This window comes from Ovis aries, chromosome 1 (genome assembly GCF_016772045.2).
Source record: "Ovis aries strain OAR_USU_Benz2616 breed Rambouillet chromosome 1, ARS-UI_Ramb_v3.0, whole genome shotgun sequence".
Taxonomy (NCBI): domain Eukaryota; kingdom Metazoa; phylum Chordata; class Mammalia; order Artiodactyla; family Bovidae; genus Ovis; species Ovis aries.
This window is the reverse complement of record NC_056054.1, coordinates 120019086-120570785: the sequence shown is the minus strand read 5'-3', so window position 1 is coordinate 120570785 and position 551700 is coordinate 120019086. Positions and strand designations below refer to the sequence as shown.

Below are 551700 nucleotides of genomic sequence, written 5' to 3'. Positions count from 1 at the left end.
TCCTCTGTCATCCCCTTCTCCTCCTGCCTTCAATCTTTCCCAGCATCAGGGTCTTTCCCCATGAGTCACTTCTTCCCATCAGGTGGTGAAAATATTGGACTTTCAACATCAGTCCTTCAAATGAATATTCAGGACTGATTCCTTTCAGGATTGACTGGTTTGACCCCCTTGCAGTCCAAGGGACTCTCAAGAGTCTTCTCCAACACCTCAAAAGCATCAATTCTTCGGTGCTCAAGTTTCTTTATTATCCAACTCTCATATCCATACATGACTACTGGAAAAACCATGGCTTTGACTAGATGGACAAATAATTGCAAAATAATGTCTCTGCTTTTTAATATGTTGTCTAGGTTGATCATAGCTTTTCTTCCAAGGGGCAAGCATTTTTTAATTTCATGGCTGCAGTCACCAGCCACAGTGATTTTGGAGTCCAAGATAATAGTCTGTCACTATTTCCACTGTTTCCCCATCTCAGTTCAGTTAAGTTCACTTCAGTTCAGTTGCTCAGTCATGTCCAACTCTTTGCGACCCCATGAATCACAGCACGCCAGGCCTCCCTATCCATCACCAACTCCTGGAGTTCACTCAAGACTCGCATCCATCGAGTCAGTGATGCCATCCAACCATCTCATCCTCTGTTGTCCCCTTCTCCTCCTGTCCCCAATCAAAGTATTTTCCAATGAGTCAACTCTTCGCATGAGGTGGCCAAAGTACTGGAGTTTCAGCTTTAGCATCATTCCTTCCAAAGAAATCCCAGGGCTGATCTCCTTCAGAATGGACTGGTTGGATCTCCTTGCAGTCCAAGGGACTCTCAAGAGTCTTCTCCAACACCACAGTACAAAAGCATCAATTCTTTGGCGCTCAGCCTTCTTTACAGTCCAACTCTCACATCCATACATGACTACTGGAAAAACCATAGCCTTGACTAGACGGACCTTAGTTGGCAAAGTAATGTCTCTGCTCTTGAATATGCTATCTAGGTTGGTCATAACTTTTCTTCCAAGGAGTAAGCGTCTTTTAATTTCATGGCTGCAGTCACCACCTGCAGTGATTTTGGAACCCCCAAAAATAAAGTCTGACACTGTTTCCACTGTTTCTCCATCTATTTCCCATGGAGTGATGGGACCAGATGCCATGATCTTAGTTTTCTGAATGTTGAGCTTTAAGCCAGCTTTTTCATTCACCTCTTTCACTTTCATCAAGAGGCTCTTTAGGTCTTCTTCCTTTTCTTCCATAAGGGTGGTGCCATCTACATATCTGAGGTTATTGATATTTCTCCTGGCAACCTTGATTCCAGCTTGTGCTTCATCCAAACCGGCATTTCACATGATGTACTCTGTGTATAAGTTAAATAAGCAGGGTGACAATATACAGCCTTGATGTACTCCTTTCCCAATTTGGAACCAGTCTGTTGTTCCATGCCCAGTTCTAACTGTTGCTTCTTGACCTGCATACAGATTTCTCAGGAGGCAGGTAAGGTGGTCTGGTATTCCTACCTTACCTTCTTTTTCTTAGGCTCTATGTTAATGATTATAACTGTAACAAATATTACCTGGGAACCTGTTTCTCAAGACTTGTACCCCTGATTACATAGCAACAGTATACCTTGCCCAGAGACGTTGCCCAGAACACTTCCTCCCTGGCTAATTTTGTGCCAAAAATTATCCTAGGATGTATGCCTTGGGAAAGGGTCTGGTGGAACTCTTACAACCTTGAGGTGTTCTTTTTATCTATTCTCAGCAGCCAGTTAAGAAATATGTAAGGCCCCACTTAAACTAGTGAGGTGGATACTCACCTAACCCCTCTGATGTCTATGTCAGAAGCTTTTTCTGTCACTTTCACTTTAAATAAAAATCTACACAAAGTTATGAGTGACTGAGACTGTCTTTGGTCCCAGGGTTAAAGCTTCTCCTTTGGAGACCACGAATCCGGCTGCATCATTCACCATTCACCGCTTTGTTAACAGTGCTATACAGTATCCTTGATGGTTATCTTTTTTTTCCCCAAAACTTGTTTTTTTTTTTAATTAATTAATTTATTTTTTTAATTTTAAAATCTTTAATTCTTACATGCGTTCCCAAACATGACCCCCCTCCCACCTCCCTCCCCACAACATCTCTCTGGGTCATCCCCATGCACCAGCCCCAAGCATGCTGCACCCTACGTCAGACATGGACTGGCGATTCAATTCTTACATGATAGTATACATGTTAGAATTCCCATTCTCCCAAATCATCCCACCCTCTCCCTCTCCCTCTGAGACCAAAAGTCCGTTATACACATCTGTGTCTTTTTTCCTGACTTGCATACAGGGTCGTCATTGCCATCTTCCTAAATTCCATATATATGTGTTAGTATACTGTATTGGTGTTTTTCTTTCTGACTTACTTCACTCTGTATAATTGGCTCCAGTTTCATCCATCTCATCAGAACTGATTCAAATGAATTCTTTTTAACGGCTGAGTAATACTCCATTGTGTATATGTACCACAGCTTTCTTATCCATTCATCTGCTGATGGACATCTAGGTTGTTTCCATGTCCTGGCTATTATAAACAGTGCTGCAATGAACATTGGGGTACATGTGTCTCTTTCAATTCTGGTTTCCTCGGTGTGTATGCCCAGAAGTGGGATTGCTGGGTCATAAGGGAGTTCTATTTGCAATTTTTAAGGAATCTCCACACTGTTCTCCATAGTGGCTGTACTAGTTTGCATTCCCACCAACAGTGTAGGAGGGTTCCCTTTTCTCCACACCCTCTCCAGCATTTATTGCTTGCAGATTTTTGGATCGCAGCCATTCTGACTGGTGTGAAGTGGTACCTCATTGTGGTTTTGATTTGCATTTCTCTAATAATGAGTGATGTTGAGCATCTTTTCATGTGTTTGTTAGCCATCCGTATGTCTTCTTTGGAGAAATGTCTATTTAGTTCTTTGGCCCATTTTTTGATTGGGTCGTTTATTTTTCTGGAGTTGAGCTGCATAAGTTGCTTGTATATTTTTGAGATTAGTTGTTTGTCAGTTGCTTCATTTGCTATTATTTTCTCCCACTCAGAAGGCTGTCTTTTCACCTTGCTTATAGTTTCCTTTGTTGTGCAGAAGCTTTTAATTTTAATTAGATCCCATTTGTTTATTTTTGCTTTTATTTCCAGAATTCTGGGAGGTGGATCATAGAGGATCCTGCTGTGATTTCTTTCTGAGAGTGTTTTGCCTATATTCTCCTCTAGGAGTTTTATAGTTTCTGATCTTACATTTAGATCTTTAATCCATTTTGAGTTTATTTTTGTGTACGGTGTTAGAAAGTGATCTAGTTTCATTCTTTTACAAGTGGTTGACCAGTTTTCCCAGCACCACTTGTTAAAGAGATTGTCTTTACTCCATTGTATATTCTTGCCTCCTTTGTCAAAGATAAGGTGTCCATATGTGTGTGGATTTATCTCTGGGCTTTCTATTTTGTTCCATTGATCTATATGTCTGTCTTTGTGCCAGTACCATACTGTCTTGATGACTGTGGCTTTGTAGTAGAGCCTGAAGTCAGGCAAGTTGATTCCTCCCGTTCCATTCTTCTTTCTCAAGATTGCTTTAACTTGTTTTTATTTTGTATTGGGATATAGCTGATTAACAATGTTGTGGTAGCATCAAATGAATGGGGAAGAGATTCACCATCCACATACATGTATTCATTCTCTCTCAAACACCCTTCCCACCCAGGTTGGCACACAACATTGAGCAGAGTTCCATGTGCTATATAATAGGTCCTTTTGGTTACCCATTTTAAATATAGCAGTGTCTACATGACCCTCCCGAAGTCCCTAACTATCCTTTCCTAGCAACGATAAGTTCATTTTCTAAGTCTGCAAGTCTCTCTGTTTTGGAAGTAAGTTCATATGTATCATTTTTTCTTAGATATCATGTATAAGGGATGTCACATGATATTTCTCCTTCTCTGTCAAACTTACTTGACTCAGTATGACACTCTCTATGTCCATCCATGTTGCTTCAAATGGCATCATTCATTCTTTAATGACTGAGTAATATTCCATTGTATATATGAACCATATCTTCTTTATCCATTCCTCTGTCGATGGGCATTTAGATTGCTTCCATGTCTTGGTTATTGAAAATAGTGAGGCAATGAACATTGGCATGCATGTCTTTTCAATCATGCTTTCTCCAGATATATGCCCAGGAGTGGGATTGCAGAGTCATATGGTAGCTCTATTTTTCACTTTTTAAGGAAACTCCAGACTGTTCTCCATAGTGGCTATACCAATTTACACCCACTCCAGCATTTCTTGTTTGTGGATTTTTTGATGGTAGCCATTATATCTAAGATATTTCTGTTTTAAAATGTGGAGTGTGGGGAAGCCTGCTATTAAGGCATCAGTGTAAAAGCTTTATGTTCAAGCAGTGATAAAAGCACCTGAAGCAGGATACTATAACTCTTATGATCCAGACAGCCTCGTCTAGAGCAAAGCTCTTAACAGGATCTCATCCTGAGGTAGACAGGCTAGGTACCCATCTCCAGCAGGACTGGAGCAGGGGACCTTACCCCATAAAAAGCCTGGTCAGTCTGTTGTTGTTGTTTAGCCCCTAAGTCATATCTGACTCTGCGACCCCATGGACTGCAGGATACCAGCCTTTCCTATCCTTCACTATCCCCTGGAGTTTGCGCAAACTCATCTCCATTGAGTCAGTGATGCCATCCAACCATCTCATCCTCTGTCCTCTTCTTCTGCTGCCCTCAATCTTTCCCAGAATCAGGGTCTTTCCCAAGGAGTCAGTTCTTCACAACATGTGGCCAAAGTACTGGAGCTTCAGCTTCAGCATCAGTCCTTCCAACTCCAAATTCAGAGTTGATCTCCTTTAGGATGGACTGGTTTAATCTCCTTACTGTCTAAGGGACTCTCAAGAGTTTTCTCTAGCCCCACAATTTGAAAGCATCAATGCTTCCATGCTCAGCCTTCTTTATGGCCCAACCCTCACATCCATACATGACTACTGGAAAAATGATAGTTTTGACTTTTTGACCTCTGTCAGCAAAGTGATGTCTCTTTTTAATAGGCTGTTTGACATAGCTTTTTTTTTTTTTTTTTTTTTTACCAAGAAGTAAGTGTCTTATTTTCATGGCTGTAGTCACTGTCTGCAGTGATTTTGGAGTCCAAGAAAATAAAGTCCTTCACTGTTTCCATTGTTTCCCCATCTATTTGCCATAAAGTGATGAGACTGGATGCCATGATCTTAGTTTTCTGAAGGTTGAGTTTTAAGAAAGCCTTTTTTCACTTTCATTAAGAAGCTCTTTAGTTCCTCTTCACTTTCTACCATAAGGGTGGTATTATGTGCATATCTGAGGTTGTTTATATTTCTCCCAGAAATCTTGATTCCAGTTTGTGATTCATCTAGCCTGGCAGTTCACATGATATACTCTGCGTATTAGTTAAATAAGCAAGGTGACAATGTACAGCCTTGATATACTTCTTTCCCAATTATGAACCAGTCTCCTGTTTCATGTCTGTTTATAATGGTTGCTTCTTGATTTGCATACAAATTTCTCAGGAGGCAGTTTAGGTGGCCTGGTAGTCCCATCTCTTTAAGAATTTTCCATAGTTTGTTGTGACCCACACAATCAAAGGCTTTTGTTTAGTCAATGAAAAAGAAGTAGTTGTTTTTCTGGAATTCTCCCATCTTTTCTATGATCCAACGGATGTTGGACACGTCAGGTTCCTCTGCCTTTTCTAAACCCAGGTTGTACATCTGTAAGTTCTCAGTTCAAGTACTGTTGATGCCTAGCTTGAAGGATGTTGAGCATTACCTTGCTAGCCATAAAATGAGCACGAATGTGTGGTACTTTGAACATTCATTGGCACTCCCCTCCTTTGGAATTGGAATGAAAACTAACCTTTTCCAGTCCTGTGGACACTGCTGAGTTTTCCAAATTTGCCGACATCTTGAGTGCAGCACTTTTACAGCATCATCTTTTAGGATTTGAAATAGCTCAGCTGGAACTCCATCATCTCCACTAACTTTGTTCATAATGATGCTTCCTGAGGCCCACTTGACTTCTCATTCCAGGATATCTGGCTCTAAGTGAGTGATCACACCATCGTGTTTATTTAGATCATGATGATCTTTTTTGTATAGTTCTGTGTATTCTTCCCACCTCTTCTTAGTATCTTCTGCTTCTGTTAGGTCCATACCATTTCTGTAGTTTATTGTGTCTAACTTTTCATGAAATGTTCCCTTGGTATCTAATTTTCTTGAAGAGGTCTCGGGTCTTTCCCATTCTCTTGCTTTCCTGTGTTTCTTTGCATTGATCACTGAGGAAGGCTTTCTTATCTCTCCTTGCTATTCTTTGGAACTCTGCATTCAAATGCTTATCTTTCCTTTTATCCTGTGCCTTTTGCTTCTCTTCTTTTCTCAGCTGTTTGTAAGACCTCCTCAGACAACCATTTTGCCTTTTTGCAGTTCTTTCTCTCGGGAATGGTGTTGATCACCACCTCCTGTAAAAGTCATGAACCTCCATCCAGTCCTTTGAATCTATTTATCACTTCCACTGTGTAGTCATAAGGGGTTCAATTTAGGTCATATCTGAATGTTCTAGTGGTTTTCCCTACTTCTTTCAATTTAAGACTGAATTTGGCAATAAGTAGTTCTTGATCCGAGCCGCAGTCAGCACCTGGTTTTGTTTTTGCTGACTGTATAGAGCTTCTCCATCTTCCACTGCAAAGAATATAATCAATCTGATTTCAGTATTGACCATCTGGTAATGACCATGTGTAGAGTCTTCTCTTGTGTTGTTTGAAGAGGGTATTTGCTATGACCAGTGCTTTCTCTTGGTAAAACTCCGTTAGCCTTTGCCTTGCTTCATTTTGTACTCCAAGGCCAAACTTGCTGTTACTCCAGGTACCTCCTGACTTCCTATTTTTGCATACAGTCTCCTATGATTTAAAGGACATCTTTTCTGGTGTTAGTTCTAGAAGGTCTTGTAGTATCATAGAACAGTTCAACTTCAGCTTCTTTAGCATTAGTGGTTGGGGCACAGATTTGGATTACTGTGATACTGAATAGTTTGCCTTAGAAACGAACCAAGATCATTCCGTCATTTTTAAGACTGCAGCAAAGTACTGCATTTTAGACACTTTCCTTGACCATGAGGGCTACTTCATTTCTTCTAAGGGATTCTTGCCCACAGTAGTAGATATAAAGGTCATCTTTATATCTAAAAAGGTGAATTAAATTCATCCTTTTCCATCCATTTCAGTTCAGTGATTTCTTAAATACCAATATTCACTGTTGTCATCTCCTGTTTGAACACACATACTTTCCTGTTAGTGTCCAGAAGTCTGGAGAAGGTGGAGGCATGCGTGGACAGTTTGGCCTTCGGCCAAATAATAGGAAGGAAATACAGCCCAGCCCATCAACAGAAAATTGGATTAAAGATTTACCATCTCTTTAAGAATTTTCCAGTTTGTTGTGATCAACACAGTCAAAGGAATACCAAACCACCTGACCTGCCTCCTAAGAAAGCCATATGCATGTCAAGAAATAACAGTTAGAACTGGACATGGGTCAATATATGGCAAAAACCACCACAATATTGTAAAGTAATTAGCCTCCAATTAAATTAATTTTAAAAAAAAAAGAACTGGACAGGGAACAATAGACTGGTTCCAAATTGGGAAATGAGTATGTCAAAGCTGTATATTGTCACCCTGCTTATTTAACTTATATGCAGAGTACATCATGAGAAATGCCAGGATGGATAAAGCACAAGCTGGAATCAAGATTGCTGGGAGAAATATCAATAACCTCAGATATGCAGATGACAGCATCCTTATGGCCAAAAGTGAAGAAGAACTAAAGAGCCTCTTGATAGAAGTGAAAGAGGTAAGTGAAAAAGTTGGCTTAAAACTCAACACTCAGAAAACTAAGATCATGGCATCCAGTCCCATCACTTCGTGGCAAATAGATGGGGAAACAATAGAAACAGTGACAGACTTTATTTTCTTGGGCTCCAAAGTCTTTGAACATGGTGACTGCAGCCATGAAATTAAGAAACGCTTGCCTCTTGGAAGAAAAGTTATGACAAACCTAGACTGCTGGGAGCCAGCGTGAGGAACACTGGCCATGGCAAAGGTCATGAGGAAGAAAGCCCAACAAAACGCAAAGGCGTGATCTGGCCTCAGGGGTTTCCCCTGAGTTTTCCTGAACATCTACCCCCCAAAAGCAGAGTTGGCCTGATTTTATTGTACTGTGCTTTCCACTCTTCTGACACTCTCTGGAAAAAGTTAACTTAGGGCTTCAGTCTTCTGCATTTGAAAGGAATGTTTCAGCTCAAACCCCCTCTGATGGCTCTCTAACTTGCCTAACAGGTTCCCCCGGACACTTTACAACTTGTGAATTGTTTACAGCCCCCCAACCACGAGAGGCACAAAGCTTAAAGCATCTTAAAGATACAGAGCCTTTTCTAAAGAGCTAAAAATCATATTGGTGATGGGTTTTCACTGTTGAGTCAATGACTGCTTGCCAGGCCTCCATATTCTTTATCTTTTAGGCACCTGAAGGATATTAATCAATATAACTGGGATATAGAAATAGGAATGTAGTAGTTTTGATGTTAGCAACACTAGACTTTTGAGTTAATTACTTTTCTTTGTTATATATCACTGCACTCCTCTTGCATCCTTGCTATGTAAGAATGCAACTTTATTTAGTGCTTTCTGAGAGTGGAACCAGACTTTGGGAAGAACAACACTTTTAACACAAATAAGTCTTCTGGTTGACAAATCCTTATCAGAAAAGAGCCGTAAAATGTTAATTGGCCTTCGGGCCAGAAGATGATGTAAATCACCTAAGACTTGTGTATACAACTAAGTATGCAAAGAAAAAGCCTGGTCTCGAGAAGAGTCAGGGCTGCTGACGCTGCATAATTTTATATTATCCATTGATGTCTATGTACAAAAAAAGGTATAAAAAGCCTTTCTGGACAATAGGGGATGGGCCAGTCACTGGACTGGTTTCCCCTGTGTCTTTACTCTATTTTCTGGCTGAATTCCCATCTGGGGCATGGAGGCTCGCCATGTCTACTTACTTGCCCTGACTTCTAAGATCCACGAGAGAGGGAGCCCAAGGTGGGGCACCCCCTTCTATTCAAGAGGATGCCAGTGGCCTAACGTAGATGGTGCAAGTTCCTTGTCTGGAACTTTATTGGCTTTCCAAGTAAACCAAGTTATTCAGCCTCTTTTCTCCACTAAATTTCCTACTATACTATTTCCTCTTAATTTCTTTTATATTTCTAGTTAAATAAATAAGCTTTCCTCTCCTACACTGTTCACCCTTTGAATTTCCCTAGATCCACTGGGGCTGGACCCTGGCACTAGACAGCATATTAAAAAGCAAAGACATTACCTTGCTAACAAAAGTCCATCTAGTCAAGGCTATGGTTTTCCAGTAGTCATGTATGGATGTGAGAATTGAACTATAAAGAAGGCTCAGTGCCAAAGAATCGCTGCTTTTGAACTGTGATATTGGAGAAGACTCTTGAGAGTCTCTTGGACAGCAAGGAAATCCAACCAGTCAATCCTAAATGAAATCAGTCCTGAAGCTGAAACTCCCATCACATCACCTGATGTGATGAACTGACTCATTGAAAAAGATCCCAATACTGGGAAAGATTGAAAGCAGGAAGAGAAGGGGACAACAGAGAACAAGATTGTTGGATGGCATCACCAACTCAATGGACATGAGTTTGAGTATGCTCTGGGAGTAGGTGATGGACAGGGAAGCCAGGTGTGCGACAGTCCATGGGGTCACAAAGAGTCAGACACAACTGAGCAACTGAACTGAACTGATTGAGCATGCCCCGCCCATCATTATAAGACCCAGTTTCCCCCTCAGTCAGGCTCTCCCATCAGGAAGCTTCCGTAAGCCTCTTATCCTTATACATCAGAGGGCAGACAAAATGAAAACCACAATCACAGAAAACTAACCAAACTAATAACAGCCTTGTCTAACTCAATGAGAATATGAGCCATGCCTTGTAGGATCACCTGAGATGGACGGGTATGGTGGAAGGTTCTGACAAAGAGTGGTCCACTGGAGAAGGGAATGGCAAACCACTTCAGTATTTTTGCCTTGAGAACCCCATGAACAGTATGAAAAGGCAAAAAGATAGGACAATGAAAGATGAACTCCCCAGAACAGTAGGTGCCCAATATGCTACTGGAGAAGAGCGGAGAAATAACTCCAGGAACAATGAAGACATGGAGCCTGAGTGAAAACAACACCCAGTCATGGATGTGACTGGTGATGAAAGTAAAGTCTGATGCTATAAAGAACAATACTGCACAGGAACCTGGAATGTTTTGTCCATGAATCAAGGTAAATTGTAAGTGGTCAAACAGGAGGTGGCGAGAATGAACATTGACATTTCAGGAATTGGTGAACTAAAATGGACCAAAAAGGGCAGATTTAATTCAGATGACCATTATATCTAATACTGTGGGCAAGAATCTCTTAGAAGAAATGGAATTGCCCTCATAGTAAACAAAAAAGTCAGAAATGCAGTACTTTAGTGCAATCTCAAAAATGACAGAATGGTATCCGTTTATTTCCAAGGCAAACCATTCACTATCACAGTAATCCAAATCTATACCCCTACTACTAATGCTGAAGAACCTGAAGTTGATTGGTTCTATGATGACCTATAAGACCTTCTAGAACTAACAGCAAAAAATCCTGTCCTTCATCACAGAGGACTGGAATGCAAAAATACAAGTCAAGAGATACCTGGAGTAAAAGGCAAGTTTGGCCTTGGAGTACAAAATGAAGCAGGGCAAGGCTAACAGATTTTTGCCAAGAGAATGCACTGGTTATAGGTAACACCTTCTTCCAACAACACAAGAGATGACTCTACACATGGACATCACCAGATGGTCAATACTGAAATCAGATTGATTATATTTTTTGCAGTGGAAGATGGAGAAGCTGTATGCAGTCAGCAAAATCAAGACCAGGAGTTGACTATGGCTCACATGATGAACTCCTTATTCCCAAATTCAGACTTAAATTGAAGAAAGTAGGGAAAACCACTAGAGCATTCGGGTATGACTTAATCAAACCCCTTACAATTATACCATGGAAATAATAAATAGATTCAAAGTATTAGATCTGATAGACAGAGTGCCTGAAGAACTATGGATGGAGGTTCATGACATTGTACAGGAGGCAGTGATCAAGACCATCCCCAAGAAAAAGAAATGCAAAAAGGCAAAATGATTGTCTGAGGAGGCCTTACAAACAAGTGAGAAAAGAAGAGAAGTGAAAGGCACAGGAGAAAAGGAAATATATATCCGTCTGAATGCAGAGTTCCAAAGAATAGCAAGTAGAGATAAGAAAGCCTTCCTCAGATCAATGCAAAGAAATACAGGAAAACAATAGAATGGGAATGGCTAGAGATCTCTTCAAGAAAATTTGAGATACTAAGGGAACATTTCATGCAAAGATGTGCACAGTAAAGGACAGAAACATTATGGACCTAACAGAAGCAGAAGATACCAAGAAGAGGTGGCAAGAATACACAGAAGAATTATACAAAAAATATCTTCAAGACGGAAATAGCCATGACGGTGTGATCACTCACCTAGAGCCAGGCATTCTGGAATGAGAAGTTAAGAGAACCTCAGAGACATGATTATGAACAAAGCTAGTAGAGGTGATGGAGTTTGAGCTGAGCTATTTCAAATCCTAAAAGATAATGCTGTGAAAGTGCTGCACTCAATATGTCAGCAAATTTGGAAAACTCAGCAGTGTTCAGGACTGGAAAAGGTCTGTTTTCATTCCAATCCCAAAAAAAAGGCAATGCCAAAGAATGCTCAAACTACCGTGCAATTGCAGTCATATCACACGCTAGAAAAGTAATGCTCAAAATTCTCAAAGAGAAGCTTTAATAGCTCGTGAAGGGCAGAGACATTACTTTGTCAACAAAGGTCTGTCAAGGCTATGGTTTTTCCAGTAGTCATGTATGGATGTGAGAGTTGGACTATAAAGAAAGCAGAGCACTGAAGAATTGATGCTTTTGAACTGTGGTGTTGGAGAAGACTCTTGAGAGTCCCTTGGACTGCAAGGAGATCCAACCAGTCCATCCTAAAGAGATCAGTCCTGAGTATTCATTGGAAGGACTGATGCTGAAGCTGAAAGTCCAATACTTTGGCCAACTAATGTGAAGAGCTGACTCATTTGAAAAGACCCTGATGCTGGGAAAGATTGAGGGCAGGAGGAGAAGGGGATGACAGAGGATGAGATGGCTGGATGGCATCACCTACTCAATGGACATAAGTTCAAGTAAACACTGGGAGTTGTCATGGACAGGGAGGCTTGGCGTGTTGCAGTCCATGGGGTCACAAACAGTTGGACACAACTGACCAACTGAACTGAACTGAAAAAAAAGAAAACATCGTACAGAAAGCAGTCATAAAATCATCCCCAAGAAGAAGAAATGTAAAAAGGCAAAATGGTTGTCTGAGTAGGCCTTACAAATACCTGAGAAAAGAAGACAAGTGAAAGACAAAGGAGAAAAGGAAAGATTATCTATCTGAATGCAGAGTTCCAAAGAATATCAAGGAGAGATCAGAAAGCTTTCCTAAGCTATCAATGCAAAGAAATAGAGGAAAACAATAGGTTGGGAAAGATTAGAGATCTCTTCAAGAAAATTGGAGATATCAAGGGAACATTTCGTACAAAGATGGGCACAATAAAGGACAGAAAGAGTATGCTGCTGCTGCTAAGTCGCTTCAGTCGTGTCCGACTCTGTGCAACCCCAGAGATGGCAGCCCACCAGGCTCCCCCGTCCCTGGAATTCTCCAGGCAAGAGCACTGGAGTGGGTTGCCATTTCCTTCTCCAATGCATGAAAGTGAAAAGTGAAAGTGAAGTTGTTCAGTCGTGTCTGACTCTTAGCGACCTCATGGACTGCTGCCTACCAGGCTCCTCCATCCATGGGATTTTCCAGGCAAGAGTATTGGAGTGGGGTGCCATTGCCTTTTCTGAGAAACAGTATGGACCTACAGAAATAAAAGATAATTGAAATAAACAAATTTATATTAAAAAAAAAAACAAACCAAAAAAAGATAATAAGATGTGGCAAGAATACACAGAAGAACTATACAAAAAAGAAAAAAAAATGACTATTAAAAGAAGAATGAGGGCATTCTTAATATTTTGATATTAAACCATTTCCAAGATATACTGTTAGGAGAAAAAAAAATCAGGTCCAACAGTGTGTGTGTGTGTGTGTGTGTGTGTGTGTGTGTGTGTGTGTGTGTGTGTACTAAGTTGCTTTAGCCTTTCTGACTCTTTGCGACCCTATGTACTATAATCCTCCAGGTTCCTCTATTTATGGGATTCACCAGGCAAGAATACTGGTGTGGTTTGCCATGCCCTCCTCCAGAAGATCTTTCCAACCCAGGGATTGAACTCATGGTTCTTACATCTCCTGCACTGGATAGTGGGTTCTTTACCATTAGCATTACCTGAGAAAGCCATTCAAAGAGTGCTGGAGAAGATAAATAGATGATGAATACATAAATAGATATATGTGTATACATATGCATGCATGTATGCTGTCACTTCAGTCGTGTGTAACTGTTTGTGACCCTATGGACCACAGCACACCAGGCTTCTCTGTCCATGGGGTTCTCCAGGCAAGAATACTGGAGTGGGTTGCCATGCCCTCCTCTAAGGAATCTTTCCAAACCAGGGATCAAACTCTTGTCTGTTACTTCTCCTGCATTGCCAGGCTGGTTCTCTACCACTAGATCCACCTGGGAAACATATATATATTGTTTGTTTGTTTAGTTGAGTCTGACTCTTTTGCAACCCCATGGACTGTAACCTACCTGATTCCTGCTGTCCATGGGATTTCCCAGGCAAGAATACTAAGAATACTGGAGTGGGTTGCCATTTCTTTCTCCAGGGGATCTTCCCAACCCAGGAATCAAACCTGAATCTCTTAAGCTTCCTTCATTGGCAGGCAGATTCTTTACCACTGAGCCATAAGGGAAGCCCATATATGTTTACTGGAGAAGGAAATGGCAACCCACTCCAGTATTCTTGCCTGAACAATCCCACGGACAAAGGAGCCTGGCAGGCTACAGTCTATGGGGTCATAAGAGTCTGACACAACTGAATGACTAAGCATATATATGTGTATATATAGACAGATAGATGTAAACATAGATAGACTATGTATATATAGTAATATACTTGCTTTTTTGTACATGCAATATCCTGGCAAAAGAGAAAAGGAAAGATATACCCATTTGAATGCAGAGTTCCAAAGAATAGCAAGGAGAGATAAGAAAGCCTTCCTCAGTGATCAATGCAAAGAAATAGAGAAAAACAAGAGAATGGGAAAGACTAGAGATCTCTTCAAGAAAATTAGAGATATCAAGGGAACATGTCATGCAAAGATGGGCTCTATAAAGGACAGAAATGGTATGGACCTAACAGAAGCAGAAGATATTAAGAAGAGGTGGCAAGAATACACAGAAGAACTGTACAAAAAAGATCTTCAAGACCCAGATAATTATGAAGGTGTGATCACTCACCTACAGCCAGACATCCTGAAATGTGAAGTCAAGTGGGCCTTAGGAAGCATCACTACAAACAAAGCTAGGGGAGGTGATGGAATTTCGGTTGAGCTAGTTCACATCCTGCCATGGGCAGAAAACATATCTCTGTATATCTTTCATTGACTTTTCAATTATGAAACTTTTGAATATGTTTACTATTCAAAAATAAATACAGACAAAAAAGGTCACATATTATATGATTCCATTTTTAAAAAGAAAGAATCTTGAGATTATTCTGGTTTATCTCAGTTCAGTTCAGTGGCTCAGTTGGGTCCGACTCTTAGAAGCCCCATGGACTGCAGCACACCAGGCTTCCCTGTCCATCACCAATTCCTGGAGCTTGCTCAGACTCATGTCCATCGAGTTGGTGATGCCATCCAACCCTCTCATCCTCTGTCATCCCTTCTCCTCCTGCCTTCAATCTTTCCCAGCATCAGGGTCTTTCTCAATGAGTCAGTTCTTCGCATCAAGTGGTCAAAGTGTTGGAGCTTCAGCTTCTGGTTTATCTAGGTGGGTCCTAAGTGTAATCACATCCCCAGAAGAATGAGGCAGAGGATTGGACAAATGAAAGAAGAGAAGGCAATGTGACCAGGCATTGGAGGACATAGCCACAAGCCAAGGAATGCTGGAGGCCACTAGAAGGTATTAGAGGCAAAGAAAGGATTCTCCCTAGAACCTCCAGAGGGATCATAGCCCAGCCAACACCTTGACTGGTACATTTCTAGCCTCCAGACATGTGAAGAAATAAATTTCTTTCTTTTTAAAAAACTTTTTATTTTGCATTGGGTATATCCAGTTAGCAATGTTGGGATACTTTCAGGTGAACAGCAAAGGGACTCAGCCATACATATACATGTATCCATTCTCCCCAAAACTCCTCTCCCATCCAAGCTGCCACATAACATTGAGCAGGGTTCCATGTGCTATGCAATAGGCTCTTGTTGCTTATCCATTTTTAATACAGCAGGGTGTGCTTTTCCATCCTAAACTCCCTAACTATCCCTTCCCCACTGGCAACCATAAATTCATTATTTAAGTCTGTGAGTCTCTTGCTATTTTGTAAGTTCATTTGTATCATTTCACATATAAGGGATTTCATACAATATTTCTCCTCTGACTAAATTCACTCAGATGACAATCTCTAGGTCCAGCCATGTTGCTGCATATGACATTATTTCATTCTTTTTAATGTCTGAATAATATTCCATTGTGTATATGAACCACATCTTCCTCATCCATTCCTCTGTCAATGGACATTTAGGTTGTTTTCATGTCTTGGCTATTGTAAACAGTGCTGCAATGAACATTGTGGTGCATGTATCCTTTCAGATTATGTTTTTCTCCAGACGTATGCCCAGGGGTGGGAGTGCAGGGTCATATGGTAGCTCTATTTTTAGTTTTTTTAAGGAACCTCCATACTGTTCTCCATAGTGGCTCTGCAAATTTAAATTCCCACCAATGGTGTAAGAGGATTCCCTTCTACATGTGAGAGAATAAATTTCTACTGTTTTAAGCCATCAAATTTGTAATAATTTGTCATAGCAACCCCAGGAAACAAATGCACATGGGTCCTCACCACCTACACCCTTCCTTCATGGTCTCATTTCTTTCCTTTCTCAGACGTGCCCAGGCCCCAAGCTTAAGAGACAATAGTTCCTGAACTCATTGCATTTGCCACCTTGTCTTCCTGAAAAACCCCTGCTCCCTGCTCATCCTTTTCCCCTTCTCTCTCCCAACACACAGTACTCCCAAGTCACCTGATTCTTACCTCTATTTTAACACTTGGCATAATATGCTCTAATTTGCTGTTCTTCCCATCTACATAAGAGTCCCTACAGGGCATGGAACCTATGTTATTTGCCTTCACATCTCCGGCACCAAGCACAGTGCCAGGACACAAAGGAAGTGCTAAGTGAATGAATAAATTTAACATCAAAGCACTATTGCATCATTGTCCATTTTGCTTGGATGGACAGCCAATTCTCCTGATTCTCCACTGCACAAGGCAGAGGCCACCAGCTCCTAAGGCTGCATGATGCACTCCTGCACAGCCTCTCTGTACACCTGTCCTGTTAGGGTTGACAAGCAGGTAGCACTTTTTAATTATCATCAATTAATTAATTTAGGTTGCACTGGCTCTTCTTTGCTGTGCTCAGACTTCCTCTAGTTGTGGCATAAGAGAGCTACTCTTCATTGCGGTGCGTGGGCTTCTCTTGTTGCAGAGCACAGGCTTCAGTTACTGCGGGCTCAGTAGTCGTGGCACAGGGGCTCAGGTGCCCTGTGGCAGGTGGAATCTTCCCAAACCAGAGATCCAATCTGTGTCTCCTGCACTGGCAGGCAGATTCTTATCCAATATACCATGAGGGAAGACAATAGAATGGGAAAGACTAGAGATCTCTTCAAGAAAATAAGAGATACCAAGGGAACATTTCATGCAAAGATGGGCACAATAAAGGACAGAAATGGTATGGACCTAAGAGAAGCAGAAGATATTGAGAAGAGGTGGCAAGAACACATGGAAGAACTGTACAAAAAAGATCTTCACGACCCGGATAATCACGATGGTATGATCACTCACCTAGAGCCAGACATCTTGGAATGTGAAGTCAGGTGGGTCTTAGGAAGCATCACTATGAACAAAGCTAGTGGAAGTGAAGTGATGGAATTCCAGTTGAGCTATTTCAAACCCTAAAAGATGATGCTGTGAAAGTGCTGCACGCAATATGCCAGCAAATTTGGAAAACTCAGCAGTGGCCACAGGACTGGAAAAGGTCAGTTTTCATTCCAATCCCAAAGGAAGGCAATGCCAAAGAATGCTCAAACTACCGCACAATTGCACTCATCTCAAACACTAGTAAAGCAGTGCTCAAAATTCTCCAAGCCAGGCTTCAGTAATATGCGAACTGTGAACTTCCAGATGTTCAAGCTGGCTTTAGAAAAGGCAGAGGAACCAGAGATCAAATTGCCAACATCTGCTGGATCATGAAAAATCAAGAGAGTTCCAGAAAAACATCTATTTCTGCCTTATTGACTATGCCAAAGGCTTTGACTGTGTGGATCATAATAAACTGGAAAATTCTGAAAGAGATGGAAATATCAGACCACCCACCTGACCTGTCTCTTGAGAAACCTGTATGCGGGTCAGGAAGCAACAGTAAGAACTGAACATGGAAAAACAGACTGGTTACAAATAGGAAAAAGGAGTACGTCAAGGATGTATATTGTCACCTTGCTTAGGTAACTTGTATGCAGAGTATATCGTGAGAAATGCTGGGCTGGAAGAAGCACAAGCGGGAATCAAGACTGCCAGGAGAAATATCAATAACCTCAGAGATGCAGATGACACCACCCTTATGGCAGAAAGTGAAGAGGAGCTAAAGAGCCTCTTGTTGAAAATGAAAGAGGAGAGTGAAAAAGTTGGCTTTAAGCTCAACATTCAGAAAATGAAGATCATGGCATCCGGTCCCATCACTTCATGGGAAATAGATGGGAAACAGCAGAAACAGTGGCTGACTTTATTATTGGGGTTTCCAAAATCACTGCAGATGGTGACTGCAGCCGTGAAATTAGCTTACTCCCTGGAAGAAAAGTTTTGACCAACCTAGACAGCATATTAAAAAGCAGAGACACTACTTTGCCAACAAAGGTCCATCTAGTCAAGGCTATGGTTTTTCCAGTAGTCATGTATGGATGTGAAAGCTGGACTATAAAGAAAGCTGAGCGCCGAAGAATTGCTGCTTTTGAACTGTGGTGTTAGAGAAGACTCTTGAGAGTCCCTTGGACTGCAAGGAGATCCAACCAGTCCATCCTAAAGGAGATCACTGCTGGGTACTCATTGGAAGGACTGATGTTGAAGCTGAAACTCCAATGCTTTGGCCACCTGATATGAAGGGCTGACTCATTTGAAAAGACCCTAAGGCTGGGAAAGATTGAAGGAGGCAGAAGGGGATGGCAGAGTATGAGATGGCTAGATGGCATCACCGACCCAATGGACATGAGTTTGAGTGAACTCTGGGAGTTGGTGATGGACAGGGAGGCCTTGGTGTGCTGTAGTTCATGGGATCACAGTCGGACATGACTGAGCGACTGAACTGAACCATGAGGAAGTCCATCAGGCAGCTTTTCTTTTTGGAAACTTCAAAACTGTTTATTAGTTACAGTTAGTCTTATAATGTACTAAAACAATGAAACAATATAGTGATATGAAACTGTTGCAAATTTTAAGTGTATTATATACTTACATAATATATGGCACTTTAATCATAAAATGTTTAAATATCACACATATACATAAAACACAAATTTCAAATATGAATGGAAAATATAAAAATGAACCAGTGATTGTAAAATCCCAGCAGAAAATAAAGTCAACTTGAACAGAAGCAGCCTTTTTGTAAAACTGAGTAGTTCTTTCATGTATATTGCACATCATCAATACATTAGATATTATAGCAAAATTGAAAATATCTTGGCTATATTTTAGAGGAGACTTGGGGAGCAGAAAAAAAATGCATCTTTTTCTGGGTAGTCCTTTGTAAGCTTCCTAAAAAGAAATCCATAGATACTTATATTGTTTTCAGTTCAGTTCAGTCGCTCAGTCGTGTCCAACTCTTTGCGACCCCATGAATCTCAGCACGCCAGGCCTCCTTGTCCATCACCAACTCCTGGAGTTCACTCAAACTCATGTCCATCGAGTTGGTGATGCCCTCCAACCATCTCATCCTCTGGCATCCCCTTCTCCTCTTGCCCCCCAAATTCTCCCTAAGTACACTAAATATCTCCCAGTTGTTTCCTTCTAGCTTTTTCTATATCTCATCTCCTTTCATTAAGTTTAATATTTTTTTCTTCTTTTAATTTGTCCTAATATTTATGGCTATTTATAGAGAAAAATTTTACTCTTTATCTATATCATACCAAGTAATTTAGATTTCTCTTTAGTGTATACAAATAAATATAAAATAATCAAATATCTGGTTCTATATTTGTACAATTTTGGTAGTAATTTTTGCCCAGATATAAGCTCTGTGTTTAAAAAAAAAAAAAAAGAATAAAATAAATGAAAGAAAGTATCTCTCCCTCTATAGTTTTTGAAAACCTGTGGATAGTTACTACCATCACTATGAATAATGCATTTTAGAAATACCATCAAAGAAGAAGTAATTCCAATTGTCCTCCGGCCTTTATAATGGTAATTCTAGTCACTGTAATGTGTATAATTTCCTTCAGTTGTGAATCCAGCTCCTCACTGTATTTGCTTTGTAATACATCTATAATGCAGCTATTGAACTTTTATGGAGCTTACCTATTTATGAAAAATTCTGTGGCTTAAAACACTTTTCTTGTAATTGATACTCAGAATAAAATTAGACCTAAATGTAATCAAGTTGTAAAATGTTTTAAAGTGGTTGCATTCACTTTTTTATATGCTTATCCCCCAAATTTATCTTTCAAGTGACATCAGTTCTAGAAATCAGGATCCTTTTGTAGATCTCTCTAATTAATAGTTTAATTTTTTAATTACCTTAATCTATAAAAAGCATGTGATTGTTTCTTTGTTTTCCTTTGTATAACATCAATCCCTATCCTCACCTGTAAAGGTGGAAAATATAATGGAGAGAGTAAATATATTTCTGCTCATTTTCCCTTGAGGGAAAGTGGCAAAAAGCCTTTGTTTTCCATTAGGTCTGAACTAGAGAGATCCTAGAAACTGTCAGAAACATGTAACAATGTAGAGGCCCAAGAGATATAGGGAGGATTTCAGCAGAAAATCGAGACAATGAATATAAGGTGGATAGAATATAAGTTCTAAGTGTGCAAACCAGAGCAGCTTTTCAGCTGTTTCAGAATTTTTGTGGAAAAAAAAATCCAATTCATTTTGAAGGAATGTGATGGAAGAGAGTAATGAAAACACTCCAACCCACTACATAAAAACAGAGGACTCTCACTGGCAATTTTGACTAAGAAACTAAGTGGTTGACAATTGCACTTCTGTATACAGTCTTGTGTAATAAAATAATTGCAAATTAGCTCTTAGCATACCGCTTTTCCTATATTAAATTTTTTGTTCTTTTTATCATTTAAAAAAATATATATTTACTTTTAATTGAAGGATAATTGCTTTACAGTATTGTATTGGTTTCTACCAAACATCAACATGAATCTGCCATACGTAACCCATGTTCCCTCCCACTTGAATATCCCTCCCACCTTCCTCTTCATCCCACCCTCTAGGTTGTTACTGAGCCCCAGTTTGAGTTCCCTGAGTCATACAGCAATTCCCATTGGCTATCTATTTTACACTTGGTGATGTATGTTTCCATGGTGCTCTCTTCACACATCCCACCGTCTTCTTTTCCCCCACCACCCCAGCCTTGCCCATGTCTGTTCTCAATGTCCATGTCTCCACTGCTGCTCCAGCAGGCATCTTCCAAATGAAATTTCATGTGTGCCTTGTTGAATTTCATCCTCCCCTTAGCAAGAGCTAAAAGAAAAACAAGACCCTTTAGAGGGTCTCTAAGAAAACTGTATTCAGGGTGCTCTACAAAGGTAGCCTTAAGGGAATGAAAAACGAGACAGACCTCTGAGTGATAATGCATGATATTAAGACAGAAACTATCAGACCTGAGATATGCATTCTTGGTGATTTCAAAGAGAAAGACCTAAAAGACGTTAAGATACTGAGATTGAATGTTTTAATATATTGGGAAAAGAGAAAGGGGGAGAGGGAAGGAAAACCAGTTCCTCAGACTGATTCATCCTAAAGGCCAAAAAAAAAAAAAAAATTCTGAGGCAAAGTTGCTAAAGCCCATTTAATTATAAAGCAAGTAAGATGTGGTTTGGGTGCATGAATTCTGCCTAAACCAGCTACATCCCCATCATACTTGTAAGAACATGGGCCGCTGATTGTACAAATCCTGAACTTTGTTCTTTTGCTCTGGTTTCTTGCTTACCAAGCAGCCTTCTCCATTATAATCTGCTGTGCCCAGGGAGCTGTCCACCCTCTGACTGGACAGAAGTCAGACATTGAAACTGTAAAACTGAAAGGCTGGACTGGGCAAGAGAGGGTTACATCCTCAGGGTTACATCTCCCTGTGGGGATTTGTCTGGGCAGCCAGGCTTCTTCTCTCCATCTGATGGGTATTCTTGCCTTTCTTGAATCCTTCACATGAAATAAATAAGTGAAGTAGGAACGGTGCCTTGGCAAGCCAATGAGTATGGTGATTCTTATTTTATTTTGAGACTATAATTGTCATAGAGCCTCTCTCCATAGGCCCACATGCAGAAAAGTTGCCTTCAATTCCAGGCGAGTTATGTAGAGCAGAAGTTCAGCAACTGATTGTGGGTGCATCGTTGAGAACCCAGGCTCAGCAGGGAAATGGGCATCAGTTTTCTTTTTCACAAGCCCTAGATTGCTTTGCTTTGATTTCAGTGGTGGTGTTCACATTTTTCAAAGTCCCTTTGGGGAGACATATGATCATTTAAAGGAGGAAAAAGAACTAAAGAGTAATTGTTTGCCATCTTATCAACCCTCTTCAGGGATACTTACTGTCCAGTAATCCCTTGATCAATTACAACACTGCTGGCTGATAAAGGAACAGTTATATGGATAGGACAAAGAAACAATTTCAGTTCAGGAGTGCACAGAATTGGGCCAAATAAAAACAAGACTCTTCTTGCATGTCTTTGGGGGAGTAAGTTTGCAATACGTGAATGTGGAGGGTTGGAGAAGGAAATGGCAACCCACTCCAGTGTTCTTGCCTGGAGAATCCTAGGGACAGCAGAGCCTGGTGGGCTGCCGTCTATGGGGTCACACGGAGTCGGACATGACTGAAGTGACTTAGCAGCAGCAGCAGCAACAAGGGCTGTTCATGCCCCGGAGAAGGCAATGGCACCCCACTCCAGTACTCTTGCCTGGAAAGACACCATGGATGGAGGAGCCTGGTAGGCTGCAGTCCATGGGGTTGCTAAGAGTCGGACATGACTGAGCGACTTCACTTTCACTTTTCACTTTCATGCCTTGGAGAAGGAAATGGCAACCCACTCCAGTGTTCTTGCCTGGAGAATCTCAGGGACAGAGGAGCCTGCCGTCTATGGGGTCGCACAGAGTCGGACACAACTGAAGCGACTTAGCAGCAGCAGCAGCAGCAGCAGTTGATGCCCCATCTCATATTCTTTGGCCCACCTGAATCCACCTATGCCAGTGGCAGACATCCTGGCACGCAGACAGCATCTCTCCCTAAGCCCTTCTTGCTTGTTTGTGTGTGTGTGGTTGTGTATGTGTGTGCATATATGCTAAGGTGTGGCACTTAAGGGGGGATCTATTAACTGGAACCTGGCCCAGGAAGTTGGGATGATAAATGCCCCAGGCCCTTCTGTGCTAGGACAATCTAAGACATGTCCCACAAAGCATCTCAGAAGTCTCCAGCAAGAGGAAACCTGCTCATTCATTACATCTCATTTTGCCTGGCCTCCCTTATCTCCCTTTCTCCATCTTCTCACTTATTTGTTCTTCCTGAGATCACCTCCCAACTACCCACATCTTAGCGCTGATTTCAGGCTATGCTTTGGAGAAAACCCAAACCAAGACAGGGGTGGTATTTGCTGTAATGGACTTTTATTTCTATCTCTGACAAAGTCAAATCCCATACCCACACAGAGAACTGTCACTGTAGCACTAGTCCAGCCCTTACAGTCAAACAGGTGTTTTTCTGCCAGTGCCCTAAATACATCCTGAATAGGAAAATCCACACCCCTAAAGATGTGAACTGAGATGATATCAGCACAGGCAGGTTTCCCATACGCATCACCTGATCTAATAGCTACAGTGCAACTCAGCAAAGCCCCAAAGCAATAACAGGCCTCACATCTATAGGAGTATCACATTCTAGGGACAGCTACGTTCACACTCCTAGGAAAGATTAGGGAAAGCCTTTGATGGTCTCTAAATGCCTGAGGGAAGCTATGTAGTTAAGCATGTAAGGAAAGAAACTAGATAATTCCTGGTTTCTGGAGCCAGTGTTATCTGGAAACTTACTTTGGTAGACCTAATCATTCTTTACAAAATTACTGCGAGAAATGGCTGATAAGCGAGTAAGTATAAAGCATGAGGCTTTCTTTCAATTGCTTCATTCACCATAACACTGATTGCTCCACTGGCTGTATCCTCTCTTGAATCACCAGTCTGATTACTGGACTATTCTCATAGACACAAACATGACTGTCTCCACAACACCACAGCTACCAACCCATTTCTGTAAAAGCAGTTTTGCTGAAAGCTCTATCATCGCCATATTTGATCTTCACAGTACATGCTGGCTTGTGCCATCATCACTCCCCCGAAACTATCAAAACCAGCTATACCTCCATGCTTCCATTAGAAATTGCTGTCCTCTTACTATCAATAGGTCCCTTGACAGCATTCCACACAGATGATATCTCCTTCCTTTCAACATTCTGCTCTTCCCTTGACTTCCACCACTCTCCCCGGGTTTCTACCTCCATACTGGCTGTTCTTTCCCCCTCCCTGAAGGCCTTCTTAATTTCCTTTAAAAATTCTCAAAGGGATCTCGTTCATTGCTATAACTTTAAATGTTATCTATATTGGTGATAACACCTCCAATTTTCAGCTCGGACAACTTTTGAGCTACAGATTTCATTACTCATTAAAATATGCATTAAGCATTTCCATTTGGACTTCTCTTAGGCATTCCATATCTCAAGTGTTCAAACAGAAATTTCATTCCTCTAAACTTGTCCCTCCTTTCTGTCCCCATCACATATAGTAGCACTAATATCTCCCTACTAACTCAAGACAAAAACTTAAACATCCTCAATTCCTCCATTTTGTTCTTTAGAAAACCCAATAAATTCAACTTTGAGTCCATTTTTGTTAATATGCACTGGTGGTATTGCAGAAACTGGCTGTGGAGGAACCAAGCAACACTCAGAGAGTTGGAGAACTCAAGTTTATTAAGCCAGTGGGCCCAAAGGAGTTAACATTCCAAGTTCTGAGCCCAGACTGTTGGGTATACAGCTCCTTTTTGTTGCTGTTGCTGTTGCTAAGTCGCTTCAGTCATGTCCGACTTGGTGCGACCCCATAGACGGCAGCTCACCAGGCTCTGCTGTCCCTGGGATTCTCCAGGCAAGAACACTGGAGTGGTTGCCATTTCCTTCTCCAATGCATGAAAGTGAAAAGTGAAAGTGAAGTCACTCAGTCATTTCTGACTCTTAGCTGTCCCAATTCCAGGTTTGCATTCTATATCTTCTATTGGATACTTTAGACATGCAGGCTGGGGAGGCGTCAGGGAACTGCCTGACCTTCACAGACAAGCATGGCTAAGCAAGATTACAGGGGCTGAGCAGTTGCAAAGCAGGGGGAAGATAAGCTTCAGTTCTTAACATTGTAAGTTTCCATTTCCCTGAAACTACATGATCAACATGATAATGCAAGGAGCAAGCTGAGTTACAGAAATAGAAGGTGTATATTAGACTTCATTTTTATTTTTATAGGTCCCTCCACAGTGTAACCCTAGTTCAAATGGCATCAACCCCTCACCTGTCTTACTGCTACAGCCTCCTTAATTGATTCTCTGCTTTGCCTCTTCACACCTTCAACCAATCCCCATGTCACAGCTAAAGTAAATGTAAAATATAAATCAGATCACTAGCATCTATACTTTTCATTGTTTCTCACTGCATTGAAATCTGTCCTCCTTAAACATGAACTGTAAACTCCTAAATGATCTGGACTTAATCAATTTCTTTAACCTCACTTTGAGTTCAAACAACCCAGGTCTCTCCACTTCCATAAATTTGCAGTCTTTCTTACCTGGAGGACTCTTCTCATACTGTTCCTCTCTTAAAATGCTCTTCCCACCCCCAAACAAATCACATAGCTAAATTATCTTCATCCTTCAGGTTTTAGCTTAAATGCCAAGTCCTCAGAATAGTTTCCAGACTATTATAATAAGCATAATGATATCTCATTGAAATTTTCATTTGTATTTACCTAATAACTGATGATTTTTAAAGAAATTTTGGCTGTCCTGGGTCTTTGTTGTGCTGTGTGGGCTTTCTCTAGTTGTGAGGCACGGGGGCTTCTTGTTGTGGTGCTCAGGCTTTTCTAGTTGCAACACAAGAGCTTAGTTGCCCCACAGCATGTGGGATCTTAGTGCCCACATCCCCCGCATCCCCTGCATTGGAAGGTGGATTCTTAGCCACTGGACCATTAGGAAGTCCCATAACTGATGTTTTTTTAGCATCATTTCATATACTTATTTACCACCCATACTTTTTGGTTGGAGCATTTATCTTATTATTGAGTTGAGTTCTTTATATATTCTGGATATAAGTCCTTTGGTCAGATAATTGTCTTACAGATATTTTCTCCAGTATGTGAGTTATCTATTGATATCCTCAACAATGTCTTTCAAAGAGTAGTTTTTCATTTTAATGAAGGTCGTTTTATCATTTTTTTCCGTTTATGTTCAGTGCTTTTTGTGTTTTATTGAAGAAGTCTTTGCCTACGTAAAGTCACAAAGATTTTTATTTACTTTCATAAGTTTAGATTTACATTAATGTCTGTGATTTAATTTCTGTACATGGTATGAGATAAGGTTAACTTTTTGTTGCCTTTTTTTTTTTTTTGCCTGTGTATGTCTTATTGTTCCAGAGTCATTTGTTGAAAAGACTTCATTTCATATAAGACAGATAAATAACAAAGACCTATTGTATAGCACAGGGAAGAATCTGAAAGACAGTGTTTGTGTGTGTGTCTGTGAGTCTGTGTCTGTGTATGTGTGAGAAATGGAGCATTTTCTGTCATATCAATAAACAAGGATGTCAGGGACATCATGGAATCTAGCCCCCACGTGTGAATTTCTGAGCTCAGTAAGGACAACGCCTGCTACCCAGCCCCACGGAGCTGCCACCACAAGCTGCTGCCGTTCCCTAGGACATGAAAAATCAAACCGCAGGGTGCTTGCCCCAGATAACTGAAAGGAAGGATTTCAGTAGACCCAGACTCTTGCATCTTCCCATACATAGAAAAACACTCAATTTGTTAACTTGAGATATCTGTTTTTCCTTAATTAACAATAATCTTTTTAACTTCAGACTACCTGCCCCTTGTTGCAAGCTTCTATATAACCTGACTCTTCCCCCTACCTCTTCAGAACGGTTCTCTCAAGGTTACATGAGATGCTGTCTCCTGGGCTTGAAGTCCTAAAAATTCCCACCAGATAAAACATATTCTCAACTTCTAGGTTGTGACTACTTTTTTTTTTTTTTTTTTTTGTGACTACTTTTTAAAGTCAACAGTTTGTTGACCCATGAAGGGACCCAGAGCAGATTCCCCTCCTCTACCTGAACTCTACAAGGATCTGGAGCCTTGATAACCAGCAGAGACCACTTGTGCCCCCTACCTAAGGTTAAATGGGCCAAAAAGGACACCCTACTGTTCCCCAACATTAAAAGCCCAAGTTCCAATTTTAAGTTATATATTTAAGGGGCTCGAAAATTTTACACTATTTAACTATTTGAGACAGTTAGGCCAAAGGGCCTGAACTTCTTGGCTCAACCTCACTCTGGGGATTCCAGAGCTTTTTATGTAAAGTAAAATGGACAGGGAACAAAACTAAAACTCCTCTTTGAGACCAAAGCTTGTTGATGGGCTCCTAATAAAACCAAAGTTAAAGGTGTAAAAGTCAACAGAATTTTGATAAAAGTATATAAATGGGTATATTTAAATGGGCTTAGTAACTACACTGTGGGATGACATGTTTCACGGGGCGCTAGTTCCCCAGCATGTATTCCTGGTGATCGTTTGAGCTCAGGAGTTCTGGGCTGCAGTGCGGTAGGCAGATTGGCTGTCTGCACTAAGTTCGGCATCAATACGGTGACCTCCCAGGAGCGGGGGACCGCCAGGTTGCTTAAGGAAGGAGGCGTGTCTGTTTCACTGAGGGTCTCACCCCAGTCCATAGATTTTTACTTTGTTCCCTTTTCGCGGGCTTTTCCCTTTGTCTTTTAGCCTCTGCCATCTGGGACTCCTTTTTCCTATTCTAACTACCTACCATTATTATAAGACAAGGCATATAGATTGTCACTAAAGAAATATTAACTGAACATACTCAGGAAATCAATAGAGTTACCTGAACAGTACAAAATAAATAAAAACTGGAAACTAACATACAAGGGCTAATAAAAATAGTGGTTTTGCTTTGGGTTTAATTTATAAACTTACAAAGGTGTTTGCTGAATGCCTCATACAAACCTGTGAAGACATGATAAATTAAGCTGTAAAAATCTAGATGCATTTTAAAATTCATAAAATACATTTCAGTTTAGTTAAAAACCTTGCCACTGATTTTAATATCTTTAGGTAACAGAATTCTTTGAGGAACTGAAAGCAACTGTCTTTCTCTTGTAAATGTCTAAAAATCAGAAATATAAATACAGGCCACAAGGACTTGAATTAACTCAAGCAGGCAAAACCTAAATCCAAGGGGAAAAAACTGGTGGTTTTAAAATTCAAACCGCTGGGAATCCCCCCTCAGTCAAACCTTACAAATAGTAAGCCTTAGTTATCAGAGCAAGCAACTTTAATGTATTCCAACTGTTTGTAAACTAGCAAGTTTATATTGTAATACCTGATTCTTAGCTAAGCTTTTAAATGAAGCAATGTGATCTCTAGTTTGCCTGTTTATGTCTGTGTACACATTATACACATGAGCTATTCCTACCTCTACAAAGTATTAGACTTGGATTTATAAAAAGCTCTATTAAATTTTAATAAATTTATTTATTATATTTCATAAATTTAAAGAAACTGGCCAAAATGGCTTTCAAGTTCATGTTAACTGGGAAATATTCAATATTGAGTTGATATCTGACATTAATATAAGTCTATTGATCTATTTAATATAAGAAATGTTGTTAAGATTATTGTAAGTTTAATAAGACCTTACTAGATTTCTTAGAAGAAAAAATAACGATGAAATTTCAAATGTAAATGAGATAAGAACTTTGGTATAAACTCTTTAAAATAATTATATTTTAGAAATGTCTACTTAAAACGATCTTTCCAGATATCTGCTGACTTAAAGTTCTAAAATTGTGTTATGTGATGAATGTTTATTAAATAGTTTAAAAGATACTGATATCAGTTACCAAACTGAGAAACTTTAAGGTACTTAGGATTATTAATGAAAATATTTGGTGTCATCCTGAGATGTTCTCTACAAGAAAACAAATGTTTTTAGAAACTATCACTGGTGGGTGTGCTCACTGACCTACATAATTGCTTACTTTTTAGCTTTACTAAAAATTTAGGTTTTAAGAATTGTGAAGTCTAACTTAAACATGTAATTACAGCTATTAGGAATAATACAGTAACTCTGTAGTATACAGTAAAAAGTAGAATGTGTGTTTTCACTAAAGCAGGTATGAGAAACGGCATTACATTTTATTGAGGAAAAAGAATGAGCTGCTTGATTTTACCTGGATAGAAAATGAGAGACAGTCTAGGCAATTGTGGAAAGGAACCCTGAGGAAAAGGTTTTTTACATAGTCAAGATTAACTAAAGTAAAATTTAAAAAAGAAAAATATAAAACTGAACCACTATGCCATCAATCAGAAACTAATACAATATTGTAAATCAACTATTCTTCAATAAAACAATAAAATTTAAAAAAACTTGCAGATATATACTGAGGAAAAAATAATAATAATAAAGTTAACTAAATGGACTTTGTTAAGTGAGCTAGTGTAGGACTGGAATTTGTTAGAACTGCTGTTAGAAGTGTTTATTTCTGATAACAAATCGTGTGAGTTTCTGTTCCCTTAAGTGATCTATATTTGTTTTTCTTTTCACTGTTTTGTGATTTTGGTTAAATAAAGTATTGTTTCAGTGATCCTGTTGTTTTTTTAAAAATATTTTTTATATTCCTAACAAATTTCCAAAATATTAAAATCTAACTAAAGCTCTTATAGCCAGCCTCCAGAAACTCTGGGATGCTTCAAAGAAACCTCTCTGAGACATCTCAGAGAAAAATGTTAAACTAAGTTTATTTGGTATCTTTAGTTCAGAAATATTGTTAAGTGATTGGAGGTAAACTTTAGGTTATAATGTATGGATAAATGTTATTAATATAGATATCCCCAAACTTTATATGAAATGCCTAACATCTGATATGTCCTGATATAGTATTATCAGTCACAATTCTAGTGATCATCCTAAAATGTTATATATGCAGAAATAGCTAAGTTTCCCAATTACATTGTGCTCCAATCTTTAATCATGCTATTTTAAGTTTTGTCCTCTGTAGACTATTATAATTTACACTGCTTTTACAAAATGAAGATTTTCAAGAAGATTCATAAAAAGAACCTATTTAAACAGACCTAAGTTTCTGATAGCCTTTAGGTAATGCCTAAAGTAACAAATGACAGACTCTAATGGAAAACCTGATTACTTCATGTGGATCAAAGGAATTAATTACATGGGACTGAATGAACTGATAAATATAACTTTGACTTTGGAAAACATAGTACATGAATCTGTTCTCCATTTAACAGTTCTTCTCTTATGCTATTGTTAGGGGAAGTACACTGATTGAAACCACCCACCCTGGCCAGGCACCATAGTAACTTTGCATGAGTTGTTTTATGACAGGAGGTCCTGGTATGGAACCCAGAACTAACAACCTCCACCAACTGAAGAGTTCGGGAAAGGTCAAAAGGAGACACCACATGTCCGACCACCTCTCAGAATCCTTCTCTGTGGTATCCATCTTGGCTGAACAAGGTGTGCATCACCAGGAAGGACTCTGAGTCAGAATGACTGGCTAAAGACAACCCGGAAACTAATCCCATCTGCAAATTATGTGACAGAGCAGTTCTATGGGTTCCCTTACCCTCCTGCTCTCCATGCCGGTGCCCTTTCCCAATAAAATCTCTAGCTTTGTCAGCACATGTGTCTCCTCAGACAATTCATTTCCAAGGGTTAGACAAGAGCCTAGTTTTGGGCCCTCAAAGGGGTCCCCCTTCCTGCAACACTATGACTGCAACAAGTTGATAAAGCATGCCTTTTTAAACAAAAATAAAACATTTATCTTTCTCTCTACCTGATCTTGCCAAAATTTGGTTTCTCCAGCTGGCTCTCCTTTGAACTTGATGGCTTACTGAAACTAGACTACAACTAGTTATACCAACAGAGAAAGCGATGGCACCCCACTCCAGTACTCTTGCCTGGAAAATCTCATGGATGGAGGAGCCTGGTGGGCTTCAGTCCATAGGGTCACTAAGAGTCAGACATAACTGTGTGACTTCACTTTTCACTTTCATGCATTGGAGAAGGAAATGGCAACCCACTCCAGTGTTCTTGCCTGGAGAATCCCAGGGACGGAGGAGCCTGGTGGGCTGCCATCTATGGGGTTGCACAGAGTCAGACACGACTGAAGCGACTTAGCAGCAGCAGCAGCAGTTATACTAATTGTTGTTTCCAAATTGTGTATACCGTTGTCTCTCTGCTACACTTTGTCAACATTACTAGCTACATTACTTATATCTATTTTATAAGATCATTGTCTCTTACAGTGTGTAATCACATCACCAATAAATGTAATGATGACTAGGCAACTTGAAACAACTAACAGAGATATAGTTCTGCATGACATCAATAATTGTAATAGTGTGATTCTAGGTATGGGGAAAAGCAACAAGCAAAATATCTCCTGGATCCTAACAGGTAAGAAGATAGAAGATCCAGAGAATCTTTTGTTACCTATCAATGGGCTTAATCTGGAAATTAACATCTGGAGTGACATATCAACAGGAACTTTCACCTGATCTGATCTGAGACTCCCAGCGCTGTGGGACAAAAAATGGTCATGAAATGTCTCCCAAATACTGACCAAATTTCTGACTACGGAGAGGGACTGCAAAACGGAGTGTTTCCTGCAGTAAGGATAAACAAGAATACCACAGCCATCAAGGATATTGGCCCTCCAAATGTGAATTTTTGAACCCAGGAAGAACATTGCCTGCTTTCTGGCAGCTGCCACGAGCTGCCGCCACTCCCTACTGTGAGCAAGGAACTGCTGCTGCCGCTAAGTCACTTCAGTCGTGTCCGACTCTCTGTGACCCCATAGATGGCAGCTGAAAAATCAAATTGCAGGATGCTGGCCCCAGATACCTGAGGTGCATATGAAAGGAAGGATTTCAGTAGGTCCAGACGCTTGCATCTCCCCATATATAGAAAAGCACTAAACTCCTTGAGATGTGTTTTTCCTTAATTAACAATAATCTTTTGATGTTCAGACTATCTGCCCCTTGTTGCAAGCTTCTATATAAACTGACTCCTCCCCTCACCTCTTTAGAACAGTTCTCTCAAGGTTATTTGAGATGCTGTCTCCTGGGCCTGAAGATATAAAAATTCCCACCAAATATAACATAACCCTCAACTTCTAGGCTGTGACTACTTTTTAAAGTTGATATATATACCAACTTTCTGGTCACTTTATTGTACAACACAGCATAGTAAATCAACTGTATGTCAATAAAAATTTTTTAAATATCACAAAAAAGACTATCATTTCTCCATTTAATTATGCTTGCATCTTTGTTCAAGGTAGATCTGTAGGTCTCTTTCTTGATTTACTATTATGTTCCATTAATCTGTATTGTCTGTTACAGGGAAGAGCCAATTTTGACTTCATGTTGGATCTGTTTCTTTAAGCTTTGTTGTTTTTTTTTTGTTTTTGTTTTTGTTTTGTTTTTTTCACTAAAAGGATACTGTTCATAGTGGCCTGCCTCAGGGAACCCTGCTCTTCTGCCTAAATGTTAAGCCAAAATGCCTTTGTTCAGGAACATGTCTACCTGTGGATGGATGGAAGCAAGAAGGAAGAAATTAACACATCCCTTCCCCAGAGGTGGCCATTCCAGGAAATATTTGCAAGAGTAAATGGCCTTTTTACTTCTTCACCATCCCACTCTCTGTTCTGTAATAGAACCTGGCACCTAGACCCAGATAAGATAGCTATTTTAAGACACTGCCATCTTCTCAGTTTGCGAGCTTTCCCAAGTCTTATTCCTTGCCTCAACATCTCATCTATACTTACTGGTCTGTCGTGTGGTGAGCAGAGCAAGCTTGGACTCTATGACATGTCTATTCTAAAAAATTGTCATATAGTCTTGACTACTGTACCTCAAGGCTAAGTTTTGAAGTCAGATATTTTGAGTCCTCCAACTTTATTCTTTTTCCAAATTGTTTTGGCTATTTTAGATTCTTCGGAATTTCACATATTTTAGAATCCTATCTTATAAATGTCTAATGAAAAAAAGCACTAGGAATTTGAATGGGATTACATTGATTCTGTAAGCCAATCTGGGGAATACTCCATAGGCCATATTAATATCTTAAGTCTTTCATTCTATGATCATGGTATTTGCTCCCTTTACTTCTTTCATCAGAGGTTATTTGGGTATTTCCCAGATTTTTGTTACTGGTTTTTGCTAGTTTGGTATGGTCAGAAAACATAATCCACATGATTTGCAGTGTTTTATGTATTGGTTGAGGTTTGTTTTATGGCCTAGAATATTCTTTATCTTGGTGACTGTTCTGGATACACTTGAAAATGATGTGAATTCTACTGTTGTGTAAATTTCATGCCCATCTCCCAGTGGTAGTAGACCTCTTTTTTTTGTTATCCATGTGGCATCCTGGGGCCAGGTTTTTCTGTTCCTCCTCTGAGGTCAGAGGTTACTTGCTTATACTCCCTTCTCCAGCAATAATGGTTGGATCCTGAAGGCAGAGCATTTCCTATTTCTTCTCCCAGAAGCAGATGGGTTTTGCTTTTATTCCTCTCCCCAAAATACTGGATTTTGCTGGGGCCTTGGGGGTGATATTTGTTGCTGTTCCCCCAGCAGCTTAAGTCTTTTGCATCCTTCAAAAGAAGGGTCTTGGGTAAATGGGCAGGGTTTCATATGTATCCCTCAGCAGTAGTCTCCGGCATGCCTGAACTACTGACAGGGACTTTCTGGTCCCTTGCCCTTCCCATTTGCTGTAGCAGTAGGGTAGGCCCTTAAGTGTATGATGTCTCTTTTTTGAGACTCTTAGCTCTTCCAAACAGACACACTAGCCCATAATTAGCCTTTCAGAATTTGTTAAAATCTTAGTTGATTTCTTACCTGTTTGTACAGTGGCCACCTCTTTCTCTCATGCTCTAAGATGAACAATTGGTATGGTCCACCTCTTAAGGGCTTATCACTTTGTGATTCAGTTGCCTTTTCTTTGCAACCTTACCTGTCTGATGCGCTCATGAAAAATTGTAATTATATAGATTGTTGTTGTTGTTCAGTCGCTCACTCATGTCTGACTCTTTGTGACTCTACGGACTGCAGCACACAGGCCTCCCTGTCCTTCACTATCTCCCAGAGTTTGCTCAAACTCATTTCCATTGAGTCAGTGATGCCATCCAACCATCTCAGACTCTGTCGTCCCCTTCTCCTCCTGCCTTCAATTCTTCCTAGCATCTTGAATCTTAGTACATAAATTATCTAGTTTTTTCTCCTGGTTAAGATAGGAGTGGCATTCTCTTGAGGCTTTCTACATCCTCTTCCAGATAGAACTCTAACTACCTCTACCAAAGGTGATTTTGTTAATCTCTTAAAACGGTATTATTTCCATCATTGAAATTACAAAAATTTATAATTATTTTTACTTCATCTCCTCCATTAGTCTTTAAATCCATGAAGACATAAGCAGCACAGTCATCCCTTGGTATCCAGAAGATTGATTCCAGGCCTCCCTCCCCCTGCCAACATCAGAGGATGGTTCAAGTCCCTTATACAAAATGGTGCTCAGTTCAGTTTAGTTCAGTTGCTTAGTTGTGTCCAACTCTTTGTGACCCCATGAACCTCAGCACACCAGGCCTCCCTGTCCATCACCAACTCCCAGAGTTTACCCAAACTGTCCCTTGGGTCAGTGATACCATCCAACCATCTCATCCTCTGTTGTCCCCCTCCCTGCCTGCCTTCAATCTTTCCCAGCATCATGGCCTTTTCCAATGAGTCAGCTCTTCGCATCAGGTGGCCAAAGTATTGGAACTTCAGCATCAGCCCTTCCAACGAACACCCAGGACTGATCTCCTTTAGAATGGACTGGTTGGATCTCCTTGTAGTCCAAGGGACTCTCAAGAGTCTTCTCCAACGCCACAGTTGAAAAGCATCAATTCTTCGGCACTCAGCTTTCTTTATAATCCAACTCTCACATCCATACATAACTGCTGGAAAAACCATAGCCTTGACTAGATGGACCTTTGTTGGCAAAGTAATGTCTCTTTTTTTTTTTTTTTTTCTGCTTTTTAATATGCTGTCTAGGTTGGTCAAAACTTTCATTCCAAGGAGTAAGTGTCTTTTAATTTCATGGCTGCAGTCACCATCTGCAGTGATTTTGGAGCCCCCCCAAAATAAACTCTGACACTGTTTTCCCACCTATTTGCCATGAAGTGATGAGACCAGATGCCATGATCTTAGTTTTCTGAATGTTGAGCTTTAAGCCAGCTTTTTCACTCTCCTCTTTCACTTTCACCAAGAGGCTCTTTAGTTCTTCTTCACTTTCTGCCATAAGAGTGGTGTCATCTGCTACCTGAGGCTATTGGTATTTCTCCTGGCAATCTTGATTCCAGCTTGTGCTTCATCCAGCCCAGTATTTCTCATGATGTACTCTGCATAGAAGTTAAATAAGCAGGGTGACAGTATACAGCCTTGACGTACTCCTTTTCCTATTTGGAACCAGTCTGTTGTTTCATGTCCATTTCTAACTGTTGCTTCCTGACCTGCATACAGATTTCTCAAGAGGCAGGTCAGGTGGTCTTGCATTCCCATCTCTTTCAGAATTTTCCAGTTTACTGTGATCCACACAGTCAAAGGCTTTGGCATAGTCAATAAAGAAGAAATAGATGCTTTTCCTGGAACTCTCTTGCTTTTTCGATGATACAGTGGATATTGGCAATTTGACCTCTGGTTCCTCTGCATTTTCTAAAGCCAGATTGAACATCTGGAAGTTCAGGGTTCATGTATTGCTGAAGCCTGGCTTGGAGAATTTTGAGCATTACTTTACTAGAGTGTGAGATGAGTGCAATTGTGTGGTAGTCTGAGCATTCTTTGACATTGCCTTTCTTTGGGATTGGAATGAAAACTGACCTTTTCCAGTCCTGTGGCCACTGCTGAGTTTTCCAAATTTGCTGACATATTGAGTGCAGCACTTTCACAGCATCAACTTTTAGGGTTTGAAGTAGCTCAACTGGAATTCTATCACCTCCACTAGCTTTGTTTGTAGTGATGCTTCCTAAGGCCCACTTGACTTCACACTCCAAAATGGTGTATTTACATGGTAAAGCGTCTGTCTACAATGCGGGAGACCTGGGTTTGATCCCTGGGTTGGGAAGATCCCCTAGAGAAGGAAATGGCAACCCACTGCAGTACTCTTGCCTGGAAAATCCCATGGATAGAGGAGCCTGGTAGGCTACAGTCCATGAGGTCGCAAAGAGTTGAACATGACTGAGCGACTTCACTTAACACGTATCTTCCCATACACTTTAAGTCATCTCTAAATACTTATAATATGTAAAGGCTATGTAGATAGTTTTAAGTACAAAGTAAATGCTACGTAAATAGCTGGCAGGTACACAACAAATTCAAGGTTTGCTTTTTGGAAATTCTTTTTCAGTATTTTTGATCCATGGTTGGCTGTATCTGCAGATGTCGAACCAGCAGAGGGCTGACTGAGTATCTTCTTCAATATTGTGATCCCTGTATCTAATACCATATAGGATGTATAGTACTAAAAATGAAATGGAATGATACATTACCACAAACATTTATAGCGTGGTACTTCCCTGGTGATCTAGTGGTTAAGACTCTGCCTTGCAGTGCGGAAGACACAGACAGGTTTGATCCCTGGTCGGGAAACTGAGACCTCACATGTCTTAGAGCAACTAAGGCCGCATGCCACAGCTACTAAAGCCCACACACTCTGGAGCCCAAGTGCCACAGAACTAAGACCCAATGTAGTCAAATAAATAAATATTTAAATATATATATAAAGCACAAACAAGAAAGGTACACCAAACCATTTTTAATTAAGTTTCAAGAAAAATTGAATCAAATGAAATAGCAAAACACAGATCAGTAATTACTTATTATTTATTCTACTCTTACAAAAAGACACTTGGAACAATAAATATAAAATGGTATAGGTCTTGTTTAGCAATGGGCAAATACAAGTTTTCTTGGTATTCTCCACAGGAATAAGCTAATGAAGTTTTTATAAGTTTATCCATTCACCTCATCCTACCCACCTCCCACCCTCTAAAAAAGATCAATTCTACAATTTTTAATAATGGATTCTCAAAATAAGTAATCTAAGACTTATTTTGTGACTAAGATATCTGAATTAAGTTAAAAATATATGTATAATATGTTGTTACCCAGAAACCTCAACTAATTCAACTCATGAATATTCTTAAGCTTTCCATTTTTTATAATTCGTATAACTAAAGAGTCTGTTCTGTTCAAATCTGCATGGCAAATAAACAGAAAGCAGAGTACAAAATATACACTTTTCTGTCCTAGGAGGAAACACTAAGTACAGATATATTTAATATACAGTGAGTATGTCATGTGTTTTCTCATAGCCAAAAAAATCCTGATTCTTTTATACCTTGCAGGCTGATGAAGCAGAACACAAATACACAAATTATTTGTGACTAAATTTAGCTAATAAAATCAGCAAAAAAAAATACACACAACACACCAGAGTCTGAGCAATGATGAATATCCAATTGTATTTGTTTCCCTAAAATTTATCTTCAGGCTAATACCTGAAGAGTCTTTCTAATACTTAAATATTCTTCTTTAATGACTTATGCATCAAGTGGAAATATGTACAATAGTTATTTCAAACTAGAAACAGTTGGCAGGGGAGGGTAATTCTTTTCCCCTGCTCTGTAAATAAAATATTTTTAAAAACCCATTTAACATAATTTCTTACTTGGTGCTTTATAACTACTTTCTACTTTATGGAGGTCATTTAGAAAGGCAGAAAAGAATATAAAATATTTAAAGGTCATCATCAAAATAACCAAATGGATTTTTAATTTACCTCTGTGTACTTTCCGTACTACTGAGGCATTGTCCTAATTAATCACACTTTCCTGGATCCCCTGTAACATTAAAAACATGAATCTTACAAAAATGAAAAACTGGCTTTTAGACTTTAAAATAAGCCTCCTCCTCCTCCTCTTCCACAGCTACCCTTCAAATATTTTAAGCAGAAAATTAATCTGATTGCTTTACGGGTTGATGCAATGTTTACTTAAAATAATCCACTTTAATTCAAACTTTTTAGGACTAATATCAAATTCAATATCCAATGGAAGATGGAAGTAGAATACATGTCAGTACATATAGTACCAAATACAGAAAAAGCACCTAAAGATGGAAGGAGACAGCTCTAACACCCTAGCTGTTAGTGGCAAACCACGTTCGTGTGTTTCCATCGACATAACACCTTACGCTATCCAAAAATATAGTTTATTTGGTTCTATGTTTGACTTTCTTTAAACTTCAAAAGCCAATTTAAAATTTAAGGGATAATTTTTTTTTTAATTCCTGGGCACAGATCAATTTCCTAGGTAAAGAGCTACTAAACTATATCAATGTACGTGATGAGGAATCCAATGAAAGCAACAAGGTGCTATGATTGAGTGATTTAAAATAACCTCTCCTCATGGTAGAAGATAGCGTTTCATGATAGACGCAGGTTGTGCTCACTCCTTCAGAGACATACACACATCACCTTCTTAGTGAGACTCTGCTTTGTTACAATTTAGAAATCTGAACTTAATTTCAGAGAATATAAATTCCTGGAATATTATTTGAAGACAGGGTACAAACAGCAGTTGAGTGGAATCTGCCTGCAACAATCCTTTATTTTCTTTTTCCTTTAAGGTTACAGAAAATCTGCACATAGACAAAGCAATTAATTCTCAAAATAAAAATACCCCCCTCCAAATAGCCAGTCAGATTCCACAGTGAATATATGTCATAACACATTCTATTCCACAGGTGTACATTCTTTTGAGCCTGCAGGGTTAGGATCAATTCTTTCTGGAAATATTAGCTTCTCACAAACTGCCTCCTTTATTGGTAAATACTGTGATATTTCATTAGGTTCCGTGAAGAGGGAAGGTGAAACATGCTAGGAAATACATAAATCATATTAGCATATATGAAGTTACTACAATGATAATTTTGGAAATGCTTTGGTTCAAGCATTCCTAAAGCATGACAATTTTAAAATGAGGTACAATATATGTATATAAGGAACATCATTAGGCACTCCTAATAATATCTCTTGTTACTGACTCATTTAGTCTGTTACTAGAGGGTTTCCTCAAAAATCATAGGGAGATGTCACTTATAATGCACCATTAAATGTTCTAAGAATTTAATACATCTTATTCCAATTCCCTTTTCCAGTTATTCTTGTATCCTGAAAGCACCAGTCTTCAGTTAGATGCCAATATGTAGTCTCCAATAGACTCTAAGTAACTTTTCTAACTCATATATATTCTATTTGGTTGGCCAAAAGGTTCATTCAGATTTTTCCATGACATCTTAACATCAAAACTCAAACAAACCTTTTGGCCAACCCAATGCATACAGATAGAAATAAGCACTAAGGGTGAATTTTAAAAATATCAACTTAGCGGGAAGGTATCACTTTTTAAACAAGCCATTATTAACTCCTATAGACTTGCAGAAGCTCTTTACAAACTCCAGGGGGGCAAAAAAAGGAGGGGGGTATTATGCCCCCCAAAATAAGTAGTAGAAAGAACATCCTATTGCAGCTCCACCACCAGTTCTAAGAGCTAGAGTAAGTCACGCCTTTGGCTCTCTGTTTTTCCAGAATACAAATGGAAATTGGGTTGGATGATGACTAATATACCTAACAACTCTAACTGTAATTGAGGTGAGTACCAGAAAAAATACACTTCAGCAGGATTTACCTACCTATTAGGTAAATGAATGGATTTAGGGATACAGGTTTGGTGGATGGGTGGGACATGGGAGGATACCACACCTAAAATAAAACATTAAAACTTAACTTTTAAAAATTGATATTTAAATACTGTACCATTAAATTAGCAATTTTGCTCTCTCGTGATGTATATTCTCGTAACATGTAGGTCTTGTCAGCCTATATTTAAAAATAAAAAAATTGCAATAAATTTATGTATATTGATTTACAAAATCCTTCCTATTAAATAGAATTGCCTACATTTTAGAACAGGTTGTAAAAGTAGCATTAAGTCTGATGAGACCATCTATTCTACAGTGAGATAACTAATTCAAGAATTCTAAATTATTATTCCAACCTGTATAAATTACAGTAATATCAGATATACATATGTAAACATATTTAATAATTGTCATGTAAGAGAAACACAAGCAAAGGTTTTACTCTGAAAGAAAATGTATATATTTGTAACGAAATATGTAAGAGATTTAAATATCATTTCAAGTTTGGACCCACACCTTTTCCTTAAGTTATACTAGCATCTACCTACATAACTGTGGCTACCCTTATATTCAAAAATTTAAAAAAGCTTAAACAAGTTTTATTCTTTCCTATTTCTAAAAATTTGTTAAATTGCTTATTTATAGTCACTTTTTCTATACTTTAATTTTCCCATTTAAGATATTTTAAAGGGAGGTTTTAGAAAATAATTTATTACAATTTGTTTTTTGGTAAAACATTATTTAATAAGAGAAAAAAATCACAAGATTACATTCCCTTTAAGTTTCAATCTTCTATATCAACAAAAAGATTGATGCTCATTGTAAAAAAATCAAATAATATAAACATAAGAGTATAAATCATCAACAATCACAACTTCTATAGATAACACTATCCTCAACATTTAGAAATCTCTACAAAAAATCTTATATTCATACTTGCACCTTAAAAGTCAATATTAATTTGTCCATCTCTTCAAATCAACCACTAATTTTAATGGTTGTATATTTTCTACTATATGAATTGCAAAAAATTAAAAATAGAAACCTCAATTAAATACAGCTAAAACAGGAAGCTCTCACATCCTGCAACCATAGCAAAGCCCAACAAAAAAAAGCAAGACTCCTCTTAGTTTCTGGGAAGGAATCAGCCAATGGAAAGCCATGGACTCTGTTTCCTATAGTCCTCCCACCTTCCTTTTCTAGTCTATAAAAGTATTCTCCTTCCCTTGCCATGCAGGGACTTGCACATGGCTCACCATGGTTACAGATCCCAAACTGCAATTTTCTACTGATCCTGAATAAATTGAATTTTGCTGGAGAAATATCTGGCAGTCTATTTGTTGCAGGTTAACAGGATATAAATGGCCATTTAATCAATATTCATTCAATGGTTATTAAAGCACTTTCCTTCTTTCCTTTGGGGCTCCCCTGGTAGCTCAGACGGTAAAGTGTCTGACTAGATGTGGGAAGCCCGGGTTTCGATTCCTGGGTCAGGAAGATCCTCTGGAGAAGGAAATGGCAACCCACTCCAGATCCTTGAACTGTTACAAACAATAGCATTTCCATGAATACATATATATACACACACACACACACACAACTCTATACATCTGCCTAATTAAAATTTGTGGGTTACTGTATATAAGAATCTTTTTGAGGATAAACCCTAAAAAGAAATAAACATTTCTGAGCTAAAGTGCAAACATTTCTAAAAACGCAAATTTCATTTTTTTCTGAGGGAGTTTTGCCGACTAAGGCCTGTCTAGTCAAGGCTATGGTTTTTCCTGTGGTCATGTATGGATGTGAGAGTTCGACTGTGAACAAGGCTGAGTGCCGAAGAATTGATGCTTTTGAACTGTGGTGTTGGAGAAGACTCTTGAGAGTCCCTTGGACTGCAAGGAGATCCAACCAGTCCATTTTGAAGGAGATCAACCCTGGGATTTCTTTGGAAGGACTGATGCTGAAGCTGAAACTCCAGTACTTTGGCCACCTCATGAGAAGAGTTGACTCACTGGAAAAGACTCTGGTGCTGGGAGGGATTGGGGGCAGCAGGAGAAGGGGACGACCGAGGATGAGATGGCTGGATGGCATCACAAACTCAATGGACGTGAGTCTGAGTGAACTCCGGGAGATGGTGATGAACAGGGAGGCCTGGCGTGCTGCGATTCATGGGGTCGCAAAGAGTCAGACATGACTGAGCGACTGAACTGAACTGAAATGAAAATGTAGCTTATTTTTAGTACTTTGCTATCACTTTTGAAAAGAAAAAGATCCAGGAACTTTCCTGGTGATCTAGTGGTTAAGACTCCAAGCTTCTACCACTGAAGGTAGCCGGGGTGGGGGTTTCAATCCTTGGTTGGGGAGCTATCCCAGAGACCACACAGTGTGGCCGTAAAAAAAAAAAAAAAAAGGAAAATACCAATCCAATTCTATCTTACTGAGTTCAAATCCCAGTTCTGCCACCTGTTAATTGTATGAAAAAAAGTGAAAGTCACATTCGACTCTTTGCAACCCCATGGACTGCACAGTCCATGGAGTTCTCCAGGTCAGAATACTGGAGTGAGTAGCCTTTCCCTTCTCCAGGGGATCTTCCCAACCCAGGGATGGAACCCAGGTCTCCTGCATTGCAGGCAGATTCTTTACCAGCTGATCCACAAGGGAAGCCCAAGTATACTGGAGTGGGTAGCCTATCCCTTCTCCAGTGGATCTTCTCAACCCACGAACTGAACTCGGGTCTCTGCATTGGACATGGATTCTTTACCAACTGAGCTATCAGAGAAGCCCTATTAATTGTATAACTTAGGCAATTTAATTAATTTTTCTTTCCCTTAGTTGCCTCAACTATAAAGCAGAGATAATAATAATATTTATTTTATAGGATTGTTAGAAAAGTTAACTATTACTACAACTACCATGACTGATACTGGTGGTCTCTTCTCTCATTTGTCATTCTGGTGGTCTCTTCTTTTATTTATCATTCTGTATGATCACAAATCTGATGTCAAAAATTCATTAAAAAAGGATAGGCTACTATAAGCTACTAGAAGAATTTTTATTACTCAATTAATTTTCATTACTCAATTAAGCCTCCCTATACTTTCTTATTTTTTAAGAATCTTGTAAGTTAACAATTCCTTGAAATAGAATACAGAATTTCCAAGCATTAAAACAACTATTAACATGATGGGATGATACAAATTTCTGGAGGCTATGTGATTGATATTTCTAATATCAGGAGAGCACATAAACCACACATACTATTAAAAAAAAAAAAAGTAAGAGTTAAGGGATAGTTTTCTTAAACAGATTAAACAGAGTAAACACAATTCTTTTCAAAAAGCATTAGGCTCCCCTTAATGGAAATGTCTTTTAGAAAAACATTTTCAGCTACTAGAACTTTTGGAAAAGAAGATGTAATGTTTTGATAACTGTGCAGTCAACAGTGAATGCGAAACACTCAATCTTAAAGGTTAGATGGATGACCATATAGTATAAAGCACTGTTGAATTTCAAACTCTCAGACTGACAACATAACAACATGAACAAGCCCAATATTAACTAGTATATTCACTAAATAAGAAGAGATACCTCATGGTAAAGTCTTGTGTCATTCATTCTAATAAGCACCCCATCAATTCTCAAGAAAAATCGCAACAGCAAGAAAAAACTAGAAGGCATTACTCTCTGGAAAAGAAAAAAAGTATAACAACATTTTAATGAAAATTAAAATTGTATTAATTTGCTAAAAGAAAAAAAAATTTAAGGCACAAACTCTCTCAACTAGAAGTTCTTTGCCCTAGTTCCAACCAAAGCTGAAAACCTGTTTATATTATGTAACATAACATAAACAGCTTCCTATAATAGAAAAATAGTTATTCTAGGTCAAAAGATAATGAGGTTAAACACTTAAAATGTACCTAAATAATATGAAAATTATAATGTACACCATAAAAAGAAGACACTTATAGTAAATGACAATATCAGTAATATAAAAACGAGAAAACAACCTAGTTCTTTGTTGCTACTCATCTTTCATTAACTTTACATAAAGACAAGAGGCCTTTAATGATATGGTCTAATTCAACGCAACCGACTGAGTATTTACTATCTTAGACTGCCAAGGTCTGGTTTACGAGATCATTATAGCATGTTCTTAACATCTCTGACCTGTGTCACATCTGCACGTTTCCATTTTCCAGTATTACCACTGGAGAAAGTCAGAATAAGTGGAGTGTGGGTCCTGGTGTCAGGAAGGGAGGGGATGGATAGGGTGTGTTGTCTTCAGGTCTTTAAACCTCATAGGAATGCTGTCAGAAACAAGGTTACCTTTGTTTCTCCCCTTCAATCTACAACCTGCAAAACATCCACAACTCAGCAAAAGTATACCTGTGCCCAACTCATTAGGTCATTGGAGAATTCCACATATCTTTACATCTATTGGTGGGTGTACTGGAACATATGGAAGAAGCAGAACCAAAGCAACAGCGGAGTCCGTGCCTGCAATCCCAGCCTTAGGTCTGTGACAGCTGAGCCCACAGCTTCAGAAACCCCAGCAGCCAGGGAAGCAGCACACATGACTTTGGTGTCCTGAGTGTGGGAGCTCCTGTGGGCACAGGCGACAGGGAAGCAACAGCAGTGGGGCCTGGGACTCTGTCCCTCCAGCAGCTGACATACCCAAAGACCTGCCCCCCAGTCTGCAATGGCAGAGCCCAAGACACTTACAACACCCAACATGGTGGAGGTGACTGCACAACCCTGCTCCCCTCCTGCTTCCCCATCCTCCTCCCAGAGCAGAGCCTATGTCTCAGGGGATCCCAGACATGAGGGAAAGCCCACCATCCCCATGACACAGCAGCTCCAACAGAAGCAAAGCAGTAGCTAATCCAGAGGCACAAGAAGAGCCAAAGAAGGCACAGAGCCATACCTCTCACAAAGCACAGAAAGCACCAGTTCTCAAATATAACAGAAGAAGCACAGCCAAGAGAAACCGAAACCTGTGTTACAGTGTCACCTGAAAGTGAAAGTGAAGGCGCTCAGTCGTGTCCAACTCTGTGCAGCCCCATGGACTGCAGCCCACCAGGCTCCTCTGTCCATGGGATTCTCCAGGCAAGAATACTGGAGTGGGGTGCCATTTCCTTCTCCAGAAGATCTTCCCGACCCAGGGACTGAAGCTGGGTCTCCTGCATTATAGGCAGACACTTTACCATCTGAGCCACCAGGGAAGTCAAGAGGGACAGAAGTCAATAGTGCCACCTAACAGACAACAAAAGAAAGCACTCTCACTTTTAACCTGTTATTAAACACACCAGCAGAGAAGCACTTCATCAAGCACCATGAAAAACCATAGTAATACTACACCACAAAAAGAAAATGACAAATCTCCAGAAACCAAACTTAAAGTCACAGAATATTTCAATCTAACTGATAGAGAATTCAAAGTAGCTATTGTGAAGAAACTTAATGAGATTTAAGAAAACTCAGAGGCGGAACCTTTAACATGGCACAGGAATAGGACGGGGAGATGACCTTCTCCCCCACAAATATATCAAAAAACTCATCTGCACGTGTAATAATTCCCACAGAACATCTTCTGAACGCAGACAGAGGGCCCCAGACTTTCAGAAAGGCAAACCAATCTCCTCAGAATAAGGCAGGGCAAAAGATAAAAACAAAAATGGAGACAAAGGAGTTCTGGGCGGGAGGGGATCTGAGCCCCCGGAAGGGAGTTATGAAAGAGGAAAAGTTTCTGCACACTAGGAAACCCCCTCATAGGCGGGGTCAGGGGGAAGCTTCAGAACCTCAGAGGGGAACACAGCAAGCCAAGTGCTCTGAAGGCAAACTGGAGAAAATTCACCACAGAGATTGCACTGGTTGGCATTTTCCGGCCAAGAAGCAGCTCACACTCGCATCTCCCCGCAGTTGAGTAGGGGCTGGGTGCAGAGGCGCAGCCCTTGGGGATTGGTCCTCAGGGAAGGGATCAGGGTTGACTGCCATGAAGATACTCTAGGGGCGTTAACATGACACGGCAGAGACAGACCTGGGAAAATGTCAGAGAAGCAAAAGATCATTCCCATGGGAAAACTATAATGCTTCGCTTTAGCTCTGCACGCTCAGAGAAAAAAGGACACAATCCAGGTGAATGCCAAATGGGGGCAAGATGGCAGTGGTCTATGGCCCCAGAGGCAGAGAAGCAGGTGCAAATGCCAGAGGTGGAAGGTAGAGGGCCAATAATGTCCCGACCCCAGAGACTGCAACTACCACCAAGTTGTGAGCGGCTAAGGGTTGCTACCCACATCTTCCTGGGAGCCTGAGCAGCACAACTCTGCCAAGGACCAAGACCAACTCCCCTGGGGAAGCGCACAACTTGCCTCAGACTGGGGACCTCCTGCAGAGACCAAGCAAGAACCAGCTGTGGTGAGCACTCCTCACACACCCTAACAACATCTGCTGTACCCCTCCCCTATCCCAGCACAACTGAGCAAGTGAGCCCTAATAAGCTCCTATTTTCACCCCTTTGTGTCTAGGCGAACGACAGACAATGGAGAGAGACTTACAAGCAGTTTTTGTTCAGTTGCTAAGTCATGTCCTACTCTTTGCAGCCCCATGGTCTGCAGCATGCCAGGCTTCCCTGTCCTTTATTGTCTCCCGGAATTTGCTCCAACTCACGCCCATTAATTCAGTAATGTCATCCAACCATTTCATTCTCTGTGGCCCCCTTCTCCTCCTGTCCTCAATTCTTCCCAGCATCAGGGTCTTTTCCAATGAGTTAGCGCTTCACATCAGGTGGCCAAAGTCTTAGAGCTTCAGCTTCAGCATGAGTCCTTCCAAGGGATATTCAGGGTTGATTTTCTTTAGGATTGGCTGGTTTGATCTCCTTGCTGTCCAAGGGATTCTCAAGAGTGTTCTCCAGTACCACAGTTTGAAAGCATCAATTCTTTGGCATTCAGCTTTCTTTATGGTCCAATTCTCACATCTTTACATGGCTGCTGGAAAAACCATACCTTTGACTATACTTAATATGCTATCTAGGTTTGTCATAGCTTTTTTTTCCAAGGAGCAAGTGTCTTTTAATTTCATGGCTGCAGTCACCGTCCACAGAGATTTTGGAGCCAAGGAAATAAAGTCTGTCACTATTTCCATTTTTTGTCCACCTATTTCCCATGAAGTGATGAGACTAAATGCCATTATCTGTTTTTTTAATGTTGAGTGTTAAGCCAGCTTTTCCACTCTGCTTTTTCACCTTCATCAAGAGGTTCTTTAGTTCCTCTTCATTTTCTGCCATTGGGATAGTATCATCTGCATATCTAAGGTTGTTGATATTTCTCCCAGCAACCTTGATTCCAATTTGTGATTCATCTAGCCCAGCATTTCACATGATATACTCTGTATGTAAGTTAAATAAGCAGGGTGACAATACATAGCCTTGACATACTACTTTCCCAATTTTGAACCAGTCCATTGTTCCAGTTCTAACTGTTGCTTCTTTTCTTGCATAAAGGTTTCTCAAGAGATAGGTAAGGTGGTCCAGCACTCCCATCTCTTTCAGAATTTTCCACAGTTTGTTATGATCCACAAGGTCAAAGGTTTTTTGCATAGTCAGTGAAACAGAAGTAGATGTTTTTCTGGGATTCTCTTGCTTTCTCTGATCCAGTGGATGTTGGTAATTTGATCTCTGGTCCCTCTGCCTTTTCTAAATCCAACTTTTATATATGGAAATTCTCAGTTCACATACTGTTGAAGCCTAGCTTGAAGGATTTGGAGCATTACCTTTCTAGTATGTGAAATGAGCTCAATAGTACACTAGCTGGAACATTCTTTGGCATTGCCCTTCTTTAGAATCAGAATGAAAACTGACCTTTTCCAGAGGTAAGGCACCTTATAAGGAGAGGTGGGCTCCAAACCAAAGCAGAACCCCAGTGGCTGTATAAGCAAAGGGAAGAGGGAGAAACTTCCCCGGCAGTGGCAGGTGCAATGGTTTACATTTCCACTCTAAGCCTGAGACCGTAAGCTTTAAAGGCAACTGTAGATTTCGAGAACAAATACAAACTGGAGCAAGGGAAGATGCCCACAACAGGTCAAGACCTTTCTAGAAATACTGGAGAACTTTCTGGGTAGGCAAACTGACTGGAGCAGGAAAATGGAAGAATCATTTGGACATTCCTCTCACCACCACTCTCTATATATATATTTGGTTTTTTTCCCCCTTTTAAAAAATTATTTTCTCATGTTGTCCTAATATGGTTATTTATTAATTCTTTAACTTTTATTTTTATAACCTACTTTTTCCATAAAAAAACACTCTATTTTTAAAATAAATTCCATGTTTCTGACTTTTGTTTATTTTTTGTTTTTAATTTTGTATCTTTAAGAGACTAATTTTTAGTATCAACTTTCACTTAGGGGGTTGATTATTAGCTTGATTGCTGTCTTTTGACTCCTCTTCATAGCCTTTCTTCACCCCCTTTTCTTCGTCTTCCTTCTCCTTTTTCCTATGTCAGCGTGTGAATCTCTTTGGGTGTTCTTGGCTGTTAAGAGCTGTTTTACAATTAGTCTAGGCATTTGTCTTCGGTGCTATGTGGACTGTGAAATCTTGATGGTATTGTAAGGGACTGGACCTGAACCCCAGATTCAGGAGACTTGACTCCTGGGACTTTTGGATCACCAAAACTCCTGACCCCATGGACATGAATAGGTGAGAGCCCTCCCAAAGGCCTCCATCTCAGCACTAAGACCAAGCCCCACCTAAAACCCAGCAAGTTCCAGTACTGGACACCTCATGCCAATCCTTCAGCAAAAGAGGGGCACAACCCTGGCACATTAGCAGACAGGCTCCCCAAAGCCATACTGATCCCATGCTTCTGCTAAGTCGCTTCAGTCGTGTCTGACTCTGTGCAACCCCATAGACGGCAGCCCACCAGGCTCCCCTGTCCCTGGGATTCTCCAGGCAAGAACGCTGGAGTGGGGTGCCATTTCCTTCTCCAAAGCATGAAAGTGAAAAGTGAAAGTGAAGTCGCTCAGTCGTGTCCGACTCTTCGCGACCCCATGGACTGCAGCCTACCAGGCTCCTCCATCCATGGGATTTTCCAGGCAAGAGTACTGGAAGGGGGTGCCATTGCCTTCTCCACTGATCCCATAGACACGCCAAAACACACCACTGAACACTGCATTAAAGAAAAAATAATAAAAAAGAAATGAGAATAATCTCTGAGACTTCTGAGACAACATTTAGCACCCCAGTAATGGCACCCCACTCCAGTACTTTTCCCTGGAAAATCCCAAGGACAGAAGAGCCTGGTGGGCTGTAGTCCATGGGGTCACTAAGAGTCGGACACAACTGAGTGACTTCAGTCTCACTTTTCACTTTCATGCATTGGAGGAGGAAATGGCAACCCACTCCAGTGTTCTTGCCTGGAGAATCCCAGGGATGGCAGAGCCTGGTGGGCTGCTATCTATGGGGCTGCACAGAGTCGGACATGACTGAAGTGACTTAGCAGCAGCATTCGAATCATAGGGGTCCCAGAAGAAGACAAAAGAAAAGGGCAAGAGAAAATATTTAAGGATGTTTTAGTTGAAAACATCCCTAAAATGGGAAAGGATATAGCCACCCAAGTCCGGGAAGCCTAGAGAGTTCCACAAAGGATAAGTGAAAGTGAAAGTGAAGTCGTGTCTGACTCTTTGCAACTCCATGAACTGTAGCCTACCAGGTTCCTCCATTCATGGAATTTTCCAAGCAAGAGTACTGGAGTGGGTTGCCATTTCCTTCTCCACCATACAGGTCAAACCCAAGGAGAAACATGCCAAGACCCATATTAATCGAACTAACAAAAACTAAACACAAAGTACAAATATTAAAGACAGCAAGGGAAAAGCAACAAATAACATATGGGGATATCCATAAGGCCAACAGCTGATTTTTCAACAGAAACTCTGCAGGCCAGAAGGGAATAGCAGGGTATACTTAAAGTGATGAAAGGGAATAACCTACAACCAAGATTACTCTATTCAGCAAGGATCTCATTCAGATTCAAAGAAGAAATCAAAAGCTTTATAGACAAGCTAAAGTTAAGAGAATTCAGCATCACCAAACCAGCTCTTCAACAAATGCTAAAGGAACTTCTCTAGATAGGAAACACAAAAAGAAAAGGCCTAAAAAACAAACCCAAAACAATAAGTAAATAGTAATAGGATCATACATATCAATAATTACCTTAAAAGTAAATGAGCTAAGTGTTCTAGCCAAAAGACAACAGATGGCTGAATGGATACAAAAATTAGACCACTATATATGCTATCTACAAGAGACCCACCTCAGACCTAAGGATAAACACAGACTGAAAGCGAAGGGCTAGAAAAAGATATTCCATGAAATAGGAAATCAAAAGATAGCAGGAGTAGCAATACTCAGATAAAATAGACTTTAAAATAAAGACTGTTACAAGAGACAAAGGACACTACATAATAATCAAGGGATCAACCCAAGAAAAGGAATACCTAAATATATAAGGCAGATGCTAACAACTAATTATTAAAGGGGAAATCAACAGTAACACAGTAATAGTGGGGGGCTTTAATACCCCTCTCACACCAGTGGACAGATCATAAGCAGAAAATAAGGAAAAACAAGCTTTAAACAATACATTGGACCAGTTGGACCTAATTGGTATCTACAGGACATTTCATCCAAAAACAACAGAACAATTTCACTTTTTCCTCAAGTGCACATGGAACATTTTCCAAGATAGAACATGTCTTGGGCCATAAATCAAACCTTGGTTAAAAAAAAAAAAAACTGGAATAGAGAGAGTTAATTCTTTGGTAGGTTGATAAGAAGGAGTCTGGGGCTCCTGAGAAGGAGGAAAGGGTCCAGGGCCCTCAAGGAGGAGAAAGTTTTTCTTTTCTACACTGCTTTGTCTTAGTCACATAAGACTTTTTATCTTAAACTCTGAGCTGTTACTACAACAACAATCTTTAAGACTAACTTTGTTTAAGCCCAGATCTAAACAAAACAACTCATCTTGCTCAAGGGTATGTTTTTTCTTAAACTCTGTACTAATGATTATATAACAACAATATATCTTGCTCCAGGACACTTTCTCCTTCTTATCAAGAACCCTCTGACTAATCTTGTCATCTTAAAACCTAGCTGTGGGAGCTGGTCTGGCAAGATTTTTTTATTGTTACCTCTAAGCTTGTTAATTTAAGGTTTATGTTGTGGAAGTGAGTCTGGTAAAAGTGTGTAAAGCCTTGACAAGCCTAGTGAGTGGGGCACTCTCCATCCCCTTCCTGATGTCTGTCTCTGAAGCTTTCTCTGTCCTTTCTCACTGTAATAAAACTTATGCAAACAACAACTCTGAGTGATAAAGCTTGGTCCTTGGTTCTAAAGCTAAATCTTCTTCAGAGATCATGGATCCAACATCATTCACCGTAAGTTATCAAAATCATCTCAAGCATTTTTTTCTGGCCACAACATTGTAAGATTAGATATCAACTACAGAAAAAAAAACAAACTAGGAAAAGCATAAACATATGGAGGGTAAACAATACGCTTTTGAATAACCAACAGATCACTGAAGAAATGAAGAAAATCATAATAGGCCTAGAAACAAATGACAGTGAAAACACAACTCAAAACCTATGGGATGGAGCAAAAGCAGTTAGAGGGAAGTTTATAGCAATACAAGCCTACTTCAAGAAACAAGAGAGACATCATACAAACAACCTAACCTTACACCTAAAGCAACTAAAAAAAGAAGAATGAAAAAAATCCAGTTAGAAGGAAAGAAATCATAAAGATCAGAGGAGAAATAAATAAAAAAAGAAATGAAGGAGACGATAGCAAAGATCAGTAAGACTAAAAGCTGGCTCTTTGAGAAGATAATTGAAATTGACAGTTAGCTGGACTCATCAAGAAAAACAGAAAGAAGACTCAAATCATTAAAATTAGAAATGAAAAAGGTAAAATTACAACACAGAAATACAAAAGGATCATAAAAGACTACTACCAAAATCTATATGTTAATATAATGGGCAACCTGGAAGAAATGGACAAATTTTTCAAGTTCAGTTCTTTTGCTCAATCTGGTCCAACTCTTTGCAACCACACAGACTGTAGTACACCAGGCTTCCATGTCCATCACCAACTCCTGGAGCTTGCTCAAATTCATGTCCATCGAGTCGGTGATGCCATCCAACCATTTCATCTTCTGTTGTACCCTTTTCCTCCTGCCTTCAATCTTTCCCAGCATTAGGGTCTTTTCAGTGACTCAGTTCTTTGCATCAGGTGGCCACATATTAGAGTTTCAGATTCATCATCAGTCCTTCCAATGAATATTCAGGACTGATTTTGTTCAGGATCGACTGGTTTGATCTCCTAGCAGTCCAAGGGACTCTCAAGAGTCTTCTCCAACACCACAGTTCAAAAGTATCAATTTTTTGGCACTCAGCTTTCTTTACAGTCCAACTCTCATATCCAAACATGACTCCTGGAAAAACCATAGCTTTGACTAGATGGACCTCTGTTGGCCAAGAAATGTGTCTGATTTTTAATATGCTGTCTATGTGGGTTGTAACTTTTCTTCCAAGGAGCAAGCGTCTTTTAATTTCATGGTTGCAGTCACCATCTGCACCAATTTTGGAGCCCCCCAAAATTAAGTTTGTCACTGTTTCCATTGTCTCCCCATCTATTTCCCATGAAGTGATGGGACTGGATGCCATGATCTTATTATTTTTTTTAATGCTGAGTTTTAAGCCAGTTTGTTCACTCTCCTCTTTCAGTCTCATCAAGAGGCTCTTTAATTCTTCACTTTCTGCCATAAGGGTGGTGTCATCTGCAAATCTGAAGTTATTGACATTTCTCCCAGCAATCTTGATTCCAGCTTGTGCTTCATTCAGCCTGGCATTTCACATGATGTACTCTGCATATACGTTAAATAAGCAGGGTGACAATATACAGCCTTGATGTACTCCTCTCCCAATTTGGAACCAAAGAATATAATCAATCTGATTTTGGTACTGACCATCTGGTGATGTCCATGTGGAGAGTTGTCTCGTGTGTTGTTGGAAGAGGGTCTTAGCTATAACCAGTGCATTCACTTGGCAAAATTCTGTTAGCCTTTGCCCTGCATCATTTTGTACTCCAAGGCCAAACTTGCCAGTTACTCGAGGTATCTCTTGGTTTCCTACTTTTTCATTCTAGTCCCCTATGACAAAAAGGACATCTTTTTTTGGTTCTAGAAGGTCTTCAAAGAACCATTCAACTTCAGCTTCTTTGGCCTTAGTGGTTGGGGCACAGACTTATATTACTGTGATACTGAATGGTTTGCCTTGGAAATGAACAGAGCTCATTCTGGCATTCTTGAGGTTGCACCCAAGTACTGCATTTCAGATAGTACAAACTCTTACAGAAGTATATATAACCCTTCAAAACAGAACCAGAAAGAAATACAAAATAGGAACAAACTAATCACAAACATGGAAATTGAAATTCTGATCAAAAATTTTCCAACAAACAGAAGCTCAGGGCCAGATGGCTTGACAGATGAATTTTACCAAAAGTTTAGAGAAGAGCTAACACCAATTCTACTCAAACTCTTCCAGAAAACTACAGAGAAAGGAAAATTCCCACACTCATTCTAAGAGGCCACCATCACTCTGATATCAAACTGGACAAAGATGCTCCAAAAAAGAGAAAAGTATCGGCCAGTATCACTGATGAACATAAATGCAAAAATCCTTAACAAAATTCTAGCAAACACAATCCAACAACATAATAAAAAGAACATACATCATAATCAAGTGGGCTTTATCCCAGGGATGGAAGGATTCTTCAGTATTCACAAATCAACCAATATGATACATCATATTAACAAACTGAAAAATAAAAACTATATAATTAGTTCAACAGATGCAGATAAATTCTTTGACAAAATTCAACACTCATTTATGATGAAAACTCTCCAGAAAGTATGCACAGGGGGAACATAAGTCAACATAATAACAGGCATATAAGACAAATCCACAGCAAATATTGTTTACAATGGTGAAAAACTGAAATCATTTCCTCTAAAATGAGGAACAAAACAAGGTTTCCCACTGTTGCCACCATTATTCAACAGAATTTTGGAAGTCCTAACCAGAGCAATCAGAGAAGAAAAAAGAAATAAAAGGAATCGAGATTGGAAAAGAAGCAAAACTCTCACTATTTACATATGTCATGATTTTCTACATAGAAAACCCTAAAGATGCCACCAAAAAATCCAGAAAAACATCTACTTCTGCTTCATTGACTACACTAAAGACATTGACTATGTGGATCACAACAAACTGGAAAATGCTAAAAGAGATGGGAATACCAGACCACCTTAACTGCCTCATGAGAAACCTATATGCAGGTCAAGAAGCAACAGTTAGAACTGGACATGGAGACTGGTTCAAAACTGGGAAAGGAGTATGTCAAGGCTGTATACTGTCATCATGCTTATTTAGCTTATATGCAGAGTACATCATGCTAAATGCCAGGCTGGATGAAGCTCAAGCTGGATCAAGATTACTGGGAGAAATATCAATAATCTCAGACATGCAGATAATACCACCCTAATGGCAGAAATCAAAGAGGAACTAAAGAACCTCTAGTGAAGGTGAAAAAGGAGAGTGAAAAAGCTGGCTTAAGAGTCAACATTCAAAATACTAAAATCATGACATCTGGTCCCATCACATCATGGCAAATAGAGGGGCAAAAAATGGAAACAGTGGCAGACTTTATCATCTTTAGCTCCAAAATGACTAGACAGTGACTGCAGCCATGAAATTAAAAGATACTAGCTCCTTGGGGAAAAAAAAAAAAAAAAAGACAAACCTAGACAGTATATTAAAAAGCAGATACATTACTTTGCCTACAAAGGTCCGTCTAGTCAAAGCTATAGCTTTTCCAGTATTCATGTACAGATGTGAGCTCTGGACCATAAAGAAGACTAAGAGCCAAAGAACTGACACTTTCCAACAGTGGTGCTGGAGAAGTCTTGAGAGTTTCTTGGACTGCAAGGAGATCAAACCAGTCAATTCTAAAGGAAATCAATCCTGAATCCTCACTGGAAGGACTGATGCTGAAGCTCCAATACTTTGGCCACCTGATGCAAAGAGTGAACTCACTATAAAAGATCCTGATGCTGGGAAAGATTGAGGGCAAGAGGAGAAGCGGGTGACAGAGGATGAGATGGTTGAACGTCATCACTGACTCAAGCGACCTGAGTTTTAGCAAACTCCAGGAGATAGTGAAGGACAAGGAAGCCTGGCATGCTGCAGTCCATGGGGTTGCAAAGAGTCAGACATGACTGAGCAACTGAACAACAATAAAAATCAATGAATATCTCTTGCACTTCAATATACTAACAATGAAAAATCAGGAAGAGAAATTAAGGAAACAATCCCATTTACCACTGTAACAAAAAATAAAATACTTAGGGATAAATTTACCTAAAGAGGCAAAAGACCTATATTCAGAAAACTATGGACACTGATGAAAGAAACTGAAGATGACACAAACAGATGGAATACTATACCATGTTCTTGGATTGGAATAATTAATAATGTGAAAATGACTATACTACCAAATGCAATCTACAGATTCAACACAATCCCTATCAAACCACCAATGATATTTTTCACAGAATTAGAACAAACAATTTCACAGTTTGTATGGAGAGACAAAAGGCCTCAAACAGCCAAAGTAATCTTGAGAAAGAAGAATGAAAGCTGGAGGAATCAACCTTCCTGACTTTAGATTATACTACAAAGCTACACACATCAAGACAGGATGGAAGTGGCACAAAAATAGAAATATAGACCAATGGAACAAGATAGAAAGCCCAGAGATAAATCCACATACCTATGAACACCTTATCTTTGACAAAGGAGGCAAAAACATACAATAGAGAAAAGACAGTTTCTTCAATAAATGGTGCTAGGAAAACTGGGAAGCTATGTGTAAAAGAATGAAATTAGAACACTTCCTAACACCAAAAACAAAAATAAACTAGAAATGGATTAAAGACCTAAATGTAGACCAAGAACTATAGAACTCTTAGAGGAAACCAGGCAGAACACTCTTAAAACATAAATCACAGAATGAACCTATATGACCCACCTCTCAGTGTAATGAAATAAAAACAAAGATAACAAATGGGACCTGATTAAACTTAAAAGCTTTTGCACAATGAAGGAAAACTACAAGCAAAGTGAAAACACAATCCCCAGAATGGGAGAAAACAATAGCAACTGAAACAACTGACAAAGGATTAATCTCCAAAAAGTTCAAGCAGTTCATGCAGCTCAATATCAGAAAAACAAACAACCCAATCAAAAAGTGGGCAGAAAACCTAAACAGACATTTCTCCAAAGAAGACATAAAGATGGATAATAAAGAGATGAAAAAATGTTCAAAATCACTCATTCTTAGAGAAATGCATATCAAAACTACCCAAAGGTATATCACCTCACACCAGTCAGAATGGTCATCATCAAAAAATCTACAAATAATAAATACTGGAGAGGATACGGAGAAAAGGGAACCCTCTTGCATTGTTGGTGGGAATGTAAACTAATATGTCACTATGGAAGACAGCATGGAGATTTCTTTAAAAACTAGGACAAAAACCACCATATGAACCAGGAATCCCACTACTAGGAATAGTCCCTGAGGAAACTGGAATTGATAAAGACACATGTGCCCTAAAGTTCATTGCAGTGCACAATTTACAATAGCTAGGATATGGAAGAAACCTAGATGTTCATTGACAGATGAATGGATAAAGAAGTTGTGGTATACATATACAATCAAATATTACCCAGTCATAAAAAGGAATCCATCTGAATCAGTTCTAATGAGGTCAATGAACCTAGAGCCTATTATACATACAGAGTGAAGTAAGTCAGAAAGAGAAACACAAATATTGCATACTAACACATATATATGGAATCTATAGAAAGATGGATCTTTCTTTCCAGGGGATCTTCCTGACCCAGGGATCGAACCCAGGTCTCCTGCATTGCAGGCAGATGCTTTTACCATCTGAGCCACCAGGGAAGTCAGTCACTACACAGAAAGATGGTACTGAAAAAACAAAAGAAAAGAAAGATGGTACTGAGGAAATTATTTGCAGGGCAGCAACGGAGACACAGACATAGAGAAGAGACTTATAAACATGGGGAGTGAGGAGGAAGGAGAGGGTGGATGTATGGAAAGAGTAACATGGAAACATACATTACCATATATAAAATGGATAGCAAAAGGGAATTTTCTGTATGACTCAGGGAACTCAAAGTGAAGCTTATAACAACCTAGAGGGATGTAATGGGGAAGGAGGTGGAAAAGAGGTTCAAGAGGGAGGGGATTTAGGTATACCTATGGCTGATTCATGTTGATGTTTGGCAGAAACAAACACAAAACTGTAAAGCAATTATCCTTCATTAAAAATAAATAAATTTAATTTTTAAAAACTGGGAATAAAACTACCATATGACCCAACAATCCCACTACTAGACATATACCCTGAGAAAACCATAATTTAAAAAGACACATATACCCCAATGTTCAATGCAGCACAATTTACAATAGCCAGGACATGGAAGCACTTTAGATGTCCATCAACAGATGACTGGATAAAGAAGTTGTGGTGTATATATACACAATAGCATATTACTCAGCCATAAAAGGAACACATTTGAGTCAGTTCTAATGAGGTGGATGAATCCAGAGCTTATTATACTGAGTGAAGTTAACTCAGAAAGAAAAAGACAAATATCTGTATTAATGTATCTATATGGAATCTAGAAAGACAGTACTGATGATTCTATCTGCAGGGCAGCAAAGGAAATGTAAGCATTAGGGAGAAGGTAGGAGGGAGGGAGAGGGTGAAAAGACTTGACAGAGTAGTTCTGAAACGTATATATTACCATATGTAAAATAGACAGCCAGTGGAAATTTGCTGTATGATGCAGAGAATCCAAAGTTGGTGCTCTGTGGCAATCTATAAAGATGGGATGGAGGGGTAGGTAGGAAGGAGGTTTAAGAGGGAAGGGGATATGTGTATGCCTGTGGCATACATCTTGATGGATAGCAGAAACCATAACTATACTGTAAAATAATTATCCTCCAAATAAAAATAAAAGAAAACTTTAAAAAAAAGAAAACTCAGAAAGGCAATTTAATGTGCTCAGAAATTTTTTAAAATGAGAAGGAATACTTTACCAAAGAAACTGAAACTAAAAAAAAAAAAAAAAAAATTCCAGAGCAGAAGCACTCAATAAACAAGATGAAGAATGCATTAGAAGACACTGGAAATAGAGCAGAGCATATGCGAAAGAGAATTAGTGAGCTCGATGGCAGATAGCTAGAAATAATTCAAGTAGAAGAGCAAATAAAAATAAGACACTTAAAAAATAAGAATATTCTACAAGAGCTATGCAACTTTTGGGGGAAGGGCAACATTAGCGTTATAGGAATCATAAAAGAAAAAAACAGGCAGAAGGGAACAGAGATTATTTAAAGAAATGACAGCAGAGAATTTCTCAAACCTGGAGAAGGAACTGCCATACAAGCCCATGAAGCTCAGAGAACACCTAATCACTTCAACACAAAAGACCTTCCCCAAGATACAATATAAAAACTGTCAAAAGTCAATGACAGAGAAAAACTTTTAAAGATATCATGGAAAGAAAGGACAGTAACTACAAAGGATCCCCCATCAGGTTGTTAGTAGCTCTTCAAGCTGAAACCCCAAAAGCCAGGAGTGGGCAAAAGGACGTTCTCAAAATACTGAAAGATAAAAACTGCCACCCAAAAATACTCTATCCTGCAAAGTTATCATTTAGATATGAAGAAGAAATACTTCCTCAGACAAACAAATGATGAGGGAGGTCATTAATATCAGACCTGTCTTATAAGAGTTGTTAAAAGGAGCTTTTTGACTACAAACAAAATGGCAAAAATACACAAAACTTTGAGCAAGGTGATAAACAGATAGAATCATAACATTGAAATTCTTTATCAGAATAGGTTTTTAAATATTTTATTCTAATATAAAGGCTAGAAAAAGTAAAAAAAAAGGCAGGAAAATAACTATAGTTATCACAATTTAGTAACAAAGTTAAAAACTTAAAGTGGATAATTATTTTTTTTTAACAGTTTTTTTCCTCACAATGCAGAAAGATTAGATGTCAACTACAGGGAAAAAACTATTAAAAATACAAACATATGGAGGCTAAAAAACACACTTCTGAATAACCAACAAATCACAGAAGAAATAAAAAAAGAAATCAAAATATGCATAGAAACGAATGAAAATGAAAACACAACCCAAAATCTATGGGATTCAGTAAAAGCAGTGCCAAGGGGGAGGCTCATAGCAATACAAGCCTACCAAAAGAAATAGGAGAAAAATCATATAAATAACCTAACTCTACACCTAAAGCAACTAGAAAAAGAAGAAATGAAGAACCCCAGGGTTAGTAGAAAGAAAAAAATCATAAAAATTAGGGTATAAATAAATGAAAAAGAAACAAAGGAGACCACAGAAAAAATCAACAGGGCTAAAAGCTGGATCTTTGAGAAGATAAATAAGATAGACAAACCGTTAGCCAGACTCATCAGGAAAAAAAGAGAGAAGAATCAAAGGAACAAAATTAGAAATGAAAATGAAGAAATCACAACAGAAACACAGAGGATCATAAGAGACTGCCAATAAAATGGACAACTTGGAAGAAATGTACAAATTCTTAGAAGAGTGTAACTTTCCAAAAATGAACCAGGAAGAAATAGAAAATCTTAACAGACCATCACAAGCACAGAAATCAAAATAGTAATTAGAAATCTTCCAGCAAACAAAAGCCCAGGATCAGATGACTTCACAGCTGAATTCTACCAAAAATTTCGAGAAGAGCTAACACCTATCCTACTCAAACTCTTTCAGAAAATTGCAGAGGAAGGTAAACTTCCAAACTCATTCTCTGAAGCCACCATCACCCTAATCCCAAAACCTGACAAAGATGCCACAAAAACAGAAAACTACAGGCCAATATCACTGGTGAACATAGATGCAAAAATCCTTAACAAAATTCTAGCAAACAGAATTCAACAACATATTAAAAAGATCATACATTATGACCAAGTGGGTATTATCCCAAGGATGCAAGGATTCTTCAATATTCACAAGTCAATCAATGTGATACACCACATTAACAAATTGAAAGATAAAAACCATATGATTATCTTAATAGATGCAGAGAAAGCCTTTGACCAAATTCAACATCCATTTATGATAATAACCCTCCAGAAAGCAGGAATAGAAGGAACATACTTCAACATAATGAAAGCCATATATGACAAACCCACAGCAAACATTATCCTCTATGGTGAAAAACTGAAAGCATTTCCCCTAAAGTCAGGAACAAGACAAGGGTGCCCACTCTCATTACTACTATTCAACATAGTTTTGGAAGTTTTGGCCACAGCAATCAAAAAGAAAAAAGAAATAAAAGGAATCCAGATTGGAAAAGAAGAAGTAAAACTCTCACTGTTTGCAGATGACATGATCCTCTACATAGAACACCTTAAACACTCCACCAGAAAATTACTAATCAATGAATATAGCAAAGTTGCAGGATATAAAATTAACACACAGAAACCTTTGCATTCCTATACACTAAAAATGAGAAAACAGAGAAATTAAGGAAACAATTCCATTCACCATTGCAACAAAAAGAAGAAAATACTTAGGAATATATCTACCTAAAGAAACAAAAGACCTATATATAGAAAACTATAAAACACTGGGAAAGAAATCAAAGAGGACATTAATAGATGGAGAAATATACCGTGTTCATGGATCGGAAGAATCGATATAGTAAAAATGAGTATAGTCCCCAAAGCAATCTTTAGATTCAATGCAATCCCTATCAAGCTACCAATGGTATAGTTCACAGAACTAGAACAAATAATTTCACAATTTGTGTGGAAATACAAAAAACCTCGAATAGCCAAAGCAATCTTGAGAAAGAAGAATGGAACTGGAGGAATCACCCTTCCTGACTTCAGGCTATACTACAAAGCCACAGTCATCAAGACAGTATGGTACTGGCACAAAGACAGAAATATAGATCAATAGAAACCCCAGAGATAAATCCACGCACCTATGGACACCTTATCTTTGACAAAGGAGGCAAGAATATACAATGGAGAAAAGACAATCTCTTTAACAAATGGTGCTGGGAAAACTGGTCAACCACTTGTAAAAGAATGAAACTAGATCACTTTCTATACACAAAAATAAATTCAAAATGGATTAAAGATCTAAACATAAGACCAGAAACTATAAAACTCCTAGAGGAGAACATAGGCAAAACACTCTCAGAAAGAAATCACAGCAGGATCCTCTATGACTCACCTCCCAGAATATTGGAGATAAAAGTAAAAATAAACTAATGGGACCTAATTAAAATTAAAAGCTTCTGCACAACAAAGGAAACTCTAAGCAAGGTGAAAAGACAGCCTTCAGAATGGGAGAAAATAATAGCAAATGAAGCAACGGACAAACAACTAATCTCAAAAATATACAAGCAACTCCTGCAGCTCAATTCCAGAAAAACAGATGACCCAATCAAAAAATGGGCCAAAGAACTAAACAGACATTTCTCCAAAGAAGACATACAGATGGCTAACAAACACATGAAAAGATGTTCAACATCACTCATTATCAGAGAAATGCAAATCAAAACCACAATGACGTACCATTTCACACCAGTCAGAATGGCTGCTATCCAAAAGTCTATAAGCAATAAATGCTGGAGAGGGTGTGGAGAAAAGGGAACACTCTTACACTGTTGGTGGGAATGCAAACTAGTACAGCCACTATGGAAAACAGTGTGGAGATTCCTTAAAAAACTGGAAACAGAACTGCCATACAATCCAGCATCCCACTTCTGGGCATACACACTGAGGAAACCAGAATTGAAAGAGACACGTATACCCCAATGTTCATTGCAGCACTGTTTATAATAACCAGGACATGGAAGCAACCTAGATATCCATTGGCAGACGAATGGATAAGAAAGCTGTTGCACATATACACAATGGAGTATTACTCAGCCATTAAAAAGAATACATTAGAATCAGTTCTAGTGAGGTGGATGAAACTGGAGCCTATTATACACAGTGAAGTAAGCCAGAAAGAAAAACACCAATACAGTATACTAATGCATATACGTGGAATTTAGAAAGATGGTAACAATAACCCTGTATGTGAGACAGCAAAAGCGACACAGATGTATAGAACAGTATTTTGGACTCTGTGGGAGAGGGCAAGGGTGGGATGATACAGGCGAATGGCATTGAAACATGTATAATACCATATGTGAAACGAATTGCCAGTCCAGGTTCGATGCATGATACAGGATGTTCAGGGCTGATGCACTGGGATGACCCAGAGGGATGGTATGGGGAGAGAGGTGGGGTCAGGATGGGGAACATGTGTACACCCGTGGTGGATGCATGTTGATGTATGGCAAAACCAACACAATATTGTAAAGTAATTAGCCTCCAATTAAAATAAATAAGTTTATATTTTAAAAAAAGAAAAGACCAGAGATAAATCCACACACATACGGACAACTTATCTTTGACAAAGGAGGCAAGAATATACAATGGAGAAAAGACAATCTCTTTAACAAGTGGTGCTGGGAAAACTGGTCAACCACTTGTAAAAGAATGAAACTAGAACACTTTCTAACACCATACACAAAAATAAACTCAAAATGGATTAAAGATCTAAACGTAAGACCAGAAACTATAAAACTCCTAGATGAAAACATAGGCAAAACACTCTCTGACATAAATCACAGCAGGATCCTCTATAACCCACCTCCCAGAGTAATGAAAATAAAAGCAAAAATAAACAAATGGGACCGAATTAAACTTAAAAAGTTTTGCACAACAAAGGAAACTATAAGCAAGGTGAAAAGACAGCCTTCAGAATGGGAGAAATTAATAGCAAATGTGTAACTGACAAAGAATTAATCTGAAAAATATACCAAGCAACACCTGCAGCTCAATTCCAGAAAAATAAGTGACCTAAACAAAAAATGGGCCAAAGAACTAAACAGACATTTCTCCAAAGAAGACATACAGATAGCTAACACACACATGAAAGACGCTGAACATCACTCATTATCAAAGAAATGCAAATCAAAACCACAATGAGGTACCATCTCACACCAATCAGAATGGCTGCTATCCAAAAGTGTACAAACAATAAATGCTGAAGAGGGTATGGAGAAAAGGAACCCTCTTACACTATTGGTGAGAATGCAAACTAGTACAGCCACTATGGAGAACAGTGTGGAGATTCCTTTAAAAACTGGAAATAGAACTGCCATACAACCTAGCAATCCCACTGCTGGGCATACACACCAAGGAAACCAGAACTGAAAGAGACACATGTACCCCAATGTTCATTGCAGTACTGTTTACAATAGCCAGAAAATTGAAGCAACCTAGATGTCCACTGGCAGATGAATGGATAAGAAAGTTGTGGTACATATACACAATGGAATATTACTCAGCTGTTAAAAAGAATGCATTTGAATCAGTTCTAATGAGGTGGATGAAACAGGAGCCTATTATATAGACCGAACTAAGTCAGAAAGGAAAACACCAATACAATATATTAACACATATATATGGAATTTTAAAAATGGTAACAATGTCCCTATATGTGAGACAGCAAAGAGACACAGATGTAAAGAACAGACTTTTGGACTCTGTGGGAGAGGGTGAGGATGGGATGATTTGAGAGACTAGCACTGAAACATGAATATTATCATATGTGAAATACATCGCCAGTCCAGTTTCGATGGATGAGACAGGGTGCTCAGGGCTGGTACACTGGGATGACCCTGAGGGATGGGATAGGGAGGGAAGTGGCCAGGGGGTTCAGGATGGGGGACACATGTACACCCATGGCTGATTCATGTGAATGTATGGCAAAAACCACCACAATATTGTAAAGTAATTAGCCTCCAAGTAAAATAAATAATTTTTTTTTAAAGGTAGATAATTAGAGACAAAAACATAAAAAGGGAAGAGGAAAAGGACAAAACTTCCACAGATTAAAGAAGGTAAGATGTTATTAGTAGGAAAAGCACTATTATCTTTATTTCATACAAACTTCAGGGTAACCACACACAACAGAGATACAGAACAAGGAAAGAGGAAACTAAGAAAAATATCATAGGAAATCACCAGAACATAAAAGAAACAGGGTAAGACTAAACCCTTATCTATCAATAGTCATGTTGCTGTTGTTGTTCAGTTACTAAGTTTTATCGGACTCTTTGCGACCCTATAGACTATTGCCCGCCAGACTCCTCTGTCCACAGGATTTCACAAGCAAGAATACTGTAATAAGTTTCCATTTTCTTCTTGAGGAGATCTTCCTGACCCAGGGATCAAACATGTAGCTCCTGCATTGGCAGGTAAATTCCTTACTGCTGAGCATTATGCTAAGTAAAAAAAGTGAAAGTGTTAGCTGCTCAGTCCTGTCCTACTCTTTGTGACCCCATAGAGTATAGCCCGTCAGGGTTCTCTGTCCATGGAATTCTTTAGGCAAGAATAGTGGAGTGGATTGCCATTCCCTTCTCCAGGGGATCTTCCCGAACCAGGGATCAAACCCATGTCTCCTGTTTTGCAGGCAGATTCTTTACCATCTGAGCTACCAGGGAAGCCTAAACAAAATAAGTCAGATGGAAAAAGACAAAAACTGTAGGATTTCACTTATATGTATAATATAAAAAAACTAATAAAAACACAACACAAAATAAGTGAATAAACCAAACAAAGAAACACACAGATACGGAGAACAGAGTAGTAGTTATTAGAGGGGTAATGGTGGGGGGGAGGGCAAAATGGTTAAAGGAGGTCAACCGTATGGTGACAAATGAAAAGTAAATTTTTGGTGGTGAGCACATTGTAGGGTATGCAGAAGTAGAAATATAATACTTCTACAAAATAACTAATCTTGTATAATGCTGTAAATCCATGTTACTGCAATAAAAAATTTTAAAGACTGACTAGAATTGGTACATGACAAATATATACTGATTCATTATAGAATTTTGTCTAATCATCAAAGAAATGCAAATCAAAACCACAGTGAGATACCACTTCAAATCTGTCAGAATAACTATCATTAAAAAAGAACACAAATAACAAATGCTGGCAAGGATGTGGAGAAAAGAGAACCCTCATGTACTGTTGCTGGGAATGTAAACTGGTACAGCTATTGTTAAAAAGAGTATGGAGGTTTCTCAAAAAATTAAAAATAGAACTACCATATGACCAAAAAATTCTACTCCTGGGTATATACCTGAAAAAAACAAACACTAATTTGAAAAGATACATGCACTCCAATGTTCATAGCAGCATTATTTAAAATTGCCAAGAATATGGATACAACCTAAAGTGTCCTAAGATAAGTGGATAAAGAAGATATGGATATGATGGAATGCTACTCAGCCATAAAAAAGAATGAAATTTTGCCATTTGAAGTAACAAGGATAGACTTGGAGGGCATTATGCTAAGTGAAATATATCAGACAGAGAAAATGAAAATACTACATGATATCACTTACACGTGGAATTTTAAAAACACAACAAAGCAGTGAATATAACAAAAAGGAAGCAGACTCGCTGACACAGAGAACAAACAAGTGGTTAGCAGTGCGGAAAAGGAATGGAGAAGGGGCAACACAGGGGTAAGGTATCAAGAGATGCAAACTATTAGGTATAAAGTAAGCAACAAGGATATGTCATGTAACATGGGGATTATAAAAAATATTTTATAATGACTATAAATGATGCATACTCTTTAAAAACTGTGAATCATTATATTGTAACCTGTATCCCAGGGACGGGAGAGCCTGGTGGGCTGCCGTCTATGGGGTCGCCCAGAGTCGGACATGACTGAAGTGACTTAGCAGCAGCATACTGTACATTAACTAAACTTCCAATAAAATTTTTTTAAATAAAAAAGAGAACTGCATCTACTTTTGAATATGGAAGTTTTATAATAAAGGATTAATTTAAAAAGAGTAAATATATTTGACCATTTACTAAACAAATTCTATTGTCTACTAAGTGTCACATTCTTATTATAGTAGGCCTTCAGTTCAGTTCAGTTGCTCAGTCGTGTCCGACTCCTTGCGACCCCATGAACTGCAGCACGCCAGGCCTCTCTGTCCATCACCATCTCCTGGAGTTAGTAGGCCTTGGAGGTATATAAACGAAGTACAATCTCAATTCTTAAGAAGTTTATCAAAGAGGAAAACAGACAAAATGATGTGGTAGCTGCTGTAACAGAGGCACATACAACGTTCAATAAGTGCTCAAATAAAGAAGTAGATAAGTCTGCTGGAGAAAGTCAGAGAAGAGCTGATCATGAAATGAAAAGCTGGAGTGGGAAGGAGAATTCTAGAAAAAGGAAATAGCATGTACAATAAAAACAAAAGTACTGAAGCATGAAATAGTGCCAGATAAGCACAGGGTAATGCTAATGAAAAAAACAAGATAACCCAAGAAACAAAAGTAGCTTTACTGCCTGGAGAGTCACCAGTGGCAGGCCAAGCTCTCCTGCCCTAGGACCTTTCAACATCCTGTTCCCTGTCCTGGAGTTGTTCTCCTAGTTAATGCTTACTTATCCTTTAAATCTCAGAATAAATGTCAATGCCTCTCCCACTGTCCCATAATCACAGAGATTTTTCTTGTTATTGTTTATCATAGTTCTCCATCATAAATGAACAGATCTTTAACTATATTCATTTATGTGCTTACTTGCTTAAAGCCTATCTCTTCTCCACTTGACTGTAGGTTCTAAGACGGTGGGAATAACTGCTTCATTCATCACAATGTCTCTACTGCCTAAAAAAGTTGTTAACTACCAACTGAATGAAATGCAGGCCAGAAGCTATTTGGTGGAGAAAAAGCCCTGAGTCAAACTGTATTCTGCAGATTAACAATAGACTTTAAAAAGCAAGGCTTACAGGAATGAAGAGCTGAAGAAAGACCCTGACCTATGATAATGTGATATTTCAATTGGTTGAGAAGCATATCATTACCTGGCAGAGTGCAGTTGGACTCATTTGCAACATTTTTTAAATTTCAAAATTATTAACAATCATCCAGGCACAACACATGAAGTAAGTTGAAGTATCACTTCAGCATGGTACCATGGAGAATCTAAGGGATTCAAGTTCTATCTCCAATTCTACAATTCAACTGTATATTTTAAGACAGTAGTTCTCTCCAAAGAGACATCTGAAAATTTGAGGGTATTTTTCACTGTCACAAAAATGAGCAGCCAATACTAACATTTAGCAGTTAAAGACCAGACACATTAATGTTTGATAGTGCCCAGGTCAATCCTTTACAACAAAGTCCAATTCTGCTTCCCACAAAACTGCCAAATATCTCACCTGGCATTCATGTAGGTGAAAAAAAAATCAACTTATAATGAATTATCTGACCTTTGAACCTTATTCCATTTTATATTTTTTAAACATAAAATCACTCAATTTCCAAGGCAGACAATTACCTTGTAAATCAAGAGAATATTATACTTGGATCTGACACTTCACTAAGAGTTGTTCACCATTTTGAAAAATTACATCACTGATGGGGGTTATCTGAGTCACTGACTGACATTTGGCATATCTGTAAGTCTACACTTGCAGCTGCCATATTCACAGTGACTCATATGCAATGTAAGTATCTGACTACTTATGCAGTTATACTGCACACTTACAAAGAGAAATACTCATCATTTTATTCTAAATCAATTTCAAAGTTTCCTTTTTATCTTATAAATAGGGCATAATGTTGATTTCTTAGAAAGACGGTGGCTTATATTATCTATGAATTTCTTTCAGGATAGTAAAAGGTTAAAGTACTTGGTTTAAAAAAAAAAAATGAAGCAATGGGTCTGATAAGGTTGAGAACCACCCAGTTACCAAACCACCCAAAGTCTTCTCTTTCACCTACAAAAACAAGGGATGTAAAGAAACAGTCTCTTGGTCCCTGTGTCTGTAAAATATAACAATTCTATGGGACTACATGTCCAACAAAAGTTACCTCTGCACAGGCACCGTAGAATTCTTTGTACACAAAGGTGAAAGCTATGTCTCTGCCCATTATACTTGGACTCTAAATAAAACATGGAAGGATGGGCTTCCCTGGCAGTCCAGTGGTGAAGACTCCACACTTCCAGTGCAGGGATGCAGGGGGTGTGGGTTTGATCCCTGGTGATGGAACTAACAAATGGCTCAGTGGTAAACAATCGACCTGCCAATGCAGGAGATGCAAGAGACACAGGATCAATTCCTGGGTGGGGAATACCCCTTGGAGAAGGAAATGGCAACCCACTCGAGCATTCTTGCCTGGAAATTTCCATGGACAGAGAAGCCTGGCAGGCTATAGTCCATGGAGTTGTAAAGAATGGAACATGACAGTGCATGCACATACAGTGCAGGGAACTAAGATCCTACATGCTGCATGGTGCAGCCAAAAAAAAAAAAACAAAAACAAAACAGGGAAGCAGAAGGTAGACAATGTTCACTCCTGACTCAGAATGGAATTAACCATTAGCTGTAAAAGCCAACATGACATGCGTACATAACATGACAGCACTGCCAGTATTTGGCAGATTGTTGTTGTTGCTGCTCAGTCACTAAGTTATATCCAACTCTTTGCGACCCATGGGGTCCTCAGGCACACCAGGCTCCTCTGACCTCCACTATCTCCCAGAGCTTGCTTAAATTTATGTCCATTGAGTTGATGATGCTATCTAATCATCTCATCCTCTGCTGCCCCCTCTCCTTTTTGCCTTCAGTCTTTCCCAGCATTAGGATCTTTTCCAATGAGTCAGCTCTTTGGCAGATAGGAAACTAATTTTCTTTGAAAGCTAAAAACTAACAGCACAAAAAAAGAACTTCTCTTGACAAAAAAGATCTCTGTGACAGCCCAGTCCCACAAGCTGAAAGCCCTTTTGTTAAGACACAAAATTCTAAACTAAAAACAAACACTGCTGAGAGAAACTAATTTAGAAACACAAAAGAAGATTAATTTCTGCAACATATCATTATGTATAGGTAATGCCAGCCACACAAAGCTATCAAAACTCATAATAAACTCAATGAAATAAATCCAAACATTCCAGGACTCATGGTGCACAGAGCTCTAAATCCACTCTTTGCCACTGGGGAAATGCACCACAAAGAAATTATGATTTCTTTTTAAATAAAAACTGTCCACGTTTAGAACTGAAAATTTAAGTGAAAACACTTTAAAACCTGAAACGGTTTAATAAACTAAGAGCAACCTAAAAGGCTCAATCCAACAACATCAAGATTCTAAAGTATGTTACTTTGTTTATATAAGTATCTTCCACATTTCTTTTCAGAATGTTTTATAGTTATTATGGAAACTAAAAAACAAACACTCATAACCAACTAGATTTGTGATTCTAAAACAATACTATTTAGTAGTTTTTCAGCCAAGGTTAAAACACTAAAGAAAAGCAATGAACTCTATTACCAACGATGCTAAGAACATTTTGAAAGTGAGATATCTATATGTTCCACACCCCCAATCGAATGTCTAGCAATAAGAAGAGACCTAAGATAGTCCTTAAAATATATATGCTTTTTTTTTTTTTAGAAGTTCTTTGGAAAACTTTGAGAAACTGAAAATAATCTTTGATGGTTCACATTTTATTTGACAGATATTGGGGAAAATGTAGATTTTAAGTCAGGGAAAACTCTATGGAAAAAGGCCAATTAAACAACCTTCTTAAGTGAGCTCTAAGTGGAAAGAACCTAGCAAGGACTTTGGAAATGATCATCATAATTTTCTGATATTAGCCTGAACATGACAGCCTGAAGATATTAACTCAGAAAATACATCAGTGTCACTGTGTTCAACTGCTAGATGCCTCTCTAGCCTAGCTGGAGAAACTTACACACCTCAAGCTCAGATCAAGGGCCATTTCCTCTGAAGAGCCTTTCCTGGCCTGTCCCCTCCGTTTCTGCATCTGTCTGTCCAGCTTTCCGTCAACAGACATGTGGCAAGTGCTCGATGTGCTGTCAAACAAGAAATATCGCTTGTCCTACAGTTTAAAAAACAACTAAATTTCCAACATAACTAGGCATTCTGATTAAATTCCAGGTTTAGGAATCACTGGCATGGAGGCAGACTTATCTAATGCTGTTCCCCTTTTCTCTGATCACTAGGGAAGAAGCGTCTCTCTTTCCTAAAGCTAGTCCTTATACTCATGATCTAGATTCTAGAAGATTATGAACAAAGTCGAGAGACAAACTCATCCATTGTATGACTTACGTAGGGCAAGTGACTTAACATCTGCAAAAACAAGGATAAGTATTCACTGCATAGAATTTTCATGAGGATTAAATGAGGTAATACTGATAATTATCTAGCATGCTATCTGTGAGATAATACAGAATCATACATTAGTCTCTACCCCTGGTTCCCAAAACAGGACTTCGAAACCCCTGTAAATTCCCAACTGATAAGAGAAGTACAAGCAAACACTTTTGTTCTACTGAGGTGACTCTGGAAAGGCTCCTCGATGGAAGCTGGTCCGAAAAAGGTCAAGCCATGACTGTAAGCCTGGAGTTTTCAGAACCCCTTCATTCTCCAGAGAAGGAGAGAGAGGCTGGAAATGGAATTAATAATTGATTATGCCTATGAGAACAAGTCTCCATAAAATCCCAATAGCATGGGATTCAGAGAGGATCATGGATTCAGGCTTAGGATCTTCCCAGACTTCACCCTATGTATCTCTTCATTTGTATTCTTTAACATACCCTTAATAAACTGGTACTTAGATGCAATCTCAAAAACGACAGAATGATCTCTGTTCACTTCCTTGACAAACCATTGAATATCACAGTAATCCAAGTCTATGCCCCAACCACTAACGCTGAAGAAGCTGAAGTTGAACAGTTCTATGAAGACCTTCAAGACCTTCTAGAACTAACACCTTAAAAAGATGTCCTTTTCATTACAGGGGACTGGAATGCAAAAGTAGGAAGTCAAGAAACACCTGGAGCAACAGGCAAATTTGGCCTTGGAGTACAGAATGAAGCAGGGCAAAGGCTAACAGAGTTTGGCCAAGAGAATGCACTAGTCATAGCAAACACCCTTTACCAACAAGACAAGAGAAGACTCTACACATGGACATCACCAGATGGTTGACACTGAAATCAGACTGATTATATTCTTTACAGCCTAAGATGGAGAAGATGCTCTATACAGTCAGCAAAATCAAGACCGGGAGCTGACTGTGGCTGAGATCATGAACTCCTTATTCCCAAATTCAGACTTAAACTGAAGAAAGTGGGGAAAACCACTAGATCATTCAGGTATGACCTAAATCAAATCCCCTACAATTATACAGTGGAAGTGAGAAACAGATATAAGGGACTAGATCTCATAGACAGAGTGCCTGATGAACTATAAACGGGGGTTCGTGACATTGTACAGGAGACAGGGATCAAGATCATCCCCAAGAAAAAAGGAAAAAAGCAAGATGGCTGCCTGAGGGGGGCTTACAAATAGCGGTGAAAGAAGAGAAGTGAAAAGCAAAGGAGAAAAGGAAAGATATTCCCATTTGAATGCAGAGTTCCAAAGAATAACAAGGAGAGATAACAAAGCCTCCTCAGTGATCAGTGCAAAGAAATAGGGGAAAACAATAGAATGGGTAAGACTAGAGATCTCTTCAAGAAAATGAGAGATACCAAGGGAACATTCATACAAAGATGGGCTCAATAAAGGACAGAACTGGTATGGACCAAACAGAAGCCGAAGATATCAGAAGAGGTGGCAAGAATACAAGGACTTACAAAAAAGATCTTCACGACCCAGATAATTATGAAGGTGTGATCGATCACTCACCTAGAGCCAGACATCCTAGAATGTGAAGTCAACTGGGCCTTAGGAAGCATCACTACTAACAAAGCTAGTGGAGGTGATGAAATTCCAGTTGAGCTATTTCAAATCCTGAAAGATGATGCTGTTAAAGTGCTGCACTCAATATGCCAGCAAATTAGGAAAACTCAGAACTGGCCACAGGACTGGAAAACGTCAGTTTTCATTCCAATCCCAAAGAAAGGCAGTGCCAAAGAATGCTCGAACTACTGCACAATTGCACTCATCTCACATGCTAGTAAAGTAATCCTCAAAATTCTCCAAGGCAGGCTTCAGCAATACGTGAACCGTGAACTTCCAGATGTTCGAGCTAGTTTCAGAAAAGGCAGAGGAACCAGAGATCAAATTGCCAACATCCGCTGGATCACTAAAAAGCAGTTCCAGGAAAAAATCTACTTCTGCTTTATTGACTATGGCAAAGCCTTTGACTGTGTGGATCACAATACACTGTGGAAAATTCTGAAAGGGATGGGAATACCAGACCACCTGACCTGCCTCGCCAAAGATGGAGAAGCTCTATACAGTCAACAAAAACAAGACCAGGAGCTGACTGTGGCTCAGATCATGAACTCCTTATTACCAAATTCAGACTCAAATTGACGAAAATAGGGAAAACCACTAGACCATTCAGGTATAACCTAAATCAAATCCCTTATGATTATACAGTGGAAGTGAGAAATAGATTTAAGGGACTAGATCTGATAGATAGAGTGCCTGATGAACTATGGAATGAGGTTTGAGACACTGTACAGGAGACAGGGATCAAGACCATCTCCATGGAAAAGAAATGCAAAAAAGGTAAATGGCTGTCTGGGGAGGGCTTACAAATAGCTGTGAAAAGAAGAGAGGTAAAAAGCAAAGGAGAAAAGGAAAGATATAAGCATCTGAATGCACAGGTTCAAAGAATAGCAAGAAGAGATAAGAAAGCCTCCTTCAGCAATCAATGCAAAGAAATAGAGGAAAACAACAGAATGGGAAAGACTAGAGATCTCTTGAAGAAAATCAGAGATACCAAGGGAACATTTCATGCAAAGATGGGCTCAGTAAAGGACAGAAATGGTAGGGACCTAACAGAAGCAGAAGATATTATTGTAGGGACCTAACAGAAGCAGAAGATATTAAGAAGAGGTGGCAAGAATACACAGAAGAACTGTACAAAAAAAGATCTTCACGACCCAGATAATCATGATGATGTGATCACTAATCTAGAGCCAGACATCCTGGAATGTGAAGTCAAGTGGGCCTTAGAAAGCATCACTATGAACAAAACTAGTGGAGGTGATGGACTTCCAGTGAAGCTCTTTCAAATCCTGAAAGATGATGTTGTGAAAGTGCTGCACGCAATATGCCAGCAAATTTGGAAAACTCAGCAGTGGCCACAGGACTGGAAAAGGTCAGTTTTCATTCCACTTCCAAAGAAAGGCAATGCCAAAGAATGCTCGAATTACCGCACAGTTGCACTCATCTCACATGCTAGTAAAGTAATGCTCAAAATTCTCCAAGCCAGGCTTCAGCAATACATGAACCCTGAACTTCCTGATGTTCAAGCTGGTTTTAGAAAAGGCAGAGGAACCAGAGATCAAACTGCCAACATCCACTGGATCTTGGAAAAAGCAAGAGAGTTCCAGAAAACATCTATTTCTGCTTTATTGACTATGCCAAAGCCTTTGACTGTGTGGATCACAATAAAATGTGGAAAATTCTGAAAGGGATGGGAATATCAGACCACCTGACCTGCCTCTTGAGAAATCTGTATGCAGGTCAGGAAGCAACAGTTAGAACTGGACATGGAACAACAGACTGGTTCCAAATAGGAAAGGGAGTACATCAGGGCTGTATATTGTCACCCTGCTTATTTAACTTATATGCAGAGTACATCATGAGAAACGCTGGACTGGAAGAAGCACAAGCTGGAATCAAGATTGCTGGGAGAAATATCAATAACCTCAGATATGCAGATGACACCACCCTTATGGCAGAAAGTGAAGAGGAACTAAAAGCCTCTTGATGAAAGTGAAAGAGGAGAGCGAGAAGGTTGGCTTAAAGCTCAACATTCAGAAAACGAAGATCATGGCATCTGGTCCCATCACTCCATGGGAAATAGATGGGGAAACAGTGGAAACAGCGTCAGACTTTACTTTTGGGGGCTCCAAAATCACTGCAGATGGTGACTGCAGCCATGAAATTAAAAGACGCTTACTTCTTGGAAGGAAAGTTATGACGAACCTAGATCACATATTCAAAATCAGAGACATTACTTTGCCAACAAAGGTCCACCTAGTCAAGGCTATGGTTTTTCCTGTGGTCATGTATGGATGTGAGAGTTAGACTGTGAAGAAAGCTAAGCACCAAGAATGATGCTTTTGAACTGTGGTGCTGGAGAAGACTCTTGAGAGTCCCTTGGACTGCAAGGAGATCCAACCAGTCCATTCTAAAGGAGATTAGTTGGGTGTTCATTGGAAGGACTGACGCTGTAGCTGAAACTCCAATACTTTGGCCACCTCATGCAAAGAGTTGATTCACTGGAAAAGACTCTGATGCTGGGAGGGATTGGGGGCAGGAGGAGAGGGGATGACAGGATGAGATGGCTGGATGGCATTACCAACTCGATGGACAAGAGTCTGAGTGTACTCTGGAAGTTGGTGATGGACAGAGAGACCTGACATGCTGCGATTCATGGGGTTACAGAGTTGGACACTACTGAGTTACTGAACTGGACTGAAGACACCGCCAGGCCCACTCACAGAACAGAAGACTGAGCAGAGCTAGCCAGCTCTGGACCAGCCCTTCCCCCACCAGAGACAGGCAGGCGAGGGCAGCCAGAGCTGGAAGGGGACAATCGCAGCCCCTGAGAGGTATCACCTACCAAACTGCAAGCAGACTTCTTTGCTAACCAAGACTTCTTGGGATTCTGGATGGTCGACATCCACCAGGAGGATAGCAGCCAGAGATCAGCTCCCCAGAAGAGACACACGGCACACCTGAGAAGGCGCGCCCGTTGTACACCCAGAAAACCAAGCGGCAGGGACGGGGAGGCAATAAGTCGCAGCCTTCAACTGGGGGTGACTGCACTCACCAAGCACCTGGTCACCTGACCTGCTCAGACCTGCGATGGGCACAAAATGCAGGCCCAACCAAGTCTGCACCTTTGTGGAGTACCTGAGAACCTGAACCTGAGCAGCTTAGAATTGGGGACTGCATGCAACCCTGGGCCTGCCTCAGACAGTTTCCCAGCAGAGCAACCTAGAGCCTGAACAGTGCAGACTGGGAAAGCACACACGCCGTGATCCGGGGCAAACCCAGTGCAGCCAAGATACTGCACGCACTCCCCACACACCCCAGTGATATTTGTTTGCAGTGTTCCTCCCTCCCCACAGCACGACTGAACAAGTGAGCCTAAAAAAAGTGACCACCACCCCCCCAATCTTGTGTCAGGGTGGAAATTAGACACTGAAGAGACCAGCAAACAGAAGAAGCTAAAATAAATAGAGGGAACTGCTTTGGAAGTGACCAGTGCAATAGATTAAAATCCTGTATTTAGCACCAACTACATAGGAAGGGGCCTATAGATCTTACAAAGTATAAGCCAGATCAAGGAACTATCTGAAAATGAACTGACCCCACACTGTCCACAACAGCTCCACAGAAAGTCCTAAATATATTTTTACTATTACCATTTTTTTTAATTAAAAAAAAAGAGAAAATTTTTATTTTAAGTCCCTTATTACTCCTTTAGTTTTCATTTTTATAACCTATTACCTTGAAAAAAAAGACCCTATTTTAAAAGCAAACTTCATATATATATATTTTATAATTTTTGTGACTGTGTTTTTTTTAATATTGTATTTTTGAGAATCTAACCTCTACTCTATATATTTAATTTTTGCTTTTTGATATTTGTTATAAATTTTGTACCTTTAAGAACCCAATCTTCAGTACCCATTTTTACTTGGGAGCGAGATCACTGGCCTGATGGCTCTCTCTGCCTTTTGACTCTCCTTTTTTTCCACCAGGTCGCCTCTATCTCCTCCATTCCCCTTCTCTTCTCTACCTGTGAATCTCTTTGTATGTTCTGGGCTGTGGAGAACAGTTAGGGAACTGATTACTGGCTGGATCTGTCTCTCTCCTTTTGATTCCCCCTTTATCTCTCTGGTCACCTCTGTCTCCTTCCTCCCTCTTCTCTTCTCTGTGTAACACAATGAACATCTCTGAGGGATCCAGACTGCAGAGAGCACACAGGGAAGTGATTGCTGCTGAGTTTGTCCTCGCCCCTTTTGATTCCCCCTCTTCTCCTCCTGGTCATCTCTATCTCCCTCCTCCCTCTTCTCTTCCCCATGTACCTCTGTGAACCTCTCCAGGTATCCCTCACTGTGGAGACACTTTTCATCATTAACCTATATGTTTTACCATCAGTGCCATATAGAGGGAGAAGTCTTGAGGCTACTGTAAGAATAAGACTGAAAACCAGAGGCAGGAGGCTTAAGTCCAAATCCTGAGAACACCAGAGAACTCTTGAATCCCAGGAACATTAATCGATAGGAGCTCATCAAACGTCTCCATACCTACACTGAAACCAAGCACCACCCAAGGGCCAACAAGCTCCAGAACAAGATATACCACGCAAATTCTCCAGCAATACAGGAACATAGCCCTGAGCTTCAATACACAGGCTGCCCAAAGTCACACCAAACCCACTGACATCTCATAACGCATTACTGGACACTTCATTGAACTCCAGAGAGAAGAAATCCAGCTCCACCCACCAGAACACTGACACAAGCTTCCTTAACCAGGAAACCTTCACAAGCCACCCATCCAACCTGACCCACAGCAAGGAAACTCCACAACAAAAAGGAACCACAAACTGCCAGAATACAGAAAGGCCACCCCAAACACAGCAATATAAACAAGATGAAGAGAGAGAGGAATACCCAGCAGGTAAAGGAACAGGATAAATGCCCACCAAACTAAACAAAAGAGGAAGAGATAGGGAATCTACCTGATCAAGAATTCCAAATAATGATAGTGAAAATGATCAAAAGTCTTGAAAACAAATTGGAGTTACACATAAATAGCCTGGAGAAAAGGATTGAGAAGATGCAAGAAAGGTTTAACAAGGACCTAGGGCTTCCCTGGTGGCTCAGACAATAAAGCATCTGCCTGCAATGCAGGAGACCTGGATTCAATCCCTGGGTCAGGAAGATCCCCTGGAGAAGAAAATGGAAACCCACTCCAATACTCTTGTCTAGAAAATTCCATGGATGAAGGAGCCTGGTAGGCTACAGCCCATGGGATGGCAAAGAGTCAGACACAACTGAGCAACTTCACTGATTCACTAGAAGAAATAAAAGAGTCAATATATAATGAATAATGCAATAAATGAGATAAAAAACACTCTGGAGGGAACCAATAGTAGAATAACAGAGGCAGAAGATAGTATAAGTGAGGTAGAAGATAGAATGGCAGAAATAAATGAAACAGAGAAGAAAAAAGATTTTAAAGAAATGAGGACAACCTCAGAGACCTCTGGGACAATGTTAAATGCTCCAACATTCTAATCATAGGAGTCCCAGAAGAAGATGACAAAAAGAAAGACCATGAGAAAATACTTGAGGAGGTAATAGTTGAAAACTTCCCTAAAATGGAGAAGGAAATAATCACCCAAGTCCAAGAAACCCAGAGAGTCCCAAACAAGATAAACCCAAGGCAAAACACCCTAAGACACATATTAATCAAATTAACACAGGTCAAACACAAAGAACAAATATTAAAAGCAGCAAAGGAAAAACAACAAATAACACATAAGGGGATTCCCATAAGGATAACAGCTGATGTTTCAATAGAAACTCTTCAGGCCAGGAGGGAATGGCAGGACATACTTAAAGTGATGAAAGAAAATAACGTACAGCCCAGATTACTGTAACCAGCAAGGATCTCATTCAGATATGAAGGAGAAATCAAAAGCTTTACAGACAAGCAAAAGCTGAGAGAATTCAGCACCACCAAACCAGCTCCCCAACAAATGCTAAAGGATCTTCTCTAGACAGGAAACACAGAAACAATGTATAACTCGAACCAAAAACAATAAAGTAAATGGCAAGGGGATCATACTTATCAATAATTATCTTAAATGTAAATGGGTTGAATGCCCCAACCAAAAGACAAAAGACAAAGACTGGCTGAATGGATACAAAAACAAGACCCCTATATATGTTGTCTACAAGAGACCCACCTTGAAACAAGGGACACATACAGACTGAAAGTGAAGGGCTGGAAAAGATATTCCACACAAATAGAGACCAAAAGAAAGCAGGAGTAGCAATACTCATATCAAATAAAATAGATTTTAAAACAAAGGCTGTAAAAAGACACAAAGATGGATACTACATAATGATCAAATGGTGAATCCAAGAAGATAGAACAATTATAAATATATATGCACCCAACATAGGAGCACTGCAATATGTAAGACTAATGCTAACAAGTATGAAAGAGGAAATTAACAATAACACAATAATAGTGGGAGACTTTAATACCCCACTCACACCTATGGATAGATCAACTAAACAGAAAATTAACAAGGAAACACAAACTTTTAAATGATACAACAGACCAGTTAGACCTAATTGATATCTATAGGACATTTCACCCCAAAACAATGAATTTCACCTTTTTCTCAAGCGCGCACGAAACCTTCTTCAGGATAGATCACATCCTGGGCCATATATCTAGCCTTGGTAAATTCAGAAAAATTGAAATCATTCCAAGCATCTTTTCTGACCACAATGCAGTAAGAGTAGATCTCAATTACAGAAGAAAAACTATTAAAAATTCCAACATATGGAGGCTGAATAACACACTGCTGAATAACCAACAAATCACAGAAGAAATCAAAAAAGAAATCAAAATATGCATAGAAACAAAAGGAAATGAAGACACAACAACCCAAAACCTATGGGACACTGTAAAAGCAGTGCTAAGGGGAAGGCTCACAGCAATACAGGCTTACCTCAAGAAATAAGAAAAAAGTAAAATAAACACCCTAACTCTACATCTAAAGCAATAGAAAAGGAAGAAATGAAGAACCCCAGTGTTAGTAGAAGGAAAGAAATCTTAAAACTCAGGGTAGCAAGAAATGCAAAAGGAACCAAAGAGACCACAGCAAAAATCAACAAAGCCAAAAGCTGGTTCTTTGAGAAGATAAATAAAACTGACAAACCCTTAGCTAGACTCATCAAGAAACAAAGGTAGAAAAATCAAATCAACAAAATTAGAAATGAAAATGGAGAGATCACAACAGACAACACAGAAATAAGAAGGATCATAAGAGACTATTAACAGCAATTATATGCCAATAAAATGGACAACGTGGAAGAAATGGGACAAATTCTTAGAAAAGTACAACTTTTCAAAACTGAACCAGGAAGAAATAGAAAATCTTAACAAACCATCACAAGCACAGAAATCAAACCTGAAATCTGAAATCTTCCAGCAAATAAAAGTCAAGGACCAGATGACTTCACAGCTGAATTCTGCCAAAAATTTAGAGAAGAGCTAACACCTATCCTACTCAAACTCTTTCAGAAAATTGCAGAGGAAGGTAAACTTCCAAACTCATTCTATGAGGCCACCATCACCCTAATACCAAAACCAGACAAAGATGCCACAAAAAAAAAAAAAAGAAAACTACAGGCCAATATCACTGGTGAACATAGATACAAAAATCCTCAACAAAATTATAGCAAACAGAATCCAACAACATATTAAAAAGATCATAGATCATGACCAAGTGGGCTTTATCCCAGAGATGCAAGGATTCTTCAATATCTGCAAATCAATCAACAAAATACACCACATTAACAAATTGAAAAATAAAAACTACATGATTATCTCAATAGATGCAGAGAAGGCCTTTGACAAAATTCAACATCCATTTATGATAAAAACCCTCCAGAAAGCAGGAACAGAAGGAACATACCTCAACACAATAAAAGCTATATATGACAAACCCACAGCAAACATTATCCTCTGTGGTGAAAAATTGAATGCACTTCCCCTAAAGTCAGGAACAAGACAAGGGTGTCCACTCTCACCACTACTATTCAACATAGTTCTGGAAGTTTGGGCCACAGTAATCAGAGCATTAAAAGAAATAAAAGGAATCCAGATTGGAAAAGAAGTAAAACTCTTACTGTTTCCAAATGACATTATCCTCTACATACAACACCCTAAACACTCCACCAGAAAATTACTAGAGCTAATCAATGAATACAGTAAAGTTGCAGGCCATAAATCAACACACAGAAATCCCTTGCATTCCTATACACTAACAATGAGAAAACAGAAAGAGAAATTAAGGAAACAATTCCATTCACCATTGCAACAAAAAGAAGAAAATACTTAGGAATATATCTACCTACATATAAAAAACTATAAAACATTTGTGACAGAAATCAAAGAGGACACTGATAGATGGAGAAATATACCGTGTTCATGGATCGGAAGAATCGATATAGTGAAAATGAGTATACTACCCAAAGCAATCTTTAGATTCAATGCAATCCCTATCAAGCTACCAATGGTATTTTTCACAGAACTAGAACAAATAATTTCACAATTTGTATGGAAATACAAAAAACCTCAAATAGCCAAAGCAATCTTGAGAAAGAAGAATGGAACTGGAGGAATCAACTTGCCTGACTTCAGGCTCTACTACAAAGCCACAGTCATCAAGACAGTATGGTACTGGCACAAAGACAGAAATATAGATCAATGGAACAAAATAGAAAGCCCAGAGATAAATCCACGCACCTATGGACACCTTATCTTTGACAAAGGTGGCAAGAATATACAATGGAGAAAAGATAATCTCTTTAACAAGTGATGCTGGGAAAACTGGTTAACCACTTGTAAAGGAATGAAACTAGAACACTTTCTAACATCATACACAAAAATAAACTCAAAATGGATTAAAGATTTAAACATAAGACCAGAAACTATAAAACTCCTAGAGGAGAACATAGGCAAAACACTCTCTGACATAAATCACAGCAGGATCCTCTATGACTCACCTCCCAGAATATTGAAGATAAAAGCAAAAATAAATAAAAGGGACTTAATTAAAATTAAAAGCTTCTGCACAACAAGGGACACTATAAACAAGGTGACAAGACAGCCTTCAGAATGGGAGAAAATAATAGCAAACAAAGCAACGGACAAACAATCTCAAAAGTATACAAGCAACTCCTGCAGCTCAATTCCAGAAAAATAAATGACCCAATCAAAAAACGGGCCAAAGAACTAAACAGACATTTCTCCAAAGAAGACATACAGATGGCTAACACACACATGAAAAGATGCTCAACATCACTCATTATCAGAGAAATGCAAATCGAAACCACAATGTGGTACCATTTCATGCCGGTCCCAATGGCTGCTATCCAAAAGTCTATAAGCAATAAATGCTGGAGAGGGTGTGGAGAAAAAGGAACCTTCTTACACTTTTGGTGGGAATGCAAACTAGTACAGCCACTATGGAGAACAGTGTGGAGATTCCTTAAAAACTGGAAATAGAACTGCCATACAACCCAGCAATCCCACTGCTGGGCATACACACTGAGGACACCAGAACTGAAAGAGACACATGTACCCCAACGTTCATTGCAGCACTGTTTATAATAACCAGGACATGGAAGCTAGATGTCCGTCGGCAGATGAATGGATAAGAAAGCTGTGGTACATATACACAAGGGAATATTACTCAGCCATTAAAAAGAATACATTTGAATCAGTTCTAATAAGGTGTATGAAACTGGAGCATATTATACAGTGTGGAGTAAGCCAGAAAGAAAAACACCAATACAGTATACTGACACATATATATGAAATTTAGAAAGATGGTAACGATAACCCCGTATGTGAGACAGCAAAAAAGACACAGATGTATAGAACAGTCTTTTGGACTCTGTGGGAGAGGGTGAGGGTGGGATAATATGGGAGAATGGCACTGAAACATAAATTATCATATGTGAAACCAATCGCCAGTCCAGGTTCGATGCATGATACAGGGTGCTCAGGGCTGGTGCACTGGGATGACCCAGAGGGATGAGATGAGGAAGAAGGTGGGAGTAGGGTTCAGGATGGGGAACACATGTACACCCATGGTGGATTCATGTCAATGTATGGCAAAATCAATACAAGATTGTAAAGTAAAAATAAATAAATAATTTAAAATTAAAAAATGAAGTATGGTGATGGAATATTTGACTCTGCCTAAGGGAACCTAGATAGCATATTCAAAAGCAGAGACACTACTTTGCCAACTAAGGTCCGTCTAGTCAAGGCTATGGTTTTTCCAGTAGTCATGTATGGATGTGAGAGTTGGACTGTGAAGAAGGCTGAGCGCTGAAGAACTGATGCTTTTGAACTGCGGTGTTGGAGAAGACTCTTGAGAGTCCCTTGGACTGCAAGGAGATCCAACCAGTCCATTCTGAAGGAGATCAGCCCTGGGATTTCTTTGGAAAGAATGATGCTAAAGCTGAAACTCCAGTACTTTGGCCACCTCATGCAAAGAGTTGACTCATTGGAAAAGACTCTGATGCTGGGAGGGATTGGGGGCAGGAGGAGAAGGGGACAACAGAGGATGAGATGGCTGGATGGCATCACTGACTCAATGGACCTGAGTCTGAGTAAACTCCGGGAGATGGTGATGGACAGGGAGGCCTGGCGTGCTGCGATTTATGGGGTCTCAAAGAGTCGGACACGACTGAGCGACTGAACTAAACTGAAGGGAGCTATGGAAGGCTTTTCAGAGGAGGTGACTATTAGCTGGGTCTTAAAGATAAGACAAGCTTCAGTTGAAGTGTCTCTGGAAAGTGTTAGAAATCCAATTACAACCTAATAGTAAGCAGATATGAATAACTGCTAAGAGTCTATTTTCTTTTTAAGCACATTCCACCAATAACACTGTTAATGGAAGTAGTCTGTCCTCTACTGATAGAAGAGAATACAAAAAAGAAAAAGAGACTAAACTGTAACTTAATGGTGCACTGAAATTCTGACACATAGGTGACTTCTTAAAATGACATCCACTGAATGTCTGCAGATCCTTTCAAAGTCATTTTAATTCAGAAATGTGAAATTTAAGATATATGACTTCCCTGCTGGTATAGTGGATAGGAATCACCTGTCAATGCAGAGGACATGGGGTTGATCCCTAGTCTGAGAAGATTTCACATACCATGGAGAAAAAGCCCATGTGCCCAAAGACCTCAAATGGCCACAGTAATCTTGAAAAAGAAGAATGGAAATCAACCTTTCTGACTTCAGACTATACTACAAAGCTACAGTCATCAAGACAGTACAGTACTGACACAAAGACAGAAATAAAAATCAAAATAAAAGGTTGGAGATAAATCCATGCATCTATGGACACCTAATCTGTGATAAAAAATGAAAAAATATACAATGGAGAAAAGACAGTCTCTTCAACAAAGGTGCTGGGAAAACTGGTCAACTACATGTAAAAAAATAAAAGTAGAACACTTTCTACCACCACACACAAAAACATACTTAAAATGGATTAAAGACCTAAATGTGGACCAGAGACTATAAAACTCTTAGAGGAAAACAGAACACTCTCCAACATAAATCACAGCAAGATCCTCTTGACCCACCTCCCAGAGTAATGAAAATAATAACAAAAATTAACAAATGGCACCTAACATAAAAGCTTTTGCATAACAAAGAAAACTATAAGCAAGGTGAAAAGACAGCCCTCATAATGGGAGAAAACAATAGCAAATGAAACAACTGACAAAGAATTAATCTCCAAAATATACAAACAGCTCATGCAGCTCAATACCACAAAAACAAACGACTCAATCAAAAAGTGGGCAAAAGACCTAAATAGACATTTCTCCAAAGAAGACAGACAGATAGCTAATAAACATCACTCATGCTCAACATCACTCATTATTAAAGAAATGCAAATCAAAACCACAATAAGGTATCATCTCACACCAGTTAGAATTATTATTGCTGTTTTTCAGTCACTAAGTCATATCCGACTCTTTGTGATCCCACTGACTGCAGCATGACAGGCTCTTCTATCCTTCACTATTTCCCTGAATTTGCTCAAACTCATGTCCATTGAGTCAGTGATGCCATCCAACCATCTTATCCTCTGTCACCTCCTTCTCCTCTTGCCCTCAATCTTTTCCAGCATTAGGGTCCTTTCCAATGAGTCAGCTATTTGCATCAGGAGGCCAAAGTATTGGAGCTTCAGCATCAGCCCTTCCAATGAATATTCAGGGTTGATTTCCTTTAGGATTGACTGGCTTAATCTCCCTGCTATCCAAGAACTCTCAAGAGTCTTCTCCAGCACCACAGTTCAAAAATGTTAATTCTTTGGCACTCAGCATTTTTTTTGGTCCAGTTAATTTTATGTTCTGGCCATCATCAAAAAGTCTACAAACAATAAATGCTGGAGAGGGTGTAGAGAAAAGGGAATCCTCTTACACTGTTGGTGGGAATGCAAACTGGTACATCCACTGTGGAGATTCCTTAAAAAACTGAGAATGAAACTGCCATATGACCCAGCAACCCCACTGCTGGGCATATACCCCAAGGAAACCAGAAGTGAAAGAGACACATGTACCCCAGTGTTCACTGCAGCACTATTTACAATAGCTAGGACATGGAAACAACCTAGACATCCATCAGCAGATGAATGGATAAGGAAGTTGTAGTACATAGACACAATGGAATATTACTCAGCTATAAAAAGGAACACATTTGAGTCAGTTCTAATGAGGTGGATGAACCTAGAGCCTACTATATAGAGTGAAGTAAGTCAGAAGGAGAAAGACAAATCTGTATATTAACGCATATATATGGAATTTAGAAAGATGGTACCAACGATCCTACATGCAGGGCAGCAAAGGAAACAGAGACGTAAAGAACACTTTTGGCCTCAGTGAGAAAAGGAATGGGTAGGATGATTTGAGAGAATAGCATTAAAACATATATAGTGCCATATATAAAACAGATAAACAATGCAAGTTTGATGCATGAAGCAGGGCACCCAAAACCAGTGCCCTGGGACAACCTAGAGGGATAGGGTGGGGAGGGAAGTGGAAGCAGGATTCAGTATGGGGGTTGGGGGGACACATGCGGCCGACTCATGCTGATGTATGGCAAAAATCATCAAAATACTGTAAAGTAATTATCCTCCAATTAAAATAAATACATTAGTTTTGTTTTTTAAAAATGCCCTTGTGCCACAACTACTAAGCCTGCACTCTAGAGCCCACAAGCTGCAACCACTGAAGCCCGTACGCCTGGGGCCTGCACTCTGCAGCAAGAGAAGCCACCGTGCGCCACAGCACAGAGGAGCCCTCACTCACCACAGCCACAGAAAAGCCTGCGTGGAGCGACGGAAACGCAGCACAGCCAAAAACAAACAGATGATAGAAAAGAAACTTAAGTAACAAAAGGAAATTCAGCTTTAATTTCCATTCAAATTAAACAATAAACAAACCACAAAGTAACCAGATGGGCCTACAAAAAAAAAATGCTTTGCTAAAGTCTTAGCAATATGCTAACATTTTGTGAATTTTATAATGGATGTTAATAAGATGTATCCTAGATTCAAGTGAAACTCTATATGACATCATGTTAAGACTGTGTTTTGAAGTGAGTCATATTTCTAACCAATAGCAAAAGTGAAAGCAGTTAATTTTAAACAAATTCACAGTACTCACAATTTTCACACTCAGGCTTGAAACTCCATGATCATGAAGTTCATCCTCAAATAGGAGAACTTCTTCGAAAAACTTAATCTGTTCTCTGGCTTTCAGTTTCTCTGTATCTATATGATCTGTTGTAGGTACAACCTGAAAGAAAAAATTTAAGAATGGGCTCGTAAAAAAAATTAAACAGTTCTCCTACCAATATTTTCTGCATAGCCAGAGCATGGTTCTAAATTTTGATGTTATAGGTAGACACACAAAATGAGATATATACCTTGTCCCCGAAGAACAGAAAATGTCCAATATTATAGCTTCATAACAAATACAGTCAAAATTCATCATCTCATTCAAATCATGAAATAGAACACAGTAAAATCAACTGCTCTATTGTGACTATGAGAAAATTAACTATCTGCAAATTAGTCAATGTGATGAATAAACTACTACTATCATAGAAGTTCAAAGCAGTTTGGTGCTATAAAAGTCTACTTACAAGACATTTTTTGGAACTTAAAAAAAATCTTTCCTATAAGAATGATGCTACATAGTTTAGATCTATCTCCAAGTCTACAAACAAAAGTGTTTTAAATATTGAGATAAATAAGAACTTTAGAGAAATTTTAAGGAAAACTCCTAGCATTCCAAAGAGCTTTAGAGGATACTGGCTATTTTTTTTTAAGTATTATTTTACAGCTACCAGACACAAACATATATAACCCAACAAAAGCACCAACAATCTCAAGGTGGGTCACATCAGTAATTCACTAAATCCAAGTATCTCTTAACAGCAACATGAAAGTATGTTTTGTGATACTATTCAAATACATTCATTTTTACTATAAAATGTTCAGCTTTCCAACTCTTTAAAAAAGTTGTATCATGAATAAACACAACAAAGCAATGCCTGTCAAACTATAAGTATTCAGTATATGGTAGCTATTATTGTACTTTATTTAGAAGCTGTGATTAGGTCTTTTTTTTTTTCACTCAAGGATAGAATTAAGAAATTTATAGAGTAGTTTCAGAAAACTGGATAAGAATTAGAAAAATATGATAATGGATGGCTAAGTGATTACATAGACTTTGTGGGAAAATGGTTTTAGCTCCCTATTAAGTAATGCAGAGGAAAGGGTGCTATGAAAGAATCTGGCAGTTTGATTCCCAAGAGGTGAAAAAAAGGTCCATAGTTCTTCCATATTTACTTACAGATGATATTTTAGCTCTCTACAATTTTGTTTCAACATCCAGCAGACATGAGATCATACATGGAGGTGAAATTAAAGGGAGCGAAAGGAAGGTGAGGGGTAGGGATAGGGATTTAGGGCAGCATATGACCAGTGCCTTGCATCACCTGCATGTTTGTGATCTGTTTAAGACAAAGCTCGGTGCCCCTAGGACTGCCTAAGAGCATAAAACTTTAGTTAGTATTAAATAAATACAACTTTTAATTCCTTACTTTTTATTTAGTTTTAGTTCAAAGGAACACATTTGAAAGATCCTCCTTATAGATACATCTGATTTCCAAAAATTAACCATTACATCTCATTAGTGAATGGCCGTTTCACTAATATTTCAAATATGCCTTCAGTAAGTGATTGGTGAACATGAATCCATCTGTTTTGCCAAGTAAGTTCTCAAAAAATGTTTGAAAAAGAAAGACAAAAAATAATTAGATAACACATGGATTAGGGAAATTCATTATATTTAGCTTGAAAGTCAAAGTGAAAGTGAAGTCACTCAGTCGTGTCCGACTCTTTGCAACCCCACGGACTGTAGCCTACCAGGCTCCTCCATCCATGGGATTTTCCAGGCAATAGTACTGGAGTGGATTGCCATTTCCTTCTCCAGGAGATCTTCCCAACCCAGGGATTGAACCCGGGTCTCCCACACTGTAGACAGATGCTTTACCATCTGAGCTACCAGGTAAGAGTATTTAACTTAGCTATATACTATCTTCTTAGTATTTAGCTTAGCTATATACTATCTTCTTAGTATTTAGCTTAGCTATATACTATCTTCTTAGTATTTAGCTTAGCTATGTACTATCTTCTTCATACTATTTTCTTCATTCACAAAGACAAATATGTTTAAAACTTTATATATCTCAGCCTTTTTTCTTCCTCAGCTCCACTTATCTCCTCTCTGAATTCAAGCATCTGAAAAGGTAAAACAGCTAAACTTAAGAGATACTGAACATTTCTGGCTTCTGGCATTGTCAAAATAAATCATCTAGACAAACTTTCTTGCAGAAAGTGAAAGGTAAAAGTGAAAGTTGCTCACTTGTGTCGGACTCTTTGTGAGCCTATCAACTATACAGTCCACGGAATTCTCCAGGCCAGAATACTGGAGTGGGTAGCCTTTCCCTTCTCCAGGAGACCTTCCCAACCTAGGGATCAAACCCACGTCTCCCACATTGCAGGAGGATTCTTTATCAGCTGAGCCACAAGGGAAGCCCAAGAATACTGGAGTGGGTAGCCTATCTCTTCTCCAGCAGATCTTCCTGACCCAGGAATCAAACTGGGGTCTCCTGCGTTGCAGGCAGATCCTTTACCAACTAAGCTGTCAGGGAAGCCCAAGTAAGCTAAAGGCAATTTAAAAAGCTGGATGAAAAAAAAACCAAAAATGTCTTAAAAGCATTATACAGCCAATGAAGTGAAGAAGGACTGGACTGAGATCTGGAAGAGGACTGGAGCCCAGAAAAGTGACACTGTTCAGTATTCACCAGGTGCAGAGGCCTTGGAGAATTCCTTGCCCTGTTCCCAATTTTGCAAAGACATCTCAAAGTGCCACAACGTCTTCTATTACAGGCCCACTAAGCTAAAGGCAAAGGAGAAAAGGAAAGGTATACCCATTTGAATGCAGAATTCCAAAGAATAGCAAGGAGACATAAGAAAGCCTTCCTCAATGATCAATGCAAAGAAACAGAGGAAAACAACAGAATGGGAAAGACTAAAGATCTCTTCAAGAAAATTAGAGACACCAAGGGAACATTTCATGCAAAGATGGGCACAATAAAAGAAACAGCACGGACCCAACAGAAACTGAAGATACTAAGAAAAGGTGGCAATAATACACTGAAGTGAAGTGAAGTGAAGTGAAGTCACTCAGTCGTGTCCGACTCTTTGTGACTCTATGGACTGTAGCCTACCAGGCTCCTCCAGCCATGAGATTTTCCAGGCAAGAATACTGGAATGGGTTGCCATTTCCTTCTTCAGAATACACTGAAGAACTATACAAAAAAGATCTTCATGACCCAAATAGCCAGGATGGTGTGATCACTCACCTAGAGCCAGACATCCTGGAATGTGAAGTCAAGTGGGCCTTAGGAAGCATCACTACTAACAAAGCTAGCAGAGGTGATGGAATTCCAGTTGAGCTATTTCAAATCCTAAAAGATGATGCTGTTAAGGTGCTGCACTCAATATGCCAGAAAGTTTGGAAAACTCAGCAGTGGCCACAGGACTGGAAAAGGTCAGTTTTCATTCCAATCCGAAAGAAAGGCAATGACAAAGAATGTTCAAACTATAGCACAGTTGCACTCATCTCACATGTTAGCAAAGTAATGCTCAAAATTTTCCAAGCCAGGCTTTCATAGTACATGAACCATGAACTTCCAGATGTTCAAGCTGATTTAGAAAAGGCAGAGGAACCAGAAATCAAATGGGCAATATCCACTGGATCATAGAAAAAGCAAGAGAATTCCAGAAGAACATCTATTTCTGCTTTATTGACTAAACCAAAATCTTTGACTGTGTGGATCACAACGAACTGTGGAAAATTCTTAAAGTGATGGGAATACCAAACCACCTTACCTGCCTCCTAAGAAATCTGTATGCAGGTCAAGAAACAACAGTTTGAACTGGACATGGAAAACAAACTGGTTCCAAATCAGGAAAGGAGTACATCAAGGCTGTATATTGTCACCCTGCTTATTTAACTTATATGCAGAGTACATCATGTGAAATGCCAGGTTAAATGAAGCAAAAGCTGGATCAAGGTTGCTGGGAGAAATATCAATAACCTCAGATATGCAGATGACACCACCCTTACGGCAGAAAGTGAAGAACTAAAGAGCCTCTTGATGAAAGTGAAAGAAGAGAGTGAAATGTTGCTTAAAACAACATTCATAAAACTAAGGTCACAGCATCCAGCCCTATCACTTCGTGGCAAGTAGATAGGGAAACAGTGGGGAGATGAGAGACTTTATTTTGGGGAGCTCCAAAATCACTTCAGATGCTTACTCCTTGACAGAAAAGCTATGACCAACCTAGACAGAACATTAAAAAGCAGAGACATCACTTTGCCAACAAAGGTCCATATACTCAAAGGTATGGTTTTTCCAGTAGTCATGTACGGATGCGAGAGTTGGGCTATAAAGTTTTTGAGCACCAAAAAACTGATGCTTTTGAACTGTGGTGTTGGAGAAGACTCTTGAGAGTCCCTTGGACTGCAAGGAGATCCAACCAGTCCATTCTAAAGGAGATCAGTCCTGTGTTTTCATTGAAAGGACTGATGCTAAAGCTGAAACTCCAATACTTTGGCCACCTGATGCAAAGAGTTGACTCATTGGAAAAGACCTTGATGCTGGGAGGGATTGGGGGCAGGAGGAGAAGGGGACAACAGAGGATGAGATGGCTGGATGGCATCACTGACTCAAAGGACATGAGTTTGAGCAAGCTCCAGTAGTTGGCGAAGGACAGGGAGGGCTGGTGTGTTGCAGTCCATAGGGTCGCAACGAGTCGGACACGACTGAACTGAACTGAACTGAAACCTCAAGCTCTGATCCCATATAAGAGCTTAGCAAACTAAGACTTCCAGGCCAATGTGGTTTGCCACCTAGTTTTGTATGAATGCAAGCTAAGAATCATTTTCACATTTTTTCAAATGACTGTGGGGAAAATTTTTTTTAATATTTCATGAATAAAAAACTATATGAAATTCAAATTTCCATGTCCATAATTAAAATTTTTGAAACACAGCTGTGCCTACTTGTTTGCATATTGTCCATGGCTGCTTTCATCTGCAACAGTACAGCTGAGTAACTGCAACATAACTCTATGGTCCTCACAGCCTGCAATATTTACTATCTGATCCTTTACATAAACAGACTGCAGACCTTGACTATGAATGCCTATGAGAAATAAATAAAAATACTCTGTGGAGGAAGATATCATCATCCTAGGATTCAAAGAAAATAAGGTATATTAGAAGTCTAGACACCACAAATCAGAACCAACAGAAATAAGACAATAAAAGACACTGCTGCTGCTGCTGCTGCTGCTGCTGCTAAGTCGCTTCAGTCATGTCCGACTCTGTGCGACCCCACAGACACTAGGAACTCTAAATGCTGAAGATAACGAGGCCCAAGCTATAAACAATGCACACTAGTTTTATTTCAAGGAAATAAAATTAAGGTTGAACATATCAAAAGATACTGTGGAATTTAGAAAGATGGCAATGATGACCCTGTATGCAAGACAGCAAGAGAGACACAGATGTGCAGAGAGGACTTTTGGACTCAGAGGGAGAGGGAGAGAGTGGGATGATTTGGGAGAATGGCATTGAAACATGTATTCTATCATGTAAGAAACGAATCGCCAGGCTATGTCCGATGCAGGATATAGCATGCTTGGGGCTGGTGCATGGGGATGACCCAGAGAGATGTTATGAGGAGGGAGGTGGGGGGGGGGGGCGGTTCATGTTTGGGAAGGCATGTACACCCATGGTGGATTCATATTAATGTATGGCAAAACTAATACAGTATTGTAAAGTAAAATAAAGTAAAATTAAAAATTAAAAAAAAATACTAGGAAAAACTTTTTAAACAGGATTATGATCAGACAAATCCTGCTGGGGGTGGGGGGGAGGTGATGACAATGTTCTATTTCTTTTACTCTGTGGTTACATTAAACTGTATTTTCATATTTCATGAACTTTTCTAAGTTATTCCACAATTTTTAAAAGGCTTAAAAATGTACAAATATTCAAGCTAAAAATATTCTTGATACCTTGCAAGAAAAGTAAGTCTTGGTCACATCCTTCAAGTGAACGTCTCTCACTCTCTCACATCAGATGAAGGTTTATAATAGGGAAATTACTTGATACAAATACTTTTATATTTATCATATAAAGTTAATTAATAGCAAATGTTAAGAACCCAGTGTTAAATTCCCTTTTCAAAAATTACTGAAAATAGTGTGTGTGTATATGTACATCCCATTAGGAAACACCATGAAATTGCTATGTTTTACGGTGATTTCTTTCTTTTAAAAGAAAAATAGATACAACTCCCACACTATAATTCACTGGTTTTTAGTATGTTCACAAGACTGTGTAGACATCACTATTACCTAATTCCAAAACATATCATCACCCCAAAAAAGAAACTGTCATACCCACTAGCAGTCTCTCTCCATTCCCCACTTCGCGCATTTCCTGGAAGCCACTACTCTAGTTTTTTTCTATAGATTTGTTTTGCAAATCCTTCTGGAATCATATACATGTAACTTTGTATCTGGCTTCTCTCACTTGGCATAACATTTCCAAGGTATGCATCACTGTTTTGTTTCTTTTCAAGACTAAATAATATTTCACTGTCTAGATATACCAGTTTTGCTTATCCAATGATGAACATCTGGGTAGTTTTCACGTTTTAGCTATTATGAGTAATGCGGCTATGAATATTTGCATACAGGTTTTCATGTGGATATATAGTTTTCTCTCTTGAGTGTATACCTAGGAGTGGAATTGCTGGGTTACATGACAATTGTGTTTAACTTTTTTTTAATTGCTGGCAAGAAAAAATAAGTAACAAGAAATCTACCATGTAAACCATTTAAAAGTGTACAGTTCAATAGTGTTAATTATATTCACACTGTTGTCAGACAGATCTCTAAAACTTTTTCATCTTGCAAAACTAAAACAGTATCAGAATTGTTAACTCACGCTTCTGTGGTAAACAACTATCAAAAAGCATACAGTATTCATATGTGTTCTTCTTGCCTTTTATCTTACAAACTCCACTCATTTCCAATGTTTGTGTCAACACATTACCCCCGCCTCTCCCACTTAATTTACTTTTAAAGCTCAAAATATTAAAGATTATATACAAATGGCCAACAAGCATATGAAAAGATGCTCAGCATCACAAGTCATTAGGGAAATGCAAATCAAAACCTCTCACACACTGCTCAGTTCAGTTCAGTTCAGTTCAGTCACTCAGTCGTGTCCAACTCTTTGTGACCCCATGAATTGCAGCACGCCAGGCCTCCCTGTCCCTCACCATCTCCCAGAGTTCACTCAGACTCACGTCCATTGAGTCTGTGATGCCATCCAGCCATCTCATCCTGGGTCGTCCCCTTTTCCTCCTGCCCCCAACCTCTCCCAGCATCAGAGTCTTTTCCAATGAATCAACTCTTCTCATGAGACGTCCAAAGTACTGGAGCTTCAGCTTTAGCATCATTTTTCCAAAGAAATCCCAGGGTTGATTTCCTTCAGAATGGACTGGTTGGATCTCCTGCAGTCCAAGGGACTCTCAAGAGTCTTCTCCAACACCACAGTTCAAAAGCATCCATTCTTCAGCGCTCAGCCTTCTTCACAGTCCAACTCTCACATCCATACATGACCACAGGAAAAACCATAGCCTTGACTAGGCAGACCTTAGTCGGCAAAGTAACGTCTCTGCTTTTGAATATACTATCTAGGTTGGTCATAACTTTCCTTCCAAGGAGTAAGTGTCTTTTAATTTCATGGCTGCAGTCACCATCTGCAGTGATTTTGGAGCCCCAAAAAATAAAGTCTGATACTGTTTCCACTGTTTCCCCATCTATTTCCCATGAAGTGATGGGACCAGATGCCATGATCTTCCGTTTTCTGAATGTTGAGCTTGAAGCCAACTTTTTCACTCTCCTCTTTCACTTTCATCAAGAGGCTTTTAGCTCCTCTTCACTTTCTGCCATAAGGGTGGTGTCATCTGCATATCTGAGGTTACTGATCTTTCTCCCGGCAATCTTGATTCCAGCTTGTGTTTCTTCCAGTCCAGCGTTTCTCATGATGTACTCTGCATATAAGTTAAATTAGCAGGGTGACAATATACAGCCTTGACGTACTCCTTTTCCTATTTGGAACCAGTCTGTTGTTCCATGTCCAGTTCTAACTGTTGCTTCCTGACCTGCATACAGATTTCTCAAGAGGCAGGTTAGGTGGTCTGGTATTCCCATCTCTTTCAGAATTTTCCACAGTTTATTGTGATCCACACAGTCAAAGGCACACACTGCTGGTGGAATGTGAAATGGTACAGCTACTATGGAAAACAGTACAGAGGTTCCTCAAAAAATTAAAAATAGAATTATTACCATGTGATCCAGCAATTCCACTTCTGGGTATACACTCAAACAAACGAAAGCAGAATTCTGAAGAGATATTTGCACACCTATGTTCATAGCAGCACTATTCACCATAGCCAAGAGGTAAAAGCAACCCAAATGCTCACTGGCAAGTGAATGGAAGAACAAAATGTATATACATGCAATGGAATATTACCCAGCCCTAAAAAGGATGGGAAGTCTGACACATGCCACAACATGGATAAACCTTGAGGACATTGTGCTAAGTGACATAAGCCAGTCATAAAAAGGCAATGTATGGTTCCACTTACATGAGGTATCTAAAGTAGTCAAATTCACAGAAACAGAAAGGAGAATGGCAGTTGCCAAGTGCTAAAGAAGGAAGAAATGGAGAAGTTGATGTTTAATAGGTATAGATTTTCTGTTTTTAAAGAGGAAGAAGTTCTGGAGATTGGTGGCACAACAGCATACTTTAACACTAATTAATATGTTTGAAAATAACTAAGATAGTAGTTTTATGTTACATATATTTTTATCGAAAGGAAAAAAGAAAAAGAAAATTTAAGATACTGAATCATACTAAAATAACTGGGCAAATGTTCCAATGTGCTTTAAAAAAAAAAAAAAACTTTTTAAAATGCAGGCACACTAAGCATGTTTTATTCCTAAAACACAGTATCAATAGAAAAGGCAGCCTTGTACTTCTATCTTCCTGTATATCCAATTTATTTACTTAATAAGTGAAAGTTGCTCAGTCATGTCCAACTCCTTGCAACCCCATGACTATATAGTTCATGGATTTCTCCAGGCCAGAATACAGACGTGGGTAGCCTTTCCCTTCTCCAGGGGATCTTTCCAACCTAGGGATCAAACCCAGGTCTCCCGCATTGCAGGCAGATTCTTTACCAGCTGAGCCACAAGGGAACCCCAAGAATACTGGAGTGGGTAGCCCATCCCTTCTCCAGCAGATCTTCCTGACCCAGGAATCGAACTGGGGTCTCCTGCATTGCAGGCAGATTCTTTACCAACTGAGCTATCAAGGAAGCCCATTTATTTTATAGGAAAGAAAAAAAAAAAAAAAAACGGCCAAATGTTGATAGGTTACTATGGGCCAGGTACATATTATGCATTTGACCTGTTTTCTCATAATATTCTCATACCATAATCTGAGAGAAGCGCCCATTGTAGCCCAGACAACAAATGACAAGGCTGGGTATGAATACAGCGAGGTCAGTATTACTTCATGACTGGCTCTCTCTCCTCTTACACCATGATACAACTCAGGGTAATGGGTTAAACAATCTGAAGAGTGAGAAAACATTAAATATACACACACACCAGAAGCCACCAGCAACTAAAAAGCAAAAATTTAAGGGCAAAGGAAAGGCTTCATTCTAATGCCTCATTCTCTGATACTCTTACTGTACATATAAAATACCTTCTCCTACAATGGCATACACTTCCTATATATACTAGGGCTTCTGAATAAGTGTTCTGAGGAACAGCTGAAGGATTAAATAATTAAAAATCTCAAATAATATTACAGGTCAAAAACTATATATATTATAGGTCAAAAAATCCTTAGGTATTAAAACAAAGTTAAATGTAAAATATGTTCCTATGAAAGTGATCTTCCACATATAACAAATGTGCTTAACAATAAGTCCTAGCATCAGTTTTACCTTACTAAGAGATACATACTTAAAGATCTTAAACCCATTTTTTCATCTATAAAATGAGGATAATAATGCCTATCTAACAAGTTTATTTTGAGAATTAAACAACAAAGACCTAACAATTTTACCTGGAAAACAGTCACTATTTTTTAAGGCAACAAAGGAACACATTCATCAACTCTATTTAGATCATAAAGCAAGAGGTAAATACTATTTAGACAATATATCTACTTTTATGGTATTTCAATATTTACTTGACATTTGAAATATGTTACTATAATAATAGCAGCTGCTATTAAGATCTTATTGTGTTAACAGACACTGTGCTAATACATATATTCTTTACTACATCACAACTGATATTATCCTTAGTTTACCCAAGGCTTGAAAGTGAAAGTGAAAGGCACTCAGTCGTGTCCGACTCTTTGTGATCTCAATGACTATACAGTCCATGGAATTCTCCATGCCAGAATACTGGCTATTCCCAACCCAGGGAGGGAACCCAGGTCTCCCACATTGCAGGCAGATTCTTTACCAGCTGAGCCACAAGGGAAGCCCAAGAATACTGGAGTGGGTAGCCTATCCCTTCTCCAGCGGATCTTCCTGACTCAAAAATTGAACTGGGGTCTCCTGCATTGCAGGCGGATTCTTTACCAATTGAGCTATCAGGGAAGCCCAAAGGCTTAGCAAAGATTAAATTGCTTTTCCAAGCTATTAAGTACTGGTGCTGAGATTTGAACTAAGGTCTGCCAAAGCCTCAGCTCCTTACCACTAATGAGTGGTTGATCATACTGACATTTGTCAGCAACACCTTAGAACAAATCAGATGACAGGCTGAAGTGCCAATGAAGAGTACTGAGTATATGCCTTTCACCTCCTACTGCTCTCACATTCCTTGTCTCCCACAAAGAAAGTCATCATTATTATTGCATAAGGTAAAACAAATTCTCATTTCCTCACTTTCTGCAATGAAATAGCAAATGGCCTACACACTGTGAAAAGTTTTTCAATCAGGAATGAAAAGAGGGAATCTTAATCTATGAAGTATTAACAGACTAGAATAACCTTCCTCCCCCAATAGACAGTAGTGGAGAGATTATTTGTCTGTACTCTGCTGTATCCATGACTCTATGTAGCTAAGCTCCCAATACGAGGCCTGCCGGTTCCACATTCCTAGTGTCATTTACCATGAAGTGAATTTCTTGTTAAGCAGGTATTATACAGATGCAGCTTAACATCAATACAGAGTTTTAGAATTCACTGAAAACTCCCACAGATAATTTTACATCAAAATTCTGCTATAAGGTAGATATTTCTGTTTTATCCAATTTACTGGTAACATAGAATCAGACAGAGTGAATAACTTGCCTAAAGTCATACCTGATTCACACATAGTGCAGACAGGAAAATAATCCCAGTTGTCTGACCAAAATTCCTACCTGCCCACATATCCGTTTATCTGTAAAACTGCAAGCTACTAGCTAGCAGGGTTTGTCTAAGTCACCTAATACAATACACCAAGGACAATACATTTTAATGCTTCTTGATATTACATAATAACATTAAGGCAATCCACCAGCTACTACAACCATATTTTTAATAAAAATTGTTCCACTATGGCCTTCTTTTATTTTGTGCTGATAATCAATGAGCAAAATTCCCTCACATTAAGTTCTAAAGCCTCCCACAATACAAAGTAAGTAGGATGAAAGTAGCAGCATAAAATAACCCATTACTAGAAAGCTTTAACATTGAGACTATCCAAAGCAATCAATGATTCATAAAAGCAAAAAATAAGATTTACCTTTAACTTAAGTGATTCTCCAAGTAATGTTCCCTTATAATCCGTTGTATAGGTCCAATCATATGGTTTAATAACCTCTTTAGAGTGTTCACCCTCCGTCCTCAAATACCAAAATGAGAAGGATCAGATTCAGTGAGGCAGAATATAGAACATCTGTATTCATTTTGTTGTTTAGCTGCTAAGTCATGTCCAACTCTTTTGTGACCCCATGGACTGTAGTATTCATGCATCACACCAAATTACATTCTATACATAATATAAAATATCCTATTAATAAACAAACATAGTTGTCAAAATTCACTAATATAAGATCTTTCTTAGCTTTTCTGTACATGTATTGTTATTTAACCTGTCATGAATTGATAACGTAGTCTCCCCAATTAATCTGTACACTGCCTAAGGACATGGTTTAAAGGTTTATACTCTTTTCAAAGAACCTAATACATAACAGGAACAAAATAAATAACTCTCGATTTGATTATGAAATAAAATACATTTTTCATTTTTCTTGATTTCAATGCTCCTTAGATTTTCAATGCAAATCATAAGCAAACATTTTTCTTCAAAAACAGGAAGTACACAGTGTAATGTGTCTTCACTAAAGAACACTGAAAGCTCAAAAAACTAAACCTTCCATAGCTCACCTCAACTATCATTCAATTTAACTCAAGAAGTACTAAAAAGGGGGTAGTAATTAATCTCTTTTATCAATGAGAAAAATGAACTCTAGTCTCTGGGGTCGCACAGAGTCGGACACGACTGACACGACTTAGCAGCAGCAGCAGCAGCAGAATGATTCAACTATCAAATTTAATAATAATACTAGCCCTTCATTCTAATAAAATATCACAACTGAATACTTTTTCAACTCTTTTCTATTTCAACCCATAGCTGCCCAGGTTCTCACCTGCTTTCCTGCCACTCTTCAGCACAGGCTACTTTAAGCATTCCTTGGTAGTTGTTCACACATCTTAATGCATCTGTAGCATTGAACTCAATTCCAAAGCCAGAGCCATGCTGGATTCTTAAAACATTATCTCCAAACATCATTTCGGGGAGAGATGGCATATGCAATTCATCAGCTAACCTATGCATAATCAAAAGTCAGAAGGATTATTTTATATCACTGTTGGCACTTTTGTTTCCTTTTGATCTCCATAGAATACCTTCTACTCCTAAGTGAGTTAAATAATATATGATTTAATAAGATGATATAGTTGTGAAGTCTAGAAATGCTTTCATCATCCATTGTCTTTGTGTATACCTTTCTGGCCCTGTACTAGGTAGTGGGCTAAATAATAAGATAAGTAATAAACAAACATACAAAAAATACATAATATAATGTCAGCTAGTAACAGGTGATACAAGAAAATTGAAGCAAAGCAATGCAGGGGTACCATTTAAGGTAGGATGATCAAAGACAAGTCTGAGAGAATTGAATCTGAGCCTCAAAACTACCCTGCAAGCTAAGAAAGGCTCAGAGAACTTAAGCAGCTAACTGTAATCACAGAGGTAGTTTAAGTGGTAAAACTAGGCCTCTTTCCATTATACTGGCCTGCTTTATAAAAATTTGGACCTCAACTGGCTAGTCTTATTACACAAGAAAAGTTATATTAGACCTACTATGAGGCCAAGTTCACAAATTATTAACTCACAGATATGTTACAACTAACCTACACAGAATACTTTTTTAATATTTGAAATAACTGGCAAAATTATTGAGTTGCCAATAAAAATTGAGAGATTTTGAGAAATCTGGACTTTTGGTTTCTCTTTGGAAAATAAAAAGGAAGATTTGGCCAATACTGCACCTGTATTTCCACATGACACCAGCTGGCTGGAACAGAGCAGAGGCTTCTCTCTTTACGTGGGGTATGAGCTTGCTGGTTCACCAGTCCCCTTGACTCTTTAGAAAGCTGAGTTTGTAACCCCTGTTTTAAAGACTTTTAAGTGGCTACTAGTTACTTCTGAGAAAAGTAACTCTATGGATAGGTTTTTTGTTGTTGTTGTTTAGTTGTTATGTCCGACTCTTTTGCCTACCAGAGTCCTCTGTCTCTGGCATTTCCCAGACAAGAATACTGAAGCGGGTTGCCATTTCCTTCTCCAGGGGATCTTTCTGACCCAGGGATTGAACCTGTGTCTCTTGCATTGGTAGGTGGATCCTTTACCATTGAGCCACCAGGGAAGCCCCTTATGTATAGGTTACCATGCCTTACAACCCTATCACCTCAGTTACTTTCAGTTTAGGGATGAAAGTTCAGCTTCTCAAACAAGGGCAATTATCTATGGGCGGGCAGGAATCCCTGAATTTTAGCCTGAGAACTCTGCCCAGTACAGTCATGCTGAATTGAATAATGGCCAATTAAATTTATTCTGATCCCTCTTTTCATAAGTTTGGATGACAGTTAAATAAAGCACAAACCAAGAGATACGGCATGACACAGAACCATGAGGTAGTGAGGGGAGAGTGAACATTTTAAGTAACAGCCAGAGAAGCAGACAGAGCAAAGGAGAAACTAAAAAATAAGGATAATAAGGAGATCAGAGACATCTATAGTTGTTTTGGTCATAAGAACTGTTCATTTTCTAAGCTAAATCCTGTGTTTAATTATTTCTTCATGTACTATTAAATTCTCAGCACTCAAGGCAACCAAGGTGGACAGGGATGGGAAGGGGGCTGAGAGGTGGGGCAGAGATTCTCTTTTCCTTGCAACCTGAAAGCATAACTAACACAGAGGCTCCATGGAAGCAATTTTCTAATTAGCTTTTATATCAATTTTTCAATTTTATTGCTTTCAGAAAATTTTCAAAAACTATTATATACTTTGTTCACAAATAAAACCTTTAAAACGTTATTTCACCTTTTCCTACCGATTAAAGATCATCATATTTAACAAACTTGTTAAGACAAGGTCCTCAAGTTCAACTGAGGGTTTATACCTCTAGCTGCTCTAGAAATGTAGGTATCTCCCCTGAAATACCCTCATCCCTTTTTATTTTGTTTTAACCTATCAAAGGCTGGAAAAAGCAAACAATCACACGTCTTTAAACTGCATAATGAAAAAAAAGAGAACAGGAAAAATAATAATAATTCATTTATTAGGGCAAAGAGACTGTAGGGATCTTTTCTCCTTCCTTACATTTCTAATACAGTTATAAAGTATGCAATAGAGTCCAAAGTTTAAAAATGCTTTGAATGAAGTTCTAATGGATCTTGAACAAAACACAGGATTTTAGTGCAAGTGGTCTATGACAGCTACTTCAGCAGATTAGGTTTTCTTTTTTTTTTTTTTCCCCCAAGACTTCCAGATTTTTGAAAGCTATATAGCTATACAGGTTAGGTAAGGTGAAACAATATATTACAGAATGTATTTTTACATAAAGCTAACAAAAGATCTATGCATATCCCAAGACCACAATTATCCTCTTTCCAGTTGCTTTAAATCTATTCCCAACTAGACATACCAATCAAGTATTGTAAAAAACATGCATAAACAAATTATTTAAACTTTAAATGTAAAAAATATTGATAGTAGAAACATCTACTTCATTCCTGGATCATCAAAGCCTCACCACTTTTAAGAATGAAGATGGGTTCTAATTTTACCATGACTGCCCAGAAGAGAAGTTAATGTACCACAGCCCCATGTTTCCATAAGCTCCCTATCTCTGGTGAATTTTCTGTTCTCACATAACAATTATATTAATTTTGGCTATGAAGCAAAGAAAAAAACACTAAAAAAATTTTAAAAACTAAAAAATTAAAGCTGCTGTTTCTTATAGGAAAACACCTTTGCCAGGAAAATTCTCAACTTGTTGCAAGCTTTAAAAGGTGATAATGAAAAAAGCAAATACACCCACTGAGGGAAACCAGCACTTGCTCGCTTAGATTTTCAGAAGAACTATGTCAATTTACATTCCACCCTGGGGCAAAAATTAAGAAAAAAGTACCAAAATTTTATCAAATTTATATTCTTTGACTCAAAGTATCATCTTGGGGAAATCTGTAATAAAGAAATAATCCCCAGTGCAGGGAAGAAAAAAACTACATACATTAATACACATAATCATCTCACTTATAATAGTAAAGAAATAATCTAACGATAAGGAAATAAGCAGTTATGTAAACTGTTGTCTGGGCCTCCCAGATGGTGCAGTGGTAAAGAATCCACCTGCCAATGCAGGAGATGTAAGAGAAACGGGTTCGATCCATGGGTCAGGAAGATTCCCCTGGGGTAGAAATGGTAACCCACTCCAATATTCTTGCCTGGAAAATTCCTTGAACAGAGGAGCCTGGCAGGCTACAGTCCAGGGAGTCACAAGACAGACACGACCGAGCAACTGAGCACACAAACAATTGTCTATCCAAATGATAAAACATTATGGAATCATTAAAAATATTTAAAAGGAGAATATAATAATGTTGAAAAATGCTTATGCTACAACAGTAAGGAAAAAAATCAGGCACACTGTATATTCATCAGATCTCTGTGTTTATGTATATAAGCACATATCAGTGATCTAACATTTTAAGTTGCACATCTTTAGGGTGATACCTGATACCATTAATTTTCATCATAAATTTAAGCAAAATTTATTATTTTGTTATTAGGAAATAGAAAATAACAAATACTAGAGAGATCAATATCCCATGCAAATGCCATAGACATGACAGACAGCGAAAGTATTATTTTTTAAAAAGAGAGAAAAGAAAATATGGTTTATATATACAACGGAATATTATGCAGCCTTTTAAAAGCAGGAAATTCTGCAATCTGTGACAGCAGGTATGAACCTAAGAACATTATGCTAAGTAAAACAAACCAGTCCTAGAAAGACAGACACTACATGAGTCCACTTATTCACAGAATCAAAGAGTGAAATGGTAGTTGCCTAGGGCTGGAGGAAGGGAGAAACAGGTTGCTAATCAACAGGTGTAAATTTCAGGCAAGCAAGATGAATAATTTCTAGAGATCTGCTGTACAACACTGTCCCTATAGCCAATAATAATGCATTCTACATTTATGAATTTGTCAGGAGGGTAGAATTCATATTAAGTGTTTTTACCACAATAAAACAAAATTTTTTAAAAAAGAATATTAAATACTTAAAAGACTATATAGGATGGATTATAATCAGAATAAACATTTCATAAAAAGATTAGATATAAATAAGCTGCAACCACTGCAAAGTACATATGAAATATAACCTAATATAAGATGTGATTCTGTGGATTTTCCCAACATATCTGAAAAAATCTGGTAGTCCTCTGAAATACTCCAGTTATATACATGTCAAAAGAATACCTGCCAATAACTTACATTTCTTCAAACGTCCTAAATTCAGAGTATCTTGAACACAGGCCAAACAGAATATCTTAACCCCATTTTTAATGGCAAATTTTACTCTTTGTAACAAACAGGTTACAGGTTACAGAGCCTAGTGGGCTGCCGTCTATGGGGTCACACAGAGTCAGACACGACTGAAGTGACTTAGCAGCAGCAGCAGCCACAGCATGCCTATTTATAAGGTCAAAGAAAAGTCAGCAGTGGCCACAGGACTGGAAAAGGTCAGTTTTCATTCCAATCCCAAAGAAGGGCAATGCCAAAGAATGCTCACACTGCCATACAACTGTACTCATTTCACATGCTAGCAAATGCTCAAAGTCCTCCAAGCTAGGCTTCAACAGTACATGAACCAAGAACTTCCAGATGTACAAGTTGGATTTAGAAAAGGCAGAGGAACCAGAGATCAAATTGCCAACATCCACTGGATCATAGAGAAAGCAAGGGAATTCCAGAAAAACATCTGCTTCGTTGTCTACGCTAAAGCCTTTGACTGTGTGGATCACAACAAACTCGAAAACTCTTGAAGAGTTGGGAATACCAGACCACCCTACCTGCCTCCTGAGAAACCTGTATGCAGGTCAAGAAGCAGCAGTTAGAACCCAACATGAACAACAGACTGGTTCAAAATAGGGAAAGGAGTACGTCAAGGCTGTATATTGTCACCCTGCTTAGTGCTAGTTAGTGCTAGTGAAAGTCGCTCAGTTGTGTCTGACTTTTTGCAACCCCACAGACTATACAGTCCATGGAATTCTCCAGGTCAGAATACTGGAGTTCCCAACAGAGGGATCGAACCAGGGTCTCCCACATCGCAGGTGGATTCTTTACCAGCTGAGCCACCAGGGAAGCCCCTGCTTCTAAATTTATATGTAGAGTACATCATGAAAAATGCTGGATGAAGCTCATGCCTGAATCAAGATTGCCAGGAGAAATATCAATAACCTCATATAGGCAGATGACACCACCCTGATGGCCGAAAGCAAAGAGGAACTAAAAAGCCTCTTGATGAAGGTGAAAAAGGAGAGTGAAAAAGCTGCTTAAAACTCAGCATTCAAAAAACTAGGATCATGGCATCCAATCCCATCACTTCATGGCAAGTAGATGGGGAAACAATGGAAATAATGACAGACTTTATTTTCCTGGACTCCAAAATCACTGCAAATGGTGACTTAAGCCAGGAATTAAAAGACACTTGCTCCTTCGAAGAAAAGCTATAACAAGTCTAGACAGCATATTAAAAAGCAGAGACATCACTTTGCCGACAAATGTCTGTCTAGTCAAAGCTATGGTTTTTCCAGTAGTCATGTCTGGATGTGAGAGCTGGACCATAAAGAAGGCTGAGCACCAAAGAATTAATGCTTTTGAGCTACGGTGCTGGAGAAGACTCTCGAGAGACCCTTGGACTGCAAGGAGATTGATTTACCAGTCAATCCTAAAGGAAATCAATCCTGAATATTCACTGGAAGGACTGATGCTGAAGCTGAAGCTCCAATACTTTGGCCACCTGATGCAAAGAGCCTACTCTTTGGAAAAGACTCTGATGCTGGGAAAGATTGAAGGCAGGAGGAGAAGAGGACGACATAGAACAAGATGGTTGGATGGCATCACCGACTCAATGGAGACAAGTTTGAGCATACTCTGGGAGTTAGTGAAGGACAGGGAAGCCTGGTGTGCTGCAGTCCATGGGGGTCACAAAGAGTCCGATTCGACTGAGCAACTGAACAACAACAAATTTATAAGGCCAAGAAGACAGGAAGCCTTTACAGGATTAACATGCCTTAATTCATTAAAGGAAATTTCACTAATTCCAAGAAAAGTGAAAGCGTTAGTTGCTCCATTGTGTCCAACTCTTTATGACCTCATGGACTGTAACCCACCAGGTTCCTCTGTCCATAGAATTCTCCAGGCAAAAATACTGGAGTGGGTTACCATTTCCTTCTCCAGGGGATCTTCCCAACCCAGAGATCGAACCCAGGTCTCTTACTGCAGGCAGATTCTTTACCGTCTGAGCCATTATTAATTCAAAAGTTTCCTAATTCACTTAAATATTAATACACAACAACCAGCAACAATCAGCTCAGTGGTTGTCCAGAGCACTTCCCAAAGCCAAACTTGCATCAGAAAAAAAAGGTTACAGTCACTGTTTGGTGGTCTGCTGCCAGTCCAATCCACTGCAGCTTTCTAAATCTGGGGGAAACCATTACATCTGAGATGTATGCTCAGCAAATTGATGAGGTGCATTGAAAAGTGCAAAGGGTGCAGCCAGCACTGGTCAACACGAAAGACCCAATTCTTCTCCACAACGCCTGACTGCAGGTTGCACAACCAATACTTCAAAAGTTGAATGAATTGGGCTACCAAGTTTTGCCTCATCCACCATATTCACCTTACCTCTCACCAACTGACTACCACTTCCCCAAGCATCTCAACTTTTTGCAGGGAAAATGCTTCCACAACCAGCAGGAGGCAGAAAATGCTACCAAAAGTTCATCGCTGAATCCCAAAGCACAGATTTTTAAACTACAGAAATAAACAAACATTTCTCATAGGTAAAAATGTGATGATTGTAATGGTTCCTATTCTGATTAATAAAGATGTGCTTGAGCCTAGTTACAATGATTTAAAATTCACAATCCAAAATCACAATCAGGTTTGCACCAGCCTAATATATAGCACAATTATATATATGGTGCAATATGTAGCAGAAAGTTATACACAGAGGAAAACTCAGAGAATAACTCAACCTGGGGTGGGATGAAACAAAATTTTTCTTAGTGACTCTGCAAGAAAGTTACCTTTTTACTAATTATGATACTAAACATCCTTTCAAACTCTCTTCTGGTCACTCTCCTCTGCCTAAATCTGCATTGCTCCCTAGATTTTCACCTCATGACCTTTTCCTTTTCTTCTGGATGATTTCTAGACAATCTTAATTCACTCTCAAGCCTCCAGGTACCAATTGATGATTCCCAAACATAAAACCATAAATAAGTCATCTTTTTTAAGCTCCAAGATAAGTGCCTAAGACATCTCCACTTTATAAACTACACTCAATTCATATTTCAACAAACTAAACTCATCCTCCATCCAACACCTGCCCCCAACTGCTCTTCCTCCTGTATTTCTCACCATATCCAATGGCAAAACTTTCCATGCATAACCCAAGCCAGAAATCTTGCCAAGGGTATAGATTCTTCCTTTTACCCTTACTCCTCCTATCAAGTGACCATCAAATCACTTAATCTCTAAAACCTCTCCTCTCCTCTCTACCCTTCTAACTGGTCTCTTTACCCGGTCCTGCAGCCCTCCAATCCAACCGCCACATCATGTTCAGATCCTTCAAAGTGTACATCTGATAATGTCGTCCCTTAGTATAAAATAACACCTGGTGGTAGTCAGATGAAATCAAACAAAACTCCTTAACCTGGCATAAAAGTTCTGTCAGTGGTATCTTCGCTGCTCAGGAGTCTATCTGCCACTGGCTTCTCACTGCAGTTCTTCCCTTCTGATAGCTCATGCTCTAATCACACAGGAACTGTTCTTCATGCCTCCCACTCTCTCTGACTCCCCTGGCTTTCCACGTCCCCCTGGACCCCCCCAAACCTTGTCAAGATTCAGCTCGGACATCACAAAACGCATCACAGTTGTCACTTTCACTGGCCCTGCGGCGCTACACACGAGCCCAGCCCCACCCCATCCCACCGACTTTATTAAGATCCATTTCAGGCATCTCAATTTCCCGGATGCCTTGTTCCTCCCCATCAGGAAAAAAAAAAAAAAAAATCCCAAATAACCCTGCAGGTATACCTCTTTCATTCACACTGTACAACTGTCTGTCTCTCTCACAAGACTGTGAATTCCTCGAGGAAGAGGCTTTCATCTTCTATATCTCAAGCGCCTGGCATGGCACCTGACATATTAAAAACCAAGTATATATACCACCCCCGTTATTAACCCTCAAGAAAACAGGTCACAGCCACCCAGAAATAGTCTAAAGGTGGAACCGGCTTTGGCAGGTAGAGACCTACGGGAGGGGGCAGTCCACCAGAACAGTCATGCTCTACTCAAACCCCGGCGGGGTGACTGCTTCACGAACCCAGAGCCTGGCGAACCCGAACCGAAGGACAGGAAGTGGTGACAGGAATATTTCCTGGTGTTGTCAATTCAAAGGTCCCCTCCGGAGGGACACGAGCCTCCGCCCTAGAGGAGGGCTGGGGCTTCGCGGGCCTCGCTCTGCCTCCCGCCCAGGCCGAGCTCCAAGGCCCGCACCCCGATCCCAGCCCTAGAGCCTCACTTCTCCACATCCGCCGACTTCATGATGTGGGTCTTGGACGCCGTTAGCTTCCACGGCCCGAAGGAAAAGTCCTGGTGGCTGCTCTGGAAGCCGTGGATCATCATGGCCGCGGCAAGGCCAGCGTGGGCCACACGGAACAGGTTGGAGCACCAGCGGCAGCGGCAGCGGCGGCAGATACCGGTCCCTCCTCCTCCCTCCAACCCAGCAGCCTAGACTTCCGAGCGGTTACCATGCCCGGCTCCGCCCCACCCCGCCCCCTGCCGGCGACACGGACGCAGGCCCTCCTTTCCGCCTCCTTCTTCCCTCGACTTTTTGCTTCCGGGACCAGTTGCCGAGGTTATGTGACCCACGTCTTACGTCACGACGCACCTGAAAAAGGTGGGGGGAAAATGCGGAGGGGCGAGGCTTCAGCAGCAGGGGAAGTGGTTAGCGGCGCGCACATCATTGGATGACATCATCTTGGCCCCTTCAGGGGAAGCCCAGTTTGGAGAATCCGACGTGATCCTGGTAGACCTTGCAGAGCAGTGAACTACCTTGCGTGTTACTGAATTGGTGTAGAGGAAATGCCCAATATTTTTCCGTTGAGGACAAAGTTTTAAAATCACTTAGAGTTTAGGAGGTTCAGCATCAAGTGCGGTAAGACAAGTGGACCTCTACCTACTATTGACTTAGACGTCTTTCAAAAATTTCATCCTTCAGACATTTCAAGACTGTCCTGGTCTAGCTATTACCTAAGCCTCTGTTATAGTGGAAATAACACTGGAGATCTGGTGCCACATCCACCGTTGCAGTGCTGTTCTGTGCATGCTTGGCAATTGTTTAGTCGCGAAGTCCCACTCTTAGGACCCTATGGAGTGTATGTAGCCTTCCTGGCTCCTCTGTCCATGAGATTTCCCAGGCAAGAATACTGGAGTGGGTTGCCATTTCCTTCAGGGGATCTTCCTGACCCAGGGGTTGAACCCTCGTCTGCTGCTTTGCAGGTGGATTCTTTACCCCTGAGCCGCCAGGGAAGCCCAATCCTTGGCAAACCACTTAACTAATGATTTGGTTTCAGCTGCCTCAAAATGATATGCTTTTATGTTAGAGGATCTCCCAAATTTTTCTTTCCGGCTTCATTTCCAGCAACTCCTCTCAGGTCTACTCACCTGCACTCCTCCCTACTACTGCGACCTTACTCTTACTGTTCTATATGCTTGGAACTGTCATACTCAAACCTGTCCCACCTCAGAGTCAACCTGGAACTTTTCTAAAAGTATAGATTCCCCAGTCCCTGTACTGTAGAAGCCAAAGTCACAAACACACCTCAGAGGACACTCAAAACAATGGAGTACAGTTTATTACACCAGCATGTCCAAGGGGAATCGGTTCCCAACAAGAACTCAAATGATTTTGGAGGACTTGGTTTTATACCGACCCCCCCTCCCCCCTCCCCAACCCCCCATTCCCCCCACACACATGACTGGAAACATGTTAGTAATTAGTTTTACAACATGCAGGTGTGGAAGAATTAACAATTACAAGATGCAGGGGCAGGCACTATCATTAATCTAACTGAGACAACCTGATCATTCCTTCCAATCTTTGTTTGCTGTCTGTGAGGAAGGGGTTTCCTGTTTTTTCTTCAATGATGGTAAACAGGATTCAAGCTCAGTTCACATCCTGCCTTAAGATGGCTGACAGTCTTCAAGACGGAATCCATCTTGCTCTCCTCCCAGCAGCCCCAACATCTGTGCTTTTCAGTAGATTGGAATATCATCCTTGGAATGATACATCTCCTTCAAAAGGATTTTCCTGAACCCTGGAGCTGGATTTAATCACTTCTTGCTTTGAGCCAACATGTTGATTTGTCAACTTCTCTCACTTCAGTTACCACAGTTAATTCATTAATCCAAATGTCAAAATTTGAGCACCTGCTATTTGCCAAGGGTTTATTTTATTACAAAAGAGCACTCACCCCCTTACTTACAACAGAGATTGACAATGGAATTCTAAGATATGATTTCAGTGATTCAAGGAAAGGCTCATTGCCCCTCAAAATGTTATCCATCTGTCACATTTTATCTAAAATTTTAATTGCTTTTCAATATGGCAACAGGCCATTGATTGGCTTAATTGGTCATTTACATCTTAGTATAAATGATTTTTATATCATTATCTGTGAGCTGGCTTTGAGGTAGCCTTGATAGAGAAGTGCCAGGCCACCATATCCAGAGCTGAGTCCATGCTTTTCCACCTGTTGTCCTAAAACATTTGTTCCCTTCCAAAATTTTCCTAGAAAAGACATGATGAAGACTTCTTATTAGAAGGGTATGTTAATTTAAATCTAAAATCTAAAAACTAAACCAATTATCTCAATGGCCTCCAATTCAGAAATGTGTTAGGGGACTCTAAAATTCTTTGAGGATATAAGAAAATGAATCTTTAAAAGTACAATATCAAGCACTCACACATTAGAAAAAGAGATATTTAGGCATTAACAGGGTATTTTTCAGTGTCTATTTAAGAACCATCATGCAAGACTTCCCTGGTGGTCCAGTGGTTAACACTCCATTCTCCCAATACAGTGTGCATGGATTTGATCCCTGGTTGAGGAACTAAAATCCCACATGCCAAATGGCTAGGCCCAAAACCAAAGAGATTCAGAGCCATCATGCAATCGCTGTCTACTTTATAAAGCTGGTTCTTAGGATGGAATAATTCCTGGGACTTGATGGAGATGATGGGGAGAGTGGATGTTTTCAACCAAATTAGCAAAGTATGTTAGAGTCACCAAATCAAATCGTCTACAAGTTTATCAAGATTCAGTTCTGAGAACAATCAACTGGTTATTATAGAAATTAACTCATTCCACAAACGTTTTGGGGCACCTATTATGATGCCAGAAAGTTTTAGGTACAAGGACACAGCAGTGGATAAAAAAGGCAACATCTCTTTCATCTTGGAGCTCTAATGGAAAAAGAAAAGACAGGTAATAAGTAAATACAAAATTTATAATTTCAGATATGGATAAATTCTGTGCAGAATGTTGAGTGAATTAAGTGGAAAATGTGCATGTATGTGTGTGTTTGTGTTTGTGTTTGTGTGTGTTTGGGAGGTCGGGAGACTGTGTAGATGAAGTGATCAGAAGAACCCTATCAATGGACATAACATTCAAGCATAGACCTGCTAGTAATAAAGAAGATCCATGAGAAAATCTGACAGAACATTCCAAGCATCAGGTCTAGAGGAGGCAATGGACTTGTCACATTTTAAGAGCAAGAAGGCCAGTGTGACTAGAGTAAAAGGAAACTGGGAAGAGTCCAGGGAGACAAGTAAGTTCTCCACCACATAGATAAATTGTAAGCTACATCATGTTCTCTCTTGGCAAGCTTATCAAATTAATGTATATGTCTTTAAAAAACAAAAACAAAAAGCTTTGTTAAGCAGAGGCTCACTGTCTCTAAATAGCCTGTACCATTTATGAAGCTCTATTGTTTAGAGTTTGTTGCTGTTGTTCAGTAGCTAAGTGGTATCCATCTCTTTTGTGATTCCATGGACTGTAGCCTGCCAGGCTCCTCTGTCCATGGGATTTCCCAGGCAAGAATACTGGGGTAGATTGCCATTTCTTTTTCCAAGGGATCTTCCCTACCCAAAAATCAATCAAGCTCATGTCTCCTGCATTGCAGGTGGCTTCTTAACCACTGAGTCATTTGTTTGAAGTAAAATCTACTTCCTTGTTACTTATATTATTTGAAGTTGGTCTTGCCCTATGGATCACCATGGAACAAGCATATTCTCTCTTCCTCATGACTGCTCTTATTTCAAAACAGCTTTCCTGTCTTTCATTCATCCATTTACTTATATTGTCTACCTTTCCATTCATTCACCTATCTGCTTATTTATTCAGTGAATATTTATATTTCTTGGATCTGAAGCACAGTACTGGGAGAAAGATATCACAATGAAAAATATGAGTAAGCTATGGCATTCCCCAGCCTCAAGGAACTTTGTTCTCTGTGACACATGCTAAGGCAATGTCTATCAGTCAGTTCAGTCACTCAGTCGTGTCTGACTCTTGGCAGCCCCAAGGACTGCAGCATACTAGGCCTCCCTGTCTATCACCAACTCCCAGAGCTTACTCAAACTTCTATCCTTCAAGTTGGTGATGCCATCCAACCATCTCATCCTCTGTCATCCCCTTCTCCTCCCACCTTCAAACTTTCCCAGCATCAGGGTTGCCGGGGTCCAGCCCCAGTGGATCCAGGGTGATTTGAAGGTGGGGACAGAGTCGGCGTCTTTGGAAAAATACATATTTAATCACAGATATAGAGAGATTAGAAATGGATAGTGTAGTAGGAAGATTAGTGGAGAAAAGGAGGCTGAATAACTTGGATTACGTGGAATAGCATCATGCTGCAGATGGGAATTCAGCCAGAAAAATGGGAGCAAGAAAGAAGTGACATGGGGGAATCAGTCTTTCCGGAAACTGATCCGATTTCTTTATTTTGGGGTTTGCTTATATACCTTTTGTTACACATAGGGATGAATACAGAGTCGTGTGGGGGTCAGCAGTCCTGACCTTTATCAAAATCAGGTGCTTCACATAAATGTATAAAAAAAAAGGTCTTAGGAATATTACATCATCTTCTGGCCATGAGTGAGACTTGCTGACATTTTATGATCCTCACGCTGGCCCCCGGCAAGGGTCTTTTGAGAGACCCTGAGTCACTTCTTCACTTCAGGTGGCCAAAGTATTGGAGTTTCAGCTTCTGCATCAGTCCTTCCATTGAATATTCAGGACTGATTTCCTTTAGGATTGACTGATTTGATCTCCTTGCACTCCAAAGGACTCTCAAGATTCTTCTCCAGCACCACAGTTCAACAGCATCAATTTTTCGGCACTCAGCTTTCTTTATAGTCCAACTCTCACATTCATACTTAACTACTAGACAAACCATAGCTTTGACTAGACGGCCCTTTGTTGACAAAGTAATGTCTCTGCTTTTTAACATGCTGTCTAGTTTGGTCATACTTTTCTTCCAAGGAGCAAGCGTCTTAATTTCATGACTGCAGTCACCATCTGCAGCAATTTTGGAGCCCAAAATAATAAAGTCTGTCACTGTCTCCAATGTTTCCCCATCTATTTGCCATGAAGTGATGAGACTTGGTGCCATCTTAGTTTTCTAAATGTTGCATTTTAAGCCAACATTTTTACTCTCCTCTTTCACTTTCATCAAGAGGCTCTTTAGTTCTTCCTTGCTTTCTGCCATAAGGGTGGTGTCATCTCCGAATCTGAGGTTATTGATATTTCTCCTGGCAATCTTAATTCCAGCTTGTGCTTAATCCAGCCCAGCATTTCGCATGATGTACTCTGCATATAAGTTAAGTAAGCAGGGTGACAATATGCAGCTTTGATGTACTCCTTTCCCTATTTGGAACTAGTCTGTTGTTCCATGTCCAGTTCTAACTGTTGCTGCATACAGATTTCTCAGGAGGCAGGTAAGGTGGTCTGGTATTCCCATCTCTTGAAAAATTTTTCCAAAGTTTGTTGTGATCCACACCATCAAAGGCTTTGGTGTAGTCAATAAAGCAGAAACAGATGTTTTTCTGGAACTCTCTTGCTTTTTCAATGATCCAGGTGATGTTGGCAATTTGACTCCAGTGCCTTTTCTAAATCCAGCTTGAACATCTGGAAGTTCACAGTTCAAGTACTGTTGAAGCCTGGCTTGGAGAATTTTGAGCATTACTTCGCTAGTGTGTGAGATGAGTGCAATTGTGCAGTAGTTTGAATATTCTTTGGCATTGCCCATCTTTGTGATTGGAGTGAAAATTGACCTTTTCCAGTCCTGTGGCCACTGCTGAGTTTTCCAAATTTGCTGGCATATTGAGTGCAGCACTTTAACAGCATCATCTTTTAGGGTTTGAAATAGCTCAGCTGGAATTCCATCACCTCCACTAGCTTTGTTCATAGTGATGGTTCCTAAAGCCCACTTGACTTCACACTGCTGGATATGTGGCTCTAGGTGAGTGATCACACCATCGTGGCTATTCAGGTCATTAATATCTTTTTTGTACGGTTCTGTGTATTCTTGCCACCTCTTCTTAATATCTTCTGCTTCTATGAGGTCCATACTGTTTCTGTCCTTTATTGTGCCCCCCTTTGCTTAAAATGTTCCCTTGGTATCTCTGATTTTCTTAAGAAGATCTCTAGTCTTTCCTATTCTGTTATTTTCTTCTATTTATTTGCATTGTTCACTTAAAAAGGCTTTCTTATCTCTCCTTGCTATTCTCTGGAACTCTGCATTTAGATGGGTATATCTTTCCTCTTCTTTACCTTTCATCTGTCTTCTTTTTTAGCTGTTTGTAAGGCCTCCTCTGATAACCATATTGCCTTTCTTCTTCTTGGGGATGGTTTTGATCACTGCCTCCTATACAGTGTCCATAGTTCTTCAAGTACTCTGTCAGATCTAATCCCTTGAATCTACTTGTCACTTCCACTGTATAAGAGATTTGGTTTAGGTTATATATGAATGGCCTTGTGGTTTTCTGTGCTTTCTTCAATTTAAGTCTAAAATTGCAATAAGGAGTTCATGATCTGAGCCACAGTCAGCTCCAGGTCTTGTTTTTGCAGACTGTATAGCACTTTTCCATCTTCAACTACAAAGGATATAGTCAATCTGCTTTCAGTATTGACCATGTGGTGATGTCCATGTGTAGAGTCTTCTCTTGTGTTGTTGGAAGAGGGTGTTTGCTATGACCAGTGCATTCTCTTGGCAAACCTCTATTAGCCTTTGTCCTGCTTCATTTTGTACTGAATGTAAATCTTGCCTGTTACTCCAGGTATCTCTTGACTTCCTACTTTTGCACCCTAATCTCCTATGATGAAAAGAACATCTTTTTTGGTGTTAATTCTAGAAGATCTTGTAGATCTTCATAGAAACATTCAACTTCAGTTTCTTTGGCCTTACTGGCTGGGGCATTGACTTGGATTACTGTGATATTGAATGGTTTGCCTTAGAAATGAACAGAGATCATTCTCTTTTTTGAGAATGCACCCAAGTACTGCATATCAGACTCTTTCGTTGACTCTGAGGGTTACTCCATTTCTTCTAAGGGATTCTTGCCCGTAGTAGTAGATATGATGGTCATCTGAATTAAATTTGCCCATTTCTCTCCATTTTAGTTCACTAATTCCTAAAATGTCAATGTCCACTCTTGCCATCTCCTGTTTGACCATTTCCAAGATACCTTGACTCATGGACCCAACTTCCAGTTTCCTGTGCAGTATTACTTTTTACAGCATCGGACTTTACTTCCACTACCAGAAACAACCGGGAGTTGCTTCAACTTTGACTCAGCCTCTTTGCTCCTTCTGTAGCTCAGCCTCTTTATTTCTTGTGGAGCTACTTCTCCGCTCTTCTTGAGTAGCTTATTGGACACCTACCAACCTGAGAGCTTCATCTTTCAGTATCATATGTTTTTGCCTTTTCATACTGTTCATGGGGTTCTCAAGGCAAGAATGCTGAAGTGGTTTGCCATTCCCTTCTCCAGTGGACCACCTGACCTAGGGACCCATCATCATCTGTCCCTGCCCAAGATCTGTGGGCCAGTTCATTCTGATGACTTGATAAGTACAATAGGCAATGAAGGGTACAAAAGAGGTGATGTCTTCATTGCCTATTGTACTTATCACATTCACATTGCCTCTGTCAATTAAGTGCACCTATTTGGCTTTTCCTATCTTGGACATCCCTACACCCCTATAGAAATCAGGGAGTCTATTTCAATGAAACATCTTCCACATCCATCTCTAAGTACAGAGGTCAACCATCAGAGCACTTTCCAAGGATGGGGATTCTCTTCATCATTGCAGTTCTTGGTAGAAAACACGTCTGCTAGTCTTCTCAGGGGACATAATTAGGAGGTGGATGAGCAGGTGATGTGAGAAACTCACTCCAACATTCTTATCACTCTGTACCTTTGGTTTACTTCCACATTAAACCACAAAAAATCTCTATCTCTAGTTCTGTCATCCTCAGTCATGGCTGAGTTCAGGTTTTAGTCACCCTACTGAACAAATGAGCAGGAGGCTAATTACCTTACAATATTGTGGTGGTTTTGCCATACATTGACATGAGTCAGCCATGGTTGTACAAGTGTCCCCCATCCTGAACTCCCTTGCCCCTCCCTCCCCATCCCATCCCTCCAGGTTGTCCCAGTGCACTGGCTTTGAGGGCCCAGTTTCATGCATCAAACCTGGACTGGTGATCTGTTTCACATATGGTAATATACATGTTTCAGTGCTATTCCTTCAAATCATCCCACCCTCGCCTTCCCCCACAAAGTCCACATAGAAGTGATAGCAAATGGCATCTGTCTTTCTCTTTCTGACTTACTTCACTTAGTATGCTAATCTCTAGGTCCATCTGTGTTCTTGCAAATGGCATTATTTCATTCTTTTTATGATTGAGTACCATTCCAGTATTCTTGCCTAGAGAATCCCAGGGATGGGGGAGCCTGGTGGGCTGCCGTCTACGGGGTCGCACAGAGTCGGACACGACTGAAGCGATTTAGCAGCAGTAGCAGCAGCAGTATTCATTGTACATTTTTACCACGTCTTTTTTATCCATTCCTCTGTCAATGGACATTTAGTTGCTTCCATGTCTTGGCTATTGTGACTAGTGTTACTGTGGACACACAGGTGCATGTATCTTTTCGAATTATAGTTTTCTCCACACTTATGCCCAAGAGTGGAATTGCTGGATCATATGGCAACTCTATTTTTAGTTTTTTTACGGAACCTCCATATTCGTTTCAATTGTGGCTGTACCAATTTACATTCCCAACAGGGTAGAAGCATTCCCTTTTCTACACAGCCTCCTCAGCATCTGTTATTTGTAGACTTTTTATGATGTTCATTCTGACCAGTCTGAGGTAGTACCTCATAATAGTTTTTTAAATGAATGTATTTGGCTGCATTGGGTCTTAGTTGCAGTATGGGGCATCCTTCACTGCAGCACACACTCTGGCTGTGGTGCAGAGCTCTGGAGCACACATGCTCAGTAGTTGCAGCGCAGGTTTAGTTGCTTTGTGGCATGTGGGATTTTGGTTTCCTGACCAGGGATCAAAGCCACATCTCCTACATTGCAGGGTGGATTCTTAACCACTGGATCCCCAGGGAAGTCCTCCCCTCATAATTTCAATTTCCACTTCTCTAAAAATTAGTAACCAACATACTTTATTCTTATTCAAAAACCAACTGGATTTTTTGTTGCTTGTTTTGACTGTGCTATCAATAAGCAATTAATGAAAGTTTAATCTCATTATGAAAAGTAATTTTATAACATTTTTAAAAATATTTCTGACAACCCAATTATTCTAAGATCTCAACATTGAAACCATATTTCTAGTAAAACAAAATAATTTGGAAGGCCTTTTAAAATTGGTTTTGCTTTCCCAGAGCAAACTCTGATAAGAGGAATGGGACCCAGGGACCTTCAAAGTGTCAGGAAAAGCCAGCTTAGAACTGAATTTTTCTTCCAGAATCTCTATGGTAAATCACCTATGTGCACATAAAGAGAATCTGTAACACATATGGGAGAACTGGGCTGGATCTAAATAAATAAGATAATAGAGTGAAAAATATTCTATTCTGTCCAATATCTTGTGAGTCACAATCAGAAGGATGAACAATAAAATAATTGCTTTTGTATCTTAGTGGTATAATTCTACCTTCCAAATGAACCACACTGAAATAAACCATAGATATATAGGGCTGTTTTTACACAACTTTTGTGACCTTGATGTCACAAACTCTCCTTTATACTTCCTTAAATCCATCTGTTGCCTTCCTAGTTCTCTTTTTCCCAGTTCCAAACTCCCAAATTCCCATTGATCTATCCACTAAGTTGAAGATGTTGTCAAAAGTCCTCAAGAGTGACCTCTTCAAGGGCAGGGACCTCTGTCTTACTCATATTTATGTCCTCGGAGCCTGTCTGAGACAGTCATTTCAACAGACCACTCAAGGAAATAGACAGATGATCCAGGGCTTGGTAAGCGGTAGGAAGGGCAGACGGGATTAAATGGACCTACAGAGTCAACACAAGGATTGGGATGAATTCCAGAGAGAGTTGGTGTGAGAAAGCAGAGGAGGACAAATAGGCCCCCTCAGAAGTCCGACATAGGCAAGCAGAGATACTCTTGTTCAGGGGTGGAAGGGGTAGGGGTGGGGGGCGGGGGACCTCATACCACAAAGAGAAGGAAAGTGCAGTTCAGGCAGAAGATCCAGGCATGATCTGAGGACCGAGAGCAGGACTCGAGTTCCTTAGCAGTAAGAGAGGAAGGCAGAACCACATACGCCAAAAAGTATTTTGCCAGCAGGGAATTACATCCAAGTATCTGGCATAGAGGGAGAAAGGGGGTCTCCATTACTCAAGGTAGAGACTAAGTCATGGAGAAACAAAGGAAGTACTTAGTTCCTGAGCTGCAAGTGCTCTTTCCTTGGTCTCATGTGTATCATTACATCAGGTTCCTTGGAGCTTGAAAAAACTCAGGTGAATCTCTGTTCCAAAGAGCTCAATTGAAACAGTGTTACTTTCAACATTCCCTGGAGTTCCCCTGTCCACAACTAGTCATGTGAAAATATTCACATAAGATATATATATAAGGGATGCCAAGTTCTGTTGTGCAGAAAAGAAGGAATAGAATGAGAGCATCCAGACTTTGGGGAGCTCAAAAAGGAGGGAAGGACATACTAGGGATAATATTTCATCAGTTAGGGATAATGAGAGAGGACGTAAAAGACCTATGAGATCTGAAGAGCTAAGAGAAGAGCAGAAGAAATTGAATCCAAATATTTTTTTGAAAAAGAAATTTTGCCTGTTCTCATCATGGCATGGCATAGAAATAAAGTGAATTCATTAGTAAAGGAGAGATAAAGGCCAGCCGTCGCAAGTGCTCAGAGGGTTTCAGAGAACTACATTAGCTAACTTAAACTGCAGAGCAAATAAAGACATCCAGGTTATACTGGGCTCTCTTATTACATCAACAAAGAAATGATTAGTTTTTACTAATACAGCTGGAGCTAATTGATTTCTGCATAACCATAACTCAGTTTAATAAATATTTTCTAACAAAAGCTCAATTAACAAATCAACTTGATTACAATATCACATTAAGTCTCCCAGTCTCTTTCCTATTAACTTCCCCGCTTAGAACTGTCTTTCTCTTTTTTTCCTGAAAAGCACATCTGGTATGAAAACTTCTGGAAATTCCAGTGGTTGCCCCCTAAATAGATGGCAGGGCGTTTGAAACCAAGGGTGTTTACTTAAGCTAGGCTACAAACTAGTTTAACTTTTGACTATATACTACATTTGTCAAGAAGTAAGCCTTTTTGCTTCTTAACAATAATAAAATATTTGGGCCAAATGAGGTGGAGTTCTGAGAAAGTTATGTTAAAAACTGTGTGGTATAATGTAAAGAACACAGGATTTAGAATCTATAGACCTGTTAGTTTTCTGGATCTGCTGTGTCCTTGCTGTTTGACAGCTTTAAATCATGTTTTTGAATCTTTTTTTCTGTAATATAATAGCATTAACAGTAAGAATGATAGTATATAACTTCCCTTAGCTTGTTCATGAATATTATGGCCGTTCATAGACCATTCATTCCTAAGCAAATATCAGTTATTATAATGGTTAAAATGCTCAAGCATACAGCTCCATATTTTTGACTGTGAAGCAAATGTGGAAAGTTACAGAGGACTATTACTTGACCCCTAATCTAGAGTTCTAGAAATTTCCAATGATTTTAGCTCTTTTTTCTCCTACAAGTCTAAGAATCCAAAGCCAGTTCAGATGACAAATCAGGTAAAGACTAGGTCCCTGGTGGAAGCATCTTCTCAGAATATTTGATGACCACTTTGTTCAGGTCCATGCCTGTATGATCCGGTCACCCAAAATGACTATTCTTTTGCTTTCTGTACATCCCTTGCTCGACCAGCAACTGCTTCACCTACATGGTACTCACCTGAATGATGTTCCTACATACTTGCCCCTGGCCCTAGCTAGTGACTGTTCTAATCTTTAGATCAGAACATCTCTACCATGATAGCTTATCAAAGAGAGGCATGCCCCTCAGCTAGTTTTCCTGGTAATCAATAAGCCAGTGAAAGTGAAGTTGCTCAGTCATGTCCAACTCATTGCAACCCCATGGACTACAGCCCACCAGGCTCCTCCATCCATGGGATTCTCCAGGCAAGAATACTGGAGTGGGTTGCCATTGCCTTCTCCAAGTCAATAAGCCAGCCTGACACCAATTCACCCTAATCCTACCAGGAAGTGAAGACTGCCACCATGTTCCACCTTCCATCTGCCACACAACATAAGACATCACTCCAGAACCTTGCTTCAGACATGTAAGATCCCCCATCTATTACACCCCTGATGTCTCTGTCACTGACTCCAGGCTTTTTCTTCGGTGTCAAGGATAGGCAAGTACAGAATAAAAATATGACAGGTATTTGATATAGCCTATGTATTTTCTTTAAATCAAATTAAATTCAACTCAGACCGTTACCAAAAAGAAAAGGACTCCTCACCCCAGTCCCATTCACTACTATCCATAGGATAATACAGAGATGTAAGGTTCTAGACTTTGGAAAGGAGAAAATGCTTGAGGAGGCCTCAGATCTTGTCCCACATGCTCACCCTGATATGCGCACAGCCCCAGTCTGCAGGTTTCCAGAATCTCTGCTGTCTGTATTCGGCCTCCCAGGTGTTCCATCCCTTTAAGAATTGGCTTCCTCCTGGGGCTTCAGAAGAGGCAAGATGAAGTGGGGCTGGGGGCAGGATGGGGGTTGGGGGTTTCTGCCCCTAACTGATACTGACACCCTTTGTGACCCTGTGGAGTCTAGCCCACCAAGCTCCTCAGTCCATAGTGTTCTCCAGGCAAGAATACTGGAGTGGGTAGCCATTCCTTTCTCCAGGGGGTATTCCCAACCCAGGAATTGAATCTGGGTCTCCTGCATTGCAGGCATATTCTTTACCACTGAACCATCAGGGAAGCCTCAATTTTCAGTATCCTTTCCCTGGATCCCTATGCCTGTCTCCACCTACCCTCTCCCACCAAATGCTGCAAATCTCCCTTGAAATTAGGAGCTCAAAACCTTGGCTGCCCTTTTCAAACAGAGAAAGGAAAATGCTGAGAGCTCAGCACAGATAGCTTTTTCTTTTGGACAAATCCATAGTAGTCAAAAGAAAAAGGAAATGCAAAGTAATGTCTCAATAAATTGATCTATCACAAATAGCTAACATTTTTAACATTTGCTGCATGGCATGGAGTACACCAAGCCCTCTGTGAAGGAGGTGGGTACAATTATTATTCCCATCTCATCGTTGAAGAAGCCAGAGCTTAGAGAAATCAAATATCTTACTTAAGATCACAAAGCTCCTAAGTGGTAGAATCAAAACTCAACTTCAAGAACGTCTAGCTGGAAAACCTAAGTTCTCTTCACCCCACCATAAAAGGGAAGCAATCATTCCCCTCCAGAGTCCAGAGCAGAGGGTTTTTTTCTTCCTTCCTCTTTAAAAAAAGAAAACATGCATAATTACAGACTCTATTAAATAACAAATCTGAGAAGAAACTTATTCTCAGTCTCACAAAAAAATCAAATCAAATTTCATGTTAATCACCTTCTAGAACTTTGCATTTGCATACTTAATTTTTACATATTTACCATAATATCATAAATAGAATTTTATAGTCTACATTTTCAATTGCCATTATACTGCTCCAGTCTCATTGTTTTAATATATTCTATATACTTTATATATTATATATAAATACATCAACTTTATTTTGTTTAATATATATAAGCATAAAATATTTCTTGTTATATTTTGTTATTTTTAAATAATATAATCTTGTTATTTCTTTCTCTTACAATAACCTTAGCTTCTTCCTATGCTCACCTCTCTCCACAAACAAAAACTATTGCAGTTTAGTGTGTATTGCCGATACATTTCCCCATAGTCATACCATCACATAATAATGCAAGTGTTGGGGAATTGTCTTGTTTAGTTGTCATGTCTGGCCCTTTTGTGTCCTCCTGGATTGGGGGACTGGCCATTGATTATTTTATAGACATCTTACAATACATAGTTTTATACTCTTCTGTGCTGTGCTGTGCTTAGTCGCTTTGCCATGTCTGACGCTTTGCAACTCCATGAACTGTAGCCCACCAGACTCCCCTGTCCATGGGGATTCTCCAGGCAAGAATACTGGAGTGGATTGCCATGCCCTCCTCCAGGGAATCTTCCCAACCCAGGGATCAAACCCAGGTCTCCCACATTGCCGGCAGATTATTTACCGTCTAAGCCACCAGAGAAGCCCAAGGATACTGAAGTGGGTAACCTATCCATTCTATAGGGGATCTCTCCAACCCAGGAATTGAACTGAGGACTCCTGCATTGCAGGCAGATTCTTTACCAGCTGAGCTACCAAGGAAGCCGCTTTATACTCTTATACTTCTATGAAATATGTATTTTTACATGTTGTTTTATTTTTTTAATGCTGTACATTGTGAAAGTTTTTCCAGCTCAGTTGATATTATTCTAATTGTATCTTAGATCAAATCCCTTATGATTATACAGTGGAAGTGACAAATAGATTCAAGGGATTAGATCTGATAGAAAAGACAGCCTGAAGAACTATGGACGAGATTCGTAACCTTGTATGGGAGGTGGTGATCAAAACCATCCCCAAGAAAAAGAAATGCAAAGAGGCAAAACAGTTGTCTGAGGAGGTCTTACACCTAGAGCCAGACATCCTGGAGTGCAAAGTCAAGTGGGCCTTAGAGCATCACTGAAAAGAAAGCTAGTCGATGTGATGGAATTCCAGCTGAGCTATTTCAAATTCTAAAAGATGATTCTATGCTGCACTCAGTATGTCAGCAAATTTGGGAAACTTAGCAGTGGCCACAGGACTGGAGAAGGTCAGTTTTCATTCCAATCCCAAAGGAAGGCAATGCCAAAGAATATTCAAACCACTGCACAGTTGCACTCATTTCAGTTCAGTTCAGTTCAGTTCAGTCGCTCAGTCATGTCCAACTCTTTGCGACCCCATGAATCGCAGCACGCCAGGCCTCCCTGTCCATCACCATCTCCTGGAGTTCACTCAGACTCACGTCCATGGAGTCCGTGATTCCATCCAGCCATCTCATCCTCTGTCATCCCCTTCTCCTCGTGCCCCCTATCCCTCCCAGCATCAGAGTCTTTTCCAATGAGGCAACTCTTCACATGAGGTGGCCAAAGTACTGGAGCTTCAGCTTTAGCATCATTCCTTCCAAAGAAATTCCAGGATTGATCTCCTTCAGAATGGACTGGTTGGATCTCCTTGCAGTCCAAGGGACTCTCAAGAGTCTTCTCCAACACCACAGTTCAAAAGCATCAATTCTTTGGCATTCAGCCTTCTTCACAGTCCAACTCTCACATCCATACATGACCACAGGAAAAACCATAGCCTTGAGTAGACGGACCTTAGTCGGCAAAGTAATGTCTCTGCTTTTGAATATACTATCTAGGTTGGTCGTAACTTTTCTTCCAAGGAGTAAACGTATTTTAATTTCATGGCTGCAATCACCATCTGCACTGATTTTGGAGCCCCCCAAAATAAAGCCTGACACTGTTTCCACTGTTTCCCCACCTATTTCCCATGAATTGATAGGACCAGATGCCATGATCTTCATTTTCTGAATGTTGAGCTTTAAGCCAACTTTTTTGCTCTCCTCTTTCACTTTCATCAAGAGGCTTTTAGTTCCTCTTCACTTTCTGCCATAAGGGTGGCGTCATCTGCGTATCTGAGGTTATTGATATTTCTCCCGGCAATCTTGATTCCAGCTTGTGCTTCTTCCAGCCCAGAGTTTCTCAACATGTACTCTGCATATAAGTTAAATAAGCAGGGTGACAATATACAGCCTTGACGTACTCCTTTTCCTATCTGGAACCAGTCTGTTGTTCCATGTCACATGCTAGCAAGGTAATGCTCAAAATCTTCCATGCTAGGATTCAACAGTATATGAACCAAGAAATTTCAGTGTACAAGCTGGATTTAGAAAAGGAAGAGGAACCAGAGATCAAATTGCCAACATTCATTGGATCATAGAAAAAACAAGGAAATTTCAGAAAAACATCAACTTCTGCTTCATTGACTACCCTAAAGCCTTTCACTGTGTGGATCACAACAAACTGTGGAAAATTCTTAAAGAGATGGGAATATCAAACCACCTTACCTGCTTCCTGGGAAACCTGTATGCAGGTCAAGAAGCAACAGTTAGAACCAGACATGGAACAATGGACTGGTCCCAAATTGGAAAAGGAGTACATCCGGTCTGTATATTGTCACTCTGTTTATTTAACTTTTATGCACAGTACATCATGTGAAATGCTGGGCTGAATGAAGCCCAAGTTGGACTCAAGATTGCCAGGAGAAATATAAATAATCTCTGATTTGCAGATGACACCACCCTAATGGCAGAAAGTGAAGAGGAACTAAAGAGCCTCTTGATGAAGGTGAAGGAGGAGAGTGGAAAAAGCTGGCGTAAAACTCAGCATTCAAAAAACTAAGTCATGGCATCCAGTCCCATCACTTCATGGGAAATAGATGGGCAAAAAGTGGAAACCATGACAGAGTTTATTTTCCTGGGCTCCAAAATCACTGTAGATGGTGACTTCATTGTGGATGGTGACTTCCAAGATGCTTGCTCCTTGGAAGAAAGGCTATGACAAACCTAGACAGGTATTAAAAAGCAGAGACATCACTCTGCCAACAAAGGTCTGTATAGTCAAAGCTATGGTTTCTCCAGTAGTCATGTATGAATGTGAGAGTTAGACCAGAAAGAAGGCTGAGAGATGAAGAATTGATGCTTTCAAACTGTGGTGTTAGAGAAGACTCTTGAGAGTCCTTTGTACTGCAAGATCAAATCAGTCAATCGTAAAGGAAATCTACCCTGAATATTCATTGGAAGGATTGAAGCCGACTGAAGCTGAAACTCTAATACTTTGGCCACTTAATGTGAAGAGCCAGCTCATTGGAAAAGACCCTGATGCTTCAAGGAGAGATTGAAGGCAGAAAAGAAGGAGATGACAGAGGATGAGATGGTTGGATGGCATCACCGACTCAATGGACATGAGTTTGAGTAAACTCCGGGAGTTGATGAAGGACAGGGAAGCCTGGCGTGCTGCAGTCCATGGTATTGCAAAGAGTCAGCCCGACTGAGCAACCGAACAACAGCAGTGCTTTCTTGTTGACTGATATAAGCCATAGTAGAGTCATTCTACAGTTGACTCAGCCTTTCCTCTTTGGGTGGGCATTATCCTTTGTGTCACAGCCGACAGCAGTGTAACAAACTTTCTCGAGTGTGTATAGTCACCTGTACTAGTGCTTTTATTTCCAAGGGCTAGATGACTGGATTTCTGGGTCAAAGTCCCAGATGACTGGATTTCTGGGTCATATAGTTATTTTAATTTCATAGATATTGCCAGATTGCTTTTCAAATTGTTTTACAAATGTACACTTTTAGCAGCAGTGCTCTAGATTCAAATGCTAGTCTGAGGACAACCACACCTCCAGAAATGTCCATTTAGTAGTCTCTCCATGTACTTTAATAGGTTCATTAATAGGTTTGCCTCCCTGCAGGATCTAGCATAAGGGAGGAATAAGGGGCAGGGATTAAGAAAGTTATTCAGTGGGAATTCCCTTTCACAAAGGGTCTCTACTTTAGACATTACATGTTATAAAGAGTAATATGTAACAAAGGTACCCTGATAGGACTAAAAAAGAAAATATTTATAATTCAACCTTAAATTTATATTTTGTTATCGATCATCCTCACTGGCAATATTTACATTTTAATAAATTTTTGTCATCAGCATGATTATATTACAACACTGCCATCTGTGATGGAACATTTTAAATTCAGTTAAGTCTATACCTTAGGTATGACATGTGGTCATTATTCAAATGATAAATTAGAAGAATTTTTCAATACTATTTTTCTGTAAAAAATATCTACCCTTTTTATAAATCAAAAATATTTCAATGTGCTAATGTTTCAATGAACAATGCAAAGAAATAGAGGAAAACAACAGAAAAAGTAAGTTTAGAGATCTCTTCAAGAAAATTGGAAATATCAAAGGAACATTTCATCCAAAGATGGGCACAATAAAGGGCAGAAACAGTAAAGACCTAATGGAAGCAGAAGAGATCAAGAAGAGATGGAAAGAATATACAGAAGAATTGTACAATAAAGATCTTAAAGACCTGGATAACTACAATGGTGTAGTGTCTCACTCAGCCATTCTGGAATGTGAAGTCACGAGGGCTTTAGGAAGCATTGCTGTCAATAAAGCTAGTGAAGGTGATGGAATTTAAAATACAAAGAGATGATCCTATTGAAGTGCTAAACTCAATATGTCAGCAAACTTGGAAAACCCAGCGGTGGCCACAGGACTGGAAAAGGTCAATCCTCATCTCAGTTCCCAAGAAGGGCAGTACTAAAGAATGTTCAAATCACAGGACAGTTGCACTCATCTTCCATGCTAGTAAGGTTATGCTCAAAATCCTCTAAGCTTCAGCATTACGTGAACCAAGAACTTCCATATGTTCAAGCTGGGTTTAGAAAAGGCAGAGGAACTAGAGATCAAATTGCCAGCATTCACTGGATCACAGGGAAAGCATGGGAATTCCAGAAAATCACCTTCCTCTGTTTCAATCTTTGGGCTCCAAAATCACTGCGGATGGTGATTGCAGCCATGAAATTAAAAGATGCTTACTCCTTGGAAGGAAAGTTATGACCAACCTAGACAGCATATTTAAAAGCACAGACATTACTTTGCCAACAATGGTCCATCTAGTCAAGGCTATAGTTTTTCCAGTAGTCATGTATGGATGTGAGAGTTGGACTATAAAGAAAGCTGAGCGCCAAAGAATTGCTGCTTTTGAACTGTGGTGTTGGAGAAGACTCTTGAGAGTCCCTTGGACTGCAAGGCGATCCAACCAGTCCATCCTAAAGGAGATCAGTCCTGGAAGGACTGATGTTGAAGCTGAAACTCCAATACTTTGGCCAATTGATGCTAAGAGCTGACTCATTTGAAAAGACCCTGATGCCGGAAAAGATTGAGTGCAGGAGGAGAAGGGGACGATAGAGGATGATATGGTTGGATGGCATTACCGACAAAATGGACATGAGTTTGGGTGGACTCTGGGAGTTGGTGATGGACAGGGAGGCCTGGCATGCTGTGATTCATGGTGTCACAAAGAGTCGGACATGACTGAGTGGCTGAACTGAACTGAAAGCTTTTAACTACATTGATCATAACGAACTGTGGAAAATTCTTAAAGAGATAGAGATGGGAATACCAGACCATCTTACCTGTTTCCTGAGAAACCTGTGTGTGGGTCAAGAAGCAAAAGTTAGAATCCTGTATGGAACACTGACTGGTTCAGGACTGAGAAAAGATTACAATAAGACTGTTTATTGTCACCCTGTTTATCCAACTCATACATATTTGACTCATACACAGAGCACATCGTGGGAAATGCCAGGCTGGATGAGTTAAAAGCTGGAATAAGATTGCCAGGAGAAATATCAGATATGCAGATGATACCACTCTAATGGCAGAAAGCAAAGAGAAACTAAAGAGTTTCTTGATGAGGGTGAAGGAGGAGAGTGAAAAAATCAGCTTAAATCTCAACATTCCAAAAACTAAGATCATGGCATCTGGTCCCATCACTTCATGGCAAATAGAAGGGGAAAAGTTGGAAGCATTGACAGATTTCCTCTTTTTGGGCTCTAAAATCACTGTGGATGGTGACTGCAGCCATGAAATCAGAATCTGATTCCTTCTTGGCAGGAAAGCTATGACAAATCTAGATTATGTGTTAAAAAGCAAAGACATCACTTTGCTGACAAAGGTCCATACAGTCAGGGTTATGGTCATTTCAGCATTCACATATGGATGCGAGAGCTGGACAATAAAGAAGGCAGAGCACTGAAGAATTTATGCTTTCGAGCTGTGATACTGGAGAAGATTTTTGAGAGTCCCTTGGAAAACAAGGACATTAAACCAGTCAATCTTAAAGGAAATCAACTCTGAATATTCTTTGAAAGGACTGAGGCTGAAGCTGAAGCTCCAGTACTTTGGCCACTTGATTTATACAGCTGACTCATTGGGAAAGACCATGATGCTAGGAAAGATTGAAGGCAGAAGGAGAAGAGGGTGATAGAGGATGATGGGATGGTTGGATGGCATCCCGGATTCACTGGACATGAACTTGGGCAAACTCTGGGAGATTGTTAGGGACTTAGAAGCCTGGGGTGCTGTAATCCATGGGGTCGAGAAGAGTTGGACAAGACTTGATGACTGAACAACAACAATTTTCCTGGATAGAGAAACAAGTTAGCACAATACTTGGAGAAGATAATTAAAACTATTTATTTACTAAAAATAACTACTGAATATAGCATATGTTTTATAAGCCTGTCCTGGCGTTTCTTCATCTTTTCTTCTCTTTTCTATTCTTGATGCCCTCCCTCCCAGTCTCCCTCCCAGGCTCTCCCTCTCTCCCTTCTTCCTTCTCTCCCTGTCCCTTTCTCTCCCTTCCCTCTACTCCTGACCCTCCCAACTTCCCTCTAATCTTTTACAAACACCAGATCTAGCTCCAAGCCCACCAGGTCTTAGGCAGGATTACTGCAGATCCATCATTGGCCACTAGGGGTCCCCTGCTCCCCTGGCCTGAGGGAAGAGAAACACCTTTACTCTTTTCCAATTTTCTTAATAGAAATAAGTCTCACAGGTATTTTCAAAAGACTGTCCCAGAACAAACCCAGGAAAAATAAAAAGAATAAAGAAAAGATGCTTCAAACAGTAAGTGTGGTTTCTGAGTTTAAGCTGTCTAAAACCTACTCTTCTCTGCTTTGCCTACTAAGTCGTGTCTAACCCTAAGCAACCCCCACAGTAGCCTGCCAGGCTTCTCTGTCCATGGAATTTTCCAGGCAAGAATACAGGAGCAGGCTGCCATTTCCTCCTCCAGGGGATCTTCCTGACCCAGGGATCAAAGCCAAATCTCTTGTGTCCCCTGCAATGGCAGGCAGAATTTTTACCAATGCGCCACCGGGGAAGCCCCAAAACCTACTCTTAGCTGTCTGATTGAGACAACTGATTGGAACCAGGCTTCATTCCTCTCCTTCCATACTGAGAAAACAGACCAAAGATAAAATTAAATTGACCATGATGTGAAAGTTAGCAGGCAGCTTACTGCCTCCAACACTTCACTCTTAACCATCTCTCTTAGCATGAACTTAGGCGGATCCTCCCTGCTCCTGCCTCTTCATCCTGGGGAGATTTCCCTCTGGAGCAATCCTGATCTCTGACTCTGTCTCCAGTGGCCCAGAGGGAACATCACTGGTCTTGCACCTGCCTCACAGATGTTCCTTTAGCTCTCTTAGAGATCACTAGGACTGTCGGCATTGGAAATCTTGGTCCCTTCAACTGCTTCCCTTGCTAGCCTCTGACTTGACTCTTCATCCCATCTCACTGTGAAGTCACCACTATCAGCAAGTTGGGGGGCAGAGTCAGGATCAGAACCCGGGTCTTTTGACTCCCAACATGTGGACTGCCATAAATATGTGGAGGTGACATATATATATGTGTGTGTGTCATATATATACACACACACATATATATATATGACAATGACAATAAGAATAAAAAGGTAAGCATTTAATATTCTAGCAATACTAGTGAATCTTGAGGGTTTTTTATTTTGTTTGGCTTTTGTTGGCCACAAAGACCTTAATTTCCCAACCAAGGATGGAACCCCTGTCCCCTGAAGTGGAAGAACAGAGTCTTAACTACTAGACCACCAAGGAAGTTCCCATCTTGAGTTCTAAAACTGAACAAATTAAGTATGCAGAATAAAATACATTTATGCCTTCTCAGCTAGTTCATATTTTCATTGGGAAAAAAAATAATTTTCTCTACCCTGCAGTGTACTGATTCTCAAAGACTCATGTTTTAATCTGAGAGGATGCTTTCAGTGTAGTAAGGATTTATATTCCATTGCTGCTGCTGCTGCTGTGTCACTTCATGCTAGCCAAAGCCAATTTTTACGAGGCAACTTGGAATTAGCACTGCAACAAACTGACAGTAAGTGGCTAGAAAACCTACTCAGGGTAAAAACCATAAGGCAGGTGGGAAAATGTTGGTAATGTTCCTAATTTTGTCTCCTATTCTTTGGGGCCTTTTTTCTCAGCTGGCAATCAGCAAAATGAGTAATTATTGCTTTCAGTTTAGCATAGCCAGTTTTTTGTCCTCTTTACCCCTGCTCAGCATCTATCCCCCATCATAATATTATACCAGAATAGTTCTATATGGGGCTTTGTGCTTCTTATTGCATATTGCATCTCACTTTTTATGTGACATTAAGATCAATCAGTTGTCCATCAACCTTTCCCTAATGACTGTGCCCTGAAAGCACCAACTGTCCTGCCACCAGCCCCTCTTCTGAGATGCCTTTTGCACCCCTCCAATTAGGATAATAGTCCCCTCTGCTTTAGGAGCTCCCTTTTCTTTCTCTCCCTTAGTCCCTCCAGGCACCCAGCCATTTGCCCAGATGTGTCCCCTCCCCTCCCATCCCTCCCACCCTTGTAGCCAGCCCAGCTGGTTTTGTAAGATACTAGGTTGGTGCACAGTGATTTATTTCTTATGAAACAGGCCCAGCACTGTTGGTTCTATCTAGTGGGCACAGATAATGTTATAGGTTTTAAAGTGATTAAACGTGCAGACTATGCAAACCAAAAAAAAATTAAATAAAATTCTATCCTCTCTTGGGTATTTATTTGCTGGAATTTTACTATTAAGAAAAACTTCTCTCACCTACTCTTGGGTTAAACTGAAATACAATTCTTACAGAAAAGTAGAATCAGTGTTTGATTTCTTCCTCATATTTATTAATTTTTCAGAGGAATGAGTTGGCTATGTAGAAATCACCAATGGTGACCAATAGATTTTTAAAAAACCTACAAACTCAGACTTTTATATGTTTGGCTATGTTCCAACCCATTGCAATTATTTTTCTTTCTGATGCTCAAACTGTCTCTTTAGATTGACCCTTGTATTTTTTTGAAGCGGGTTTATCAATCTTTGATAGCTCTTTTCTTTTCCTCTTCAAGATGTTCCAGACCCATTTTATACATTATCTGGTCCAGAACAGTCATTTCTGCAAAGAGCCTTCAGTTCAGTTCAGTTCAGTTCAGTCATTCAGTCGTGTCTGATTCTTTCTTTTCTGTCCATCACCAACTCCCAAAGCTTGCTCATACTCATGTCCATTGAGTCAGTGATGCCATCCAACCATCTCATCCCCTGTCGTCTCCTTCTCTTCCTGCCTTCAATCTTTCCCAGCATCAGAGTCTTTTCCAATAAGTCAGCTCATCACATCAGGTGGCCAAAGTATTGGAGTTTCAGCTTCAGCATCAGTCCTTCCAATGAATATTCAGGACTGATTTCCTTTAGGATGGACTGGTTGGATCTCCTTGCAGTGCAAGGGACTCTCAAGAGTCTTCTCCAACACCACAATTCAAAAGAAGCAATTCTTTGGCGCTCAGCTGTCTTTATAGTCCAACTCTCACATCCATACATAACTACTGGAAGAGCCATAGCTTTGACTATATGGACGTTTGTTGGCAAAGTGATGTCTCTGCTTTTTAATATGCTGTCTAGGTTGGTCATAACTTTTCTCCCAAGGAGCAAGCATCTTTTAATTTCATGGCTGCAGTCACCATCCACAGTGATTTCTGAGCCCAAGAAAATAAAGTCTGTCACTGTTTCCATTTTTTGCCCATCTATTTGCCATGAAGTGATGGAACCAGATGCCAGGATCTTAATTTTTTGAATGTTGAGTTTTAAGCCAGCTTTTTCACTCTTATCTTTCACTTTCATCAAGAGGTTCTTTAGTTCCTCTTCACTTTCTGCCGTAAGGAAGGTGCCATCTGTATATCTGAGGTTATTGATGTTTCTCCAAGCAATCTTGATTCCAATTTGTGATTCTTTCAACCCACTTTTGCATGATGTATTTTGCATATAAGTTAAATAAGCAGGATGACAGTATACAGCCTTGATGTACTCTTTTCCCAATTTGGAACCAGTCTGTTGTTCCATGTCCAGTTCTAGTTGTTGCTTCTTGACCTGGATACAGACTTCTCAGGAAGCAGGTAAGGCGGTCTGTTATTCCCATTTCTTCAAGAATTTTCTACCATTTGTAATGACCCACACAGTGAATGGCTTTAAGGTAGTCAATGAAAGAAGTTGATGTTTTTCTGGAATTTTCTTGCTTTTCCTATGATCCAATGAATGTTGGCAATTTAATCTCTGGTTCCTCTGCCTTTTCTAATACAGCTTGTACATCTGGAAGTTCTTGGTTCACATACTGTTGAAGCCTAGCTTGGAGAATTTTGAGCATTACTTTGCTAACATGTGAGATGAGTGCAGTTGCACGGTAGTTTGAGCATTCTTTGGCATTGCCATCTTTGGGATTGGAATGAAAACTGACCATTTCCAGTCCTGTGGCTACTGCTGAGATTTCCAAATTTGCTGGCATATCGAGTGCAGCATAGCATCATCTTTTAGGATTTGAAATAGCTCAACTGTAATTCTATCACCTCCACTAGCTTTGTTCCTAGTGATGTTTCCTAAGCCCCACTTGACTTTGCAGTCCTGGATGTCTGGCTCTAAGTGGTTGATCACACCATGAACAGTAAGAAGAGTATGAAAAGGCAAAGAGTGTTAGTTCTCCTTAATGAGGAATGGTATTCTGAGACCCCATCTGGTTGCCAGGGTATTCATTATTCAAAAGTGCTCATTGCTTCTGGGTTGTCGTGTTTTTTTGTTTTTGTTTTTTTTGTTTTGTTTTGTTTTGTTTTTTTGCCTTTTGAATAGGAAGAGCTAGAAAATACACCTTTTAAGAGGAAAAAGTTATAAATTCATGCTAACATTTCCAATTCAAGTTGTTCTTTTAAGGTTTTTGCTTAACCTTTTCAAGTTTTTACTTAATCTCTTTCTTTTTATCACTAAAAAATCTCATGTTTCATAATATAAACATAATTACTTATTTGCTTTTTCATACACGATAGGTATAATTGTTTCAAACAATACCAAATTACTATCGACAGAATATGATTAAAGTAGGTTAAATTTTTCTAAGATTTTTTTTATCCTTAGAGCTTATCCCACTAGGGAAGTACAGTCAAAATATTCTAAACTCACTTGAAACTCTTTCTCTACTTTGTTGTGGTAGAATTTGAAGGAAGAGGGCTTCACAAATGTGTCCTGCCGTAATCCCTCAGCCTTTGGATATGATAAGATATCATGTCCATGATTATGTTGTTATACGGCACAGGAGACTTTAAAATAGGAATATTATCCAGGTAACCTGACCTAATCAATAAAGGACAGAAATGGTTTGGACCTAACAGAAGCAGAAGATATTAAGAAGAGGTGGCAAGAATACACAGAAGAACTGTGCAAAAAAGATTTTCACGACCCAGATAATCACAAAGGTGTGATCACTCACACTCACCTAGAGCCAGACATCCTGGAATGTGAAGTCAGGTGAGCATTAGGAAGCATCACTACAAGCAAAGCTAGTGGAGTCCATGGAATTCCAGTTCAGCTATTTCAAGTTCTAAAAGGTGATTCTGTGAAAGTGCTGCACTCAATATGTCAGCAAATTTGGAAAACTCAGCAGTGGCCACAGGACTGGAAAAGGTCAGTTTTCATTCCAATCCCAAAGAAAGGCAATGCCAAAGAATGCAAACTACCGCACAATTGCACTCATCTCACATGCTAGTAAAGTAATGCTCAAAATTCTCCAAGCCAGGCTTCAGCAACACATGAACCGTGAACTCCCTGATGTTCAACCTGGTTTTAGAAAAGGCAGAGGAACCAGAGATCAAATTGCCAACATCCGCTGGATCATGGAAAAGCAAGAGAGTTCCAGAAAAACATCTATTTCTGCTTTATTGACTATGCCAAAGCCCTTGACTCTGTGGATCACAATAAACTGTGGAAAATTCTGAAAGAGATGGGAATACTAGACCACTTGACCTGCCTCTTGATAAATCTGTATGCAGGTCAGGAACCAAGTTAGAACTGGACATGGAACAACAGACTGGTTCCAAATAGGAAAAGGAGTACATCAAGGCTGTATATTGTCACCCTGCTTATTTAACTTATATGCAGAGTACATCATGCGAAATGCCAGGCTGGATGAAGCACAAGCTGGAATCAAGATTGCCGGGAGAAATAATAATAACATCAGATATGCAGATGATACCACCCTTATGGCAGAAAGTGAAGAGGAACTAAAAGCCTCTTGATGAAAGTGAAAGAGGAGAGTGAAAAGGTTGGCTTAAAGCTCAACATTCAGAAAATTAAGATCATGGCATCTGGTCCCATCACTTCATGGGAAATAGATGGGAAACAGTGAAAACAGGGGCTCACTTTATTTTTCTGGGCTCCAAAATCACAGCAGATGGTGATTGCAGCCATGAAACTGAATGATGCTTGCTCCTTGGAGGAAAAGTTATGACCAACCTAGACAGCATATTAAAAAGCAGAGACGTTACTTTGCCAAAAATGGTCCATCTAGTCAAGGCTGTGGTTTTTCCAGTAGTCATGTATGGATGTGAGAGTTGGACTGTAAAAAAAGCTGAGCTCAGAAGAATTGATGCTTTTGAACTGTGGTGTTGGAGAAGACTCTTGAGAGTCTTCTTGGACTCTCTTGGAGTCCCTTGGACTGCAAGGAGATCCAACCAGTCCATCCTAAAGGAGATTAGTCCTGGGTGTTCATTGGAAGGACTGATGTTGAAGATAAAACTCCAGTACTTTGGCCACCTGATGCAGAGAGCTGACTCATTTGAAAAGACCCTGCTGCTGAGAAAGATTGAGGACAGGAGAAGAAGGGGACGACAGAGGATGAAATGGTTGGATGGCCTCACTGACACAGTGGACATGGGTTTGGGTAAACTCCAGGAGTTGGTGATGGGCAGGGAGGCCTGGCATGCTGTGGTTCACGGGGTCGCAAAAAGTCGGACATGACTGAGCGATTGAACTGAACTGAACTGAACTGACCTAATCACGTGTGCCCTGAAAAGCAATGAGCTGTGTGGCAGAATGGGGGTTTAAGGGGATACCTTAGAGTGTGAGGAGGACTTGACATGCCTTGGCTGACTTTAAAGATGCAGGATGCAGGCAGCCTCTGCAAACGAAGTGTGGCGCTTAGTTCACAGCCAGAAAGGAAATGGGGACATGAGTCCCCAAACTATAAGGAGCTGAATTCTGCGAAAAACCTGAATGAGCTAGGAAGCAAATTTTTGCCCAAAGCCTCTAATAGATCCCAACTTAGCTAACATCTTTATCTTCACATTGTGAGCCCATGAGCATAGAAACCAGCTGATCCACCTGTGTTTCTTCCTGAACTGTGAGATAATATATAGGTGTTGTTTTAAGTTGCTAAATGTGTGGTAATCTGTTATACAATGATTTGTTGAAGGAAGTTCAGTTCAGTTCAGTTCAGTCACTCAGTCGTGTCCGACTCTTTGCGACCCCATGAACCGCCGCACGCCAGGCCTCCCTGTCCATCACCAACTCCTGGAGTTCACTCACACTCATGTCCATAGAGTCAGTGATGCCATCCAGCCATCTCATCCTCTGTCGTCCCCTTCTCCTCCTGCCCCCAATCCCTCCCAGCATCAGAGTCTTTTCCAATGAGGCAACTCTTCTCATGAGGTGGCCAAAGTACTGGAGTTTCAGCTTTAGCATCATTCCTTCCAAAGAAATCCCAGGGCTGATCTCCTTCAGAACGGACTGGGTGGATCTCCTTGCAGTCCAAGGGACTCTCAAGAGTCTTCTCCAACACCACAGTTCAAAAGCATCAATTCTTTGGCATTCAGCCTTCTTCACAGTCCAACTCTCACATCCATACATGACCACTGGAAAAACGGTCCCCCTTGGTCCCCCTAAGGTCCTTGAGTAGACGGACCTTAGTCGGCAAAGTAATGTCTCTGCTTTTGAATATGCTATCTAGGTTGGTCATAACTTTCCTTCCAAGGAGTAAGTGTCTTTTAATTTCATGGCTGCAGTCATCATCTGCAGTGATTTTGGAGCCCCCCAAAATAAAGCCTGACACTGTTTCCACTGTTTCCCTATCTATTTGCCATGAAGTGATGGGACCAGATGCCATGATCTTCATTTTCTGAATGTTGAGCTTTAAGCCAACTTTTTCACTCTCCTCTTTCACTTTCATCAAGAGGCTTTTAGTTCCTCTTCACTTTCTGCCATAAGGGTGGTGTCATCTGCATATCTGAGGTTATTGATATTTCTCCCAGCAATCTTGATTCCAGCTTGTGTTTCTACCAGTCCAGTGTTTCTCATGATGTACTCTGCATATAAGTTAAATAAGCAGGGTGACAGTATACAGCCTTGATGTACTCCTTTTCCTATTTGGAATCAGTCTGTTCTTCCATGTTCAGTTCTAACTGTTGCTTCCTGACCTGCATACAGATTTCTCAAGAGGCAGGTTAGGTGGTCTGGTATTCCCATCTCTCTCAGAATTTTCCACAGTTCATTGTGATCCACACAGTCAAAGGCTTTGGCATAGTCAATAAAGCAGAAATAGATGTTTTTCTGGAACTCTCTTGCTTTTCCATGATCCAGCGGATGTTGGCAATTTGATCTCTGGTTCCTCTGCCTTTTCTAAAACCAGGTTGAACATCAGGGAGTTCACGGTTCATGTATTGCTGAAGCCTGGCTTGGAGAATTTTGAGCATTACTTTACTAGCATGTGAGATGAGTGCAATTGTGCGGTAGTTTTAGCATTCTTTGGCATTGCCTTTCTTTGGGATTGGAATGAAAATGGACCTTTTCCAGTCCTGTGGTCACTGCTGAGTTTTCCGAATTTGCTGGCATATTGAATGCAGCACTTTCACAGCGTCATCTTTCAGGATTTGAAACAGCTCAACTGGAATTCCATCACCTCCACTAGCTTTGTTTGTAGCGATGCTTTCCAAGGCTCACTTGACTTCACATTCCTGCCTGCCTACCTACCTAACCTACCTGCCTGGCCTGGGATTCAAACTCCTGACCTATGGACCCTAGCCTGCCTAAAAACACCTGCCCGCCTAATCGCTACGCTATGGAAGCTTGCTTGTTGAGGAAGAACTCTTCACAAAGGTGTCCTGCCATAATCCCTTAATCTCTGAATATGATAAGATATCATGTCTGTGATTATGCTGTTATATGGCACAGCTGACATTAAAATAGGGATACTATTATCCCTTTAAAATAGGCCACTCTGTAATGGTTTATTGAGATTTTCCTCATTCTTTTGTACTGCCGAATCATAACTTATTCAATCAGTCCCCCTATTGACAGACATCCAGAACATTTTGATGTTGAAATGCATCATTTTAAAGGCAACATTTTATATTTTGGCTAGATTCCTTGAAGCGCAACAGTTTTGGCTAGATTCCTTGAAATGGGACTGTTGTAGATCAAAGAGTAAAGTACATGTAATTGAAGGTCTCTCCCCCACCCCAATACCAAATACATGATATCTTTTCCACCACCAACAATTCTCTGATTTTCTGGCTCCAGACTGGGTATCTGAGAATTCAATTCAATGCTGACAGTAACATCCAACTTAGCCAGATCCAGCAGGATTGCCTTCGCTTCAGACGTAAATGATGTGTCCAGGCCACCTACAGTTCTGTCTAGCAATTATAATTTCAGGGGTTTCCATGATTCTCCTTCAGGTTTGATAATTTGCTATAATACCTCACAGAACTCAGGAAAGTGTTTTCTTACCATTACTGATGTTCAAGCTGGTTTTAGAAAAGGCAGATCAGAGATCAAATTGCCAATATCCGCTGGATCATCGAAAAAGCAAGAGAGTTCCAAAAAAACATCTATTTCTGCTTTATTGACTATGCCAAAGCCTTTGACTGTGTGGATCACAATAAACTGTGGAAAATTCTGAGAGAGATGGCAATACCAGACCACCTGACCTACCTCTTGAGAAACCTGCATGCAGGTCAGGAAGCAGCAGTTAGAACTGGACATGGAACAACAGACTGGTTCCAAAGAGGAAAAGGAATGCATCAAGGCTGTATACTGTCACCCTGCTTATTTAACTTATATGCAGAGTACATCATGAGAAACGCTGGACTGGAAGAAACACAAGCTGGAATCAAGATTGCTGGGAGAAATATCAATAACCTCAGATATGCAGATGACACCACCCTTATGGCAGAAAGTGAAGAGGAACTAAAAAGCCTCTTGATGAAAGTGAAAGAGGAGAGTGAAAAAGTTGGCTTAAAGCTCAACATTCAGAAAACAAAGATCATGGCATCCAGTCCCATCACTTCATGGGAAATAGATAGGGAAACAGTGGAAACAGTGTCAGACTTTATTTTGGGGGGCTCCAAAATCACTGCAGATGGTGATTGCAGCCAGGAAATTAAAAGACGTTTCCTCCCTGGAAGAAAAGTTATGACCAACCTAGATAGCGTCTTCAAAAGCAGAGACATTACTTTGTTGACTAAGGTCCGTCTACTCAAGGCTATGGTTTTCCTGTGGTCATGTATGGATGTGAGAGTTGGACTGTGAAGAAGGCTGAATGCCAAAGAATTGATGCTTTTGAACTGTGGTGTTGGAGAAGACTCTTGAGAGTCCCTTGGACTGCAAGGAGATCCAACCAGTCCATTCTGAAGGAGATCAGCCCTGGGATTTCTTTGGAAGGAATGATGCTAAAGCTGAAACTCCAGTACTTTGGCCACCTCATGCAATGAGTTGACTCATTGGAAAAGACTCTGATGCTGGAAGAGATTGGGGCCAGGAGGAGAAGGGGACAACAGAGGATGAGATGGCTGGATGGCATCACTGACTCTATGGACATGAGTGTGAGTGAACTCCGGGAGTTGGTGATGGACAGGGAGGCCTGGCGTGCTGCGATTCATGGGGTCGCAATGAGTCAGACACGACTGAGCGACTGAACTGAACTGAACTCTCATTCCTGCCAGGATCCTGATGGTCACCTATTGGTTTTTATGTGACATGAGTTGCAAATATTTTTTCCCCAGTTTGTCATTCTTTTCTTTGACTTTGCTTATGGTGATTTTTCACACACACAAAGCATTTTTTAAATTCTGTAATAAAATTTATTATTATTATTATTATTTCTGGATATGGTGTCATAGGAAAGTTTTTCCTATTATATATAATCATAAAGAAATTAATCCTCATTTTCTTCTAGAATTTATTTGGATTTCATTTCTGACATTTAGATCTCAGATCTATTTAGGATTTACCCTTTACATAAACTCTTGAATTATTTCCTGGGCAAAAACTTTTTGGTTTGAAAATCCCATGGATGGAGGAGCCTGGTGGGCTGCAGTCCATGAGGTTGCTGAGAGTTGGACATGACTCAGTGACTTAACTTTCATTTTTCACTTTCATGCTTTGGAGAAGGAAATGGCAACCCACTCCAGTGTTCTTGCTCGGAGAATCCCAAGGACGGGGGAGCCTGATGGGCTGCCGTCTATGGGGTCACACAGAATCAGACACGACTGAAGCGACTTAGCAACAGCAGCAGCAGCAGCATATGCTATTTTGGGGGGAGAGTTATAATAATAGTAAGAATTATTGTAATCTTTTATATTCCTGTTCAGTTCTTATAGTTTAAGACAGCTTCTAATACAGCAATAATAATGATAATAAAATAGGTGGTAATAGCTAAGCCTAACAAACTAGTTTTAACTAGCTAGAACTTGCAAAGGCATCTTACAAACATATAATTTAATCCTTAGCACGACTCTGTGAAATAGGTCTTATTATCAAACCCATTTTTCACGGGAGGAAAATAAGGCTGAGGAAGAGTAAAAGGGAGTAACTTGCCCTGATACTCAGTCACTGAATGCTGGTGACGGGGTTTCAGCCTAGCTAGTCTAACTCCACAGTTTTCAGGTTTTAAACCACTGTGTGTATGACAACGCTTAACTCCCAGGAGAAATCCTCAAGCTACTTTATTACTATTTCCACATTGCAGTGGAGAAAACTGAAGTGAGGAAACACTAACTAAATTGCCCCAAATTTGCATTTTGTAAATACGAGCCCAGATTTGGAGCTGAGAAACCTGGGTTTTTTTACCCCTCTACATCTCTGCCTCTCACACCTGTGCAGAATTAGTTCCAGCAGAATCCTTCAGATTTAAGTGGGGCGGGAGTGGTGGCTGGGGAGGGGGGGAGGGCCGGCAGACTGAAGAGGGTGGACACAGTTAATCCTGGTTATCTTGAGCAGTTGCCAAAGACTCTCTGGCTGGATCTTAAAGGTCATTTACTGACCGGCAATCTAGACTTCCACTCTACTTGTAACCAGAGTGATGACTGATAACATCTTAATAGGGACTTCCTATGGAAAACTAATGAAATATGTGGCAGAAAAAAATTTTACTTACCAATATGGGGGAAATTTGTCTGAAAGAACCGAAAGACCTCAGCATTTTAAATCAGGGTATTCAAGGCGGACGCAGAGTATCCTTAGTAAAAGGGTTCAGAAAATTGATTTGGAATAGAGCTGGGATATATGTATATTATTTGTGTGTTTGTATTGCTATGTGTCCATGTATATGCATATTGGCATATGTTAATACATATAAATATACAAACATACCTGCATATATTAGCATATATGAAATGTTTCATCAGTTTTTTTAATATTCTAAAAATTTCTTTTTTAAAACTCCACCTTTAAATATCTTCAAAATCATGACATATCTTATCTTACATCAGTGACATCTTGGATTTGATGAAATACTTTATATCCACACCTGAATAAAAACAGCTGCTCTGATAGGTCCTGCTTTATTTTTTTAATTCATTTATTTATTTCTGACTGTGCTGGGTCTTTGCTGCTGTGTGTGGGCTTTCTCTAGTTGCAGTGTGCAGGCTTCTCATTTTGGTGGCTTGTTTTGTTGCTGAGCATAGAATCTGGGGTATGAGAGCCTCAGTAGATGTTGTTCAAGGGCTCAGTTCCCCCTGGGCATGTGGGATCTTACCAGACCAGATATCAAGCCGGTGTCCCCTGCATTGCAAGGTGGATTGTGGATTCTTAACCACTGAACCACCAGGGAAGCCCTAGGTCCCACTTTTAATTCCCACTAAAACTCAATTAGTATTCTGAAACTAATTGACTTTTGAGGCTGACCCACAATTATACACCAGAGTGTTTGATCACTTACACTCCTGAATGACATTTTTACAACTTCTCATTCTCAGTTTCAGCTTTTTTTTTAACCTTGCTTCCTTCTTCATTAAGAAAATTTAATCACTCGGAACAAAATGTCTATGGACTATTACCATCACTTCCCACCACTTCCAAGGATGACCCATTCCAGGCATTGTCTAAGTCAATGGATGCCCTGGATCCCATCCCTCCTGCCACTCAAGGATGTTTCTTGAGCAATTCTACCTCTGTCTCCAATATCAGTTTTTTTTCATTCTATCTGATTGATTATTCCTATCAATATAAAATATGCTCTTTCTGCTTTATTTAATAAAGCAACAGGAAAAAAAAATTTTCTTGAAATCATTTCCCATGTCAAGCAACATGGTATCTTTGCTTCAAAACTCTTCAAATGAGTTTCTATACTCATCTAATTTCTCTCCTCCATTTTTCTTGAACTCACTTCAGTCAGGCTTTGGCTCACACACTCCTCCAAAATGCTTTGTCAAGGTCAAGAGGAACCTCTAAACAATGCACAGATGAATTCTCAAGGCTTCTTGTCCTTGACCTGTGTTCTATTGATTGCTTGACACGTGCTTCCTTCTCTTGTCTTTCAAGACATCTCCTATCTCAGACTCCCTGAACAGGTCCCCCATTTCTCAACCCCTCAGTGTTGCAGTGTTCAGCCCTAGGTCCTCTTCTTTTCTATATTGTCACTCACATCCACAGTATAACGGGTTGAATTGTGTTTCCCAAAAGGTATGTCGAAGTCCATTACTTCAGAATGTGACTTTATTTGGAAACAAGGTTCAGTTCAGTTCAGTTCATTCGCTCAGTCATGTACGACTCTTGGCGAGCCCATGAATTGCAGCACGCCAGGCCTCCCTGTTCATCACCAACTCCCGGAGTTCACTCAGACTCAAGATCATCTAGTCGGTGATGCCATCCAGGCATCTCATCCTCTGTTGTCCCCTTCTCCTCCTGGCCCCAATCCCTCCCAGCATCAGAGTCTTTTCCAATGAGTCAACTCTTCGCATGAGGTGGCCAAAGTACTGGAGTTTCAGCTTCAGCATCATTCCTTCCAAAGAACACCCAGGGCTGATCTCCTTTAGGATGGACTGGTTGGATCGCCTTGCAGTCCAAAGGACTCTCAAGAGTCTTCTCCAACACCACAGTTCAAAAGCATCAATTCTTTGGCATTCAGCCTTCTTCACAGTCCAACTCTCACATCCATACATGACCACTGGAATAACCACAGCCTTGACTAGACAGACCTTAGTCGGCAAAGTAATGTCTCTGCTTTTGAAGACGCTATCTAGGTTGGTCATAACTTTCCTTCCAAGGAGTAAGTGTCTTTTAATTTCATGGCTGCAATCACCATCTGCAGTGATTTTGGAGCCCAGAAAAATAAAGCCTGACACTCTTTCCACTGTTTCCCCATCTATTTGCCATGAAGTGATGGGACCAGATGCCATGATCTTTGTTTTCTGAATGTTGAGCTTTAAGCCAACCTTTTCACTCTCCTCTTTCACTTTCATCAAGAGGCTTTTTAGTTCCTCTTCACTTTCTGCCATAAGGGTGGAGTCATCTGCATATCTGAGGTTATTGATATTTCTCCCAGCAATCTTGATTCCAGCTTGTGTTTCTTCCAGTCCAGCGTTTCTCATGATGTACTCTGCATATAAGTTAAATAAGCAGGGTGACAGTATACAGCCTTGATGTACTCCTTTTCCTCTTTGGAACCAGTCTGTTGTTCCATGTCCAGTTCTAACTGCTGCTTCCTGACCTGCATGCAGGTTTCTCAAGAGGTAGGTCAGGTGGTCTGGTATTGCCATCTCTCTCAGAATTTTCCACAGTTTATTGTGATCCACACAGTCAAAGGCTTTGGCATAGTCAATAAAGCAGAAATAGATGTTTTTCTGGAACTCTCTTGCTTTTTTGATGATCCAGCGGATATTGGCAATTTGATCTCTGATTCCTCTGCCTTTTCTAAAACCAGCTTGAACATCTGGAAGTTCATGGTTCACATATTGCTGAAGCCTGGCTTGGAGAATTTTGAGCATTACTTTACTAGCATGTGCTGCTGCTGCTGCTGCTGCTGCTGCTAAGTCGCTTCAGTCGTGTCCGACTCTGTGCGACCCCATAGACAACAGCCCACCAGGCTCCCCCGTCCCTGGGATTCTCCAGGCAAGAACACTGGAGTGGGTTGCCATTTCCTTCTCCAATGCATGAAAGTGAAAAGTGAAAGCGAAGTCACTCAGTCGTGTCCGACTCTTCGCGACCCCATGGACTGCAGCCTACCAGGCTCCTCCATCCATGGGATTTTCCAGGCAAGAGTACTGGAGCGGGGTGCCACGTGAGATGAGTGCAATTGTGTGGTAGTTTGAGCATTCTTTGGCATTGCCTTTCTTTGGGATTGGAATGAAAACTGACCTTTTCCAGTCCTGTGACCACTGCTGAGTTTTCCAAATTTGCTGGCAGATGGAGTGCAGCACTTTCACAGCATCATCTTTCAGGATTTAAAGTAGCTCAACTGGAATTCCATCTCCTCCACTAGCTTTGTTTATAGTGATGCTTTCTAAGGCCCACTTGACTTCACATTCCAGGATGTCTGGCTCTAGGAGATTGATCACACCATTGTGATTATCTGGGTCGTGAAGATCTTTTTTGTACAGTTCGTCTGTGTATTCTTGCCACCTCTTCTTAATATCTTCTGCTTCTGTTAGGTACATACCATTTCTGTCCTTTATTGAGCCCATCTTTGCATGAAATGTTCCCGTGGTATCTCTAATTTTCTTGAAGAGATCTCTAGTCTTTGCCAGTCTGTTGTTTTCTTCTATTTCTTGGATTGACCACTGAAGAAGGCTTTCTTGTCTCTCCTTGCTATTCTTTGGAACTCTGCATTCAGATGCTTATATCTTTCCTTTTCTCCATTGTTTTTCGCTTCTCTTCTTTTATTTCAGATGTAATAAAAAGATCTTCAGTTAAGATGAAGATGAGATCCTGCTAGAATATGGTGGGTCCTTAATTCAATGTGACCATCTTCCTTTGAGGAAGAGAAGAGACATAGAGATAGAGATAACATGGGAGAGAGCATAATGTGATGACATCAGGAGAGATTGAAATGCTGCAGCTGCGAGCCAAGGAATGTCGAGGAGGGCCAGCAAACCCCCAGAAGCTAGGAAGAGGCAAGGAAGCATTCTCCTCTACAGGGGTCACAAAGAACATGGCCTTGCTGACATTTTGTTCAGGGATACCTAACCTCTAAAACTGTGAGTCAACAATTACTTTTTGTTTTAAATCACCCAACTTGTGGCAATTTATCACAACAGACCTAGGAAACTAACATACCCAATCTTGTAGCCCTAAAAACCATCTATATGTAAAGATTTCCAAATTTATGTCTGTGGCTCACACTTCTCTTTAATTGTTAATTTAAAACCCTGTTTGGAAAACCAACAGACATCTCAAACTCAATGTGTCCAAACTGTGTTTCTGGCCTCCATCACTTACCTTCACTTCCAGGCTTCTCCATCTCCATTGATGGCAACTCCATCCTTCCTGCTGCTCAGCACAATAGCCCTAGAGTTAACCTTGACACTTTTTCCTTTTCTTAAACTCTACATCCAATAGATAAAGAATTCATATTACCTCTGCTTATAAAATGGGCTTCCCTGGTGGCTCAGACAGTAAAGAATCTGCCTACCAATGCAGGAGACCTGGGTTCAATCCTTGGATGGGAAAGATCCCCTGGAGAAGGGAATGGCAACCCACTTCAATATTCTTGCCTGGAGAATTTCATGGACAGAGGAGCCTGGTGGGCTACACGTAGTCCATGGGGTCGCAAAGAGTCAGACACAACTGAGCAACTTTCATGTACTACTTATAAAATACAGCCAGAATCCAACTCTTTCTTACTTCCTTCACTGATAGTATCCTGGTCCGAGACACATCATCCTCTGTTCAGATTTTTCCCAATTTCATTCCTAGTAGAAGTCAAAGTCCTCACCATGAGCTGTGATGTCCTATAAAAATACCTCCTTCTCTTTTATCTCTTTCTTGTCTGACCCTGTCTGCTACTGCTCCCCTGGCTTGCTCAACTTACAATTCTCTGCTAGTCCCGAATAAGCTTGTTTTTGCTGGTAAAATAACCCACTATTTCATTTTTAAGGTCAACGGGTGTACACTCTTCCTGCTTTTCAGACAATAGCAATAAGACTCCTTTTAGTACACATACAAACATGCACACAGACACAAACATGTTTACAAAAAATGGAATCTTACTACTTGCATATTTTCTGGAAGTTTTAAATTTACTACTTGGCATGGGCAACTTCCCATGTCAGCGAAGATAGACTTATTTCATTGTTTTTGTCTTGTGTATTCTACTACATTGATAGCTAGAGATACTTTTATTGGCTTGTGGAGAGGATTGTTACCTAAAGTTTTATTCTAGCAAAATATCATCAATCTTAAATTGAGATATTTAGCAAAGAGACTGTCCCAGTTTAGCATTATCTATAAATAAATAAATTGTAAAAACAAAAAGATCATTAGTAAATAATATTACTAATGAACAGATAATTCAGAAAATAAGTATTTTAATATTACAATCTAATAAAAGTCATACTAGAGAAGGCTCACTTATTTTGAAACTATATACTATATATTAACCAGAAATCTTTTTTACCATTTACTAAACTGGTTTGGGACTGGAATATCAGAGCTCTTTGGATGCTTCTCTATTCTACTACACCTGGAGATAGACCCTGTAGATACAGTTTCGACTGAAAGATGCTGAAGCTGCAGAGGCAGCAGGGTGGAACATAGTTCATATAATATTTATTGGGTGGCTGGGAAGTCCAAGATCAAGGTATCAGAAGATCTTGTGTCTATGAGGATCTGCTTTCTGGTTTGCATATGACTATCTTTTTGTATCTTTGCTAGGTGGAGAGGAGAGAGGAAAGAAGCAAGTTCTCTTGTGTCTCTTTTATAGGGGCACTAATCCCATTCATAAGGGTTCCATCCTCTTGACCTAACTACCTCTCAAAGGCACCACATCCAAATACCATAATATTGAGGGTTGTTGTTCAGTCACTAACTGGTGTCTAACTCTTTTGTGACTTCATGGATTATAGCCCTTCAGCCTCCTCTGTTATGGGATTTCCCACACAAGAATATTGGAGCAAGTTGCCATTTCCTTCTCCAATACTGGCAATTAGGCTCCCACAAATGAATTTTGGGGAACACAAACATTCAGTCCATAGCAGTGTGTGTGAGTGTGTATGCATTTGGATGGCTTCACTCACAGGTAGATGCCACCAGAATAAAGCCTGCCCCTGTGAAACCGATTTCTGGGGACATTTGCTCTCTGTTCCTTTCCTCGCTTTCAGTTTGCTAAAGCTATTTTATCAGTCATATTGTGTTCATGTCTACTTTTGTAAGACTCCTCCAACATTTTCTGTAAGCATACACAATTCAAAGGCAGAAAAGAAAACTACTTACGTATAAGATATCACAAAAGAAGAAGTAAGCTAATTTGTTAGAGGAACATTTCTCAAATCTAACACACCTTTTTACACAAATAACAAATATTTGATTATAACCTTTTAGTATCCTGAAATGAAATTTATAATAACATAATCTACTTACATACTGAATTTTGAAACTTTAAAATGATGCTCTTAATGTTAACAAGAGGGCTTCACTTGTGGCTCAGCTGGTAAAGAATCCACCTGCAATGCAATAAACCTGGGTTCGATCCCTGGATTGGGACGATCCCCTGGAGAAGGGAAGGGCTACCCATTCCAGTACTCTGGCTTAGAAAATTCCATGAACTGTATAGTCCATCAGGTCACAAAGAGTTGGACATGACTGAGCCACTTCCACTTTCATTGTTAACAATGATAATGAGTGATTATATCATATTTCTATCCATAACTTTCCTCACCCAGAGAAAAGCCAAAGCATCTGTAAGATGCTGTGCCATCTGGCCTCCTATTTCCTCTGTGAACTCAGATTCTATTTTTCTACTCTAAATCATGCTTCTCAAGCTACACTAGTCTCACTTTCCCTTTAACCGCCTAAGGATGTTTGCATCTTTAGGGCTTTTGCACTGAAACACTCCATGCCTGAAACACTCTTTCCCAGATGTCCACTTGGCTGACTCCCTCACTTCCTTCAAGTCTTTTTCTCAAGAGATGCCTTCTAAGTGAAATTTTCCATAACCAACTTATTCATGCCCCATCCCTACTCCTGAGACTTCATTTTCCCTTCTCTGCTTTATTCCCTTTCTGAGCACTTATCATTACTGAAAACAGAATATATTTTATTTTTCTATAGTGTCTTCTCCATCTAAATATTAGCTCCATGAACTCAAGGATTTTTGTCTTTCTTGTTTACTGACATAAAGTGGGTACTCAGAAAACAGTTGTTGAACGAATGAATAAACAAACAACAAAACTCTACTCATTTCAATATGTTAACCCTACTAGATGACACCATGAAGTGGTCAGACACTTGCAATTATAGACAGGATCACTGTGAATCTGAGGTACAAAAATGCAGAATTGGTCACCTAACTTGCACTGGTAAACCCAATACCATGAGTAGCAGTGATTTTCCAAACTGATGAAGAAGTCTTGGTGACATCTGAAGAAATCAAAGTACACTCTTCCCTCAGCTTACACAGTAATGGTATGTGTGCACGTGTGCTCAGTTGCCTCAGTCGTGTCCGACTCTTTGTAACCCTATGAACTAGAGCCCACCAGGTTCCTCTGTCCATGGAATTCTCCAGGCAAGAATACTGGAGTGGGTTGCTGTGCCCAAGATTCCAAGGGATCTTCCTGCATTTCCTGCAATGCAGGCTGAGCTATGGGGGAGGCCCATACAGTACACCATTTCTGAACAAACTGGTGTATAACAAAACCATGCAAAAACAAAAAAGCAAATACACCTTCATGCTCAGATTAAAATAGTCTAATTCTAGACACAGAAAATGATGTGAAAGAGGTTTTTTTTTTTGTTTTTTCTATCATTTGTGGGTCCTTCAAAAATCACAGGTGAGAGGAATTGTTCTTTTTGCCTAGGTTGGTCCCATGTACTGCAAGATGTTTAGTATCCTTGACCCCATTCACTAAATGCCAGGAGTGCCCTCTAATCATTGTGACAACTCCCAAGCGCTCCCATGATTTCTAAAATGTCATATTGAGAACCACATATTGAGTTTTATGCTTTTTGTTCCAAGTAACAGAGGAATTTAACCCATATAGACTTAATTAAAAAATATTTATTGGGTCCTGTAAATGATGGGTTCAAGGCTACATCAACTTCAGGGAAGGCCTCATCCAGGATCTAACAGGTTAGTCATGACCTAAATTCTCCTATTTCTCATCCCTTAGCACATGCTAATCAGTACTCTGTTTCCTAAGTTTTGGTTCCACCTGGTATTCTTAGCAAAATGTCCTTGAGGCTTCCTTCTTAGCAAAATGTCCTTGAGGCTTCATTCTGACTGGTCTCCATGCTTGAACCAATCATGTGGTTGAGAAGGATGGAAGTCCACCCCTGGAGCTGGAGGAGAGGTCAGTCCTTATATAAAACCCCTGGCTGACCCCAGGAAGAAGCAATGGTTTTCCAAAGGAACTTTGAGGGTAAACTGCCTGCAGGAGAGGGACTGGATGCTAAACAGGAAACAGCAGCTACCCACAACTCCTGAAGAGTCTATCTCTGGGAATGCAGCCTGCAGCTCAGCAGCTTAACAAATTCCCCAAGGGATTCTTTTGATTTCTAAAAGAGATTTATTGAGACATAATTTACATACCATAATTTTCATGCATTTAAAATGCAGAATTCACTCTTTTAATATATTCACAGTTTTGCAAGAATCACATGATCAAACTTTAAAACATTTTCATCATCTCCAAAAGATACCTTGAACCCCTTTAGCAGTCACTACTAAACCACTCCACCTCTAGTCCTAGGCAATAACTAATTTCTTTATCGCTTTAGACTTACCTATTTCATCTATTGCATTTGAATGGAATCACACAATATGTGGCCTTTTGTGTCTGGCTTCTTTCACTTAGCATGTCAGCACTTCATTCCTTGTTATGGTTGAATAATATTCCATTGTATGAATAGGCCACATTCTGTCTATATGTTCATCCATTAACAGACATTTGGGTTCTTCCCACTTTTTGGCTATTATGAATAATGCTGCTATGAATGTTCATATATTTTTGTGTGGTTGTATGTTTTTATTTCTCTTGGTTAGATATCCAGAAGTGAACTTACTGGGTCATAAGGTAACTTTATGTTTACCACCCTGAGGAACAAACTGTTTTCTAAACTGATTGCATCATTTGACAATCCCATCAGTAATGTACAAGTGTTCTAATTTCTCTATATCTTGCACAATACTTATTGTGTTTCTCATCATAGCTATCCTGGTGAGTGGAAGGTGGAAGCTTGATGTTTTGATATTCATTTCCCTAATGACTAATGATGTCCAGTAGCTTTTTATGTGATTATTGACCATTTACATATCTTCTTCAGAGAAATGCAAGTTCCGATGCTTCACCCATTTAAAACATGGATATGTTTACCATCTTATTATTGAGTTGTAGAAGTTCTTTATATATTCTGGATACATGTCCTTTGTTAGATATATGATTTGAAAATAATTTATCCCATTCTGTGAGCTATCTTTTTGTTTTCTTGATGGTGTTCTAGGAAGCATAAAGCTTTAAAATTTTTTTGAAATCCAACATATCAAACTTCTGTCACTTGAGCTTTTGGTGTTGTATAAGAAATCTCCAGGGGATCCTTCCTTATATATCCCAAAGTTTGAGAACCAAGGCTCCTGAAGGCATACTTTATTTTTATTTTTTCATTGATATATTTTAAATGTTTTATTGGGTTAGGCCCTGGTCCTAGAATGGTAAATAAACAGGTAAATAACAGGGCTCCTGACATCATGGAATTTATGTCTACAAGTGTAGCTATATTATAAACAAATAAGCAGAAATGTATATATATAATAATTGGGATAGATTTTAAATTGTGGCTCTGAGAGCAGAGGTTAGAAAATGTTATTTAGACTGATCAGGGAAGACATTTAAACTGAGATGTCAAGGGTAAAAAGAATTTGGTGTAAAGACTAAGGGAATAATACTCCACGTGGAACACATGATATATTTCCCAGTTTTGTTCTGACTAGCTTTATGTAAAGTGCTGTCTTGAAAAGATATTATAAGGACTTCCCTGGAGTTACAGTGGTAAAATATCCACCTTCCAATGCAGGGGATGCACATCTGATCCCTGGATAGGGAACTGAGATCCCACATGCCACCGGGCAGCTAAGCCCATATGTCACAACTTGAGAAGCCTGTGCACCGCAACTAGAGAAATCTGTGCACTATAATGAAGGCCCAGCACAGCCAAAAATAAAAATAAACTAAATTCTATAAAAAAGGAAATTTTATATCATTGATGAGTCATCATAGGTAGATTCTTCAGTCAGCATTTAAGATTCACTTAAATGAGGCCGCTCATTATCTTAGTTCAGAAGTCTTTCAGTTCAGTTCAGTTCAGTTGCTCAGTTGTGTCTGACTATTTGTGACCGACTATTTGTGACCCCATGAATCGCAGCACGCCAGGCCTCCCGGTCCATTACCATCTCCCGGAGTTCACTCAGACTCACATCCATCGAGTCCGTGATGCCATCCAGCCATCTCATCCTTGGTCGTCCCCTTCTCCTCCTGCCCCTAATCCCTCCCAGCATCAGAGTCTTTTCCAATGAGTCAACTCTTCTCATGAGGTGGCCAAAGTACTGGAGCTTCAGCTTTAGCATCATTCCTTCCAAAGAAATCCTAGGGCTGATCTCCTTCAGAATGGACTAGTTGGATCTCTCTGCAGTCCAAGGGACTCTCAAGAGTCTTCTCCAACACCACAGTTCCAAAGCATCAATTCTTCGGTGCTCAGAAGTCTTTGAGGAACCCCAAATGAAATGGCTGATGAAAGTGATGGAGGAAGAAAATTATTATATCTCTTTTGTTTAAAAATTAATCCTTGCACAAAATCAATGTCATGTTTTTCACATGACTGTAATCTATACAGTGATATATAGTGAAATATTTTTTCCATTTTGCTGTGTTTGAATACTGCTAATAGCTCACTATTAGCTTTAGAAGAAGGAAAACATCTTGAGAGAGCAATTGAAAAAAATGCACTTGTCGGTAGCAGTTTCTATTCTTGAGTGCACGGTAAGTTTTCAGTTTATGAGCTATGGTAGGAAAAGCCTTTGTGATAAATAACATAGTTGATAATGAGCAGCAAGAGAAAAAAACTGTTTTCAGTTGAGAGTTCAAAATGAAATAGAGTAAGTCTGAGAAGGACATCTTTTGCATCATGGGTGGATACAGAGCTGAAAGAGCCATAACTGCTTCTGATTCTCATTGTCTCCATGCCAGTGTATGGCATATATTACCAGATCTTTCTTGAATGCCAACTTTGAAAAGGGTTTAGCTCTCTATAGCACTGAGGATTTACTTCCATTATCTCATTTCGTCTTTCTAACTCTACAGATAGGCAGGTGTGAGTAGGCCTATTTTATATATGATGAATAAGCTGAGAGCTGAGATTCGGGAAGGTTAAATGACTCTCCAGGTCACAGCGCTTAGCCAATGCCTGAGTCAATGCAAATTAAAAAAATAAACAGGGATTTCAGAATAAAAGTCTAAAATACTCTCAAGAACAGACTGCTTTAAGGTATTTCAAGCATCTGGCTTGCTGGTGACCTAGATTCTGTGTGGAGTTTCAGCTTCCAGTTTTTGACCAAATAAAGCAGCTGTCCCATAGGAATATTCAGGCATCCATGTGCTTTTTGTGTCCCTATTATCTCCTTTGTCCCTGAAGACAAGCTGGGTGTTTGGCAGGTGTTAGATAGTAAATTATAATTCTTAAATGGTACTCAGTGGCCTAATATTAATAAGGAAGCAGCTCCCACAGTGCCAACTTGTAGACGAGGGAATAACTAATACATTTATCAAAGCGGATGGATTTCAGTTATTTGAATCCTGTTCTGGGCATAGCATCAGTTTTTTGCTGGAGTTTGGTGAACCGGGCTTTATAACTACTTACCTGATTCATTTGCTACCCCTTTCCTCTCCCTTTTGTTTCTTTCTTCCTTCCCTACCTTCATTTTTAAAGCAGTTTTACTGTATGCTTCAACTTTTTGTCCTTTTATTAAGACTGCTGCACAGAAAACACATGAGGCTAGAGATGCTACAGAACATGGGACCTGAGAAAGGGCGGGGGGTGGGGGGAACCACATATGAGAAGAACTGTTTTGTCCCCTGAACCGGCAGCGCCCTGGTCTGTGTATTGTAGTTACTGCTCCCTGGCCTTGGCTCAGAGGTAGAAAGTAGCCTTGAAAAGGTCTGTTTACATTCACCCTCCCACTCTCAGGAGTTGTGGGATCCTCAAAGGCTGGTTTCGCGGGTGGATTCACTGTGATATTCCCAGGGTGCGGGACAGTGCCTGGAAGCAGGCAGATGCTCAAGCACGTTCGCTGGATGAACGAAAGGTGAGCAGGAAAGGCGATGCCAGGAGCCGTCCACGGCGAGGCTGGAGGAGAATGGGACTGTGCGGAGCCTACGGGAAGAATCCGAAAGTATAAGTGCAATGCAGAGAGAATGGCAAAGGCGACGTCCTAACAGCTGGAACTGGGACGGAGGAACAGGATGCAGGGAGGGCCTGAAGAGGGACCACAAAGGTTTACGGGCCGAGAGGGTAAGGGCGAGACAAAGAGCAGCAGCTGAGGCCGACCGTGGGAAGAAATGGAAAAGTGGCCGGGAGGGAGGGCAGACGCGAAAGGAAGGGGTGTGAGGGATGGGAAGCGGCGGCTCCGGGATGGGCAGGGGCGGCGGCGCGCGGAGCCCGGGCGGGGCCGTGCGGGGCGCGAGGGATTCGGCGGGCCCGCGGGCGGAGGGGCTCGGGACGGCGGAGAAGGGGCGGGCGGCGCGAGCGCCGCGAAGTTACTCGGTCTGTGCTCTGGCCGGGTACGCGTGCTGGCGGCGGGGCGGCGGGAGGAGCGAAGCGGGGCTCCGCGGGCTGAAACCCGAAACCTCCGGCCCCCGAGCGCGGCCGGGAGGAAGGAAGCTGCTGCCGCGGCGGCGACGGAGGCGGGGAGGCGGCTCGGGCCGACCCGGCCCTGAGCTGCCGCGGCGGCCTCTGGGTGAGTGCCCGCCGGGGCGCGGGCGGGAAGTGGGGCGCTGGCAGGGATGGAGCGGGGCCGAGTTCTTTGTGCCGTGCGGGAGGGCGCGGGGGTGCAGGCCAGACGGGTCTCCGCGCCCCCTGCCCCCACGCCTCCCCGCCCCCACGGCGCTTTTTTCCCCTCCACGCCCCTTGGAGGTAGGGAGTTATCTTCCCCGCGCACGCCGCTTTGCTTCGCGGATCCGGGACTCTTTGTGGGAAGATCTTGAGGGCGCGCCCTGCCCTGAGGCCGGGGCTTCTGAGAGGCCCTTCCCACTAGCCCGCCTGGCTGCTGCCTCGCTGCCGGAAGCCCCTTTCTCAGACCCCCGGAAAGGGAGGACGGCGGTGCGGCCCCGTGCCCCCTGGACCGAGGGGCTTGAAGGTCCCCTCCGGGACAGGTGTGCGGGGCGAAGCGGCTTCGACCCTTAGCCGAAATCCGTGAGGACCAGGTGAGCTGCATCCTCGGTCGGGGCTCTGGGCGCTGTCTCCCGAGCTGGGCGGAAGGTGCGCCCAGAAGTCGCCCGGCCCACTTGGGCGCCGCCGGGTAGGCGTCTCTGCTCTCCAGGTCTGCCAGCAGCGATTCGGTTAGTTTGGGGGTACTTGGCCCGCCTTCTGGACCAGAGCTTAGCCCTGGTCCAAACCTTTGGACAAAGGCATGTGGGATAAGAATGTCTACGGGTCTGCTCTGGTAACCACACAGCGATGCGTTATCAGTTTATCTCACATCTTTCAGACTGTTTTTTTTTAATTGTACCTTTCATCTGTTTTGTCAGTGCTCTCAAGAGCCCTGAAAGCACCTCCTCCCTGTGAAGGTGGTGTGGTTTTGGAGGGAAAGGTTCCTTGATGTATCCAGTTGAGATAATGAGAGCGTTAATGTTTGAGGGGAGGCTCAAGGTGGTGGCGATGGTGGTGGAGTGAGCATCACTGTGCTTCCTCCCCATCCAGCCAACAGTGACTCAGCCCAGCGTCTTTTCCACCTGTGACCTGGACCCAGAAATGAGCTTTGGAGAGCTGCTGCATCGAAAAATATTAGATGGCTTTCCCTCATAATCCCTCGTGGCTACTGAGATGGGTGAGGAAAGGCATTTCCCAGGCCCCCAGCAGAGAGAGGTGGTGGGAAGTACCTCAGATCGCACAGACAGGAGCTCTTCATCCAACTCTTTAACTGAGATTCAACCACCCATTTCAGTCACTTCTTCCATAGTGCCTCTCTTCTCCTGTCTTAATCTACACTCGTTTTATACTTATAAGATGCTTCCAAGCACTTTAATACACACTTTTAAATTTCATTCATGTAACAGCCCTCTGGAGTGTTATTAGCAGCTTTTACTGGTGAGGAAACTGAGACTCAAGAAAAGTACTCTGCTCGGCAAGTAAGGAGCCAAGATTGTACTCAGGTCTTTTGACTTAGCAGTACTTTTCACATGGGCTCCAACACAGGTGGGTCCTTGAACTCAGGATTTTCCTTGCCTTACAACACCACCACCTTGATGGGAAAAAAGGAACTTTTCACAAGGAGGCCTGCTTGGCATTTAGAAACTAAGTCCAAGCCTCAAGTAGTCAAATCATTTTCTTTATGTTGCAGCCCTATGCAGAGTCAGAAATGAGGCCTGGCCATGTGATTAGAGGGTTGGAGTTCGTTGCTTGGGTTCTGTGAAAGACAGAATAGGGTGAACTGGAGCTGATCTAAATCCCACCCAAAGGAGGTACAGTTCTGTGATGTAAACTCTGCTGGGACCAGTCAGGAAGCCTGAGTGCAAAATGGCTATGTGGGGGCTGTGGGTAGAACATACTTTCTGTAAAGAGATAGCAGGTGTGACAAGGTTCTAGCATTTTGCTTAATCTGAATTAGGGGAGGGGGCGGTGGAAAGTTACAAATTTTTAAGGTAGAAAGCTCCATGTTTTTAAAATTGGCAACTAATTCAAAACAGTTTTCAAAGTATGCTGGGCAACTAAATCATGTATGTAAGCTCGTTGTAGCCTGCAGACTGCCAGCTTGCAACCTTAGGAAGTACTTGCTGTCATTCAGAGATGCAATAAAGGGTAACTAGAGGGCAGAAGTGATGTTTTCTTGCTGTGTTTCTTTGAGAGCAACAAACAGCAACAAATTTGGAGGTAGTGCTACCTGGAATTTGGAGTAAGGATTGACTTTATGACTCAATACTTCATTCATTCAGCCAGTACTAGTACTGATCTCCTCTGTGATTCTAGTCCTGCACCAAAAGAATACTTCCAACTAGTTTTTGTTAGCCATTTTAACAAACCTGGAAACAGAGGTGAATATGAATGCATAATGTATGGTTTATTGATATTATATTATAAAACATGGTAAAGTACTATTTGCATTTCCAACTTTAGGACCAACCTTAGTATATTGGATATGCCTTTAAAAATACATAAATGGGGATCATATATAATTATATGCTCCATGACTTAATTTTTTGACTTAATAATCAGACTTGGATGTCTTCTAATGCCAATAACATAGATATACTTCATTCTTTTAAATGACTACATAGTATTTTATAGTATAGATTCACCAGAATTCATTTAAACATTTCCCTATTGAGGGGCTTTGAGATTTTTTTCTAGCTTCATCTATTATCAGTGCTACAGTAGTAAACATATTGAATGGTTTGCCTTGGAAATGAACAGAGATCATTCTGTCCTATGCAATATTGTCCTTTGCAGCATTGGACTTTACTTCTATCACCAGTCACATCCACAACTGGGCGTTGTTTTGCTTTGGCTCTGCCTCTTTACTTTCTGGGGTTATTTCTCCACTCTTCTCGAGTAGCATATTGGGCACCTACTGACCTGGGGAGTTCATCTTTCAGTATCATATCTTTTTGCCTTTTCATACTGTTCATGGAGTTCTCAAGGCAAGAATGCCGAACTGGTTTGCCATTTCAGTCCCTTCTCTAGTGGACCACATTTTGGTCTTCATGACCCAGATCTTCACGAAAAGATCTTTGGGACCCAGATAACCACAATGGCATGATCACTCACCTAGCGCCAGACATCCTGGAATGTGAAGTCAAGTGGGCATAAGGAAGCATCACTAGGGACAAACCTAGTGCAATTCTGGTAGAGCTATTTCAAATCCTAAAAGATGATAGTATGGAAGTGCTATATTTAATATGCCAGCAAAATTGGAAAACTCAGCAGTGGCCACAGGACTGGAAAAGGTCAGTTTTCATTCCAATCCCAAAGAAAGGCAATGCCAAAGAATGTTTAAACCATAGCACAGTTGCAGTCATCTCACATGCTAGCAAAGTAATGCTCATAATTCTCCAAGCCAGACTTCAACAGTACATGAACCGTGAACTTCCAGATGTTCAAGCTGAATTTAGAAAAGGCAGAGGAACCAGAGGTCAAATTGCCAACATCTGTTGGATCATAGAAAGAGCAAAAGAGTTCCAGAAAAGCATCTACTTCTGCTTTATTGGCTATGCGAAAGCCTTTGACTGTGTGGGTCACGACAAACTGTGGAAAATTCTGAGAAAGATGGGAATACCAGACCACCTGACCTACCTCCTGAGAAATCTGTATGTAGGTCCAGAAGCAACAGTTAGAACTGGACATGGAACAACAGAGTGGTTCCAAATCACGAAAGGAGTACGTCAAGGCTGTATATTGTCACCGTGCTTATTTAACTTCTGTGCAGAATACATCATGTGAAATGCCAGGTTGGATGAAGCACAAGCTGGAGTCAAGATGGCCAGAAGAAATATCAATAACCTCAGATATGCAGATGATACCACCCTTATGGCAGAAAGTGAAGAAGAACTAAAGAGCCTCTTGATGAAGGTGAAAGAGGAGAGTGAAATAGTTGGCTTATAACTCAGCATTCAGAAAACTAAGATCATGGCATCTGGTCCCATCACTTCATGGCAAATAGGTGGGGAAATGAAACAGTGAGAGACTTTATTTTTGGGGGCTCCAAAATCACTGCAGATGGTGACTGCAGCCATGCAATTAAAAGACTCACTACTTGGAAACAAAGCTATAACCAACCTATACAGTGTATTAAAATGCAGAGATATTACTTTGCCAACAAAGGTCTGTCTAGTCAAAGCTGTAGTTTTTCAAGTAGTCATGTATGGATGTGAGAGTTGGACTATAAAGAAAGCTGAGTGCCAAAGAAATAATGCTTTTGAACTGTGGTGTTGGAGAAGACTCTTGAGAGTCCCTTGGACTGCAAGGAGATCCAACCAGTCTATCCCAAAGGAAATCAGTCCTGAATATTCATTGGAAGGACTGATGCTGAAGCTGAAACTCCAATACCTTGGCCACCTGATGTGAAGAGCTGACTCATTTGAAAAGACCCTGATGCTGGGAAAGATTGAAGACAGGAGAAGGGGGTGACAGAGGATGACATGGTTGGATGGCATCACTGTCTCGATGGACATGAGTTTAAGCAAGCTCCAAGAGTTGGTGATGGACAGGAAAGCCTGGCGGGCTGCAGTCCATGGGATCACAAAGAATTGGACACGACTGAGTGACTGAACTGATAGTGAACATGCTTATACATAAGGCTCTATGTTTGTAGAGTATTTCTGGATAAAAGTTATTCTTAGAAGTGAAGTTGCTGGGTCAGAGGAAGTGTATATTTTAAACATTTATTTAAGCAAAATTCCTTTTGTATATTGGGATCTGGGGATTATGCAGAAAAAGAGATTGAGTTTATCTAATTACTTTTAGGTTTACTTGTTTGGAGATAGATGTATACATAAGGCATCAGTTCAGTTCAGTTGCTCAGTCATGTCTGACTCTTTCGACCCCATGAATGGCAGCACGCCAGGCCTCCCTGTGTGTGCATCACCAACTCCCAGAGTTCACTCAGACTCACGTCCATAGAGTCAGTGATGCCATCCAGCCATCTCATCCTCTGTTGTCGCCTTCTCCTCCTGACCCCAGTCCCTCCCAGCATCAGAGTCTTTTCCAATGAGTCAACTCTTCGCATGAGGTGGCCAAAGCACTGGAGTTTCAGGTTTAGCATCACTCCTTCCAAAGAAATCCCAGGGCTGATCTCCTTCAGAATGGACTGATTGGATCTCCCTGCAGTCCAAGGGACTCTCAAGAGTCTTCTCCAACACCACAGTTCAAAAGCATAGATTCTTCAGTGCTCAGCCTTCTTCACAGTCCAACTCTCCCATCCATACATGACCACTGGAAAAACCATAGCCTTGATTAGACGGACCTTAGTCAGCAGAGTAATGTCTCTGCTTTTGAATACACTATCTAGGTTGGTCATAACTTTTCTACCAGGGAGTAAGTGTCTCTTAATTTCATGGCTGCAGTCACCATCTGCAGTGATTTTGGAGCCCCCAAAAATAAAGTCTGACACTGTTTCTACTGTTTCCCATCTATTTCCCATGAAGTGATGGGACCAGATGCCATGATCTTTGTTTTCTGAATGTTGAGCTTTAAGCGAACTTTTTTACTCTCCTCTTTCACTTTCATCAAGAGGCTTTTTAGTTCCTCTTCACTTTGTGCCATAATGGTGGTGTCATCTGCATATCTGAGATTATTGGTATTTCTCCTGGCAATCTTGATTCCAGCTTGTGTTTCTTCCAGTCCAGTGTTTCTCATGATGTACTCTGCATATAAGTTAAATAAGCAGGGTGACAATGTACAGCCTTGATGTACTCCTTTTCCTATTTGGAAGCAGTCTGTTGTTCCATGTCCAGTTCTAACTGTTGCTTCCTGACCTGCATATAGATTTATCAAGAGGCAGGTCAGGTGGTCTGGTATTCCCATCTCTCTCAGAATTTTCCACAGTTTATTGTGATCCACACAGTCAAAGGCTTTGGCATAGTCAATAAAGCAGAAATAGATATTTTTCTGGAACTCTCTTGCTTTTTCCAAGATCCAGCGGATGTTGGCAATTCGATCTCTGGTTCCTCTGCCTTTTCTAAAACCAGCTTGAACCTCAGGAAGTTCATGGTTCACGTATTGCTGAAGCCTAGCTTGGAGAATTTTGAGCATTACTTTACTAGCATGTGAGATGAGTGCAATTGTGTGGTAGTTTGAGCATTCTTTTGCACTGCCTTTCTTTGGAAATGGAATGAAAACTGATCTTTTCCAGTCCTGTGGCCACTGCTGAGTTTTCCAAATTTGCTGGCATATTGAGTGCAGCACTTTCATAGCATCATCTTTTAGGATTTGAAACAGCTCAACTGGAATTCCATCACGTCCACTAGCTTTGTTCGTAATGATGCTTTCTAAGGCAGACTTGACTTCACATTCCAGGATGTCTGACTCTAGATGAGTGATCACACCTTTGTGATTATCTGGTTGTGAAGATCTTTTTGTACAGTTCTTCCGTGTATTCTTGCCACCTCTTCTTAATATCTTCTGCTTCTGTTAGATCCAGACCATTTCTGTCCTTTATCAAGCCCATCTTTGCATGAAATGTTCCCTTGGTATCTCTAATTTTCTTGAAGAGATCTCTAGGCTTTCCCATTCTGTTCTTTTCCTCTATTTCTTTGCATTGATTGCTGAAGAAGGCTTTCTTATCCCTTCTTGCTCTCTGGAACTCTGCATTCAGATGCTTATATCTTTCCTTTTCTCCTTTGCTTTTCGCCTCTCTTCTCACAGCTATTTGTAAGGCCTCCCCATATAGCCATTTTGCTTTTTTGCATTTCTTTTCCATGGGGATGGTCTTGATCCCTGTCTCCTGTGCAATGTTATGAACCTCATTCCATACTTCATCAAGCACTCTATCTATCAGATCTTTGCCCTTAAATCTATTTCTCATTTCCACTGTGTAATCATAAGGGATTTGATTGAGGTCATACCTGAATGGTCTAGCGGTTTTCCCTACTTTGTTCAATTTGAGTCTGAATTTGGTAATAAGGAGTTCATGATCTGAGCCACAGTCAGCTCCTGGTCTTGTTTTTATTGACTGTATAGAGCTTCTCCATCTTTGGCTGCAAAGAATATAATCAATCTGATTTTGGTGTTGACCATCTGGTGATGTCCACGTGTAGAGTCTTCTCTTGTGTTGTTGGAAGAGGGTGTTTGCTATGACCAGTGCATTTTCTTGGCAAAACTCTATTAATCTTTACCCTGCTTCATTCTGCATTCCAAGGCCAAATTTGCCTGTTACTCCAGGTGTTTCCTGACTTCCTACTTTTGCATTCCAGTCCGCTATAATGAAAAGGACATCTTTTGGGGGTGTTAGTTTTGAAAGGTCTTGCATGTCTTCATAAAAACCGTTCAACTTCAGCTTCTTCAGTGTTACTGGTTGGGGCATAGACTTGGATAACTGTGATACTGAATGGTTTGCCTTGGAGACGAACAGAGATCATTCTGCCGTTTTTGAGATTGCATCCAAGTACTGCATTTCGGATTCTTCTGTTGACCATGATGGCTACTCCATTTCTTCTGAGGGATTCCTGCCCACAGTAGTAGATATAATGGTCATCTGAGTTAAATTCACCCATTCCAGTCCATTTTAGTTCGCTGATTCCTAGAATGTCGACGTTCACTCTTGCCATCTCTTGTTTGACCACTTCCAATTTGCCTTGATTCATGGACCTGACATTCCAGGTTCCTATGCAATATTGCTCTTTACAGCATCGGACCTTGCTTCTATCACCAGTCACATCCACAGCTGGATATTGTTTTTGCTTTGGCTCCATCTTTTCATTCTTTCTGGAGTTATTTCTCCACTGACCTCCAGTAGCATATTGGGCACCTACTGACCTGGGGAGTTCCTCTTTCAGTATCCTATCATTTTGCCTTTTCATACTGTACATGGGGTTCTCAAGGCAAGAATACTGAAGTGGTTTGCCATCCATTCCCTTCTCCAGTGGACCACATTCTGTCAGCTCTCTCCACCATGGCCCGCCCGTAGGTAGTATTCAAAGGCTATAAATGGTAATACCTCCCTTCTACTCTGACCCTCTATTTCCCTTTCATGGAAGAACTAATTTTGCCACTTTTTTTGTGTTTTTCTATACACATGCATTTATAGATAAATAAAATATTCAATTTTATTATCAATTTTCTTTCCCTAAAAAAATTATTATAGTAACATACTAAATACCCCATTCTGCTTATAGAATTTTAAAAATTTAATGTATATCTTGGAGACTACTCCATATCAAAGTTGTGTGCATTTTAAATGCTGATAGATTCTTCTTAGTCTACTCTTAAAACACGCATTAATGGATTTATACTTCTTCAGATCCGTTAACAATTTTTCCATTGAATTGTTGGTGATTTCATCAATTTGTGAGGGTCTTTTAAAATGTTAATCCTTTTCTTGTTAATAAATCAAGTATCTTGCCTTTTTTGTCTTCCTGGGTTTGCTTATTGTACCTTTGGTTGTTTAATGTTTATGAGTTAGTGTTCAGAGAAGGCAATGGCACCCCACTCCAGTACTCTTGCCTGGAAAATCCCATGGACAGTGGAGCCTGGTGGGCTGCAGTCCATGGGGTCGCTAAGAGTCAGATGCGACTGAGTGACTTCACTTTCACTTTTCACTTTCACGCAATGGAGAAGGAAATGGCAACCCACTCCATTGGTCTTGCCTGGAGACTCCCAGGGACGGGGGAGCCTGGTGGGCTGCTGTCTATGAGGTCGCACAGAGTCAGACACGACTGAAGTGACTTAGCAGCAGCAGCAGCATGAGTTACTGTTGGTTGCTCAGTTGTGTCTGACTCTTCGTGACCCCATGGACTGTAGCCCACCAGGCTCCTCTGTCCATGGGATTTTTTCAGGCAAGAATACTGGAGTGGGTTGCCATTTCCTTCTCCAGTGTTTATGTGGTTAAGTCTATAAGACTTTTCACTATGGCTTCAAGTTTTCTGTCTTTTGGGAAGCCTTCTCCTATCTCAAAATTAATTTTCCCTAAATTCTCTCTTTCATCTCCATTTTTCTTTGCATTTTTCATCTAAAATTATTGAAAATTATTGTATCTTTTACTTTTCTTCAGTGTCTTTCCTTTCTGACACCAGGGAGGTCAGGGTTTGAATCTGACATCAAGGTTGAAGGTCAAGGTTTGCTGGTAAGCCTCTTTAGCTAATGTAGCATGTCTATGAGAAACTCACGTCACCTCTTTGGGCCTTCCTGTCCATTGTCTGTAAAATAACACATTAGAATGAGTTACTTTGAAAGCTTTCAGCTCTCAAGTGTTGGAGATGAATGAACCTGATCCCTTCTTGACACCTGTTACCACAACCTTGGTCCAAGCCTTTATCTCTCACTAGGGATATAGCAGCAGCCTCAGACTTGTGTCTCTGCCTCCATGCGTGGGCCCTATAGTCCGTTCTTCACCCGGCAGCAGAATAACCCTTCTAAAACATGAATCAGATGCATCATTCCAGGGGCCTCTGTTCCCACATGGAGTCTCATCCACACTCCTTACCACGACCCACAGTGCCCTGTGTAATCTGGCCCCTTACCGTTTCCACAGCCTGCCTCTCCCCTCACTCCTCTCCAGCTTCCTTGCTATTCCTCAAGCATCCCAAGCTCATTCTGACTCAGGGACTTTGGAAGGGCTCTTCCCGTGACCTGAAATTCCCTTCCATCATTTTTTGGTCTCTGCTCAAATCCTTAGCTCTTTGGAGAGACTTTGCTGACTCCTCGCTCCCAGCTCATCCACCGTTAGTCCATTTTGCTTATCCTTATAGCACCCACCACTCTTTGGAATTATTTTGTGTATTTTTTAATATTTTTATTTGTTTTTTTATCAAGTTATTTTTTTTCTTTTCCTGTTTTTAGAGATTGATTGAGATATAATTGACGTAGCACAGTACGAGTTTAAGGTATACAGCATAATGATTTGACTTGCATGCACCATGAAATGATTATCACAATAAGTTTAATGAATGTCCATCATCTCATACAGATTCAAAATTAAAGAAATGGAACAATTTTTTTCCTTGTGCTGAGAACTCAGAATTTACTCTTGACAATTTTCATATATAACATATGGCCATGTTAATTATACTTATTATGTTGGACATTATCCCTAGTATTTATGAACATTATAACTGGAAATTTCTACTATTCATTATTTATTTATTTGCTGTCTGTGTCCCCTGTTCCCTGAATGTAAGCTCCAGGAGAGGAGAGGTTTTTAGCATCTTGCTCAGTGCTATGTGCAGCTGCAAAGTCAAGCTTAGCTCTCAATAGGTATGAAGTAAACATTTTTTCGAGGTAGCTGAGGGAGGAATGAGAAGGGGGAAGTTAGGAGTGTCTCGGAACAAGTGGCAGTGTGGTAAGGGAGGAAAGGGGCCTCCTCTGTTCCTCAGGGCTTTATATTATGGCATATGTCTCAGATACAGTCATCAGAAAAATATATTTAGAAGGAATACCATTTTAAGCCATAATCTCAGTTTTAGCATCATGAGCTTAGTTTGCTGAGCTTTTAAGATCTTCACGACCCAGATAATCACTATGCTGTGATCACTCATCTAGAGCCAGACATCCTGGAGTGTGAAGTCAAATGGGCCTTAGGAAGGATCACTACAAACAAAGCTAGTGGAGGTGATGGAATTCCAGTTGAACTGTTTCAAATCCTGAAAGATGATGCTGTGAAAGTGCTGCACTCAATATGCCAGCAAATTTGGAAAACTTAGCAGTGGCCACAGGACTGGAACAAGTCCGTTTTCATTCCAATCCAAAGAAAGGCAGTGCAAAAGAATGCTCAAACTACCACACAATTGCACTCATCTCACACACTAGTAAAGTAATGCTCAAAATTCTCCAAGCCAGGCTTCAGCAATCCGTGAACCGTGAACTTCCTGAGGTTCAAGCTGGTTTGAGAAAAGGCAGAGGAACCAGAGATGGAACTGCCAACATCCACTGGATCATGGAAAAGCAAGAGAGTTCCAGAAAAACATCTATTTCTGCTTTATTGACTATGCCAAAGCCTTTGACTGTGTGGATCACAATAAACTGTGGAAAATTCTGAAAGAGATAGGAATACCAGACCACCTGACCTGCCTCTTGAGAAACCTGTATGCAGGTCAGGAAGCAACAGTTAGAACTGGACATGGAACCACAGACTGGTTCCAAATAGGAAAAGGAGTACGTCAAGGCTGTATATTGTCACCCTGCTTATTTAACTTATATGCAGAGTACATCATGAGAAACGCTGGGCTGGAGGAAGCACAGGCTAGAATCAAGATTGCCGGGAGAAATATCAGTAACCTCAGATATGCAGATGACACCATCCTTATGGCAGAAAGTGAAGAAGAACTAAAGAGCCTCTTGATGAAGGTGAAAGAGGAGAGCGAAAAAGTTGGCTTAAAGCTCAACATTCAGAAAACGAAGATCGTGGCATCTGGTCCTGTCACTTTATGGCAAATAGATGGGGAAACAGTGGAAATAGTGGCTGACTTTATTTTTCTGGGCTCCAAAATCACTGCAGATGGTGATTGCAGCCATGAAATTAAAAGACACTTACTCCTTGGAAGAAAAGTTATGACCAACCTAGACAGCATATTGAAAAGCAGAGACATTACTTTGTCAACAAGGGTCTGTCTAGTCAAGGCTATGGTTTTTCTAGTGGTCATGTATGGATGTGAGAGTTGGATTATAAAGAAAGGTGAGTGCTGAAGAATTGATGCTTTTGAACTGTGGTGTTGGAGAAAACTCTTGAGAGTCCCTTGGAGTGCAAGGAGATCCAACCAGTCCATTCTAAAGGAAGTCAGTCGTGAATATTCATTGGAAAGACTGATGCTGAAGCTAAAACTCCAATACTTTGGCCACCTGATGCAAAGAGCTGACTCATTTGAAAACCCTGATACTGGGAAGGATTGAGGGCAGGAGGAGAAGGGGACGACAGAGGATGAGATGGTTGGATAGCATCACCAATTCGATTGACATGGGTTTGGGTGAACTCTGGGAGTTGGTGATGGACAGGGAGGCCTGGTGTGCTGCGGTTCATGGGGTCGCAAAGAGTCAGACACGACTGACCGACTGAACTGAACTGGAATGAAGATAATAAGTAAAACAAATAATAAAGGGTAAAACCAATTAGCATAGGAATCATTAGTTATCTTGTGACAGAAGTAATCAACTCAGCCTTATTCTCAACATAGCTTCTGTCTCTTGTCTTCTTGGAGCATGTATGTAAATTTGTTTATGGAGGGAGTTTTATTTTTCTTGATCTGTTTGTTAGTATACGTAGGAAAAAGTAGAATGAACCCAGTTACTCCTATAGAACAGGCTTTCCTAACCTCAGCCCCACTGACATATTGGGCTGGATACTTCTTTGTTGGAGGTGAGCAAGAGGCTTCCCAGTGCATTATGGGATGTTTAGCAGCATCTTTGGCCTTAGATGCTAGTAGCATCCCCTGAGATGTGACAACTGAAGACGTCTCCAGAAATTGCCAGATATCCCTTGAAGTGGAAGTGGAGGCAAAATCACCCCTCCTTGAGAACCACTCTTATGAAATATTGGGGTAGTAACTGAGTTTGATTATGATCTAGAGTTTTCTAATTAGACATTTTCAGACCCTCCCAGCCATCTTGACTCTCTCTTTAGCTTTAAAAGATGAGATTTGCTCTCTCAGGGAAGGGGTTGTGGCCTGGAATATCAGTACCCCTCACCACAGATGTAGGTAAATTAAAATTGCATGTTTTTCAGTCAGCTGGTCACCTGGGTGCCTGAGAGCCTGACTCAGCTGGAACTGAGCCTTAGTGGTTACCAAGCAGCTGAGTTCTTGGCTGAGTGCTTTCCTGCTGACTGAGCTGTCAGCCCTGAGCCCCCAGTGGAGTGAGACGTGTTTCCATTTTTCAGTCTTTCTCAACAGCCTTTCTCTCCTCTCTTTTATTCACTTAGTGGTCAAATGAAACCACTTTGGTTTTAATTAAAATTTGAATGGGAAAAGGAGAATTGCGTTTTCTTTTCATGTCTTAAGTAGCTTTCTTAAACATTTTTTGAAGTCCATCTCCTGACAGTCACTCCACTAGCTGCTTTCACACATGTTATCATATATTCTCATTGGTAATCATATGAAGTTGGTTAATGCCACTGTTTTGATCTTTTGGAAAAATTGAGGCTCAGAGAATTAGGAGACAGCATGTAGTCATATGAAATTCAAACCGAGGTTTAGTTAAGATTCTGAAAAACATATTCTTTCTATTGAATATCAGATCAAAATAGATATTACTATGAGTAGGGGGGATATAAAATCCCATATTCAGAGTACTGTTGGGAATTCAAAGGGGAAACTGAGGAGGAATTTATAATCCATCGGCAAGGGAAAGCATACTCACCTAAAATAAAAATTTTTGCTAAGACAAGCATGTCTGAAAAGATAATATTAAAGAACTAGATGTAAAGGGTGATCAGGGTCATTGTGAGGTTGGGATATTCCAGAAAGCCTTCTTGAGACTTTTGCTGCTAAGGTCGATGTAAGCACCCTCAGATGCTATCTGTATAAATGTCAGCAAGGGCTTATGATAGTGATCACCAAGCTCTGCCAGGCTGTGTGGATCCACCTGTGCTTTTGGTACCACTTCAGTCGGAAAAAAGAAAATGCTTAATTACAGAGAGCTCATGTGAATCAATAACAGTGTAAAAGATGAATTCAAATGTTATTGACCACAATAGCATATTTATTGTGAAGAATTTATTATTGAAGAATAATAGTTCACATATGTGCACAGCATCATTTATTTGGCCTACAGACAGTAACAGCCACCCAGAGTTTGGGAATGCATGACTTAGACAATGTGTGATAGGATAGTTTATAGAGGAAATAAAAATAAGAGGGAAGCAAAGTAACCAAAAAATAATCTCTACCTTGCTATGCAGATCTGTGCAAATATCATCTGCAAATATAGCTATAGTCTCTTCAAGAAATTCATGTTTTTTAGATTTTGCCTTTTGGAAACTTCTAATATAAGTCATCCAGTATATAACATTTATCTGCACTTATCTATTTGTCTTTCTGGCGGCATAAAATCCAATAGGACTTGACAATCTTTTTTAAAAATTCAGCAGTTTCCCTTTTATCATTTTAAAAAATATTAAAGTTAAATGGAAAGTTCTGAGCTATTTCAAGGGCCTTTTTCTTTTTTTGTGGGGGGGGGGCTTTGTTTTTCTTACTCATTTGGGCCATATAAATACAGTTAGCATGTCACTTATCTGGCAAAATGCTGAGAAGTAGAAAATCGACCTTCCCCAAAGGTGCAGAAGGGAATGGCATCTGTCTGACAGAAGCCATACCTGGAGAACTTTGCACTGAGGCCCTTCCTCAGTATATCAGCTTCTACTTTACATAGACCATTAATAAGCTTGACAAGAAAAGCTACAGGTAAATAGTCTCTGTATAGGGAAAACGGCAGCCAAAGTTTGAATACATTACAGAGAAAGTTTCAAAAGGAAACAGAATATGCAAGGCACACTTGGTACTGAGTTGACCAAAAAGTTCATTCTAGGGGACTTCCCTGGGGGTCCAGTCATTAAGAATCCATCTTGCAGTGAAGGGGTCACAAATTGGAACCATTGTCAGGGAACTAAGAACCCTCATGCCACAGAGCAGCTAAGCCCTCGTGCCACAACTAGAGAATCTGTGTGCCGCAGTGGAGATCCCATGTGCCAAAACTAAGACCCGACTCAGCCAAATAAGTTTGTTGCTGTTCAGTTGTTCTGTCTTGTGACTTTTTGTGACCCCACAAAAAGGCTACAGTCTGGACTGCAGCACACCAGGCTTCCTTGTCCTTTACTGTCTCCCAAAGTTTGCTCAAACTCATGTCCACTGAATTGACAATGCCATCCAACCATCTCCTCCATCACCCTCTTCTGCTGCCCTTAATCTTTCACAGCATCAGGGTCTTTTTCAAAGAGGTGGCTCTTCGTATCAGGTGGCCAAAGTATTGGAGCTTCAGCTTCAGCATCAGTCCTTCCAATGAATATTCAGGACTGATTTCCTTTAGGATTGACTGGTTTGATTTCCTTGAAGTCCTGTCAAGAGTCTTCTCCTTCTCTGATACCACAGTTCGAAAGCATCAGTTCTTTGGTGCTCAGCCTTCTTTATGGTCCAACTCTCATATCCGGACATGACTACTGGAGAAACCATAGCTTTGGCTGTACGGATCTTTGTCGACAGAGTGATGTCTCTGCTTTTTAATATGCTGTATAGGTTTATCATAGCTTTTCTTCCAAGGAGCAAGCAGCTTTTAATATGGCTACAGTCACCATCCGCAGTGATTTTTAGAGCCCCCCAAAATAAAGTCTGTCATTGTCTCCATTGTTTCTCCATCTATTTGCCATGAAGTGATGAGACAGAATGACATGATTTTAGTTTTCTGAATGTTGAGTTTTAAGCCAACTTTTTCATTCTCCTCTTTGACTTTCATCAAGAGGCTTTTAGTTCTTCTTCACTTTCTGCCATAAGGGTGGTGTCATCTGCATATCTGAGGTTATTGATATTTCTCCTGGCAATCTTGTATCCAGCTTGTGCTTCATCCAGCCCAGCATTTCTCATACTATACTCTGCATATAAGTTAAATAAGCAGGGTGACAATATATATATAGCCTTGATATACTCCTTTCCTGATTTGGAACCAGTCTGTTGTTCCATGTCCAGTTCTGACTGTTGCTTCTTGACTTGCATTCAGATTTCTCAGGAGGCAGGTCAGGTGATCTGGTATTCCCATCTCTTGAAGAATTTTCCACAGTTTGTTGTGGTCCACACAGTCAAAGGCTTTGGCATAGTCAATAAACAGAAGTAGATGTTTTTCTGGAACTCTCTTGCTTTTTCGATGATCCAAAGGATGTTGGCAATTTGATTTCTGGTTCCTCTGCCTTTTCTAAATCCAGCTTGAACATCTAGAAGTTCACGGTTCATGTACAGCCTTGATGTGCTCCTTTCCCAATCTTGAACCAGTTCATTGTTCCATGTCCTATTGGGATTGTTGCTTCTTGACCTACATACAGATTTCTTAGGATGCAGATAAGATGGTCTGGTAGTCCCATCGCTTTAAGCCAAATAAATAAATTGATTAAAAGAGATTTGTTTTTGTTTTTTTTTAAGTTCAGGTTTTTCTGTAAGATGTTTTGAAAAAAGCTGAATAGACTTTTTGGCCAACCCAATATAAAAGGAAATCACATTGCCCTTACCCAGCTTGAGGGAATCAACTGTGTTTTCAATTATGTAATAAAGACTCACAGGGATAAATCCATAGCTGAGTAACTGGGAAGCTGAGCAGTCTTCTCTAAAATTTCTAAAGAGAGCATTCCATTAGCACTGAAATCTAAGGTCAGAATTCCATTTATCTTGGTATTTAATGACTTTGAGTCATCGTGAAAATCATTATGATCTGTATACCTTATTTTCAAATATAGGAAAATGTGTGATAGATTTTCATGAATTTTGCCTTAAAAGGTTTGAAACAGAGGTTTGACATTTTAAGGTGATAAAACCCCACCAACTCATAAAACTCATATTTCTAGAATGAGGCATTTCCAAGGATCAGCTTGGGTTGTGGTGCATTTTTGAAGGGGAAATTGTTACTGGAGGTCCTGTCTCTCTTGCTCTTGTTTTGTGAGTATGTGTGCATTTTTAAAAAAATTGAAGTCAAGCTGATTTACAATATTGTGTTAGTTTCAGACGTATAGCAAAGTGGTTCAGTTATACAGACATGTTTTGCATCTTCCCTGCAAAAAGTTGTTGAGATGCTCAGAGAAGTGGTAGTCAGTTGGTGAGAGATCAGGTGAATATGGTGAATGAGGCAAAAGTTCCTAGCCCAATTCATTCAACTTTTCGAGTGTTGGTTGTGAGACCTGCAGTCGGGTGTTGTGGGGAAGGACGGGCCCTTCCTATTGACCAGTGCTGGCTGAGAGTGTTGCAGTTTTCGGTGCATCACATCAATTTGCTGAAATGATGTCATGGTTTCTCTGGGATTCAGAAAGTTGTAGTGGATCAGATGGGCAGCAGACCACCAAACAGTGACCATGAGCTGTTTTGGGGGCAATTTTGGCTTTGGGAAGTGCGTTGGAGCTTCTTCTCAGTTTAATCACTGAGCTGGTCTTTGTATACAATCTACTTTTCATCACACATCACAACCCAGTAGAGAAATGGTTCGTTGTTGTGTAGAATAAGAGAAGACAACCCTTCAAAAACAACAGTTTTTTTCATTTGAAGTCCATTCCCCTCCTCATTTGAGGAGGGCATGGTAATCCACTCCAGTATTCTTGCCCTGGAGAATCCCATGGACAGAGGAGCCTGGCAGGCTAAAGTCCCTAGGGTCACACAGAGCTGGACATGGTTGAAGCAACTGAGCTTGCATGTACAGCTCAGGAGACACCCACTTATTGAGCTCTTTCACCTTTCCGATTTGCTTCGAGCACTGAACAGCTGTAAAATGGTTGACTTTGAGTTCTTCGACAACTTCTCGTGTAGCTGTACGAGGATCAGCTTCGATGATCCTCTCGGTTGTTGTCAACTTCTGGTGGCTGGCCACTATGCTTCTCGTCTTCAAGCCTCTTGTCTCCTTTGCAAAACTTCTTGTACCACCACTGCACTGTGCATTCATTAGCAGTTCCTGGGCCAAATGTGTTGTTGATGTGAGTTTTCTCTGCTGCTTTATGACCCATTTTGAACTCAAATAAGAAAATCCTTCAAATTTGCTTTTTGTTTAACATGAGTTCCATAGTCTAAAATAAAGATAAAATCATCAGCAACTGATAAGTCATTAGCAAAAAAAAAAAAAAGAAAGATAAAAGCACATTAAAATCATGTATAATATGACTGTTATTTAGAATGTATTTCAATATCAAAAGATACATTTTAACAATGCAAAAACCACAATTACTTTTGCATCAAACTAATAGTACACCACATCAAGTCAGGGATCTGTTGACAGGAGAAAGGGGAGGATGGTTATTGACTGGATAATGAATAGTGTTTGCTACATCTGCAAAAATAATTCTCTAAAGGTAAGATAACGCCTTGTGTGCAAAGGTGTCCAGTGTTCCACTGTTAATTCACACTTTCATTTATCACATATATTGGGCACCTGTCATTTGCCAGGTGCTGTTCTAGGTGCTGACCCAAAAATGTACAGACCCAAGATTTCTTACTGTCTTGGAGCATACAGTCTGGTGTGAGAGAGATACATTAACGAGATAAGTAAATAAGTACATACACGTGCAGTAAGGAGGAAAAGTAAAGAAAAGGAATGGGGCCGTGAAATGTTAGAGAGGGGTATGAAATGTTAGGTTGTGTGGATTGGGAAGGTTTTGCTGAAAAGGTGACTTGAAGACTGAAAGGAAGTGAGAGAGCAACCTACAATGATACCTTGGATAAAGGCAGGCATTCCAGACATAGGAAGCAGCAAGTGCAAAGGCCCTTAGGTGGACACATGCTTGATATGTTTGACAAATAGTAATGGCAGTTAAAAAGTAATTTTTATTATGAAATTGGACCAGTAGTGGAGAGCCAGATGATGCAGGGCCTATTCTAAGTGATAGGGGAATACTTTTGGGGTTTTGAATAAGCAGTGACTTGTTCATGTGTTTTGACTTCTATTTTAACAGGCTTACTCTGGTTGCTGTGTTGAGGGTGGGGACAATGGCGGATGCAGATGCTTTCTCTTTAGTGAGAAAGTGATTTTAATAATGCAGAGAAGACATAACGTAACCTGGACTAGAGTGATGGTAGCAGAGATAGAAAGACAGAGTTGAATACTAGATACATTTCAAAAGTAGATCCATTAGCCAGTAGATTTGCCAATGGATCAGGCAGGAGATGTGAGAGAAAGTAAGGAGTCAGAAGTGAACTCAGAGTTTAGGGTCTGAGCAACTGGAAGGATGAAGATACCACAACTTGAGTTGAAGAGACATGGAAAGAACAGATTTGAGAGGCAAAGGATTTGAAGTCTGATTTTGGACATGTTAGGCTTGTGGTACCTGTGCCACTCAAGTAGAGATATTGAGTAACCAGTCAGGAACTCCAGGGAGTGGTATTGGCTTCTCTTTGCCTGAGACCCAGCTCCTGACCAGACCCTTGGTCCATTTGCCCTGGGAATCACCACGGGAACATCTAGCAGCAGCATCAGGTTGACTTGGACCAAGTTGAGCAGGCCTGACCTGACCTGACCCAGCTTTGCCTTTGGAGTTTACTGGGGTCCCAGCTCCAGGCAGGATGGCCTTGGCCAGCATCTGTGGAGGCTTTCCTGAGCCTGCCCTGGGAAAGCTGGCATTTCTGCTCTTCTGCCACCTGGGGAAGTAGTGTGGTCCAGGCTGGGTGTCCAGCTCAGAAAGCTATTTCCATAGTGAGGTCTTGCTTGACCTTCAGTCTGCTAAGGCTTCCCTAGAGAGCTGTGGTCAGCCCGCCACTGGTTTCTCTCCCTTTTCCTAAAGCGCCTTTCTGTTGTCTTCATCATGACTTCAGCTGGTTGTTTGTGGATTTTCTAGGAGGCTGAAGTGAACCCTCCCCATCTGTGTTGGCCAGCATACACAAGGACGATGATGGCCGCTTTCAGTGTTGCTGGGCCAGGCTTGGGAGGGAGGCCAGTGGCCCTTTGAAAACATTCAACAGTCCATGGCTCAGAGTCCAGCTTGGCTTAGTACTGAGTGTTCCTCACATTCTCTAACATGCGTAACAAAAACTGCACCAGAGGAGCTTGATGAACAAACAGTGAGTTTTGCTTTATGTGATCTGGGGACAGTGCAACATGATGAATTGTTTCACTCAGTGAGTTTACCTTGGAAGTCGCTGCTGGACTCGTTCCTAGTGAGGAATAATATGGTGCAGACATAGCTTGTGTTTCCTCCTCTACTGCAGGAGCAGTTTATATACTGTCTGAAGTTCTTTTCATCAGTGGTTGAGACATCAGGAAGATAGCCAACTTCCTTCATTTCATGACTCTCTAAATCCCATGAGGAGAGAAGTTAAAAAGAAGATACCCTGGTATATTTTTTCCAACTTTTTAATAGCTGTAAAATATATATACCTAACATAAAATGTATCATCTGAGCCATTTTTAAGTGTACAGTTCAGTAATACTGGGGGCTTCCCTGGTGGCTCAGAGGGTAAAGCATCTGCCTGCAATGCAGGAGATTGGGGTTTGATCCCTGGGTTGGGAAGATCCCCTGGAGGAGGAAATGGCTACCCCTCCAGTATTCTTGCCTGGAGAATCCCAAAGATGGAAAAGCCTGGTAGGCTACAGTCCATGGGGTCGCAAAGAGTCGGACACGACTGAGTGACTTCACTTTTCACTTTCTTTCAGTAGTATTTAGTACATTTATATGGCATAGTCATTGTCACCATCTATCTCCAGAACTCTTTTCACCTTGCAAAACTAAACCCATTAAACAACTCTCCTGTCTCCCTCTTACCAGCCCCTGGCAACCACCATTCTACTTTCTGTCTCTATGATTCTGACTACTTTTAAGTACCTCATACAAGTAGAATCATACAATATTTGTCTTCTTGTGGCTGGTTTATTTCACTTAGCATAATGTCCTCAAAGTTCATCCATGTCGTAGCATACATCAAAGTTTCTCTCCTCTTTAAGGCTGAATAATGTTCTTTTCTGTGGATATGCCATATTATGCTTATCATTTCACAGTCAGTGGACACTTGGATTTCTTCCACATTTTAGCTACCACGAATAATGCTGCTATGAACCATGGTGTACAGATATCTCTTTGAGGTCTTTTTACAATCAGTCGCTTTTTCTGTTTGTTTGTATATTTATTTGGGGCTGCAGTGCATGTCTGTGCAGCCTTTCTCTAGTGGTGGTCTGTGGGCTTCTCCTGGTGGTGGCTTCTGTGTCACAGAGCGCGGGATTAGGGCTCATGGGCTTAGTTGCCCCATGGCATGCGGGATCTTCCCAACCCAGGGATCAAACCCATGTCCCCTGCATTGGCAGGCAGATTCTTAACTAGTGGACCACCAGCGGAGTCCCTCTCTTTGAGATCTTGCTTTCAGTTATTTGGGGTATATATCCAGAAGCAGAATTGCTGGATCATATGGTAATTCTGTGTTTAATTTTTTAAGAAATTGCTGTAATGTTTTCCGCAGTAGCTGTACCATTTTGCATTCCCGTCAACAGTCTACAAGGGTTCTGGATTCTCTACATCCTCATCAGCACTTATTATTTTCTGGGTTTTGTTTGGATGGTAACCATTCTAATGAGTGTGAGGTGATACCTCATAGTTTTGCTTTGCTTTTCCTAAGGATCAGTGAAGTTGAGCATCTTGTCATGTGCTTATTGGCTAGTCATGTATCTTTTTTGAATATGGAGACTTTTGTTGTTGAATTTCAGGAGTTCTTAATATATGCTGAATATTAATTTATAGTCCTATATATGATTTGCAAATATTTTCTCTCAACCTGTGTGTTGCTCTGTCCCTGGTATCTTTTTCTTTCTTTCTTTTTTTTAATTTAAATTTTATTTTTTTACTTTACAATACTGTATTGGTTTTGCCATACATTGACATGAATCCACCACAGGTGTACATGAGTTCCCAACCCTGAACCCCCCTCCCACCACCCTCCCCATATCATCTCTCTGGGTCATCCCAGTGCACCAGCCCCAAGCATCCTGTATCCTGTATCGAACCTAGACTGGTGATTCGTTTCTTACATATTCATTTCTTAGTATACATGTTTCAATGCCATTCTCCCAATTCATCCCACCCTCTCCCTCTCCCACAGAGTCCAAAAGTCTGTCCTGGTATCTTCTGATATACACATTTTTAAAATTTTCATAAAATTCAGTTTGTCAATTTTTCTTTTGTGCTTGTACCTTTGGCATCATATCCAAGAAATCATTGCCAAATTCAAGGTTGTGACTTGGTATATTTTTGAATCTCTTTAAAGCCTCACCCCCCCCCATATTTATTTGTTTATTTCTTTCTCTCTTTCAATCAAGTTATTAGACCAGTAGATCAGTAACACATTTTATAATTCATAAATCTTTATTAATTCATTCTGCAAGCAGGGAGAGCATTCCAACTCGAGGCAGAAGCCAGAGCAAATTAGAAATGGCAGCATGTAAGCATAGCTGGCTGGAGCAGAATGCACAAACGGGCTGGTGGGTGAAAAGACTGGAATTTAGACGAGGCCACACCATGTTGAATCTTACCTGCTGTGGTGAGTAGATAAATTGAAAGTAGTTACATAGCCATAGGACCAACTTGGAGAGCTGTTATCAAATATTCTCTTGAAGTGGGCACTTAACCTTTCTGAGCCTCAATTTCCCCACTGTATTCATTTAACAAACACTTATGTGGTACCAAATTCTATTTTAAGCACTCTGCAAATACTAACTCATTGATTTTTGTCCATCAACCATATGAGGTACTTACCCCAAAGCAAGGAGTATTATCTCCATTTGACAGAGTGGGGAATTGATGCCCAGAGAGGTCAGATAACATGTCAAGATCATAGAGCCATTAGGCAGTGGAGCTGGGATGTGAGCCCAGGCTCTCTAGTTTAGCTCATGCTCTTAACCATATGTCGTGGTGCTTCTCTGAAACAGGGAGAAGGACAGTTCTACCTCTGAAAGTTATTCCAGAGGTGAAATGATGTATGTAAAATTACATTGTCTGTTGCGCATTGTTTTGCCAATACTGATTGTTATTAGTTAATAATAACTAAGGAACACTTTTGAAATGGGTAAGATTCTCAGGGGCATAGAGAGAAAGGAATGGATCAAGTACTGAGCCTTGGGAAATGTTTTTGCTGAGAAACAAGAGCTTAGTTTTGGAAAGACATCAGACAGAGTTATGGCTGACACCTTTGTGGAGAGGGTCATGGTCAGTGAAGAGCCCTAGACTCAGGACTTTCAATCCCTACAAAGGAAATTGTTGGAGTTGGTGATGTTGTTTGATGTATATACAGAGGAGACCAAAGCCAGGTCTTTCCCACTGGCAAACCAAGAATTCAGCCAAGGACCACAGGGTCACTGGGGTTCGGACTCTAGCTGCTTTTCCATCTTCTGGTACATGCTCCCAAACAGCCCAGGGTTCAGACCTGCTTTACAGGTGAAGTGGGATGTTTTGGAAGAGGAAATTACTAGGTTTATGGTGCCCTTGTGGGGACAATAACAAAGCACTGTGCATTGTAACAGACCCTGGGCTAGCTGGGTGGACACATTCCTCTGGGGCTGCAGAGGTCAAGTCATCAACCCACCCTCTTTGGAACAACTTTCATGTGCCAGGGAAGGACAAAAGAATGCAGGGAAGGAGACCCAGGGATCCTGGGATCTCTTTCTGGCTATCAACGAGTTGTGTGGTCTGGTTTGTGGGTGGGATGGGGGTGGGGGTTCACTGTCTATCTCAGTTGTCTCAGTGGAAGACAGGGTTGTTAATTTGAATATTTTCCCCACCTCCACCCCCTCAACTGCTCCAGTTGGTGATTGATGTGTAAAACGCTTTGAGATGCTGAGTTGAAGATCTGAAAACATAGCCAAAATAACATCACAGTGATTTCACTTGAGTTTATTTGAAGTGGTGTTTGGAAACATTTCCTTCCCTGGAGGGTTGTTTATTTGAACCTATCATACACCTACCTACTGGCATTTTATTTCTTTAGATGAGGGCATCTGGCAGTCCCATAGGCTGCTGCTCACCTCTTCATAAAAATGGGAAGCTGCAGAATGAGCCACTGCCCCAGTTGTGTTTGTTTAAGCATATCAGAAGAGATATCCTAAAATAAACTGTTTTCTCTGGAGAAGACTTTCAAAGAGGTCAGGTGTATCTTGTCGTGTCCATTACCCTTGTTAGAGCGGTGCCAGGAGTCTGCCTCCTACTGACCAGCATGATCTCACAATGCTCGCCTGAGCCTTGGCCTTGGCCTGTGGAATCTCAGGCTGTCGCTTAGATGGCCCCATTTATAATGGATATTTTAGAGGTGAATGAGGCCTCCTTTTCCTTGTAGTGGCTTGTGGACTGGATCACGGATCTCCTGGGAGGTGAAAAACTTACTTACGCTTCCATATGAAGAAACTCCATGATACTAGGGTCCATGGGTCTGTGGCATGGTCTGTGACAAGAAGAAAATTTCTCAAGAAAGAGACTGAGGTAGGCAGAGCTGTGCCTGAGGAGTCGGCCTAACCGTGAGAAAGGGAAGGTTCCTGGTATCAGTGTCCAGAGAGGTGGAGTCTTGATGGGCTGTATCAGATCATGGTGTATCAGAGTACCAGTCAGGATTCTTCAAGTTGCAAGTGACAGAAACCTAGTCAAATTGGCATAAGGGAAGGAGAAAATCACTGGCTCGTATAACTGAGAAGAACGAGAAGATTCAGAATCGCATGTTATTTCACCAGCATTTGTGAATGGACTGACTCAGTGTTCTCCCCATCTTCCTCTTTCTCTCTCCCTTTCGTTCTCATTCTCTTACCCTTTTTTGTCTGTGAGCTGTTTCCTTGTAGTGTCCAAGATGGCCAGCAATGCTAGGCCCGCAGGCTATGCCGTCCTCCAGCTGTTCCAGCCAGTGTCCCAGGTCCTGTGACCGTGGCCTCAAAGTATGGGAAGGTCCTTTCCCAAAGCAGAGTCAGGGCGACCTCTTTAAGTAGAGCCATAATATGAAGTGAAGGCTCACTGTGTGCCAGATCCTGTCCTAGGTACTTGATGTAAATGAGCTCACTTGGTCCTCACGACTATTTGGTGAGGAAGATAGTGTTCTTGTAAAACTCCTTCATGTTTATTTTTCTTCTTTTTGGCCGTGCTCGGTCTTCACTGTGGCGCGTGGGCTCTTCACTGTCGTGCACGGTCTCCTCTGGCTGTGGCGTGCAGACTCCTTGTGTTGTGGAGCACGGGCTGCAGACCTCGCAGGCCCCTCTGGTTGCAGTGCGTGGGCTTTATCGCCCTGCCGCAGATGGGCGCTTAGTTCCCCAACCAGGGAACCCACATCCCCTGCATTGGCAGATGGATTCTTAAGCCCCTCAGAAAGGTAACATTCTTTCTTACAGGGGCTGAGCTTCAATCCTAGGTAGTCTTTAGAGTCTGTACATTTAACCACCATGCCACACAACCTCTAACAAGTACAGGGCCACTATAGGTTGATGAAAATCAGAATTCTAGGTAAAAATATGACATGGAACCAGAACATATCTGAATTTATCCAGTTAAATAAGGGAAAGCAAGAGAATCCACCTTTATATTGTAGTAATTCTGTTTTTGCAATGCAAGACATTTCTAGAGTCATTTCGTGGGAATTAGCATGCAGGCTGGTCTATAAAACACAATAGATACCTGTCTCAATATCCTATAGTGTTGCCTTGTTTATTAACCCAAAAGGTTTTTGATCTCTCCCTCGGGTGACAAGATTTGGCTTTGAATGATTTGAGGTTGTTGTCAGTAATCTAACCCAGCAGACATGGGTTGTTGTCAGTAATCTAACCCATATGTCTCTGGGAATATTCAAGAAAACCAAAGGCAGTTCCCAAAGAGGACTGGCTGTGACGCTTGGAGCCATGACAGTAAAGACAAGGACATATCCAGCCTTTCTGGGTGACGTGGCTCAGTGAGGCAGCTCTCTTTCCCAGGGATGATTTTCGATACGTTTATTCAAGCCTCAGTTGTGTTCTAGTCATATTGTTTCTTGGAGTTGCAGCCCAAAGTGATTTATTTGCTCAGGGCAGGACGTAGGAAGAGTGGAGAGTCAGAAACACCTTTGCATCTGGCAACATCACTGGCCAGGAGAGTGGTGATGTGAGTCACTCTTGAGTTTGCTTCCATTCAATATGCCCTGGCTTGTTGAGCCCTGAGTAGGCTGGTCGCCTGCCAGGAAGCCTTCCCTGGCTGGGATATTCCCAATCCTCTGTCTTATTAAAGTACACTCCTGGGGGATTTGCTGGGGCTTGTGCCAGAGGCTAGGGTTTTGGATTTTCCTGGGCAGCTCTTTGACCACATTCCCCTTCTGCCTTCTAGGGTGAACTGGACCAGATGATCTCAAGGACGGCCGCCAACCCTGGGTTCTCTGATTCTGAGTTCGCTAGTGTCCCTGCTAATAGGGCCACTGGGGAGGAACCATGTCAAACAGTACTTTCTCCTTTTTTCCACCTATCTTTTGGATTGGAAGCTTTAACAATCTTTTGGATTGTATTTATTATGCTAACACTCATATTTAACAATGACAAACTTTTGAAGGTTAGTCATTTATCAACAAATGATGTACCTACTATGTGCCAGGCACTTGTCCAGGTGTTGGGGAACAGCCATAACTAAGTCTCTGGCCTGAGTATAAACTAACTTGTTAGGAATATTTTTAGTACAATCATACCTTTAAGAGCTTCCATTTTGTTTAGAGTTTTAATTTCATCTTGGTTTTAAAGCTCCCAAGTTAGCTATTTTTATAAAGCTTGGTGTTGATGTTTAACTTTTTAAATTTCACTTTTTTGCTGTTCTTATTTTAGATTCATCCATGTATTTACCATTCTCCATTCTAACAGTTGATTCTTATACCCTACTTCTTATTTCTGGATTCAGTTTCCTTCATGAAATGTATTTTTAAAGGGATTACAAGGCATAATCAGTAAACATTCAGTCTCTGTTTGCCTGAAAAGAATATTATGCCCCCTTTTGAATGGTATTATAGAACCATAAGGCAAAAGTTCTTTTCTTTAGCACTTCTGTGATTATTCCACTGATTTCTGGCCTCTATTTTCTGTTTTCTTCAAAAGAAGAGTCTGCTGTTTATCTAATTATTACTTCTTTATAGGGAAATTTGCTTTTACCATTTTCTCTGTACCTTGGTGTCATTTTTCACTGTGATGTTCCTTGATGTAAACTTTTTCTAGTTTATCCTTAGAACTTGATATGCTCTTTTGTGCTGACTCATGTGTTTCTTTAATTCTAGAAAATGTTCAATTAAACCTCTAAATAATACATCAACCTTGAGGTAGACAGTGTCTGTCTACCCTAATGTTAGTTGGATGCTTTTGAATCAATTAACAGAAACCTAACTGAAAATAGCTTTAAATATAATTTTATAATTGTATTACTTTGCATAATTAGAAGCCAAGGTGAAGGTGACTTCAGGATTTGATTAAACAATTCCGGATCAAGCCTTTCTTACTTGCCATGCTCAGCATTTTGGCCCAGTGCCTGTAATAATCCCACGGTGGCTGTCACAGCTCTGCTCTCCTGGCCATTAAGAAAAGACTTCTCTTCTAGGGTCTTTGTGAGATCAAAGCAGCTTTTCCCAGATATCCACTGACTTTCAAGAAGAAAGGGAGAACAATGAGAGTTTAGACCACTCAAGATCTGACTTTCAGAACCAGGGATCCGGTCCACCTTCTCTGAGTCACTGGGGGGAGGACTGGACACTGAAACAAAGACAGAGGTCTGCTAGTAAGGGTAAAAAACCTGCAGCTGGTTTCTGGGTAGACACCCAAGAGTATCTGCTCCCTTTCTCTCTAATCTCTCCAGATCCTGCTTCTTTTGAATATATGTTGAATCTGCTTATCCTGTTCTTCGTGTGTGTTGACTTTTGTTGGATATCTTTGTTTTTTAAGCTTTTTTTGTTGCCTTCTGGGTAGTTCCCTCAGAGCTGTCTTCCTGGTCACCATCTTTCTCTTTAGCTGAATCTGTTGTTCAGCATACTCCGAGTATTTAATTTTGTTAGCTAAAATTCTGATTTCTAGAATTTCTATTTGGTTCTTTTTCACAATTATTATTAGTTTTTCATGATGTTGTATTTTTTCACTATGGTTTCTACCTCTTTTTCTTTTAAAGATTTTAATTGTGTTTATTTTATGGTCTCCTTTATATTTTTCTATTAATTCAAGTTCATGGAATATCAGTTCCCCTGGTTTTTGTTTTGTGGATTCTCCTTAAAGGCGAATGCTATGCATTCACTTTCATTAAATGTTTATTTTGTGAGTGTGGAAATTCACTACAGTGGCATTTTGTGTCCATTTCTGCTAGCATTAATTTTTATAAGAATTTGTTAGCTTGCATAGTACATACATGGAACAACAGACTGGTTCCAAATAGGAAAAGGAGTACATCAAGGCTGTATATTGTCACCCTGCTTATTTAACTTATATGCAGAGTACATCATGAGAAACGCTGGGCTGGAAGAAGCACAAGCTAGAATCAACATTGCCAGGAGAAATACCAATAACCTCAGATATGCAGATGACACCACACTTATGGCAGAAAGTGAAGAGGAACTAAAAAGCCTCTTGATGAAAGTGAAAGAGGAGAGTGAAAAAGTTGGCTTAAAGCTCAACATTCAGAAAATTAAGATCATGGCATCTGGTCCCATCACTTCATGGCAAATAGATGAGGAAACAGTGGAAAGTGTCAGACTTTATTTTGGGGGGCTCCAAAATCACTGCAGATGGTGATTGTAGCCATGAAATTAAAAGACGCTTACTCCTTGGAAGGAAAGTTATGACCTACCTAGATAGCATATTCAAAAGCAGAGACATTACTTTTGCCAACAAAGGTCCGTCTAGTCAAGGCTATGGTTTTTCCATTGGTCATGTATGGATATGAGAGTTGGACTGTGAAGAAAGCTGAGCACCGAAGAATTGATGCTTTTGAATTGTTCCGTTGGAGAAGACTCTTAAGAGTCCCTTGGACTGCAAGGAGATCCAACCAGTCCATTCTAAAGGAGATCAGTCCTGGGTGTTCTTTGGAAGGACTGATGCTAAAGCTGAAACTCCAGTACTTTGGCCACCTCATGCGAAGCGTTGACTCATTGGAAAAGACCCTGATGCTGGGAGGGATTGGGGGCAGGAGGAAAAGGGGATAACAGAGGATGAGATGGCTGGGTGGCATCACCGACTTGATGGACTTGAGTTTGGGTGAACTCCGGGAGATGGTGATGGACAGGGAGGCCTGGCATGCTGCGATTCATGGGGTTGCAAAGAGTCGGACACGACTGAGTGACTGAACTGAATTGATAGTACATAATTTATAAATTTGGTACCCTCATCAGCATGGCACATGACTCGGTGTATGATTTCTCATGGAAAAAGCTTCAGTCTCCACCCAGAGCTTCAGATAAATGACAATTTTTGCCACTTTCCTTTGCTAACAAGAGGATTTTTTCTAATCCCTTTTTCATGGAGGAGGCAGCCCTTCTAGAACCCACTCTTTATGCAGGGTACTGGTTTCAGTTCTCTGCCTTGTGACCCACAGTCATCCTCTGACATAAAAAAACCTCAGCCGTAGGGGTTTTGAACTAGGTCTAATAGGCTTTTGGCTACAGTTGTGAGATTACAACACTGACTTCGAGTTTTCTCTCTGTTTTCTGTTACCTATGGATTTCCCTTTCTTTTGTCAAATTTGGCTTTTTAAAAACTTTTGGATCATATTTAACCCAACATTTCCATGGATTTGGAGCAGGAAAGATGTTCACATCAGCTGAGTTCATCATGTTTCCAGAAATGATTTCCATAATGAGTGAAAAACACTACGCTTTGCTCAAGTAAAGTAATTATACTTATCAAGTACTTATGCTTCCTGTTCATTCCCTCATTTGCCCTTTTCATTTAAAACATTTGTGTTTTATTCATGTTTATTCTATTTTACTGGAGGATAATTGCTGTACAGTATTATGTGTTATAGGTGTACAAAATAGTGATTCATGATTTTTAAAGGTTATACTCCATTCATAGTTATTTTAAAATACTGGCCATTTTCCCCATATTGTACAGTATATCCTTGTATATACCTTTGTTTTATACCAAATAGTTTGTACCTCTTAATTCCCTACCCCTTTGTACTCCTCCCCTCATTGTGTGTGTTAATCTCTCAGTCGTGTCCAGCTCTTTGTGATCCCATGGACTATATCCCACCAGGCTCCCCTGTCCTGGAATTTTCCGGGCAAGAATACTGGAATGGGTTGCCATGCCCTCCTTCAGGGAATCTTACTGACCTAGGGATCAAACCTGGGTCTCCCACATTGCAGGTAGATTGTTTACCATTTGAGCCACAATTTATGCTTTATTGAAGAGCTTAAAAAATAGTGACGGAATCCAGGTGGGTGAACCTGTGATGATGGAAAGACAAGAGTGGAACATACCTGAAAAAGGGCACTTGTGCTGCGACCTGAGCCGTCTCCACTCTCATCACCCCATTCTGCACGGTCAGGAGATAAACACAGGCATTGCTTGTATTTGCACCCCTCATTGTAGCTTATTTTATACCTAATAGTTTGTACCTCTTAATTAATTCCCTCTCATATGTCTTTGGTAGCTACTAGTTCTCTATATCTGTCAGCTGCTTTTTTATTATATTCATTAGTTTCATGTTTTAGATTGCACATATAAGTGATAACACACAGTAATTGTCTGGTTTATTTCACTTAGCATAATACTCTCCATGTCCATTCATGTTGTTGCCAAGGAAAAAAAGTACTGTGTTTTTATGAAAAGTGTGGTTTATCCTCACTCCCAGGGAGCAAACAGTTTAGTGGGAATTGAACTGATACATTTACTTTTTATATACATTTTTATTTAACTTAGTATGTAAAATATTTACATGGTTCAAAAATCAAAACTGTGGGACTTCACTGGTGGCTCAGTGGTAAAGAATGCAGGAGACAATAGTTTGATCTCTGATATGGAAAGATCCCGCACGCTGCACACAACTATGGAGCCTGTGCTCTAGCGCCCAGGAGCCCACGTGACCCAGCTGCTGAAGTCCGAGCACCCTAGAGTCTGTGCTCCGCAACAAGAGAAGCCACCTCAATGAGAAGCCCACACCCTGCAACGAAAAGTAGCCCCTGGTTTCTGCAGCTAGAGAAAGACACACACAACAAGGACCCAATATAGCCAACAATAAGTAGATAGAATTTAAAAATTTTTTACATAATCTACCTTTCAAGAGAAAAATCAAAAGTGTAAAAGCATACTTAGAGAAGTCTACTTCCATGTGTATCTTCGTTTCTGGTTATCTTTCCTACTTTTCTTTTTGCATAATTAAATATGAAGAGTGAAAATGTGTTAAGTTGCTCAGTCGTGTCCAACTCTTTGCAGCCCCATGGCTCCTCTGTCCATGGAATTCTCCAGGCGAGAATACTGGAGTGGGTTGCCATTTCCTTCTCCACGGATCTTCCCGACCCAGGGATCGAACCCAGGTCTCCTGCATTACAGGCAGATTCGTTACTGTCTGAGTCACATGTATTTATGTATATTTAATGTGCAAATCTGTTACTTCTCCCCTTTTCTCAAACATTTTCTTTTTTTAATAACTGCCTTAATGAATAAAATAACCCTGTGTTTCTATTATTTTATATTATGAACCTATATCTTCAGAATAAATATCTAGAAATGGAATTGCTAGATCAAAGTTCAGGGGCCTGTGTAGCTTTGTTAGGTATTGCCAGATCCTCCTCCCTTCAGTTCTTATACTTGCATTCCCACGTGGAGGGTAGGAGAATGCCTGCTTCCCCGTAGCCTCCCCAGCAGAGAGTGCTGCCAAACTTTTGCATTTTTACTGGCCTGAAAGGAAAGTAGTAGTGCTTCAGTGTAATTTTAGTGTCCATTCCTGTTATTTTGAATGAAACGGAACATCTTTTCATGCATTTAAGTACAATTAGTGTACCTTTCTCTGTGAACTCTCTGTGTATGTCTTTTTTCAAGTTTTATTGAGATATATTTGACACATGATACTGATACGTTTCAGATGTACATGATGATTTGACGTATGTGCACATTGCAAAACGATTGCCACCGTAAAGTTAGTTAACATCCATTATCTCATGTAGTTGCCATTTAAAAAAAATGTCTTTTACCCACTTTTCTACCTTTTTGTTTTTAGGAATTCCTTATAAATTAGAACGATTAGTCCTCTGTGATATACGTTTTAAGTATTTTCTCCCATTTTGTCATTTGTCTAATGACTCAGAATTTGTTTTCTTTACCGCAGTGTTATCACTTATACAGTTAAGTATGACATGCTTATAGGACCTTTATTTGAGATGTGCTTAGTTGCTCAGTCGTGTCTGACTCTTTGCAACACTATGGACTGCAGCCTACACTGTCCATGGGATTTTCCAGGCGAGAATATTGGAATGGGTTGCATTTCCTTCTCCGGGGGATCTTCTCAACCCAGGGATTGAACCAGTTAATAATTTACTTGTAAGAATGAACAAAATTTAGAACTCAAGGAATAAAATCCAAAAATAAGCTAACAAAGAAACAGAAGGTGTAATTATAAAGTATATTCATCACACAAAACTGGAGTACCTAACATATTGCATAGCTGAATCAAAATTCAGAATATTTTAGCAGCCTGGAAATATGAACCAAAATGCATAAAATGATGTTTTGTACTTAGGCTTAAAAACACTAATTCCATAAGTTCAAGCCTGGGGACACCTGCCTTTACATAAACTCATATGTGTATAAGCAAACCTTGGGTTTTAATTGACCACACATTTGTATAAGTCCAACAGGGTGAGAACAGTTGCTAAAAGAAAATGCACTCTTAGAATGAACAATAGTAGAAGATTATCCTGATGATGGAGAAAATTTTCCCTTTATACTCACCATTTACCAGATATCCAGAATGGTATGTTCAATTCAGAGGACCACAAATCAATAGGGTCATTGAAATTGGTGAGACACTGAGGAAGTCTGGCTTAGTAGAGTCCAGAAGTCACATCAGGAACCTAGAGATTTAATCTGGAGAAAAGAAAGCAAGTCGTGTGTGAAGTATCTGAAGGCCGTCAAGGGTAGGTGGGATGAGAACTACTTGATGCTATTCAGGCTGGCAGGACCTGTGGTTGTGACCTATGAATGAGGCTTGCTGTGAAGGGAGACTTTTTAAACTGACCTTTCGGGCTGCTGGGAAGGGGGAGCACTGCCTTCCTTACCTGCCAGCTCCCTATGGCCAAAGGTGTCTGGACAGAGGGTTCTGGTCAAGCAGAGACCGTGGGCCGCTGCTGTGTAGGCAGTCTAGACACCAGGGTTCTTGCTGTCTGGCTCGTGGAAAGTGATCTTTCCTTCCCTTCTGGTGTCTTCTCTTTGTCAGGAATAAAAGCAGGTGGGGAAAATGATCTGTGGGATTTTTTGGCTGATTAAAGTAGATGAAAATTTTAGAGAAACATTTGTCTGTAGGATTTGATGTTAAAATATGTCAACCTTGAGTTTCTACCGAAATCTGAGCCAGCATCCTGAGAGCAGGGACTGCCCCTTGTCGAGAATGGTATTTGTGGACAAAGACCTCAAACTCTTATCCTCTTATCCATGTATCTTTATTGTTGGCTCCTTGCCCTTTATCCCCACGACTGATGAGAATAGCAGCAATGTCTCAGTATGAACTGTGCTTGTTAAATCCCTGCTTAAAGACCGCAGACTAATCCCTATGATAATTTTATTGTCCAACTTTAATGGGCACAGGAATCAAACCAGGAGTGGGATTAACACACAGGTTCTGATTTGGTAATTCAGAGGTGGGCCTGAGATTCTGCATCTCTAGTAAGCACCAGATAATGTTGATGCTGCTGGTTCAGGGTCCACACTGCATTGCACGGGTCCAGAAGCAATAGTCTACATAAACCACGTGGACTGAGTCAGGATCACCTGTCCCGTGCTTGTCTAAAATGCAGGCTCCTAGGCTGTACCTCTTTCTCTGGGGCTAGAATCTTTAGTGGGGGAGCCCAAGAATCAGCTCTTTGAGCTGGTACTGCAGGAGATTCTTGAGTACACTAAACGTTTTTAACCGCTGGTCCTGGGGAGAATGGATAGGAGGTTTTAGACTGGGGGAATGCATTGTTCCAGGGGATACAGTGAGTCACATGAAGAGCTGGTTGTAGGAAACTGGCTGCCTCTGTAGAGCTTGCATGAGGACAACTGACGAGGATCCGGGGGGCCTTGGCTTCCCTCTGTAAAGTGCACATGCTGTGGTTTGATGACTCCTCTTCTGCCCCTGGGGCTTGTCTTTCCAGTCGTCCAGCATGCTCTGCCCACCCCCTGCTGAGGTACACTGACCATGAGCCTCAACTCCTCCCTCGGCCACAGGAAGGAGCTGAGTAACCTCACCGAGGAGGCCAGTGACCAAGGGGGCGGCGGCGTCACAGAGTTCATCGCCATCGTCATCATCACCGTTTTTGTCTGCCTGGGCAACCTGGTCATCGTGATCACCTTGTACAGGAAGTCCTATCTCCTTACCCTCAGCAACAAGTTTGTCTTCAGCCTGACCCTATCCAACTTCCTGCTGTCTGTACTGGTGCTGCCTTTCGTGGTGACCAGCTCCGTTCGGAAGGAATGGATCTTCGGTGTGGTCTGGTGCAATTTCTCAGCCCTCCTCTACCTGCTCATCAGCTCAGCCAGCATGCTCACCCTTGGGATCATCGCTGTTGACCGGTAAGCTTGCCTCACAGAGAACTGAAGGATTTAGGAGTATGGGCCAAGGGGGATCCTCAGAGATCATGCCTTCCAAGCTGCTTCAGTTCTTCTGGAGGGTGCCAGGGGCTGTGCTGGAGAGGGTAAGAAAGCAGAGTTTTTCCTCTTCTTTCATCCCCTCAACCAAAGCACCTCTGATTTTATCTAATCTAGCTTGCATATTGCAAGCTAGTTTTATTTTTTAAAAGAAGTTCCAATACTTAAAAAAGTTCTAGAAACCTCTGCTTTTCAGCTGATAGATGAGACAGAAACTGAGGAAGGTGGTGTGGCAAAGGAAGCCCCAAATCAGTTCTTCCCCAAAGTGCTGCCTGCTTTCTTTAGCTCAGGTTGGGCCAGAGCTGCACCAGGGCAGCCTCAAGAGGAAATATCCTCCATCCTCTGCAGTGCTGGGGCCTGTCCTAGATGGAAATGAGAGCAGGGGAGGGAAGACAACTGAGGGAATAAAGACAGTGCTACCCAGGAGAAACAGTGAAAATCTGAGCTTTCTCTTCCTGTGGCATGGATGGCTCTAAAAGCAAGAAACAGCCCTCAGCTCTACCTAGAAGGTTCTTCCCGATAGTAAGTTGGGCTGTCAGATTTGGTTGTGCAAGTCCTACAGGGTTTGACAACAAGTTTCCAACCCATAGAGTCATCATCTTTCTTAGGATTTTGCCACTGGGCACTTTGTTCATCCCAGGCAAGGGTTCAACTGCACAGAAACAAAGAGGGGAGATTCAGATTCTGTTTGATTTACAGAATTGGGGCTAGAGCTAGCAGTGGAGTCAGGGGAAACACAGAGGTTGCTCACCAGGGCTGTCATCACTGGGTAACCCAAGTCCCCTGGCTCCCTTAGAATCATCAGGTTTTGAACCAATAAGTGGTGCCTGGATGGTCCACCCAAGGTGCAGGCCTCCACTAGGCCCAAGGCCAGACTCCTGCTGGTTCTCTGTAACTGCAGGGGTTAGAATGAAGGAAGCCATCAGGTGCCTTCTCCAAGTATGTTCTTTCCCCACCAACAATAAAAATAATACTGAAAATATAAAGAGCAAAATAAGACATACCATGCAGAGTTGTATATACATTCTATGCAGAGTACCAAAGAATAGCAAGGAGAGATAAGAAAGCCTTCTTAAGTGAACAGTGCAAAAAGTAGAGGAAAACAATAGAATGGGAAAGACTAGAGATCTCTTCAAGAAAATCAGAGATACCAAGAGAACATTTCCTACAAAGATGGGCACAATAAAGGATAGAAATAGTATGGACCTAACAGAAGCAGAAGATAAGAAAAGGTGGCAGGAATACATAGAAGAACTATACAAAAAAGTCTTAATGACCTAGATAACCACGATGGTGTAATCACTTTCCTAGAGCCAGGCATCCTGGAGTTTGAAGTCAAAAGGGCCTTAGGAAGCACTACAAACAAAGCTAGTGGAGGTGATGGAATTCCAGCTGACCAATTTTAAAACCTAAAAGATGATGCTGTGAAAGTGCTGCACTCAATATGCCAGCAAATTTGGAAAATTCAGCAGTGGCCACAGGACTGGAAAAGGTCAGTTTTCATTCCAATCCCAAAGAAGGGCAATACCAAAGAATGTTCAAACTACCACACAGTTGTACTCATTTCACATGCTAGCAAGGTAATACTCAAAATCCTTCAAGCTAGGCTTTAACAGTATGTGAACTGACAGTTTCCATATGTACAAGCTGGATTTAGAAAAAGTAGAGGAACCAGAGATTAAATTACCAACATGTGTTGGATCATAGAAAAAGCAAGAGAATTCCAGAAAAACATCTACTTCTGCTTCATTAACTATGCTAAAGCCTTTCACTGGGTGGATCACAACAAACTGAGGAAAATTCTTAAGGAGATGGGAATACCAGACTACCTTACTACCTGCCTCCTGAGAAACCTGTATGCAGGTCAGGAAGCAACAGTTAGAACTGGACATGGAATGATGGACCGGTTCAAAACTGGAAAAGGAATATGTCAAGGCTGTATATTGCACTCTGCTTATTTAACTTTTATGCAGAGTACATCATGCGAAATTCCAGGCTGGATGAAGCTTGAGCTGGAATCAGTATTGCCAGAAGAAATATCAATAACCTCAGATATGCAGATGACACCATCCTAATGACAGAAAGTGAAGAGGAACTAAAGAACCTCTTGATGAAAGTGAAAGAGGATGAATCGCCAGTCTATGTCTGACGCAGGGTGCAGCATGCTTGGGGCTGGTGCATGGGGATGACCCAGAGAGATGTTGTGGGGAGGGAGGTGGGAGGGGGGTTCATGTTTGGGAACGCATGTAAGAATTAAAGATTTTAAAATTTAAAAAATTTAAAAAAAATTATAGAAAGTGAAAGAGGAGAGTGAAAAAGCTGGCTTAAAACTCACCCTTCAAAAAACTAAGGTCATGGCATCTAGTCCCGTCACTACATGGCAAATAGATGGGTAAAAAGTCGAAACCGTGACAGACTTTATTTTCTTGGACTCCAAAATCACTGTGGGTTGGGTCTCCAGCCATGAAATTAAAAGATGCTTGCTCCTTGGAAGAAAAGCTATGACAAACCTAGACAGCATATTAAAAAGCAGAGACATGACCTTGCTGACAAAGGTCTGTATAGTCAGAGCTATGGTTTTTGTAGTAGTCATGTATGGCTGTGACAGTAAAGAAAGCTGAGTGCTGAAGAATTGATACTTTTGAACTGTGGTGCTGGAGAAGACTCGAGGATCCCTTGGACTGCAAGGAGACCCAACCAGTCAATCCTAAAGGAAGTCAGTCCTGAATGTTCATTGGAAGGACTGATTCTGAAGCTGAAACTCCAATACTTTGGCCACCTGAAGCCTCATCGGAAGAGCTACCTCTTTGGAAAAGACCCTGATGCTCAGAAAGATTGAAGGCAGGAGGAGAAGGGGATAACAGAGGACGCGATGGTTGGATGGCATCACCGATTCAATGGACATGAGTTTGAGCAAACTCTAGGAGATTGTGCAGGACAGGGAAGCCTGGCATGCTGCAGTTTATGGGATCGCAAAGAGTCAGACACAACTGAGTGACTGAATAGCAACAAGACATATCCATAGACATAGACATATCCATAATCCTACTAATAAGCGATCAATCAATCACTGTTTACATTTTTAGCATATTTGCCTCCAGGGATTTTTGGCTGTATGCTATAAATTTAGAAAATAGGCTCAAGGCACTGTGGTTTTATGACCTGCTTTTTCACTTAACGTGATTGTGAGCATTTTTCCCATGTGCAAATGTCCTTTGAGAACATGGCTACATGGTATTCCATCCTCTGGATGGACTATAGTTTATTTTTACAGTTCCCTGTTAGCTTTCTATTTTATATAATAGCACTTTTGAAGAAGACGTATGTTTGTGAAATTGTGTTTTCAAAGGAAACACACTTTCAAGATTCTTGATGTGTGAAAGGCACGCTCCCCTTCAGAAGGCTGTATGGATCTTCACTCCAGTAGCCACTTGTCAGCATCCTAATCAAGACTGATGATCAGCATTACAGACATAAGTGAGATTTTGTTGGCAGTGGGATGGAATGGGATCTCACTATGGTTTGAATTTCTATTTTTTTTTAAATCATTACTTTTGGAATATCCATTTCTGGGTCCTGGGCCCTGTGGAAGGTGGAGTGGGGGCCAACAGCTCAAGAGCAAAGTAGGGGAATTAGTTTTCAGTGCCTCTCACAGAACTCTGTGTACATAGATGTTCAGTAAATAGTGACAGCTCTTCAAGGCTGTAAGCTGCTTACTTGGATCTGAGACCTAAATAAGCTAAGAATGAAATGTTTTTTCACCAGCAAGCATGACAGATTATCAAATCATGTCATCCAAATGCATCAAATGAGAGAGAATTTGCCTCTTTCAATGCTTTATTCTTTGATGCTGGGAATATTTGCTGGATATCTACTTTGTGAAAGGGTCTGTACTAAATCTCCAGGTAGTAGGATACAGCATGACTAGGATGTAGCCTCTGCCGACCAGGAGTCCCTGGGTTTTTGGCAGAGGCTGACCCACAGGTGCTGATGTGAACACAGAGCAGAAATAAGTGCTGTCACAGCTCCCGCTGCCACTGCTTAAAAAAAAAAATTATGTATTTGGCTGTGTTGGGTCTTATTTGCTGCTTTCAAAATCTTTAGTTGTGGCACACGAACTCTTTAGTTGTGGCGTGAGGACTCTTAGTGGCAGTCCAGTGGCTAAGACTCTGCCCTTCCCATGCAGGGGGCTTGGATTCAATCCCTGGTCAGGAAACTAGATCACATATGCCGCCACTGAATCTGATGGTAGGTTCTGGAGCCCACGGGTGGAGAAAAGATGGCATTTGAGCTAAGTTCTAACAGTGAGTCGGATTGCAAGGGCCCCTTCCATTTTTCTCATACTCTTGTCTGTTTTTCTCCCACCCTACCCCCGCCCACACACTGTCACATACACAAGAGCTGCATCATTAGGTTTCCTACATAAAAGACTCCATTTATTCATTTGATAAACAATTTATTGAGTACCTAATGTATGCCTGACACAGTTGGTGCTGGGAATATGCAGCTGAAGAAGCACATGGAGGATTTCACAGTGTAGGAGGAGAGACATGTGGCCAGGTAATTTCGGGACCATATGATGTATGTATAATGCCAGCGTGTTTAACATACTGTGAGAACACAGAGGAAGGAGCAAGGCAGAACATGGTGAAAAAGCATGGTCTGTGTTACATAGCCGGAGATCAGAGGAAGTATACGAACAAATTGACATCACGGTCACCCCACTAGAGCTTTAATCCAGGCGCCTCAGACCCTACACCCTGGCCCCCCTGTCACTCAGGGATAGAACTATGAATTAAGAAAGGACTTCTGCCTCACTATGATAACAAGTCACCAAGGCCTGGTTGTCTTTGGAAAATAGTTCATTTTCTTCTGCAGGCACAGCAAGATGGATTTGGCCAGCACAGTGCTTTGCCCAGATCTTTGACTATAATATATTTATATATAGTGCTATAAATTGTGATGTCTTCAAATATTTTCTTGGCAGGTGCAATTTATTTTTTATTATTGGCCACTTGTGTGGCTGAAAGTACAAATTGACTGGACTGGCTAATTGATCTTTTCATATAAATGATTGCCATCTGATCAGGATTTCAAATACCCCTTCTAACACCCCTGGATGTTAGTAGTTTTGGAGGTTACACATTTGCCTTTTATGTAGGAAACCTAATGATGCGGCTCTTGTGTATATGACAGTGTGTGTGGGGAGTAGGGTGAGAGAGAAAAAAGAGAGCGTGAAAAAGGGAGAAAGAGGTGGAGGGGCGGGGAGTGAGAGGGAGAGAGGGAAACCGGCAAGAGGAGGTGGTAGGAAAAGACAGGTGAAGAGAGAGGAGTGAGAGAGGATGGGGAGAAGAAAGAGATGGGGGCAACGTAAGAAAGCCAAAGAAAACAAGGGAAAGGGGCATGCACTCAACTGAAATGTTGTTAGTCGCGAGCCAGGCACTACACCCTGCTGTTAACATTTATCCCAGCTAATCTTCAACAACTCTATCAGACTCCCTTTGCAGATGAGCAAAGTGCAGTTTTGCAAACTGGCCCAAGTCCTCATGGCTATTAAGTGACTTGTCCAATTCCAGGGTGCCAGAGGTTGGGCTCTTAACCATTAATACAGTATGCAATCAATTGTCCATCATCTCTTCCAACCAGTATATTTAGTTCAAGGTTTGTCAGTCTCAGCTCGGTTGACACGTCGCACCAGATAATTCTTTGTTGTGATAAACTGTTCTGTGTAGGGTGTTGAGGGGAACCCCTGGCCTCTGCTCAGTAAATGCCAGTAACACCTCCAGGTTGTGACAATCCCCATCGTCTCCAGACATTGACATGTCCTCAGTTAGGAACCCTACGAACCGTACCTAAAGAAATCCATGAGCCTGGTTGGCAGATGAGCCAAAAAAGTCCATCTTGTAGCTCCATGATGAGAGAGCAAAGGTAGAGCATAAAAAGAATAGTTGGCTGGAGTGAAATTCACCATTGAGATGTCAGTGTCCTAAACCTGCAGTGTGGATGCAGACCCAGGTGGGGAACATCATTCGACCTGGGAAGATTTTCCCTATGAATAAGTCCAATGTGGTCACCTCTGGCTTAGCCTTGAAGTTGTCAGGGTTTAAGGTCCTGTTAGGATATTTATGTTTTCATTCTGGACTGGAGTGAATGAAACTTCAGCTCTAAAATAGTATTTTAAAAGGAAGTAACTAGCATTGTGGGATGGTTACTTATAGTGCTGTCAGGAGATTTTTCAACATATTACAACGTGTTCACTCCAAGGTAGCTGTAGTTGGCTTAGATTTTGTTTGTGTTTTTAGTGAAGCCATCTTATAAAAACGGGTTGTTTTCTAAGTGATTGGTCTAGTTGTAAGAGAGCTAAGCATTGGAGCCCCTATGGTCATTACAACTTTTGAGTTACACATGACATCACAGAAGCCTCTTTTGGGACCAAGAGTGGTGCTTGGGCTCATGTCTAAAGATGAGTTGTTGGAGAAAAGATAGAGCATTTCAGAAGACAGTTAAGAGTATGAGAAACAAAGGAAAAAACCCTCCATTTTGGCCTATATTAACCTGCAGAGTATAGGGAGTTGCCTTTGTTCTATATTTTCCTTTGAGCTTGCAAACTAGGCCTAAATGAAGCTTAAGTTTAAAAAATGAAGTTTCAAATCAGTGAAACCCATTTTTTGTGTGTTTGTGGACAGATGTTGGCATGTTTATATCTTGATGAAGGTGTAGTAGATTTGTGCATTTCAATGTATATAAATTTTGGCCCCCCAAACCTTAAAACCAAAGCAACCCCTGGAGGGTGTGGGTCTATACAGGCATCACTGTGGCCTTTCAAGGGCTCTTCTGATTCTAGGGGACTGACCCCTCAGGAGCCAGCACCAACCCCCTGCCTGGACACCCTGAGGGGCCTCTGGGATTCAGCTGGGAGAAATCGTTGGTACATCCTAGTGGAATTGCTCATGTTCCACACTCTAGATAGTCTGTGATACAAAGACATTTTACCATTGAATAATAATCCTGACTGGTGTTGAGAACAGCCAGAGGACATGTTCAGAGGGCAGTCTATTAATTGTAATGATTTTTATGACTGGTTGAACAGGGTTCATCTGAGGAGCCCGGGACAGCTCACATTCCTCAGGCCTGGCCTCCCACACCCAGGTATTGCCCCTGAAGTATTGCCTGAGGTCAGAGGGCCTGCATGATTTTTAAATGGGCAGAGGAAAGTAGAAATCCCTGCTTTGTTTCTTTTTTTAAAGTGAAGAAAACCTTCCTGGAAGTGCCCCCAATCCTACCCTTGCAAACTCCCCTCACATTTCATTTGCCAGGTGTTGTTACACAGGTCAGTGCCTCAGCTGGTCACCTGGCAAGGGGTAGGATACCATCAGTATGGCCTGATTCATCCCCTGGTGCTCAGAAAAGCCACAGGTCCTCTGTGGTCACAGCAGTTCTGCAGGAACAGAATGAAGATTCTGTCTTCAAGAAGGAAAGGGGTTCTTCCCTAATGATCTAGGGGTTAAGAATCTGCCTTACAATGCAGGGGACGTAGGTTCAATCCTTGGCCAGGAAATGAAGACCTCACGTGCCGTGGGCAACTAAGCTCCTGTGCCATAGTTACTGAGCCCACCTACTTCAACTAGAGTCCATGTACCATAATGAAAAATCCCACACGACTCAGTGAAGATCCCATGTGCTGCAACTAAGACCTGACCCAGCCAAAGAATTAATTAATTTTTCAAAAAGGAGGAAGAGGGAAAGGTCAGTGGACAAAGACCCAGCTTTGTCCCTATTGCCGTTTAAAGAGAGGCCCCACCCAGCTCTTTCCCCCATTCTAGCACATCCTGTCCTTGAACCAGACTTGCATCCACAATTTATTTGAAGACTTTAACAGGATAGCAGGACCTCCCAATCTCTCTTGGAGACTAATTACTGACAACCTCTCTCTCTTAGTGTTAAGACCTGATTCTCATCCTAAGTGTTTCCCATTTTACAGGTGAAGGAACTGAAGCTCTGAGAGGTTAGATAACTCCCAGGGACACACAGCTAGTAGACAGCAGAATCACCATCTGAACCTAGGAGTTTCAGCTCCAAAGGCATGCTTCTTTCATGTGGCTTCAGGGCCTTTGCAAGATGCAAACCCAGATGTCAGCGTGACAGGACTTGCTTTACCATAGCTGGCATGCAGAGTTTCTGTGATCGATCCCGTAATTACAGTCTGCTCTCCTCAGGTCTCACACTCAGAAGCACTCTTTCCAGGCTAGACCTTGGCAGGGCCTCGAGGCTTGAGACCGGCAGCCTGTCTTGCCACTGATTATACAGTCTACACAGAGGTGTCGACTGAGGCAGCGGCTCCTCCACGGAAGTTTATCTAGGCAGCTGGTGGCATTCAGGCTGTGGCCCCTGTTGCTGAGCTGCTAGTGCCTAGGGGTGACTCAGGAAGGTCCTGGTGGAAAAAGTGGCTTCACAGGCCATGTGTGGCCATTTCCTGTGGTCCTGCCTATACCAGGTGGCGTCAGTGTGGTCACCCCTACCCCTCCACATGGTGCCTCATGCAGAAGCCCCATCAATAAACAGCATTTGTTTTGGATAAAAAGAGTCAGGAGGGTGGTGATCTACTTTCAACCCCGTGGTCTTAATACTCCCACTCATCCCGGTTAAAGCATCAGTACTCAGCCGGACAGCGAGGCTTAGTGCTCCCCAGCCCCCTGGCTCCTTGTCTCCCTGCTCTGCCTTCACTCCTTGCCTGCCTGGTTGAGCTACCAGCAGCCTCCCTGTTGAGCCAGTGCACGCGTGCAAAGTCGCCTCAGTCATGTCTGACTCTCTGTGACCCCATGGACGGAGGCCTGCCAGGCTCCTCTCTCCATGGCAAAATTACATGTCATTCTCTCGTCCAAGGAATCTTCCTGACCCAGGGATCAAACCCACATCTCTTATGTCTCTTGCATTGACAGGCGGTGCTCATGTGCATCTCTGCTCATTGCCAAGGCTCGCCTCTTCTGCTCCTGGACCAGTGCCTCTGATCTCTTAAGACCTGTGTTTATGTGCCATCTCCTCCAAGAAGTCTGCCCTTATTCTGCACTCTGGATCCAAGGCCCCATCAGTATGAATCAGTAACTCTCTAGGCCTCCCTCCTTCACAGAGCTAAGGGATTAGCAACCACCCCTGGTCTGTGGATTCCAGAACAAGAGGATTTGCAGGAAATTGCTGCCTTGTGCGTTGGGGACTATAGAGTCGGGTTGCCTGGATTTTTATCTTGTTTCTTCCTCTTCCTTATCTGGGACAGATTATCCTTTCGGGTCCTCAACTGTAAGATGAAGATAACGATTCTGTCTAGCACAAACATTTGTGAGGATTAAATGTAGCCCTTTCCACTCTAGATCCTCATACTCTGCTTCTGTGCCTATCTCCCTCTGCGTCTTTTTACCTGTATTTCCAGTGCATAGCCAGGAGGAAAATGGCAACCCACTCCAGTATTCTTGCCTGGAGAATCCCATGGACAGAGGAGCTTAATAGGCTCTGCTCCACGGGGTCACAGAGAGTCAGACACAACTTAGTAAGTGAGCACACACACACCAGTGCATAGCGCAAGGCTTGGCATGTGGCAGGCCTTCAGTTTGTTGAATGAATGAACCCCATAATGCTTAGAAGTTATTCTGGTTTCTGAGAACCCTCTGAAAACTGATCTAAAAGGATTAATGTTAGAAACACAAAAGTGATTTGCTTTGAGGCATGACTCCTTAGAACTCCTGCAGATGCCTCATGACTAGCCACAACCCCAAAATGAATGGGCTCGCGTGGCGGCTTGGAGGCAGGGCTGCCTGAGCTCTGTGTCCTTCCTGGCACACAGTCATTCTCTGATGAAGAGTCCCATGGGGCTGCCTGATGTGGCCAGTCTGTGACTTGTCCAGGGGAGTTGGGAGAAGGTGCTACTTCTAGAAGTATTCACCCTGTGGCTGACTGGAGTGAGAGAAATCCAACAAACTCCCTACCTAGGAAAGCAGTGCGCATCCATCCTGGTGTGTTTCTCCTCTGTTTTGCCTCTTCTCACCTCCCTCCATCCCTTTTCCAGCTACTATGCTGTCCTGTATCCCATGGCGTACCCGATGAAGATCACAGGCAACCGGGCTGTGATGGTGCTTGCCTACATCTGGCTTCACTCCCTCATCGGCTGTCTGCCACCTCTGTTTGGCTGGTCATCGGTGGAGTTTGACGAGTTCAAGTGGATGTGTGTGGCCGCGTGGCACCGGGAGCCTGGCTATACCGCGTTCTGGCAGATCTGGTGTGCCCTGCTCCCCTTCTTGGTCATGTTGGTGTGCTATGGCTTCATCTTCCGAGTGGCCAGGATCAAAGCACGCAAGGTACACTGTGGTGCTGTGGTCACTGTGGAGGTGGGCGTGCAGAGGACTGGGAGGAAGAACTCCAGCACCTCTACCTCCTCCTCGGGCAGCAGGAAGAGCACCTTGCAGGGCGTGGTCTATTCGGCCAACCAGTGCAAAGCCCTCGTCACCATCCTGGTGGTCATCGGTGCCTTCATGGTCACCTGGGGCCCCTACATGGTTGTCATCACCTCTGAGGCCCTCTGGGGGAAGAACTGTGTCTCCCCAACCCTGGAGACCTGGGCCACTTGGCTGTCCTTTACCAGCGCCATCTGCCACCCTCTGATCTATGGACTCTGGAACAAGACAGTGCGCAAGGAACTCCTGGGCATGTGCTTTGGGGATCGGTATTACCGGGAACCATTTGTACAGCGGCAGAGGACATCTAGGCTCTTCAGCATTTCCAATAGGATCACAGGTAACTTGGAAACTTGTCAGCAAAGGGATGCCCACTCTCCCATAGGTGTAGCCTATGGTCCTCTTGGACACTCTGGCAGGTTGATGGGTGAGGTCTCAGACTGACTGCAGTCTCGGGGCTTAAAGCACAGGTTTCCTTTGGGGAAGGAGCATCCCAGTGATTCCCAAGCAGATTTCCCAAGCTGGGCAGGGCAGAGGACATGAGTTCTGTGACCCCAGCCATGACCCACTGGCCTGGAAAATACAGTTAGTTCTATCTAGAAAAAAAAGAATTCCAGCATTGAACTAGGCTACCTTCTTTCAGTGTTCCTTGAAGCAGAGTCCTTTTGGAAGTGCTCCTTTCCCTCCTCGGCTGCTCCTCCTGGACATACTTCCCCTTGAGCCCTTTCCTCACAGGAAGCCCTTTCCTTACTGGACCATCCCTAGTAATTCAGGATGTCTTCAGGGCAAGCCTCTACTCCGTCACTGAAATGTTGCTATCTGATATGTGTTAAAGCTGCTCCTCCATCTGATAATTGATTTCAGAGCTAAGTTTCTGGACACAATCCCATGCCCTTTAATGAGATCCAAAGGAATTACTCTAGTTGGGATAAATTTTTTTAAGCTTTTTTCTTTTGAGATAATTTTAGACTCAGTGAAGATTTGGAAAGAGAATTCCCATCCCCTTAGCTTCTCCTTATGCTAACATCTTGCCTAACCATAGCACCGTGAGTGCGTGGCTATTAACAACTACAAGCTTGACTCAGATTTCACCTATATTCCCAGTGATATCCTTCTTCTGTTCCAGGATCCAGTTCAGGATCCCATGTTGTTTTCAGTCATGACATCTCCTTTGTCGTCTTCAATCTTTAACAAGTCTTTGTTCTTTCCTTGTCTTCCCTGACTTGACACTTTTGTAGAGTTCTGTTCAGGGAATTTGTAGACGGCTCCTCAATCTGTGTTTAGCTGATGTGTTCTCAAGGTTACCGTTTTGGCAGGATGCTGGGCGGGTGATGTGCTCTTCCTAGTAAGCATACCAGGGGCACATATATCTGTAGGTCTTATTAATAGCTAATCTTATTCTTGATCTCTTGGTTGATGTCTTAGCTTGGGCTGCTACAGCAAAATACCAGAGAATGCATGGCTTAAACCAAAGGCATTCATTTTTCCACAGCTCAGCAGGCTGGAGTCTGAAGTTAGAGTGGCACATGATTGAGTTTTGGTGGGGCTTTCTCCCTGGCTGTCCTCTTGCTCTGTGCTGCCGTGGTGGAGGGTTAGGAGAGAGCAAGCTCTCTGGTCTTCCCACCCTCATGACCTCTTCTAAACCTAATTATCTCCCCAAGAACCCACTGCCGAATACCATCACACTGGGAGTTAGGGCTTCAGTATAGAAATTTGGGGGAATACTTTCAGTCCATACAGTCAGGTTGATGTCTGGCAGGCTTCCCCACTGTAGATTCACTACTTTTTCCATTGTCATTAATAAGTACAGCAGAGGAGACACTTAGAGGTTATGAAAATATCCTATTTCACCTTCAGCCTTCACCCACTGTTTGTAGCATGCGTTGGTGGATCTTGCCTCCAAAGTTACCACTCTGTTGTTTGAGGGAGATTGTCACCTGGATGAGCTATCGGAAGGGAGACCCTGAGGGCACTTATCAGATCATATTAATGAAAAGAGCCACGTGGCTCAGAGTGCAGTTCCAGTCTCTTGCCAGATGACTTTGGGCAACTCACTGCTTGAGTTAATTTTTCATTTCCAGGAAACAGGCTTTCCACCTCCTCTCCCAAGAGAGTGAACATTACAGCTCTTAATTATGAGTACTCTGGAGTAGTGAGGATAGGAGATCTGTTCCATGTGGCAGCAAACCAACATCACTAATTTACCTCATGGATGAACGGAGTGTTTTTTCTTGAGAAAGGAAGAAATTCTGGAACTTTTAAAAAATTTATTTATTTTTTAATTGAAGGATAATTGCTTTATAGACTTTCGTTGTTTTATGTCAAACCTCAACATATATATACGTATACATATATGCTCTCCCTTTTTGAACCTCCCTCCTTATTTTGACCATAGGAGAAAAAAACATCTCTTGGGATCCTAGTATTTTAATTCCTGAAATTCTCACCCCTTGCTACTGGGAAGACTGTGATTCCAAGTATGACTTGTGAGCCAGGAGGAATACATTCAGGGTTTGGTTTCATTTCACTGATTAACCTATTTGTTCAGATTTTGTAAAATCAATTATCTTCTAGGCAAAAAAAAATAAATAAATAAACATTTTCGATCCCAATGACGTTAAGAATGAGGAAAGAGAATGGAGGAGGAGAGGGTAGATGGGATAAAAAGAAACATCTGTTTTGGGGGCCAAGATTTTCTGTGCGAGCCACTTGGGATTATCCTAGATGAGCTTGTCAGGCTGTGAGTACAGATGGGAAACACCAGCTGTGGTTGCATTGGCACGCTCAAGGCAGTGAGCGGTCTCTTCACTGAGCGAGAAGCAGTCTTGTGGGTTGTTTTTGGGCTGAAGAGCATTTGGGATGATGGGTTCTGAATTGTTGGTCTTCCCTTAAATCAGAGCTGGGGGCATCCCTGCTGTCTCTTCCCCAGATGTCCTGACTTTAGGAGGTGGGCAACAGCATTGGCAAGAGTCTTTAAAAAAAAAAAGCAGAATGCAGTGCCCATTCCATTCCTGAGCCCTACTCTGGTCATACCAGGAAAACCCATGGCCTTTCTGATTAGGAGGGAGAACCCTGGCCTCAACCTTGCGTCCCTGTCCTCTGGCTGAGCCAGGGCTGTGACCAGACCCTGGTCTGGCACCCTCTGCAGGCATGACTTGCATCTGCAGCAGATGCCTAAACCCCAGTGGGCTTTCCCTGCCCCAGCCTGCTTCAGGCTACCTCTCCTACACTCAGAGAAGGAACTTGCTCTCTCCTGTTAGCACAGCATTAGAAGGGTGATCAGATTCGTTCCAAAGCCAGCAAGGAAAGACTCAGAAGCCCTCTCTTGGTTGTGTTCCTCTCTATTTGCATGAGCACCTGGAAAGTTCTCACCAAAGGATTCAGTACCTGGAATTATAAACTTTCCTCACAGTGCTTGTGAGCAGTTGTAGTGGCATTCCACAAATACCTGGAGTTTTCTACTGCCCCTGAGATGCCAGGAGTTCTACATAGGCAGTCATGTTTATTAAGATTTCGTATGTGGATTTTACCCATAATCCATGAGTTTTGGTTTTCTCATGCTATTAGCCCCAAACTGAAAAAGTGCATCAGTTTAGGTTTTCCCTGGGTACCACTCTCACCAGGCCACTACAATACTTTCTGCCTGTGAAGGCTCGTTAGCAGATTACCATGGCGCTCCCTGAGGTATTGAGATCTCTGGCCTCCCTGAGGGTTGCCAGGCAGGGTCACCTCAGGGTGGGTAGGTCAGCTCTGGAGTGGACATTGATTCTAGTGCTGAAAAGTGCTGCTGCTGCTGCTGCTAAGTCGCTTCAGTCGTGTCCGACTCTGTGTGACCCCATAGACAGCAGCCCACCAGGCTCCCCTGTCCCTGGGATTCTCCAGGCAAGAACACTGGAGTGGGTTGCCATTTCCTTCTCCAATGCATGAAAGTGAAAAGTGAAAGTGAAGTCGCTCAGTCATGTCCAACTCTTAGCGACCCCATGGACTGCAGCCTACCAGGCTCCTCCGTCCATGGGATGTTCCAGGCAAGAGTACTAGAGTGGAGTGCCATTGCCTTCTCCAGCTGAAAGGTGCACTAAATGCTAACATTTGGTCTTGGGAGTTCAGTTCAGTTGGTCTTAGGAGTTCAGTTCAGTTGCTCAGCCGTGTCCGACTCTTTGCGACCCCATGAACTGCAGCACGCCAGGCCTCCGTGTCCATTACCAACTCCCGGAGTTCACCCAAACTGAGTTGGTGATGCCATCCAACCATCACATCCTCTGTCATCCCCTTCTCCTTCTGCCCTCAATCTTTCCCAGCATCAGGGTCTTTTCCAGTGGGTCAGCTCTTCGCATCAGGTGGCCAAAGTATTGGAGTTTCAGCTTTAACATGAGTCCTTCCAGTGAAGGCCACACTACAAATCCAAAGCTGATAGGTGGCTGCAGGCGTTGGAGCAAAGATGAGGATTTCAGGAGAAAGGGCCAGCAGCTCATCTGGCAGCACTGCCACCAGGCCCGACACGCAGGCGTGGAGGGAGGCCGCTCCAGATGCCACTCCCACCTGGTGCTCGAAGCTCCTGAAATGGGATAGAGCCTTCCCAGTTATCTTGTGGAGAAAAGGACACTGGCTTCCATTTGCTAGAGGAAATGGCCCACCTCACGGCCTTCGTGAGGTTTGGACTGGAGGGTGAGAGGCCCGGGGCCTGTGAGTTTCCCCCCGCTTGCTTCTCCAGGTTCCTTTCCTGAGCCACCGCGAGGGCTTCTGGTTGCTTCAGTGCCAGCTCCACCCCAGAATGGCTCTCCTGCTCCTGTGGCCTCTGCAAGGCGCTCATGGCGCTCTCAGCAGCGCCAGGCTTCTGATCCGACCTCTGTCACTTTGTGCCTGTTCCTTTCTTTCTTTAAGAAATTTTTTTTCTTTTAAAAAGGTCTGGACGGGGCCCAGTCTAGTGTGTTCTTGCTTCATGTGAAGAAACTCCAGGGTGCTGCGCCCATTCTCTAGTGATAAATGCTGGATGAACAGAATAGAGTCACCACTTGGCTGCCCTGTTTCCAGAGCTCTTAGCTGAGCCACACTGGCCTGGTTCCAGTGAGTCCTCCCACTGGTGGAGACCGGGACTTGTGTTTAGCTTTCACCGCAGCCTCAGAGATGTGTCCAAAGCCCACTGTGGCCTCAGCTGTCCCAGTTGGCAGTGGGTGTTCCCCCACAGGCCACCCTCCTCAAGCCAGGCTTCCTGCTGAGACATAGTCATATTCTGAGGCCAAGACCCTGCAGGTGGATGATCACGTTTGGAATCTTTTCTGGATCCAGCCCCCTACACCAACCCCTAGGAGAGGGGGCAGCTCCTTGCAAAAATGTTTTCCACACGTTTCATGAAAAGAGAAGCTCTGTCTGCATGGGCTGCCCACCCCAACCCCCACTATCTCCTCCTTGGCTCTGAAAGAGGAGAGTCACCTTGTTCCCTTGAAGAACTCTGATGACAGCATAGGCTGAGGCCTCTCCTGTCTGTAAGCGTGCTGTGGGGAGACTCAGGTGGTCTGCCGTGGCAGGTCCTTCCTGGCGGGGAGGTCTTTCTCAGGAGATGGGAGGAGTCTGACTTTTTGTGCTGGTTTTTTAATTGCTGGGAGCACCTTTTGTTATCTCCATGGTCCTTGTGGCCTCCAGCTCTTTTGTTCATAGATTCATTATTGTCTTAATTTTCTGAGGACACCTAATTGGAATTTTGTTTTCTTAAGACAAACTCCCTGCATCCCCAGACAACTCCCTGCATTGTCTCCTGCAGATCCTTTTTTTATTCCTTCCTTTTTTGTTCCCCCATCTCTGTTAGTGCTTTTCCTAAAATGTCTCCTGTTCTTCACTGTCCCTCATGGTTAATAAGGCAGCCCTGGAAAGGGATCGGGAAACCCTGGGCAGTGGAGCAGATGGCACGTACACTGAGGGCTGGAGGGGCTGGGCCGTTTTACAGGGTGCCCCGCTCTTGGGGTCTGTGGGGCTTTTCTCGCTGCCGGGTTGGATTTCCCTGGGGACGAGATCTCTGGCCTCCTGCCCAGGTTGAGTAAGGCCGTGGGGTGGGGGTCCCACTGTTAACTAGGCAGCCTCTCATTGTTCCCTCAGCTTTGCCACGTTGTCATGTGCCTGGTGTCACTAAGGCCAGAGTCCCCCTGTTCACTCTGTCTGCTCTCCTGCCAGCATGGAGGGCAGGTGCCTGGAGCCTGAGTTGGGACTAGCCATAGAGGGGACCCACTGCTTCCTGTAGAGTCTTTCCACTGAACCCTGCCTGCCCAGAGACTCCGAGCCTTCAGTCCTTAAGCTTTTGGGGGTCTCCTTCCAGGCTTCCCCTGTTGCCAGCCTCAGCCCTTTCTTGGGTCAGTGTCATTGCCCACCCCCTACCTTCCAACGTACAAACATCCTCTCTGCTTGGGGGTTTCAGCCTCTTCTGAAAAAACTACCTCCTGGTCTTCGGGTAGGCGTGGAAGTTAAAGGAGCACCCGCATGCTGTGTCACGGGAAGATCTCCCGGGACTGCTCAGTTTTCTCTCCCACCCGCCTTGTTGGTGTTTGACCTTTGTCACGAGCTCTTCCCCTCTGGCAGGACCCAGTGGATGCTGTCACAGACTCCCTGGATGAGAACAAGGGGTGAAGTCTGGGAAAGGCCGCCAAGAGCTTGGGGTCTTCAGTGAACGCAGAGCACCCTCTGCAGGGAGGACAGGGTAGACAGGAGAGAGGGATGTGTGTGGTCAATGCCGACCTTGCTTTGCAGACCTGGGCCTGTCCCCACACCTCACGGCCCTCATGGCAGGCGAGCAACCCCTGGGGAACAGCAGCAGCACTGGGGACACTGGCTTCAGCTGCTCTCAGGACTCAGGTAAGCGTCTCGCCTGCTGCATTTCCCCGGTTCCAGGTAGGAGCATGTGGGCGGGCGGAACGCCTCCCAGGGTGCACGGGGTGAGAGTCAAGGGTCTGGGTTTCCAGTCATGGCTTTTTGCTTTTCTGCACCTCTGTGCCCCAGTTTCTTCCTCTGTATAATGGGAATCTCAGCTCCTGTTCTCTCTGCCAGGCAGGGATGTTGTGAGATTCAAATTGAGTGAAAGCTTTCAAAGTTAAAATGCCAGATGATCATGAATTGTTATGTGAGTTATAATAACCCCCAGCCACGGCAGGCTCCAGAGTCCACCTGCCTGGTTTTCAGTCTTGAACTGGCTTTTTGAGAGCTGTGTTATCTCAGACAAGCTATTCAATTTTTTCTAAACTTTTGAGACTCCCCATTTGCCCCAGAACTTGGCACTGTCCCTCTATCCCTTGTCATGTCTTTACATGCCCTGAGATCTACCTGTGGGGAACTTGATCTCTCTGATGAAACGTATCTCCATCAATATCCTCCAGACCCTCCCCTTCAGCTGCTGCCCAGGGGATGGTGCCAGCCCAGGGCTCTTCCCCTCAGCACTGGGCTTTGTGAGATCACAGTCTGCTGCTGTGCTCCCCAGCACATACCTGGGGTGCTGCACGAGGTGAGAGGCTCACGGCGGGGAGGGGCCGTGTCCCTCCATCTGTCATTCACAGAGCTGATGAAGCACCACCTCCCAGGGTGGCATCTGTCCACGTGCTGGGCATGGACCCAGGGTTCTACAGCCCGGACCTCAACATAGCAGGCTAGCCATATTTCCCTCCCTGCTCTTCCATCTCCCCAACAGGAACCTTTTAGAAACTCCTCTCTGCTTTGATCTGTGTTTCCTCATCTGAGCCTGTATTGCGGAATTCTAGGGTAAAGGGCCACGGGCAGGGACCCAGACCAGGCCTCCTGTCTTGGAGCATTTCCCCTGGAGGTAGAACATTCCCTGAAAATGTGCCCCCACTGGCAGCCCAGAGGGTTAAACAACTGCTCACAGCCTCCCTTGTAGACCAAAGTCCCTCTTGTAACTTGAAGGAGAGGAAGGTCGCTGTTGCTCCTCAGGCCCTCTTCTCAGACAACCAGTAGGGATCCAGAGGCAGGGACATTTATTCACTAAACAGATATTTACTTGGCAAGTCCCTGCCTTGAGCAGATACTGCCCTATGTTCTAGAGATGTGCTGGTGAATGGCCCTCATGTGGCTTTAAATAGGCAAATTGTGTGGGTGCAAATTATACCTCAGTAGTTCTGCTATTTAAAAAGGTCATAACAGTGATGAGCACTGTGGGAGGGGAAGCCGAGTGCCGTGAGGACACAGAGCGGACAGGTATGTGTCCCTGCTGGGGGGAGAGCACTTGGGGATGGGTGCGTGAGAAAAGTTTCTCTGGGGGAGTGATGTTAAAACCTATAGAGTGAATAGGAGGTGACCAGCCGAAAAGGAGTAAGGGAACATGTAGTCAGCAGAAAGAGCTTGGGTTCTGGGGTCACGCAGATTGGAATGTGAGCTTCAGCCTCCCTGCTCTTAGCCGCATGGACTAGGCACCTGCTGTGCTCCAGGAACTGCGTCACAGCTTCACAGGCCCCAACTCATAATTCTCATGGCAATTCTATGAGGTAGACAGAATTATCCCCATTTTATACACCTTGGAGGCTGCTGAGGGATTAAGCAACCTGAGATCTGTCCACTTCGGGAGCCCGTGTGCGGAACCACCATATTGTGAAGTCCGCCAGAGGAGCCCATCTGTGCAGCTTGTTCTGGGAGGACATGTGGAGCTCCTGGCTCTGCTTTCTTCCTAATTTGCTGAGCACCAGGCTTTGAAGGGTTGAAAGCTGGAGACTAAGACAGAGGAGGGCTGGTCCCAACATCTGCCCCAGTGTGGGGTCAGGGTTCTGCTCAGCCCTGCTCTCCTCCCCAGCCCTCCTCACCTGTCTACCCAGGTCTAATAGAGCTTCCTTCCTCTCTGCTTTCCCCCTACTTTTTGAGGGGCATATTTTTCAATCCCTTTTTGATCCCTAAAGAACTTTACACATTCAGCATTTATATGTTTATTTAGCCCAGCATATTTTAACTAGAATGATTGAAATTCAAACTGTAAGAAAAATCACTCTGAACAGAAAGCCGTTTAATAATACCTCCCTCCTCCACTCAGCCTGACTCCCCTTCCCCAATCCAGGTCTGGCTGACTCAGCACTTCTGAGTATGTTAGTTCTGGCTGTAACCCATCCACTTGGATAACATTGCTGTTTTTGGTGTGCCTGAAAAGCAGCCCCAGTGGCTGGCTGCAAACTCCCTGAAATAGGACGAGAGACACTGTGTGTCCTGGACAAAGCTGCAAGGCAGTTGGATGCACCTGGTTGTGGGTTGGAATAAATGGGAGAGGAATGCAAGGGATGTTTAGAGAGAGTGGGAAAGAACGTGAGAGGACTTGGTTTTGCCAATAAGAGGTGCACAGTTTGCCCTTGGTTTTAGGAACAGATGTCATGCTGCTTGAAGACTACACATCGGATGACAACCCTCTCTCCCATGGCACGTGCCCACCCAAGAGGAGGAGCTCAGTGACATTTGAAGATGAAGTGGAACAAATCAAAGGTTTGGTTTCTGTGGCTGATGGCTTCAGGGAAATGGAGAAGTGAAAGATCTTAGGAAACTTCCTCAGCTGAGCCTGCCCCCACACCCAGCACACTAGGGGCTCCACCTTTGCCCATTTCCAAGTCATTCCTGACCTGACCTCTCTCACCTGAGTCCTTAGGCTTCTAACTCTCAGAGCAAACAGGGTCTAAGGCTGGGCAAGCAGTGGGCTACACAGACATGCACACTCACACACACACACACACACACACACATACACACAGCTGATTCCCATGTCCTCCCTCAGGAAGTTACCTGACTAGATACACCAGTTTCTGGGCCTCCAGAGTTTCTTTCCCTTATGGATGCTGTGTGTCTATGAATCTGAACTTGGCCTCTCTGAGCCTCAGCTTCCATGTGTGGAAGATGAAAATAACGGCCCAATAAGTGCTCCAACTTCACAGCAGGGGAAGCTGCCACCTCCGTGGTCTTGCCCTCTTGAGGGTGCTGGGGCACTTGGGTCCTGTGAGAGGAATGAGTTCTGCTATAATCCAGCTCCTGCATTTTTGGCTCCACCTGTTCTGAATTCAACCCTCAGCACTCTAGTTGCCTCTGGAACCTGGGGTCTAGTTTCCCTTCCAGATTTTCTGACTGGAAGTGCCCTCCAGGCTGCCCACAGATGGAAGAATCTCTTTTCCTCTGAATGAGATGTGATGGAGGGGTCCGGGACTTTGATGTAGTTTCTTCAGAAATGCTATGAAAATAAATACCGGCCATACCAGAGTTTATGTTCATAATTCGTCCTATCTTTTCTACCACTCCTCACCCTGATTCCAGATGAATGGAAGGGCTCGTGATGGATGTCAAGGAGGCAGACATCAAATTGTCTGTTTTATGGGGAGAGTAGATTCAAGAACAGAGCTTGGATTAGTAGCCTCATGAGTCTTATGTTACTCCCAAATTTAAAAAAAAAAATGGATTGAAGCCTTCCCCAATCCACCCAGCCCACATATGGCCAAGCTCGCTCCATCAGCCTCCATGTTGGAGGACGGCATACCGAAGGCACTCTTCTTTGCAGACAGGGCGAGGAGCAGGCACTTTTAAGACCACATCAGTCCTCCCAGGAGCGAGTGGCAGGGCAGGGAGAGGTCACGTGTTCCTCCCTTCTTTTCCTCTTGGAGTGTGGCTGGAAGTTGCCTACTCCAAGCAACATGAGGATTAGGGGATAAGCTGTTCCCTCCAAAATGTCAGGAGGAAAACAGGCAGTGAAGTTAAAAGCCATCAGGGTGTGAAATTGAAGGGCCCCCTCCTCTACCTGTTCACTTAAGTTGTCAGGGATCTTAGTCCCGGGGGAAAGGGCACCTGACTTCTAATGTCCTTCAAACCCTGAGGTTCTCCATGGCTCTGAGGAATGCCTGAGCGGGTGTGGAAAGGCCAGAGGCAACATTGAGGCTTGTGGAAGTTATAGGCAAAACCGCTACACATTCCAGGGAGCTGAAAGACCAGAGAACTCCTTTACAGATGTAAATTAAGTGAAATCGCTCAGTCGTGTACAACTCTTTGGGACCCCGTGAACTAACTACACAGTCCGTGGAATTCCCCACAGAATACTGGAGTGGGTGCCTTTCCCTTCTCTAGGGGATCTTCCCAACCCAGGGATCAAACCCAGGTCTCCTGCATTGCAGGCAGATTCTTTACCAATTGAGCTATCAAGGAAGCCCAATAGAAAGTATTTATCAAGCCTTTCCTATGAGCCAGACCTAAGCTAAAGCACCTTAGGAAGAACTGTTTAATTAACACAAGAAACCTATGACATAAGGAGTGTGCCATGATCTCTTTACAGATTAGGAAACTGAAATTAGATTAAATGACTTCTAAGATTTCTCAAATAGTAAGTAGGGAATTGTCACGTAGGGACTCTAAACTCCAGAACCCACAGCCTTCAGCTGTTTGTCTCCCCTTCCCAGGTCAGTAAAGCAACAGCAGGCCAGTCCTGGGGAGCCGTCCATCCTGGCCCCTCACTAACCTTGTTTCTGCCTTCTCTCTTAGAAGCTGCCAAGAACCCTATTCTTCACGTGAAAGCTGATGTGCACAAGTCCTTGGACAGTTACGCAACCAGCTTGGCCAAAGCCATAGAGGCTGAAGCCAAAATCAACTTATTTGGGGAGGAGGCTTTGCCTGGGGTCTTGCTTACAGCTCGGACTGTCCCTGGAATTGGCTTTGGGGGCCGCCGCGGCAGCAGAACTCTCGCAGGTCAGAGGCTGCAGCTTCAGAGCATTGAAGAGGGGGATGTTTTAGCTGCAGAGCAGAGATGAGGGTGGACGCCTGTTACCATCTGTGCCAGGGCCCCGGGAGCAACATCTGATACGCAGTCATCTGAAAAAACACCCAAAATAGTGTCTGTTAAGTGACTTCTGTGTCTGTGCGAGACCACACGAGGGCTTTCTGTGGATCCCAGGGATGGGACCAGAGGCATCGAGAGCACAAAACAAAGCAGATGGAGGTGCGGCTGAGACTCTGTGGGAGGTGGGGTTTAGAGGGGTCTAGCGGCCTCGGCTGGGCAGGAAAGCACCACGGGGCCACTTCCTCTTCTTCACAACCTGTGTCCTTGGGAGTCCAGCCATGCACTCTAGCAGAGGCCTCGGGACACTTTGGAGGATGGTGCTTCCTCTATGTGGCTGATGCGGGCTGTGTGGGGCCATTGGTTCTACCCTAAATGGTCCCCAGAGGAGAACCCAGGAGCACAATGCCCCAGACCCATGCGTCCTGGTTACAGCCTTGCCTCCAGGCCATCTGCTGATTCTAGTAGGGACTGTTCCCTGGTTGCTGGGCAGAGGCAGCAGGTCTGGGTCTGTGGTTGCTGAGGATAGGCCTCCCTATGGACTGGTTCCTTAGTATTTTAAAAGAAGGGAGAAACCACTGTAAACGACAGGAGCAAGGAACAGATACCGGATGTTTCATTTCTAGAAAGAAAACCCGTTTGGTTAGGAAGCACCTTCATCTCCCGCACCTGAACAGGGCCGCGGGGCCAACCACTGCCGGGAAGCAGAGTTACTGCTGTCGTTAGAGGGAATCCCCTTCACACAGGGAAATCCCATGGGATAGGTTCCGTATGTGATGCCTGATGTACTGTTTGGATTAGCTGGCCTCCAGGGAAAACCCCTATGGCCAGCAGCTACTACTTCCCTGCCCTGAATGTTTTAAGAAAGACCTGAAGGAACTCTGGACCTGGCATCAGGAACTGTGTGCCGGCCTGACTCTGCCTTACGTTACTCGGGCCACTGGGACTCCCTGTCACCTCTGGGTCATCTGGAAAATGAGATGGGGATTGTGGAGTTGGACTGAATGGTGTGTGTGTGCTTAGTCATCCAGTCGTGTCTGAGTCTTTGTGGTCCCGTGGACTGAGTGGTGGCCAGGGTCCTTTCTAACCCTGATCTTTGATGTTCTCTGAATTTGTTAGGGGGAAAAAAGTGACCCATGGATCAATATCTGCACAGCTTCTGGGTGTCATGTCTGATGGGCATGTGAAACACTTCAGGCCTGATGTGTGGCCTGATCCAGTGTGTCTGTTTAGAGCACAGTCCTGATAGGATGCCAACCAGCAGGACACATAAATGGGTGCAGAGGGCGTGTCCTCAGAGGTGGAAAGTGGGGCCACGGACTGACATGCATGTGAGATCTCTCCCCGCCCCCTTTGAGACGGGATGGCAGCTGAATGTGTGGGCTTGCAACAGTGGCTGTGGTGACTTGAACCACCTGTTCCTGCCCTTCAGCCTAGATGACAGCAGCCAAGTACAGGTCTTTCCCTACTTCTGAATTCCAGGTGGTCAGCAGAGGATACATTCTGAGGAGATCTGCCACATCTGTTATGAGGCAGCCGTTCCAGAAAGTGCATCACCTTTGCAGTGTTTCACTGTGGTCTAACTAGTTCTCCAGGAGGCAGTGTGTCTTTGCTGCGTGACAGAGACCAGTGGTTGGCTGGTCCCTTTGTCTGTAGTTTACAAAAGACTTTTCCTTAGAGCTGGGGGCTGCTACCTTCACAGTGATCAAATTCATCCAGTCTGCATTCTGGATGGAAGAGGGAAGAAGCAGAGGGCAGTTTCACCTGTGGGTTCTGCTGAGGTGATGTGCAGATCAGTCAGATTCTGCTCTCACTACTGGCTGGCATTCGTAAACCTGAGGGCATTTTTGCTTTCTGTATTTTTTCCTACCACTTGGCCTTATCCAGTTTCTAGAGGGACCATATTCTAGTATGCTCTGGGGGGGGACAGGGCAGGAACCTAGGATGACCCCCCCCCCAACCCCATCTACCCCATCAGACCATTTGAGTGCAACGAAGCAGCCAGGAGTTGGAAAGTGCCTTCCCTGGACTGTACTTGGCTGGGCTCAAAGGAGCATCCTGAGACCTCCCAAGTCCTCATAGGCTGATCCCAGACTAGCTGGGATACACTAGATTTCATCTAAGCCAATCTAGAAATACTGTACTTCCCAAAAGCTTTCTCTGCGTTTCCTCTTTTGTACTGAAGTCCATTCATCTACCAAGCAGTGCACATCTAGCGTGTGCAAGGCATCAAGCTAGGCTCTGTAATAACATTAAAGTGTTTTCACTCTAATGTAGGAAGAGACCTAGAGGAGACTGAGGCTAATAAACAGCAAAGTCAAGTAATGGTTCTAGAAAGAACTGCAGGCTCTATAGGGAGGTGAATATTCCCAATTAGGAGTTAGCGGTAGCACCCTATAGGAGGTGACTGGGCCAAGACTTGGAGGATGTCTACCAGCTAGAACCATATTCTGCATATTTAGGAATTCAAATACTCCTTATTCAGCCTGAGTGAGAAGGGAGTGCAAAAGGAGGCAAGTGGGGAGAGGACAAAGATACACTCCCTGTACACTGAGGTTTCTGGGAGGCAGTTTTGGGGACACTTGTCCTTAGTGCACAAAGTTAAAACCCCAGCTGCCCTTGCTGAACGCTGGCCCATTAGCTTTATTCAGCTGTGCAGCAGCAATCTAAGGCCTTCCTGAGGGGGCAGTGTGGGGAGTGATAGGTCGGACATTTGGCCACTTAACATAAAAACCTCAGTTCTGCATCTTCTAGTTTTGACAGGACCACCTGTAGGACTGTTGCCCATCTCTGCTTCTTTCATCAAGGTTACCACTTGACTAAGTACCCCCCATGCTATCTCCCAGATACCAGGTCTGGGGGCTAGTATGACCTGGAAGGCACGAAGTCCCACACTGCCAAGCACACAGGTCACTGCCGAGGCCTTTCCCAGGCACCGATTCAGGGCCTTTGACGCCAGGTGGCAGCAGTGTGGCTGTGGCGCCACTGGCCGTTCCCAGCGGCAAAGAGTCGAGGATAAAGCTGAAGGCTTGTTTGCTCCTGGCTTAGAACACCTCCTCTAAACTCTGGGTCTCCACTGCTCTCTGCCTTTAAGGACCACCCAGCTAGCTTGCTTACACTGCTCAGCTGTGTGATCTTAAATCCCTGCTGTAGAAATGGGGTTGAGGAATGTAAGAGAAGGGCCATCTGGTGCTAATGTTGCTAATGTTATTTGATTCTCATTTAAGGAGCTGCTGTGTAGTCTCTGAGCAACTGTCGAGACTAACTCAAGTATTTGCAATAGGACAAGGAATCCTGGGGTGGACAGGACAGGAGAGGGAGGAAAAGGGCTTTGATACAGTGAGAGATAAGAAAGCTCTCTTAAAAGTGAACAATGCAAAGAAATAGAGGAAAACAATAGAATAGGAAAGACTGGAAATCTCTTCAAGAAAATTAGCTATACCAAGGGAACAATTCATGCAAAGATGGGCTCAATAAAGGACAGAAACAGTATGGACCTAACAGAAGAAGAAGAGATTAAGAAGAGGTGGCAAGAATACACAGAACTGTACAAAAAAAGGCTTTAATGGCCAGGATAACCAAGATTGTGTGGTCACTCATCTACAGCCAGACATCCTGGAGCGTAGTTCATAGTTTGTTACTACGAACAAAACTAGTGGAGCTGATGACTTCCAGCTGAGCTATTTCAAATCCTAAAAGATGATGCTGCTGTTAAAGTCCTGCACTCAACATGCCAGCAAATTTGGAAAACTCAGTAGTGGCCACAGGACTGGAAAAGGTCAATTTTCATTCCAGTCCCAAAGAAAGGCAATGCCAGAGAATGTTCAAACCACCACACAATTGCACTCATTTTACATGCTAGCAAGATAATGCCCCAAATCCTTCAAAGTTAGACTTCAACAATATGTAGACTGAGAATTTCCATATGTACAAGCTTGATTTAGAAAAGGCAGAGGAACCAGAGATGAAATTGCCAACATCCACTTGATCATAGCAAAAGCAAGGGAATTCAGAAAAACACATATTTCTGCTTCATTAACTATGCTAAAGCCTTTGATGGTATGGATCACAACAAACTGTGGAAAATTCTTAAAGAGATAGGAATACCAGACCATCTTACTTGCCTCCTGGGATACCTGTATGCAGGTCAAAAAGCAACAGGTAGAACTAGACATGGACAGCGGGTTGATTCCAGATTGGGAGAGGAGTACATCAAGGCTGTATATTGTCACCCTGCTTATTTAACTTGTATGCAGAGTACATCATGCAAAATGCCAGGCTGGATGAAGCACAAGCTTCAAGATTGCTGGGAAAAATATCAATAACCTCAGATATGCAGATGACACCATCCTAATGGCAAAAAGTGATGAGGAACTAAAAGCCTCTTGATCAAAGTGAAAGAAGAGAGTGGAAAAAGCTGGCTTAAAACACAACATTCAAAAAACTAAGATCATGGCATCTGGTCCCATCACTTCATGGCAAGTAGATGGGGAAACAGTGGCTGACTTTATTTTGGGGGGCTCCAAAATCACTGCAGATGGTGACTGCAGCCATGAAATTAAAAGATGCTTGCTCCTTGGAAGGAAAGCTAAGACAAACCTAGACAGCACATTAAAAAGCAGAGACTCTGTCAACAAAGGTACATATAGTCAAAGCTATGGTTTTTCCAGTAGTCATTTTTGGATGTGAGAGTTGGATCATAAAGAAGCTTGAGCACCAAAGAACTGATGCTTTTGAACTGTGGTGTTGGAGAAGGCTCTTGAGAGTCCCTTGGACTCCAAGGAGATCAAACCAGTCAATCGTAAAGTATATGTTGGAAAGACTGATGCTGAAGCTCCAATACTTTGGCCACCTGATGCAGAGAGTCAACTCACTGGAAAAGACCCCGATGCTAGGAAAGACTGAAGGCAGGAGAAGGGGATGACGGAGTATGAGATGGTTGAATGGCACCACTGACTCAATGGACATAAGTTTGAGCAAACTCCTAGGAGACAGTGAAGGACAGGGAAGCCTGGCATGCTGCAGTTCATGGGCTTGCAAAAAGTGGGACATGACTGAGCAACTGAACAACAGCAACAGTGAGAGACCTTACTGGCTTGTTCAGGTTTGATGAGATGAGTATTCTTCTGTCCTGACAGTTGGTCCGTGAAATACATATAGATTAGACAGGTCTCTGGATGGACCACAGGATATATTCATGACAAGGGTTCAGCTTGAGCCCCAGCTATCTCCAGTCTAGAAAGAACTGTGGAGGTGATGTGGCTACAAAGGTTGAAGAAGGAAACTAGCGTGTACTGAGTTACTCCTGTGAATCTGACATGTTAAGATACTTGAGTGCCTGTTGTGTGCTGGACATTATTAGGCACTTCCAAATGTTTTATCTCATTGCCTATCAGCTCAAATGTGATATAATGGGGATAACACAGGATTTGCTATGGGAAGTTCTGGATTCAGATTCCACACTGTCACTGGCTTAGTAAGTGTCCTTGGGCCAACTACTCAAATCTTTGTGTATTGCAGTTTTCTCATCTGTAAAATGAACTTTGTATTAATTTTATATGTGGCATTTAGATATATTTATGTGGGGACACAGAATCCAAGAGGGTCTCCCTCCTAGGTGATAATGTGGATTAAGGCATTTAGCATAGTACCTGGGGCATAGCTGATACTGAGCCACTGCTATTTTTTCTCCACTCTGCAGGTGGGTGTAGTACTTGTGCTTTACAGGGCTCTCAATGACAAGACTTGAGAATCTTGAAAAGACAGCAGTTACCCTACATAAGCGGTGTTGAAGGTTGTTGCCATGTTTGCTGAACAGTACAGAGGGGCATGGTGAGAAAGGGGAAGGCAACTGAGGTGAGGGAGCAAAGGGTAACTAGCATTTGGGGTTCAGGTCAGGAGTGGAACTGAGCTTTTCTGTTAATGGCCAGTGAAGATGATGGAGTCCCAGGCTGGTGTGGCGTCTGGAATCAAAGCGCAAGCTCAGCTCTGACCTCCCTTAAGGGATAGTCAGAAGGGACACTCTGCTGAGCTGTGACCAGGCTTGAGGGCAGCTCCATCCTGCAGTGACAGTGACTGGTTGGCAGTGGCCTTGGCACTTGGGTTCAGACTCTGTGGCCCTCGGAGTCCCTGAGGGAAGAGGCAGTACAGGGGCAGGAGACTGTGCTATCACCCACAGGATACAGAGAACCCCAGGTAAACTCCATGGGAGAGTGAGGAGAAATCAGTTTTCATCCTGAAGCAAAGGAAGGTGGCTGTGAGCACAGTCGTGTGTGATTACAAGAAGGGGCAGAGCTGGATCATCCTTCTGATTTGGGAAGGGGGACACACAATCCAAGGAGGCCTCAGGAAGTACAGGGAATTGCCCAAAGTGTCAAAGCGTCCTTGGCCATGTGACTGAGAGACGGAAAAAGCCAGCTCTGCAGCTTGAGGAAGACAAGGGATAGTTGACAGTCATCATTAATAGGACAGGCCAGTGGGGCTTTATTGGGTCGGTAGAAAAAACTATTGTAAATCAAGGAATCTGGGGATTAGAATATCTGCTTGCCAGAACTATAAAAAACTGCAGGCCTAAGGGAAGTGATCAGATTTCACTGGAAGGAATTCAAAAAACAAACTCTGCATGATTACCAAGAACACAGTTCTGCTCATTGTTATTTTTAGAACAAAACAGACAAAGCTGTTTTCATTTCCCTCAGAGAGCAATTCCCTGAGCAGTATTAATAGCTTAAGAATTAAAAGCCACTTATGTTTTTCCTTTTGACACCACCATTTTGAAATATCACTAATCATAGGTGAGTCAGACTTTCCCAGAGGAAAAGACAGTCCTGGGGAGGATCACAGGCCTGAGCAGGCAAGGCCACACTGAGAGTGCAGGGCAAAGAGCCTGTGTGGCTGGAAACAGGTCAGTCAGTGATGCTTAAGGAGCAGAGTCCTATGCTGCGTTCTGATAATGGACTCCTGGATGCAAAGGTGGTTAAAATCCAACCTTCAAGACAAAAGCACGCTGATTCAGAAGTACAGTTCACTTGAAGTTTTTGGATTTTTTTTTAAGATTAAAAAAATGCTTAGTGTTAGTTGCTGAGTCATATCAGACTCTGTGTCCCCATGGACTGCAGCCCACCAGGCTCCTCTGTTCATGGAATTCTCCAGGCAAGAATACTAGAGTGGGTTGCCATTCCTTTCTCCAGAGGATCTTCCCAACCCAGGGATTGAACCTGAGTTTCCTGCAAGGTGCAGATTCTTCACTGTCTGAGCCGTCAGGGAAGCACCCCCCTCCCCCGCCCAATGCTTAGGATCATTAGAAATCAATATTTATAAACAAGTAAAAGTGTATTTAGAATAATTTTGTTTACCTGATTAAACATCTGGTTTTTGGCTTGTGTAGAGCTGTGCAAATTGTGAATTTGTACTTATTGACTGTGGACTTCCCTGGGTGTCTCCTCCTTTACCTGTACACTTTTTCTGCAGACGTGTCCTTTTCTCAAGCTTCCCTTCCCACAGGCTGAAAAGAGGGAGACTGAGCCAGCTGTGGCACAATCCATACCACAGTCACCTAGGGACAGTTACCCATGTATTTTTAATAAACTGCAAGAAAACTAGATTCATGGAATACTCTTAAAGGACTGGGAAGTGACCAGGAAATACACAACAAACACTGTAATTCTAAGTTTTAAAGGAGGATTAATGAAGAGCAGTGCTCTCTTGCTTGGTCTACCCCACAACCAAAGTCAAAGGGTGGATGGTAGATGTGATCAGACTTGGTACAACCTCAAGGCACAGAGCCCAGCATCTTTATCTGACCCTGTACCTGCCAGCCCCAAAGCCATACTCCTTTTTCTGGGTGGTTAAATGGAACACTGAGAGCCACAGTCTAACTTGCGATCTTGGCATCCCCCACACCCCAACAGACAGTGCATCATGGGAGTGGCCAGGACCCATCAACTCTGTCTCCGTAATCCTTTCTCTTTGCTGTCTTCTTGACTACTTGGCCTGCCCTGCTCCTTTATAACCAATTGGTGATATGTGCTCAATTGTGTCTGACTCTTTGTGACCCCCCAGACTGTAGCCCACCAGGCTCCTCTGTTGGGGGGAATTCTGTCAGCAAGAATACTGGAGTGGGGTCCCATTTCCCTCTCCCAGGGGACCTCCTCAACCCAAGGACTGAACCTGCGTCTCCTGCATTGACAGGCAGACTCTGAGCCACCACAGAAGCCCTTTGTAACATACAGCACAAAACTACAAAATCAATAAAACTAAGGCATCTAATTCCTTGGACAAATACCACTTTTTAATGTTTGGGTTGCAGTTTTAGGTTCCTAGCAAAATTGAACCAGAAGTTCAGAATTCCTCCATCCCCAGCTGCCCAGCCTCCTTCACTGTCAATATCCTGCGCCAAGTGAACACACTGAAGTGAAGTCATTGATTCTCTCCTGTTGCTTTTCATACCAGTCACCCTTGACCCCACTGAGTACTCCAGTCTGCTCTATTAGTTTTCCAGCCTTTCTCTGTTCCTGTTTTAGTAGAAGAAACTTATTTTGTGTGCTGCAGTTATCTTTTCAGTTATTCTGTAAAGCCCTCCAACCTTTCATGTGTTCCTAACACAGCCCCTGGGACTTAACGGGGTGAAACAGGACTACCTCCATGTTCAGTTCAGTTCAGTTCAGTTCAGTCGGTCAGTCGTGTCTGACTCTTTACGACCCCATGAATCGCAGCATGCCAGGCCTCCCTGTCCATCACCAACTCCCCGAGTTCACTCAGACTCATGTCCATTGAGTCAGTGATGCCACCCAGCCATGTCGTCCCCTTCTCCTGCCCCCAATCCCTCTCAGCATCAGAGTCTTTTCCACTGAGTCAACTCTTCACATGAGGTGGCCAAAGTATTGGAGTTTCAGCTTTAGCATCAGTCTTTCCAAAGAACACCCAGGACTGATCTCCTTTAGAATGGACTGGTTGGATCTCCTTGCAGTCCAATGGACTCTCGAGAGTTTTCTCCAACACCACAGTTCAAAAGCATCAATTCTGCGGCGCTCAGCCTTCTTCACAGTCCAACTCTCACATCCATACATGACCACTGGAAAAACCATAGCCTTGACTAGACGGACCTTAGTCAGCAAAGTAATGTCTCTTTTGAATATGCTATCTGGGTTGGTCATAACTTTGTTTCCAGGGAGTAAGCATCTTTTAATTTCATGGTTGCGGTCACCATCTGCAGTGATTTTGGGACCCCCAAAAATAAAGTCTGACAGTGTTTCCCCATCTATTTGCCATGAAGTGATGGGACCAGATGCCATGATCTTTGTTTTCTGAATGTTGAGCTTTAAGCCAAGTTTTTCACTCTCCTCTTTCACTTTGATCAAGAAACAGAAGCCCATAGACATTTTAAGGAGGAGGACACAGAAGCCTAGAGAAATCAGATGGCTTGCGCAGGTCACATAACTATTTGCGAACCAGGAATAGACCCTAATTCTTTTTGAAAACCATGCAGCTGCCCTGTTTAGAGACTAGTTCCTTTCCCTTTTAGAGACCAGTTCCTTTCCCTTTTGAGCATTTAGCATGTTCCTAATACAGATGCGTATGTGTCCTGCCCAGACTAAGAGACACTGAAGTCCAACTGAAGTTACTGAGCCAACTAGAGTTTTTTTCCTCTATCCAAAAAGCCATCTGTCTTCTCTTAGCAACACGTGTCCTTACGTCTGCAGTCATCTGGGAGGAGCCATCCCTGATTTCCACATGGGAATCTGGCTACACCTGTGAGTCTATTTGTGGCTCAGAGACAGCAGCATGACAGTTTAGGGGATAGGAGAGAAAATTACTGAAGGGTTAAGTCTATAGGAACAGCTTCAGGTCATAACCTGTAAGACAGACCTGGGTGTAGATGCTTAAGTTGGGTGAAGGTGGACAGCAGCGAGGAGGAGGACCAGGAATTAGGAGACTGGATGGTCAGCATTTTCAGCTGAAATCTAGAAGGTGGAGACAGGAAGGCCAGAAGCCAGAACTCTTTAGAACAAGCTTGTGCTAATATGTTATGTGAGTATCCATGACGCTCTGAGATTGCACAAGAACTAACCCCTGTACTTGGGTAATGACGGACCACTAATCATGAAAGATGATCACTGGAGATAAAGCGCTTTAGAAGGAGAGATGAAAAAAAAGTCTTGTATGTAATTCTGTCAAAGAGAAGTCAAAACAGAAAAGGTTATTAAATCTCGAAGAGATTTGGAAAATGGGTCAAGACAGCAAGGCATCAAATAAAAAGTCAAATTCAGGATATCGTAAAACAACCAACTTCTTTAATTAGAAGGCAATAAACATGCAAATGGCAAGTATAGACATTTCTTTGAACCAATATTTTCACTATAATGAAAATTCCTCTTCCACATTGATCCAAGCTCCCACATCTGAAGGTTAGGGAAAATATTGCACTTTGCATTTTCTACCACTCCTCACACATGGCAAAAAGTTTTTAAAACATTTTGCTAGTTTTGTTTTACACACACTCCCAAATTCATGCACACAATCATTCCAAACCAATGTTAGGTTATCCCCCCAAAAGGGAAAAACTCAAAAAAAACCACAACCTTAAAATTGCACTAAAGCTCTGTAAAGGAAAAATATATATAATAAATGCCTTATGCAAATCTCAGACCATCTAAGTGCTTGCCAGTAAGAGCTGATTACTCCTCATCCTCGTTCTCATTCTCCTGACCAGAGCCTTCGGATCTGTCACTCTCCAGCCGGTCTGGAAACGCAGACAGAAAAAAAAAAAAAAAAAAAAAAAAAAACCTTTAGTATTACAATCAAAATAGCTGTCAATGCCTTAAATAAAACCGATTAAAATGTGTATAATTCAAAATATCATGTAAAGATCAGCTCACAGCGATGTGTAGAAGTTATTTTTGCCTCTAGAGGCAAAGAATAAAGGAAACACAGTACTATTAACTTAGAATATTCACGTAATTCTAAAGATAAAAAAGATTACAAAGTAAAAACCGTAAATACCTAGATCTATAGTGGTCGACTGCAATGATTTCAAACTGTGTTCTAGGAGTCAGGATGTCACCAAAGGGAGTGAGAGGGAAGCTGTGCAAGAGAATCGGGAATCATTCCCTAGTGGCTCAGACGGTAAAGAATCTGTCTGCAATGCAGGAGACCCAGGTTCAATCCCTGGGTCAGAAAGATCCCCTGGAGAGGGAAATGGCAAGCCACTCCAGTATTTCTGCCTGGAGAACCCCATGGGCAGAGGAGCCTGGTGGGCTGCAGAGGTGGACACAACTGAAGCGACTTAGCACACCACACACGTATTTCTGGTTATAAAAATATTTCTTCAATATCTGCTATGTTCCAGGATACAGTGGTGACCAAAACAGCCACAGTCTCTTCTCTGTCCTCAAGGAGCTTATCTAGGGAGTGCACAATTAAAGACTGGTGAGCCAGCATGGCATGTCCTCTCAAGTTCCATGATTTACATTTGCTATCCCTCTGCTTGGGACACTTTCACCTAGTTTTCAGCTACAAAGGTTATGCTTACTCATCTCAATACAACTATTTTTCCCTTTGTGAAACTGCCCAGACTTTCTCAGATACCCAACTTGCAGAATTATGAACTCATTCCTTCAGGTTCCAGAATATTTTATATGTACCATATAATGATGATTCTAGGTCTGCACATCTTCTTGCAGACTGAGCTCCTGGGAAGGTAGGAGTATTTCTTCTAATCTTTTATCCTCAGGGCCTAGTACAAGAGGTTCAATGAAGGCTTATCAAATAAATGAATGGAAGTTTTACTAAGATAATATATATTACATTAGGGTATATAAAGAAGGCAACAGTATCAAGTCACTACTGCCACTAGAAAGGAACCCTTTCTATCACAGAAACACTTCTCCAGGGTAACCTGGGAGGGGTGAAGGTTAGACACAATAGAAATAATTCAGGCTTCTCAACACCAAGAGAAGATGGAATCCTGGGACTTTATTATTCACAGGGGCTTAAATACTCCCAGTGAATTCTAAATTGTCAACACCAGTATACAGACGGGATGTAAATGTTTAATTGTCCAAGTAAATTAAGATTAAATCCCCTCTATACCAACTGCATTTCGATGTCAAACTAAGGATATAATATATGTGTATATGATTTTTAACCTGAGTTATACAAGTTTTAGTTATTAATATAAAAGTGTTTAATATACATTAGTAAAAGATAAAATAAGACTATAGTAAATCTTCACAGGTCACTAAGGAATCTAAACACAGTGGAAGACTTTCTGATCAATAAAAAGTTACCTAAGGGATGTGAGTATAAAAGACATTATGCTGTATTTATTGTGTGATATACTTTCATGGGAGAGAACAAAACATGAACTTGCTGTTCTGCTTACCTAGAGTACCCTAAGTGAGATACCGGTCATACTGGTGGCACGTGCTTAAACAGCCTCCCCATATTGTAAATGTGCAGGGTGGCCCAGTTCTTTTTGGCTGTCACATTATGAATGAAGAGGGGAAATGGAGGGTTAAGATGAAATGTCACAGCCTTCAAATCAAGGAGTTTACAGCAGACATCAGAATTCTACAGTCCAAAGCAAGCAACATGAAGTCCAGTGAGGGCCTAGGGTCTCTTACATAGTCACAGAGTAACTTCTGGAATGAGGAAGGGGGCAGAATGTTTTGTTTTTTTTTTTCTCCAGATCTTTCTCACACAACTTCTGCAGAATCATCTCTCTCAGAATATAAACCCAATTTTTAAAAACAAAATTAAATAAAATCTTTTTGTCCACAGAGTACTACTGAGGTAATAAAACTGCAAAGCAGTTCAACACTTTCACAAATCTCTGGCAATTACAGGCCAAGGAGGGCTGAGAACACTGTGTTCTTTAAAATGAGAACTAGAAATAATGACAAAGAAAGCCACTGTTTTCAAAAGCAAGACAACACCAAGTTGCTACTGTAAATAAGGGTTACATTTGTGGTAAGGCTCCTTTAATTCTCTTTTAGAAATACTTCTTTCTGAAATTATTTTTGATCAGGAAAAATATGAGATACTATTAATAAGCTGGCTGGGGCTGGAGAGAGGGGACAATAGAGATATGAAAACAATTACCTGAAGGAAACCTGTATTCCACAAAATATCAATACAGTACTCCTGGTTAGCTAGAGATTTGATACTAAAAGTTTATTCATTCACTCACCCATTCATTCAAAAAAAAAAAAAACAACACTACTGACTGAGCAACTATTATGTTGCTAGGCACTGTTGTTCTAGGAACTAGCTATCCAGATGTGAATAAGACAAACTAGGTCTCTGGTCTTAATGAACTCACTTCCTAGAAAAGAAAAGAAGAAAACAAGACAATGTATTTTTCTCCTTTAATCTGTGTAACAAGGCAACAAATAAATGAAGTTAGAATAAGTACTTGAGGAAAAACAGGGAATGACCAGAGAGTAACTGGCGAGGAGGGTGTGCACATCAAGCGACTTCACGACTAGGGAGCACTTTCCTAAGGAGGTGACCTGGAGCTGAGGCTTCAACTGTATGTCCCATTATTAGTAAAGCTGATGAACACAGCTGCCTAAAAGGCAGAGAAACAGCCAGTGAAAAGGTCCTAAATATGCTAGTAAGCTTTATGAGTCTGAGGAGGAAAGCAGTCACTTATGGCTAAAATGTAGCAAGCAAAAAACCAATGCAGAATACATCGACTCAGCGGCTGGCAGGTCTATCTCTTGTAGACCAGAGTATGAAGTCTAGGTTTTATTTTATGAGCAGTGGGAAGCCCCTGAGAATTTTAAGCAAGGGTGACATAACCTAATGTACTTCTTAAAAAAGGGAGTCAATAAACTATGGTCCCTGGGCAAACCCTCCCTTAGCCTATTTCTGTAAATAAAGTTGTATTAGGGCCCACCCATGCCCTCCATCTATAATTATCTATGGCTGCTTTTGCAACACAGTGTCAGAAATGAGCAGCTGCAACAGAAACCACATAGCCCACAAAGCCTATTTACTCTCTGGCCATTTAAAGAAAAGGTTTACTAAGCCACAAGCAAGGAGAGCTAAGAAAGCCTTCCTCAGGGATCAATGCAAAGAAATAGAGGAAAACAACAGAATGAGAACGAGGAGAGATCTCTTCAAGAAAATTAGAGATACCAAGGGAACATTTCATGCAAAGATGGGCACAATAAAGGACAGAAATAGTATGGACCGAACAGAAGCTGAAGACATTAAGAGTTGGCAAGAATACACAGAACTATACAAAAAAGATCTTCACGACCCAGATAACCACGATGGTATGATCACTCAGCTAGACCCAGACATCCTGGAGTGTGAAGTCAAGGGGGCCTTGGGAAGCATCACTACACACAAAGCTAGTGGAGGTGATGGACTTCCAGTAGAGATATTTCAAACCCTAAAAGATGATGCTGTAAAAGTGCTGCACTCAATATGCCAGCAAACTGGGAAAACTCAGCAGTGGCCACAGGACTGGAAAAGGTCAGTTTTCATTCCAATGCCAAAGAATGCTCAAACTACCGCACATTTGCACTCATCTCACATTCTAGTAATGTTCAAAATTCTCTAAGCCAGGCTTCAATAGTACATGAACCGTGAACTTCCAGACATTCAAGCTCAATTTAGAAAAGGCAGACGAACCAGAGATCAAACTGCCAACATTCACTGGATCATCGAAAAAGCAAGAGAGTTCCAGAAAAACATCTACTACTGCTTTATTGACTATGCCAAAGCCTTTGACTATGGATCACACAAACTGTGGAAAATTCTCACAGAGATGGGACTACCAGACCACCTGACCTGCCTCTTGAGAAATCTCAATACAGGTCAAGAAGCAACAATTAGAACTGGACATGGAACAACAGACTGGTTCCAAATAGGAAAAGGAGTACATCAAGGCTGTATATTGTCACCCTGCTTATTTAACTTCTATGCAGAGTACATCATGAGAAACGTTGGGCTGGAAGAAGCCCAAGCTGGAATTAACATTGCTGGCAGAAATATCAATAACCTCAGATATGCAGATGATACCACTCTTATGGCAGAAAGCAAAGAAGAACTAAAAAGCCTCTTGATGAGAGTAAAAGAGGAGAATGAAAAAGTTGGCTTAAAGCTCAACATTCAGAAAACTAAGATCATGGCATCCGGTCCCATCACTTCATGGCAAATGGATGGGGAAACAATGGAAACAGTGACAGACTTTATTTCCTTGGGTTCCAACATCATTGCAGATGGTGACTCCAGCCATGAAATTAAAAGATGCTTACTCCTTGGAAGAAAAGCTATGACCAACCTAGACAGCACATTAAAACGCAGAGACATTACTCTGCCTACAAAGGTCCGTCTAGTCAAAGCTATGGTTTTTCTAGTAGTCATGTATGGATGTGAGAGTTGGACTATGAAGAAAGCAGAGTGCCGAAGAACTGATGCTTCTGTATTGGAGAGGACTCTTGAGAGTCCCTTGGACTGCAAGGAGATCAAAGCAGTCCATCCTGAAAGAAATCAGTCCTGAATATTCCTTGGAAGTACTGATGCTGAAGCTGAAACTCCAATAGTTTGGCCACCTGATGCAAAGAACTGACTCATTGGAAAAGACCCTGATACTGGGAAAGACTGATGGCAGACGGAAAGGGTATGACAGAGGATGAGATGGTTGGATGGCATCACTAACTCAATGGACATGAATCTGAATAAGCTCTAGGAATTGGTGATGGACAGGGAAGCCTGACATGGGGTCGCAAAGAGTCGGACACAACTGAGCGACTGAACTTACTGACCCACATTTTAAAAAGCCTCCTCTGACTGCTGTGAAAATCAGACTATACGAAAGTGAGAGCAGAAGCAGGGAGGCCAAGATAGATGAATATGGACTGTATTCTGGAGTGAAGCTGCCCTAATTGATGGAGTGAACTTGTACATGAATGGGTTAGTGCCTGTACGTTCTGTGTGATGTTAGCTCTACAGATATGGCTATCTAATGCTTCAGGGTTTTATAAACCATGTTAACACTTTGGACTTTATCCTAAGAGCATGGGGAGGCACAGGAGAATTTTAAAGAGGGGAGTAAACTGAGTAGATTGTAACATATTCTAGAAGAGTTTGAAATGGTTCACACACCATCTCTCCAAAGCCTGTCAAAGCTTCTAGGAATCTCAGAACTGCCTTTATCTCTCATGAAATTGCCTAAACTAAAAGCCTTTAGTACAGCATTCATGAGGAAATTTTGGGTGCTTTTTTAAAATACAGAAGCTCAAATGCTATTCAGATAAAATGAATCAGGATCTTTAGTGCATAGGAACCAGGTATTTGTAGTTTTGAAAAGGAGATTTAAAGCATACATCACTGTACTTGGAATACAGGACAATGAAGAAAAGGAGAGGAAAGGAGTAGCTGACTCATCAAATAACTAGATATCTTAAGAATAAAAGCAGCCGAAATATCAACTCTTGGTTACCTTTTCCTATCTAGGATTTTACTTAAGAGAAACAAGAGGGTGAATCAGGTTGACTAAGCCAACTACAAAGTGTCTCCCTCTGATTGCTGGCAAAAAAAAAAAAAAAAAAAAAAAACAGAAGAAAGAGAACCTTTATAAGCATCTAATTCTAAAATTAAAGGATAGTAATAACTGAGTTAACAAACCATTGATACATCAGCACGCATTTAAAATAGATTCTTGTACAAATGAAAGGAGAAACAGTTTCCTATAGGCAAACTCAGAAAGAGCCATTCACCAGATGAACTCTTTATATGAACAAGCAAATTTAGTTATCATAATCAGCAAATGTTCTTCCTGTTCTATAAAATGGTGCCTCCTCAAATCTGAAGTCAAGTGAATTTTAAGAGTACTGATTCTTATTGAAGAAAACAGATCAAAAGATGTCACAGTGAATAAAATGGGGGTCAAAAGAAGTACTATGATAATATGCTGTTGGACTGCAAACATTTTCTGTTTTCATTTTAGGTTTATTTTTTGTGTTGCTTTGACCATTTGAAATTTTTACTCCTTCCTTTTTTCTGCATCAATAGTTGATGTTGACAATTTTAAGAGTTTTCTTTCCAGCTCCTTTAATTGCAGACATAAGGAGCTTCTTTCAGTTTTTAGATGCACCACAGTCTCTTCCAGGACTTAAGACAAATGCTATATACTCTTTTTTTCTGCCAGGAATATTTATGTCTCCCTTCCCCACTCTCTGAGGAAATGATATGCAATCTGCCGTTTATATAGACCTGAAGGTCTGAAACAGAAAGGTGAAAGTGAAAGTCACTCAGTCATGTCTGACCCTTTGTGACCCCAAGGACCCCGCCAGGCTCTTCTGTCCATGGAATTCTCAAGGCCAGACTACTAGAGCTGGTAGCCATTCCCTCTCCAGAGGATCTTCCCAACCCAGGGATCAAACCCACGACGGAAGTTATCCTAACAAAGAGTGAGGGTGGGAGGGGACAGCATGACTGTAAAGATTCTGAGGTAGGAAAGAGTTTGAGGTACCTGCAGATTTAGAGAGGGCCAGAGAGGATGGAGAAGAAACTGGCACCCCACTCCAGTGTTCCTGCCTGGAGAATGCCAGGGACGGGGGAGCCTGGCAGGCTGCTGTCTATGGGTCGCACAGTCGGACACAACTGAAGCGACTCAGCAACAGCAGCACAGAGAATGGAGAGGACAGAGAAGGAAGAAATGGACTAGAAAAGCAGTTTAAATCAGCTTATCCAGAGGACTGCATGTCTTATTCATGACTTGAATATGTTCCTGCAACTGAAATTTGTAGGTAAAAGGAGAATAAGTGCTTGGAAGCTAGTTTCAAATTCAGGCTTTACCGTTTATCAGTTGTGTGACCTGCAGTGAGTTATTAAAAATAATCTACTATGTAGAGGGCTGGAGCTAACTGAGGATAAATTTGTGAAATGATTGGTATGCTGCCTGATTCATTAAAGGTACTCTATACATGGTTGTTGTTATTAAACAGTATTCAACATATAAAGAAATTTGTGTTATCAGTGAAATGATAAACATTTTGTTTCTAGTGGATACTGGATACTTTCTATTGTTATGAACATAGGTTATTCCATTCCTTCTTGAAAATTAGTTGTAATATAATGTAATTAATTGTAATGTGAAGTTTTGTATCTGAAGCACTGAACCCCATGGTTTATCATTTAAAACAAACAAAAATTTGAAAAATACATTGAGCTATTATTTCAAATCTTTGTAGTAATACATCTATTTTTGTCTGGGCTGTGATTGATTTTGGTCAAATGTATCATCAAAAGGTACTTACTATAACACATCTTAAGGTTTATGGTATGATATTCCACTCTGAGAAGAAAACCATAGCTGATAGAAGTTTTGAAGTGATGTCATCTTTTCATTGTGACAGTTCAAGAAAGTTGGCTCATGGGGATACAAATTACTATACTAAAACCAAGAATTCATACCACTCAGTTCAAAAGTTAAGCTGCCTTCTATGTAGTCTGAGAGGACCTAATGCCAACAAGAAATAAACTTCTTGTGTTTAAGAAAAAAAAAGTTAAAAAGGCTAAAAAACAGTTGGCCTTAATTTTGCAATTTAAGGAAATTAATAAAATCTCTTTATTTTTTGGCTGCACCATGCAGCATGTGGGGTCTTAAGTTTCCCAACCAGGTACCAAAACCCTGCCCCTGCAGTGGAAGTGCAAGCGCTAGCTACTGGACTGCCAGGAAAATCCCCTTTTCCCCCTTAAATATAAATCCCTTTAACGTCGATCTTAAATAATGTTTTTTCAAATATAATAATGATTTTAATAGCACACCGACAGTTCTTACCAGCTCGAATATGGTTCAGTGAAGCCAACATCCTCAACATGAAAGAGGCTGGAACTGTAATGGTATTTCTAGTCTCTTCCAGCATGAGTTCATTTCGAGTTATAACCTATGAGGCAAGTTAAATAACCATGTCAAAGATCACAGAGTAACTGTATGTTTTCCTTAGATACTAGGAGAACTGTAAAGAATTAACAGGAATTACTTCATTCTTCACATATATCTATATGGGTCTGTATTACCATCTTAAGGCTGCTCAATGCCAAATAATTACTTTAGCTTGTAATCAAGAGAGTAAGATCAGAGAACACTACTCTAACTGGAAGAAAGACAAAGGTCAAACCCTGAGGCTACCTGAAACATGTAAGAATTCAATTTACTTTTACTTATAATTTGTTTACAAAAGCAAAGCAGTCTACTTTGTGTCTGCTTATTATTTTTTTTCCTCTAGTGCAACTGATATTTTTAGTGACAGCACTGTTAAATTATTATCCCTGGGTCATTTGGGCCCCTCAAGGAAAATGTTACATTAACTTCAAAGTTAACTTCAATAATAAACCTTTGGATGAGAGTTACCAGTGAACTGTGTCTTAAATACAGAGAATAGGACTAAAGAACATCCATGAACATCTCGGGATTTAATGTATAATTATAGGCAAAGGAAAAAAGAGGAAACCAAAGGGAGTGGCAAAGGAAAAACAGAAAGGAAGGAAGGAAAGCAGCAGAGGAAGAAAAGACACTAACCTGATCAGCAGTCCCCCAGTGACATGACATTGTCAACTCATGAGGGTGCCCACACGGCCCTGAACAGCCCAGCCTCACTCACGAGGCCCGCTGAGCTGCCTTATGTGTCCTCTGGGTGTCAGCACGCGGATGGCTCACCCACCTTACAGCAACTTGAAACATGCTGATCTTCTCTCTCACATGTTCCTTTGGTCCTGGTCTACCTGGTAAACTCAGTCCAATTCTGATTTCCTCTGTGAAGACCTTCCCATCCCATTTACTCCAACTGAAAATTCCTTTCTACGAGTTTCCAGAAGACTACGTGTACATTTCTGACACTGACCACACTGTATTCTAGTTCTTCGTATGTCTTTTTCCTACTAGTCTTTGGGTTCTGAACGAAAGGGTTTATCTTTTAAAATCCAGGATTCTACCTGATATAGGGGCTTCCTATGTGGCATCTGCTTGCCGATAAAGGAGACAAAAGAGACTTGGGTTTGATAGCTGGGTTGAGAAGACGGCCTAGAATAGGAAATAGCAACCCACTCCAGTATTCTTGCTTGGAAAATTCCATGGACAAAGGGGCCTTAAGTGTTTGATATAGGTCTATTGACATAATGAGTAAAAATACATGTGGGAATCTCACAATGAACTGTCAACTGTGGTCTAGAGAACGAGTTTTTCACTTTACTAATATTTCTAGCAATGCACCCCTTATTGTTTTCAGAGAGGGCTGTTGTTCAGGCCAAATCCTGTCCAACTTTTTGCAACCCATGGACTACAGCATGCCAGGCTCCTTCACTATCTCCCAGGGTTTGTTCAAACATATGTCCACTGAGTCGGTGATGATATCCATCTCATACTCTGCCTCCTCCTTCTCCTCCTACCTTCAATTTTCGCCAGCATCAGAGTCTTTTCCAATGAGTCAGCTCTTCACCTCAGGTGGCCAAAGTATTGGAGTTTCAGCTTCAGTATCAGTCCTTCCTGTGAATAGTCAGGACTGGTATCCTTAAGAGTTGACTGGTTTGATTTCCTTGCAGTCCAAGGGACTCTCAAGTGTCTTCTCCAACACCACAGTTGAAAAGCATTACTTCTTTGATGCTCAGCCTTCTTTATAGTTCAACACTCATATCAGTACATGACAACTGGAAAAACCATAGCTCTGATTATATGGACGTTTGTCAGCAAAATGATGTCTCTACTTTTTAATACACTGTCTAGGTTTGTTACTGCTTTCTTTCCAAGGAGCAAGCATCTTTTAATTTTATGGCTGCAGTCACTGTCCACAATGATTCTGGAGCCAAAGGAAATAAAATTTGTCACTGCTTCCACTTTTCTCCATCAAGCTGCCATGAAATGATGGGACTGGACGCCATAATCTGTTTTTTGAATGCTGAGTTTTAAGCCAGCTTTTTCATTCTCCTCTTTTATCCTCATCAATAGGCTCTTTAGTTCCTCTTTCAGTTCAGTTCAGTCACTCAATCATTTCTGATTCCTTACGACCCCATGGACTGCAACACACCAGGCTTCCTCATTCATCACCAAATCCTGGAGCTTATTCAAATTCATGTCCAAGAAGTTGGTGATGCCATCCAATCTTCTCATCCTCTGTCATCCCTTCTCCTCCCACCTTCAGTCTTTCCAAGCATCACGGTCTTTTCCAATGAGTCAGTTATTCGCGTCAGGTGGCCAAAGTATTGGAGTTTCAGACTCAGCATCAGTACTTCCAATGAACATTCAGGACTGATTTCCTTTAGGATTAACTGGCTGGATCTCCTTGCAGTCCAAGGAACTCTCAAGAGTCTTTTCCAACATCATAGTTCAAAAGCATCAGTTCTTCAGCACTCTGCTTTCTTTATAGTTCAACTCTCACATCCATACATGACTACTGGAAAAACCATAGCTTTGACTAGACGGACCTTTGTAGGCAGAGCAATGTTTCTGCATTTTAATGTGCTGTCTAGGTTGGTCATAGCTTTTCTTCCAAGGAGCAAGCATCTTTTAATTTCATGGTTGCAGTCACCATCTGCAGTGATTTCTGAGCCCAAGGAAATAAAGCCTGTCACTGTTTCCATTTTTTGCCCATCTATTGGCCATGAAGTGATGGGACTGGATTCCATGATCTTAGTTTTCTTAATGTTGAGTTTTAAGCCAACTTTTTCACTCTCCTCTTTCACTTTCATCAACAGGCTCTTCAGTTCTTCTTTGCTTTCTGCCATAAAGTGGTGTCATCTGCATATCTGAGGTTATTGATATTTCTCCCAGCAATCTTGATTCCAGCTTGTCTTTCATCAGGCCTGGCATTTCACATGATGCACTCTGCATATAAGTTAAATAAGCAGAGTGACAATATACATCCTTGACAGACTCCTTTCCTGATTTGGAACCAGTCTGTTGTCCCATGTCCAGTTCTACCTGTTGTTTCTTGACCTGCATACAGATTTCTCAGGAGGCAGGTCAGGGGGTTCAGTATTCCCATCTCTGTAAGAATTTTCCAGTTTGTTGTGATCCACAACAGATTCGTGCCTGGAGAATTCCATGGACACAGACAGTCCTTGGGGAGTTGGGGGGGGGGGGAGGGAGACACAACTGAGCAACTAACACTTTCACTTTACCTAATGGAGGAAAGTAGAGTGGTATCACCTGCATATCTGAGGTTGTTATTTCTCCTGGTATTCTTGATTCCAGCTTGTGAGTCATCCAGCCCGGCTTTTTGCATGAGGAACTCTGAATATAAGTTAAATAAACAAGGTGAGATCTCTAGTCTTTCCCATTCTATTGTTTTCCTCTATTTCTCTGCACGGATCACAGAGGAAGGCTTTCTTTTCTTTCCTTTTCTCCTTTGCTTTTAGCTTCTCTTCTTTTTTCAGCTATTTGTAAGACCTCCTCAGACACTGTGCCTTTTTGCATTTCTTTTTCTCAGGGATGGTCTTGATCACCGCCACCTGTACAATGCCATGAATTTCCGTAAATAGTTCACCACAGACTCTATCAGATCTAATCCCTTGAATCTACTTCTCACTTTCACTACGTAATCGTAAGGGATTTGATTTAGGTCATACCTGAATGGTCTGGTGGTTTTCCCTACGTTCTTCAATATGAGTCTGAATTTGGCAATAAGGAGTTCATGATCTGAGCCATAATCAGCTCCCGGTCTTGTTTTTGCTGACTGTATAGAGCTTTTCCATCTTTGGCTGCAAAGAATATGATCATTCTGATTTCAGAATTGACCATCTGGTGATGTCTATGTGTAGAATCGTCTCTTGTGTTGTTGGAAGAGGGTGTTTGCTATGACCAGTGCATTCTCTTGGCAAATCTCTGTTAGCCTTTGCCCTGCTTCATTCTGTACTCCAAGGCCAAATTTGCCTGTTACTCCAGGTGTTTCTTGACTTCCTACTTTCACATTCCAGTCCCCTATAATGAAAAGGATATCTTATTTGGGTGTTAGTTCTAAAAGGTCTTGTAGGTCTTCACAGAACTGTTCAACTTCAGCTTCTTCAGCATTACTGGTTGGGGCATAGGCTTGGATTACTGTGATATTGAATGGTTTGCCTTAGAAATGAACAGAGATCATTCTGTCGTTTTGAGATTGCATCTAAGTACTGCACTTTGGACTCTCTTGTTGACCATGATGGCTACTCCATTTCTTCTAAGGGATTCCTGCCCACAGTAGTAGATATAACAGTCATCTGAGTTATATTCACCCATTCCAGTCCATTTTAGTTCACTGATTCCTAGAATGTTAATGTTCACTCTTGCCATCTCCTGTCTGACTGCTTCTAATTTGCCTTGATTCATGGGCCCAGAATTGAGCCACAGTGGGTGGGGGCTATCCTTTTGTGATCAGAAAGCTTTGAGGAGCAGGCATCAATCAGCAGAGTGGAGAAAGTGGGGACAGGGTGGGTAGGGGGCAGCTGGCACTGCCATATATCTGAGGCTGGAGCCCACAGCATCACCGCTTCTTCCCACCAAGAGGCAAATAAACTCCAATTAGCTCTTTCCAGGCTGCAGTCCATGGGATCGCTAGGAGTCGGACACGAGTGAGTGAGTTCACTTTCACTTTTCACTTTCATCCAGTGAAAAGGAAATGGAAACTCACTCCAGTGTTCTTGCCTGGAGAATCCCAGGGATGCGGGTGCCTGGTGGGCTGCCGTCTATGGGGTTGCACAGTCAGACACGACTGAAGTGACTTAGCAGCAGCAGCACCAGCAGTAGCAGCATGGGCCCAACATTCCAGATTCCTATGCAATATTGCTCTTTACAGCATTGGACTTAACTTCCATCACTAGTCACATCCACAACTGGGTGGTGTTTTTGCTTTGGCTCCATCTCTTCATTCTTTCTAGAGTTATTTCTCCACTGATCTCCAATAGCATACTGGGCACTTACCGACCTGAGGAGTTCATCTTTCAGTGTCCTATCTTTTTGCCTTTTCATACTGTTCATGGGGTTCTCAAGGCAAGAAAACTGAAGTGGTTTGCCATTCCCTTCTCCAGTGTTACTTCCTCTTTACTTTCGTCCATTAGAGGGGTAACACCTGCTGTTATTTCTCCTGGCAATCTTGATTCCAGCTTGTGCTTCATCCTGCCCAGCATTTTACATGATAAACTCTGCGTATAAGTTAAATAAGTAAGCCTTGATGTATTCCTTTCCTAATTTTGAACCCATCAGTTGTTCCATGTCTGATCCTAACTATTGCTTCTTGACTCGCATATTGATTTCTTAGGAGACAGGTACCAAGTGTTAGTTGCTCAGTCGTGTCCATCACTTTTGTGACCCCTTGGACTATAGCCTACCATGATCCTCTGTCCATGGAATTCTCCAGGCGAGAATACTGGAGTGGGCTGCCATTCCCTTCTCAGGGTATCTTCCCAACCCAGGTATCAAACCTGGGTCTCCTGCACTGCACGTGGATCCTTTACCATTGAGCCATCAGGAAAGCCCAGGGGCAGGTAGGGTGGTCCATCTCTTTAAGAATTTTCCACTACTTGTTGTGATTCATAACAACCTACAGTTTAGCATAGTTAAAGAAGCAGAAGTAAATGTTTTCCTGGAATTCTCTTGATTTCTCTGTGATTCAACAAGTGTTGGCAATTTGATCTCTAATTTCTCTCTGCCTTTTCTAAATCTAGCTTGTACATCTGGAAGTTCTTGGTTCACATACTGCTGAACCCTAGCTAGAAGGATTTTGAGCATAACCTTACTAGCATGTGCAATGAGTGCAACTGTGAGGTAGTTTGAACATTTTTTCACATTGCCTTTCTTTGAGATTAGAATGAACATTGATCTTTTCCAGTCTTGTAGCCACTGCTAAATTTTCCAAATTTGCTTACATAGTGAGTGCAGCACTTTAACAGAATTATCCTATTTTAGGATTTTAAATAGCTGAGTTGGAATTCCATCACCTCCACTAGCTTTGTTTGTAGTGATGCTTCCTAAGGCCCACTTGACTTCACACTCCAGGATGTCTGGGGCTCTAGTAGGTGAGTGACCACATCATTGTTGTTATCTGGGTTATTAAGACCTTTTTGTATAGTTCTTCTGTGTATTCTTGCCACCTCTTCTTAATATCTTCTGCTTCTCTTAGGTCCTTACCATTTCTGTTCTTTATTGTGCCCATCCTTATATGAAATGTTCCCATGTTATCTCCAATTTTCTTGAAAAGTTCTCTAGTCTGTCCCATTCTACTGTTTTCCTCTATATCTTTGCATTGTTCATTTAAGAAGGCCTTCTTATCCCTCCTTGCTATTCTCTAGAACTCTGCATTCAGTTGGGTATATCTTTCCCTTTCTCCCTTGCCCTTCACTTCTATTTTCTCAGCTATTTGTAAAGCCTCCTCAGGCAACCACTTTGCCTTCCTGCATTTCTTTTTTCTTGGGGATGGTTTTGGTCACTGCTTCTCGTATGTTACAAACCTCTGTCCATAGTTCTTCAGGCACATGCTACCAGATCTAATCTCTTGAATCTATTCATCACCTCCACTGTATAATAATAAGGGATTTGATTAAGGTCACACCTGAAAAGCTTAGTGATTTTCCCTACTTTCTTCAACTTAAGCCTGAATTTTGCAATAAGGAGCTCATGATCTGAGCCACAGTCAGCGCCAGGTCTTATTTTTGCTGACTGTCAAGAGCTTCTCCATTTTCAGCTGCAAAAAGTATCAATCTGATTTTACTATAGACCACCTGGTGATGTTCACGTGTAGAGTCTTCTATGGTGTTGTTGGAAAAAGGTGTCTTTGTGACCAGCGTGTTCTCTTGACGAAACTCTGTTAGCCTTTGCCCTGTTTCATTTTGTATTCCAAGGCAAAACTTGCATGTTACTCCAGGTAGCTCCTGACTTCCTACTTTTGCAATCCAATCCCCTATGATGAAAAGGACATCTTTTTTTGGTGTTAGTTCTAGAAGGTCTTGTAGGTCTTCACAGAACCATTCAACTTCAGCTTCTTTGGCATTAATGGTTAGGGTATAGGCTTGGATTACTGTGATATTGAATGGTTTGCCTTGGGGACAAACCAAGATCATTTTGTAGTTTTTGAGGTTGTACCCAAGTACAGCATGTCAGACTCTTGTTGACTATGATGGCTACTCCATTTCTTATAAGGGATTCTTGCCCACAGTAGTAGATACAAAAGTCATCTGAATTAAATTCGCCCATTCCTGTTCATCTTAATTTACTGATTCCTAAGATGTTGATGTTTATTCTTGTCTCTCCTGCTTGACCAAGTCCAATTTACCTTGATTCATGAACCTAACATTCCTATGCAATATTGTTCTTTACAACACTGGACTTTATTTTCACCACCAGACACATCCACAACTGAGTGACATTTCTGCTTTGGCTCAGCCACTTCATTCTTTCTGGAGCTATTAGTAATTGCCCTCTGCTCTTCCCCTGTAGCGCCTTATGACATGGGGGCTCATCTTCCTGTGTCATATCCTTTGCCTTTTCATACTGTTCATAAGATTCCTGCAGCAAGGATAGTGGAGTGCTTTGCCATCTCCTCCTCCAGTGGACCACGTTTTGTCAGAATTCTTTTTCTCTCTCAGGTGGCTGTCACAGCATGGCTCATAGCTTTACGGAGTTATGGAAGCCCCTTTGCCATGACAAGGCTGAGGTCCATGAAGGGCTAAGAGGTAGCAGTATCAACCTTAGCTGCACTTACCTCCTCACAGAAGCTCAGTAATTCCTTAGTAGCTGATTAATGCAATGGATCTTTATTTTCCTTGTAAGAAATACTTGTATGAAATCTTAAACGAAACCCATAAATGGAAACTCTGTTTGGAGTTGAGGAAATACCCAGAGTTTAGCTTTCATATCATACATCTTCCTGCTTCCAATCCTGCAAAAAACCTACAGCTTCTGATGTAGGTTTCAAAACTACTGATGTAACAGCAGCTTCAGAAGCTGAGGAAACCTTAAAATAAAATCATAAAGTAAAAGATTCTCTGATCATTTGTTCTGCTACCCATTTGGCTATGATTATGGAGAAAAATTATAGTAAAACTACTTTCTTAAAAGGGCACAGGTTTTTTCTTTTTAAAAAATTATTCTTCATTGCATCAAACCAAAATAGTCAATCTAGTCTACTATAATAAACTTTATCTGTTACTGTCGATAATCAACATTCTAATTATCAAAATAGTATTTCAGTTTTTATCTCTCTAGTATTGTGGGTATGTTTCATTCTTTTCTTTTTCTTAAAATTTGACCTCATTAAGTGAATTAACTTGCTTTGGTTCTTCTTAAAACAGCATTTCAGGGGCCTCCCTGATGGCTCAATGATAAACAATCTGCCTGCCAATGAAGGAGACATGGGTTTGATCTCTGACCTGGGAAGATCCCACATGCTGTGGAGCCACCAACCGTTTGTGCCACAACTATTGAGCCTGTGCTCAAGAGCCCAGGAGCTGCAACTACTAAGCCCTCATGCCACAGCCTCTGAAGCCCAGGTGCCTAGAGCTCAAGCTCTGCAATGAGAAGCCCACACCGCAACTACAGAGTAATTCCCATTTGCTGCAGCTAGAGAAAGCCCACACAGCAACGAAGGCACAGCACAACCAAGAAATATACACATACATAAATAAAATTATTACGCATTTCAGGAACAAGGTGAAATATGTTCTATAATAAATATGACAAAAATCTTACTTCATCAGCAAGTTTTCGGTTAAAAATCCTTGATTCCTCTAGTGGTGACCAGATTTTTATGTCATAATCTATGCCAGATGAGGCGAGAACTAGAAAAAATTGTTCACATTAATATAAAGCTTAGAAACAGCATTAATTCACATAAATGTATAATGTATATATGCATGGATGTATATGTTCAGCAAAATTGAGTTAGAATGGACATTGTACTGATACATTTAACTGTTAACTGAAAATACTGTTTTGAAGATTTCATAAATACAATATAATACAATTTTAAGGCCATCTTGAAATCACTCAAATTTTTTTCCTATTTACTGTTCTTTTATGAGAAACATGGGAATTTCAAATGGAAGGCAAGAACAAGTCATTGCTCTTTTGTTCTGGTAAATTAATTCTGATATGTAAAGACTAACAGGCATGGAAGTTCAATTTGGTTAAGCAGGGAAAAGTCCAATCAACTGAAGCTCTTATAGCTGATAAAACTTAGAAGAACTATTAGGAGAATAAACTTTTTAATCTATTTCCCTCTATTTTCAGTCAAAAGCAGGTTGTAAACATTTTTTGTTTTAAACCCAAGAAGAGCAATACTTGACCCTAGTAGCTGCCTACTAGGATAATTTGGATTATTCTTATGTATTTAATCTTACAACTAGAAAAAAGTTGAAGCTGATTAATCATACTAATGATTTTGAACCCTTGCCTTATAAAAGGTCATCTTACTTGGGTCAAATGGGTGTGGCTGCAGGCAGTTTACCACATGATTATCAGCCTCCAGAAGCATTAAATGCTCAGCAGTGTGACGATCCCAGATGAAGATATGGCCACAGTCAGAACCACTCATTACAAAGTTTGCACCCCAGAAATTGGCTTCTTTTATCTAAGGGTTAAGAAAAACAGAAAATTATAAGAGATTTCAAATCAAAGTTATTAAAACAGATTTTTCTATTCTCAAATTTAAAAAATTAATTGGCTTAGAAAATAAAACATTGAAGAGAGTCTTTGTCTTCTAGTATATTGACCATGACAGAGATTTATTAGTAGGGATAAAATGGAAGAAAATAAAGTCCCCCATGATGAAAGGTATTTTATTTTGTTCAATATTATATTTATAGTGTTTGAAGCGTACCTGGGCACACAGTAGATGCTGAGTTAATAACTGCTAAATGAGTGAATGAGATTTCTGGGTTATGGACAATATAATGAAAATTTATATATAGATGACACTGAACTTTCCAAAACTGGTTCCATTTTAGCTTTAAAAGATAATAAAAACAATTCATAGAAAAAAATGAATTTTCCCCCCTGGTATTTTGCTTTATGCCAAAAGAACAAAATTACCAGCCTTTTTATTAGCTATCAGAACTTCTCACAATCAAGAAGGAAAGATATAAACACATATTTACTTTCATGAAGCAATGAAACAAAGGAAATGTTAAGATGATTATGATGGAGTTTTTCAGCAGATGCACAAAATGAACCATCAAAAATCTGTGTATTTCAGATCAGAATTTTTGAAATCATATTATGTGCAGCTGTGATTTGATTATTTTGACAAAGCAAAGGAGGGGAGCCAATTTTCTTGTTACCTGGAACTACTATTATATTTATTTGTCTTCTATTTTTTTCCATTCCTATCCCTAGTTATCCCCATCCAAAATTTTAACCATAAAAACACAAGAAATATAAATTGATTGCTTCTATTAATAATGAGTGAAAGTGAAAGTGAAGTCGCTCAGTTGTGCCCGACTCTTTGCGACCCCATGGACTGTAGCCTACCAGGCTCCCCTGTCCATGGGATTTTCCAGGCAATAGTACTGGAGTGGATTGCCATTTCCTTCTCCAGGGGATCTTCCTGACCCAGGGATCGAACCCGGGTCTCCCTCATTGTAGACAGACGCTTAACCGTCTGAGCCACCACGGAAGTCCTCTTTATTTATAATAATGAGCAGTCCTTGTAAAATGAGTAAATTGCTACTACATGATATCTATAAAAAGAGCTAATTTTCTCCTCATCCCAAAGTTACTTTTTCCCTCTACCCTAAAGAAAGTAGATTGAAATTGATTCTGTACATACTTTTTGAAAACTCAATGAATATATGAGAACACTTTCAGATATGAATGGTTCAGAGTGACAGTTGTTAATCATCTCACAAGCTTTTCTCAATAAATAATTAAAATTGCATTAGTTAGACAGACTTCTGGGTTATAAACTCTTGAAGAGATCTCAGATATCATCTGGTCTGTTTTTACTTCATAGATGAGGAAATTAAAGTTTAGAAAGACAAGGTGACTAAAACAAATCTTTGTCAATCTTTTAAAAAGTTATAATTAATCTGACTATATTTGGTAATGAACCTGGATTTCATATATCCAAATTTTTCTCTTTACAACCAACAAAAGAAACTAATATAAACTAAAAAAAAAAATCTACTAGGAAAGTAGATAGCAAGTGTGAGAGAGCGAAAAAGAAGCAATGGTTACCTATACAAGCTAACATTTTTAAAGTTCTGTAATAGTTCCTCAGTATGGTAGAGTTTTCTTATAAAAAATAATGCTCTTTCACAACATATTATAGGACAAAAAGAACTATGTTTGAGGTAAAGAGATAACTGGGAAGGTACAATAAATGTTATGTACAGAGATAATTATATAGAATATAGTAGAATCACACTGGCATATATAAAAACAAGCATTATGGAAAAAAATTCATATTATGAAACTGCAGTTCTTCCAAACAATGTCATGAGTATATGGTACCATTGTCCTTGAGTTGCGATGGCCCTTATAAACCATCTTTACTAGTGGCCTTCTAATGTTCAAAGTATCCAATTCCTCCATTTCTTTCCTTTCTTTTCTCCGCCTGAAGAACTCCTGAATGCGGGCAACAGCAGAGCGTCTATGAATTACATATTAAAAGAAAAATACAGAAATAAGTATAAAACATTCACAGGTCACTACAGAATGAAAGTGAGCAACATTAAAATCAAGTGAAATCTAGAAATTATTTAAACTCAACATTATTTCAATAAGGCATCCCCAATCAAAAGCATAAAAAGGCAGACAAAACAGTAAGACTACGTCAAACTAGCTGAGTTACTAAAACAAAATGTTTTAGTTAAGAGATCATTTAGAAATTTGGTACTGGTTGAGAGTAAAGGAAATAGCATGCGGCACACTGTTTAAACAGCTATTTTATAAAAATATAATACAGACAAAATTAATATACAATTTACTATAAATAAAACAAAACCTATTCAATACTATTTGTCTTCTCCATATTAGGTAATAAAAGGCATAAAGAGAAACCAAAAAGAGAACTAAAGGTAACATATAATTGCAGTGGATGTTTTGAGATTTTCTTTAAAGGTGTTTGTTCTCAGCAAAGAACAAACTAGTCAAGGAAAGAATATTGATAACTATGAATAAAACAAGGATCTTCTAATAGAATCTATTCTACATGAACTTCATATTAGAATACAGAATGGAGCTAATGAGGCTGATTTTTACTCTTCTAAGAACCCAGTTGGGTCACAGAGCTAGACAGTGAAGAACAATGGACCCTCTTTAAGATTGATTTCATTACTAGAAGAAACTTTCCCCTAAATAACTGTTAGTTTGAACTTGTTATTTAAAACATTATATTCTGCAATATAATAGACAAAAATCCAAAATATATCAAGTGTCTACAAATCAGTATGAAAAATAAGTACTATACTAGAAAAATAATGACATGAACAAGGAAATTACAGAAGAGACTGTTAATAAATATATAAAAAGATGCTTAACCTCATTAATAATAAAACAAATTCATCTTTTTGTATTGTCTATCATATTAAAAAATTTTTTACATCTATCAGAGTGCTAAGAGCACAGGAAAACCTGCACTACTGGTAGGAGTTTGAAGGTTTTATATATTTTTAAAAAAGCACTCTTTGGCTATAAATTTTCACTTTAAGTAGAAACATATACAGGAAGGTATAAGTTAAAAAGGTGTAGCTCACTGCATGTAAAATAGGCCCACGTAACCAGCACAAGTCCTGAGAAACAGAGAATAAACAGAATTCAGAAGTCTCCTCATTCTCCATTTCTACTATTATGCTCCACTATTCTGACTTCTAACATGATGGGTTAATTTTTGCCTGTTTCATTAATTAAACAAAATCATATGATGTATTTTGTGTCTAGCTTCTTTAACTCAACATTATACTTGTAAGATTCATCCATGTTGCTGTATTTAGCTGTAGTTCATTCATTCTCTTTGCTGTACAATACTACTTTACATAAATATATTATAATTTATGTGTCCATACAACTGTTGGTAGACACTGAGTTGTTTACAGGATTTGTTGACAAAAATAGTGCTCTGATGAACATATGTATGTATTTATCTTGAGCATATATTCAGAAGTAGATATGCTGGACCACAGTATATGCATATGATTATCCTTAATAGATACTCTCAAACAACTTTCCAAAGTGGTTACAGCAGTTTATAATCCTACTGGCAGTATATTACTGTTCCAGTACAATATATCTTTGAGGAGAAATTAAATAATATCCATTAAAACCTAAAATATATATTTGTTTTGATGTAGTGATCTTATCTTTTAATAAATGCATGCTATAAAAATATATGCAAATGTCACAATATATATTTTCACAATATATATATACACGTACACACATATATTCACTGCAGCAGTTTGAGAAACACTGGAAAAATCTAAGTGTTTTATACACAGAAAGGATAGGTTAAATAAATTATGGCACAATGTCATTAAAAATGATAAGACCCATAAGCAAGAATATGGAAAATATCACCATTACCTTAAAGAATCTATTAGGTTAAAAAATAATTCATAGAGGAAAAATGTATATATACATAGAAAGAATCCAGAAAAACAGACACTAAACTGTTAATAATACTTTCTAAAACAATTCTATAACAATTATGTAGTCTGATAACATAAAGTTTTCTTTTTCATAAAATGGTATATTATAAAACTCTATAGGCTATTTAGAAAGTGTTTAAAAAATTTTATCCTATGTTACACATATTAAAAAAAGGGGGGGGGGGGAATCCAAAAATTTAAGCTAGACATAATTAGAAACTTCCACAGAGAAAGCTGCATGGTCAGTTATCTCTCTGATTGGGAAGTGATAAATGGGAAGGGTTGAGAGTTCAAATGCTCTCAAATGAAACAATGAATATGACTGAAATTCTCTTTTTTCTAAAGTAGACAAAAAAAGGACTCTCAATCAGTTAAAAATATGTGAACAGCAAGAAACCGAAAAGAAAAATCTCTTGCTAAGAAAGTAGAGTATCTAGAGACTAACGCAATATTGTAAATCAACTATACTTCAATAAAATAAACTAAAAAAAAAAAAAGAATAAGTAGAGTATCAGGTAGCAGAAGAAACAGAAATAACCTTGCTGATAAAGCAGAGGCCTTAGGAGCTATAAACGGAAAAAGATACAACATAGCAAGAATCAGAAACTCAAATCATTTTTAAAAAGCAGTAAGGCCAAAATTAAAGCTGAATGAGTAACAGGATGATGATAATTAAGACTTAGTGAAGATGATACCAAATCATAAGTGTTCATTTCACTTAAAAGTTTGCTCTAGGGACTTCCCTGGTAGCGCAGTGGATAGGAATTAGCCTGCCAATGCAGGGAACATGGGTACAATTCCCAGTCTGGAAGGATTCCACATGCCAGCCGAGCAATTAAGCCCCTACGCCACAACTTCTGATCTGGAACTCCAGAGCGTGCAAGCCACGACTATTGAGCCTGCGTGCTGCAACCACTAAAGCCCACTTGCCCTAGAGCCACACACCATACACCTTCGAGTTGCAACTACCGAAGCCTGTGCATCTAGACCCTGTGCTCCATAACAGGAGAAGTCACCATAATGAAGAAGCCTGCACACTCGAACAAAGGGCAGCCCCTGCCTGCAGCAAAGAAAGAAAGTCCTTACACAGCAACGAAGACTGAGTGCAACCAAAAGTGACTAAAGTGAATTTTAAAAAAGTTTGCTCTACAATATGGTCTAATTTCCTGCTTAATGTTTGCTTGACTTAGCCATCCTGATAAAGAATAATTGTGAAATCTAGATCTCAAGCAATGTAGCTTGTACTGTTACAATTTAGGTCAAAGATTAGGGTACCTACCACTGTACGAAATGATCTAAAACAGAAAAAAAGCTTAAAGTGCACAAATATCAAGTTAGAAGATAAAAAGTGACAGTAAATGCTACACTTGTATACACAGCAAACAGTTCTAAAGAAATGAATAAACTTAGAATGAAAACATTGAAGGGAATTCCCTGGCAGTCTAGTGGTTAGGACTCTGCATTTTCACTGTCAAGAGCCTGGGTTCAGTCCCTGGTCACGGAGCTAATATCCCCACATGCTGTGTGGCATACATATATACACCCATCACATATACATCACACACATCACACATAACACATGTGTGTACCACATATAAAACACATGCATGTATCATACAGATGTGCTACATATCTTCCAACCAAGTGAACCAGAAAAATGAAAAAAAAAAAAAAAAAAAGATAAAAATCTTAATCCTAAAAATGACAGGAAAGTTTAAAAAAAAATGGTGTAACAGGAAAATTATTAGTAAAAAGTTGGAAAGTGAGAAGTGAAAAGTGAAAGGTTCTCAGTCATGTCTGATTGTTTGCAACCCCATGGACTATATAGTCCATGGAATTCTCCAGGCCAGAATACTGGAGTGGGTAACCTATTCCTTCTCCAAGGGGATCTTCCCAAACCAGGAATCAAACCAGGGTCTCCCGGATTGCAGGCAGATTCTTTACCAACTGAGCTATCAGGGAAGCCTCACTCTGCTCCCCAAAAAAGCTGGAAAACAAGTCCAAAAATAGCCATAATAATAAACTTAAAGAGACTAAATTGACCGACAGAGCGAAAAAGAAACTGTTTCAGACATACCTAAAGTATGAGAACAAGGAAAGGGTTTCAGGCAAAAGGATATCGTGCAAATAGTAATCAAATGAAAAAAGGCATAGCTATATTAATATCAGATAAAATAGACTAATATAAAAAGTAATGTCAGGGTAGAAAGGATTACTACATATATAAGTTCAGTTTACCAGGAAGAAATAACAACTTAATATATATACACCCAATAAAATGCCTCAAACCTTGTTGAAAAAGAAAATGATAGAACTATAAGGACATAATGACTTCAATACATCTCTCACACTATTTTATAAGTCAAGCACCAAACAATAGAGATAATTAGAACAGCACAACTAACAGTCTTAATCTAATGGTGAGCCTTAAGTCAGAAGTGGCCGCAGGTCTGGAAAAAGTGTTTTCATTTCAGTCCCAGAGAAACGCAATGGCAAACAATGTTCAAATAACCATACAATTTCACTCATAAAATTATGATCAAAATCCTTCAGGCTAGGCTTCAGCAGTACATGAACCAAAAACTTGCAGATATACAAACTGGATTTAGAAATGGCAGAGGAACCAGAGACCAAATTGCCAACATCCGCTGGATCATAGTAAAGTGAAAGCGAAGTCACTCCGTGGTGTTCAACTCTTTGCGACCCCATGGACCGTAGCCTACCAGGCTCCTCTGTCCATGGGATTTTCCAGGCAATAGTACTGGAGTGGATTGCCATTTCCTTCTCCAGGGGATCTTCCTAACCCAGGGATCGAACCCGGGTCTCCCTCATTGTAGACAGACGCTTAACCGTCTGAGCCACCACGGAAGTCCTCTTTATTTATAATAATGAGCAGTCCTTGTAAAATGAGTAAATTGCTACTACATGATATCTATAAAAAGAGCTAATTTTCTCCTCATCCCAAAGTTAACTTTTTCCCTCTACCCTAAAGAAAGTAGATTGAAATTGATTCTGTACATACTTTTTGAAAACTCAATGAATATATGAGAACACTTTCAGATATGAATGGTTCAGAGTGACAGTTGTTAATCATCTCACAAGCTTTTCTCAGTAAATAATTAAAATTGCATTAGCTAGGTAGACTTCTGCGTTATAAACACTTGAAGAGACCTTAGATATCATCTGGTCTGTTTTTACTTCATAGATGAGGAAATTAAAGTTTAGAAAGACAAGGTGACTAAAACAAATCTTTGTCAATCTTTTAAAAAGTTATAATTAATCTGACTATATTTGGTAATGAACCTGGATTTCATATATCCAAATCTTTCTCTTTACAACCAACAAAAGAAACTAATATAGTAAAAGCAAGGGAATTCCAAAACACAATCTATTTCATTGACTATGCTAAAGCCCTTCACTGTGTGGATCAAAACAAACTGTGGAAAATTCTGAAGGAGATGGGAATACCAGATCACCTTTACCTGTCTCCTGAGAAACCTGTATGCAGAACAAGAAACAACAGTTAGTACTGGACATGCAACTGGTTCAAAACTGGGAAAGGAGTATGCCAACACTGCATACAGTCACCCTGCTTATCTAAATTACGTGCGGAGTATATCATGCAAAATGCTGCGCTGGATAACTCAAAGCTACAATCAAGATTACTGGGAGAAATATGAACAACCTCAGATAATGCAGATGATAACACTTTAAGCAGAAAGTGAAGAGGAACTAAAGAACCTCTTGATGAAGGTAAAAGAGGAAAGTGAAAAAAGCTGGCTTAAAACTCAACATTCAAAATACGAAGTTCATGGCATTCAGTCCCATGACTTCATGGCGAACAGACGGGGGGAATGTGGAAACAGTGACAAGATTTCATTTTCTTGGGCTCCAAAATCATTGTGGATGGTGACTGCAGCCATGAAATTAAAAGACACGTGCTCCTTGGAAGAAAAGATATGATGAACTTAGACAGCATATTAAAAAGCAGAGACATCACTTGCCGACAAAGATCCATATAGTCAATGACATGGTTTTTCCAACCGTCATGTACAGACATGAGAGTTGGACTATAAAGAAAGCTGAGTGCCGAAGAAGACGATTGAAGCTCCTAGGACAGCAAAGAGATCCAACCAATCAACCCTGAATATTCACTGGAAGGACTGATGTTGAAGCTGAAGCTCCAATACTTTGACCACCTGATGCGAAGAGTTGACTCATTTGAAAGACCTTGATGCTGGGAAAGATAGAAGGCAGAAGAAGGGGGCAACAGAGGATGAGATGGTTGGATTCAATGAACACAGTATCGAGTAAACTCCAGGAGACAGTGGACACGGAAGCCTAGCGTGCTGCAGTACATGGGCTGCAAAGAGCTGGACACAGCATAGCAGAGCAACTGAACAACATAATATCATGGTCACATATAAAATACTACATTAAAAATTAAAGTCATATGCTTTTCAATCACACATGAAACATTTACAAATTTATCACATAATAGGCCACAAGGCCAGTTTCTATGAATTTCAAAATATAGGTCTAAATCAACCATGTTCTCTGACTGTAAATTAAACGTTAATGAAAAAAAAGGCTGAATGCTAAATGTATACAAACAACAAAGTTAAAATGCAAAAAAGCAAAATGGCTGTCTGAGGTGGCCTTACAAATACCTGTGAAGAGAAGAGAAGCAAAAAGCAAAGGAGAAAAGGAAAGATATAAGCATCTGAATGCAGAGTTCCAAAGAACAGCAAGGAGAGATAAGAAAGCCTTCCTCGGTGATCAATGCAAAGAAATAGAGGAAAACAACAAAATGGGAAAGACTAGAGATCTCTTTAAGAAAATCAGAGATACCAAGGGAACATTTCATGCAAAGATGGGCTCTATAAAGGACAGAAATGGTATGGACCTAACAGAAGCAGAAGATATTAAGAAGAGGTGGCAAAATTACATAGAAGAACTGTACAAAAAAGATCTTCATGACCCAGATAATCACAATGGTGTGATCACTCTTCTACAGCCAGACATCCTGGAATGTGAAGTCAAGTAGGCCTTAGAAAGCATCACTATGAACAAAGCTAGTGGAGGTAATGGAATTCCAGTTGATTCAAATCCTGGAAGATGATGCTGTGAAAGTGTTGCACTGATATGCCAGCAAATTTGGAAAACTCAGCAGTGGCCACAGAACTGGAAAAGGTCAGTTTTCGTTCCAATCCCAAAGAATGCTCAAACTACCACACAATTGCACTCATCTCACACGCTAGTAAAGTAATGCTCAAAATTCTCCAAGCCAGGCTTCAGCAATACGTGAACTGTGAACTTCCAGATGTTCAAGCTGGTTTCAGAAAAGGCAGAGGAACCAGAGATTGAATTGCCAACATCCACTGGATCATGGAAAAAGCAAGAGAGTTCCAGAGAAACATCTATTTCTGCTTTATTGACTATGTCAAAGCCTTTGACTGTGTGGATCACAATAAACTGGGGAAAATTCTGAAAGGTGGGAATACCAGAGCACCTGACTTGCCTCTTGAGAAACCTGTATGCAGGTCAGGAAGCAACAGTTAGAACTGGACATGGAACAACAGATTGGTTCCAAATAGGGAAAGGAGTACATCAAGGCTGCATATTGTCACCCCGCTTATTTAACTTATATGCAGAGTACATCATGAGAAACTCTGGGCTGGAAGAAGCACAAGCTGGAATCAAGATTGCCAGGAGAAATATCAATAATCTCAGATATGCAGATGACACCACCTTTATGGCAGAAAGTGAAGAGGAACTCAAAAGCCTCTTGATGAAAGTGAAAGTGGAGAGTAAAAAAGTTGACTTAAAGCTCAACATTCAGAAAACGAAGATCATGGCATCTGGTCCCATCACTCCATGGGAAATAGATGGGGAAACAGTGGAAACAGTGTCAGACTTTATTTTTTTTGGCTCCCAAATCACTGCAGATGGTGACTGCAGCCAGGAAATTAAAAGACGCTTACTCCTTGGAAGAAAAGTTATGACCAACCTAGATAGCATATTCAAAAGCAGAGACATTACTTTGCCGACTACGGTCCATCTAGTCAAGGCTATGGTTTTTCCAGTGGTCATGTATGGATGTGAGAGTTGGACTGTGAAGAAGGCTGAGCGCCAAAGAATTGATGCTTTTCAACTGTGGTGTTGGAGAAGACTCTTGAGAGTCCCTTGGACTGCAAGGAGATCCAACCAGTCCATTCTGAAGGAGATCGGCCCTGGGATTCCTTTGGAAGGAATGATGCTAAAGCTGAAACTCCAGTACTTTGGCCACCTCATGCGAAGAGTTGACTCATTGGAAAAGACTCTGATGCTGGGAGGGATTGGGGGCAGGAGGAGAAGGGGACGACCGAGGATGAGATGGCTGGATGGCATCACGGACTTGATGGACGTAAGTCTGAGTGAACTCCAGGAGATGGTGATGGACAGGGAGGCCTGGCGTACTGCGATTCATGGGGTCGCAAAGAGTCGGACACGACTGAGCGACGGAACTGAACTGAACTGAAAATCATTGCAGATGGTGACTGCAGCCATGAAATTAAGATGCTTCCTCCTTGGAAGGAAAGTTATGACCAACCTAGACAGCATATTAAAAAGCAGAGACGTTACTTTGTCAACAAAGGTCCACCTAGTGAAGGCTATGGTTTTTCCAGTGGTCATGTGTGGATGTGAGAGTTGGACTATAAAGAAAGCAGAGTGCCAAAGAATTGATGCTTTTGAACTAAGGTGTTTCAGAAGACTCTTGAGACTCCCTTGGACTGCCAGGAGTTCCAACTAGTCCATCCTAAAGGAAATCAATCCTGAATATTCATTGGAAGGCCTGATGTTAAAGCTGAAACTCCAACACTTTTGCCACCTGAAGCGAGAACTGACTCATTGGAAAAGACCCTGATGCTGGGCAAGATTGAAGGCAGAAGGAGAAGGGGACAACAGAGGATGAGATGGTTGGATGGCGTCACCGACTGGATGGACATGAGTTTGAGTAAGCTCCAGGAGTTGGTAATGGACAGTTGCTGCAGTCCATGGGGTTGGCAAAGAGTCGGACACAACTGAGCAACTGAACTGTAGACTGCAGACTGTAAATTGGAATGATCTGAAAAGCATTTTCCAAGTTGTGGGATTTTGGGAGGCTTTTCACATAACAGGTTTGTGTTCAAATAAATATATAAAAAATGAATTAAGAACAGCTAAAATGGTTTCCTTTTTGCAGGTTTTCTTACAGGCTTTATTGTACTAATGTGGTTTATAAGTTTCAGAGAGAGGTACAGACAATGTAGGATTTTCCAAACTTTGTGATGTCACTGTAGGGTATCGGAATGCTTAAGGCAACAGTAACCTCCATCTTCCTAATTTATAACTAAATTCTTCCATTTTAAAATAAACTGAGTATGCATTTACTTACAAAACTTGAGACTGAGTTTCCCATTCAAAGATCAAAATATTAGGTTTTTATAAACACACAGATACTATTCTCAGTCCCTATCTCCTATGCTGTCCTCTGCAACAGGAGAGTTTATGTAACAAACACTACATTTCTATGTCTCTATTTTCAGAGCAGCGATAAAACGTTGGCATGAGATCCAAAGTTGCTATGGTATATGCCAAGGAAACATTCCTAGGCAAATGATATTATAACAAAAAAATAAGTTAAATTTCACTTATTTATGCCTCACTTAATAGTCACTCTAATTACCAGTATATGAAGTCTACTATATACACACTTTTCTCATATTTACTTAGTGGTTTTTAGAGAGAAAACCTCACTGGCTTGAACCTCCAAATTTAGAGTCTTGGATTTTTCAGAGTTAAGCTAAAATTTACCTTTAAATTATCAACTAAAAAAAAAGTTTGATGGCCATATGAATCTATGAATAAAAACTTAGAAAAGATGCTACTTGTGTTTTTTAAAAATTTTAAGTGTTTTAGAGCCCTTATTTATAGGTTGTCTACAGTTACCAATAAGAAAGGTCTCTGGATTGGAATCTCAGTCACTATCTTTTACAGATATCAGATATAAGAGACATGGATGAGCTACTGGAGAGCACCTTGCTGTTTCTACTCCTCTTGTGTCTGTGGTATGTGTTTGGAGGTGGGTTGGTGGGGGAGACTTTCAATTCTTTGCCTCAAAGTGCATCAGCAAATAAAAGTAAAGGATAGCAGGCCCAATGCTGCTATCTTTAGAGAGTCTGTTTCCAAGGCTGGCCCTTGGCTGGTGCCTGGAAACTTGACTTCATAACGTTTCTTCCATTGTTCTGCCTGCCTGGGACGATGAACCCTGACGTACCTGGTTGCCAAGATGGTCTGTACAAATAATGTGATTTATGGTGAACATCTACTTTCCTTCAGGGTCTGGAAGTCAGGTGGTTTTGGTTTGATGCAGAGGGTGCCTATATGACTTGCCTCCAATAAAACTGGTGGATTTTGAGTCTTAAGCAGGCTTCTTTGGGCAGAAACACTACACTAGTGTCAAATGCCTTTTACTGCTGGAAAAAGGAGCACGTTGTATGGACCATCCTGGGTGGGAGAGCATTGGAAGCTTGTGCCTGGATACTTCTAGATTCTCTCTGATGTGTTTTTCCCTCTTCATAATAAACTGTAGCCATGATTAAAAGTGACACTCAGTTCTTTCTAGCAAGTAATCAAATGTGTGCAAACGCTGTCAGATCCCTAAAAAAGTAATTTATAGATTTTCATTTATTTCACATTTTAGGAAGCAGAGGAAGAAAATAAGCCAGATCATCTAAGGAAATATGAATAAAAATTCGGTAGCTAGAATTTTAGATAAAAAGATAATCTTCTTAGCCAACTTTCATTTATGTATGCATTTATGTAGTATGCTGGCCTTAAAAGGAACTTACATCTTACACGGGGAAACATACACATACACATATGCAATAAAGTGTTATAGGTAGCATAATATATATAATGGCATACAGAAGAAACGTTCAGTCCTACTTGGAATTATGCAAGGTATAGGCTAAGGAAAGTTTCAAAAAAAGCAGCTTAAGATGCATGTTGAAAGATGAAATGGCCATAATGATGATGATGGTAATAGGTTATTTCAGTTAGAGGGGCACAGAGTAAGTAAAGATATGGAGACATAAGGTGCATTTGGAGATACTCTGAATATGGCTGAAGTAGGGAGTATAAGCAATTCTTGGCAACAGTCATAACACAGAGTGTTCTCCACCCAATGTTTTAGCTTTTAGAGTGACATGGTACTTTTAAGTTGCAATCTTCCCTGTAAAATCAGATTGAGTGCTTAGGATTCAAATTATAAATCAGAAAACCAAAGAGGCCTGAAACAAATCCTATTCTACTATTATATAATTAGAAAGTAGTAATTACCAATAGAATAATTTGCAAAAAGTTACATTTATATATATTTTATGTTAAAACCTAGAAACACTAATACAAAAGTAAAAATAATTTTGAGATGTTTATATGAGGCTCCTCATGAGAATAGGACTTAACCAAGTATTTCTATATACTTAAAATATTTTTGGCTTATTCCATCAATTCTGTATTCCCCAAGAGGAACTCTAATTTTACATTTCCGATGGTCGCTATATATTATGTTTTATGTTTTAGAAACATGTTAAATAACATACATGTGCCACTAGAATTATTAGGTTAGTGCAAAAGTAATTGTGGTTTTACACTACTGAACTTTGCCATTTGATATTGGAATACATTCTTCTGCAGGGTTATGTTACATGTCATTTTAATGAACATCTCTCACTTTATGTTTTTTTTTGCTAATAACTTATTACTTGCTGTTGATTTTATATTTATTTTAGACTAGGGAAATGATGTTAGACAAAAAGCAAATTCAAACGATTTTTTTATTCAAGTTCAAAATATGTCATATAGCAGCGGAGATAACCTGCCACATCAACAACACATCTGGCCCAGGAACTGCTAACCAAAATACAAAGCAGCAGTAGTTCAAGAAATTTTGCAAAGGAGATGAAAGCCAAAGATGAGGACTGCAGTGGCCAGCTGTCGAAAGCTGACAACAACTAATTGAGAGCATCATCAAAGTTGATCCTCTTAAAAACTACATGAGAAGCTGCTGAAGAAGTCAGTGCTGACCATTCTACACTCATTAGGCATTTGCAGCAAACTGGAATGGTGAAAAGGCTTGGTAAGTGGCTGCCTTGGTAAGTGACTGAAAATTTTTTAAAAATCGTCCTTTTAAAATGTTGTCTTCTCTTATTCTATGCAACAATGACAAACCGTTTCTTGATCAGACTGTGACGTGATGAAAAGTGGACTTTAAACAACAACCCGTGACAACCAGCCAAGTGGTTGGACAAAGAAGCAGCTCCAAAGCACTTCCCAAATCCAAACTTGCACCAAAAAAAAGGTCTCAGTTGCTGTTTGATGGTCTACAGCCAATCTGATCCACTACACCTTTCTGAATCCCTGCAAAATCATTACATCTGAGAAGTATGCTCAGCAAATCAATGAGATGCACTGAAAACTGCAGTGCCTGCAGCCAGCACTGGTCAACAGACTGAGTCCAGTTCTTCTCCACAGCAACGCCTGACTGCATGATGCACAACCAACGCTTCAAAAGCGGAATAAACTGGGCTATGAAGTTTTGCCTCATCCACCATATTCACCTGACTGCTCACCAAACAACTATCAACTTCAAGCAGCTCAACTTTTTCTAGGCAACATGCTTCCACAACCAGCAGGTGGCAGAAAATGCTTTACAAGAGTCTGTCGAATTCCAAGGCACAATTTTTATGCTACAAGAACAAACTTAGTTCTCATCGGCAAAAATGTGTTTGGTTTAATGGTTCCCATTTTGATTAATAAAGATGTGTTTGAGCTTAGTTATAATGATTAAAATTCTTGGTTTGAAACTACAATTACTTTTGTAACAACCTAATAAGTACAAGCTGGAATCAAGATTGCCGGGAGAAATATCAATAACCGCAGATATGAAGATGACACCACCCTTATGGTACAAAGTGAAGAGGAACTAAAAAGCCTCTTGATGAAAGTGAAAGAGGAGAGTAAAAAAGTTGGCTTAAAGCTCAACATTCAGAAAATGAAGATCATGGCATCTGGTCCCATCACTTCATGGGAAATAGATGGGGAAACAGTGGAAACAGTGTCAGACTTTATGTTTTGGGGCTCCAAAATCACTGCAGATGGTGACTGCAGCCATGAAATTAAAAGACGCTTACTCCTTGGAAGAAAAGTTATGACCAACCTAGATAGCATATTCAAAAGCAGAGACATTACTTTGCCGACGAAGGTCCGTCTAGTCAAGGCTATGGTTTTTCCAGTGGTCATGTATGTATGTGAGAGTTGGACTGTGAAGAAAGCTAAGTGCCGAAGAATTGATGCTTTTGAACTGTGGTGTTGGAGAAGACTCTTGAGAGTCCCTTGGACTGCAAGGCGATCCAACCAGTCCATTCTGAAAGAGATCAGCCCTGGGATTTCTTTGGAGGGAATGATGCTGAAGCTGATACTCCAGTACTTTGGCCACCTCATGCGAAGAGTTGACTCATTGGAAAAGACTCTGATGCTGGGAAGGATTGGAGGCAGGAGAAAAAGGGGATGACAGAGGATGAGAAGCCTGGATGGCATCACCGACTGGGTGGACATGAGTGGGTAAACTCCAGGAGTTGGTGATAGACAGGGAGGCCTGGCATGCTGCAATTTCATGGGGTTGCAAAGCGTTGGACGCAACTGAGCGACTGAACTGAACTGAATAAGTACAAGTTGATTTCGTCAGTAAATCAGGTTTTGGGTACATGAATAATGGAATGGAAACTTAAACTTTTTAACATTTTAAAATGTATCCCCCTGTTAGTCTTCAAACTGCAGAAGTCTTTGAGGGCTAGGTATCACTTGATGTGTGATACTAAGTTACCAAGTTATTCACGTGAGAGTCCCTTTCTTAAAAAAAAAAAAAATCAGAATTTTAAACCTATGAAGAGACTTAGATTCAAGTCCATTTTTGTTACTGATTTCAAGCAAAAAAGCTGCTAAATGCTACCTCAACTCAGTTTTTAAAAAAACACAAATTGCATTCTTCAACAAATTAGTTAATATTAGCTACTTGCTTTGAATATTTTCTTGAAGAATGCAGTGCAGTAACTTAGTGTCACACATCAGTATCAGCTAATATTTAAAGTACATCATTTTAGATTATGGGATTCCCTGGTGTCTCAGGAGTAAAGGATCCGCCTGCAGGAAACGTGGCTTCAACTCTGGGTTGGGAAGATCCCTTGGAGAAGGAAATGGCAACCCATTTCAGTATTCTTGCCTGGGAAATCCCATGGACAGAGGAGCCTGCAGTCAGTCCATGGGATCACAAAAGATTAGGACATAACCAAACCACAAAACAACAATTTCAGATTACAGTTACTTTATCATATGACACACTTGAAGTGAACATCAATTACATCTGCACACAAGAAATTTCTTTTCATTCTATTCCCATGCAGTGCATGCAGCTAAATATAGTTTCTGAAAAGCAACCCAATTTATAATGCTTAGCACTTAGAGTTCAGTTAAGTTCAAAGAATTATTAACTGTTAATCGGAAAAGTGGTTAGCTGTGGAAAAAAGAAGACCTAGCATATTCATCATAAAGTAAAATAATGAAGGAACATACTGAATTACCTCATTATTCTATCACCTATTGTGGTTCCTCTGATATTAAATCTAGTGAAGGGAACACAATAACTAAAGTCACTCACAAAGACTTCACTTCAAAGAACCAAATATTTAAAGCATGAAGGCCACTACTTTTATCATTTATCATATAAATCTAAAATACTTTTGTTATCCTTTGTGACTCGGGGTATTATGTGAGAATATGTCATTCAACTAAATGTATATGAGGAAATTAAAGACAAATAGCTCACTGAAGATAGACTGGAAGGAAAACATTGTACTTAATTCCTTTTATCTTACAAAAAGATTAGAACCTAACCTCGTTACAGAATGCAGGGAACTTGCAGAGAGTCATATTATCAGTACCATCCACTGGAACACCTACATTAGCTCCCAGGGCTGAGCTGCTCTTTAGGAACTAAGTAATTAAGCCCCGAGCTGATTCATTTGTCGTAACTGTAAGACTGGATAACAAGCAAGTAAAGAATAACAGAGCTTTTAACTCCCTAGGAGTTCAGTTCTCTATGATTATTTTTTTCTCTGCAATTTTAATAAAGAATAAATTTGTATCACTAGAAATACTGAAAAAGTGATAATGATGATTCATCAGATGACAGCAAATTTACAGTATACAAAGAATTTTGGCTTTAAAGAAGGCCATGTTCCATAGTCCAAAATAGGTAAATAGAACTGAATATGCAAATAAGAAAAATATTTTTTAAAAGTGGTATCTTTAATCTTTATAGAAAAAAAATTTTAGAGCATCTTAACTGAGTCTATAAAAACTATCCAAGACTATTTGAGAACTTCATAAAGCTTAGTTAGATTCTTGTCTCTTTTTAGAGAGTAAAAACCTCTTGGGTTTGTCAAGAGGATGAACTGTCAGGCCATCCTATCATTTACTAGAAGTTGGATTTGGTGTGCTGAAAACAGTTTACATGAAGACCATCTAAACAATAAACCCCTAAACAAAAAACCACTTTTCTTTCATTCCAAGAGCACCTGTTTATGTCTCTAAATCCAATATATAAAATCCCTAAGAGATGTACATACTACTTTTATTTTTTTAAACCATATTAGAAAGTAGATATGTTTGACTAGTTCTTTCTTCAATTTAGTTTCCATTTAATGTTCTGTGTTCCTGCTATAAACAAAGTTAAAGGAGATCTAACGTGGTGATTTCACAGATTTGTTTCAAACTTTGATAATCTGTCAACAGAGGAATTTTACCATATACTGTAGCTTGGTTTCCTTCTCTAAGACTGATCTGCTATAAAGCAGGGATCAGCAAACTACAGCTCTTTGGCCAAATCTGACCAGCTGCCTATTTTTGTAATGAACCACTAGAGACCAGTGGTTTTTATAAATGATTACATCTTATATGGTTATGTAAGTGCTTACATAACAGCCTCCATTTTGCCTCCTGGCCAGTAAAGCCTAAAATATTTCCTCTTTCGCTTTTTAGGAAAAAGTCTGCTGGCCTCTGCTATAGAGAGTCCCAGTTATATTTAGACTGAGACTAGCTATATTTAATAAGGAGAGATTTTAAAATACCTATGTTAGTCGTTAAGGCTAACATTTTACTTTCTAAGACATTTCCTTCTCATGCTTGATCTCAGCTCAAAAGTGAAAACCTGGGTCATATTTATTTAACCAAATTATAAGAATACAAATCTTTATTAAAAAAAATTGTAACTCTGTATTGCTAAGAACTGTTTTGATATTTTCATTAAACGTGTCAAAAATAACTTAGCTACAAACTTTTTAGGTTTCATTTAAAAATTAAATGTGTGGCAAAAAGTTTATGAGATCCACTATGTAATTCTTCATCAAATTAAAGTACAAATCTAAGTATATACTCGTTAACCATTTAAAAATTTTGGGATCATCTCTCTGGCCTAACCAAACTAATCTTGACTGGGTTTCTCAAATGGCAGCAAGAGAGGACATGCATCCTTTTAATCTGGCATTTCATCCAAGTGAGATGTTTACTTAGACTCTAAGAACCAAATGGTGTGATTTTTACGGCAGAGCTTTGGAATTCTTTATTCCTTTCAAAATAGAAATTCTCAAAAACAAAAATCATATGCTTATTCTTAAACTGTTGAATGATTCTTTTCATGTTCTTAAGAAGTAAACTTTCTTAAACTTTCTATCTTTAGAACAAAAAAGTCAGCATACTCATTCCTCCAAATTTTGGAAGTAAGATAAATGGCCAGGGATGAAGAGCCCTTAGAAAGGTACAGAAATAAAAAGTATACTTTATATAGGTAGTTCAAATTTTAATCAATTTGGTACTCAGGAAGTTAGGAATTATCAAAATTATTTACAGAAAAGTCAGAAGGAAGATCTTACACCATTTGCAAATTTTTTTGGTAAATAGCTAGGAAAGAATAATGCAAATTTTAAAGGAAAACTGATGTAATTATGAAACAGCCACTTTAATCACCTCAGCATTATCTCAGTATGTACAACTTTGTGTATGTACGTATATACACTGATATATATAATATTGTATCTAATTTCATATATTTATTAAAACTGTTTTCTATTTATAAATGGCTTGCGTACTTGTCCTCTTCAACAAATTAATTTTCTCAAAAGGAAGAATTTTATTATCTTTCTATTACTGTTAAGTAAGTTTACTGCTATGTGCTATAGAATAATATACAGGACAAGTAACTAAATAATATATAGGACAAAAAAGGCTAAATACCTAAACTGACTATACAGAATACTAAATAATAGTTAAAAAGAAAAGCAGGGATGCAAATACAGACCAAGAGCTGGTTTCAAATCTGGATCTAACCATGAGAGCACAAATTTAAGAGTACATGTGTGAAGTGGGGTTGCTTTCAGGCTGTTGAACCTGATCATCTCTCCTCTAAAAGATTCTACTAGTCTAGTTCAGCAAATGGGTTTCTCGGGTCAATGAAGCTATCAGGTGTCAATTCTATGGCATGTCTAAATCTCAGGAGAATCCCTAAAATATACAAATCATGTAAGTATTACAAAAATGGTAAGTAAATGATAATGCTCAATAGAAAGATAATATAGTTTCTAGTAAGATATCCAAAGTAAGGACAATATGCTGCAAGATGTCCTGCATTCTCTAGGACCCATTATCCCCACAAATCCTCCTTTCTCATTCATGTTATACTACCATGTTAAAAAAAAATTTTTCCTTAGGTCTAGAATATACAAAATCTCTGCTTAGCACCTCAAGTTTCCTCATCTATAATGCAGGCCAGGTAAAAGTGTTATATAATTAGCCTGAATACAAGATGTTAAATAATCATTATTTTTTGCAAGTGTTTAATATTTACCAAAAATATATAATTCCTATTTAAACAAACAGACCTGGTAAGTGACATGGTACATTTTACTAGAAGGGATACTTAAATTTCATTTTTAATTACGACCTTAGTATCATTTAAGCTATGTAAGTATAGATAAAAAATGAAGGACCTATGTTTGCTTATATAATTTGAAAGCCAAAAATGTACAAGCATAAAATAGTTATAGTCTCTGGCTCTCCATCCTAGGTTTTAAAAACCATCAGTTTAATTTTCAAATTGTGCCATGCTTGCCAACCTTATTTGCATACATCAAGTGGTAATAATACTCTATGGGACTCCCTCTGAGTATGGAAAGAAATGAAACTAAGTTTTACTTGTCTAAAATATATACTAAGAATTTGAAGACTAATGTGTATTAGGTGAAGACAAAATGTTTAAAAGTCACTGCAAAGTAAACACTTTGACCAAATATGACTAAAGGCAGATACTTATCCATCTTTTCATAGTTAAGAAAAGGCAGCTAAACTGAACTTCAAGTTATTCTATCAGGAATTTTGCTTGTCCTCTCTAGAGCCATTCTTATTATAATTGCTTTTTAAAGTCTAAGCAGCTACATGGAATGTCTTGGTTATTTAATACACCTATCATTTATTTAGTGCTTTCAAAGTGAGACAAGTCCTTTGACTGATTTTTTTCTAAATTCTGATAACAATTCTAAACAATTATAATCTCATTTTATAGATAAGGAAACTGAGCCTTTGAAAGATACCAAGTAATCTGAATGAGGAAACAGCTAGTAAATGACACTCTTGATCATTATATAACATTGCCACTCTTTAATGGTAAATTAATATTTTCGTATTTTTCACTTGACAGAAATGTCAGAACATTTTATAAATAGCAGTACATTGAGCATAAATACACGTGATACAATTCTTCATGCCTGTGAAAGCTAAGATTTTAAAGGTAAAATCTGATTCTCTAGAATAGGACAGAACTTACAATGAGATATGATGGCACTAATTACAGAAATAGTTTTAGGAATGTATGAAATGCAATATACTTTAAAGATTTATTTTATCCACTAAAAATTAAAATATATCCTTATGAACACATAAAATCAAAAGTGGAAAAGCTATGAACATGTAAAGCAATTTAATTCTTTACTGCAGTTAAAATATTTGTTACTTGGTATGACTTTTCATTTCTGAAACTGAGTTACTTAGTAAAAGTCAGAGAAAAACAGTGTTCTCAAAAAGAGAACTTTATCACACTACCTTAATCCAGGGTTAAGAGAAAAGCAGAAAAATTAAGCGCTAAAAAAAACCCAAACTGATAAAAGGCCAAGATCTCTATGAGGCAATCTGACAACTAAAGATAAGCCTAACTCGGTAAATGACCTGTTGGTCATCCTCAATATTCCTTCCTCTGACTCTGTAAACTGAAGACCAGGCCTTTGTGCTGAAGATAAACAGCAATTCTTTGTATCTTCTTTATATTCTTTTGCTCAAAGAATGCAATATGCAATATGTGAAATTACTTATAGTTCACAAAATTCTATGAGTTTATATGGCTGAGATACATTTAGAGGAAGTAACTGTCAAAAATGGAAAGATTCTTTTATATAACTTCAAAGAAAGAAATAAAGCCTTGTGAATTATATTTTTATAGTTCATGTTAATTAAAAATTTACCAACCTATCACCAGGTCCTGCTCGGTACCTTGCACCTGGGATCAGGACCGGGTCGTCGTCACTGTCATCTGTGTCCTGGAGAGCAGAGTCCCTGGTCAACGTCTCCTCATGGGCCGAAGGCCCGATGGCTTCTGTTTGTGACTGAGGCTCAGGATTGCTGGTACTATGTCTGGAAGCACTTGTAGTGCTAGTTTGATCTGAAGTTCCTGGTTCTTTGTCTTTTTCAGACAAAGTGGATTCTTCTGCAACCCCACAAGGGCTATCAAGATTGAAGTCATTCCTTTCTCCTGAGCCAGAATCCAATGACTCAGAAGTAAACTTATCTGATTGTGCTGTCAGAAAATAAAGTAGTAACAACTGGTCATGTCAGCAACACTACTTACTTAATCTAACTTCAGACATTTTCTAATATAAACCTAATTCCCCTACATGAAGAACAAAATCCCACAATACATCTATTTGGAAGCAGTCTCTAACTCTGGAGAGACTAACACAGATTACGGCTTCCTGTTTTCCTACATGAAGGGATCATCTACAGAGAACAGGGCGACTCACCTGTGTCTACATGGCTTTGAGCTGCGCTTTCTGTAGACGCACCTTCCTGCAGTGTCACATCCTCTGACGACTCTTCAGGAGTTTCTGGGAATTAAACCAAATCATCTTTAAATCCTAACTTTTTTTTTTTTTTTTAAGAAAAATAAACACTAATTTAATTAATATTCTAGGTGTCCTATACATAAGCAGTTCTTAACCCTTTTAGGGTCATAGAAACCTCTGACACTCAGATAAAAACTCCCCAGAGTATAATGCAAATACTATGTTTGTACCCACAAAACTGTAAAATACCATCAGGAACAGATGTGGGTATTTGCTATTTGTTTATCACTTTTGCCCACTGCCTCTTCCCAAAGTCTATGCATGGACCTTCATGAACTCTATGTGAAGAATCCTGCTTGAGATTATTCCTCCCAACTGACATTCCTCAATTTTGATTTTATTTTCTCCTAAATGTCAAAGAATATAAACTTAAAAACTGAGTATTTTTCTTCCTTTTGCCATATACTTGGTCTAATTTGAACTATCATGAGCAAAGAGTAAATTTAGCCTCACCATAAATTCTATTTGGCTACTGAAAACATTTATTTCTGGGATTTAATTCCATAGACCTATGAAGGATCAGGTTTTTTTGATCCTAATTGTACATCTGCTTGCTAGATAGTCATCTTATATGTATTTAATTCTTGTTAGCTGTGTTACACTGAAGTATGTATTCATTTAATGAAAAACAATTCATGAATTCATTTATCAACTATGTACTGAAAATCTACTGTGTTCTAAGGCTGTGAAGTTGCTCAGTCGTGTCCAACTCTTTGCAACCTGATGGACTATAACCTATCAGCTCCTCCATCCACAGGATATTCCAGGCAAGAGTGCTCAAGTGGATTGCCATTTCCTTCTCCAAGGCTGTACTAATCCCTAAATTTCATATGATGATCACATAAAAATATTCCAGGAAAGGGTTCTAAAAACATTCTCCAAATGGCTCTAAGTTCTTATATGAAACAGGATTCACTCATAACTTGTTTAGATTTTACTCTTTTTTCTTTCCCTCCATAAACAACCTATATTCTTTGAAAAAAAATCAAGATAGATACTCTGGATTTCACTGCTAGGTATAAAAACGGTAATGATAACTCAAACCAACATTTATATCTAATGTATTGTCAGTATGATGACCATCTATCCTGGCCCCTGTACCCACAGAGGGGAACTACGCTTCCCTGTGATGCCTCATCTTAAATGCTTAAGGTCCCTATCTTTCGCATTTGCTATTGATTCAACTGCAGTAAGTGGACTATTGATGCAAAAGTTAAAAAACAAAACTGTAGCACTGATATATCAGAAAAACAGGTAAACAAACATCCAACATCGGGTTTTGTCAGGACAAAATATCACCTTACTTGCTTCACTCTCTCCTTCTGGTGGCTGCACTGGGCTCTGTGGGGCCAAGGATTCCTCCTGATCCTCAGATTTGCAGTGGCTCCCATTTCCTCTGGAACTTGAGGCAGTACTGCTCCTACAATCAAGACAAGCTATGTCACCAGGAAGTCAATATATGTCAACTTTTAGGATAATTTTTGTAATTTACAACTAGAGAAGCTGATCAAAAAAGTTCAGACTATAATATTTTACAACTAGAGAAGTTGACTAAAAAAAATCAGGATACAAATAAAACACAAGGTTTACATTAGCAGTACTTGTGAAACATCACTTAAAAAAAAAATCAAGGTGATTATTCCAATCCACTTTTAATATTAAAGAGAGATTTAAAAATATAAATTCTTCACTGACTGATGCTCCTACGATCTGGTATATATTTTTACAAGTCTCTCTATTGAATTTTAACTTAATTACATAATCTCTCTTCTTGTCCTCACTACAGATGTTTCAACATATTAAAATTCCTACTGATTTTACAAACTTTGATCATACACCCTTTTAGACTTTGTTGTTCTAGGCTACTTTTAAATTGATACTTGAAAAGAGGCCTGGAAGTTTCTTTGCTCTTTGAATTGTCCTTTGTAGATCACTGCCAGTTCTAGACTGCTGTTCAAATATGGCAAGTGATCGACACCATAGTTTTGTAGAAGGAGAGAATGATGTTTTCTATTTTAATTTTAATACCTACCTGATGACAACCATAATTCTGTTATTATTTTTGGCTAGAGAAGAACACCATACCAAGTTAAATAACTAATTTTCAATGAACATTCTGTGACAAATCATGACATATGTGTAAAAAGGGAATTGAGTGGGAAAGAAAATAGAAGAAAATGTATAACAATCTTATTAAGGTTAAAATTAAATTCAGAAAAATGGAACAATTTCTTAAATTTAGTAAAGATGTGAACAAGAAAAAACTGAACGGCTACAACAACTTAAAAAACGTTAATCATAGACAAATAGCAGTGACTCAATAAACAATGCAAATTATCATGGAATGTTTGTCAAAATTTTACAAAAGCTATTTTTTGGCTAATTATGGAAGTTAATTTAATTTTTTAAATGGCATCCATATATATTTTTAAGAAAAATGCATATCTACATGGGTATATACACAGAGGAAAAGATCAGAAAGAATATTTATCAGAAAAATATCAGAAAGATGACACCAATGTTAACTGTCATCTCAGTTGGGTTACTGTTAATTTTTTTTTCAACTTTTCTTTAGATTCTTATTTCTTTTGCAATGAACGTGTATTTCTTTTCAACCAAAAAGTTGAGTATAGCAATTCTGATAAAGATAAGCCAATGTGATATATAAATCTCCCCCCCCTCCACCATTGAGAAAGCTATGATCCAGGCTTAAATAGAATGCTCAGTGTAGAAGTTATGATAGGGCACTGATGTAAGAAGACAGAGCCATTAGTGGAAAAGACAAATAATCAAATAAATACATTTAGCATGTGTGAATATGGTATTTTAAAATCACAGATAAATGACTAACTAGATCGTTCAATAAAAGTTACTGAGAAAAAGGAAAAGCCATGTGGAAAAATTGAGCTATAGGCCCTACATCATACTTTATGGTAAAATAAACTATAAAAAGATTAAACATATTTTTGATATAAAAGCACAGAACTATAAAAGGAAATCAAGAAGAAATCTTCCCCTAATTCTGAGAAGGACAAGGAGCATTAATTAGCTCACAGGCTGAAACCATAAAGTGAAACTACCATAAGCAAACTTAAAGACAAACAATAAACTGGGGAAAATATCTCCAACAAATGAAGACAAATGATATTACCCTCACTTAATTCTCTACAGCTCTTATAAGTCAGTAAGAAAAACATAAACACCACAGTAAAAAACTGGGCCAAGGATTTAAAAGGCAATTTATAAAAGATGACAATTATAGCTAACAATATTTAAAGCTTATCATGTGCCAGTCAATAAGCTAAGTTAGCGCTATGTACTTTTTTGGCATGGTCTCATCAAATCTTCCCAATAAACCCTGAGGAAGGTTGTATTAAATATTCCCATTTTCAGATGAAAAAACTAGTATTTACAGAGGTCCAACAGCTAGTCAGGTTCAGAGTCCCAACTATTTGTCTGTGTACTCTATTGCCTTCCTGTCATCAAAGAAACTAAAATAAAAGCAAGACATCATACTGGCATAGATGAAAAAGAATGCATTTTTAAAATCTTTTTTATAATGAATACAGAATATTTTTATAACCAGAAAAAAAGGCTACCTACTTTTTTGATAAAGAAATAAGAAACTAGTGAATAAGAGAATATAATTCATGGTTAGTTTTCAAAGAAGAAAAAGTACCATTCAAAAGAAGAGTGGGACTAAAGATGTTTGGTTAAAATATGCTCAGATGAGATTCTTGGTAAGAAATCAGTCCCTTCTGTACAGAAACATGAGAAAAGACTTGAGAATAAATACGATAATCTTTTGTGGTCTTAAATTATATACTAAGAAAAAGAGCCATGGATATCATAATTTTTAAAAGCTGAGGTCCAACAGTAGAGATCATAAAGAAATTCTATTGACCATGCCTTCAAATATACATCTAGAATCCAATCTCTTTTTACTACCTCCACTGCCCCCATCCTGGTCCAAGACACCACCTCAGCCTTGCGTGCTGCAGTCCATGGGGTCGCAAAGAGCCGGATACAACTAAGCGACTGAACACCACCTCTCACCCTGCTTACTGCCAAAGCCTTCTAACTGGTCTTTCGGTTTCTACCGAAGGCCTATTCTCTACACAGCAGCCAGAGATATCCTTCCTCCTTGTAAGACCCTCCTCACTTCCCTGACTGACCTTATCTGTTACTACTCTCTCCTTTGGTCACTCCACTCTAGCTACACTGTTTTGCTTTGTTTTCTTTTTAAGATCTTTGAACATACTAAGACTGCTCCTACTTCAGTGCCATTGTACTGGCTTTCTCTCTGCATAGGATGCTCTTCCCCCAGATATGCATAGCTCACTCCTCCTTACCCTTTTCACTGCCCAAATGTCATCTTCTCAACGATGCCTGCGCTTTCCTGGGGTTTTCCAATCAGCTTTACCTGGTCTATTTTCTTCCAAAGCACTTAATACCATTTAATAGGCTTTTGTTATACAATTCATTATTTATTATGTTTATTGTCTGCCTCCCATACCTAGAGAGTAAGCTCAAATAGGGCAGGGATTTTTTTTTGTCTATTTTTTTCATCAGTGTATTCCCAAAGTCTAGAGCAGTCTCTGAAACACAGAAGGTATTCAATAATAATAATATATGAAAATCCTATTTAATCAAAGATTTTAATATAAAGAAACACACAGAAACACAAATGGAAACCTGTGAATTAGAACAAATATTATAATATATCAACATATAATTAATTATATATTAATAAACAATATATAACTATATTATATATCATTTATATACAACATATTATATATTATACTAACATATAATATATAATAACATACAATTTAATATATCAATTATCTGGAATAATTAATATATTGGTTATTAAATGATTAACATAACCACCATATATTAATCACATATAATTATATTAATATATAATTAATTGTGTTAAGAAAGATTACATTGCCTACATGTTAATTTATATAATAACAGTAATAAATTTAAATACAGTATTTTGGATGCTGTCTCTCATGATAAAGGCAATGAGACAATGGCAAAGAATTTAGGAAGTTCACATAGCTAATTTTTTAAATATCATATTTAACTAGATTAATGAGCAATAAAAATAATCAGAAATGCCATCAAAAAGAATCTATACAACCACTGAAGTTCAAACTCACTAGTAATAAACTAAATAAAAATTACTGAAAAATCAAATACATAAGTTACAAATAAATGAATATACTGATATTGAATACTGGCCTGGAGACAGCAAAACATGTACTTTCATATGCTGTTGGGAGAAATGTAATGACAGATGATCCTTTTGAAAATAATTTTTCAATATCTTTTAATCTAGATACAGTTTTATTTCTGGAAAAAGTACCCCAAATCAATCACCTTAAAAGTAGAAAAAAGCTTGTAAACAAAGATATTCATAGTCTTATTTGGTAAAAATAAGTAACTTCACCCTAACTTAAAGGAAATGGATAAGTAAAACTATGGTATGTCCTTTTGATGGATTCTATCAGCTGACAAGATAATATTTGTGAAAACTAAGTAGTAATATGGGAGTATTTATTATAAAGTTAACTCTAAGTGTAGGGGAGAATTAAATATATTCAGTATCATTAAAATAATGTCAAACCAAAAATATATATGTATACATACATAAACATACATCTTTTACATTGGACCAAGCCTGCAAAAAGCTCCAAAATGTTAGGCTTCTTAATTTTTGCACTATTAGTATACTGGTGACTGATCATCTTCTGCATTTTCTATCAGAAAAATATCCCAGGACCAGCAATATCAGTATCACCTGGGAATTTTTTAGAAATGCAAATTCTCTGACTCCACCTCAAACTCTGAGAGTGGGGTCTAGTAATCTGTGTTTTAAGAAGCTCTCCAAGTGATCCTGAAGCATGCTAAAGTTTGAGAACCAATACATTATTGCAAAACAAAGATGAACTGTTAAAAATAACATCTAATACAATCCTACAGAACGGCTAAGAACATCGTCACGAAAGCAGTAACTTACCATTCATCTGTAAAGTTCAGTTTTATTGTGCTTGTAGTTGTTCCTTCTGTGCTGTAGTGCAAACTTAAAACTGGTTCACCTGTCCCTGGTTTGGGGCTCAGCTTTTCATTATTGTTATCTGAAAATTGTGTTTAAAACATTTGAAAAAAGTCTCTGAAATCAATAAAAAGATGACATTTCCTAAAATTTCTAAAACTTAAATTAGGTTGTCCTTGTCATAACTCTCTCACATCTGTTATGGTTCTCACTTAAAGTTCAAAAGCAAGTGTTATAGAAATACTCTATATTTCAAAGTGGCATTGAATCAAATTCTAGCTTTGAAACATGACTCCCTTTGATTCAGATGAAAATCACACACATTTGAGAACCATATTTAGTTGTTAGGGAATCAAAGAACATTAACATGAAATGACATACTTTATAAACTGGTATTTTTATTTAATGGAATTCTCAGGACTTTTTTTCTTCAGTTGCTAGAGCATTAAGAATAATTATCACTGGCTCCTTCAGAAATTCTGAGAAGTAAGATGCAAGGGCTCCAAAAGAAGCTGTTTAGTAAAAATTTTTACTGCAATTAACTGCTGTCAAATTCTTTCTGTTCTTTCAAATTCATAGACTCACAATCTAGGGAGGGATTACAGCCTGTACTCTGTTGGGAAGGAGGGGGGAGAAAAATTTAGTTATTTTCTAAAACTCTGTTACAAGATCATAGCTTTTGATATATTCCATTCTCCCCTTCCTGACTAATCCTGAAAGAAATTTGTTTTCTAAATTATGGGGAGGCAACTCCATCTCGAGTCCATAGCTGATACTCATAATACATGTCTATCTCAACATATAAAATCTTTATAAAATGGTAAAAAAAATTAAGAAACTCAGAAATCAATACAAATCATTTTAAAGCCACCTCTTCCCTCCTCTCCAAAAGGAATACTCAGATATTCAAAGACAAATTTGAACAGGGCTTTATAAATTTTTCATTTTATGATGAATAACAGCTTGGGGGGACATTAAAATGTATAGAGAATAAAAGCTGCTATATAACCAAACATGTAATATTTCTGCCAGTTCCTTGCAGAAAGAAAACTCATCTGTAACATAATTATTTTTTGGATACTATTTCAAGCACTTGATACAGTACCTGATGGTACTAAAAAGCAGTTTTCTGTCATGAAAACAGTATCAACCTAAGCAGTAACAACTTGATGAAATCAAAATTACTCAACATTTTCAGTTACTGGGCCCACTTTTTATTGCAATAAGGAACGTTTATCTTTCTGCATTCCTTTGAACATGCTAGAGCACTTACTAAAAGAGAACCTGACAGAAACTCTGCTCTAGCTTTTATCCTGTGAGAGGACAATTAACAAGACTTAAGAATACAGAACAGTAGCAGAAAGGAAAAAGGATTGCTCTCCAAGAGAGGAGAAGCCAAGCTGATAAAATTCAGGAGTATCCATTCTTACATCTTCACTTCCAACTCATGTGACATCCTCTCCTATAATATTAATTGCTTTTTGAAAGTAAAAGTTTGAATCAGTTATAAAGCTGGCCTACCAAATGGTATTCATTCTGTTTCTGTACTACTTCTGTTGACTATGTTCTTGATATAAACAGTTGCTGAGAAAAAAAAAAAAATTAACCATCCATTACAACTTTCAAAGATATGATAATTCAGTGTTTTAGGGGAGGTATTTTACCAAATGGCTCTCTTATAAAATAACCAAATTAACCTATCTTGAGCTTATGTGAAATTATCAAGAACAGGACTTTTTTTCGGTCCACATCATGAGGCCTGCAGGATCTTAGTTCCCTGACCAGGGACTCAACTTGCACTCTTGGCAGTGAAAGCCAGAGTCCTAAGCACTGGACCCCCAGGGATTTCCAAATGGCACGTCTAACGCATCTGTCCCACCCTTGCCAGCCTTTGAAATATGCGCTGTCAGTCACTTGTCCACACACAGCCTTCCCTTACTCTTTAGTTATGTTGCTGAAATTTCTGTTCCACTAATGCCACAACCACAGTCATTCTTAAGATATGGAATTGGTGATGACAGCCAAAAAGCTGAATGATAAGATTAAGAGGTTAGTTAAGAGGTAGAGTTGGGGCTATTTTTTTCATTATCTCTCGAACATTTTATAAACTGCCTTGCTATTATTTTCCTTTTAAAGTAAAGAAGAAATGGCGATGGGGGGAAGCACGTGTGAGAGAACTGTAGGAAGTTTTAAGAAGACATTTAACATCACAACACTGTAAATTCAACTATGCTACAATACAAAATTTTTTTTAAAAAGCCATTTACTGATTCATGTTGATGTTTGGTAGAAACCAATGCAATACCATAAAGAAATTATCCTTCAATTAAAAAAAGTTTTAAAAAAGAAGCCATTTAAATGCTTTATCAAAACTTCCTTTTTGAGTAAAATTAGAGGCAGCTATGGAGCCTGGTAGGCTGCAGTCCATGGGGTTGCTGAGAGTTGGAGCCTGGTAGGCTGCAGTTCATGGGGTCGCTAAGAGTTGGACACGACTGAGCGACTTCACTTTCACATTTCATTTTCATGCACTGAAGGACATGGCAACCCACTCCAGTATTCTTGCCTGGAGAATCCCAGGGATGGAGGAGCCTGGTGGGCTGCCGTCTATGCGGTTGCACAGAGTCGGACATGACTGAAGCGACTTAGCAGTATAGATATTTGGATGCTATGACTAAAGGAATATAATAGACAAAGAGCTAGCTGTTGAGAGGTCAAAAGGGTGTAGAAAATATCTACCAACCTCCAAGACTACCTCCAACCTCCAAAAGCAAGAAGTATCCTTAAGATGATCAGTGGGAATTAATACTTTCTTCCGAGGTTACCAACCCACTCCAGCATTCTTGCCTGGAGAATCCCATGGACAGAGGAGCCTGATAGGCTACAGTCCACAGGGTCGCAAAGAGTCGGACACGACTGAGCGACTTCACTTTCACTTTACCTATTACCAAGTTATTATTTAATCTCTCTGGAATATAACCCACACATTATAAAAATACATGCAAAGCACAGTAGTACTCATTTAATTTACAAAATGACTACAGTTGACAGATTTTGTTCATTTAAACTGTCAATGAAGTCATCAGCCTGGAGTAAAATGGGCCCATCATTATATCTCTGTTAGTTACAAATACTTCAGACCACCCCCTGCCCCCATCTAGTTCTCTCTTTGTAGCGTTAAATATAAATAACATCTCAGGCAGAAACACTGTACAACACAGAACCTGGCTTCTTCAACTGAAGCAATGATGCAAGTATATATCTGAAATTTAAACATTTATTTCCTAGCCTTGTTCATTCTAATCTTCCTAATTTAATACTCCTCTTCTTGATGTATACAACCTATCAGATTGAATTTTCTCAGAAATGTAGATAAATTAATAAACAAAGTTTCTAATAAAGTGCACATTTTAAGCTAAAAAGGTCTATAAAAATCTAAAGAACCAAGAAATTAATTTTATTACCTTATGTGAAAAAATACTTGTAAACATTTTAATTTTCAATAACTTGCTGTCTGTTAGAATCTGGATAAGCAAATACATCTTAAAAACTGCATTATTTGCATGCATACTTAGAATATATTACTGAAATTAAAAAGTAGAGATTTTAATCTAGGAGGAGTCTTGGCGTTGAGAACTTAATCAAATCCAATGACTACATAGAATGCACCATCATAAAAGTAACTAAATTTTGTTGAACATTACTATGTCCCAGGATATGTATAACCTTTGTAGCACATACTTTTCTCTCCATTTCATAGATGATGAAACTGATAATAATGTGGTAGATTCTTTTTCTCTAAGTGTCTTTGTATATGAAGTTCTTACTTACTATACTATCTTGGAAAAAATTTGAATACTAAGTAGAAAATAAGATTCCTCAACACATTTTAATTAAGAAATATCAACTGTCAGTATTATTTCTCAGAAATGATATATAATTCACATCAGCAACTTTGACAAAGTTCTGGTAATGCAAACTGTCACACTGGCATCAGACTACTGAAAAACTACCCTGTATCTTTTCCAGGGCACTAAGAGATTAAACTGTCAATAAAATTGTGGTGCACTCAGCACAAGGACAGTGTGAGGGGAAAAAACCACTTTAAATTTGTTCAACCCTGTTAAGGCGGCCATACATAATTGCTTTGAGTTCAACTATTAAGAACAACAGATGATATTAGTAGCTTAGAGTGATCTCTATCCAGGCAAACTACCACCCATTCAAACATATGCTTCAGAAGCACAGTCATAACAACATAAAAATCAAGACAATGTACTGTAAAAGACTTCATTCTTTGAAGATAGAAGTGAATAGTCAGTAACGTGAGATTCTAGAAAGCAAATTTAAAATAAAAGATCCTTTCCAGAAAGAGCCCTTTGCAGATTAATGCACTGGCTCAGAAAAAAAAATTATAGAGTGGGCTGGAATATAATTTGAAAGGAACTTCTCTGACCTTTACTTAATTAGGTAGCTTCCAAGCCTTTCACAGTCATAACCACAAATAAACTTTTGTTGTTGTTGTTTAATATACATTTTCAAATCATTCAGTCTGTGCATTTTGACTATAAACATTTGTGGCTCTAAAAAAAAAACATGCTCAAAGTAGATAACAAAATATTCTATCTTGGTAACTAGGTTTATATATCATCTAAATATTGTTTGGTCTTTTAGCTAGGATGTCCCTGGAGACCTATCCTATGTATAAATTTAAACAAAGCTATCAAAATTATGATAATTAAGTAGAATATTGCCACAATAATTAGTTCAGAACCACTATGCCCAACATTTTCTCTGCTGCTAGGTCACTATTCTAACTGTACAATCATCCATTAATCATGTATAGTAGATAAGTTGTGGATCATGTAGAAATAATCTATTCTTTGCCTCAGGGATTTTCTATTACACAAAGAACTTGTCAATATTTTCCCTTTTGTTATGCCCAATGTTTAAAATAAAAATCAATTTACAAGGAAACAAAATGTATGATGAAATCCTCTGAAAAAAAATTGATACATCAATAATTAAGCTCAACTATCTCCACAAATTTTGCACCCCCAACTTGCTTGACATACATAGAAAGGGCAAACATCTCAAGTATAATTTCTAGGCCAAGGTAAAATTTCCATTTTTATATGTCAGGAACCTATAACTTCTCTGCATAACGCAAGACTACTGGATATCCAAATCTTCAATCATTTGTATAAGGAGGCATACTCTGATTCAAAGTGGAGAAACTGTTTCTAGGAGTAGATTCTAAACAGAGAACTCCTATCTACCACATAGATGACTTTGAGGCAAGGCTCTCATTTTGAAACTCAACGTTCTCACTAGTGTAATCTGACTTTATACAGAAATGAACTATTTTATGAAAGCCAAAAACAAAGTACAACTTTATCACTCATATTTTACTAGGAAATCTCTCCTATATAATCTTTATATACAGAAATGAACTATTTTATGAAAGCCAAAAACAAAGTACAACTTTATCACTCATATTTTACTAGGAAATCTCTCCTATATAATCTTTTGGAAGTAATATTCTATAGAGTCAAATCTTACTTCTGGCAATCAAAATCCACCTGTATATCAGTAACGATCATTTTAATCCAATATACTTTTTTCATGACATAACACAAAAGAGTGAATTAAACTTAAAACATGGGGTTGGGATACATATAGAATCAGACTGTGCCTGGTTCCATTTTCCCTCTGATATTTAAAATTTATGGATTGAAATACAGTTGTCATTCTATCTATGTGACATAGCCTTTCTTTCCCTGTACTCCAGAACTGTTAAGTCTTATACCCCTCTGTTCATAAAAGTCTTCTATTCCTATTTCACTTTCAGTTTTGAGGGAGAACAGATAGTAAGAAAATAAGTAAAAATGCATACCCCATGTGGCACATAAACCCAACCAAAATTCTCATCCAGTGTTTTTCTTTTCATGACTCTTTCTTAAGCTACATTCTATTTTTTAAAAAAATCAAATCTGTCTGTCCCTCTGATTGATCAGATTACTTAGCATGGTAAAATGTGACTTCCAGATGAAAAGGAAAATGAACAGCTTAGAAGAACTCTCTCTATAACCACTTTCCCCTCCAGCTACCATTCTCCTTGCTTACTGAAGAACTTTTCTTATTTCTCATCTCTACTTTTTCTCCTTAATCTGCCCTCTATCAATCCAGTGAAACTACTCTCACTAATGAGACTGACCACCTCTGAATTTACTAATCTAGTGGGAGAATTTTCAGAACTCTTCTGTGTCTGCTACACAAGAGAGCAGACAACTCTCATTTGAAAATTCTCTTCTCCTGGCCTCATGCTCTGTAATACTTTCCCTATTACCTCTCGGTGTGGTTGTCGCTTCTCCATCCCCTTTATCAGCTCTCCTCTAGCAAAACATTTAATTCTAGAATTTTTTCTGATTTTTTTTTTCAGATGTTTTAGACTTCTCAGGTTTTACTTTCTTCCTAGATGACTTCACCTACTTCCATTTATCATCTACATGCATAAAATTCTCTGATTCACTTCTCCAGCTCTACCATCTTTTTTAAACTCCATAACCTACAATCAATTGCCCAACAGATTTTTCTACTTTGATGCCTCACACAGATTAGTCAAATTCAGTTCAGTTCAGTTGCTCAGTCGTGTCCAACTCTTTGCAACCCCATGAATCGCAGCACGCCAGGGCTCCCTGTCCATCACCAACTCCCGGAGTTCACTCAAACTTACGTCCATCGAGTCGGTGATGCCATCCAGCCATCTCATCCTCTGTTGTCCCCTTTTCCTCCTGCCCCCAGTCCCTCCCAGCATCAGAGTCTTTTCCAATGAGTCAACTCTTCGCATGAGGTGGCCAAAGTACTGGAGCTTCAGCTTTAGCATCATTCCTTCCAAAGAACACCCAGGGCTGATCTCCTTTAGAATGGACTGGCTGGATCTCCTCGCAGTCCAAGGGACTCTCAAGTGTCTTCTCCAACACCACAGTTCAAAAGCATCAATTCTTCAGTGCTCAGCTTTCTTCACAGTCCAACTCTCACATCCATACATGACCACTGGAAAAACCATAGCCTTGACTAGACGGATGTTTGTTGGAAAAGTGTCTCTGCTTTTCAGTATGCTATCTAGGTTGGTCATAACTTTCCTTCCAAGGAGCAAGCGTCTTTTAATTTCATGGCTGCAATCACCATCTGCAGTGATTTGGGAGCCCCCAAAAATAAAGTCTGACACTGTTTCCCCATCTATTTGCCATGAAGTGATGGGACTGGATGCCACGATCTTCGTTTTCTGAATGTTGAGCTTTAAGCCAACTTTTTCACTCTCCTCTTTCGCTTTCATCAAGAGGCTTTTTAGTTCCTCTTCACTTTGTGCCGTAAGGGTGGTGTCATCTGCATATCTGAGGTTATTGATATTTCTCCCGGCAATCTTGATTCTAGCTTGTGCTTCTTCCAGCCCAGGGTTTCTCATGATGTCCTCTGCATAAAAGTTAAATAAGCAGGGCGACAATATACAGCCTTGACGCACTCCTTTTCCTATTTGGAACCAGTCTGTTGTTCCATGTCCAGTGCTAACTGTTGCTTCCTGACCTGCATATAGGTTTCTCAAGAGGCAGGTCAGGTGGTCTGGGATTCCTGAAGCATATTCAAAACTAAGTTTGTGATCTCTACCTCCTTCTACACATCCTCCTCCATATGTTCTTCCTTTTCCAGGGTTACCTATTTTAGGAAGTGGACACTCATTTAATTATAGTCAGTCAAAACTTGGGAGTTATCCTTGGAGCGCTAGAAATGTCACCTAATCTCCATTATTATCTTGCCCAAACCATCACAAATAAATGTATAATCTAAGTCAAAAACACTGCATTTACTGTATAAAAGCAGGTTTAAGACACATCCTCACCCTTCTCTCTCCAAACAGGTTTTCACTGCTAAACCATCTCCCAGATAGAAATTCTGGAGTTGTTAGTGCAGTTTATACTGTGGACTCCTCTTCAATTATTTGCCTCATTCATCAAATCCTGTATACTCTACATTCTAAATATTTCTTGACTCTCTCCACATTTCCACCTTATTTCTATCATCAGGTTAAAACCCTTTCTTATCATCAGATAAGAGTTTTAAGGAGAGCCTCCTAAGTGATTTAGTCTCTAGACAATTCTTCATATTCTATTCAGAACAAATGAGATCAGGCCATATGTCCTATTTTTAATTCTTCACCAACTTGCTATTGCTCTTAAAATCTAAAACCCTAAAAAGTTCAAAAGGTCCTTCTCAATACAGACTCTACCTATCTCTTGAAGCCACAGCACACCCCAGTCATACTGGGATTCTTCTAGTCATTCTAATGTGATCTTCTCAGAGCCTCTGCAAATGCTATTAATATCCATTATCTCCTTTACTCCTTCTCTTTGACCTAACTGACTCATATAATCATCTTTCAGACTGCAACTAAGATGCCTCGTTCTCAGGAATACCTTACTTGAGCCTGTGCCAGAAGAAACAAAGACTCACTCGTGTGTTCCCCACTAACCTTGTTTCCTCTTTTAAAGCTCATATGATGCTTGTATTTAGTTTTTACATCATCTGTCCTTACTGTCAGATGAGGCCAAGGGTACTGGTTATGATCACAGACACTGGAACCAGACTGCTTGTATTTGAACCACATTCCTAACACAGACACACAACGTGTGACTTTAGACAAGTTTCTTAACCTCTCTTTACCTCAGTTTCCTTATTTGAAAATGGGGATAATAATGATACCTGCTGTATAAGACTGTGATGAGGATTAAGTAAATTAACATATAAAAATTGCTCAAAGTAATGTTTGACACACACAAAAAATGCAATATAAGTGTCTATGTTATTATTATGGTTGATAACTATTATTATTACTATTATTAATTAACTCTATGTTCCAAGCACAGGGAGCATTAGCTTTATTATTCGTGCATCCTGGTGCCAGGCCTAGTATTTGCCACAAGGTAACAGGCATTTAATATGAGTTGAATTAATGAAACAGATACACAGATAACTCTACTACTTATTTCACTTGTCTTTACATATCTCTTGGAGTCTTGGCTTCTTCATCAGTAAAATGAGGATCATATTACCTCATTAAACTGCAACAAATGGGATAATAGATACAAAATTCTTAACACAGTGCCAGTTACATACTTAAAACTCAATGAGAGCTATTTTTATCATAGACAATTCTGAATTAGAAAACAATTTAACTAAAAATGTAAAATCTGTTAGTAAAATCTGTTTTACTGGTTTCTGACCATTCACAAGTCTCTTTCTGTAAGTAAACATTTCATTAATGTCAAGAGCAGTCTGCTTATTAAAATAATGGATAATCAGTATTTGTTTCTAATGTCCCAAATTAGCATTTTTATTTCTTTAAATCTAGAATAGAAAATGAGTGTCTGACACATGCATAATTGCCTACAAGTATAAGTTTTAAACTTAATGGCATTATCAACTTCCACTTAATGATTATCACTGTAATGAATATAAAACAACTTACTATAATCATGGCCATAATTTAAAACTCAGGCAAAATTATTTCCTTATACCCTCTGAAAAATTAAATGTTAAGATTTTACATTTCTTTTGTTATTGTTGTTACTGTTACTAAAAGAAGGGAGAATTTCTGGCCTAAATATTTTTAACAGGAAAAACTGCTAGTTTTATTAAGAGGCAAGAGCAGTACATGTCAGAAGAGGCTTTTTCCCCTTATAGTAAGCATAAAAGAGACATAAATAAAAGGAAAATCAAAACTACTCATTAGAATATATTATTCAACCTAAATGCAGGACAAATGTAACTGTGCTTAAATAGTTTCTAATTAGCACATAAGGGTTGTTAATGTGTATACATACAGCTCTAAGTTTTACAGGAAAGTACTTCACAACAGGAGAAAAACAACATATATGCTGTATACTTATTTCTTTAAAAAACATTTTAATAAAACAAAAACTATTGAGGCAACCAGGTAGCTGCATTTATGGTCTTAAGGTTTAAACTAAATATATTAGACTAAGCTTTTTTAAAAAATTCAAAATTAAATACATGAAAACACTGACTGCAATCAATCAGTTCAATAATGTATACATAATTAGTGAAAGAAAATAAATCTTTGCAGTGAAACATGTCAATTACTATGTCAATTAAAATTTTTTTATTAGTAACATTTTTATCCTGGTAATCCCTAAATCAAAATAAAGAAAATCTATGAACTCTTTGGGAAATTAAATTAAGCAACATGTAAAAGCACCTGGACATTTGGAAGATGAACACTGTCAGGTAAGTATAAAACTGAATTATCAATAAAAAATGTATTAGTGTCTCTTGAAAGAAAAAAGAAATTTAAAATATGCTTAATTATTATATATTCAGGAAAAAACTTACTTAATGTACTAATTTTTCCACTCTACAAGGTAAAATGGAGAACAAGGGTCTCGTCAAAGATTAAAATAGCTTATCTGAGGGTATCAATTATTCCCTATACATACTCATCTACAAAGATTCTTTACTTTATAAACATACTCAGTTTTGAAATTATAACTCCCTCCCAGACATTACCTTTTCTCTGTCTTTTCATTTCTAATGAAAAGCTTACTGAGAAAGTCATCTACATAACAATGTCTCCACTTAAAAAAATATCTTTCTCCTCCAACCACTACTATCTGGTTTCTGCCTCCACATAATAACTGCAATGCCAAAGCACTGCCAAATTCAAGAAAATGTCTCTGTCCTTTTTATACCTGACAGCCCTATGTCATAACCTTACTTTTCCTGTGACTTTGGATACAGCATTCTTTCTGCCCTGTTTCTCAGATCACTCTTTTTCTGTCTCCTCAGCCAGGTCCTTTTCTCTGCTTGCTCTTCGTAGTGTAGACTTTCCTCTTTTCACTTAATCCTCTCTTCCTAGACCATTTTATCCACTCTCACCATTTCGACTGTTATCTGTAAGTTGACAATTCCTATTTTTATCTCCACCTCAGACTTCTCTGGTGACTTCCAGAAACTATATTTCTCCATCTGATGTCCAAAGGTAATTCAGACTAAACATATCAAGAAAATCTCATGTATCTTTTTTCCCCTGTAACTGGCAGTTTCTCTTGAAATCCCTATCCTAGTTGACAGCATTACTATCTATTGCCCCATCGAGACACCTGGGTATCACTCTCTCGTTTTAAAAACTAATCTTTCTCAAAGTCCCATCAATTCTAGCTCTTAAATATTAAAAAACAAAACAAAACAAAACAAACCTGTCCATTCTTCTCCTTTCCAACTGCTATACTTTTAAGATCAAATTACTCATCCACTCATCATCTCTCACTTGACCAACTGCAATAGGTCATGTGACCTTTTACATGGTCTTGCTCTTTTCAATTTTACTCCCTTCCAATCAACCATCTACACAGATGCCAAAACGATCCAACACATAAATCTGGTCATGTTTCTCCCAAGCTAGAATAATTCCCAGGGCATCTCACTGCTTAAACAATTGTTTTATTCACTCATTCAACAAATATCTACTGTTTAATGAAAACAGATATGGTGTTAGGCATTGAATGTACTATAATGAATGAAAACATTCAGAGAATATACAGAAAGACACGTATCAAACAATCCCTTAAATAAAGGTATGATTATGAATTTTGACAAATGTGATGAAGGACAGCAGGTCACAAAGAGATTAAGAGAGGAGAACTACTTCAGATTAAAATGTCATTCTACTTTTGGAAAAGTAGTATCTAAGTGAGTTTTGATGAGTACAAGTTGCTGAAGACAAAAACATTTTGGTAGAGACAATAGCATTCACAAGAGATTTAAGAGGGAAATGAGCTTAGAGTGTTAGAAAAACTGAAAGAAGGCCGAATTGTCAAGAGCTGAGTGAGTGAGAGAATGGGCCAGGAGTGTAGGGCCTTGCAAGCCAAGGCATGGATTTAGATTGCCTTAAGGGCAAACTAAATTCTCCAGTGTTCTTGCCTGGAGAATCCCAGGGATGGGGGAGCCTGGTGGGCTGCCGTCTATGGGGTCGCACAGAGTCGGACATGACTGAAGTGACTTAGCAGCAGCAAGGGCAAACAGTTTAAAAGTTTTAGGCAAGTGAGTAACAATATGCTTAGATTTACATTTTTAAAAGTTTACTCTGCCTGGAGATAACAGATGCAGCCTGACAGGATGTGAGGAGACCAGTTAAGAGGTTACTGTATTAGTCCAGGTGAAAAAGATAGCAGTGGGGAGTTTCAGTTCACTTTTATAGTAGACATTACCTTTAGGTGATAAAACCCTGTAATGTAGAAGTCCCCAGGACATTAAAAGATGTACTGCTGAATAAAAAGGCATGTAAAACCTCAGGACTTAATTCATTTGGATATGCTGTCTTTTGAACATTTCTGCTCAGAGAACTTCTTACCAAGTTACATTGATGATGGTCTGTCACCATGCAGCTTCTGCCAAGCCTACTCAATATCTGACCTTTTATATAACATCTCCACTCATAACTAAAAGGCAAATATGCTTTACATGGCCCCCAAAATACTCCTGATTTCTGCCCTCGAACTAGCTTACCCTAGTAAATGGAATCGTTTACCCAGGCATTGATGGCAAAAATCTGGGAGCTATCCTTTATTCTCATTTCTTTCTGTCATATGTCATAACATATATAAATTAATTACAACATAAATATAATATTCGACATAATTCCATGGAAATTTTTCTGTAAGATTAAATAAAATATGAATTTGGCTACAAACTCTTCAGTAGTATTTACATTCATATAGCCTTACCAAAAAAAAGATTATTTGATTAGAGAGTAATTCTAAACAGTAGTACAATATATTATATATAATATTATAATTGTTTTACACTTTAATCATTCTTTACTGTTAATACCTCTGCATGTATAAAGATAAAACACGCATAATTTCTTAGTTCTCAAATTCACTTATGAATTCATTCATTCTCAAGAACAGAAAAACCTATAGCAAATATTTGCCATCTCAGGTCTATAAACAATAATTTAAGATCAGATGTACAGAAGGAGTTTTCTAATTTGTTTCAGAATTAGTTTTTGAATAATTCTCCAAGAAGACAGTTAAAATTAGATCTATTTCATACTAAATAGGTACTTCAGCAGTATTTCATTTCCCCAATGACAAATGAGTCACCCTACATATGTAAACTTTTAGCCAACTAAAAGTTTATGGCTTTGGGGCTAAGTTACTTTCACATTCTTGAAAAATATTTGTAAAATCTACTTCATCAACCTCTGCTCAAGGCTCCAAAGTGGACTATATACCTCTCCTACTTCAGAAGGCAAGTGGACGTGGAAGTTTTTTTCCCTTCTGATTGGTGACTTTGGAGCTTATCTCTGCATTGATAATCATATTTCTTAAAGTTAAAGCTACCTGGAGTTCAAGCATCTGACAAGTGAGACATAAAACCAAGTATTATGACAGCAATGTAGTAATACAGAACATTTTTATGCTCAAATAACTTTTCTAAAAGTAGCCACTAGGTAATATGCTAACCTCACACCCATAGTTATACAATTTTATGACAGCTAGAATTTGTAAAAAGGGATCTTTTTTATATACATAATACTGTTATAGGAAGAGATTTCAAAGAATTTAGCTTACACAGAAAATAATTTGTATAGGCCAAGGAGGCCCTTTGGGCATAATACCACCTAAGATAACTTAACCCACAAAATACTGACTATTAGACCATAGATCACAATGAAATGCTACGAAAAAGTGAAAGGGAGCTTGGTTTATGCATTGCAATAAAACTATGGATGGATGGGCATAGCGCATCTCCTGTTGCACGCACCCTGTTGCTCGTCAAGTGACATGGATCCAAGCTGTTTGTTAACCACAGAAGAAGGAGAATCTGAAACAAAAATGAGATTTTAACTTAAAAGTAAGCAGCAGAAAACTGCACAGCAATGTCATGATCATCTCTAAGCTTAAGAAACAAATGTATAATGGTGGGGAATAGAAGTAAGTACTGTGGTGTATTTCCCAAGCAGTGAGTAAGCAAGGCCATGTGCTTAAGATATGTTATTTCAGGCAAGCATTTAGTAACTTTGAGAATGAGAAAATGTTCTTCTACTTCCATGCATATACTTTTTATCAAATTCATTTAGCACAGGCACAAGGTGCAAGGTAAATAAAACAGAAACAGGGTATCTCCCTCACCAAAAGAAAGACTCCTTGTCTTTCTCAAACCTTCTTTCCAGCTCCTTAAGATGGCTTTATTTTGGATTGGAGGATTCAAAGCATGAAATGAAATGCTCACTACACTTAGCTAGATGTTATCTTGAGTTGAAAAGGGAACTCAAAGACATAAGACAAGGAAAATGGTTTATGAGAAATATTTAATGAAGTAATTACCATTACAGAAACATAGTAACTTTTAAAAACTCTATGGTATGTGGTGAATATTAAAACTGCACTGTGAAGCCTTTGGTTTCTTTAGGTGCCTGGTGAGAAAAGGAAAAGAAAGGCAATGAAAAGGCTTACACTTTGGGCTTCATGCTTTCTACCGTGGCTTCAAACATAATGTTTTATTTTTACCCTTTGGATACACTGAGTTTCTATGTAAAAGAATTTTTTTAATAAATAAATGGGTTCTACTGTTTGAAAAACACTCCTATAAAGTAAGACAGCATGATGAAATGGAAAAAGCACCAGTCTAGAATTAGTCAGTGTTGATTCCAACTTTGGTTTTGACAATAACCTAGCTGTGTGACAGAGGACAAGTCACAATATTTTTAGGTCTAACACTCTCCTTTCTTCCTGGTCATTCCAGAGATCTGATAACTAAGAAAGGCATGAGGGAACAGAAGGAGGTGGCTACTATTACTGGCTTGGGTTCTAGCATCCTAGTAGAGCTACAGGAAAAGAGAAAATGTGGATAGCAAGCATACAGAGCTCTCCACTAAATGTAACAATAATTCCTAGTTTCTACCAGCCTATGCTCCAGTTCTTAGCAAATGTTGTTCATAGAGACTCTGCACTTTTGACTGATCAGTAGCTATTTATAATGACACATTATTCTTCCAATGGTAAGTATTTTGATTTATGAGTGACCATAACTCAATAGCTAAGTTTTCTAATATATCCTTGATTCTTAGCAATTTTATACCACTTGACTGCTTGTACACTTAAAACTCTGAACCCCGCTACCAGGACTACTTGTATCAATTTCAAACTGTCTACCTTTTGAGGTAACCAGTTTGGTCATAAATTTTTATACTACTAGATTTTCATAAAGCATGATCATCATTTAAATGATAGTATCCTTATCATTGCTTCATTAGAATATTCAGCTCAACAAATCTATTGCTATTGTTTAGTCACTAAGATGTGTCCAACTCTTTTGTGATCCCATAGACTGCAGTCCACCAGGCTCCTCTGCCCATGGGATTCTCCAGGCAAGAATGGTGGAGTGGGTTGCCATTTCCTTCTCCAGGGGATCTTTCTGACCCAGGGATCAAAGCCACACCTCCTGCAACGGTGGGCATTCTTTACCTCTGAGCCACCAGGGAAGCACCACCAGATCTGCGCTAAACAAAAAAGAAAATGGAATGATGGTAATTGGTCATTAATTGGTTCCCTAATCTAGCCATGCTTTACTTTCCTTTATAAGACTTCTCAAATATCAATTTCTGAGTTAGCTACAATGAAGAGGAGATGAGTCAATCTTTGGAAAAAAACAAAATTATATTCTTTAAGAAAAACAAAAAAAGTGAGTCAGTGAAATAAATATTGGAAAGTCTTCCTAGAAAGCCTCTTATGAAATATTTTTTATCCCTTTGGATCCGTTATACATTCCATTATACTCTTCTTAAGAACCTGAGAACAACTTTCCATGCAATCTTTTTTCAAATATTTAATTTTTTCACAAATATTATGGAATGCACAAATCTTATGAAATAAAGTGCATCTTATGCAAGTTTTTAAATAAAACACATTGAGAAAGGATCTACAATGCTGTCATCTCAAAGAACTGTGTATTTTCAAACTCTTGAAGTATTTAATTAATGAAACTTAGGTTAAGGCAGAAAGATAATGTTAAACTAAAAGGTCTTCCTTCTGGGTTTTACAGTCTGTCCAGATGTTATATGTATCTGGGGAATAATCTTTCTTCACATGTTGAAGACCAGTTTTTAAGAAGAAATCCTTCTTGATCATTGCTTCCATTCTATTTTTAATTTTGGGTACTACGCAACTGTTTTTGAAAGGATTACTTTCCTGTTACATAAACATTTGAAGTAAAATGTTTCTGTATCACTAGATATTCATAAATATAATACCTATAACTTCTAATTTACAGAAATGCTTCCAAATATTAATATAATAATCAGAATATCTAATATTTTTAAAAAATAAGTGTTAATTCAATGCTGATTGCTTCAACGTTTCCATACTCTACTCCAACTCTCTGTGAAATATCTTCTAGAAAGCACTATCACAAAATAAAAATTCACTATATGGTCCCATGATAATTTATTACAACATGCAGTACAGTTGGTCAGCTTATTGCCAGTCTCTTAAATTATTATTTTTAAAGTAGAGATAAACTTTAAGCAAAAGCTCCTTCAGTCTAAGCCAAAGTGCCTCATGCCTAATTACTATATATCTCCAAACATTTCATGTTCTAGTTTTGAGAAAATTCTTTAGCCCTTTGACATTCAAACTTTCTTAACTGTATGAAAAAATAAAAAATTATAATTTAAATAACAAAGACTCTAGTCAGACTCCCTGGGTTCAAATCTGGCTTTTCTACTCAGTAATACTGTAATCATGGGCAAGTTATTTAACATCTGTAAGTCTCAGTTTCTCCATCTGTAGAATGGGGATAATTATGATATCTACCACATACTGTTCTTGTGAGGATTTAACGAGATAATCTATGTAAACTACTTCAACAGCACATAGGACAGGGTCAACTAATGTTATTTACTTGCTTGTTTTTCTCAAACATAGTGTTGAATGAAAAATAATAATTAAAGGAAAAAGAAAAGAAAAATGATGATAGGATGCTATTCTGAAAAACATGGAGCACAGTCCCATGTTTAAAGTCCTAAGCGACCCATCACTGTGTTGCTTAAAACCCTATCATTTAAAGTTGTTGAAAAGTACCTGCAGAACTAAGTCAACATCACATCTGATTTACTAAACGCTCATGTTATAAACACTAAAATCGTGGGTCAAATGCATCCACTTGAGAAGTGCTACATGTAACTGACATCATGGACACTGTGAGCAACTGGATGTTGTAAAGAAGACTGTTTTCAGAGGACTGGGTAAATGCTGATTTTTTCCAATATGGCTCAGTTTTGAAAAGCCCTTTAAAATATTCACCAATGTTTCATACCCTTTACGGGGTATAAAAATTACTTTTTTCTTTTCCAATTGGCAAAACCGTGCCATAAAGTGAAAAAACAGTTCCTACCTGACACCCTCTCTAGGCTGGCTCCATGCTCCAGTGGGGCTCTGTGGTGGTTGGGCCAGTACCAGCAGACTCCACAGGGTGTTGTCACTCTGAGCAGGAGCCAGCAACCCATGACTTCAGGGGACCTGAAATGGAAAAAAAGAGTCGGGTTTAAAATCAGCCATATGCTGAATGCCTTTGCCACAGCTGTTTATGGCATTCATCTGAAAAACATACATACAGCTCATTCAAAACCCTGAATACTATCAACCTTTCATGGTTGGAATATGAGGATATCTTTAGGTATTAATAGTAAGTTAAAGCTATTATAATTAAGATAGCCCAATATTATGTGTACTTTTCTATTTAGGAGTATAAAAACTTTATACAGTATTCTCTATCCCATTCTTATGCCACGCTAACTAAATAAATCAATAATTGGGAAACTGAGGCATAAAGCAGCCAAATGACCTGCCCAAGGTCATTTTTCATAAGGCCAGGAATAAGAACTCAGCCAGTCTAACACCCAGACAAGTGATCTGATAAAAGTAAATTCATCTCTTTATGATTAAAAAAAAAAATCACTGAAAGATTAGAAACGAGTTGTGATGTATTCCTATAAGTCTAAAAAAAGTGCACTTTTTAAAAACTAAAAATGTGAATATTTTATAGAAATATACACTAATTTTGAAAAATAAAATATTAGAAATTAGCTATGAATAATTATTATTTACAGGTGTCAAAACTTGTTTTAAGGCAGTGGTTTTTGAATTGTGCTTCTGAGAGCAGAGGTGGCTTGGGGGCGGCAAGAGGGACAAGGAATTAAGCTGGCATTTGTTAACACTCTTCTTTATGTTCAATCTCAACAGTGTCATTTACGTATTTTATATTAGAACTTCCCCATGAAATTCTAATTTCACAGCTGAAAAAATGGGAGGGGAGAATTGTTTAAAATGTATATTAACATCTATCTTATACAGCCCATTTTAAATACTGCTTGGTGCCTTGGAGAATTGTTTAAAACATATGTTACAATCTGTCTTATACAGCTCATTTTACTGTTTGATGCCTTAGAATGGTGTTTTAGTCTTCAATTGCCAAGAAATGTTGGCATCAGACACGTTCTCATTTGACCCCATTAAAATGTAGACTCTATAAAATGGCTTGAGGGTTTGATGCCATTTTCCTACAGAAATTAAGTATTAGGTAGCTTCATCTAACACTTATCCTGTCACAAAATAGTCTCATGAGTCCTATACTTTGAAAAGAGAATAAAATATTTACCAGACAATGTAGTCACTCAGAAATTCTGCATTTGTTAAAATTTCTTGGTTTCCGAAATTACATTAATGTCTCCTTTGAATATCTTATACCTAAAAGGCTTAAACAGGTGAGATGATGATAGAAATATAATTTACTGATAGTATCATCATTTGCTGACACTATGAGATATCAAGACATAATGGGAAAATGTTTTATGAGAACTGAGCATTCTTCTATTGTTAAAAAGTTAAAATATAGAATGCTAATTTTCTGCTAACTATATTCATGATTTTAGTAGTAATATCTAGTATGAGTGAATGGATCAATTAATGCCCATAATGTACATATCCAAACTTGTATTAATACATCATGAAATGTAGGAAAATGTTTTGTGAGTTGTTGTTCAAATACAACCAATCTCCCTGCTGAATTTCATAAATTTAATTTCTACTCTGTATTTCTATAATTTGGATGTTCCAAAATGAAGAATTTTACATTAAGTCAACTCATCTTTCCTCCTTTTCAAGATTTACTAAATGGACAAGATATTCCTTGTAACAAACTAACAATATATTATTCAGCTGTTCTTAAAGATTTTAGTTACCAGACAGTGTTCCTGACATGTGAAGAAAGAATAAGATAAAAGTAACGCTAGCAAATGAACCTAGGGCATGTTACAGGTTAGATTACTAGTGGTCTTATATGAATGCTATGTCAAAAGGCATATGGCATATACATATAGAGCATATAGACAAAAAGCATACAGACGTATACAAAAAGCATATAGACGTATACAATCCATCTCACACTGTACGGGAAGAGAGCAAACATACATTGTAGCACTAAGGGCTTCTAATATTGGTCCATGTGGGCAGCCTCAGGGACCCGAGCAATTTGTTCAATAACAAAAAATAAGATTAATGTGTTTCTCAGCTTCAAAACTGGCAAGGTGTCTAACTCAACACTGGTTTTTCAAAAATTACCACAAATGCACTGGTTATCAAACTAGTTATTATTTAATAAGAATGATGCTAAGAGTGGGGAAAACAGCATCTTATTTCACAAAAAACGTATAACCACCCTAAAACTTTTTGATTCTTAAAAAAACTGGTCTCAATTCAAACTGATGAATTAGATATAAAGACGCAGTGTCAATATTTTCCTAATGTCCACAGTGTACATTTCTCTACCAATAATGTAGGCAGTTTTGTTTTATAATCAAATTCACTCTAATACTTGGTTTGTTATCTGCTAAATTTTAAATAAATCTTAAAAGTATTTATACATGTAGAGACATTTTTTTCTTCCTTGTTGTTTTATATGTTGTATATTTTTACTTCTAAAACCCCTGTGCTAAGCATGTGTGTGTGCTCAGTCATGTCCCTCCCACTCTCTAACCCCGTGGACTGTAGCCCACCAGGCTCCTCTGTTCATGAGACTTCCCAGGCAAGAACACTGGAGTGGGTTACCACTTCCTTCTCCAGGGGATCTTCCTGACCCAGGGATCAAGCCCATGTCTCTGGCACTGGCAGCTGAGTTCTTCACCACTGAGCCGCCAGGGAAGCCCTGTGCTATACAGCACAGAATCATAGCGAAATGTCTTGATACTAAATGTTACAGCTCCAATCTATTCAAACTTTCTTATTAATATATGGGAAAAGATTGTTCTATGGGTAAAAAAATGGGTGAGAGAAAAATATCTTTGCTTCACTGATATTCTATTTATATAACAGCAAGTTAAAAATCAGGTCCATAATTTGTTCCAAACATCACATCTATACTGCAGTTATTTAAATCTATTTTATTTCACCATGGTATTGTATAATACACTTTTTGTTACCACTGCACTTAGTGGAAACAGATATTTATTTATATAGAAGAGGTTTTCCAGTTCTAACAATATACAGATTAATTCCAAGTAATTTAGTCAGAGTTCTCAAAGTAATTAACTCCCAACTCATCACTCCTTAGAGTGGCAAAATAAAGTATGTCAAAGTAGTAAATTTCATTAGTATGACAGCACCTACTACAGAAACTATAGTATAGGATGTATATTTATTATCCTTCTTGAAAGAATTAGGTTGACAAATTATTTTATGCTGTGTCTTTCACTAATTCTTTCAACAGATGTTTACTGAGCATCATGAGCTTTTTGGCTATTAAAAAAAAGTGAGCCACTAAAATACTCAATGAATTATTACTATCTTATCAGAGTTTTATATATTAAGAACAGGAACATCAAACCAGAATATTTTTCCTGTCCCACATATGAGAAAGTTGATTATGTGTCGGAGGACTACGAAAGCAAATACTGAAAATTTTCAAATGACTACAGAAGCAGATTATTGGCTAAAATCTAGCATTACTATGTTTATGTGGTAATAGAAGTACTGGTTAACTCTTAAAGCAAAAAAAAAAAAAAAAAACAGAGGAGGAGCTAGGAGCCATAAGCACAGATATCATTTGGACATACAGAAAATATCAATAGAAATATCAATGCAGGCTCCAAATTCACTAGATTATTAGATGGGGTAGCTCATTAACTGTAGAAGTAATAAATATTTGTCCTTCTCTAAAATTACAAATAAAATAAGAGATTATTTTATATTCGCCTCACTAGCAAGTGCTGTTGGCAATCTGTCCTTCTAGCCACATGATGATAAATTTCACCATATACTAGAAATGAAGGGAAAAGCTTCAGGCGCATCAGCTTTCTTTGGAAGGGGAAAAGAGAAGCATCTTATACACAGCAGCAGTGTTAAAAACAAACAAACAAAAAAACTCTACCAGCTGCTTAAGGACACTTGATATTAATAACCTGAAGTCTGAGGGTCCTGTGAAGAGCCCTCATGAGAAGACTGATCAGAAGTGGAAGGCTGTTGCTGGGTACGCGCAGCTAGCTCCTGCTGCCTCTGCTGCTCAGCCCTCTTAAGCCTCAGTTGTTGTAGGCGCTTACGGAGCAAAGCTATCTCAGGCCCCCTCAGAAATTCTGATACAGATAGGAAAAGAAAGATGAAAAGATAGTAATAAAACAGAAAATAGTAAGAATACAATCATACTTTAAAGAGAGAAGGGTATAAATAAAACACATCTCACACTAAAAGCAAACTACTCATAAAAAATTACTGATCATTAAATTTTGATACACTATACACACTTATATACCCAAATGCTTCTGTTTAACTACGATGAATAAGACAGAGTTCTCTAAGAATATTTATGTAGTTATACAGAGTGTAAGTAAAATCTTTCATAGCAAAACATTTAAAAGTGAACGTTCCTTTCCAGATTGCAACTCCTTGTACAACAATTAGAAAATATCAGTTATCTCATTTAACCTATATACAAAAGCTACTTTACAAATTTCAATCAGATAATAATTAAGATTATGAAAAAGTTACTACAGTTGGAAACAATTCTTGAAATTTATTAGTAGAGAGCCCTTTAAAAAGCTACATATTTTTTAGCTAAAATGTTTTTTATGTTGGAATTATCATTTACTTTTAAAGATGAATAATATTTACATAATCTTTAACATTTTCTTACACTTCATCTGAAGCAGTGGCCATAGCTAAAAAATAGTATAACATGAAATTGTGCAGAGAATGCTGAATACCTAACTAAGTACGAAGCATTGTTTTAGGTTCTTGGGATAAGTAAAAATTGAACCAAAAAACAGTCCCTACTGGTGTGTTCTGAGAAAAAAACATACAACAGTGTATTTGTATGTGTTTCTATGTGTCAAGTGGGAATAAGTGCCATCAAGTAAACTGGGCAGGTAAGATAGGTGTGATGAAGATAGAGGGGGACTGGCTGCTATTTCATATATGGTCATCATGGAAGGATTATTCTCCTAAAATGACTTTTGAATAAAGACCTCAAGGATGTAAGGGAGTAACCCACATGGCTATCTGGAGGAAAACTGTTCCAGGCAAAGAAAAAAGTACAAATGCTCAGAAGGGGAAGTGTATCTGGATGTGGAATATATATGTTACAGGTAATGGCAGAAAAACTTGCTGATAGCTTGGAGGTAGAGTGATCCCAACGTTTTCAGTGTAGATAACAGGAAAAATCAAGTTGCCATTTATTGTGACAGGGAAGAGCAGAGGAGGAGGAAGTCGTACTTAAGAAAAAAATTAGTATCCAAATGGAGAAACTGAGTAGGGACTCACTATAATATATACTGTATATATATATATATATATATATATATATATAAATATACAGTATATATACACACACACACACATATATGTATATAATATATACAGTATAATATATATATACTGGCTAGAATTCACCAGTAAATCTGGATGTCAATGATGAGGTTGGGAGAAAGAAATGGCAACCCACTCCAGTGTTCTTGCCTGGAGAATCCCAAGGACAGAGGAGCCTGGTGGGCTGCCATCTATGGGGTCGCACAGAGTCGGACACAACTAAAGCGACTTAGCAGCAGCAATGACGATGTTACTTTCAGTCACTGAAAGAGTAAGTAAAAATAAAGAAGTCTAAGAACTAAACTGAAGGGAAGAACACCAAGAATAAGGAGAATGCAAAAAGGAGATTGAAGGAGTGAGTGAACCAAGTTCTATAAGTTCAAGGATCAAAGTATTTTAAGAAGGATAAAGTTAGTAGCTGTGCCTGCTGATACAATGAAAAAGACACTAACCAAGAAATAACCACAAAGAAAATGGCTTGAGAAGAGCCATTTCAGTGAAGTCACAGAGGCCAAAACCTGACTGAAACAGGTTCAAGAGAAAAGGGAAGTAAAGAAGGAGAGGGACAAAGCGTATGTACTTTTCCCAGAAGTTTTGCTGTGAGTGGGGAAAAGAGAAACTGGCTGACCGTTGGTGGGAGAATAGAATCAAGGGAGGTTTGCTTTAGTTTGAGACAGACTACATATGCTTCTATACTGACGGACATAAACTTAATTGGCAAGAGGAGAGAAGATAAGAAGAAGAAGTGGGCAAATGCAGGAATGATGTCCTTAAGTAGACCAAAAGAAATGAGCTGCAGTAGCTAAGAGGAGGAATTGGCTTTAGACATGTACATAAAAATTTCATCCACTCTAACAAAGTGGATGTACTACCAAGTGTAGGGGTAGAAATTAGTTGTAGATTTGATGTAGGGAGTAGATGGAATTTCTCTCAGTGACACAGCAAATTATATAAATTACCAAATAACTTTCAGTTAGTCAGTTCAGTTCAGTCACTCAGTCGGGTTCAACTCTTTGTGACCCCATGGACTGCAGCATGTCAGGCTGCCTTCTCTATGACCAACTCCCGGAGCTTGCTCAAACTCATGTCCATTGAGTCAGTGATGCCATCCAACTATCTCATCCTCTGTCATCCCCTTCTCCTCCTGCCTTCAATCTTTCCCAGCATCAAGATCTTTTCAAATGAGTCAGTTCTTCGCATCAGGTGGCCAAAGTATTGTAGCTTCAGCTTCAAAATCAGTCCTACCAATGAACACTCAGGACTGGTCTCCTTTAGGATGGACTGGTTGAATCTCCTTGCTGTCCAAGGGACTCTCAAGAGTCTTCTTCAACACCACAGTTCAAAAGCATCACTTCTTTGGTGCTCAGCTTTCTTTATGGTCCAACTCTCACATCCATACATGACTACTGGAAAAACCACAGCTTTGACAGAATGGACCTTTGTTGGCAAAGTAATGTCTCTGCTTTTTAATGTGCTATCTCGGTTGGTCGTAGCTTTTCTTCCAAGGAGCAAGGGTCTTTTAATTTCATGGCTGCAGTCACCATCTGTAGTGATTTTGGAGCCCAAGAAAATAAAGTCTGACACTGTTTCCATTGTTTCCCCATCTATTTGCCATGAAGTGATGGGACTGGATCTTAGTTTTTTGAATGTTGAATTTTAAGTCAGAGTTTTCACTCTTCAGCTTCTTTTATATAGATGATAAGACTGCAAATTTGGTTTATCGTTTCAGAATCAATCATGCCAGAGATACTAACCTTTGTTCCCATGTCCTCTATTTATAAAGAATTTTATTCAATTGGCAGTTAAGATTTCACAATTCAAGTATCATCGGTCTTTTACTGCCAGTTCCTCCTAGAAAATTCTCCATATCAAGTAGGATAGTATTCACGAACAAATAAATTGTAATGCTCAATATTATTGTCTTCTTTTTAAGTTTATACATATTCTATAGTTATTGTCAGCACAGTAGTAACACTTTTAGCAATATAAAACAAAGCATTATTATGCAGCCATGAAGTTTGTCATTTTACTTCAAAAGAAATAACTATAAAGAAAGAGATAACAGATACATCAAGTTATGCTTAAAAAAAAAATCACAAAATATTTATCCAACTTCATGGCTGTTTCAAACCATCTCTCTTGCACTGACAAATGTTTTATGGGGATATGAGTCTCCATCCTTGACCCACAAGACAATGATAGTGTAGCAAATCTACTGTAGCAGGCTCAAGTACAAGCAGTAATGTTCTGTAACTTGGAAAATTAAGATTTAGTTATGATAATGTCATAATTCAATGCTCCCAGTGCCTTTCAAAGAAGGATTTGTTTGCTTACTTACAAGGCTGGTTGTTATGTTTAAAAGTTCAAAAAAAAAAAAAAAATGAGGCTAGGGCAAGAAGTCATCACAGAGCTAAATAGGAAAGCCAAATTTTGAATTAAAATTCCAAGCAAAAATACCAGTCTGAGCAAATAGTACTGTTAGCAGTTTGAAATATTAAAGGCATGAAAGATACATATATATTACATTCTTTTAAAAATGTATAAACGAACATATACTATCTGTGATATGAATAAATGCTTGGAGACTTAGTCTTTGCTAACATTAACCAAAATCAAAAGTGAATACAACAAGTATCTTTGGGCTTAATATTAAAAAAAATAACAACAACAACAAAATGCTCAACAATGAGCCAGGAACTGCTAATGGGAAATTTGTACTTCCATCTCCTGATATTTAATGACAATTCCTACTGATGTAAAACAACAATAAACTATAGGTAATCTCAGCCAGTAAAGAATCCACCTGCAATGTGGGAGGACCTGGGTTTGATTCGTGGGTTGGGAAGACCCCCTGGAGGAAGTCACGGCAACCCACTCCAGTGTTCTTGCCTGGAGAACGCCACAGACAGAGGAGGCTGGCGGGCTACAAACATGCCATGGGGCCGCAAAGAGTCAGAGACGACTAAGCAACTAAACAGAGCACAGCACAGACCGGACGAAAGTCCATCTGGTTGTAACCTCCAGTCCTGCCTCTCTTCCAATACATAGGTTCTTTTGTCCTGGACGCTGGATTATTTTTACATGTAATTTGGTGGTGCTTTATCTGCTTGCTATCACTCCCAACTTGCTCCTTAATAGATGGGTTCCAGGCTAGGTATTCGGAGAAGGCGATGGCACCCCACTCCAGTACTCTTGCCTGGAAAATCCCATGGACGGAGAAGCCTGGTAGGCTGCAGTCCATGGGGTTGTGAAGAGTCGGACACGACTGAGTGACCTCACTTTCACTTTTCACTTTCATGCATTGGAGAAGGAAATGGCAACCCACTCCAGTGTTCTTGCCTGGAGAATCCCAGGGACGGGGGAGCCTGGTGGGCTGCCGTCTATGGGGTTGCACAGAGTCGGACACGACTGAAGCGACTTAGCAGCAGCAGTAGCAGGCTAGGTATTTACAACTGGCCTCATTTTTACATTTCTTGGGGCTAAAAAGATGGGCTTCAGGCCGGACACTTACAACTAGACTCCTGTTTGCATCTCCTGAGACAGGAGGTACGTTAGATATTTACAACCAGCCTCCTTCAGAAACAGATATAACAACAGAAATTGGGTAAATAGCCTGACTTTGTCTCCTTTAGCCATGGCAGAAACAGAGAAGGGCTAAACTCTGTTGAGGAAAAGATCAAGAGATCGAGTATTATCTATCCTTGGGGCAAGGGAGACATTGCGCATGTTCAAAAAGGCTCCTCAGGGGTCAAAAGGAGAGGGTACCAACCCATAATGTGTGATGCCACAGGTGACCCACTGGCCTCTGGGCTGGAAATCATTTTGGAAAAAATTGTGCATGTGTGTTGGAGAGGGTCCTAAAGAAGGTCAGATGTGGAAAAAGAAACCAGGTAATTGGCCAAAGATAAAGACCCAGAAGAACCGCTCTATATAAATGATTTAACTCCCTCTTTAGGAAGTTAAATGTGCCCCTCCACATTAGGGAGGATGCCACACCCCTTCTCTCAGGTTGTGCATCTCTGCCTTACTTCTATTTTAACTAAACCAGTTCTCTGCCTGCTCTCTCACTTATTGTGCTGTCTCTCTAATAATAAACTTTGTACCTGTTTTAACAGTTTTGCCTCCATGAGAAATGCATTTTTCAATGGGGGCAAGAGCCAGGGAAAACTTGCTTCTAGCCAGTAGCCCTTTGCTGGTCTGATGGTTGGGATTTCTGGTTTTCATCCAGGCTTTTTGTTGTTGTTGTTTAATCATTAAGTTGTATACAACTCTTTTATGTGTAGCCCGCCAGGCTCCTCTCTCCACGGGATTTCCCAGGCAAGAATACTGGAGTGAGGTGCCATCACCTCCTCCAGGGGATCTTCCTGACCCAGGAATCAAGCCTGCGTCTCCTGCACTGCAGATGGATTATTTACCACTGAGTTACCAGGGAGGCCAGGCTACACACATTCAATTCCTGGGCAAGGAACTAAGATCTCACTTCATGTCACCATTCACTGCTACCTCCGAAATCAGAATTGGTCATTCCTTTACTGATTTACAAGTTCCTCTGATCTCCTCTTTAGCTTCCCCAAAGTGTTCATTAACCTAATATTTCCACTTTTTTCTACTCTCTAAATTGCACATATCTCATCTGACTAGACCCTGACCCTTTAAAGGAAACTGTAAACTGGATTATCTGAGCTTTGAAAAGTTTGCTTTGCTATGCCATACAACAGAGTTTTTACTTTCCCAGGAATTTTTCAACAGAGCTCAATTTTGCCATAAAGATCCTGAATAGACCTAAATAAATGTCAAAACCTGAGCCAACACAGAAATCTGTAAATAAGCAGGAATCCACACATAAGTCATTATGTACTATCATAAAAAAATTCAGTTCTCATGGTCTGCTGCTGCTAAGTGACATCAGTCATGTCCAACTCTATACGACCCCACAGATGGCAGCCACCAGGCTCCCCCATCCCTGGGATTCTCCAGGCAAGAACACTGGAGTGGGTTGCCATTTCCTTCTCCAATGCATGAAAGTGAAAAGTGAAAGTGAAGTCACTCAGTCGTGTCCAACTCTTAGCAGTGGTCCATTAATTAGAAACACATGGATCCTCTAGGTGACACACTTCTCAAGGTGAGCCCCTCCAAACTAAACTTTTTATGTACTGATATTCCTTACCCAATCCAAAGAAACCACCTTCTCTTTCTTAAATTAAAATAAGACCAAAGGAGGTAATTAAAGTATAACACATTGGAATGACTGTCTCATTTAACACTCTCTCATTACAAGAAGCTCCTTACTTACCATGGGAAAAAATTACATACAACACACAAAGGCTTAGTTTGAGAAAAAACTAAAACTGATGTCTCACAGGCATTATCAAGAAAGAAAAACATATTTTGTAGTTACTTTGAAATATTTTTTATAAATAAAATTATGAAGATATCATTTTAACCTTATATAATTTCAGCTCATATTCATATCTTGCTGGTCTTCAAATAGGTAATCTAATAACCATATTTCCAAAAGCACCATCTTTTGTTAAACATTCAAGAAAAGACCATGAATGAGAATCAAAATGTCTAATCAGATTCTATGTATATAGAATGTAGTTTCAAACAGTCTATGTGAATAAAACTAAAATTCAAGAATACAAAGAGTGAAGAAATTCAAATTTTAAAAAGAGAGTGACCAACTGACTTCAAATTCCATTTGAGTATATTATCTTCCTAATTCAGCTACAAAACTCAAAGCCCATTCAGCGGGCCCCTCTAGATACACTATTCTTCAGGTATGCACTTCATATATTCATGTCACTGGGGCTCCATTTTTTCTTCTACCCGTATTTATTTTTACCTGTCCTGATTTCATCATGTACCAAAATGATTTTTTACAAGTATTTCCATAAGTTAACATAGAATATTTCTGGAATAAAGTAAGAAAAAAGTATCCAGTTTTATGTTGTCTGGACAGCCAAGGGCAAATAATGAATCCAAAAACAATAAATAACTGGATATCTATTCAGAGCAACTTCCCTAGATATCATCAAATCTGTGAAGCCTACTGGAAACATCCAGAATGAATGAAATGGAACTGAAACTATAAAGACTATCAAATAGCTAAATATATCTTACACAGGTTATACCAGCTTAAGGGACTTAACAGTATCTTTAAGAGGCTTATGATAGATAAAATCTCTGTCTTTATGAGAGCATATTCAAATGAGAAAATAGTCATAAACAAATCAATAAAAATAATTACAAATTCTAATAACTTTTCAGGAGATAAACAGGGCTATTCAAGACACAATAAAATTCTGGGGCAGGAAGAAAAGGAAGATGAATCTAGCTATGAGAGTTATGCAAGACCTCCCTTGGGTGACATTTGAGCTGAGAACCAAAAAAAAAGGAAGAGCCAAGAGAAGAGCTTCTCAAATACAGAGATCAGTAACTGTGTTACAAAGACTCAAAATCCAAAAGAAAGAGGCAGAAGAAAGGTTGGAATATTCAAGAACTGAACTGAAATCAGTACAGCTACAGTGTAATGATCATTAGGAAGACAGAGTATGGCATGAAATGAGCCTAGAAAGGCAAACAAGGCACCAGCCATAAAGATTCAGTTCTTTTTCCTCTTTTATTTATATTTATAAATGCAATCAAAAGTCTTTGAGGAGTTTGAGATGGCAAAGTTACATAATCTGATCTAATATTTTAAAATACTCATTTTGGCTGCTGCATGGACAACAAAGTATAAGGGAATAAGAGTACTGGGTTGGCCAAAAAGTTCATTCAGGTTTTTCCATAACATCTTATGTGAAAAACATGAGAGAACTCTTTGGCCAATCCAGTAAGATGAAAAGAAGTAAAGGGTATCTTAGATACGGAGAAAACAGATGATGAAATGGGTGAGGGACATGAAGGAAAGCAAGGAATCAGTAACCCATAGTCTGTTAAAATAAGCAAATATGCAGTAATTATAATTTACTAATATATTAAATTATCAAGATTAAAGAGATCAGGGAGATAGGAAGGGTAGGAAGATAAATTATAGTTGGACATATTAGACCCAAGATGTCCAAAGATAACCAAAACAAAGTGTTAAATAATCAGTTGGACAGAGGAGTATGTAACTCAGGGTAGAAGATCAGATTATCAGTATACATTTGGAGATTATTAAATGCTCCAGGAATTGATACAATTTTATGAGGGACAGGGTGCATGCAGAGAAGACAGCACAGGCTATGGGGGTTCCACTAAAACATTGACAAGTAATTATAGAATAAGAAATATCAACAATGGTTGCTGAAAACCAGCCAGAGATGCTAATAAGAGTTAAGTAGGCAAAAGTGGTATCACAGATAACAAAAAAGAAAAGTGCTTCAAGAAAAAGTGACACACTACGCTAAATGCAACTGGGTTAAAAGAAAGAAGTATCCTTTTGAGGCAAAATGGAAGTCACTAGTGACTTTGACAAAAAGTTTCAGTGAAAAAGGAAGTCAAAAGGCAGATTAGGCTTGGTAGGTAAATAAGTGGAGGATGGTAAGAAAAAAGAGACAGTATATGTCAGCTACTCTTATGTAGAGTCTGGTTGTAAAAGGAGCAAAGACATGAGTCTGGAGGGGAATGTGGGACAATTAAGAGATTTTTTAAAGTCAAGATAATAATAGAGCATGTTTGAGGTGGAAAGGAAAAATTCAGTAGGAAAGGTAGTAATAAAGATGCAGGACAAGGAGCAAACTCCTTGAAAAGATGGAAAGAGATGGAAACTGCACTGGTTAGCTTCTGTTAGGAGCAGATACACTTCTTCCCACAATGTGACCACTTCTGTCATAGACAATGTGAGTACAGACGCTGGAAAGTTGAGAGATTCAAAAGTAGGAAAGTGAATGGTTTTTCCCCCTACTATGAATGAAAGAAGGTTTTCAGCGAGGGAGTAGGATGAGGACAAAGTGTAGTGCTAAAAGTCTGAGAGACATAAGGCGTGAACCTGACAGCTGCAGACTGTGCGGAGCGCCCAATGAAGTCTGTGGTCACAAATTTCCTCACTAACATTCAGGGACTCAGTTGCAGACTAAGAGAAGGCAAATAATTTGGTTCAATGAGATGGGAGTGCTGCCCAGCAAGTCCTCACATTCCCACTGTGCCTCTCCTTCACCCCAGCAAACATGACAGAAGAAAAGAAAGGGACAGAAATGAAAGATACAAACATTTACAACAGATATTCACAGTAAAAGCAAGAAGCATATGTTTTCATTTTCTCTATTTCTATGCAAGACAATAACAGAAATCATGGTTCTAAGATGACACTCCTACCAATACAGGCAGTTCCTACTACCCAAAAACCCATCTGGACTTAGAACTGAATAAGAGATTGAGAAAACAAAACACAATATAAAGAGCATTAAGTCCTTATTGTTAAAATACTAAGGCCTATTGGTCAAAACAATCAGAGACATAATCTTTAGATGTTACATCTAACATCAAATCATTTTCCTCAGTAGCAATACTATCTTGGTAACATGGAAACATTTCCATTTTCCATAGTTTAGCCAGTCAAAATTCTTTCCATAATCTACCAGTTAAAAGTCTTTCTTATCTTTCTTTGAAAACTTATAGACAAAAGTGCTAAGTAATGTTCGATGTCACAGGATCATCACAAAAACGTTTTTTTCTCTTCAATGATTCAATGACTACAGTATCTAATACTTACATCAAATATTAAAAAGGATTTAATAATCTGAAATGCAGTACTAGAAGGTGTTAAGAATCTATGACAAAAAGGAAAAATGGAATTCCCCACGAAGTAGTATACCAAGAAATGTGTTGAAGAAACAACTGGAATCAGTTAAGATTCAGTGGAACATGAAAATGAGATGGACAATCTTCTTGCTAAGCTGTGATCAAACTTACAATTGATCACTCTCTAAGATTATTTCCAAGAATGTTATCACTTTAAAAACTCTTATTTTTACCAATTTTACTTGTTTTGGAAAGCAAACTTTTAGCTGATTTTGTCCCAGCTTTCCAAACCCTCCAAAATATGTTATTTTCCCATAACTTGAAATATTGTATCAATGAGAATGTGGAAAACCTAATGGTATAGCTCATCTTTAGCTTATTTTTATAGGTAAATTATACTCATCTATTATTTAATGGTCATATAACTGACTCTGGCTTCTATTCCCATAGAAACTGAAAATAAATTACCAAAACTGGGATATACTGATAAAACTGCTTAATTTAAAACACCTCATATTTGGTGAGCTGGTATCAGATTTCAGAGAAGCAAGAATAAACTACCAATTTGGCAGTTAGGAAAGCTGTTAGGAATTTTTTTATAGGTTTTAGCTTAGGCCTCCCAGCTGTATCTTTAGTTGCTAATATTTTTAATTATATATGAGTAAAATACTTCCTTAAAAATCCCCAAGAAAAATATGAACGAACTTCATCTTATTGGTTATTATAATTACATTTATACAGTTAAAATGCCAAGTAAACTACAGACATATATGCTAGATTACTGATGTAAACAGTAGTACATTCCATGGAGGAGGGATGTGTGAACATGAGGAATACTGAAAAGAAAATACAATTTTAGTAGAATTTAGAAATTGATTTTTTTTCATTAACATCAAATACCAAGAAGACAAAGACCTGTTAAAATTTTTTTCATGTACATAAAGGAGAAATAATTCTTTTGGTAAACTGCATATATAGATGACAAAAGACCATATAAAATTCACCATAAAGCACATACTGAAAGTATTTCATGATTTGAAGAAAAATAATAAAAAAATAAATAAATACAAAGCAACTAATAATAATCAGGGCTATATTTTCACTAAAGCCAATAATTATTAAGTCAATACATTACACTGTGTCTAAACACTATCTTCTGATACTTACATTTTATAAAGAATTGTCTTGGGTAAACTGTCATTTCCTGCTGCATGATAAAATTCATTCAAGTGAGGCACACTTGAATTCTGTAAGTTACATATTCATATATTACATGTCATTTTGATCATTTTTCCCAGTAAGAATAAGTTGATATAATTCAGTTTCTTTCAAAATAACCCATTAAAAATTTTTCATTATCAAAAATCACCAGATGAATCACAGCCTATTTAAAGAATAACATCCTCACCAGACTGATGACGTGTATGGCGTCCAGATGCCTCAACAGACTGCCTTTGTTCACTGTCTGGAGAAGACAGCAAAGAAGTAGAATGAGGGCTTTCTGTAGAAGATGAGGCCAAATGACCCTGAGTTGACACAGTAGAGGATGTAGAAGGCTGAAGAAACTGTTCATCTGGTGTATCTACTTCCATTGCAGTTTCACCCACTTCCAAATCAGTACTTGATGGGACCGTAGGAAGAGTTGAAACATCTGACTGATTCGTCCCACCTTCAAAAAACACATTGTAGTACAAATTGAAATACTAAATGCTTTCCAAAACTAACTCCTCTGAAGAGATATGTTCAAGAAATATATGTGCATACACATACACAGAGAAATAGATAATTTCAGGATATCAAAAGCACCCACTGGTGGTTTGGTACCTTAACCAAACATGCTAATTAATAGGGGTAAAAAACCTACCTATGGCACATTCCTGTTACAATAATCAACCTTCCAAGCAAAATGCTCAATATCATAGCTTGACTTAGACAATGCTAAATAACAGCTTGCAAAATGCCTATTAACAGCTTGCAAGATGCCTACAAATAATGTCTTGTTCCTTAAGTTTGAAGATGATAATTCTGATTTAAGAGATGGACAGGGAAACCTGGCGTGTGGCAGTCCACAAGGTCACAAAGAGTTGGACACGACTTGGTGACTGAACAACAACAATAAAAGGATAAGGGACTTATATTAATATATTTGCACTCTGTAACATAATAATATCCTTAGGAAAATATTTAATGAAAAATTCTGCTAACAAGAGTAAAGCTACAATCAGGTCAGAATGGGATTAAGTTCCCAATTCCCATTTCATTAGCAGTAGTGCTTTCACCACTGAACTAACAAGATGCAATCATGGTTTTAAAAGGCTTGAATGGCTGCTATGTGTTGTGGCAGGCCTTGCGCTAGTGGCAACAGAATAATTAAGAATACTGAATAAATGTTAAAAACTTCCCTGATTTTGCTTCAAATCTATTATTAAAAGAAAGATACAGAATGAATTAATCAAGTTCATGTCTTAAAGATGCTACTACAGAATATAAATTTTTTTCCTTTAATTATCCTGATTTAAATATATCTTAGTTTAAATTTAAGCACAAATATGATAACCTTCAAGCAAATCTATAGTCTAAGAAACTTTTTTAAGTTTATATATGCAGAATTTGATAAGAACCATTTATAAATGAAATTCAATAGAAATTTTTGGGACTTAAAGCATATAGGAATTAACTTTCATATTCCTGATTTTTGACAGAGATAGGTAACTTGCCAAAGATCATAAAGCTGGAAAGTAGTGAACCAAAATATGAAAACAGGTCAGCTAATACCAGAAATAGCAATTAATAACCATTGTATATAAATAACCAAACGAAGAAACTATTCAGTTACATAAAACTTACTTATCCACAGAGTTTAATCTACATCCACTCTCAGAGTACATACAAATGGACTTACAAGGCAGAATATCAGATTCTCTTACTTGAGAAAAGCAAACAATGAGGACTATGTCAAGAGGAACCCAAAGGAACAAATTATACCCAACACCCTTTGTCCTCTATTGTTCCACACAATACAGTAAGAACTTTATGATCACTAAGGATATAAAATATGGTATACATTGCTGGTAAGTCGTTTCAGTCGTGTCTGACTCTGTGCGACCCCATAGACGGCATTAGAGAATATAAATAAAATTGATTTCAAAAACTAGTTTTTGCAAGCTCTCTGGTAGCTTTAACTAATAATGAAAATCACCTCTGGGTCGAGATCTTCCTCGTCCTCTATTGCTTTGTGCAACTTCGCTTGCTTCTTCAAACCACCTTGATAACATGTCAGACATTCTCTGCATCAATGACACATTGGGACTTTGCTCTCCTATGATAACAAAACACGTCTTATCAGTGAACTTAGTAATAAGTCAGGATCTTTCATTAATGTAAAAACCTATATTGGAAGGCCTTTAAAGTGAAAGCAACTTTTTAAAATCAAATTGCTTAAATAAATTATATGAATGCATATGTAAACCTACTAGGGCTGTCATCACATTTTATAGTAAATGCACACATGAGTCACTCTCATCTGCATCTTGAGTTCCTCCTACATCTCTGCCAATCCTTAGGTACTTCCACACTCCTACCCTTACCCCAACCCACATCTTTGGGCCTAAGAGTACACAGATAAGAAGAGGTCATGAAGTTTTAAGTTGAACAGATTAAAAACAAAGTATGACCTCTCTCTTAAATTTCCCTAAACTGAAGGTTTGCTCTCTAACTTAAATTTCCTTAAACTGAATTTATTTTCATCGTCATTTATTGCAAATTACATATAGTTGAAATTAACTGAAACCAGAAAATGTTTTATCTTTTTCCTTCCCCCCTTTTCTTCCTTCAAATACTTGAGTAGTCTTAAGGGCATTTTCAAATTAAGTATCCCATCAAATTAAAACTGTGATAATTCTATTTTACAATCATATAATTTAAAATAAAAACTGTTTTTGTATTTTCTATGAAAGTAGAATTTATTCTTTTATTACCTTTATATAATGTAGCTTTATATTTTAAAATATGATGTCAAATAATACAAACACTAATATATTGGAAAAAATGCATTTGATCTTAATAGACTTCAGAAATTAGAATAAGACTTTGGCTATAGACCCACTTATTATATAAAATCACAAACATTACTTTTATTTTAAATGTGCCATCTTAACACTCCCAAATAGTAGTTTCTTATGCTTATCAAAGGCATCTGATAGGAGGGGAAAAAAAATTTTTTTTATGTGCTCTTATAAAACTCTCAGATTGGAAACTGGGAGTTTTCAATTCTCTCTATATCAAATACAAAGGCAAAAATTATAAAGTTTGATAATACCCAATCTTGCTGTGGCAAAAATGTATTCTTAGACTTTCAGTGGGAATGCAAATTAGTATATACTTTTCAGAGGGTAATTTGATAACTATCAATATTAAATCCACTTATCCAGTGACCCACACATTCCACTTTTAGGATTTCACCCTAAGACACTTGCACAAGTACATGTACAAAGATATATGTACAAAGATGTCTGTTACAATATCACTTATAAAGCAAAAAAATGGAAACAAGCTAAAATATTAATGTTTAAAAAGCTGACCAAAGTATAGTTACCATCTCGTTCTCGTTCACTCTCAGGCCTTGCTCGGGGTCCAGTATCTGACCAATCACCACGAAGTCTCAAACGTTTAACTGGAGGCTGTCGTAACTTAAAGAAGAGAAGAAAACTCATTCGCTGAATTCTTAAAGCACACTGTAAGTCTATGATTCTTTCCTTTTTTTTTTTTTTTTTTACTTTATCGAGATGCTAAATCAAAATACGGAGCTTCCCTGGTGGCTCCGTGGTAAATAATCCACCTGCCAATGCATGAGACATGCATGGTTCAATCCCTGGATTGAGGAGATCCCATGGAGAAGGAAATGGCAACCCACGTCAGTATTTTTGCCTCAGAAATCCCATGGACAGAGGAGCCTGGCAGGCTATAGTCCAAGGGGTTAAAAAAGAGTTGGACACAACTTAGCGACTAAACAACAACAAAAAAATCAAAGTATGAAAAAGAGCCATAAATATCCATTGACGTTGACAGCCTATACTTAATATCTTCAACCTAAAGACTGAATGCAACTTTAAAATCTTGTAAATGTGATATCAAATCCCATCATCTTTCAACTGACAAGAGAAAAGTTATCTAACTACATTAAGCCTAAGTTTTCTATTATGATGATATAGGTAAAGTAGCTACACACCTAGTTGGCAATAGGAGTAACCATTATTTTATTATTATTACTGACAATTTGCTCTCTGGTTCTCCCCCCAGCATCTACTCCAACGTGCATTACTCACCTTAGTGTCTTTACTCTACCTGTTGCTCTCTTTCTTAGCTACTAACTTTTCCTACTACTTCAGAAAAAAATAAAGTCAGTTCTATAGAAATGATATCAATTTCCTCAATTTCATTCCATAAACTTATCTATATCTACTTCTTAATTTCTTCCGATCTTTCTCAGGAGATGGATCATTTGTTTTAAGCCTAATCTCTATGTGTGTTTTTTATTTCATTCCTTGAATAATTATTCTATTTCTATACCTACATTCCTCTCTTCTTTCTTGATTCTTCCTCACAATGTACTAAAGTTTCTTATCATTTTTAAAGCACTGCAAGTTCCTATTTCTATTCAGCATCTATTCTTTTCTCATGCTTTCTGAAGCTTTACTGTCAAGCTTCTTTTAAAAAGTCTGTATTCATTCTATTTTTATCTACCACTCTTCACTCAATTCACTGAAGTGAACTCATTTTTCCACTGAATTCTCACCCATATCACCAGTGAATGACCAATTCCTAAGTTCATTGATCAATGATAAAATGATCAAAAATCAATTTCCAATTTGAATGGCACCTTTTAGAGATTCTTCTATCTGATATTGATGGTATCTGACACTCTTAATCACTCCCTTCAACTATCACATTTTTAACATCTTTTTATTGATGTATAATTTACATAGCATAATATTTACCCTTTTTAAAATATTTATACTTTTAAAGCAGACAAATCAGAGGTATATATTCACAAAAGCTATGCAGTTACTTGTATCTCACTAATCCAGATCATTTTCATCACTCCCCACTTGCCCCTCAACTCACCTCCTGACAACCACTCATCTAACTCTGCCTCTATGGATATGCTTATTCTGGACACATCATGTAAGTGTAACAATATAATATAATATGTGGTCATCATGTATTACTTCTTTCACTTAGCAGAATATTTTTCAAGGTGCATCCACACTGCAGCATGTATCAGGATTTCATCGCTATTTTTATGGCTCAATACTATTCTACTTTTTAAATATACCACATTTTGTTTATTCATTCATCAGCTGATGAAAACTGAGCTCTTTCCACTTTTTGGCTATTGTAACTAATGCTGCTATGAACATACACACAACTTTTTATGGGGACATGTTTTCAATTTTCTTGGGTATATAATCTAGCATGGGATTGCCAAATCATACGATAGCTTCCATGTTTAAATTCTGAGGAACTGCCAAGCTGTTTTCCAAGGCACCTGTACTGTTTCATACTCCTGCCAGTAATGTATGAGGGCCCTGATTTCTCCACACTTTCATGAACGTTTACACTCGTCACTGGCTCTTTCAGTCAATCTAGTAAGTATGAAGTGGCACCTCACTGTGGCTTTCATCAGTGATGTTGAACATCTCCATATATGCTTAATGGCCATTTGCATATCTTTTTTGGAGAAATGTCTATTCAAATCCTTTATCAATTTTTTAATTAAGATATTTATCTTTTCATTGTTGAGTAGCAAGTGTTCTTTATATAACATATTCTGGATACTAGATTCTAAATCATAAACCAGATGTATGATTTGCAAATATTTTCTCCAATGTGTGAGTCACTCCCTTATATTTTAACATAATATTCACTTTTTCCTCCTCATAATTTAGCAAGTTTTGATAGAAATTTAGTGATAGCTTAGTGGTAAATTTTCTATTTTCTCCTGGAAACTATACTGAGCAACAAGGAGCATGGGGGTGGGGCCAGGGTGGGGGGAATGGGAGACTTTCCATCCTCAGCAAAAGAAACAGAAACCCCTCTAAAATATTCCATATTATACATAAGTATGGTTAAAAGCAACTGAGAATAACAAAACCTGCAGAGGAAGTCACAAGTGTGAAAAGGAATAATCAGACGATGCCTAGTGTGGTAGTTGTTTAAATGTCAGACAAATAATCATTTCCAGAAAGAGCCTCATCCTGTATAAAAATTGTACTTAGAATAACAAACTAGAGCTCTCTTCCATGGTTACAAGAGAGAAATTTCTATATTATACAGGCAAAGAACTGATGTTATACTCTCACCAAGTATATCCAGAACAAGATCTTCAAGTTAAAAACAGTCTCAAGTTTGATTTTTTGAGATATCTGAAATAATCTAGTCTAGAGTCCCGAAAATGGTATAGTCATTCCATAAAAAATCCTGAAAATGATAGTCAGTCATTCCATAAAAAAATTTTCAGCACCTTTTATGTGTCAGCCACTACACTTCGTATCAGGGAAAGATCAACAGACAAAACATACAAAAATTCTCAGTGTAACAGAGTTTACAAAATACGTGAAATTAAACAAGTAAAATATACAGAGAAAGTTGTAAGTGTTATAGAATAAAATTAGGTAGAAAAGGGAGATAGGTAGTACCAGAGAATTAAGGAATATAATTCTTAACAATGTGGTATATTAGTGTCTAATGGAGAGAAAAACAAGTGCAAAGCACTGTAAGAGGTAAAGGAAGAAGAAATCCAGATAATCTGGAGGTCATTTCAGGCAAAGTAAATGCAAAAACTGTAAGGCAGAAGCACACTTAGCCTGCCTGAGTAAATAAGTAACTAGATGTGGCTGCTGCTGCTGCTGCTGCTGCTGCTACTAAGTCGCTTCAGTTGTGTCCGACTCCGTGCGACCCCATAGATGGCAGCCCACCAGGCTCCCCCGTCCCTGGGATTTTCCAGGCAAGAGTACTGGAGTGGGGTGCCATTGCCTCTCCGAGATGTGGCTAGAGCAGACCAAACAAAGGAGAGAGCCACAGAAGTGACAAGAACCAAGTAACATAAGATCTTGAAGCCACTGTATGGACCTCAGTTTTGAGTGAGGTGGTGAGCGATTCTGGAGTGTGAATCAGAACAGTGGTATGATTTGACTTATGTTTTAAAAGATTACTTTGGCTACTGTGTACCTAAAGGATTGGAGAGGGTGGTATGAAAGCAGGGACCTAGTAAGAAAGCTGTCATAATAATCCAGAAGAGGTGCTGATGCCTTGGATCAGTGTTAGTAGTAGAATGGGAAGTAATACTAACACATTTTAGTTACAGGTTTCCCCTGCTATCTGAAAGCAGAATGTTCCTATGAAACCCTTCATAAGTGAAAATGGAGTAACACAAAGAAGCAATTACATTAAGACACATCTTGCTAACTGATGCACAAAATAAATCAAGACAAGGCACGATGTTTACAGATACAATTTAATACTCAGAGCTTAATGCTGAGATATAAAGGCAACTCAAAGCCAGGGCAACTCAAAGCCAGGGCAGCTTGACACTGAAATGCCAAGCGTAGTTCCCTGGGAAGAGGTGTGGTAGCACCACGTGCTGCTCAGGGCACGCACTGCAAACAATCACTAGGTGCTGTTTTCACTTTTCACCTTTCTTTTCTGTAAAAGTGAAAATCCTCTTTGGATGTTTTAGTCAGTGAAATCAAGTACTGATGCAGGTCTCCAGTAAAAGCAAAGCTATATAGAAGCAAACTTTCAAAAAGCTGGGGATACGTGTAAGACTTTTAGGAATAAATCATGAGGAACAGGAAAAAATGAGAGATGGGATTCAACAAAGCAGTCCAATAATGTGCTAGGTAGGTGGGGAAAAAAGTGTCAAAAAGATATAGGAGAAAAAGAAAGAAAAAAGAAAAAGAAAAAAAGGAATACCAAAATAAAAGAAAATGAGAAGTGGAAAAAAATTTTTGAATAAGACAAAAGAATATGGTAAATAAAGAAGGGCAACATGAACTCCCTGGTGGTCCAGTGTCTTGGGCGCCATGCTTTCACTGTGGGAGCCAAGATTCAGTCCCTGGTGGGGAACTGAGACCCCACATGCTGTGCAACATGGCCAAAAAAAAGGGAGCAGGAGCAAAAGGGAAATTATTAGAGGATATAGGAAATAATCCTGGAGAAGGGAAAGGCTACCCACTGTAGTATTCTGGCCTGGAGAATTCCAGGGACTGTATAGTCCATGGGGTTACAAAGAGTTGGACACGACACGACTGAGCAACTTTCACTCAAAGGAAATAATATAGAAAAGAGACCCCTACAAATTAAGAAAATATAAAAATATGGAAACACAAGAAAAAATCATATATTAAAATTTTATTCATACTTTAAAAACCTGCTCAACAGTTTCTTATGCTCCCAATTAAAAACAATTATTCTGTCTTTGGTCTATTTATATGGAACATTAATTCTTACATATAATTATGTTACTTTAACTTTCACACATTTATTTATAAATCTTACTCTTTTATCTATTTATTTGCAAACTCCTGAATGACAGGTCATATCTTTGTCACAGTCAGCCTTGATTTTCTCAAGTTTAGTAGATAGTACAGTAGATACCAAATAACTATTTGGTGAGCTGAGAAGAGCTTGTCTGAACATTACTACAAAGAATTTAACATAACACACTGAAAAAGATAATTATATTAAGAGGAAGACAGTTTATTAATTTCTTTTCCTAGACAGACCTGTATATTGTTTCATTATTACAATAAGCATAATTTTTATACTTTTAATCCATTTTCAGAATTATTTTTCTTAACTTAGTTAATTCATAGAAGAACACTGAGAAAAACATGTTAAAAAAAACAACTGCTCATGACTCAGCCTCATTCACTCTGATTATATAAACATCCTTTGGCTAAGTTTTCTATGGCGTAAAAGCTAGTTGGCTCACTTAAAATGTTCCTGCATTTCCAACTCTTTCATTATGTAACAACATTCACAAAGTTTGACTGTAACATTACTACAGCTCATTCTTTCAAGAGGAAATTACATAGTAACAACAGAACAGATTTTACATTTTCAATCAGACCTATAATCTCAAAAATAGCTTTCATTAGCAACATACTCTCTTCATAAATTTCTTAATTCAGTTAAATACAGTGCCACATGTAATCTTGATTTTTTTTTAATTTTATAACCCTCTCAACCTGCAAATATAAGAACTGGATTTAGTTTTGCATCTCATAGGAATTACAAAATCATTGTTCTTCTTTAGTACCTTTAAAATGTATTTATTATTAAGAGGTGAACCAATACTTAAACAGTCACTGACAATTAATAAAAAGCAAAGGTTTACTTCAAAAGACATTAACAATCCAAAGAATAGAATGGTTAAACACAGGACATGTTAAAAAAAAAAAAAAACCCAAAGTGAAAAACACAAGGCAAAAGAAGCTTAAGAGGCAAACATTATTCTACTGCTGTGTACTGTCAATGACATATTATTTCTGATTTCTGCTTTTCCCCAGGTTCGATCCCTGCGTTAGGAAGATCCCCTGGAGAAGGAAATGGCAACCCACTCCAGTACTCTTGCCTGGAAAATTCCATGGACTGAGGAGCCTGGTAGGCTACAGTCCATGGGTCGCAAAGAGTCGGACACGACTGAGCAACTTCACTTTCACTTTTCTGCTTTTCCTAAGAAAATGACTGACTATTTTAAAGACATTTTAGGAACAATAATTCTTTCACCTATCTTTCAAAACATAATATATCTGTATCTAGAAATTGATGAAGAAAAGGGTATCTATAGATACCAGTTCAGTTCAGTTCAGTCACTCAGTTGTGTCCAACTCTTTTCAACCCCATGACTGCAGCATGGCAGGTTTCCCTGTCCATCACCAACTCTCAGAGCCTGCTAGATATAGGTATGCATATAGATACATATGTATATAAAATGTAATGTATCAACTTCCAAAGCACTAAATGTTTATATACACCTACCAACAGGAGTTTTACCTATTGCCACATACTCTTCATATACAGACAACAAGCTCCTCCTCTCCTGATTCTGTGTATGTGTTGTGCTGTGTGCGAATGTCACTAGCTCACAACTGTGACCAAGGCAGAATCAGAAGAGAGGAAGGACCACTATCCACCTGTGAACAGTAAATACTTTTTGCATAAATATAAACAGTAAGTTTCTTGGAAGCTTATACATCACATTGTTTTAATTACCTTTCAGAACTGTTTAATTACAGTCAGAACTGTTACTATTTCTTGGTGCTGCTATACATCCATAAACTTGGAGAAACATTTTGCTAATAGACATTTACTCTTTAAAATATTATACAATACTTTCATTGGGTACCTTTTCCTTATTTGTTACTCCCATTCTTTCATGCATGTTTCACGTCTTTGCTCCACAGACTATAAATGCCGTGAAAACTAACTCTATTTTTTGAAGCCCTTAAGGCTTCAAATTTAGGACTTACTGAATTAATGCCCCAAGAGTTAGTGAATTAATGTTTTCTGAAGCAAATAAAAGAACATAGCTTTGAGTAAATTTACCTCTTCTCTTCTCTCTTCTGCAGAAGGAGTTTTAAGTTCTCGTGCTGTATCATCTTTTGGGTCAAAAAGATATATATAATCTGAAGAGTAACTAACAAGAATCTCTTGACCATCTTCACTGTAACACAGAGATGTCACCCTGCATGACTTATTATTAAGATGGGAAGGGATAAAACGAGCAACCATTCCAGTAGTTCCTCGGCCTGCATAATTCCCTAATAAAAAAGAAATTGTTTAAAATTCATAATGTTTTTCAAGAAAAACACTTTGAATTATAAGATATGTATTTAATGTAGCAAAGTAAATCCAAGCTATCATATTCTATTTCTGGAAAAGACTCTGTAATCAATAGTCAGATTTTGTAACAAAATGAAAAAGAATACAGCATAAAGGTTATATTATCTTCCAAAAAGAATTCATGATTTTCTAGAATTCCAGATTAAGTCAATACTTTTTTTCCCCCAAAATATTAGCTATTTAATAATTTTAAATGGTCTATAATTAGAGGCATACTAAATCATCTTTGAAAATTCTCCAAATTAAGATAATATAATTTTCATAAGGTAAATCAGAAAGTTGACATTTACTAATATACTAGATAAAACAGTATAGTATCTATTTAATAAGATTTATCTTTTACTTTATATCATTAAAAGATTTTTTATTGCTGTGAAATTCTCCTCATAAAATAACAGAGTGGGAATATTACTTTAATCTTAATTAATTCTGACAGTCACCAATATAACGTAACATGACACGGAGAGGTACAGTTGGCACTCGGTGCTCTGAAGGCCCAGACATGCTAAATTCCCACAAAGCTGCATTATCTTGCACTCTGAGGTTTTGCCTTGCCCCAAACAGCAATCATGTCTTATCCACTGAGATATGATAGTTGGGCCTACAGTGTCATATTATATTACTACCGTTCCCATTAAGTATGCACATTCAGATAGGTAAGACTTCTCAATCACAGTGCAAAAAATGAAAAAAGATCCCATCTGGTTTTCCCATTTCAATACTGTATGTCCATTTTCACTGGACATAAACTAACATTGAGATAAACACTGTTAATTTATGACCAAGTCCACTTTTAATTTATAAATCCTTATATATATATGGGGTGTGTATGTGTGTCTGTGAGAGAGAGGAAATCTTGACATTCCTTGGCAGAAAATCTTGACCTTCCTAACAAAAGTTGGCTTTGAAGTGAATATTTCAGAAGTAGTTTGATCTCAAACCAAATAAGGAACAAATAAGAGTTTAAGGCAAATTCAAATTCAGTACTGCAGCACCATTTACAGTACTTTAGATAGGCTACAAGAGATGATTAGATAGCATTACCGACTCAATGGACATGAGTTTGCGCAAACGCCAGGAGATAGTGGAGGGCAGAGAAGCCTGGTGTGCTGCAATCCATGGGGTCACAAAGAGTTGGACAGGACTTAGCAACTGAATAAGCAGCAGCTAGGCTACGAAGTAAGCATGAACATATGATACACACACACAAGTCATTGTTCTTTCCTAAACTTTTCTCCCCACCACGCTTACTATTATCCTCTTGATTAAAAAGATGGCAAAGAGAAATCAAGAGAGCTAAATGTTGTGGGCTGAAGTGTGTCCCCTGAAAATTTCATGTATACCAAGAACCACAGAATGTGATCTTATTTAGAAATAAGGTCTTTGTAGATGTCATAATTATCAAGATGAGGTCATAGTGGATTACAGTGGACCTTAAATACAACTTAACTAGTGTCCTTATGAGGGGGAAATGTAGACAGACATACACACAGGAGAGAATGGCATGTCAACGGAAGCAGAAATTCAACTGATACATTTAAAAGCCAAGGGATGCTAAAGATTGTCAGCAACCTCCAGAATGTAAGAAAAAAGCAGGCAAAATATTTTTCCAGACAGCCTCCAACAGAAAACCACCCTGCAACACCTTGATTTCAGACATTAAGCCTCCAGATATGTGAGAGAATAAATTTGTTATTTTAAGTCACCCAATTTATAATAATTTGTTACAACAGCTTCAGGAAACTAATACATGTAGTGCTACAACATTCTAAAGTGATAAACTGCAAAAGTGTCACCTTGATGGGGTCATAAAAACTTGGTGAAATGCTATTTTTTATAATAATCCATAATATTTAAATAAATTCTATATACTGAATTTTATATCAAACTAAAGAACTTTTAAAAATCTTAACAGGTCAAAAAGATTTATCCTTTGAATTGATAGTCTCATATTTTCTCTAATCTAAGTCTTTACCTGTAGCTCTTGTGCCCAGCATTCGCCGATCATATATACGTACTGAGCTATCAGAACAACCAACAGCAAGATAATATGGTATTGGTGGACAAATAGCTACTGATGTGGCAGCACGTCGGCAGTTAATTAAAATATCCTACAAAAGATAAAAGAATATCTGTTACATAAGTTGTACAACAGATAATAATCTACTTAAAATATTTTCCCTTCAATTGGAAAGAAAATCTTTCTCAGAAATCCTAATTCAGCCAGCATGACAATGAAGCAGAAAAAACAACAGGCTTCCTAAATATTCCCATACTCAAGAATAAAATGAACATTATCTTTAAAAATACTAAAAACTGCAAATATTTCCTATGTAATATGTCATTACATTAATATCATTAAAAATGCCTGCTATTATTGGTCCACTGGACAGTAAAGATAGAGGTATAATCCACCTTTGTCTATGGTAAGTATATTGATTATATTATATGGTAATCATACCTTAATTTTAATTAGTTATTAAAATATAACAAAAGTATCATGACCTGATTTTTAAAAATCAGGACCTTATAAAACCATCTTCCTCCTTACCAGTTCAAAAACAAAGTACATACACACATATATACAAACTATGTCAAAGACAGGCTTTTTATGATAATGTCACTACTTCTCCCTACACAAACATTAGAAAATGTAAGGGCTCTCATCCCAAAGATATAGTCTTAAGGTATTCTGTTAATATACTCTTTTGTCTATAAGCTAATCCCTCACTCCTCTCAGAAAAGCCAAGTTTTTAAGTTACATTTATGCTGTTTTATGTATTTAATTATTGACCTCAGAACTTTATTCCTATCACAAAGAACTCATTCATCAAATTCCATTCATCATTCTAAATTTTTAGTACTTAAGAATTACCCTACTTACCTGCTTTCTTTATATTCTATTTGCTTTTACATATAAAGACTTCAGAAGTATTACTGAGGAAAAATACAACAATATTTTACCGTTGCTATTTTAGTTACTAAGTAGTGTCTGACTCTTTTGTGATCCCATGGACTGTACCCCACCAAGCTCCTCTGTCCATGAGATTTCCCAGGCAAGAATATGGGAATGAGTTACCATTTCCTTCTCCAGGAGATCTTCCTGACCCAGGGATCAAACTCACATTTCCACGTATTATCAGGTGGATTCTTTACCACTGAGCCACCAGGGAAGCCCTTATTAGTTTTATTTATTCTTTCGTTTTACAACAAAGTTTCTGATTATAAACACAAAATTAAATCCAACTACACTGTACAATATTGCTTAAAAGAATCTGACTTAACAAACTTTAGGACTTATTATTTAACAAAAAACAGGCATACCAAATGCCCCTCATAAACGACCAGCTATTTCAAACTTGTTTCTGCCTTCAGTTCAACACTCCTAGTTGTATATGTGTACACATATACAACAAAAAAACTAACAAAAATTTTTTATTTCTATTTTTTTCTTTTTCTTCTCTGTTTTGAAGTATAAAATAATCTCTTCTCCTAAGGCATGTTAACAACAACAACTAGTTTCATTAGCGAACACTCAACCTGATTACGGCAACCCACTCCAGGATTCTTGCCTGGAACATCCCATGGACAGAGGATCCTGGAGGGCGGGCTACAGTCCATAGGGTCACAAAGAGTCAGACACGACTGAGTGACTAACACTAACAACCTGGTTACTAGTATTATTTTTTTTTTTTTTTGGTAATTGTCAAGAAAAATGTATTTAGAGTACTTAATTTTTTTTTAATTGGAAGATAACTGTTTTACAATTTGTATTGGTTTCTGCCATACATCTCAGCTGGCAGTATTTTCTTATTTCATTTACAACTCCAAAACGATCCAAGACAAAAGCTACTGTCTCTGAGTAACATTTAGGGTTAGTATTAGTAGTCTGGGGCCTTAGACTGACTGATTTCACAGGTGTTTTTCAAGTTTAAAATACCATTTTAAAAAATACAAAACTAAGGCCACTCTCAACTTCTGACACGGCCCACACTCTAAATAAATCCACTTCTTATTCAACTCCCCCGCAAAATACAAAACTGACAGTGAAGCTCTATGTTTAGAGAAATGAGCTAAATCAACAATGAACATGTTGATAAAATGGTACCTAATTGTCTAAAACAAAAGATATATTAACAAATCTTGAATTACAGGACAGGGTAAAAAGAGAAGACATCAAACTACTACATGCTTTTATCACTGCTACTGGTAAAGCCAAAGCTGCCTCCATACATAAATAAAATACTTCAAGTTTTTACAGAGCCATAGCATATACTGAACAATTCTATAAATCTTCATAAATGTATTTGAATTTCCCAGTTTAATATACATTCCTTAACTTCACTACTAACATTTTAATTACGAACAAATTTAATAAATTAAAAATAATTTATAAAATAATTTTAATTATTTTATAATTAAAATACATTTATTAAATATTTTTTAAATTAAAAAATTTAAATTTACCGATAAGCTCATAACCCAGAGAAAACTTACTGTCCAACCTTAACTTTAATCTTAATTATTTTCATTATTTATATAAAAACTTGATTCTTACATCTTTGCAATCTTCTTTCGTACAGCTAGTTTTGATGCGTGTATCAAACCACCTAACAGTTCCATCTTCACCACAAGACAGAAAGGTATACGGGTCATTAGGTACAGTCATAATCTGAAGATAGAAAGGTAATTGTACAGGAAATGTTAGTGAACATTTAAACAGATGGCTTTGAAAAATATTACTGCTATTATTACAAAATGAAAGGCAAAGGCAACTAAGAACCATTTACTGGAATTATTTATGACTTCAGCATACCATAATGCAAAACAGTGCTATACATATAGATATATGCAAAACGTAACTGCTGAATTAATGTGATTCATTTACTTTCATTTGAAATTAATGTACCTCCAGATTCAAAACTCTTTAAAATTATAAACACCTTACAACATAACAAGAAAAATCCTACCCTTGGAAGCCTGTACAAACTTTTATGTTTGAACAGCCAAAATTTTATGTTTTTTGGATATGAATTTACACTTGCTTTAGAAACAAAGTATAAAATTTTCTTCTCTGACAATCATTATAAAACCCTGTAGTGCCAAATCAAGCATTCAAATTAACCTCTCAAAAAACTTTTGAGCGATGGTAATGGTTCTATAACCACATAAAAGTACTAAATTTTCATGAAGTGTACAGTTAAAAATGGTAGGAATGGCAAATGTTACATTAGGCATTTTTTATAAAAAATTAAAATTTTTTAAAGAAATGAAACATTTTAGATATTCCTATATCTATTACTGGTTTAGCAATAAGGCTGTAAATTGAGGCTCTGTGTACCCTCCTATCCAACATATTCCCTCCACCCTTCTCTGTCCCAAGAAATAGAAACTACCCAAATTGGGTATTTAGCAATTCCACAGAGACTTTTATGCACCCCTAAACAATGGAAAGTAGGTTCCCATGTTTTAAAACTTGGTATACTCAAAAAGGTATTTAGATTAACTAGTCTTCAAAGAAATACAAATTATATTTGTATTAATTAGGTATTTATTAGGATTTTTATTTATTAGGACTAAATACAAATTATAATGCTAAGTAAATATCACTAGACATCACTGGAATGACCAAACGAAAGGGATTTGGTAATATCAAATGTCACTGAGGATACAGAACTACTAGAGCTCTCATACATCACTGATGAGACGGTAAAATGGTATCATCACTTTGAAAAACCATGTGTTAGTATCTACTGAAGTTGGTAATATGCTTCTTCTATGACCCAGCAATTCCACTACAAATAAATGTTATAAAGTCATCTAAAGATGTGTACTACAATGTTCAAGGCAGCATAATTCATATTAAATACTTGAAAGAACTCAAATAACCAGAAAGACAATAAGAATAGAAATGTTGATTTATTCTTAAAATAAAATACTAAAGCAATAACAATAAACAAACACGTTATTCTCAAGTTACATAAAGCCAGTGACTAAACCTAAGAAAATTTCTTGCCAGAAATGAGTGGAGTAACATCTTTAAAGCAGCAAAAGAAAAATAACTATCAAGCTAGAATTCTATATCCACGGAAATATCTTTCTAAAACAAAAATAAAATAGACTTTTTCAAAAATAAAAAAGCTGAAAGATTATTCAATAACACAGAAGTTAGCAAAGGATACCTCTTACCTATCAATCACTATTTTTATAAAAGTTTATATGAAACTCAGCCATATCAAGTCATTTACATATTATCCAAGTCTGTTTTCCTGATGACCTATTTGAATAGTTGTGATAGATTATATGGCTCCCAAAGCCTAAAATATATACTATATACTATCCTGTTACAGGATAATTTTCTGTAAAACCCTTTCATTAACAGGCCAGCACAATATAACTGCATTTTGTTTAATTCTTTATGTAAAAAGAAAATAATATCAGTAGTAATCTGGATCTATGCAAAGGAATAAAAGATTGGAAATGATAAATATGTAAGTAAATATAACATTTTTTGTTTTAAAATATGTTTAAAGATAATTAACTATTAAAGGAAGAATATTAACAATGTATTAAAGAGTTTATAAAATATGTAAGAATAAAAGGTTAAAAAAAACGAATTTCTAGGAGAGGAAAAATGGGAGCAGAGTGTTGTAAGATTCTTATACCATATTGAAGTGGTACAATATTACTTGATGGTACACTGTGATAAAGTTTATGATGTATAATTCCTAAAGCATACACTAAAACAACAACAAAGCATCACAGCTAATATATCAACAAAGGAGATAAAGCAGAATCACAAAAATACTCAGTTCTTCTAGAAGAGGGGAAAATTGATGGAACAGGAAAAGAGAAAAAACAAAAACCAAGACACAAAATTTAAATTCAGCAACTTCTACATCAATTATATGAACTGTAAATGATTAAATACAGCCCAATTAAAAAGCAGACATTGCTAGATTAGATTAAAAAACATATAAATTGATTATGAGAATGAAATATAAAACCACAGACAGGCAGACTAAAAGTAAAAGGATAGAGGAAAGAAACATTGCAATAACTGTAAAGATGAGAAAGCTAGATGTGCTGCGTGTGTATGTGTGTTCGTCGCTCAGTAGTATCCAACTCTGTGATTCGATGGACTGTAGCCCACCAGGCTCCTCTGTCCGTGGAGTTCTCCGGGCAAGAATACTAGAGCGGGTAGCCAATCCCTTCATCAGGGGATCTTCCCGACCCTGGGGTCAAGCCCAAGTCTCCTGCATTACAGGTAGATTCTTTACCATCCAAGCCACCAGGAAGTCCCAGATCTGCTATATAAACAGGAAATTTCAAAGCAGAGTATAACGGGAATAAAGAGAATCATTTTACAATTACAAATGAGTCAATCCATGAACAGAAACATTAAAATACTGAATGTTTAGGTACTTAAAAACAGATCTTCAAAATATATGAAGCAAAAATTGAGAACTGAGAGGAGAAATCAACAATATGAAAATATTAGATCTGAACAGTCATCTTTCAATAATTGATAGAACAAGTGATCAGAAAATCAATAACTACACAGAAGAACTGAACATGGTTATCAGCCACTTTGACATAATTGATATTTCTGGAACATTCCACAAACAAAAAAATAAACATTTTTTTAAATACATAAGATAAATTTACCAACAGACTATATTCTGGGACATAAAACCAGACTGATTAAAATTTAAAAGATTCACATCATGCAAAGTACATATTTAACTATAAATTAAACATGAGAAATCAGTCCATACAAAAACAGTTAAACAAATGATTAAAACACCTTCAACTGCAATAACCCAAAGGGGAAAAATTAATGTTCAAATATTTCCAAGTATCTGGAAACTAAATGACACACTTCTCAATAAGCAATGAATCAAGGAAATCACAATAGAAATTAGAAAATACATTTAATAAAAGAGAAATGAAAGTTCAGTATATCAACATTAGGGAAACCTAAGGAAACACTCCAACCAGTCCATTCTAAAAGAGATCAGCCCTGGGTGTTCTTTGGAAGGAATGATGCTAAAGCTGAAACTCCAGTACTTTGGCCACCTCATGCGAAGAGCTGACTCACTGGAAAAGACTGATGCTGGGAGGGACTGGGGGCAGGAGGAGGAGACGACAGAGGATGAGATGGCTGGATGGCATCACCAACTCGATGGACGTGAGTTTGGGTGAACTCCAGGAGTTGGTGATGGACAGGGAGGCCTGGCGTGCTGCGATTCATGGGGTCGCAAAGAGTCGGACATGACTGAGCGACTGAACTGAACTGAAGTGAAGGAAACACTCAGATTTCCCCAGTGGCTTAGCAGTAAAGAAACCGCCTGCAATGCAGGAGACGCAGGTTTGATCGATCCCTGGGTGGGGAAGATACCCTGGAGGAGGGAATGGCAACCCACTGTAGTAACCTTGCCTGGAAAAGCCCATGGACAGAGGAGCCTGGTGGGCTACAGTTCATGAAGGGTCAGACACTATTGAGCAACTAAAAAACAACAAAGAAACTACCCAGCAACTAAAAACAACAAAGAGATACTCAGTGGAAATTTTGTTTTACTAATTGCCTCTATTGGAAAGGATAAAGGTCTTAAATCAGTCACTTCAGCCTCTACTTTAAGAAACTAGAAGAAAAACAATGAAACCCACCACAGTAAACAGAGAAAAAAGGAAAAAGCAGAGATTAAAAAAAAAAAGGAAAATAGAGAAAATCATGGAAACCAAAGTTGGTTCTTAGAGATGATCATTAAAATCAATTGAATCTCTTATCAGGCTGATAAGAAAAATAAAAAGAGAGAGAAGACAAACTATCAATATCAAGAATGTTGGAGGTGGTATCACTATAGATTCTACAGATGTTAAAAAGATAAAGGGACTTTTCCTGGTGTCCAATGGCTAACACTCCCTACTCAGGGAGCCCAGGTCCAATCCTTAGTAGTGAGCTAGATCCCACATGCTACAATTAAGACCCAGCACAGACTGGGCTTCCCTGGTAGCTCAGCTGGTAAACAATCTACCTGCAAAGCAGGAGACCTGGGTTCAAACAGTGGGTGGGGAAGATTCCCCTGGAGGAGGGCACTCATAGTCTTGCTTGGAGAATCCCTAGGGACAGAAGAGCCTGGCAGGCTACAATCCATGGGGTTGCAAAGCATCGGACAGGACTAAGTGACTAAGCACAGCACAGCAGACAAATAAATTTTAAAAAAGTTTTTTTTTAAAGTATAGTGAGTATTGTGAACAACTAATACCCACAAATTCGGCAATATAGGTAAAAGACAGGTTCCTTAAAATGGATAAAATACTGAAGCTATTAAAGCATAAAGATACAGCCTGAATAACCAAATATTCATTTTAAGAATTAAATATGTAGTTATGAACATCCTACAAAGAAAAATCCAGGATCAGATGGCTTTATTGGTAAATGTTCCCAAAGGTATAGAAACAAATACTACCAATTCTATAAAAACTCTTTCAGGAAAATGAAAAGGGACAAACATTCCAAGTTACTCTAAGGGATCAGCATTATGCTGACAATAAAACCATATAGTGCTTAGGAACACATCTGCCAAAAAAAAAACCACAAAAAAACAACCTCTAACAAACACAACAACACAGAAAACGGGTAATATATAAAATATGACTATGTGAGGTTCATCTCTAGAATGCTAAATTGATATTAACATTTGAAAAATAAATGTAGTTCACTGTGTTAAGAAACTAAAAGAAAAAATATATAATTTTCTTCAAATAATGCAGAGAAAAACATTTGACAAAATCCAACATCCATTCCTGGTAAGTTTAATATACAAATAGAAAGGAATTAACTGGATAAAAAAGCATTACTAAAATACACTTGCTGTTATACTTAACAGTGAAACATCAAAGATCAGGAAGAATGTTTAGTCTTACCATTTTTATTCAATATTGAACTGAAAATTCTAATAAGTGTAATAACAAAAAGAAATGAAGTTCAGATGGGGGAAAAAAAAAGTAAAAGTGTCTCTATATTCACAGATGGCATAATCATCTAAGGAGAAAATTTCTATGTGATTTTCTTTCCTAAAAAGTTATTGGAACCAGTAAGTGAATATAGTAAAACAGGGGGAATATAAGATTGAACATGAAAATACTAGCAACAAAACCATGAGAAACTGAAATTTTTAAAATAGTACCATTTATAATAATATGAAAAATATGAAATATTTAAGAATAAATCTTAAGACACACAAACTTAAAATTATAAAACATTGCCAAGTAAACTTAAAGTCCTAAATAAGGGAGATATACTGTAATCATAGATTAGAAGATTTAACACTTGTCAATGCTTCTTAAACTGATATATAGATTCAAATAAATCACTGGAAAAATTGTAGTAAAAATTGACAATCTGATTATCAAAGTCATGTGGAAATACAAAAATCTAAAATACCTTAAACAATTTCAAAAAAGAAGAAAGGACTTATACTACCTGGTTTTAAGAGTTAATATTAAGTTACAGTAATAAAAGCAGGGTGGTATAAGCACAGTGATGAATCACGGGAAGAAAAGAAGATACTGCCCAGAAAGAGACAAAAATAGATATGGTCAATGACCTATGATAATGACGCAAAAAAAAAAAGTTCAGAGGCAAGAAACAATGTTGGAAAGCTGGATATCCACATGCAAAATAATGAACTTAAAGCAGATCTCAGACTTTACTAAAAAAACTAATACAAAATGGAAAACATAAAACTATAGAACTTTTAGGAGAAAATTATTGTGACATTTGGTGAAATAAAGATTTTTACTCATGACACTGGTTCTGGACTTCTTTAAAATTATAAAATTTCTTTGTGAAAGACAGTGTAAACAAAATGAAAAGACTAGCCACTGACTCTGAGGAAAAAAATTATAAGTCATATGCCTGAAAAATATACAGAACAAACTTTTGAAACCCCTCAAAGTTCAATAATAAGAATTAAAACAATGGGCAAGGGGCTTCCCTGATGGCCCACTGTCTAAGACACTGCCCTAATAATACATCGCTGAATGGGGAACTAGATTCTACATGCTGCAACTAAGAGGTCACATGCCGCTGCAACTTAAAAGATCCTGCATGCCACAACTATCGCCCAGAGCGGCCAAATAAAGAAATAAAAACATATTTTTTAAAATGGGTAAAAGATTGAACAGACAATTCACCAAAGAAGCACATGAAGAAATGGGAAAACATGACTCAAACGACAGAACAAAGTAAATCTCCAGAAACTGACCCTAACAAAATGGAGATGTATGAATTACCTAAAAAAGAACAGAAAGTAATGGTAATACACAAATTCAATACGCTATATGCGTGCGAGTGTGTGCACCAGGTCGCTTCAGGCATTTCTGACTCTGCAATCCCATGGATTGTAGCCAGCCAGGCTCCTCTGTCCATGGGATTCTCCAGGCAAAAATACTGGAGGGGGTTGCCATGTCCTTCTCCAGGGGATGTTCCTGACCCAGGGATTGAACCCAGGTTTCTTATGTCTCCTGAATTTGCAGATGGGTTCTTTACTACTAATGCCACCTGGGAAGCCCCAATATGCTACAAGGGAATACAAATAGATAACTAAACAAATCAGGAAAACAATGCATGAACAAAATGAGAGTATTACCAGGGAGAAAGAAAATGGAAAAATGAGAGAAACAGAAATGACAGAGTTGAAGAATGTAACTAAATTCACTAGAGGAGGATCAACAACAGGCTCAATCAGGCAGAAAAAAGAAACAGCAAATTCAAAAACTGCCATTTGAAATTACCAAGTCAAGAACAAAAGAAGAATGAAGAAAAGTAAAAAAATCCTAAGGGAACTTAGAGGATATTACTAAGATGACAAATATTTCCACTATGGGATTTTCAGAAGGAAAAGGGGGGACTGGATGGAGAGCTTTGTAAGGCCGGACCCCGGGGGCCATGATGGGCCGTCCCTCCTCTCCCTCCAGCCAGCTGGGTAAGGAGCCTCCCAGATCCCGGGGACCAATGACAGCATACTTCACCAGCTAAAGCCGCTCCACCCCAGCCACGCAGAAGGACCTGTCAGCCTGCAACGCCTCGGCCTGGCGATCTATCTGAACCCCCATCCATCTAGTCTGACCACCCCTCACAACGAACGTATAAAAACCACCCCCAACAGGGTCCCAGCGCAGACTTCGGGTCCAGGAACCCCGCCCGGGGGCGCTTCGCCATTAAAAAGCCTGTTAGACACTCTTTCGGTGTCCTGGTTGTCTTTACCTAACAAGCTTATCTGAAAAAAAAAAAGGGGGGGGGGGCAAAAACTTCTCAAATCTGAGGGAAAAAAAGAACATCCAGATTCAAGAAACTCAGGAACTTCAACTAGGATGGACCCGAAGAGGCCCAAATCAAGACACACTATAAACTACTTGTCAAAAGTGAGTTAATCTTGAAAGCTGCAAGAGTAACATGAACCATTACATAAAGGAGCTCCCATTAGATCAGTGGATTTCTCAACAGAAACATTGCCTGTCAGAAGGGAGTAGGATAAAAAGTGCTGAAAGAAAAAACCTGCAAACCAAGAATACTATATCCACCAAAACTGTCCACTACAACTGAAAGGGAAATAAAGACCTTCTCAGATAAAAAGTATAGAAGGTTATCACAAGGACTGTCTTACAAGACCTGCTAAATAAAGTCTTTCAAGTTGAAGTGAAAGACATTAGACAGCAACACACAGCATATGGTAATATAAAGACTGTCACAAATGTAAACATACAAACAAATACAGAAATCTGTAATATTGTACGGGTGGTACAAAATCACTTTTAATTTGAATATAGAATTTAAAAATAGAAGCATTAAAAGTTATTATGCTTTTATGGTATTTGTGACACTGATAACAAAGTGGGGGAAGGATGTAAAGGAACAGAATTTTTGTATGTGATTTAAGTTAAACTGTTCTCAGTGCAAGACAAATTTTGTAACTATGTTTCATGCAGTAATCATAAAAAACACAATGAAAAAACTCTATAAAGATGCCCCTAAAAAAGGAGTTAAAGCATGTCACTACAAAAGAAAGAGCAACAACAACAATAAAGCACAAGAGAAAGCAGCCAAGAGAGAAAAAGAGTGAACAAATATTTGTAGGTCATACAGAAAAAAAATTATTAATGCTAGGAGTGAGTATTTTCCTATAAGTAACTACTTTAAATGTAAATGTTACAGTACTAAGGGGGAAGTTTATAGTAATTATCTACATTTAAAAAGATCTGAAATCAACAACCTAACTTTACACTTCAAAAAACTGAAAAATAACAACAAATTAAAGCCAAAGTTAATAGAGAAAGGAAATAATAAAGATTAGAGCAAAAATAAATGATACAGAGGAAAAAAAAGTAAGGTTTATTAAAGGGCATCAAAATCAACAAACCCTCACTGAGAATAGCAAGAAAAAAGTAATATGATTCAACAAAAATCAGAAATAAAAGAGGAGATATTACACTTATACCACAGAAATAAAAAGGATCCTAAGAGACTATGAACACCACAATTGGAAGGACAGAAGAAATTAATAAATTTTTAGAAATATACAGCTTACCAAAATTAAAAGATAGATAAACATAGGGACAAACCAAATAAACCAACACTACACTAAGGAGACTGAATTAGTAACCAGAAACATCCGGAGAAAGGAAAGCTCAAACCAGATGCCTTGAGAACATTACGCATATTTAAAAATTTTTCTTCCAAGGAGTAAGCGTCTTTTAATTTCATGGCTGCAGTCACCTTCTGCAGTGATTTTGGAGCCCCTCCAAAATTAAGTCTGTCACTGTTTCCATTGCTTCCCCATCTATCTGCCATGAAGTGATGGGACCGGATGCCATGATCTTCATTTTCTGAATGTTGAGTTTTAAGCCGACCTTTTCACTCTCCTCCTTCACTGTCATCAAGAGGCTCTTCAGTACTTCTTCTATTTCTGCCATAAAGGTGGTGTCATCTACATATCTGAGGTTACTGATATTTCTCCTGGCAATCTTGATTCCAGCTTGTGCTTCATCCAGCCATGTATGAATTCATTAATCCATGAAATTAAAAGACGCTTGATCCTTGGAGAAAAGTTATGAACAACCAAGACAGCATATTAAAAAGGACAGACATTACTTTCCCAACAAAGTTCTGTCTAATCAAAGCTATGGTTTTTCCAGTAGTCATGTATGGATATGAGAGTTGGACCATTAAGAAGGCTGAGCACCAAAGAATTGATGCTTTTGAACTGTGGGGCTGGAGAAGACTCTTGAGAGTCCCTTGGACTGCAAGGAGATAAAACCAGTCCATCCTAAAGGAAATCAGGCTTGAATATTCATTGGAAGGATTCATGCTGAAGCTGAAACTCCAATACTTTTGCCACCTGATACAAAGAACTGACTCACTGGAAAAGACCCTAATATTGGAAAAGACTGAAGGTGGGAGGAGAAGGGGACAACAGAGGATAAAATGGTTGGATGCCATCACTGACTCAATAGACATGAGTTTGAGTAAGCTCCAGGAGTTTGTGATGGACAAGGAAGCCTGGTGTGCTACAGTCCATGAGGTCACAAAGAGGACACGTGACTGAGTGACTGAACTGAACTGATATTTAAAAATTTATACCTGTCCTCTCAAACTCTTCCAAAATACTGAAGAGGAGGGAATGTTTTCAAACTTATTCTATGAAAACAGCATGATCATGGTACCAAAATCCAGACAAAAATACTAAAAGAAAGTGAAACTACAGACCTGTATATTATGGATGAATACTGATACCAGACCACCTGACCTGCCTCTTAAGAAACCTGTATGCAGGTCAGGAAGCAACAGTTAGACCTGGAGATGGAACAACAGACTGGTTCCAAATAGGAAAAGGAGTACGTCAAGGCTGTATATTGTCACCCTGCTTATTTAACTTCTATGCAGAGTATATCATGAGAAATGCTGGGCTGGAAGAAGCACAAGATGGAATCAAGATTGCCAGGAGAAATATCAATAACCTCAGACATGCAGATGACACCACCCTTATGGCAGAAATTGAAGAAGAACTAAAGAGCCTCTTGATGAAAGTGAAAGAGGAGAGTGAAAAACTTGGCTTAAGCTCAACATTCAGAAAACAAAGATATGGCATCTGGTCCCATCACTTCATGGGAAATAGATGGGGAACCAGTGGAACAGGGGCTCACTTCATTTTTACGGGCTCCAAAATCACTGCAGACAATGATTGCAGCCATGAAATTAAAAGACACTTACTCCTTGGAAGGAAAGTTATGACCAATCTAGACAGCATATTAAAAAGCAGACACATTACTTTGTGAAAAAAGGTCCACCTAGTGAAGGCTATGGTTTTTCCAGTAGTCATGTGTGGATGTGAGAGTTGGACTATAAAGAAAGCTGACTGCAGAAGAATTGATGCTTTTGAACTGTGGTGTTGGAGAAGACTCTTGAGAGTGCCTTGGACTGCAAGGAGATCCAACCAGTTCATCCTAACAGAGATCAGTCCTGGGTGTTCATTGGAAGGACTGATGCTGAAGCTGAAACTCCAATACTTTGGCCACCTGATGCAAAGAACTGACTCACTGGGAAATACCCTGATGCTGGGAAAGACTGGAGGCAGATGGAGAAGGGGATGACAGAGGATGAGATGGTTGGATGGCATCACCAACTCAATGGGCATGAGTTGGGATAAACTCCAGGAGTTGGTAATGGACAGGGAGGTTGGTGTGCTGCGGTTCATGGGGTTACAAAGAGTTGGACACGACTGAGAGATTGAACTGAAATAAAAATCCTCGAGAAAATGCTAAAAAAAAAAAAAAGAAAAGAAAACCTCTAAAACAGTACCAAACTAACAAGATTATTCATCTTGATCAAGTGGAACTTACTTCTGGAACCCAAGGATGGTTCAACATACACAAGTTATTCAATGTAATTTCATCATAATAAAAAAATGAACAAAGCCAGTGGAGGAGATGGAATTCCAGCTGAGCTATTTCAAATCCTAAAAGATGATACTGTTCAAGTGCTGAACTCAATATGTCAGAAAATCTGGAAAACTCAGCAGTAGCCAGAGGACTAGAAAATGTCAGTCTTCATTCCAATCCCAAAGAAAGGCAATGTCAAGAATGTTTAAACTACCGTACATTGGCCCTCATTTCACACGTTAGTAAGGTTATGCTCAAGATACTGCAAGCTAGGCTCCAGCAGTACATGAACCAAGAACTTTCACATGTAAAAGCAGGACTTAGGAAAAACAGAAGAACCAAAGATCAAATTGCCAACATTCACTGGATCATAGAGAAAGCAGGAAATTCCAGAAAAACATCTAGACCTGTTTCAATGATGAAGCTAAAGCCTTTGACTGTGTGGATCACAATAAATTTGAAAATCTTAAAATAATGGGAATATCAGGCCACTTTACCTGTCTCCTGAGAAACCTGTACGTGGTCAAGAAGCAAAAATTTAGAGCCTTGGTTCAAAATTGGGAAACAATTATGACAAGACGGTATACTGTCAACCTATTTATTTAAACTCATATAAAGAGTTCAGTTCAGTTGCTCAGTCTTTGCAACCCCATGAATCGCAGCAAGCCAGGCTTCCCTGCCCATCACCATCTCCTGGAGACAACCCAAACTCATGTCCATCAAGTCAGTGATGCCATCCAGCCATCTCATCCTCTGTCGTCCCCATCTCCTCCTGTGCCGAATCCCTCACAGCATCAGGGTCTTTTCCAATGAGTCAACTCTTCGCATTAGGTGGCCAAAGTATTGGAGTTTCAACTTAAGCATCAGTCCTTCCAATGAACACTCAGGACTGATCTCTTTTAGGATGGACTGGTTGGATCTCCTTGCAGTCCAAGGGACTCTCAAGAGTCTTCTCAAACATCACAGTTCAAAAGCATGAATTCTCTGGCACTCAGCTTTCTTCACAGTCCAACTTTCCCATACACATGACTACTGGAAAAACCATAGCCTTGACTAGACGGACCTTTGTTGGCAAAGTCATGTCGCTGCTTCTCAATATGCTATCTAGAGTGGTCATAACTTTTCTTTCAAGGAGCAAGCATCTTTTAATTTCATGGCTGGAATCACCATCTGCAATGATTCTGGAGCCCAAAAAAACAAAGTCTGTCACTGTTTCCACTGTTTCCCCATCTATTTGCCATGAAGTGATGGGACCAGATGCCATGACCTTCGTTTTCTGAATGTTGAGCTGTAAGCCAACTTTTTCATTCTCCTCTTTCATTTTCATCATGAGGTTCTTTAGTTCTTCTTCACCCTCTGCCATAAGGGTGTTGTCATCTGCATATCTGAGGTTATTGATATTTCTCCCAGCAATCTTGATTCCAGCTTGTGCTTCTTCCAGTCCAGCGTTTCTCATGATGTATTCTGCATATAAGTTAAATAAGCAGGGTGACAATATACAGCTTTGACACACTCCTTTTCCTATTTGGAACCAGTCTGTTGTTCCATGTCTAGTTCTAACTGTTGCTTCCTGACCTGCATACAGGTTTCTCAAGAGGCAGGTCAGGTGGTCTGGTATTCCCATCTCTTTCAGATTTTTTAAACAGTTTATTGTGATCCACACAGTCAAAAGCTTTGGCATAGTCAATAAAGCAGAAATAGATGTTTTTCTGGAACTCTCTTGCTTTTTCAATGATCCAGCAGATGTTGGCAATTTGATCTCTCGTTCCTCTGCCTTTTCTAAAAACAGCTTGCACATCTGGAAGTTCACAGTTCACGTATTGCTGAAGTCTGGCTTGGAGAATTTTGAACATTACTTTACAAGTGTGTGAGATGAGTTCAATTGTGCGGTAGTTTGAGCATTCTTTGGCATTGCCTTTCTTTGGGATTGGAATGAAAACGGACCATTTCCAGTCCTGTGGGCACTGCTGAGTTTTTCAAATTTGCTGGCATATTGAGTGCAGCACTTTCACAGCATCATCGTTTAGGATTTGAAACAGCTCCACTGGAATTCCATCACCTCCACTAGCTTTGTTCCTAGTGATGCTTTCTAAGGCCCACTTGACTTCACATTTCAGGGTGTCTGGCTCTAGGTGAGTGATCACACCACCATGATTATCTGGGTTGTGAAGATCTTTTTTGTACTGATCTGTGTGTTCTTGCCACCTCTTCTTAATATCTTCTGCTTCTGTTATGTCCATACCATTTCTGTCCTTTATCAAGCCCATCTTTGCATGAAATGTTCCCTTGGTATCTCTAATTTTATTGAAGCCATCTCTAATCTTTCCCATTCTGTTGTTTTCCTCTATTTCTTTGCATTGATCACTGAGGAAGGCTTTCTTATCTCTTCTTGCTATTCTTTGGAACTCTGCATTTCAGATGCTTATATCTTTCCTTTTTTCCTTTGCTTTTGCTTCTCTCCTTTTCACAGCTATTTGTAAGGCCTCCCCAGACAGCCATTTGCTTTTTTGCATTTCTCTTCCATGAGGATGGTCTTGATCCCTGTCTCCTGTACAATGTCATGAACCTCCGTCCATAGTTCATCAGGCACTCTGTCTATCAGATCTAGTCCCTTAAATCTATTTCTCACTTCCACTGTATAACCATAAGGGATTTGATTTAGGCCATACCTGAATGGTCTACTGGTTTTCCCTACTTTCTTCAATGTAAGTCTGAGTGTGGCAATAAGGAACTCATGATCTGAGCCATAGTCAGCTCCTGGTCTTGTTTTTGTTGACTGTATAGAGCTTCTGCATCTTTGGCTGCAAAGAATATAATCAGTCTGATTTTGGTGTTGACCATCTGGTGATATCCACGTGTGGAGTTTTCTCTTGTGTTGTTGGAAGAGGGTGTTTGCTATGACCAGTGCATTCTCTTGACAAAATTCTATTAGCCTTTGCCCTGCTTCATTCTGTACTCCAAGGCCAAATTTGCCTGTTACTCCAAGTGTTTCTTGACTTCCTACTTTTGCATTCCAGTCCCCTTTAATTGAAAAGGACATCTTATTTGGGTGTTAGTTCTAAAAGGTCTAGTATGTCTTCATAGAACCGTTCAACTTCAGCTTCGTCAGCATTACTGGTTGGGGCATAGACTTGGATTACCATGATAGTGAATGGTTTGCCTTGGAAATGAACAGAGATCATTCTGTTGCTTTTGAGATTGCATCGAAGTACTACATTTCGCACTCTCTTGTTGACTGTGATGGCTACTCCATTTCTTCTAAGGGATTCCTGCCCATAGTAGTAGATATAATGGTCATCTGAGTTAAATTCACCCATTCCCATCCATTTCAGTTCACTGATTCCTAGCATGTCGACGTTCACTCTTGCCATCTCCTGTTAGACCACTTCCAATTTGCCTCGATTCATGGACCTGACATTCCAGGTTCCTATGCAATCTTGCTCTTCACAGCATCACACCTTCCTTCTATCACCAGTCACATCCACAACTGGGTATTCTTTTTGCTTTGGCTCCATCCCTTCATTCTTTCTGGAATAATTTCTCCACTGATCTCCAATAGCATATTGGGCATCTACCAACCCAGGGAGTTCCCCTTCAGTATCCTATCATTTTGCCTTTTCATACTGTTCATCAGGTTCTCAAGGCAAGAATACTGAAGTGGTTTGCCATTCCCTTGTCCAGTGGACCACATTCTGTCATATAAAGAATGTATCATGCTAAATGCTGAGCTGGATGAATCACAAGGTGGAATCAAGATTGCCGGGAGAAACATCAATAACCTCAGATATGAAGATGATGTCACTCTAGCAGCAGAAAGTAAAGAGAAGTAAAGAGCCTCTGGATGATGGTGAATGTGGAGAGTGAAAAAGCTGGCTTAAACTCTACATTCAAAAAACTAAATAAGATTATGGTATCCAGTCCTATCACTTCATGGCAAACAGAAGGGTAAAAAGTGGAAATATTAACAGATTTCATTTTCCTGGGCTCCAAAATCACTGTGTACAGTGATTGTAGCCATGGTAATGATAACCCTGTATGTGAGACAGCAAAAGAGACACAGATGTATAGAACAGTCTTTTGGACTCTGTGGGAGAGGGAGAGGTCAGAATGATTTGGGAGAATGGCACTGAAACATGTATAATATCATATATGAAACAAATAGCCAGTCCAGGTTCGATGCATGATACTGGATGCTTGGGGCTGTTGCACTGAGACGACCCAGAGGGATGGTACAGGGAAGGAGGAGGGAGGGGGGTTCAGGATGGAGAACACGTGTATACCTGTGGCAGATTCATGCTGATGTATGGTAAAACCAGTACAATATTGTAAATTAATTAACCTCCAATGAAAATGAATAAATTTATATTAAAAAAATAATAAATAAAAGATGATTACTCCTTGAAAGGAAAGCTATGACAAACCTAGGCAGTGTATTAGAAAGCAAAGATCGACAAAGGTACATATAATCAAAAATATTGTTTTTCCAGGAGTCACATACGTATGTGAGCGCTGGAGCATAATGAAGGTTGAGCACCAAAGAACTGAATGCTGGTGGTGCTAGAAAAGACTCTTGAGAGTCCCTTGGGATGCAAAGAGATCAAACCAGTCAGTCCTAAAGGAAATCAATCCTGAATATTCCCTGGAAGATAAGATGCTGGAGCTGAAGCTCCAATACTTTGGCCACCTGAAGAGCACACTCACTGGAAAACATTCTGATACTGGGAAAGATTGAAGGCAAGATGAGAAGGGGGCGGCAGAGGATGAGATAGTTATACAGCATCACCGAATCAATGGACAGGGGTCCATTTGAGAAAATTTAGGAAATAGTGATTTTGAGAAAACTCTGGAAAATAGTGAAGGACAGACAAGCCTGCTAAGTCACTCCAGTCGTGTCTGACTCTGTGCGACCCCATAGACGGCAGCCCACCAGGCTCCCCCATCCCTGGGATTCTCCAGGCAAGAACACTGGAGTGGGTTGCCATTTCCTTCTCCAATGCATGAAAATGAAAAGTGAAAGGGAAGTCGCTCAGTTGTGTCCGACCCTTAGCATGGACTGCAGACTACCAGGCTTCTCCATCCATGGGATTTTCCAGGCAAGAGTACTGGAGTCGGGTGCCATTGCCTTCTATCCATGGGGTCACAAACAGTTAGACAGGACTTAGCGCCTGAACAAGAGCAAAACAAGATCTAAATGCAAAAGACAAAACAATAATCTTTCTAAAAGATAATCTAAACCAGAAGAATGTCTCCATAACCTTCAGAAAGGAAAAGACTTTTTTGAGCAGGATAGAGAAAGCAGGTAAAAATTTAAAAAAAAAAAAAGAAAAAAAAAGACCAATACATTAAGACAACACAGAGAACTTTTGTTCATGAAAAGACACCATTAGGAGAGTGAAAATACAACCACACAGTTGGAAGAGATAGTTTCACATGCTGAAGATAAAAGAAATTCCTATAAATCAACAGTAATAATGAAATCAAATGGATAACCTAATAGAAAGATTAGGAAAGAATTCTGAATAGGCACTTGACAAAACAGCGTATCTAAATAACCAGTGAACTATGCAGTAACCTCAGCAGTAACAACAGTAAAAGACATTTAAATAAGCCTGTTCAGAATTAGAGATTAATCATATATCCTGTTGGCAAAGATGAGAAGCAAAAGGAATTCTTATTATATGCTATTGGCGAGAATGCAGGCTGTTACACTTTGGGAAAATATCTGGCACTATCTCTAAAATAAACAAATACATATCCTATGACAGAAAAAGTTTACTTCTAAACATAAATATACTGGAAGTCATGTAAAGTATGTTCTCCAAATTGGAAATCAAGTTTAAAATTTTCATCAGCAGTAGAACAGCTGTGGTTTATTCACACAATCGAACACTAAAAAGCAGTGAAAATAAACACACTTTAGTGGTACCCAACATGGATGAGTTTCACAAATGTAAGGTAAGACTTTGTTCAGCAAACGATAACAAATTTAAAAATAAACAAAAGACCATTTAATATGACTCACTGCATATAATGTTCAAAAACAAGAAAAACTAAAGTGGTTGGAAAAATACGATGATGGAAATCAGGATAAAGCAGTTTCGGGGGAAGTCCTTAATGCCTTACATTTCTTGATCTTTGTGGCTGTTACATGAACAAATTCACTTTGTGATAATTTACTGAGATATACTCAGTGTTTTGTACTTTTCCTTTATGTTCTGTACTTCAATGGGGGAAAAAAGTTTAATGCTAGATGGAACAAGAAGGTCTTAACATATATCTAATCAGAATTCCCAAATAAAAAATACAGAGACTGGTAAAAAACTAAAAACTTATTATCTATAAATTTCCCTCATTTTTCAAGATTCCAATTTCTTATACTAAGAACACATATAAATTCCAAGAAAAATCAAAAGGAAATCCATACCTCGACACACTGTTGTGACATCAATGAAGGAAAAAAAAAAAAAAAAACACAAAGAAAAACAGAATTAAATTCAGTTAAGGAAGAGATAACAAATACAAAGGAATCACAATTAAACTGTTGATTGACTGCTCAACTTCAAAAGTCAAGTCAGAATATAGTGAAATATCACCTGAAATAGAGTAACTGTCAAACTAGAAGCCTGTATCTAGTAAGACTACCTCTGAAGAACTGACATAAAAAAGATATTTTCTAGAAAAGGATGAAAAGGGAAGAAGTAAATGATATAAAAGGAAAATAGGACTAAAGTTGTTTTATATCAGCAAACTCTGACTTAAAGGAGCTGGTAAAGAATGTACTTTAGCTCTGGAGCACTAGCCCGATGGCATCTGGCTGCAAAATTGGCCCATCCATCCACAACAGTAACCTGGCCAGTTTAGGGGCTGAGTACCTACCTCCAGATGTTGGACTGTGAGGCTGATTATCTGCACCTGGATGTAATAAATGGGTATTTTGTTCCCAACATCACCTTTGGTCCCCCTGTGGCAGAAAGCCTCCAAAAGCAGCTAGGCCAGGACCCTTCCTTTGACATGCACATGATGGTGTCCAGGTCAGAAGAGTGGGTAAAACCAATGGCTGCAGCAGGAGCCAGTCAACATCTGGAGGCTTTCATCTAGAGGCTACTGACAACCCAGGAGTAGCCAGACATTCGAGAAACCAGCAACTACAGGTGAGTATTTGACACCATGGGCTAATCAATCAGATAGATACAGCCTTGGTTATGACAGTGAAACATGGGCTTGTAGGGCAGAAACTCATGAAAGATATGACGCGAAAGGTTCACTGGTTGAGGACCCAGTTCCCATCTTTGGACACTGAGGTTGATGGTGGAGTAGGTCCAGACACCATCCATAAATGTGCAGAGGCAGGAGCTAACACAATTGTGTCTGGCAGTGCCATTATGAAGAGTGAAGACCCCAGATCTATGATCAACCTGTTAAGGACTGTTTGCTCAGATGCTCAGAAGCTGCTCAGAAATGTTTTCTTGATCGATGAAATCACAAGGAACCCAGTGTTCCTGCTTATGAGATCTTTACTAGAGGACAAGAATACTGATCACCAAATCACACCACAGTTGAGGCAATGCTGCTTTTCTGAGAAATTAGTCATTCCAGTGACTAAAATCCATCATGAAGAGTGTTCCAAGAAGCTAGAAACTGTTGTGTATAACTACATTTTTAGTGATGGAATTGAAAGATTAGTGTGGTAAAATGCCATTTTTACTGAGAGACTTGATTTTTATAGAGAGTAAAAATATGGATGTATTAAGGTTATAAGCAGAAAAAAGTATCTTAATGCCTAAAGAAGGCATGTGAGCTACTACAAAAAAAATTTTTTTTTTAATTTATAAAAAGAATTGTCTTCAGTTTCTTGGCTGTTTTCTGAAAGCAAAGGAAGTTCTTCTGTTTTTCCTGTTTCACGTCATTTTTGATTTGTGTACGTGTGTGATAACTAAGTTTGTATCTGACTAGGAATAGCATACTTACTCTCCTAGCTTCAGAAACATTTATTTTTTACTTTGCACCTTGTATTTGATACATTTAAAACAAACTGTATAATGGGAAAAAAGAAAAAAAGAATGTGCTTAAGGTACCAACTGACCCCACACAGAAAACCTGTAACAGAAAAGGCAAAAGTGCAAGCAAAAATGTAGGTAAATCTAATAATAATAGTAAAGACTAATAAAACAATAATAATATTTTTGATTCAGAAGAAGACAGACTATAACTACACTCTGAGTTTAGACAAGGGATGGAAAGATTATAATGAGCTAAGGTACACATTCAGGAGAAAGGCAAAGGTGCTTATTGACTTTAGACTTTGTTAACTACTCCTGTAAAATACGAATGTCTATCTTCCTTGCAATAGCAGAAACAAAATGGGCCAAATGCAAAACCTTCAAGAAATTCAAAAGAATGTCAAAAACAGGATGGGGAAATCAATAACAGAAAATATTTTCCAATAAAAAACTTACAATAAGATATATAAATAGATCCAAATATATCAGCACTCACAATAAACATAAATTGACTGAAATCTCCAATTAAAAGCCAAATTTGTGAGAAATAGATTTTAAAAAATCCAGCTATAGAATACTATTTTTGTAAGGATGTATTATAACATGAGGGTACAGAAAAACTGAAATTCAAGTAGTGAAAAAAATATACCATGTCAGCACCATATGGGAAAACAATGAATCATTTGATACAAAGAAATGAAATGACAAGATTATAAAAGAGCTTTTTGAAGAACAAGGAGTTTTTCTGAACCAAAGCAGTATAACTAAGTCTCAGATTCATTTCACCTCATTTTAATTCAGCTCAGGGCTTGAGCTTATTAATAACCTTTAGAAATCAGATTCTTTAAGTGTACTAGCATCTCTTCTGACATTTTGATAACCATGCCAGCAATGACATCATATAAAAGTGAGAAAGTGGTAATGAGATTAAAGCCTAGTATAGAGCCCTATAGCACAATAAAGAAGCATCTTTAAAGTCTGATATCTGTTTTCTTATAGTTGCTCAAGGAATTACAAACCCCATTACTATTATTCACATCTTATTCCTTAACTTTATTCACAATCCTATCAAGGTACATTTTCTCAATATAGATATTTTGTCAATAATACCTTATTTATGCATGAATATGTACATACACACACCTATCTACACATACATACACACTTATACAAAGCATATGCACATATATATATCATATAGATAAATCACAGTAATACTGTACCTCATAGGTAGTTCCATAATGGCATGTAAATTGGCACTGTCTGTTAGTTTCTGCATCTTGCTCAACATTGGTATAAAATATTACTCCATCTCCAGAGCAGGATACAATCTGCTTATCATTTGTGCATGGTAAGAACTTTGCACTAAATATATTTGCTCGGTGCCCTGAACGAATTGTTGTCAAAACCTAAAACACAGAGAGGAGTTTTTAGTAATTTATTGCTAAATTACTAAAGAGTAAATTTATTACTAATTACTAAATTACTAAGAGTAATTTTTAGTAATTTATTATTTCCTAAAAAGAAGCATTCGAATTCAAACTTAATATAATCCTAGCCAGGAATAAATTCTCATTAACACTCTCAGCTCAAATAAAAATTATCATTTGAGTCCAAGCTATTGGCTTGGCTAAAAAGTTTGTTCAAGTTTTTGCATAACATGGAAAATCCCAAATGAACTTTTTGGTTAACCCAATATCATAATTAGAAAAAAAAATCAGAATCTCACATACTTTATTTCCCTCTGAGAAGTAAAGAAGATTAAGAATATCAACAGGCATTAGTGCTGAAACAGAGTCCCCCTAAAACTAAGTTCCTCTGCAGAGTTTATGATTAACTTCTCTAACCAATTTTTATTTCCTGTCTAGTCCAATATCTGTTTCTCTCATGACTGAGGAGAGTAAAAGAAAATGGGACCGAGACCAAGCAGGAACCTGTGAGGCCATCCCAGGCATAAAAGTCTTTCAGTGTCTTCGGTCTCTTGTTTGTAGGAAAACGGCTTTCAGCCTCATAGACCTTCCCTGAGTTCCAAAAGGCAGATTCAGTTACTAATTAGGAGACTAAGGAAATGTAGAAAGGGCAAGGGAACTTGGTTCTGGTTCTTTGCAGGGGAGGAGAAGGGGTTGTGAATAACAGTTTGATATACATCTCTGAGTTCTACAAGAACTTAAGGCCCCTAGCCAGAAGGAGGAGGGTAACTTTAGGCTGAGCATGTGGACCGCAGGCTGGAGATTCCTAGAACAATGTTACCTTACCACCAGCCAACCAGCAGGGGTTACACACCTGGTAGCCCTCCCCTCAAATTCTGTTTGTAAAAATTTCTTTCCTGAAAACCAAGGAGAGTTTGGGTCTCTTAAGCAGGAGCCTGCCTGTTCCTTTTGCATGATCCTTGCAATAAACCTTGCTCTGCTCCAAATTCTAAAATTTTTGTTTGTCTGGCCTCATTGTGCATCAGGCACACAAATGGGTTCAACGGCAGTGCCATGAGAATTAAATATGTGTATTTCTACCTATTTGGTATATGTGGACTCATTCATAAACTCAAAATAAATATGAAAAGATTATCTTGATTGACTTTTGAAATTGTTTCCTAAATGATTATCAAGTCATTCCCTTTCAGGATGAAAAAATAAAAACAAACTAAATCTTAAATAATCATAAAAGTAAAGTAATAAAATGGTACAGAAGTTCCTACTTCTGTAAAGAACAAAGAAGTTCCTACACCTAAATCCTTAATAATTTAAAAGATCAGAATTCCTGTGACAGAAGTATGGTTTAAAATAAACATTGCAATATTTTTAACAAACATAGCAGATAAAAGATCAAATTCCCCTACAGTGCTTAAAAATTGAGAGGGGGGAAGAAAAAAAAGGGCAAAAGATCTGAATATAGTCCAAGATAAACAAATGGGCCTTAAAATTTTGAAAAAGCATCAACTTCATATAGGAAATGCAAATTGAAACTACATTAAGATCACCAATTTCCACTTTTTAGATTAGCAAAAATCAAAAGCTTGACAACATACTATATAAGTGAGTGTGGTGGGGAGAGGGACACCAGGCTCTTTAAACAGTTCTGGTGGGATGCTAAATGGTGCAAACCAATAGAAAGGAATTTAGCAATCCCTCACAAAACTACATATGCATTAAATCTTTGATCAAGCAAGTCTATTTCTAAGAATTTACTCTGAAGGTATACATCCAACAATATTAAAAAAAAAAAGCAGTTATTTACTGAGTCCTTCATAATAGCAAACAAAACACAGGAGACTGGCTGAATAAATTCCAGTACATCCCCACAATGTATATACAATGGAGATTTAGCACAATGGAAATATCTGTTGTGGTTTTTTATTTTAAAAATGTGCTTTAAAAAAAGGGAGAGTATGTCAAAACAGAAACACAAAGTTTCTTTAGTTCACTTTAAATGTCTTACTGAACAAAATTAACATACTACTGTGAATCAACTATACTCCAATAAAATTATTTTAATAAATAAAAGAACAACAAAAAATGTCTTACTGAACAAACTGGAGCAATTTGAGCATCCAAAAGATTATCAGTGATAGATTATAATTTATTAAATAAAAATCTATAATCCCACTGTAATTTTTTCAAAATGATGGCAAAGACAAAGGAAATGCTCATATTTAACAAATAATGTCAATTAGTAAATGTGGAAGAAACGATAGAATTAAAAACCACTATTTGTAATGACATTATAACAACTGATTAAGGCAAGAATCAATGAATACTGAAACCACTTTATGAAAGATTGTTATGAAAAAGAATATTTACACAATCTCAACACACTACTCCATAGATAGCTTATAATCACAAAGGATAAATGTACCCTCACAATGGAAAGATCAAATGTAACATCACCAGTCAGGGAACAAATTAATATCATGTACCACAACCTCATCCATAGAAAATTCTTAGCAAAAATAATTTTAATCAACTCATGAAGAAACAATAAGACAAATCCAAATGGAGGGACATTCTGTGAAATGACTTGATAGTCAATATAACAATAAAACAACATATCAAAGTCATGAAAGACCAAGAAGTTGCATGAACTATTCTCAAGCAAATAAAGGAAATATGACAACTAAATGAAATGTGTGATGCTGCACTGGGGGCTAGATTAAGAGAGGCATGGCAGTGCTAAAGAACATTACTGAAACAAAAGGAAAAATTTGAATATATACAGGTATATATGTACATGTACTATGTGTGGATATATGTAATATACTATAGATATATTGTAATATATATATAATATGCTGGTTTAGTCGCTAAGCCGTGTCCAACTCTTGCGACCCCATGGACTGTAGCCTGCCAGGCTCCTCTGTCCATAAGATTCTCCAGGCAAGGATACTGCAGTGGGTTGCCATTTCCTTCTCCAGGGGATCTTCCCAACCCAGGAATCAAGCCCAGGTCTCCTGCACTGCAGGCAGATTCTTTCCCAATTGAGCTGTAAGGGAAGCTATATAATATACTACAGATACTATGTATACTATAGATATGGCAGGCATATACTAGGATATGCCTGCATAACACTGAAGAGAGGATGTTACATTCAACAATCACTGCAGTTACCCCCAATGGTTAACCCTGAGGGGAACTTAGAACAGCGATAAATAGGCTGCCAGTCATCAAGCCATCAGTCTCTGCAGACACCCCCAGTGGTGTACGCTGAGGGGATTCAGGATGGAGAAAAAAAGGACCTTAGATATTACATAGTTAAGGGACAGAACAAAGGAACAATTTCATTAAGCCCAGATTCCAGTATCTTCCCCAAGAAAAGATAAAATTTATTCTCCTAAATTTATCAACTTGAGATGTCTGGGTTTTCTTAAATTAGCACTAATCTTTTGATGTTCTGATTACCTGGAGTTTTGTGGATTGTTTTTTTTCTTTTGCAGAAACTCTTATACTTAACCTGGCTCGCCTTTACCTCTTCAGAACAGTTCCTCAGAGCTATCTGAGAGGCTGTCTCCCTGGCTTAAGTCCTCAGTATGACTACTGAATAAAAAACAATTCTCAACATTTAGGATGTGCATTTTTTTTAGTTGATAGTATAAAATCATATATATTATATATATAGCATACAGGCAATTCTCATTACTACTAGTACTTATGTTCTATAAAGTCACCACTAAAGCTGAAACTCCAGTACTTTGGCCACCTCATGAGAAGAGTTGACTCATTGGAAAAGACTCTGATGCTGGGAGGGATTGGGGGCAGGAGGAGAAAGGGACGACAGAGGATGAGATGGCTGGATGGCATCACTGACTCGATGGACGTGAGTCTGAGTGAACTCCGGGAGTTGGTGATAGACAGGGAGGCCTGGCGTGCTGCGATTCATGGGGTTGCAAAGAGTCGGACATGACTGAGCGACTGAACTGAACTGAAGATTACATTGTTTTTTAATCAATAAGTTGTGTCTGACTCTTTTGTGACTCCATGGACTATAGCCCACTGGGCTCCTCTGTCCAAAGGATTTCCCAGGCAAAAATACGGGAGTGGGCTGCCGTTTCCTTCTCCAAGGGATCTCCCCAACCCAGTTATCGACCTAAGACTCCTGAATTGGCAGTGGATTCTTCACCACTGAGCCACCACGAAAGCCTAGCACTGCCTTAGCAAGTGCTGTATCCATTAGCAACTGCTCCTATGGAAGTGCAGGGTTAGGTTTCTGTGAGGCTCTGGTCACAAACGTTTCATTAACAAATCAGTAAGTAACTCTGCTGTATGTGTTTGTTTAAAGACACTTTATTTAATACATATTGTTGATTCATTAACAATGAACTTAGGGGAAAGAGTACTATAATTCATAGCTAACTATTCACTGGAAGGACTGATGCTGAAGGGGAAGCTACAATACTTCAGCCACTTGATGTGAAGAAACGAGTTATTAGAAAAGACCTTGAGGCTGAGAAAGACTGAAGGCAAAACGAAAAGGGAGTGGCAGAGAATGAGATTGTGTCACTGACTCAATGAACATGAATCTGAGAGAATTACAGGAGATAATGAAGAACAGGCAAGCCTGGTGGGCTGTAGTCCACGGGGTCACAGAGTTGGACACGACTACTGACTGGACAACAAACAGTAACAAATGAAGCTCATCTAACATATTTTATCTACAAAGTACATTCCAGGTTTCTTATACTTAGGAAGACTAGATAGTACTCAGCAAGATAACTGGGGACCCTTTTAACCACTGAAGTCATGAACAAAAAGCACAAAAATGCAAAACGTGTGACATTCAACATATCACAGAAAGGATGCATATGCTTACAGTATTCAATGTGAAACAAAAAGTATCGAGCAGCACCCTGTTTGATCTCATCTGAGAAACGTGTATTGATGTATGAGTTAGGCAATTCAAATTTTTTGCCACTCTGTACATGTGAATGGTCATCAATGACCAGAAAAGCACGGAAAGTTGTTGATATGGAAGGGTAAAAATAAATTTAATGAATTGATAAATTTGCAAACATAGAATCTGTAAGTAAAGAGGATCAACTCAATATTCAATATTACACATCCTGACCATGGTAACTGCATTACAGTTATACAAGATAATGTTCTTGTTCTTAGTAGACAGATGTCAGAGCGTTCACGAAATGCATGACACCTCCAAACTGTTCTGAAATACTTTTTTCAAGTCTATTTGTGGATGTTGATTGTATTACCTTTTCAACTTATTGATCAGTTTTCAAATTAAAAAAAAAAATTTAGGAACAACTTTATTTTTGGTTTGGTTTCAAGTAACTACTTACAATATAAGACTAACTGATAAATTCATTAACTGACAGTAAGACACCAAGCCAGAACACAGATATATATTAGCAGTTAATTACCTTTACAACTGAAATGAAGTAAATACTTAAATTTAAATACTTAAGTATTACAAGACACTTCATCTAAGTCCTGGGGTCACAAACAAAACAAGGGTGTGCTGAGTACCACACAGTACTCCACTGTAAGTCTTATCTGCTGTTGATCAGTCACTCAGTCCTGTCCTACTCTCTGCAGGACCCCAGGCTTCCCTGGCCATTGATGCACGTCCGATCAGTTCAGTCGCTCAGTCGCGTCCGACTCTTTGCGACCCCATGAATCGCAGCACGCCAGGCCTCCCTGTCCATCACCAACTCCCGGAGTTCACTCAGACTCACATCCATCGAGTCCATGATGCCATCCAGCTATCTCATCCTCTGTCATCCCCTTCTCCTCCTGCCCCCAATCCCTCCCAGCATCAAAGTCTTTTCCAATGAGTCAACTCTTCGCATGAGGTGGCCAAAGTACTGGAGTTTCACCTTCAGCATCATTCCCTCCAAAGAAATCCCAGGGCTGATCTCTTTCAGAATGGACTGGTTGGATCGCCTTGCAGTCCAAGGGACTCTCAAGAGTCTTCTCCAACACCACAGTTCAAAAGCATCAGTTCTTTGGCGTTCAGCTTTCCTCACAGTCCAACTTTCACATCCATACATGACCACTGGAAAAACCATAGCCTTGCCTAGACGGACCTTTGTTGGCAAAGTCATGTCTCTGCTTTTGAATATGCTATCTAGGTTGGTCATAACTTCTCTTCCAAGGAGTAAGTGTCTTTTAATTTCATGGCTGCAGTCACCATCTGCAGTACTTTTGGAGCCCAAAAAGATAAAGTCTGACACTGCTTCCACTATTTCTCCATGTATTTCCCATGAAGTGATGGGACCAGATGCCATGATCTTCGTTTTCTGAAAGTACATTTAATTAGGGTCAAATAAAAAGAGAGGAGAGTCTTTGTACCTACATTAACCAAAGCCAATGGACAATAAAAATTGTAAAACATGTTAAACTTTTTCATTCCTCTCTCCAAGTATAAGACACTGAGATCTGCTCAATTAAAGTATAAGAAATAACATAGAGAATAATTAATCTAAAGCTTTTAAACAAGACAGAATCATAGACTTTAATGTCAACATATATTTCAGCATAACTTACCAAGTAGCATGTATTTCAGCATGGTTTACCAAGTAGTTAAGTACATATAAGTACACGCAATGTATGCTAGGTCTTTCACAGTTTTAATCTGATAGGTCTTTGACTTTAGTCACCTTCAGCAGACATTATTAACAATTTGATTTATCTCCATTCGACAGGTTTATTAGTGCTAGTTGCTCAGTCATGCCCAACTCTTTGCGACCCCAGGGACTGCAGTCCACCAGGCTCCTCTGTCCATAAAATTTTCCAGGCAAGGATACTGAAATGGGTTGCCATTTCCTTCTCCAGGGGATCTTCCCAACCCAGGGATTGAACCTGGGTCTCCTGCACTGCGGGCAGATTCTCTACCGACTGAGCTACAAGGGAAGCCCAATGTATAGCTTCAAAAACAAAAGCAGGAATCTTATTAAATACACTAATATGAGTTGGCAAATCACACATATCACTCAAAAATGGAAAGAAATTTCTTTATTAATCAGAGTAACTATTAAAGTAATTAGTAAAAACTGAAGTCCTTTCCACTGAACAAATCTGTTCTCTCTGAAAAAATCTCATTTCAGATGTCCCACTCCAAATTTATACCCTCTCTATTACTCCACACCTTAATAACATCCCTATCCACCCACACCTAGTTGATCACTATCCACCACAACTTGATCACCTAGTTTATCAAGTCAAAAACTAACATTTCTCACTCCTTAATCCACTATATAAGAAAGTGGAAATACTAACAAAGGTAATGCCAAAGAAAGCTCAAACTACCTCACAACTGCACTCATCTCACACGTTAGCCAAGTAATGCTCAAAATTCTCCAAGCCACACCTCAACAATACAGGAACTGTGAACTTCCAGATGTTCAAGCTGTTTTTAGAAAAGGCAGAGGAACCAGAGATCAAATTGCCAACATCTGCTGGATCATTGAAAAAGCAAGAGAGTTCCAGAATAACATCTATTTCTACTTTATTGACTATGCCAAAGCCTTTGACTGTGTGGATCACAATAAACTGTGGAAAATTCTGAAAGAGATGGGAATACCAGACCACCTGACCTGCCTCTTGAGAAACCTGTATGCAGGTCAGGAAGCAACAGTTAGAACTGGACATGGAACAACAGACTGGTTCCAAATAGGAAAAGAAGTACGTCAAGGCTGTCTATAGTCGTCACCCTGCTTATTTAACTTATACACAGAGTACATCACGAGGAACGCTGGACTGGATGAAGCACAAGCTGGAATCAAGATTGCTGGGAGAAATATCAATAACCTCAGATATGCTGATGACACCACCATTATAGAAGAAAGTGAAGAAAAACTAAAGAACCTCCTGATGAAAGTGAAAGAGGAGAGTGAAAAAGTTGGCTTAAACCTCAACATTCAGAAAACGAAGATCATGGCATCCGATCCCATCACTTCATGGCAAATAGATGGAGAAGCAGTGGAAAGAGTGGCAGATTTTATTTTTCTGGGCTCCAAAATCACCGCAGATGGTGACTGCAGCCATGAAATTAAAAGATGCTTACTCCTTGGGAGAAAAGTTATTAATAACCTAGTTGCTGCTGCTGCTGCTAAGTCACTTCAGTCGTGTCCGACTCTGTGCGACCCCAGAGACGGCAGCCCACCAGGCTTCCCTGTCCCTGGGATTCTCCAGGTAAGAACATTGGAGTGGGTTGCCATGTCCTTCTCCAAAGCATGAAAGCGAAAAGTGAAAGTGAAGCTGCTCAATCACACCTGACCCTCAGCGACCCCCTGGCCTGCAGCCTTCCAGGCTCCTCTGTCCATGGGATTTTCCAGGCAAGGGTACTGGAGTGGGGTGCCATTGCCTTCTCCGATTAATAACCTAGACAGCATATTAAAAAGCAGAGACATTACTTTGTCCACAAAGGTCTGTCTAGTCAAGGCTATGGTTTTTCCAGTAGTCATGTATGGATATGCGAGTTGGACTATAAAGAAAGCTGAGCACCGAAAAATTGATGCTTTTGACGTGTAGTGTTGGAGAAGACTCTTGAGAATCCCTTGGACTGCAACGCGATCCAACCAGTCAATCCTAAAGGAAATCAGTCCTGAATGTGCGTTAGAAGGCCTGATGTTGAAGTTGAAACTCCAATACTTTGGCCACCTGATGCAAACATACAACTCATTGGAAAAGATCCTGATACTAGAGAAGACTGAAGGCAGGAGGAGCAGGGGTGACAGGGTGAGATGATTGGATGGCATCATCAACTCAATGTACACGATTTTCTGCAAACTCCAGGAGATGGTGAAGGACAAGGAAGCCTAGTATGCTGTAGTCCATGGCATCGCAGTGTCGGACAGGACTTAGCGTCTGAACTGAACTTCCCTGATTAACAGATAATTGTTGGATGAATTGTATTTATGTATATACAGTTAGTAATTTTACCAAAGGTTGGAATTTGTTTTTAATGTGGAAATGGGTCAATGCAATCAATAGAGAGGCATGCTACTGGAGGTAAACAGCAATAAGTGTCAATTTAAGAAAAAATAGATGCACAGGTGCAAACATTTATACATTTTAAAAACTGGAAATATTTTCCTATGTATACTTTCCTTGGATTAATGGTAAACACCATTCTGAAAATGGATTTCCATTCTTGGATTTCAGAAAACACCTAAAACTAATGGCCAACAGAGATGGAAGTTGGCAGAGTAACAATATGAAATGAATATAACATATTGTAAAATACAACTAGCAACAAATGTGAAAGTGAACTAGCCATAACTTCTATCACTTTGCTAATCATCAGGTTACTGTCACTAATCTAGCTGGCCAAGCAGGTATCGCTTTCTTCGTGCATCATGTTATAGACAACACTTCTAAAACTTCAAGCTTGGTCCAGGAGTGTCCAGATAGAAAATGTTAGCTCTTTAATCTCTTAGTAAAAATCACCCCTCCCCGAATTCACCCCTACTCCTGTCTAAGGCATTGAATACAGAAACTTCTTGCCTTCTTTTACTCATACCTATTGAGCACCTACTATGTAACAGGTAATTTACTAAATGTTAAAGAAACTAAAATGAAATTGTCATTGTCCCAAATAAGTTAGAATCTAGTAGTGAGCAACATGCAAACACAAACATAGTATTACTTACTGCTGCTGCTAAGTCACTTTAGTCATGTGCGACTCTGTGCGACCCCACAGACAGCAGCCCGCCAGGTTCCCCCAGCCCTGGGAATCTCCAGGCAAGAAAACTGGAGTGGGCTGCCATTTCCTTCTCCAATGCATGAAAGGAAAAGTGAAAGTGAAGTCGCTCAGTCATGTCTCTTAGCAACGCCATGGACTACAGCCTACCAGGCTCCTGCACCCATGGGATTTTCCAGGCGAGAGTACCAGAGTGGGTTGCCATTACCTTCTCCACATAGTAACTGAGTTATCCATAAAATACAAGAACATGGGGAAGGAATGCCTACATTCACCTAGAGGAAATTAGATATTATTACAGATTATTTCAGATGAAGATGAAGATCCAATACTTTGGCCACCTGATGCAAAGAACTGACTCACTGGGAAAGACCTTGATGCTGGGAAAGACTGAGGGCAGGAGGAGAAGGAGGGACAGAGGATGAGATGGTTGGATGGCATCACCAACTCAACAGACATGAGTTTGAGCAGGCTCCGGGAGTTGGTGATATACAGGGAAGCCTGGCATGTTGCAGTGCACGGAGTCTCAAAAGAGTTGGACACGACTGAGAAACTGAACTGAACAGATAAGAGCTGAGGCTCAAAGGATGAAACTAAACTTGCCAAGTAGGTAGGAGGTGCATGGGAAAGAACACACCACTAACCGAGAAAAGTAGAAGAAAAGCACAGAACAAACAAATAACATTTTATGCTCTAAGAACCAAAGGCAGCTGGATGAAGCCAAAACAAACATTTGCACATATTCAGGATTTTTTAACAGAGGATGCTCCAAGGCTACCAGAGGACTAACTTCCTTCTGTTTCATCTATACCATGAGAAGGACTTTTGGGAGGCCTCATGGTATAGACAGTCCCATAATATTGTATAAAGTCTCTTACAGGAATCCATACATGATTGGGATCCTGAGCTTTGTTTCTATTTACCTTGACCTTCAAGGCCACCAAAACTGAAGTTTAGATATAAGACTGACAAATGTCTTCAGGGCAAAAGCTATCATGCTCACTTCTCTGGATTCACCGTTTTCCCTTCCTTTTGTATAATTTTATATATTTACTTTGGCTGTGCTGGGTCTTCGTTCCTGGGTGGGCTTTTCCCTAGTTGTGGAGCACAAGGACTACTGTCTAGTTGCAAGGCACAGGCTTCTCACTGCGGTGGCCTCTCTTCTTGTGGAGCACAGGCTCTGGCGTGCGTGGGCTCAGTGCTGCCACTCCCAGGCTCAAGAGTTGTGGTTCAAGGGCTTAGTTGCTCCACAGCACATGGAATCCTCCCAGATCAGGGACTGAACTCATGTCTCCTGCACTGGCAGGTGGATTCTTTACCACTGAGCCACTAGGGAAGACTTCCCTTCTATTTTAGACTGACAATTCTTTACTATCAAAATAGTCTTTTGTTACTTTTAGTATAATTTTTTAATCAAATGTTTCTGAGTTCATTTCAGTAGGAGAATTGGTCCAAGGAAACTAGCCTGTAACTTTAAGGGGGAAAGCTTTTATATATATATATATAATACATATAGCTTTTATACATATCATATATATATATTTGAGATCTATGATATATATAATTAAGATATACGCCATTAATAAGGAACACTTAAATCTATTTTTTAAAAGTTTTAAAAATTTTATATGCCATAAATTAATTTTCCCATCAACTCACAGGATCTAAAAATAGAGTGGGACTATAAGAACAGGTAATATCTGACTCAAGATCAAAAAACTTTACTTTCCTATGTAATGAATTATCAGTGCTTCAAAACAATAAATATATATGACAGCAAATTTTGACCTATTAAAACCATTCTAAGAAAACTATAGTCTTTTTACACTTAAAATCTATTAAAGTATTATCTCTTAGTCATTTCTCAAATTAAAAAGAGTAACCACTTTAAAGGGAAAATAAAATCTTTTAAAAATTACTCCAATAGGTATATTCACAAAATAATTGAAAGCAGGGGCTTGGAGAGAGATTTGTACTGTTATGCTCATAGCAGCATTATTCACAATAGCCAAAAAGGTGGAAATAACCCAAGTGTCCACTGGCAGATGAAAGCATAAGCAAAATATGATATATACATACAATGTCAGCTTTAAAAAGAAAAGAAATCCTGACACATGAATGAACCTTAAGGACCTTATTCTAAGTAAAATAAGCCAGTCATATAAGGACAAATACTGTAAACAAACACTTATATGAGCTACCTAGAATAGACAAATTCAAGGAGATAGAAAACAGAATAATGGTTGCCATGCGCTGGAGAAGAGAAGAATGGAGCGTTACTGCTTAATGAGCAGGGTCAGCTTTGCAAGACTGGAGTTTTGTGGCTCAATGATGGTGATGATATCACAACAATATGAATCAACTTAATGCTGGTACATTGAACTCTAGAAAATGGTTAACAAGCTGAATTTTATGTAATGTGTATTTTCACAATTTTTATTTTAAAAAGTAAAGCTCTATATTAAAAAAAATTATTCCACTGGTATCTAGATATTTAAATTCTATAAACATTAAACTTCTGATGTGTGCTGCATGCTGTCACTTCACTTGTGTCCGACTCTGTGCGACCCCATGGACTGTGGCCCACCAGGCTCCTCTGTCAATGCTCCAGGCAGGAGTACTAGAGTGGGTAGCCATTCCCTTCTCCAGAGGATCTTCCTGCCCTAGGAACTGAAGCTGGGTCTCCCTCATTGCAGGCAGATTCTTTATCTGAGTCACCAGGGAAGGCCCAATTTTTGATTGTGATAATCCAAAAGTATTCCACATATACATTATTCTAGGAAGTTTTCTTTGTTGTAAGAAAAAGGTTTTTTGAGTAATTGCAAACTAAGACAATCAGGATTTGGAAACAACAACTTTCCCTCTGCTAAGTCAGGACAGATAAGTAAAGCTATCTCTCCTTTAATGAAGAAGAGCCTCAATATAAACCTCTTTTTAGGCTGTAGAACCATTATCTAAACTATTTAAATGCAGAAAAATTTTTTTTAAAAATGAACCATTTATTCTGTAAGATTGCTAATATAAAACTTTAGTCTGATAATCTACAATGTCCTCATTCACATGAAAGTATATGTATACCTACTTACTTATATAAAGTCAGAAAAAGAGCCAATAAAAATTAGAACATAATCCTAATTAAAACTCAGTATGATATCCCAGTTTACTGAATTGGATGTTATGAGCATTTTATTAGAACCTACCCACTGTGTGTAAACTGATAAAATTCAGTTTCTTAAAATGCTTGGCTGATTCTGTGATTATAAGATTAGATTCTGTGAGCATAAAAGAAAAAGAAAATCACAGTTTTCCCCACGAAGAACGGTTTATTGAGAGATCATTTCTTGCAATTTTATCCCCATGAATAAATGAAGCATATTTAAATTTTCTAGAGTTGAATAAAATCTAATGTTTCCCTAAAGAAATTAAGTAACTGCATGCAATAACTTCCAAATTATATAATAAACTTTAGCAAAATAACAACATTCTTTGCAAATGCCCACTTTATGATCATGAACTATTTGATTTCTAGCTTCTTTTTTTTTTTTCTCATTAAGTTGTAGATTTTTAAAAACCACTTTACCTTTCTGCTGTAAGGATTACTAATTACTAGCTTGGTGTCATCTGAGCCAGATAAAATATATTCTCCAGTCTCATTCCAACAGATTGTATTAACCTAAGAAGAAAGCAAAAGAAGAAATTTAAGCAGACTTAAAGTAATAATAAGTATGGCATCTTCAATTAGCTGATGGTTCAGAATTTTATATCACTAGACAGCATATTCAAAAGCAGAGACATGACTTTGCCAACAAAGGTCCATCTAGTCAAGGCTATGGTTTTCCCAACGGTCATGTATGGATGTGAAAGTTGGACTGTGAAGAAAGCTGAGCACCGAAGAATTGATGCTTTTGAACTGCGGTGTTGGAGAAGACTCTTGTGAGTCCCTTGGACTGCAAGGAGATCCAACCAGTCCAATCTAAAGGAGATCAGTCCTGGGTGTTCTTTGGAGGGAATGATGCTGAAGCTGAAACTCCAGTACCTTGGCCACCTCATGCAAAGAGTTGACTCACTGGAAAAGACCCTGACTCTGGGAGGGATTGGGGGCAGGAGGAGAAGGGGACAACAGAGGATGAGATGGCTGGATGGTATCACCAACTCGATCGATATGAGTTTTGGTGAATTCCGGGAGTTAGTGATGGACGGGGAGGCCTGGCGTGCTGCAATTCATGGGGTCGCAAAGAGTCGGACAGGACTGAGCGACTGAACTGAACTGAATGAGATTACATCTATGGTAAATAATATACCAGTTTACTTAGTGAAAATATATACTGAGTACCATTTAGCAAACACAATGCTCCATTAATTTATAAAGACTCATAAATTAAGTATGAGTCTTTCTTAAGTTCTATTTAAATTTATTTTAAATAGTCCATTTTATATACAGGGATATAAAACCAAGTCACCTAAAAAGGAATTAGAAAAACTCACTAAAGACCTTTAGCAATTAAGGCTGTGTGGTACTGTCATGATCACAAACATATATATAAATCAATGGCATAGAACTGAGTCCAAAAATAACCCTTATATTTATGGTTCAGATAATTCTTCACAAGGGGCTAACTAAGACAACTGAATGGAGAAAGAATAATCTTTTCAACAAATGGTGCAGTAACCACTAGATATACACAAGGAAAGAACAAATCTGGATCCCTACTTCACATCATATGTGTGTTAGTCGCTCAGTCATGCCTGACTCTTTGTGACCCCATGGACTGCAATCCACCAGGTTCCTCTGTCCATGAGATTTTCCAGGCAAGGATACTGGAGTGGGTTGCCATTTCCTTCTCCAGGGGATCTTCCCAACCCAGGGATCGAACCCGGGTCTCCTGCACTGCAGGCAAATTCTTTACCAACTGAGCTACAAGGGAAGCCCTAAGTAACTAAAAATGATCAAAGATTTAAATGTAAGAACCAAAACCTTAAAACTCTTAGAAGGAAACAGATCTCAATCTTCATGAAAACTAGAACCACAATAACCACTTCACATTCATTAAGATGGCTATAGTAATTTAAGAAAAAACATAGCATATAAGAAGAAAATGCTAAGAAACTGGAACTCTGATACATCTCTGGTAGGGATGCATTACAGTACAACTATTTGGAAAGCAGTTTGGAAGTATGTCAAAAACTGAAACAGTTACCCTGAAGTAAAGTCGCGCAGTCGTGTCCAACTCTTTGCGACCTCATGGACTGTGGCCTACCAGGCTCCTCAGTCCATGGGATTTTCCAGGCAAGAGTACTGGAGTGGGTTGCCATTTCCTTCTCCAGAGGATCTTCCCAACCCAGGGATCGAACCCAGGTCTCCCGCACTGCAGGCAGACGCTTTACCGCCTGAACCACCAAAGAAGCCCTTAGCTGAAATAGTAACCCTATGAGCCAGCAATTATACAAAATGTAGAGTTTTCAGAGAACTGAAAACATACCACATAAAATCTTGTACACAAAAGTTCATAGCTGCATTATTGACAACAGGCAGAAAGGGAAGGGAAGTAATTCAAATGTCTACCAACTCATACTGAGTGAAGTAAGTCAGACAGAGAAGGAGAAATATCTTATGATATCCCTTATACGTGGAATCTAAAAAGAAATGATACAAATGAACTTACAAAACAGAGATTCACAGACTTAGAAAATAAACTTATGGTTGCCAGGAAGGGAGTTTCACAAGGTCATGTACAGGTTGCTATACTCAAAACGGATAACCAACAAGAACCTTCTGTATAGCACATGGAAGTCTATTCAATGTTATGTGCCAGCCTGGATAGGACAGGAGTATGGGGGTGAATGGATACACGTATATGTATGGCTGAGTCCCTCTGTTATTGAACTGAAACTACCACAACACTGTTAATCAACTATAACCCAATGCAAATAAAAAGTTTTGAAGTTTAGGGAAAAAAGATATTCCCCCCCCCCTGCCAAAAAAGTGACTAATTCATTTCCTCATAATAAAATATCCATACAATGAAGTATTATTCAGGCATAAAAAGAAATAATAATACATGGTGCAACATGGATGAACCTTAAAACTATTACAGTAAGCAAAAGAAGCCAGTCTGAAAGGCTACATATTATAGGGTTCATTTACATTAAAATTACGAAATAAGCTTATCTAGAGAAACCAGACAGCAGATGTAGTGACTGCCAAGAGCTGGCAGAGGGGGAACGGGTGTGACTGATAACTGGTATGGGCTTTCTCTTTTGGATGGTGAAAATATACTGGAATTAGGTAGTGGTGACTGCTATACAACTTTATGAATATAGTAAAAAAGCAATGAACCAAACACTTAAAACAGATGAATTTTTATGAAACGTGAACTGTATCTAAGTAGTTTCAAAAAAATTACTGACTTCCACTTTTTAGTCAAGATGGAATAAGAAGAACCAGATTTACTATCACATTTGAACAACCGAAAAACAGCAGAATATACATTCTTTTTAAGTATACATGATATATTTACCAATACAGAAAACATTTACTTAGGGGACATAAAATAAGTCTCAATATATTTAAAAGACTTCAAGTTCCACATAAATATGCTCTGTGTCCGGAACAGAATTAAATTAGAAATCACTAACACAAAGAAATATTTGAAAACTATAAAATAACAGATGGTCAAAAAAGAAATCACAGAATTACAAAATATTTTTAACTTGTTTTTTCGTTTTATTAAAGCAAAACATATCTTGATTTATGCACTGCAGGCAACACAGTGCTTAAAAGCAAATTTATAGCACAATAACACCTACATTAGAAAGATAAAGGTACCATAACAATGACTTTCGCTTCCACTCTAAAAGCTATAACAACGAGACCAATGAAATCGAAAGTCAAAAGACAGCTGGAAATAATGAATGTAAGAGCAGAAATCAATGAAAAAGAAAACAGGAAAACACAGAAAACTGACAAAACCAGAAACTGGTGCTTTGAAACAACAAATAAAATTAATGCACCTCTCCTCAGATTAATCAAGAAAAAGAAAGGGTGGAGGAACTTATTATCAATATCAAAAATGAGAGCAGTTAACACATAACATCATCATGACTACTTGAGCATATAGTATAATACTGTGAACAACTTTATACAATAAATTCAATGATAGAGAGAGCTAACAGAAGCCTTGAAATATAAATACTAAACAAAATTTACTGAAGACGTTTTCCATTTTTCTTAAACTGTAGTTAGAATTTTCACCAAAGAAAACTCCAGGACCAGACTGCTCTACTGGTGAAATCTGTTGAATATTTATTTCAAATAATGAAAATTTTGTACCAACTCTTTCAGAAAATTAAAGAGAATAGTACACTTCCAAACTCACTGGCACAAGATGATGGATCGATATCCTTAATGTACACACAAAAATTCTAAAACAATTTTAGCAAACTGAATAAATCAGTGTAAGAAAACAGATAATACATCACGACTCAAGGAGATTTATTTCTGAAATGCAAAAACAGTTTGACACGCAAATCAATACAATCCATGATATTAACAAACAGAAACAGAAAATCATATGATCACTGCAATAAATGCAAAATAGACATTTGAAAAATAACCAAGTAACAGTTCACAATAAGAGCTCTCAGCAAAATTGAAAGGAACTTTCTTCAATCTGACAATGAATATTTATTAAAAAAAAATCATACTAAATAACGAAAGCCTGGATGCTTTCCCTCTACGATTAGAATAAGAAAAGGAAGTTGGCTCTCTCACCACTTCTGTTCAACACTGTCTAGAATTTTAGAGTACAATAAGATAAGAAAAAGAAATAAAAGGAAATCAGACAGAAAAGAAGTAAAACGTCTCAGATGACATGACTGTTTATGTAGAATAATAAAGTTGGCTTAAAGCTCAACATTTGAAAACAAAGACCATGGCATCTGGTCCCATCACTATATGGCAAATAGATGGAGAAACAGTGGAAACAGTGGCAGACTTTATTTTGGGGGGGCTCCAAAATCACTGCAGATGGTGATTGCAGCCATGAAATTAAAAGACACTTACTCCTTGGGAGAAAAGTTATGACCAACCTAGACGGCATATTAAAAAGTAGAGACGTTACTTTGCCAACAAAGATCCATCTAGTCAAGGCTATGGTTTTTCCAGTAGTCATGTATGGATATGAGAGTTGGAGTATAAAGAAAGCTGGGCACTGAAGAATTGATGCTTTTGAACTATGGTGTTGGAGAAGACTCTTGAGAGTCCCCTGGACTGCAAGGAGATCCAACCAGTCCATCCTAAAGAAATCAGTCCTGAATATTCATTGGCAGGACTGATGTTGAAGCTGAAACCCAGTACTCTGGCCACCTGATGCAAAGAGCTGACTCATTTGAAAAGACCTTGATGCTGGGAAAGATTGAAAGTGGGAGAAGGGGATGACAGAGGATGAGATGGTTGGATGGCATCACTGACTCAATGGACATGGGCTCCGGGAGTTGGTGATGGACAGGGATGCCTAGCCTGTTGCAGTCCATAGGGTCACAAAGAGTCGGACATGACTGAGCGACTGAACTGAGAGAATCATAAAAAAGGGGAATGGACTAACATTTAGGAAGTTTGATGGACACAGATGAACACAATACTCCCTTGGTAACCATGAGGATGAGTTCCAGGAGAACCTAACAAATATAAATCTGTGGATGTTCAAGTCCCTTACACAAAATGGAACATTTCAGTCAACCCTCAGTAGCCATAAACAAGAAACTTGTGGACATGGAGGGACGACCATATGTAAAAACAGACAACCTGAGGGATTAAAACCACATTTTAGGGACTTGGCCTGGCAATCCAGTGATTAAGATTTTGCCTTCCAATGCAGGAGGCATGGGTTTGATCCCTGGTCGGGAAGCTAAGATTCTACACGCCTCACAGCCAAAACATCAAAACATAAAACAGAAGCAATATTATAACAAATTGAATGAAGATTTTTTTAAATGGTCTACATCAAAATTAAAAAAAACATAAAAAAAGAACACTTTGATATCTACTTGTTGTTCAGTCACTAAGTTGTGTCCAACTCTTTGCAACCCCATGAACTGCAGCACACCAGGCTTCCCTGTCGTTCACTATCTCCCAGAGTTTGCTCAAACTCATATTCTTTGAGTTGGTGATGCCATTCAGCCATCTCAGCCTCTATTACTCCCTTCTCCCCTTACCTTCAATCTTTCCCTGCATCAGTCTTTTCCAACCAGTTGGCTCTTTGCATTAGGTGGCCAAAGTACTGGAGCTTCAGCTTCAGCATCAGTCCTTTCAATGAATATTCTGGGTTGATGTCCATTACAATTGACTGGTTTCAGATCTCCGTGCTGTCCAAGGAACTCCCAAGTCTTCTCTAGCACCACAATTTGAAAGCACTCAGCATTCAATTCTTCAGCATTCAGCTTTCTTTAGGGTCCTACTCTCACATCCATGTATGACTACTGAAAAAACATAGCTTTGATTACACAGTCCTTTGCCAGCAAGTTGATGTCTCTGCTTTTTAATATAGTGTCTAGGTTTGGGATAGCTTTTCTTCCAAGGAGCAAGTGCCTTTTAATTTCATAGCTGCAGTCACCATCCATAGTGACTTTGGAGCCCAAGAAAATAGTCTCACTACTTCCTTTTTTTTCCCATCTATTTGCCATGAAGTGATAGGACTATTGAGCTTAAAGCCCACTTTTTCACTCTTCTTTCACCACCATCAACAGGCTCTTTATTCCTCTTTGCTTTCTGCCATTAGAGTGGCATCATCTGCATATCTGAGGTTATTGGTATTTCTCCCAGCAATTTTGATTCCAGCTTGTGAGTCTGCCAACCCCACATTTTGCATGACGTACTCTGCGTATAAGTTGAGCAAGCAGGGTGACAATATACAGCCTTGACGTACTCCTTTCCCAATCTGGAACCAGCTCCTTATTCATGTCTGGTCCTAATTGTTTCTTGTCCTGAATATAGGTTTCTCAGGAGGCAGATAAAGTGGTCTGATATTCTCATCTCTTTAAGAATTTTCCAGTTTGTTGTGATTCACATAGTCAAAGGCTTTAGTGCAGTCAATGAAACAAATGTAGATGTGTTTTGGAATTCCCTTGCTTCTTCTATGAGATCCAGTGGACTCTGGCAATTTGTTCTCTGGTTCCTCTGCATTTTCTAAAACCAGGTTTTACATGTGGAAGTTCTCGGTTTATATACTACTGTTGAAGCCTAATTGAAGGATTTGAGCACTACCTTGCTAGTATGTGATCTGAGTGCAACTGTACAGTAGTTTGAACATTCTTTGGCATTGCCTTTCTTTGGGATTGGAATGAAAACTGATCTTTTCCAGTTCTGTGGCCATTGTTGAGTTTTCCAAGTTTGCTGGCATATTGAATGTAGCACTTTAACAGCATTATCTTTTAGGATTTTAAATAGCTCAGCTAGAAATCCATCACCTCCTCTAGCTTTGTTCGCAGTAATGCTTCCTAAGATGCACTTGACTTCACACTCCAGGATGTCTGCCTCTAGTATCTACTAGAATGTCTAAAATTTTTAAAACAATGAATGTATCAGGTTTGAAGAAAGAAAGCTACAACAGTGTAATAGTAGCAAACTTCAACATACCACATAAACAATGGATAAATCATACTGACAGAAAGTCAACAAGGAAACATTAGACTTGACATATTTAGATCAAATGAATCTAATACATATAGAGAGAATATTCGATCCAACGGCAACAGAACATCCTTCTTAAGTGCACATAGAACATTCTCCAAGATAAATCATATTAGATCAGAGAACATATATTAGCAAATTTCAAAGAATAAATCATACCAAGTATCTTTTCTGACCACAGTGCTATGAAAAAAAAAGAAATCAACAGGAAGAAAACTGAAAACTTGACCAACATGTGGAAGTTAAATAACACATTCCTGGACAACCAGATCATCAAAGAAAAAAAAAGAATCAAAAGTATCTTGATACAAGTGAAAATAGAAATAAAACATATGGGATGCAGCAAAAGTAGTTCTAAGCAGGAAGTTCACAGCAATCAATGCCTACATTAGAAAAAAAAAGATCTCAAATAAACCACCTAAATTTACACACTGAAGAACTAGAAAAGAAACACAAAGTCCAAAGCTGGAAGGAAAGAGATGATAAATATCAGAGCAGAGAGGGCTGCTGTTGCCAGCGACCCCGTCCCCTCTGTGAGCCACTGTTGACCCATGCCTCCACAGGAGACCCTCCAACACTAGCAGAGGATGCTATAATAGCCTTCATGGTATCCATGGCAACTGTACTTGTAACCAGAGGATTTTTTTGAGCTTTGTCACAAAGAAGAGCCAACACCCTCATCTCACAGTAGAGTTCTGGTCAGAGATCTAGGGCTTCTTATACCATGGCCTCAACAAAACTGGATTTTACCATCACGGTGCCTGTGAACATCAAAGCAACCTCAGCCTGGCGAGCCTCAGTTTTCAGCCACAAGCTTCATTGGAACAAGCTGATTCCTTTCCAAGAAAATCAACCTTGGAACTCAACTTTCCATCCTTTCCTACAAAGTCCACCACTTCCCACAGAAACTGAGTCATCTGGTGACTCTCCCTTCTTCCAATATCTCCTTCACCATCAAAACTTTCCACAGTCTGGGCCATCCTGATTTCCAACGGTACAATAATAGTCTTTGGATTGGCCTTTCAACACCACCCTCACCTAAATCAATCATTAAGGTTTTCCTGGAATCCTAAGTACGATTTCTTATCTTTCTTACCTTTTACTGAAAGGAAATCACAAATAGGCTAAACAGAATTTTGAGGATATAGCCTAAATGAGTAATGAGTTTCCAAGCTAAAACTTGCACACACTAGTTGGACATGAAATAAAGTGAAAGCTAAAGTCACTTAGTCATGTCCAACTCTCTGTAACTCCAAGGACTACAAGTCCATGGAATTCTCCAGGACAGAATACTGGAGTGGGTATTCCTTTCTCTAGGGGATCTTCCCAACCCAGAGATCAAACCCAGGTCTCCTGCATTGCAGGCAGATTCTTTAGCCACGAGGGAAGTCCAGGAATACTGGAGTGAGTAGCCTATCCCTTCTCCAAGGGATTTTCCTGACCCAGGAATTAAACGGGGGTGTTCTACATTGCAGGTGGATTCTTTACCAACTGAGCTACAGGGAAGTCCTAACTGAATATTACAATGTAAAAAATATTTTGTCTCAGAAAAAAATAGTATTTTTCCAAACAGCTACATATTTATGTATTTTTCTATTCAATGTGGGAATTATTAAAGATAGTGATTTTTACCTACAGATTTCTCATGTTTCAGTGGTTTCAGTTGTAATGTCTTCTTTCATCTATATCTTTATAATCTTGTTAAGTCTAGCACAAAGTTTGTCAATTTTGCTAATCTTTTCAAAAAACCAACCATTAGTTTCACTAATCTTTTATTTTTCTATTCTCTATTTTATTCATTTCTTCTCTGATCTTTTTTTTTTCAACCACAAATTATCTAAAGTTTTTATTTTAGCCTAAAATGGGCTGTGCTAAGTCACTTCAGTCGTGTCTGACTCTATGGACCATAGCCCACCAGGTTCCTTCATGGTAGTCTCTAGGCAAGAACACTGGAGCGGGTTGCCATGCCCTCCTCCAGGGGATCTTGCTGACCGAGGAATTGAACCTCTCTGAGATTTCCTGCAAAGGTAGGCCTGCTCTTACCTACAAATTACCCTGGGATTCCCAGGTTGCGCAAGTGGTAAAGAGACAATGCAGGAAACCTCAAAGAAACAGGTTCAAAAAAAAGATATGAGCAGAAATGAACAAAATAAAAAAATCAGAGCAGAAATGAATAAAACAGAGAACAGGAAAATAACAGAAAAAGATCAGTGGAACTAAGAGTTGGTTTTTTGAAAAGATTAACAAAATTGACAAACTCTGTGTTAGATTTAACAAGATTATAAAATATAGATGAAAGAAAAGATGTTACAGCCGAAACCACTGAAACATATAAGATACTAATATGAAAATTATACAGCAACTAATTACATAATCACCAATAAATTCAGAGGAACATATATCTGACCAAGACTGAATCATGAGAAGAGAAATCTGAAAAGACAAACAATGAGTAAAGAGATTAAATTAAAAACTTCCCAACAACAACAGAAAAGCCTTTGGCCAGATAGCTTCACAGGTTTTAAATGTTTTCCACACATTTAAAGAAGAATTAATAGCAATCCTCAAACTCTTCCAAAAAACTGAAAAGAAGAGAACACTCCCAAACTCATTTTCTGAGGTAAGCCTCAGAAAGGTTACCCTCACGTCAAGGCCAGATAAGGATACTACAAGCAAACCACAAGCCAACATTTCTGATGAATACAGAGGTGAAAATTCTCAACAAAATACTAGCAAATCAAATTCAAAAGCACATTAAAAGTATCATACACCATAATCATGTGGGACTTATCACCTGGATGCAAGGATGATTCAATATAAAGAAATCAATAATTGTAATATACCTCATTAATGGAATGAAAGGTAAAAATCATATGATTGTCTCAAAAGATGCAGAAAAAGCATCTAATTCAACATCTTTCAAGATAAAAATTCTTAGCAAACTAGGAATAGAAGGAATATACCTCAACATAATAAAGGCCATACATGACAAGTCCACAGGTAACATCATACTCAATGGTGAAGTTGAAGAAAGCTTTTCCTCTACAACCAAGAGCAAGACAAGAAGTTCAGTTTTCATCACTTTTATTCAACACAGTACAGGAAGTTCCAGTCAGAGTAATAATTGGACAGGAAAAGGAAATAGAAGGCATCTAAACTGGAAATGAAAAGTAAAATTCTCTCCGATTGAAGATGACCTCATCTTATATACAGAATATTCTGAAGACTCCACCAGAAATTTGTCAGTGCTAACAAGTGAATTGAGTAGCTTTAAGATATAACATAAACAAAGAACAGTTTCATTTCTATACAATAAAACAATGAACTATCTGAAAAAGAAACAAAGAAAATGGCCCATTAGCATCAAAAACATCAAAATATATTTAGGAATAAATTTAATCAGGGAGCTGAAAGATCTATCTGGTATTTATATGACACAAAGATGAGAAATACTGAAGGCACAAACAAATGGAAAGATAGGTTTCCTCATGTATGAGAATAGTTAATATTATACCATACTGCCAAATAGCCATATTCATGGCGATCCCCATCAAAACGCCAAAGGCATTTTTACACAGAAATAGAATTCTAAGAAATCCAAAATTTATATGGAATCACCAAAGACTCCAAATAGCCAAAGCAATCTTAAAAAATTAAAATAAGGCTGAAGGCATCAAATGTCTTGATCTCAGACTATATTACAAAATTGTTTAATCAAAACATTATGGTATTGTCTTACGAACAGACACATAGACCAATGAAACAGAAGAGCCCAGAAAATAACCCATGCATATACGGTAAATTAATTTACAACAAAGGAGCAAAGACTACCCAATGGGGAAAGAACAGTCTCTTCACTAAATGGTGCTGGGAAAACTGGATGTTCACATGCCAAAGAAAATTACCATGAAATGGATTAAGGACTTATGTTTAAGAACTGAAGGCAATAAAATTCCTAGGGGGGAAATGTGAAAAGCTCTTGACCTTGATCTCGGCAAAGGTATTTTTGGACATGACAAAAACAAAAGCAAAAATCAACAATTGATAATTGCATCAAACTTAAAGCTCTGTATAGCAACAGAAGCAACCAACAACATTAAGAAGCAACTTACAGAAGAGAAGAAAAATATATGCAAACCTTCTATTTGATAAGGGATTAATATTAAAAATATATAGGGAGCTCATCTAACTAAATAGCAAAAAAAACCACAAGTAATCCAATTAGAAAATGGGCAAAGGCCCTGAATAAACATTTTTCCAAAGAAAAAATACAAATGGCCAAAAAGGACATAAAAAGGTGTTTAGCACCACAAATCATCAGAAAAATGCAAATCAAAACCACAATAAGGGAGGTCTCTTGTGGTCCCATGGTTAGGATTTGGTGCTTTCAATGCTGTGGCATCAGTTCAACCCAGAAGATGTGCAAAATGGACCAAAAATAAATAAATAAATAAAGCACAATGAAATATTTTCTCACACTGTTTAGAATGAAGTGAAATGAAGTTGCTCAATCATGTCTGACTCTTTGCGACCCCGTGGACTGTAGCTTATCAGGCTCCTCTGTCCATGGGATTTTCCAGGCAAGAGTGCTGGAGTGGATTGCCATTGTTTAGAAGGACTATCACCAAAAATATGAGATAAGAAGTACTGATAAAGGCATGGAGAAAAGGGAACCCTTGTGCACCATTTGTGGTAAGGAAAACTGATACAGTCATCTACAGGAAACAGTATGGAGGTTTCCCAAAAACTTTTAACCAGAACTATCATATAATCCAGCAACCCCACTCTCAGGTACATAGCTGAAGGAAATGAAAATACTATCTTACAGCAGACATTATCCTCAGTGGTGAAAAACTGAAAGCATTTCCCCTAACGTCAGCAACAAGACAAGGGTGCCCACTCTCACCACTACTATTCAACATAGTTTTGTAAGGTTTGGCCACAGCAATCAGAGCAGAAAAAGAAATAAAAAGGATCCAGATTGGAAAAAAAGTAAAATTCTCACTGTCTGCAGATGATATGATCCTCTACATAGAAAACCCTACAGACTCAACCAGAAAATTACTAGAGCTAATCAATGAATATAGTAAAGTTGCAGGATATAAAATTAACACACAGAAATCCCATGCATTCCTATACACTAACAATGAGAAAACAGAAACAGAAATTAAGGAAACAATTCCATTCACCACTGCAAGAAAAGAATAAAATAATTAGGAATACATCTACGTAGAACAAAAGACCTATATATAGAAAACTATAAAATACTGGTGAAAGAGATCAAAGAGGACACTAATAGATGGAGAAATATACCATGTTCATGGATCAGAAGAATCAATATAGTGAAAATGAGTATAACTATCCAAAGCAATCTATATGCAATGCAATCCCTATCAAGCTACCAATGGTATTTTTCACAGAACTAGAACAAATAATTTCACAATTTGTATAGAAATACAAAAAACCTCGAATAGCCAAAACAATCTTGAAACAGAAGAATGGACCTGGAGGAATCAACCTGCCTGACTTCAGTCTCTACTACAAAGCCACAGTCATCGAGACAGTATGGTACTGGCACAAAGACAGAAATATAGATCAATGGAACAAAATAGAAAGCCCAGATATAAATCTATGCACCTATGGACACCTTATCTTCAACAAAGGAGGCAAGAATATACAATGGAGAAAAGACAATCTCTTTAACAAATAATGCTGGGAAAACTGGTCAACCACTTGTAAAAGAATGAAACGAGAACACTTTCTAACACCATAACACCATACACAAAAATTAACTCAAAATGGATTAAAGATCTAAACATAAGACGAGAAACTATAAAACTCCCAGAGGAAAACATAGGCAAAACACTCTCTGACATAAATCACAGCAGAATCCTCTATGACCCACCTCCCAGAATATTGGAAATAAAAGCAAAAATTAACAAATCAGACCTAATTAAAATTAAAAGCTTTTGCACAACAAAGGAAACTATAAGCAAGGTGAAAAGACAGCCTTCAGAATGGGAGAAAATAATAGCAAATGAAGCAACTGACAAACAACTAATCTCAAAAATATACAAGCAGCTCCTGTAGCTCAAGTCCAGAAAAATAAACGACCCAATCAAAATATGGGCCAAAGAACTAAACAGACATTTCTCCAAAGAAGACATACAGATGGCTAACAAACACATGAAAAGATGCTCAACATCACTCATTATCAGAGAAATGCAAATCACAACCACAATGAGATACCAGCTCACACAGGTCAGAATGGCTGCCATCCAAAAGTCTACAAGCAATAAATGCTGGAGAGGGTGCAGAGAAAAGGGAACCAACCCTCTTACACTGTTGGTGGGAATGCAAACTAGTACAGCCACTAAGGAGAACAGTGTGGAGATTCCTTAAAAAACTGGAAATAGAACTGCCATTGACCCAGCAATCCCACTGCTGGGCCTACACACCGAGGAAACCAGAATTGAAAGAGACAAGGCGTACCCCAGTGTTCATCGCAGCACTATTTACAACAGCCAGGACGTGGAAGCAACCTATATGCCCATCGACAGATGAATGGATAAGAAAGCTGTGGTACATATACACAATGGAATATTACTCAGCTATTAAAGAGAATGCATTTGAATCAGTTCTAATGAGGTGGATGAAACTGGAGCCTATTATACAGAGTAAATCAGAAAGAAAATACAAAAAGTATTTTCTGTATAAATACAGAAAATCAGAAAGTTAACACAGAAGTAAATCAGGAAGAAAAACACCAATATAGATGTTTGTCAATGGATTAAGGCATAAAGAAAATATGATAAACATACACACACACACAATGGAATATTAGCCATAAAAACAAAGGAAATCCTGACATTTGCAACACAAAAATGAACACTGAAGGCAAGATAGAGAATGACAAATACTTTGTAAGATCACTTATATGTGGACTCTAAAAATGTTCCACTAACAGAAACTGAGAAGACTGGTAGCAGAGGTTGGAAGATGGAGGAAATGAGATGTTCAGAAAAATATAAACTTCCAGTTATAAGATGAGTAAGTTCTGGAATCTAATCTACAGCATGTTGGTTACAGTTAACATTACTGTGCTATATACTTGAAAGATGCTGAGAGAGTATATATTAAATGTTCTCACAACCATCACAACAACAAAATGCCAATTATGTGACATGATAAATGTGATGACTAAGCTTATTACAGTAATCATTTTGAAATACATATACATATCAAATTATTCTATTTTACACATTAAATTTATATAATGATATATGTAAAGTATATCACAATAAAGGTGGGAAAATAATAGAGTAAAAGGATATCCATGAAACTAAAACAAGTGGTTATATGCTTCAGGGAGCAGAAAGAAATGGAGAAGACAGAAACAGAAGTGGCAGCCATATATACTTTATTTTTATACCATGAGAAGTTCAGTTCAGTCACTCAGTTGTGGCCAACTCTTTGCGAGCCCATGGACTGCAGCACGCCAGGCTTCCCTGTCCATCACCAACTCCCAGAGCTTGCTCAAACTCACGTCCATCAAGTCAGTGATGCCATCCAACTATCTCATCCTCTGTCGTCTACTTCTCTTCTGTCTTCAATCTTTCCCAGCATCAGGGTCTTTTCCAATGAGTCAGTTCTTCGCATTAGGTGGCCAAACTATTGGCACTTCAGCATCAGTCCTTCAAGTGAATATTCAGGACTGATTTTCTTTAAGATTGACTGACTGGATCTCCTTGCAGTCCAAGGGATTCACAAGAGTCTTCTCCAACACCACAGTTCAAAAGCATCAATTCTTCAGCACTAAGCCTTCTTTGTAAGTCCAACTCTCACATCCATGACTACTGGAAAAAACAAAGCTTTGACTAGATGGACCTTTGTTGGCAATGTTATGTCTCTGCTTTTTAATTTACTATGCTGTCTAGGTCTGTCACAGCTCTTCTTCCAAGAAGCAAGTGTCTTTTAATTTTGTGGCTTTAGTCACCATCCACAGTGATTTTGGAGACCAAGAAAATGAAATCTGACACTGTTTCCACTTTTTCTCCCATCAGTTTGCCATAAGCATATATCATTTTGATTCATTCCCCTTAAGAATGGTTTTAAGTTTTAAAATAAATAATACATTTCTAAACTGTATTTATACATTATTCCACAATCAAAGACAGGAAAAAAAAAATTACAGCTTAGTAGTCATGGTGCACAAGCTTAGCTGCTCTGCAGCATGTAGGACCCTCCCGGATCAGGGATGGAACCCACGCTGCCTGCATTAGCAGGAGTGTTCTTTACCACTTTACCACTGTGCCACCAGGGAAGCCCAACACAAAGGATACAGAAACAAGGTAAATGACATCACAAGGAAATAAACCACTATTTAGAATGAGGGCCAATGTTTAGGAAATTTGACTCAGTTTCTAAAACAAGCCAATGGCAGGGACAAAAAAGGGAAAGACTCTTCTACATTAATAGGGATTAAGAGGTACAGCCATCAAAGTATGGATGTCACCTGGATCCTCTTTTGAACAAACAGCTATTAAAAAAATATTTTTTTAAACAATGGGAAAATTTTTATTTTGGACTGTGTATTAGATGATATCAAAAATATACATACATTAAATTATATAATGCCATTTTGATTACATAGGAGAAATGTCCATTACTCTAGCACATGAGAATGAATGACCCATCAACAACCAGCAATGAAATGGAGATCCTATTATGATAACTGTAGAGCACCAATGGAACCAGAGTAGCCACAATTTTCATGGATTCAGATCTATAGAACATTAGCTAATAAATTTCAGGTGTCTGAAGCTGCTTAAAAAAAAAAAAGAAAAATGCCCATTATTGTTAGGTTACATATAAAAGTGAAATGCTATATCTGAGATTTGCTTTAAAACAATTCAGCAAGGAAAAAACATGAACTGGAAAATGTGCCGAAATCTTAACTGCTAAATCCAAGTGCTGAGTATATAAGAAGCAGGACTCAAGTTTTCATAACAAAAATTTTTAAAGACTTTTATTTTTATCTTATCAATTTCAGGATGCTATTAGACATGCAACTGGGAATGTTTAGTACAGAATTTTATACATAAATTGAGCTCTGGGAAGAAGTAGAAAATTAGAAGTTATGCGTTCTAGCCATGGGACTGAACAGAATCACTTAGGAAAGTGGGAGGGTGGGAGAAGCCAAGATAGAGTGTTGGTATATCTAACATTTGAAGGTGGAGAAGTATAGAAGTCAGGGAAGAAGATGGAGAAGATGCAGGAAGTCATTGAGAGAGAAAGAAAACCAAGAGAGTGTGGTGTTACCAGAAACCAAGAGAAAAGTATTTCAAAAAAGAAAATGTATTCAATGAATGTCTAAAAGTTTCTGGAAAGGTTGGAACTTTCCTAGAAGTCCAGTGGTTGGTGGTCTGCCTTGCAATGAGGGAGATGTGGGTTCAATCCCTGGTGGGGAACTAAGATCCCATATGCCACAGAGCAGCAAGGCTCACGTGCTGCAACTAAGATCCAGTACAGCCAAATAAAGAAATACTTAAAAAGTTTCTGAGAAGTGACTAATAGATTTGGAGACATGAAGACTACTAGTGACCCCTCACAAAAGCAGCACCAACAGTGAAAGAGATGAAAGCCTTTTGATCATCATTCTTCAAAAAAATCTCTCATATATTTTCCTAAATTCAAAATATGTTTTAATGTAAAACAATTCTCCCATTTTAATTACAGTTAGTCCAATCTCTTCTGGAAGCATTGGGGCATTTCCTCAAAAATCTGAATACTTAGTATTACAGTTCTCCACAGTTGAGAATTAACTATTACTTACACAGCCATCATGCACATTCAAGGTTGCTTCAAGTTTTAATCTTTGGATAAATTCTCTTCTTCCTGTTTAAAAAGAAAGAACTAAATAAATCAAACAATTTAATGCTTAGAAAAGTGTAACACTGTTAAGAGCCTAGCAACTGACCTGAGGTAGATTCATGCTCTAATTTTAACTCCTCCATTTATAGGCTGAGTGACACTGGGCAAATTTAACCCCTCCTTAGCCCTAGTTTCCTCATTAGAGTACCTGCCTACCTCATGTGGTTACTGTTAAGAATTAAGTGACTCAAGGAGAGAAAGGGCTTAGCACATTATCTGAAACCACAATAAACACTCAAATGTTCCCTTCATTCATTCATTCACCAAATATACTACCTGCTTACTGCATTTCAGGTGGTGTTACAGGAGCTAGGGATACAACAGTAAAATAAAAAAGATCCCTGACTCTAGTTAGCTTAACAAAAGACAATATACAATATGTGACAATACACAAAATGGTATAAAGAAGACTGGAGGGGGGTAATAGAGTTTTCAATTTTAAAGTGGGTGGCAAACAGTGTTTTATAAGATGCCACCTATTTTTAAACACATCTCAATTTCAGAAATGCTAAAATACTTAAAACTTCATTTCACAATGATGAAATGTGACAGGAAAAAAAATAAAATCAGCCTCACTGTCCATCAGGAGCAGTTCAAAAGCAGAATAAGTTACTCCTTCGAAAAACAGGAATATATTTCTTTAGGAACGAATCATCTTTACCAAAAATGGACCAAGAAAGCTTCATGTTTATTCAGAAGCTGTAATGAAAAGAAGCTGAATATATGACAAAGAGTGGTAATTAGCTAAGAAATCAGGCTGATGAAATTTCAAAATTAAATTTGACTATGCTCTCTGTATACTATCACAAGGGACAGATTTCTCTACTACAGTTTTCTTGTGTTCAGTGTGAAGAGCAAGATCTTGAAGCCAAACTGTTTTCTTTGTCCTTGCCTATAACTGGTTAAGATGGCTATATAATGGATGTACATGTGGTTAAAAATTCTATGTGTGGGGAAGGTGGGAAAAGGGGGGTATGGTTCTTATTAGAATAAACTTATTAAAATAAAACAACCTGTAGAAATTCAGCAAAGTATTTTCACAAATTATGTTATACTTTATATATAATCAACTTTCCACACCTGATTTTCAGTTTTGTTTTGTTTTTTTCTTTTTCTCATTGACTTTATCATTTATTTAGTTGCCCTATTGTCTATTTCGGCCAGTTTTAAAACATTTCCTTTACACTGGATATCTGATATGATTCATTCTATTTTTTACCAAGTTTAATTTTCTATCAGATCCATTACATACTATAATAGTGAAGTGAAAGTCGCTCAGTCGTGTTCAACTCTTTATGACCCAGTGGACTATACAGACCACGGAATTTTCTAGGCCAGAATACTGGAACGGGTAGCCATTACCTTCTCCAGGGGAATCTTCCCAGGTCTTATATGAACCCAGATCTATCATACGGTCTACATAAATAGACAAATGTACTGATTTGTCTCTTCAAATTGGTAGCAAATTAAAATTATGACTTTTACTGGATTTGTAACTGTCTCTTTCCACTGGCTCGCTGCTTCTCGGTTATTACTGTTTTCTCTTATCCAAATCTGTCCCACAAAATGTCTTAAAAAATGCTAACTGTGGTAAACAGATAAAATTTTTAGAAATCTTTCTTTTGGCTGTCAGCATGTGTGGTAATGTTAATGAGCTGCAAATTAAGAGTTCAGAAATAAAGAATTCAAATTAACATGATGGTAACTAAAATTCATTAAAATGCTAAGAAAAAAGTATTAAAAAGTTTTTTCCAAATTTTTAAACATCTGGGTTTGAAAACATGGCTCTAGCCATTTCCAACTAGAGGAAATGGTAGTGCAACATGAGAGAATAGAAGACGAAGTGAGTGACTTGAGCAAGAACTCTTATATATGAACCTGTACATAAAACTGTGCCCTAAGACATGCACCAAGACAAGACAGCTCCTGAATGATATTTCTGTGTGTGACTGAGGAGCTCAAAATGACTGCTGTCCACACGTTCCATAAAAAGGGCTTTGAGAACAACCTAGGATAAACCTCCTCAACCCTTCTGATAATTAAATGCACTACACCAAGAAACAGAAGCTGAAAGCTAGGGTAAAATAAGAACTGTAAGTTAAAAAACTGAGTCCTCTCAAATTAAAACAAAAATAAAATTATTACCTATTATCAAGAACTTTGGCCTAGCTGTAAGCTAACAAGTTACCTGCCACCATCTTAGGGATGCTAGCAGAAGACAGAAGACTCCAGTCAGAGGCGAAGAACCATTCTAACCAGCAGAATGAGCTTCAGGATCAATGGTTCCTCTTGTCCAATTCCCACAGGGCAATGCAGAGAGGGGCCGGGGGGATACTGCACATGCAATGGGTCTGAATCACAGCTGGAGTACCCTGAACTGAGGGGACCCAAATCTCATATCAAGCAAATCTACCTAACCTTTGCCCAAAAGACATTATCTTTATTATCTTGGACAATAAACAAATCTGCCTTCTGCTTCACAGAGAGATACTGAATGCTCTATCTCCCAAGGCTGTTCCCTAAAAAAAAAAATCCTTGTAAAGACAGTCCAGAGCAAAGAAGCCACTGCCTCTGCTCAAAAGATGTACAGAAATACAAAGGAGACATGGAGAACTGTCTCCCAGCGATTACACATTTATTACGGATGAATGTACCTACCATTGTGGCTTTCTATTCAAGTGTTTCTGTAGCCCAAGCTGCCTCATTTAATTCCGTCTCTTTTACATTCTATTCTACGTGATAGACTGTAAGCTCCCTTTAAAAAAAAGGAACACTCTTTTGTTGACCAAAGTATCTTAAATGCCTAGAACAGTGCCTAAGACAAAGTAGAAACTGAACATAGGTTTTCTGAATCAGTGAGTAAAATAACAGAATCAAAATACTTATTCTGCTCTTCAACATGTTTCCTCTCAAAAAGGTGAACATCTTTCACTGCAATACAGGCATACTGCTCATATTTAATGGTTTTGTAACTTACTAAACTGTTTCATAACTTATTTATTCATGTACCTATCCCTGTTATTAGACCATGAGTTACTTGGGACAAGAAATCTTAGGCTTAAATATCTAACTTGGATCATTATACACGTACATGGGGCAAAACTTAACAATTCAGGGCCTTAGTACTACATTTGTAAAAATTTTATATTTGATGGGAAAATTACCATCAACTTCATATGCTTATTGTCATAAGCAAATTAATCAGCATATGCATAACTCATAGATATGTCTGATCCACTAGAGACACTTAAGACTAGTTCTCTCCTGAAGGGAACCCTCCTACACTATTGGCAGGAACGTAAATTAGTTCAGCCATTATGGAGAAAAGAATGGAGGTTCCTTAAAAAACTAAACACAGAGCTACCATATGGCCCTGCAATCCAATTTCTGGGCATCGAGCCTGAGAAAAACATGATCTGAAATGATACGTGCACCCCAATGTTCACTGCACCAATGTTTCCAATAGCCAAGACATGGAAGCAACCTAAATGTCCATCAACAGATGAATGGATAGAGAAGACGTGGTACAATGGAATATTACTCTCCTAGTAATTCTGCTTCTTTGACTGAACTCATTTATGATTAACACTTTCAGCAAACTAGCAACAGAGGGAAACTTCCTCAATCTGACAATAAGCACCAGTAAAAGACCTAAACTTATATTTAATGGTGAAAGACTGAATGCTTCCCATTTAAGATCAGGACAATACAAGGAAGTTTCCCTCTCACCACTACTATTAAAACACGTTCCTGGAAGTTTTACAGATAGAGTTAATGTAAGAAAGAAAAAAAAAGATATACATAGTTTGGAAAGTAAGAAATATGAGAGTCCCTACTGAAAGATGATATTATTTTCCATGTAAAAAATCTCCTGGCATATACCTCAAAACCTCAAAAGATATATATGCAGAGTACATCATGCGAAATACCAGACTGGATGAAGCACAAGCTGTAATCAAGACTGCTGGGAGTAATATCAATAACCTCAGACACGCAGATGACACCACCATTATGGTAGAAAGCGAAGAACTAAAGAACCTCTTGACGAAAGTACAAGAGCAGAGTGAAAAAGCTGTTAAAACTGAACGTTCAAAAAACTAAGGTCATGGCATCCAGTCTCATCACTTCATGGCAAATAGATGGGCAAACAATGGAAACAGTGATAGACTTTTATTTTCTTGGGCTCCAGAATCACTGCAGATGGTGACTGCAGCCATGAAATTAAGACACCTGCTCCTTCGAAGAAAAGCTATAACCAACCTAGACAAAGCAGAGACATTACTTTGCCAACAAAAGTCCATCTAGTCAAAGCTATGGTTTTTCCAGTAGTCAGGTATGGATCTGAGTTGGACTATAAAGAAAGCTGAGCACCGAAGAATTGATGCTTTTGAACTGTGGTGCTGGAGAAGACTCCTGAGAGTCACTTGGACTGCAAGGAGATCAAAGAGCAAGGAGTCAATCCTAAAGGAAATCAACCCTGAATATTCATTGGAAGGACTCATGCTGAAGCTGAAGCTCCAATATTTTGGCCACCTGATGCAAAGAGCTGCTGCTGCTGCTAAGTCACTTCAGTCATGTCTGACTCTGTGCGACCCCATAGACGGGAGCCCACTAGGCTCCCCCATCCCTGGGATTCTCCAGGCAAGAACACTGGAGTGGGTTGCCATTTCCTTCTCCAATGCATGAAAGTGAAAAGTGAAAGAGCTAAGTCACTGTAAAAGACCCTGATGCTGGGAAAGATTGAAGGCAGGAGGAGAAGGGAACAGAGAATGAGATGGTTGGATAGCATCACTGACTCAATGGACATGAGTTTGAACAAGCTCTGGGTGTTGGTGATAGACAGAGAAGCCTGGCATGCTGCAGTCCAAGGGGTCACAGAGTCAGACAAGACTGAGTAACTGAACTGAACTGAGCAAGATTACAGGATATAAGACCAACACAGACCAAAAAAGAAAAACATACTGTTTTATACTAATAATGAATGGGCAGAAGTTGAACTTTAACACAGTATACTTAAAACTACTCTTAATTAAAAGAAAATTAAACATAAGTATAACCAATTATACTGAGGATTTGTATCCTGGTCATTACTGGTTGGCCAAAAAGTTCAAATAAACTTGTAGGCCAACCCAATACAAAACGCTGCTGAAAGAAACCAAAGAACTAAATAAATGTAGCAATGTCCTGTGTCTATGGATCAGAAGACTCAACACAGTAAAGATGTCAGTTCTTTCCAAACTGATATGTAAGTCCAATGCAATTCCTATCAAAATTCCAACAAGGTATTTTGTAGATAAAGACAAGGTTACTATAAAATTCATATAAAAAGGCAAAAGACCTAGAAAAGCTAAAACAATTTTGAAAAAGAAGAGTTGAAGGGGGAAACATCATTCAACCTGATGTAAAAACTTATTATATAGCTACAATAAGCAAACAGTATGATATTTACAGAGAGAAAGATATACATACCAATGAAAGAGAATAGATAACACAGATTAGACACACACAAATATGCCCAAAAGGTACAAAAGCAATTCAACGGAGACAGTTTTTTAAATAGTGCTAGAGCAAGTGGACATTCATAAGCACAAAAATGAACTTCAAGTTAAATCACATACATCATACAAAAATTCACACATCATTGATAAGAAACATATTAATGTATCTTTTGTTCCTTAAAGTATTGACCTGAAATGTTCAATATTCACTTATATAACAAATTGCCAGCCACAGGAGTTAGTTTCTGTAAAAATCCCCCAGTCAATAATGTGACAACACAAAATGGACCCTGAAATTAAATGTAAAAATGTAAGATTGTAAAACTTCAGAGAAAACACACAGGAGGTGATCTTTAGGACCTGGGGCTAAGTTAAGAGTTTTTAAAAATGATACCAAAAGCAAAGGCCATAAAAGAAAAACACTGATAAATCGAACCTCATCAAGGTTTAAAACCTTTACTCTGCAAAAGACTCTGTTAAGAGAAGAAAAAGACAACTACATGTTGGGAGGAAACATTTGCCAATGGCATATCCAACAAAGGACTAGTACCTAGAGTATATAAGTAAGTCTCATAACAGTGAAGAAAATAATACTCCAAACAGAAAGTGAGCAACAGACACGAAAAGACAAGCCACTGGAACTAGCAAAACGGCAGGACTCCTCCAAGCACCAACAACCAGCTACCGTAGGACCTGGTCTTACCTGCCAGCAGGCAAGAACCAGACTCAGGATTCCTTCACTGCACAGCCAGCCATACCATGACCTGGCTCCAGCCACAAGCTGGAAGCCTCTGCACTATGAAAAGCCTACAAGCTGGCCTCATGTACCAGACTGCCACAGCAGTCAACTTTGCTACATCAAAAGGCCCCGTACAGTTCACACAAGGGATACCCCAAGATCACACAATTCTAGCAACCTGAGAGGGGAGTACTTACTGACTCACCAACGTATCTCCTATATTAGGCCACTTATCCAACATCAGGAAATACAATGGGCCCATCTAATACACAGAAATAGAAATAGATAATTAGGCAAAATGAGACGACAGATGTTCCAACTGAAGGAACAGAATAAAAATCCCAGAAGAGAAACTAAATTGGAGTCAAGCAATTTATCTGACAGAGTTCAAGACAATGCTCAAAAGGATGCTCAATGGACTTGGGAGAAGGAAGAACACAGTGAAAAGCTTAATAAAGAGTTAGGAAATATAAAGAAGAACCAAACAAAGCTGAAGAATACAAAAGCTGAAATTAAAACTACACTAGAAGTAAATAAGATGGCAGTGAGAAAAGAATCAACCAACTGGATGATAGAGTAGTGGAAATCACACAAGCTGAACAAAACAAGGGAAAAAAAATCTTATAAAGTAAGGATAGTTTAAGAAATCTCAAGGTTTTCCCTCATAGTCCACTGGTCAAGATTCTACGCTTCCACTGCAGGGGACATAGGTCTGATTCCTGGTCAAGGTACTAAGATCCCATATGCTATAAGGTATGGTCAAAGAAACAAAAAAAGGAAAGACTCTGGAAACAACATATCAAGCACACGAAATTTCACATTATGGAAGTTCCAAAAAAGAAAAAAGGACACAGGACTTATTTGAAGAAATAATAACTGAAAACTTTCCTGTGCATGTGTGCTAAGTCTTATCAGTTGTGTCTGACTCTGTGTGACCCTAAGGACTACAGCCCACCAGGCTCCTCTATCCATGACATTCTCCAGGCAAGCACACTGGAGTGTGTGGCCATTCCCTTCTCCAGGGGATCTTCCCAACCCACGAATCAAACCCGAGTCTCTTACGTCTCCCTGCAGTGGCAGGTGGGTTCTTTACCTCTAGCGCCATCTGGGAAGCCCTAACCTGCCTACACTTCCCTAACCTGGGTGAAAACAAAAGACATTCAGGTCACAAAACTGACTGTCCCAAAAATATCCACACTGAGACAAAATATAATGAAAAAGGCAAAACTGAAAGAAAAACAATTTTCCAAGCAATTGAAAAGGAAAAACAATCAGTTACCTACAAGGAAACGCCCAAAAGACTACTAGATCACTTCTTAACAAAAACTTTGCAAGTCAGAAAGGAGTAGTATGATATATTTTAAGTGATGAAAGGGAAAAAACCTACAGCCAAAAATACTCTATCCAGCAAGGCATTCAGATTTGATGACGAGTTCATTTTACATATAAAAGCTAGAATTCAGCACAAGTAAACTAGCTTTACAGTAAAATTTAAAAGTAAGCAAAAAAAGAAAAGATTAAAACTAGAAAAATGAAAATTACAAAATAAAAAATTTTACCAGTAAAGGCAAATATACAGTAAAGGTAACAGATCAACCACTTATAAAGCTAGTAGGAATGTTAAATGACAAAGGTAGTAAAATCATGTCAACAAGAAGTAATCAAGAGAACTACAAAGCAAAAAATGTAAAATATGATGTCAAAAACATTAAACAAGAGACTTCCCCAGTAGTGCAGTAGTTAAGACTCCACCTGTCAAAGGAGGGGGCAGAGGTTCAACCCCTGGTCCCTGAAGACCCCATAAGCCATGGAGCGACACAGCCAGCATGTCACGGCTGCTGAGCCCACACACCTAGAGACCACGCTCTGCAGCACAGGAAGCTGCCACAGTGAGGCCTGCACGCCATCATCTAGTGCAGCCCCCTCTTGCCACAACTAGAGAAAGCCTGCAAGCAGCAATGAAGACCCAGCACAGTCAAAAGGGAAAAAAAAAAAAAATGAAAGAAGTAAAAATTCAGGGTTGTAGGAATGCACTTGAACTTAAAATCATCAACTTAAAATAAGCACACACATATGAAGGTGCTACATATAAACTTTATAGTAGCCAAAACCCAAAAAATGTATAATACACACATGTATCAAAAAAGGGCTTCTCAGGTGGCTCAGTGGTATAGAATCTGCCTGCCACTGCAGGAGCCTCAGGAGACACAGGTTCAATTCTTGGATCAGGAAAATCCCCTAGAGATGCAAACGGCAATCCACTCCATTTTTTTCCTGGAAAGGCCCATGGACAGAAGAGCCTGGTGAGCTACTGTACTTAAGGTCACAAAGGGTTGAACATGACTGAGCATACACACACATACATAGCAAAAAAACTGACATTAAACACTAAAGATGGTCATCAAATCATAAGAGAGCAAAAGAAGAACACAACTATAAAAACCTCAAAACAATTAACAAAACTACAATAAGTGCAAATTTATCAATAATTGCTTTCAATGTAAATAGACTAAATGCTCTAATTAAAGACAAAGAATACCTGAATGGATGAAAAAATAAGACCCATAAAAATGCTCTCCACAAGAGACTCACTTCAGGATGAAAGATACAGAAAGACTGAAAGTGAGAGGATGGAAAAGGTATTCAACACAAATGAAAACAAAAAGAAAGTTGGGGCAGCAATACTTACATCAGAGAAATCAGACTTTATAACAAAGACTGTAACAAGAGACAAAGAAGGAAATTACATAATGATAAAATGATCAATAAAAAAAGATACAGGGAATTCCTTGGTTCTCCAGTGGTTAGTTCATGGGGTTTTCACTGCTGAAGCCCAAGTTCAGTCTCTGGTAGGGGTCCCACAAGCTGCATGATACAGCCAAAAGAGCCAAAAGAAGAAATATAATAACTGTAAATATATACGCACTTAACACAGGAGCACACACACACATAACACAAACATTAACAAAGAAACCGACAGCAACATAATAACACTAGGGAACTTTAACACTCCACTTACATCAATGGATGGATCATCCAAACAGAAAACCAATAAGGAAACACTGGCCTTAAAACAACACGTCACACCACTCCTGGGCATTTATCATGAGAAGACCAGAACAGAAAATGACTCCTGTAACCCAACGATCACTGCAGCACTATTACATTAGCCAAGACATGGAAGCAAGCTGCATGTCCACTGACAGAGGGATTAAAAAAAGTTGTGCTACATATATACAGGGGAATATTAGTCATAAAAATGAATGCATCTGAGTCAGTTCTAATAAGGTGGATGAACCTCGAGCCCACTATAATTAATAAAGTCAGAAAGAGAAAACCAAATCTTGTGTATTAATACATATAAGAGAGAGAACCTAGAAAGATGGTACTGATGAACCTACGTGTGTGGCAGCAACGGAGAAGCAGACACAGAGAACAGACCTACGGCTGTGGCAGGAGAAGGGAAAGGAGAGGGTGGGAGGAACGGAGAGAGCAGCGTGCGAACACACACATTACCACATGCAACACAGAGAGCCGGCGGGAATCCGCTGTATGACTCAGGGAGCTCAGTCTGTACTCGGTGACAACCCAGAGGGGTGGGATGAGGTGGGAGCTTCAAGAGGAAGGGGACGTACGCATACCCATGGCTGATTCATGCTGATGTATGGCAGAAATCACGACAATATTGTGACACAAATATACCTTGATTAAAAAATAAATTTTAAAAAAGTAACTCCCCAAGAAGAAAAGACTCTTCTGTTCATCAGTTCAGTCGCTCAGTTGGGTGCAACTCTTTGTGACCCCATGCACTGCAGCACTGAGTTGGTGACACCATCCAATCACCTCATCCTCTGTTGTCCGTGTTGTTCAAAAGCATCAGAATACACATTCTCCTCAAGTGCACAAGGAATATCTCAATGACAGATCATAAGCTAGGTGACAAAGCAGGTCACTATAAATCTTCTTAAGACTGAAATCAGCTGTTGAGAACAAGATAGAGGAGGAGCAGGTGGACGTGGAGTACATCTCTCTCCACGGATACATCAGGAATACACCTCACACACAGACGTGCATGTGCAACACCAGCGGGAAAAGAATGGTAGGAGTACCTGACCAGCCTCGGCGGATGGGGGAACTGAAGCAGGTGTCCAATTCCCACACTGGAGCAACTGTCTGAGTCAGAGGAGAAACATTTAAGGCTGAGAGTGAAAAAGATGATCTGTGGCAGCCTAAACGGGATGAGAATCAGACAGTCCTTGCCGCAGCCATACATACCCTGGATACCGACGCAGGTCCCCAGGAAGGTGCAGCGGCTGGGAGCTGTCTGTAGTTTAGGGATTGTGGAGCAATCCCAGGGCGAGGGCTGCAGAGAGACTGCGGAGAGAAGTATGTGAGGGCAGAGACTGTGGTGGGAAATGCCTGTGAAGTAAAGCTGGGCAGCCATGGAAGCAAGGCAATACTGCTGAGTCAAGCGTAAGGGGTGGGACCAGCACCATGGCCTCTCTCCCAACAGGCCAGCATCGGCAGCTGAACAACGGAAGACTGGCCCACCAAATGCCTGACACACTGAACTACAGCACAGGACTCCACCCACAGTGCCGCTTTAAGTGCCTGACACGCTAATCTACAGAGTAGGACTCCAGCCAGGGGGGCCCCTCTATGTGCCTGATGCCCCGAACAACAGAGAAGGACTCCAAGCAAGAGAGCCTTTTAAGTGCCTGAACGGGCGGAGCTACAAAGAAAGAATGGCCAAAGAGGCCTTCTGATCGCGAGTTACAAGAAGCTCCAAAAGAGACTCTGATAGGGCCATAACTGCTGTGGCTGGGGCAGTCCACTTTGCACTTCCAGGGTCCCCTCAAGCCAAGCAGCTGCACCACCTTCATGCTCAGCTCTCAGTGGGGCAGAGCTCCCACAGGCAAGAAAAATTTTGCATCTATGCATGCAGGGTTGCTTCGGTCATTTCCAACTCTGTGACCCGGTAGATTGTGGCCTGCCAGGCTCCTCTGTCAAGGGGGTTCTCCAGGCAAGAATACTGGAGCGTATTGACCAATACTGGTTGCCATGCCCTCCTAGGGCACTATATTTCCTGCTGCCCTAGCCGTCAACCCCCTTGAGGACCTGGTGCTGCCAGAACCCCTGTGACCCAAGCAGCTGCACCACCTCCTCACCTGACCCTCACAGAGCAAACCCAAGCCCTCCAGGGCAGCCTCAGAAGCAAACCCCAGTGGATGACCCACATGTAGAGGTGGAAATAAAACCGCAATTGAAACCCAGGGCAGTGTGGCTAAGGAAGAAGACCCAAAACCTTCCCACCAGCTGTACAAGCTGCAGATGAAATCCACACGACAACTAGACAGACTCTGTCTATGGAATATATATAAGAACAGTAAGATCTCCCACAAAAGAAAATGCACTAGTTCTGATAGCTGTGGATACTGGAGGCAAGAACACACAGAAGGACCAGATTAGAATCTGAGCTGCCCCCACAACAGGTCCAGAGATCAGCAGTGTTGGAGGGCATCCTAGGGGGGTGAGGCAGACTGTCACTCCCAGCGAGGCAAAAGACTGTGACAGCAGTGACTCAAGAAAAACATTCATTATTCTTATGCTTTGGCTTGTTCTACAGATTCTTTTTGATTTTTGTTCTTTGTCCTTATTCCCCGCTGTTGTAGTGGTTGATTTTATCGGCACTATGAAATCTAATTAAGCTTTTGGGCTTTTTTTTTCCTTCCTCAGTCACAATTTTTTATTATTGTAATAAACCTAAATATTGGGCTGTTGCAGTTCTGTGGAGTTTTCCTTTTTTTTTTCTTTTCTCTTTAATTTAAATTTTTAATTTCTTAAACCTATTGATTTTTCTACATTTATTCCTTTGTTTGCTTTTCCTACTGTTCTTTTCCCCTTGCGGTTAATCTTTAATGTATATAAATCTTCTTCATCTACCTCTATTTAACTATTCTCTCTTTTCTTTCCTCTCAACATATTTTTTAGTTTTGTTTTCATTACTTTATTCCCCACTTGGCAGCTTGCTTTAGTTTTGTTTTCCGGTATGTGCTTTAGCTAGTTTTGTTCTTAACTGGTAAATATAATTTTTTATTTCCTTTGTTCGCAGGCTCAACCCACTGTGCACTTTGTTTTAGTTGCACTGTCTTCATTTTGCTTATGGGTGTATATGTATATATGCATATTCCATTATTTTAATTATTATTTGCCTGATTTTATAACTATCATTTGTCTGGGGTTCCTCTTTGGTATCTCGTTTTTGGGTATTTCTTTTAATATCACTTAATGTCCTAACAAACCACTTGTAGAATCTTCGTTCCTGACCAGAGATCAAGCCCTGAGCCTTTGGAGAAGGAGTACTGACTCCAAGACCCTAGACTAACTAATAATAGTGAGAAGTCTCACAAAGGAAACCACTTGAATACAAGACCCGGCATCACCCAACCAACAGTAGCACTCTGTGCGGGATGCCTCATCTAAACACAAAACAAAACAAAAATACATACCCAACCATCAGCAGACAGGAATATTACCTCATTTAGCCTTGCCCACCAGAGGAAAAACAAACAAACAAAAAAACTCAGCACAAATCTCACCCTAGACAAACCTTACACAGACCACTGAACCAACCTTACGAGGGTAGAAACCAAAAGGAAGAAAGGATTCAACCTTGAAACCTGGGAAAAGGAGACCTCAAACACAATAAGTTTTAAAAAAAAAATGAAAAGGTAGAAAAATACTACACAAATGAAGGAACAAACTAGAAACACAGAAGTCCAAATAAATGAAGAGGAAATATGCAAACTACCTGAAAAAGAATTCAAAATAATGATAGTAAAAATGATCAAAAACCCTGAAAACAAAATGGAGAAAATGCAAGAATCAATTAACAAACACCTAGAAGAATTAAAGAATAAACATACAGAGACAACATAATTACTGAAATTAAAAATACTCTGGAAGGAATCTACAGCAGAATATCTGAAGAAGAAGAACAAATCAGTGAGCAGGAACATAAAATGGTGGAAATAACTTCTGAAGAGCAGAATAAAGTAAAAAGAATGAAAAGTACCAAGGACAGTCTCAGAGACCTCTGGGACAATATCAAACGCACCAACATTCAAATTATAGGGCTCCCAGAAAAAGAGAAAAAGGGTATGAGAAAAATTTTTAAGAGATTATAGTTGAAAATTTCCCCAACATGGAAAACAAAATAGTCAATTAAGTCCAAGAGGCACAAACAGTGCCATACAGGATAAACCCAACATGCCGAGACACATACTAATCAAACTAAGACTAAACACAGAGTAAGAATGTTAAAAGCAGCAAGGGAAAAGCAACAAATAACACAAAAGGGAAACCCCACACATTTAACAGCTGATCTTTCAGCACAAATTCTGCAGGCCAGAAGGGAATGGCAGGATATATTTAAAGTACTGAAACGGAAAAATCTACAACCAAGATTACTGTACCCAACAAGGATCTCATTTAAAACTGATCTAGAAACAAAAAGCTTTTCAGACAAGCAACAGTTACAAGAATTCAGCACCACCAAAACAGCTTTAAAACAAATGTTAAAGGGACTTATATAGTCAACAAACACAAGAGAAGGAAGATCTACAAAATCAACCCCAAACAATTAAGGAAATGGCAATGGGAACATATGTATCAATACTTACTTTAAACGTAAATAGACTAAATGGTCCAACCAAAAGACACAGACTGGCTGAATGGATACAAAAATAAGACCCATATATATGCTATCTACAAGAAACCCACTTCAGACCTAAAGACACATATAGACTGAAAGTGAGAGGATGGAAAAATATATTCCAGGCAAATGGGAAGCAACAGAAAGCTGGAGTAGCAATCCTCATATCAGACAAAATAGACCTTAAAATAAAGAAGATAATAAGAGATAAGGAAGGAAACTACATAATGATCAAGGGATCAATCCAAGAGGAAGACATAACAACTGTAAATATCTATGTACCCAACATAAGAGCACCTCAATACATAAGACAAACACTAACAGACATAAAAGGAGAAACTGACAGGAACACAATAATAGTAGGAGACTTTAACGCCCCACTCACACCAATGGACACAGCATCAAAACAGAAAATGAATAAGGAAACACAAGTCTCAAAGACGTAGATGGGATGGATCTCATCGATATCTTGAGGCCATTCCATCCAAATGCAAAGGAATACACCTTCTTCTCAAGTGCACACGGAACATTCTCCATGACAGATCACATCTTGGGTCACAAATCAAACCTCAGTAAATATAAGAAAATTAAAATCATATCAAGCATCTTCTCTGACCACATCGCTATGAGACTATGTAACAATTACAAGAAAAAGCTGTAAGAAACACAAAGACATGGAGATTAAACAATACATTTCTAAATAACCAACAGGTTACTGAAGAAATCAAAAGGGAAATCAAAAACTTTCAAGAAACAAATGACAATGAAAACACAACTCAAAACCTATGGGATGCAGCAAAAGTAGTTCTAAGAGGGAAGCTTACAGCAATACAATCCTACCTCAAGAAAGAAGAAAAACAAGGAATAGACAACCTAACTTTATACCTACAACAACTGGAAAAAGAACAAAAAAAACCCCACAAAATTAGCAGAAGAAAAGAAATCATAAAGACCCGAGCAGAAACAAACGGAAAGAAATGAAAGAAACAATAGTAAAGATTAATAAAACTAAAAGCTGGTTCTTTGAGAAGATAAACAAAATTGAGAAACCTTAGGCCAGATTCATCAAGAAAAAAAGAATCAAATCAACAAAATTAGAAATGAAAAAAGAGAGGTTACAATGGACAATGCAGAAATACAAAAAATTATAAGAGACTAACTATACGGCAATAAAATGCATAACCTGGAAGAAATGGACAGAGTCTTACAAAAGTTCAATCTTCCAAGACTGAACCAGGAAGATATAGAAATCATGAACAACCCAACTACAAGCACTGAAATTGAAGCTGTGATCAAAAATCTCCCCCAAAACAAAAGCCCAGGACAGATGGCTTCATAGGAGAATTCTATCAAACATTTAAAGAAGAGCTAATACCTATCCTTCTAAAACTCTTTCAAAAACCTGCAGAGGAAGGAACACTTCTAAACTCATTCTATGAGGCCACCGTCACCCTGATACCAAAATCAGACAAAGACAACACAAAAAAAGAAAATAACGGGCCAGTATCTCTGATGAACAGAGATGCAAAAATCCTCAACAAAATTTTAGCAAACACAATTCAGCAACATATCAAAAAGCTCATACACCATGATCAAGTTGGGTTTATTCCAGGGATGCAAGGATTCTTCAATATATGCAAATCAATCAATGTAACACACCATATTAAATTCAAAAACAAAAACCATATGATAATTTCAATAGATGCAGAAAAAGCCTTTGACAAAACTCAGTACCCATTTATGATTAAAACTCTTCAAAAAATGGGCATAGAAGGAATCTACCTCAACATAGTAAAGCCCATATAAGTCTACAGCAAACATTTTTCTCAATGGTGAAAAACTGAAAGGAATCCCCCTACGATCAGGAACAAGACAAGGGTGTCCACTTTCACCACTATTATTCAACATAGTTCTGGGATTCCTAGCTATTGCAATCAGAGAAGAAATAGAAATAAAAGGAACCCAGATCGGAAAAGAAGTAAAGCTCTCACTGTTTACAGATGACATGATACTGTACATAGAAGACCCTAAAGATAAGAGTCAGAAAATTACTAGATCTAATCAGTGAATTTTGCAAACCTGCAGGATACAAAATCAATACATACATGCATTTCTACACACTAACAATGAAAAATTAGAAAGAGAAATTAAGGAATCAATCGAATTCACCAATGCAACAAAAAGAATTAAATATCAAGGAATAAACCTACCTAAAGAGAAAAAAGAGCTGTACAAAGAAAATTATAAGATACTGATGAAAGAAATCAAAGATGACATAAACAGACGGAGAGACATTCCATTTTCCTGGGTAGGAAGAATCAATATTGTGAAAATGACAATACTACCAAACGCAATCTCCAGATTCAATGTGATCCCTACCAAATTACCAATGGCATTTTCACACAACTAGAACAAATAATTTCACAATTCATATGGAAACACAAAAGAACCTTAATAGCCAATGCAGTCTTGAGAAAGAAGAATGGAGCTGGAGGAATAAACCTTCCTTATTTCAGATTATATTTCAAAGCTACAGTCATCAAGACAGTATGGTACTGGCACAAACACAGAAATATAAGACCAACGTAACAAGACAGAAAGCCCAAAAATAAACCCATGCCCTATGGGTACCTTCTTTTTGACAAAAGAGGCAAGAACACACAGTGGGGCAAAGACAGCCTCTTCAATAAATGGGAAAACTGGACAGCTACATGTTAAACAATGAAATTAGAACACTTCCTAACACCATACACAAAGATAAACTCAAAATGGAATAAAGACATAAATCTAAGACCAGAAACTGTAAACTCTTAGAGAAAAACATAGGCAGAACACTCGATGGCATAAATCAAAGCAAAACCCTCTCTGACCCACCTCCAAGAGTAACGGAAATAAAAACAAAAGTAAACAAGTGGGACCTGATCAAACTTAAAAACTTTTGCACAGCAAAGGAACCTATAAGCAAGATGAAAAGACAACCCTCAGAATGGGAGAAAACAATAGCAAATGAAACAACTGACAAAGGATTAATTTCGAAAATATACAAGTAGCTCATACAACTCAATACCAGAAAAATAACCAACGTAATCAAAAAGTATGAAAAAAGGCATTTCTCCAAAGAAGACATACAGATGTCTAACAAACACATGAAAGTACGCTCAACATCACTCATTATTACAGAAATGCAAATCAAAACTACAATGAGATATCACCTCACACTGGTCAGAATGGCCATCATCAAAAAGTCTGCAAACAATAAATGATGGAGAGGGTGTGGAGGAAAGAGTACACTCTTGCACTCTTGGTGAGAATGTAAATTGATACAGCCACTATGGAAGATGGTATGGAGATTCCTTTTAAAACTAGGAATAAAAGCAGCATATGACCGAGCAATCCCACTGGGAGGCATATACCGTGAGGAAACCAAAAATGAAATGGACATACGTATCCCACTGTTCACTGCAGCCCTATTTACAATAGCTAGAACCAGGAAGAAACCTAGATGTCCACTGACAGATGAATGAATAAAGAAGTGGTGGTATATGTACACAATGGAATATTACTCAGTCATAAAAAGAAACACATCTGAGTCAGTTCTAATGAACTGGATGAACCTAGAATTTATTATACAGAGTGAAGAAAGTCAGAAAGAGAACCATAAATATTGCATTCTAATGCATATATCAATATCAATAACCTCAGATATGCAAGGGACACCATCCTTATGGCAGAAAGTGAAGAGGAACTAAAAGCCTCTTGATTAAAGTGAAAGAGGAGAGTGAAAAAGTTGGCTTAAAGCTCAACGTTCAGAAAACGAAGATCATGGCATCTGGTCTCATCACTTTATGGGAAACAAATGGGGAAACAGTGGAAACAGTGGCTGACTTTATTTTGGGGGGCCCCAAAATCACTGCAGATGGTGACTGCAGCCATGAAATTAAAAGACGCTTACTCCTTGGAAGGAAAGTTATGACCAAACTACATAGCATATTCAAAAGCAGAGATATTACTTTGCCAACTAAGGTCCGTCTAGTCAAGGCTATGGTTTTTCCAGTGGTCATGTATGGATGTGAGAGTTGGACTGTGAAGAAGGCTGAGCACCGAAGAATTGATGCTTTTGAACTGTGGTGTTGGAGAAGACTCGAGAGTCCCCTGGACTGTAAGGAGGTCCAACCAGTCCATTCTAAAGGAGATCAGTCCAGGGTGTTCATTCGAAGGACTGATACTGAAGGTCCAATACTTCGGCCACCTGATTTGACGAGCCAACTCATTGGAAAAGACCCTAATGCTGGGAGGGATTGGGGGCAGGAGGAGAAGGGGACAACAGAGGATGAGATGGCTGGATGGCATCACTGACTCAATGGACATGAGTTTGGGTGGACTCCGGAAGTTGGTGAAGGACAGGGAGGCATGGCGTGCTGTGATTCATGGGGTCGCAGAGAGTCATGCACAACTTAGCAACTGGACTGAACCGACTGAGTGCATATATATGAAAACTAAAATAATGTTGCTGAAGCATGTACTTCCAGGGCAGCACTGGAGACAGACATAGAGAGCAGGGAAGAGGAGGGGAGGGTGCAGCTCATGCAGAGAGGAACACAGAAACTTACCTTACTGTGTGTAAAAGAGACAGCCAGCGGGAATGTGCTATACGGCTAAGGAAACTCAAACAGGGGCTCTGTATCAACCTAGAGGGGTGGGATGGGGTGGAAGATGGGAGGGAGCTTCAAAAGGGAGGGGATATATGTATACCTATGGCTGATTCATGTTTAATAGAAAACAATAAAATTATGTAAAGCAATTATTCTTCAATTAAAAAGTTAATTAGAAAAAGACTGAAGTCATATCAAACATCTTTTCCAAACACAGTGCTATGAGACTAGAAATCAACTATAAACAGTAAAACCCCAGACACCACAAATACGTGACAGCTAAACCTGCTACTAAACCACCAATGGAAGCACTGATGAAATCAAAGAGAAAATCAAAAAACACCTGAAGACAAATGAAAGTGGAAACACAACAACCAGAAATTTATCGGACTCAACACAAGTAGTTCTAACAGGTGAGTTTATAATGATACAAGCCTAACTCAGGAAACAAGAAAAAACCCACACAGCCTAACTTTACATCTAAAAGATACTAAAGAAAAGAAGAAACAAAACCCGTAAGCAGAAAGAGCTAATAAATAATAAAATCAATGAAATAAAGACTAGAAAATGAATAGAAAAGATCAATGAAACTAAGAGCTGGTTTGTTGAAAAGACAGACCAAACCCACACACCTTAAAGGAGTGTCAAGCATCAGGAAAGAAAGAGACACTCCAGATCAATAAAATCAGAAATGAAAAAGGAGAATACAAAGGATCATAAGAGTCTACTCTGAAAAACTAGACAGGAATAAAACGGACAATCTAAAAGAAACAGAAAAATTCCTAGAAATGTACAATCTCCCAAGATTGAATCAGGAAGAAAAAGAAAACTTGATCAGACCAATTATCAGTAATGAAATTGAGTCAACAATCAAAAAACTAAGAATTAGCAAATGTCTAGGATCAGACAAAAAACAACATCCAGTTCTGGATGTGACTGGTGATAGAAGCAAGGTCCAATGCTGTAAAGAGCAATATTGCATAGGAACCTGGAATGTCAGGTCCATGAATCAAGGCAAATTGGAAGTGGTCAAACAGGAGATGGCAAGAGTGAACGTCAACATTCTAGCAATCAGTGAACAAAGATGGACTGGAATGGGTGGATTTAACTCAGATAACCATTATATATACTACTGCGGGCAAGAATCCCTTAGAAGAAATGGAGTAGCCCTAACAGTCAATGTAAGAGTCTGAAATGCAGTACCTGGATGTAATCTCAAAAGCAACAGAATCATCTCTGTTCATTTCCAAGGCAAACCATTCACTATCATGGTAATCCAAGTCTATGCCCCAACCAGTAACGCTGACAAAGCTGAAGTTGAACAGTTCTTTGAAGACCTATAAGACCTTTTAGAACTAACACCCAAATAAGATGTCCTTTTCATTATAGGGGACTGGAATGCAAAAGTAGGAAGTCAAGAAACACCTGGAGTAACAGGCAAATTTGGCCTTGGAGTACAGAATGAAGTAGGGTAAACACTAGTAGAGTTTGGCCAAGAGAATGCACTGGTCATAGCAAACACCCTCTTTCAACAACACAAGAGAAGACTCTACACATGGACTTTACCAGATGGTCAACAACAAAATCAGACTGATCATATTCTTTGCAGCCAAAGATGGAGAAGCTCTATAAACTCAGCAAAAACAAGATCAGGAGCTGACTGTGGCTCAGATCATGAACTCCTTATTGCCAAGTTCAGACTTAAATTGAAGAAAGTAGGGAAAACCACTAGACCATTCAGGTATGACCTAAATCAAATCCCTTATGATTATACAGTGGAAGTGAGAAATAGATTTAAGAGACTAGATCTCACAAACAGAGTACCTGATGAACTATGGACGGAGGTTCATGACATTGTACAGGAGACAGGGATCAAGACCATCCCCAAGAAAAAGAAATGCAAAAAAGCAAAATGGCTGTCTGGGGAGGCCTTACAAATAGCTGTGAAAAAGAAGAGAGGCGAAAAGCAAAGGAGAAAAGCAAAGATATACCCATGTGAATACAGAGTTCCAAAGAACAGCAAGGAGAGATAAGAAAGCCTTCCTCAGCAATCAATGCAAAGAAATAGAGGAAAACAACAGAATGGGAAAGACTAGAGATCTCTTTAAGAAAACTAGAGACACCAAGGAACTGCAAAGATGGGCTTGATAAAGGACAGAAATAGTATGGACCTAACAGAAGCAGAAGATATTAAGAAGAGGTGGCAAGAATACACAGAATTACACAAAAAAGATCTTCAAGACCCAGATAATCATGATGGTGTGATCACTCACCTAGAGCCAGACATCCTGGAATGTGAAGTTAAGTGGGCCTTAAGAAGTATCACTACAAACAAAGCTAGTGGAGGTGATGGAATTCCAGTTGAGCTAAATCCGAAAAAAAAAAAATCCCAAAAAACGATGCTGTGAAAGTGCTGCACTCAATATGTCAGTCAGCAAATTTGGTGGCCACAGGACTGGAAAAGGTCAGTTTTCATTCCAATCTCAAAGAAAGGCAATTCCAAAGAAGGCTTAAACTATCGAATTGCACTCATCTCTCATGCTAGTAAAGTAATCCTCAAAATTCTCCAAGCCAGGCTTCAGCAGTACATGAACCATGAACTTCCTGATGTTCAAGCTGGTTTTAGAAAAGGCAGAGGAACCAGAGATCAAGTTTCCAACATTCTCTGGATAATTGAAAAAGCAAGAGAGTTCCGGAAAAACATCTATTTCTGCTTTATTGACTATGCCAAAGGCTTTGAGTGTGTGGATCACAATAAACTGTGGAAAATTCGGAAAGAGATGGGAATACCCGACCACCTAACCTGCCTCTTGAGGAACCTATATGCAGGTCAGGAAGCAACAGTTAGAACTGGGCATGAACAACAGACTGGTTCCAAATAGGAAAAGGAGTACGTCAAGGCTATATATTGTCACCCTGCTTATTACATCATGAGAAACGCTGGGCTGGACGAAGCACAAGCTGGAGTCAATATTGCCGGGAGAAATATCAATCACCTCAGATATGCAGATGACACCACCCTTATGACAGAAAGTAAAGAACTAAAGAGCTTCTTGATGAAAGTGAAAGAGGAGTGAAAAAGTTGGCTTAAAGCTCAACATTCAGAAAACGAAGATCATGGCATCTGGTCCCATCACTTCATGGGAAATAGATGGGAAACTGTGGAAACAGTGACTGACTTCATTTTTAGGGGCTCCAAAATCACTGCAGATGGTGACTGCAGCCATGAAATTAAAAAGACACTTACTCCTTGGGAGAAAAGTTATGATCAACCTAGAGAGCATGTTAAAAAACAGAGACATTACTTTGTCAACAAAGGTCTGTCTAGTCAAGGCTATAGTTTTCCTGTGGTCATATATGGATGTGAGAGTTGGACTATAAAGAAAGCTCAGCACAGACGAATTGATGCTTTTGAACTATGGTGTTGGAGAAGACTCTTGAGAGTCCCTTGGACTACAAGGAGATCCAGCTGGTCCATCCTAAAGGAAATCAGTCCTGAGTGTTCATTTGAAGGACTGATGTTGAAGCTGAAACCCCAGTACTTTGGCCACCTGATGCGAAGAGCTGACTCATTTGAAAAGACCCTGACATTGGGAAAGATTGAAGGTAGGAGGAGAAGGGGACGACCTAAGATGAGATGGTTGGATGGCATCACTGACTCAATGGACATGAGCTTGGGTAAACTTCGGGAGTTGGTGATGGACAGGGAGACCTGATGTGCTACAGTCCATGGTGTCGCAGAGTCGGACACGACTGAGAGACTGAACTGAACTGTGGATCAGACAGGTAATTTCCACCATTTAAAAAAGAGCTAATAATCATTCTTAAGCTATTCAAAAAAACTAAACAGGAAGAACTTCTGAACTCATTCTATGAAGCCAGTGGCACCTTCATATCTAAACCTAATAAACACAATACAAAAATAAAAAAGTAAATTATAGGCCCATATGACTGATGAACACAAAAGCAAAAAATCCTCAACAAAATATTAGCACATCAAACTCAACAACACATTATAAGGATCATACACCATATTCAAGTTGCATCTATACCAGGAATGCAAGCATGATTCAATATCTGCAAATCAATCAATGTGAGAGGCCAAGCCACGTGTCACAAGCTGACCAGCTCATGCCACCTCAGGCTGAAGAAGGCTCTCTAGGCTTGCCCATAGCGAGAGTGCCGCACCATTTATTCATTTATTGAGTACCTTCTGAGTGTTGACAATACCAGGAATCAAACCCTACTCTCTTTCCTAGCCCCTGTTCCTAGCCCTGGATAGGAGTAAGGCCCTGGTGGAGATGGGGGATACACCATATTAACCAATTTAAAAATAAAAACCATGTCATCATGTGGTCATCTTCACAGATGCAGAGAAAGACTGTGACTTAATTTATAATGACTTATTATTTTAAAAATGGGTATAAAGAGAACACACCTCAATGTATAAAAGCCCACTGCACTGACAAGTCCACAGCTAACATCATACTCAATAGAGGAAACCTAAAATCATTTCCCCTAAATTCAAGAATGAGACAAGGATACTCACTCTTGATATTTTTATTCAACACAGGACATACTAGACAAAGCAATGAGACAAGAAAAATAAAAGGAATCTAAATAAAAGAAAGAAGTAAAACCATCACCATTTGCTAAAGACATGATACTATACAAAAAAAGTTTTAAAGATACCATCAAAAAACTGTCAGAATAAATGAATTCAATGAAGTAACAGGACTCAAAATTAATATACAGAAACCCATTGTTCCTATATATTCAATGAACTATCAGAGAAAGAAATTAAGAAGATAACCTCATTTACAACTGCATCAGAAAGAATAAAACACTTAGGAATATATCTAACCAAGGAGGTAAAAGACTCAAAAAACTATACAACACTGACAGAAGAAATTGAAGATGACACAATTGGAATTATAATGATTTCGTGACCTGAAAGAATTAATATCATTAAAATGTTCATACTACCCAAGGCAAGCTACAGATTTTATCCAATGGCTATCAAAACACAAATGGCATTTTTCACAGAAGAAATAATTTCAAAATTTGTACAGAAACACAAAACATCCCAAATAATCAAAACAATCTTTATTAAGAAGCTGAAAGTATCACACTCTGATTTCAAACTATACTACAAGCTAATGCAATAATAGTATTGTACTGGCATATAAACAGATACAGACAATGAAACAAAATAGAAAACCTGGAAATGAATGCACACATATGTAGAGTCAATCTATCTACGACAAAGGAGGCTAGAATATACAAGGAGGGTAAAACCCTCTTCAATAAATGGTGTGGTAAACTTGCTATATTTAAATGGATAACCAACAAAACCCTATTGAATAGCGCATGGAAGTCTGTTCAATGTTAAGGGCCAGTTTGGATGGGAGGGGCTTTTGGGGAAGAATGGATGCATGTTTCTATACGGCTGAGTCCCTTCACTGTTCACCTGAAACTATCACAACGTTGTTAACTGGCTATACCCCAAACAAAAAGTCTTTGGTATTAAAAAATACTAAAAACTTTTTTAAAAGGAAGAAAAAATCAGCTACATGCAAAAGTATCAAACTGAACGAATTTTCTCACATTATATGCAAAAATTTAAAATGAATTAAAGACTTACATGTCAGACTTGAAACCACAAAACTTCTAGAAGAAAACATAGGCAGTATGCTCTTCAACATCAGTCTTAGTAATTTTCTTATGTTTCCTCAGCAAGAAAGACAAAAGCAAAAATAAACGGTTTCATCAAACTAAAAAGTTTCTGCACAATACAGAAATCTATCTACAAGACTAAGAGGTCTCCAATTGAATGTGAGAAAATTTTTGCAAACAATGTATTTTATAAAGGGTTAATATCCAAAATATACCAACAACTTATACAACATAATATCAAGATAAAGCCCAATTACAAAATGAGAAGACCTAAATATGCATTTTCTTTTTTTCTTTTAATAGACACTTTTCCCAAGGAAGACATATAGATGGCCAACTCACACATGAACAGATGCTCAACATCAATACACATCAGAGAAATGCAAGTCAAAATCACATGAGCTATCATCTCACACCTGTCAGAATGGCTATTATTAAAAAGATAACAAATAAGTGTGTGAGAGGATGTGAAAGAGAGGAAGCCACACTGTTGGTGGGAATGCAAACTGGCACAGTCACTATGGAAAATGATGTGCTGGTTTCTCAAAAAACTAAAAAGAGGACTACCTTACTATCCAGCGATTTCACTTCTGGGTATCTTCCAGAAGAAAACAAAAGCAGTAACTAAAACAATATATTCTCCCATTTTCTTTGCTGCATTATTTATACTAGTCAAGATGTAGAAGCAACCTAACTGACTAGCAACACATATTTTGATGTGAAGGAATTCCAGTTGAGCAATTTCAAATCCTGAAAGATGATGCTGTGAAAGTGCTGCACTCAATATGCCAGCAAATGGGGAAAACTCAGCAGTGGCCACAGGACTGGAAAAGGTCCGTTTTCATTCCAATCCCAAAGAAAGGCAATGCCAAAGAATGCTCAAACTACCGTACAATTGCACTCATCTCACACGCTAGTAAAGTAATGCTCAAAATTCTCTGAGCCAGGCTTCAACAATATGTGAACCGTGAACTTCCTGATGTTCAAGCTGATTTTAGAAAAGGCAGAGGAACCAGAGATGAAATGGCCAACATCCGCTGGATCATGGAAAAAGCAAGAGAGTTCCAGAAAAGCATCTATTTCTGTTTTATTGACTATGCCAAAGCCTTTGACCATGTGGATCACAATAAACTGTGGAAAATTCTGAGATGGGAATACCAGAACACCTAACCTGCCTCTTGAGAAATCTGTATGCAGGTTAGGAAGCAACAATTAGAACTGGGCATGAACAACAGACTGGTTCCCAATAGGAAAAGGAGTACATCAAGGCTGTATATTGTCACCCTGCTTATTTAACTTATATGCAGAGTACATCATGAGAAACGCTGGACTGAAGAAACACAAGCTGGAATCAAGATTGCCAGGAGAAATATCAACAACCTCAGATATGCAGATGACACCAGCCTTATGGCAGAAAGTGAAGAGGAACTAAAAGCCTCTTGATGAAAATGAAAGAGGAGAGTGAAAATGTTGGCTTAAAGCTCAACATTCAGAAAACGAAGATCATGGCATCCAGTCCCATCACTTCATGGCAAATAGACGGGAAACAGTGGAAACAGTGTCAGACTTTATTTTTGGGGGCTCCAAAATCACTGCAGATGGTGACTGCAGCCATGACATTAAAAGATGCTTACTCCTTGGAAGGAAAGTTATGACCAACCTAGATAGCATATTCAAAAGCAGAGACATTACTTTGCCAACAAAGGTCCGTCTAGTCAAGGCTATGGTTTTTCCTGTGGTCATGTATGGATGTGAGAGTTGGACTGTGAAGAAAGCTGAGCACCAAAGAATTGATGCTTTTGAACTGTGGTGTTGGAGAAGACTCTTGAGAGTCCCTTGGACTGCAAGGAGATCCAACCAGTCCATTCGGAAGGAGATCAGCCCTGGGATTTCTTAGGAAGGAATGATGCTGAAGCTGAACTCCAGTACTTTGGCCACTTCATGCGAAGAGCTGACTCATTGGAAAAGACTTTGATGCTGGGAGGGATTGAGGGCAGGAGGAGAAGGGGACAACAGAGGATGAGATGGCTGGATGGCATCACTGACTCAAAGAATGTGAATCTGAGTGAACTCCAGGAGTTGGTGATGGACAGGGAGGCCTGGCGTGCTGTGATTCATGGGGTTGCAAAGAGTTGGACACGACCGAGCGACTGAACTGAACTGAACTTTTTGTTCAGTAGCTCAGTTCTGTCCAACTCTCTGCAACCCCATAGACTGCAACATGCCAGGCTCCTCTATCCTCCACTATCCCCCAATGTTTGCATAAATTCATATCCAATGAGTCAGTGATGCTATGCAACAATAACACCCTCTGCTTCCCCATTCTCCTTTTGCCCTCATCTTTCCCAGCATCAAGATCTTTTCCAATGAGTCGGCTCTTTGCATCCTGTGCCCAAAGTATTTGACCTTCAGCTTCAGCGTCAGTCCTACCAATGAATATTCAGAGTTTATTTCTTTTAGGATTGACTGGTTTGATCTCCCTGCTGTCCAAGGGACTCTCAAGATCTTCTCCAGCACCACAGCTCTAATCCATACATGACTATCAGAAAAACCACGGCTTTGACTATAGAGACCTGTGTCAACAAAGTGATGTCTCTGCTTTTGAATACACTGTCTAAGTATATCATAGGTTTTCTTCCAAGGAGTGTCTTCCAATTTCATGCTGTAGTCATTGTCCACAGTGACTTTTGGAAGTCAAGTCTGTCATTGTTTCCATTTTTCACCCATCTATTTACCATGAAGTGATGGGAATAGATGCCATGATCTTAAGTTTTTTGATATTGAGTATTAAGCCAGCTTTTTCACTCTCCTCTTTCACTTTCAAGAAGCTTTTTAGTTCCTCCTTGCTTTCTGCCATTAGAGTGCTATCAACTGTATATCTGAGGTTACTGATATTTCTCCCGGCAATCTTGATTTCAGCTTGTGATTCATCTAGCCCAACATTCTGCAAGATGTACTCTGCATATAAGTTAAACAAGCAAGGTGACAATATACAGCCTTGACGTACTCTTCCCAATCTGGAACCAGTTTGTTGTTCCATGTCTGGTTCTAATTGTTGCTTCTTGACCTGTATACACGTTTCTCAGAAGACAAGTAAGGTGATCTGGTATTTCCATCTCTAAGAATTTTCCAGTTTGTTGTGATTCAAACAGTCAAAGGCTGTTTTCATTTCATAGCAATGAAGCACAAATAGATATTTTTCTGGAATTCTCTTGCTTTCTCTATGGTGCAACAAACGTTGGCAATTTGGTTCCTCTGCCTCTTTGAATCCCAGCTTGTACATATGGAAGTTCCCAGTTCACATATTGCTGAAGCCTAGCTCAAAAGATTTTGAGCATTACCTTGCTAGCATGTGAAATGAGAGCTAGTACAATATTTTGAACATTCTTTAGCATTGCCATTCTTTTGGACTGGAATGAAAACTGACCTTTTCCAGTCCTTTGGCCACTGCTGAGTTTTCCAAACTTGCTGACATATTGAGTACATCATCTTTTAGGATTTGAAATAGCTCAGCTGGAACTCTAGCACCTCCACTAGCTCTGTTCTTAGTAATGCTTCATAAGGCTCACTTGACTTCATGCTCCAGGATATCTGGCCCTAAGTGAGTGACCATACCATTGTGGTTATCCTGGTCATTAAGACTTTTTTTTGTATAGTTCTGTGTATTCTTGCCACCTCTTCTTAATCTCTTCTGCTTCTCCTAGGTCCTTGCTGTTTCTGTTCTTTATTGTGCCCATCTTAGCATGAAATGTTCTCTTGTTATCTCCAATTTTCTTGAAGAGATCTCTAGTCTTTCCCATTCTACTGTTTTCCTCTAATTCTTTGCACTGTTACTTAAGGCGGCTTTCTTATATCTTCTCATTATTCTCTGGAACTCTGCATTCAGTTATGTATATCTTTGCCTTTCTCCTTTGCCTTTTGCTTCACTTCTTTTTCAGTTCCTTGTAAGACCTCCTCAGACAACCATTTTGCCTTTTTGTATTCCTTTCTCTTGGGGATGGTTTTGGTCACCACCTCCATTGTTACAAACCTCCATTGTCACTTCCACTGTATAACCGTAATGGATTTGATCTAGGACATATCAAAAGGCCTAGTGGTTTTTCCTACTTTCTTCAATTTAAGCCTGAATTTTGCAATAAGGAGCTCAAGATCTGAGCCACAGTCAGCTCCCGATCTTGTTTTTGCTAACTGTACAGAGCTTCTTCATCTTTGACAGCATAGAATATAATCAATCTGATCTTGGTATTGACCATCTGGTGATGTCCATGTGTAGAGTCACTTCTTGTGTTGTTGCCAGAGGCTGTTTGCTATGACCAGAGTGTTCTCTTGGCAAAACTGTTAAGACTTTGCCCTGCTTCATTTTGTACTCCAAGGCCACTTGCCTGTTACTCCAGGTACCTCTTGACTTCCTACTTTTCCATTCCAGTCCTCTATGATGAAAAAGACATCTTTTCTGGTGTTAGTTCTAGAAGGTATTGTAGGTCTTTATAGAATCATTCAACTTTAGCTTCTTCAGCATTAGTGGTTGGGGCACAGACTTGGATTACTGTGATGTTGAATGCTTTGAGATCATTTTGTAGTTTTTGAGATTGCACCCAAGTACTGCATTTCAGACTCTTTTGCTGACTATGGCTACTTCATCTCTTCTCCGGGATTCTTGCCCACAGCAGTAGATATAATGGTCATCTGAATTAAATTCACCCATTCCTATCCATTTTAGTCACTGATTCCTAAAATATTTACTCTTCCCATCTCCTGTATGACCACATCCAAGTTATCTTGATTCATGGACCTAACATTCCAGGTTCTATGCAATACTGTTCTTTACAGCATCAGACTACTTTCACCACCAGACACATCCACAGCTGAGCGACATTTCCATTTTGGCCCAGCCTCAGTAACATATTGGACACCTACCAGGGCTTCCCTCTTGGCTCAGCCAGTAAACAACCTGCCTATAATACAGGAGACATGAGTTCAATCCACGGATCCAGAAGACCCTTGGAGAAGGGAATGGCAACTCACTCCACCATTCTTGCCTGGAGAATCTCATGGACAGAGGAGCCTGGCAGGCTATAGTCCATGGGATTGCAAAAAGTCAGACATGACTGAGCGACTAACACCTTCACGAACCTGGGGGTCTCGTCTTCCAGTGTTATACCTTTTTTGCCTTTTCATACTGTTCACAGGGTTCTTAAGGCAAGAATACTGAAGTGTTCTGCCATTCCCCTCTCCAGTGGGCCTTAGATTTTAAATATTAGGTTGGTGCAAAAGTAATGGAGGTTTTGAATCATGGACGTTTGCTGTTTGATATGGAAATACATTCTTAAATAAATGTGATTATGTTACACATTACTTAATGCACACTTCTCATTTCATGTTGTTTTGCTAATGGCATTACTTGCTGTTTATATTTATTTTAGACTATAGACAAATGACATTAGACAAAAAGCAAATCTGAGTGATTTTTTTCTTACCCAAGTTCAAAATGGGTCATAAAGCAGTGGAAACAACTCACAACGTCAACAGTGCACTTTGCCCAAGAACTGCTAACAAAAATATACATGCTCTGCACTACAGTGCAGTGGTGGTTCAAGAAATTTTGCAAAGGAGATGAGAGCCCTGAATATGAGAAGCACAGTGGTTGGCCACTGGAAGCTGACAATGGCCAACTAAGTGGATTATCGAAGCTGATCCTCTTACAACGTCACAAGAAATGGCTGAAGAACTCAATGCCAATCCTTCTAAGCGGTGAACCATTTGCACTCGAAGCAAATTGGAAAGGTGAAAAAACTCCACAAGTGGGTGCCTCATGAGCTGACCATAAATCCAAAGTTCATCATTCTGAAGTGTCATCTTCTCTTATTCTATGCAACAATGAACCATTTCTCGATCAAACTGTGACATGAGGTGAAAAGTGGATTTTATCCGACAACCAGCAATGGTTGGATTGCAGCTCGGTGGTTGGACCAAAAAGCTCCAAAGCACTTCCAAAACCCAAACTTGTACCAAAAAAAGGCCAGGGTCACTGTTTGGCGATCTGCTGCCAGTCTGATCGACTACAGATTTCTGAATCCTGACGAAACCATTACATCTGAGAAGGATACTCAGCAGCAGAGAGATGAGATGCACCAAAAACTGCACTTCCTACAGCCAACACTGGTTAACAGAAAGGACCCAATTCTTCTCTACTCCAACATCCAACCAAACCTCGCACAACCAATGCTTTAAAAGTTAATGAACTGGGCTTCCAAGTTTTGCCTCATATGCCATTTTCACCTGACCTCTTGCCAACCAATTAGCACTTCTTCAAGCATCCCAACTTTTGCAGGGAAAATGCTTCCACAACCAACAGGATGCAGAATATGCTTTCCAAGAGTCAGAGTTTTATGCTACAAGATTAACTTATTTCTCATCAGCAAAAATATGTTGATTGTAATGGTTCCTATTTTGATTAATAAAGATGTGCTGAGACTTTGGACCAAAACAACAATTACATTTGCCCTAAAACTTCTATTTTTAAAAAGTAGAAAAAAATATAAAGATTGTTAAAAAAGGAAAAGCATATGAAGAAATGTTCAATTCAGCCTTTAAGGAAATTATGACTTTAAACCACAATTTATTACTACATACTTATGAGAATTACTAAATAAAAAACAACAGCAACACCAAATGCTGGTGATGATGCAGAGAAAATAGATTACTCATACGTGGGTGACAGGAACATAAAATGGTTCAGCCATACTGGAAAAAAATATGGCAGTTTCTTACAAAAGTAAACAATGTGCTTATCATATAGTGCAATAACTACAATTCTTGGACATTTATCCCAGAAATGAGAATTTATGTTCATACAAAAACCCGCATATGGATACTCTTTAACAGCTAATAGTCAAAACGTGAAAACAAAATACAAACATCAGTCAACAAATGAATGATTAGTCATATATCCATATCATGAAATAATAATCGACAATAGAAAGAAATAAACTATTGACACACACAACTTGGATGGATCTTAATGGAATTATCTGCAGAGTGAAAACTCAACCTCAAAAGTTTACATGCTGTTATTTAAAACATTTGTTACTGTTTAGTCACCAAGTCAGGTCTGATTCTTTGCAACCCCATGAACTGTCGCCCTCCAGGCTGCTCTGTCCATGAGATTTCCCAAGTAAGAATACTGGAGTGGGTCACCATTTCCTTCTCCACAGGATCTTCCCAAACCCAGGGACTGAACCTATGTCTCCTACATTGACAGGCAGATTCTTTACCACTGAGCCACCAGGGAAGTCCCCAATTTATAAATATTACATAACAACATGTTATTTATATAACATTCTTGAAATGACAAAATTATAGAAATAGAGATTAGTAGTTACCAGGGGTTAGCAGTCAGGAGAAAAGGATGTAGCTGTGATTAAAAATGGTATCACAAAGAATTATTGTGATAGAACTGTTCCATGTCTTAAACATGCTGGTAACCACTTTAATCTATTAACATTAATTGACAATTTATTAAAATTAATTAAAACCAATATTAAAATTGCATGGTACAAAATACACAAACGCACACATAAAACTGGGGAAATGGGAAAGATTTCTCAATTTATGTCAATTTCAAGATTGTGATACATTAATATATCAATAGTTGTACAAGATATTACCATTGGGGCATTGATTGAAAGGTATATGGGCTCTCTCTGTATTATTTCTAACAACTGCATATGCATCCACAGTTATCTCAAAATTAGAAGTACCAAACAAAACAAAACCTTCCCACAAAGAAAACTCCAAGCCCAGATGGCTTCAATGATGAAATCTATCAAATATTTAAGGAAAGAGTAATTTCAAGTCTACACAAACTCTTCAGAAAAAAAGAACACATCCAGCTCATTTATGAGGCCAGCATTATCCGGACACCCAAAGCAGGCAAAAATATAACAAGAAAACTGTAGGCTAATAGCCTTAATGAACAAAAACAGCCAATTGTTACCAAAAGTGAAACCAGCAATACATAAAGATGTATAGCCCACAAATTGAATGTTGCTTCAACATTCAAAGACAAATCACTGTTAATGTATCAATATAATCTATGAAAAAGAAATCATATAATCAACTCAACAGAATAAATCTTGACAAAATTCAACAGCTAACCATGATAAACACTCTCAGCAATTTAAGAGCAGAAAGGGATTTCTTCAATGGATACCTACAAAAACCTACAGTCAACAACATATTTAATAGTTAAAGACTGAATTCTTGCTAGGACAAGGAATAAAGCAATGATCTCCACTCTTACTACTTCAAGATTCTACTGGAATCCTAATACAATTAAGCAATAAAATTGTAAAAAGGAAGAAAATAATAACAGAGGTGAAAAAAATCTTTTTTTTTTTTTTGGCCACACCACATGGCTTGTGGGAGCTCAGTTCCCTAACCTTGGATTGAACCCAAGCCCTCAGCAGTGAGAGCATGGAGTTCTAACCACTGTACTGCCAGGGAATTCCCAGGAAGAAATCTCAATACACAATGACATAATCATCCACATAAAATCCAGGCTCATGGCTCAATGAATCGACATGTCAATGCAGGAGACATGGGTTCAGTCCCTGATCCAGGAAGATCCCACATGCCATGAAACACCCAAGCCTGTGCTCCACCATTACTGAGCTTATGCTCTAGAGCCACGGAGCCAAAACTGCTGAGCTCACATGCCAGGAGCCTGTGCTCAGTAACAAGAGAAGCCACCACAACGTAAGAGTCAAAAATAGAAGACTTCTAGAAAAAAAGCATAGTATATCTCTGTCACCTTGGATTAGGTAAAGATTAAAGGTAAGGATTAATCTTTACTTAGGTAAAGATTAAATAGCACACAAAAAAGCATGAACTATAAAAGATGCTGTCAAGAAAAAGACAAGACACAAGGAGAAAATATCTGCAAAATACATTATCTGGTTAAGGATTTGTATCAAAGGCTATATAAAGTATTACAATATTAAGAAAGTAAATCAGAATATTTAACCAAAGTATATGGATGGCAAATAAGCCATGAAAATATACTCAAAATCATTAATCATGAGGATTAAATCAAATGCAAATTAAAATAATAATGGTATCAGTATACCTACATATCTATTTAAAAAACTAAAATTTTTTTTAAAAAAAGCTAAAATTAAGAAGACATAATGCCAAGTGTTGATGAGAACAACAACTAGAACTCTCAAACATTACTGATGTGAATGCCATATGGTATGATTATTCTGAAAAAGTTTCTTACAGAGTTAAACACACTTACCACACAACTCAGAAATCCCATAGTAAGTATTACTCAAGAAACAAGAATTTAGGAATTCTCCGGCAGTCCAGTGGTTACAACTCTGGGCTTTGACTGCCAAGGCTCTGGGTTCAATCTCTGGTTGGGGAACTAAGACCCCACAGGCCTCAGGACATAGGGGGGGAAAAAAGGAAAAAAGCCAAGGATTTAAATGTCCTACCCTACTTATTCTTTGCCAAAGTATAAATTTAAAGTTTTATTATCTATATCTTCACTAGTTATCAACAGTATTCAAAAAAAATTTTTTTTAATCTGCCATCCTAAATCAGTCACCCTAACATTCAGTTACAATTATAAAAAACACACACCACCTAGTAGTTTTGCAAACCTCAAGCCAAAATTCATTAGTGGATATTCTACTGGGTAAACACCAACATTTTTTAACAACATTATATGAAAGCAGAATGCACCATACCTGCTGCTGCTGTTGCTACATCACTTCAGTCGTGTCTGACTCTGTACAACCCCATTGACAGCAGCCCACCAGACTCCTCCATCCCTGGGATTCTCCAGGCAAGGATACTGGAGTGGGTTGCCATTTCCTTCTCCAACGCATGCATGCATACTAAGTCGCTTCAGTCCTATCCGACTCTATGCGACCCCATGGACAGCAGCCCACCAGGCTCCTCGGTCCACAGGACTCTCCAGGCAAGAACACTGAAATGGGTTGCCATTTCCTGCTCCAGCACCATACCTAGTAAGGCTAAATGCCATTTGGGAAATCTTTTTAGTTATGTGTGTATCACAAATTGCCATGTAAATGTATTATTACTCTGGATAATGGTCAAAACATTTGAAAAACAGACATAAAACATACCTGTAATATAAATTCCATGCTATCAGAAGTTCCTATCCCTTTTAAACACTTTAATTCTATACCAGGTAGGAATGAAATCTACAACAAAGCTAGTCAATGGTCTGCCATTGCTATGATTAACAATATGCATTTGGTGGCCTAATCTTCAGGAATTATCAGTATATTCTGTAACATATATTTGTCATACCTGTCATTCACTATTAAAATCAGACATTTTTCAGCTTTCATTGAGATTTTTTTTTTAAGACTAAGGAAACAAAATACAAATATTTCACTTACTTTTCCCAGTAGCTAACAAAGGGGCAAAACTCAAAATTTTCTGACCCTTATAAAATATATTGTAACTTTGCAACACTTTACGCAGAACTTTGTAAGTTGGAATATAGATGTACTCAAGATACACTACAAGACTAATCTAAATGCAAAATTAACCATTTCAATACATACTGACTAACGATATTCAAAGGACAGAGACATTCTAATCCCCTTACAAGAGATATTTCAACCTTCATGATAAAGTTGTCACTGGCTTAGTGGTTCCTATTCCCCCAACCCCCTCCTCCGGACAAATTTCTCTGCTGAAACTCTAACCCCTGAGGTATTAGTATTAGGAGACAGGAATTTTGGGGAGGTGATTAGGCTTGGGTGTGTGCATGCTCAGTCGTGTCAGACTCTTTGCAACCCCATGGACTGTAACCCAACAGGCTCCTCTGTCCATGGGATTTTCCAGGCAAGAATTTTGGAGTGGGTTGCCATTTCCTTCTCCAAGACTTGGATTAGGGCCCTTATAAAAAAGACCCCAGAGAATTAGCTCACCTCTTCTGCCTTGTGAGGTTACAGTGAAAAGATGGTTATGAACCAGGAAGCAGGCCTCCACCAGACTTAGAACCTGACCATGTGAACACACATGGTGTGTTCCAGCTTCCCAAATTTTGAAACATAAATTTCTGTTGAAATAATTTTCTTTGATAGGAGGAAAAGAGATAATTAACCAAATTTAAATAAAATCACCTGTAATGTTTCAATACTACTATTCAAAAGATACATGCTATGATTAATTTGAAATGCATGTTACCAAAAAAGTCAGTAGCTTCTATCCCATTTTACTGTTATTTAGAAGTAATTCATTATTAGAAATACATATAATGGATAATTAGAGAAATATTTAACCTATGATATTATAAACAATCAAAATGTCTAAATACTGAAGTCTCCAAAAAAAGAGAATCCACTTACTTTTTAAAACTCTTTTTAAAAGGGGGCTTTTAAAAAAGATTTTATGAGTACTTCAAAATATCATTGCTGGGGGACTTCCCTGGTGGTCCCGTGGCTAAGACTCCAAGCTCCCAATGCAGGTGGACCAGGTAACAATCACTGACCAGTCAGAGAACTAGATCCCATGTGCAGCAACTAAGAGCTTGCAGGCCACAGCTAAAGAATCATCATACTGCAACAAAGACAGAAGATCCCTCATGCCACAACTAAGGCCCTGTGCACCAAATAAATAAATTTTTTTAAATTATTTTTAGAAAATCTCATTAATTCAGACAGTGCTAATGTGGATTTTGCTGTTTCCTGAATGCTAAGCCAAGATTAGCACTGGAGTATGGATGAGCTAGATAAACTAAAAGTATAAAGAAAGTCTCCTAAGGCCAAGAAATTACTTTTCAAACTATTTAATACTTTAAAAAACCCACTTTTAAAGGAAGCCGTTTCAAGAATGCGATAATTATAAAGTATATATTACTAGCACATTTAAAATATTATGTAAGATATGGAATTCATTGTACAAATATACATGTTTGAAAATCTGCAATTTAGCCTTTCTACGAAAGACAGTGAAGTCACATTCTTCAATTTCCCTCCACCCAAGACAAACTTCACTTCCATTATGGAGCTAGAAGAGGAAGGGAAAAAGAAAATTTATGATCTTACTATATTTTAATTGACTCTATCATAGATACAATTGAACTGAGCCAGCAGAAAACATTAATAATAAAACTAAATATAATTACTATTCATTCAAATGCTCCAACTAATTGAAATAAAGGACCACATATAAATTCATTCATGTAGAACATGTATTCTTTTTATTAAACTAAAATTAAGTTATTTCTCAGCAAGTAAATATTAAAAGGAATACTGCACATCTTTTAAGTTAATGATTTAAACAAGCACTCTCTATTCATATTAAATTTTAAAAAGATTAATCACCACTCCATGTATCCTAGAACAAATGCACAAAAACCACGTACTGATACAAGGATGTTCACTGTTAATAACAGCAAACGTACAGAAAAAAAAGAAGGCTGAGTCAACCTTGACACCTTCATACTGTTAAATACTACGCAACAGTTTAAAAGACTGTACAGATAGATTTATTTCTACGACCATGCAAAGATCTCCAAGATGTAATGTAAAAGCAAGCTGCAAAACAATATTTACAATATGACATCATACATGCCGGTCACACATACACACTCCTACAGCATTTCTATACGTACACATGTGCTTGTGAGAATTCAAAGGAAAAGGTCTAGAAGAATATTCAGGAAACAGAACATGTTACCTCTCTAAGGGTGTGTGTGTGAAACGAATGAGAGGACTCATAAGAATTTGTGCTTCATTTTTACAAGTATAATGTACTCATGTCACTTGAGACACTAAAAAGCAGGAGGAAAGAAAAAAATACCTGTTAACTTCTCTCAAATAATCACAAACCCGAACTATGAGGTATAACGAGATTTCAATTTCTTTCATTGATTTTTAAGTCAAAACCATTTGACTTAAAATCATTCAAATGACATTTAAAGCATTTAAATGACATCAACAAATACCTAAGATAAAAGTGACAAAATTGGTAAGAAAAAAAATTTAATGATGTTGTCTTGCCTTCAAATTAAAAATAAAAAAGAAAGAATAAAGAGTAACGAGAAGACTGCAGAGGAAGGAAGAAAAAGACTCTTACTAAATCCATCCACTTTTAGCTCAGGCGTGACCCAGAATCCTCACAAATCCACTTATACCAAAAAAAAAAAAAAAAAACTGGACTACCGTTCCCTCAAGTATCGAAGGTTGTTTTTAGAAAGCTTAACTAAGAAACAGTAAATGCCAAGTGCTTCGCCGGTGTGGGAATGGGAACGCGAAACCCTACACCTCCTTAAAGCAATCTAAACGACTGAACAGCAGAGTCCAACTGGGAAAGCGCGCGGGGGTGGGGACAGCTCAGCTATCACTTTTAGGTTTTGGCTCGGAGCCGCAGAACAGTTTACCCCCGGTCTGTTTGGAGCGTGGAGTCCCCGAGGGTGGTCAGCGCGTCGCCGCCGACACCTAAGCCCAGCCGAGACTTCAGAGGAGGGGCGGTCAACACAAACTTAGGTCCTTCGGCGGAGCCGGGAGAGCGCTGAAGAGCAAAAGCGCCAACTTTTGCTCTAAACGCTGCAGCTCCGGGAGGTTCGACAAGTCTTCCCCCGAGTTCCACTCCTGAAACGATGCCAACACCTTTCCCGGCCAATACTGTCCGCCCCAGGTCCGGCCCCCGGAGGAAAACCCGACCAGGGCGGCGGCTGGCAGCATGAAAGAGTGACTTAGCCATGGGAGGACAAGGGCGCGGGGTCCGTCGGCTGAGGGCCACCCGGCACCGCAGAGTCTCCGGGACGCCCCCGCCCCGAAGCGGTCGGGTCTCCAACAGCCCCCGCGGCGCGGCCCCCTCCCCCACCTCTGGGCGGCCACCTCCGCGCCCCTGCCCCGGGGCCCCCGCTCACCGAGGTAGCGGCTCCGCAGCCGGGACGGGTCCTCCAGCCCGAGGGACCTTTTCCTCACGTCCCACAACAGGTGTGGGCAGGAGCCACCCCGAGACATGGCTCTGCCAGGGGAGGAGGGGAGACCACCGCGTGGGGGAGGGGAGGAGGGGAAGAGACACGCGGATCAACACCCGAGCCGCAACGGCACCATCCACGAGCCGGGGCTCTCAAGCGCAGCGAGTTAGATGGCAGCGGCGGTGGCGGCAGCAGCGCCTTCGCCTGAGAAGTCCGGCCGTACCCGGGCTGGAGCTCGCCTCATACTCCCTCTCAGACTACCCAGAACAACCAGAGATCAGCAACAGTCCCCTCCCTCGGCACCCCCTCCTAAAGGAGGAGGCGTAGGCGGCCTCGACTCCTCCCTCTCCTCGTTCTCTACACCCGCCCTTCCAAGCCTTTCTCGCGAGATGACGACCCCTGGGCACTGAGGCAGGTGTGTGCCATGGCCGCCCTTACCCTAGAAAAATGGGTTCAGGCCATTCTAGTTAAATCCTCAGTACTCTATGGATAAATGAGGAATAGAGAAGTAGCTGAAGTCGTAAGTCTCGCGCTCACGAGTCTCATTCCAAAGGAAGCAAGAGAGTTGTGCGGCGTCATCTTTAGTCGGGGCACGGAAGGCCCGAATAGTCCATTTTATCTGGGGACCTCCTTAACGAAAGTGAAAGGGTATCCGCCGATGCAACTTCACTTTCCCTTCTCCAACATGGCTTCCAGAGCAGGAAGAAGAAATTGGAGGCTTGCGTTGGGGGACGGGCCAATCAGTGTGGGCAGCTCTGCCTGCGCAAGCGCGCTGCCGGTAGGCCTCTGGGTTGACTCGGTGAGGCTATCCTTTAATCACCTGCTTTAGCCCCTCCTCCCGGGTCCCGGAGGAGAGAAGCCAGTAGGCGGGCTCGGGGCGGGCCGTCGCAGAGTCTCCGCCCCCACAACCTTCTCTGAGCGCGGGCCAAAGGGTAGTTGGCTGGGGGTCAGGCTCAGCAGCGGGAAGGGCAGGCACCCACGGAGAGAGGGCGAGAGACGTTGATACAGGGGAGAGTGACGAGCTGCCCTACATTGCCTGCCAGGGACGAGCACGCGGCCACTCTACCACCCGGCTGCCCACGATCACTCGTCCGCAGGAATGTCAGCCGCCGGCGTCCGGGGCCTGCGGGCCACCTACCATCGGGTCCTTGATAAAGTGGAGCTCCTGCTGCCTGAGAAATTGAGGCCGCTGTACAACCACCCGGCAGGTAATGAACCCAGTGGCTCCCACCGAGACCTCCCTTCCTGTCCCTTTCCTCTCTTTACCGATCCACTGACAACTCTGCCAGTGGACAATTCACCCACAACCCCAACCCCTGTTCCTCAAGTGAATCTGTGTACTTTCCCATGCTCCTTGTTTTTCACATTTTCTTTTCCAACATGTCTAAAACTCGTGATTTTCAAGACTGCGCCCTTTGCGACCTTTGTTGCACTGCTTCTCTTAGGCACCACTCAGATCTGGACCAGGCCTCTCGGTTTGACCCTTCTTCATTTCTGCAGCCAAGAAAGGGTCTGGGCCACCAGGAAACCTCATTCTCTCCCCTTTCCTTCCATGAGTAGTGATATATTGACCCACGCGTCGAAGAGCTGTCTTACCGCCCTGGAGTGTTTGGAGTAAAGGTCATACTTCCTTCAGCTCCAGCTGACAGGCCTGCAGAAGCGTTGGCCAGTTTCTGAGTCAGTGTCATTCCTTGCCCCATAGGTCTAGTTTGTTTTAGTCTATCCTAAATTACTACTGAACAAGCTCCTCCTGAACCTTTTTGTGGGGACAGACCTGGATTTAAATTCTGTTCTGCTGCTAATTATAGATGTGACCTTGGGTAAAATCCTAGATCTTAGTTTCTGTAAAATGTGGTCCATGTGAGAGTTAAAGATAACATATGTGTTTGATTATTCGTTAATCCTCAATAAATATTAGCTCTCTCTTTAACCTATTGGGAAACAGTGTTCTTGTAGTTGAAAAAATAATTCTGTAAGAAACTGGAAGATCCCAGTGCCTCCAACTCTTTATTTAAGGTCTAAAATCCTGTTACCTGTTGTACAAACGTTAGTAATAGTACTTACTTGGCTGGGAACTCAAACCAGATACATTCTGAAGTCACTTTCAAGCCTAAGACTTAGCAAAGGAGAAAGTGTGTTATAAATGGAAAGATTAAAGTGCAACCCCCCATGGCCATTTTCTCTGCATAGTTAAATCTGTCTCTGTGGCTGGTGTCATTAGGAAAGTTGTATATCTCCCCACATATCTGACTATGAAGCAGCTCTTGGGAATCTATGATTACTAAATCTGATTTCCAAATTTGATAATGGATTAGTCTGTGTCTTGGAATTAGGCTTTAGTATAATATTGTTTATTGCAGTAGTTTACCCTTTATAAAATTGACCTTTAAGGAGAGGTTTTTATTAATGAAGATTAGTTTATTTGCTTTTTGGTTCTTTAGGACAGTTTTTAGAAATTGTCCTCTGTTTTGTGGCAGAGATTTTCAGGAGGAAGAGTTGAGCAATGCTTCTGTAATAATCTGGGCTTTTTTTTTTTTAGCCGCGTTGTGTGGCGTGATTATGGCCTGTATGGCATGATTTTGGCCAACTGTGTGGCATGTGGGGAATCTTAGTTCCCCAACCAGGAATTGAACGCACACTCCCCGCATTGGAAGCTCAGAGTTTTAACCACTGGGCCACCAGGGAAGTCCCTGGGCTTTAGTCTCAACTGAATTCTTGCGGTCAGTGCTGACCCTCTTAAGCTTTGTATTTGGTCTGTAGGATAAAGACAGGCTAGAGGAGGAACAATTTTAAACTACTTAAAACAAAATTGGAGGGTAGTTTTATAGTGATCTTTTCCAAGGTCTTGGCTTTAACCGCTTATAGTCATTGTTTATTAGTTTATTGGTTATTATTTAATAGTTTATTCAACTTTTAGAATGAAAGGGAATTATCTTTCATTTGAGATTGGTTTGTAGATCATGTATTTTATCTAGATGCTCTTGGACTAGTTCAGTTACTGTAACCCTTTTTTCAATGTGATGGAAGGAGCATAGGCTTTGAAGCCAGAGTGACCTGGATTTGAAACTTAGCTGTGATCTTAAACTTGATCTTAAATCCCCTAACCTTTAGTCCTAATATATAAAATGGGAATAATAATTATCTCCAAAATAATGGACGTGAATTTGAGCAAGCTTGGGTAGTTGGTGATAGACAGGGAAGCCTGGCATGCTGCTGTCCGTGGGGTCACAAAGAGTCGGACATGACTAAACTGAGCTGAACTGAATTATCACAATTTAAGGATTGCTGTGAAAGTTAAGTGATATATTGTCTATAAAATGTAGCTGTGTTTGCACATAGACTTTCAACAAATGTTAGTGTTAGTTCACTCTATACAGAGTAAGAGTACCCATCACTGCAAAATTGTGATTAAAAACTTGTCGGCACACCAATGCAGAAATGAAGAAACATGAAAAATATAACTTGTTGATTGTCACAAGTATTGAATAAAATCTCAGGAAACTATTGTTCTAAGACTTAACAGGGAATATTCAAGGTTTTTGTGTACTATTTTACATAATAGTGTGTTTTTGAATCATTATATTCGATGATATATCTAATCATCATTAGACTGGATTCACATATTGGAGATTTTCACAGTAATATACAAGGCTGTATTCTACATTTTTGAGATTTAATTGTATCATTGACAAATATGTCTAGACAAGTCACAAGAATATGTCTTTATATAAATATTTATTAGACTTAGAATATTGCATTCTATATATATATAGTTAGACCTGTGGTCTTCATCATTCATTTATCTACATATTGTCTATGGCACAAAATGATCTGCTTCTCTAGAGTAAGAATAGAGTTCTATCCATATGTGTGTCCTGGCAAGTTCAGTTCTCAGTGCCCCCCATCTCCTGACTTAAAAGTATGCTGTCCAGTGTTTACTGTGAAATCATGCTGCCCAATGTTTACTTAAAAGCTTCAGTTCAGTTCAGTCGCTCAGTCGTGTCCGACTCTTTGCGACCCCATGATTCACAGCACGCCAGGCCTCCCTGTCCATCACCAACTCCTGGAGTTCACCCAAACTCAAGTCCATCGAGTCGGTGATGCCATCCAGCCATCTTGTCCTCTGTCGTCCTCCCTTCTCCTCCTGCCCCCAATCCCTCCCAGCATCAGAGTCTTTTCCAATGAGTCAACTCTTCACATCAGGTGGCCAAAGTATTGGAGTTTTCAGCTTCAGCATCAGTCCTTCCAATGAACACCCAGGACTGGTCTCCTTTAGAATGGACTAGTTGGATCTCCTTGCAGTCCAAGGGACTCTCAAGAGTCTTCTCCAACACTGCAGTTCAAAAGCATCAATTCTTCAGTGCTCAGCTTTCTTCACAGTCCAACTCTCACATCCATACATGACCACAGGAAAAACCATAGCCTTGACTAGACGGACCTTTGTTGGCAGAGTGATGTCTCTGCTTTTGAATATGCTGTCTCGGTTGGTCATGGCACCCCACTCCAGTACTCTTGCCTGGAAAATCCCATGGACGGAGGAGCCTGGAAGGCTGCAGTTCATGGGGTCGCAAAGAGTCGGACACGACTGAGCGACTTCACTTTCACTTTTCACTTTCATGCATTGGAGAAGGAAATGGCAACCCACTCCAGTGTTCATGCCTGGAGAGTCCCAGGGATGGGGGAGCCTGGTGGGCTGCCGTCTATGGGGTCACACAGAGTCGGACACAACTGAAGCGACTTAGCAGCAGCAGCAGCAGTTTGGTCATAACTTTCCTTCCAAGGAGTAAGCGTCTTTTAATTTCATGGCTGCCATCACCATCTGCAGTGATTTTGGAGCCCAAAAATATAAAGTCTGACACTGTTTCCACTGTTTCCCTATTTCCCATGAAGTGATGGGACTAGATGCCATGATCTTCATTTTCTGAATTTTGAGCTTTAAGCCAACTTTTTCACTTTCTTTCACTTTCATCAAGAGGCTCTTTAGTTCCTCTTCACTTTCTGCCATAAGGGTGGTGTCATCTGCATATCTGAGGTTATTGATATTTCTCCCGGCAATCTTAATTCCAGCTTGTGCTTCTTGCAGCCCAGCATTTCTCGTGATGTACTCTATATAAGTTAAATAAGCAAGATGACAATATACAGCCTTGATGTACTCCTTTTCCTATTTGGAACCAGTCTGTTGTTCCATGTCCAGTTCTAACTGACATGCTTCCTGACCTGCATACGGATTTCTCAAGAGGCAGGTCAGGTGGTCTGTATTCCCATCTCTTTCAGAATTTTCCACAGTTTATTGTGATCCACACAGTCAAAGGCAAGCTTAGTTTGGAAAAAAAAAAATTATTAGTGGAAGAGTGTCTTTCATTTGTATTTATGAGCTCCAGAATGGGGTGAATTGTCCCAAAGGATGCACAAAATGAAACTTTGGAATATAGGAAGAAAACAGTAGAACTTCTATTAGTACTTTATCCTTTTAAAGTTTCCATTTTGTGTATATTTTATAAGATAAAATATATTAGTGCACATATACATATATGTGGATGTGTAAATAGACAGTCCCTCTCTTAGGATGTTTCAACTTAAGATTTTTCAACTCTACAAGATGGTTCAAAAGCAGTATAAATTCAGTAGAAATCCTAATTTTGATCTTTTCCTGGGCTAGTGATATGTGGTACAGTCCTCTTATAGGTGGCAGCAACAAACCACAACTCCCAGTCAACCATAGGGTAAACAACCATTGCATCTCTTCTGCACCCATATAACCATTTGTTTTTCACTTTCAGTACGTGTGTGCTGCGTTCTTTGTCTCTCAGTTGTGTCTCTTTATGACCCCATGGCTGCTTCTGTTCATGGCTCTTCCGTTGCCGTTTCCTCCTCCAGGAGAGCTTCCCTGCCCAAGCATTGAACCTGCATTTCCTGTGTCTCCTGCGCTGGCAGGTAGAATCTTTACCACTGTGCAACCTGGGAAGCCCCAGTGTTCTATAAGTTGGATGAGATATTCAATAATTTATTATAAGCTTTATTCATTTATTATATATTAACAATTTATTATAAATAAGCTTTGTGTTAGATGATTTTGCCCAATTTAAGTGTAGGTTAGGCTAAGCTAGGTGTAGTAAATAAATTTTCAATTTATGATCTTTTCAACCTTCAGTGGATTTATTGGGGTTTAACCCCATCATAAATTGAGGAAAATCTGTACACACCTGAATTCCATGGAGTCAACATGTATATATAAGGGTGTATGCTCACATATATTTTAAACTGATGGGGCAGTATGTTCAAAAGAAGTTGGGAAAGGACTTCTCTGGTGGTCCAGTGGTTAAGAATCCACCTGCCAATGCAAGGGACACAAGTTCAGTCCTTGCTCCTGGAAGATCCCACATGCCTTGGACAACTAAACCCCCATGCCACACCTACTCTAGAGCTCTAGAGCCTATGTTCCCCATCTAGGGAGTAGCCCCCGCTCACCTCAACTGGAGAAAGCCTGCATGCGACGAAGACCCAGTACAGCCATAAATAAATACATATGTAAAAATTTTTAAAAGAAAAAGAAAGAAAGGAGACCACAGCTCTAAAGAGTTATACCGTAGAAATTACCTGGTTAGGACTCTGCACTTTCACTACTGTGGCCCAGGTTCAGTCCCTGCTTGGGGAACTAAGATCCCACAAGCGGTGAGGTGCAGCCAAAAAAAAAAGTTATATCTCAATAAAACTGAGGAAACAATTAAATGAGAAATAAATAAATAATAAAAATAAATAAAAACTATCCTTCAGTTAAGTCAGCACATAAAATAACTATCTTAACTATATATATAATTTTTGCTTACCATAGCTTTGCTTATAATGAGTTATATTTTGGCTTGAGTGGAAGAACTTTTGGAAAAATATTTCTGCAAAATGTGTTGCTCTGTTTAGCTTACTATTGCTAAGAATATTGCATGGAGTTGCATTCCATGATGTCCTCTCTGTGAAGGCTGATGAGAAAAGTACGTTAAGGTGTTCACAACAGGAATATTTGCATTTTTTCCTAGACCAGAGAATTAGTTTTTCCTTTCTATCTTATAGACCTAGAGAATATTTTTAAAATAAAAACATACTAAATGAACTATTATTAGCAGTGTTTAGTATATATTATGATTAACTATATAGTAAATATATAAGTATACATATATTATTTATTATAGTATTAACTTCTATTAGCTTAAAATTAGGAATGAGAACCAAAAGGGAAAGTTGGGATTTCAAATATTTAAGTTATTGATGTCAAATAGAATATCTTTAAACTAGTTAGCTCCAATAAAGTTGAATTGTTTAATATTTATTGAGGGCCTGCTGTGTATTGGATACTGTTTTGGCATTTGAGTTATTTTAATGAATAAAATAAAAATCCCTGGCCACAGAGATTGTGTATTCTCAGAAGAAATTATAAAAGTAATACAATACTTGCTATAATATGTTAATTTGACACTTAACGTAACCTTTGATTTTAAACTAATTTTAAGTGGTTTAGGCTGTTTATGCCTCATCTAATTTGATTCATTAGATATACTAAAGGAGAAGCAAGCCCTTGGAGAAGCTATAAATAGTTTGTTATATACATGTTACTGATTTATAAAATAGATAACCAACTGTATAGCACAGGGAACTATACTCAATATTTTGTAATAACCTATAAGGGAAAACAATCTGAAAAAGTGTTTACATATATATATATAAATCACTGAATAATTTTGCCGTACACCTGAAATTAACACAACATTATGAATCAACTACACATCAATAAATAATAGTTTATTATTTCTAAGACATAATAATATTACTTTTGGCTATAAAAGATGGAAATATGTTTAAACTATGGTATGGCATAGTAGAAAGACGACTGGGGTCAAAGAAGCCTGTATTCTGGTTCTTACTCTATCTGGAGCTATATGAATATGAGACAAATTAACTTTGAAGAAGTGCCTTTTCTTTTTCATCTATAAAAATAAGAGGGTTTGTATTTTCTTTAAGGTCCTTTCCAGCTGTAACAGTTTACAATTTGGTATTTCTGCTGTGACTTTTCTTAGTTTTAGAGGCTTCAGGAAACTCAGATTACATCAGGGAATACTATATTATTATTGTTAGATTAGGTTTTAGGGACCTAATTTTTTATCCTTGCTGTGCTATGTATTTTATATAAGTAATTTTACCTTTCTGGACCTCATATACCTGGCTTATAAGATGAATGCCTGAACTAGATAATTTAAACAATCTTTCTAAATCTAAAATTCATTGAGTCTGTTATTGAAGAAATGTATAATTTTAAAATGTATCAACCCTAAAATGCATATTACCTATCATAGCTAGTCACTTCACCTGTTATTTTCTTTGGCATTTTCACCAAAGCCTGTTTTCATTCAGCATTTTAAAAGTCATTATTCACCCATGATGTTCTGGGTACTATTTCAGTAAGCTCTCTCCAAGGCTTACAGAAGACAGAAAAATTGCTTAACTCTGAAATGGTAGCCCCATCATGTTCTCCTTGTGAAATCAGAACTAGCTTTAGTACAAATAAAAACGGGTAATTTTTGGCAGTCAGTATCTGTGTCAAAGAATAATAACATGTATGAATTCTAAGAATTTGTAAGTAGCTGGTTCCGTGATAGCAAAAAGGTAGACTTGATTGATACAAGGAACTTCAGAGGAAAGTTCAGGGATGTTGAAAGCAATAAACTGTAAAGAAATGTTATGAAAGGATTTAGGTAGGGTAGTGGATGGCTTTCAATAAGAATTTTATTTTCAACATTGGGAGCACCTCTATTCAGTATCTGTATATGTGTACATTTGCGTGTGTGTAAAAGTCACTTATTCTGTTCCAGGAAGGAAATCTTTCCCTAGGAAGAGAATTATACGATAAATGACATTCATTCTAGGTAGAATTTATGAAGTATTTCATTAGCAGAAATTCCTCTCAGATAAGGAAATTAGGAAATAAAATAACCAATATGTCATTGTTTTATTAACAAGTTCATCAAGGCAACTAGATTTGTTAATTTGTTTGAAAATATATGTTTCTTACATATTTGGTTGTATTATTCTCTTGCAGAATTCCTCAAATTCTTCCATAAAAATTTGAACTTTAAAGAACATCAGTTTCACTTTAAAAATCAGACAAAATTTAACAACACAAGAGAAAATGACCATTATGTTATTCTTTGTAATTTTTTTGTTATGCTTAAAAATAGTTCATAGTTTTATAGTAAACCCTTGTTGTGGCTCTAATTTATGTATAATAGTTTGTATCTGTTAATCCTATACTCCTAATTTGTCTCTCCCCACCTTCCTTTTCCCCTTTTGTAACCATACGTTTGTTTTACATTACAGTTCATAGTTTCAAGTAGTCAGCATTTGACATCTTTTTCAACTTCCAAAAGTGGACTTGTAAGAAACAAGATGAAAATGTGTTGTTAGTTAATTGTTTGTCTAAAAGAATGTACGTTTACATCTGATGGGAATACATTTTTCTCATCTTGGACTTCAGGTTAAATTTCTTAAGAGCTGCTTTTTATTCAGTATATTTTCAGCAATTTAAAATTTCTGCCTAATCAAGTTTTTTCGTTCATCATAAGGATTGTTAGCTAGATACTCTAGTTATGCTTATCTTGATTTTAAGGTTTTATAATCACTTCCAGTATCATGATTATTTAATTACTTTATTATTTAATGCTCTTCAGTGAGAACAGCTGTGTCACTGCAGAACATAAACCAGTTTTTCCCAGATCTAGGAAAGATAGTGTAACATTGTATTCTCACTGTTTGAGTGGTACCTGTTTGCAAAACATTTTTGTCTAAGCTTCATGTTTTAGGTAAATAGCAAGGACCTATTGTATACTTCAAGGACCAACTGTGAAAGTAAAAGTCGCTCAGTTGTGTCAGACCACAGAGTCCATGGAATTCTCCAAGCCAGGATACTGGAGTGGGTAGCCTTTCCCTTCTCCAGATCCCAACCCAGGGATCGAACCCAGGTCTCTCACACTGCAGGCAGATTCCTTACCAGCTGAGCCACCAGGGAAGCAAAGCTTTCACTTTCACATATTCAACATCTTGTAATAACCTATAATGGAAAAGAATCCGAAAAAGAAAAAAAAATTATATATATATATACATTTGTATATGTATGACTGAATCACTTTGCTGTACATCTGGAACTAACACAACATTGTAAATCAACCATACTTCAATGAAAAAATTGTTTTAACTTGTTTCATGTTTTAAATGTCAAAATCACTTGGAATGTTTCCTCATTACCATTTTTATTATTGATTGACTGCTGTTTTAAAGAAAATAGCCTCTATACCTAAATTAATACATGTCTACATTTATTTGACTTATTTACTTTAAAGGTAGAAAATGACTACTTAAAAGTGGAAGGATGAAATAAAATAAGTTTTCTTTAAAAGTTTTTGTTTACTTATTGTATGATCATGGGTATTGCTATTTCCCCCCTTTTTTTAAACAATGAAGAAAACACTACTTGTTGTTTGCACTTACACATTTCTAATTATTTGCATCAGTTGTCAGCATCCTCTGACATTTCAGAAAAATTAGAAATTTAGAATGTCTTATTTTTACAATATATATATGCTACTGATGTTTTTAAATTCAGTGCTTAGCCGTCGTTAAACTAATTCAGGCTTTGTTTTGTAGTTTAAAATTATTCCCTAAATAAAATATTTAAACTTCTTTTGACCTTTGTTCTAGCAACCATAATTTACTGTTTGATGTTTTTGTTTAGTTTTGTTATGTGGGAGAAGGACAGTTGATATTTTAAAACTACCACCAAGCACAGGGCAGTCGAGTAAATCAGTTACCAGGCAAAGCTACTGAAAAGCTTGACTGTTCATTAACCCTGAAAGGTCAACCATTTCAGCTCATAAAGAAACTAGAACCCTAGAGGAAACAGTTTTGGGGGTAACAGAAGAGGAAGCGTCAGTTTTGAAACAGAAGAATGGTGTCTGTTTGGGAATCCAAAGCCAGAGACCAAAACAATGTATTGGCTTATCCTGGAGTGATGAAGCCAAGCCTCATGCAGGAGTAAAAAATAAACTTGGTAATTGACACTGCATATGACCCCGAGACTTTGTATATGACAAAGAAAAATAAACCAAGTGTGATGATAGGAATCTCAGAAACTCAAGCTAAATAAAGTAACCAGAGAGTTTGAAAAGATTGACTTATAGGATTAGTACATTATGGCATCAGACTCATGGAAAGAATTTTCAAGAGCCAGAAAGGGGAGTATCATGGCGTAACAGTAGAGTACCTAATGAGTCAACGTCTAGTACAGCCCTAATGTACAGAGAACCTGGTGTCCTGAAGTTCATCCTTGAAGAAGCAGCAGTATCAAGGCAAATATTCAAATTTCCTAAAATTTGAATATCTTTGATTAGCATCTCTCCTGGATATGGTTCATCCAGTTCAATTCTGTTCAAAAGTATTATTTGTCTAGGAAAACTAAGAAACAGGCTTTAACTTCAAGACTTTGTCCAATTAATAGATGCATAAGCAGTTCAGTTTAATTGTTATGTGCAGAAAACAGTAGAAGAATAGACAGGCTGCTGCTTTGGGAGTTCAAAGAAGGAGCATTTAATCTACTCCTTGAGGAGACAAAACCTGCAATGAGTTTTAGAAGGATACTGGAGTTAGCCAGATGAAGACAAGGCCAGATATTGGGAGGAGGCTGTATGAACTAAGATTTAGAGTCATGAAACTGGTTGCACGTTTGCCTAGCTTGTCAGTCCACCTAGACCAAGGTTTCCTAACTTTGCACAATAGTTATTTGGGGGCTGGAGTATTGTAGGGGGTTGTCCTTTGCATTGTGAATGTCTCTTGAGGAGCAGAATCACCTCTGGTTGAGAACTAGTGTCCTGGGCTAAAATTTAATTAACTTAGGCTTCCCTGGTGGCTCAGGAGTAAAGAATCTGCCTACCAATGCAGGAGATGTGGGCTCAAGCCCTGGGTTGAGAAGATCCCCTGGAGAAGGAAACAGTAGCCCACTCCAGTATTCTTGCCTGGGAAATCCCATGGACAGAGGAACCTGGCAGCTACAGTCCACAGGATCGCAAAGAGTCAGACACGAGTTAACGACTAAACAACAACAAGTTAGGATTAGGAATTTATATTTTGAAACTCAATGCCTTCATGTTTTCTATCCTTTAAACATTTCTTTCAAAATGCCAACCTGATCTACTAAAGATTTCCATATTTTGTTCAAATATTGAGAAGAAGGAATCATTATGTGCCAGAGTTCTAGAAGTGTAATAGTGGCTGTGATCAGAACAGTACAAAGTTTAGGACACTAGATTAAAGATTAATAACTCAGGAATTAAATATAGATTTTCACTCAGTTATAAGAACATTAAAATTTAGAATTCCTTAATAGTTTTAACTCTCCCAGCAACTATTTCTGTACTGTCTAGATTTGCTCTAATTTAAAATATAGAAAACTTATAGTACATAGTCAAGCATAAAAATGACTAGCTGTCATATGTATGTAAGAAGATGAATATTGTTCTGGCCCATAAGGAAAGACGGGGGCTATGCCATGATATTCTAGTGTTCGAAGAATTATTAGTTTAAAGATGGTATCCAGCTCCCTGAAGACTGAGAAAGTAAGATAAACTACAGAGGAACTTTAGGATTAAGTTTAAATGTTCTAGGAGCAAGACGGGGAGGTCCAATGCCCCTAGCCATCCCAGCTGAGCAGGAAGTAGCCAGAGAGACCTCGACACCCCTATTCCCAAAGAATTGGGCCTCCCATCTCTTGAGGAGGGGAATGTTAGGTAGTTAGAATAGGAAAAAGAAGCCCAAAATGGTGGTGGCTAAAAGACAAAGGAAAAAGCCTGCAAAAACGGAACAAAGGAAAATCCACTGACAGGAGTGAGAACTTCAGGTGAAACAGCCAGGCCCCCTTCTTGGCCAGCCCAATTTGCCTAGGGCAGGCTCAAGGCCAGAAGGAGACAAACATAAAAGGAGAAAGCCAAGAGGGATTGAGGCCCCTCTCCTTTTGGGTTGCCCCACCCTCATGCCTAGAGAGTGTACTATCCTTTGTTTGCCAATAAAACTGAGTTATAACTGGAAAAAAAATTTTTTTAGTGTTCTAGGGTTTCAATAAGCTTACTTAGAAACTCGTATGTATAAGCCAGATTTATCAATATAAGTAAGTTCAGTTCAGTCGCTTACGGCAGCCCACCAGGCTCCCCCGTCCCTGGGATTCTCCAGGCAAGAACACTGGAGTGGGTTGCCATTTCCTTCTCCAGTGCATGAAAGTGAAAAGTGAAAGTGAAGTCGCTCAGTCATGTCTGACTCTTCGCAACCCCATGGACTGCAGCCCACCAGGCTCCTCCATCATGGGATTTTCCAGGCAAGACTACTGGAGTGGAGTGCCATCGCCTTCCCTGCAATATAAGTAAATACACATCTCATTACAGTAGATTATTGGTAAAATATTAGTAGTAATACATTCAGGAAACTAAGATCATGGCATCTGGTCCCATCACTTCATGGGAAATAGATGGGGAAACAGTGTCAGACTATTTTCAGGGGCTCCAGAATCACTGCAGATGGTGATTGCAGCCATAAAATTAAAAGACGCTTACTCCTTGGAAGGAAAGTTATGACCAACCTAGATAGTATATTAAAAAGCAGAGGCATTACTTTGCCAGCAAAAGTCCATCTAGTCAAGGCTATGGTTTTTCCCATGGTCATGTATGGATGTGAGAGTTGGACTGTGAAGAAGGCTGAGCGCCGAAGAATTGATGCATTTGAACTGTGGTGTTGGAGAAGACTCTTGAGAGTCCCTTGGACTGCAAGGAGATCCGACCAATCCATCCTAAAGGAGATAAGTTCTGGGTGTCCATTGGAAGGACTGATGCTGAAGCTGAAGCTCCAATACTTTGGCCACCTAATGTGAAGAGCTGACTCATTTGAAAACACCCTGATGTTGGAAAGAATTGAAGGCAGGAGGAGAAGAGGACGACAGAGGATAAGATGGCTGGATGGCCTCACTGACTCGATGGACATGAGTTTGAGTCAACTCTGGGAATTGGTGATGGACAGGGAGGCCTGGCGTGTCGCAATTCATGGGGTCGCAAAGAATCGGACACGACTGAATGACTGAACTGAACTGAATAGTACATCTGATTTTTAAATCCCATTGTATTTTAAATCACGTTGAACAATGTGAATTAGTTTGAGAGGACTACAAAAATATACCAATGATATGCTGAACAGTGGCATAGTCCAAACTGTAACATTACAGTCACTTAATATTGCTAAAGGTAAGCAATGGTTTATACTGTTTGATACTTTTTTAGAACTATTAATAAGCAAAAGTTACACAAGGATCAAATACCATTTTTTATATTTTTCAAATTTCTCTCCTTATTGTTAACATTAACCAACTACTTTTGATAGTAATTCAGCCAAAATGCACCCCAAAAAGGAGTATTATCACTGCTTTAATTTTCACTTTTGATTGGTGGTATATAACTGAAACTAGAGTGGTTTTCGTGGAAAGCACTTTAGAATTGTTTCCCTTAAATGTTTTTATACAGCTTACAGATATGATTTTACGTAACCTGCCTGTGCTTAAGTTATTAAAAGCCAGCACTGTGTTTTATTTGGCAGTGTATCCTTAGTGCCTAGGAGACTATAAAGCATGAAGTAATTACTATGAGTGAATGAATGAATGAATGATCTCTGCAACAAATTAAAGTCACAACTACAACTAAATCTATATTAAATCCCTGCGTTTTCTTTAGCCCCATGCTTTTTCAGTTTCACCATCTGTTATTTTTAAATAATAGGTTTAATTCAGTTTTATCTTCTAAAGGTTGTTTATGTATGTGATTGGAAACATTTCTTTATTAATGACAGTGAATAGTCACCTTGTTGTTGTTCAGTTGCTCAGTCGTGTCCAACTCTTTGTGACCACGTGGACTGCAGCACACGTCTTCTCTGTCCTTCACCATCTCCTGGTGAAACTCATGTCCATCGAGTCGGTGATGCCATCCAAACATCTCATCCTCTGTTGTCCCCTTCTCCTCCTGCCTTCAATCTTTCCCAGCATCAGGGTCTTTTTCAATGAATCAGTTCTTTGCATCAGGTAGCCAAAGTATTAGAGCTTCAGCATCAGCCCTTCCAGTGAATATTCAGGGTTGATTTCCTTTAGGAATGACCAGTGTGATCTCCTTGCTGTCCACAGGGCTCTCAAGAGTTCTCCAGCACCACAGTTTGAAGACATCAATTCTTCATTATTCAGCCTTCTTTATGGTCCTACACTCACATCCATAGCTGACTAATAGAAAAACCATAGCTTTGACTGTATGGACCTTTGTGGCAAAGTAATGTCTCTGCTTTAGAATGCACTGTCTAGGTTTGTCATAGCTTTTCTACAGGAAATGTCTTTTGATTTCATGGCTGCAGTCACTGTCCGTAGTGACTTTTGGAGCCCCCAAAAACAAAGTCTGTCACTGTTTCCATTGTTTCCCCATCTATTTGCCATGAAGGAATGGGACCAGATACAATGATCTTATTTTTTTGAATGTTGAAATTTAAACCAGCTTTTAGACTCTCCTCTTTCACCTTCATTAAGAGGCTCCTTAGTTCCTCTTTGCTTTCTGCCGTAAGCATATCGTCATCTGCATATCTGAGGTTATTGATGTTTCTCTCGGCAGTCTTGATTCCAGCTTGTGCTTCATCTAACCCGGCATTTTGCCTGTTGTCTCTGCATATAAGTTAAATAATCAGGGTAACAATATACAGCCTTGACGTATTTGTTTTCCAGTTTTGAACCAGTCTGTTCCAAGTCCGGTTCTAACTGTTGCTTCTTGACCTCCTTATAGGTTTCTCAGGAGGCAAGTGAGGTGGTCTGGTATTCCCATGCTCATCTACTAGGGGTAAAATTGGAAAAAAAAAATCATCTTTACATGATAGTGCTATTGAGAAATATTACTGGAGTAGATGAAGAGAAATAAATGTGTTACCTTTGGGTGATTACGCCCTTTTAGATGTGATTTATTTATTTTTACAAAGTAAAGTAGAATATTAAGGTAGAAATAATAATCATGAATATAATTAGACTTTTAAAATTTTGAGTTGGTTTAAAAATCTTATGTGCAATTATGTTAAGAAATAAATGTCTTTTGTTGATCCAGCGTGTAGAGAACATACATACAATATTAAGTGCTCTGATGTGTATTGGATTTAGCTTTTGATTTACCATGGACAAATCTGTTTTTTTACTGTCACTGTATACCCTGAAAGGTTAAAAGAGATGTGAATTTGGAAGAGTAAGAACTTATGTTATTGGTTATTGGTTAAAGAGCACAAGTTTGAGAGTTAGAACATTTAGTTTCTAGTTACAATGCTGGGCTTACTACCCACGTGACTTGAGTAGGTCATGGAACTTCTCTGAACCTTTTTGGTAAAAATGAAGGATGATCTGTGAGTTTACTTCCAGCTCTGAAACAAACTGCTTATTTGTTTCTGAAATTCACAATGCTTCTCAAATTCCAGGTTATCTGGAAAACCAGAGTTGTTTTTCAAAATGCTGTCACTATTTTGAAATTCAAATATATTCAAAATACAGTATTTCAAAAATACTGTCAACATTTCTTGAACATTTTGCATGAGGTGGATGAGTACCAGAATAACTACAGCAAGGACTTTTCCCTTTCTTGTGTGCCCTTTAAAGTTAGGTTAAATTAATTTTAAGTTAGGTTCATTAATTTTTTACTAGGATAAACAGAATTTTTATAAGAACTTTTATTAGAATACGTGTGGTGACATCATTTATAATAATAAATATTAATAGAATTAGTGAATATATATGTCTACTGAGGTTTATATCACAAAAATTCCATAATTTATCATTTCCTCTAATTGAAGATTATCTTTAAATAAAATATTAAGTTCCATGTTCAAAGCAAAATACACTGAGAATAGTTTCCAAAACTACCTCTATTATACTTTAGCTAATTTTGATAGTTCTCAAAAATACAGAGAATTGACAAGGAAATCAAAACAACTTGTATGAAAAATTGATACCATGGTGATTCTCTAAATTTTAACTTAAATACAAGCATGCAGAAAGCACAGTAATAATTATTAGAAATAGAATGATAAATATTTGAGTTTTTGAAATGTGGTGATGGCTGTTTAAAAGACATATAGAAAATAGTTGGTTAATTGCTAAATTTTTCCTTCTTTTTTTTCTCCAGGTCCCAGAACAGTATTTTTCTGGGCTCCAATTATGAAATGGGTAAGTCTTGGGTTTTGGCTGACGCTACTGAAAAAGATATTCTTTAAAAGAGCTTATTAATTTGAAGTAACTTTTCTGAAGGATGTACTTTAAGTGTTCATGGTACGGCTTGAAATAATTTCATACAAATACTCTCAGATGTATCATTTTACTCTATAAGCATACTACCTACTTGGGGTCTTTTGAACTCCTTAGATAAGGAGCCCTTTGGGGAACTAATTATCATCAAAAAGATTATAATTGTGGGCCCTAAGAACATGAAAGTTCATTCTAAAATTTTGTGGCTATGTAAAACATTAAATTGGTTTGAACTCCCCCCTCCCCCTGCCCAAAATTAACTTTCGTTATTAACTTACTTTGAGAACTTAAGATACTAACACCAAAATAGAGGCGAGGAAAATTAGTCTCAAAAAGCAGAAGAATTTATCCAGTATATATATATATATATATAAACATTTGATAAATGATAGAATCTGGAACTTCTGACTCCACAGTAAATGCTTTTATCCTATGCCAGAGTTTCCATTCATAAAGTTCTCATTTAGCTGAAAAGAAGTAATTGTAATGGCTATTAATAACAAATCATTGATTTTATGTTGGAAGGGCCCATTTTGGCTTGATGCAATGCTTTTCAAAATGTCATCCCCGGACCTGCAACCTTGGCATCATCCAGGAACATGTTAGAAACACAAATTTTCAGGCCCCATTGCAGATTTACTAAATTTGAAACTATGGGGATGGAGCCCAGTATTTTGTGTTTTAATAATAGGCCCTACAGGTGATTCTGAAGACTCTTAAAGTTTGAAAACTACTGGTCTACAGGCTTTCTTTTTTTTATTGTAATAAAATGCACATAAATTTAACATCTTAACCTCTTTTTTATTTTATTTTTTTAACTTTTTATTTCTTTGGCTGTGTCAGGTCTTAGTTGGGGCATTCAGGCATTCTTTAGTTATAACATGCAAGTTCTTAGTTGCAGCACGTGGAATATTTAGTTGCGGCGTGTGGGATCTAGTTCCCTGACCAGGGATTGATCCCAGGCCCCCTGCACTGGCAGCACGGAGTCTCAGCCACTGGACCACCAGGGAAGTCCCTTAACCTCTCATTTAGAGTTGAGTATATCACTAGTCAATCAATCTCCTGTACTCTTCTTTTAATTTATTTTTAATTGTAGGATAATTGTTCCACAGTGTTGTGATCTAGTACTCTTGATCTTGCAGAACTAAAACGATGAACCTGTTAAACCATAGCTCTTCCTTTCCCTCTTCCCCAGCCCCTGGCAACTAGCATTTTACTTTGTCTGTGAATTTGACTACTCTGGGTATTTTCTATAAATGAAATCATACAGTATTTCAGTATTTGTCTTTTTGTGCCTGGCGTTTTTCACTTAGCATAATATCCTAAGGTTCATCTGTGTCAGAATTCCCTTCCTCTTCAAGTCTGAATAATATTTCATTGTATGTATATATCACATTTTGTTTTTTCAGTTTTCTGTTGATAGACACCTGGGTGTCCATACAATATCTGTTCCAGACCCTGCTTTCTGTTATTTTGTGTATATAACTACGAATAGAATTGTTGAATCATATGGTAATTCTATGTTTAATCTTTTAATGAACTGCTTTACTACATTCCAAAGCGGCTACACTGTTCTAAGTTTCCACCAGCAATCACAAGGTTTCCAGTTTCCATTCATGCCTGCCAACACTTGTTACTTTCATTGTTGTTTTATAATACCCTTCCTAATGGCTGTGAAGTGGTGCATTGTTTTGATGTGCATTTCCCTAATATTATTAGCTGTGCTAAGCATCTTTTCATGTGCTTATTGACCATTTTTACATTTTCTTTGGAAAAATATTTAACCTCTTTGCCCAAGTTTTAATAAAGTTGTTTTTTGTTGTTGGGTTGTAGGATATTTTAATTCTTTTAAATGTGTAGTTTTAAATTGTTAGAACAGTTCAGAAACTCAGTTGTAAATCTAAGTAGTTAAGAATGTTAGAACTGGAATTAGCTATCCCTCAATTTTATGGCCTTACGCAAGTTCTATCTGTGCCCTTTTGTCTTACCTATAGAACAGGACTAGAGTAAATTAGTGATTGGGAACTATATTTACAGAGAACTAGGGAGCAGTTCTTTTTTTAGATTTGTATATTGCGAAAAGGCTCTATCAGTTTAAAAAAGAAATTACAGAATATCAACTTTAATGATTCTGCTCATACTGTAAACATTTAAAAGCAGTGTAGTATTTAAAAAAAATACTATGAAAGGTATATTAGTAGTGCCTTCCTCTTCTCTCCCTACCAACACTTAAAATTATGCATCTACAAAGTGGAATTAATTTCTGAAATATTGTTTCTAGAAACATTATTTTAAAAGTAAGAATGGTAAAATAGATAACTAGGGAACTACCGTATAGCAATAGGGAACTTTATTCAATACCTTGTAATGACCTATATGGGAAAAGTATCTAAAAAGAGTGGATACATGTGTATGTATAACTGATTCACTTTGCTATACACTTGAACTAATACAACATTGTAAATCAACTATACTCCAATAAAAATTTACCCAAAAAAAAGTTTTGATTTACTGTATTTACAGTAAATTTGTGAGGGGTCCTCTGATCACAAATTTGCCACAATTTAGATGTTTCTTTATTTTACCAATAGCTTTGGACTTCCCTGGTGGCTCAGACGGTAAAACATCTATCTAAAATGAGGGAGACCTGGGTTCGATCCCTGGGTCGGGAAGATTCCCTGGAGAAGGAAATGGCAACCCACTCCAGTACTCTTGCCTAGAAAATCCCATGGACAGAGTAGCTTGGTGCAGGCTACTGTCCATGGGGTCGCAAAGAGTCGAGCACGACTGAGTGACTTCACTTTGGTGGTTCTTTGATCTGGTCTATCAGTGTTTTGAAACATTAACGGTATTATATACTCATAAGTGCTTTCTCCACTATCTCCTTTAAAAATATCTATTTTAAGTTCATGTTGACATCCTGCATAGTCTCCTGATGACAGCACAACCATAGAAACTCCTGTGTCTTGTTCTCACGTAAGTTCTACCTTAAGAATTTTAGACTGTGCTTCTTTAGATATTTAACTATGGTTGAATCCTTCTTAGCCACTTTAGTTGAAATCAAATAATCATAAAGGTCAAACTGGATAATTCTCAAAAATAATATTACTTACTTTTAACTATTTTAACCCTAAGACTACAAACACATATTCATTTATCGATTGTTTACTATAATGCCAGGGCTTTGTGTGTGGATCCACTGATTTTGAGTTCCAATCATTTATCATGGAAGAGTTATAGCCACAGTGCATCCTGTATAATTTTAGTTCAGTTTTCTTTAAATCAGAGCAAGTTTATAGACTCTTTCATAATAGTCTGGTAATAGAAACCTGCTAGATTTCTATGTTTCCCCCTACCAATCTTTTTGTATCTGTCTTGTTTACACCAAATTTGATAGCAAGTTTAACAACTTACCTCTATTCAATCTTTCCAAAGCAATCACTTTGGTTCATAGAAACAGCAACCCTCTTTTTGTATATCGGCTATTTACCTAGTTCATTAAATTAGATAAATTACATTAAATAAAACTGTTACCGAGTCCAAACTTGCTCTGCTCTGCTCGCTGCACAACAGGCCAGTGAATCCGAGAGACGAGGGATTGGGGCAAGGAAGACTTTGATTGAGGAGCTGGCTGACCAAGAAGATGGCAGCCTAACGCCTCAAAATAACTATCTTATCGGAATCTGGATGCCAGGTTCTTTCATAGATCAGACATGGGGGGAAGGTGAGGAAGCAAAGTAAAAAGACCATTAATCTTGCCAATCTCCTGGAATGGCAAGCCTCAGGCAGGGGATGTGTTGATTTCTTCCCTCCTGCCATCTACAGGTGCACAAGGTTCTGAACAAAGGCACTTTATAGTCAGGCAGAGGGGCAGGATTCTGAGGCAGGCTGTTCTGTATAATTATAATAACAAAAGCAGCAAAAAGCAAGTCAAAGAAACAGTTCCAACATGGAGTCAGAATTGGCTTCTCTGCAACAAAACTGGTATAAACAGGTCTGAGGACAACTTCAGTGACTTGAAATACAGAATAATTAGCCCACTATACAGTCTATGGAATTCTGCAGGCCAGAATACTGGAATGGGTAGCCTCCAGGGATCGAACCCAGGTCTCCCGCACTGCAGGCGGTTCTTTATCAGCTGAACCACAAGGGAAGCCCAAGAATACTGGAGTGGGTAGCCTATCCCTTCTCCAGGGATCTTCCTGACCTAGGAATCGAACCAGGGTTTCCTGCATTGCAGGCTGATTCTTTACCAACTGAGCTATCAGGGAAGTCCCTCGGCTAACCTGGGGAAACTATTATGTGACGGTCAATTCAGAGCTTTTTTTTCTTTCTGCTCATAGTCTTTTTGCACAGACTAGGTTATATTTAACTCTTGAACAGTATACCATATTGTATAGCTAATTTTTTTTTCTTTCTGTTCTTAGGAATAAGTCAAACTGTTTTAAGATTATCTATGCTAATTTTTAGTATCTAACTACTTTCACTTTTCCAGCTGTAACTCCTAACATAGGCTAATTCACAGTTTAGAATCTTGAGAACTTTGCTATCTCTTAAGTGTTTGGAATTGGAATATTATATAGTGGTTGTTCACTGTTTTTTACACTCCTCTAAAAGTGTTATATGAGTTGTTTTTTTTTTAACTAGAGAAGAAAATATTGGAAGAAAAGAAGGAAAAAAATGTTTTACACTATCTGATGAGTATTTAGTCCACCCAGTGGAGATAATCAGGTGCCAAAAAGAATCACACACATTTGAAAACCAGTTTTTAATTGATGGAAGCAGAGAAATAACTTGAATCTGCTAGATGCCAAACTGTCTATACTGGGTTATTTAATACACTCTCTCATATTTAATCTTCACCAGAAAAAATCTGAGATGTAAAGATACCAAGGTTCAAAGAACTAAAACTGTTGTTAAGTGACGACAGACTCAGGATGTGAGCCGTCAGGTCTAATATGACTTCAAAGCCTAGGCTCTTAACACTTACAAGACCCCCCTTTAAAAGTCACTTTGGACCTTTCTATAATTGGTACTTTCTTCTTATGTTAGGGAGTAATTTACACAATCTTTCGGTATACTCCATGCACTCTCTGACTCTACAGTTCTATTATTTGAGTAAAGTGCATAATAAAGAAGAGGAACATCAACCTTCTAGCCCCTGACGCTAGAAATACAGAAAAGGGTACAGAGGCTAATATTCCGTTACCTCTGTTCCTCTAAAAATGTAAACTACTGTTTGTCGTTGCTAACAGTAATATTTTCCAGACACTATGCTAAATATCTTTAAATCATATTATCTCATTTAATCATATATCACTCTTGCAAGGGTAGCTATTAATACTGTCATTCTATACATGAAGAATATAAGACAAGTGTTATGGGGAATTCCATGGCTGTCCAGTGGCTAGGATTCAGCACTTCCTCTGCAGGGTGCCCAAATTCAATCCTTTGTCAGGGAGCTAAGATCCAATAAACTGCATGGCCGAAAAAAAGAGAGAGTATTGTGTAACTTGACCAAAGTCATCAAGCTAGTAAATGATAGAGATAAGTAAATTCACAATAAGATTTTCTAAGATAATTTACATGAGATTACAGTGGTATAGAAATAAGGATTTTTAGAAATTCAGGAAAGGAAACTAACTAATATAGTATTATAAAACAACTATACTTCAATTTCAGAAGAAGACTAAAAGGTTTAACATCCAAATGCAGTGTATTCTCCTGACCTAACTACTCTAGACAAGAAAAAAAATTTTTTTAAGACTTTTTGGGGCAGTTTTAACTGTGTCAAAATTTGACTGTGAACTGTATATTAGACAACAATGTCTTGTCCATGTTAAATTTTGTGATCGGATTATGAATATTTAAGAAAATGGGAAGATAGTCTTGTTCTTAGCAAATATACACTAAAATACTAGCGAGTCAAAGGGCATGATTTCTACAACGTCTTTGTAAATGGATCAGAAAATATATACATACATATTAAGAGAGAAGATGATTTCAAGAAGAAAAGAAAAAGAACTGTGGGAGAGGGCACTCAGGACCTTTGTGAGAGAGAATGATTACTAACATGTCCTAGAAATGAAATGTATACTCTGAGCATAAACAAAATCACGGCTGCTACCTTCTTCCAAAAGACAATACTAGAACATAGCCTCTAGGCATCATAAATCTGTTTGAAAAGCCACAGTGTAGTAATACATGGACCAAGTACAATAATGGTAGAAACCGTCCCCTTCTTCCCCTATACAAGGGCAGTATTCCACCCTGCCAAAGTGGAACAAATATGCAAGAGAGAAAATGTATATTAGGACCTGGAAGAAGAATGTAAGAGTGGTGATTTGGAGATATTTGAGAAGAAAATCACATGACTATGGATGAAAATTATGAAGAAAAGTAGTGTTAGTCATGATATACCTCTATTTCCACTTCTGTATTTAACCATTTGCCACTTTTTGAGCCAGAATCACTGCTTTCTTGAACCACTGACTTTATTAAATAAAAATCATTTTAATTTGGTTTAAATTTGTGTATATATTCACAAGTATGCATGTGTTCTATTTAGGAGGAAAAAAACAAAAATGTTTCATGCATCTTTTAGGAATTCAATAAAACCTGAAAATGAACTTACTTGTTTGTTCATTTTTGGCTTTCTTGGGTCTTTGTTGCTGCACACAGGCTTTCTCTAGTTGCAGTGAGCCGTGGCTTCTCTGGTTGCAGAGCACCACCTCTAGAGCACTCAGGCTTCAGTAGCTGTAGCACGTGGGCTCAGTAGTTGCTGAACTCGGACTCTAGAACACCCAAGCTTCAGTAGTTGTGGCTCCAGGCTTAGCTGCTCCTTGGCAGGTGGATCTTCCCAGACCAGGGATCCAGTTCATGTCCTCCGCATTGGCATGCGTACTCCTAACCTCTGGACCCCAAGGGAAGTCCTGAAAATGAATTTCTTAAGACCATATTGTCTAATGACATGTTTAGAATTTGATTTAAAATACTTAAAGAAAAAAGGAGAAAGGGAGGAGGAAAGGTAAATATGGCAGAATCTCAATAATTGTTGACTGGGTGATGGATATATAGGGGTTCATTGTCCTAGTATCTCTTTATTTTGTGTAGGAGTGAATTTTTCATCAATAAAAATCATTCTATTATGTATTCTAATCTGTGCGGTAGAGTAGCATAACTAATATTCTCTTAGGACTCATTACTAAACTTTCTGACTGATGCTGGTGGTGGAGTATGAGTAGAATGATTCTATAAAAGACAGTATTAAAAATATGCCAGAGAAGAAATGACCATGTATACTTCAACATTAAGGAAAAATTATCTAACCAAGAAATTTAAAATTATAACAGCTTTCTGATACTTCCACTTCTAAGAAAGAGTAACATTGAAAAAAAATGTTCATTTCCAGGGCCTGGTGTGTGCTGGATTGGCTGACATGGCCAGACCTGCAGAAAAACTCAGCACGGCTCAATCTGCTGTTTTGATGGCTACAGGTACATGAAATGAACATCTTCCCCATAGGACATTCAATAATTAGTTTTACATCAATTTACTTGATTGTTTAACATTTGAAATACATACACACACACTCACACACAAAGAAACTAATGGTATTACCTTTAAGCAGTTATTAGACTATAGCAGAAGAAGGCAGAAGGAGGATTATAAAAATTTTTCTTTGATGTAATAACTGAGTATTTTGTGTAATGCTGAATTATACCAACTTCATTAAATCTCAGATTATAACCTTTTTTCCCTATTGTTCAGTCGCTAAGTTGTGTCTGACTCTGCGACCCCATGGACTGAAGCACACCAGGCTACTCTGTTTCACTATCTCCCCGAGTTTGCTCAAACTCATGTCTATTGAGTTGGTGATGCCATCCAACCATCTTATCCTCTGTTGCCCCATTCTCCTCCTGCTCTCAATCTTTCCCAGCATTAAGATCTTTTCCAGTGAGTCAGGTCTATAGCCATAGTACTGAAACTTCAGCTTTAGCATCAGTCCTTCCAATGAATATTCTGAGTTGATTTCCTTTAGGATTGACTGGTTTGTTCTTCTTGCTGTCCAAGGGACTCTCAAGAGTCTTCTCCAAAAATAAAAAAAGAGTCTTCTCCCGCACCACAATTTGAAAACATCAATTCTTCTGCACTCAGCCTTCTTTATGGTCCAACTCTCATATCCATACATGACTACTGGAAAAACCATACTTTTGACTATTGTTGGCAAAGGGATCTCTCTACTTTTTAATATCCTCACTAGGTTTGTCATAGCTTTTACTCCAAGGAACAAGCATCTATTAATTTCATGGCTGCAGTCACCATCTGCAGTGATTTTGGAGCCCAAGAAAATAAAATCATAGTCTAATTATTTTACTCTAATATTAAATGTTTAGATAAGATTGCAGCAATACCTATGCTGTTTTTTAAAAATATTTTATTTCAACAGGCTTTATTTGGTCAAGATATTCACTTGTAATTATTCCAAAAAACTGGAGTCTATTTGCTGTTAATTTCTTTGTTGGGACAGCAGGAGCCTCTCAGCTCTTTCGTATTTGGAGGTAAGCTCACCATGTTTTTGTTGTCGTTTAGTCATTCAGTCGTGTCCGACTCTTTGTGACCCCATGAACTGTAGCCCACCAGGCTCTTCTGTCCATGGGATTTCCCAGGCAAGAATACTGGAGTGGGTTGCCATTTCCTTATTCAGAGAAATGTCCCCACCCAGAGATCAAACCCGCATCTCCTATATTGCAGGCAGATTCTTCACCACTGAGCTACCTGGGAAGCCCTTGGAACTGTTTATTCAGTAATTAATATTATTTGTCAGTGACTAGCTAACAGTCTGGAATGAGCTTAGAATGAGGCTCTGGCTTTGTTTAAACCATAGGACCTTCCTAAATTACAAAAAAAGTGTTATGAATAACAGCTTTCTTTGGCTAAAAAAATGGAATGATCTCAATAAAAAATTAGAAAACATTGAGCTATATAATATACCTTCTTTTCAGAAAGCATTCTATTCTGTAGTGTATAGTACATTTAATTTCATTCATCTGTAACATACCTAGCTTTACTTGCAGCTTAATTAATAATCTAGCACATAACTGATAGATGAATACTCATTCATTCAACAAATGCCTGATAACCATTTTTAGGTCTTAACTTATATCTATATAAACTTCAGTTTGTACAGTGATTTTATTCACAGAGTACTTTTCTCATACACCATCTTATTTTAACCTGATATTAACTCATGATAGTAAAACTATGAGAACACTAATTGCCACGTTCAGAAATGTAATTTCTAATATCAGAAATTCAGATACAATTTAACAAAAGGATATTTAGCCTTACAATTAAAATAGCAGATTGAGAGATTTAGTTAGAAATAAAAATGTTGGACTCTCTGGAGCACTTAGGAAAATATGGTTGAATATTTGAAATCAGGACCTTTTGAGAAATATAGGAGGTAAGATAGACTTCATAGAATAGCTTCCTTTTTATGCTTGTTCAGTTTTCCACTCTGTTTTCAACTGAGAAGATTAGTAAATGAAGCCCAGGGTGTTGTAAAATGGAAAGTCTCTGTTGCTTTGTGATTAATTCTTCTTTGAATTAATGAGAATTGAGAATTAATGAGAACTGAAGAAATTGTCCTTAGTTTCAACAAACTTAAATGTTACACCTCCTAACCCAGTAGCCAGCCTGTGTCACAGAATTATATTTTTAGTGACTAGACAGGCCCATTGCCAACTGATTTTATTCTCAGGGAAGATGCTTTGTGAGTATAAAATTAAAAGCTCTAGGTGACTACGTTTTGGTAAATTTTATACATATGTTCATATTTGTCATACTCTCATATAGTTCAAGAATGAAAATACTCTTACATTAAATTAATACTTTTGTACAACAAACTGTAAGTCAGTTAAGACTTTTTGACAGTTTCAAGCCAGATTCAAATAAAGTCCTTAGGTTATTCTCCTTCCTGCATATTTCTACCTACAAGCCCCTGGGAAGATTGTATTTACAACTGTGTAGTCTCTTGACTAGTGAAAAAGAAGAGATGGAATATGATTCTCATTCCCTTCTTATTATAAATATTATCTAGGGACGTCCCTGGTGGTCCAGTGGTTAAGATTCCACATTTCCACCGCAGGGGGCATGGATTCTATCCCTGGTCAGGGAATTAAGATCCCACATGCTATGCAATGCAACCACAAAAAGAAAAAAAAATTTTAGTTAAGAAATGAATCTGTTTATTCTGATTCATGATTTTTTTCTTTCTGTTTTCTTTATAGATATAACCAAGAACTAAAAGCTAAAGCAAACAAATAAGAGCTCCTGATCACCCTGGCAATCTAGATGTGGACATAACCACCGGGACCTAGTTTGATTTATTATTTGGTTGTTGATGAGGTGATACTAACCGTGCTAATGTTTGTAAGGCATAAAATGTAATTGGGAGATAGTATTGATACTTGAAAAATAAAGTATTGATACAACAGAAAAATAAAGCAAACTTTTAATAATATTGTCTCTTTACATATGACTTGAGGAACTTACCTGTGGATATTAGTAGCATTTTTTCTACTATTTGTCCATAATAAATCATATTGCTCATACATACCACTGGCCTCCTTCTGTTCTAGTCAGCCCAAGTGTGTGCATAGAAGAGCACACATATTCCAGTGAGTCAAAAGATAGTTGGAAGGTTTAATAGCTTGTAGAGTGAAGGATGATGAAGTAGCTAATGGTGAAAGGAAATAAAGCTAAAGAGAGTAAGAAATGGGTCATGGAATGTGCAGCAACATGACCTCAAACTGTCTTAACATATTTTAAGTTGAAAAGAAGAATATATTTTTTTATGTATTTGTTGCAGGAAGGGTGACCCATGGGGGCTCCTGTCTAATGCTCAGAAATGAATTGTTCAAGGAGACATGTATTGACAAAGCAAGAGATTTTATTAAGCAAGGGGCACTTAGGTGAAGAGCAGGAGGACTCTGTTGCATGACTCGAAGTCTCGGGTTTTATGATGATGGGATTAGTTTCCAGATTGTCTCTGGCCAATCATTCTGACTCAGGGTCCTTCCTGGTGACTCAGCCATTGCTCAGCCAAAATGGATTTCAATGAGGAGGATTCTGGAAAATCAGTAAGACAGGTGGCATCTCCTTTTGACCTTTCCCGAATTTTTCTGGTTGGTGGTCACTTGTTCTGTACTCTACCTGGACCACCTGTCAAAAAATAATTCATGCAAATGGTTGCTATGATACCTAGCCAGGGCAGGCAGTTTCAGTCAGTGTTTTCCCTAACATATTGTGTGAAATTCTTTTACAGCTACAGATTAAAAATGGATTTATAAATTTTTGAAATACATTCAATAATCAATGTGATGTGGCAGAAAAGCTCTACAGTCAGGCAGACCTGAATATGAATCCTAGCTCTGTGACATAATCTCTGACTTTGGGCAAGTTAAAGTGTCCTGCCAAGTACCTGGGACATAAGTCAGTTTTCTGTAAATGTGACCTTTGTCCCATTATGAAGGTTCATATTTGATTAAAAAACCCATTTGTAGTACTGAGCTTTCTTTTGAAAATCCTAGTAAAACCAGTCCTGTTAGAACTGCAGTCAGAGGAATGAACAAAGCCAGTTATTTCTAAATTGGAAGAAGCAAGTGACAAAGAGCTTTTTGAATAATAATATACTATAAACAAAATTTGGGAATTAACAACTGAAAATTTTATCTTTTCTCCTTTCAGCATTCTATATACTTGAAGAGGAAGGATTAAAAAATTTGACACAAGCAAAAGGTCCTGAAGGGACAAATTATTACTGCTTTCTGTATTCAAGCCACCCTGTTAAATTTGTTTGGCATAGGAGTGCACCTGTGTAGACATGTTTTCTAGGGTTAAGCATTGAGGATAAAACTTACTATGAACATTGGCCTAATACAAAAAGTTTATTAAAATGCATGTATTGAATTGGTATTTCACTTACTTTCCTTAAAACCTGCTCTTTCCTATATGGGTTCTCTAACGCCCAATTGTTAGTCAAATTAATTGTAGTATTTAGAGCAATCACTTACTCTTCGTTCTCAAAAATTCTGACAGACTACATCATGCTTCTTTTCTACCCCAAAATTTTAATCCATCCCATTATTGAATCTTCAGTTCAGTTCAGTCACTCAGTAGTGTCCAACTCTTTGTGACCACATGGACTGCAGCACACCAGGCTTCCCTATCTGTCACCACTCCCAGAGCTTGCGCAAACTCACGTCCATTGAGTTGGTGATGCCATCTAACCATCTCATCCTCTGTCGTCCAATTCTCCTGCCTTCAATCTTTCCCAGCATCAGTGTCTTTTCTGAGTCAGTTCTTCACATCAGGTAGCAAAAGTATTGGAGCTTCAGTTCAGCATCTGTCCTTCCAAAAAATATTCAGGACTAATTTCCCTTAGGATGGACTGGTTTGAGCTCCTTGCAGTCCAAGGGACTCTCAAGAGTCTTCTCCAAACCACAGTTCAAAAGCATCAATTCTTCAGCACTCAGGTTTCTTTCTAATCCAGTTCTCACATCCATACATGACCACTGGAAAAACCATAGCTTTGACTTTATTAGTCAGCAAACTAATGTCTCTGCTTTTTAATATGCTGTCTGGATTGGTCATAGCTTTTCTTCCAAGGAGCAAGCATCTTTTAACTTCATGACTGCAGTCTCCATCCCCAGTGATTTTCAAGCCAAAGAAAAAATCTGTCACTATTTCCACTGTTTCCTCATCTATTTGCCATGAAGTGATAGGACCGGATGCCATGATCGTCATTTTTTGAATGCTGAGTTTTAAGCCAGCTCTTCCACTCTCCTCTTTCACTTTCATCAAGAGGGTCTTTATTTCCTCTTCACTTTCTTCAATAAGGGTGGTGTCATCTGCATATCTGAAGTTGTTGACATTTCTCCCAGCAATCTTGATTCCAACTTGTGCTTCATCCAGGTACAGCATTTCGCATGATGTACTCTGCATTTAAGTTAAATAAGCAGGGTGACAATCTACAGCCTTGATGCATTCCTTTCCCAATTTGGAACCAGACTGTTGTTCTATATCTGGTTCTAACTGTTGCTTCTTGATGTGCATACAGATTTCTCAGGAGGCAGGGAAGTTGATCTGCTATTCCCATCTCTTGAACAATTTCCCGCAGTTTGTTGTGATCGACACAAAGGCTTTAGCATAGTCAATAAAGCAGAAGTAGATGTACTTCTGGAATTCTCAGGCTTTTTCTTTGATCCAACAGATACTGGCAACTTGATCTCTGGTTCCTCTGCCTTTTCTGTATCCAGCTTGAACGTCAGGAAGTTCTCAGTTCACGTAATGTTGAAGCCTGGCTTGGAGAATTTTCAGCATTACTTTGCTGGCATGTGAGAAGAGTGCAGTTGTGCAGTAGTTTGATCATTCTTTGGCATTTCCTTTCTTTGGGGTTGGAATGAGAACTGACATTTTCCAGTCCTGTGGCCACTGCTGAGTTTTCCCAATTTGCTGGCATATTGAGCGCAGCACTTTCACAGCATTATCTTTTAGGATTTGAAATAGTTCAACTGGAATTCCATTACCTCCACTATCTTTGTCCATAGTAATGCCTCCTAAGGCCCACTTGACTTCACATTCCAGGATGTCTGGCTCTGAGTGAGTGATCTCATCATCATGGTTATCTGGGTCATGAAGATCTTTTTTGTACAGTTCTTCTGTGTCTTCTTGCCACTCTTCTTAATATCTTCTGCTTCTGTTAGGTGCATACCATTTCTGCCCTTTGTTGTACCCATCTTTGCATGAAATGTTCCCTTGGTATCTCTAATTTTCTTGTGGCATAAGATGGCAGAGTAGAAGGACATGTGCTCATCTTCTCCTGCATGAACTCTAAAACTGCAACTTGCTGCTGAACCACCGTCAACTGGAGAATGTTGGATCCCACCAAAAAGAGATACTCCATGTCCAAAGGCAAAGGAGAAGCCCCAACAAGATGGTAGGAAGGGCAAAATCATGCTTAGACTCAAACCACTTGCCTGCCACAGATGCTCAGAGGGCTCAAAGAAACCTTGTGCACACCAGGACAAGAAGACCACACAGAAACTTAACCAGAACTGTGTTTGAGTGTCTCCTGCCAAGATAGCAGGAATGGCCTACTGCAGGGGGCAGGGGCTCTGGGTGCAACTGACCTGGGTATGGCATAAGCCCTCTTGGAGGAGGTTGCCATTAATCCCAACTCACACAGGACTGGAGAAACAGACTCTTGGAGGGCACAAGCAGAACCTTGTGAGCACCAGGACCCAGGAGAAAGGAGCAGTGACCCCACAAGAGGTTGACCCAGTCTTGCCCATGAGTTTTCAGGAGTCTCCAGCTGAGGCATGGGATGATGGTGGCCTACTGCAGGATTGGGGGCACTGAGTGTAGCAGTGCGTGCATGGCACATTTTGAAGGAGGTCTCCATTTTCTTCATTACCTCCACCATAGTTTAGCGTCAGGTCAAACAACAGGGAGGGAACACAGCCCTGCCCATCAACAGAAAATTGAATTAAAGATTTACTGAGCATGGCCCTACCCATCAGAACAAGACCCAGTTTCCCCCTCAGTCAGTCTCTCTCATCAGAAAGCTTCCATAAGCCTCTTATCCTTCTCCATCAGAGGACAGACTGAAAGCCACAATCAGAGAAAACTAACCAATCTGATTACGTGGACCATAGCCTTGTCTAACTCGAAACTATGAGCCATGCTGTGTAGGGCCACCCAAGATGGACGGGTCATGGTGGAGAGTTCTGACAAAATGTGGTCCACTGAAGAACGGAATAGCAAACCACTTCAGTATTCTTGCCTTGTGAACCCCATGAACAGCATGAAAAGGCAAAAAGATAGGACACTGAAAGAAGAACTCCCCAGGTCGGTAGGTGCCCAATATGCTACCAGAGATCAGTGGAGAAATAGCTCCAGAAAGAATGAAGAGACGGAGCCAAAGTGAAAACAACACCCAGTTGTGGATATGACTAGTGATGGAAGTAAAGTCCAATGCTGTAAAGAGGAATATTGCATAGGAACCTGGAATGTTAGGTCCATGAATCAAGGCAAATTGGAAATGGTCAAACAGGAGATGGCAAGAGTGAACATCAACATTCTAGGAATCAGCAAACTAAAATGGACTGGAATGGGTGAATTTAACTCAGATGACCATTTGTCTACTACATGCAGAGTACATCATGAGAACGCTGGACTGGAAGAAGCACAAGCTGGAATCAAGATTGCCGGGAGAAATATCAATAAGCTCAGATATGCAGATGACACCACCCTTATGGCACAAAGTGAAGAGGAACTAAAGAGCCTCTTGATGAAAGTGAAAGAGGAGAGCGAAAAGTTGGCTTAAAGCTCAACATTCAGAAAACGAAGATCATGGCATCTGGTCCCATCACTTCATGGCAAATAGATGGAGAAACAGTGGAAACAGTGTCAGGCTTTATTTTGGGGGGCTCCAAAATCACTGAAGATGATGACTGCAGCCATGAAATTAAAAGACGCTTACTCCTTGGATGAAAAGTTATGACCAACCTAGATAGCATATTCAAAAGCAGAGACATTACTTTGCCAACAAAGGTCCGTCTAATCAAGGCTATGGTTTTTCGAGTGGTCATGTACAGATGTGAGAGTTGGACTGTGAAGAAAGCTGAGCGCCGAAGAATTGATGCTTTTGAACTGTGGTGTTGGAGAAGACTCTTGAGAGTCCCTTGGACAGCAAGGAGATCCAACCAGTCCATTCTAAAGGAGATCAGCCCTGGCTGTTCTTTGGGAGGAATGATGCTGAAGCTGAAACTCCTGTACTTTGACCACCTCATGAGAAGAGTTGACTCATTGGAAAAGACTCTGATGCTGGGAGGGATTGGGGGCAGGAGGAGAAGGGGATGACAGAGGATGAGATGACTGGATGGCATCACTGACTCGATGAACGTGAGTTTGAACTCTGGAAGTTGGTGATGGACAGGGAGGCCTGGCGTGCTGCGATTCATGGGGTTGCAAAGAGTCAGACACAACTGAGCGACTGAATGAACTGAACTGAACTGTGGGCAAGAATCCCTTAGAAGAAATGGAATAGCCATCATAGTAAACAAAAGAGTCCAAAATGCAGTACTTGAATGCAATTTCAAAAGTGACAGAACGATCTCTGTTCATTTCCAAGGCAATCCATTCAATATCACAGGAATCCAAGTCTATGCCCCAACAAGTAATGCTGAAAGAGCTGACGTTGAACAGTTCTATGAAGACCTACAAGGCCTTCTAGAACTAACACCCGAAAAGATGTCCTTTTCATTATAGGGGTCTGGAATGCAAAAGTAGGAAGTCAAGAGATACCTGGAGTAACAGGCAAGTTTGGCACAAAATGAAGCAGGGCAAAGGCTAACAGAATTTGGCCAAGAGAACACACCTGTCATAGCAAACACCCTCTTCCAACAACACAAGAGAAGACTCTACACATGGACATCACCAGATGATCAATACTGAAATCAGATTGATTATATTCTTTGCAACCAAAGATGGAGAAACTCTATACAGTCAGCAAAAACAAGACCAGGAGCTGACTGTGGCTCAGATCGTGAACTCCTTATTGCCAAATTCAGACTTAAACTGAAGAAAACCACTATACCACTGAGGTATGACTTGAATCAAATCCCTTATGATTATACAGTGGAGGTGACAAATAGATTCAAGGGATTAGATCTGATAGACAGAGTGTCTGAAGAAGTATGGACAGAGGTTCATGACATTGCACAAGAGGCAGTGATCAAAACCATTCCCAAGAAAAACAAATGCAAAAAGGCAAAATGGTTGTCTGAGGAGGCTATACAAATAGCTGAGAAAAGAAGAGAAGCTAAAGGCAAAGGATAAAAGGAAACATATACCCATTTGAATGCAAAGTTCCAAAGAATAGCAAGGAGAGAAAAGAAAGACTTCCTGAGTGATCAAGGCAAAGAAATAGAGGAAAAAAACAGAATGGGAAAGACTAGAGATCTCTTCAAGAAAATTAGAGATACCAAGGGAACATTTCATGCAAAGATGGTAGGTGTAATGGTGCTTCAAAAGGACTTATGCCAACACTGTTTTATTCCATACCCCTGACTCTGCAGCAGGCCACTGTCAACCCATGCCTCCACCAGAGATTCTTGGACAGTCACAGGCAAGTCTGGCCCAGTCTCTTGTGAGGTCACTGCTCCTTTTTCCTGGGTCCTGGTGCATGTTTTGTTTGTACGCTGCAAGAGTCTGTTTCCCAAAAATCTTAAAGATTCTTACGTGTCAACTAAAAAAGATGCACAACTTGAGAGCTGCAAGTTAAGTTTTGTTGAGGGTGAAATAAGGACTGCAACCCAGTAGGCAGCACCTCACTGAGAAACTGCTCCAAAGAAGTAGTGGGGGAAGATCAATATATAAGATTTGGGTGAAGGGAGATTTCAGTGCAATCAAGCACTTACTTTACAAGAAGTTTTCTCCAAGTCATGAGGATCTGATATCACCATGAACAGATTTACTGCTTTTCCAGACATGAGGAGATGCAGAGATATAATCTGTGCATAAAAATATCCAACTATCTAAAGACCTTCCCACCAGATTCCCTGAAGCACAGAGTGCCTCACTTCACCCTGAACTTCCTCAGGGGGTGGTGAAGGTCAGAAGAAGCAGCAGCACAGGGTCAGTCTCTGTGCTGAAGCAAACAGCAAATAGCGGCAGACAGCAAATACCATTGTTGTTGTTGTCTAGTCATTAGCGGACGCTCATGGCAAGTGCCAGTTTGTAGCTGATATATGTATCCAATCAAAAGCCCTAGCTTCCAGGGATCCATGTCACAACTACTCTCAAAAATTTAGAAAAAAGAAATTGTATACTAGAAGTCCTTACTATCAATATAGCTACTAAACTCCATGAAAGAACATTTCACAATGGTAAAAATCAATCAGTCTAGTTGAGTTTAATTCTATATCAAAATTTTTTAACAAATCCTTATTGATCACTTCATTAGGTATGTTTTCTCAAGGCAAGGTCTGGTGGGCCTGTGTTTCAACCTAACTCTGCCACATATCAACTGCGCATGCGTACTCAGTCCTATCTATTTGTGACCCCATGGAATATAGCTCACCAGTCTCCTTCTGTCTATGGGATTATCCTGGCAAGAACACTGGAGTGGGTTGCCACTTCCTTCGGGGGATCTTCCTGACCCAGGGATCAAACTTGCATCTCCTATGGCTCTTTCATTGCAGGCAGATAGATTCTTTACCCTGAGCCACTGGGGAAACCCTTTCATAACTGTGAGATGTAATGTTTGTTTCTGGGTTTTAGTATTTTCAAGAGTAAAATGGGGAAAATATAGTACTCCATGGGATTGTCATAGAGATAACTGAGAACATGTTTTAATACAGTGCCTGGTGTGTGATGGGCTTCCCTGGTGGCTCAGACACTTAAGAGTCCACCTGCAATGCAGGAGACCCGCATTCAATCCCTAAGTCAGGAAGATCCCGTGGAGGAGGAAATGGCTACCCACCCGTTTTTTGCCTGGAGAATTCCATGGACAGAGGAGCCTGGTGGGCTACAGTGCATGAGGTTGCATACAGTAAACATGACTGAGCAACTAACACTTTCACTTTCTGGTGCGTGGTGGGTGTTAAATAAAATGTAGACAATTTCAGGAAATGGTAAGCTTATTAATTGACAATAAAACCAAAACAAGACCCCCAAAGTACTTTATTAGACAAAGAGTTTTAATTTAGCTGCAAAAAGGAAATAGTTTACCTATTTGCAGACCTTCTGAGGCAATAACTGTTGAAATTCTTGAGACTTTCACTGCTTGGGGGGGTAGGCTAGAGGTGGGGTACAGTACATTGTCCAGTTACTAAGTCATGTCCAATTCTTTGTGACCCCATGGACTATAGCCTGCGAGGATCCTCTGTCCATGGGATTTTCCAGGCAAGAAATACTGGAGTGAGTTGCCATTTCCTCCTCCAGGGGAAGAGGTGGGGTAGAGAGGTTCAGTAAGAGATTAACTCTTAATCTAATGTGTTTTGTGGATTGGCATTCATTTCAAAGAAACATTGATCCAAAATACATCAATACTGTTGATGTATTACTGTTCTCCATAGTAAACAGATTGTTTTTTAAGTTGTTATAGCAGTGAAAGGTTGGATCATAGCAAGGATTGCCCTCAAAGCCCAAGTTCCTCTCATTAAAACCAGTTTCTATTGGAGCTTGTTTATATAATGAAACCGAAAGCACTGGTACTTATTAGGACTGCCTTTCACCCTAAGGAGTATGTTTAATTATATGAGGTATGATTATACTTTTGTTAAGGCCAGTTTCTACAATACTAGAAAATTCATTCAACAAACATAATTAAATGAGTTTCTTTTTCTCCTTCCTTAACACAACTGCGTTTTACAACATTTGAAACAATAAATTTCATTATAGGGCTGGGCTTTATTTGAGAATGTTGGCTTGTTGTTCAGTTCAACTTTTTAAAATTCAGATTTTTGCAAATGTGTCACTAAGTAGCAGTTGTAGTTGTGACATACATAAGAAGAGCTAGAAAATCAAAATTGATTTATGCTGTTAGAAAATATGCCACCCACTTAAAATATATTTTACCAGTGTCCATGGAATGAAGAAACTCAAATCTAGTACCACATTGGGTTGTAAGTTATCTCTGTGGTGAATTTGATCTATATGAATTTGAATTCTTAATTTGGAATTTGAATTCTGTGGTGAATCTAAAAGATAGGACACTGAAAGATGAACTCTCCAGGTCAGTAGGTGCCCAATATACTACTGGAGATAAGTGGAGAAATCACTCCAGAAAGAATGAAGAGACGGATCCAAAGAGAAAACAACACCCAGTTGTGGATGTGACTGGTGATGGAAGCAAAGTCTGATGCTGTAAAGAGCAATATTGCATAGGAACCTGGAATGTTAAGTCCATGAATCAAGGTAAATGGGAAGTGGTCAAATAGGAGATGGCAAGAGTGAACATCGACATTTTAGGAATCAGTGAACTAAAATGGACTGGATGGGTGAATTTAACTCAGATGACCATTTTATCTACTACTGTCGGCAAGAATCCCTTAGAAGAAATGGACTACCCTCGTAGTCAACAAAAGAGTCTGAAATCCAGTACTTGGATGAAACCTCAAAAACAACAGAATGATCTCTGTTCATTTCCAAGGCAAACCATTCTATACCACAGTATTCCAAGTCTATGCCCCAACCAGTAACACTGAAGAAGCTGAAGTTGAACAGTTCTATGAAGACCTACAAGGCCTTCTAGAACTAACACCCAAAAAGATGTCCTTTTCATTATAGGGGACTGGAATGCGAAAGTAGGAAGTCAAGAAACACCTGGAGTAACAGGCAAGTTTGGCCTTGGAGTACAGAATGAAGCAGGGCAAAGGCCAACAGAGTTTGGCCAAGAGAACGCACCTGTCATAGCAAACACCCTCTTCCAACAACACAAGAGATGACTCTACACATGGACATCACCAGATGGTCAATACTGAAATTAGATTAATTATATTCTTTGCAGCCAAAGATGGTGAACTTCTATACAGACAGCAAAAATAAGACTGGGAGCTGAGTGTGGCTCAGATCATAAACTCCTTATTATAAAATTCAGACTTAAATGAAGAAAGTAGAGAAAACCAAACCACTAGATCATACCACTCAGGTATGACCTAAATCAAATCCATACAGTGTTACAGTGGAAGTGACAAATGGATTCAAGGGATTAAATTTGATCGACAGAGTGCCTGAAGAACTATGGACAGAATTTCGTGACATTGTACAGGAGGCAATAACCAAGACCATCCCCAAGAAAAAGAAATGCAAAATGGTTGTCTGAGGAGGCCTTACAAACAGCTGAGAAAAGAAGAGAAGCTAATGGCAAAAGGGAAAAGGAAAGATATACCCATTTGAATGCAGAGTTCCAAAGAATAGCAAGAAGACAAAAGAAAGCCTTTCTGAATGATCAATGCAAAGAAATAGAGGAAGATAAGAATGTGAAAGACTAGAATTCTCTTCAAGAAAATCAGAGCTACCAAGGTAATATTTCATTGCAAAGATGGGCGCAATAAAGGAAAGAAATGGTACGGACCTAACAGAAGCAGACAATTTTAAGTAGAGTTGGCAAGAATACACAGAACTACACAAAAGAGATCTTCATGACCCAGATAACCATGATGGTGTGATTACTCACCTAGAGCCAGACATCCTGAAATGGAAAGTCAAGTAGACCTTAGGAAGCATCACTACAAACAAAGCTAGTGGAGGTAATGAAATTCCAGTTGAGCTATTTCAAATCCTGAAAGATGATGCTGTAAAAGTGCTGCACTCAATATGCCAGCAAATTTGGAAAACTCAGCAGTGGCCACAGGACTGGAGAATGTCAGTTTTCATTCCAATCCCAAAGAAAGGCAATGCCAAAGAATGTTCAAACTACCACACAACCGCACTCATCTCACACACTAGCAAAGAAATTTTCAAAATTCTCCAAGCCAGGCTTCAACAATACATGGACCATGAACTTCCAAATGTTCAAGCTGGATTTAGAAAAGGCAGAGGAACCAGAGATCAAATTGCCAACATCCATTGGATCATCAAACAAGCAAGAAAGTTCTGGAAAAACACCTATTTCTACTTTATTGACTATGCCAAAGCCTTTGACTATGTGGATCATAACAAACTATGGAAAATTTTTTATAGATAGGAATACCAGACCACCTGACCTGCCTCCTGAGAAATCTGTATGCAGGTCAGGAAGCAACAGTTAGAACTGGACATGGAACAACAGACTGGTTCCAAATCAGCAAAGCAGTATATCAAGGCTGTATATTGTCACTCTGCTCATTTAACTTAAATGCAGAGTACATTATACGAAATGCTGGGTTGGATGAAGCACAAGCTGGAATCAAGATTGCCAGGAGAAATATCAGTAACCTCAGATATGCAGATGGCACACTCTTATGGCAGAAAGGGAAGAAGAACTAAAGAGCCTCTTGGTGAAAGTGAAAGAGGAGAGTGAAAAAGTTGACTTAAAAACTCAATGTTCAAGAAACTAAGGTCATGGCATCCAGTCCCATCACTTCATGGCAAATAGATGGGGAAACAATGGAAACAGTGAGAGGCTTTATTTTCCTGGGCTCCAAAATCACTGCAGATGGTGACCACAGCCATGAAATTACTCCTTGGAAGTAAAGATATGAGCAACCTAGACAGCATATTAAAAAGCAGAGACATTACTTTACCAACAAAGGTCTGTGTCATCAAAGCTATGGTTTTTTCCAGTAGTCATGTATGGATGTGAGAGTTGGACTATAAAGAAAGTTGAGCACCGAAAAATTGATGCTTTTGAACTCTGGTGTTGGACCCTTTGAGAGTCCCTTGGCCTGCAAGGAGATCCAACCAGTCAGTCCTAAAGAAAATCAATCCTGAATATTCATTGGAAGGACTGATGCTGAAGCTAAAACTTCATTACTCTGGCTACATACTGCGGAGAACTGACTCACTGGAAAAGACCCTGATGCTGAGAAAGATTGAAGGCAGGAGGAGAAGGGGACAACAGTGGATGAGATGGTTGGATGGCATCACCAGCTCTATGGACATGAGTTTGAGTAAGCTCTGCAAGTTGGTGATGGACAGGGAAGCCTGGCATACTGCAGTGCATGGGGTTGCAAAGAGTAGGACACGATTGAGCGACTTAAATGAGCTGAATGATGGGCTTGACCAGTCAGAAAAGACAGGTCAAAAATTCACCTCACAAAAATCTCTGAAGATAAGTATTGTAGTGTAAATTTCATAGTTCTGGTAGAAGTCACAATCATTATTAACCAAAAATGGGTGTTTATTCAGGAAAAACTTGTCTTTATAATCACCTGCCAACTATTGCCTAAGTTCAACCATCCTCCACATAGTCAAGGACTACTTTGGAGTCATATCAGTCTCTCTGACCCTTGCCCCAAATCTCCATCTAGGGACCCTGAAACCATCCTTCTGTGAGCCATGGGGCCACTGGGGCTGGTGGGGGGAGGGGATGGCAGTGCCAGCCAATCAGAAGCACAGTCCGTGCCCGTGAAACAATGAGCTACTGATGAGGGTGTGGCCAGGAGAACGGCTTTTAGAGAAAACTGTCATTTTATGGGTCAGCTTTAGACCGACATGGCACTTCTGCTGTCTTCCGAATAATGTCATCCAGGCTCCTTTCCTGTCTTCTGCACTCCTGACTAGGTCCTGAAAGATCTAGTCCCTAATCTAGGCCCTGATTTTCCTCAGCCTCGAAGAAAGAAGAGGTATGTGACTAGAGGAGTAGAAACAGCAGTTGCAGAGCTAAGATGAGGGCTGCCCTTGGGGAGGTAGGTTTGGGAGCTTAAGGAGAGTGGGGAAGCCTTGGGCTAGGAATGGAAGTTCACCTTGTATATATCTGTGTCAATCCTTTAAGTGAGATTAGAAGTTTGAACGTTTCAGTGTTACCTCATCCTGTTTATCCTAGATGTTCTATTTTTCTAGATTACTATCTATTTACCTCTCTCCTGCAACTTCTCAAATGATACCCTTATGAGTCATCAAATAGCAAATGCCTACCATGTGAAGGGGCTCTAGAAAGATGCTGTGGAGGAAACACACATATATATAGTATGTGATCTCTAAAACAGAGAAGCTTCAATTCAGAGAAGACATAAACAGATCAAAAGATAACCAAGGATTTTAAAAATAGATAATAAGGCACTTAAATTTATAGACACTAAATGCCCTCATAGCTTAGAGGAAAAATTGCCTTGACTAGAGTGGTCTGGCAAGCTTTCTTGACAGATAACATCCCTTTATGTTCAGAGTATCTCCTTTGGATTCATGTAAAATCTGATTTTACATATTGATGAAAAATGGGATGGAAACTAAAATCTATTAGATATTTAGAGAAACAGTAATGAATGTAATTGATCTTTAGCTTCATTTTCCTTTGAAGGTATTGCTGAGTTTTCTTTAAGCAAATTAAAATTGGACACACACTCTTCTTCATTCAGGAAAATCTGTCTTGGTATGTCATCGAGTCCTTGCTCTTTCACTCTGTCAGATATCCTCATTCCTAGATGCTTTCATGCTTTCTCAGTGGCCACACTCTGTTCAAGCTCTACTCGTGATTTAACTGGACAAATAATTGATGAGGGTACATCAGTAGACATTGAAAGTGCTCTAAAATTAAATATTTTTTCTAGGTTTTAAACATCCCCAAAGTGTCATAAAATGGGATGTACCATGGTATACTAGAATGAATAGGGACTTTGAAATTCCACAAACCTGGGCTTGCTTTCCAGCTGTGTGACCTAAGGCAAATTCATCTGGACTGCTGTTTCTATATTTATAAAATGGGGATGAAGCCTACTTCACAGCGCTGTTTTGAGGATTAAATGAGGTAACCCATGTAAAATACTTCATATAAAAAGGCCTTAATAGGGACTTCCCTGGTGGTCCAGTGGTTAAAATGCAATACTTTCACTTCAGGGGGCATGGGTTCAATCCCTGGCCAGGGAACCAAGATCTCACAGGCCGTGTGGCAGGGCTGGGAAAAAAAAAAAATTTGCCGTAACAGTAATCATTTTCTGATGTTGCAGAACTTAAAGCAGAAAAAGTAAGTCTTCTAAAGCAGAAAAGCTCAGGTATTGATTTTAGATGTCTTTGCCTCTTCAGTCCATTAAGAGATAATTTTGTTATTCTAGTTCCCTTCTATATTTGTCATCTCGATCTCCAAATGCACCTACTTTCCTTACCTGATAATCATAAACTTAGAAAAATCTGTCCAGATCTTCAAATCACCTTATTTAAAACAATACACATCTGAAACATTGTAAATACTACAATTTAAAAAATATATATGTAATTCATCTTTCCACTAAAGACAAGAATCACCTCTACAACCTTGCAGACATACAGTCTCTCACTCCAATATTCCAATACTAAGACTAACCCGGTACAATGTTAAATTTGCCTCCCAGGGATCGCTAGCCATTGACCCTACTTGATCCTTTCAAAGCAAAAAATAAATCTAACCCATTTTAGTTTTAGAGTTTAAAGCAAAACAGTCTGTACTGTACATATGAAGAGGGTGTGGTATTGCCAAGATTGACGAGGCTGGTAGTAGCAAGCAATCTGATATATTTATACTAAAAAAATTATTCACTGTCTCTTTAAAATTCAAATTTAACTGGATGTCCTATATTGTTACTTATGAAAACTGACATTCTTACAAGTGACAGCCAAAGAAAGCAAAGTTGAGACAGTCAATGAATGGGGTAGGAGCTACACCCTGCTCGGTGCGGTTCAGTCCTAACTCTGCTCATGACTGCTCAGCACCTCTGCGGAAGCCTCTTCAGAGCATCCATTCCTACAGAAATCATACTACTAATGGCTACCTAGTCTCTGATAAACTAGCTCCCTCCGCTGAGGAAAAAGAATACCAAATTTCCTTTCCTTCCTCAACCCTCCCATGCACTTTATTCTTGTTTAACCAAATCCAATCTCTACCTGAGGGAGAAAGTAGGGGAATTCTTTTGTTAAATTCAGGGGTCTAATTAGACTTTGCCCATATATCTCCTGGTTACTCCAAACCTTTCACAGTTCAGTTTAAACATCCAAAGGCAATGACCATTTTTATGCAAGTGTTATCTCCTGACAGTGTTTCCAATGTCTCCCATCATTCCTCAGATTTCATAGTAGGTGAACTTCAAATGAAGTGAGTAGAACTAAACCCAATACTCTGAGTAAAATTTGAACACTGCTTACTACCTTAAGATTTGCATGGCATCCAAAATGTCCATGCTTAATTTCTCTAGTACCTTCAGGGAAACAAACCCACAGATATCACCACTCACCTACTAAGAAGTCCAAAATTTTAAAATACTGACAATAGCAAATGTTAACTGGGATACAGACCTCTCACATTTTGCTTGGGGGGTATAAACTAACTCAGCAATTCCACTTTTAGGTATATGCCCAAGTGAAATGCATATATGTGTTCTCCAAAACACATGTACAAGAATGCTGTTAAGCACTTCCCTTGCTATCCAGTGATTAAGATTCTGAGCTTCCAGTGCAGGGGTCATGGGTTCAATCCTTGGTCGAGCAACTAATCCCAAATGCCATGTGGCATGGCCAAAAACAACAATAAATAAATTCTTTTTTACAAAAAGAATGCTCTTAGCAGCATTATTCCTAATAGCCTCAAACTGGAAAAACAACCCATAGGTCAATAGTAGAAGGGATAAATAATTTGTATATAACCAAACGATACATATAGCATTGAGAATAAATGATTACTAATTACACACAACAACATGGATAAATATCACAACCATTTGAGAAAAAATAAGAACGTATATATAATATTCCACTTACACAAAGTTAAAAATAAGGTAAAACTTATCTATGATATTCGAAATCAGGAGATAGACTAACTTTGGGGAGGTGTAGGGGGAGTGAATGGGAGATAGCATGAAACTGGTTTCTGTAGTGCCGGTTCTTTTTTTTTTTTTACAAAGAGTATAATAATTGCTTCACTTTTTATAATCAGTTAGTTTTCGATTGCACTGGGTCGTCATTGCTGCATGTGGGCTTCCTCTACTTGGGGTGCGCAGGCTTCTCATCGCTGTGGCTTCTCTCATTGTGGAGCACGGGCTCAGGGCACATGGGCTCAGGAGCTGCCGCTCACGGGGCCTAGAGCTCAGACTCAGTAGTTGTGGGTACCTGGGCTTAGCTGCCAAGAGCATGTGAAATCTGCCTGGACCAGGGATCAAATCCATGTACCTTGCTTTGGCTGGCAGATTCTTAACCACTGGACCACCAGGAAAGTCCACCTGTTCTTTCTTGAGCTATCCACTTAGAAATTTGGCCTTTTCTGTACATATTATATACTTCAATAAGTTTTTTGAAAGACAGCATTGAATTTGCAGTAAATCTAATCTTTTACGCTACATGCTTATGGGTTTGATATTGTTAAAATTTTAAGCGCAGTACTTATTTGCATTCATTCTTCTGAAATTTCATTGTTATTTCAGTCAATTAAGATATTTTAAGATTCTGTCATTCAATATATTAGCTTTCCTTCCAACTGTATCTTTATCTGAGTCCTCTAGCACACTTGTGGAGGCTCCATCTAAGTGGACACTAGAACACAAATCAATATCATTTAGGTCTAACCATTATCCTGCTAGGGACATTTTCATCCCTCCTATAATTTAGTATGTTACCCACAAAGATGTGAGAAACTTGGCCAAACGCCTTGTTACATCCAAGATATGCTTTGTAGACAGCATTCTCTTGATTTAAAAGTTTAATAAATCAAAAAAAGGAAATAAGGCCAGTTTGTTCTCAGCTCTGAGTCCATTTTAATTCCTTTTCATCACCTCTTACTGATGCAAGTGCTCATGTATTATGCAGCATGCTCTGTGCTCAGCTCTGTATGACTCCTTGCAGCCCTCTGGACTGTAGCCTGCCAGACTCCTCTATCCATGGGACTTTTCTGGCAAGAATACTTGAGTGGATTGCCATTTCCTCCTCCATGGATCTTCCTGACCCAGGCATAGAACCGGAGTCTCCTGCGACTCCTGCATTGCAGGCAAATTCTTTACCACTGAGTCCCTGGGGAAACCCTATTACTGAATATGGCAACTCACAAATATCCCAGCTCTCTCTCCCACTGCACACACAGTAGGATCGCACCTTCCTGCTTTGGCCAACCAATATCACGTCAGTGGAAGTGAAGTCACCTCTGGGAGGACACTTTAAGAAGGAGTCTACAGTGGAATCCTCTGTTGCCACTGTGTCTGGGAAACTGAAATGTCCCAGCCTGGGTCCCAGAATGAAGACAACAATAGAGTAGGGCATTAGCCTACCTATAAAGGACATGGGGTGGTGGTTTAGTCACTAAGTCTTTCCGACTCTTTGCGACCCCGTGGACTGTAGGCCACCAGGCTCCTCTGTCCATGGGATTTCTGAGGCAAGAACACTGGAATAGTTTCCCATTTCCTTCTTCAGGGAATCTTCCCAACCCGGGGATTGAACCCTTGTCTCCTGCATTGCAGGCAAATTCTTTACCACCTGGGAAGCCCACAGTGGATATGTGGCATGAGTAAGACATGTGCCATTGTTATTTCCAGCCACTGAGATTTTGGAGTTTTCCATTGATGAAGCAAAACTAGCTTGTATTGACTGATAGTGCCATGTTTACCAAACTATGTTTTCTGGAATCCACACGTAGTCTTATCTTTTGAAGTTCAGGAGAAAATGTACCAGCCTCTAATTTTCCAGCCCTTCTCACATTCTCCATTTTTTAAAACTAATTTTATTTTATTCTTAAATTTTTGGCCATTCTGTGTCCTTGTTGCTGCATGGGCTTTTCCAGCTGCAGCAAACGAAGGCTGCTCTCCAGCTGCGGCGGGCAGGCTTCTCATTGCAGTGGCTTCTCTTGTTGCACGGGCTCTAGGGCGTGCAGTCTTCAGCAGCTGCGGCATGTGGGCTCAGAGGTTGCAGCTCCTGGGCACCAGAGCACTGGCTCAGTAATTGTAGCATTAACATACGGGCTTAGCTGCTCGTCAGCATGTGGACCCTTCCAGCCTAGGGATCACACCTGTCTCTTGCATTGGCAGGTGGATTCTTTACCATTGGGCCATCAGGGAAGCCCTCACTGAGCCACCAGGAAAGGCCTTTCCATTATTTTTTGAGATTACTGAAGTTACATCTGTCAATTCTTTCCATGTATTTCAGTGGATATAGGTTATCTGGGGATGGCTGTGGCTGTGATGGTGGTTTAGTCACTAACTCGTGTCCAGCTCTTTCGACCCCATGGACTGTAGCCCACCAGGCTCCTCTGTCCATGGGATTGCCCAGGCAAGAATACTGGAGTGGGTTGCCATTTCCTTCCCTGGGGGATCTTCCTAACCCAGGGGTTGAACCTGAGTCTCCTACAATGCAGGCAGATTCTTTACTGCTGAACCACCAGAGAAGCCCTGGGGATAGCTGCTTGAATTTAAATGACTCGGTACTTTAACACTGTTTTCTTATCTTGGACTTCAATTCTTTCTTGTCAATATTTGTTATATTTTCAATTCTCCATAATGGAGAAGACAGAAACAAAGAAGTGTTGTGTAGTACATCAAGTTAAGCTTTGTCCTTATTCTTCCTTTATTAATCGCCTTTCTGTCAATAAAGCCTAAAAGCCCCTCTAGGTTTTCTTAACTTCAGCATCTTCCTAAGTCTCAGCTCATTCTGGTCATTCTCATACCCTTCTTATAAGTTCATATAGCACTTATCAAATTTACTATCTGAAAATATTTATCTGATGTATTTATTATCTATTGACTGTTCCTAGCATATGCAGTGATATTCCTTTAAAAAAAAAAAAAGTTAGTTGTATACTTCTCCTACCTTCTGTTCATTTCTTAACATTTGTATTTACCAAGTTTTTCCTTTTAAAGATTATCTAATACCTAATATTTAGCGCCTATTTTTAAAGGTTTCTGTCACTTTTAAGGGTTTTTTTGTAAAATATGCCAATATACTAATGTTTTTCTGGACTTTAAAAAAATGCTATATGTAAAAAAGATATATGTAAACTGTCTCAATTTTTCTAACACTCTTATGTACCTCAACATGACTTACATCTGGTTGAAATTACTAACAACTTCCTTCATGTTGGTGAGTATCAGTCCCTCCTTTTTTTAAAAAACTCCCTCATTATCTGTATCATTTATTCCAGGAACTTGAATTGCTCTGAAAATATTGGCTATGTTATTTCAGGATGGTTCAGCATGATTTTCACCACATTCAGGTGTGAGCATTTCATTAACCCCAGCAGTCAAAGAAATGCCTTAGGGAATCCTAGTTTTCCCAGAACTAACTAGGTAACAAATCAACATTTCCACGTTTCCTTCCATTTACGGTTTAAAGTCTTATACATACACACACCCCTTTTAATTCTTTTTCTCTATTTCTTTATATCTATACCTTAAAATACTTCATCTCTTGTTTGTATATGACCCTCCACTTTGCTATTTACCTTTCTATCAATTGGGATTCCCTGGTGACTCAGCTGGTAAAGAATCCGGCTGCAATGAGGGAGACTTGGGTTCGATCCCTGGGTTGGGAAGATCCCCTGGAGAAGGGAACGAATGGCTGCTCACTCCAGTATTCTGGCCTGGAGAGTTCCAGGGACTGTATAGTCCACGGTGTCACAAAGAGCTGGACATGACTGAGCGACTTTCACTTTCACTTTTCTATAAATATTCGCACACATAAACTCATGTTTATGCTTTCTTTTTTAGTTTTCAAAAAAGAGAAAAAATAAGAGACCAAAAGGGAAGGGGGAATAAAAGAGGGAACATAAGGACAGAAAGGGAAGGGCCTGGACCGAAGCGCTAGTGCCTCTGGTCCCTCTGCCTCAGCGCTTGCACCCTGAGGGCTCACCTTTTCATGCAAATGATGGTCAACAACTCAGCCATTATCACATCAACTGCTTAAATGAGCGTTTTGCAGGTTAGAGCAGATGGGGAAAAAGAAATAGGAAAGTGAGTGAATGAATATAAGTCAGACTGCCTCCAATCTCAGCTTTGTTTTCTAGAAGGTCCATTCTGGACTGTTCGTGGTGATCATACAATCCTGAATATTTGCCTTGAACATGAACACTCGAAGAGAACTTGAATCACAGGACCGGGCCATCGTCAAAATAGCAGCTCATCTACCAGACCTCATTGTCTATGGAGATTTCTCTCCAGAGAGACCTTCTGTGGATAATTTTGATGGAGTCTTGATGTTTGTTGATATTTCAGGCAAGCACAAAAGGGATGTTTAATGTGGGTGAACAATAGGTTTGCATCAAAATCACATACAGTGCTTGACTGCAGAGTACGGGTGCTGTTTCAGAGTTTTTGTGCTGTTATTGCAACTATTCCCACTGAGAAGACAGGAGGGATGACCTGGCTTGTGGACCTGGCTCCCTCTGATCTTCCTTTGCATGGCATGTCCAGTGATGGGCAAATCTTTAAGATGCCTAAGTCCTGGGCCTGGTACTTCAGGCTCCAGTGCCCCTGTCCCAACTTCAGACTCAGCCTCCAAGTCCTACACAATCCCAGGCAAAACTGACCTCTGGAAATGATCGCTCCAATGTTATTTACAGCTTAAGAGGAAATTGACCATCTCTTCAGAAGTCATTGAATTTTATGTGTTTTCATTACCATGAAATGGAAGTTCTATACCTAGTTAAAACTGAAGTCACCCCTGTTCAAGTTGGGAAGTTAGGAAGAAAGAGTTATCTGGTGCCTTTCCTTGACCCCTAAGATAGTAAATATAGATAGAGGAGACCCACTATCTGACACTTGGCCTGCCACAAAAATCATTTAAAAGAAACACTGCCAGTTCTTACAAGCTGAGGCCCATTGCTAGTGAGTATGGTCCTCTTCTCCTGACACTGTTTGGTTCCTCCAAGCACCCAAGGAAATGAGCTGCACAATTGTTACAGGTTTTACGGCAATGACTGAGAAGTTCAGCACAGCCATGTACATGGACCGAGGGGCTGAGCAGCTGGTGGAGATCCTCAACCACTACATAAGTGCAATAGTGGAGAGTAAGTGTTTCTGACTTAAGCATATTCATTGTTTTCTGTATTTGGTGGTTACAACCTGAGAGAGTACTGTTGCTTAGTACTCTTCATTGTCTCCATGAAATGTGTATGAAACCAGTCTTTTTTGAAATATAATACAGTACAAGTGAAGGAATGTAATCAAACCTCACTAACACAGATTGCAGGATTAGTTTTGTGTTAGTTACAAGACTGCTACTGCTAAGTCACTTTAGTCATGTCTGACTCTGTGCAACCCCATAGACGGCAGCCCACCAGGCTCTCCCATCCCTGGGATTCTCCAGGCAAGAACACTGGAGTGGGTTGCCATTTCCTTCTCCAATGCATGAAAGTGAAAAGTGAAAGTGAAGTCACTCAGTCTTGTCTGACCCTCAGCGACCCCATGGACTGCAGCCTTCCAGGCTCCTCCGTCCAGGGGTTTTCCTGGCAAGAGTACTGGAGTGGGGTGCCATTGCCTTCTCCATGACAAGACTAAATTAGAGATTACTTTGAAAAGAAGTGTAGTAGTAATACTTTTAGTTAAGTTCAATAACTCCAAAAAGTATAACTCAAACACAGTCATTAAGAGGATATGTTATAAATGTTGTTGTTGTGCAGTCACTATGTTGTATCAGACTCTTTGTGACCTCATGGACTGCACCACATCAGGCTTTCCTGTCCTTCACTATCTCCTGGAATTTGCTCACACTCATGTCCATTGAGTTGGTCTTGCCATCCAACTGTCTCATCTTCTGTTACCTGCTTCTCCTCCTGCCTTCAATCTTTCCCAGCATTAGGATCTTTTCCAATGAGTCAACTCTTTGCATCAGGTGGCCAAAGTATTGGAGCTTCAGCTTCAGCATCAGTCCCTCCAATGAATATTCAAGGTTGATTTTTCTTTACGATTGACTAGTTTGATCTCCTTGCAGTCCAAAGGACTTTGAAGAATCTTCTCCAGCACCATCAGAGAAGGCAATGGCACTCCACTCCAGTACTCTTGCCTGGAAAATCCCATGGACGGAGGAGCCTGGTAGGCTGCAGTCCATGGGGTCGCTAAGAGTAGGACACAACTGAGCAACTTCACTTTCACTTTTCACTTTCATGCATTGGAGAAGGAAATGGCAACCCACTCCAGTGTTCTTGCCTGGAGAATCCCAGGGACGGGAGAGCCTGGTGGGCTGCCATGTATGGGGTCGCACAGAGTCAGACACGACTGAAGAGACTTAGCAGCAGCAGCAGCTCCAGCACCATAATTCGAAAGCATCAATTCTTCAACACTCAGCCTTCTTTATGGTCCAACTTTCACATTGGTACATGACTATTGGAAAAACCATAGCTTTGACTGTATGATCCTTTTTTGGTGAAGTGATGTCTCTGCTTTTTAATATGCTATCTAGGTTTGTCATAGCTTTTCTTCCAAGGAGCAAGCATCTTTTAATTTCATTGTATGAATAGATGAATGATTTATAATCCACGTGTCAGTAATTTGTGTCCTAATAATGGGTTCTGAAGTACTCACTGATGACTGAAAAGTGTGGTCTCCTTTTCAACCTCTGCCTACCAACTTGTTTGCATTATTAATTTGAACTATTCATGAAGAAAAGGATTTATCCTTTTAAGGTAAGTCCTAGGCCTAGTCTATTATCAAGGTCTGAGTCTCCTAGTAATACCTTAATATCACCCACTAGACAACTCACAGTATCCCTGTGAGGGACAGGCAGGCCTGGTGTGCTGCAGTCCATGGGGTTGCGAAGAGTCGGACACGACTGAGCGACTGAACAACAGCAGCAGACAACACTTCAGTTCAGTTCAGTTCAATCTCTCAGTAGTGTCCGACTCTTTGCGACCCCATGAATCACAGCACGCCAGGCCTCCCTGTCCATCACCATCTCCAGGAGCTCACTCAGATTCACGTCCATCGAGTCAGTGATGCCATCCAGCCATCTCACCCTCGGTCGTCCCTTTCTCCTGCCCCCAATCCCTCCCAGCATCAGGGTCTTTTCCAATGAGTCAACTCTTCACATGAGATGGCCAAAGTATTGGAGTTTCAGCTTCAGCATCAGTCCTTCCAATGAACACCCAGGACTGATCTCCTTCAGAATGGACTGGTTGGATCTCCTTGCAGTCCAAGCGACTCTCAAGAGTCTTCTCCAACAAAACAGTTCAAAAGCATCAATTCTTTGGCTCTCAGCTTTCTTCACAGTCCAACTCTCACATCCATACATGACCACAGGAAAAACCATAGCCTTGACTAGACAGATCTTTGTTGGCAAAGTAATGTCTCTGCTTTTGAATATGCTATCTAAGTTGGTCATAACTTTTCTTCCAAGGAGTAAGCGTCTTTTAATTTCATGGTTGCAATCACCATCTGCAGTGATTTTGGAGCCCCCCCAAATAAAAAGTCTGACACTGTTTCCACTGTTTCCCCATCTATTTCCCATGAAGTGATGGGACCAGATGCCATGACACTTAATCCTCATTAAAAGCAGAAATCTACAGTTTTCTAGTTCCTCTTTGCATTGCATTTAGCACATTTTCAATGTTGCAAAAATAAGAGGAGAAATATCAGTATATGTCATAAAGCCTAAATAAACAAAATGCAAGTTGGTAGTAAAATTCAAGTTGACCATAGCTGTGGTTTTTTCTGTTTTTCAGTGCTATGGAGTCCTGTCATTTATGCACTCACCCACACTCACTCAAGCCCTGACTCATAACATACACAGATCAATAAAGAACATTTCATTATCATGGGAGTAGGGTAGCTGTCCTCAGGCCTCATGAGAAATCCTAACTTCTACTTTGCATTCACAGAAACAGAGCAGGTACATAATCCAGTTCCCTGTTCTCATTCTTGTCTGAGCCTTGGGTTTAAATGCCTTGTCTGAGAAGACATCTTTAGTATAAACCTATCTCTGAATCGCTCTTCTCTTGACCTAATTTCTGCCCCACTGTTGAAGGGTAGATTCTTTTTATTGGCTTTAAGAAATCAAAGTTATGCTGTACACATGAAACTTTAATAAATTAAGAGAAAAAAAACAGAGTTTAATTTCATCTTATTTTCTTTTTTTCCCTCAGAAGTATTGATTTTTGGAGGAGACATCTTAAAATTTGCAGGTATGGGGGCTTACTGAGATGGCAGGGGTAAGAAAGGAGTGCCAAGGTTCCTGTACTCTGACAAAGGAGACATCTCAGAGAGAGCAGCAGGTAGCAGACTGGGTAGAGGAATGTTTGAAGAATAAGTTTCTGTATGGATTTCATACAAAACAGACTGGAACCCCAGGGCAGGCTAGGAGCCCCCACTGTGTCTGTCTTTTCAAGGTGATGCACTGCTAGCCCTGTGGAAGGTGGAGCGGAAGCAGCTGAAAAACATCATCACAGTGGTAATTAAATGTAGTCTGGAGATTCATGGATTGTTTGAGACCCAGGAGTCTGAAGAAGGCCTGGATATCCGAGTCAAGATAGGTAAGCTCTGGTTGTCCAGTAGTTAAGACACTTTCTCAGCAGTCCAGTAGTTAAGACACTGTACTCTCGATGCAGGGAGGATTGGTTTGATCCCTGATCTAGGAATTAAGGATCTCTCTCTATATATACATATATATAGAGAGAAACATATATGTGAGCTTTTGAGAAAGAAGAGATGCTATAGCAGTTTGAGTATGAGTCCTATCTCCTGAGGAATCTCCCCTCTAAAGAGAAAACAGTGGAACATCATGACTCAGGCCCACCATCAGGTCATGAACTTTGACTAACCAGAAGGTGAATTTTGGTTTCCTCATTTACCAGTTAAGAGAACTCCTAATATCCACCTCATAACTCTTATAAAAAGTAAAATTGAATGGTTAGAATAGTACCTGGCACAACCACTCCACAAAATACTCTTTATCATTACTATTGCTGTTATTATTATTAGGTCTTGCTGCTGTCAACAATGCTTATTATTAAGCACAGTAGGGAGCAGCTTGTGATTATATAGATTCAACAATGTATTAGGACTAGTCCTCCTTTACTTCATAAGAATCATGTGCAAAAAAAAAAAAAAAAAAAAGAATCATGTGCAAGAAAAGCTTAAAACACAGCTGTGTCAGCCTGCAACACAGCTCCACTTAATAGAGGGCTTCTTAAATTCACACATACAATAACGATCACCTGTATTTCCGTATTGTATTGCAGACATGACACAGTGTCATTTCTGCTTTACCACAGTCCTGAGGTATATATTGGCAGTGTGGGATCTATTTCACAGGTGGGAAATGAAATTCTGATAGGTATGAATGATGAGTTACAACTGGTGCTATTGGTATTCATGTCTACCTAACTGTAAACTTTAGAATTCTTGAACATCAGAGGTGATAAGAAGATGGATCAGGGGTTATCCAATTAACTGCTCTCAGCTTTCTTTAGGTCAGCAGTCCCAAAATTTTTAGCACCAGGGACTGGTTTTGCGAAAGACAATTTTTCCAAGGACTGCGTGGGGGGACCGTGGTTTCGGGATGATTCAATCGCATTACATTTACTGTGCACTTTATTTCTATTATTATTATATCAGCTCCACCTCAGATCATCAGGCTTTAGATCCTAGAGGTTGAGGACCCCTGCTTTAGGTTATTCAAATTTTCCAAGATTTTTAAATCTTCTGTTAAAAAAAAAAATCAAATTTGTTCTAATACTAATTATTTCTTTCGAACTTACTACCTAGAGAGTTTTGATGTATTATTCTTCTTGAAAAATGATGGGGACCCTTCAGGTGCATACTTAATGGCTATTAAAGAAGTACCAGTATCTTCTAACCAGCCTAGGCATCCATGTACTTCAGAGGGAAAACAGACCCCCTGTATATGTATATATCAGGGGGATTCAGTCTTGACAAAGTAGCACATCCGAGAGCAAAGATAAAAAACAACCTTTGATTATGTTAATTATGGTACTTTGAAAGAACTGTGTATCACAGCTCATTTACACATACATTTTTCACACATCATATTTTAAAACATTCTGTCTTCTGTTGTTTTGGTACCAAAATCTTCAGCTCTCAACTTAAAAACAACTAGAAGACACATTCTTGGGATGGAACACTTGGCAGTCAAAATACCTGCTCATTTTTCCAACCTTTTCTTGCCTATCTGTTGCCTGAAATTTCACCCTGTTACTTTTTAACTAGAACCTCATCTCTGATAAAATGCAAATCTTTCCCAAACAGAAGTCATTAAAATTGTCCTCGGTATAAATAAGAAGTAGTTTGAAGTATAAATAAATTGAAGAAAAAATAAAATAACTTTGAGGAGTGATAGGGCCATCTAGGGAGCTAATTGTCAGAAAAAGGTGGACAATAAGTAGCTAACTTTCTAGATTCCGGAGCAAAGCCGTCTGGGAAGGCCTGGGCCCAGAAGAGACATTCATTGATTTCTACGCAAAATTTTAGAGACTAGACTTTTCTCTGAGATGCTCAAGATTCTGAATGTCCAAGAAGCCATGCTGCTGGGGACTAAGCCAAAACTTCTCATGCAAACCCTTGCTTGCCTTCCTGCCAGGACTGGCTGCTGGCCACATCAGCATGTTGGTCTTTGGAGACGAAACTCGAAACTACTTTCTGGTGATTGGTCAGGCCGTAGATGACGTGCGCCTCGCACAGAACATGGCACAGGTGAATGACGTCATTCTATCCCCAAACTGCTGGCAGCTCTGTGACAGGAGCATGATTGAAATTGAGAGGATTCCAGATCAGAGAGCAGTTAAGGTAGGTGTGATGCTGCTACTTGTCTATAAAGTTATGCCAGTCCATGCCAGGGGTCTCCTGTCAGAAAAGCCACTGGTTCTATGAAGCTGGCGATTTGGATGGGGTCAGTCTGGGTTAGATTAAAAAGTATTAGCCCAGGACATCTCCTCTGGGAGGAACCAAGTCTGGTGAGTTCAAGAGGAAGTGATTAGGCTTTTCTGTGGTAACTAAGGATGTGGAATTTGGGTATGGAGGCCTTTGGTGGGACTAGTGCCCTTGTTTAATGAAAAATTTCCTGGCTATTTTCTGGGAGCAGAGGGTTGTACAATAGTTTTGGGGGCTGCCATTGGCCCTCAAGTTCTCTCCTCAACACTCCTAACTCAAGGCAAGTGATCACTGAGCATGAGAACTGGAGGCGAGCAGGGACAGCAAAGACTATGGAGGGAAAAGAATTTTCCCTGAGCCCTGCCTAGCAGAAAACACTGTAGTTAAGTTGAAGCTGGACTGTAAGCAGAACTGTCCCTGGGATATAGCCGATTAAAGAAAGGAAGGAGAGCTCTGCTGCTAATTGAACCAGGAACAGGACTGCTTGGCAGATGGAAAGAAAAGATGGTGAATGCATGAAGTTGCTGGCAAAGATGAGAACCCCACCCCATGCCCTATGCATCAGTCTACACCCCTCCTAGCCTCCCCGACTCACTCTTCCAGTAATACACATCATGGCTGCATGACCTAGCTGGCTGATAGCAATGTCCCTGCTCCCCCATCTTCTTCGATCATTACTTATATCTTTAAAATTTGTTTTTAATTTTTAAATTTAGACTCACAGAAAAGTTCAGAAACAATAGCGTTTTTCCATATATCTATTAGCCAACTTCCACAAATGTTAACATTCTTCATAACCAGAGTGCAATAGTCAAAACCTGAAAACTGACATTGGTAAAGTGTACTATTCACTAATTAAAGGCCTTGTTTGGATTTCACCTGTTTTCCCGCTAATGTCCTTAGTGAATTTTCCAGGATTCTATCCATGATCTCACACTGCACTGTTATTTTTAACTTAGTCTCCTGCAATCTATAAAAGTTTTTCCTTATTTTTTATGACCTTGACACTTAACACAAATCAGTTATTTTGGTGTATGTTCCTTGATTTCGTTTTGCCTGATAGTTTCTCATTATTAGACTAAAAGTTATCCATTTTTGGAGGCAAAAATATTAAGGAAATAAGGTTGTGCCATTCTCTATGTATCATATCTTGGAGTTCATGATCTTGAATTGAATTTTATTACTGGTGATGTTCCTCATACCTTTTGGGGCATCAGCACCTTTTGTCCTTTTACACTTGTAAGAAATATATGGTATGCAGTTTAACCAAGTGTTATTTCAATTAAAATGTTGTAAAGCAATAAGAAAAAAAAAAAAAAGAAAGTTATAAGAGTAGAAGAGTATACAGGTTTGTTCCCTGGAATGGCCTGCTGTGTATATACTGAAGATGGAGATCTTAATGACTAATCAGAGATATTTTTAATGTAATTACATGCAAATTAAAGCTCTTCACTGTTTAAGTATGCCAGTGTCTGATTATCATGTCTGGGACATTCAAAACCCTGCCCTTTCTGTTGAGAAATTATATTCAAAGGACCAGGCAACCCTCAGAATAACCAAAAACTTCTCCCTTTCTCTCTCTTTTTAAATTTAGGTTATTTTCTTAAAACCACCCCCTTCTTTTAACTTTGATGAATTTTTCACAAAGTGTATGGCTTTCATGGATTATTATCCTTCTGGTGACCACAAAAGTAAGTACCTTCTATACTCAAGAGCTGTTGCCTCTGCCAGTGGTCTGTAGGGTCTTACACCAATGCCCAGGGCTCCATTACAAGTGCCTGGTTTCTTCAGTTCAGCTCACAGTCCCACAGCAAACAAAGGGGCCTCCTTCCCATCCCCACAATAGCTGTTCTAAGTAAAGCCGTCCTTCGGTCCTTGGCCTCTCTCTTGGCAGTGACTCCTTCCCCTCATCTTCCAAGCATTTGCAAGTCTTCTCCATGATAAAAGGAAAAAAACACCTATGACTCCTACTTTTCCCTTCTAACATTCAGCACCAGACTTCTCAAGGGTAATCTGTATGTCTCTACCTCTTCTTCTATCCTCTCTTTTATTTATTCACTCAATAAACATTGATTACATGCACCATGAGGTGAGGGTGGAGAGCATATATTCACCTACTTGTCAGTCTCGAGTCCCTGACATCTAGCTTCTGTTCACTTTTCCCCCTGTCTCCTGGGACCATTTATGTCAAGGTGTTAATAGCCATCAACTTACCAAACCAGCTGACCTCTCTTCAGGCCTCATAACTAGGTGATTGGCTTTAGATCACTCTCTTTTCTAGGTATTATCTTCTCCTCGTTCCTTGAGTTCAAGAATATTATTTCCTAGTTTTGCTTTTACCCCTCAAACTACCCATTTTCAGTTCCCTTTCTATTCCTTGAATGTTGATGATTCCAGGAATCTGTCCTGGACTGTCTGGTCTTCTCTACCCGCATTTTGTGGAACCATTAATCTATGCTGGATTTCCCTATGACTGCCAGAAGGGCTGGGACTAGCATGAGGAATGCAGGACAATTAGGTGATAACAAACTTTAGTACTTCATGAAGTAGACAGTCTCTTGCAAAGTGGTGTGGAAGGCAAGAAGTAAAGAGTAAATAACAAGGAAAGGCTGAAGGGCAAAGAACAAGGAAGAGACAAACAAAGTATCGGATTGGCTGGGGTCATATAGTCAGTCTTGCTTGCGGGAAGAAGGCTGGGAGTTGGCTAGGCATTTAGGGATTGGCTGACTATGATTATCGCATTTCTGGTTAAGTGGAGCATTTACTGGGACACAAAAATTAATCTAAGTCTTGGTTTGCTGACATGACATGCTGGATAGGGAGCAGCTTATCTTGGGACTAGAAATTTATTTCAACAATGTCTCAATTCTATGCTACTTATCTTTCTCTGAAACTGTTCCTTTATCCAGACTAGAAACTTCAGAAACATCTTTGAATCATTCTTCTTTGTCACCATTTTTGTGTAGGTCTTTAATATTTTGAATATCACAAATTTAGACTGTAATTTTACAAAACTGCAGTAGGTAATGGGATGAGAGGGGTGCTCAGGGGAACTGTAGGCAAATTGACCAGGAAAGGCCAAGAACCCAAAAGCTCCAAGGATGGAGAAAATCTAGTGATACACTCTTTGAACTATGCCTCATCTCATCTCCTAGATCTTAATCATACCTTCAATAACTTATTTTGGGCTCTGCAATACAGTGCAGTTCTGTTGCTAACTATCTGGAGTTAGCACAGAGAGGTGGAGTCTTTCATAAGACTTCTCTTATCACCAGCTACAAGCTCTGAGATTAGTAAGTCACCTGCAATTATGACCAACTGGCTACAAATCCAAGGGTTCTCACAATGCTCTCAAGTTCAATAATTAACTATAATAACTCACAGAACTCAGGAAAGTACATGCTTATAATTATGGTTTTATTGTGAAGAATACAAATGAGGACCAGTTGGTCTCTGAACACATAGGATGAGGTCTGGGAGAGTCCCAAACATGAAGCTTCTTGATTGTCAGGACACATCATGCTCCTTGCACATCAAAGTATTTACCAGCCAGGGAAGCAAAGGTTCATATATTTTATTGGTGGTTTATTAAGTAGGCATGTACTATGAAAAACTGGCCTCGTAGTGAAAAGTGAACATTAGATGTTCAGTCCTGTCTGTCTCTTTTCGACCCCATGGACTGCCTGACAGGTTTCTCTGTCCATTTAATTCTCCAGGCAAGAATACTGGAATGCGTAGCCATTCCCTTCCCTGGGGGATCTTCCAGACCCAGGGACTGAACTTGAGTCTCCTGCGTTGCAGACAGATTCTTTACCATCTGAACCACCAGGGAAGCCCTGTTGGGCTTATAATTGAACTAAATCTCCAGCCCCTTTTCCCTCCTCAGATGTCATGAAGGTTGGCTCTTAACACCTAGTTCAAAGCCACAACCCTCTTATCACATGCTTGGTCTTTGCCAATAGACCCTTATCCTGAGTCATCTCATTAGTGTAAATTCAGGTGTGGTCCAAAGGGCCCACCGTGAATAACAGAGACAGTTTCATTATCTGGGAAATTCCAAAGATTTAGAAGTTACTCTGGTATCAGAAGCAAAGACCGGCCAAATTCCTTATTATTTGTCTCTTCCCTGGTAGCTTGGATGGTAAAGCGTCTGCCTACAATGTGGGAGACCTGGGTTCGGTCCCTGGGTCAGGAAGACCCCCTGGAGAAGGAAATGGCAACCCACTCTAGTATTCATGCCTGGAAAATCCCATGGACAGAGGAGCCTGGTGGGCTACAGTCCATGGGGTCGCAAAGAGTCGGACACGACTGAGCGACTTCTCTTCACTTCATGAGTCCCTTAGATAACAAGGAGATCAAACCAGTCAATTGTAAAGGAAATCAACCCTGACTATCCATTGAAAGGACTGATGCTGAAGCTGCCACCTGATGTGAAAACCCTGATACTGGGAAAAGATTGCGTGCAGGAGAAGGGGGTGATAGAGGACAAGATGATTGGATGGCAGCACCAATTCAATGGACATGAGTTTGAGCAAACTGCAGGAGATGGTAAAGGACAGAGAAGCCTGGCATACTGCAATCCATGGGACTGCAAATAGTCATACAATTGAGCAACTGAACAACAAACAACCTTTGTTGCCATAACCATCTAGACCTTTACAGTGCTTGCTCTCTTCCTGAGCTCTTTGCTTCTCTCCACAGTCTGCTCAGCATCATTTCTTATTAATCTCCAATACTCACATGGGGCTCATGCCAGTTTAGTCTTTACCAATGCTTTAACATATTCTGCTCATTCTTGACTTTAATCTACATCTGCTGGGCATGCATCCTTCTAGTAAAAAGCCACAAGTTATTCAAGATTCAGTAAAATTCCTAGTTCTCCTTTTAACCATTTTCTGATTAAACCAGTTTATCTAGACCACTGATTTCTCTGAATGTCTCTGGTCTTTATAATCTATTAGCCCATTTGGTCTTTTTTGTATTTAACTTTTCTATATGTATTATAGAATGTGAATGTGCATAAGTGCCTCCAGGAAAAACTCAGTTTCCTAAGAACTTTTTATTCCCACATAGTGCCTAGCGCAGTATTTAAAATATACTAGGTTTTGAATACATTCAAGACAAACATTTGCTCCCCAATTTGTATCCTTTTCAGACTCCACCATTATTTTTCATCTTTTTCACATTACTATCATTATTGTATTCCCTGCTGAAAACCTATCATAATTTCTTTCCATTATTTTTTGATTTCTTCAAATTCATTCTTACCACCTCCTAACAGTGTATTTTGTAGAGTATGGAACAATCAACCATTATAGTGAAAGTAATCATAGAGATGATGAAAGCCTAGTGCTTTTTTCCTGGATGAGGAAATAAGAGTCAACCAGGGCAGTGAAGTGACTTGTCCAGAGTCACACAGCAAGTTGGTATCAAACTTAGGATCAGAAGCCAGTCTCCTAAATCTTACTCATGCTGCTCTTTCAACTCGATCAACCCCTGCATTCTGTCAGCATTGTCCTCCATTATCATCCCCTCATCTGTTTATTCCCATTACCTATGACAATACTTTTAGCTCAAGTATAGAGGTGAAAGTCTCCTTAAGTTCTGAAGTGTGATGACATTTAGAACAGGGTTTTGAGCTACACACAACTGAATTTTGGGAAACCCTCAACTTCTGAAAATGTCTCATTGGCTTTCCCTTGGCCCTATTTGGCCATGAAGTAGCCCAGAGTTTTCTGACTGAACGGTGAAGACCACTGCCCAAGGGAATGGGGACTGGGAGGCACCTCTCTCCCACATTACAGAGCCAAGCTTCCCTTTCTGATCCTACTTCTCCTGCCCTCTTAGACCTCCTGAGGCTTGCTTGCATGCTAGAGTCTGATCCTGACCTGGAGTTGTCCCTACAAAAATATGTGATGGAAAGCATATTGAAGCAGGTATTTTAATAATTTAATTTATTGACTTTTAGAGTGTCAGGGATCTTGGACAGCTGCTAAGATCAAGAAAATCAGCAGCTTGTAAAATGTTTCCTTGAAATAGAAAGAGATGGGACTGACATTCTCCGTATGTTCAAATCAGAATGTTTTTAAGAATTAAAAGGGGCATCACTCATAATTACACTGTGACAACAGGGGTAAACTAGGCCTCATACAACTGGGCAAACTGAAAGTGTCTCAAGCGTGTAAGAACATGTCACACACACATGAAAAAAAGCATGTCACGTGTCCTTTCTACATGTCACATAGCAAGTGAATGATACTGTTTCTCTTGTCACTTGAATTATATCTTAAGCTTTGAAAGTTAATACAGATAATTAGAACTCTCAGAAGTACCTCCAGCCTAAGAGTTTTCTCTTTTCATTTGCTTAGATCTAGGTTCTTTCAAATGCATTAACTGTTCAAATTATAACTATTTCTCAGCACTCACCATATACCAGATACTCTGCTCTTTCATGTATTTATTCTTCACAATCCTTAGCAGATGTCTTTATCCCTTATATATGACTAAACAGAGACAGAATGATACCATGAACTTTCCTGAGATTATAAAGTAAGAAATGTAGCTAGGATTTGAACCCTGTTCTCTCTGAACCCTGCCTTTTTTTCAGAGGCTGTATACATCTTCTCTAATATAATGCCTATTTTAATTCTTAATCCTGTCAAAATGCAGTTAGGTCCTAAAGGAAATATTTGTGGGACAAGCCTCATCTGTGGGCAGCTGCCTTCACAGTGTGGGTTGAGGAGCTGCCAGAATGCCCCCCTGTACCTTTCATTCAATTGAGAAACACTCCCTCTGCTGCTGCTGCTGCTAAGTCGCTTCAGTCGTGTCCACCTCTGTGCGACCCCATAGACAGCAGCCCACCAGGCTTTCCGGTCCCTGGGATTCTCCAGGCAAGAACACTGGAGTGGGTTGCCATTTCCTTCTCCAGTGCATGAAAGTGAAAAGTGAAAGTGAAGTCACTCAGTGGTGTCCTACTCTTGGCAACTCCAGGGACTGCAGCCCACCAGGCTCCTCCGCCCATGGGATTTTCCAGACACTCCCTCTAGTGCCTGCAACTGTTGGATTCTTTAAGATTTTTGAAGCTCAAGAGAGCCATCCCACTCTTCCCCTCCCTCCCTCTAAGAGATAATGTTATGCTTCTTCAGCTGCTACTAGTGGAGAGCAAGGTCTACAGGAAAGGGATATAAGAGAGGTTCTGTGAGTCACTGTGAATATTGTGAGTAGGAATGACAAACACGCACTAAGCAACAATAGCCAGGAGCTGAAAGGAGGCAAAAGACAAACGCTTCACAGCTTTACCAAGGTCTGTCCTTGCACTTAACAAACAAAGATGTGGTTGGATTTTTCAAACCAAAACTCAGCATACATGGCCTGATGGAATAATTTAATTTCTTTGACATGTTTAGTATTATGTATTTAATATTAATTACTTAAATCATTTGAAAAATCAAAGAAAATGATCATGTTGCCTAGTTAGAAATTATTAAATCATCTTTTATGAAAAGTACATGAAACCTCAGCTAGATAGGAAGCATGATTCCAAGATTCCCTATACACAATTTCCTTTTTCATTCAGAAGATGTGTTTCATATTGTCAATGGAGAATCTGACACTTTTGCGTTGTCTGGGGGAGAAAAAATGCAATGCTTCTCCCCCATTGTTTTCTTATATACTTAAATTTAACAAAATTCAGAGCTGATGATATAGGCAGGGATAATTTGGGAAAGACTCACCTTTCCTTTCCTTGTGCCTGTTTTGGATAGACTTAGAGTGAAGATGGGAGCTGAATGAAATACCACACCAAAGAGAGGCATGGGGGTGCTACAAATAGAAGTCCATAGATTTGGATTTTGTTTGCTACTGTTTTCCCATATGACTTGGAAAATTTTCTTATCTCTCCATCCCTCAGTTATCCAGTTAGTAAAATGAGGATAATGTAATTTTATTTCACTTGAGAATAAAGGAGGATGGAATATGGAAATATTCTGAAAAGTATCTTGCTATGAAAATATTAGGTTGAATTATGCAGCATGCTATTCTTATTCCTGAATTGTTGGAGAGCTGAAAGAAACAGCAGTTCTTTTATTGTGATGGCTCATATTGGCTGAGGGAGCTAGCAGCTGGGGCACGGGAGTGGCGGCTGGCCAAAAATGAGCAGGCTTGTAAGTTCCTATTGGAAGAGATTTTGACAGTCCATTCTATTTCCGTCTTTTTGACTTTAAGCTGGCTCTGCTGTGTTCTACCTCCCAACTTTGATAACTGCAGTTTCCCTAGATAATCTCAAAAGTCTAGTTCCCTCCCAGTGATAATTTGGGGTGTGGTGGTGATGATATTGGGAGGAAAGATCCATTGCCAAGGACGCATGTTAAGGAAAGCTTCCCTCTAAATTACAGATTGATGACAAACAGCTTCGGGGTTATTTGTCTGAGCTTCGCCCAGTGACAGTCATGTTTGTGAACCTGATGTTTAAGGACCAAGATAAAGCAGAAGTTATAGGCTCAGCTATTCAGGATGCCTGCGTGCACATTAATTCTGTCCTGAGGGTCTTCCAAGGCCAAATCAACAAAGTCTTCATGTTTGATAAGGTAAATTTCCCATACTAAAGATGTGGAAACCTACCAATAATTTAAGATTAGCATTACGTCCATGGACAGGGGAGAAAGAGAAGGAATAGACACATTTAACCTAGAACCATCAGTCTTTATTTATAGCATAATAACAGTAGATGTGGCGCTCAATGTGTGCTAGGCATTGTTCTCTGCACTTTTACATATATTACTTCTTTCTTCACATGCCTGCTCTAAGTGATAGGTATTGTTGTTATTGTCCCCATTTTACAGATGAGGGTGTTTAGGTAAAGCTAAGGATAGTGAGACAAAATAAGATTAAGTGGCGGACTGGATTTCAAACCCAGGTATTGTGCCTTCTTGGTCTGTGCTCTTAACCACTGTATTCAACTAGCTTTCACTATATGTACATACATCTGGAATCCAGGGTATAATGAGTCTCCCAGAGATTTTTAGGTCAGTCTTCTAGTAACCATCATACCCTAGAAGCTGAAATTTCCTATAATCTACATCTGCCTTATGTACACTTCCAGTTCCCCTTTCAGTTCCTTAATTGAGATGGGGTGGGGGTGTCACCTTTAGCGCTCAGTGTTTTCAACCTGCTCTTCATCTGTTCAGAGAAAAATGATGTGATAGATTATCATAGTAGTGCTCATGAGAATTGATTTCACCGTCTCAGGTGTTTTTGTATTGTAAGAGCAGACCACTTAATTACTGCTCCACACTCATTCACTCACTAATTAAAAAAACACAGTGAGCATTGGTAGCGACGGAAAGCTAGGGCTGGGCTGCAGAGGTGAGAAACTCTCACAGGTTGTCACAGAGCCAGGCAGAAATAATTAATTTTTGTACAAAAAATACTCTGTTCTGTGGGAGTTCTGAGGCAACGGAGACCTCCAGTCCAGTGTAGTCTGATACTTTCTTCCATATTCATTCATGAGTATCATCAGAAAAGAGCATAGACCCAAGAGAACAGTTTTGAGTGTCTTGCAGATACTCCAGACAATTCCTGGAGAGACAGTTCCTGGCTCCCACAGTTCCCAGCTGTGTGTCCTTAGCAAGTCATTGAACTTCTCTGAGACTTAGTTTGTTCCTATTTATTTTGTATAAAAATAGGGACATTATTTAAATGAGGATAGCATTTGCCTAAAATGATTGTTGAAAGTTTTAAAAAAATATATGTGTGAAGCGCCTGTTGTGATGCTTAGTTCAAGGCAACTCAGCAGATGAGGGCTGCTGGTCTCACTGCAGCATGAGATCTTGCCAATCCACCAGGCAAAGCAAACCCACCAGTGCCCCAAAGGGGCTACCCTCTAGTCTGTTCACAGACCTGGATTCAGGGCTATGCCCCCCAACTCCCTGTCCCACCAATGTCACAACAGAACCTAGTGCCAATTAGAATCTGACTCTTAGATTGGAGAAGGAAATGGCAACCCACTTTAGTGTTCTTGCCTAGAAATTCCATGGACTGAGGATCCTGGTGGGCTACAGTCCATGGGGTCACAAAGGGTCAGACACGAGTGTGCAACTGAGCACACTTAGTCAGCTGGGCTTCCCAGGTGGCTCAGTGGTAAAGAGTCTGCCTGCTAAAGCAGGAGATACAGGAGACGCAGGTTTGATCCCCCCTAGAAGAGGAAATGGCAACTCACTCCAGTATTCTTGCCTGGAAAATCTTGTGGACAGAGGAGCCTGGCAGGCAAAGAATCAGACATGACTTAGTGACTAAGCATGTACTTGGTCAGATTCTTTTTGGAGAGGGTTGAAGAAACTGAGGCATTTTACTGTTCTTCTGCATTTTATCAGGATATAACATACATAGACTCAAATTTTTACCCCATTGACTTTTATTCACTATGCACTATTTTCTTACAGAAAACAGCATCTGAAGTCATTTTTTAAGGGACTAATAGTGAAAGTGCCAAACTTCAGAGTTTACTGTCTCTTTGAAAGAGTTAACTTTTTGCCAAGAAAAAATACTCCCAGGTTAAGCCTTTATCCTCAAGAAAAATGAATAATAACAATATCTGAAGAGAACTTTAGAGTTAATGAGGTGCCTGTGTATATATGTAAATATAACATACTAATTTTTCAGTAACATAACCAACCTCAGCAAGTCTAAGTTTTACTTGTATTTAGATTGATAAACTGAAGTTCATAGAGTGTGATTGATTTGTCCAAGCTTCCACACTTGGGAAGTGGCATGAGAACACATATTTTCTGATCCCAGACCTGGTACCTTTTGCTCTGTGCTGCTTTTGGACTTAAACTTAGGACTTTGCAACCTAAGACCTTGGCTACAGTAGAGAGTAGACAGGAGGAGTACACTCTCAGGTTCTAACCTTGCTGTTGATGATGCAAGAGAAGTTATATAATGTTTGAAAGTGAAAGTGAAGTAGCTCAGTCATGTCCGACTCTCTGCAGCCCCATGGACTGTAGCCTACCAGGCTCCTCTGTCCATGGGATTTTCCAGGCAAGAGTACTGGAGTGGGTTGCCATTTCCTTCTCCAGGGGATCTTCCCGACCCAGGGACTGAACCCAGGTCTCCCGCACTGTAGGCAGACGCTTTACCCATCTGAGCTACCAGAGAAGACATTGAAATAGGTATATATTTGATGAAATTTGTTTCAGAGAGTGAAAATTGTTGCCCGTCCTCCACTGGGTGATCTAAATGGTCCAGCTTAAAACTATCTGTCCACCGGTTGTGTTTGCTGCCTCTCTCCCTCACAGGGCTGCTCTTTTCTCTGTGTCTTTGGTTTTCCTGGGGAAAAGGCACCTGATGAAGTCACTCATGCCTTGGAGAGCGCTGTGGATATATTTGACTTCTGCTCTCAGGTCCACAAAATCCGGTAAGTGTTGACCTGATTCCATCTGATTCCTGACTCTGTTGTAGGATATGGGGAGACAGGACAAGGGTCAGGGAAGAGGAAGGTGGGAGACTGTCTTTCTGTCTACATTCATTATTTACTGAATGTACAGGTAGGGTGAGCAAACCCAGCCCTGATGCAGTCAGACGGGGGGATGGTCAAGGCCAGGTAGAGACAGGATACTCCTAACAAATTCAAGTGTACCACAGAGGGTCTAACTGGGTTGTCTCTCTATACTTCTGACTTGCTTCCTGGGAGAGGTCATATTCCAAACTATGTTGGAGACCTGAGATGATTTTTAATAACTAGGAGATAAAGTAAGTACTAGGGCTTCCTCATAGCTCAGTCGGTAAAGAGTCTGCCTGCAATGCAGGAGACCCAGGTTTGACTCCTGGATTGGGAAGATCCCCTGGAGAAGGAAATGGCAACCCACTCCAGTATTCTTGCCTGAAGAATCCCCTGGGTAGAGGAGCCTGGCAGGCTACAGTCCATGGGGTTGCAAGAGTCGGACATGACTTAGTGACTAAACCACCACCACCACCAAAGTAAATACTAGGATTGGAAATTTATATATTGATCTGGTCTCAAGATGATCCACTAAGTAAAATTATTAAGATGATGTTAAGATTTTTGACCCTGGCTGTCCAAGAGCCCAGTGCCCTTAGGCTCCCCCTGTATACCCCAATAATCCTGACTTGTGGCCCACTCCGGTCTACTCCAACAGGTACCACCCTTTGCCCTGAATATTCCATCTTCTCAGCCTCTAGTCATCTGTATATGCAACCATCTTCATGCATTAGAAAAGTTAGCTTTTGATGTCACCCAGTTATTTCCTTTCGAAAAAATGACTTAGTTCTTTCTAGCAATCACAAAAGATAGTTAATTTTTTTTTTAACAACTACAATCATTCTACATTGAAAGTCCATTGGGGTGATGAGATTATTTTCCAGAAAAATAGCTCAGATGAATACTTAAAAGTAGCAGAAAAGTGAACTGAGTTATCACTTCTAAGAACTTAGTTCTCTGTGTCAAACTGCCCTTCCTTTTTCCCTCCAGGCCATGTACAATGGCCCTAACCTAACTACAAAGGGAAGAGTGTTCTTTTTTGAAAACTCTTTCCTACCCCGCCCCCACCCCATTCTTCACCCTGTCCCCACCCTCCCTGCCTTCTGTGTGTTCATTGTCTTTATCCCTTTCCCCACAACTCTCTTTCTCTTTCTCCCCGGAGCCAGCACTGTTTCCATTGGCGTGACCAGCGGGATTGTCTTCTGTGGAATCGTTGGACACTCTGTGAGGCACGAGTATACAGGTGTGCTGAACTAGCTTATGTAGATCTTTCTTTCAGTAGGCGTTGTGCCTTGCCACTGAACTGGGTGGGAGAAAGGACAAAAGTTAGCCAGACGTGGACCTTGTGCTCAAAGGTTTACAGTCTTCCAGGTGAAACCAAGCCATATCGGTTGGTCCCTGGACAGCTCAATGAGTAAAAAATGTGTATTTCTGGGTCTATGATTGAGTATAAGAAATATGCAGTCTTTAGAGGGGAACCGTGGTAGGCCATGCTTCCCTGGTGGCTCAGATCGTAAAGAATCCACCTGCAATGAAGGAAACCTGGGTTCGATCCCTAGGTTGGGAAGATCCCCTGGAGGAGGGCATGGCAACCCACTCCAATATTCTTGCCTGGAGAATCCTCATGGACAGAGGAGCCTGGTAGGTTACAATTCATGGGGTCACGAAAGAGTTGGACACAACTGAGTGACTAAGCACACACACACAAATGGGAGGCCATAAGCTCAGGGAATGGTGGGCCTTTATGTTGATTTCCTGTTAACATTAAACAATTACTCCTTTTAATTCCTGGGATAGATGAGGACTGATTCTTAAAATAATGAATATTGGCATTACTGAAAAATGGCACTAATCTCAAAAGTAAGTAGATGTTATCTCAAGATTTCACTGTTCTTTCCTGTTCAATCCTATTAGGGTTTTAAATGCTCAGAAATAATACATTTAAAATACTGCATATATGTATAAAACACTGAAACAATTATGTCTGAAGTATTACAACTCTGAGATTTTCTTCAAAATAATACAAGGTGGAGAGTAGATGGTTAATGGTTTGGGGGCCTGGGTAATAGATGTATAGACTCATGATACCATGCTTTATTGTATGGTCAAATTTCCCCATAATAAACTGGCTTTAAAAAATGAATATCTTAATCAGGGGTATTCAAGTTTATCTCAAAGTACAACATTTAATACTTAATTGAGGGCTTACTAGCAGCCTAGCACTTCACAAAGTTCTTTTATGTGTATTAACTTATTAATCTCCATAAACTACCCTCTGAAAGAAGTACTGTTATCAACCCCACTTTACAAATTAGAAAACTAAGGCATGGAAGAGTTTGAATATTTTGCCTGAGTAATTTATGCATAGCAGAGGTAGAACTTAGATCCAAACCTGCACAGCCTGGTTGCAGAGTCTGTGCACTGCAGTGTATTACCTTTAGAAATATCCCCTAAATGAATCCTACAGTTCACACCCCTTCCAGTCTTATTTACTTACTCTTACAAAATCAAATGAAAGCTCATGCACAGAACATACAGACCCAATTTTGTGCCTCCTTTGGAAGTCAGGGGTCCGTGTCCAAGCTTACGTATATCTATCTTAAATAGCAGAAGACCAACTATACCTCATCTGAGAGCCCTCAGGCCGTGCTCACCATCCCGCTTAAGAGATCCTCTCCATATTCAAGGCCCTTCTAATCCTTGAGCAGATCATCCCCTTAACCTCTCAGATGGCTAGTTAATTCCTGGTATATTCTAAAATGGGGTTTAGTCACTAAGTTATATTATCCAACGCTTATAGCCGTTGGATATATGCTATACATATCCATGGGCTATAGCCGGCCAGACTCCTGTCCATGGGATTTCCTAGGCAAAAATACTGGAGTGGATTGCCATTTCCTTCTCCAGGGGATCTTCCAAACCTAGGAATTGAATCCAGATCTTCTACATTGCAGGCAGATTCTTTACTGACTGAGCTATGAGGGAAGCCATTGGCTAAACCTGGGTAGTTGAAGGTGAGATTGCTGTGTCATCTGTGAAGGCAAATGGAGTAAAGGGTAAAAATGCCATCTGAGGACGATATGCCTTGGATTACACTGAGTTCAATGGCTGTTTTCTCCTTGTTCTTTGCCTTTCTCTCTTCTTCCTATTATAGTCATTGGTCAGAAAGTCAACATAGCTGCCAGAATGATGATGTACTATCCAGGAATCGTGACCTGTGACTCTGTCACCTACAATGGCAGCAACCTACCAGCCTACTTTTTTAAAGAGCTTCCAAAGAAAGTCATGAAAGGTGTTGCAGATTCTGGACCAGTGTATCAGTGTTTGGGCCTTAATGAGAAAGTGTGAGTGTGGGACATTGACCTTGCAGTACTTTTTAGTAAAGAAGTGGGAGAATTATGATAGCAAAAACAGTAGGTCACCAATTTCAGATTTGAAGCCATTTCAGAAAATTAAAATCTAGTCCTTCCTAGGCCAAAACCGAGATTTCAAATTCCTTCATCTTCCTCCCTCCCACTGATAGTGTAACACGCTGGAAGATGCCAGTCTACTGTCAGTTTTCAGACTATGATGGTTATTTATCAAAGGTTGTACAAAAAGAAGAGAGAGTCTTCTCATTTGAGTATCTCTTTGGACTCAGAAGAACCCAATCACCAACCATTAACTATTGATCACTTCAACTGTGTGTTCAGGCATTGATAGGGATTACTCCTCTTCCAGGTGCTTAGTGACACACATTCTCCCAAAGTCCAGTTTGGGCTCACTTAGGAGCTGAAAATCCCTCAGTATCTTCCAGTCATTTTCACAATATGTTCAAATTCCTTGCAATGACACACAAAGTAACCACCGGCCTTTCCTACCTTATCTCCTCCTGTGTCCCTTCCTCCGGGGGTGTCTAAGGGGATTAGCCTCTCTTTCATTCATTCCATCCCCAGTCTACTAGGAAAACTGCAGTCAATTTTTGAAATCCAGCTCAAGGATCTATTCCTTTCTAAAGCTGCCTCTGAAAGCTACCCAATCCCAAGTCCAACGGTTTAGCTCTTTCCTCCTCTGTGTAACTCTGTAGCACATTAGAACACTCAAAATAACCACTGACTCAGTGTGCTTTTCACTTCCTGCACTGGGAGCTTTTTGAGGATAGTGATTATTTTTTGTTCTTTCTTATATCCCCAATGCTTGGTAGGCATCAATAATGATGAATAAATGAATGAACAGCATGGGAAGCTCTATATAGTAGTGCTTGGTGGATGGAAAGTGCAAAGGTATTATTCCTTACATTAGCAAGCTAGAATCTAGGTCTTAAAGGGTCAGATAATAGAATTAGGGCTGTAATTGGTTCAGTGAGTCTTTACTATTCATCTTTGTATTCCCAGGGCTCAACACTGTTCTTGGCATGTGTAGATCATCAATAAAATGCTGTTTGAATAAATAAATGAATAATAATATTTTGTGAGCCCTTATTAAATATTAGGGACTTTACCTCAATATCAACTGTATGAGGTAGAAACAAACTAATATTAACTCCATTTTATAAATTTAAAAATGGAGACTCAGAGATTTGTTAGATGACTTGTCCATAGTCATACATCTAGTAATTCGTGGAGCCACATTGCTTTCAGATGCCACAGTAATGCTGCATTATAGTTAACCTGGAGAAGGAAATGGCAATCCACTCCAGTACTCTTGCCTGGAGAATCCCATGGACAGAGGAGCCTGGTGGGCTACAGTCCCTGGAGTCACAAAGAGTCAGACATGACTGAGCGCCTAAGTGCATAGTCAACCACAAAATCTCAGTGGTATACAATAGTACATTTTTATTTATCTCATGAATATGTGGGGTTCAGTTGCTCTTGGCTGGATTTGGCTGATCTTGCCTAGGCTTGTTCATATGCCTGGGGTTGAGCAGGTTATCATCCAGGATGGCTTCAGACAGGATAACTGGGAATTGTGGCTGACATAACTGGGACAGTGACTCTATGTACCTTATATTGGGCTAGCCCAGGCATGTAGTCATGGCAATATCAGAAGAGCAAGAAAGAGCAAGTCTAATGCACAAACATTTTTCAAACCTCTGTGTCATGTTTGTTAACATCCCATGGGCCAAAATGTCCACAAGGATGAGCCCAGGATGGGAGGACACTGCAAGGGCATAGATGCAAGTACGGTTGAAGAAGTGGAGCCATTAATGCAGTCAGTCTACCATAGAAACACTGTTTCTGAACTACCAGGACTATGTGATCCTGAAACCTGCCCTCTTTTTCGTTTCTCTATACCATCTCTGAAAATAAGAGACTATAGAAATACACATACAAATATGAACAGGGCCTGTTTCCTGTCCTGAAATCCAATGGGGAAGACAACATACACAAAATTAGCGTTATTGGATACTTCAGTATGTGCTATAATACAAAGGCGTAACAAAATATTTAGTATGATCGTATAGACAAGGGAATGAGTCATTTGTTGAAAAAGTCATTTGTTTAAGAGATGATATTATGCAGTAGACAAGCATATGCCCCTGATCCTAGTTTTAGATATTGACTCTGTCAGTATCCTCTGTCACCACTAACCATGGGATCTTGTTCATGTTAAACTCTCTGTACCTCAGTTTTCTCATTTGTAAAATGGACATAATAATAATAATACCTTTTAATCAGCTTTTTGTCTGGAGTAAAGAAAATGATTATGTAAAGCACTTGAAAGTGCCAGGCACATAGCATGTGTTCCACAAAGATGAGCTATTATTGTTTGAGCAATTGGTAGAATCTTTCTGTGCTGGGAGACGATACAACACATCTAACTTTATTGGGTCCCCTACTGAGTGTCTGGTTTCCCTGGAAGAGGGTCAGTTCTACCAATGCAGACTCAACAAGCATTTTTTGAACAACATATCAGGCTCTGTGGTAAAGGCAGCTACGTAAGTTGTTTGGAGACTCTATTACCAGGTAAGAACTTTGTTCCCTTCCTCTTGGCATCTGCACCCCTTGAGTCAGGGGACAGACTCCTGTTAGAGATTGGAAAGGAGGCTTTCTGGGAACTAAGAGCTAGTCCCTCTGGCTTTCAATATTTCCCTATTTTGACACTAACATCTTTTTTTTTTTTCCTCTCTTCAGCATGTTTGGGATGGCATACCTCATCTGCAACAGAAATGAGCGTTACCCTTTGCTGGGTAGGTAGTGGGCCTTGATTTCTAAACCTCTTTATTGAACTATAACATGACATACAGAAAAGTACACCAATAATAAATCCTCAGCTTAGTGAATTTTCACAAAATGAACATATAATCACCATCCAGGCCAAGGAATTAACAAAGGAAAAAAAAAAATAGCAGTACTCTGGAAGCCCTCAAATGCTTTATTCCTCTCCCTTTAAATTACTTCAGTTCAGTTCAGTTCAGTTGCTCAGTTGTGTCTGACTCCTTACAACCCCATGGGCTGCAGCACGCCAGGCTTCCCTGTCCATCATCCACTCACCACCACCATCACCTAAATTACTTAGGCCTGTTCTTAAAATTTATATGAATGAAATCCTACATTGCATAGTTACATAAGCCTTCTTTTAGTCAACATTATGTTGTGAAATTCACCCATATTATTGGCTGTATCTATAATTCATTCATTTTCATTGCTATGTAGTAGAGTTGGCCCTCTGTATCGGCAGTGTCAGCATCCACAGATTCAAACAACCACAAAGCAAAAATACCTTTTTTAAGAAAATTCCAAAAAGCTAAACTTGAATTTGTTGCACACAAGCAACTATTCATGTTGCATTTACATTGTATTTGCTATTACAATTCATCTAGAGATGATTTAAAATATACAGAGGATATGTGTAGATTATATGCAAATACGCCATTTTCTATAAGGGACTTGAGCATCTGTGGATTTTGTATCCTTGGGGGTCCTGGAACCTATTTCCTGTGGGATACAGAGAGATGACTATATTCCATTTTATAAATATACAACAATGTATTCCTTCTGTATTTGTACATTTGAGTTGTTTCCAGTTTGGGTTCATATGAATAATACTGCCGTAAAAAGTTTTGTATAAATCTTATGATGAACATATGTTTGCATTTCTGCTGTTGGGTATATATATGTATGCTGCTGCTGCTGCTAAGTCGCTTTAGTCGTGTCCGACTCTGTGCGACCCCATAGATGGCAGCCCACCAGGCTCCCCCATCCCTGGGATTCTCTAGGCAAGAACGCTGGAGTGGGTTGCCATTTCCTTCTCCAATGCATGAAAGTGAAAAGTGAAAGTGAAGTCACTCAGTCATGTCTGACGCGTAGCGACCCCAAGGACTGCAGCCTACCAGGCTCCTCCATCCATGGGATTTTCCAGTCAAGAGTACTGGAGTGGGGTGCCATTGCCTTCTCCAATATATATGTATATATAGGTGATATTGTTGCAAAAGGTACAGTTTTGGTAGATGACGCCAAATAATTTTCTAAAATGGTTGTTTGATTATACTCTGACCGATAGTATTACAAATGTTCTATTTGTTTTTCATTCTTACCAACAACTTAGTTTTATCAGTCTTTGTACTTTTAATAATTCTTTTGGTATTATAGTGGTGTATCATGTGGTTTCCATCTATTCCAACCCTGATGTGGTTGAGCGCCTTTTCCAAATATTTATTGGCCATTTGGAAATCATCTTTTATAAAACAGACACTTTTGTCTATATAAGATCTTCTGTTTATTTTTCAGTTGGGTTGTATGTTTTTATAGATGTGTTGGAATTATATATTCTGAAAATAAGTCCATTTGTTTTTACTCTATGTAACTTTTCCCATTCTGTACTTGCCTTTTTATTCTATTAGTGATATAATTAATGAACACAATTTTTTTTATTTTAATGAAATCCATCTTACTAGTCTTTTCCTCTGTAGTTAGTGCTTTTGTACACTGTTTGTGAAATCTTTCCTCACCCACAAATCATGAAGATACTTTCCTACATTCTCTTCTAGAAATTTTGTTTTAGCTTTTACTTTTAGAGCTGTGACCCAACTGGCAGTGATGTTTTTGTACTTCTTGGTAAAAGGGACCCTATCATAAGAAAGCTAACTCAAGACTAGACAGGGAAGTAGACATAAAATGAGGTAAAGAGACCGACGTGCAGCTTGGCCTGCGGATGCTGAAGGCCGCCGTTTCTAATAATGGCTTGTAGTTTCCTTCTGTCAGAAGGAATAATGGTTTGTAATTTCCTTCTGTTAGACCTGAGCATACCTAAAAGTATCATTATAAATTAAATCCTGGTCATATCTGTGTTAGGGGAATTAAGAGGAGGCTCTGCCCACTTTGGTGGGGTGGGGGTGAGGGGCAGTATTAGGCCAGAATCTTGATGTCAGCATAGTCTAAAAGAAAGCAACAGTTCCAGAACAGCAAAGAGCACCCAAACCAGCAGTAATGCCTCACTTTCAGTGCATTCAGGTGGTTTTCAGAGTTTGCATGCACATCATTTCTTCCAAGTCCAGACCCCCAAACTCCTGAAGGCTCGAAAGGAGAGGGAGTGTCTACTCTCACCTTTCTCCAAGGCCTTACTTTCCATCCTAGGATATGCTTGTTGTGATCATGACTGATAGCAAATGGAAATCTTAACCCCCTTTCTACAAGGTTGAGGACTCAGTATGATGGACATACTAGAACACATTGGTATAATATTTATATATTTTGCAGCTGGTCTAGTTGCCTTTTTGCCCTGATTTCACCAGAATAAGATAAAAAACCAGGCCTATATATCGTTCCTTAAAGCTGTAAGCAAAAACAGACTGTCTGAGGTTAGCAGGATGGAAAGTACTCTTAGAAGAGCTCCTGTACAAGAACTTCTATATGCACACTGACAACAAAACTAACATGAACAAAAAGTGTTTTTCAAGGGTCAAAAATGCATACAATACTCTCAGATATTAGGACTTTGTTTAAATAGAAACAAGGCACGCATACTTCAAGTCAAGAGGTCCTCATTTCAGAACCCAACTAAAGAAAGAATTCAGAAGTTCTTACCTCTATGTATTGTATACAAATAGAACACAAAAGGCTAGAAGAGTGCTCTGCGGCCTTCTGGACCTTATCGTCTGAGTTCTTGTGTAAACTTTAAGCCAAAGAAGTGAAGTGAAAGTGAAGTCACTCAGTTGTGTCCAACTGTTTTGCGACCCCATGGACTGTAGCCTACCAGGCTCCAAGGAAGAGTACTACACATCTCATAAAACCAAATTCAAATGCATTTTCAGAAAGGAAATGTTTCATCTAAAAGAAGCAGGATGGTCTACAGGGTAGTTCTCACTAAATCTTACCCAGAAATTTACATTACCAAATAAACATGTAAGCTTCTTTGTATGAAATTCTAAACTTAGAGTAGTGGTCTTGGTTTTCAATAGATTTTAAATAACACTTGGGTATGTATTAATTCTATCTATGGGGGGGAGGGGAGGAAGGCACTCCGCAGTAATCAGTCCATCAAAGAAGGAAGAGTCAGCCCTTATTTGTTCTCTAGCTCTTTTCACAAGAACAACCCCACAAGAGACTGAGCCAGACTTGCCTGTGACTGTGCAGGAGTCTCCAATGGAGGCATGGATCGACAGTGGCCTGCTGCAGGGCCAGGGGCACTGACTCCAACAGTCCTGGGAGCAGGGGCATACTGACATAAGTCCTTCTGAAGGAGGTTGCCATTACCACCATTACCCCTATGATAGTTTGGCCTCAGGCCAAACTACAGGGAGGGAACATAGTCCCACCCATCAGCAGAAAATTAGAGTAAAGATTTACCAAGCAAGGCCCCACATGTCAGAGCAAGACCCAGTTTGCCCCTCAGCCAGTCCCTCCCATCAGGAAACTTCCATAAGCCTCTTATCCTTCTCCATCAGAGGGCAGATAGAATGAAAACCACAATCACAGAAAACTAACCAAACTGATCACGTGGATCACAGCCTTGTCTAACTCAGTGAAACTATGAACTATGCTGTGTAGGGCCACCTAAGATGGACAGGTCATGGTGGAGAGTTTTGATGAAACGTGGTCCACTGGAAAAGGGAATGGCAAACTACTTCAGCATTCTTGCCTTGAGAACCCCATGAACAGTATGAAAAGGGAAAAATATATGACACTGAAAGATGAACTCCCCAGGTCGGTAGGTGCCCAATGTGCTACTGGAGAAGAGTGAAGAAAAGCTCCAGAGGAATGAAGAGGCTAAACCAACGTGGAAACAACGCCCAGATGTGGATCTGTCTAGTAGTGAAAGTAAAGTCCAACGCTGTAAAGAACAATATTGCATATTAGGTCTATCAAGATAAATTGGAAGTGGCCAAACAGGAGATGGCAAGAGTGAACATCGGAAATTTTAGGAGTCAGTGAACTAAAATGGACTGGAATGGGCAAATTTAACTCAGATGACCATTATATCTACTACTGTGGGCAAGAATCTTTTAGAAGATATGGAGTAGCCCTCAGAGTCAACAAAAGAGTTTGAAGTGCTGTACTTGGGTGCAGTCTCAAAAATGACGGAATGATCTCTGCTCGTTTCCAAGGCAAACCATTCAATATAATAGTAATCCCCATCTATGCCCCAACCACTAATGCCAAAGAAGCTGAAGTTGAACGGTTCTATGAAGACCTGTGAGACCTTCTAGAACTAACACCAAAAAAGATGTCCTTTTCATCATAGGGAACTGGAATGCAAATGTAGGAAGTCAAGAGATACCTGAAGTAACAGGCAAGTTTGGCCTTGGAATACAAAAATGAAGCAGGGCAAAGGCTAACAGTTTTGCCAAGAGGATGCACATGTCATAGCAAACACCCTCTTCCAGCAACACAAGAGATGGCTCTACACATGGACATCACCAGATGGTCAATACTGAAATCAAATTGATTCTATTATTTGCAGCTGAGGATGGAGAAACTCTACATAAGCAGCTAAAACAACATCAGGAGCTTACTGTTGCTCAGATCATGAACTCTTTATTGTAAATTCAGATTTAAATTGAACAAAGTAGAGAAAACCATTAGACCATTCAGTTCAGTTCAGTTGCTCAGTTGTATCCAACTCTCTGCGACCCCGTGGACTGCAGCACTCCAGGCCTCCCTGTCCATCACTAACTCCTGGAGTTTACTCAAACTCATGTCCATTTAGTCGGTGAGGCTATCCAACCATCTCATTCTCTGTTGTCCCCTTCTCCTCTTGCCTTCAATCTTTCCCAACATCAAGGTCTTTTCAAATGAGTCAGTTCTTTGCACAGGTGGCTAAAGTATTGGAGTTTCACCTTCAACATCAGTCCTTCCAATAAACATTCAGGATTGATCTCCTTTAGGATGGACTGGTTGGATCTCCTTGCAGTCCAAGGGACTCTCAAGAGTCTTCTCCAACACCACAGTTCAAAAGCTCAATTCTTCAGTGCTCAGCTTTCTTTATAGTCCAACTCTCCCATCCATACATGACTACTGAAAAAAGCATAGCCTTGACTAGACGGACCTTTGTTGGCAAAGTAATGTCTCTACTTTTTAATATGCTGTCTAGTTTGGTCATAACTTTCCTTCCAAGGACCAAGCATCTTTTGATTTCATGGCTACAGTCACCATCTCCAGTGATTTTGAAGCCCAAGAAAATAAAATCTGACACTGTTTCCACTGTTTCCCATCTATTTCCCATGAAGTGATGGGACCAGATGCCATTGTCTTAGTTTTCTGAATGTTGAGCTTTAAGCCAACTTTTTCATTCTCCACTTTCACTTCCATCAAGAGGCTCTTTAGTTCTTCTTCACTTTCTGCCGTAAGGGTAGTGTCATCTGCATATCTGAGGTTATTGATATTTCTCCCAGCAATCCTGATTCCAGCTTGTGCTTTATCCATCCCAGCATTTCTCATGATGTACCCTGCATATAAGTTAAATAAGCAGGGTGACAATATATAGCCTTGACATACTCCTTTTCCAATTTGGAACCAGTCTGATGTTCCATGTCCAGTTCTAACTCTTGCTTCCTGACCTGCATACAGATTTCTCAAGAGACAGGTCAGGTGGTCTGGTATGCCCATCTCTTTCAGAATTTTCCACTGGAGAAGGGAATGGCAAACCACTTCAGTTATCTTGCCTTGAGAATCCCATGAACAGATCATTCAGGTATGACCTAAATCAAATCCCTTACGATTCTACAGTGGAAGTCACAAATAGATTCAACGGATTAGATCTGATAGAGTGCCTGAAGAACTATGGATGGAGGTTCGTGACATTGTATAGAAGGTGGTAATCAAAACCATCCTCAGGAAAGAGAAAGGCAAAAAGGCAAAATGGTTGTTTGAGGAGGCCTTACAGATAGCTAAGAAAAGAAGAGGAAGGCAAAGAGAAAAGGAAAGATATACCCATTTGAATGCAGAGTTCCAAAGAACAAAAGGAGAAATGAGAAAGTCTTCTAAGTGATCAGTGCAAAGAAATAGAGGAAAACAACAGAATGGGAAAGACTAGAGACCTCTTCAAGAAAACTAGAGATACTAAGGGAATATTTCATGCAAAGATGGGCACAATAAAGGACAGAAACAGTATGGACCTAACAGAAGCAGAATATATTAAGATGTGGCAAGAATAACAGAACTATACAAAAAATATCTTCATTACCCAGATAACCACAATGGTGTGATCACTCACCTAGAACCAGAAATCCTGGAGTGTGAAGTCAAGAGGGCCTTAGGAAGCCACACTGTGAACAAAGCTAGTGGAGTTGATGGAATTCCAGCTGAGCGGTTTCAATCCTAAAAAAATGAGGCTGTGAAAGTGCTGCACTCAATATACCAGCAAATTTGGAAAATTCAGCAGTGGCCACAGGACTGGAAAATGTGAAAAATTTTCATTCCAATCCCAAAGAAGGGCAATGCCAAAGAGTGTTCAAACTACCACACAATTGCACTCATGTCACGCTCTAGCAAAGTGATGCTCAAAATTCTTCAAGTAAGGCTTCATGAACAGAGAAATTCCAGATGTTCAAGCTAGATTTAGAAAAAGAGGAGGAACCAGAGATCAAATGCCAATATCCATTGGATCATAGGAAAAAAAAAAAAGAATTCTGGAAAAACATCTACTTGTGCTTCATTGACTACACTAAAGCCTTTGACTCTGTGGATCACAACAAACTGTGGGAAATTCTTTAAAAAATGGGAATACCAGACCACCTTACCTGCCTTCTGCAAAACCTGTATATAGGTCAAGAAGCAACAGCTAGAACAGGACATGGAACAATGGACTGGTTCAAAATTGGAAAAAGAGTACGTCAAGGTTGTCTATTGTCACTCTGCTTATTTAACTTAAAAGCAGAATACATCATGCGAAATGCTGGACTGGAAGAAACAAAAGCTGGAATCAAGATTGCTGGGAGAAATATTAATAACCTCAGATATGCAGATGACACCTCCCTATGGCAGAAAGCAAAGAGGAACTGAAGAGCCTTTTGATGAAAGTGAAAGAGGAGAATCAAAAAGCTGGCTTAAAACTCAACATTCAGAAAACTAAGATCATGGCATCCAGTCCCATCACTTCATGGCAAATAGATGGGGAAGCAATGGAAACAGTAACAGACTATTTTCTTGGGCTCTAAAATCACTGCAGATGGTGACTGTAGCCATGAAATTAAAAGATGCTTGCTTCTTGAAAGAAAAGCTATGAGCAACCTAGACAGTATATTAAATAGCAGAGACATTACTTTGCCAACAAAGATCTGTCTAGTGAAGGCTATGGTTTTTCCAGTAGTCATGTATGAATGTGAGAGCTGGACCATAAAGAAGGCTGAGCACTGAAGAACTAATGCTTTTGAACTGTGGTGTTGGAGAAGACTCTTGAGAGTCCCTTGGACTGCAAGGAGATCAAACCAGTCAATCCTAAAGGACAGCAATCCTGAACATTCATTGGAAGGACCAATGCTGAAGCTGAAGCTCCATCAGCTTCGCCACCTGATGAAAAGAACTGACTCATTAGAAAAAGACCCTGATGCTGGGAAGGACTGAAGGCAGGAGGAGAAGGGGATGACAGAGGACGAGATGGTTGGATGGCATCATCGACTTGATGGACTTGAGTTTGAGCAATCTCCAGGAGTTGGTGATGGACAGGCAAGAGTGGAGTGCTGCAATCCGTGGGGTTGCAAAGAATTGGACATGACTGAGCAACTGAACAACAGCAACATGTTTCTGTGACTCCTTCTGTCCACCGAGGTTTCAAAGATGGTAGGCTGAGTTTGAGATTTCAGTCAGGGTATCCTGTTATTCATATTTAAAAACATAAGAAAAATAAGAATGATAGGGTTATAACCCAAGGTGACTTATTTTCCTTTTTTCTTTTTCTAATTTTTCTCTATTGTCTACAGTGAGCTTATGCTCGTTTTATAATCAGAAAAATGGTATAATTTATTTTTAAAATTTATATTGTTCTTATGATTAATCATATATATGAGGTTTTAAAAAAAATTGATTTTTTTTTTATCACTGGTAACTCTTCTTGTAGCCCTGGGTAAAGATAGTTTCTCATTTACAAAGAGTAAGTTTCCTTCACAGAATTAAAAGTAAAAATATTTTATCCATCCTGTACAACATGAGAACCTTAACTTTATAAATTGATTTCTTCATGTAATAAGCTATAGTTACTTCTAATGTGTTATAGAAAAAATAGAAAAAGGAAAAGAAAACAAGCATTAGGGTCAGATAACCCTGATTTAATTCCTAATTGTATATTCTAAGCAAATCTCAGTTTGCTACACTAAAATTAAATTGACATCATAGTGAACATTATAAGAATCCTTTCCCTCACAGCTTATGGGCATCAAAAAAACAAAACAAAACAAACAAACAAACAAACCTGTAAAACCACACTACTAACTGTAAAGTTCTAGCTGAAGATTAAAAAAAAAATTTAAAGTGCACAGGACCTCAAGAAACTCCATGAACAATGCCATGGAAATTCCAAGGGTATTCTTAGAAGCAGTATCACTGTGTGCTTTTTTATATCTCTAGACAATTTTATGTTGATTTGGTTTGCTCCCTTTTTGAAAAACAAAAATAACAGGACGTGAGGAGGAGATCAAATACTTCATGTGTACTATGAAGAAATTTTTGATGTCTAACTGCAGTCAAGTCCTGATGTATGAAGGAATAGCGGGATATGGAAAAAGTCAGATACTTGTGGAAATTGAGTACCTGGCCCAAGGTGAGAACCACAGGTGAGTGTCTTGCAATGACCACTTTTTTGTGGATCCAGAGAATCCTGACATCCTTAAGAATTTCATGTGTTTTAATGTTCCTCTCCTTTTATAGGTTGCCTCTTATAAACTACCCACAATCTATCAGTTATTATTGGGTATCATGCCCCTTATGCTAAATAAGTAACTAATGAGAAACATATTGAAGTGAGAAAATAAAAAGCTGGGTTGACCCCTTGAGATCCTAATTTAATGCCTGGAGAGGCTTGGATATCGATATTTTAAGTTTCCTAATGTTCAGACAGTTTGAGAACAAATGGTATAGATGCTGAAACCAAAGCTAGATTTGGTCTGAAGCAAATACATAAGCTTATCCTGTAGTTGGCAGGGAATCACTAGTTCAAATCACTGAGCCCTGAGAATGTGGTTAGAGAACGGAAGGCCTCTGGATTTTCCTTTGAAAGGCAGAGCTAATGTACTTGCCTCTTGCTATTTGTCTCTTTTCAAAGAAGGAATGTCATGGGAGCTGTCTTTGGGACAGCCTGTCTCATGGAGGTGAACAGTGTGGTATTCAATAACAGTGACGATAACCAAGACAATGGTAACTGTGTCACACATCCTCTCACCATCTAACATAAAGGCTTTATGGGGAAATTCTTTTTAGTCTTAGTTTTGGCTATGTTTCTACTCTGTTTAAATGTCAGGCCTGAGAGAGGCTAGTTTTTGAATGTATTTAACATTCCTGAGGGAATAATTCAAAATAACCAAAGACATTTTATTTATTCCATCACTTACTGAGTATTTATAGTACCCAAGTGTTGTATTAGTTTGCTAGAGCTACCGTGACAAAGCACCACAAACTAGATGGCTTAAACAACAGAAGTATATTGTCTCTGTATATAGGAGGACAGAAGTCTTAAGATCCTGGTGTCGTAAAGTTGGTTCCTTCCATCAGCTGTGAGGGACAATCCGTTTTGTCCCTCTTTCCTAGCTTCTGGTGGCTTGCTGGCGATCACTGGTATTCCTTGGCTTGTGGGAGCACTACGCCAATCTCTGCCTCCATTTTCACGTGATACTCTCCATGTGTGTTGTCTGTGTCCAAATTTCCCCCTTTCCCAAAAATACATTTAAAAACTCCCTCTGATTCCTGACTTTCTTATAAACAGGACTATTGCTATTGTGTTGACTAAGATCAGCTTCAATCAAAATTTTTATACCATCCAGATACTCATGGCCAATGTACTAGGTCTGGATACTTGCAAACATTATAAAGAGCGACAGACTAACCTTCAAAGTAAAGTCAAGTCACTGTTGGATGAAAAGTTCCATTGTCTCCTTAATGACATTTTCCATGTGCAGGTAACGAGCTGGTGTTTAGACTCCTGTGAGAAGTTGTTAAGGGGCAGTGAGGCCACCCCTCTGTCATGCTTTATGACACTGCATCTCTTTGGCTTTCATGATACTTTCCTTTTCTTATCTAGGGCATCCAAGGTGGTAAGGAAATGGCTCCCAATCCTTGAATGAACACCCACCTTCCTAAGATATATTGGTACCAGACTCAAGAAAATCCAGATAAACACCCACTGATTCATTTTTTTTTTTTCCCTCACCTTCCCATCCTAGGTATACTATACTAGCTAGAATCCCTCTGCTCCCAAAGGTGATTGCCAATGCAAAGATAAGAGTGTGCCGTGTTTTTTCTCATATCTATTAGATTCAATGACATAGAGTATTAGAGCTGGAAGAGATGTTATGAATTATCTAACATATGAGGATTTTAAGGCAGAGGACAGTAAAGTGAATTGCCAAAGACATACAACTAGTAGTTCCCTCTGCTATTTTCCAATACTCAATATTCTTATGATTTTTTATATAGTTCCCTATTTCACGAGAGGTTTCCAAGATGAGCACCATGAGAAAGCAAAAGCAGTTGGAGGCGTTGTTTATGAAGATCTTGGAGCAAGTAAGAGCGTCTATGGGTCAGATAATGGAGGGGAGGGGAGAAACTGGGCGTCTCACCACAAAGCCGGGTTGCCTCAAGAGTTCGGATTCCAATGACAAGAAGCTGTGAATTATGTGAAAGCTTTAACCCAAAGTGTTTCGTTGTCCTCCATCCTTCGAAACCTCAAGGTGAGAGTCTATTCAGAATTTAGTTGTATTTGAAAGGAGTCCTTTAACATTACTCCTGAGAGTTTGGCCTCTTCTTAAAACCAGTCCTCTTTTTTTCCCTCCCTCTGTATAAGAAGCAATCTATCAAACCAGATATGTATACAGGCTCTGCAGTCAGACTATAAGAGCTTGAGCCCTTAGGCCTATCATTTGCTACCTAGGTAAGCTTGATCAAATGACTCCACCTGTCCATGCTTTTACTTTATCTTCTATAAAGTGAAGAAATAATAGTACCCAGCTCACAGGGTTATAAAGTTTAAATGACTAGATTATGTGTAAAACACTTAGAATAGAGTCTCTTTTATTGAAGCCACTCAGCCAATGTTAACTTTTTCTCTCTGAGTAATATCATAACTGTGCATTATATGCGGGTGGTCACCAACTTTGTATCCCATCCCCTAGCTCTCTTATAAGCACCAGAACCATATTTCGAAGAACCTTCTGTGTATTCCACTTGGATATGGGGAATCATACCCAGTTCAGTGTCTAACACTAAATTCATTTTTTTCCCCTACTTCAGTACCCGATCTTCCTCATCCTGATCCTGACCTTTGATTTAGTTAATAACAAGTTCATTCACACATCATTCAAGTTACCTTTGCTACCTTCCTCACTATTTGCCACATCTGCATCTACTCTGCGGCCAAGTCCTACATGTCGACCTCAGACCGACTCTGAAAGCCTTCCATCCTGGGTTCCCCACTAGAGTTCAGGCTCTTTCTCTTCTGTTACTATAGCTTTCCAGCTCATCTCTGTGCGTCACACCTCTCCACGGCAATTCGTCCTCCATATAACTGCCAGAGTGTATGCAAATTGCTCCAGTCTCTGCTTTATACTAGTCAAACAAATCTCAATACTAATGAGATAAAAGCCAAAAGACTTTTTTTAACCTTGGAGAAATGCTACTCATCGTTCAGTGTCACCTCTTCAGTGAGAACTCCCCCAAATCACAAGGCATGACTAATTCCTCTCCCACTCTGCCTCTGTAACACTGTGAACATACTTCTTACTATGTTTTCCATACTGTATTGCAATTTGCTACTTAAATCTGTGTCTCTCTCCCTCAGGAGATTGTGGACTTCTTAAGGAGAGGGAGCCTCTTGTACATTTTTGTATCGCTATTGACCAGAAGAATGTTTGGCACATAATAAACAATTCAAGTTTGTGGCAATAAATGTACAATAGAACTTCCTTCTTCTCCACTGCAGGCAAATAAAGCCATATCAGTAACTTCTAAATGTCAGATTTTGAGGACTGTTTGCATCACAAATATCCAGGAAGCTTGATAAAATATATGTATTTATGAGTTCTATCTGAAACTGAAAAAGGCTTGGTTTGAGCCTAGGAATCTGTTTAGTTTGTTTTTAAAATTCCTCAGTGGTTCTGATCCAAATCTAGTTGGAAACTGTGACTAAAGCTGTGCTTTGACTCAGTGCTATGATGACAGTCTTTGGACCATTTACTATCAGTGTGATCTTGGGCAAGTGGCTTAACTTTTCTGTGCCTTAATTTTCTCAGTAAATGAGAGTCAATAGTGCCACCTCTGTAAACATTATGAAGATTTTTAATGAATTAATTTATGGAAGTGTATCACACAGTGCTGGGAACATAGTAGGTGCAGTGTAAATATTGGCTTTTATTCACATTAGATATGACCCAACTCAATCTATTAAAAAATTTTTTTTAATTTATTTGGCTGTTCTGTGTCTTAGTTGCAGCACACAGGATCTTCAGTCTTCACTGTGGCATGCAAGATCTTATAGTTGTGGCATGTGGGATCTAGTTCCCTGGCCAGGGATCAAACTGGGGCCCCTTGCATTGGGAGCAGAGAGTCTCAGCTGCTGGACCACCAGGGAGTCTTCAGTCCTCTTACTTTAAATCTATGGAAGCTGGGGCCAATGATGTACTATTGAATTCATGTGGGGATTTTGGTTCTTGCTTTACTCTCCTCAATTCACAAATAATTCACTGATAAGACCATTCTATGACTAAAACTCACATTCCTGTCTGCCCATAGATATTTTTAAAGATATGAGTTTTAAAGATATTAGTCAAATACAAAACAAAGCAATGGGATGCTAACCCCTATTCATTAAAATGTTCTCAGAGTCAGTGAAGAGCTTACAATCTGGTGACAGAACGTGTATGTGATAAGATAGGCTATATAATACTTCAGAATGTGTATGTGATATGACAGGCTTCGTCTTCTGAAATCTGGAAGTACCCTTCACTGCTTTGGTTTATAAAAACATGTAGAGGGAAAGAATTGCTTAACAATCACTTCTCAGAGGGAACCAAGAGAAGCCAAGAGTAGTCTGGAGCAGTAAGAATGGGAAAAGTTTTCTCCATTTAGATATCTTACACTATGGAAATATAGAGCCCACTACACAAGGGCTCACACTAAAATGTGAGCTCTATGTTTTGTCTAATACTGCATCCCCAGTGCTTAGAACAGCACCTGACACTAAGCGATGCACGGTCAATGCTTAATGAGTAAATAAATAATTCAGACTAGTTAGGGAAAAGTAGTCTACATGCAAAAAGGACACTGGATCTGTTGTTAAGTGTAACGTGCTATAATTCAAGCTAGAACAGCATAAACTGCTGCCAGGGCAAAGACCAGATCAATTCCTCTCAGCACTTTGCCTCCAGCACCCAACCTAGTGAGTGCTTGGTAAAGACGTATTGAATAGATGTTGGCTGAATAAATGTCAAATAGGTATTTCCAGGAGACCTGCATTTTTCAATAAATTAGAATGACTTGAAGTAAATCTCAGTTATTTTTATGTGATGGGTATTCAACTTGATTACAACCCATCTATCCTATACATCATCTTGTCACAAAGATCTGACCAAGTATGAGTTTCTTCCAGCCAGTTCAGTCCCGGTGGTCACAAATTCCAAGTTAGCAGAATCTAAATTATCACAAAGATACTGGAAGGAAAAGATTTAACTTAGCTTCGCAAAACTCAGTGGAAACACATGTATACCCATACATATGTATAAAAAACTGAACTCATGGGAGTTCCCTGGTGGTCCAACTAGGATTCAGTGCTCTCACTGCTGTGGCCCAAGTTCAGTCCCTTGTTGGGGAACTGAGATCCCGCAAGTCTGGTGGTGCAGCCAAAAAACAAAACAAAACCAAAAAACCCTGAAGTCCTACAGCATTTTTCCTTCTATTTCTTCACCTTGTTTAGACAGTGAAAGAGGAAAGGATTATTTTCATCATTGACGAGGGCCAGTTTATCGATTCAGCCTCCTGGACCTTTATGGAAAAACTGATCCGGTCTGTTCCCATCTTCATCATCATGTCCCTGTCCCCCTTTGTCAACACGCCCTGTGCAGCTGCCAGTGCCATAATGAAGAACAGGAACACCACCTATGTCACCCTGGGGCCTGTGCAGCCTAAGGACATCCTCAACAAAGTCTGCCTAGACCTCAGTGTCAGGGGCATCCCCAAAGAACTGGATACGTGAGTAACCCATTTATTCTAAGGCCTTGACAGCTGCACTTATTCACCAGGTCCAAACTTCATCAGAGTCCTTAGGTTGTGTCTGAAAGCACCCATTTCAGTATTCTTGCTGGTCCTTCCTTTCACAGGGGCCATTGAACATGCTTGATAGGATGGATGCTGCTCACCTTTTCTTTTTATGGTCCCTGTTACATTATGTTCAACTTTGCTTAGAGGCATGAGTTTTGTTTCCCTTTCATCAAGCTGGGATTAGGTACACTCAACTCTAACCTACAGTGACTAAGGTCACAGTCATGGGCAAGTGACATGAAAGGCAAATTGGTAAACATTAAAGACCACAACCCACAACTGAGCCAGGCCTTAGTCACCAGTAATAACATGGTCTGCTACTGGTGTTCCTTTTCATGGTAAACGTTGATATCTTCTCAGTGACTCCTCTGCTGGGTCTTGTCAGCAGTCCCCTTAACAACATAGACAGTGCTCCTTCCTTAGCTGTCTGTTTACAACTCACCATGATATCTGTTCTTTATAATGAGGTTATCTCACCAGGCATGAATTTGCCATGTTCTCTCCCTTTGACTCCCTGTCTCTCCCTCTTTATCTCTGTATTTATTTATTTAATATGTATATATTTATTATATAAATGCATTACCTTTTGATCTAGCCTTCCTAATTCTAGGACTGTGTCTCAAAGATATATTTACAGGGAACTATACTCAAAATTTTGTAATAACCTATAAGGGAAAAGAATCTGAACATATATATAACACAGTTATATGTATGTGTGTGTGTATATATAATCACTTTGCTGTATACCTGAAAATAATACAACATTGTATATATATTGACAAAAATATGAACACAGTTGGACATATGGACACGGTTTTTATTGAGGCATTATTTATACTAGTAAAAGGAAACAATCCAAATGTCCATCTCTAAGAGGACAGTTAGAGTAAAGTAGGATGCATCCACAAAATGGAGCCCTACATAGCTACAAAAAGAAATAAGAAAGTTCTACTGACATAGAGGGATGACAAAGATACATTACTGAGGGAAAAACAAGGGGAAGCCTAGTGTGCAATATGTACAAAGTGGTGTTTTTTAATCTAAGGAAGGGAGTGAAATATATATGTGCATTTTCTATAGTTTTTGAAAGAAACCTTGAAAAGATAAGCCAGAAACTAATTTAAATGGTTACTTATAAGGTGAGGTAGGGAAGCAAGACTGAGGGTGTACCTTATTACATAGTCCTGAATTTGGAAAGATTTAAATGTTTATGTAATTTTCAAAAATGGAAGAAAAAGAAGCAAAGGCAATCCCTAAAAATGGAAAACAAACCAAAACAAATGGAGAAAGAAATGTGATTATTTTTGAGTGATTGAGAAGATTCAAATATTTTTCCTTCCTAAAAGATAGTTCTTTGATATAAATAGGTTGCCTCATTTTCACTACAGGTATCTGGCAGAGGGAAGCTGTGGAATTCCGTTTTACTGTGAAGAATTGCTTAAAAACCTAGACCATCACAGGGTACTTGTTTTCCAAGCAATGGAGTCTGAGGAAAAGACAAATGTGACCTGGAATAACCTGTTCAGTAAGTCCTGTAATGATGGTTCTTTCTCTTACTCTCCTTCTGAAGAGAGGGTGGCAAGAGTAGGCTTTTCTGTAGGCTTCTTCCTGAAAGGGTTTGAGGAGGCAGTGAATGCTGGACTTGATATCCCAGACTGTGAGAGAACTTAACATTGCCTGGGACTCACTGAACTGAGAGGAAGAATGTAGACCTGTAATCGAAATGAAAGAATAGAGAATCTTAACGCCCAGAATCAGAAGTGGTGAGAGATGTGGGTGTTATTAGGGGGAAAGAATAACTTGTTTCCCAGAGGTAAAATGATTATCTCAAAGTGAATTGTCAACAAGGTTTTCATGGTACTGAGACATGCAGAAGGATGAACTTTGAGATAATGGCACAAAGAGGCCAGGTGGAATTTTTAAGAAAATGGTTTTGTTGAAGGGAGAAGGGTGGGGGTTGGGGAAGGGGTACAGATGCAAGCTGGGGTGTAGACGATTAGGATTAATGTGAATGATTGGAAAATGTCTTGGGTGGGTATGCTAGTTATTCAGGGAGGTGGCAGGGAGAAAAAATAATATGCTAGCAAAAAAGAAAGGAAGGAACTATATTTAGACACAAAGGTTTAAGAGACAGCATCTATGCTTTGAAAAAAGAGTTAGAACAGTGCAATCAAAAGAAAATTTTAGCTTTGAAGTTAGGAGTCCAGATTTCAGTTCTTCATATGACATTTAATAGCTGATATTTAGGGATTAGTCACAACCTTTATTGCCAGCTACTTGCTCTATAATGTAGAATAAAGGAACTCAAATCTTTTCGCATTTATTCATTCAACAAAGGTCTACTGAGCACCTTTCCTGTGTCTTACACCACAGTAGGCATTTTGGGGATCTCTTTGAATATAAACGAAGTGACTGAATACAATAATACTTTGTTGCCTCGATGAGTTTCTTTAATTAAACTTTTTGAGGTGATCATAAATTTACATACAGTTGTAACAAGTATTGGGTTTCCCATACCGTGTTATGGGAAAACTCAAATGAACTTTCTGGCTAAAACAATAATATGGAGAGATTCTATTAATATATACCCTTTGCCTGGTTTTCCCTCATAGTAACATCAGCAAAACTCTACAGTATAATATCACAACCAGTATATTAATATTGATACAGTCAAGATACATAATACTTTCATCACCACGAGGATCCCTCATGTTGCCATTACAACCACTCCACTTCTTTCCCACCCATACTTCCTTCCCTGGTAATCACGAATCAGTTCTTCATATCTATAATTTTGTGACTTTAAGGAATTTTTATAAATGGAATAATACAGTATATGTGATCTTTTGAGATTGTTTTTCACTCAGCATAACTCTCTGAAGATTATCTGTTGTGTGTATTGGTAGTTTGGTCTTAGCGGTTGCTGAGTAGTGTTCCATGGTATGGACATACCATAGGTTGTTTAGCCACTCACTTGTTGGAGGACACCTGGGCTGTATACAAAAAAAGAATGCTAAAAAACACTATTGAGTCAACTGACGAAACTGGAATATGAACAGTAAAAGATGATAAGTATATTCTACTTACGTAAGAGAATTGTTATTCTTGGGGAATTCAGAGTAAAGTATTTGGGAGTAAAAGGGCATAATTTATGCAACTTAATACTCAAATGAAGTGCTTCTGAAAAATACACAGAGAACAAAGGGTATAGCAAATGGGGCAAAATGTTAACAACAGATGAATTTGAATAAAGATTAATAGTGTTATTCTTACAACTTCTGATAAATTTGAAACTTACCAAATAAACACATTTTTTAAAAACCAAACAACTTTTACTGGTTTCCTATTGAGTTTACAATGAAATCCACACTCCCTACCTTGGACTGGAGATCCCTGTGGAGCTGCCTTCCACCCACTCTGTGGTCTCACCAACATTCTGAAATATGCTCCAGCCACATTCCTGCTCTTCTGACACCCCGAGCTCCTGGTTGCTCCGTCTCCTCAGGTGTTTTGCATACCTGCTTCCTCTTGCCCTTATCTCAGGTGTTATCTCCTCACAGTCACTTTCTCTGACCATGGCTTGCTTAAGGAAGACCGTCCCTACTCTGAGCTTTTTCATTAGTCTCTATCACCGTGTTTCTTTCTTTCACAAAACTGAGTCACATTATGAGGTTGCCCTATTAATGTATTTATCTGTTGGTTATTATTTGTCTTCCACTGTGAGAATGTCAGCTCCCTGAGGCAGGAAGTCTTATATACTCCTGAATGTCCAGTCTTAGGATGGCCTGTACCTAAAGGTCTTGTACCTACAGTGATAAAAGAATGGTCATCACAGTGCTAGGTCCTGGAAAGGGAAATTAAAAAGCGTAGAAGAGCATGGATCAAGTCGTGTTCTTTATATATTTTTGGCTGTGTGGCTTGTAAGATCTCAATTCTGTGACCAGGAGTTGAACCTGAGCTACAGTAGAGAAAATGCTGAATCTGGAGGCCTGGCGTGCTGCGATTCATGGGGTTGCAAAGAGTTGGACGTGACTGAGCGACTGAACTGAACTGAACCACTAGACTTACCAGGGGACTCCCTGTCAAGTCAAATTCTTCATCCCTATTCTCCTACCCCCATGACACACGCACACCTGGTCCCTCTTCTGATATGCTACCCTTCGTTTGCTGCCCCGATCCTGAACTCTTCCTTTGCCCCACTTGCCTCGCTGACCAGTCCTCAGATTGGCTCCTGCCCTGGGTCTATGTTCTGAGGAGGACATTCTTCACATTCCATTCTCAACCTTTCTCTTTGCTAACTTAGTACTCTCTCTCCACTTGTTTTCAGTTTTTCATTAATTTTCCAACCTTCTATGTGTAAAGTGCACATGTGAGTGAGTATGTGTGTGTTTGTATACATAATATCCAACCTTAATTTCATTCTTAATTCCAGACCCATATTTCCAATTGCCCATTGTCCTATACATCCCGCCAAACTCAACAAATATAAAATGTAACGCATTACCTCCCTCTCATACTGCATCTCCTCTTGTATTTCCCAGCTGGATTATTGGCAACACTCATGTTTCTCTCACCTTCATCACTATCTTGCCTAGGTCTCATTTTCTCAATATCATTAGTATTCTTTGCATTCAGTTCAGTTCAGTTCAGTCCAGTTCAGTCGCTCAGTCGTGTCTGACTCTCTGTGACCCCATGAATCACAGCATGCCAGGCCTCCCTGTCCATCACCATCTCCCGGAGTTCACTCAGACTCACGTCCATCGAGTCCGTGATGCCATCCAGCCATCTCATCCTTGGTCGTCCACTTCTCCTCCTGCCTCCAATCCCTCCCAGCATCAGAGTCTCTTCCAATGGGTCAACGCTTCCCATGAGGTGTCCAAAGTACTGGAGCTTCAGCTTTAGCATCATTCCTTCCGAAGAAATCCCAGGGTTGATCTCCTTCAGAAGGGACTGGTTGGATCTCCTTGCAGTCCAAGGGACTCTCAAGAGTCTTCTCCAACACCACAGTTCAAAAGCATCAATTCTTCCGCACTCAGCCTTCTTCACAGTCCAACTCTCACATCCATACATGACCACAGGAAAAACCATAGCCTTGACTAGACGGACCTTAGTTGGCAAAGTAATGTCTCTGCTTTTGAATATACTATCTAGGTTGGTCATAACTTTTCTTCCAAGGAGTAAGCGTCTTTTAATTCCATGGCTGCAGTCACCATCTGCAGTGATTTTGGAGCCCCCAAAATAAAGTCTGACACTGTTTCCACTGTTTCCCATCTATTTCCCATGAAGTGATGGGACCAGATGCCATGATCTTTGTTTTCTGAATGTTGAGCTTTAAGCCAACTTTTTCACTCTCCTCTTTCACTTTCATCAAGAGGCTTTTTAGCTCCTCTTCACTTTCTGCCATAAGGGTGGTGTCATCTGCATATCTGAGGTGATTGATATTTCTCCCGGCAATCTTGATTCCAGCTTGTGTTTCTTCCAGTCCAGCATTTCTCATGATGTACTCTGCATAGAAGTTAAATAAGCAGGGTGACAATATACAGCCTTGATGTACTCCTTTTCCTATTTGGAACCAGTCTGTTGTTCCATGTCCAGTTCTAACTGTTGCTTCCTGACCTGCATACAGATTTCTCAAGAGGCAGGTTAGGTGGTCTGGTATTCCCATCTCTTTCAGAATTTTCCACAGTTTATTGTGATCCACACAGTCAAAGGCTTTGGCATAGTGAAAGCAGAAATAGATGTTTTTCTGGAACTCTCTTGCTTTTCCATGATCCAGCGGATGTTGGCAATTTGATCTCTGGTTCCTCTGCCTTTTCTAAAACCAGCTTGAACATCAGGAAGTTCACAGTTCACGTATTGCTGAAGTCTGGCTGGGAGAATTTTGAGCATTATTTACTAGCATGTGAGATGAGTGCAACTGTGCGGTAGTTTGAGCATTCTTTGGCATTGCCTTTCTTTGGGATTGGAATGAAAATGGACCTTTTCCAGTCCTGTGGCCACTGCTGAGTTTTCCAAATTTGCTGGCATATTGAGTGCAGCACTTTCACAGCATCATCTTTCAGGATTTGAAACAGCTCCACTGGAATTCCATCACCTCCACTAGCTTTGTTTGTAGTGATGCTTTCTAAGGCCCACTTGACTTCACATTCCAGGATGTCGGGCTCTAGGTGAGTGATCACACCATCATGATTATCTGGGTCGTGAAGATCTTTTTTGTACAGTTCTTCTGTGTATTCTTTCCACCTCTTCTTAAAATCTTCTGCTTCTGTGAGGTCCATACCATTTCTGTCCTTTATCGAGCCCATCTTTGCATGAAATGTTCCCTTGGTATCTCTAGTTTTCTTAAAGAGATATCTAGTCTTTCCCATTCTGTTGTTTTCCTCTATTTCTTTGCATTGATTGCTGAAGAAGACTTTCTTATCTCTTCTTGCTATTCTTTGGAACTCTGCATTCAGATGCTTATCTTTCCTTTTCTCTTTTGCTTTTCGCCTCTCTTCTTTTCACAGCTATTTGTAAGGCCTCCCCAGACAGCCATTTTACATTATCACTTGCATAATCCTACCCATCTTCTCTTCCTGATATTCCGTTGTCATAGTTGGAATTCCATTGGAATTCCACAGTCACATTCCATTGACTAGAAAGGTCATACTCCAGTGTTTTCTTCCTAAAAATAGTTGGTTGGATCACTGCTATCCAACTTGGGATATTTCCCCATTGTCTATGGAATAAAGTCCAAACTTCATAGTGTGGTATTGAATGCACTGCATACTCTGCTCTCAAACTTTCTGTCTAAGTACATACATCTCCTACAGTAAGTAGCACTCCAGCACTTCACCCACTGTGGTTTAGTCACACTGGCCTCTTTACATTTCCCTAAATTGCAAAGTGCTCATGGCTTCTGTGCATTTGCATTGATCACCCTTCTATTTTCTACTTGGAATATCCCTTCATTCTTTAAGGTTCAACCAAAATATTTCTTCCTCTATGAAGCCTTCCTTAATCTACTGACTGAATTAGTTGTCCTTTATTCTCTATTCCTCTTTGCTCTTTAGCTCTTAATTCACTTTTCCTGTATTATGATTAGTTACCTAAATATCAGTTTCCATAAATTTTAAGATCTTTGAGGGCTAGAAGCATGCACTAGCCACATTTATAGCCTTCACAGGTTCTGAAGAGTCTATACTGTGTTATGAACTCTCCAACACTTACCATCTGTGCCTACTCATGTAGCACTTGTTTACTATCTGGTTATCTGACTCCCTCTGTATATACCTTTTCTTTCCAGGAGTTCAGGAACTTAGTTATGGTCACCCTCATATTTCCACATTGCCTGTCTCAGTGTCTTGTATGTGGTGACTCAAGGACGAAAGAGTAGATAAAACCAAGGAGGGTCCTGGAAGGCAGGAATGGAAAAACCATACCCTTATCATCCTTCATACTGTTCATACTGTTCATGGGAGATCAAATTGCCAGCATCCACTGGATCATGGAAAAAGCAAGAGAGTTCCAGAAAAACATCTATTTCTGCTTTATTGACTATGCCAAAGCCTTGACTGTGTAGATTACAATAAACTGTGGAAAATTCTGAAAGAGATGGGAATACCAGACCACCTAACCTGCCTCTTGAGAAATCTGTATGCAGGTCAGGAAGCAACAGTTAGAACTGGACATGGAACAACAGACTGGTTCCAAATAGGAAAAGGAGTACATCAAGGCTGTATATTGTCACCCTGCTTATTTAACTTCTATGCAGAGTACATCATGAGAAATGCTGGACTGGAAGAAACACAAGCTGGAATCAAGATTGCCGGGAGAAATATCAATCACCTCAGATATGCAGATGACACCACCCTTATGGCAGAAAGTGAAGAGGAGCTAAAAAGCCTCTTGATGAAAGTGAAAGAGGAGAGTGAAAAAGTTGGCTTAAAGCTCAACATTCAGAAAACAAAGATCATGGCATCTGGTCCCATCACTTCATGGGAAATAGATGGGGAAACAGTGGAAACAGTGTCAGACTTTATTTTTGGGGGCTCCAAAATCACTGCAGATGGTGACTGCAGCCATGGAATTAAAAGACGCTTACTCCTTGGAAGAAAAGTTATGACCAACCTAGATAGTATATTCAAAAGCAGAGACATTACTTTGCCGGCTAAGGTCCGTCTAGTCAAGGCTATGGTTTTTCCTGTGGTCATGTATGGATGTGAGAGTTGGACTGTGAAGAAGGCTGAGTGCGGAAGAATTGATGCTTTTGAACTGTGGTGTTGGAGAAGACTCTTGAGAGTCCCTTGGACTGCAAGGAGATCCAACCAGTCCCTTCTGAAGGAGATCAACCCTGGGATTTCTTCGGAAGGAATGATGCTAAAGCTGAAGCTCCAGTACTTTGGACACCTCATGGGAAGCGTTGACTCATTGGAAAAGACTGGTGCTGGGAGGGATTGGAGACAGGAGGAGAAGGGGACGACCAAGGATGAGATGACTGGATGGCATCACGGACTCAATGGACGTGAGTCTGAGTGAACTCCAGGAGTTGGTGATGGACAGGGAGGCCTGGCATGCTGTGATTCATGGGGTCGCAAAGAGTCGGACATGACTGAGTGACTGAACTGAACTGAACTGAACTATCATCCTTCTCTCCCCTATGTTGTAACTATCAACAGATTTCAGGTCTTCCTAAGCATGACCTGTCTCCTCTCCTACCCCATAGGGAGAAGATATTTGCCTTACTGTTCCCACACCCCACCCAGTTTATGTGCCTCATCCAATCAGCAAAAGACCTGCAAGACCCCTATCCCACTCCTTGTACCCTGGGTATGAAAGTGGACTGAGGACTTCTATTCAACGTCAGTTCTCGCTTGAGCTAGCCTACTGTTCTGACAGCTTCTCCCACTCTAATAAACTTTATTTTCCTCTCATTCTGTCTCATGTCTGGAAATTCTTTTCCAACCTTTGCCCAGACCATGACATTGCAACTCAAGTGTTAATGAATGACTGGAGGGACAAATAAGAAATACATTTTGGAGTGCCAGGAGAAAAAATTACTATGCAAGTTTATATTCAAACTTCATTTTTAATATCTTTCTTTTATTAAAAAATGAGTTCTTAAAAAAATTTTTAAATTAATTTTTGGCTACACTTGGTCTTTCTTACTGGAGAAGGCAATGGCACCCCACTCCAGTGCTCTTGCCTGGAAAATCCCATGGATGGAGGAGCCTGGTGGGCTACAGTCCATGGTGTCGCTAAGAGTCAGACACGACTGAGGGACTTCACTTTCTCTTTTCACCTTCATGCATTGGAGAAGTAAATGGCAACCCACTCCAGTGTTCTTGCCTGGAGAACCCCAGGGATGGGGGAGCCTGGTGGGCTGCCGTCTATGGGGTCACACAGAGTCGGACACGACTGAAGTGACTTAGCTGCTGCAGCAGCAGTAGCAGCAGTCTTTCTTGCTTTGTGCAGGCTTTCTCTTGTTGTGGCAAGTGGAGCTGCTCAGTTGTGGTTTGTGGGCTTCTTGTTGTGGTGGCTTTTCTTGTTGCAGCACCCAGACTCAAGAGTACAGGCTCAGTAGTCTGGCAAGTGGGCTTAGTTGCTCCAAGGTATGTGTTGTCTTCGTTCCCAGACCAGAGATCAAACCCATGTTCCCTGCATTGGCAGGTGGAGTCTTAACCATTGCACCACCAAGGAAGTCCCTAATATCTCTTTCTGACAATAACCAATCTTAAGTAGAGTACAGTCTTCTACAGAATGTGCTTGCCTCTGAGTGTGGGTATTTCAGTGTGCATACAAGTATATTCTGTAAGTATACATATAAGTATATTGTATATAGTAAGTATGGGCTCCCCAGGTGGTGTTAGTGGTCAAGAACCTGCCTGCCAACGCAAGAGACATGAGACACCAGTTCTATCCCTGGGTCATGAAGATCCCCTGGAGAAGGGTACGGCAATCTTGCCTGGAGAATCTTCAGGGATAGAGAAACCTAGTGGGCTGTGGTCTATTCGGTTGCAAAGAGTCAGATATGACTGAAGTGATTTAGCATGCATGCACATATAGAAAGTATAAGCTGTAAGATACATCCTGATAATCTTTGAATCAAATTTTTGTAAAACTGCATGTATTATGGAATGCATTCAGTTGTTATTACCAGTCCTTTTTTTCTTGGGCAGGGGAGGAAAAGAAAACATGTTTTGAGTAAATTTTGATTCTCATATGTCAGCTTTACTTAAAACAGTATTCCAGAATACTTTAGGGGCTGACACACATCTCTGCCTGCTCATTCTCATGTGAGACCCATCTCTAAGTTTATTGGAAAACCCAGATAATAATAGGACAATGACTCAACTTTTCTTCCCTTTACCTCTCTACAGAGAACTTTGCTAAGCCAACAGAGGACTTAAAAACGTTTACTTTCGGTGTTGAGGAGGAAAATGAAGAAGTCTGTAACCTCGCTAGTGGTGTCAGATTGAAAAACTTGTCACCACCAGCATCATTAAAAGGTAAAGAAAATGTGACCTGGTGTTCGTTTTCTTTTTGTTCTTTTTAAAAATTATTTATTTATTATTATCAATTTTTTAACTTTACAATACTGTATTGGTTTTGCCATACATCGACGTGAATCCACCTCAGGTGTACATGAGTTCCCAACCCTGAACCCCCCTCCCACCTCCCTCCCCATATCATCTCTCTGGGTCATCCCAGTGCACCAGCCCCAAGCATCCTGTATCCTGTATCGAACCTAGACTAGCGATTCGTTTCTTACATGATAGTATACATGTTTCAACGCCATTCTCCCAAATTATCCCACCCTCTCCCTCTCCCACAGAGTCCAAGAGTCTGTTTTTTACATCTGTGTCTCTTTTGCTGTCTCGCGTACAGGGTTATCATTACCATCTTTCTAAATTCCATGTATATGCATTAGTATACTGTATTGGTGTTTTTCTTTCTGGCTTACTTCACTCTGTATAATCGGCTCCAGTTTCATCCACCTCATTAGAATGGATTCAAATGTATTGTTTTTAATGGCTGAGTAACACTCCATTGTGTATAGGTACTACAGCTTTCTTATCCATTCGTCTGCCGATGGACATCTAGGTTGCTTCCATGTCCTGGCTATTATAAACAGTGCTGCAGTGAACATTGGGGTACACGTGTCTCTTTCAATTCTTGTTTCCTCGGTGTGTATGCCCAGCAATGAGATTGCTGGGTCATAAGGCAGTTCTATTTGCAGTTTTTTAAGGAATCTCCACACTGTTCTCCATAGTGGCTGTACTAGTTTGCATTCCCACCAACAGTGTAGGAGGGTTCCCTTTTCTCCACACCCTCTCCAGCATTTATTGCTTGTAGACTTTTGGATTGCAGCCATTCTGACTAGTGTGAAATGGTACCTCACTGTGGTCTTGATTTGCATTTCTCTGATAATGAGTGATGTTGAGCATCTTTTCATGTGTTTGTTAGCCATCCGTATGTCTTCTTTGGAGAAATGTCTATTTAGTTCTTTGGCCCATTTTTTGATTGGGTCGTTTATTTTTCTAGAATTGAGCTGCATGAGTTGCTTGTATATTTTTGAGATTAGTTGTTTGTCAGTTGCTTTATTTGCTATTATTTTCTCCCATTCAGAAGGCTGTCTTTTCACCTTGCTTATAGTTTCTTTTGTTGTGCAGAAGCTTTTAATTTTAATTAGATCCCATTTATTTATTTTTGCTTTTATTTCCAGTATTCTGGGAGGTGGATCATAGAGGATCCTGCTGTGATTTATGTCGGAGAGTGTTTTGCCTATGTTCTCCTCTAGGAGTTTTATAGTTTCTGGTCTTACGTTTAGATCTTTAATCCATTTTGAGTTTATATTTGTGAATGGTGTTAGAAAGTGTTCTAGTTTCATTCTTTTACAAGTAGTTGACCAGTTTTCCCAGCACCACTTGTTAAAGAGATTGTCTTTAATCCACTGTATATTCTTGCCTCCTTTGTCGAAGATAAGGTGTCCATAGGTGCGTGGATTTATCTCTGGGCTTTCTATTTTGTTCCATTGATCTATATTTCTGTCCTTGTGCCAGCACCATACTGTCTTGATGACTGTGGCTTTGTAGTAGAGCCTGAAGTCAGGCAGGTTGATTCCTCCAGTTCCATTTTTCTTTCTCAAGATTGCTTTGGCTATTTGAGGTTTTTTGTATATCCATACAAATTGTGAAACTATTTGTTCTAGCTCTGGGAAAAAATCCGCTGGTAGCTTGATAGGGATTGCATTGAATCTGTAGATGCTTTGGGTAGTATACTCATTTTCACTATATTGATTCTTCCAATCCATGAACATGGTATATTTCTCCACCTATTAGTGTCCTCTTTGATTTCTTTCATCAGTGTTTTATAGTTTTCTATATATAGGTCTTAATTTCTTTAGGTAGATATATTCCCAAGTATTTTATTCTTTTCGTTGCAATGGTGAATGGAATTATTTCCTTAATTTCTTTTTGTACTCTTTCGTTATTAGTGTATAGGAATGCAAGGGATTTCTGTGCATTGATTTTATATCCCGCAACTTTACTATATTCATTGATTAGCTCTAATAATTTTCTAGTGGAGTCTTTAGGGTTTTCTATGTAGAGGATCATGTCATCTGCAAACAGTGAGTTTTACTTCTTCTTTTCCAATTTGAATTCCTTTTATTTCTTTTTCTGCTCTGATTGCTGTGGCCAAAACTTCCAGAACTATGTTGAATAGTAAGCTGTGAAAGTGGGCACCCTTGTCTTGTTCCTGACTTTAGGGGAAATGCTTTCAACTTTTCACCTTTGAGGATAATGTTTGCTGTGGGTTTGTCATATATAGCTTTTATTATGTTGAGGTATGTTCCTTCTATTCCTGCTTTCTGGAGAGTTTTTATCATAAATGGACGTTGAATTTTGTCAAAGGCTTTCTCTGCATCTATTGAGATAATATGGCTTTTATTTTTCAATTTGTTAATGTGGTGAATTACACTGGTTGATTTGCGGATATTGAAGAATCCTTGCATCCCTGGGATAAAGCCCACTTGGTCATGGTGTATGATCTTTTTAATGTGTTGTTGGGTTCTGATTGCTAGAATTTTGTTAAGGATTTTTGCATCCATGTTCATCAGTGATATTGGCCTGTAGTTTTCTTTTCTTGTGGCATCTTTGTCAGGTTTTGGTATTTGGGTGATGGTGGCCTCATAGAATGAGTTTGGAAGTTTACCTTCCTCTGCAATTTTCTGGAAGAGTTTGAGTAGGATAGGTGTTAGCTCTTCTTGAAATTTTTGGTAGAATTCAGCTGTGAAGCCGTCTGGACCTGGGCTTTCGTTTGCTGGAAGATTTCTGATTACAGTTTCAATTTCTGTGCTTGTGATGGATCTGTTAAGATTTTCTATTTCTTCCTGATTCAGTTTTGGAAAGTTGTACTTTTCTAAGAATTTGTCCATTTCTTCCACGTTGTCCATTTTATTGGCGTATAATTGCTGATAGCAGTCTCTTATGATCCTTTGTGTTTCTGTGTTGTCTGTTGTGATCTCTCCATTTTCATTTCTAATTTTATTGATTTGATTTTTCTCCCTTTGTTTCTTGATGAGTCTGGCTAATGGTTTGTCAATTTTATTTATCCTTTCAAAGAACCAGCTTTTTGCTTTGTTGATTTTTGCTATGGTCTCTTTTGTTTCTTTTGCATTTATTTCTGCCCTAATTTTTAAGATTTCTTTCCTTCTACTAACTCTGGGGTTCTCCATTTCTTCCTTTTCTAGTTGCTTTAGGTGTAGAGTTAGGTTATTTATTTGACTTTTTTCTTGTTTCTTGAGGTATGCCTGTATTGCTATGAACTTTCCCCTTAGCACTGCTTTTATAGTGTCCCACAGGTTTTGGGTTGTTGTGTTTTCATTTTCATTCGTTTCTATGCATATGTTGATTTCTTTTTTGATTTCTTCTGTGATTTGTTGGTTATTCAGAAGCGTGTTGTTCAGCCTCCATATGTTGGAATTTTTAATAGTTTTTCTCCTGTAATTGAGATCTAATCTTAATGCATTATGGTCAGAAAAGATGCTTGGAATGATTTCAATTTTTTGAATTTATCAAGGCTAGATTTATGGCCCAGGATGTGATCTATCCTGGAGAAGGTTCCGTGAGCACTTGAGAAAAGGTGAAATTCATTGTTTTAGGGTGAAATGTCCTATAGATATCAATTAGGTCCAACTGGTCTATTGTATCATTGAAAGTTTGTGTTTCTTTGTTAATTTTCTGTTTAGTTGATCAGTTCATAGGTGTGAGTGGGGTATTAAAGTCTCCCACTATTATTGTGTTATTGTTAATTTCCCCTTTCTTACTTGTTAACATTTGTCTTACATATTGCGGTGCTCCTATGTTGGGTACATATATATTTATAATTGTTATATCTTCTTCTTGGATTGATCCTTTTTTAAATTAAATTTTATTTTTACTTTATTTTACTTTACAATACTGTATTGGTTTTGCCATACATTGACATGAATCCACCACGGGTGTACATGCGTTCCCAAATAAGATTGATCCTTTGATCATTATGTAGTGGCCTTCTTTGTCTCTTTTCACAGCCTTTGTTTTAAAGTCTATTTTATCAGATATGAGTATAACTACTATTGCTTCCTTTTGGTCTCTATTTGCATGGACTATCTTTTTCCAGCCCTTCACTTTCAGTCTGTATGTGTCCCTTGTTTTGAGGTGGGTCTCTTGTAGACAACATATATAGGGGTCTTGTTTTTGTATCCATTCAGCCAGTCTTTGCCTTTTGGTTGGGGCATTCAACCCATTTACGTTCAAGGTAATTATTGATAAGTATGATCCTGTTGCCATTTACTTTACTGTTTTGGGTTTGGGTTTATATACCCTTTTTGTGTTTCCTGTCTAGAGAATATCCTTTAGCAATTGTTGGGGAGCTGGTTTGGTGGTGCTGAATTCTCTCAGCTTTTGCTTGTCTGTAAAGCTTTTGATTTCTCCTTCATATTTGAATGAGATCCTTGCTGGGTACAGTAATCTGGGCTGTAGGTTATTTTCTTTCATCACTTTAAGTATGTCTTGCCATTCCCTTCTGGCTTGAAGAGTTTCTATTGAAAGATCAGCTGTTATCCCCTTGTGTGTTATTTGTTGTTTTTCCCTTGCTGCTTTTAATATTGTTCTTTATGTTTGATCTTTGTTAATTTGATTAATATGTGTCTTGAGGTGTTTCGCCTTGGGTTTATCCTGTTTGGGACTCTCTGGGTTTCTTGGACTTGGGTGATTATTTCCTTCCCCAATTTAGGGAAGTTTTCAACTATTATCTCCTCAAGTATTTTCTCATGGTCTTTCTTTTTGTCTTCTTCATCTGGGACTCCTATAATTCGAATGTTGGAGCATTGCATATTGTCCTGGAGGTCTCTGAGATTGTCCTCATTTCTTTTAATTCGTTTTTCTTTTTTCCTCTCTGATTCATTTATTTCTACCATTCTATCTTCTATTTCACTAATCCTATCTCCTGCCTCCGTTATTCTACTATTTGTCACCTCTAGAGTGTTTCTGATCTCATTTATTGCATTATTCATTATATATTGACTCTTTTATTTCTTCTAGGTCCTTGTTAAACCTTTCTTTCATCTTCTCAATCCTTGTCTCCAGACTATTTATCTGTGATTCCATTTTGATTTCAAGATTTTGGATCATTTTCACTATCATTATTTGGAATTCTTTATCAGGTAGATTCCCTATCTCTTCCTCTTTTGTTTGGTTTGGTGGGCATTTCTCCTGTTCCTTTACCTGCTGGGTATTCCTCTGTCTCTTCATCTTGTTTATATCGCTGCGTTTGGGGTGGCCTTTCTGTATTCTGGCAGTTTGTGGAGTTCTCTTTATTATGGAGTTTCCTCACTGTGGGTGGGGTTGTATCAGTGGCTTGTCAAGGTTTCTTGGTTAGGGAGGCTTGTGTCGGAGTTCTGGTGGCTAGAGCTGGATTTCTTCTCTCTGGAGTGCAATGAAGTGTCCAGTAATGAGTTATGAGATGTCAATGGTTTTGGAGTAACTTGAGCTGCCTGTATATTGAAGCTCAGGGCTGTGTTCCTGTGTTGCTGGAGAATTTGTGTGGTATGTCTTGCTCTGGAACTTGTTGGCCCTTGGGTGGTGCTTGGTTTCAGTGTAGGTATGGAGGCGTTTGATGAGATGTTGATTAATGTTCCCTGGAGTCAGGAGTTCTCTGATGTTCTCAGGATTTGGACTTAAACCTCCTGCTTCTGGTTTTCAGTTTTATTTTTATAGTAGCGTGAAGACTTCTCCATCTATACAGCACCAATGATAAAACATCTAGGTTAGAGATGAAAAGTTTCTCCACATTGAGGGACACCCAGAGAGGTTCACTGAGTTACATGGAGAAGAGAAGAGGGAGGGGGGATTTAGAGGTGACTGGAATGAGATGAGGTGGGATCAGAAGAAGAGAGAGCAAGCTAGCCAGTAATCACTTCTTTATGTGCGCTCCACTGTCTGGACCGCTCAGGGATGTTCATGGAGTTATACAGGGAAGAGGAGAGGGAGGAAGGAGACAGAGGTGGCCAGGAGGGTAAAAGAGGGAAATGAAAAGGAGAGAGGTAGATCCAGCCAGTAAACAGTTCCCTAAATGTTCTCCAGCGTCTGGAACACACAGAGATTCACAGAGTTGGGTAGAGAAGAGAAGGGGGAGGGAGGAGACAGAGGCAACCTGGTGGAGAAAAAGGAGAGTCCAAAGGAGAAGAGAGCAGTCAAGCCAGTAATCTCGCTCTCAAGTAAAAATGGGTACCAAAGATTGGGTTTTTGAAGGTACAAAATTGATAACAAATACCAAAAAGCAAAGATTAAAAATCTAGAGTAGAGGTTGGATTTTCAAAATTACAATTTTAAAGAAAAGAAGAAGAGGAAAGAAAAAACAAACAAAAAAAGTCACAAGAATTATTAAAAAAACAACAACCACAAAAAAATATATATATATATGGCATTTGCTTTAAGAACTTAAAAATTTAAAAATGTTAAAGTAAAAAAAAAAAAAAGAATGATCGTAAAAATGGTAAAGGTATACCTGGAACTTTCTCTGGTGTTATTGTGGGCAGTGTGGGGTCAGTTCATTTTCGGATAGTTCCTTGGTCTGGCTTATATTTCTCAAGATCTATACATCCAAGGCGGTTCCCTCTGTTTTAGCTTCTTCTGTTTGCTGGTCTCTTCAGTGTCTGTTTTCCACTCTGACACAAGGGGGACGGTGGTAGACGCTTTTTTATTTTATTTTTTTAGGCTCACTTGTTCAATCGCGCTGTGGGGAGGGAGGGATGCTGCAAACAAATAACACTGGCGTGTGCTCCTAGTGTCTCAGCCATGCTGGGCCTGACCCCGCTCACAGCGCACACCACTCAGGCTCTAGGTTGCTCTGCTGGGAACCGTCTGAGGCCGGCCCTGGGCTGCATGCACCTCCCTGGTCTAAGCCGCTCAGGCTTAGGCACTCAGGTAGTCCTCAGAGGCGCAGACTCGTTGGGCCTGCGTATTGTGCCCTTCCCAGGTCTGAGCAGCTCGGGTGTTTGGCGAGCGCGGTCACTGCGACTTATCGCCTTTCCCGTCCCTGCTGCTCAGTTTTCTGGGTGTACAACTGGAGCCCCTTCTTAGGCAGATAGTGACTGTCCAGAACCCCAAGAAGTCTTAGCAAAGAAGCTTGCTTGCAGTTTGGAAGTTAATGTTTCTCTGTGGCTGCGATTGCCCCATTCCAGCCCTTCTGGCTCTGGCTGCCTGTCACCAGAGGGGGATGGTCTGCAGCTGGCTAATTCTGTTCCATCCTTTGTTCTGTGTGTGGTCCTGGCGGTGTCTTATGTTAGAGCCTTTTGCGTGGTAGCTATCCCACAGTCTGGTTTGCTAGGCCAAGTTAGTTCGCTCTGATTACGCTCGGGGCATTCGGGCCGATCCTTAATCTAAGCAATGCAGCCCGCACCTCCCTGCCCAGCCCTTGCTTGCTAGTGGTGGATGCAGGTGTCTGTGCTGCTTCTCCGCTGGGGGAGTTACTGTTGGGCTTGTAATCTGTTGCTTTTAATTATTTATTTATTTATTTTTCCTCCCTGTTATGTTGCCCTCTGTGCTTCCAAGGCTCGCCACAGACTTGGCAGCGAGAGTGTTTCCTGGTGTTTGGAAACTTCTCTCTTTTTAAGATTCCCTTCCTGGGAAGGAGCTCCCTCCCTACCTCTTTTGTCTCTTTTTTCCATCTTTTATATTTTTTCCTACCTGTTTTTGAAGACAATGATCTGCTTTTCTGGGTGCCTGATGTCCTCTGCCAGCATTCAGAAGTTGTTCTGTGAAGTTTACTCAGCATTGAAATGTTCTTTTGATGAATTTGTGAGGGAGAAAGTGGTCTCCCCGTCCTATTCCTCCACCATGTTAGGACTGCCCCACCCTGGTGTTCATTTTCTAGGACCTAGATCTTCCCCTTGCTTTCTTTAGGATGCTTCAACAAAGGAGAAAGTGAGAGGGTAACAGACAGGAAGGCCAGGGGTCTCCAAACAGAGGAAATAGGCTGCAATGTCAGACATTTTTTCTCTCTCTCAAGTGGCAGGAGGAAACAAACTACAAGTGTTAGATATTTTTCCCCTTCTCTGTACAAATTTAAAAGGAGGTTTCTTTTAAAATTCTGTGTTGCCATGACAACACCTGGTTCTACCTGAACTTAACTTTTCTCAAACCTTGAGCTAACCAATGCGTTTTTCTTATGGAGATGTTTTTCTTAAGCTATGTTAATGAACTATGTAAGTGAGTAAGTAAGTGAAGTCGCTCAGTCGTGTCTGACTCTTTGCGACCCCATGGACTGTAGCCTACCAGGCTCTTCTGTTCATGAGATTTTCCAGGCAATAGTACTGGAGTGGATTGCCATTTCCTTCTCCCGTGGATCTTCCCGACCCAGGGGTAGAACCTGGGTCTCCCACAGTTTAGACAGACTCTTTACCGTCTGAGCCACCAGGGAAGTCCCAATGAACTATGTATTTATCCTAAACTGTCTTCAAGTTGGTTCTGCCTAAGACTCAAAACTGACTTGACAAACGAGTATGTTTTACTCATGCAAATATTCTCTTAAGCTATGCTAATAAGGGGCTTCCCTGGTGGCTCAGAGGTTAAAGCGTCTGCTCTGCAATGAGGGAGACCTGGGTTTGATGCCTGGGTCAGGAAGATCCCCTGGAGAAGGAAATGGCAATCCAATCCAGTATTCTTGCCTGAAGACTTCCATGGCCAGAGAAGCCCGGTGGGCTACAGTTTGTGGGGTCACAAAGAGTCGGACATGACTGAGCAACTAACAGACACACACAGTAGCTACATAACATCTGGCTGAAGACTAGCAGGAGGGGCAGTCTTTCTGCCCCCTTCTGATGTCTATGTCAGAAGCTTTCTCTATCGCTTTCATACTTTAATAAAACTTTATTACACAAAAGCTCTGAGCGATCAAACCTCATCACTGGCCCTGGATTGAATTCTTCTCCTCCGAAGGCCAAGAATCCCGGCATCTTGCACAGCTCAGCAACAACCTTTCAAAAGGAAGATAGAAGACTGCCTTTATTAGTTTCATGTTACCTAGGCAATGGGAAGGCTCCATGGTAGGCTTGCTTTTCCTTTTCTAAATAGAAGCCACCTTCCCCCTGTGCATATTCTGGAGTTTGATTTGAACAAGGTTTTATTCAACTGCATAGAAGAATGATGTATAGTACATTTGCAATTAGCAGAAATCAAATAATGAGAGAGAAAATCTAACACTGATACTTTTTCTCGTCATCTACTTCTGAAATGACAAACAAGGGAATTTATAACACGGATGTACTGTTATTCATTTCAATAGAAACTAATTTCAAGCAGTGTTCTAGTATACATTGAGCTCAGGTGCATGCAATCTATGGAATGTTCAAATGTTTAGTAGAAGGATGAGACCTCAAGTTCTCAGTCTTCAAAACAGCATGATTTGTGTTTCATTCACTATGTCTACTAAAGTAGCAACGTAGACTAATTTGGTTTCTTTTAACCAGTATTTTTTTATTGAAGAAATTGATTTACATACAGTATGTGTTAATTTCTACTGTACAACAAAGTGATTTTTGTTATATATATACATTTATATACAAAGTATATATATATATATATATATGTGTATATATATTTATATACATGCTAAGTGGTAAGTTGCTTCAGTCATGTCCAACTGTGTGACCCCATGGACAGGAGCCCACCAGGCTCCTCCATCCACAGGATTCTTCAGGCAGGAATACTGGAGTGGGGTGCCATTTCCTTCTCCAATTTATATACATATAAATACACAAATACAGCCACATAATACAGTATTAAAAAAGTATATAATTGTTTTTATTTATATACATATATATATACACCCCACTCCAGTATTCTTGCCTGGAAAATCCCATGGATGGAGGAGCCTGGTAGGCTGCAGTTCATGGGGTCGCTAGGAGTCGGACACGACTGAGCGACTTCACTTTCACTTTTCACTTTCATGCATTGGCAAAGGAAATGGCAACCCACTCCAGTGTTCTTACCTGGAGAATCTCAGGGATGGGGGAGCCTGGTGGGCTGCCGTCTCTGGGGTCACACAGAGTCGGACACAACTGAGGCGACTTAGCAGTAGCAGTAGCATGTGGCTTGCAGGATCTTAGTTCCCCAACCAGGGATTTAACCCAAGCCATTTCAGTGAAAACCCAGAAATCTAACAAGTAGACTTCCAGGGAATTTCCACATTATTTTTTCTATTATGGTTTATTCAGTCAGTTCAGTTCAGTTCAGTTCAGTCGCTCAGTCGTGTCCGACTCTTTGCGACCCCATGAATCGCAGCACACCAGGCCTCCCTGTGCATCACCGTCTCCCGGAATTCACTCAGACTCACGTCCATCGAGTCAGAGATGCCATCCAGCCATCTCATCCTCTGTCATCCCCTTTTCCTCCTGCGCCCAATCCCTCCCAGCACCAGTCTTCTCCAATGAGTCAACTCTTCGCATGAGGTGGCCAAAGTACTGGAGTTTCACCTTTAGCATCATTCCTTCCAAGGAACACCCAGGGCTGATCTCCTTTAGAATGGACTGGTTGGATCTCCTTGCAGCCCCAGGGACTCTCAACAGTCTTCTCCAACACCACAGGTCAAAAGCATCAATTCTTCGGCACTCAGCTTTCTTCATAGTCCAACTATCACATCCATACATGACCACAGGAAAAACCATAGTCTTGACTAGATGGACCCTTGTTGGCAAAGTCATGTCTCTGCTTTTGAATATGCTATCTAGGTTGGTCATAACTTTTCTTCCAAGGAGTAAGCGTCTTTTAATTCCATGGTTGCAGTCACCATCTGCAGTGATTTTGGAGCCCCCCAAAAATAAAGTCTGACACTGTTTCCACTGTTTCCCATCTATTTCCCATGAAGTGATGGGACCAGATGCCATGATCTTCGTTTTCTGAATGTTGAGATTTAAGCCAACTTTTTCACTCTCCTCTTTCACTTTCATCAAGAGGCTTTTGAGTTCCTCTTCACTTTCTGCCATAAGGGTGGTGTCATCTGCATATCTGAAGTTATTGATATTTCTCCCGGCAATCTTGATTCCAGCTTGTGCTTCTTCCAGTCCAGCATTTCTCGTTTCTCATGATGTACTCTGCATATAAGTTAAATAAGCAGGGTGACAATATACAGCCTTGACGTACTTCTTTTCCTATTTGGAACCAGTCTGCTGTTCCATGTCCAGTTCTAACTGTTGCTTCCTGACCTGCATATAGGTTTCTCAAGAGGCAGGTCAGGTGGTCTGTATTCCCATCTCTTTCAGAATTTTCCACAGTTTATTGTGATCCACACAGTCAAAGGCTTTGGCATGACATAGTCTCTGAACTTGGCAAGAATACACAGAAGAACTGTACAAAAAAGGTCTTCATGATCAAGATAATCACGATGGTGTGATCACTCACCTAGAGCCAGTCATCCTGGAATGTGAAGTCAAGTGGGCCTTAGAAAGCATCACTACGAACAAAGCTAGTGGAGGCGATGAAATTCCAGTTGAGCTATTTCAAATCCTGAAAGATGTTGCTCTGAAAGTGCTGCACTCAATATCCCAGCAAATTTGGAAAACTCAGCAGTGACCACAGGACTGGAAAAGGTCCGTTTTCATTCCAACCTCAAAGAAAGGCAATGCCAAAGAATGCTCAAACTACCGCACAATTGCACTCATCTCATACACTAGTAAAGTAATGCTCAAAATTCTCCAAGCCAGGCTTCAGCAATATGCGAACCGTGAACTTCCAGATGTTCAAGCTGGTTTTAGAAAAGGCAGAGGAACCAGAGATCAAGTTGCCAACATCTGCTGGATCATTGAAAAAGCAAGAGAGTTCCAGAGAAACATCTATTTCTGCTTTATTGACTATGCCAAAGCCTTTGACTGTGTGGATCATAATAAACTGTGGAAAATTATGGTTTATTATAGGATATTAAATATAGTTCTCTGTGCTATACAGTAGGATCTTGTTGTTTATTCATTCTCCGTATAAAAGCTTACACCTGCTATCCCTACTCACATCTGGACCAGCTTGGTTTCTACAGTGTTCTGTGGACAGGTTGAAGAGTTCATATTTTGTCCTGATGTGGGTGATGCAATAGAAGGACATACTGGTCAAGATTCCAGGAAGTTATGTGACTTCTGATACGCAAGCTTAGATAAGAAGATGGAATTGGAGCTAGGAGCTCTCTGCCACTTGGTCTTGATCATAGAGCTAATAATGAGTTGTCACAAGAATAAATGAATGCTGGAGCAGATAGAGAAATTTTATTGCCAGGAAGTTCCAGGAGAAAGGGTAGCTAGCGAAGAAGATAGAGAATAACCTGCTGGAGAAGTCATGATAGAACATGGAAGTCAGGCCCTGCTCCTTTTTATTTTTTTGGGTGTACTGTGCAGTTTGTAGGATCTTAATTCCCCAACCAGGGATTGAACCCAGGCTTTTGGCAGTGAAAGCCCGGAAACCTAACCACTGAACTGACAGGGAATTCCTGGGTCCTGCTCCTTCTGACCACTGTGGCCTACCATCACCTCTCCTCTTCTCACACACCCCTGTCACATTTTAACACAAAATCAGAACACCTTGAAATTGATCTTATTGCCATGGCCAATGGGATATGCATATTTTTAGGTCATAGCATCGCCATCTTTTGTACTCCTGAGTGCTATCTGCTAAGTAGGTACTAAGCAAATACTTCTTTTGGCTCAGCTCAACTGGGTATAGTTTTGTGAACAAGAACTGTAGAGCCGGACAGTTGTCCATCTCTAGAATGCATTTGATAAAGACAGATGACTAATTCCCTATTTGTGTGGCTTTCTACCTGCAGAAATCTCTCTGGTCCAGCTGGATAGCATGAGCCTGTCCCACCAGATGTTGGTGAGATGTGCTGCCATCATTGGCCTAACTTTCACTACAGAGCTGTTGTTTGAGATTCTCCCTTGTTGGGACATGAAGATGATGATCAATGCCCTGGCAACCCTTGTGGAATCCAACGTCTTTGATTGTTTCCAGAATGGCAAGGAGCTCCGAATGGCCCTAGAAAAGAATGCAGCTTCATTTGAGGCGAATTATCGATCCCTTTCTCTGATGCCACTCATTGAAGGAATGGGTGAGTAGAGCCTGGAAATGAATCATAGTTCCTTCAGTCTAAGGCACATCTTGATAAAGGAATGGTCTGTGTTTTGTAGCAGAGGCTGACGTATTGTCTATGGTGTCTCTGTCCTCTCTAGACCATGGTGAGGAGGAAGAGCTCCGTGAGCTGGAAAGTGAGGTGATTCAGTGCCACATCATTCGATTCTGCAGCCCAGTGATGCAGAAAACAGCCTATGAGCTGTGGTTGAAGGACCAGAAGAAAGCAATGCACTTGAAATGTGCCCGCTTTCTGGAAGAAAACGCCCACAGGTGTGACCCCTGCCGAAGTGGAGACTTCGTCCCCTTTCATCACTTTGCAGTGGATATCCGGCTCAACACTTTGGACTTGGATACCATTAGGAAGATGGTTAAGTCCCATGGATTTCGAAGTAAACTTTTTTCATTCCTAATTAGTCCTAATTATGGAGAAGGCAATGGCATCCCACACCAGTACCCTTGCCTGGAAAATCCCATGGGCAAGGGAGCCTGGTGGACTGCAATCCATGGGGTCGCTAAGAGTCGGACATGACTGAGCGACTTCACTTTCACTTTTCACTTTCATGCATTGGAGAAGGAAATGGCAACCCGCTCCAGTGTTCTTGCCTGGAGAATCCCATGGATGGGGGAGCCTGGTGGGTTGCTGTCTATGGGGTCACACAGAGTCGGACACAACTAAAGTGACTTAGCAGCAGCACCATTCCTGGGGAAAACAAAGGCAAGACCTAGAAGGAGCAGATCTAGACCATGAGGGTTTCAAGCCCTCTTCTGGCTCAGACACCACAAATGATGAGACTTAAGCAGTGTAGGCCAGTGAGGCAGGGCGAGTTGAGGAGCGTACATGCAACTGAGTTGGCAGACCCAATCTCACTGTGAGACTGTCAGGATGGATATGGGGATAAGGACTCTGGTAGAAATGAGGTAGGACTGGAGCTCAAATTATAATTTCCAAAGGGGTAAAACAGATAATCACATCAAGGGGTGAAACCCAAGGAGGGGAGCATGACCCAAGAGGGAGTAATGTTTCTTGGCAGATAAGAATGCTGTTGCTCTGTGTAGTTTGAAACAAGGTTCCAGTAGAAAAAGAGTATGAGTGGGAGAGAATTAGCCAGGACTAAACAGGTCAGGGTCCCAGAAAAGAGGGCTTGGGTTCAGAACAGGGATTCATGATGTTAAAATTTGTACCAAGTACCTAGATACAATAAATGTTGCAATCTAAAGTGAGGCAAATAGATGAATGTGCTGACAAATAAAATGTACAGACAAAGGAAATAGTTGAGAGTCAGTTATTATCTTGGATCCTTCATCCACATTCAAGACATGAAATGAGGAAGAGTGTGGAGAGGGCTAGGATTTGTGGGGAGATTTGGCAAGAACTGAGGAGTAACTTTTTCACTCTCCTCTTTGACTTTCATCAAGAGGCTTTTTAGTTCCTCTTCACTTTCTGCCATAAGGGTGGTGTCATCTGCATATCTGAGGTTATTGATATTTTTCCCGGCAATCTTGATTCCAGCTTGTGCTTCTTCCAGCCCAGCGTTTCTCATGATGTACTCTGCATATAAGTTAAATACACAGGGTGACAATATACAGCCTTGATGTACTCCTTTTCCTATTTGGAACCAGTCTGTTGTTCCATGTCCAGTTCTAACTGTTGCTTCCTGACCTGCAAACAGGTTTCTCAAGAGGCAGGTCAGGTGGTCTGGAAATAGATAAGGAAACAGTGGAAACAGTGTCAGACTTTATCTTTTTGGACTCCAAAATCACTGCAGATGGTGACTGCAGCCATGAAATTAAAAGATGCTTACTCCTTGGAAGGAAAGTTATGACCAACCTAGATAGTATATTGAAAAGCAGAGACATGACTTTGCCAACAAAGGTCCGTCTAGTCAAGACTATGGTTTTCCCAGTGGTCATGTATGGATCACCGGAGAATTGGATGCTTTTGAACTGTGGTGTTGGAGAAGACTCTTGAGAGTCCCTTGGACTGCAAGGAGATCCAACCAGTCCATTCTAACCAGGGCCATTCTTCAGCCCTGGGTGTTCTTTGGAAGGAATGATGCTAAAGGTGAAACCTCAGTACTTTGGCCACCTCATGTGAAGAGCTGACTCATTAGAAAAGACTCTGATGCTGGGAGGGATTGGGGGCAGGAGGAAAAGGGGACGACAGAGGATGAGATGGCTGGATGGTATCACCGACTTGATGGATGTGAGTTTGAGTGAACTTCGGGAGATGGTGATGGACAGGGAGGCCTGGCGTGCTGCGATTCATGGGGTCGCAAAGAGTCGGACATGACTGAGCGACTGAACTGAACTGAGCTGAACTGAGGAGTAACTATGTACCCCCAAGTGTAGGAAGGTGTCTCCTTTGAAGTTAGTTGGAGGACACAGGAAACCTAATGAAGCCAAAGTGCCCTGTGGCTGAAACAGGATCAACTTTCCCTCCCAGAGTTTGGGAAAGGATATATTTATCCCATAAATCAGATATAACTCACCTGGGAGAAAAAGTCAGCCTGCTGCCATTTTAAGTTGCTCCCAAGAGTACCCCTAAGAGTGTGAGAGGACCCCTAGTAGTGGAGTGCTGGAATAAAACAAACATTAAGAGAGCAGGCAATGGAGAGCTAAAGAAGATGCATGACCAGATCAAGGTAGCTTCAGTGAAGGGTCCCAACGTAGGGCTACAGTCAAAGCACCAGAGAAAGTATTCATAGGAAAGAGTTGACTGACAGAGATAAAAGGGAAAGAATATTCCAGACTCTATGGAATCAGTGAGTCTTACTTTACAAATACATATATAATATAAATATGTATGTTTTAATTAATTTACTTATTTGGTGAGGAGTAAAATCAGCTGGCAGCTAGCAGACAGGTCAATTGGAGCAGAGGTGATCTTCAGCAGGCTGGCTAGGGCCACCAGAGAAAACAATTTGAGTTATTTCAGGTTCTCCAATGTACCTTAACTTTCACTCTGGAGCATATATGGTGGGATGTCTCTGAGAAATGTTTGCTGATGTCCATTCATCAGCACCTTCAGCTGAGTGACACTCAGTCCAGTTCAGTTCAGTCGCTCAGTCGTGTCCGACTCTTTGCGACCCCATGAATCACAGCACGCCAGGCCTCCCTGTCCATCACCATCTCCTGGAGTTCACTCAAACTCACGTCCATCGAGTCCGTGATGCCATCCAGCCATCTCATCCTTGGTCATCCCCTTCTCCTCCTGCCCCCAATCCTTCCCAGCATCAGAGTCTTTTCCAATGAGTCAACTCTTCCCATGAGGTGGCCAAAGTACTGGAGCTTCAGCTTTAGCATCATTCCTTCCAAAGAAATCCCAGGGTTGACCTCCTTCAGAATGGACTGGTTGGATCTCCTTGCAGTCCAAGGGACTCTCGAGAGTCTTCTCCAACAAAACAGTTCAAAAGCATCAATTCTTCGGTGCTCAGCTTTCTTCACAGTCCAACTCTCACATCCATACATGACCACAGGAAAAACCATAGCCTTGACTAGATGGACCTCAGTCAGCAAAGTAATGTCTCTGCTTTTGAATATACTATCTAGATTGGTCATAACTTTTCTTCCAAGGAGTAAGCGTCTTTTAATTTCACAGCTGCAGTCACCATCTGCAGTGACTTTCGAGCCACAAAAAATAAATTCTGACACTGTTTCTACTGTTTCCCCATCTATTTGCCATGAAGTGATGGGACCAGACGCCATGATCTTTGTTTTCTGAATGTTGAGCTTTAAGCCAACTTTTTCACTCTCCTCTTTCACTTTCATCAAGAGGCTTTTTAGCTCCTCTTCACTGAGGCTAGGGCTCAACTATCTCCCTTATCAGAATTTTTCACCTATTTAGAAGGATATCAACTAGATATCTTTAAATAGAGACATTTTTTAGATTTCCTGAAAGCTTCACCATAAAAACAATAGTCCCAAGACCTACTGTCCTGCATTCGTATGTTCAGTAGTTCTTCTCATTTTTTTTTAAGATTTTTTTTTTTTTTGGTGTGGACCATTTTCAGTGGTTTTATATGGATATGAAAGTTGGACCATAAAGAAGGTTGAGCACCAAAGAATTGATGCTTTCAAATTGTGGTGCTGGAGAAGACTCTTGAGAGTCCTTGGAGTGCACGGAGATCAAACCAGTCAATCCTAAAGGAAATTACCCTGAATATTCATCAAAAGGACATCAGTGATACTAAGCTCCAGTACTTAGTCCATGTGATGCAAAGAGCCAACTCACTGGAAGAAATGTTGATGCCGGGAAAGATTGAGGGCAGGAGGAGAAGGGGGCGACAGAGGATGAGATGGTTGGATGGCATCACCAACTCAATGAACATGAGTTTGAGCAAAATATGGGAGATAGTGAAGGACAGGGAAGCCTGGTGTGCTGCAGTCCATAGGGTCACAAAAACTCAGAGAGGACTTAGCCACTAAATAACAACAAAATTTTAAAAATCTTGTATTGAATATTGCAATATTGCTTATGTTGTTTTTGTTGGCCACGAGGCATGTGAGATCTTAGCTCCCCAACCAGGGATGGAACCTGTACCCTCTGCTTTGGAAGGTGAAGTCTTAACTGCTGGACCATGAGGGAAGTCACAAGGACATATATTTTTAACTTAGCTCTTCTTTCTAGTCATTACCTCCAAATGCTAAGTGATATATTAATGCTGCTTTAAAAAAAATCAGATTCTGACATCACCTGTTTTAGTCTTGCTATGGTAGGTGAAAATCTAACTGTATTACACCACTCTTGGCACCTCTCTCCCAATATTGTTATACTATCATTAGATAAATGAATCAGGTATCTACATTATTAAGACTATGTAACTGCTATTATAGAACTAAGTAATATACTGTGAATAGATTTCTTAACAAAAGTTTATTTTTCCTACAGTTTTTATGAAATTTTCTTTTTGCAATGTCTTTGCTATAATATCCTATTTCAGTCTTAGCTGAAAGACAAAAACAAAGACATTTGTTATCTCCAAATCTCCCCTAAGTGTGAGGTATGCTTTTAAGTAATACTGGAAAAGGGCATGTTAATATCATACAAGTTTCAAGAACACAGTACTAGGTATGAATCAGACAGTGAAGAAGTTGATTCCCTTTTCAATTCTTTGTCAATCCTGACGTCCTTCCTAAAAACTTATTTTCTAAGTTTTGATCCATTCTAAGGATGGACAACCCACAGGCCCCCTGCTGGGTTCTTTCCTTCCGCTTGCTCCACCTAATTCTTCAGGGACCTCTCCTCTCATTCCTTTGATCTTCTCAATATGCGATTTTCTCATTCAACATTTCATTTACTCATTTCGTAAATATTTATTGAGTTTCTTGTATGTGCCAGAAGTTGTTCTAGGCACAGCGATAGAGCAGAAGGAGCCAGCAAAATGGGCAGTGGGCAGCCAGTGAGGAAAGAAATCAAGGGAATGGGTATTACAGAAGCTGGTAAAAGCAAGGAGAGGTCAGTTGTTGCAAATGCTGCCAAGAGGTATAATGAGATGCAGACAAAAATGTAATGTTTGGATTTGGCAACTTGTTTTTACTGGTAACTCTAACAAGAAAGTTTTAGAGGAGTAGGAGGATAAAGGCATAATTCAGTTTATTCAGGTTCTATTCACTAGAGATGAACTAGACAGCAGACTAGGAAAGTGAAAGTCGCTCAGTTGTGTCTGATTCTTTGCAACCCCATGGACTATACAGTCCATGAAATTCTCCAGGCCAGAATACTGGAGTGGGTAGCCTTTCCCTTCTCTGGGAATCTTCCCACACCAGGAATGGAACTGGGGTCTCCTGCATTGCAGACAGACTCTTTACCAACTGAGCTATCAGGGAAGCCAGATAGCAGACTAGGAGAGGTAGACAAATCAATCCTTACACAGTATGATAAAGGATGATGATAGAGGCTGAATGGGGTCACTGGACACACAAGTTGGGGCACTAACTCTAAGGGGCAAAAGCAGAGAAGGCTTTCAGAAGAAGGTGGTAGTAGGTGCTCAGACTGCATTTTATAAATTAAAAGATCTGTGGAGTAGTGCATTTATCTTGGAGTCCAGAGACCTCTATCGCCAACAGATGTATGATCTGAGACAAGTCCCTTCTGCTCTCTCTAGGATTCTTCCTTCTCCTCAAATGGAGAAGTGGCTGGATTCAACAATCCTCATTTGTTTTCTGTTTAAAAATCTTTATGGAATTTTCTGACCTATTGCAGTCTGGATAGACTGAAGGTTTTAAATTCAAGGCTCTCTGCCCTTAAGTAATTCCCCTTTGGGGGGTATTCCATTAAATGTCTATTTCTCTGTTAGAAGCTGACATCATTTTCTTCAGCATCATTAATTTATACTTTGAGTTGTGCTTAGTCGCTTCAGTTGTGTCCAACTCTTTGTGACCCCATGGGATTCAGCCTGCTAGGTTCCTCTGTCCATGGGGATTCTCCAGGCAAGAATACAGGAGTGGGTTGCCACTCCCTCTTCCAGGATACTTTTAGTAAATTATGATTGTGTTATCATCTAAAACAAATCCCAGTATTTCAGTGGGTTAGCACAATAGAATGATAGTTTTTTCCTGTCCAGGTAATGATCCAATGAGCATTTTGACAATGAGCCTTGTTCACAGTCAGTCAGGGACCCAGGCTCCTTCTGTGTTGTGGGTTTGCTTTCCCTTAGATCTCCACAATTAATTTGTTTTCCTGTGAAAGGAGAAGGTGGTGAAGATATCTAACCATCTCAATTCAGAGGTGACATATATTATTTTTGATGGAATCATATTTTTAAACTTAACACATGGCTTCACTTAAGAGTGAATGGAGAGTGATTGTAATAGGAGGAAATTCCGTGGTGGCCCAGTGGTTAGGACTTACTCAGTGCTTTCACTGCCATGGGCTGGGAATGGAGACCCTGCAAGCTGCACAGCATGACAGGGACCAAAAAGAAAAAAGAAAAAGATGCAAAAGGGACTGAGAAATATAGATCCTGGCTAGGCAACAACAGTTTTATTGTGGAAGGGGAACAGGAAGCTTCAGTATATCCCAGACATCTCTGCCACGTGATCATGTCAACGACTGATACAACTCACTTGTTTGTTTATTTTCCAGCTGAAGAAGAGACCACTTTTTCAAGAACAGAGACTTCTAAGAAATCTGAAATAGTTTCTGAAAATCTCAGGTACAGTCATCTATAATTGTTTAGAAAGTAGAGCATGAACAATTGGCATTAAATTTGGACCGTTGTTAGAATTATTTGTTTGGTCAGTACTCTGGCTCTTTAAGGCACAAGTCAGAGGGTTATGTTTGAAGTCTAATCAGTCATTATGTAACTGAGCAGGATCCTGATGGGCCCTTCCCAAGACAGACCGCAGCACCCCACCCCAGCCCATGTCCTCTGCTGTATGTAACTCCTCTCTGAAAATACGTAGATAGTAGTATCTGATTCATACTTCCTGAGTTATTTGACAGACAGATGCTAAAACCTACCAAATGGAGGAAATCTACATTAGATTTTCTTTTTTTTTTTTCTGTCCACACTGTGTGGCATGTGGGATCTTGTTTTCCTGACTAGGGATGGAACTTGAGCTCCCTGCAGTGGAAGCTCGGAGTCTAAACCACTATACCACCAGGCAAGTCCCTACATTAGGTTTTCTTATCTTGCTCTTTTATTTGTTTTAAAAACTATTTTCATATCAAATCCTATCTATATCTGCAAGTTATTACTCCTATTTATTTCTGCATTTGGACAGTTCTGAAGAAATAAGAGAAAAGATCTTGAGTTTCTTTGATATCATTATAACAAAAATGAGGACATCTGAAGATGACGTCATCCCTTTGGAATCTTGCCAGTGTGAGGAGATCCTAGAGATTGTCATCATGCCTCTGGCTCACCATTTTCTTGCTTTGGGAGAAAACAACAAAGCCTTATATTACTTCCTAGAACTTGTGTCTGCTTATCTTGTCTTGGGTGATAATTATATGGTAAGCTGTTTCTACTCAGATCACCTCCATCCTTGAGACAACTTATAGACCAGAGAGCCAGAAGGGAAGCTCTAGTGTTTTTTTTGTTTTGTTTTGTTTATTGCTTCGTGTTCTTGATTCCTGCCAGTACCCTCTTCCTTTGAAAATCAAATTGCTCAGAAGGCAAATGACCTGAGTTTGAAAAAAGTCAGAACAAACTGCAACTACCATTATACATTATATTCCCACCTTTAAAAATTTGCTATGGATTGTCTACCTATATGAGACTCTGGTCTCAACTATTCAGTTTAAGTAGAGAATTCCTCAGTAATGTCCCAGTTGCGTTTGCCCTCTGTCTTCTCCAAATATCTGTCAGCACAATACCTGTAGGTCTTTGAATAAGAACAAATCTAGTTTTACTCTTGTGATTTCTGAAGGGGCCCACTCACTTTGGTCTTCAGGTAATTTGTGCTAAATTATCATACATACCTTTAGGCTACTAGTGAATGTTTCTCCAGGATAAATGTAAATAAGTTTCAGGGCAATACGCCCTTAGAAATGTGGGGATTTGATACATATAATTAAATGAAAGAATTCATTGTTAAGTTGGGAAGCCCGGAACTGAATAAGGATAAACAGGTTTCTGTACTACAGATACTCAGAGCCTTTATATGCTAAGATACACAGAAATCTCCTGAAGGTTGGGCTAGGACTGGGACGGACTATTTCTCTTAAACTTATTTGACCTTAGATCACTTTTCATAGAGTAGCTGGCTGGACTAAGCTTCCATGAACTCATTTGAGGAAATGTCTTTCTGGGCCTTGCTTCATCAGACTTCCAGCCAGCTTCAGGAAGAGCTTCCCACACCTGAGCAGCCATGGTTGCCACCCTTCATGCCTGCACTGGTGGACCAATCCAGATTTTATAGTTGTGGCTTACTTAATCCCTACATCTCAGATTTATATAAGATTTTTAAATTAAACTATTAAAAATTTCAGTAAGCTCTGGTTCTCTCAAGTATTTTGAAGGAAAGCCTCCTGTATGTATTTTATACACATATGTGAAGAAGAGGGTGATGTGGCCAGTGAATCCCAGAAAGAGAAGGTTTAGGTAGCCTCGGGGGCCAACTTGCTGAGCCTGTGCTCACCCGCATCTCTCTACAGGGAGTGATGAATGTTCAGGAAAACAATGATTGGAAGCAGAGCCTAGGGCAGAGTTCTGCAATGTGCCATTTGCATCCCACTCTCCCAGCAAAGAAACCTTGTCCCCCTCTTTCAGCCTTCTGCACATACCACTTAGACTGGTTGAGACTTGGGGACATTGTCTCACCTTATTTCACCCTTCAAGTCTGAGCTTGCCTTTGTGTTCACATGTGCCAAGACTCTTAATGATGTTCCATTAAAGATGAAGTGACAAAGATTGTTCAGGGCCTTAACTTTCTCTTCTACCTCCCAAAGATGGCCCTGACCAGAAAAAAAATGGAAACACATCATAATTCATTCGTAAGTAGAGACTGGCCTTCATGGATGTGGCGATGGTCTCAGAAGCCATGAGTACATAGCTGGAAATAGGGAAGCTGGGGATGGAAGTACTCAAAGAGGGAAACTGCCCTGGGGAAAACTTCAGGTAAGATGTCTTACATGACAACATGAGGAAAGGAGGTGATTTCTAGGTTCATGAGAGATTCAGTGACCAAGATGAATGTGAAGGTGATATGTATCTTTAGCAGGAACTTTCTCCACCCCTCCTTTCTGATCAGGGGCTAAAGGTAGAGATGGAATCAGGAGCTGGAGGGGTCCTGACTCTCTTCCTTCAGTAGAGTCTGGGGCAATGGCCTCTGTGGTCCTGATCCCTGTTGACGAAACACTTTCTGCTCCTTGTGCTGGTTGCAGGCTTACCTATATTTGAATGAGGGAGAGAGGTTGCTGAAAATTCTCAAGAAGGACAAATCTTGGAGTAAGACTTTTGAATGGGCTACCTTTTTTACCCTCAAAGGTCAGGTAAGAAATCATTAGAAACATGATTAATCTGTTACTTATCACTGGGACTTTATATAGAAGTAATAGAAGTCATCCCTATACTTTCTGCATCCTCCTCCCATCCTCTGCCACAGATCTTTTCCAAGACTCCAGGATCCCAAGCCCTGGGACTCAAACCTCCTCACCATCAATTTCTGCAGCAAGAGCTTCCTTAGCCTCTCAGTGACAGCTTTATGAAATATTTTTTGTAACGACCTCCAAAAAAGGGACAGGAATAAGTAAACATTTTCTCAGAGGTAGATTATGAAGGATGAGGATGCACAATCCTAGTCATTCAACCATCCTTCCACAGATATATCCAAGAAACATTTCAGATTATGCCAAGCTCAGGGGGATTTTTTTTTTCCTAGGCTTTACATTACTTAAAAAAAAAAAAAAAAGATTCCTAAATTACTTATTTTTGGAACATATAAACCAAGCTTGGAATCATCGCCTTTTTCTTTCCTTTCTTCCCCTTTCTTCTTCTTCTAGGTCTGTTTCAACATGGGCCAGATGGTGCTTGCCAAAAAAATGCTGAGGAAGGCTCTGAAGTTCCTCAATAGAATCTTTCCTTACAACTTAATCTCCTTGTTTCTCCAGACTCGGGTTGAAAAAAACAGACACTTTCATTATGTGAATCAGAATCAACAGGCCCAAGAGAGCTCCCCTCCAGGGTAAGGAAAGAACTGCAGAGAGCTAGGGGTCATCTCACTCCCCAAAAGGAGAGAGACCTACACATAGTCCAACAGTCCCCAAAGAGTGGGCCTCTAACAGGTGCAAGGAGTCCAAGTGGCTCACTAGTGAGGGAAAGGTCGTGGGGCGCCCAGGCCAGGGCTAGGTTGCCTCAGAACAACTTAATAGGCAGCTTTTGCCAAAAGGAGTTCAGGTGACAAAGACTTAAAGGAGCCCTCTGCAAGATGGGCTCCAGTGCCTCCCCTACTCATCTCACCCATTAACCCCTTGGCCATCCATGTTTCAGTGGGAATCTGCACCCCCTGCTCCTAGAGCCTCAGTCAAAAGTCATCTTCCAATTCAATGCTAAAACCCTGGGTATTGTCCCCGCCCCAGAGAAAGATGGCAGGTCCTGCAGACATCTGCTAAAAGACAAAATGGCCCACCCATTTTTGTATCTCCATAGATAGAAAAATCTGTGGGTTACAGAGGGTATCTATCGATCAAGATTATACCATTAAGACCTGTACATTTCAACATGTAAATTTTATCTATAAAAGAACTACAAAGAATAATGTGGTGGCGCAGGGGAGGGATACAGTGAGTAAAAGAACAGATGCAATGATAATGTTGATAGTTGTTGAAGCTGAATGCTGGGTACATGTACCTCATATTTTTTTGTTTTATTGTGTATGTTTAAAATTTTCCACATCAAACTTTTTATAATATATTCTACCTACCTAGGAATTCATACCAAAAGAGGTGTCACCTAGTTGGGGATCTGGAGAACTGACAGATGATCTGTTCCACCGTGGGAGAGGCCAGTAGCAATATTCCTACAGGTTCTGCCAGAGATACAAATATCTATGTCTATGAGCAAATGGCTGCAATCCTTTTGCAACCTCACCAAAAACTGCCTTCCCCAGTTTCCTGAAAGTCCCTTCTTGACTGGGGTAGGGTGGAGGGGGACAGGGTTGGAAATGAGGTGGAGCTGAGCCCCTTTGCAGGATGGGGTCAGGCTCCTGAGAATCTAAAGCCTGCTGCCTCAGAGGATGCCAGGAGATAGGCAGGGAGAGGCTCAGCAGAGATCTCTCTGAGAGATAAGAGAGAACTGAAGTTTGGGTCACAGAGAGTTGTCAGATGAAATAAAGGATGCCTAGTTAAATTTGAAGTTCAGATCAATAATGAATGATTTTTTTGTTTAGTATACATTGTATCACAAGATATTTAAGGCATATGCACTTTAAAAGAATTATTTTGAAATTCAGATTTAACTCAGCATCCTATATTTTCATTCCCTAAATCCCCATTTTGTAAAGGAATAAGAAGTACCTGCACAAGAGGAGAAGGTGAAAAATTGATGATCAGGAAGAAAGTACAGAGCTTAAAACACTCTCCAGTCAAAAGGTTCTCATCTCAAAAATAAGGACACAAAGAAATACCTTTGATGTCAGAGTTTCCATAGCTTCATGAACTCCCTTTTATAAGGGATTTTACAGGACTGGAAAAGGTCCGTTTTCATTCCAATTCCAAAGAAAGGCAATGCAAAAGAATGCTCAAACTACTGCACAATTGCACTCATCTCACATGCTAATAAAGTAATGCTCAAAATTCTCCAAGCCAGGCTTCAGCAATACGTGAACCGTGAACTCCCTGATGTTCAAGCTGGTTTTAGAAAAGGCAGAGGAACCAGAGATCAAATTGCCAACATCCGCTGGATCATGGAAAAAGCAAGAGAGTTCCAGAAAAACATCTATTTCTGCTTTATTGACTACGCCCAAGTGTTTGACTGTGTGGATCACAATAAACTGTGGAAAATTCTGAAAGAGATGGGAATACCAGACCACCTAACCTGCCTCTTGAGAAATCTGTATGCAGGTCAGGAAGCAACAGTTAGAACTGGGCATGGAACCACAGACTGGTTCCAAATAGGAAAAGGAGTACGTCAAGGCTGTATATTGTCACCCTGCTTATTTAACTTCTATACAGAGTACATCATGAGAAACGCTGGACTGGAAGAAACACAAGCTGGAATCAAGATTGCCAGGAGAAATATCAATAACCTCAGATATGCAGATGACACCACCCTTATGGCAGAAAGTGAAGAGGAGCTAAAAAGCCTCTTGATGAAAGTGAAAGAGGAGAGTGAAAAAGTTGGCTTAAAGCTCGACATTCGGAAAACGAAGATCATGGCATCCAGTCCCATCACTTCATGGGAAATAGATGGGGAAACAGTGGAAACAGTGTCAGACTTTATTTTGGGGGCTCCAAAATCACTGCAGATGGTGACTGCAGCCATGAAGTTAAAAGATGCTTACTCCTGGGAAGAAAAGTTATGACCAACCTAGATAGCACATTCAAAAGCAGAGACATTACTTTGCCAACTAAGGTCTGTCTAGTCAAGGCTATGGTTTTTCCTGTGGTCAGGTATGGATGTGAGAATTGGACTGTGAAGAAAGCTGAGCGCCGAAGAATTGATGCTTTTGAACTGTGGTGTTGGAGAAGACTCTTGAGAGTCCCTTGGACTGCAAGGAGATCCAACCAGTCCATTCTGAAGGAGATCAACCCTGGGATTTCTTTGGAGGGAATGATGCTAAAGCTGAAGCTCCAGTACTTTGGCCACCTCATGCGAAGTGTTGACTCATTGGGAAAGACTCTGATGCTGGGAGAGATTGGGGGCAGGAGGAGAAGGGGACAACCAAGGATGAGATGGCTGGATGGCATCACGGACTCGATGGACGTGAGTCTGAGTGAACTCCGGGAGTTGGTGATGGACAGGGAGGCCTGGCGTGCTGCGATTCATGGGGTCGCAAAGAGTCAGACACGACTGAGCGACTGAACTGAACTGAGCTGATGTTTCCTTAGAACCTTTAAAAAATAATTTCCACAACAGAATGAATGTTGTCAGTGTCTGAACTGAGAGTACCTGGAGTTCTTCATTACGAATTTCTAGGATAGGGACTTCCCTGCTGATCCAGTGTCTAAGACCCTGTATCCCAATGCATCGGGGGCCTGAGTTTGATCCCTTGTCAGGGAACTAGATCCCATATGCTGCAACTAAACTGAGACTCTGTACAGCCAAATAAATAAATATTCTTTAAAAAACAAACAAACAAACAAACAAACTCTCTAGGATATCTTTCTTCCTTCTCAATTTTATTTAAAGTATCTTTCTCAATAGCTATTTATAATTATATTTTGTTTTCTTGGCTTTGTTAAATTACTAATACTGTAGGCAGTTTAGGGTCCCATTTTTAACACAAACAGAAAAGATTGGGGGCTGCATTATCAATTAAATGATTTTGGAGGCTGAGACTGTCCCCAAACATTCTCGGTAGGTGGTCAGTCATCCTTTCTTGAATAATTCCAGCACAGGAAGTTCCCCATCTCCTGCGACATTCCATCCCATAGTCAGAATGTGGTTTAGTCTGTTTGGATTGCTATGACAAAATGCCACAGGCTGGGTAACTTATTAACAGCAGATTATTGCTCATGGTTGTGGAGGCTGGAAGTCTGAGGTCCTAGTGTCAGTATAGTGAGGCCAGGGCCCTCTTAAGACTTTTGTCATATCCACACTTGGGGGAAAGGGGCCAGGAAGTTTTATAAGAGCTCTAATCTCATTCAAGAAGGTTCCACTAATCATAACCTAATCCTGTCCTAAAGGCCCCACTACTAATCCTGTCACTTTTCAGTTCAGTCAGTTCAGTCAGTCGCTCAGTCGTGTCCGACTTTGCGACCCCAGGAATCTCAGCACACCTCGCCTCCCTGTCCATCACCAGCTCCCGGAGTTCACCCAAACTCATGTCCATCGAGTTGGTGATGCCATCCAGTCATCTCATCCTCTGTCGTCCCCTTCTTCTCCTGCCCCCAATCCTTCCCAGCATCAGAGTCTTTTCCAATGAGTCAACTCTTCGCATGAGGTGGCCAAAGTACTGGAGTTTCACCTTCAGCATCATTCCCTCCAAAGAAATCCCAGGGCTGATCTCCTTCAGAATGGACTGGTTGGATCTCCTTGCAGTCCAAGGGACTCTCAAGAGTCTTCTCCAACACCACAGTCCAAAAGCATCAATTCTTCAGCGCTCAGCTTTCCTTACAGTCCAACCCTCACATCCAAACATGACCACTGGAAAAACCATAGCCTTGGCTAGATGGACCTTAGTCGACAAAGTAAGGTCTCTTCTTTTGAATATACTATCTAGGTTGATCATAACTTTTCTTCCAAGGAGTAAGCGTCTTTCAATTTCATGGCTGCAGTCACCATCTGCAGTGATTTTGGAGCCTAAAAAAATAAAGTCTGACACTGTTTCCACTGTTTCCCCATCTATTTCCCATGAAGTGATGGGACCAGATGCCATGATCTTGATTTTCTGAATGTTGAGCTTTAAGCCAACTTTTTCACTCTCCTCTTTCACTTTCATCAAGAGGTTCTTTAGTTCTTCTTCACTTTCTCCTATAAGGGAGGTGTCATCTGCATATCTGAGGTTATTGATATTTCTCCCAGCAATCTTGATTCCAGCTTGTGCTTCATCCAGTCTGGCATTTCCCATGATGTAATCTGCGTAGAAGTTAAATAAGCAGGGTGACAATATACAGCCTTGACTTACTCCTTTTCCTATTTGGAACCAGTCTGTGGTTCCATGCCCAGTTCTAACTGTTGCTTCCTGACCTGCATACAGATTTCTCAAGAGGCAGGTTAGGTGGTCTGGTATTCCCATCTCTTTCAGAATTCTCCACAGTTTATCGTGATCCACACAGTCAAAGGCTTTGGCATAGTCAATAAAGCAGAAATAGATATTTCTCTGGAACTCTCTGGCTTTTTCCATGATCCAGCGGATGTTGGCAATTTGATCTTTGGTTCCTCTGTCTTTTCTAAAACCAGCTTGAACATCTGGAAGTTCATGGTTCACATATTGCTGAAGCCTGGCTTGGAGAATTTTGAGCATTACTTTACTAGCATGTGAGATGAATGCAATTGTGCAGTAGTTTGAGCATTCTTTGGCATTACCTTTCTTTCGGATTAGAATGAAAATGGACTTTTCCAGTCCTGTGGCCACTGCTGAGTTTTCCCAATTTGCTGGCATATTGAGTGCAGCACTTTCACAGCATCATCTTTCAGGATGGAATTCCATCAACTGGAATTCTATCACCTCCACTAGCTTTATTTGTAGTGATGCTTTCTAAGGCCCACTTGACTTCACACTCCAGGTATCTGGCTCTAGGTGAGTGACCACACCATCATGATTATCTTGGTCATGAAGCTCTTTTTTGTACAGTTCTTCTGTGTATTCTTGCCACCTGTTCTGAATATCTTCTGCTTCTGTTAGGTCCATACCATTTCTGTCCTTTATCAAGCCCATCTTTGCATGAAATGTTCCCTTGGTATCTCTAATGTTCTCAAAGAGATCTCTAGTCTTTCCCATTCTGTTGTTTTCCTCTATTTCTTTGCATTGATCGCTGAGGAAGGCTTTCTTATCTCTTCTTGTTATTCTTTGGAACTCTGCATTTCAGATGCTTATATCTTTCCTTTTCTTCTTTGCTTTTTGCTTCTCTTCTTTTCACAGCTATTTGTAAGGCCTCCCCAGACAGCCATTTTGCTTTTTTGCATTTCTTTTCCATGGGGATGATCTTGATCCCTGTCTCCTGTACAATGTCACGAATCTCAGTCCATAGTTCATCAGGCACTCTATCTATCAGATGTAGTCCCTTAAATCTATTTCTCACTTCCACTGTATAATCATAAGGGATTTGATTTAGGTCATACCTGAATGGTCTAGTGGTTTTCCCTACTTTCTTCAATTTAAGTCTGAATTTGGCAATAAGGAGCTCATGATCTGAGCCAGAGTCAGTCACTTTTAGGAGTTAGAATTCAAACTTGGGGGGATGAATTCAGACCACAGCAGAATGGATTTGTTTAAAGTACTCATTTCATTTGTTGAGCTAAGACCTAGGTCCTGACAGCAATGTGTATAGGAAATGACACACTGGACTGGCTAGGCTGGAGGTGGCCAGGGCTGGAGTCCTGGCACTGTTACATTCTAGCTCTGTTACTTTTATTTAATTACTTAACCTGAGTCTCACTCTCTGCTTATGTAAAATGGGGTTAATTATTCCTTCCTTTCCTATGGGGTTGTCCTCAGACTCAAATGAGATAACATTATATAAATGTGCTTTTTAAATAATTTCACTTAAATGGTAGTGACCTGACAGGGACAGGTCTTATATATAGATAAATTGTAAATAAATTTATAGATGTAAATAAAATGATTTACATCTGTGCTTTTAGATAAAAATAAATTATCTTAATTAATCATCACAAAGCATTATGGTTTCCATTGTGCAGTGGAGAAAATGGGCTTCATAAAAACTAATATGCATGCACAAGGTCCTATTGTATAGCACAGGGAACTATATTCAATATTCTGTGATGTATCACAGTGGAAAAGAATATTTTTAAAAATAATGTATATATATGTATGTGTGTGTAATTGAATCAGTGCTATACAGCAGATATTAACACATTTGTAAATCAACTGTATATCAATAAAAAATATTGCTTGCTGAAACTGAAAAAAAATTAATGTGCATGTTAATTTACATATACGGCTTCCCTGATAGCTCAGTTGGTGAAGAATCTGCTGGCAACGCACAAGACCCCGGTCCGATTCCTGGGTTGGGAAGATCCGCTGGAGAAGGGATAGGCTACCCACTCCAGTATTCACGGGCTTCCCTGGGGGCTCAGCTTGTAAAGAATATGCCTGCAATGCGGGAGACGTGGGTTCCATCCCTGGGTTGGGAAGATCCCCTGGAGAAGGGAAAGGCTACTCACTGCAGTGTTGGACCTGGAGAATTCCATGGACAGTACAGTCCATGGGGTCGCAAAGAGTCGGACACAACATGTAAACTTAATTTACATGTAAGGGAAACAGGCCTCAAACTCAAGTCTATTCAGACCCCCAAGCCGGTACTGAGGACTCTGCACCTGTGCTTCCCTCAAGTATGTTGGTGATGATACCTTTTTCTTTTGTCCCGTGTGTATCCTTTAATAGGAAGAAGAGGCTGGCACAGCTTTACCAGCAAACCACTTGTTTCTCCTTGCTGTGGCAAATCTATAGCTTAAATTTTTTTTTCCACTACAAGTATTATTGTCACCTGGCAGCTCTGATGCAAGTGAATACTGCACTGGAAACTCAAGATGATTTCCAGGTAGGGTATTTTTATAGTTGCTTTTTATATATCTGAATCTCATTTGGAGAGAAAAGCCTGATGAAATCCAATCAATATTCAAAATCATAAAAGCCTACCAGGCTGAATTGTTCTGCTGAGGTCCACAGTTGTTAAACATTTTGATCCCAGAATCCCCTTATACTTTTAATAATTGAGAACCTCCAATAGCTTTTTATGGGCTTCCCAGGTCGCTCAGTGGTTAAAGAATACGCCTGCAATGCAGGAGATGTAGGAGACATAGGTTTAATCCCTGGGTTGGAAACATCCCCTGGAGAAGGGCATGGTAACGCACTCCAGTATTCTTGCCTGGAGAACCCCATGGAGAGAGGAGCCTGGTGGACTGCAGTCCACAGGGTCATAAAGAGTCGGAAGTGACTGAGCATGCATGCAATAGCTTTTTATGTGGCTTTGTATATTTCTATGGGCTTGTATACTTTTATATGGGTTCATACATTTATATAGGTTGTATCTACTGATATTGCCATATATGAAACAAAAACTGAGGTACTTTAAAAATATTTTGGGGGGACTTCCCTGGCAGTCCAGTGGTTAAGACTCCATGCTTCCACTGCAGGAGGCACAGGTACCATCCCTGGTCAAGGAACTGGGATCCTAATTAAAAAAAATAAAGAAAATAAACCAATGACATATGAATATCATTAACATTTTCATTGGAAAAACATGCTATTTCCCCAAACAAAAAATTTAGTGAGAATGGCGTGTATTACATTTTGCAAATACCTTAATGTCTGATTTCACAGAAGACAGGCGAAAATCTCAACCTGCTCCTATCCTCACTTCCTTGTAATGTCACCTGATTCTCTCCTGGAAAACTCCACATTGTACACATAAGAGGATGAAGGTGAAAAAGAAAATGTAAAAGGATAATTCTTTTTATAAAAGATAAAATCATTCCCTGCTCATCCAAATGTTAGGACTCTGTGCTCGCACCTCTCACTGCCTCAGCTCAATCCTTGGTCAAGGAACTAAAATCCCATAAGCTGCACAAAATGGCCAAAATGAAAAAACGTAAAAGAGCACACATCAAAGATTTTACTGAGCTCATTAAAATTAGTGAGAGAATTAGTAAGATGTTACAACTGGTTGCCAGGAGAATTTAATTTATGAATGTATGCAAAACTAGTCAAGTCACAGAGCAAGAATAAAATCACTTATATTCCACCGAACATTTATATTTCTATGAAAAAGAAGCATTTACATTATTACCAGTTTTCTATAGTATCCAGAATTGTAAAGTAGCCCAGTGACAATGAAAAGCAGAGATTACCTTGGCAAGTTAGCTGGACAGGACACATTTTGATTTTGTTTTGTTTAATTTTGGCCCATTTTAAATTCTTTCACTATTTTTCCTGACCCAAATCTCTTGATGTTATGCAATTAGCTTTGATCTCTTCACACCCTGAGTTCCTAGAATGGTGTCTGCCATGTAGTAGGTACTCAACAAATATTTTTTTCAATGAAATGCTTTACTTCTCCTTCATCCTTGGGGCTAGCTCCTAAAAATGTGGTGGAGTAAGGGGCAGGGAAGACATAAAAGGGAAAAGTCGAAATGGGAAAGTGAATCAAAAGATGCTTGTTAACAAGATGGCTGTGACTGAGGCCAGAAGAGGAGGGAAAATCTCCCCTGGGTGTTCAAAGCAGATGAGCTGCTCTGTGTAGGATAACAGTGAGAAACAAAACGGGCACCAGGAGAGTAGTTTCCAGGCCTTCCCCAGTGGTCCAGTGGCTAAGAATCTGCCTGCCAGTGCTGGGGACACGGGTTCAATCCCTGGCCTGGGAAGAGTCCACATGGTGCAGAGCCACTAAAAGCCCGTGGGCCACAGCTCCTGGAGCCTGTGTTCCTAGAGCTTGGACTACACACGAGAAGCGCCGGCAACAGAAGCCAGTCCACCGCAACATGGAGTAGCCCCTGCTCACAACTAGAGAAAGTGCACACATGGCAATGAAGCCCCAGTGCAACCAAAGATTAATAAAGACAGAAAATAGTAATAAAGAATAAAATAATTATTTTTAAAAAGACCGAGAGAGAAGTTTCTAGGACTCTACATCTATCTGTGGTGTGACTACTAGCAAATCACTATATCAATATAACTTGTAGCTTTATATTTTCCCCACAAAGTGAAGCAGTTGGCCTCAGTTCTCTTGGTCCAAATCTGAGAAGAACTAGGCTTTATTATAGATGTGATTTTTCATTTGCCCAACAATTCTCTTTCTCTCACCCCCTGTTTCCTCCCTACTGGCCACATTATCTTGAAACACGTTCTAAACAAGGAGTAAAGGAATTCCCTAAATGCCTCCAGACCATTCTACCATGCGAGGTTCTGTCTTTCTTCTGTTTGTATTTTTCAAAATAGTTTATATGTAGTCTGAGCTTTGTGGAAGTTTTGGTGTTTTTCTTTTTAATAGTAAACTGTGTCTGTAGCAGGGACTCTTTTCGGCCTTCTCTAAACATTTCTATCTTGGAGCAACTTTATCATTTTTAAAGAGCTGTTTAAACAGTAACAAACTTTTCATAAATCTCCCAATTAAGTTTAGACCTAATCCTTACTTTTTTTTTAAAGCAAAAAAAAAAAATCAACCTTTCTTTATTGTTAAATAAAGAAAGTAATACATGCTTGTTATAACACTAAATTAAACATCACAGAAATGCATAAAATTAAAAGTTCCTCAAATTTTTCCTCCAACTGCAACAAATAGGTAAACTGCTTTTTACAGTTTGGAATAAATCCTTCCAGGCCTTCTGGTATGCAGTCATATATCCACATATATAAGCTATTGCTTTTATTTTTCACAAAAATTCAGGTTCTTAGATTGTGTCAAGGACTCTCTATGGGCAAAAGGGGCCATTGAGCTTGTCTTATATAGTTCTTGTTTAATGCATGAACTCATGCATTAAACTGCAGGAACTCAGCTTAGTTTCTGTATCTAAGCCCATGGTTTGGTCAAATGTCCAGCTCCATTCCAAAGCTCAATGAATCCATGTTTACTGGCAGATATTGGGTGATATCCTGGTCTTTCTGCTTTGGGTTCCATCTAAGTCTTGCCCCATCTCTCTTCCTTTCCTCCACTGCTGCCATTTCAGATCATTAAGGCCTACCTGGACTATTCGCTGTATCAACATCTAGCTGGCTACGAGGACGTGTGGTTCAAATACGAGGTCATGGCCATGAAGCAGATCTTCAACCTGCCCCTGAAACGCGAGAGCGTTGAAATCATGACCTATGTGGCCGATAGGCTTGGTTATATCAAGCTCCTAATGGGTCACTTGGACTTGGCCATTGACTTAGGTAAGGGCTGGCTGGTCAAGAAAGGGCATGCAAATACAAGTAATAAGCAGAACTATACTGGAATTGTTTTGTTCCCAGGTTCTCGAGCCCACAAGATGTGGTCATTGCTCCGGAATCCCAATAAACACTATCTGGTCCTCTGCTGGCTTTGTAAATCCCTCTTCTTGAAAAACAGGTATTTATCTAGAGGAACTTTCCAAAATGAGAGGAAGAAAGATATACTTATGGAATGTTCTGGATTTACTTAACCCTGGCCATAGGATGGGGAAGGGAATAGGGTTTACCAAAAGCTGGTGTAACCAATGATCACCACCCTTTGGATGTCACTGCTCTCTCACAGAACTCGTTCCCAGGCACCATATCTACCCTGGTTGCTCTGGCCAGCAACTGGAAGAGGGCCAGACTGTCAACACCTGTGTGTGGGGATCAGGCCTCCACCACTGCCAGGGGGCAGAAAGGGAATGCGCTCATAGGAGAGGCAAATGCCCAGAGAATAGCAACCAAGACCAGAGGCCCAGGACAAGTTGGTCTGATTCTGGCCACCTTCATAGAGACGTCTATGAAAGAACAATTGAACAGAGTCAATTTGAGATTTAAGAGTAGGTTTGAAGTCTGTTTCAGGATTGTATTTGGTTCTGCATTACTGGGCAGGACTGAGACTAGAACTGAACATCCTTCTCTCCCCCTACCATTTCTTAATCCTACCACCTTTTTTTTTTTTCCATAGATACAAGCAGCTGATCCAGGTTCTGGGGTGGCTGTGGGATCTTTCTGTAGCAGAAGAGCATATCTTCAGCAGGGCGTTTTTCTATTTTATTTGCTTGGATATCATGCTTTATGCTGGTGAGCATGACCTTGGAATTTATGAGAACTGGGGGTCCACGGCACTTGTGTTGGTGTGGTGTGGCAGTGGTCAGGGCAGGGGTATTGAGACCTGTGGGTTTCTGGCTAGAAAGACATACAGGAACGGGAAGGAGAGAGCCTGGCGATATGAGATAAGGAGCCATCTAAAAAGTGCAAGAATTATAAAGGACCGAGAAGAAATAAAGTTTAGAATGTAAGCTGCCAGTTAATATATCAGATCATTTGTCACACTGTGATAGTGATCGTGACTGATGATGTCTTGCTATGTACCTTCCACTAGGGCATTTAATTTTTAGCAGGATATACTTGGAGATTTCATGCTTTAAAGTGAAGGACAGGGATGCTAATACTAAGGGTTTCATTGACTGGTAGCTGTTGGTGATTTGGAAAACTAGTTCTTTCCTGATAGTCTTCAGGTTATACCAGGCAGGCAGGCCCCAGTGTGCATATTAAACCAGAGCTGCCAACCTGGGCACTCTTTTTCCCACCTGTATTTTCAAGTCCCAGGCTACACTGAGGCTGATTCCTTAGATGCAAGCAGGGAGGTTGGTTTAACCCCCACTTCTGCCTGGTTGACACTGTGTACTTGTAAGTTACATGCATAAACTTCCACAAAAGCAGAAACTCAGCAAACACAGGGCAGTGCAGCCACCTGGTTGTTGCAACCTACGGGGCCCTTTGGACTGATAAAGTAACAGAGATTGAGACTTCTCCTCAGAGTGGGAACTATTCTGGGAGTTACTAGGCCAGAAAGATGATGATATCCCTCCACTCTCAATCTACCAGCCAAGCTCTCCTGTTTCTCTTTTATTTAAGGCTTTGTTTATAGACCCTTTGAAGAATGTTTGCAATTCATACACCAAAATGAAGACAACAGAATCCTCAAATTCCAAAGTGGAATGCTCCTGGGACTTTACTCATGTATCGCTATCTGGTAACACTGTGTTGCATAACACTAAATTCCCGAATTTGAAAATGTTGAATCCTGGAAGAGTTCTATGAGATTTTCTAAAAATGAAGGAAAGAAAGGGACAGTAATTTTTAAGACAGATTGAAGGTGACAGAGCAGATTTACTCAGAAAGGCACCTTGGGGATTACCTAGTTCATCCCCCTCAACCAAGGCCAGAACAGTGATGCTACTTAGATTGTATTCAGTGCAACAAGCATTTATCTCATACAAAGCATGTTGTGTTAGTACAGAGATGGATAAGAAAAGAGTACTTGCTTCTGAGAAGTGTTGGGATTTGAGGGAGACTAATATATAGCACACTCGCCCCCTCCCCACCCCCAAGATGGAATCGTAATCACTGTTGATAGAGTCCATGTTCAGTGAAGGTGATGGCACCCCACTCCAGTACTCTTGCCTGGAAGATTCCATGGACAGAGGAGTCTGGTAGGCTGCGGTCCATGGGGTCGCAAAAAGCTGGACACGACTGAGCGACTTCCCTTTCACTTTTCACTTTCATGCATTGGAGAAGGAATGGCAACCCACTCCAGTGTTCTTGCCTGGAGACTACCAGGGATGGGGGAGCCTGGTGGGCTGCCATCTATGGGGTCGCACAGAGTCGGACACAACTGAAGCAATTTAGCAGCAGCAGAGTCCATGTTGGAAGACATGGCTTGTATCTGCAGAGAAGTGAGCTTCTTGATATTGAACCTCAGGATTAGACTTCCCTATCAGCAGCAAGAAGTTCTAGAAAACTCTGCCCTTTCTCCACCCCATTAAGGCAGGTAGTACCATGCTCCCTGTGTGGGCCCCAGGCTCTCACTGGCTCTCAAGATGAAAGAGAGCTACATCTGCCTAATTCCTCTCCCAAAGTCACCAGCCAACCAAGTCACTCCTTACCACTGGAGGTGTGAGTGAGGCAGGGAAAGAAATGGAGAATTTTATACCAGTGGAGCTCTCTCACATAGAAGGAAGCTACAGGAGGGTGGAATAAGCAGCCCTCCTGCCCCATTAACCCATTAAGCCATTAACCCACTAAAGCTTCATCTTTTAACCCATACATTTTCAACTCAGTAAGGCTGCAACTATGACCTTAGCTTCAAGGAAGTAGGTTAATAGTAAGGCTCCAGAACATTAACTAAATTACTGCTACAGCCGTCCCCAAGACTTGAAAGTTATTCCTTATTCCATTTCCCATCTCAAATTATATAAGCAGTCATGTGGGCTTCCCTCATAGCTCAATTGGTAAAGAATCTGCCTGCAATGCAGGAGGCCCCAGTTTGATTCCTGGGTTGGGAAGATCCGCTGGAGAAGGGATAGGTTACCCACTCCAGTACTCTTGGGTTTCCCTTGTGGCTCAGCAGGTAAAAAATCAACCTGCAATGCAGGAGACTTGGGTTCAATCACTGCATTGGGAAAATCCCCTGGAGAAGGGACAGGCTACCCACTCCAGTAGTCTGGCCTGGAGAATTCCATGGACAGGATCCTGGCAGGCTGCAGTCCATGAGGTTGTAAAGAGTCAGACATACTGAGCGACTTTCACACACACTTCCCATCTCAAATTACATATGCAGTCATGTAGTCTAATATTTAGAGATTTTATAATGTTAAATGACAATGCAAAGACATTCCGATATAAAGTGCCACAGACTAGAGCAGTTTCATATTCAAATAGAAATCTCTTATTATAAAACTCATTGGGAGAAATTAAAATCCAAAAATTTGGATTTAAAAGTTAATTTAGTTTATGTTTTGCTAGCTAAAGTCTAAAGAGATAGAAGTCCAAAGTCAAATTAGTTTGCACATATGAGTTAAAGTTCAAGAATCTAAAATTCAAAAATCACCTTAATTTCTTATTCTACTCTATCTTCCCTGAGGAGTTCTTGCAACAACTGTAGCTTAAGACAAAACTACTCCCACTTTATGGGCATAGGAATCATCTGGAGAGTACATTAACTCAGATTTCTGGTCCCATCCCCAGAGTGTCTGATTCAGCAGATCTAGATTGGACCAGAGAACTTGCATGTCTAAGAAGCACTCAGATGATGCTGACGATTCCTTTCTATGGTCCACACTTTGAGTAGTATTAGCCTGGGCTCGCTCTCTTTGGAATCAGCCTGCTCTGTTTCACTTTGTAATTTTTTCCCTTGGCCACACTGCACAGCTCGCAGGATCTTAATTCCCTGACCAGGGATTGAACTGGGACCCTCAGTAGTGGAAGCACAGAGTCCTAACCACTGGACCACCAAGGAGTTCCCTCATTTTTTAGAGTCAGAGAGTTAAACGGTACCTAATATTATCCAAGTATTCCCCCCAATTCTATTAATTTCAAATTATCAAAAAAGTTCTATTCTGTCCTTGTTCTATATCAGATATTTCCCATGAATAGGCCAGTGACAGGCTTCCAGAGATCCACATTCTTGCAGCTACACCTCTAGAGAGACTCATTTCAGAAAACCAACCCATTCTAAGGGTGATATGGATTTTTCTTATTCTTCTGTGGTAATATAGGTATGCCAGACTTCAGGAATGGAACAGCTTTCATGTATTTTCCAATAGAGCCAAAAATCTTGTGTCAAGAAGAACCCCAACAGCTCTTTACTGCATAAGTATCAGTAGGTACATGGAAGGTCAAGTTCTTTACCTTCAAAAGCAAATTGAAGAACAGTCAGAGAACGCTCAAGACAGTGGAGTCGACCTGCTCAAGGTGAGGCCTCTTCTTTGGTTTCCAGGGGACTTCATACCTTAAATGGCTTTTTCTCTACCTTCTGTGATAATTATTTTCTCTGATTGTAGAAGTTCTGCCTGTTTGTAGGGTAAGTTTTGAAGGTAATTCTATCCCCATAATTAGAACATGAATTGCCTTACTTACCTTACTACTGAGAGATAACCACTTTATGCATGTTGAGAAATCAATTTCCAAATTTTCTTCTATATATGTGCATGCATTTCCATTTTTTTAAACTTACTACTAAATAAGATATTTTATGAATCGTGCTCCTGCTCATGCTCAGTCACATCAGTCATATCTGACTCTTTGCGACCCTATGGACTGTTGTCTGCTAGGTTCCTCTGTCCATGGGCTTCTCCAGGCAAGAATACTGGAGTGGGTTGCCATGCCCTCCTCCAGGAGATCTTCCTGACCCAGGGATCAAACCCGCATCTCCTGCATCTCCTACGTTGGCAGGCAGATTCTTTACCACTGAGTCACCTGGGAATCCCATCCCAAAGACAGAACAGGCTAAAAACATAATAGTTGCTATTGGGATTGCAGCAAAGATGAGTAAAGGCTTCTCTTTGTACTTTAGGAGTTTGTGATTTCAAGGTGATGGAGGTGGGAAGCCCAGGATTGGGAGGGAGTTGTAGAGGCGGGGAGTAGACAGAATAAGAGAGCCCAAAAGAACACAAAATCAAACCTGGTATTTCCCGCTAAACATAGAGCAATACCTTTTACATATGTTACTGAACCAAACTTGGGTTCATTCTCTCAAGTACAGTAAAGCCGATCTAGTGATACTGGGTTGTGATGAGGAAAAGTACACCCTTTACTGTAAGGTGCCAGATGAGGAGTCCATTTCCTTCTCCAGGGGATCTTCCCAACCCAGGGATCAAACCCAGGTCTCCCACATTGCAGGCAGATGCTTTAACCTCTGAGCCACCAGGGAAGCCCAGATGAGGAGTCCAGGGCAGCTAATACTCAAAAAACCTGAACTCCCCAATAGGTTTCAAGGAAGCATGTTTAAAGGCAAGAAGGAGAGAAGGCACAGGGTATGTGATTAACTCATGCACAGTTCTCTGATTGGTTGACGGTGAGGAAGCAGAGCAGTGTCCCAGAGGTTACCATGATCAATCCTCAGGTTCTGGTAGGTCTGGGGCTACATCTTGGGGTCATTAAGTAGTTAACTTCTTCCATCTGGTGGGAGTTTCAGCATCTATAAAACAACTCAGGAAAAGTATAACAGGTACTGTTATCTAGTTACTTCAGGGAGGAACTAAAGAGTCTCGGCTGCCATATGGCTGATGTACTGTTTAAATTGTTATCAATTCTCCTGGCCTAACTGCTATTCTTGTCACTACACAGTCATATCCCTTCAGCCATTAATCCTGGAGCCAGTCTTCTCTGACTCACTGGAGGCCTGGGAGATAGACTATATAGCTTTTCTACAAACAAGCGGAAGGCAGAGGATGTGGTGTGAATGGTTTGTTCTGGGAATGTCCTATAGGGTTGATTACATACAGTAGATGTTTAATTTCTGGAATAAAGAATTGATAGATGAAAACATGTAACAGTTTAGTCAGGAGAAATCTATGTTTCAATCCATTTCTATGATACTGAAGTTTGTTGTTGCTGTTATTCATCGTGTCTGACTCTGTGACCCCATGGACTGCAGCACGCCAGGCCTCCCTGTCCTTCACTATCTCCTGCACTTTGCTCAAACTCACGTCCACTGAGTCGCTGATGCCATCCAACTGTCTCATTCTCTGTCATCCCCTTCCCCTCCTGCTTTTAGTCTTTCCCAGCATCAGGGTGTCTTCCAGTGGGTCAGCTCTTCCCATTAGATGGCCAAAGTAAAGCTTCAGCTTCGGCATCGATCCTTCCAATGAACATTCAGGGGTGATTTCCTTTAGGATTGATTGGTTGGATCTCCTTGTAGTCCAAGGGACTCTCAAGAGTCTTCTCCAACACCACAGTTTGAAAGTAGCAATTTTTCAGTACTCAGCCTTCTTTATGGTCCAACTCTCACATCTGTACATGACTACTGGGAAAACCCTAGCTTTGACTAGACAGACCTTTGACTGCTAAGTGATGTCTCTGCTTTTTAATATGTTGTCTAGGTTTGTCAATGCTTTTCTTCCAAGGAGCAAGTGTCTTTTAACTTCAAGCCTGTAATCTCTGTCCCCAGTAATTTTGGAGCCCAAGAAAATAAAGTCTATACTGTTTTCATTTTTTCCCCATCTATTTACCATGAAGCGATGGGACTGGATGCCATGATCTTAGTTCTTTGAATGTTGAGTTTTAAGCCAGCTTTTTCACTCTCTTCTTTCACCTTCTTCAAGAGGCTCTTTAGTTCCTCTTTATTTTCTGCCATTAGGGTGGTGTCATCTGCATATCTGAGGTTATTGATATTTCTCACAGCAATCTTGATTCCAGCTTGTGATTCATCCAACCTGGCATTTCACATGATGTACTCTGCATATAGATTAAATAAGCAGAGTGACAATATACAGCCTTGATGTACTCCTTTCCAAATTTTGAACCAGTTCATTGTTCCATGTCCAGTTCTACTCATTGCTTCTTGACCTGCATACAGGTTTCTCAGGAGGCAGGTAAGATGGTCTGGTATTCCCATCTCTTGAAGAATTTTCCAGTTTGTTGTGATCCACATGATCAAAGGCTTTAGTCAATGAAGCAGAAGTAGAAGCTTTTCTGGAATTCCCTTGCTTTTTCTATGATCCAACGGATGTTGGCAATTTGATCTCTGGTTCCTTTGCTTTCAATGATATTGAAGTAAATGAAATAAAAGAATAAGACATTGTCTTGCTGATGGTCAGATTAGCAGACAACAGAGAAGACATTAATACTCTGAAGGACTCTCATAAACTTTCTAGACAGCATTCTGGCAAAATGCATAAATATCTTTAAAATATGCACATCATTTAATTCTCCTCCTAGGAATGACCCTAAGGAGATAATCAGATGGTAAACAAAAATTATATATATAAAGGTGTTGATCTCAGATTTATAGTATTAAAAAACTAGGGGGAAAAAAGTGATATGCCTTTCAAAATGCTGGTTATCTCTGCAGGAGGAAATGGCAACCCACTCCATCATTCTTGCCAGGGAAGTCCAACAGAAAGAGGAGCCTGGCAGGCTACAGTCCACGGGTTCACAAAAGCATTGGACACAACTTTAAAAAAAAAAAAAAATATATATATATATATATATAAGTCAGAAATGGTATATTTAAACGTTAAGACATTTTCACATTAAAAAATCTGAATTTCTGACTCTTCTTTTAACAATTGCAGTGTCTGGTGACTCTAAGCCCCAATTCTAAAGGGCAGCTATTGGCTGGAACTGATGAAGGGTGGCATTTAGGTCATACTCTCTCCCATATGACATAATCTCCTTGCTTCTTGTCTTATCTTATCTTACCTCTTATTTATGTTTCTTTCATGACTCTGTCAGCATTTGGATTTGTGAGATCTGATGTTAAAGAATCATGTCACTGGAAAAAGTTCATAATGTTGTGCTAAACGAGAAAAAAATATTTTGAATTGCTGTTTAGTATGATACCAGTTGTGGTGAGTATGAGTATGAGTGTGTGTGTGTGTGTGTGTGTGTGTGTGTGTGTGAAACAGTGCCAAGTGACATTGCAAGTTAGATTTTGTTCAGGGTTCTTCAGTTCAGTCCCTCAGTCGTGTTCTACTTTTTGCAACCCCATGAATCGCAGCACACCTGGCCTCCCTGTCCATCACCAACTCCCGGAGTTCACCCAAACTCATGTGCATCAAGTCGGTGATGCCATCCAGCCATCTCATCCTCCGTCATCCTCTTCTCTTCCTGCCCCCTGCCCCCAATCCCTCCCAGCATCAGGGGCTTTTCCAATGAGTCAACTCTTCTCATGAGGTGGCCAAAGTATTGGAGTTTCAGCCTCAGCATCAGTCCTTCCAATGAACACCCAGGACTGGTCTCCTTTAGAATGGACTGGTTGGATCTCCTTGCAGTCCAAGGGACTCTCAAGAGTCTTCTCCAACACCACAGTTCAAAAGCATCAGTTCTCCAGTGCTCAGCTTTCTTCACAGTCCAACTCTCACATCCATACATGACCACTGGAAAAACCATAGCCTTGACTAGATGGACCTTTGCTGACAAAGTAATAACTCTGCTTTTGAATATGCTATCTAGGTTGGTCATAACTTTCCTTCCAAGGAGTAAGTGTCTTTTAATTTCATGGCTGCAGTCACCATCTGCAGTGATTTTGGAGCCCAAAAAAATAAAGTCTGACTCTGTTTCCACTGTTTCCCCATCAATTTCCCATGAAGTGATGGGACCAGATGCCATGATCTTCGTTTTCTGAATGTTGAGCTTTAAGCCAACTCAGGGTTCTTACTGAGGATTATAGCTGTAGCTTGGAGAACAGCCTCCCTGATAGCTTCTGAGTAACTGCTCTGAGGAAGTAAGGAAGGGGTTTTTTCCTGGGAAAAACATCAAAAGATTACTGCTAATCACAAAGAACGACATCACAAGTTAATGATTTTAACATTAACATTTTAACATTTTGCATTCTATGTATAGAAGATCCAAGGATTTGGATTCATTGAAATTATTTCTTAAATATGCATCTTAACTATCTATGACCAATATCCAAAGCACAGGACACTTCCTGTTTTTCTCGGGCACACCATTGGTGGGTGGCTACAGTGACTAATGGCTTGATTCTTGTAGAACTGGGATGGTGGGCAACATTCCCTGTCCATAGCAAAGAAATAAAAATGTGTATCAAATGTCAAAGTGTATATCCAAATGTCAAAATAATTTTTTTTAGGTGTTAGGGTTATGAATGATTCTTTTTTTTCCTTTTTTTTTTTAAAATTCTGTGCTGTTTGTTTTCCCCCTTTTTAGTGTTTACATTTTTTTTTCAGTTGAGGTATAATTCTTTAAATCTCAAAAATTATATTGCTTTGGTAAACAAAAGAAAATGTTGCTAATGTTACTGAACTGAACTTGGGTCTGCTCGCTGGCCACATAGCAAAGTCAATTTACTGACACTAGGTAGTGGTGAAGGAAAGTACAGCATTTATTGTCAGGCCCAGCAATGAGAATGGGTGGCTCATATTAAAAAAACCCAAACTCCCCATTGACTTTCAAGGAAAGGTTTTTAAAGGCAACATTTGGAGCGAAAGCTGCGTGTACATGACTTTATTCTGATTGGCTGGTGGTGAGGTAACAGTATGGTGTTTCACAAATCTTAATCATCAATCTCCCGGTTCTAACCAGTCTGGGGTCTATGTCTTATAGACAGCATGGAGTCAGCATCCTGTAGCTGGGTGAGAGTCTTAGTTCCCGCAGAAGAACTCAAATATATGAATCAGATTGTCATGTATTTTCCTTGGGGACGAGCTCAGACTCTGTTTTCATCACTGAACTATAGTTTCTTGACTGGTTTTTTCCTACATTCCCTTACTTCCCTAATTAGTAACTGCTTGAATTTGCCCTTTGGAACTCAGGGAAGAGCTAGGAGACTGAAGCCTTTTTCTACAAACAAGAAACACGGGACGTAGAAGGGCTTTTGTACACGGGAGGGCCCTGCGGAGTTCTCTCAGTTCCAGTCCCCTGCTTTCTTCGATACTCCTCAAGTCAAAGTCTTGAGGGGAATGGGGCAAGACAAGAAAGAGAATAAGGTTTTGGGTAAAGAAGTTAATCATAAACTCAGCAGGGGAACTGAGTTTCAGAGGGACTCAGTTTCATTTTTTAAGAATGGTTGCCAAAAAGGGTTAATGAGCAGACCCATATCACATGCTTGGTTGGGGTCGGCCACTGGGGCCACTCTACTTGACTCTTATCATCTAATCTCCACTACTTTCTATGTATGTTTCTGTAATGTGTTTTTTTACTTGATTGCTTATACCCTTGAAATGATCCCAAATGATCTGAGATGGAAAAATCCTTTCAGTCAAGGATCCCTTTCTGATTCTATTATGTTGCTTTTTCCTTTAGAACTTGGAGTATCTGGTGGCTCAAAACACCACTGGGCCTGTCTTCTACCCAAGGCTTTACCATCTGATGGCCTATGTCTGTATACTAATGGGAGAGGGGCAGAATTGTGACCTCTTCCTGAACACAGCCCTACAGCTCTGTGAAACTCAAGGGAATGTGCTGGAGAAATGCTGGCTGAACATGAGCAAAGTATGTAGCATCAGCTAGCAAGCTGGGGAAGACACTCACAGGGGATATTAAGGAGCCCAAGAAGCCCATTCCCTGCTTTGGATTTCACTGGGTGTGGAAGGCCGGCAGAGGCCTTTCGGTACTCTTACTGAGAGGGATGACATATCCATAGGTTTGGCATTTGCACCTCCTCTTCCCCTTTGAGTTCTCATGAGATCCTCCCATCCTTCAAATCCCCTTTAGCAAGATCTCTACCTTTTCATGGGGCTTCCCAGTTGGCTCATTGGTAAAGAATCTGCCTGCCAATCCAGGAAATGCAGGAGACATGGGTTTGATCCCTGGTTCAGAAAGATCTCTTATAAGAGGAAACGGCAACCCTGGTATTCTTGCCTAGAAAATCCCATGTACGGAGGAACCTGGCAGGCAGCAGTCCATGGGGTCGCAAAGAGTCAGACACAACTGAGAAACTAAACACCACCACCTTTATTCATGTGCATGTCTTGCCTCTCCTCGAGAAAGAATGTGAACAGTTAGAACACAAAAATCATTTGGTCTCCAACACAGTGCCTTATACTCAGTATTTGTTGAATAAGTAAATGAATTTTCTCCTCTGTGTGTTAGAGTTATCCTAGTTTGGGGAGCAAAAGTCATTGTCCCTTTTAAAAACTCAGGTACATTTGACCATTTCTGTTAGACCACTCTTGACCATACAAGCTGAGGAGCAGTAATGAATTCTGTGTTCTCTTTTTCTCCTCTCAGGAATGGTGGTACTCAAACTCTGAGTTAACAGAAGACCAATGGCTTCAAACACTCTTGAATCTCCCATCGTGGGAAAAAGTTGTATCAGGCAAGGTAAACATGCAGGATGTTCAGAAAAACAAATTCCTGATGAAAGTTAATATTCTGGACAATCCTTTCTAACCTTTCATGAAAGAGAACAAAGATTTTAATGACTCATTCTCTTGCGATTATCCATTATTAACCTTTCTGTATAGGCAGCACCATCCAGGTTCCTGCATACTTCCTTCTGTTCAGACACAGAACCAGACCTCTGGTTTCTCCTCTGTCTGGAGGGTCAGAGAGGGTTGGCAGTGTCATGCTTTCCTTTCTTCCAGCTTTGCACAAATTCCCTTTGCCTTTAATACTGTTTTAGCTTATCTTGTTTATTTTCAGCACATGCAGAATTGTATCAGATCAAAAAATTTAGTATCAAAATGATACATTTTGTGGCAGATAGGCTTATATATAATCTATTAAACTGAAAACGGTGATTTTTAAATGTCCAGTGTTATGTCTTTTGTATGTTGCCCAGGATTAAAAGATAGTGACTTCTCTTCATGGCTGTAAGGTCAAAGTTTGAAAAGACATGTCTTTGCTGTGCCTGACTGCAGCCTCCAAAGCCCCTCTGACTGCATGCATCAAGTATCTGTGGAAACAAATGTTTCAAAATCGAAATATTAGCAATTTTGAGGTGGGTGTCTTTACGTGCTTAGAGTTTACATATTTCTGTATTTAACAAAGTCATAGCATTTCACTTCACTTCCCAGATGTTGGAGAAGCCATCTGTGGTCACTGTCTCTCTTTGGCAGACAGAGCAATTGGCACAGGCACTCTGCGCTCTGATGGTGCGCCAGGAACCCGTGGAGACCCTGCCTCTCTCTGTGCTGCGGCAGTCCCCTCCTGTGGTTCACTTCACAAACCCAGGTGGCCTCTGCAAGTAGGTGCCCGAGCAGATTTGTTGACTCGCTTCACCTTTCGGTCCTGGAAGGAGGTTTTCCATGTCTGACTTTAATGGCCACCTCAAATTCTCGTAGGGATTTCCAAAGGTAGTGTGCCATCTGAGCCTTCTTTTAACAGGCTAATGTTTCATTGTCCTTTAGCAAAAGGCAAAGCCGTGTTTTCCCTCCTGGTGATATAACTGAATCATAACCACTTAAGGAGGTTGGATAATGCCAGTTGGTACTAGGAGTTTAGCCACAGAGGCTGGGCCCTGGCCTGGTGAAAAAGACAACAGCCTGGGAGGTCAGAGCATTAGGTTCCAACATAAGCTCTGCTTTAAGCACACTTTACTCCTGGGGCTCATCACCTAACTTCTCTATTTCAGCACATGAGTATGAGTATCAAGTAAGACAGTAAAGACGAAAAGGCATTGAAAATCATAACATGCTCTATGAGTGAAAAAAAAATTAGTATCATACATGGCTGATTTTAAATAAATGCATCAAATATTAAGCTCATGTAAATATTATCCCCTTCAAAGCTATCATCTTGAAAGTTGTGTCAACTAAAAAGATGCAGAACATGAGAGTTTAAAGTTAAGTTTTATTTGGGGCAAAATGAGAACTGCAGCCTGAAAGACAGCACCTCAAGTAGCTCTGAGGAACTGTTCCAAAGCAGCAGTGGAGGAAAGTCAATATATAAGATTTTGGTGAAGGGGAGTTCAGTGCAATAAAGTGTTTACTTTAAATGAGATTTTCTGCTAGTCACGAGGAGCTGATGTCACCATGAAGGATTTAGTACTTTTCTAGATATGAGGAGATACAAGGATTGGGATCCTGAAATCAGTTCCCCAAAATACCTCTCTAAAGCCCTGTTCCACCAGTTTCTCTCGCACACAGAGTGCCTCACTCTCCACCCTGAGTTCCTTTCAGGGGGTGTTGAAGGTCAGCAGATACAGCAGCGCAGGCAGATGGCGAATACTCATGGTTTTATTGTTCCCTTGCTGGCGAGTGTTCTTGGCACGGGCCAGTTTGTAGTTGACTTTTGCATACTTGTCCCGTGTGCTCTCTTATCACCTCCATTATTTTATGTATCATTCATCTTAATCATTCACTTATATACTCATCCAGCTAACGTTTTTTTTTTTTTTTTGGACTAATCACTGTGCATTGGGCATGGATTAAATACCAGAGATTAAAATACAAAGATGTAAAAGACACGATTCTTGATCTTGGTGAGCTCATACATCCAGTAGAGGAAACAGACACACAAGTCAAACTCAGCCCGTGTTAGTCGCTCAGTCATGTCTGACTCTTTGCAACCACATGGACTGTAGCCCACCAGGCTTATCTGTCCATGGGATTCTCCAAGCAAGAATATCAGAATAGGTTGCCATTCCCTTCTCCAGAGGATCTTCCCAACCCAGGGACTGAGCCCAGGTCTCCTGTACTGCTAACAGATTCTTTACTGTCTGAGTCACCAGAGAAGTCTGTATTTCACTGTAGTTATACTATAGGTATGTACACAGTAAACAGCATGGTGGAGAGAGTTGTTTTTGTTCAGTCACTCAGTCGTGTCTGACTCTTTGTGACCCCACAGACCCCATGGAAGCACACCATCTCCCAAGTTCGAGTTTGCTCAAACTCACGTCCATTGAGTTGGTGATTTCATCCAACCATCTCATCCTCTGTCATCCCCTTCTCCTCCTGCCTTCAATCTTTCCCAGCATCAGGGTCTTTTCTAATGAGTCAGTTCTTCACATCGGGTGGCCAAAGTATCAGAGCTTCAACTTCAGCATCAGTCCTTCCAATGAATATTCAGGACAGATTTCCTTTAGGATTGACTTGTTTTATCTCCTTGCAGTCCAAGGGACTCTCAAAAGTCTTCTCCAACACCACAGTTCAAAAGCATCAATCCTTTGGCGCTCAGCCTTCTTTGTGATCCAATTCTTTCATCCATACATGACTACTGGAAAAATCATAGCTTTGACTACATGGACTTTTGTCAGCAAAGTAATGTCTCTGTTTTTTAATATGCCGTCTTAGGTCTGTCATCACTGGAGAAGGGATAGCCTACCCACTCCAGTATTCTGGCCTAGAGAATTCTATGGATTGTGTAGTCCATGGGATCGCAAACAGTCAGACATGACTGAGAGACTTGCACTTCACTTTCACTTTTTAGGTCTGTCATAGCTTTTCTTCCAAGGAGCAAGCAATTTCACGGCTACAATCACTATCTGCTGTGATTTTGGAACCCAAGTCTCTCATCATTTCCATTGTTTCCCCGTCTATTTGCCATGAAGTGATGGGACTGGATTCCATGATCTTCGTTTTTTGCATGCTGAATTTTAAGCCAGCTTTTTCACTTTCCTCTTTCACCATCAAGAGGCTCTTTAGTTCCTCTTTGCTTTCTGCCATAAGGATGGTATCATCTGCATATCTGAGGTTATTTATATTTCTCCTGGCAACCTTGATTCCAGCTAGTGGTTCATCCAGCCAGGCATTTCACATGATGTAATCTGCATGTAAGTTAAATAAGCAGGGTGACAATATACAGCCTTGAGGTACTCCTTTCCCAATTTGGAGCCAGTCCATTGTTCCATGTCAAGTTCTAACTGTTGTTTCTTAACCTGCGTATAGATTTCTCAGGAGGCAGATGTGATGGTCTGGTATTCCCATCTCTTGAAGAATTTTCCAGTTTGTTGTGGAGAGAGTAGCACACACAAATCCAGATGACTCTGAAGACTTAGCTGAACTGCCTCTGACACAAAGTCATTTTGATTACCCTGGCCCTTCCAGAGGAGGGCAGAGGGCAAATGTGGGTGAAGATAGGTGAGTGTGTTAGAGCAGGTGCACACAGAGACAAGCATGAGCAATGCTGGCCTACAGCAGAGAGATGTTTGGCGTGGAGCTTATCGGAGAGGTAAGCCCAGCAGCTGGGGGTCTGCTCTGCAGATGTCATGCTGGACTAGAAGTGAAGTGTTGTCCTCCCAACCCCCAGCACATGCCTCTTCCTTTCCATTAAATTTACCAGCACCTCCGAGATGAAGTCCTCCAGTGAAAAGCTGGGTGCTGGGTTCACCCACCATCTTTCATCCTCCAAAACTTCAAAAACGTCTTTTACTTTATTTTATTGGCTTGCCACCAAGCCAAAGCAAGACTGGAGGAGGTGGACAAGGGGAGGGTAGTCTGTTACTGGAAGTGTAGCGACTTCCCCAAGGACTGATGAAAGAAATCGAGAAGAACCAGGAAAAGACCAAAGTGCAAATGAGGGCTTTTACATTTCATGTATCTCAATCCAGAGGAGCAGGCATCAGGCTCTACAGGCATCTCGAACTTGCTTTCTGGCCCCAGACTACACCAAAGACTGACCATGTGACCTTTTCGCTAGTTTCCTCACCTCCAAATTAAACAGGTTGTGACAGGTTCCCACCCCTCCCAGTCTGCCATTCCCAGCTCCTATAAACAAGCTGGGCCCAGGTCCATCTTCTCTGCAGCCAGCAGATGGCAACATGAGCTCTTTGCTCTGGAGGAGGCCCAGGGAACCGTTTTCTGGTCAAGAGCCAAGCTTTTGTGTTCCAACCCACAGCCTCATCCTGAACACTTAGAACCATGTCAACTTCCATGGTAGCTCTCCTCAGTATCTATAAGAAGTTTCCAGCATGTGGTTCTCAGGAACATCACTTGAGAAAGTAGATTCTGGCTAGAATTCTTTTTAGG

At 39.7% G+C, this 551700-nt stretch overlaps 5 protein-coding genes and 1 pseudogene across 46 annotated transcripts; 4 read left to right on the top strand and 2 right to left on the bottom strand.

Moving 5' to 3' along the window:
* Positions 1 to 36746: 36746 nt before the first annotated feature.
* Positions 36747 to 107282, bottom strand: TIPRL (TOR signaling pathway regulator). 5 transcript variants are annotated; one of them, XM_027977940.3, is made up of 7 exons: positions 106969 to 107282; positions 98237 to 98416; positions 97330 to 97429; positions 85517 to 85648; positions 43298 to 43393; positions 39825 to 39887; positions 36747 to 38885 (listed from the first exon to the last, which is right to left on the bottom strand). In XM_027977940.3, the coding sequence occupies exons 1-7, from the start codon at positions 107070 to 107072 to the stop codon at positions 38742 to 38744; spliced, it is 819 nt and encodes a 272-aa protein (XP_027833741.1). In that variant the 5' UTR covers positions 107073 to 107282; the 3' UTR covers positions 36747 to 38741. The 5 variants fall into 5 exon arrangements, 4 of the variants coding, with proteins under 4 accessions (XP_027833741.1, XP_027833751.1, XP_060271910.1 ...); XR_006055510.2 differs by lacking the exon at positions 36747 to 38885 and adding an exon at positions 48768 to 48870; XM_027977950.3 differs by lacking the exon at positions 43298 to 43393.
* Positions 107283 to 151789: 44507 nt separating this feature from the next.
* On the top strand, positions 151790 to 237030 carry GPR161 (G protein-coupled receptor 161). Of its 10 annotated transcripts, XM_060415892.1 has the most exons (7): positions 152447 to 152980; positions 186368 to 186785; positions 196918 to 197642; positions 204038 to 204142; positions 206636 to 206755; positions 208784 to 208987; positions 236349 to 237030. In XM_060415892.1, exons 2-7 carry the CDS (start codon positions 186412 to 186414, stop codon positions 236366 to 236368), a joined length of 1548 nt encoding a protein of 515 aa, XP_060271875.1. In that variant the 5' UTR covers positions 152447 to 152980; positions 186368 to 186411; the 3' UTR covers positions 236369 to 237030. The 10 variants fall into 10 exon arrangements, with proteins under 10 accessions (XP_060271879.1, XP_060271881.1, XP_042085117.1 ...); XM_060415896.1 differs by lacking the exons at positions 152447 to 152980; positions 208784 to 208987 and adding an exon at positions 151790 to 152069; XM_060415898.1 differs by lacking the exons at positions 152447 to 152980; positions 236349 to 237030 and adding an exon at positions 151790 to 152069 and having other exon boundaries at positions 186441 to 186785; positions 208784 to 216461.
* On the bottom strand, positions 219348 to 404186 carry DCAF6 (DDB1 and CUL4 associated factor 6). Of its 29 annotated transcripts, XM_004002739.6 has the most exons (22): positions 403491 to 403803; positions 365196 to 365257; positions 348254 to 348346; positions 334749 to 334934; positions 314139 to 314252; positions 311556 to 311691; positions 309284 to 309498; positions 302268 to 302361; positions 300873 to 300992; positions 299082 to 299342; positions 287548 to 287718; positions 279858 to 279917; positions 265980 to 266097; positions 261250 to 261365; positions 259844 to 259927; positions 259293 to 259620; positions 254303 to 254344; positions 239506 to 239644; positions 237469 to 237625; positions 236746 to 236834; positions 227875 to 227980; positions 219348 to 219816 (listed from the first exon to the last, which is right to left on the bottom strand). In XM_004002739.6, the coding sequence occupies exons 1-22, from the start codon at positions 403585 to 403587 to the stop codon at positions 219752 to 219754; spliced, it is 2853 nt and encodes a 950-aa protein (XP_004002788.3). In that variant the 5' UTR covers positions 403588 to 403803; the 3' UTR covers positions 219348 to 219751. The 29 variants fall into 29 exon arrangements, with proteins under 29 accessions (XP_004002788.3, XP_027833687.2, XP_042085048.1 ...); XM_027977886.3 differs by lacking the exon at positions 254303 to 254344; XM_042229114.2 differs by lacking the exon at positions 287548 to 287718.
* On the top strand, positions 332329 to 333216 carry LOC114110818 (ribulose-phosphate 3-epimerase-like; annotated as a pseudogene).
* A 292-nt stretch (positions 404187 to 404478) lies between the features above and the next one.
* Positions 404479 to 431544, top strand: MPC2 (mitochondrial pyruvate carrier 2). Its single transcript, XM_004002735.5, has 5 exons — positions 404479 to 404752; positions 420806 to 420846; positions 428336 to 428420; positions 429374 to 429485; positions 431217 to 431544. The coding sequence occupies exons 1-5, from the start codon at positions 404644 to 404646 to the stop codon at positions 431251 to 431253; spliced, it is 384 nt and encodes a 127-aa protein (XP_004002784.1). The 5' UTR covers positions 404479 to 404643; the 3' UTR covers positions 431254 to 431544.
* Positions 431545 to 458103: 26559 nt separating this feature from the next.
* ADCY10 (adenylate cyclase 10) lies at positions 458104 to 547541 on the top strand. Its single transcript, XM_027977865.3, has 28 exons — positions 458104 to 458309; positions 459988 to 460084; positions 464241 to 464329; positions 466787 to 466978; positions 469688 to 469806; positions 471057 to 471133; positions 473045 to 473234; positions 476004 to 476059; positions 484924 to 485077; positions 486223 to 486415; positions 486933 to 487019; positions 490423 to 490697; positions 492155 to 492291; positions 501125 to 501253; positions 514098 to 514379; positions 514501 to 514791; positions 521487 to 521556; positions 522128 to 522359; positions 524232 to 524339; positions 524850 to 525031; positions 532076 to 532232; positions 535357 to 535561; positions 535640 to 535736; positions 536289 to 536404; positions 537242 to 537359; positions 539884 to 540079; positions 546095 to 546283; positions 547022 to 547541. Exons 1-28 carry the CDS (start codon positions 458127 to 458129, stop codon positions 547181 to 547183), a joined length of 4383 nt encoding a protein of 1460 aa, XP_027833666.2. The 5' UTR covers positions 458104 to 458126; the 3' UTR covers positions 547184 to 547541.
* Positions 547542 to 551700: the final 4159 nt, after the last annotated feature.

Bases quoted from the DNA above. Each gene is read 5' to 3' on its own strand.
- GPR161 (XM_042229183.2), top strand. From the start codon at position 186,412: ATGAGCCTCAACTCCTCCCTCGGCCACAGGAAGGAGCTGAGTAACCTC. The intron at 197,643-204,037 runs GTAACTTGGAAA...CTTGCTTTGCAG, and splicing joins CATTTCCAATAGGATCACAG to ACCTGGGCCTGTCCCCACAC. The intron at 204,143-206,635 runs GTAAGCGTCTCG...CCTTGGTTTTAG, and splicing joins CAGCTGCTCTCAGGACTCAG to GAACAGATGTCATGCTGCTT.
- DCAF6 (XM_060415799.1), bottom strand. From the start codon at position 403,587: ATGTCTCGGGGTGGCTCCTGCCCACACCTGTTGTGGGACGTGAGGAAA. The intron at 348,347-365,195 runs GTAAGTAATAGT...CTTTCTTCTTAG, and splicing joins TGAATGTGCATGATGGCTGT to GTTAATACAATCTGTTGGAA. The intron at 287,719-299,081 runs GTGAGGATGTTA...TATCTGTATCAG, and splicing joins CCATACACGTCATCAGTCTG to AATTTCTGAGGGGGCCTGAG.
- ADCY10 (XM_027977865.3), top strand. From the start codon at position 458,127: ATGTTGGTCTTTGGAGACGAAACTCGAAACTACTTTCTGGTGATTGGT. The intron at 487,020-490,422 runs GTAAGAGCGTCT...CACCTTGTTTAG, and splicing joins TTATGAAGATCTTGGAGCAA to ACAGTGAAAGAGGAAAGGAT. The intron at 521,557-522,127 runs GTACAGTCATCT...GCATTTGGACAG, and splicing joins ATAGTTTCTGAAAATCTCAG to TTCTGAAGAAATAAGAGAAA.
- TIPRL (XM_027977940.3), bottom strand. From the start codon at position 107,072: ATGATGATCCACGGCTTCCAGAGCAGCCACCAGGACTTTTCCTTCGGG. The intron at 43,394-85,516 runs GTGAGTACTGTG...TTTCTTTTCCAG, and splicing joins CAAGCCTGAGTGTGAAAATT to AGAGTAATGCCTTCTAGTTT. The intron at 38,886-39,824 runs GTACAGTATTTA...TGTATTTCCTAG, and splicing joins GCAAAATTGCTAATTTAATG to CATGTTTCACCTTCCCTCTT.
- MPC2 (XM_004002735.5), top strand. From the start codon at position 404,644: ATGTCAGCCGCCGGCGTCCGGGGCCTGCGGGCCACCTACCATCGGGTC. The intron at 420,847-428,335 runs GTAAGTCTTGGG...GTTCATTTCCAG, and splicing joins GGGCTCCAATTATGAAATGG to GGCCTGGTGTGTGCTGGATT. The intron at 428,421-429,373 runs GTACATGAAATG...TTATTTCAACAG, and splicing joins TGCTGTTTTGATGGCTACAG to GCTTTATTTGGTCAAGATAT.